Source organism: Podarcis melisellensis (assembly GCF_964234715.1).
Source record: "Podarcis melisellensis genome assembly, chromosome: 7".
Classification (NCBI taxonomy): Eukaryota; Metazoa; Chordata; class Lepidosauria; order Squamata; family Lacertidae; genus Podarcis; species Podarcis melisellensis.
In genome coordinates, this window is record NC_138539.1 from 57734924 (window position 1) to 58268114 (window position 533191).

At 42.6% G+C, this 533191-nt stretch overlaps 3 protein-coding genes and 4 long non-coding RNA genes across 17 annotated transcripts; 2 read left to right on the plus strand and 5 right to left on the minus strand.

Annotated features, from left to right (window-relative positions):
* Window positions 1-37817: 37817 nt before the first annotated feature.
* LOC309374330 lies at window positions 37818-43460 on the minus strand. The gene is made up of 3 exons (XR_014170529.1): window positions 43315-43460; window positions 39251-39342; window positions 37818-37941 (listed from the first exon to the last, which is right to left on the minus strand). It is a non-coding gene; the product is annotated as an uncharacterized lncRNA (long non-coding RNA).
* Window positions 43461-65545: 22085 nt separating this feature from the next.
* On the minus strand, window positions 65546-73921 carry LOC309374415. The gene is made up of 3 exons (XR_014170576.1): window positions 73849-73921; window positions 73140-73229; window positions 65546-65701 (listed from the first exon to the last, which is right to left on the minus strand). It is a non-coding gene; the product is annotated as an uncharacterized lncRNA (long non-coding RNA).
* A 13063-nt stretch (window positions 73922-86984) lies between these two features.
* LOC309374409 (uncharacterized protein) lies at window positions 86985-430302 on the minus strand. 11 transcript variants are annotated; one of them, XR_014170561.1, is made up of 8 exons: window positions 428893-429112; window positions 423695-423926; window positions 369716-369779; window positions 323850-323961; window positions 277201-277352; window positions 204140-204237; window positions 90521-90848; window positions 86985-87488 (listed from the first exon to the last, which is right to left on the minus strand). XR_014170561.1 is itself a non-coding variant. In XM_081919289.1 (7 exons), the coding sequence occupies exons 2-5, from the start codon at window positions 423728-423730 to the stop codon at window positions 204210-204212; spliced, it is 240 nt and encodes a 79-aa protein (XP_081775415.1). In that variant the 5' UTR covers window positions 423731-423926; window positions 428893-429112; the 3' UTR covers window positions 87632-90848; window positions 146843-146943; window positions 204140-204209. The 11 variants fall into 11 exon arrangements, 4 of the variants coding, with proteins under 4 accessions (XP_081775415.1, XP_081775416.1, XP_081775413.1 ...); XR_014170564.1 differs by lacking the exon at window positions 86985-87488 and adding an exon at window positions 429967-430064 and having other exon boundaries at window positions 87632-90848; window positions 428893-429009; XR_014170562.1 differs by lacking the exons at window positions 86985-87488; window positions 428893-429112 and adding an exon at window positions 430291-430302 and having other exon boundaries at window positions 87632-90848.
* Window positions 157754-167067, plus strand: PRL (prolactin). The gene is made up of 5 exons (XM_081919283.1): window positions 157754-158068; window positions 160018-160199; window positions 161955-162062; window positions 165160-165339; window positions 166601-167067. The coding sequence occupies exons 1-5, from the start codon at window positions 158029-158031 to the stop codon at window positions 166790-166792; spliced, it is 702 nt and encodes a 233-aa protein (XP_081775409.1). The 5' UTR covers window positions 157754-158028; the 3' UTR covers window positions 166793-167067.
* Window positions 430303-450761: 20459 nt separating the features above from the next.
* SOX4 (SRY-box transcription factor 4) lies at window positions 450762-453466 on the minus strand. Its single transcript, XM_081919219.1, has one exon. The coding sequence runs from the start codon at window positions 452107-452109 to the stop codon at window positions 450811-450813; it is 1299 nt and encodes a 432-aa protein (XP_081775345.1). The 5' UTR covers window positions 452110-453466; the 3' UTR covers window positions 450762-450810.
* Window positions 453467-462919: 9453 nt separating this feature from the next.
* Window positions 462920-463677, minus strand: LOC309374414. The gene is made up of 2 exons (XR_014170575.1): window positions 463572-463677; window positions 462920-463246 (listed from the first exon to the last, which is right to left on the minus strand). It is a non-coding gene; the product is annotated as an uncharacterized lncRNA (long non-coding RNA).
* Window positions 463678-494196: 30519 nt separating this feature from the next.
* On the plus strand, window positions 494197-497156 carry LOC309374386. Its single transcript, XR_014170557.1, has 2 exons — window positions 494197-494357; window positions 495375-497156. It is a non-coding gene; the product is annotated as an uncharacterized lncRNA (long non-coding RNA).
* The last annotated feature ends 36035 nt before the right edge of the window (window positions 497157-533191 follow it).

A 533191-nucleotide genomic window follows, 5' to 3' on the forward strand; every position in this document is an offset into this window, starting at 1 on the left:
AAACATGAGAGAGCTTCGGCCCAATAACTCTCTGGAAGATTTGCATCATGCAGCAAGGTTTTTAACCCTTGAAGCAAAGTCTGATTTGCCCGTTCCGCAAGTCCATTCTGCCATGGCGAGCGAGGACTAGACAAATCATGTTGAATTCCTTTCTCAGCCAGAAAAGCTTCATACTGCTGAGAAGTGAATTCTCCCCCGCGATCAGAGAAAAGAGTCTTTATCTTCTTACCATGCACATTTCCCAACCAAGCACAGAATTCCTTGAACCTAGGAAAAGCCTCTGATTTCTGCTTGAGATTGTACACATAAATATACCTGGAAAATGCATCAACGAGAACCATGAAGTACCTATTCCCACCCAAAGAGGGCGCTAGTGGTCCAACCAAATCAGCATGAATAATTTGGTATGGCTCTGTAGCTTGCCTACTAGACACCTTACCTTTCGCAGCCATTTTCACCTTGTTTGCTGCGCATGCCTTGCACTTCATGTGGTACCTGCAGGGTTTAATAGTCATACCTTCAACCAAAGCAGGCATTTTAGATACTGCCTCAAAATGCAAATGACCAAATTTCCTGTGAAAATCGTGAATACATTCTGCATGCAAACTTTTGTTAGAACCTGCAATGCAACAAGTGTCATCCTGCACAACATCATCATAATACAAAAGAAACAAACGATCAACAAATTCAGCATACAATTGATAATCATTTTTCTTGGTGATGATGCATCTATTGTTCTTAAAGGAAACGTCTATTTTCCGCTCCATCAGCTGTCCAACGCTAAGCAGATTATGTTTCGCGTCCGGCACATAAAGAACATCCTGTATCGATAAGTCCAAACTGTGAAGAACAACAGTTCCGTAGCCTTTACTGGGAATGGTGTGGTCATCCGCCTGGTGAACTGCACCTTCCTGCGGTGTAAAAGACACGAACAGTCGCTTATCGTTGCACATGTGATGCGTTGCAGCTGAATCAACAATGAAGAAAGATCTAGACGTCTTCTGGACCTCTGCAACCTCCGCAACCTTTGTAACCTTTGGAGCGTAGCGTGAGACCATTGCCTTGTGCTGTGTTGTCCTGGACACCGGACCTTTGCCTTTGCTCTGGCCTTTTCCACGCGATGAGCTTCCGCTGCGCTGCTCTGTCTTGGCCCTGGGATATTTGCATTCCCTCTTCATATGGCCTAGACATCCACACGAGTAGCATTTCACTGCCTTCAAAGCTTTGGCGCCATCTGGTGGTTCCACTGCACTATGGGATGATGACTGTGAAGTCTCCCCCTTGTTGATGCAGCTAGCACCCCGCCGATCCGCTTCATTCAATATCACGGCAGTAACATAGTCCACTGTCAGCTGAGCAGTTGGCTGTACAGCAATCTGAGTTGCAACAGACTCCCAACCTGAACCCAAAGATTGTAGTATCATGAAGGAATACACAGCCTCTGGAAAGTTGAGTCCTCTCTGTTGCAGCTCATGTCTCAGATTCTGCATCTCCATCAGATGTATACGCACATCTCCACCTTCAGCAAGAGCCATATTATGCAGCTTGTTAAAGTAAAACATAGTGGACCCAGCTTCTGTCCTTAAGTGAGCCTCTTTCAAAGCATCCCAAATTTCTTTGGCTGAGGTCTTATCACGCAATAGACAGAGCTCTTCTGGGGATACTATCAATGTAAGAGTTCCCCTTGCCTTGGAATCCTTAGCTTTCCATTCATCTGTAACTGGAGCTGGAGGGGTTTCTGAAATTACCTTAAACAGACCCTCTTTCCGCAGAATTGCCTCTGCATACAAAACCCAGTCCGCGTAATTTTTCTTATTGAGCTTAGGAATCCCACAAGCATCCTGAAGGGCCATCATGACTCTGGCATTCGCCTTCTGCGTCATGTCTGCTGCTTTAAATCAGACTGCTTTAATCCAAAGGCAATTTCAAAACAGCCTCTGCCTTTGAGCCTGCGCCTTTCTGTATGCTGCGTTGCTTATCTGCAGCTGTTTCAAACTGCATTCCAAAAGCAAGCTCAAAAGTGATAGTCCCCAAGTGCTTTCTCAATGTTGCCCTTTAATTTTTGCTGCGTCACATTTGCAGCTGCTTTGAAACAACAGCACTTTACTTTCTTTTTCCCCCAGCATAGCGTCCCTTTGAGCCATTTGCCTGTGCCGCGGCAAAACCGGCTATAAAAGTTCAAAGTCCAGCCATAAAGCCATTAATTAGAAGCTGGCAGGCTGCCCGGAGCAGTAGCACATACCTTCATCAATCATTTTGACGCGCAGAGCAGATACCGTGCGTTCCGTCTCTCTGCTGCTTTCCGATGCTTTGCCGGCACTTCGTCTCTGTGCTCCTTTGTTCCTTTGCCAGGAGCTCGACTTCTGAAGCCCATCCTCAAAACACTGCATTCTTCTGGGCCCATAACCAAATGTTGTAGATAAGCAGTGTCCAGTGCACAGCGGAATGATGAAAAATATGAGCCAACATGCTCTATACTACTTTATTTACAGTTCAAAGCTGGTAAGTTACAGAAAAACATTTTCCCTCTGCCGCAGCAGAGAAATGCATCATCTCTCCTCTAAAGCACAGAGAGAATCACAAACTGAAACTGCAAAAAGCAGTGAAAAACAGGAAACCAGTGTACGTCACATCCAGTCTCCCGTTCCCGTGGGAACCCAACAGTACAGACTCTGTGGAATGTAAACAACCTGTCTCGTGACAAGCACTTCGCTGCACAGAGAAGAAAGCAGAAACCAACATTTCCATGGCACATTTTACCCTGAGTGCATGAGTTCACCTTTATGGAGACATAGATGTCTTCTTTTTTAAAAAATAAATAAATTATTAACCGACCAATCAAATCACATCACATAAATTCCAAATTACAAAGCCGAATTTTAAATTTTTTGTTGGGGGCACCCATATTTCAAGTTCCGAAGGGGATTCCAGTCATCTTCTTGCTGCTGCGTTAATATCCACAAATCTGTCCAAATAATGTTCATATTTCTATCCAGTCCTATCTTGCTGTTCCCACGTCCCATCTTATTTATATATTTTTCTTTTTTCTTTGTCATCTCTTCTGATAATCTCCTTAAGCAGGTAAACACCAGTTATAATCCTGTGTGAATTTTTCCGTTTGTCCAATCACCATATCGAGATGGTTTCCATATATCATCACTTCCATAAATAAAAGCACACTTTCCATCATTAATCTTCGCAAATCTGTCACCTTCTTTAGTCCTCTGAGGAGGCCACCCGCAATATGAAAACAGATCCATTCCTCCTCCCAGACATAAGTCTTTCAACAGAACTTGCCAAAATGGCAACGTTGTTTTTTTACTGCGTCATCCCAAAGCTCTTAAACTTTCCACGATCTCCTTAAAACATGCTTTTGGTTAGAGATTATCTCCACACAGTCTTAAATCATCAGCTTAGGTCATTTAAGTGGCATTTCTGACTTGTGTGTGTGTGGGGGGGGGGATTCTTGGTTAATCACATAAAGAAAAGAAAGGAAAGTCCCCCCTCCCATCCAGTCCCGTTGCCGACATACCGAGCCTTGGTGTGTCTTCTCATGATATATTCCTGTTTATCCAACCCATCTTCTTTCTCAGAGATCTCTTCAATTAGCAGTCTTTACTCCCCATTCTTTCTTGAAATATGTGCATTTGCTTCCACCTAATTGTTTCTTTTGAAGTTGCTGCTGCTAGAGACGTAAATCAGAGACAGCGTCCAGGAGAGCCGAAGTCCGCACAAGGGCTTTCTGCCTAGTGCCCCCACCCCCTCAAGTTCAGGGGTGGTATAGGGCACAGCAGGCAAGGCCAGTCCCCCCCCACTCACTTGGGGGGGGGCAGGGAGGCTGCTTACTCCCATCATAGCCTCTTAATTACCTCGTGTGGGTCGGAGAGATGTTACTGTCGGCCATCTTCCAATGCGCCCCTAGTAGCCCCCCTCTGAGACATAGATGTCTTCAACCCATTTCACATGTGCTAAAGCAGATGATGTAGCTTCCTCTCCCCATGCATCTGGGTACATATATTTTCCTAATTCAGGGGCAGAAAGTGCCTTTCACCACAGGGGATCATAATTCTGGCCTTCTGACAACACCAGGAAGCCGTGTGAAAGGAAGTACAAATTGCTCACACTGCATTTACAGTATCAGCACTTCTTTGAAACATCTGGAGTGCTTGTGTCTCTTTTGCTGCATACAGTATGCACATAAAATAATGTAGTCATACATGTATTAGTTACATCTTGATTAGACTACTGCAACATGCTCATTATTGTGTTTCCGTTGAAGACCACTAAGAAACTTCGCCTGTTGTGCATAAGGATCCATAAGGGGATTTGGCTTCAGAAATAGTTATCAGAGTGCCTACCTCTTCAAAATCTACATCATCAGGTGTATACCATGAGGCCATGCCACTTTCGGCCTGAGGGGGCAGCACTGTTATCCAATTTTTCCAGCTCGTTACTTCAGAGCTGTCAAAGTCCCTTCTGGAATCCCAAAGTCAAGAGGTCCTAAAGCAAGCAGGACGTCATTAAGGATAGAGGCCTCACTCATTTATAGCCTAAAGAAAAACAGTCAGAATTCAAATTAAGCTTGCCTGGCTTCCAGCCCAACTTGGAGCTCTCCATGGTACTACCCATTTCCTTGCCTCTGCTTGTTTCATGCATAACCTACACTTGGACTGAACTTGTTTTTGAAACCTCCCATCGTCGGCCATCTTGGAAGCTGACCTTTTGCAGCATCTGACCACACATATTAGAATCAAGCTCCTGTTTACTGACTTGCCTTTGTGGAATACAACTCCTGATTATTCGACCTGCTGGACATGGACTTGTTTGGTATATTTATGCTGTGCCCACCCTTTCGCAGTAGAGACTGCTACCTGAAGCGGAACAAGTTGGTTGCAGAATGTTGCTGCAAAAACATTGCACAAAAACATTGTACTGGCTGCTCACCTGAATTCAAGGCGCTGGTTATTAGTATTACCTTTAAAGCCTGGGACCAGGCTGTTTTATTTTTAGTTTCTTCTCTAGCATGGTGAATCGTCAGTTCCGTTGTTAGCCCCAATGGCGGCTTCATTTCCTGTCACGGTGTTTACTGAGTCTGGGATGGAAGCGAGAGTTTAATGTGTGAAGTAGGAGTTGGAATCTAGCATGGTGATTGGTCAGTTTTGTTGTTACCACCTCCGATGGCGGCTTCATTTCCTTTCCCAGTGATTTTCTTGAGTCAAAATGAAAATACCCCTAAACATTTTTTTTGGGGGGGGGAGCACTGGTGGTATCTAATGTTCAGAGAAGACCTGTAGATACTAATGGACATAACTCACTTGGGTCCATTAATTTTAATCGTTCTATCAGTATCCAATGCAGTGGGAAGTAGAATGTTTCATCAGCACAATGATTTATCACTGTACAATGGAAAATTCTCTTCTCCTTCCCCAGTGCACCTGCTAAATCCATTCTGGGATCACCTCAACCCTCCAAAGCAGATTTGGGAGCAGTGCACATCACATGCAGGGGGATGTGGGGGGGAACCACAGTGCATTATCACTAATCCTTGCACTAGCACAAATATTTACTTGAATACCACTGGACTGATCCTGCAAGCTGCTCTCACATTCTTATTTTTTGCTTTTTACTGTTTTCTTACCCATTTTGAAGTCTGCCATTAAAGAACAAAACACAGGTTCTAAATGTTATTATCAATAAACAAATTATCATCATCTTTTAGGTGAAAGATTTCCTACCTCTTCCACAATTTGTTACAGCACTCTCTTACTGCATGCTGACATCTTTCTCCTTTATATACAGCTTCCTTGTTGTGAACTCCTAACAGCGCAAATAAAAGCTCAGGCAGCAGGAAACACCATAAGAGTTCTTACCCCAACTGCATAATCCATCCTTATTTTATCCACCAACATGCACTGAAAATCTGTGCTTAGTGAACTCAAACATGATCTCTCAATTTATCAACTTTAATGCAGGAAGAATAACAATTACACCCTGATTCTAAGCATATTGTTTGGTCTCTGTGAAATGTATTCCCACATGCTATGCCCACGATAGATTGTCTCCTTCCCTTTACAAATTGTCATGGATTTAGCATAATTGGAACTATTATTTTTGAATCACTTGGCTATATTATTTGTCTCATCTGCTTCTTATTGATCCAGTATAAACCACTGATTATAAGCTGTTTTAGTGATGACTTTGTTCTAAAAGGGGATGGTGGTGGTCATAATGATTTGAATAAATAATTGATAACGAAGAATGGAATTTGAGGCAAATAAAGATTCAACCCCAACCCACATACCTAGAAGAAAGCCACATTGAATTCAGTTTGGTTGAATTCTGAGTAGACATGTTTAGGATTGCTCTTTAGGTCTATTTAGTGTTCTGATGTGTGTTGCTTTGGATCCAGGCTTGAAGTGGAACCCTAAACTCTGTCTGTTCATAAGTCAGTCCTACTGTATTGGACAGGGCTTATTCCCAGGTCAGTGGGGTTAGTTATGCTTAGAGCAGACCCACTGACATCGATGGGGCTTAACTGTCTTGATCCAGCCAATAGTGTTGGGGGCAGGGGAGGTCCCTGCTGCACTGATCCCTCCCATGTCTACAACCTCAGAGCTTCCATTGGAAGCAGCTTTGAACCCACTTCATGGCTCCAATCACAACATTATTTCTGCATTATCCACAGAGATTGTGCTCCACATCTCTGCATTAATCTGGCAATACTTTCGTGAGTGCAAATCTATGCATAAAATTATGGTATTCAAACCACTGTAAAGAGAGAGAGAAGAGGAGAGGTACAAAAAACCTGCTTTCAAATAACAACATAATCCTGGTATCAAGAGTCTCAGGTTAGCAGAGAGGCTAGAAGGCTATATATAGACAATAGTATATTCCTGGGCCTCTCCTTGAAAGAGTCAACAGGACAGCATATTAGAAACCATACTTCTCAGCTGTTTTGCTGTTCTATTTAGACATGTCCAAGCATTATTTATTTTATTTATTTGTTATATATATATATATATATATATATGCTTTCGTAGATTTTCACGGGTACAGGAATGCAGGTTTTGGTGTCCTCGGGTGTCTTCCCGTGTAAAAGTTGGGGTGTCTAGGCGACGTTTCGACGAGGTCTCACTCGTCATCTTCAGGCTGGTGCTTTCGGCTTCTTGTTACTGGAACAGAGCAGGATCTCAGTGTTTGAGTTCCTATAAATACTGTTGAGGGGGTGTGGTGTATAGCCTCCAATGTTCTGGGCAGAGAGGAAGTTCCCAGGCTAGTGTGCCTTTTCTTCTTTTGTTCCTTAATTACTTGAGGGATATCCTGAGTGATTTCTTGAGTGATATCCTGAGTACCACTTAGGTGGGTCATTAGGTGTGGATTAGTTGCTAAAGTCTTTGTGTCTTGACCTCTTGAACTTTGTGAAGAGTTTTTCTGAGAAGATGGCTGTACTGCACTTAGTTGTGCTCTGGCTTGGCTTCGTGTATAGGGGCGAGCTATAGGGGCTCGCCCCTATAGCTCGCCCCTATAGGATTTCTTGAGTGATATCCTGAGTACCACTTAGGTACCACTTAGGTGGTATAGGATTTTAGCTATAGGATTTCTTGAGTGATATCCTGAGTACCACTTAGGTGGGTCATTAGGTGTGGATTAGTTGCTAAAGTCTTTGTGTCTTGACCTCTTGAACTTTGTGAAGAGTTTTTCTGAGAAGATGGCTGTACTGCACTTAGTTGTGCTCTGGCTTGGCTTCGTGTATAGGGGCTTCGTGTATAGGGGCGAGCTATCTCGATGGAAGCCATCGAGATAGAGAAACACCCTCACAACATGAACAAGCGTGACGACACATCCCGCTTGCCAGACATCTGGAAATTAGCCCTCCCCACAAAAACTGACACCAGATCCAGAGGCACACAGAACGCCATCACCAATCAACCACACCAGACCCAAACCCAGACCCTCTCCACAGATAAATTACAGACACCATCCAGTAGCCAAACCATGGTGGCACCTCCGGATGCTGCACCCCCCTGCAATCCCTACACAGATCTGGCTGACACAGGCCACAAAACCACAGCTCGCCCCTATACACGAAGCCAAGCCAGAGCACAACTAAGTGCAGTACAGCCATCTTCTCAGAAAAACTCTTCACAAAGTTCAAGAGGTCAAGACACAAAGACTTTAGCAACTAATCCACACCTAATGACCCACCTAAGTGGTACTCAGGATATCACTCAAGAAATCACTCAAGATATCCCTCAAGTAATTAAGGAACAAAAGAAGAAAAGGCACACTAGCCTGGGAACTTCCTCTCTGCCCAGAACATTGGAGGCTATACACCACACCCCCTCAACAGTATTTATAGGAACTCAAACACTGAGATCCTGCTCTGTTCCAGTAACAAGAAGCCGAAAGCACCAGCCTGAAGATGACGAGTGAGACCTCGTCGAAACGTCGCCTAGACACCCCAACTTTTACACGGGAAGACACCCGAGGACACCAAAACCTGCATTCCTGTACCCGTGAAAATCTACGAAAGCAAATATATATATATATATATATATATATATATATATATATATATATATATATATATAGGATAAAGTGCGAGACTGGTTACATTACGCTCAGATTAAGGAAGTTTTTAAAAATGATAGAAAGTTAGGTTTCCAGGTGGAGAAATCGAAGTTGGAAACAGAACTGTTAGAACCTAAGACTAAGGTACTCTCAAGAATGTATAACTTGCTGCTGAAATGGAACACACAAGACGAAATGGTTAAATCGGCTATGATAAAATGGGCACAGGATATTGGGCATAACATTATGTTTGAAGATTGGGAAAGGTTGTGGACCACTGGGTTGAACTTTACTGCATGTAATGCTTTGAAGGAAAATGTAATGAAAATGATATACAGGTGGTACATGACCCCAGTTAAACTTGCCAAAATATACCATTTGTCTGATAATAAATGCTGGAAATGTAAAGAAAATGAAGGAACATTCTTTCACCTCTGGTGGACTTGCCCTAAAGTGAAGGCCTTCTGGGAAATGATATATAATGAGTTGAAAAAGGTATTTAAGTATACCTTCACTAAGAAACCAGAGGCCTTCCTTCTGGGTATTGTCAGCCAGAAGGTGTTAAAGAAGGACAGAACATTTTTTATGTATGCAACAACGGCAGCAAGGATACTTATCGCTAAGAACTGGAAAACTCAAGATCTACCCACACTGGAAGAATGGCAGATGCAACTGATGGACTATATGCAACTGGCGGAGATGACTGGCAGAATTCGAGACCTGGGAGAAGAAAGGATTGAAGAAGATTGGAAGAAATTTAAGATCTATCTACAAAAATATTGTGATTTAGTGGAATGTTAAGAAGGATGCTTGGTTATAAATAATTGGCCATCACTAAAATGGATCAGAATTTGATGATAAGAGAGATTAAGAGAAACAAAATTTGTAAGAGAACTTTTATATTGTATTTAAATGAGTGGCTATAAAACTGCAAATAAGATGATAATTTGCTTGAAAAAATTTATCAATGATGTAAGTGGGAGCGGGAAACGCGAGGAAGTCTAAAGATGTTATGAAACCTTGTAAAAACAAAGCAATGTTGTTTATTATTTTTGTATTTTTTTTATTAAAAACTCCAATAAATATTTTATATATATATATATATATATATATATATATACACACACCACGGTATCATAACGATATATCACAGTGGTTGACAACAATATAAAAACACAAAACCAAACAAAAACATCCAAGGAGGCAAACTATATAATGTGTGAAAACACTAATACGAGAAAATAGTGCTATGGCCTTCTAGCACTGCAGTAGACCATGTTTCTACACAATCTTTTTGTGCTGCCATTTAACTGCTAAGGAGCCTAGCCTGTCTTCAAGGAGTCTGGACCAGCAGCAGTGCACCCACCTTCTCATTTTCCCTTTATGGCAAACTTAAAAGATAGGCTTGGTTAGCCTTTGCCAAACTAATGCTCTTCAGATATTTAGGCCTACAACTCCCATCATCCCCGACCACTGGCCATGCTTGCTGGGGCTGATGGGAATTGTTATCCAAAATATCTGGAGGCACCAGTTTGGGGGAGTCTAGGCTAAACTGAGAGGCCCCCACTGAGCAGGATTTGAGTGCAAATGTTTCCAGACTATGTTCATCACTCTACACACTGCACTACAATGGCTCTCGGTCACCACTAGTGCTGCACTCAATTTTCAGTGTTGAAAACCTTCCAGGTAAAAGGAGAGCATTCACAAGGCATGACAACTATGTGAAATGTGTTGGCTACATGGCAATGTCACCAAGGGCAAAGAAAGCCAATGCTTTGTCCTCAATTGAAACTGATGCACAGAGAGAACATCCTCATTGCTGAGGTGATGCCGCAACACTGTCTGTTGAACTGCAGTGTGGCCAAACAGGGAGCGTTGACTCAGCTGCCTTGGCAATGAGGATTCCTTCCTTACCTCTCACCTCACAAGCACTTTCATGTTGTTTTTAAAAAGTATTCAAAAGAAGACTCTTTTGGGGGCATCTGTGGGATGTTTGCAGAAGCAATACCCCCACCCACACTTTATTTCTGGCTCTGCTCATGATCTTGGTTTGATGATTAGTGCTAAACTGGAAGTATATAAAGCAGGATCGGGGGGTTGTACTGCTTTTTGGTTGGGCAGGTTTTGTGGGCACTAATTACTTTTTGTGAATGACCCTAACCATTCACAGGTCACCGTTTTCAATGTCTGCTTTGAAGAGAAGAGAAAAGATTGGTGTGGCCTTTTGCATAGGTGATGTGTGGCATGCCAAATAACTAAGTGCCCTTAAGAGATATATTAAGATTCTATAAGGTCTGGCCTGGAATCTATAGTTGCATTTCCTTCTTTTAAATATGCAGCCCCTCTATTTTTCAAAAATAGCTTCTTCAAGGCCTTGAATCTGGCATTAGTAGTTTCCAAGTAGATAGGAATAACCTGTTATGAAGAAGCTGGACTTCTGTCAAGCCCTAACCACTTTGAGAAGCCACACCTTTAAATAGACCTGGAGCATGAACCAGGCACACCCTAAACCCATGCCAAGGCAGTGCCCTCCGGAAATCCTGCAACAGTTTTGCAAGCACACCCTGGAAAATACTTAATGCTAAGAAAGCAGTCCCACCTTTCTTCACCTTTCAGGCTATTGGTTCATGTCATCATCAGTTCATGTTGACTTCAAGTTTCCATCTCCTTGCTCTAAGCTTATTTTTTTCTGTAGGACAGAAGTAGGATAGAACTAAAGGACTGTGCTATGTAAGTGAGGAGGTGTATTTGCAAATCATCATCTAAATTATCAGTTGTACTGAATATATTATCAAATTCATTTCACGGTTATTATATTTTTACCCTGTTTGTTGCTATACCAAGAATTAACAGCCGTCTTTACTCCTTTGTAGATGCTAGCCTACCTTAAGCAGTGACTGGAATGGATTCATTAGAAGTAAGTCCAATGGGGGAAATCACAATCTACTCTACAGTAAAGCGGTACCAGTCATGGAGAGATCCTCCAAATATGTAGCAGGCATATTCCAAAGTTAAACCATTTGAATGTTCACACATTTCAATGGGAATGGGAAGGAAGGACTCAAATCTCACCCAATTAAATCAGCAAGGCATAAAAACACTTACGTTTGTCTGGATCATGTCCAATGCAATTGATTAAACAGTCAAATTAAATTGGAATGTATGATTTGAATTTTTTTGCTTCGGCATACTGGTAATTTTATTTGTGAATTAGCATAATTAGCCACCAGCAAATGGAGCCAGATATAACTGGTATTAAAAATAGGTATTAAAGATTAATCCTTAGAATTATTCACAGATGGTGAGTGGTCTAAAGGCCAAGTTCTATGGGGAAAGGTTGAAGGAAAGTGGTTGACTCTCCATTAGAAGTTTCTAAGTAGAGTCTGGACAGCTACCCATCAGGGATGCTGTAGAAGCTGGTTTCCTGCATAAACGGCAGGGTTGGACCAAATTACATTTGAGATCACAATTACTTGCCCTTCACTACTACATTCCAAAGTGGGTTACAATAATTTAACATTCAGAATTAAAAACAGCTTATAAACAGATGACTGTTCACAGGAATATATTTGAGTGGGCACTGGAAACACTCATCTCAGGTGTCAAAGGGCTGGATAAAGAGTTGCATCACACTTTCCTCTTTGGCAATATCTACACCACAGAAACAAATTTGACATTTCCCGTCTCTTTCCACGGAACCCAGAAATCTGTAGGTTTATGAGAGGGGCTAGAGATCTCTAACAAAAAACTGTCAACACCCTCAACAAATTACAGTTCCTAGAATTCTTTGTGGAAGCCATGACAGCCATACTGGTATAGGTTTGTGGTATAGATAAGACCTTTCATTGTTCACATACACCGAAGGGACAGTAAGAAGTAGGAGGTGATTCGGTCATCTACTGACTCCTCCCCACTGACTCTATTCTATGTACAGGAGTTTCCTGCTGCCAATGCAACCGTCCATCTCCCCACACCATTGGCAACCCTCCCATGAGTAATTATAGGGGGGGCATGTGCCTAATGGCTTGTGTAAGGGACAAAGTGGATCAGCCACAAATATGCACAGCAAGCAATGTTCTTGCAGACTTGGGTAGCTGGAGTGTTTCTAATATGCGCTACAGCCAAGATTTATTGATTACTTAGCATAATTTTGTCAAGATGGAAAAAGAAACACAAACAGACTTATGGAAACATACAAGAAGCCCCTTCCCTCAAAAGGTATCTGGCAGTGAGCTCTGCACGAGTGTATTTTGACAAGCACAGTTGGTACATTTCTATCTAATCTATAGGCTTTGTGAGCTCCCACTGCACTAAATCAAGCATACAGGCACATTTCTGTTCAGAGCAGAATGGTTCTGGTATATTCTATCTTCGGATAGTGAGGTGTTTTGACTACTCTGCCATTAAGTATGACTTTTGCAAGAAGGTTGTAAAACCAGTCTGAGGGTTACCAAAAAACAAAAGAAAACAACCAATTGGACAGCTGCCTCAGACTTCCTGGAACTGTGCCATCTAATCTGATATTATCCAAGTGCATTATCCCTGTATGAAGAAGGGCAGAAGAATGTGCTGACTGAAAACAAAACACTGTAATGAAAAGCTTTGTTAGGGGAGCAGTTCTTAGGAACAGAGGGAACTGCCTTGTGCCGTAGGTCCATCTTGCCCACCATTTTCTGCCCTGATGAGCATAGTTGTTCTACTGGGCTACAGGCAGGGAAGGGACACTACCAGTTCTACCAGGAACTGCTGAGGATTCAACCCAGGACCTTCTGTATTCAAAACTCTAGCACTGAACAAGGTCCTTTGACATCCCATTAACGCTGGATAAGACTTTGGAAGCATGTTCCTGGTTCACTGGTGGGACATGGCATCAACCACTATGTCCAGTGCTCAGATGGAACTGGGGGATGCTTGCCTAGTTACAACAAGATATCGAGATATCCATCCTGTTGGGCACAGGTGGTTCCCAATTCTGAGCCTGCCCCTGGCCCTCTGCTTGTCCTTTTCCAATCCCCTCCTGGTTCTGGGCAACAGTGGTGCAGAAGAGGGGGAGCACCTGGCCCTTCACCTGCCTGACCTACTTTTTCCTCTTCATCTTCCAACCTATCCTGTGCTCTACCCTCTAGCTCTGAAGCTTCCCCTGCCTCTGACTCTTGCTGCCTGACCAGTGCAGTTCCCCACAAGTTGTTGACCTCCTCTCCCGCTGGTGCACACTCATCAGAGTCCTGCTAGTCCCTTACATCTACTCTGGGTCACTAGAAATTGCTTATTGCCTGTGTGAGAGAAATCAATATAATTGCAATTCAGTGATTTCTAGGACAAAATTGTCGACTGAAACTGAAGCACGACACAAGAGGCCTTTTATGGAATGAAGCTGAATTAGGGGACAAGTGTCCCAGAACACCTGGTTGGGACAAGGTGAGTCATACCATTATCATCACCACCCATTCCCCCCTCCCCTCTTTAGGCCTCTAAATTTAAAATAAGAGAAGAGCCCGAGGAAGAGAGAAATGGGAACAAGGGCAAAAAGTGAGGAAGGCAACAAAAAAGGATATACTAATACATGCCAAAGGAGGTCAGGATCTGAAAAGGTCAAAAACTATCGACCTAGATTCCTGTATGCCCTGGAAACAATCTGAATTATCTGAAGCTTCTAAGGGTTGATAGCTTGATATAGTTTGGTGGTGCCACAACCGTTTCTCAAGAATACAGTATGACAGTAACTGGCCTGGATTGGAAGTCCTTATGTGGACTTCCCTGGTTTCTACAGGGAAAGTAAAAGCACACCAAGCATCTGACGAAAAGATCCACTGCTCTGCTGAGGTTTATAGTTGCTGTTGATTTAATATAGAGGAGAGGTGGTATCCCCCCATCTGCTGTCAGAAGTGGTTCAGTCCATTCTACCTCCACCTTGGCCATCTAGCACCTCTACACATGTGTAGAGCCACCCTTACTCACTCATAACAATTCATGCTACAGAAACTTTTACTGAAACTCATACCTGTTTTGTTTGCTAGCTGAAGCCATAGGAAATTATTAGAAGCTCACACCAAGCATGATAGGGTTTCTATGTTTTGATGAACAGTGGTACAGTAAGAGATTAATAGCAACCACCATCTCCTTTTGGCACTGAAGCAGCCAACAGATGGTAGCAATTTTCAGCTACTATCAACTTAGGGAGCATTGGCACAGGTAACTGAGTGAGAAAAGCTGTGTATCCCATTGCCAAATTTCAACATCTGAGATATTCGATTTCCCCCTTGTATAGAAACCTCAAGTTGTCATGAAATATACAAAACAATTCTTCAACTTCATTTTATCAGGAGTGGGTTCTAAGTCTTCTGGCTTCCGTGGCATTTGTTCACACCAGTTCAAAACTAGATCTAGAACACTAGCTAGAACAGTAGTATGTTCACAATGTTGTGATCAGGCATTCAAGACCAGTGAGGAATCCTGTCATGTTGAATTGTGCTTTTGGCGGGGAGGGTATTGTAGCTGCTTGCTGCTCCATAATGTGACAGTTCACTCATGAACGTTTGTACAGTTCTGACTGTGATGTATGAATGACAGGTGTTTACTTTAAAGTTGTTTCGTGAAACCATTTTCCTGAAAGAGAATCAAGGTGCAGTGCTTGAAGAGAAAAAGAAAACCAAATTATGATTTATATTTTTATTTTAAAAGCCCACAGTTGCTGTATTTGGCAAACTTTAAAAGTACAGATGAAATGGGCTATGATATGACTTTTAAAAACTATTCACATTACCAAAACACCCACAAGCATCATATGGGCCCCATTTACTGTTAGAACACTAAATTCCCTGTGTCTACTAACAGAATAAGCTCAGTTTTCTAATAGGGAATAGCCCTTTTATGCTTTATTTTCAGTCACAAACTGTCCCTGCTCCCCGCCATTACTCTAGGCTACACTCTAATGAAAGGTCAGAGGTTAGCACTTTATTTTTCTCCAGATCATGAATGCTAAATAGTGTCAGTCCCAGCAGTTCAATGACCCCTGTGTGTTCTGCAGTTGCTGAAAAATGAAAACAAATGTTAATTTGGGTTTCAATGCAGACTCCTTTTTTTTTCTTCCTTTGGCTGATCTTTACTTACAGAACATATTAGACCACTTATACAATCAGACTGAAACGTGGCCTCTGACCCCAGCTCCATTTTGAAATGGCTGCCTTCATTTAGTTGGGAGCTCAGGATTGCCTCTGGGCTTGCTGTCGAGAGATCCTCACATGTAATTCTCACTTGATGCCTACTACTGTTCATGTGCAAGTTACATAAACCAGAGCAATCTCCTGTGCTCCTTTCCGATTCAAAAGTAGATGCCTGGTGTAGGTGTTATTTGTACCGTGTGTCAAGCTGTGATTGCTCACATCTGGTCACAAGCTGAATAGATTTTTTGATTCAAGGTGAAGAAAGAAAAAGGGGGGGCAAAAAGAGAGAATGAAGATGGAACAGGCTCACGTGATAGCTTTCTGACTCAAAATGACTTTAAAGAGGCAAAGAAATCCATTTAACAGTGTGCAAGAATGTCGAGTTCTGGGGTAGCCAGAGCACCAGAGTTCCCTCAAACTCTTGCTTAACACAGCCAATAGATTGAAACTCGCAGATTAAAGTGGTTGTCAGCTTCACACAAACAGAAGCCCAAATTCTGTAAGAGGAAGATGTTCTCCACTCTGCTAACGTTTTATCTATGGAAAGGGGCTTTGTTTTAAATACATCACACTGTGTTTTCTGCATTTTTTAACCTCTGGATTCTTCTTCCCTCCAAGTCATCATCACCATCAAAACTGCAAAGCCCAAGGCTTACTACCAATCTGCACTCATGTTGCATGTGAATACCAAGATCGAGTTTCTGAAGCATCACTGTCATCGCTTTTTCCTTGAAAAGAACTTCCTGAGGTGAAAAAGAACCTAGAGCATCCATTGCTCTTGAGGCATTTCATCCTGTGCTGTACTGCCAAGCTGCATATAAATATTAATTTTATGTATATGCAACACTACACAGAAAAGAAGGTGAAGGAAGACACCACCGGAATGCTCAAAGGCTGCCATCCATAAATAACACTGCCGAGCAGTCCTGCTGGTGGTGTCTGTAGCAAAATTAAACTCTGGAGTAAATAATACAGATCACATTGTATGCTGATTTCCCTTGTACAATCACAGCTTTTAGCAGTTCACCAAAAATCACAAATATGGGAGAGCAAGGGGGAAACCCTAGATATCTTGCAGGAGCCTGGGTGCAACCTCTGTCTGCTTTGCATCAGTAGGGAAAGGCAAGGCCCACTTAGAGCTGAATTTAGAAGGTAAGGAATATCATACAGGGTTGCTCTTGGGGTATTTTTAAGTTGTGAACCACCCTGTGATCTTCAGGTGAAGGGCAGAAAACAAAGCTAATAAAAAAACCTTGTTCTTCGTTTACACAATTTTGCAGATGCACATAATAGTCAGGAATGTACTCCAGCATAAGATGAGATTGTGGTGTTAGTTCTGTGAAGCACGCCATCATAGGTTCAGGTTGTATATAAGTGTAAATAAACCATATATCATAAAGACACCACAGTCTCCATTGCTCCTCATTTCAAAGGAAACCAAACCCTGGGTAAGAGCTTGGAACCCAAGGAATCTCTCACCACTCGGAGATGGGGGTTGCATGCAATAATATTGTTGTTGTTGTGACAACTGTTTTATACTTGAGAACCCAAAATGACTTACAAGTTTGAAATACTATTGTAGATCATAGCCTTTCAATAATGGTACCCTGAAGATCCTGAGCGAGGAATCTGCTGCTGGCCCTGCTCCACATCTGGTAACAATTCTGCAGAGCCTCAGAATTCACATTGGCACAGCAGCTGCTGCTGTCAGTGTTCATAATACTGAGCTAAACAAATCATTGGTCTTGACTCTGTATAATATATGGTGCTCTCTCACCAGGTACTTTTGAATCACTGGCAGGGTACAGGGTGTACTTTGCAGAGAAGAAATGGAGATATGCAGTGCAATCCCTACACCTATTTACTTGAAGCTGGGGGCTTTATACAGTGCTGCAATTGCAGAGTTCCACTCGCAGGAGAGGACTTCCCCTTCTTCTCCTATTTCTGCTTGCCCTCATCATCTTTTCAGGGGGTTGGGGCTGCAAGAAAGGGGAGAGGCAAGGAGGTGAGGGGAAAGTTCTGTTGCACAAGCAGAGGTCTGCTGCACTCCAAAAACAGCAGTGTGGGATACTACCCCAAGTCCCACTTAGTTCAAAGAATGCAGCATGAGAATTTCTTACAACTATCTAAGTGAGGTCATGGCAGAATTTCTCACAGGTTTCTTTGTTTCAGGCTGGAAACTCAAAAAAGGGAGTTTTTGCTAATACTACAAACCAAGTAATTTGTGTGGGTGGGTGTACTAAGTATGGACAAATCTGTCCGTTTTGCTTTCTCTCCTTTTCTCAATCTTAATTTCTGTTCTTAACATTTTCTTAAAAATTAAATTAAAAATTGTCAGTATTTTTGTTAGTATATCTCCTAAACCACACATGTTTTATGCAATTTTGCCTAATATGATTTTTTTTACCAGCAATTCACCCTAGTATAATAAATTTTCACTAATGCACACTTTCTCCTAGTAGATTCATTATTTGGCTGGAGAACTGCACTACAAAAATCAGAAAAGTGTGGATTTCAAAAGATGGACGTATATCAGTTTGTATATTTTTTCCAGGAAGTGCAAATGAGGTAAACTTATCCATAAATGCTGACTTAAATAAAATTCCTCCTTCATCCTTAGCGTATACAGATACACACATACGTTTTGGTTGCCAGACTTCAGAAATTTCCTGTTGCTATATAAGGTTACCACACATCCATGTTTCCCAGGGACAGTCCCCAGATTTACAAATCAGTCCCCTGAATTTACCCACCATTCTTCAGATATGAGGAATATTCATTGTCATGTTCACTGAGGAAATGTTTAGTATCTATGAAAAATAGTAGCCTATATTCACATTTATTTGCTGTGTATATGCTTTGCATTGAATTTGTTAAGCCACCCAGAGAACCCAAGTCATGACAGCTAAAAAGCTGTAACTTCAGTTATGTAACATGACAGAAGTGCTCAAACTTCAAATGAGATAAAACAAAAATACAAACCACTGTATAGAGTTTTACAGAATACCACAAAACCTTAGAATTGCCTCCCGCTGCCCACTTTATGTGGTGTGGAAGATGAGAACCTACTCCAGCAATACAAGCTTAACTTTTAATTACTGCAAAGGGTACCGTCTTCTATGAAAGTATGAAAAAAATGCATCATAAAGATAGCTAACTGCGATCATCTGAAATAATTAATTCAGTTTGTTCTGGCTTGAGCCTTTGCAGGCTGGAAGTTCTCCGTTACCTCACAGGATCTGAATTAATAACCCATGATATTGTTCCATTTGCAAAAGGCTTAAGGTAGAACATTTTCTCAGGCAGAATGGAAAGGTTTTAGTTCTCTGTTGTATTCAAAGCAATGCCAGAACTTATCTACCCATAAAAAATAATAATCACATGGAATAGACCTGTTGGGACTACAGCACTTCAGAGTGCAGACTGGGGACTGCTTTTCAGTACCATAAGAGAGTCTTTCTTCAGTGCACATAGCTTGCTAAACCATCATGTAAAGAGAGAAAACACAATAAAGATGTGGCTCTAGAGTGGTGCATGTGGGAAGCTTGGGAGGGGAAGGATAGCATCCAACTATTCTGGAGCTAAAACCAGGACAAGCGTCTTCCAGGATGTGCTCCTGGGTGAGTCACATGACCCACACCGCACTCTCAACCTGTGTTCTTTCAGGATGAGGTCTTGTGTTTTTGGGTGCCGCACGAGAATATGGCCCCCCAAAATGTCCATGAAAGATCATGGTGTTGGGATACTGCCAGGGAGACATAGGCCATGGTGCCTCCACGTCGTCTCCCGGTCTCCCGTGGAAACAGTATCAGTCAATTAGCGGCATGAGCCTCAGAAATAGCTGTCCACATTCCAGGATTCATGCATGCCCTTTTCGCAGAGTTCGCACAACGAAAGATTCACCTAGGAGAGCAGCATATTTAGTTTTATTCAGCGTTGGTCAGAACAAAGAAAAAACATGACTGCCTGCCTGCGTGTCAAGGCGACAGAGAGAAACAAAAGCTATATACAAAACAGAAACTTCCTGTGAACAGGAAATATGCAGGCTGTGACTCACAACAGCCTGTCCCCTTTTCAAGGTGGAACGGAAATATCCTAACACATGGCACCCAAAATGGCCACCACAATCTCTCACCAAAAAACAGGATGTCCTGTTTTTCCTGAGGTACTTGGGAGATATGGGAAGGCCTGAGAGAAGGTGTGATGGGATTTAGGGCAGACAAAACGAAGCACTTCTTCACACACTACATAGATAATCAATGGCATTTGCCCTCGCATGAATCAGTGATGGCCACCAAGTTGGATGGCCTTTAAAGGGATTAAACAATTCATGGAGGATCAATACATCAATGACTTGATGGCTATGTTCCACCACTGGTGTTGAAGGCAGTTTGCTTCAGAATACCAGTTGTTCAGAATGGGCGCCAACCACCAGTATGAAAGACTTGAAGCAGGAACAGATTTTATGTTTTAATGTCGTACACCACCCTGATATTTTATGATATGGCAGTATATCAATACTTTAATGAACAAGCAAACAAACCTCTCTTTGCCCCTGTGTCGGGAGCTGACAGAAATGGGAGGTCGAGCCTGTGCTTACATCCTAGGGCCTAATCCCTGATGTGGGGTGGGAAAACATCCAAAACACAATTGCTTTCTGGAAAATCTCCCAGTGCTTTATTTTTCTGAGGAAAATGTCCCATTTATTAAGTTCATTAGTAACAATGAATGGATTCCAACTGCAAATACAAATATTAGGCAAGCCTGGCAAAATCCTTAAGTTGCTAAGTTTGACTCGTTTGTTGCAGCAGGCTCAATCCTCCCGTCTCCCCTCCCCACCCCAAAAGCTGGGATATTTTTTCCCCTGTAGTCAAATGGCAACCATAATTGGAGCACAAATCCTTTTCAAATTTTATTTATATATTTAAGAAGAGCCATGTGTAACTGAGAAAGGCATCTTAAGCTGCATGAAAAACAGTGGATTTAGTTCCAGTTAAATGTGCTTTGGATCAGGGTTTAAACATCTTTGCCCTCTTCCTGAAAAAGAAAAGAAAACATTGTTTAATGGAGTCAGAATGAGAGGTGAAGACAGTGGGAAGGGTTCGTAGAGAAAATTGGCTACATGGCCTTATTACTGGCAAGGACAAATGTAGTGGAACCCATCATGCGATTTCTTTCAGTCAGCCAGATCTGTCCTGTTGAGCTCCAGCACGAGCTCTTAAAGAAATTTTAAACAAAATAAAATTGTATCTGCAAGGAAAGTTTCAATTTTTTTCTGACACATCCATGGTTCACTAGAAGGAGGAAGTTCTTATAAACAGTATGAATCATCTTCCAGTGTCTTCCCTCTTTCCCTTCTCCAGCTCACAAAGCTGAGCCAAGGAAATTTAAACGAGAAGATTCCTTGTATTTTGTATGTCATGTCGATGTCATACTGTTTTGCTTGGAATTATGTCACAAAGCTCCAGAGAGGAATAAAAAAATACTACAGGAAATTTTATCCCGAGAAAACTTCCTAGTGAAGAACTGGCCTCTACAAGTGTTGCTGGGTTTGTGAGTTTCAGGTCTTTGGGAAAGTGATTGCTTCCTTAGCTATAAAACCTTAGGGCACTTACAGCCTGATCCAGAGATTTATCTGTCTATTCCCTCTCAAAGATTGTGGGGGCCTCACTGCATTGAATACACTGATCAAAGATACAGCTCGAAACATGTGTAAGGGATGGCATGTTGCTCATGAGACAACAGCTACTACTTGCAGCTGTGGTAACTCCCTCTGGCTTTTGTGAAGCTGTTCTGAAATCCACCTGTGCTGCATCGTCCCCTTGGATAACGTTTTATAATTTCAGTTTATAATGTACAAACTATCTTACATTTTGATCACTCAATCCTATTCAGTTTTATGGGTGTTACTTCCAAAGATAGTTGTTTAGGATGAGAGTGCTGGGCTCACTAAAATCATTAAGACTTTTCCACTTGCCTTGCCCCGCCCTTCAGCCCTAGGGAACTTTGGTTAGGGAGCTGTTTCCAGAGGAAGAACTGTAAGAGGAGAGAGACTTGGTGCTGACCATCAGGCAATAGTTTTTCCAATTGCTTTACCCCCACCCTCAAGTCCTAGGAGCTTTCAGAATGAAATTGCTGCCATGGGCACTACGTGTATGTGTCTTTTGATGAGCTGAGTAGAAGATTAGTGGTCATATGGGTAAGGAATGTGTGTGTGTGTGTGTGTGTGAATTCAACAGTGCCAAGTTTGTTTTTAGTTATTGGCTTTGCGGATTATGAGTGCTCTGTGCGTCTTATAATATGACTTTTATGTGCTTGTGCTGTTCAGCTTTTTTTAAAAAAAGCTGTCTTGTTAATAGTGTTTTATAGAATGTGGTTGTTTTACTGAGGATTTGTTAATTATTCTATTTAACTTATGTTGAATTTCTGAGGTTCTGTTATTGTAATTAATTATGCTATTGTTGTTTATTGTTTGTGAGCCACTTTGTGATTTCTGTGCGTGGAAAGCAGCACAAAAATATAATAAATGGAATGAAATGAAAGATGGGGTAATCCTAAATGCATTGTGTCAGGGTTTCAGGGAGAGAAGGGCAGATGGGGGAGGAGACAGAGAGCGAGGGGGAAGAATCCCAGAGAGACGAGGAGGAGGATGACAATGACCAAAGGTCGTCCATGAGTCTGTCCAGTGAGTCAGAGGACTCCCAAAAGGGAGCCCCCCTGGTCAGACCAAGGGGAGCCCAAGGGGGGAGCAATCAGGAGCAGGGGAGCGAGAGGAGAGCCCCCAGTGGGAGTGGGAGATCGGGGCCGGTTTCTCCGCCGGAACGGAGTGAAGGGGGTGGAGTTACCAGTGTGTCAGAGGGAGCAGAGCAAGAAGGAGACAGGGGGAGGAGATCGGAGCAGGGCGCTCTGCCGGAAGGGGCGGAGAGTAGCACCGGGAGCAGTGCAGCGGTCTAATGTTACAGACGTAGAGCCACGGAGATGGAATGTAAAAGGAGCAATGATCTTCAATAAAGACTTTTGTAAATAAACTGGATTGGACTTGGGTCTCTTGTGAGCTGGGACCAACGGGTGGCTCTGACAGTAAGTCCCCTCTCTCAGAATGCAAAATTTTTTTTTGCAAAGCTCACCAGCGGTAGCAGCCATGAGTACGGAGGAACAGCTGCTAACGCTGAGGAATCAGGTTACCGAACTCACAGCTGCGGTCATTGCATCTCAGAAGAAGAATGACGAACTGGAGAAGGCTTGCCAGGACCTGCGAACAAGGTGGGAGCATGCAAGCGGGGCAGGGGTCCCGGGATCCAGATCGGAGGGAGTTGGACTTGGACGGCGGGGGGGCACCCTAGTTACCCACTTCGATGGCAACCTGAAAAACTACCCTAACTTCAGGGCAGACGTCGTGTATGCACTGCATTTGCTTCGCAATGATTTTAAAGATGAGGAAGAGAGAGTGGGGTTTATAATTTCGCATTTGCATGGAGAGGCTAGAGCTTGGTTGCGCAATTTGTGGCGCGAAGATGGCCCTGCCCGCCGCAATTCTGATGAATTTATTAAAGCGATGGATGCTTGTTTCCAGTCATCTGTGGATGTGGATATTGCTCGTAGAGAGATGCACGGACTGCGGCAAGGCAAAGCCACTGTACGTCAATATCATTCCAGATTCTTCGCATTATTAACTGCGTTGGGCTGGGAGAAAGACAGTAAACCAGTAAGAGATCTGTTCTGGGAAGGTCTTAGCGGCCCCATCAAGGATGAGATTGCCAGAGGAGACAGACCCCAGACCCTAGAAGACGTGGTGCAGAGGGCTCTTGCGATCAGAATACGACACGAGGGATGCCCTTGGCACGAGGGGGAGGGACCCCAGGCGTGTGCACCAGCGAGAACGCCCCCTTTTGTCCCCAGGGACTTCAGCCAGACGCACCCCTCGCCCTTGGGGAGGCAGGGAGAAGAGCCGATGGAAATTGGTGGTGCTAGGGCTCAGACACCATCCAGAGCCCCTGTTTCCGGTGCAGTAAAGGCGAAGCCTCCTAGAGGAACCAGGAAATGTTACATCTGTGACAGTGCACAGCATATGGCGAAAGAGTGCCCCCAGAGGCTCCAAAAACACACTGCAGCTCTAGCAACGGTGGCAGCGGAAGTGGTGCAAAGAGAGCAGCCTCAGGGAAACGACAGTGCCTGGCTGGAAGCGGAGCTACTGGGGCTCAGCCAGGCGAATCTGTAGAGCAGTCCCCAGCACCCTTGCAACGCACAGACCCTTTACCACCCAAGCCAGCAGTGCAGCTCACTGCAACGCTTCAGCTGCCGAATGGACACACCCTGGAAGTTCCCATCACGATTGATTCAGGGAGCAATGCGGATTTTGTGGGAATGCAATTTGTCAAGCAGCATCGTATAGCGCTCCTGCCCGCAACAACGCCTCTGAACGTAGTTACGGTGGACGGCAGGAAATTGCTGGGAGGGCACGTTGTGCAGCAGACACCTCCCATGGTGATGCAGATTGGAAATCATCGAGAAGTCATTAGCTTCAATGTCACCCACCTGTCAGACACGCCCATAGTATTGGGCATGAGTTGGCTGGAGAGGCACAGTCCCGCTGTAGCGTGGTACCAGCGACAAATCACCTTCTGCTCATCGTATTGTGCTCAGCATTGCATCCAGACCAATCAGGAGGAGGGGGCTGAGCAGCAGTTGCAGCTTGGCATGGTGCAGGCAGTGCCTCGCAAGTACGAAGGATTTTTGGAGGTTTTCTGCGAGAAAGAAGCTGACAAGTTACCGCCTCACAGGCCTTACGACTGTGCGATCGACCTGGTGCCGGGGGCGCAGTTGCCGACTGCAAAGCTGTATTCCATGTCTGAGGACGAGATGCAAGAGCTCAGAGAGTTCATAGAGCATAATTTGAAGCGCGGTTTCATCCGGGAATCCAAAGCAGTGGGAGGCAGTCCTGTTTTCTTTGTGAAGAAGAAAGACACGCCCCAAAAAAGACTCATTGTGGACTATAGATTCATAAACAGACTGACTAAGCCCAAGGCATTTCCCATGCCCAAGATTGACGACCTCCTAGCGACCGTTAGGAAGGGTAAGATCTTCACCAAGTTGGATTTGCGTGGAGCGTACAACCTCATCCGCATCCGGAAGGGCGATGAGTGGAAGACTGCCATGTTCACGCCTCTGGGCACGTATGAATACAGAGTTATGCCGTTTGGTCTCCAAAATGGCAGCCACGTTTTCCAAGCATTTATGCATCACGTGCTGGCGGGACTCCTCTACAAGAAGTGTGTGTGTTTTCTCGACGACATCCTGATTTTCTCGGAATCGCCGGAAGCTCACGAGAAGGACGTAAAGGAGGTCCTGCAGAGGTTGCGGGAGCACAGGCTTTACGCCAAATTGGAGAAATGCCAGTTTGATGTGACGGAGGTGGATTTCCTCGGCTACAAGCTGTCCGACGAGGGATTGGCCATGGACAGCGTCAAGGTCCGAGCGGTGTTAGACTGGAAGAGCCCACGCAATCGGAAGGAAGTCCAGAGATTCATCGGGTTTGCCAATTTTTATCGCAAATTCATCAAAGGTTTTGCAAAGGAGACGGCAGCAATCACGGACACCCTCAGTTCCAAGAAGAAGAAGTTCGCTTGGACGGAACAGGCAGAGCGCTCTTTTCAGAAGCTTAAAAGCCTCTTCGCCTCCGAGGAGCAGCTGCTGCACGTGAATCCCGGCAGGCCCATGCGGGTTGAAACCGACGCGTCCGACAGAGCGGTTGGAGCCGTCCTTCTGCAAGAGGATCCGCAAGGGAATTGGAGACCTGGCGCCTTCTACTCCCGAAAGCTCAGCAAGACGGAGCAGAACTACACCATATGGGACAGGGAACTGTTGGCCATTCACGCAGCTTTCAAAGCGTGGCGGCACTTCCTCATAGGAGCCAAGCACACAGTGCAGGTCCGCACGGATCACAAGAACTTAGAGTATTGGCGAACAGCGAAGCTCCAGAGCCAAAGACACATGCGCTGGGCAGAATTCTTCGCGGATTTCGACTTCAGAATAGAATACATCCCGGGGGATTCCAATGTTATAGCCGATGCGCTCTCCAGGAAACCACAATATCTTGAGGAGACGGCACCAATAGCAGCGAAGCACATTTTCGCACCGCAGGCGTGGGCGTGCGCTGCCATCGCAGTCGACCTGGACGCGGTGCGACGCGCTTTGCAAGTGGATCAGTTTGCACAATCCAAGATGGAGGAGCTGCGCAGGGGGTCACAGAGAGACGATGAGTTCCAGTTGCGAGACGGGCTCTTGACTCGCAAAGGTGCTCTTTACGTACCAAGCGACGAGCTCCGCGCGAAGGTTCTGCAGCAGTTGCACGACGCCCCCAGTGCGGGCCACTTCGGCAAAGAGAAGACAATAGAATTAGTGGCCAGGGACTTTTGGTGGCCCCAGATGCGGGGAGAGGTGGCGGATTACGTCGCCAGGTGTGACACCTGTCAGAGGTCCAAACCGGTACACCAGAAGCCGGCGGGGTTGCTGGAACCGCTGGAGACGCCGCAGCAACCATGGGAGAGGGTAGCACTAGACTTTGTTACTGATCTGCCCAGCTCCAGGGGCAAGACGGCGGTACTGGTGGTTGTGGACCTGTTCACCAAGATGGCGCATTTCATTCCTTGTGCCAAGGTGGCGACGGCAGAACAGACCGCCAAACTTTTCGTCGACCACGTGTTCAGGGTGCATGGGCTGCCGCAGTCCGTCCTATCCGACAGGGGGCGCCAATTTGTTTCCAATTTTTGGCAGAAGCTTCTGGGTATCCTGCACGTCAAGATCAACCTAGCGTCGGCGAGACATCCACAGACCAACGGCCAAGCAGAGAGGGTCAACGCAATCATGCAGCAGTACCTGAGATGTTACGCCAATCAGCGACCCGCAGCGTGGGTAGACTACTTGCCGATGGCTGAGTTTGCCTACAACAACACGAAGCACGCATCGACGGGGGTGACGCCGTTCTTTGCGAACAATGGCCGTCATCCCAGAACCTTTCCGACGCTCGTGGAAACGGGAGAGGGCGTGCCACAAGAGGCCGACCAGTTCGCCGCAGAGTTGCAGGAGGTGCACGAGGAACTGCAGAGACATTTGGAGCTGGCCAAACAAGCCTATAAGGTGCAGGCGGACAAACACAGAAGGGCGGGAGAAGACATCCAGGTGGGGGACTGGGTATGGTTAGCGGCCCAAGCGATGCCAGCCAAATCGTTAGCCAAAAAGAAGCTAGGACACAGGCAGCTAGGGCCATACCAAGTTGAGGCTAGGATCAATCCTGTAGCATTTCGCCTGGCTCTCCCAGAAGGCTCCAGAGTGCACCCGGTCTTTCATAGGTCGGTACTCACTCCCTACAAGGCCCCACACAGGTTTCAGGAGTCAGAAACAGTACCAGACCCACACAGAGAGTCGCCCAAGAGGGGGGGGTCACCTAGGACCGAACCGCTCAATGAGGTCACAGAGATCCTGGACTCGAGATGGGGGGCAGAGGGAGTAGAATACTTTCTAGCCAGAGAAGGTGCCCCAGCCAGTGCCAATAGTTGGGTGCCGGACTACGCTTTAGACGAACCTCTTCTAAAAGACGAGTTCCATGCCCTTTTCCCACATAGACCCATGCCAGCCGAGTACTTTGATGACGGGCTCTTTACGCCCACAGTTTCAGACAGCACTTTCAGGGGTTTTTCTTCCGCCGAGGAAGGAACACCAGAATCAAGCCCGCCCAGGGGATCGTGCTCGGGGGTGGACACGGAAACCCCTTATTGGTGGGAGGAGCAACCAGAGGAGGAATGGCGTAAGAGGTGGATGATGGGGCCTTGGCGGGCAGCACCAGAGGAAGTAGCAATGGAAGAAAAGACTGAGACTGCGCTGGCTGAAGAACCCGAGTTCGAACACACATACACAGAACTGCCAGCAGAGAACATGGACGTAGACGACCTGTATCCCGAATCTACCCCCGAAGAGCCGCAGCTCCCACGACCTGCACCCGACAGGCGGGAGGGGGGAAGGGGGGGCTTCGAGGGGGGGATGGATGTCAGGGTTTCAGGGAGAGAAGGGCAGATGGGGGAGGAGACAGAGAGCGAGGGGGAAGAATTCCAGAGAGACGAGGAGGAGGATGACAATGACCAAAGGTCGTCCATGAGTCTGTCCAGTGAGTCAGAGGACTCCCAAAAGGGAGCCCCCCTGGTCAGACCAAGGGGAGCCCAAGGGGGGAGCAATCAGGAGCAGGGGAGCGAGAGGAGAGCCCCCAGTGGGAGTGGGAGATCGGGGCCGGTTTCTCCGCCGGAACAGAGTGAAGGGGGTGGAGTTACCAGTGTGTCAGAGGGAGCAGAGCAAGAAGGAGACAGGGGGAGGAGATCGGAGCAGGGCGCTCTGCCGGAAGGGGCGGAGAGTAGCACCGGGAGCAGTGCAGCGGTCTAATGTTACAGACGTAGAGCCACGGAGATGGAATGTAAAAGGAGCAATGATCTTCAATAAAGACTTTTGTAAATAAACTGGATTGGACTTGGGTCTCTTGTGAGCTGGGACCAACGGGTGGCTCTGACACATTGTTTCAAAGTATTTGCCCTCAGGTTCAACATATTCTACCCCAGAAAGGCTGGATATATTTGATAGCTGCTGCCAGTCAGAATAGGCAATGCTGGTTTAAATGGTCCGACTCAGCATAAAGCAACATCATAAATGGCTGTGTTTCAAATTGCATATTGTTTCAAATTTCTCCCCCACCCCTACTCATAAGTTGGTTTATTTTCACAGGAGCCGGGTATGACAAGGTGTACTTAGTGCACTATATCCTGTGCTCCTGTGCTCTGCCTTAACTGATTTATGAACCACAGTGGTAGACTGTAAGGTATCATAGGATTAGTAGAAACATAACACAGAGACTGAGATGGTCTAGCCACTATGTAAACCTCACACATTTTTCACGGGCCAAGGAACAGTGTTGAGAACATCTGCCCAGCTGATTTACACAATGGAAGATCTTGCTTTGTTTTGTTTTGTTTTTTTAAAAAAATCAAATAATGAAAACAAATACACTTATCAACAGCCAGGGTCTGTGAGCCTGTACAATGTCTCTTCTTTTTGCCGAGAAACCGTGGAGCATAAACTCTTGGGAAATCTGGCTGCTGTCTGTGAGGAGAAAGTTATAAACTAAAACACCTGCATATCACATGGGCAGTGTTAGTTATATGTACAAGTGGTGTGTGTTCTGGAGTGCATATCACATACTATTTGCATACCCTCTAACATTTCTCTGATGAAAATAGGGATGTCCCATTCCATAGTGATAATTTTACTATTTATACCCTACACATCTTAATGGGTTGCCCCAGCCACTCTGGGCAGCTTCCAACATATACAAAAACAAAATGAAACATTAAATATTTTTTAAAAAACTTCCCTATACAGGATTGCCTTCAGATGGCTCAGGGGTCAGACAACTCCATACATTTCTCCAACAAAAATAGGGACATCCTAAGGAAAAGTGTGACATTCCGGGATTAAATCAGAAACCGGGGCAGCTTCTCTGAATCAGGGACATCCTGGAAAATAGGGACACTTGGAGGGTCTGCATTTGTTTGACAACAGGTAGAAAGGGATTTGCATGTCCCTTCCCTAGTGGGAGGCCCACAACAGTTTTATAAGGTCTCAATTTCTCTCTGCAACTAGTTCTTGTTTTTACTCATGTTAAAGGTAAAGGTACCCCTGCCCATACGGGCCAGTTCTTTCTGACTCTAGGGTTGTGCGCCCATCTCACTTAAGAGGCCGTGGGCCAGCGCTGTCCGGGTCACGTGGCCAGCGTGACGAAGCTGCTCTGCCAAGCCAGCACCAGCACAGCACACGGAAACGCCATTTACCTTCCCGCTATAAAGCGGTACCTATTTATCTACTTGCACTTAGGGGTGCTTTCGAACTGCTAGGTGGGCAGGAGCTGGGACCGAAAGACGGGAGCTCACCCCGCTGCAGGGATTCGAACCGCCGACCATACGATCGGCAAGTCCTAGGCACTGAGGTTTTACCCACAGGGCCACCCACGTCCCTTACTCATGTTACTAAACCACAAAAAAATTCTTTCCCTTCCATCACTGGCTAAAGAGCTACATTCCCAAAACTCCAAAATAAAGTACCATGCTCAGGTGGCCGTACTGCCTGTGAACATCAAAGAGCACATAGCACACAATACCCAATTTATTATGATCAGCATAAATGTAATCCAATGCATAGTTTCCTGGGTGTAAGCTCCGTTGAACTTGGTGGTGGCTACTTCTGACTACACAGATTCAACCTGAGCTTTCGCAAAAGATTTCCAGCCAGCTGAAATGCAACATTTAACCAACCTTGCAAAGAAGTGATACCATTTTAATGGTATCATCAAAGAAGGGAAAAGAAGGATCCAGCCTTTGCTTCTTTTCCCCACTCTCTGACTTCCTCTATCCTATCATAATACATCACAAGCAAACTTGGGAGCCTCACCATCACCTCATCTGCATGCATTGCAAAGAAGGCCTCTCAAGTACTGTGCTCTGGAAAAAGTTGCATTGTGCTATGTTTCTTCTTTCCTACACCAGCTTGGTCACGAACAAGGAGGTAGTGGCAAAGTTGTAGGAAAGAATGGATTTAAAATAATCACCTATTGGGATTCTTCTTGCCCTTTCCCAAGAATTATCACTACAGGTGCTCCTCCTTTCATGTCAAACCTTTTCACAATTTCTATATTTAATTCATCTATGATTAGACCTCATCATGGTGTGTCGAGTTCCCAGGTGATTGCCCAACCAAGCACTGAACAGACCCAGACCTTGTTAGGTTTAACCAGGTTACAGCACCATGTTGCCCTCAATGCCATCTCAGTTCCTACCTCCTTTAGGAAGCTTCACTTCCTCTGGATAGTGCATCAGGTACATCTCTATTTTACCCTTTTTGTCTCCTAGGTAGGATATGTACCTTTTTGTTTGATGCCCTTCTAGAAGACTGGATCTTAAAAGGGGATTTCTTCTTCTCTCAGCTCTAGCTAGAGATGCTGGGGATTGAACCAGGACCTTTTCCAAACAAAGCGAATACTCTGCCACTTAGCCATAGCTCTTTCCTCTTCAGTGTATGCTGCAGCAATGGCTTCAACTATCTCTAAGCATATTTTAAGTGTTAGTTTTAATAAACACACCACAGGTTTTGCATAACACAGAAAAACCTCTTCCTTGCTCCCTGCCCTATTTCTGAAAATATCTGTGAGCTGTCAGAGCATAGCCTTTTCAACACTGGCCTCAGTGCTTTAGATGGGCTCCCTGGCTATATTTATACTTAATAATGTTTGACCCTATGGACATCTTATAAAGCCTCACTAGTCCAACAGGTTTTTCCAGACTGAATTATTTTTTTCAACTGTCTATCTATCTATATCTATCATCTATATCTTTCTATCATCTATCTATCTATCTATCTATCTATCTATCTATCTATCTATCTATCATCTATCTATCTATCATCTATCTATCTATCATCTATCTATATCTATCTATGTTATTTGAAAAGCTGAAGGGTCACAATAATCATGTTATTAATGTAAAAAATTGCTACACATAGTACCTAATATATTTCTCGGAGAAGCATAATGAATATGAAATGAAGTTGCTTTACTTATGGACTGCTAAAATGTCTAACAATTTGCTGGCATATATAAATAATAATAAGAAACAGTTAAATAAATGTTTTCAGAGCGAAACCTGATTGCTTGTGGGGTTGGTTTGTTCATTTGGGAGACAATTTTCTGTACACTTAGATGGTTTGTGAAGGAATGAAAATTGCATCAGTTGCTTTTTAAAAAAAATATGAAATAGCTAGTGTATTACACTATTACATGTGTCTGAAGCGCCTCGGGTCATGACCACTTTCTGAACACTTAAAACAAGAACTTGAAATATTTAGTATCAGGAAAATAAATTTCATATTTTTATGCTTCTGTTGTGCAACAGCTTGAGCCACTCCAATTATGAACAGTGCTAAATTGTGTCGACTTGATGAGGAGCGTATAAAGGTTCTCTTCCTATGTGGGATCTAATCTGCTGAGAGCAGTTTCTGCAAAGGCTACTGTAATTAATATGACTTTCTGCCAGTCTAGTGCCTGAGGAATTGTGACCATGGACCCCTAAACAAGCGCTTTTATCTGTTTAGCGTGTAACAGAGATCCACATCAAAGCAGCAAGGAAGGAAGATTGGCCGTGGATAGGGGAGTGTTCCTAAAATACAGAGAAGTCTCTATAGCAGTGAAGATGGAGGAAACAGAGGTGATTTGTACTCAGAGTGCCCAGTGGGAAGAGCAATGATGAACAGCAGAAATGAAAACAGAAAAGGGAGCTTGAGCGTGAGAGATGAATAAGCCAGGAGAAGAGACACTGCAATAGCTCAGATATTAAACAAGTGGTGAAACAACTGATCATTTCTGTTTCTTCTTGGTAGGCATTTCCAATGCTCAATCTTTATTCAGTATGCCTGTGAATACCAGTTGCTGTGGGAAGAGTACTGTTGCACTCAGGTCTTACTTGTGGGCTTCCCAAGAGCATCTGTGAGCAGTAGCATAGCATGGATTGTCAGCGTCCAGGGCAAATATCGTACCTCCTAAAGTAAGTATTGTGCTCCCTAACGGTGGCCTCTGCTGCCAAACACAGCTGCATAGCAGTGGCAGGACATGCACGTGCCTCCTTGGGCTGGGGTGCCATGCCACCGTGAGTCTCGCTGTCCGCCTGCCTTCCCCACCAGCACGGGATGCCATGCGACCGAGGGATGAAAGGGCCTGTCCTCCTCTTGTCCTCTCCCAGCTCCTGCTCAGAATGCTGCTGCTCAAGTTAGGTGGGCAGGTGGGGCAGTGAGTGCCTCCAGTCAGGGCAGCAACTGCAGAGGCGCACCCCTAAATAAAAATTACACCTGGGGCAATTGCCCCGGGAGCCCCTCCCTCCCCTGCCATGCTACACCACTGTCTGTGAGAACAGGATGCTGGAATGGATAGGTCTTTGGCCTGATCCTGCAGCCTCTTCTTATGTTCATTTTCTACTGCCAGGAAAGAAGGTGCCCTGTGACAATATTTGCCAATGGCTATTCAAGTCACATTTTATACGGCAGTCCTGAGAAGTGACTGCATAACTATAAGGCGTGAGTGGCTGATAAATGTACTCCGGTGAACAGTAGTATAGCACTGCTTCATATTTTGCACCTGACTTATGACACTCTTGCAGAAAGAAAAAGGCTGGCAACTACTTCTAAAGGACATGTCGGATTCAGTGCATTTATCAGCTCCATCCAAAGAGCTATCCTAAGAATCTTATCACGGGCATGGGTCTTTTTTTTAGGAGGGGAGTTATGAATAAGGTGATTCTGCCACAATGCATCAACGCTGATGGAAGCGAAGATTCACTGGAGCATAGGCAGCGACTGGAGCAGCTGGAAGAAAGATGATGGAAACAAATCCAGAGCGAGGCTATTTATCATTGACCTTGTTACCATCGTTTTTATGATATGAGAAATAGAAGCTTGTGAGAACAAGCCCTTGGAAAATACGAGCAAACTAGAACCACATGTGCCCGCTAAGAAAAATCTGATCGCTTGACCTTTATAAATGGATCTCCATCCCTCTTTCTCCCTGCTTTGTGTGTTCCTTGCTGCATCACATCTGACCTCTCATTACAAGAATTCCAAACAGACTGCTATGACTACAGAGTCTCCATTCAACCCCATCTTTAAATAACTCATAAACAACTTTATACATGTCTTCAGGCCATTGAAAACAAAATAAAGTATTCATTATTTTAATAAAATGATCAGCTGCAGACATACTAATTCTTGCTAGGGACTTTCCTCTTCCACCACTTAACCCTATTCACAGTTAACTCTCCTCTTCTGCTGCAGACAATCCCCACCCCCCAATTTGCTGGTGTTTGAGACACATCAACCCCCTAGAGTTGATGCGCTTGACCTGAGCTTTGTAAGCATAAGAGAAGCAGGTTTTTGCCACACCTACTCAGCTTTTTATCTGTCCTCTAGTTATGCAGAACATTCCAATCCTTGTACTTACTGAAGTCGCATCTGATATAATACACATCTCCATTTGAAGAGGAGGTTTCTTACTTGTACTACCACAGTGGTTTATTCTCATTTATTTTTTAGGCTGCCGTTCCAAAACACACACACACACACACACATAGTGTTAGTTGTGTTCAGTAAGTTTCACAGCTTCCTTTACATTGCTGCTACTATTTTTGTGTTCTCAACAAAATATAGTCACCTTCTTCACCTCCCATTTACTTTTAAGGCTATGTCGAAGCCATATATTTCAGGCACCCCTTAAACCTTCCTCCTCAGCCAGCTCCACAGCCTACACTGCCACTGCAAATCTCCACCATCCATGATGAAATCAGAAGACAACTCACATGCCCTCCAACTTTTTTTGATGAAAATAGGGACATCCTAGTCTGTTGTTGGGATGCGTGTGGCGCTGTGGGTTAAACCACAGAGCCTAGGACTTGCCGCTCAGAAGGTTGGTGGTTTGACTCCCCGCAACAGAGTGAGCTCCCGTTGCTGGGTCCCTCCTCCTGCCAACCTAGCAGTTCGAAAGCACGTCAAAGTGCAAGTAGATAAATAGGTACCACTCCAGCGGGAAGGTAAACGGCGTTTCCGTGCGCTGCTCTGGTTCGCCAAAAGTGGCTTAGTCATGCTGGCCACATGACCCGGAAGCTGTACGCTGGCTCCCTCGGCCAATAAAGCAAGATGAGTGCCACAACCCCACGACTGGACCTAATGGCCAGGGGTCCCTTTACCTTTATTCTGTTGTGGTGGTTGTGGTTGTTTCCCGCCCATCTGACTGGGCTGCACCATCCACTCTGGGCAGCTTCCAGCATAAATAAAAACATAATAAAATATGAAACATTAAAAAAAACTTCCCTGCCTCCAGGTGTCTTCTAAAGATTGTAATTTACTTATCTCCTTGGCTTGGGGTGGCATAATGCCATATCCTCCAACATCTCTCCAATGAAAATAGGGATGTCCTATCATACCCTTCAACATTACTCTGGTGAAAATACAGACGTCATAAGGAAAAGCGAGACATTCCGGGATCAAAGAAGAAACCGAGACGGCTTCTGTAAATCTGGGCCTGTACCTGGAAAACAGGGACACCTGGAGGGACTGAACTCAGACTTCCCTGGGTCCTACCTTCCCATCTTCCATCTTCATCAGGTTGTACACCTACATGGGCTCTGGATCTGGCAACCAATCATCATCACATGGGTCTTAAGGTGTGTGCCTGGGGGGGACCAACAGGCAAGAAGCAATTTGCACTATTGTCCTGAAATATTCACTAAACCAAAATACACACAGAGCTATGTTCACATTAAACACCCCAGTATGTAGGATATAGTAAGCCTAAAGCCAATGCAATGGCAAGCATAGTTAGATGACTGCTCCCAACATAGGTAAAACTAAAAAAAAAATGATGACGTTGATTGAAGAAGGGGAAACACAAAAACAGCTGGCAATGGGGTGCCCATGTCATCCTATTTGGAGGACCACAAAATGTTCCTACCCCAAGCAACCCCCTGGTTAATGTAGCATATCATATGGAAGCAACCTCAATTTTTAAGAAATAGACTTTTCAACATTTCAGTTGCTTGTAAGTAGAGACCTGCATTGATAGTGCCTCAGATGTCAGATTATGAGCACTAACATGTCCCAGATAAGCTTGCTTTAAAGAAAAGAAACAGCTATCACGTTACTTGGGACTGAAGTTGCATTGTGCATCCATCTTTCGTCTCTTTTCCTGCTGGTTTAGAATGATGAATGTACCATTCTCTTTGCATTCAAACTTTGGGAGTAAAATGCACAGCCCGGCCTTTCCACAGTTCTTGTTATTCTGTTTTTAAAAAACACTGACATTTTCTTAAACAGACATAATTTACAATGTTAAAGTCACACAACAGTGCCTTGGTGTGCGAAAGCCAGCAAGAAAACAAGACTCCTTTGAGACGGGCTTGGGTTTGAAAAGGGCCGGGCAGGAGGACTAGTCTTGTGCTCTCTGAGGTCACTCCAGCTTAAAACAAACGAAGGGTGCAAGACCAGGGCAGTCTTGTGATAGATCTCTTTTCTTTCGGTCTATTAAAAGCTCCCGCTGCAGAATGGCTCAATCCAATGGAGAAAGAAAGAAAACATCGCAGCATAGTACGTGAGGGATGTGCCAATGTACTTGCTCACACTTTCCAGTGCGGTTTGCGAGATCAGATGTTTGGGTTGCATTATGTGTACAGCCTGGGCGGTGTCATAGCAGGTCAAGTGAGGGGGGGGGGTCAGACTGGTGCCTGGATAGCCATGCCTTGCAGCAGGTGGCTGGATTTCATTTCTTATTTCTTTCTACAAAGGCCACTTGTGCAAAAGAATCTTGCCCGGCTTTCCCTCCCCTCTCCCTAATAACCCCTTTCAGGTTCTAATATTGGATTTCATCCATATTACAAGGTCACTGGGAATATCAGCTGCTGTACAAAATCTCCACATTGCTGCAACATCACACTGATATGTATTACTCATATGTTAATATGTTTATGTTCTTTATCGGGGAAATATATTGACCCACCTCAGTGGGCTGATTTCAGGAGGAAGAGCAGAATGCTCCATTCTGCTGAGCTAAAGACAGAGTTTGGTAACCAAAAGTGTGCATTTTAAAAATCATATTTGGTCACAAGAAAAGGAAATTTTCATCAGTGGATTGTTCAGATTTGGTGGTCATAATTTTGGTAAGGCATGTCCTTCTGTCGGCAAGCAGTGCCTGTTCTTCTGTTCACCTGTTTCACTGATGCTTACTAACTGCAAACTGTCCAATCAGCATGATTTCCTTTGAAATCTAAGAGGCTCACCAGTTAGAACCAGGGTTTATAAGTTTGTTAGAACCACTATCACCCTCTGGTTGTAGGACAATTGTTCAGACTTAAAATTAGTTTTGTTGGTTCCTACTCCAACACCAGGGTTCATGTTAGACCATCAGCAAGATCAAGTGCTATCCAGTGTACTTCAACTTGCCATCAAAATATCTTCTCACTGCAGTCTTCTCACCACTCGCCCAAGCGACAAGGATAGTAGAGCTGTGAAGTTTAAATTCACATTCTGAATGATAAAACCTCTGACAAAGGTATGGAAAGGTAAGGAACCCATACCCACTATAGGCCAGTAAGGATTTACTAAATATATTGAATAGCACGGCCTTTGAGGAGGAACTGCTGTCCCAAATTAGAATATTTTAATTTTTTTCATTGCCACCTTTCCTCCTAGGAGCTCAGGACAGTGTGCCTGTTTCTCCCCACAACAGTCCTGTGAGGTTGGGTCGGCTGAGAGATTTCAACTGGCCCATGCTCAGTCAGTAAGCTTTACCACTGAGCAAGGAGTTGAAGTCATGATGAGCAAGTTCTTCCAGCAAAGTGGCCTTCTTTTTCTCACTATGGAGGAAAAGGGGAGTGGGCATCCTCAGGAACATTTATTTATTTATTTATTTATTTATTTATTTATTTATCCATCCATCCATCCTCCTTATACCCAGGGGACTCAGGGCAGTTCACAGAATAAAATCAAGATATAAAACAAAAAAATACATAATAAAAATAAGAACAACAACCCAATGCCCCCGCCCCACAAAAAAACACATTTTAAGAGGGCATAGGATGTAAATCAGATCAACCAAAGGCCTGATTAAAAAGGAATGTTTTGAAGACACCAGGTGAATTTCCCTGTGGAGAGCATCCCACAGATGGGGAGCCACTGCAGAGAAGGCCTGTTCTCGTGTTGTCACCCTCCAAACCTCTCGAGGAAGAGGGACACGAAGGAGAGCCTCAAAAGATGATATCAGGGTCTGGTTAGGAACTACCATTGCTTATGGAGTACATGGGGAATTGAGGGTCAGGCTCTGACAACTCACTACCTGAATACCAATGGTTTAGCTATAGCACTCACATTTTGGTGTTCTGATTTGAAATTAACAGACTGTGGGCAACAGAACAGTGCTCACATCAGGCGGGGGGGGGGGGGAATGCTCTAACTTAAAACTAATTTGCCTTTAGCCAGTAGTGGCTGGTGCCCATTGGCACAGGAAAGCAGGAAGGTCAAGCAGTAGGTGGATCCAGAACCAATGGCAAGCAGAGCCAAATGATTCTAGTTTGTCTCCATCTTCTTCCTAATAAGGCAGACAGTGTTACCCCCTCTGGACTGGTTGTAAGTAAGAAGGAAGGCAGGTGGGAACTGGCTGAGGTTGGTGGGACACTGCCCCATTTGCCCAGGTAAGGTAGTCTCCACTCCATTTATCAGAGGGCTCATCCTACCCATCTGCAGCCCAAATTCCCATCTATCCTTTCATAAATTCAGTGGTTTGGGTGGAGGCTGAGAGCACCTTGTGCCTGAGAGTAATAATTAGAAACTTGAATATGGATAGGAAATGAGTTGAGCATCGTCCGAGGCAGGCGTAAGCCTCTGTGGTGAATATGCTTGAAGGATCAAAGTGATGCTCTGTAGGCCACTGAAGCTTTTGAAGAATATTTAAAAGTAAAACAAGTGGGAAAAGTCCTCTGACTGCCAGATCCAAAGCTGTTCTTTAAACACTCATCAAGGGAAGCATCGAAAAGAAGCCAAGGCCATTTCTGCCAATATCAGCAGATTCTGTGCTGTCCCTTCCCCGCGAATAAGGCTTAATCGAAAGAAGTGCTGCCACTCCCTTGAAGTGCTTCTTAAATGGGCAGAAACGACTTTTACAAGACGGAACTCTTTTTTCCTCTTCCCAAGTCAACCACAGTCACTCTTCTGAACCTGAACTCAAAACCTTTCCCGGCTCAGCTGCTGAGTCCCTGGGTGGCCTTCCTGAAGTCACTGTTCTTGTACAAGAAGTAAGAGCAGACCCACAGCAATAGTGAACAGAGAGCAAATGAATTATGGAATGTTTACCTTCCCTGAAGCTTGGGTGACCCATAAATCTAAAGAAATACATATTTGCAGGTATCTTCAAGTGGGAAAACAGCTCTATAATCATGGCCTTCATACAGATTAATGACCAATTCACTGAATCCACGAAGGAGAGGGAGGGCTGCACCCGCTTTTCACATTACAGTAATTGAAGATCTAAAAGGGACATGGGTGGCACTGTGGTCTAAACCACTGAGCCTCTTGGGCTTGCCGATCAGAAGGTCGACAGTTCAAATCCACATGACAAGGTGAGCTCCCATTGCTCTGTCCCAGCTCTTGCCAACCTAGCAGTTCGAAAGCACACCAGTGCAAGTAGATAAATAGGTACCACTGTGGCGGGAAGGTAAACAGCGTTTCCAAGCTAGCTCTGGTACTCTTCATGCCAGAAGCAGTTTAGTCATGCTGGCCACATGACCCAGAAACTGCTTGTGGACAAACACCAGCTCCCTCAGCCTGAAAGCAAGATGAGCGCCACACCCCATGGTTGCCTTAGACTGGACTTAACCTTCCAGGGGTCCTTTACCTTTTACGTTTTAATTGAAGGTCTGGACACATACATGAAGACACATACTGTAGGCTTCATATGAATGAGTTGGGGAACTTCTTTTTGCATTGTTGCCAACTGTGTGAACAGAAAACGCATAATAATACAGCGTACCTTGTGTTCCAATGTTCAGCTGAACATATTGAGGTCTGAAGCAAGGGCAGAGCTGGTATGTTCCTGCTTGTTACCGCACATACGTATGGATCAATCCAGTGAATGTGTGAAAAAAGATAACAGTCACCAGCAATGTATGGCGCAGGCAGTATTCCATTGTCTAATGATGGACTGATGGTGTCATATGGCAGGTCTTCAGAACTATGTAAGTTTGCAGAGGAGCCAGACACAAGAAACTGCCAAAACCTGGGGGGTGGAGAATGTCAGTCATGCCCCACAGAGTCCCACTGGTGACACAACTCAGCTGCTGCAGCTGCTTTGCACAGCAATTTATACTGAAATTAAGATTGGGAGGGAAATGAGAAACTGAAGAAAAACTTAAATTGACAGCTCTACCCATCAGCCCCAGGCAGCATGATGCTGGGAGTTTAGTCCCAAACATCTGGATGGCACCAGGCTGCTGAATGTTATTGTAAGGATGCAGACTTTGGCAACAGAATTCTGAAGTCCTTCACTGTATCTTTTTAAACTTGGAAAGACGAGAGAAAGAAAGTATGAGGCGAAGTGAGGAGTGTTCTTACATGCAATTCATTCAGGAGGGAACTGATGATAAGGTGGGGTTTCAAGCTGCTGGTAATGTTGATTCACATTCTCTATGTCCCACTGTTCCCAATCTTATCAAAATCCAGCTTTCCATTTTTCTGCTTGTTGGTAATATCACATTAAACCTCACTTGTGTTGTAATGTGTACAGGAATCCACTGCCTTGCATGTTTTCTTCCACTCCCTCATTTTATGCATCCCCTCTCGATGCATCAACTGTTGAAGTGTGATATACAGTGGTTACATACACTGCAGGTTACATACGCTGCAGGTTACAGACTCCGCTAACCCAGAAATAGTACCTCAGGTTAAGAACTTTGCTTCAGGATGAGAACAGAAATTGTGCTCCGGCAGTGTGGCAGCAGCAGGAGGCCCCATTAGCTAAAGTGGTGCTTCAGGTTAAGAACAGTTTCAAGTTAAGAACGGACCTCTGGAACGCATTAAGTACTTAACCCAAGGTACCACTGTATATATATATATAGAGAGAGAGAGAGAGAGAGAAAGAAATTTTGCCACAGGCTCAGAACTGTGGCACAAACAACATGTAACTCACCACAGGGTCTCAATGTGTGCCTAAATGTGTGCCTAAATGTTTAAGTAAGCACTGATATCATGTTTAAGTAAGCACTGATATCACTGACTGAGGCAGAACAATGTGGCCTCAGTAGAATAACTAAGTAAGGCTCCAGCTGCAATCCTATAACTATTTACATGGGAGTAAGCCCCACTGAATTCAATGGGATTCATACCTGAGTAAACATGTATAGTATTGAGCTCTAATTTTCTTCTGCTGTCACAGGAATACTTCTGAATACTTGAGCAGGCTTAGGCCTTTGCTCATTTGCATTATCCCACAGCTTGGTCTTCGAGTCAGGAAACGAATTTAAAGCTATCTGTAAGGAAAATGCCTCGAAGCTCTTGCCACCAAGTACTGTAGCTTTCACTCTGCTCAAGGACTGACAACCTGGTTTATTCAAAACCAAGGGCACACAATGGATCCATTCACCAACTGAGCTCCTTAAACCCAGCCAATTCCTGTGGGCTCCAGGCACAAAACAGCGTTTAGAGCCATAATATGGCATTTAAAAATATGCAAATTATTATAAAAACAAATATACTCTGCTGCATCTAAAAATAGGCATTTGTGCAATTAGAAAATATTTACAACACCCTCATATTTTCAGATCTCTAAGAACAGGCCAGAGCTTTGGGCTGCTAGTCAGTAAAAATGATTCAGTTCTATAATAATAATAATTGGCTTAGAGTTGACTCAGGTGTGTGAGAGAGAGAAAGTAAGATTTAATCCTGGGATTCTCTTTATATCTGTTCTGAAAAATAACTTTTAGTTCATGCTTAACACCTACTGATCTCAATTGCACCACATTCAACAGTATTTGCAGAACCAGTCTTTTGTTTCATTATTAAATTTTACAGTTCACTTACACTGAATCTTTGAGAAAAGAAGAAAAGAGGCGGTTGCTCTTTTGCAGTAGGGGGAAAAAAATCAAAGGGAGAAGAAAGTTATTTGGAAAGGTAGATATAAGACAAGATTCCCCAAGGCACTGGTAGTATAATTGTGATAATATACTGCCTTCTGCAGAATGCCAGGCAGCAGCAACTTACCTATCTTTAATTAGCTGCATTTAGTGGGGGGTTTATGGACACTGAACATGGTGGGCTAATCTGCATACATTAGCATGTCATTTGCATGTTTACCCCAAGGTACTCAGGGTTTTATTGCCATTACCTTTAGCAGCTCTGCTTTGCTAATGAAATAATACAAAAACAGACTTTTCAGGATGCTGGCCTTATCACATCTCTTTTGTAAAGATTTTTTTATTTTATATTTAATGCACTTTGTTGAGATAGGAGTCTTTCCGTGCATAAACGGAAAGTGGGGGAAAGCAATTCCATCAGAACCATTTTTATGTGTATCCCAGCCTCCCCAAGTTTCTGTTTTTCTTTCTGCGATTAGAAATCTCAGGGGGGTGATTAAGTCAGGTAGGGTGTAAAAATGCTTCAGTGCCCGTTTGGGGAAGAGAAAGCTGGGCAGCAGAAGGAATGGATTTGACTCCATCCATCCCCTACCTAAAGGCATAAATAGAAGACAAATCACAGCTGCAGCTGAAGAAAGCTGCACAGGGTCAGAGGGCAGTGTCTGCATTTGCATTCAGTGAGAGACAGCAGGGAGGAAATAAAGGGGTCTCTCTCTCTCTCTCTTTGTTGCAATTCAGCACTATTTTAGAAAGTGCAGATACTAACTTAATTACCACAGTTCCCTTTTTGCACTGAAGCGCTGCAGCAGGTTCTAAATCAATACCTAAGGTCACATTGCTAAAAGCATTAAAAAACAGTCTTTTCTCTCACTCCGGCATGCAGCTCCCTCCTGCAACAGTGTCTCCGGAGGTCAGGATCAAATGAGAAATAGAAGGGGAGTTGGATAATGATCTTAGGAAAAACTGGAGAGGGGAGGGGGAAGAAACTTGAATGCAACCAAATCAAATAAGAAAGGGCAACTATGCCAAAGAGCCAGCGCGGTGCAGTGGTTAGAGTGTAAGACCAGTACTATTTTTCTAGAAAATGAGCACCCTCATTTTTGTAGAATGGCAATGGCGCCCACCTGAGAGCTGTCGGAACTGAGTTCCGGTGAGTTCTGACTGAAAAAAAGCCCTGTGTGAGACCACGGTCACATTCATACCATATATTTAAAACACATTTATATCACTTTAACTGGTTTCCTCCTAAGAATCCTGGGAACTGTAGTATACCCCCTCACCCTGAACAATTTATGGTTCCCAGGATTCCTTGAAGAAGGCCACGACGGTGGAAGTCATATAAATGCACTTTCAATGTATGGCGTTGTTGTGGCCTGGGAAACCCTGGATTCAAATGGTCATGCATCTGCAAAGCCTACTGGGTGATTTAGGGTTGGTCATGATCTCTCAGCAGGGGCGCTGATGTGTCACATGATGTGTCACATGATGGCGCCCAGCGGAAAGCACAGAGGGAGATATTTGCCCTCACCTTGGCCCATCCCAGTCCCTGCCCAGCTCCTGGGCTCCCGGTCTGGGGTTGGGTCATGCGGAGGGTGCCCTGCAGTGGCGGGGGATGTTGGCCCCCTCAATATTGGGGGGCTCAGCCCGCTGCCCACCAATATGGAGGGGGCCGAAGCCCCTTCTAACCCCAATGTTGGCTCCCCTGTCTCTCAGCCTATCCTACCTCAGAGAATTCTGATGAGGATAATATTGAGAGAGGAGGAGCCATGTGTGGTGTCTTGAGCTCTTTGGAGAAAATGACAGGCTATACATGTAGTAAAAGAGATAAAATCCGTTACGTGTTTGCTCTTCCTGTCTGTTCAGCAGGTACCTTTCCCTTGAATCAGCTCTGACTACACCTTGGCTTGCTGGGTGGGAACGCTGTGTGTTTGTGTTCCACAGAGTTATTGCACTCTGCAGTTGGCTTCTGCAAAACATCCTTGAAGTAAACCATACATGGCATCTGATTTCAATAAAATGCTGGGAGCTCGTTTTAAGCAAAAGAATAAATGTCTTTCATTTGAGGGTGGTTCTCCTCCCTCCCTCCCTCTGTTTTATCTGCTGACCCAGAGAATTTACAACCTCCTGGAAGAGAAAACAATTCATATGAACTCCATAAGATATGGAAAAAGGCTGTTTCCAGCTGAGACAAGCTTGGCACAGCTTCTAATAGCTTTGCCAGAGGGAGGTTTTTAATTTTGGTTCACCTGGCTGAGCTGCCGCCTGCAAGTGTGTATTGCTTCAAGTAACGTGCGTGCAATCTGCAAACCCAGGCATCTGGGTATTATGGGGGATGAGGGCTGCGAGCTTTCAGAGCTCAGGGGATGGAAAGTCTGAGTGCTTTACTTCCAGTGCTGCGCTTTGCACGAGTACCACGCTGCTCTCGGGTGCATGCATGCTAAGTCTGCACAGCCATGTGGAGAGGATTCATCATATACCAGAGAAGGCATGGCTTCCCACCCCCACACCCCAGCACATAACTTTTAAAGTCATAGGCACAATGCATCTGTGAAAGATGGTTTCATTACTGGAAATGAAAGAATCACAGCATTGGAAATGAAAGAATTACATTTCCTTAAAATTAGAGGTTTTCAACATTCTCATCAGTCATAAGTGAAGTTTATCACCATCAGTTATAATAATAATAGTTAACAATACATTTACACCTTAGCTTTATTCGTGTTTATAGTGATTATTGCTCTCACCAGACAGAGGGCCTTCTCGGTAGTGGCACCCACCCTGTGGAACACCCTCCCATCAGATGTCAAGGAAATAAGCAGCTATCCTATTTTTAGAAGACATCTGAAGGCAGCTCTGTTTAGGGAAGTTTTTAATATTTAATGCTGTATTGTTTTTAACACTCGATTGGGAGCCGCCCAGATGGGTGAGGTATAAATAATACATTCTTCTTCTTCTTCTTCTTCTTCTTCTTATTATTATTATTATTATTATTATTATTATTATTATATAATGATATATATTCTCATTATAATATATATATATTATATAATGAGATATATTCCCAAGTAAACACGTAGCAAAATGAATAATAATAATATGCATTTCTTATACTACACCAACTTTCCCCAACCTTCCCCAAACTTCCAGAAGTTTGGGACTACAACTCCCATCATCTCTGATCATTTGCCATGCTGGGTGGTTAGGAATTATAGTCCAAAACATCTGGAGGACACCAAGTTTTGTAAGTCTGTAATGTGCCATTCTTGCTCTGGGGATTTATTCAGACATATTCTGAATGACATATTCAGACAACAGACACATTCAGACATATTCTTCCAACCATGATTCCATTATCAGGGTTCTTCAACAGGCTTCCTTAGGGACACCTTAGGTGTCTCAGGGCTTTTGTCTGTTTTATGATGGTCATAAAGTATGTGCCTCATGTCCCACTTATATTTCCCATTGATACAGTTAGACTGCAATCCTGTGCACTTTTATAAGGGAATTAGCCCAGATGAATACAATGGGACATCCTTTCCAGTAAACATGCATAGCATAGGATTTCACTGCACATCAGATCTGCAGCATTCACTTTTGAGAGTTTGGTGGAAAGCTTGTGAATAACTTTTGTGAGTTTTACGCCTATGCATGTAGTGATGTTGCTTTCCTAGAGTGATAATGCAATCAGAGCTTGAACCTGCAAATGCCCAGTGCACAGAGCATCATCATCATGACTTGATTTGCATGCACCTTTACACACACACACACACACACACACACACACCAATTGTGCTCAAAGTTCAAGAAAGAGAACATAAACACATCTCAAAATGATGGTGATGATTCAGCTGCTACCACCAATATCCTTGTTCTATAGTAGTGGGGAGTAGTGACTATTGCTGTTGTTGTTAACATGTATTTATACAACTCTCTGAATGTACTTGGTGCTGTGCACAGTAAAAAAAAATAAGAATTCCTCCACAAAGAAAATCCAATCCAAAACAACAAATATAAACAATGCAATAAAAATCAATAGTTTAAAATATACAATTTGATTTATTATCCATCCTCCACCCTAAGGTGGAGGCATGACAGGCATCTGACTGAGCATAGGAAGGAAGTAACCCAGCCATATGGGTGGGGTATAATAAATAAAAACTTATTACTATTATTATTACTATTATTATTATTATTATTAAACTTGGTTAAAATTGGTTTATTCTTCCAAACATCCAAAAATGATGTAAGAAAGAAAGAAAGAAAGACTGGGGTTCACTATCTCTAGTTATTTTAATTGCATTTACTCATTTATTTAACAAAGTTGTTTTCTACACTTCGAAACAAAGTATGCCTATGACAGCTGACATTGCTAAATCATGCTCATACATAGGGGCTCTTCAGTCATCCATACTGAAAATGGAACGGGCAATTCACTTCTCACACTTTCAGCCGAATATATTCACATTTGGGAGGAAGGTAACAGTAAGTAATGATTTCACAGGCGCAGCACACGATTGGTCACACTGTAGTTTATGATCCTTTCTTGTTCAATAACTAGAGTTTTAACAAGCCACAGTTTGTCAAATCCGAATGCAACAGGGAGCTATGTTTAAAACCAGAACTGGGTGCTTCTGAACTCCTCTTCTGGTGCATGCCAAAGGAGCAGAGGAAAGCAATTCACAATTCAACTACATCGATTATGGGCTGTGTTCCCACATTTTAAGGAACTGGCTTTTCATATCAGGAACTGCCTGAATTGTGTGTTTTTTGTTTCAGTTCTGCATTACAAGCAGAAGCCTGCTGCATGTTTTTTCTCTCAGCAAACTGTTTTGCATTAATGTTGTTTTTGTTATGCCTCCTCTGCTCTTCATGATACGTTTCAGAAACCATTATTGAATTCACACTGAAGAAACTGCTAAGATCCCAAAATTTCTACTAACATCACTATTGCTGACAACTCAGAATGAAGGACGAAGTTCCTGTCCGAGGAATCTTAGCTGTCCTTTAGTTTTTACAAGGTCTTCTAATTGCAGATATATTTTACACCCTGCCCTACAATGCAAGTAAGCATTAGGTTTGGGGGGCATCCAATCTACTCCACTGACTGGCCAAGATAGAATTCATTCCCTATTTCATGTGGACCTTTTCTGATTATGTCAGTGGCAAGGGCTGAACAGAGCCAAGGCAAGCAGGCTAAATTAAAAACAGCATCACCCAACTGCAGAAAGCTTGTTGGCAGCAAATTAAAATGTGTTGTAATTCAGGACTCAGCTTAGCTCCAGGTCAGGCGTGTAAAAATGAGGGTGTCACGTTAACCAACCTGCTATTACTTTGTGTGCAAAGAATAATGTGTGTTATGTTTTAAAATACAATTACTCCAGCATTCAGCAAGGGGTCACCTTCATATATTTTATAAGTGATCAAATGTAACAAGGTGTGTGTGTGACAGATATGGGAAATGGACCATAGCTCAATGGAGGAACATCTGCTTTGCATGCAGGAGGTCCAGTTAAAAGGGTCAGGCAACTGGTGATATGAATAGGTCTATTTCTGCCTGCAATCCTGGACAGCCATTGGCAGACAATATTGAACTAGATGGACTAAGAGTCTGGCCTGATTTCAGAAGCAGAAGACCAGGTAGAGTGGCTTCTCAGCTGTCTGAGAGGGGCAAGGTGAAGGCAAGGTCAGTGTGGTGCAAACAAATTGACAGGAATGCCACATTGGCTCTGCCCACGTGTTTGCACTGCAGCACCTTCCCTTCCACCCTACCCCTCCTAGCTAACGTAGCAGCTCCACCCCACTGGCAAGTTGCTTCTACATGGTATAAGGCATTTCACTATATTCTTAGATAAAGACAGCAACTGGTTTAAAAAAAAAAGGCAGTGGAAGGAAATATGGAAGGAACAGGGTACATATTCCTTGCTAACATAGTCAACTTTTATTTGGCTTCTGCTCCAAACAGCCATAATTCTGCTATCCGCTTCTGCATATCGAATGCTACTCTTGAAAAGAAGTGTTTTCAATGAGGGTTTTCCTGAAATCTTTCCATTTCTTTCTGCAAAATTTGTGAGCCACTAAGGGCAGCCTACCAAGGTTTCAATAAACCTCCTGCTTTCTTGCCGGGGGTTGCAAAAGCAAGTACCCGGCAGCTAGGTTGAGCTTCTGACCTGGAGGGTAACACGTTATCCTGTGGTTGTGTCCTCCCATCAAAAACGTAACCAGCTGTCTTTTGCTATTTCCAGAAGAAATTCTGCAGCTTGCATTGAATGCACCCTTCATTTCCACAAGTAACGGTGCAGTTTATTACAAGCAAAACAAGGAACCTGCCTGAAAGCAGCATTTTTGTTTTGAAGGCACAAAACAGGACCGGGCCTTGCATGGGTACCCCATTTCCCACTGACTGGGCAATTAGAGAGGCCCATGCTATCTATCAAAGACAAGCTTTAAATAGATCCTTGTGTTAATTGCAGCAAAACGCAGTGCCAAATCTTTCAGGCTGGCATCGATGGGAAAAGGGAATAAACAAGCTATGGTAGATTAAACACTGCCGAGTGGTGTTTTTTTGTCAGTGTCAGAATGTGTAATAGAGTCCCATGCTATTTGACTGTTCCTCTCCTTGTGATGCATGCTGGATACCTATAATTTATGACAGCAAGACACTGCGTGGTGAGCTGCCTTTCCTTTTCGACTGATGCTAACCTCGTTAGTGGGGAATATGTGACAGGCTGATTGTGGTTTCTTATCTGCAAGTTAAACATTGTCAGAATAATTCATGGCTGGGCAACTGTTACAACTGTAATGTTTTTTATAATTAGAGATGTTAGTGGAGGGTTCACCAAGGATTCAGGCTCCCGTGAGCCTGCCCTCCTGTTCGAGTCCACACGTCCTGCCCCCATCCATCAGCTTTCAAAAAAGAGAAGCGTTCTTGGGGAAGAAGAAGGTAACATCGTTCCACAGAGTCCCCAGGAAATATTGCCTCTCTCTTCCCAGAGGCACCATGAGAGCTCCTGGAAAGGGAAGGTCACATTCAGGATTCAGCTTCTACATCATCCTGAATATGATAGATCAGGTTCTCAAGTTGGTGTAAATAAACCTATTGAAGGCCAAAAAAAAAAAAAAAGCATTCAAAGATCTCAGTATTGATCTATAGTGGCTGTGTAAAGAGAGATTCATATTTTTTATCAATTAGATTTATGATAAATATTTTTATCCCACCTTTTCAAAAAAATTACAGCCGCAAGGCTAACAGCAGCAATAAGTAATGAATTAAAAGCAGCAAACTATCAAATGAAAAGTTAAAAAAGCAACAGGAAGGTAGGCTTAAAACGCAAGAAAAAGAGCAGGCAAAATATTTACAGTATGAGCAGCAGTAAAAGCAGCAAACAGATAAGCAGATCTGGCCAGCTACCAACAGGCATGGGTCAACTCACTAGCAATAAAGTCAGGCTCTGAAGCTTAATAAGGCAGTTCAGGACTAGGGCAATGTGGGGCACCTTTGTTGGTTCCAAGCACCCCATCTGGATTTGGCCCCAAAAGACCAAGGAAAAGTGCAGGTACCCAAGCACAATTTGTGTCATTGTACAACATCGTAAGTGATCAAGAGGCATCTTTTGCACATTAAATAAATGGCTCTTGTTATAAGTCTGGGGTATGGGAGATTTTTACTGCTGAGGACAGAGAGCAGTAGCCAAAAGGGGCCAGAAATTTCAGGATTGCATCTCTCTCTCTGTCTCTGCCTCCAGTCAGGCCACTTATTCTCCATCACAGTTGTGTTTGTGTACATGGCAAAGGCACAAATTCTCTTTGCTGAAAAAAAGGAATGGCTATTTGTTGAGCATTCGTAACATTATAGTAACAATTATGGAAAGAAAGAAAGAAAGAAAGAAAGAAAGAAAGAAAGAAAGAAAGAAAGAAAGAAAGAAAGAAAGAAAGAAAACAATTATGCATGTGAATTTTCCCCAATTTAATCTTCAGTCTTGCTCAGTTTTGTATTTGGCAGTTATGAAAATTTGGAATGATGCCCCTGGCCAATCTGACTTTGGATGTTCTGGGGCCAGCTCTGATTACAAAAACATTATTAGCAGTTGTATGAGTAGTAGCAGTTAAAAAGGCACATTGAAGATTGCACTCACTTTCTTACATCACTCTTAAAGCCCTGCAATTTACTGTCCATAATTCTTCACTGCTTGAGCATTAAGCATCTCAAAAACAGAATTTCGCCACTATGGATTCCAAAAGGAATAGGTTTATTATTAACACTGATCCTTTATGTCCATTGCACAGTTGCAATACAAGTGGGTTGTTTCTTTTTCTTTATTTTTATGCTAAGGCAGGGGGAACTGGGGGACTCACACAGTGCTCTGGTACCATGACCTTGAAAAATGACATCGACCTCCAACTCCTGTATGATGGGATGCAGGGCAAAGCAAACAACCCAAGCTAGCCTGCAGCCAAACTCCTGTTTTGTGTCTTTCTGAAACTGACAAGGAAAATGAGTGCATGTCCTTTAAAGTGCAAATAGCCCACACATGATCATTCCCAAAAGAGAACAAGCATTCTGGGATGTATTAATAAAATGGATTGTCTTTCCTATCACTAATTATTTCATCCATTTGCACATTGCAATCTTTAAAGGCAATAGAATTCAAGTGTGCCTAAGTGACATAGGTGCAGGATTATAGCCACTGCATTATTTTGTTTCCCAGCAACCATGTCAGTCACAATATGTCCAACATTACTAGACCAAGAATGGGTGTCATGGCTTGGAGGAGAACATTTAAAGACTAGAAAAGGGGGGTGTCTTGAGGTTGATTTGAAAGCTGCAGCTGATACAAAACACAGCAGCTGGGATGCTCAGTTGAGTATCCTACTTTGCACCAGCGCTGAAGGAATTGCACTGTCCATTCACTATTGTGCCAACTCTGATGTTGCTATTGACTTACAAGTTCTGAGCAGCTTTAGAACCAGGCTATCTGAGAGACTAGCCCACTCACTGAGCTCATCAGAAGAGGCCTTTCCAGTCATGCTGCACCCAGGAGAAGTACAATTTGTGGTGATCCAAAGGAGAGCCTTCTCTGTGGTGGCCCCTTCATTGTGGAATAACCTCCCAGGTGTTCCGCTGCCTGTTAAAAACTTGCCTGTTGATGTAAACGTCACCAGGCACCCATCCTTAGCACCGGTTCTATTGCACTTGTATATTTTATTATTTATTTGGAGTGGTTTTACTTTGTAAACTGCAATGAAAGACAATCCATAAATCATTTTGGATAAATGAATGAATTCGAGGAAGAGAGATATGTAGAGTGTTTATTTAGGACATCCATCCTAATTTGGAAGGCTTTTTAATGCCTTGAGTTGCCAAAGGATGGCAAGGAATGAACTTTTTGAGTTATTCCCATGCTATAAATTTCCAGAAACATCTAAATGTGCCAACTGTCAAAAATCATAACACTGGGTGGAAAGGACTCAGAATGGATGTTCTTATTCTTATGGCCTTTTAGAAAACATAATTAACAGCAAAACTGCTGCTTTTGCTAAATACTTACTATTACTAAACAGCATAGCTATGTGCTTATCAGAATTGCTGCTGTAATTACATTGACTGCTGCTCTTCATGCATATATGGATATCTTGCTAAGTTCACAGAGATGGAAATATAAATTAGAAAACACTGGTTTGTAGAAATGTGGCCACATAGAAGACGGCAGGGGAGTACATTTTGTAGTAATTAAATTCCATCACTTATATTCTTCCTACAGATTAGGAGGGGGACGTTCCAGTTTCCTGAAAAGTCGAAACACTTGAACCATGCCAAATTTGTAACTAATGAAGTGTGAGCAGAGAAAGCTTAGTGAACCAGGGTCCCATTTATTATGGCCAGAATGTGAAAACTTGCTGAAGACAGTCAACATAATCTTAAGAAAAGGAAAGATAAGGGAATAGGAGGCCTCTTCTATTTTCTGGGTAAACAATGCAAAAGCATTTAAAGACATAACTGCTAATTTCGAGAATTAATGGTTTGACGGGCTGCAGAGGGGAACGTATGTGATTTTCCAGAAAAGATCTGGAAAACAAATCCCCTCAATCTAAACACAGGAAATGAAGAAAGACACTAGGAAGTGACTGTCAGGATACCCCACTCCCCCAATCAGAAGAACAGTGCTAAATGGGCTATAATATTCAAGAGCTAAATAGGCTGTTTGCAGATCTTATTTAAGGTGAACAATACCCACTAGCGGGGTGGGGCTGGGGAAACAACAAAAAGAAACTATGAAGCGGAGGATGGGAGGACTTGCTTCCAAAAATCTTGAAATAGGAACGAAAGGATGGGAGAGCAGAGAACTCTCCAACGGAAATGACATAGAGAACAGTGCAGGCCACTGGAATAACAAGCATGCTGTCAAAACACAGCCAAAGGATTCCACTTTGCAGAGAATTACAGTATCATTATCGGTGACATGGAGGAAAAAAGATAAGAGCAGCTTAACTACTGCCTGTCAGTGTCTGCGGCTAGTTCAGCACCCAGCTTAAATAGCACTCAGCCAGCTGCCTGTGGATATACCCAATATTACATGTTAATGTAAAAGTTGCACTGCCATAAGAGATCCCCCCACTTCATCTGAACAAACAGAGGAAAGTCGAAACCTTCCACAAAGGTGACCGGGGTGATTACAAAACACAGAGAGTTGGATTCATTTTGGCTTTGACCATGACTGCAATACTTTGCTAGTTCATGCTCCATAAGAGATGGGAACCCTACAGAATGGGATTCAGAGTGCTGAAGTTTCCTATTTCCTTTTTTTTTTTTGCAAGGCTACTGGCAAAAATCTATTATGGCATGTTACACATGGGTGTTATTTCTTTACAAAATGACTTTTTATGTTTGCAGATGGGAAATCGTAGCAAGTCAGCATCCTAAATGGTTTGCAACTGGGTATTAAGTAAGTGGAGGCCAATCTATTTGTAGGTAAGAACATGGGGACGTCTCACCTACATAAAAGATTGTTCCTACAAATTATGTACAATATGCATTTCTCTAAAAGCCATAAACCACAACTCCCCATCACTCTGTTCTGTAGTCCTGTACACACTTATTATTAGATACACAGTGGATTGCTTTTGAGCAAGTGTACATGAGATTGTGCTATTTACTCAAGAAAGATAACCAAAGCCCAGCTAAAAGTCTTGCCCATTCTATTCAATAGCAAATATTTAACTAGACAATGTTTGCCCTAAAAGGAAATTCACACAACCATTTTTGGAGGGGTGGAAAGTCACGAGGAGGTGACCTTAATGCTCTGTTTTCCTACAACAAATGGTTTATTAAAGCATTTCTAGAACGTCCATGAAATTCATGCCCAGGTCAATCCATTTCTGTACAAGGGTTATTTTCTGAAAGGCAGAGGGAGATACTTTTATTAATGCCAAAAGCGTTGCCCCCTGATGTTTTAGTTGAAGCGTGCCCTACACTCTTCTAAAATTGGATGGGTTAACAGAAAAAGCAAGAGGGGCAAGCCCAGTGCTTTTTTTCTAAAAAAAAATTTAGGGGTACTCTCATTTTCCTACTCATATTGAATACTGCCCCTCAATGAGGCCAAACTTAGATTCACAAAATGTTTAGAGATATGTGTACCCCTGCGTCCCCCCAGAAAAAAAGCACTGGGTAGGCCCCACTGATTCCCATATTACTTCAGCCTTGCAAAAAGAACATCCTGCCATCCCCTACCACGCCAAAGCAACTTCTGTCATGAGCAAGAGAAAATGGGGAGGGAGAGCCTATTGACCTGTAAATCTACCTAAATTGGAGGTCAGTGTGCCAGTGTAGAAGCTACTCTTGAATCAGGCACACAGGGGATTTTAGCCATAGCCAAGAACATACACTGTGGATCTTTCAAGACACTGCCTTAGGTTTAGGTAAAGTGAGGTGGCCACCTCAGTTGGAATATTTTGCATATAGCAAAAGAGCAGCAGGTATATTTAATTTATTATTGTTGTGTTTTTACTGACAGGTGACTGGTGACAGGAAAGCATAGATGTGCTTTGGGGGTTTCCTGCCTCAGGTGCCAAGGTATCTTGGCCCAGTTATTGCACCTTGATTTGTGGGGGAAAGGGGTGCCATTGGCTGTTCAGTCTCAGGTAGGAAAATGATTTTGACTGGCCCAGTTTACCATTGTATGCAGAACAGATATATGGTGGTGGTGAAGAGCCTAAATTCCAATAGCGTGATTCAACAAAACTAATGTATACATTCTTCCTGAATAGTGAAATTTTAATTCAACATAGCTATATAATTATTATTATTGTTATTGTTATTCACCACCCTATACCCGGAAGTCTCAGGAAAGCAACCCCTACGCTTTCAGAGCATTGTTGATCCTCAAAATATTTTCATGAACACTTTGCTTCAGGATATTTTCACCTTCTGTGAGTAATAATTCAGGGGAAGAGTTTGGATTTTTCCAAAAACTAAGGATGTGATTCTCAGGATTTGAGGAAATTGTTGGAATTTTTTTCTAAACAGATGTTTGGATGGGAGATTTATATCAGTGTCACTGATCATGAAATTAGAATGTGATATTAAGTTTTTAGAAAACTGAGGATTAGCTGCAGAAATTACAAACATTAGAGGAACACCTTTCTCCAAAGAAAGAACAGAAGACTAAGTACAGTACACAAAGGGCTCTTGTGTGCAATGCTTGTACATATGTGTATATCTCTATGTACAACCTAGTTCTCACACAAATGGAAATGCAAAGTCACCTCAATTATATTGTCCCAGTGTATAATGAATGCCATCAGCTTCTTAAACTTAGCCAGATTTTAATTCCTTTCCCTCAAATATCTCTATCATTATGTCTCCCTGTACACTTGAGATGTGACTGTATCCATTATAGCAGTCAGTCAGCCATGGCCTATTGCTTAATTTAATAACAGATTATGCTGGCCAGCATTTAATAGTCATTAATATCCTAATAACATTAAAGTATTCAGTATTGAACTTAATTGTAATGCTGATGAGAGCTGAAGTAATTGCAGCAGAATTTCAATAATAAATCACAGCCCTCTCTTGGATCTTTAATAAACTGACAACCGGTGCTAAATAAACTAGATGTAATAAAAGGCGACGTTGAAATTTTAAGACCTGCAGGCACGATTTGAAAGGTACAGATCGAGACCTGCAGACCTGATGCACCCGGGAAGTCTATTGGAAGCCAGCAGGTGTCATGTGGGCTTCTGCAAGTCAGGCACAGATTCCCAGCACCTTTTGCAATCAGGTACAATGTTTGGAATGGCATCTCCAAACCAGAGTAACATCATTGGTCAGAAGATGATTTCGGAGATGAATGGCTGATGAAGATGATGGACTATGCCGAAATGGCGAAATTGACTGGGAAAATCAGAAAACAGTAAGAGAAGAATTTCAAGAAAGAATGGAGGGAAATCATAAGGTACTTAAGAGAACACTGTAAACAACTAAAAACATTGGTGGGATTTGAGTAATGCTTGTAATGTACGAAAAACTATGGTAAAAATGGATTATTCTTTTTTTAAAAAAATGGAGAAAATAAGGGAAGCAGTTGGAGAAAAAAGATTGATAATGGTAACCATGGAAGGGTGGAGGGAATCCTAAATGATGACCTTGATGTTTAAAGTTTGAATTTAAATTTGTTATGTAAACCCCAATAAAAATATATTTTACACAGAAGATTATTTCGGAAACAGATAGCCATAGAAATGCCAATCTATTTTTCAAATTATATTATTACATTTATAGCTCACCTTTCTTCCAAGGCGTTCAAGGTGGTGCGTGTGGTTACCTTCCCCCCTCCCATTTTTATCCTAACCCTGTGAAGTAGGTTAGACTGAGAGATTGTGACTGGCCCCAGGTCACCTACTAATCTTTATGGCTGAGTGAGGATTTGAATCCTGGTCTCCTAGGCCATAGTCCTACACTCTAACCACTAAGCCAATTTCTGCCTTAGTGCGCCCAAATCTGCTGCAGCCCTTTGTCACTGAGGATGCCACACACAGGGTTTTCCCTCTGGACTGTCCCATTTTCCTGCCAACTTCTTGCCTTCTCCGCACCAAGCATTTTCTGCTTCTCCAAACAGTGTGTGTCTCTGCTAGCCATTGCCAGAACATGGACCAGGTTGCTCAGTATAGAACAGTTTCATGAATGAAGTATGTATTTGAGGGAGAGGAAGAACCGTTTCACATCCATTCTCCTCTATGCAGCCCCAGATGTGGGTTGAGTGCATCCATCTCCAGTTTCACCCAAAACGATTGTATTGGCAGTAGGTCCGGAACAGGCAAGAGGGGGTCGTCTTTCACACAATGTGTGATTAACTTAGGAATCCTCTGCCTCAGGGTGTGGTAATGACCACTAGCCTTCTAGGTGGCTTTTTTAAAGGGCTGGACAAAATCCATGATTACAATAGCTTCATAAAGACAAAGGAGATAGTGTTGGGCTTTCGCAGAAAGAGAGGAGAACTAGCCCCACTGTATATCAGGGAGGGCTGTGTGGAGAGAGTCTCTTCCTTTAAATTCCTAGGAGTTTATCTCAGCGAAGACCTTACTTGGAAAATCAATACAACCCAGCTGGTTAAGAAAGCCCAACAGAGACTCCATCTCCTCAGAGTATTGCGAAAGAACGATGTCAATCAACATTTGATGATGTCCTTCTACCAGTCCACAATAGAAAGTGTACTTTCATACTGCATCACGGTGTGGTACGCTGGTTTGACATCAACAGATAGGAAGTGCCTACAGAGGTTGGTGAATACAGCACAAGATATTATGGGCTGTCCCGTGAATCCGCTGGATGACTTCGCGGAAGAACGTTGCCTCAGGAGAGTGAGGAAAATTCTCAGGGATGATTCACACCCTGGCCAGCACTTTCTTGATCTCCTGCCCTCAGACAGAACATATAGAAACATGATTAGTCGCCCCAACAGGGTAAAGAACAGCTTCTATCCGTGGGCTGTTAGGCTGCTGAATTAAAAGATAATAACAGGGCAACTGACTTTCGGGTTTGGTGGGTGTGCGTCAGTAAACGAGGGGAATTAAGACTAAGAGAGATGAGTGGGGGTGCTGGTGTAATCTCACTGTATACAAGTTGTACAAGTGACAATAAAGTATTTCAATAATGGAGCCTCTACATTCAGAAGCAGAGGTTGGTGACATAAAATGGGAAAGGGCTACTGTCTTCAGGTTTTGCTTGCCTGCTTCCCAGAGGCATCCATCTAGTCACTACTTACTTACTTACTTACTTACTTACTTACTTACTTACTTACTATTTCCCCAGCCACTTTGGGTGGCTCCCAACAGAATATTAAAAACAGAATCAAACATTAAAAACTTCCCTAAACAGGGAAGGGTTCTAGACTAGCGGTTGCTTCTGATTTAGGAAGGCTTGCAATAAGCTGTTTTCTGATGGCAGTCTTTGCAGATCTCACCCATCCGCCTGTAACGAAAGGGATTTTTAAAAATGCATAAATATCAATTTGCACCAACAGGCAGCTATGCGATGGTTTTACAATTGGCTGCAATTAGGAGTGGGGAAGAAATTCAACTCTGTTCACATTTAAATTTGCACTTTCTGAAACAGTGCCTGAACCGGAACCTAGCCCTCTTTCCAGATTTGCAGTTCTCTGGATTTTGCAGTGTAATTCTCCAACTAAGTAATGTGTGCAAAATTGCATGTATTAGGGTATGCATATTATAGATGCACGAATTAGTAAAATAATAATAATAAAAACATGCAGAAATGTTTCCCCTACAGGGAGAAATTATTTGGAAGAAGTGTGCATATTTGTCTAAATCGCACACAAAAATGTGTGTAAAAAATGTGTTAAGAGAACTTTGCACTAAAACGCTGAAGAATTTTCATGAGGTTGGTGTTTTTTTAATTGAATAGCTGCAGAGATGTGGAGAAGCGATTTTAAAAATGGAGAAAGGGTCTGTCTGTCCCTAGTTGCAAGGCATTCAGCGTGGACTAGAATGGAAGGAGATTTTACTCAGTGAAAATTCCCAGGTAAATGGGTACAGGGAAGAACGGCAGAGAATTGAACTTTTGCTGACTTCATTAGAGAAAGCCAAGAATGTGCCCTGCAGCTTACAGCCAGGTACTTAGCTGAAACAGAAAAATGGCATCTGCCCGTTTCAGAGAAGATCCTGAATACATAGGCAACAAATACAAGGCTCCCAGTATTGCACCTCATGCTTTCAGCTCAAATGTTTATAAAAGGAAACACTCTGGCTTAGCCAGGAATACTGTGAATAACATCTTTTCTTTCAGTACTGAAGTTTTTCCAGGCTGGTCCAGGCAGATCTGTCAAGGGCAGAGACATGCGGCAGTGAACGGGAAGAAGGAAAGATTGCCATACTTTTCTAAAACTTGAAGATATGGCTGAGGGTTCATGAGACGGTCAGACTTAACTCCTCATACACAAAATGTCAGCTAAAGGAAGCATGACCAGTTAATGGGGGTTATTGTTTTGCTTTGCTTTTGTTTTATTATACATTTTGTGTTTTCATTTGGTATTTTTGTGTTGTGGACTGCTCTGTGATCTTCGGATGAAGGGCGGCATACAAATTTAATAGACAAAAAAAAAATCAAAAAAACTGGAAGGCACTATGTTGGCTGCCCCTCATGTAACGCATGCTTATAATGGCCAAAAACTAAGATCTGCAGCCAGGATTGTTTAAGGGGGAGTGACTTGAACAAAACCAGAGCCTGTGAATGGAACTGATACAAAAGGAGTCAAACATCATCAAATTATTCAGGGTTGTAAGACAAACTGGGGGTTATTTACTCTTTACCTGAGTAAATAACAATCATTAAAAATGGTGAACATAGTTGAGTGTAAGCAATGATTCAGTGATGCACATCAGAGCAAAAAATTCTAAGTTCATATAAACACATAGGAACTTGACTGACCAGACAATGAGAACTTGGAGTCATAGTAGGTAGGATGATGAAGATGTTGACCCAGGTTGTGACAGCTGTGATGTCCATGTCAGGGATCATTAGGAAAGAGATTGAAAATAAAGCTGCCAATATCATAAAGCCATTAAACAAACCTCTGTGCTGTGTGATTGCTACAACTAAAAAAAAAAAAAGAATATTGTAGAACTGGAAGAGCGTCAGAAAACGTCAGTCAAAATGAGCATGGGGCTGGAAGTGAGAAGTTACAACATTTCAGCTTTTTAGTTTAGAAAAAAAAGGCAAGCAAGGGATGACATAAAACTATGTACAAAAATTATGCACAGTATATAGAAAGTAGGGGATGCGGGTGGCGTGGCAGGTTAAACCACAGAGCCTAGGACTTGCCAATCAGAAGGTCAATGGTTTGAATCCCCATGACGGGGTGAGCTCCCGTTGCTCGGTCCCTGCTCCTGCCAACCTAGCAGTTCGAAAGCACGTCAAAGTGCAAGTAGATAAATAGGTACCACTCCGGTGGGAAGGTAAACGGCATTTCCATGCACTGCTCTGGTTTGCTAGAAGCGGTCACATGACCCGGAAGCTGTACGCCGGCTCCCTCGGCCAATAAAGCGAGATGAGCGCTGCAACCCCAGAGTCGGCCACGACTGGACCTAATGGTCAGGGGTCCCTTTACCTTTTATATAGAAAGTAGATAGAGAAATTTCCCTTTCTCATAATACAGGGCCTGGGGGGTGGGTCATCCAACAAAGCTGAATGTTAGAAGATTAGGGACATGCAAAGAGATGTACCTCTTCAGACAGGACTTAGGGCTAATCCATACTGTCATTGGATGTGGATAGTAAGCTTCTGGCACCCCCATTAAATTCTTCATTGTCTATATCATGTTTTCCACCAAACCACTTCCTTCCCTTCTTTCAGTCTGGATTTTCTCACACCAGGAATGTTCCAAAAAGGAGTGAATGATTCACTGCTGAAGAGTGCTATGGGTAACCCACTGCTATGGGTTGTCTTGCCCCACTGCTTCCTATGTGGGTAGCCCAAAGCTACTTACTTCCATGTCTCCTGTTTCTCTTGGGTTCCCCAGCAGTGGCCCAGTTTATTTCCAGCTGGCTGGTGATGGTTGTGGGCTAATTTATTAACGTCCTTCTACTGGAGCTTTCAGGCACCATTTTGCACTCAAGTACCATAAATCATTTGCCTTTAATGTGTTTGTGTGTTATTTATTTTGTGGAATCATTGGGGGAGAAGAATAGTGGTTTTCTGCTTACCCCTTTATTTAAAAAAGGCAAAAAAAATCAAAATCAAAAGATGCAGTGTATTTTGGACACCAAGTAAATACATAGAATTTCATTTCATTTAATAAATAAATTTAATACATTTTATTTTATTAAATAAAATTAAACTTTTATTTCCCTCACCCATGCGGAAATAATCTAAACAGCTGTTATTGTATATTTGACTTGAAAACAAATTCATTTCAAGTAAGCCTATAGAGGGCGGAAGGAAATAGAAACATCTATGCTATGCATTTGTGGCCTAAAAGCCACTGGAATAATTAGATGGTTTCCACTGATGTCAGTGGGGTTTGGATCAGACACATTATACAATGTCTATAATCTCCAGTACCCCCTGCGCTGCCTAAAAACGATCACAACATTTACAGTTACTGGTAGAATTATGCTTGAGTTATGAATCACCTTCTGTGTATGTCTGGCCTCCTATCTTGAGTCATTTTATTATTACTATTGTAATCAGACTTGTCTTGTACAGCACATTGTTGTCAGCTACGTGTTGTTGCCTAGATAGTTAAAGAGACTGTGGACCACCGTAGCAGCACAAGGAGTAATAAATATTTTGATTAACATACCATTGTCTGCAGTTCCTAACACTGCTTACCAGCAATAGACAGATTCCTTTCCACGGTGTCAGTGTCTGTGGCGCTCAAAGTCTAAAAATCTACACTCCTCCATGTTTTAATTCAGACATTTGCTTCATTTGTGCTTAAAAAGAAAAAAAGGAAAATCATTCCAAACAAAAGTATGTTATATTTCCTGCAACAAAAGCACTTCCTCTGCTGAGCTATACTCAAGAGAGTGGGGAGCAGCCTCTATTTAAGCCAGGGGTAGTTGGAATTCCGGAAGTTGTTGGAATACAACGCCCATCATACCTATTGGCCAACAACATCTGGAAGGCACCATATTGGCTACCCTAGCTTGGGGTCCTTATTTATGCAATAATCAGTTGCAAGTGTTGATTTGGGAAAGCTTCTGCTCATGAATCTGAACTGCAAGGGGACCAGAAGAGGTGTTCTACAGAGGTGGCCCCATGAACAAGGTGAGGTGAAGCCATTTGCTTCAGATGGTAGCTCCAACACCCACCCTACCTTGGCTATGGTGCTGCTGCCAGGCCTCCTGTAGGATTTTCCTTTCCCCTCTATAAACCGTATTGTATTACAGTTGTTGTTTTCTGTGCATTCTCTGGGTGGGCTCATCTTCAAGAAATCCCTTTCCATTCGAAAGGAAGAAGAAAAGCTATTGCAACTTTCCTTTGCAATAGCTTCTTGTTTCACTTTGAAAACTGGGAGGAGTGTTCAGAAATGCAGAACACGGAAGTGATTTTAAGTGTCGTTGAATAACTCCAGTATCTGCAGTGATGACGCCATAGTAGAATTCCAGTTGCTGAGAATATGTTCTATATGTCATAATATTGGAAGTTTTCATCCAATTTTAAAAAAAACCATACACTACATCTAGATCTTTTTTTTAATGGGGGGGGGAAATCTGCCATACTTTCCCAGCTTGAGTTATTAATTACACATTCTATTCTCCCACAGAAGCTCTTAACTTTAAAAGATTAAATGGCTTGATTAGCAGTGTTTAGCTTCTCCTAGGTGGTTTATTGAATGTCACATTTAACATTCTGGCACCTCACAGAAGAAACTTAAAATCCTTGCAGGTTGGAAGAAATATGACTATTTTTTCCCAGGGAGCAACAGAAGGGCAATTTGTTACATATTCATTAACTCATCATATTGGACATTTCTATTTATGCTCCAGGAAATTGACATGTTATGTGCTGCAATGCATATCATTTATAATATTGATGTAGAGCTGCTTTTTCAAGTATTTCTCGAAAACCCTTTCTAGGAAGCATGAATTAGACTGGTGTCCAAATTGCTGTTGCATAATCTGTTAACCATTTCATAATGTTACTTTCCAGGACTATCCAAATTTTCAAAAGTAGAAATAATTATATTTTCAGGTTACAGTAGGAATGTGCCGTTTCCAGTCTAATCACATCTCCCAAAGCAATATATGAACCGAAATGCAGTTACCCTTCAAAATTCACACTTTTCTGACCAAACACTGTGTACAATAGGGCTGTTGAGCTTCTTTTGCAAAATCACCTGCCAAATTCTGTTCTGAGATCAACACTGTTAACAAAAGCACGATCAAAAGTAAAGTGCACTAGATCAGGCCATTTAGACCCTAAACTAAATCAGACTGTTTCAGGCTAATTTGGCTAGATCACCTTGAGGCAGCCCCAAATTGCCATGGATCAGATTCGATCCACCTGGAGCGATCCAGGACTGTCAAAAGGGGTAGTGGTCTGGTGACAAGGAAGGCACATGATACTTAATTGACAAAAGCACCCACTTACAGCAACTTCCACAGTGCCCTGGACACACAATCATATATGCTTCTAGCCTCTAGGCAGCTGTTCCCAGGTCTCCCATCAGCTCCCAGCCAGCATGGCCAGTGATCAGAGATAGAGGGCATTAGTGCCAAATTTCCAGAGCACAGCAGGCTGGGAATGACTGGAGTACACTCGTGTGCACATATTTGAAGAAAGGGATAAATGGAATGCGTAATGCATGTGTGAACTTCAGTTAGCTAGAATATACTCACCAATGGGGGGGGGGGAGTAGCATTGAATAAAACTCTGTGAACGCTGCAGATCTTATAAGCCCCCTCCTCCATTTGTTTTCTAGCTTATCAGCAAGCAGTTTTTAAATAGCTATCAGTTCTAACATTTGCATTCCTCTTACCCCTTAGTGGGGGAGGGATGGTGCTGTCATAATTAGACTACATTCTTCTGGGTTCCATAACGAGCTATTATTTTGCTAATGGAATATTCAAGTAGTCTGCAGTAATTTATCAAATAGTCCCAAATCCCATTTTCTCTGTGTGAATCTTTTTGTTCACAGGTAAATGGATGTGTGGAGGGTTATCAGGACTTTTTTGTAATTCAAATTAACCGTTCCACCTCTTTTTCTGAAAAAAAAAGCCCACCCCCCCAAATATATTGAAGCAAAGAGTGCTATTTAGAATGTCTAGCACTGGAATCATTCAGGCTTTCTGTAAGTAGTAATTTCTGCGTTTTTAATTTCTTCTCTTCTTTTTGTCTTCATTGCTGAGTTTTTAAAATCTTGCCTGAAGGGAAGCAGAATTCTGCATGCTTTCAAAGTGTTGTCCTTTGAATGATGGGACTTATTTGCTAGCTGGGCATGAGCAGAAGAACCTACCTACTGGAAGAGAGGGCAACCCACTCCCAGCATCCTGTAACCAAGATCAGACAACCACACAAAGAAGAACTCTTGCCTTCATTGCGCTAAAAGGGGTTGCTAATGAAAGCCACAAAGACAGCACAATTTAAACACATACGGATTAACTGACAAATGACCACTTGCTTATCTGATTTAAAAACTCAGCTCGTATGCATATAAGAGCCTTCTGGATCAGGAAAATGCCTCATCTAGTACAGCATTTTCATTGTGGCCACCCAGCTGCCTGTGGGAACCCCTCAAGCAGAACCTGACCACAAAAACACTCTTCCTTCCTGTGGTTTCCAGCAACTGGTATTCAGAAGCATTACTGCCTCTGATCAGGCAGGCAGAGCATGGCCAACACGGCTAGTAGCTATCAAGAGTCCTACACCCCATGAATGTGCAGGCATTGCTAGCAGCTGTTCAACAGTAGCGTTGAAGGTGATGGACCCCCTTCACTGGAGGTTGTTGAACAGAGGTTGGATGTCAGGGATTCTTTCGTTGTTGGTTCCTGCATTGCAGGCGGTTGGACTAGATGGCCCTTGGGGCCCCTTTCCAACTCGTTCTATGAATTTGTGACTCCAGACAGATACTCAGCATGCTTCAGTCTCTGAAGCCAGTGTGGTGTAGCGGTTAAGAGTGGTGGACTCGTAATCTGGTGAACCGGGTTCGATTCCCCGCTCCTCCATATGCAGCTGCTGGGTGACCTTGGGCTAGTCACACTTCTCTGAAGTCTCTCAGCCCCACTCACCTCACAGAGTGTTTGTTGTGGGGGAGGAAGGGAAAGGAGAATGTTAGCCGCTTTGAGACTCCTTCGGGTAGAGATAAAGCGGGATATCAAATCCAAACTCTTCTTCTTCTCTCACTGATTCCAAGTGGACTTTATAAAGTTCTTCCCTTAGTGCCCAGAGAGTGAAACTAGATACAAGATGAAAAGCTTACTTTCTCTTTCCTTGCCCTAATCCCAAAACAATGACATCTCAGTCTGATGTAAAAAAGATAAGTACAGAGAGAGAGAGAGAGAGAGAGAGAGAGAGAGAGAGAGAGAGAGAGAGAGAGAGAGAGAGAGATATATGCTGGCAAGTTCGGGAAGGAAGAGAAAAAGCTTTCAATTATACTCTTGTCAGAAAGACCTTATAAGGAAGGCAGAGATACCAGGCTGCTGCTGCAGCTGTTTCAAATGAGAAACTTTCAATTTTGTTGCAAATCCACTTCTGCCCTCTTGCTTTCAATGTCCATATGTCATAAAGAATTATTTCATTAAGTGTTTCTTGTCCTCTAGGCCTTGTTTTGTCTTTGAAGATAAACTCTGGACCTCTGTTATATGGGATCCTCAAAGGACACCTGCTATCTCCCTCAGAAGGGGCCAGAGTGTGAGCTCTGTCCTTGTTCCCTGTTCTCTCCATACATTATTGCTACTTTTTATTAAAAAGGAAATTATCCTTTGGTCCTCGCCCCAGAGCAGACTGGCCTGCCTCTTTCATTCGCAAATTGACTTTCTTCCTCCAGACAGATGGGAAGACAACCTTAAGTGACAATGAGACAAATTTCATTTTCCTGTGAATTGCCTTTTCAATTATTTGCCTCTACTCTATTTCTCTTTTCTGACCTGGGCCAAGCTGTTACACTGACAGAGGTGCCTCACCTCCAGATTAAAATATGCAAATTGTTATCCTTGCTGCACTTGGAGCAGTGTAATTACAAAGGAGTGTTCGATTCAGTGTTTTATACATGAACAATGCACACGTCAACTTCTGACATCACTCCCACCAATATAAACAAAAAAGTGGCATGGTGTAATCTATTATATAATGACATAAGTATACCATGTGATGCTATTATTGGGAAATTTAATGCTATATTCTAGGATCTGGCTGTCTCACTTTTCTAACTTATTAATATAACAGTCATTTCAGTACCACCCTTTCTCTTTCCAGACTCCTTTATAAAGTCAGTGTACAACAGTTTTACATTACCAGATCATCTTCACAAATTTTTCACATCAAATGCCAGTTTCAGAATTTAATTGCAGTGAGGCTGAATGCCTTTGAAATACATGAAAAACATACACACACAAATGTGTGTGTGACATCTCTCAAAACAGAGATGTTAGTGGACACATGATTATTGTCTTTCTTTCAACCAGTATGTAGCATTTTAGCAATCTATTTCCCCTCATTTTGAGTGGGGTGCAGAATAAAATATATCCCCACAAGGGGCTCCCCAATTCTTTTCCTTCACTATGTCCTTCTTTGAGTACAGCAGAGTGGGTTTCCTAAATAATGTCCTTTGAACAAGGAGGCTTGGGTTGTAATTTTGAGAAGTACATTCACTATGGAAGGATCATGTAAAATGCTTTAGACTAAACATTTTAAAAGCAAGACAACACAACAGCTCACAACCACTGGCCTGCAGATTTATCCATTTCACTTTCAAAGCTGAATGCACTAATGCGTACTGCTAAAGCATCTTGGTCATGCATTTTTAATACTGTCAACTGTCCCACTATTATAAACTCCATACACTGGCTCCAAATTTCCATCTAGACCCTCAACCTTGGACAGCTGCTTTTGAAACCATACCCAAGGAGATATGAAATTTGAGTAAAATAGAGACTCACCACCATCCGGTAGCTATTTCCACTGTGAGCATGGCTTTCCCTTCAGGTGAAAGGTAAAGAAGCAACCAACCTGAAGCACCCAAAGGTCTCTAAGCACATCATCCCACTCTGTGCCTTTCAAATAAAAATGAGGGGTGAATTAGGCACAATTTATTGTGAAGCCACTTCTCAAGGAGCAGCAATTGCAAATTCTTGCTCAGTATATCCCCAAACAGACTCTACTAACAACATCTCTTCCTTTGTAAACATGATTGATAAAGAGGCATATGGTACCCAAACTGTTGTTTTTATTTCAAGCTATGTCATTACAGATAGCCAGGGCTGACCCTGCCATTACATTTGGGGGAGGGGGATGTCTGAGGTGAAATTGCCTGCTGGGCTTCATTTGGACCACAGGTCACAAATTCCTCATGCATGCACTAGACAGAGTAAGGCAGCAGCCTCAGGTGGATTGTCATTGCTAGAATAATTTATATACTTCCTTTTATTTCAAGAAGAAATACCAAGGTGGTTCACAAACAAATAAAAGCCAACAGCACAGTAATAAGTATAAAACCAATTGTAAAAAGGCAGCTACCCACAACTAAAACATATAGCAAAACAATTACGTTTAAAAGTTCATTAATAAGCAAGCCCATTAAAACAGCATAACAGTGGTAAACAGTTAAAGCAATAACCAAAGCAGGAAATTCAAGTCAGGAGATGAAGGAAGTGCTTGTTTTAAAAGGTGCATCTTCAAGAGCCGGTGGAATGCTAATACTGATGGGGCCTCCTGTGTTTCAGCAGGAATATGCTGCAAGGCAGTGGCTGTTCTTGATGAGTTCCTTGGCCCTTTGTCTGTGTTGTATGGCATGGTCTGCCCTGCTGCCCCTAAATTAGCCCACCTCGTCTGGTGGAGTGGAGACTGCTATCCCACTGCCAGATTCAAGAGCCAATGTGTTTTGTGCATAGGACTGAGGTGTGGGAGTAGCCTCTTGTTATTTGCCTCAGGCAACAAAATACTTTGGGGAAAAGTTGTACTAACATCCTTTAGTAGAGATAGAAAGAAACTAAGGGTCTCAATGAGGACATTGTGCAACTCAGCTTGCAGCTGTGGTGGAATGAATAAAAAGGAAGAGAAAGCAACATGACTTTCTCAGGATGGCGCAGAAAGGCATTTCAAGAGCTTAAGGTCAACCTGTATAGTGGTAACATCAATATTGAAAACTCAGAACAAATTTCAGGGTAAATTGAGCCCCAAAAGGTCTCAACTCCTGAATCCTTTTCTTGGAGAGATTATTAGAGCCGAGTTGGGAAGGCTTTCGGTGGGCAGCCTGAAATGCCTCGTGTAATATAAAGAAGCAACATTTTATGAGGAAATATTGGAAGGGGGAATCATCAGGTGGTCTCACAATTTCATCTTGCTCAGTGGAGGCAATCAGACCGTTCATGCATTCGTTCATGTAAAATGAATGCAATGGGGGAACAGGCTTGGGTCTCTGCCCCAAATATCCACATAGCCATTAAACCTGCAGACAGCGCTTCTGTGCATACTAGTTGTATGACTTGCAGCAATTGAACTTCATATCTGTGAATGCTGGAAAGGGGAGATTTGGAGTGAGGAAACAGAGGGCAGAGAAAGGATTAAGTACACTATCATCATCATTGTTGTCCTTCCCTTCTTTGATCCCAGCTCCCTTGTCCAGTGTAAAACAGACATTTGCATTACCATTACACATCTGTAAGAAGCATGGAATTTTGGCATCCCCAAACAGACTTCCAAACATCAAGGCTGAGAAAAGGGTATAACCTCAACCTTGTGATATTGAGATGTTTTGGACTACAGGGCTCATCCTCAGCCATGCTGAGCATGATGGGTATTGTACTCCGTATCACCTGTAGGGCACCAGGTTGCCCAAAGGCTGGAGCATACTGTACCATTGTAAACACAGAGACCTCTTCATATCTCCCAGCTATTTCTTAATTATTTTGACCTTGAGACTGAAACTCATTTTCCCATGGATGTGCATTTGTGATATCAAATATAAGTGCATTCCAGGATTATTCAGAGCATGCATGCCAGGCAAATAGTTGACATGCATTTGCTTGAAGCTCTGCAGCAGATAAGAGAGAAGCCAGGACTGCTTTCATAATCCTGACCTTGTAAAATGAGTTCTTTATTAACAAACATGGGGAGGGAGGAATACCCTGCAGCTTAGGAACATAAGGAAATTTTTTAATTAAACTGCTTTGGTGTTGGGCGCAGCCTTTACAAATGCTATTGCTGCACAAGAAAGTTGAAGAGAAACAAACCAAACTCTCCAGTCTAGTCTCCCCCACTCTAATCTTCAAGACGTTGCCGTGTCAGTCCTATATACACTTACATGAACTCAGTGGGCATTATTTCTGAGTAGACATGCACAGGATTGAACCGTTAGTCAAAAATAAGTCTAAGTGGAATTGGTTTTCCTTTTTTTTTTTTTTTTTGCTTTTTTTTACTATTTGCCATTTCTATAGAATTACAACTGTGTAATTCTTATTTCACTCACCTCTGCTATTATCTTAAAAAGCAGATAAAACTGATGGCTGATGACTTGCCCAAGTGCACAGTTTGACTAGTCCACTCTTACATCTGAAAGAGATTTGCACCAGATTTGTTCCCATGCCTTTCCCTTTAAAAATGTGCCAAAAGTTGCTGTCACTGCTGGAAGTCCAAATTAGGGTGGTATGCCGGAAATGACATCCTTGAGCATCCGTATGATCATGTCCTTTCATTATGTAAAAGAAAGAACCTATATATTTATGGGGTAAATTATTTTCTCTTAATAGTATGACCCTAGTAGCCAAGTTTATGCTCTTAAATGCCAAAGTCAAAAGACTTTATCACTGGCATCCAACGGTATATACAATTTTTATTAGAAGTTCCCATTTGATGACCTGAGCATAATTATGTAATTCTTATGCATTATGTAAGAATGCATTATTCAAAAACCTCAACAAACAATCACTGAAATATCTTATTTCAATATTGCAAATCAGCATGTAGTCCAACTAGCTAGCTGTAGTTGCCTATAGTTTAGTCTCAGAATCATTGGAAACCCTATACTGGGTACATATGTATTTCTCCACTGTGGGGCACTAGCTATTCCTTAAAATTGATTGTGTAAAGCATATCAAGTACACACTATCAGTGCTAGTAACAGCATAAAACAGAGCAAAGTGGAGGCAGAATCTAAAAAGAAGGTGAATCCCTTTTCTCAATTAATAGTAATAGTGAGAAACAACACATTGATTGCAGCAACAGGTTCTCTCATTTTGTGTGTTCTACCGCTTTTTAAAATACAGATGATTCAGTCAACTATTTCCATACCATGCAACACAGATCTGCAAGCTAAACAAGTCTAGTCATGTGACTATTCCAGAATCCCCACTCATTCCAACCACGACACTTTCCCAAAATGTGGTGAGTTGTGTTCTGAAAGCATATCACATTGCTGAAGGTGATGTGACCGCCTTGCTGAAGCCGAGGAGGTTTCCATCTGGTCAATATGGTCAGTTTTGCCAGTCTGCAGAGGAAAAATACAAGCAGCACCTGCAGTCAGACAAAGCAAGGCTCGGACCGAGCTGCTTTGAAGGTGTGCTGTCATTGCCAATCAGCTGGCTGGTGCTGAAAGCATGTCTTCAAAGAGGCTCACTTTCGGTGCCAAACAGCTGGTTGGCGTTGATAGCAATCCCCTTTGAACTGGTCACCAGATGTCATAGTGATGTTAGGTGACTGACAAGTGGGGGACCTGTGTACCCATCAAAGTGACCCATTGGGGAGCTCAAGATCCAACAAGTTGTCCAGAAAAGATCTCCAATCCCTAACCTACAGCAACAAAATGTAGAGGAAGTGACAAGGTAGGAGACAGGACAGACTTTTGGCATGCAAATGAGACCCCTCCTGCCCACTTTGCCTTGGGGATGAATGGGGAAAACACATAAACCAGTGTGTCTGGTTTTCCTCTCACTTCTAGTTTGATCCATGTCAAAATGGATTTGAAGTGGATCAAGTGGTTTGGATTGTACTGCTTCAGAATGTGAGCAGAGGCTGTGTTTATTCTCCTAAAACCAAAACAACCCATATCTGCGCACAGAAAATAAATAATATATCAGGCCTATCCTAGGCAGTTTATTCAGCTCTGTTTTGTGTCACAGGTTGATGGATGGGTGCACGTCCTTATCTATGGCTGTGGTATGATCCTTTGAGCAAGGATATGCTTTGGGACCCAGTTGGGTCTTAGCCAGTGGGCTACAACGCAGTTGCTGGGTCAATGGGAAATACAGTGCAATTGGCTCCCACCTGGCTTGTTTCAGTAAGATGTGGTGCAGCATGTTCTGCACATGTTGGTCATTCCCCTTGGAGGTAATGATACTGGGCTTCTGAAGAGAAAACTCCTTAATCTGCGGGCCTCCAGGGATTTTGAGGTTATCCGATAGCATTGGCCTGACACCCCTATTGTTTGTTATGACATTTTGCCTCACATGGTTTAATATTTGGACTCTATGTGTATTAATAGGGTTACTTGGGAAATTCAGCTGGTCCTGCTCAATTATGAAGGGGGGTGGTGGTCACCAACCACACAGATATTTGCCATACAAGAGTTGAACTGTATTGGCATGCTGGGATAGACCTCTACAGTGTTGGTAATTGTATATTTCTTTTGGACCTGCCAAAGGCCCTGCAAGACTTGGTTCTGTGTCATGGGGACAAGACTAGCATTTGGGTTTGCCCCCCTTCTGTTATGTGCAGGGCAGGTAGGTATCCCTCTAAGCCACCTTTGAAGGTGATGAATGCAGCCCAAAGCCTCTGTCGCAGGGGCCAGGGAAAGGGAAAGACAGAGGTGCTTCCCCCGTTTCCCAGGAAGAGGCTCGGTCATCCTAATGGCTCCAAGCTTCATCTAAGTTTTGACAGCTTTCACATTAATGGTTTTCCTCTGCCGGTACTTTTGGGTTAAACAATAAATTCTTCCAGTGGTCAACCTGACATACATGTCTGACTTTTTATTTCTGCCCTTTGGCCAAGGAACAGCATGCAATAAACAAAGTTGCCTCCCAATCCTTGGAGTTTGCTATGGTGGAGTTCAACTATCAGTTCATCTGATTACTAAAACAGTGGAGAGGGGGAGAGACTCTGTATTCAGAAAATAGCATCAGAAACTTGTGACCAGCTACCCTCGCTTAACCACATGCTTAGGATTTCAAAGCAAAAACCAAACCAAAGTGCTGTGCTGTTTTCGAAGCCTGCTTAAAAAAAAAAAATCTTATCTGAAGCACACATAAAATCATACAATAAAAACAAGGACAACTGAAGGTCAAATCTATATCTCAGTGAGAAGGAACAGGCTCGTAGACTCTTCCCTTAATCCATTTGCCACAGCTCACAATCCAGAAGACTATAAAGGATGAATAGTGAGGTTCTCAGCACAAAGCCCATGGAACTGACCTCAGCTGCCCTCCCATGAATAATGGGTGCCATTAATCGGAGATGGTGGCAACAGCAACACTTTGTAGCTTCCACTTTCAAGCAAGATAGTGAAAGGGATAGAAAGCACAGTCCAGTAGACGTTTGCTATGCTAATGTTTTCCTTTTCATTATCCTCTTGCTGTGATACAGGCCTAGGAGTGAGCTGCTTATTCTGGCATAATTAATGATGCAGAAACTGTAGCAATCAGACACTCTGAATGCAATTCTTTCACTTTTCTTTTTTCTTTTTTAAAAAGCTAACCATTGAACAATAACCAATTCCAGCTGGAAGTTACCGCAAAAATTAACTATGGGCAGTTTTCTTTGAAGATTCACTGCTAACATGCACAGGTAGGCCCAGTTTAAGCAGCGATGGATAAAGTCCAGATGTTATACTTGACCAAGCCCGTTCTCTTTCTAAGTATTCAACTTATAATGTGGGAGAAGGAATGTTTAAAGTATTTCAGCAGGGTGGAAGTGCAGTGTAAAGGGCCTGCAATCAGACTGTAAACTTTGTAGCAGAAAGTGTACCCTCTTCCCTTCGTACAGACAAGAGCATGGAAAGTTGTCTTCTACTGAGTCGCATCACTGGTCCATCTAACTCAGTCACTAACTATAGTGGCTGGGAGTGGTTCTCCAGGATGTCAGGGTACCAGCATCTCTCATAGCCCTACCTGAAGATGCTGTGTTTGAACCTGGGAATTTCTACATGCAAAGTGGATGATCTACCACTGAGCTATATCTCTTCCCCTGAGGTGCCTTGTGGGATTCAAATTTGACCCATGAACAGAATAAGGTTCCATGTGAAAAAGTGTTTTAGTGCATGCGTCTTATAGCAGGCCAAATTGTCATGCAACTGTTGTTGTTTAACACTGTCTGGGAATCTGTGGTAGGTACCAAACATGCAAGGAATGGGATAACATGCTTCCGGGCCCATTTTATGCAGCAGAGCTAAATGGGTGGTCTGATAGTTGTTGCAGCTATCAGTTCTGGCAGGTGCCACAGTCAAGTGACGTTTACAATTCCAGTCTTCGCTCACTTATTCCTCCATTACAGCCTGGATTCATCTTGCAGGCCCTCACCAGTACACCTTGTAGCAAGTAGCATCATTTTCCTATGGGATTACTGGGTCTCAACCCTTCCCTGCATGGGAAATTGATACTTGAAGAACCCAGGCTAATGTTTGTGGGTCCCGGAAAGGCAGTGGGTGTTGAAAGATTGAAACTGAATGACAGGCAAACGTTCCTACAGAGAGAAGTGAACTTAGTTTGTGCAGAATTAAAAATGCTTGGGAATATGTTTATGATCCTTCCATTACAAAGAAGCTCAAATGTATTTATTGCAAAGAAAGGCCTCCGCATAATTCAGACTGCCTGAATAACACTCTTACTCTTCCCAAGTCTAACAGTTAATAGAAATGTTCCTTCAACAGGAATAAGAACACAGCGCGAAATCTTGCAGAGGAGATTGTTAATGACAACAGGGTAAGGAAATCATGCCCGATAATACACCTGATGATTGACAAATATTAGGCTGCTAAGAGCTGCATGTGCAAAGGGGGTAGGAAGAGCGGCTAGGGCAGAAAATGACTTGTTGACATGTGAAGAACAGAGAGAGAAGAGATCATCCAGGCATATTTTTAATGAGGTGTTAAGTAGACCACCTCAAGAGACTCACTAATGAGTGCGAGATGGCTAAAGGTGCAAAGAACACAGAGAGAGAGCAAATGGCACAATGCACTTCCTGTCATTGTGGCAGCTATGCGTGAGAAGAGCAGGAAAAAAATGCTGGTTATCTTATCAATTTGACTTTTTAAAAAAATCTATGCAGCAGCTGAGGAACTTAACACCCTAAGGAGAACATTGCTGGGTCAGACCAAAGGTCCATCTGGTTCAGCGCTCTTGCAGTGGCCAACCTATGGGAGGCCCACAAGCAGGACATGAGAGGAACAGTGCTCTCCTACAGTGGAGACAGAGCATAGCCACTGTGGCTCTTGGCCCTTATAGCCTCATGAATGTTTCTCATCCTCTTTTAAGGCCATCCAAACTGGGGGCCATCACATCTTACCTATTGTAACTGGAGCAGCTTCTTAGATGAGACTTCTCACAGGGCAGGAAAGCAGCTCATTTGGAGTAATATGCCACAGATGAAAGGCCTCTGTAAGCCAAGAGACACCAACATGGAAGTGAGTTCCACTAAAACTAACCACAGTGCAATGGGAATATTATACATGGGATTATACTGGTAATCTGGCCTTCGGATATATAAACCCAATTGAAAGTTACGGTGGCCTTATTCACCCACTGTGAAGTGCTTTTCCCCACTCATAGACATTACCCAAACAATATTTCTAGTGCACTAGTGTCATGGAAAGCTGGTGCAAATTAACTAGTTGACTTCTAGGTACTCTGTAGGGGAGTAACTAGCAATGTAGAAATGATCAGAGTTTGCCTTTCTGAATATACAGGGTGGGGGGGTCGTATCTCTGGGAACACGTCAAAAGGAAAATGAAGTGTACAGGAATACTGTCAAGCTGTACAAATATATATTTCAAAAATGTCCAAAATAGCTTGCATCTGTTTGAAGGCACTCAACAGTGACAAATCAGAGGAAGTCTCTTGTAAGTGTTCAAGGGTAGAACAGAACAGGATATAGATATGCTTATGTGTAGTGATTCTAAATATAGCATTCCTGTGCAGCGAAGGATATAGGATTTAAGAGCCTCTGCAATATCTGAAAGAGGTCACCGAAAGAGTAAGAGGAAGGGATGTCTTACCTAACACAGCTTCATATAGCAAAGATCTGAATTCTGGACAAAATGGTTTAATCCATTAGGATTGAGCAAACCTATGTGACAAGCAGTAATCGTAGTTGATGTTTATAAAAAGAATATTAGAAGATGCCACAAACTACATTCAGCTAAGTCTACATTCAAGCTACATTGAACTCAGAGTATACCCATTGAAATGAATGAACCTATGCTAATTAACTAGTCTTATTTCTTCTGACACCAACCCACAACAGTTTGGGGTGGGGTACGGTGGGGAATAGAAGGTGGGGGGAGTCCCATTTGGATAGCTGAAGTTCTCGTGCCTGCTTCTGCAGGACCACTTAGTTGAATCCAGCGCTCTAACTGTAATCATAACCCTTTGACACAATTATTTGACTTGGTTCTTCACAGCAATTTGACTGTTGTGAGTAGTGAGTGGTAGTTTCACCACTTCTTTCAGGCATAATAGCTAAATGGCCAGATTCACCGAGACAAACTGATACTTCATTCAACCACTGAGGAAGACCTGTATGGTTGGAGCATGCTTGGTCTTTGGTATGCATCACTGTGTATCTTTCAGCTGTAAACAGTTCCAGACGGGTGGAGTATAAATAATAAAATTGTTGTTGGTGGTGGTGGTGCTGTTCCCTTTCCGTGGAATGATTGCAAGCACCATGGCCAATTGATATGTCCATTTGCTGCTCAATTGGCATTCCCCTTAACATATACACACTGTAAATTTTATACATATATATGACAGCTTAGTTAAATAATGTGTTTGAACCTCTTCTCTTACATTTTGTTTTGTTTTATATTGTTATCATTTTATATTTTGCTTTCTCTCAGTTTTTCTTTTTCCCAGTCTTCAATTCAGTTTACAATATTGTCCACACAGATTTACAATATTTTTTAAACTCCTCATGAAAATTCATCAGCATTTTAAGGTGACTTTCTCTTAATGTAGGTTTGTATGCAATTTTGCCCACTAAGTACATTTTTGCACATTTTCCCAATATATGCATTTTAATGCTTACCTTATCCTAGTATGTGTATTTTTGTACACATCATTTTACCGCAGAAAGGGTCAATCTGGATTAAATGGAGGATATATGGGCTGGCATTTTGATGCCAATGACATCATGTGAACACTACTAAAAAAATCAATAAATGCAAGCATGAGGACCACTGATCCCACAATAAACACCCATTTGGAAACATGCTAAGTAAGTACAGTTCACCTAGTAGTTAATTTCCTATCACATTCCTTTTCTCATCTAAGTACTTTTGCTTTGGGCTCACTTTTCTGATGACTGAACGATAGTGACAATGAAGTGAAGCCTACCACTCAACTATAAGGTCTCCATTCTTAATCACTTGTTTATCTAGTGCATCCCAGCCACTTTTAATCTGGAATCAATTGACATTGATTAAAAATGCATTTCTATAGAGTCTTGGGGGAAAGGGAAAGTAGGGCAGGAGGGCACATACAGTTGTAATTCTGTGTGTATCACAAAGAATGATGACAATCGGCTCACATTTGGCTTTGCAACTGTCCCTTGAGTACATCTGTGTCTTCATTTCCATGGTGGACACAAATTTCTCTAAAAGCGACTTGCTAAACTGTAATGCAAAACATGCAATTACCATATGACAGCCATCTGAATATTTAAATATCTCTATATGCATGTGCAAACACACTCACATATATGTATATATATATATTTTCTATTTTTCCACTTTGTTTCACAGGTGTCCTAACTGATTAGTCAGCACTATACCTTGCAGCAGATATTTTAAATGTTTGTCAGAGGAAAGAGGGATTGACTGTTAAACATCCCAGAGAATTATAGCTCTGTGAGGGAAACAGGGTTCAATAACAACACTCAGCAGCCATGACAGTTTCCATACAGTTCCCATTATTATTATTATTATTATTATTATTATTATTATTATTGGTGGGAGGAGCGAGCCATGATTGGGATGATACTGCTTTATATGTATCATGCAGATGCGGTCTAAGTGAACAAAGTGTGGTTTTTCCACAGCAAATGCTCAGCATGGAAGTAGCTAATGGCTCCTTATTTACTTTGCAGTCATATTTCTATACCTTCAATCTTTCTCCTCCTCTGGCAGGGGAGCTTCAGAATTCTCAACAAGCAAAGCTCTCACTTGCTTAATGTGTGCAATGAATGAACTCCATCCCTCCCTCTGTGTACAATACCTGATTAGCATTGTACATATAATCATCACAGAATTGTAGAGTTGGAAGGGGGCACATGGATCATCTAGTCCAACCCCCTGCAATGCAGGATTATTTTCTTTGCCCAAGGTGGGACTCAAACCCAGTACCCTGAGATTAAGAGCCTCATGCTCTACCGACTGAGCTCTCCCAAAGCGCATACAGGGGCTCTACTCAAGTGTTCATATGAATGTACATAGGCAGATGACAAAGCTGACCACTGATCCTAACAATGCTCATTAACTGAACGTGCAGAGTGAATGAGTTTACAAGCCTCATATGACCAGAGTAACGTATAGCCAACTTCATTAGCATCCGACATCGTAATGTGCATTCTTTAATTAGTTTCTCCTCCAACATCATCCTTGCCAACTTTCTTGGCCTGGTAGTTCTAACCAAACCCTGGATTGGATGATATAATCTAAAATACACCATCCAATCATTATATAAGTTAAGGGCAGGTTAACAGTAGGGAAGGAATAGGTTAAACACCATAAATAATGAAGAGGTATGAAGTGTCACTAGGTTCTTTAGGTGGAACACACTTTTTGTTTTGTATGGGCAACTAGTAATGATTTTTTTTAAAACCTCTCTTAGATTTCACCCTGTGACCTCAGTTGAGAGCAATTAGAATTCTACCAGAACCAGCACGATGAGTAAAAAGGGCAGAACAGTTGGAAGCAGACCATCTGGAAACTGTTCACCCCTTGCATCACCACCAGCTAAAAGTCACTAAACATTTAGCTAGCCCTAATGTTTTACTACCCTGGGTGACCTGTACATCTTCATCTCGAGGATGAACTGGCCACAGCTGGAAGCCACTGATTCTCTGCAGCTGAAACAGCAAAACAAGATCGATGGGACTGAAGCTCTGAGCTTACAGCTTTGAGGAAGTCTGAAGGGCAAAGGAAGGTGCTGGTGTCACTGCGTTGTGCCTTTCCAAGGCCTTGCTTCTTCCTGTCCAAAGATTAGTAAAAGATAGCTGTATAAATGTGCAGCCACTAGAAACAGGTTCCATAGATTTTTTTCATTCGTATCTGGCTAATTACCTCTACTTTTATTTAGGAGCATGACTCAAATGAGTTCTCAGCTGCTTTGTTGCAGTTAAAGGTCCTGCTCATAATATTCTGAAGCTTGTGTTTACTAAGATCTTCTTATTCTAAGCAGATGCATTATTTTGTTGTGCCATTATGGAAAAGAGGGAGAAGAATCACCCCCCCCTCCCTGCCTCTCTGTTTATCACCACATACCAGAGATCTACATTTACTTTCTTCCATGCAACTCATATGGTTGCACACAGTATCTATCCTCAAAACACCTGAATACTGTAAAGGAGTTTTGTGGCAGTCAGGATCCTGGAACCCAAGGCATGAATGACAAAGCAGCAGATCCATTTGAAGTGGGGGAGGTAAGATTTTTCCACAACAGAAGGAGCATGGATGAGGGTGGTACTCACCCACCCCAGCCCATGGTTTAGCTCCCTGCAGCCTGCCTCTGTCCCATCAGTGCTTTTCTCTTCAGCCCTGTTCCATCACCAGAAATTATATCAGTTGGAGAAAATCTCTTGAGGGGGAAACAGGAAGACCAGGCTACAGGACCATGAAGTGATGGTTGCAAGGAACGTTCAGTTTGCCCATTGAGCCTTTTCACTCTGAAATACCACACACACTTATAAAATATGGCTGTTTACCATCCCATCTACTGTGACCTTCAGAAAATGTTCTTGAGCCACCTGCCTAACCAACCAATGTATTATACAATTTGCTTATAGACACGTTCCCAAGAAAGAGGGGAGCTGGCCACTGGGTGGTGTGCCTATTTATGAAAAGAACTATTTGCCTCCATTCGTGAGAGCACATTTAAATCACACAATTTCTTGTCTGCCCAAAACACAGAAATAACTGTTGTAGGATTAAGGCACAGAAGACTGGAGTGTTTGGCAATTAATTATGACCATATAGTTTTGTATATACTAATCACAGGGGTCAAATCACCTATATTCAACTGTATTAAAGACAAGTCGTCTTTGTGTTTGGTTGAAACTTCTTCAGATACTTAGCTGGTTTTACAGACAAATCCTAACTGCATCCATCTGCAGAATTAACTACAAACCTAATGCAAGCCCATAAGGCCAAGTGCACCTTCTGCATGTTCCAGAAATGGCAAAAGAACAGCCTTTCTTCTGATATTTTTGGCATCCTGGCTTCCAGATCTGTCTTGAAACAGAGATGTGCTGAGCCACAAATAAAATCAGTAAATAATACAGAAGAAAGCATTTGAAACTAATATTGTCATGGATAATTATTGTGAACCATTTCATTGTTTTTAGTGCCTCTTCTTACACTTCAGCTAATTGGCAGCTAATTTAATTAATCATGTTATCTTTCAAAATGAAAAAAACAACAACAGAAAACCTTTGGTTAATCCCTGTTCAGTCAAGTCTTCCAGTGACCTCAATATTAGATTTGCTGCGATGAGGATGGCAAAAAAAGATGTTCCCTTTCGACAGAATGTCATTGTATACTACACTTAGTCTCTTTGTGCCAGGCAAAAATTGACCCATTTTTGTAACTGCTATTAACATTAAAATTTTACTGCTTAGTGATGATATGAAAAGTCAGACCGCATGCCAGCCAAAGTGGACTTTCAACATTTACACTCCATTAATTAATTCATCACCTAAAAGCTAACTATTGATTTTTTAAATGGCTTTACAAATCTGCTTAAGCCTCTGATGTAATTAAGACGTGTGTTTACTGCAAATTATTTAACAAATACAATGCAATGCTTTTCTCAGCCACAACCAACCGACCTTCCTGTTGAATCATAAAAATTATTTGAAAAACTTCTACTACTGTGTTATCCAGTTAAATCACATTTGAATAGTGTATATTTTCATAGAGCCATTGGCTCAATTAGGTCAGAGACTTACTTAACTATCCTTCAGCATCCTGTTGGCCTCCTGGTGGTTTTGACCACAACTCCCATCATTCCCAGTAATCATGGCCATAATAAATGGATTCAGCTTTGGTACACTTCTGCGTTTATACACCAGCCTCTGTACAGGGATTCTGCCATCATGTATTATGCAGTTACCAGACCAGTAATCCTATTCATGTGGTGATGAGGCAGACATGTCACAGTATATTAAAATAATTTTAGATGATACACACAAAAGATATTAAAGGAAATCCTACCTTAGTACAAATTAAAATCCCAGTTTGGAATGGGCTCATTCCATGCACCTTTCTGCTGAAATTAATTCCTTGCCCGCCATTTGCATCATCATCATCATCATCATCATCATCATCATCATCATTATTTTGGGAGGGGGGTTACAATAAACATTTCCGGGGAAGTGGAATGTTGTCAACACACATTTATACAAAGTAGAAATGGGGAACTTGTGGCCAATCCAATATTGCTAGACACTGTCTCCATCAGCCCCAGACAGCATGACCAATGGTCAGGGATGATGGAATTTCAGGGGTGATGGCAAAGACTACCCATCCTTGATATAAAAGTTTGCAATGTACCATATTTTTCACTCTATAAGACGCACTTTCCCCCTCCTAGATAGTAAGGGGAAATGTGTGTGCGTCTTACGGAGCAAATGCAGGCTGCGCAGCTATCCCAGAAGCCAGAACAGCAGGGGGGATCACTGCTTTCACTGTGCAGCGATCCCTCTTGCTGTTCTGACTTCGCTTTGCTGGAGAGGCGATGCACAGAGAGGGAGAGAATTTTTTTTTTCTTGTTCTCCTCCTCTAAAACTACATGCATTGAATGGTCAGGTGCATCTTAAGGAGCAAAAAATACAGTAAATGCTATAATAGTAAATTGTGACCTTTCCTTGTGAACGCAAGATTGTGGTTTGTTTTAAGCGGTCACAAGAAAGATTGAAGGAAAAAAATCAGACACAGTCAAAGAGAGTCAAGGGGCGTTCACTCATCATTACTCAAGACGCGTATGTTTTAGCATGTGTGAAAACACTTGAACAATAGCTGCTCACGTGGTGTGAATCATTTGCGGTGCTTCATTGTAGACAGCATAGGAACACTTTACATCATTATATGCCTACATCAAGGGAAATATCTAGGTGAGACATCTAAGTAATGGACACTGATTATGAGGAAGGAAACTTACAGATTCAGCAAGAGAAGAGGTGGATCATTCTAAAGTGAGATGTTAGATCCTCACAGGCCTGGTCTCAGAAAACATACTAAAGCCTTCCTTCAAAGTTATGTAAGTGACCCCCAAACTTAATCCAACTATTAATCCATTCTCATCTTCAAGATGAGCCAAAAAAGATTATCATGTGGTTTCGAGGATGCCTCCCCCCCTTTTTTAATAATAGTGAACATGTACTGTGCAAGGAAGTCAAATGCCCATATCTGCTTGTTGGTCTTCTTCTTCTTCTTCTTCTTCTTCTTTGGTGATCACTCATAGCCGAGTAAGATTGTTTTCTATAAACACGGTTTCAACAATGAGTCCGTAAGTGACTGTGGAGGCCAATTCTGGACCCACACATCCTTCCACAGTGGGGACATAGGTTTCCGGGCGGGAGTTGATCACAGTGTGGATTTGCCAAGCGTGCCTTCCTCCTAGCATGTTTCTCCCTTGTGTCCTGAGTTTGAGTGTCTTCAAAGCCCATGACACCTTTGGTAAAGTCTGTTTTCCAACTGGAGTGCTCACAGGCCAGTGTTTCCCAGTTTTCAGTGTTTATACTACATTTTTTTTAGATTTGCCTTGAGACAGTCTTTAACCACCAGCATTACACTTTCCATTTTTAAGTTCGGAATAGAGTAGTTGCTTTGGAAGACAACCATCAGGCATCCGCACAACATGACCAATCCAACAAAGCTGATGTTGAAGAATCATTGCTTCAACACTGGTGATCTTTGCTTCTTCCAGTACACTGATATTAGTTCGCCTGTCTTCCCAAGTGATGTGTAAAATTTTTCGCAGACACCGTTGATGGAATCTTTCGAGGAGTACAGCAACATACCCAATGACATCAATTTTAGGAGGATGGGATAATGTCCTAATGCTATCAGTGCAAATAAGGGTTCTTTATAAAAAAAATTCAAAGGTTTTCCTGACTCCTTAACTCCTGATTGCACATCCAGGAATCTGCTCTCCCAGCTAATTTGCAGCCTTTCCATCCATGTGGAAAAATTTATGATTACATAAAATCTATGCTTAAATACGCAGAGCACACATTTCATTTTACATCCGCCCCCAGAGGGAGGGCTGCAACAGTTCTGTCGAGAAGAGCTGGCTGCTGCTACTGCTGCTGCTTCGTTTTCAAATGACACCCAACTGTTAATGGGAGAAGGGAGGATATTTGAAGCTACTCATCATGCAGAGATAAAAAGGAGGCAGCATAATCCTGCTATGTCTTGATAACATTAATTAGCAGCAGAGCTTAGGGGTCTTTTTTATAAAAAAAAAATCAAAACTATTGGATTTAACACTTAGTTGCAAAAACACTAATAACGTTACGAACATTTCTGCGTTCCTTATTTTTAAAATGGGGTAGTTTTAACAACAAAATAAATACCTTTTTGTTGTTTTTTAAAGAGAGGTATGCCCATTTTGGATTAACCCAACTTTTTAGTACAAATACATATAAAAGAAGAAGACGTTTGCATCATGACATTTCCAACAGGGCTTGTGTCTGAGTAGATGCTTAGAAACGGTTGTCTTTCATTCCCTTTACATTCTGTGGCTCTTGTGGTATGAGAGCAATACATGAAACGTTGCCTACATTAGTTGTGCTCCCAAGAGATGTTTCACAATTCACATCCTGTAAACATCAAACAGGAATAGCCCTTCCCGTCTCCCCTCCGCCTGCACTTCTAGATTTGTGGCTCTTGAAACCCAGAACTAAACCCAAAACAATGTCTCAGGCTTCTCTTGAACCATTGCAATTATCCAAAACCAAAAATATATTGCAGCTATTGTTGCTGTGCACCACCTCTGTGTGTGACGTTTTATAGTGTAACCTAAGTAAATGGAAAATAAAACCACTCTGTCCGAGGATTCTTTCAGTGTAAATTTTGACAGTAGAAGAGAAGTAAGGGGTTATCCTCAGATGGGAAAGAGGTTGTTGCAGCAATTAGGAAGCTGTCTTGTGCAGAACAGGTCTATTTATGGACATCAGGATCTTCATGGAGCTGTGCCTCACCTTCTCTAAATGCATATAACCGGAGAGAGGACTACCGAGAACAGGACTATCCTGCGCCATGCTCTTATCCCAAAAGGCAATATGAGCAACTCTTGCTTGAAAGTAAAGAAGAGCTTTATACAAGCTAACAGCAGAACAGGCTCAGCAACAAGCACAATGCCCAGAAGGTGTAGGAAAGGAGATTGCAACTAACCATCAGGGAGAACTTTCTAACAGCAAGAGCTGTTTGGCAGTGGAACAGACTCCCTCGGAAGGTGGTGGACTCTCCTTCCTGGGAGGTTTTCAAACAGACATTGGGTGGCCATCTGTCATGGATGGTTTAGTTGGGATTCCTCCATTACAGGAGGTTGGACTGGATGGGCCTCAGGATACCCTTCCAGCTCTAAGATTCTGGGTGAAGATTCCGTTTTTTTAAATATCAATTTCTATAAAGAGTTTTCAATATAAAATACAATAAAAACCAAACTAACCAAAAGAAGCCCCTCCCTCGGGCGGGTCAAGATCCTTCCTCCTCTCCAATAATGAGGCTCTGGACTCCACAGAAGGGGTGGAGAAGAGAACCAACAGATCTGCTTCATTCTCTATGACTTCTAGAGTCACAAGGGGGAGACCTCCTTCCTCCATCCCTGGCCGCCCACCTTCCAGCCCCCAGGCATTGTTTACCTGGGGCTGCCAAAGCATGCCAAATGCTTATGGAGCCAATGGGCCCATGACACTCAGTATGGACCTGCAACTCCCTATTTTAATGTGGAGGAGCATATCTGAACCTCTAATGATAGCAGCATTGATGGCAACTTTGCAGAATGAGTGGGCTAACGTTTTGAAAGGATCTGTGGACTAAGTTGCCTGTGTAGATAATGTACCTTACTTGTGGTGATCAGAAACTTCAGAAATGCGGTGCTATATTGATAACAAATTCACCACAGAAGAAAATGCAACAACAACAACAACAATAATAATTGTAATAAAAAATCCTGTTTGTTCATTCCTCTCCCATTCCTGGGCAAGAGTGACATGTTGAATGCTCCCAGACAAAAAACAATTTCTTAATGCTTAGCCAGTACATCAGCAAGGAGGTTAAGACTAAAACCCTCCTATAGGTAGGGACATATGGATCTGAAGAAGCTATCAAACAGGGGGCCTCCTCACCTGGACTCTGAAATGGTACCATGATATGTACTTGTCATTTTCTGTATTTTTGAATCAGCTCTGTTTTTAATCATGCATGATAGTTTTGCACGATTATATGCCACGTTCTCTTTAACAGCAAAAAAACCTACATGGCAGATGTTTTGTTATAGAAAAATCCGAAATGGTTGACAGTGCATCTTTTATTTTAATTGGCTGATAAAAATCACGGCTTTGTTTGTGGATCTTTGTATTCTGCCATCCACCTCTAAGAAAAATTACTTCAGACACTAAAAAGCACCTTTTGAACCTCTCTCATCCTATTTGTCCTCAGTATGAAGGTTGAAAATGAGGAACAGTTCTTGCCAGTGTAGTTGTTTATCCACGTAACAGATGGATTTAAGAAATTGCCGATTTAAGGCTCAGCCATATAAACAGTCCCATTGCCAATCTGATCAGTGCAAGAGGAACACATTTTACTTCTGACTTTTAAACATCTGCGTTCTCTCACAATGGTCCAGTTCACACAGAACGCTAAGCCAAATCATGACTTAGTGTGAGTTAGCAAAAGTGCAGGCTTCTGGAAAGTCGTCTGTGGACATTTTCCCCCTTCTGCAGTCCTGCAGCTGCTGCTGAATTAAGCCATGGTTCAACTTTGTGTGTCATCCCCATTTGGACTCACGTTTTAGCTCTCTCCAACAAACCACATCCTGTACAACATAAGCTACGTTTACAGGTCATGGTTTGTGTGCAGAGAGCTGCAATCCAAGTATAGGTTTGGACATGCTAGTTCACTATAGATACCTCGCCAAGAATTCATAAGCAAATTTTGCATGATGGTTCTTGAGATCAAGGTCTGTGTTAGGAATCAATTAGGTGCCATTTTGAATCAAGATGGCAGACTGGACCTTTCAAAACTGCACTGAGTTTAGCCACTACTTTCAAAACTTCAGATTTCCAAATCAAGCTGTGTACGAAGCTGCTAATATTCTATTTTGATCCATTTTGAGAAAACCTGCTCCTAGTTTGGATGCCAGTGTTGTGTTTCTTTTTTAGGTATTGCAAATAGGCTTTTACTGATGTTTGCAGCAAAGATGTCACACTGTCCTAGATCTGAAGCTCGACTATCCCATTGTTAACCAGAGATCAAGAGGAAATATTTGTGAAAAATGCATTTTCAGTAAAATAATTTTATTTGAAGGTCACTGCAAAATCATCTGTTTTAGCAAGCTTGAGCTTGTGAGATCAATTCTCTTTAGCTGCATCACCCAAAGGAGAAGAAATAGGATGCATACCACTGTTACCTTCAGAGAGATTTCACAGATGTCAATGCTACTTTAGTACCTTAGCGCTGCGCCACACACCGTTTTTTCTTCATGAAATGAAACATCAAATGAGATTTTACAATGACAAAAAAGAATTTTATAGCTGTACTAGCTGGCAAATGATGTACTACAGTGGTTTTACACTAGTCTCATTGTTCTGAGCTTTGAAATTCCTGAGGCTAAGCCGACATGTGCTCAGAGCATGCAATCCAGCTCATTTTTTAAAAAAAAAAAAATGTTATCACACATCAAAGCTATGGCTTAATGAACAAACCATGTGGACTTATGAAACTGCTAAAACTCCTAGAGTGTAGATCAGTCTCTTTCTCTGGTTTAAAATCTTAACCTTAACTCTCCCAAAAGCATTGGCCTGGGATAGAGATGGGGGGTGGGATCAGGTTGTGAGGAAGTCTAAAATACTCCAAATGGAAAGAAATAGCATATATCCTTTAAGCTTGTCTGCACAGATACCTTATTGTGCATCAGACTCTCTTTAATGCGTATTTAATGAGCATTACTGCTGTAGTATCTGGAGTGCACTGCACGCAGCTGGGAATATGGATGTATGCTCTTAAAATGCCCAGGATTAAAGAGGAGAGTGTCTTCATAAGCATAGTAATCAGTGGATCTGAGAAATTGCTAAGACATGTTGAAATGCTTAGCAGGAAGCAACATTCACAGTGGCTTTCAAATTCTGATAATTTCAGACACATATAATCTCGCATTTCCCTCTTGTTAAAATTGACTTTTATTCCTTCTGGGTTAATTACAGTATCATTTAACTATTTATTTACCTTTTTTTACACTCTCCCAGCTAGTGCAAAGTTCCCCTCTCCTTAACTTTCTCTTGTGCACTCTCTCTTCTACTTTTGCTAAATAATACATGATAAAGCTGTGAAATCAAGTCTGAATACAATATATATGAACGATTTGCTGGCTACATTTTTCAATGGTAACTATTCAGTCTGTAGAAAGTTCAAACTACTATTCAGCTCACAGTGGAACAAGCCCATTTAATTCATTCATGTTAGCGAATGTATAAATGCAGGTAAGAGGCACAGATACTCCTTGGTAGATTAAAAAATGTCAGAACGGCCCTGTATTTTTAATATTGAGTGCTGGAGGCCCATCTCCTGACCTAACACTTCTCATCCAGGTGCTTGCTAAGCAGCTTTCCTGTGGCCATATGAAAGATCTCCATGTAAGAGCAAGCCCTTAATTTAGCAACAGGCTATATTCATCTTCTCTAAAGGAAACATGGCATTATTTACCAAAATAGCATTAAGCAGTCCTTCTATAAATCAAACCAACAGAAAGCAAACATTCTAATATCCTGCTGAACCATGGAAAAACACCACAATATAAAACCCATAGTGAATAAATGAAAAAATACATGCGTACATGTTCTGTCCATTTCCAAGCAAAATCAATATGACTGCTGTTGAAACGACAGTCTTGAAATTATTCTTACTTTTCACACCAGTCCTAAAAACATTTGTCTGAAGGTACATCCTGTAGTTTACAGCAGTGCTTTTTTCTGGGGGGGGGGGCACATACCTCCAAACATTTTATGAATCTAATGGGAAAAGAAGCTAATTTTTAAAACATTTTTAGTTTTTTCTCTAGCACATTGAATCGTCAGTTCTGTTGCTACCCCCGATGGCAACCTCATTTCCTGTCATGGTGTTTCCTGAGTCACAGACAGACTGAGAGTACTCCTAAACATTTATTTTTTTTGGGGGGGGGGGAATTATAGTAGAAGCTGCTTCTGAACAAACAAGGTAAATTAGAAATCGTATTGTGAACTGTCCCGTGATCTTCAGATGAAAGACAGTATACAAATTTCAAACATATATACATATTGCATAGCAACCCCCTACCAATGGTACAATTGCAAACTTCTGTAGAAGACAGCAAAGAGTTTCATGGTCCTGCTCTCGGATATATATATTTTTAAGTACTTGTAAAAAGAGAAGAAGCAGTGTCTTTCAAGAAGCGTCCGCGCTAGGTGCGTATGTCACATGGCATTTTATACTTCATAGCTATAGTGGAAAGCATAGCAATACCCCACAGCCACAAGTATTTTTCGCTCTATAAGACACACCAGACCACAAGACACACCTAGTTTTTGGAGGAGGAAAACAAGAAAAAAAATATATTCTGAATCTCAGAAGCCAGAACAGCAAGAAGGATCGCTGTGCAGTGAAAGCAGCAATCCCTCTTGCTGTTCTGGCTTCTAGGATAGCTGTGCAGCCTGCATTCGCTCCATAAGATGCACACACATTCCCCCTTACTTTTTAGGAGGGAAAAGTGAGTCTTATAGAGCAAAAAATATGGTATTTATCTAGTGGGGTGTACTTGAGGGTTGATGTCAAAGATGTCTACCTATTTTTGTCAAATATTGTGCAGGTGTGTCAAAATCAGTCTAGGATATCAGTTCTGCGCTACTGCAACCACTGGTGAACCAACTGCGAGCAATGGAACAGGTGAAGAAAGCTTAAGTCATCTCTGGGCTGTGAAAGCAATATTGAAGGGTGTCGTGAGGGGAAATTGAGGCCTCTTGAAATGGCCCAGAGGCTCTTTCTTCTGCTTTAGTTGAATGTGTTTAAGGTTTCTATGAAGAGGTTCACACAATAAATAAGAGAAAGCTTGTGCACCTTGAAAATGAGCATTGCCTTGAAAAGCCTTTTTATTAAATAAATGCTTCTCTCCCAATAAATACCAATCTTCAGAACAGCAGCAAGCTGAGGAGAGGCCTGAAGGTAGCCTGAAAAAAAGAAGCAGCTGCTGTCATACCACAGGTGTGAATCTTCAATTAAGAACCATCATGCTTTTCTGCCAACACTAATGAAATTCAGATGTGACAGGTAAGAGAGCTGCTTTAGGAAAGTTGTTGTTGTTTTTTTAATAAAAAAAAATCTTTTGGTTTCTTTTCCCCCTTCCCCATAACAACCACAGTAAGGACTGCTTGCCAATAGGAAAGTAATGATGCAATGGGAGTGACAAGAAATGGGTTTCTAAATGAGGTGACAGCAAGGTAGGGAAGAAAAAGGGAACAAACTGGTCCCTTTCGAGCGCTGACAAGGTAGATAAGCCCAGAACTGCCATATTGGAAACAGAGACTGACAACTTTCCATGGAGGATGTTTCATTGAAAATTTATGCCACTCATGCTGGAATTCAATCTAGGCTTCCAAAGGCTGAGTTGAAGGGGAAACTCTCAGGGTAGTAAGTGAGCAGAAACAAACAATTTACATCACAGAGATAAGTTAAATCCATTTGGCACAAAATTCACTTGGAAATAGGGAATATTTTCCAGCTCCCCCTTTTGTTCAGGCAATGTATGTGCTGGGAACTTTCATAAATAAGAAAACTAAACATTTTAGGGGTATAGATTGAAGCATGCAAAGGCAAACTGAGGATGTTTTTGTGAGATAAAAGTAAACATGCACACACAGCCAGGCTAGTAAAATTCTCTCTGAAGCTGCCATTTAACATCCACCCTGCACAGAGTCCTTCCAAGAAAATTTGGTAAAATATATATGTGGGCAAGTTTTAGTGAATCAAGTCCAATCAGTGATTCTGTGACTGAAAAACCTAGAGGCAGACCAGGGAGAGATTTCTGAAGAACTGGAATTCTGACCAGAGCTCTTAGGGAAATGGTTGCAAAACCAAAAGTTATAAGGTGGCTTCATGATTAGCTTCAGAAATAAAGCACTGAAGTTCCAGAAATGAGGACTTGGTTACCACATGGCATTAACTGGAATGTAGCAGAAGGAGGGATAAAGTTTTAACTTCCTTGACCATTTTTCCTCTTCCCTTTTTCCTGTTCTTCCTACTGATTATCATGAATTATGCTTTGAACTAGGAAGATGAGATTCACCAGTTTCCAAGCCACCTTCTTAACTAGACAGCTAGGAAAGGTCAGAAGCAGGGCAGACAGTTGTTCCCTGTGCATTGAATGTGCCTGTTCTATTCTAGATATACTTTCTTTTGCTCAGGCACCTGCACAGTGTGAGACCTATTACAAATTTATAAGTCTCAATTCTGTCATGCAATTTACTTGCTCGCTTCCCAGCAGAAGCCCACAAAGAAATCCTCTGCATTAGAATCCTAATTCACTGAATATCCTCACTGCGATCTTTCCCAACAAATAGGGCACACACAAAAATGAAGCTGAGTTGCAATTGCAGAAAATACACAGCATATTAGACCTGATGAAGTGTTTCAGCATTCAGAATGGCTCTCTAGTGAGGGGAGAGAGACCCTGTCAGATAGCTTTGCTTAATAAACACAGTGGTGGCCAGAAAAATAAGGGCCTATTCACAGGGCTGAGCCTCTGAGCTTGCAGCAGATGAATTTTTAAAGTTATTGTCAGTCCACACTGACTTTTCAGCAGCACTACCAGACTACATGCTTATGGGAGAGTCAACAACATGCTTTACACTTAGCAAATAGTCCATTGGCAAAGTTGCAGGAAACCTAATAAACGCTCTAGGAATTCTAAGCATTGTTCCTTCGAAACTGTCATCTTTAGGAAAAGCAAAATTGGTTCCTGAATTTCAATTCAGAGAAAATACAATGTGTTCACCTTACATTTAGGATGACAAAACAAAAAATGGGGTGGGGGGATGAAACATTGCAAATACAAGGGAACAAAAGAGGATTTGATTTTGCATTAAAATTACAGTGTTTTCCAAGGGCCAGGGACTTATTCAGCAAAAGCTCAGCAGTTAGCATCATTCCAGGGGTAGTCACAGTAGATCAACACACATCAGACTGAGGTCACATTCATACCACACATTTAAATTGGAGAGTTTCCTAGGAAGTTCAAATAATCAAATCAGGCACTTCGGAGAATTTCTAGTGAATCTGGTCAGGCTGGGGGTTCTGCCAACATGAGGAGTTGAAGCAAGGAGATGGAGCCATCAGATGCCTTATAAATGCACTTAACTCACCAATACTTTATTATAGAAACTTCTTTCAGGTGTAGTTCAGAGATTTTGTAAAAATTAGTTCAGTTAACTTTGTTGAAATGAGCACATTCATTACAAACACTGGTCTTGAAGCAAGGACAGGTGGCAAGTTGTGGCACCAAGATCCCGAAAGTCCTTTCAGCTGTTCTTTGGCTTCCACAGCTACACTAGGACTGAAACATTGCCTGTTCACAGCTGTCACTGAGATACAAACAGCATTCCTTCTAATCTGCAGTACAAAAGGAGTTCATGCCTTCAGATGACTCTGGTATAGAAGATTTGGTCATGATGCAGGAAAGAATTAAATAACCTAGAGGGTTTATGAGAAAGGAGACTAAAAATGTGCTCCCCATTCTTCATAGCCCATTGTAAGGTGGATTGGAATTTGAATAGATATAGAAACAGTATATACAGTAGAAATAGGAAAAACTTTTCAAATCAAAAGCTTCTCAGAGCTTTCCAGAGGCTCAGCAAAATACTATGGGAAGTGATTTCTTGGAAGTTGATGCAAGTATAATTGTGCAGGAATGGGATTACTACTGAGGATCTAGCATATATATGACATGTATGTTAAAAATAACAGACACAGAAAAGGTGGTCAAGCAGACAATGGATTTGTTGAGAAATTTAGCATAGTTATAACATATTGGAACATGGAAGCATGAGCCTTTTTTCTTCCTTATGTGTTGTTTGGTGTAACTTCATGTGTCGTTTGGGTATGTTTTCTTTTTCTGGATTATTGTTGATGATACCTTACAATTTATTTTATGGAAATATACTAAGCCTTGTTAAGTATTGTTATCATTGGGGGTGGGGAGTACAACCTTGCAAAGGTGTGGGATTCTCACGATGAGGCTTCTCTGGAGGTTCATGGCAGATTGATCCTGCTACCTCCACACAAGATGGGCCTGCTAAACCATTAAAGGTGAAATGTTGACCATGGGAACATTCAACACACTTGAGGATGGAACGGCCACTTCTGATGTGAAGGTGTGTGAGGCGAGAGAAGAAAGGAGCTTGTTGTTGCATAGGCTGGTGAGAGGTAGCCCATTTTCCTTCCCCTCCTGGGAAGAGATTTTGAGAGTGAGCAATGGCTGGGCGGTTGGTGGGCCATGGACCATCCTTCCCACTTCTTTGTCAGTCATCCATCCTCTGAAAAGCAATGAGAGAAACAAAGCAATAACCATCAGGAAATATATATATACTCACAGTGTATTTATAGATTATCTGCTGCTGTTAGAAGTTGCCTCTGGCTGCCACTTAGCTGTTGAGCCAAGTTCAAGCTTTTTGTTTGCCAGTACCAAGCCCTATAAAGCTTGGGACCCAGGATTGTTCGATCCCTTATATACCCAATCACTGTGCTGTGCAGAAGAGGGGCTCTTATGAGTATCATCTCATCTGTTCCATATCATACAGGAATTGAACTCCTTCTCTTAACATATCAGACATCTCTCTTGTCTTTTCTTTTCGGCACCTACTGAAGCCCTTTCTTTTTCAACAAGTCTTATAAGTGGAGATCTTTCTGCACTTAAAGAACTGTGTCTGCATCTGTGCTGGATTTGAAATGTTTCTCACATACGGAATTGTTTTTGTTTTTCTATATGGAATTGGATATATATATATATATATCCAATATATATCCACAGTAAATATGGTGATTTACTGTGAAATCGCTTCCTGATATTTTATGGGAAGCATTTCATAAATGGAATCCGACGGATAAATAAGGAGTTGTGGGTAATTCAGAAATAATGTCATTTGACATGTGTGGTAGATGGTGGCGAGTAAAATGATGCTTTAACAATCGCCAGGGGAAAATGCATAAAATTTATCCTTCGCAAATCTCCTCCTTATAAGATGTCAAAAGCCTTCACACTGCATATTAAGGAACATGGAAATGAGCACTGACATAGCAAATAATGCTAAGTGAATAAATGCTTCAAACAACTGAAAATAAACCAGTGTGCCAGTAGAAGCATAATTTAACCCCAAATACCAGAGGAGTATAGTGGTTGGGAGGTTTACAGAATGATGTGTGTTTATGTATGTGGGTGTATTATAAGAGAGGCCTGCTATAGATTCCACAGTTCCCAAGCTGTCGTATGTAGGCTCCATGCTCCATGCATAAAACTGCTGAAATTTCAAAAACTCCAATGATATGCCATTGTTTTAGCAGACTCTATGGCTAAAGCAAGGCGGGTGTTTGTTTTGCTTTGTGGGGCAATGGGGAGAATCTTATTCCATTATGGGCATCTCACAGTATTTGGCAGTAGTACTGAACTACAATACTTCAATAGAAATGTAGAATTTTCTCATAGAAAGAAGCAGCATTCAAGAGCAATAATTATATGGAATAAAGATGGAAAGCTTTCAGCTTTCACTGTGGACGCTTATGCCATATTGTGAAAATGGGTGGAGAGAGACGTTAAATGGTTAGGGATCTTGAAGTGAGCCTAATTGCACACAGCTGTGCTGAAAATGCAAGCAATTAGATGAGCTTATCTTGGGCACGTTCTGAAGGGGGGCAGGCTCTCTAAGTGTCTTTTGTTTTGGATACCCCAAGATAAAAACAAGAGATGGATCTATAAAAATAAGAAATATTAATAGTGTTATAATGGTGTATTTAGGAGCACTGTAGATGAAAGTTCTTGACTGGCTTATGTAGCTGGAATAAAGGAGACTGACTTCTGGAGACACCTGATATTGAGAAGGAAAGTCCATTCAAAACTTAACATACATGTTTAACAGCAGACTCAAGCTTATTAAGCACTAAAATGATGAAACACCAATAATAGCACAAATTTCTCACAATGGTAACTTCTTAAGAATGAGACCCATTTGGAACAAACTTGAAATTGATTGAAATGAAGTCATAGAATGGAAGGAAAATGCACAGAATGGGGTGCGGAAGCAGCTGTTGATCTGGAGAAACTTTTGACTCCTCTTGTCTGGTTTGTTGCATCTGAGCTGGATCTAAGCAGGCTTACAGCCTTTTTTCTTTCTTTCCTTGGACTCTTCCCATAGTCACTACGGTAGACTGGTGAAAAAGAGAACCACGGTCCTATAGCACGAATAGCTATGAAGAAATTTCAGCAGGTAGAGTTGGCATGACCAGCAACATCTGCTGAAATTCCTTCTTCTGCACTCTATTAAAGGTGCAGCAGCCCTGTCCTCAGCTTCACTTGGCTACCTAATGTACACTGAAGAAAGTCAGCGTGTCTACAATTTATAATGCATAAAGACCTGCCCTGGTCCTTGCCAGCCAAGTGGCCAGGAGAGAATAGTGCAAGGTAAAAGAAGAACTGTGTCCAGTTCTGGGCACCACAGTTCAAGAAGGACACTGACAAACTGGAACGTGTCCAGAGGAGGGCAACCAAAATGGTCAAAGGCCTGGAAACAATGCCTTATGAGGAACGGCTAAGGAAGCTGGGCATGTTTAGCCTGGAGAAGAGGAAGTTAAGGGGTGATATGATAGCCATGTTCAAATATATAAAAGGATGTCACATAGAGGAGGGAGAAAGGTTGTTTTCTGCTGCTCCAGAGAAGCAGACATGGAGCAATGTATCCAAACTACAAGAAAGAAGATTCTACCTAAACATTAGGAAGAACTTCCTGACAGTAAGAGCTGTTCAACAGTGGAATTTGCTGCCAAGGAGTGTGGTGGAGTCTCCTTCTTTGGAGGTCTTTAAGCAGAGGCTTGACAACCATATGTCAGGAGTGCTCTGATGGTGTTTCCTGCTTGGCAGGAGGTTGGACTCGATGGCCCTTGTGGTCTCGTCCAACTCTATGATTCTATGATTCTAAGAGAATAGTGCAAGGTAAGGGACGCGGGTGGTGCTGTGGGTAAAACCTCAGTGCCTAGGACTTGCCGATCGTATGGTTGGCGGTTAGAATCCCCGCGGCGGGGTGAGCTCCTGTCTTTCGGTCCCAGCTCCTGCCCACCTAGCAGTTCGAAAGCACCCCTAAGTGCAAGTAGATAAATAGGTACTGCTTTATAGCGGGAAGGTAAACTGCGTTTCCGTGTGCTGCTCTGGTGCTGGCTCGCCAGAGCAGCTTCGTCATGCTGGCCACGTGACCCGGAAGTGTCTCCGGACAGCGCTGGCCCCCGGCCTCTTAAGTGAGATGGGCGCACAACCCTAGAGTCGGACACGACTGTCCCGTATGGGCAGGGGTACCTTTAAAAGAAGAGGCATTTGTGTTTTGCATCTATTTTTATGTGGTAAACAAAAGTAAGTGTTCAACTGCCTGAGCGCTTTAGGCGCATATGTTATACTCAAGGAAGTGCATGGAAAGATATATATGATGTGTGCACCTGAAAGAGGAAAAAGGTTAAGTTAAATCAATCACACCCATCTCCTGTAATAACCAGCAAGCTTATGTTGTTGGGGACCTGTATCGAATCTTCCAGGTATGAAAAAAACACGTTCAGAGATAGTTCACTTACAGCAAGTTACTATCACCTGGAGAGCTGAGCCCCCTGAAATTAGCTCATATTGCATCAGGCAGATAAAAAGCCAGTATAAGAGGGAGAGACAGAAAAAATCACATAATTGCAAGACTCCGATTCTGAATGTTATAACCTCTGGGCTCTACATTTTACCATTCAACTGAACAGATAACATTTATGCATATGGAGCTGTTGTATTGCTAATTCCCGAAATAATGTGTGCAGCATGGCATATCATTCCACTGACAAGCAATTGGCAGGTAGCTTTTACAATAGCAAGATGGATTCACAGCATGGAATGTGTTGATTGCTCGTGTCAATCCCTTTGCAATTTTAAACTAGTAGTAATTAGAGCTATAAATCTCTCCCAAGTATAATTAGATTACTATTTATACCTATTGTCATTAAAACCAGCTTGAGACAATTACTTTTTTTGGTTCCATTGCCGGCAAAAGTCTCTTTAAACGCAATAATCAGTGTTTAACGCAATCCATATTCCTAATTCTATAATGCAAAATATCAAGGAAATTAGGCTGCCTCCCTCTTATACCCAATGAGATGATATGGCAAATTCACTTGTGTGGGTTTCCTAAATTACACTTATCAGTGCTGGATTAAAGGGCATTCGTTCATTGAATAACACTCTAGACTACATTTATTTGACAGATATGTCATTCCCCTTTTCCTATCCATATATGTAACAATGCAAACACAGTCCATTTAGCGTTCCTCTGCTTTGCTTCAAAATGGGCAGGCTCTGGATATTTTCATTTTCCTCTCAAGTGGAAGCATACCCACTGCTCTCTGTCATAGGAAAAGGAATTGTGTCACATTCTGAATAGGAACACTCCTTAATTTGTATTGTCCCTTTCAACACAATAAGCATGATCGTTACCCTCATTCAGAACTTGAGACATCTCCATATTTTTGTGGTAACATGGGGCCAGCTTTTCCCATCCATAGTGCAGGTGGATTCAGACCTTGCGAATTAAGCTGCTAACCCATTCCTATGATCATTTTGTCTTATGACCAACTGATTGCACACAAGTTTTCTTCCTCATATTGATAAAGCTATCACATAGAGCTCTCTTGTATGGATACCAGTAAATTTCAGTGGGTTAGATGAACTATAAGCACTGCATGAAAAACACAGGAATGAGAATCGACACGTAAGATCTTGCAAAGATGGCTATTGGATTGGAGGCCTGAAAATCTGCATCAACTTTTAGACCTCCTAGACCAAGTAGGAGAGGAGGAAGCCCCAGCGGATTCTTCCACTGGTCCTTCTGCCTACCCTTTTCTTCTGCCTAAAGTAGACATCAGGAGTCCCATTTTGCCCCACTGCTGGTGAAAAGTTAGGCAAATGAGAGGACTAGGGCAGAGCAGAAGGGGACACCCATGGTCACATCAACTCTTGCTGTATTTGGGTGCTCAAATGCACACTTTGTGGCATGTTCTTCATTCAGATAAAGATTCTAGAAAGCTGTCATTTGTAGTGTTGCATCATTAAAAAACAACATTTTAATGCAGAGATGAGCAACTTGTGGGCTTCTTGTTGGGCTCCACCAACGTCCCAACAGCTAGAATAGCCAATGGTCAGGGACAATGACCATTAGCTGCAGTCCAGCACCATTTCTGGGATGGGGGCTAAAGGTTCCCCACCTGTTTGAAAACATGCTTAATTTTTCCAAACTAGTTTTATAGATTAAACTGCAGCATGCAGCACATTCTTTCATTACCTGATAAAGTACTCATCCCTTCTATTTCCTTACACACAAATAATGTGAGGAAGCCATGGAAAGTATACTTGAAGCTGTGAGTTTCTATTTTTCTTGGATTAACCATAGGTATCTTTTGGACACGGGGAAAACCAATCACTAGACCATTATGAAATTGAATGTAACACGAATGGCTGCTCCCAGCATAGAGGCTGGTTAATGGACTGCGGAATAATCCTTTTCAAGCACATTTTTAGCAAGTGGTCGAAAAAGCCGATAACAGTTCCACGAACCTCTTGTGTTTCCAGTGCTGCAATGCCAAAACTTTCACAAGCACTCTATTCACTAGGGACCAGGGGGTTATAAAAGTATGAATTCCTTAATAATGAAAGAAGAACATTCAAACCTGATGTTCTCAACCTAGACAGGCTTTAGAATAGACTTTCCATGTTGTGTGAGTTTTGACCATTTAAACTCCCTTAAATTGATGTTCTTGTAGTGCTTTCCCAAACTTATCCAAAAGCTGGCATTGTTTCTAGCAGTCCTGTGTGTATGCGCGCACACACAAATATGTGTGCACTTGCATGTGTGCATGTATTGAATTAATATTATTTACAAGCTTCTAAAGTCTGCCACAGAATGTTTGAATCAATGCCATTCAGCATATCACAATTATAGTTGTTCTATATTTAAAAAAAACACTGGAAAGTTCATTTCTTCCTCCTGGATCTATTTATATTCCCTGTAATTTTAGCTTATGTGGAAATGATGCCTTAAAGATCAATGTTACAGCTCCACCTATTACACTAATATTTTTAAAAAAGTAAGGCCACCACAAGTATATACCTAGTGATGGACCTCCCAGAATTATTAAAGGCTACAGGGAGCCTGGATCTAACTCCCTGAATGTTGGATTTGAAGTGGTCAAAAGCATGGAACATTATGGCCTCAAGGAGGCACAGCCTATGAAAAGTATAGTATTTGTAAATCCAGCAAACTATATGTGTATAAAGATTAACCATGTCATGTAAAATGGTGCAGAGTCAAATGGATTAATTGGTCCAAAATTAAAATACAGCCGTACCTTGAAAGTTGAACAGAATCTGTTCCGGAAGTCTGTTTGACTTCCGAAATGTTTGACTTCCCAAGTGTGGCTGCAGGAAGCTCCTACAGCCAATCGGAAACAGCGGAAGCCCTGTCAGACATTTGGCTTCCAAAAGAATGTTTGAAAACCGGAACACTCACTTCCGGTTTTTGATTGTTTGGGAGCCAGAACATTCAACTCCCAAGGCGTTCGAGAGCCAAGGTATGACTGTACAACAGTGCTGTTAATATTAAAAAGGCAGGAAGGTTTTAAAATTGCAGAGTCATTATTTGAAATGTCTTGTCTATATCTTATTCACAAATGGCAGTGTTTTGGAAAATTAAAATAAAGGTGCTAACTTACAACTGCTGCCAATTTCCAATTCTTATGCTCCTTCCATTTTCTAGTGAATGGAACAGGTGGACTTTCCTAATTATGAAAACAAGATTCTTGTTCAGTGGAACATTCTTCCCAAAGCTCGTCTTTCTATGCTAGGGAGGGACACTAAAGATAGAGATAGCTGACACACAACAGTATTTGTAATGGGTGCAAATATTGTATGTGTTTCAAGGGATGAAGCGGTTCATGTACTGCATTTATTGGTAGGAAGGAATTGCTCTTATGTGGATTCCCCCCCCCCTTTATTTTTCTTGTGGACCCAACACAGCTGCCTTTGTTCTTTGTGTGACTTGGAAAATACTGAAATACTTAGAAATACTATCCATTCAATAGTTGGTTCCGGAAGTGGAGGAAGAGGATCTTAGCCCACCTGGTCTTGGAACTTGATTCCCTGAGGAAACATACCCTCCAACTGCTAGGTAAAGCAATCTGGCTTCTGCTTTTTATCTAGCGCTCCAGCTAAAATTAATCTCCACCTCTGTTCATACGAGGTCTACCTAGTTTCTCTGTTTTCCCGGTCAGCTTGCAAAATAATTTCACCTAAGGGTGAAATATAGATCTGGGTATGTATCTGCATATGAGTTATGATAATAGCTGTTGTATATTTCTGCCTCAGTGCAACACGATACTTGACTATCTCCTAATACAAGAACAAAAAGCGCTGAAAGGCATACAATTGTGACAACAATATGTCGATAGTGAGAATAGATTCCTGATAGAGTAGACAAAGTAGCGTTAAAGTCGCAAAAGTGTATGTTTCCGCAAGGCTTACAAATAACAATATAGCACAAAAACAATGATTATTGTACTGAAGAATGCTCTGAGCAGCGGATGACTTCTGGATATGGCCCTGTTTCAAATATCTTCCTCGGGTGCTAACACCTCGAAAGTGTTTCAAAGCTTTAACTGCAACTTTCAGAACTGGGAGGATGTCAGGAATGGGTATATCCAGGGCTTTTTTTCCAGCTGGAACTCACCAGAACTGAGTTCCAGCAGCTCTTTAGTGTGTTCCAGCATCTCTGTAGCATTGCCCCATCACGGCACTCGGGGATGTCCTACAGAAGCGATCGGAGCTGCGTGGCAGAGGTCGGTGGTGCAAAGTGGCAGTTTATGTTATTTAGCCATGGTGGTGGGGCAAGTGGGCACAGAAGAGGTCCTCCCTCCCAAAAAAGCTCAACAACTTTGGTTCTGGCACCTCTTTTTCTAGGAAAAAAAAGCCCTGGGTATATCTCAGGGCTTGATTCCAAGATAATACTACTATGAGGGTCCGCAATTACAGGCAGGCTTGTTTGTGATGTTATCTACTAATATGGCCTCATTTGAACGTTTTCTGCCTCATCTATAACTTCATCTTAAGACTCCTACAGGATGCAGACATGGGGGGGGGGCTCTTCTCTCCCCACTTCTGCTTTGGGTATTGCCCCTACCATGTTTATTTTAAGCACTAAAATCCAGTATCCAAGGGTCTGTGCAGTGTGCAAACACTGCCAGATTATCAGTGCTTTAAATTTTGACAACCCTGATCACCTGCTTGGGGAGAGGTTCAATTTAGGCTGAATTTCCCTTTCCCCAAGATGAAGACAGCGCTGATAATCTGTTCAGCTTCAGAAAAACCTCCGAGGCACATGTGGCTCCAAGGCCTAGTCTATATTCTGGAATTAAAACACACACACCAGATAAGCAAGGCGGTACATGTTCAAAACCAGGTCCCTAAGTAAGCATTTAATTAATATAAATAGAGGAGTCATTACTATTTAATCAGATATCTGAACAACCCCTATTTAAATTATGTACAGATGTAATCACATAAAATGAGACTAGGGTGCATCACTTCCTCTCCCACCCCCAAGCCACCACTTCTGCAAGCTCTGCACACTTTAATTTTACTGTGGCAGCTTATTTAAACAGGATCACATTTATTTCATTACATCTGACTTGTTTGGGAGGTTTCTGATTAATGTAACTCTGTTTTCGGCCAAGCAAACACACATCCAGTTACTGTTGCTGTTTAGGATTTATTTAACTCACAAAGTGTGGTGTAATCTTTATTGTATTTGCTCTGAGCAACCTTATAACCCTATGTGGATCTTCAAACAAAGGGCTCAGAAAGATACAGAGAGGGGCCACACCCCAACCTCCAATTGTTCATAAGAATGTGTTGCACAGAGGCTCTAAGTGCACAGTCTGTATCCTGAAACAAATGAGGACACATACCTTGTGTCGATGTACATTGGGCTCCAGGCATACAGGCCTCTGTGCACAAGTTCTGATATTCACATGGGGGTCAGTGGCAGGACCAGCAAGCACAATCCCATAATGCAACTGTATGTGTTTGTTTCAATCTGTTTCCTGTTGCAGCCAAGCAGTGAGCACACAGGGTACTAAGACCAGACCAGGCAACTCCTGACAGTCAGCTGGAATGAGTCTTTCAGGGATGAGGAACCTATTGGACTACAACCCTCATTATCCCTGACCACTGGCTATGCTAACTGGGGCTGATGGGTGTTGGAGTCAAACGATACCTGAGTGGGTCAATGATGCTATTCAGTGGCCCAAAATTATGTATTCATTTATTTTATTAAGCTGATATATCGCCCTTCATCTAAAGATCTTAGGGTGGTTCATAAAATAAAATAAAATACAAGCTAAGAAACACAGGAAAGAATTAAAAACAACAAAACAATACCCCACCCCAACAGACAAATTTAAAAAGCTGTAGAATATGAATCAGACAAATGCCTGGTTGAAGAGAAACATTTTTTGCCTGGTGCCTAATATAATGGTGGCAGGCAAACCTCCTTGGAGAAATCGCATTCCACAAGCAAGGAACCACTACAGAGAAGGCCCATTCTCGTGTTGCCACCCTCCAGACCTCACATGGAGGAGGCACACAAGGAAGGGCCTCAGATGCCCATCAACTGTGTGGATAGTTCAGTTAGTTAGAGTGTGGTGCTGATATTGCCAAGTTTGCAAGTTCAATTCCCCTATGCAACAGCTGCATATTCCTGCAGGGGTTTGGACTAGGGTCCACTCCAACTCTACAGTTCTATGATTCTATGATGAATGTAGAGCCCTGGGTGGTTTCTACAAACTTTGAGTGGAGATGGCCCCATTCAGACTGCATAATGCTACCTCTCCTGGGCTCAGACCATAGCTATAAGTGCCAGGTCCATCTAATTTTTTGTGACTATGAAATCGCCACAGCAGACAGTCCTAGTTTAGCATCAGAATCTGAGTCAATTAACCAAGGGGAATAGGAGCCAGGTCACAACAACAAATTAACCGTTCAGGGCCCTGGATTTGTGCACAATTGTGGAGTTGCAAAATGTCATCACTGTTACCACCTGCACTCTAAATGCAGTTAGATCACACTAGAAACCTTTAATGGCTACCTGTACAAAGCTACAGGACTGTTTATCACCACGTCATCATACGTGAAACTCACATTAGTACAGGGATATGAAGCACTTAAAATTGCAGCCGCCAAGTTCAAATAGTGTATCTGAAACTAGCCAATCCAGGGTGGTGTAATTTTTATAGTTTTGAATAAGGATTAAGAGGCCCAGGGTTCAAACCCTTACTTAGCCATGAAGCTCACTCGTAACTTTGAGCGAGTCCCCTGTCTCAGCCCAACCAACATCACAGGGTTGTTTTTAAGGTAAAATGGGAAGTGGGAGAGCCATGTGTGCCAGCTTGAGCTCTTTGTGGAAGAAAAGTTGGGTATAAATTTAATAAATAAATAATTTTCAAAATTGGACTTTTGAATTAGAAAAGAAATCAAATAGATTTCCTTGAATTAGAAAAGAAATCAAATGGAACCCGAAAGCCTCAATAGAACTCAAACCAGTTTGACTCCTTGCTCACCAGCTCCAAGCAACTGGTTCTGTTGCTCAATGTCTATACAAAAACGATTAATTGCCTGCTGCTTGCCTCTGAGAATAATGATGATGATGATGATGATGATGATGATGATGATGATAATAATAATAATAATAATATCATCTCAGCTCCTGCTCCTTGATATACTGAAAACAAATAAGCTGCATCTTTTAAACAGAACAACAAAAATTATTACACAGGAACACGTGTTAAAGATTAGCAGTGACAGCCACTGAGTGCTCAAAAGTGGTCATGACCTAGCTTCAAGTTGTGAAGTGTCCATTTTAATGCACATGGCATTTTAAAATCTATTACTTGATCCATCCTCTCTGCCAAACCTAGGGGGCAGGCCCTCGTTGTATTCTATTTGAACTTAAACTGAGAGAAGGGGGGCTGTTTTATGGCACTGGATATTACTAGATCTAGGAAACACTGCAGTTAAGAACATATTTGTTGAGCACAGAAGCGGGTAAGAAAAATACAGCACATCCAAAGAAAGGGCTACATTAACCTCTTCCTCTGCTCCTAATAGGTTCAGGAAAGAGCATCAATTTTCTGATATTTATGACCTCCTCTAAACCTTGTTTGTGCCACTGCTCTTAACATTTTATCTGGATGATGTGTGTTTTACTTTATTGAAAGTGTATTGAAAAGCAATGCACTGTAGTTTATAACTGGCCTCTAGATGATGCTAGGATGCTTTATACTCCGTTCTGTTGAAGCACTACTTTACTTCAAACAGGACCTTGAACTCAAATTATTTGGTAGGCACTTTCTTCAGAGTCAGTGCTTCATTGTCTATCAGCTGAAAAACAAACTGTTCTCTGGAAGCCCCTCTCTGGCACTGCTTTACAGAGTACTGATGTTGATGGTGCTTAAATGGGTTTCCTGCAACTGTCGTTCCAGGGCTGCAGGCATACTGTGGTTTGGATTCAGTAGCTGGCTCTGCGGGGGCCAGTGAAGCATGATTGTGCCTACTGGGCAGAGGGCAGGGCTAGAAAGTGTTTTGGTCCCTTCCAACTCTATGGTTCTAACTTCCCACAATGACCATCTGTATCCACAGAATCCACAGAAGCATGTATTGTTCCTCGCAATGCAAAATGGAAATAGCCCTCATGAATGGAAAAATCTAGCTGGCATCAGTAGTTCTTCAATCTGGCATAAGTAAGCCATAATCAGAGGGCTCCAGTTATGGAGGTTGGGAATGTTGTTGCCACACTCCCAATCCATAAAGATAAGGTTGGTCTTTCAATTTTCATGGGGCCTCCAGATGACTGACAAGAAGAACCGATCAGGAATGAGAGTGACTGTAGAGTTAACTCAGCTGGTCTCCTGCTTGGAGAGAGGCTATCCTTGAGGAGAAGGCCTCCACCTTTCCAAACCTGGAAGCTACAATCTGGACAAGCTCTTAAGTGCTCTGTGTTGACTGCTGACTCACACTTCTTTGTCAACTTCCATAAGCTTTACTGCACAAACCAGTCAGTGGTTCTTCAGAAGGACACCAATTGTGTCCAATGCAGTTTGCTTCCTAGTTCAGCCGGATGTTTTACACTACAACTCCCATCATCCCTGATTACTGGCCACACTGTCTGGAGCTGATGGGAGCTGTAGTCCACAATATCTGGAGGAGCACCATGTTGGCTATTCCTAGTTTAGGTGACTCCATTAGATGAATCCAGCAGAGGGAACTACCGTTGTATGAAATTACTTCTATTCAGCCAATAAAGCCAAGAAGCAAAAGCTGATCTGCCAAAGCCCAGCCAAAAGACCTTCTCAGTCTTCTGGGGCATTGCAGAGAGAATAGCTGAGCAGAGGCAGTTTCTCCTCTGTAACAAGACCACAGTGAAAGAAACAGCTGCATGCTGAACTTTTCTATCACAAAGGTTTTAGAAATAAAGGAACAAGCAAAACCTGCCTGCTTACATGTCCCAGCAGTTCAGGAAATAATTTGCCCATATTCTGAACCTGAACAACAATAGAAAGAAATGGCAGCTTGGGAAACGTTGGGTATCCTAGATCTGACAGAGAGAGAAACAGTGGACAATCAGGAAAAACAAAGTCACGTTCAGGACACCTCAATGTGGCTAACTCATAACATTTCTCTTTGCTCCTCTCCCTTATAAAGTAGTTAAAACTAAGATTTCTAAGTGTGATTCCAGAGCCTGGAATAGTACATTAATTATACTAATAACTAATTATAACAGACACTAGCTGTTTCCCATACTGCTAATGGAAGAACAGGCTGGTTGGTGCATGTAGTTCTGTTAACTATGAACTTCCCAAATCTGGTTCCAACCCGCCCCCACACAAAAATATATATGCCAACATGATGTTTTGTGTCACAAGCCACAGGTTTTATGTCACCAGCCACAATTGTATATTGATACATAGTTAATGCCTCCACCACCCCCAAATTAACATTGTCAATTCTCTTCCATAACTTTGGCATGGCTTTTGGGGGAAATCCAGATCGAGAGCACCAAAGATATATATTAACATAAACAGAACATGAGATACTTCCCAAGAAACTTAAAACACAGTACATGAGCCAAGATCAGAGTCATACAGTATCTTATTGCATATCTAAAACTGACAGTATCTATTAAGACTTATGAAGAGTGTCATGATGACACAGACCACTTTAATGCTCACATTTTGGTTATTCCACATTATAAACTGTGACTCTTTTGTGGCTGCTATTAAAATCCAATATCCCCCCCCCCGACATATTTGTGAACACACACACATCTCATGCATGTACTTTTATATAGATGAAGATTGGTGTGCAAAGACTACAAGTCTGTGGGGAGGGATAGCTGCCTAGAAAAAGAATTCAGAGGGTTTAATAGACTGAACTTATTTTGAACCCACATATATTTTGGGATTTCATGTGAGGAACTCCAGCATATAGCCACTTTAGGAATTTTCATTATTCATACATCCATACTGGCTGAATTTACAAAAGTTGCTGGCATAATATTTATGACATTCAGATGCTATTATAAAATACCTTGCAACTGAGCTAGTTAACCTAACTGTGGCTATAAACAGACATTTGGAAGAAATCTCCCCAAGATTATTGCTGGATTACATTTGCTTTTAGCTGAACTTCAAGGAATCAAGGGCAATTGTGAAATGTGTCATCACAGGCAGGTCTTAAGCCATCACACAAAATTCATACATTAAAGGCCTTAGGTCATCTGGTCTGTTTTGGATTCCATGCACTTTCCTGCTTTTTTGAAAGTTATCCTGATAATATCTGTGCTGGGTTTTAGGCAAATATACTGACGTATCACACAGGCATCGTTTCTATAAAATTATATGTTATATTGTAGATGTTATATTGTTATATATGTTATATTATATGTATGTTATATTGTGTCCTCCACCATCTATCTGAGATTTATTCAGTCTCATACTCCACCTTCCAGGAAGGATCTGGTGCCAAGACTCATCTCTAAAACTGGCAATTGTAGAAGCCAGGTGGCTTCAACTCAGGGGACTTGGACACCATCACTGACTGCCCAGGAATATGGTGATCCAAACTAGACAAAACACTAGTGCATTCCAGGCTCTTCACTGTAGTACTGTTATGATGGTCTCTCAGCCTGCTGTATGTTGTCCCAGACTAAAGATTCATTTAGAGGGCTGCCAGTTTCCACTGTCCCTGACCTTTGGCCATACTGTCTGGGGCTGACAGAAGCTGGACATATGGAGGACTACATGTTCCCCACCCAGCGCTGCAGAACCTCCAGTCCATGTGCCTATTTAGGCCATTTTGGCCAAGTATATTCTAGAGCCTATTTTACATAGCACTCAAGAGAGATGTTGGCACTGTGTAAAGTAGGAGCTAGAATATACTTTTGTGGTTCCCAAAGACCTATAATTGATGGGAAGGAATATTCTGTAGCACATTTGAATAGCTGGGAGAGCACTTTCTCACAGAAGGCTACCACACCCGCCCTGCCTGTGCTGGATTCCACTCCTGCTCTTCCAGGGAAAAGAACATGTCTACCATAAATAAATAAATAAAAACCAGTATAAGGCAGTGCATTGAAATACTGTATTGTAATGTAATTCCCCACTAGTCAATGCTTCTTTCTCTTTCCTGTATTAGTCATATGGGTCGTAATGAATGGATTACCATTGTGGCTAGTAAAATCTGGCTATGTATTTAAGTTGCTGAAGGCAAATGAGGATAATAGAGAGTGTCAGCAAGGAAGAACATTACTTCCTGGATGTCAGGGATGGGTTGTGGGCAGAAGTGAGATGAAGTGGGAGCCCAGAGCCAAAGCAGGAAGTGAGAGTCAAGGGGCAAAGCAAGGCGTCAGGGAGCAAGTCAGGAGCAAAGGACAAACCTGAAGGCAGGACCACAGAGCAAGCCAGAACTGAAGAAAAGTCAAAAGGTACAGCAACAGAACAAACCTCAGGAAGACCCCATGGCTCTGGAACAGGAAACGCACTTATACTCCTCCTCTGTCCATGAGGATCCAATAGCCTGCCTGGGTGTGCAGTCAGCCCAGGGCTTGAAGGAACTAGCTTTCCTAACGCATGAGGAAGTAAGGTGCCATTTTAAGTTTTTCTAGATTTATTGAGGGGATTTAAGATTGGCCCTTTCTGAACACAAAAACACATAATCACACAAACTAGTCGTGGCCTACATTGCCTGGCTTGCATATGGATTCACACTTGGTGAAATCATGGAGTTCTTCCTTGTAAATATTGGCTGTAAAAAAAAGGAAAAGGAAAAGGAAAAACACCATACGCAGGTGACATTGTATGAATGATGAGAGAGATGCTGAAGAGCCATCCAGCCATGAATCTTCTTAATAGAATATGCATCTCTCTCTCTCTCTCTCTCTCTCTCTCTCTCTCTCTCTCTCATATATATATATATATATATATATATGCAGGTTTTGGTGTCCTCGGGTGTCTTCCCGTGTAAAAGTTGGGGTGTCTAGGCGACGTTTCGACGAGGTCTCACTCGTCATCTTCAGGCTGGTGCTTTCGGCTTCTTGTTACTGGAACAGAGCAGGATCTCAGTGTTTGAGTTCCTATAAATACTGTTGAGGGGGTGTGGTGTATAGCCTCCAATGTTCTGGGCAGAGAGGAAGTTCCCAGGCTAGTGTGCCTTTTCTTCTTTTGTTCCTTAATTACTTGAGGGATATCTTGAGTGATTTCTTGAGTGATATCCTGAGTACCACTTAGGTGGGTCATTAGGTGTGGATTAGTTGCTAAAGTCTTTGTGTCTTGACCTCTTGAACTTTGTGAAGAGTTTTTCTGAGAAGATGGCTGTACTGCACTTAGTTGTGCTTTGGCTTGGCTTCGTGTATAGGGGCGAGCTGTGGTTTTGTGGCCTGTGTCAGCCAGATCTGTGTAGGGATTGCAGGGGGGTGCAGCATCCGGAGGTGCCACCATGGTTTGGCTACTGGATGGTGTCTGTAATTTATCTGTGGAGAGGGTCTGGGTTTGGGTCTGGTGTGGTTGATTGGTGATAGCGTTCTGTGTGCCTCTGGATCTGGTGTCAGTTTTTGTGGGGAGGGCTAATTTCCAGATGTCTGGCAAGCGGGATGTGTCGTCACGCTTGTTCATGTTGTGAGGGTGTTTCTCTATCTCGATGGCTTCCATGATTATTCTCTTGTGGTGATGTTCCATGTTAAAGAGCAATTTGGAATCTGCAAAATTAATTTCGTGTCCTGTTTCTTTCATGTGTTGGAAAAGAGAGGAAGTTTTTTCTTCTTTTTTGACGGCATTCTTGTGTTCTGCGATACGTGCATTTATTCGTCTGTTTGTTTGTCCAATGTACGTGGCTGGGCAGACTTTGCAGGGTATTTCATAGACCCCTTGGTTTTCCAACTGGATTTTATCCTTGGGGTTTCTGAGGATATTGGCTATTTTTTGGTTGGTGCAAAAGGCTGTTTTGATATTGTGTTTATGGAGGATTTTGCTAATTTTATCTGTAGTGCCCTTGATCTGGCTGACACAGGCCACAAAACCACAGCTCACCCCTATACACGAAGCCAAGCCAAAGCACAACTAAGTGCAGTACAGCCATCTTCTCAGAAAAACTCTTCACAAAGTTCAAGAGGTCAAGACACAAAGACTTTAGCAACTAATCCACACCTAATGACCCACCTAAGTGGTACTCAGGATATCACTCAAGAAATCACTCAAGATATCCCTCAAGTAATTAAGGAACAAAAGAAGAAAAGGCACACTAGCCTGGGAACTTCCTCTCTGCCCAGAACATTGGAGGCTATACACCACACCCCCTCAACAGTATTTATAGGAACTCAAACACTGAGATCCTGCTCTGTTCCAGTAACAAGAAGCCGAAAGCACCAGCCTGAAGATGACGAGTGAGACCTCGTCGAAACGTCGCCTAGACACCCCAACTTTTACACGGGAAGACACCTGAGGACACCAAAACCTGCATTCCTGTACCCGTGAAAATCTACGAAAGCAAATATATATATATATATATATATATATATATATATATATATATAATGTTTATCAATTGTCCTTTTGCCTTATGTGTTGTTGGATTTTGTCATTAACCTTGGTCAGCACATGCAGCAGATAAATGTCATTCAAAGTTAAACGAAAGATTACTTGTGAGAAATGAGACCACGTTTCCTTAGTACACACATAGACAGTTTTTGTTATGAGCCGTGTGAATCTGTTATAAGCTTTGCAAAAAAGGGAGGGGAATAGAGAGATTATCTTATACTTTCAGAGTGCATTCAAATGTCATGCAAACAGCTTATCTCGACATATGGATCTGAAGCTCCATACAGTGTTCCATAGAACAGTAAGACAACAAAGGCTCCTTTTTCAAAGGAGGTGTGCAAAAAACATATCAACAAGGCCAGCAGCTTGAGAGGCAGCCATTTCTACAGCTTCCAACAGATCCACAGGCTGGACAGGCACTTTTCCAAAATCTATGTGCCTCTTGCTGCTTTCCTACCTAGACAGTGAATTAACAAGGTGTCCTGGGTGCTGGCCACATTTTCTGTTCAGCTGATTGGAGGTAGTTCAAGAATGAAAAAGGAATAATTCCATAAAACGCATCAACCTATAGGATTTACCATAATTCAGAGTGGCTAATGAGGAACATGAATTTAGATCTTTCAGAAAGTTTTGGACGAAAATATTTGTCTATCAATGGCTGTATTTGCATGTCATGATAAACCATAGTTAATGGTTTAGTCTTGAATTTGCAGGTGTTTCCCACTTTGTTCCTTCTCTGGCATTAGTCGGAGCAACCATGATCCCTGGCTTAGTATTATACCTGAACTGGGGATCATAATTTGTTTCACTCAAACAAACCATGGTGTGAAGGCAAAGTTTTCTATTGGCTTATAAATCAAAGACTGTGTTCAGATGTAACACTAAGCCAGGGATTGTGGCCTGTTGCTCTTGCTCACTAGAGGAGAGGAGTAAAGTGTGAATGATCTCTGCATTTATGACCAAACCATGAACTAGGCCTACCTTAAGGCATGAACACAGCCAATGGAAGAAGCAGAACAACTCTGAATATCAGGTGCTTTAGAACTAATCTCTTAATTTAAGTTTCTCTCAGTTTCTCATTTTCCCAATCACCCCATTTCCACATACATTTGCAATTTAAAGAAAAAAGAAGTCCACATGAAAATAGCTATATATTTTGGTACAAACACATACACATATATTGGAGAATATACATACATTTTCTGCTTGCATTTTTGCAAGCAATTTTTACTGAAACATGAATTTTTAACGAATTCTTTGGTTGGATAACTATATTGGAAAATTCTAAAAAGTGCCAATTTTGAAGGGGTTCAGTACATGTATTTGTTCAGGAAATATGAATTTGTTAGAATCACATTAAAATTAGAACCAAACATCTCCCTATACATACAGAATAATCAACGGAACAAGCAACAGAAGGAGGTATAACTTTTGTGTCTCACTTGTGCGCAAACAGAGCCATCTGGTTGGCCGGTGTTTGAAACAGGGCTGGGCTAGATTAACTCTGATCCAGCAAGGCATTCTTACTGGAAAAGCTCTCAGTGAAGGGGGGGAGAGAAGGAAATAATGTAGCATAACCTCAAGCACATTTCACGCAAACTATACAGGAAAGCGTGCATCTTCCTCATAGTGCTTTTTAAAAAACCCCAGCAGCAACACATAAATGACATAATGTTAGTTAGCTTCCTATGAATCTTGTTTGTGGATTAACACTTTGAACTGAGCCAAAAAAAACCCTTTTTTGAACCATACTGTACCAGCATCCGTCGAAATGGCTTCAACCAGCATACAATACCAAAGAAGCTAACATATAAAAGCAGGGAAAGGAAAGAGCTGGGTGTGTATATAATTAGCAAATTTAACAATAAGCACATGTTGTGCCATCCACATGCCCCCCTTCCGACTTAAAATGTAGAAGCAAAATCAGCAAAAACAAGGAGATTATACTGATCTTGGCTTTTTCTCTCATATATTAAAACCAGATTTGGAGAACAAATAGACACTGGTTTTCACATTCCAGGTCATAATATCTTTTTCCCCCTTAAGCTTACATTTATCTTATCCTTTCAACCATTAAGATTTCAAGGACAAGATTTGTGAGGTAATGTGTTTTTAGACTCCCCCCCCCCCGCCCTTTCTCCTTAGGAAAAAAATATACTCTGCTTTGGCAGTTCAATCCTCTTTCTCCCTTTCACTGCTTTTATACTGCTCATGCTTTGTGTTAGAAATATCACTGTAGTCCCACCAGAGTTCACAGGAGACATGAGGTAATGGGAATGTTAACAGGAAAGCATGTCAAGGACTTCAAATCAAATAGAATTGATCAGAAATAAAATTTACTGTTGCATCCCAGCCTCAGTGAATATAACAAAGCAGACCAAACAATTTCATAGTAAAAATTTAAACAAACAAAAGAAAAGAACTAATGGCTTGACCAACAATTATATCAAATTGCAAAACTTCTCTGGAAATGTTTCCAAGAGGAATAAGATCTCCAGAAAATTAGAAATAAAGCGACAGTAGCTTAATATCAAATCCATGTTGGTACCTCAGGGTCCAAGTGGTGCTAAATCAGATGGAGATGGGGAATCTCCAGATGTTGTTGAGCTCCAACACCCATCAGTTCCAGTAAGCATAGCCAATGGTCAGGGGTGATGGGACTCACAGTCAACCCATGACTGAAGAGTCATGGGTTTCCCATGTGTGTGCTGCAAGTATCTGATGAATTGCCACTATTGAGACATCTCCTAATCTGCCAAACAGAGTGGTCTGTCCTGTCCAGCTTAATGACTGTCAGGAGCTCGTCCTACACTCAAGTAGGACCCTGGCAGAGACACATGCCCAACTGGCATGTTCTCTCCCTCCTGGTCATTCGTTCGGGAGCTTCAAGAGCTTTCTTCAGCCCGAACATCACAGCGACCGATGCCATAGACATTGGCACACTTAGGGATCCGCAGAGTCTTCGCAGCTTGCGTAACAGACCTCAGCAACTCAGCATTTTGGCTAACCTACTTTATTTACATATAAACACACACGGAGCACTGCAACATGGCTCCCTCTCTCTCTAGCATCAGACAGCAAAGAGAAAGAACAAAGGACAATAGTCCTACTTCACGGATCATAGTAACACAAACATCCTGTCTCCATCACTTCCCACTCTGTGGAGTCAAAACATACACCGTCATATGATAGACAAAAATCCCATAACTGCAATCATGGAGCAGGAATTCTAAAAATGACATGGCTGACCCTACAGAGTCAGTGCCATAGGTTAGATCTATTGTAGGGCACTGTAAAGCAATATTATGCACAGCCAAAAACCTGGAGATTTTGCAGTCATGGGTAGAGAACTCTGATGAAGCTGAGGTCCATGGTACTTCCCTGGGAGGAGAAGAGCCAGCGCCTCATGCAGGGCCTTCCTGGCTCAAGATCACAGCACTGCCACCATCCTCCCACTCAGGTCAGTCTCCTGCAGTATCTCTGTCCCCACCAAGCCTCACAGAAGCCAAATATGATAAAATACAGTGAGCCAGCTCCTCCAGGGAGGCAGCGCCTACCAGGTGTCAGGCTTCAGGGAATCTGCTCCCTCCCACGGCCAAGAAGCAGATAAACAAAAAGAATTCTTATCAAGTAATTTATTCAATGCAGTCTCCCCTAGATAATGGTGTTCTCTGAGTAATGTCCCACCTCCCTCTCCTATTCTATGTCACCCCTGTGTCAGCTAATCTGCCTCTGAGCTTTCTGTTCCACTACTCTCAATGTGCGCCTGGTCCTGGGAGCAGGTGGCTCAGGAATGCTTTCCAAAGACACCGAGTCTGTCAGCTGTCTCTCCCCTGGTGCTTCTTCTTCCTGCTGTTCCTCTCCCAATATTTCCCAGCTTCTCCCCTCTGCAGCCTCTGAACTATGCCCTTCCGCAAACCACTGTTCTAAATCTATATTGTCCTCATGTTCTCAGGAAGGTTCAGGAGAAAGAAGGTGGTCCCCACCATTCCTCCTCAGTCCAGCCCCTGACATCAGGTCTGGTCAACCTACACAATGCTTCAACTCTGCAGAGGCAAAATCTCTAGGAGCTTCTTAAACAGGGTGCCATGGACCTGTCCAAGGTGCTGTATGGTCTGCGGTTTGTTTGTTTTTTTGTAAAGGGATTGATTTTCTATCATTTATATTACCATTTCTGTACACTGCCTTGTGAGGACACATATTCTCAAAAGTGGCATATGAATCTTTAAATTAATAAATAAAAGAGGGCTTTTTATGGAATTTGAAGGAAAGTGTTTACTATGACCTTTGAGGAAGAACAGAAAATCCCCCAAGTCATTCTGACCAAATCTCATACTTATTTGAATCTTGCAGCATTCCTATAAATAAAGCTCTACCTGAGTCTTTCTGCCATCAAGGTCAAATAGGTTCCCGTTGTTTGAGGATCAAGATGTGTATGGATTAAAAAAACAACAACAACTCAATTCAGAAATGGTATTTCTTTTCACTTCTAAGCCATAAATCCAAATTATGTACAGCTACAAATATGAAGATCCAGCTGTATATTGAGGGGAGAACTTGAATGAAATAAATTTAAACCATCACATTCTTCCACTCCCCCCCCACAAACCCAGGAGTGCGAAGAAAAGATGGTTTGGAGTTTCTTCGCCTGAATGAAAATCTTTGTGTCCCAGATGCGATTTGAAACATCACTCCTGCTGCCAGAGAGGGCCAAATCAGTTAACACTTTGCCACAGCCTTGTAAGAAAGGCACAGGAATGAATGCCAATAAAGGCAGCTCAGTGGCCAGATTAAATAGCTCACCTCTTCCACACCAAATGCAAAACAGGCTTTATTTCCATTTGCAGCCATGCTACTTGGAACAGTAAGCTTTCTGTACCCTAAGTGTGCAAATTTAACACTGCTAGTATTGTACAAACAAACATAAATTTTTAACAGCTTAAAAATCCAAGTGGGCACATAGAAAGCTTAACAGCGGCTCAGATTGGGAGGACAAGGAAGTCAATGGGGAGCTGATTAAGGCCCCTGATCCTCAGCCAGACTAACAAGAACATCTGTTAGTTAGATCCATTTAAACAGAAGATACTTGAATTTGAGCCTTTAAATGGGAACACCAGGCCATGGGACTAGCCCTTAGTCCACAATTCTACAGGAGGCACCTAGGTACAAATTTACATGGGGCAGAATTCAAGGAATATGTGATTGTTTTTGGCAAAGGCAATCCAGTATTTTGTTTATTTTTAAGAGCCGCTCTATACCACTTTTCTACTAAGAAAATATAAGGCAAGGAAAAAGGAATGAGGACTGGGAGCGGGGAACCTGTATGGGGATTTTGGATAGGTGAACTGAAGGATAGAAGCAAATACAGTGGTACCTTGGTTTACAAACTTAATCCATTCTGGAAGTCCGTTCTTAAACCAAAGCGTTCTTAAACCAAAGCATGCTTTCCCATAGCAGCAGGAGACTCAATTTACGAATGGAACACACTCAACAGGAAGCGGAACATGTTCTGCTTCCAAGGCAAAGTTCACAAATGAAAACACCTACTTCCAGGTTTGCAGAGCTCTTAATCCAAGTTGTTCATAAACTAAGCTGTTCTTAAACCAAGGTACCACTGTAGTATCTATCAGCCAAATTTGTTTATTGTTTCTACCAGCTTGGATACTGAGGGCCATAGATAATAAAGGAAAGACATGACTGCATTTTAGCATCTGTTTCTTTTAAAATATATATCTAGTCACAGGAAGGGGGCTGACCAGGATTGGGGCTTCAGTGACCAAGAAAAGTTATGGATGCTCACAGCTCAGAGAGTTTATCTTCCGTTTGTTATGGTGGCCACATTCTTGGCTCTGTTCATGTAAGACCAGGCAGTACAGAATAAGGCATATCTTGTTTGCTCCCATCAGAGATTGCATGCATCCTGGAATACTATTAACCTGCACCCCCCCATCACACCCCATTCCAGCTGAGCAGCTGGGTCTGAGGCATTGCCTGTCCCTGTCTCCCCCCCCCCATATTATAAGAAGTCAGTTCTTAGAAATACTTAGCAAAATGCTCACTAATTAGGCATTTCTTAAAAGAACTCGTGCTTCAGAGACGGCAAGGTCATGCCCTAATTATGCACTACAGCTAGTTTGCAGTTTTTATTAGCTAATCTTCACTGGCTGGCTTTAAAGATGTAAACAAACTGCTCATTGTGATTTTTCCCCCCTACATAAGGCAAAGAACTATGTTCAAAGAAATCTCTGGCAGGCAGAGAGGGGCAAACCTTTATTCTCTTTAGCTGATGAACAAAACAACAACAACCACTAACCAGCAAGAGTAAGCCTGTTTAAGAGGTTGCATCAGTCAGCAAGTTTCCATAAAATGAATACAGTCATATGCCGAAACCCTCAGAAATGCCAAGTTAAAGCCATGTTGATAGAAGGCTGAAAATATTTCAAGTCAGTAAAAGCTTATTATCTGACAAGAGTATTGCCTCTGACAAGGTATGATCCCTCATAATTTTAACTTCTTAGAAAAAAAAGCCTTAGTAATGATTTTATACTTTGGCTTATGCACAATTTCTTTTTTTTATACTATTGTTTCGCAAATTTAACTTCTTGTGAAACAGGCACCTTGATTTCACGACAGCTTCTATCAATTCTTCCTGTACTCAGACTCTCATACCAAATACATACACACATACCCTGCTTCTTTTGCAAGGAGGTAAACCTAAATGGACTTATTGCATTTCTGTACTCCATGTTTTCTACCCTACCCTAAGGGCTATTGGCATATATGATCCTGCCAGCCAGCCCAGCAACAACTGGAAGCGCAGGCTCCCCTCAGAGCCGTGGGGCCAATTCAGGCATTTTATACTTGGGCATGTTTTTGCAGGCTTGGGATTTGCCCCCCAAGTCTGCATTCCCAGACACAAACATGAGAGCTAATCGCAGACAGATCTCAGTGGCTTCCATGATCCCTAAGGATTTCTGAATCTGCAAAGAAAAAAGGCCTGAAGCAGGATCTGAACTGATCTTTGATCTAGTTCATTGTTTTAATGGAAGATACATTATAGACAGTAAACAGTATGCTGTGTCAGATTTCTGGACTGCCTGAAAGATACATCCTCGGTTTGTTGGTTTGTTTAAAGTGGAACTATGGAGGGATGCGGGTGGCACTGTGGGTAAAACCTCAGCGCCTAGGACTTGCTGATCATATGGTCGGCGGTTCGAATCCCCACAGCGGGGTGAGCTCCCGCTGCTCGGTCCCAGCTCCTGCCCACCTAGCAGTTCGAAAGCACCCCCGGGTGCAAGTAGATAAATAGGTACGTTATAGCGGGAAGGTAAACGGTGTTTCCGTGTGCTGCGCTGGTGCTGGCTTGCCAGAGCAGCTTCGTCACACTAGCCACGTGACCCGGAAGTGTCTCCGGACAGCACTGGTCCCCGGCCTCTTAAGCAAGATGGGCGCACAGCCCTAGACTCGGACACGACTGGCCCGAACGGGCAGGGGTACCTTTACCTTTATGGAGTGATACAGTTGTGCATATTCCTATATTGCTAGAGGCAATGGGAAGGTGGTATCAGAAACCTACTAACTATGGGCCATCTACATGTTCTGGAGAAGCAGCAACTGGCAAGATCTACAGTATCTTGCGGGCTAGAGGAACGGTCCTGGGAGATAATATATCCACCCTCCTATCCTGGTGTGCCAGTTTTACTGCTCTTATCAACAGAATCCCAGCCATCTCAGGAGAGCTCCTGGAAAGGAGGGGTGGTGTCATGGCTTTGGTCAAATGCCTAGCGTCAGAGGAAGATGAGCCAGCCCAGTCCATTGTACCAACCTGCAGCTAAGGAACTGAATCAAGACGTAACCTGATCCTTGTGATCAGCAGCCTGTGCAACCCAAGCCAGGACCCTGACAGACACCTCCTTCTGAGCCTGATTCACCTAAAATTTAGGTCCTAAAGTGTCACATACCTTTCACTCCATTATGCCTGCACAGCGGTGTAGAGAAAGTGCTGGGCACCAGGACACAGAAAGAAGAAGTGTTTGCCTTCAGGCCAGGTGGTTGAACCTTTAAGAATTTTCCTACTCTTCAGATGTGGCTGGGTGGGTAAAGCTGGATAGGGAGGGACTCAAAACAATTACCTCTAACCGTTCTTGGAGTTGCTCACTTGGAGCTTTCCATGGTGCTGCTTGCCCTCCTTGCCCTATGGGCAGCTGCTATGGATGGATCTGAACAGAAAGCGGTATTATCAAGAAGTCTGAAGCTGAGCTTTGGTCCTCATTAAATAGAATGAAAAGGCTTGGTTGAGTGTTTAATTTTGAGTTTCAGACAGGAGTGTTTCTTTTACAGTTTTAATTCTGTTTGCATGTGTTGTAACCTACTCTGGGATCTTCTGATGAAGGCTGGCTACGAAATAGCTATAGCAGCACAATTCTATGCATTTTTGGCTCAGAAATAATTCCTACTGTGCTCTGTAGGGTTACTTCCAGAATAGTGTCTACTGGATTGCAGGCTCAGTGTGAACTGTTTGGGCTTTGAAAACCTCATTCATTTGGGAATTCTGAGGTTTTCCTCAAACCAGGTGTTTTCTTATTGTCTTATTCCTCTAAATGGAATGGGGAAATGGGAATGGGAAAACTGTGGCCCTCTGGATGTTACTGGACTCCAACTTTGATCAGATGATGGGGGATGGCCACCAATTCCCCATCCTTGTTCTAAATGAGAACTGCACAAGAAATGAAACAGATTTGAGGAGGGTGTTCTGCATTCTTTTGTGCTGGTAAAAAAAAAAAAGCCTAATCAAGCTGAAATGTTGGGTTACATAGAATGTATATTCAAAGAAAGGAAAGCATACTCAACAATCCACTTTTCAGAAATATTGCCACAGTTTTTGACAGGAAATCAACCACACCCTCAGGGATAACAGAGCCTGTTCAAATTATTCCGTATAGGTGCTTCAGTACCTATGAGAATGAATTAAATTGATTTGAGAGTGCTCTGGTTTATAATTTCCTGATTTTTATTAGACAGCACCCGAGGTTTAGCATTAAATCTATTTTTAGCATTTTAACATGAATTAATACAAATAAATCATAAGACCCATTTGCAACATGCATACATTTCTAGCACCCTAATGTATTTCCACTTCACATTCATCATAGCAGAATAATGTGTCTGACAGAAAAATGCATTCTTGACAAGTTAAAATTTTCTTAGACAAGATCCTCTTTTCCTAGAAGCATGTTCTAGCTGATTTATGTCCCAGCATGTTTTGAAAAACAAACCCCTTTTGAAAGCTTCTTAAATATATTGTTGCAATCCAGAATCCAGATGGCTGTGTGCTTATGCAAAGCTTGAGTGAAGAAGCTGGGACATTATATATCCTGGGGCCCCATATTCCTGTTCTGTAGGCCAGAGGTATAGCTAGCCGCAAGCAAAGAACAATTCAGAGATTCCTTTGCATATGCTGCCTCCATCTTTTCCTTTCCTTGAAATCTTCTATAATATACACAGCACTCTGATCCTCATACTGGCTTCCTCTCTGAACACAAACACAGCCACTCCCCCATATATTAAGATGGAGCAGCAGCATTATGCATTGCCAGCAAAATAATTTCTCCACTGAGAGTAAAAAGAACACACAATTCAGTTTTGAGTATAGCAGACACTCCTCCATCTTATTTGATACGAAACTCTTTGGAATGTCCAGGGTCAAAACGGGTGCAACCGAATGACAAAAGAAAATCCTAATCTCAGGTTGTCTTTTGGGCCTAGCCTAACACTCTGACCTTGAGGTGAAGAAGCAACAGCTACTGCCTGAAAGCAGTGGGTATCACGAGCAAATCCAAATGTTGCCTGGTTGCAATACTGCAGGCATGCAGTATGCTGCCATAAGCACTCGGCTGAAAAATATAACACATGCTTCACTTTGGGATCCCCCCAAACAGATAAATCACAGCAGTGGGTCCACTTGGTCTCAGCATATTCCTCAGTACTCGACGGATAATAAATCCAGCCTTGCCTGTATCTCAGAATCTGGGCGATTTATCTGCCCAGTTGGCTATTTCCAAAAGGACTCCTCCCCACTGCCTTGTTGCTGTTACTCTGTCCACAGAATTCTGAAAGTTGTGCAGGTTGGATATATATTTACTATGATATATGAATAGGCATGTCAACTGAGATGACTTATCAAAGCAAAGAATGGATTGATTTGCACCCCACCCCAAAATTGACAGATTTTGCAGTTTTCCACAAAAGATCACATGAGCTCTAAAAGATCATGGGGAAATAGGAAGCTTCCTTAAACTGAGAATGTTTAAGGAATGTTCTAGCTAGCTTATTGTTGTCTACACCAACTGGCAGCAGTTGTTCAGGGTCTCAGACCGGATTATGAACCCTATAATTTACTGTGGATTGGATGTCACCATTGTCCTGTTTATAAAAGTTGTACGTAGGGACATTGTGGGGAATAACACTTGGCACTGCTATGTCCTCCAAAGTCTGAGGTAAATGAGATGCTGGTAGAATCCAATATTTCTTTTTTATTATCAACCCTTCTGGAGCATTCAACACAGCCAAAGTACTGAGAAACAGACTGACAGGGTCATGTACCATACTGTATAAGGAACACGTGTGCAAACGGAGTAAGTCTCACAGAGTTGGCTGACACAGATTTTGGCAACAGATCAGTTTCCAGCAAAAGATTGACACCAGCAAACACAACATCCATGAGGGAACTTCCTGTTCAGTGTTAACTCAGCTAGTAGAGTTTCTATCTCTAGACAACAAAGGTGCTTGTTGAAAGTCTTGCCATGGTGCTAGCCTGTGAATCAACTTGTAGAAACTGAATACCTTTAATTAGAAATTCTTGAGCTACTGCTTTGCAAGTGCAAGAAAAATACCATGTACTTTCCTGGCGTATTCCTGGTGTAGTTTGGATTTACAGCTCCAATCCTCTTCTGCAGGGGTGGCAGACAGATTAAGTCACACTGTCAAGACACCTTAATGGTCTTTAATGACCATTCAATAGGAACAGAGGGAGAGATGGGGCGTCAGTTTGTGAGCATTGAGAACAATATCAAACATGGAAAGCACTGGAAGACTGGAAAGACCAATGACAATATGATGTTCAGATGACTTCCAGATTTATAGAACTGTTCCGTATGATGGAATTTGTACATTAACAAATATGACAGAGTTTTGCCTTTCATTCAGCCAAACATAGATTTTGAAAGTAAATAAATACCATAACTGGCATATAATGTAGCCATTATATTTCAATGGGGTATACTAATTAATCTGTGAGAAAGTGGCATGTGGATCACACCAAGGTCCTCTCCCATTGCATGCATGTGAAGGAGTCTTCATGTGTTTGTTGGGGAGCAGAGTTGTGGCACTGGCACTGCCCCCAAGATTGCATGGCTTCCCCCAATGCAACTGGGGCTCCAACTCCCAGGAAAGTCTGTGCCAGTAGGTTTTCTCCCTGCAGAGGTCCACACATTAGTCAAAGGAGTAGGGTAAGCTGTGTGATGTCAGGGGTGGAGCCAGCTTTGTAGCCCCCCCCCCCAAGTGGTCTAATAACTACTCTACCAGGGAGAGCCAACAATGGTGGGTAGGAGATGCTCTGGTTCACACAAAATGCCAAGCTTAGTGTGAATATGTGGGTTCCCGGAATTTGCAGCCACTTTGTTCCTCTGGTCCTGCTGCTGCTGCACTGCCACGAACAAAGCCAAGGTTCGGCCTAGTGTGTCACCCAAGCCCAGGTTCCTTTGCAAGACCTGAAGAGCCAGAAAAACTCCCACTACACCCTAAGCCAGTGCAGTCCAGCTTTCCATACCAAGTGGGCTGCAAGAGTACTTTGACACAGAATCTGTGGGCCACACATTCCTTTGTCATGTGAGGGGTGGGGAGCGAGCCCAAAATTTGACACACACACACAAACACCAGCCTTCCCAAAGCCTGATAAGCAAGGCACTGGGCTTTGGGAAGGAGGCATGAGGCTCTGGCAAGGTCTTAAGAATCCCCCCACCTCCTTCCCAAAGCTCGGAAAGCGTTAACTAGGTTTTGGGAAGAAGGAGGGAGGGCTCTAGGACCCTGTCAGAGTCCTCACGCCTCATTCCCAAAGCCCAGCACCTCACCTACTTAGCTTTTGGAAGACCACATTAGGGCTGGGGGGGGCATCAAATGTTGCCAAGGTCCACCAAAAAGGGCTGTGAGGGCTACATGTTCGACTGCCTGGCCAGAACCCTTGCTTATCTCACTGTGGTAACCAAGATTCATAGCCGAGTCACAAAGCTTCCCACAGAAAAGGAACCAGAGTTTTCTTCCAAACTAAGGAACAATGTGATTAAAGATTTGGCCATGTGAAGGTTCCTATAAATTACCCAGCCACAAAGTTATCTAATTTTGGAAATAATAATTAGTTGTGTACATTAAACTAGTTTTACGATCTGTGTTTTCCAAATAATTGCATATTGTTTTATTGAAAACATTGCATGGATTTGAAATAAAGGGCTGCATGTGACTCAGAGCACACAGGAATCGAAAAGGCCATCGCTGCTTAGCACAAATAAAAAGTAATTTGAATAATAGCTGACTGGAGGGATTTACATTTTATGGCTACCCAATGGCTTATATAAAGCTTGCATTAAACATTATGCATCTGAACGTTTGACCTATTGCATGCAGTCCATAAATAGAAGTGAAATAGATTTAATGGGTTTAAACCCAATTAACCCTGTATTATCACCAATACGGGAAAACAGATCCAACTTACAAGACAGTAAAACAGCTTCCATTCTTTCTCAATCATAAGCGTACAACCTGAGTTACGTGGAATCTGTTCTATAAACAGCAGGAAAATATACACTGCTTATTTGATCCATTTTGTTTCGATTAAAACATGGGGGGTGGGGGAGAACCTCAGCCATTAGCCCATATAACAAATGGTCCTCATTCCAGAGTCAAATGATAACTTCATTGCACAGGAATGGATTATCACTTGCTTTTTGCCTTCCTGAAGTCAATAAACTGTTTCCACCATTTCCAGCTATATGGCATAGTAATAGCTTATTCGCTTTTCTAAATATTTTATGCTCAACCACCACTTTATTGATTGGCTATTAATGACTGGAAATGTTAACATGGAATAAAGGCATCCTCCGACCTGATCAATTTTGTGTATTTTTAAAAGGATTAACATGTGTGCACGTCTTCCCCTGTTGATCATTAGTTGCCCCTGTGACTCCAGGGTTAAATCCTTTCGGTATAATTTGGCCAATTTGCAACAAGTTGGGTTTTCTCTGTAAGGCAGAGAAGTTCTGCTCAACATATTGAGTGCAAATGTTAGAGGGACTGAAATTGTTGCTCAGCGATCATGGGAAACTACTAGGCTACGGCACTGGGCGAAATTACCCAGCAGTCTGACAACCATTATCAAATTGTGCCATAGCATTTCAGAGAAAATGGACTTTGCAACGGGCTCCAATCAGTTAGATTTGTGTACTGCAAGTAGTTGTCCATAAGAGCATTCCCCAGTAGATTTACCTCTAGGTAAACACACACACACCCCACCATGAATGATGGTCATTAGGCCTGGATCCATAAAAAACAGTATACCAGACAGCACATTGACTACAAGAACACAATCCTATAGGATCTGAAGAAGCTGAACCTTCATAATGATGGATCTCACAAGGACTGGAGATGAGATATGTACTGTCCAAGCCATCTATCATGCAGATCACTTCCTCAGTATGCCCTTTCAGAGTTCAACGCAGAAGAATAAGAGTTCTTTATTACCACCACCCTTATGGCATATCCCAGCCTTCCCCAACTTGGTGTCCTCCAGATACTGAGCAATACTGAGTCAGTGTGGAGCAGTGGTTAGAGTGCTGGACTGAGACCTGAGAGACCATGGCTCAAATCCTCACTCAGCCATGAAGTCCACTGGGTGACATTAGGATGGTCTCTTAGCCTACTTCACACAGTTGTCATGAGAGTGGAGGAGAGAGACATGGGCATGTCAACTTGAGCTCCTTGGAGCAAATGTATGATACAAATGTAATTGGACCACAAATATTGCTGGACCACAGCTGTCATCATCTCTGACCATTAGATATTCTGGCTGGGGCTGATGGGAGCTGGCATGTAACAACATCTGGAGAACACCCAAATTGGGAAAAGCTGACATAAGTGTTTATTTTTATTTATTTTTTAAAAAAGAAGACAGCTATGTTGCTATTGATTGGCTTCAGAAAAAGTAATGTTTTCATTTAATCACCAATGCTCCCTCTTCATCTGTTGTGGGTTCTGCATGTACAATCTAAACCATGTGTAGGTAAACTAAGGCCTGGGGGCCAGATCCGGCCCAATCGCCTTCTAAATCCAGCCCACGGACAGTCGGGGAATCAGCGTGTTTTTACATGAGTAGAATGTGTGCTTTTATTTACAGTGCATCTTTGGGTTATTGTGGGGCATAGGAATTTGTCCATTCCCTCCCCCAAAGAAATATAGTCCAGCCCCCCCACCAGGTCTAAGGGACAGTGGACTGGCCCCTTGCTGAAAAAGTTTGCTGACCCCTGATCTAAACAGATTTGGAGGCCCTGCACAGTCGGGAGGGAAGGGAGAAGGAGACACACACAGCCTGCATGCCTCCCCTCTCCTTCTTTGCAGCCAGATCACTACCACTTCTGACATCACCATCCCACCCAAGGCTGCCTCAACCCAATTTGACCAAATTCTGGGTCAATCCAAATCAGCCTGGTGTACAGTCCTACTGAACACCTTTCCAGAAAGAGAAGCAGAAGGCCATGCCTGGGAGCAACTGTGTCTACAGCAGTGGTAAAACTCCCACTCTCAATATAAAAAGAGATGTGTGCTGATTAAGCATATTCACCACCGAGGATAAATTAACTTCAAGACAATTTGCTAGTATTTTTGGCTGGCTCGCTATACACTGTCAAGAAAATGGGAGGCAGTGGTCGTCTGGTGTTCTCTGCTGGGATAGCCTTTGTGCTACGTTTATCAGCTTCTTCTGGCCAAGGTTTTCCTGGCAAGCTGCCTCCTTTCTTCATGTCAGCACAAATCAAAAAATGCTGGAAGTGAGGATGTTACACTACAGGTAAGAGTGAAAGCTTGCAGGCAGTGGGAAAGGTTAAGTGCAGAAATGTTATTAGCTCACAGGCCAAATCTGAAACACATTTATTTTATTTTCTCCAACAATCTAGTTCAAGAACAGTTGAAAGGCTATGGCCTTGTCATGACAGATTAAACAGAGACAGGACAAGGTCATTTGGTACTAGGGATTGTTAGATCCATCCATGTCCATTATTGTAATAATGAACAATATGGGATTGTTAATAACAACTTCAACTTGGGTGCACAATCCTATCTCACCACCCAAAAAAACAGCTGTTGCAATATCCTTTCCTAGGAGGACCAGATGTCCAGGGCAGGCTGGGAATTGGGATGTATTGCCCCATCTGCTCCATTATCTCACTTTGCCTTGCCTTTACAGAAGCAGGTCCCAAATCTCTTCCTATCACGTTTGTTCTTTTACCTTTAATTCAGAAGTACTTTTTTTCTTCTTCTTCTGGAATACAATGAAAAAATACCAAAACTATTTTCAAAATTCTAGAGTATATCAGTAGTTACAGATTCTTATTTCTCTTACCAGAAGTGATTATGAATCACTTTGGGTTAGTTTATATAGTCCCCCCCTCCCGCAATGCCATTTGACCACGACTATTTCAGGACACAGTAGCCATAGAAATCTCCTGCAAGTGCCTCTGGCTTCCATCCTATGGCCAGTTCTTACATGTTTACAGTTTCACAGCCAGGACTCAGCTGCTCACTTCTCTCTCTAATTCTCCAAAATCTAGGAACTGGCATGCACAGCTCTAATCCATCTTCCACCATGGGTCACGTGAAGAGGTTCTTGGTGCAGTGCAAGGGGTTGCTTTGAACTCTGTTGCAATGCTGGTATTGCCAAAGTCAGATAAAATACTAAAGTTGTGTTAACAAACTTTTGATTGTGGCTGTTAAACTCTCAGCTAAAAGTAAAACTAACAGAGATTGAAAACCAAGTCATTGGAACATTGGAGGCCACCTTACACTGAGTCATCTCAGTACCGTCTTCAATGATTGGCAGTGGCTCTCCAGGGTTTTGGATATTCCCAGTCCCACCTGCAGGGAAAGCATATACTGTACTTTCATTGAGCTAAGGACCTTTCATTGAGCTAAGGACCTTCCCTGCTTTGTTATGAGAAGGCAGGGAGCAGACAGGTGCAGAGAGGAACAATTTACAGATGCAAAAAACATCAGTACCAATCTCTCAGTTGAGAAGTGTTATTTTACACTACAGAAGGTTTTTGAATTTGGTAAAGTGTTTATTAACTTTTGCACCATTCTATTCAGACCTTAACATGCTATCAGAATCAATAGCCTTTTATCTGCTCCATTTAAGATGAATCAAAATGCCTCCCAAATATACTCGTTATAGTCATTTTTTGTTTGATTCAGTATTGGACACCTTGGTCATTTCTGTTGAGTGACGAACAACCTTCCTTTCCGTTATGTCTGTGATGCACGGCCACTAACATACTATAATAACTTGGTGAGTAGCATTAATAATGGTATAGTACTGCAGTGTCTTCCATTTCTGCTTTACTAGCCTTAGTGAGGGCTTTTTAATTTGCATTTGGTTATAAGACACAATGGCATGCAGAAAGCTTTGGGAAACAGCAGAACAGCTCATCAAGAGGCATTTTCAGCAATGGCATGTCAACGGGCAAAAAGAATATTTAGCACAGAAAGGGGTTGCAAGAAATCTGCTGTGTTTATTGAATGTCAAGTCAGCTACAAAACTGAAAATTCTGTAAGATTTGCTATATCAGCCTGCTGCCACAAAAGAATTGCCACATAAATCCCTAGGCACTGTAAAAGCGTGTGTGTGTGCGCGCAAGCGCGCGCGCGCACACACACACATATAGTGCCATTACTGAGCTCACAAATTTGGGAGTAAACCCCATTAAATTCAATGCTTTGAGTAAGTATCATTTGGATTGCCTTCTTAGTTGAAGCATTAGTAATCAGGAGCCTGGATCACCAGAACCACAAAACTATTTTGCAGGTAGTAAGTTTGTAAGATCTGGTAAAAGGAAACCATAATCTGAAAACGTAAAAAAAAACACACCACGGAATAGTACTTTCATATAAACATAGATGGCACAAATAGCTTCACAGAAGTTCCACTGTTGCTTACAGCCGTGCTTTTGAATCTGTGCTCAGAGCTTAAATATCGGATTTGATGAGTTGTTTGTCATGGATAACTGTCATTTAGAGTGGACCATGGTGGTACCGGCTACATTATAGCATGAACCCAATCTTCTTAATAATGCATAAACATATAGTTCTGTCATATCAATCAAGGCAGAACAAATAGATTCTCCCAAGGGTATTAACTTCTTATAGTGGCTCTCTCCACACACACACCCTCCTGCAAGGGATTGAAATAATCTGCACACAGACATGAGGCTGCCACCCATTTCCAACTGTTTCAAAGATTAAGAGAGATTCTGCTGTTATTTAATAATTGTCACTGTTGGTGGTGGTGGTGGTGTGTAGGGGGGCTAATGCACATATTTAAGAGGTGTATTAAGTCCATTGGCTTTTTTCTGCTTGGACCGGATCTCTAGGACATGGGGAGCTGAGATGTAAACAAATGTATATTAAGCTCTCCAGTGAAAGAACATCTACCCACTGTGGTCGCTTGCTGAATAACAAATTCTCCCTAGTCTCCACTTTAGTCTGGTTTTTCCACCGATCAATGGTTTTCAAGTCTGATCAATGTAAATTAAGAAAAAAGAAAGCAATAATAAAACATAGGCAAGCCCTTTGATCATGAAAATGCTCAAGGTTTCCAGCTGATCTGTTCTGTAACAAGCGACCAGAGCAGGCATTTTCCAAATTAAGCCAAATGAATCAAGAGATCTTTTTTCCATATGGTCATAGAAATTGTCTACATGTGGAAAAGGGAGGTCAATAGGTGTGTGTAAGAGGGAAAATGGGGTTTTGCTGTCACACAGTACAGATCTGTGGCTGACTGTTCTTAACGCTGTGCATTGTGAAAATGTGGCCATTTCTGTAATAAAATTGCCTTTTGCTTTGCTGCTTGCTAGCCCATAAAAATAACTTGAACAGCCCTTACTATGAAACATCAAAAGTACACCTATGGCTTAAACTCTGACACAATCAGAGGGTGTTCTGTTCACATGCAGAAAGTGAGAGTACTCACATAGAGCTGCTAGTATGCAGTCAAGGACATCCCCATTCACTTAATTGCTGAAACCAGCTCTGGTTCTGCACCCTCGGTTCACACAGCAGCTGCACAACATTGAACGCAAGGCAGAAAGCAACTTGTTTTCAAGTAGACAGACACATCTTTGGAGAGGAGTTAATAGCACAATCCAAAACAGAATGGAGCACACTAAAGCTCATAGAAATCTATGGAACAGCTCTGATGGACTGCAGACCATATGTTTAATTACACTTCCCTGTAGGCACAAGTTTCAGCTGAAGGGGTTGGCAACTGGTACTTGAAGCTTAGAATGAACTCTGCCATGATGTGGTGTTCCTGCTCTCCATTCCTGGCAGAACAGAGAGCAGTTTTCTACTCCCTGCTACTTCCTTTCCTCTTTTATATAACCTGCCTTTTGCTCTTTCTTAAAACTTGTTTCTCAGATGCAGACACACATAGGCCAACACATAGGCAAGAGGAACCCTCACCACCTAGAAGTCCTAGATTCATTGCTCACTGAGATTGTAAATGCTGCTACAAATATTAACAATTGATTAAGCAAAACCCCCAAAATGGATCTGTGAATATATAAAGTGCCACACAAAGAAAAAGGCATGGCAAATCCTGGAATCAAGAAAATCATCATAATTATCTCTGGCTCTCTCTCATACCATATTCCAAAATGTGTACACTAGAGTCTATGCCAAGTTCCATTAAAGCAGTAGAATTCCATAATAGCAGGCAAATTTCACAATTATTGGGTTCTAATCCTTAACATATTTTTTGTGTGTGTCACAACAACAAACATTCTGTCTTTGCACAATACCTTATTCCTTGTGGTGTTCTAACACTTTTCACCAAATAATCTCTATCAAATTGCAGCATAGCCTTTCACCAAGAGCCAAACTGTAAATGCAAAATGGACCATAATGCAGTGCAACTGTGAGCAAGCAGCAGTTATAAAGGAGCGACACATAGCTTTTCACTATGCCTTAAGACTACAAATGTACACTGCAGTGTGACTTATTAAAAATGCATGAAGCACCCAAGGCTTTTGTGGGCAGCAAGAAATTTTATTTTTGAATGAAAAGTTGTACTGGACAGAATTCAAACTGGCAGGTGGACTTTCTACACAATCTGCTAGACTACTCACTGGTATAGGTGGAAAAGGAATGTATCTCAATGATACACACACAAAGTTCCCAGAGGTATTTGTTGTCATTTGTATCATACCCTCGCAGTATATGGCACTGTGCAAAGTAACTTCGTCATAATGCAGATCCTTGCCCTGTTGCCCCAACAATCTAAATGCTGACAGCAAGGGAGGGGGGACTTCAGAAGGAGGGGAAAGAAGGTTGAGACATGGTAACAAGGGATGGATGTGAACAAATATAGATATACTGTGGTATAATCTAGGAAACAGTTGGCATTAGCTGATCCATCTGAGTGAAAGTGGGCATATGCCACAGAACGTCATCATTACCAATTTCCACCTGCTGTTGTGACTGTTATGTGTGCTCCACTGAGTAGTCACGTTGGGTTCAGTCTTGACCCTAGGATCAGACTCCCTTATTTCAGGCAATTCAGAGTGGGAGAAAGAATTGCAGTCTGAACCAGCCATAGATATATAGCAAATCAGAATCACTTCTACAAGAGGAACTCGTTTTGCCAGTATCTATTTATCCCATGGGGGTGGGTTGCCCTCATCTGACTCTGAGCCCTAGTGAAATCACAAGTCTTCCCCACTCCGCCAAAGTCAACACTGATAAACCAGACTGAGTCCCCTAAAATAAAATGATTCCTCTCTTGGAAGGCAGAACTAGCTACTAAGACAAAGTTATCAGAGTCTTCAGGATGACTGCTGCTGAAACAACATTTGAGCTTTGCTCGTAGAGTCTTCAACGTGGGCTCTGCATGAGGAGCTGTCCAAAGTCCCAGAGAAGCTTGGCCTCACTCTTGTGTTGCTGAAGCCACTGCTCAAAACAAAATCAGGATGCTTTTCAATATGCCAGCTGTAACGGCATATGCCAGATTATTTTCACAGATGCTTGAATCGAGCCTTTTCTGTGTATCCTACAGACCTTTGTACCCTTTGGCTCCAAATGGCTTGCTTCATTTTATAATATATATAAAAATAAAACAATTGTCCAGTAGCACCTTAAAGACCAACTAAGTTTGTTCTTGGTATAAGCTTTTGTGTACATGCACACTTCTTCAGATATTTTATAAGTAAGCCAGCAGAGCAGCAGGAGATGGATTGAGGCCACGGGAGAAATATTTTGTCAACTAACTGGTTGACATCATGGTTTTGCTTCAGAAGTAACAATATGCAGCATTTTAAACATATCAACCCTTTTCAGCTTGTGCTGAGAAGTACTGCAAATCTGACTTGGCTTCATGATTATCAATGACATGGGACATTTCTGTAGATGTGTCTGATACTGTAGTTATGAAACAGAAGTGGGTTCTATAGAACTGTGTGGTCTCTATCAATTAGAATATTTTAATTTATGCCTAAATTGAATGTATTTATGATTATTTGTGGTTGATTTCTGATTTCTCTTTATATTCATTGTGGGCATAATGATTCACATTGGATTTGGTGGAATTACCACAATCTGCCCTGAGTCCATGAGATTCTTTATGACCTTTCTATCCACCTTTTTTCCCTCAATGAGCTCACTATGGACTTCATGATCTCCCCTTCCCTATTTCATCCTCACAACAACTCTGGGAGGTTAGGTTAGGTTGAGAGACAAGTGAACTTCATGGCTGAGTAAGGATGTGAACTCTGGTCTCCCAGCTCGTAGTCCAACTCCTCTACACCTTCCTCACCCACAGAAATGCAGCAAACAAAACATATTCAAGAACCCTAAAGGAACATGCACTGGAGAGCATCTAGTAGGATTGGGCACAGCTCTTCTACACCCAATCCATTTTTGGGACCACTTCAGAGCAGCCCCAATCCAGCTCAGGATGATCCGGATCCAGACCCTGAACTGATTTCAGGCCTTGAATAATATTAAAAGTTTTAAACCCTAATAAAACAGGTCGTTGGGAGGGCGATAGAAGGTGCCTCTCTTTCTTCCTGCTACCAAACACATGTTTAATTAAGGTTTCTAACTCTGCTTTTGATAGTACTGGATCACTCTGGGCAAGGTAATCTGGAAGTGCACTTAACCACTGCTTTTTTAATATACTTTTGTATGGTTCTTTTGATTTTTGCAAACCACCTTGAATTTTCTTCTTATGTAAGGCGATATATAAACGTTTTTAATCAATCGATCAAAGCCAAGAAAGCATATGAACTTGTCCCTCAGGCCATGTCAGCTTACAAATGCTCTTTGCTGACCTACAGCCATTTAACATGATCAAATTGCAATCTGATTTAAGGGAAGGGGTTTTCTTTCCTCGCTGTTTCGGTGGCAGAGTCTGCCAGGTCCATGTGCCCAACATATGACAAATACATTTTTTCCTCAAGCAGGCTCCTGACAGTGTGATCAAATGATTACCCCACCAGAAGATCAAAGCTACATCCCTGCCTTTTGTATCACCTTGCATTTGGAGGGATAACATTTTGGCCATGTTAACTGGTCTCTCTTACAAAAAGGAAAACTATAGAAAACTTCAAAGAGGAACAGGGATGTGAAAAATTGCGTTACCACTTCCCCACATTTCCTTTCCATTCTAGTTAGACAAAAAGAGCTTGGAGAGGACTGAACTCAGAACACTCAAAACTCCTTTATCCTGCCCTGAGCGCCCTTTCCCCTGATTGCTGTCTAATAAAAACAGGAACTTCATTTTATCTGCATGTGCATAAGATTAAAATATCTGTCCTCCCCTACCTCATTCTCCTTTTTCTACATGCCTAATGTCCAGTGAGTTACCTCTGGGCATTCCAGCTCCCCCCTCCCTTTGCCACAGGATCTAAGCACTACAAAATGTTCAAAAAATAGCAACAGCAATAACAGCCTCCCTTCTCTTTTCTGAGCCAAGAGAGAGAGACATAGTTTAATTAGTATAGCGTATGTTTTCATTTGCATGGATAACCACGTGTGGGAAGCTGTATCCCTTTGAAGGGTTTTAGGGAGGGAAAGGTAGATCAAAGAGCTGGGGCTTCTTTTTAGAGGTAGGGAGGGGGCCAGGGAGGTCCCTCCCACTGAAGGAAAGCATCAAGGACCCCGTCAGCTACTGATCAGCTGCACGGAATGGTGCTCGAACCTGATATCGCGAATCCTAAATCCCCAATCTATTAGGCTTTTATTAAATGCATCTGAACTCAATTTCCTGGGTTACTGCAACAGATTAAGAGGCTGTCCTTTGATGTGTCTCCCACAAACCTTCCTAGTCGCCACACCCTCTTCCTCTCTCCACTCCAGGCCCCAGGACTCCTCTGCACTGAGCCATGCTATTCTGCATGCCTGCCCAGTCACATGGAGTTGTTGGAGGAATGAATCCAAAAGAAACAGCCCATTAAAAACAGAAACAGCTGTAACAATTTTACATGCCATGGTTCTGATTTCCTTGATTTCTGGGTCTTCCCCTACACACACACACACACACACACACACACACACACACACACACTCCCCCCTGCTTTTTTCCTATCCTATTCCATTTTTAGAGATCAGTTTTCAAATATTGGGTGGGGAGGAAGCAGGTTGGTTTCCCCACTGTCGCTTACCTGGTGATTTTTGAAGTTTGCCCTGGGTTTCTCATAGGTGGTGGCAGCTACCCAAACCAAAGTGGGGGGAGGAGTGAGAGAAGGGGGAAAGGAGGGGGAAAGGAGGGAGAGAGAGAGAAGGCGGTAGAGCAGGAAATAAAGGAAGGAAAGAGGTAATTCTACAGCAGTAGAAGAGACTGACTCTTGAGTACAGGTGCAGAGTTTTATATTTGGAGGAAGTGGGTTCTGTTTTTTTCCAATCTGTTAATGTTTCTCTCCCTAAAATCATGTAATGGATCACTGCATTTTCATTCTGTTTGAATAAGTACCACCCAAATTAACTATTCCTTAAAGTTGTCTATGTTAGTGCTTTGAGATTTGCAGCAGTCTTTATTGAAGCTCACCAGCCAAGCAAGGCAGTCCTATAATTGCAAGTTAGTAAACATCAGAGTTGCTAAGGAAGAATGAAGCCAGCAGGTGGGGTAGAGAAAGCAAGGAATTGTACCTACTGGGACCAACTGATGGTCTACTAAGTGTCTGTGCCCTGTCTTCCCTCTCTGAAGCATGACTTTGAACGTGATCCCACTTTAAATTGGATGATGATGCAGAATGAATTCTCGGACAACGGATAGATTCCATGCCAAATGACCATTAAAATTTTCATTTGTGATAGGAAGGTATAGATGATGACAACGATGGTGATATTTTTTGCAATGCAAAGAAAATTTTGGATACCTAAACTTTCTTGTAGAAAATGCTATGTGTAACTGTCATGGCAAACAGATTGTCACAATTTACAAGCAGCGTATTGTGCTCCATGGAAGGGATTGCAAAGGTCTTCTAGTGCTATCCTTTGCCAATGCTGGAAATTCATTGCTACAGCAACCCTCAGAGGTGGCTTCTGTTTAAAAGACTCAAACGAAAGAGAGCACAGGTTAATGTTGATGTCCGCTGTCTCTGAAAAAGAGCAGTTTGGATTTGATATCCCACTTTATCACTACCCAAAGGAGTCTCAAAGTGGCTAACAATCTCCTTTCCCTTCCTCCCCCACAACAAACACTCTGTGAGGTGAGTGAGGCTGATAGACTTCAGAGAAGTGTGACTAGCCCAAGGTCATCCAGCAGCTGCATGTGGAGGAGTGGCGAAGCAAACCCAGTTCACCAGATTACGAGTCCACTGCTCTGAACCACTACACCACACTGGCTCACAACTAGCAGTTGAAATGTGTGCTTATTAATAGTGGTGGATAGGCAAGTCACCCTCAGACCATCATCTGCACTCTTGTAGCAATGAAGCCACTTCTGCACTACATTTAAATCAATATCATAACACTTCATACAGCTAAAACTTTCCCCAAAGAAGCCTGGCACCTGTGGTTTGTTAAGGGTGCTGAGTGCTGTTAAGACCCCTAGCCCCATCCCTGGGCTGCAGTTCCCAGAATGGTTTAACAGCCAATCCCTCTCCCCAAGCAACTCTAAGAATTGTAGCTCTATATGGGGAATAGGGGTCTCTTAACAAGTCTCAGCACCCTGAACAAACTACACTTCCCAGGATTCTTTGAGGGAAGCCTTAATTTTTAAAGTGATACTACTTTAAATATATAGCACCGAAAGGTCTTTAGTCACTCTAACTACAGAATTCTCCCCCACTAAACCTACATTTTTCCTGGGATTGGTGTGAGTACTTTTACTGTCAGCACAGCAATGGTGAGCGGCTGTATGGAGATATTCCCAGACAGAGATGCGGGCTCCTAAATCTATGGTGTGTGTTTCTAACTCATACGCAGCATATAAACATCATATAGCAAACCTAGGAGCACAATGGGGCTAAAGCAACTGTTTTAAGTAAACTTAAACAAGATGGCAAATCCCCAGCTGTGCACAAATGTCTGATCCCACATTCCATTTTGGAATGACTGCCCATAAATACAGCAAGTTTCCTTTGTGGCTTGCAGTCAATTAAATAAACACCACACATTCCTCTCCCCCTCACTTTGCTAAGATAGCTTTATTCAGACCATTAGTTCATTAGAGCATGCTACGCTTTACTGTGGTGGATTCCCAAACTCTGCGTTTAATCATAAAATCCACTAAAAGTAAAGAGATTGGATGTTAGCACGTAAAGCAACAATGCTGCACATATGACAAAGCAGCTAGGCCAGTGATATGACTTGTAGGGTTTGTACAATCCAGGCTCACATCAAGCATAAGATGAACAAACAAGACTACTATAGAAGGCCACCAGTAGGGGATGAAAATCCTGAGGAGCCTACCTGGAGGTTCCACTTCTGGCAGATGAAGGAGCCCAGCTGCAGTACCACTGGCAAAATGAAGGATGGAGGAGAGAGGAAAAATATCAAAAGCCTCAGAGAGAGGAAGGCGGTGCCATTCTACGGGTGTATTCAGACATGGGCTAGTGATAATTCACTACAAGAAGTAAGGTTGCAGGGAACCAGGCAGAGGGCCTTCTCGGAGTGGTGCCCACCCTGTCAAATGCCCTCCCATCAGATGTCAAAGAAATAAACAACTATCTTACTTTTAGAATAGATCTGAAGGCAGCCCTGTTTAGGGAAGTTTTTAATGTTTGATGTTTTATCGTGTTTTTAATATTCTGTCGGGAGTCGCCCAGAGTGGCTGAGGAAACTCAGTCAGATGGGTGGGGTATAAATAATAATAATAATAATAATTATTATTATTATTATTATTATTATTATTATTATTATTATTATCATAGGAAAGAAGAAGAATAGAAGCCCAGTAGAGAGGAAGGAAATAGACAAAAAGTCCTTTGCCTTCCCTGTCATTGATGTACAGAACTGATGTCACAAAGTTTCATCTCCATGCTTAAGTCACTGGGGATCCCTTGCCAAGGGATTGCCCTCCCCACAGAGGCATGGCTGGCCCCAACATGTCTGACATGGTACAAGCCAAGTGAGTTTTTCTGTGCGGGGGGGGGGGTATCAGGAATTGTGTTGCTGCAGCAAGTGTGGAGGCCAGATTGTGACTCCCTGGATATATTTTTAAAGAATCCTGTATTTTTTTTATCTGCTTCCAGGTTAGATTGAATTAGTTTTGTTGAATTGGGTTTATTGCTTTATTGTGCTATAACCTGCCTTTGGATCATATGTTTAATAGCAGGCTAGAAATTCTTATAAATAAAATGTGTTAAACTTATTTATTCCTTCTCCATTGCTAAAGACAAGTCAGTGGGTGGGGGAAACAGATGGTCATGAAATCAGAAGCAGCCACTTATTTTGCCCTAAGCATTTGCAAGGATAAGGAAAGAAATCCATTCAGTTCATATGTTAATGCAAACCTAACAAAATTGTGTTTTACTAACAAAATTCGCAAACTGAAAAGTGGGCTTTGAAATTTGCAGTTCTCTGAATTTTGTGATGCACAAAAATTTGCATTCTAGGGGCGGAATTATTTTATTATTATTAGTTGATTTCATATACTGCTCTATAGCTGCAGATCTCAGGACTGCAAAGACATATGCCACAGGCAAAAAGTATACAAAAAGGCATATGCTAGGGAAAACACGGTACAATTTTCATGCTGACTTTTTTTCCTTAATGTATGCAGAAATGTTGTGAACAAAACTTAAGAGAATGGAAACATGAAAAACTGTGGGAACTGACATTGAAAGATTCATCCACCCCAAAGCATTTGTTTAAGGCACACATACCATCCAGGTTATGTCTTCTGCAAAGGTGGGGTGGGTGAGAAACTGATATCCTGGTGGCTGAGATAAAGTGGCGCTCTTTTTATCTGTCATTACAGTCTGTCCCAATCAGAGTGGGCATACTGGTGACTTGCAGACACTACAGAGATGAATATTCTCTGGGAAGCTTTTTCTTTAATAAAAGCTGTGGTTGATGAGGGTTGGGGGGGGGGGGTTTACCGTGAACCATACAACCACACAAGATTCATCTAGCAAACAGACATGGCAACTAAGACCTCAGTTGCTATGTCTGCTTTTATAATCTATAAGGTTGCTCATCATGCTGGAAGATGACCATAACAAGTCACAAAACCCTACACATTGGCTGCACATTGACAGACAAACCATTGGCAAACAACACGATCAAATTTTCATCTCTTCGAAACACAGAAGCTTCCTCATCATCAACTACTGCTCTTGAGCGTCTACATTAGCATTTACCTGTGGCTTTTAAAATACTTTAGTTATATATATGCATGGAAATACCTATTTCTCTGTTTCGCTCACCTAGGTTGTTCAGAAGCTCTGCTGGAATCTACACACAAATAAAAACTGTTCTGAAAATGCTTTTTAAAAAGCGTTTTTAAGAAATGCATTGAATTTTCCATAAGGCTCACCATCACCATCAAGTGTCACATTGCATATTGCACACTTAAAACATTTTATTTGCAGCTGTATAACTGAGTCCTCTGACACACAGAAAAACTTCTGGCTGCTTGAAACATGTTGCTCTGGGTTTAATGCAGATGAGAGATTAAAAGTAGTATGGTTGGAAAATGTAACTGAATTCAACAGAAAAGGAGTTCACAACTACAATGAACTCAGTACTGGCATGACACTTTTTTACACATTTGTCCCCCTACAGTGATTCTGGGAATTATATCCACATGGAACCCTTAATAACAGTTGCTGGATATACCATTCTCTGATTAACCTAACTGCTGGAAAATGTGCTAACCCCCAGAGAACAACAGCCTTGAATGTGCTAGAGACCAATTCTGCTACTAGTTAGAATCTCTTCTACAGAGAAAACCAGTTATGTGCCAGGTGTCATGGATGAACTTCCATGTAGCTTGCTCTGGGTTTGTTTTGATCCCGGGGAAGTTGTGCATCTTGTGATGCCACAGCCTTTGTGTGCAAAAAGGATCCTGCAGCTCATGGAGGAGGAACGTGGTTTCCATTTGGCAAGCAGCAAGAACTTACATCCAAGATGCCAATGGGACTGTGGCTGTATGAGATTTGACAGTGAAATCCTGTTACAAGGCTACTTAGATGAAAACTTTGTTCTGTTCCATGAGACTTGCTCCTAGGAAAGTGTGGATAGGATTGCAACTCTAAACTCTGTGTGTGTGTGTGTGTGTGTGTGTGTGTGTGTGTGTGTGTTTTAAAAAGATGATTTTAAGCTAACAAAACAGGCTGGAGACCAGGGAGGAAGAGGGTTGTCCTTGCGAACAGACAGGAATCTAAACATAGCTCCCTTGGTCCATGCTATACAGACTGAGAGTGCCAAGTATGTGTGTCACCCAGAGCCATATCTGGAACTATGACAGTGATGTAAGATTCCAACCACATCCTGAAAAACATCAACTGCCTTATTCAAAAATTCCACTCGTTTCCAGTGCCAGATTCCATAGGTGGTGGTGGTGGTGTTTTTTTAATCAGCTGGGATTTTACACATTTTCCATCTGGCTAAAACTCCTCCGAGCTCTTTTCTCACAAAATGCAGCAGGATTTCCTTGCTTTACAACATAAAGGGATATATCACTTTCAAGGATATATCACTCTCCCTCTTTTACTGGATGCCAGGAAGGGGGGGGGGGAGAGAATTGCATTTCACCAAAGTTTGCTGCAACCTTTGTGAATTTGTACAAATTTGAAGCTGCGTTCAGGCTGCAGGCTCACGGAATTGACTTCTCAGCCCGGGGGCTCTATTTGTTGTATCCTTTGGGCATGTGCGGACTGCAAGGACCTTGCTAGGCCCTTTAAAGGTCAGGCACAAAAGTCCATGTGCTACTTTGCGTGAATAGATGCCCCTACACTGTGGAGATTGTAAAAGAAATACAGATAAAGGGCAGGAGATCTGGAGCCCACCACAAAAGATCCAGGATTCTGGGCTCTTAGGTCCCTAACAACACCCCTGCCAGGTAGGCAAGCGTTTCTCTGCAGAGAAATCCCCAAGCCACTGTACCCGCCAATCAACAAGGCTCACCAACACTATTGGTAACATACTGTCCCTCTCCATTTGTCTTATTTGTTAAATAATGACTTTTTTCATATTAGTATTGATGATATGGTATATATTTTTAAAAATCTGATTAATTTTTTTAGAAAAGCATTTACACGACAGCTAGCAACACATTTAAAAGATTATTCCCTTGGCATTGGTCTCTATCGGGGGTGCTGCAAGGGCACGATTGCCAGAAAGAAATCTAAGAGCCCATTCAGCAGAATGAGGACAGCTGCCCCACCCCCAATGCAACAGGGCTGGCTTACCACATCTTGAAGTAATAATACTCATGACCATCTGAAGATGGTTAAAATGAGATAAGGCCATTGCGTCCAGAATCTAAAATTACAGGCTCTTATGAGAGCAGCAAGAGGGACGCGGGTGGCGCTGTGGGTAAAACCTCAGTGGCGAGGACTTGCTGATCACAAGGTCGGCAGTTCGAATCCCCGCAGCAGGGTGAGCTCCCGTCGTTTGGTCCCAGCTCCTGCCCACCTAATATTTCGAAAGCACACCTAAGTGCAAGTAGATAAATAGGTACCGCTTTATAGCGGGAAGGTAAACGGCGTTTCTGTGTGCGGCACTGGTGCTGGCTTGCCAGTTGCAGCTTCGTCACGCTGGCCACGTGACCCAGAAGTGTCTTCGGACGGCGCCGGCTCCTGGCCTCTTGAGCGAGATGAGCCGCAACCCTAGAGTCGGTCACAACTGCCCCGTACGGGCAGGGGTACCTTTACCTTTTTATGAGAGCAGCAAACATACCAGGAAACTATGGACCAAGCAAAAACTATGCTGGCCTGATGGTGTTGTGTACAGGCAACGACTGATGAACGCGCATCTGAATGAAGTGCAATCGTGCACACATGCATGGCGCCAAACCAAGATGTGACCCCAAAATGCCACTAAACACATCACTAAAAGGGCAGAAGGGGGGCGAGGTGGAACAGGGAATGGAACTCCCATGTAAAACAGCGACCAGCTGTACATAGCATTTGATGTTTGGCTCTTTTGTATTTTATTTTCTGTGTACTGCTTACAGACAATAGTAGTTCAGTAGTATAAAAACTGTACACACATACATACATGTGGGGGGAGGGAGAAAATGAGCCGACATTCATTGTAATCATAATAAACAACTTTTATACAGCCTCTTTCCCATTCCTTCTAATTTCTGAGATTTTACCAAGCAGATCCCAGTTGCATCCAGAGGTACCACTGTATAAGCATTTTTGGGTGTGCTTTCGAACTGCTAGGTTGGCAGGAGCTGTGACCGAGCTACGGGAGCTCACCCCATCATGGGGATTTGAACCACCGACCTTCTGATTGGAAAGCCCAAAAGACTCAGTGGTTTAGACTACAGTGCCACCTGCGTCCCTTATTAAATGATCTAGTCACACCTAATGCTTTATCACTGTTGAAGGCGAAGCCAAGTGGGATAAACCTGGCCACTGAGAAACAAGAAGACCCACACACACAACCCATGGGTAGGGACCACTGGGAAACCCATGTGAGCTACTCTGAACTTTCAAAAGAAAGAGTGAAATATTAACACAGTTTTTATTTTAAAAGACAATGGAGAATGCATGCCTGCAGCTCGGTCCATAGCCTCCTTTGTGTGTTTGTGCGCTAAGCACAACATAACAGAATCGGGAAGGCTGTAGCTCAGTGGTGGAGCCCCAAGTTCCACCCAGATGGGGCTGACAGAGACCCCAGTCTGAAACCCTGGAGAGCCAAGGACAGTCAGTGTAGAAAGACAACACTGAGGTAGATGGACCATTCAATTATTGATTCAGTGTATGGCACTTTTCTTGGGTCCCTGCAGTACAAGAAGTAGCTGCATCTCAAGGCAGAAGGTCAGATCCATACTACCAAACTTCACAGCAAAATTACTCACTATGGTGAAAATATCCTCCTCTGGCAACAAAGCCCCCATCCCCCAAGACCCTCTTCAGAATGCACATAACCAGATGGGGAAACCTAGGTGCAGTAAATAAATTAAATGAATGTAACAGTGAAGTGCTGAGTCCAGTCATTTCCCCCAAGAGAACAAGAACAGCTCTGTGGCTTTATTGGTGCTTGTAATTAACACCTGGCTCAAACACGTTTATTGGCAAAATAGGAGAAAGATGGGGGAATGGAGGGGAAATCAGCCTTGAAATTAATTGCCTGCCATTTCTATGGGCTCCTTTAACAATGGCATTATTAAAATGCAGTCCTGAAAATAAAAAGAAGCTTGCAGCTCCCCATCTCCGTATTTCTATAGTGAGCCACGGTTTCTATTAAAGTAATGGATTTCCTCCAAACCCAAAACACTGTTTAGAATTATTCTTACTCAAATGTTTATATGCTGTGGAATTATTTGTCAGAATGGTTCTTTTAACGTAACATCTTTATTGCCTTACTGAACCAGAAGACTTCATTCTAGGTGAATTTCAGCATTATGCACACCTCAAATCCTGTAACAATACTAATGTACAGTCATACCTCGGGTTATAGATGCTTCAGGTTGCGTTTTTTGGGGTTTCAGGGGTTGCACTTTGCGCATGCGCAGAAATGCCGAATCGCAACCCAAGCGAGCACAGACACGCCACGGCGGGTTGTGAACACTGCAGGTTGCGAACGTGCATCCCGCACGGATCACGTTCGCAACCCGAGCATCCACCGTATCTATTGATTTTAAGTGGGTTTTAAATATCATTTTTTAAAGTACTTTGATGTTCTGTTTCATCAGTGGCAGGCTAGAGGTCAAAGCAACAAAGGGAGTTAAGTGTACCTTCCCTTTGTTTTCTCTCACACTAAGACTTTGCTTTTGCCATGACTTCATGATAGGCATGTATTTAAAATAAGTATTTTTCAACTGGCTTCATTGTTAAGATTTGGGAAACAAGATATTTCAAGAGAGGGAGATTTTTATTTATTTATTTTTAAATAAAACTCTCCCTGGGAATGGAGTGGGGGCGGGTTAGAAAGCCATGTGGCAGTCAAACATTTTGACTTCCACCATCTTGGGCTGCAACCAAGCAAATCTCAGAAAATGAAATACACTCATCCAGATTTCATGTAGCACCCAGAATCAAAACTGTACGGGAAGCCTTAAATTGATTCAAATTCTCAAATGCTGTAGAGCTTATTAGTTCATTGCTAATATTATGTATAAAAATGGTTCAGAATGATGAAGGGTGATGCCCAGTCAAGATGCATTTGGAATCTTGTATTTAGGTACAATTGTTGTCATATTTTTGTAATGCAAGGAAAACTAAAAGAAGAAACAAAAAAAGGCAGGATACAGCACTCAGGCAGCACCTGGGGCCTGTCTTCCACTGTGTCAACAGTTTGTCCAGATTATTCCAGCAGTTCTGAGGGCATCCTGTTTGTTCCACAGTGCATTGTTTTATAGAATTTTAAGCACCTGCTCTTTTTCTGAAACCCCTTTGTCTGGCTGGTTTTTATTTTTATTTATAAATCAGATATGTTCTCGTTGTCTTTCCTCGGGCTTATTAAAGTGCATGGGAGTCATGACAAAATATTTCCAAGGAAAACAATAACAGAAAAAAATGCATAGCTATTCTACTCAGCCCCTTTTAACCCATGAATCCACGTGCTATAGTCAGATCAGCAAGTTCATACATCATAACTAAACCATTGTATTTTTTTTTTTTTACCTGCTGAAGCTTCAGAATGCCCCAAAGAATGTCGACGCTTTGTTGGTGTTTTTATTAAGTATTTTGTGTTTTTATGTTGTGAACCACCCGGTGATGTTCGAATGAAGGGTGGTATACAAATGTAAGTAGTAGTAGTAATTTATTATTATCATTATTATTGTTGTTATCATTACCATGCCCATCTGGCTGAGTTTCCCCAGCTACTCTGGGCAGCTCCCAACAGAATACTAAAAACATGATAAAACATCAAACATTAAAAACTTCCCTAAACAGAGTTGCCTTCAGATGTCTTCTAAAAGTCAGACAGTTGTTTATTTCCTTGACATCTGCTGAGAGGGAGTTCCACAGGGCAAGTGGCACTCCCGAGAAGGCTCTCTGCCTGGTTCCCTGTAACCTCATTTCTTGCAGAGAGGGAACCGCCAGAAGGCCCTCAGTGCTGGATCTCAGCATCTGGGCTGAACGATGGGAGTGGAGATGCTCCTTCGGGTACACTGGGCTGAGGCCTTTTGGGGCTTTAAGGGTCAGCACCAACACTTTGAATTGTGCCCGGAAATGTACTAGGAGCCAATGTAGGTCTTTCAGGACTGCTGTTATGTGGTCTTGGTGGCCACTCCCAGTCACTAGTCTAGCTGCCGCATTCTGGATTAGTTGTAGTTTCCAGAATTCTATCATGTGGGAAGCAGTTTAGAATGAAAGCAACACCATGATCAGAGGGCAATGGCAAGGAAAACGGAATAAATGTCCAAGGCCTTTTTCCACAAAAAGAAATCCAAGCATAATAAGAAACGCAATGGCTGAGTTATTTTGCTACTGCTGTTAAAAACAGTTAATGCTCCACAGATTTTTTTTTTAAAAGTATACCAATCTGGTATCGGGGGTCAAATGTAACCCAAGAAAGCTATGTTAATTAAATATAAGGAAGTTATTAATGCTTTCACCGAGAGCTCTGTTTCCAGTAAAACAATATAGTAGTCCATATAAGTCAATATCCCTCGGGAGGTTGCAGACTCTCTTTCCTCAGAGGTTTTCAAGCAGAGGTTGGGTGGCCATCTGCCATGGATGCTTTTGTGGAGATTCCTATATTGCAGGGGGCTGGTCTCTTCCAACTCTATGATTCATCATGGTTGAAGACTACCTGGAATGTGGAGCTGAGAAAGACTGACACAAAGATATTGTTTTTATCGTGTGTGTCGTCGTCCCCCCGCCAGTGCTGCCAGGAAGCATTTTGGCCTCATCTGTCGATGGAGGGTTAAGCACAACTCTCTGCAACTTTAAATTGATAACACATTTCAGAAGTGGGGGCGGGGATGGACAGAGGCAGGTGCTGGGGAGATCAGGTCCGGGAGGATTCCAGTAGCACAGCAGCTCCTGCAATTCAAGCCCTCCCGACTGAGAAAGCCATTTCCAGTTGGATGAAGCTGAGTGTTTCTTTGAGCTTAAGTTGGCACTTATATGAGGCATTTCATTCATTGCCAGGAAGCACATGCCATGTGTCAATCAGCCTCCTTTTGCGGTTTTAGGACCAATTAAAACAAACTTAAATCCACAGGCGAGGTATCCTGCCCAACAGCTGCACTTCTGCACTCTAACTCTTCTGAAGACAATAGTGAGAGGGGAACATCAGAATAAAGGATGCTGGGGAAAGTCCTCTGCTTTCATGAAAGCTATTCTGCACGTCACGGAAACGCAGGCAGTGTTTATGTACATCAGAAGCAGCCCAGCTGGCAGAACAAGGGCCAGCATTTACGCTGCCAATACTTAACACTATTTAGGTTGAAAATCTGAACATCCTCAGAATCAGGTAAGCTACCTACAGGTTGACCTTGTGCACATGAAGCAGCGTGCAATAAATTACGGTACTACCCAATAAATTAACATTATTTTCCTTCCCCTTCACTCTGATGCATGTTTGAACAAATATCTAACCTGTTTATGTGCATGTACTACCATACTGGGCAGTTAGCAATTATTGTGGAGGGGGGAGGAGCAGACAGAAGAGGGGCAACATCAGAGGGGGGGGGGAAACAAGGGAAGCAGTATGCTTCCAATGCTTATCTCCCACCAATTCCAATGATATTTATACAGTGGTACCTCGGGTTATAGACGCTTCAGGTTACAGACGCTTCAGGTTACAGACTCCGCTAACCCAGAAATAGTACCTTGGGTTTTGGGTTAAGAACTTTGCTTCAGGATGAGAACAGAAATCGCGCGGTGGCAGCGGGAGCTAAAGTGGTGCTTCAGGTTAAGAACAGTTTCAGGTTAAGAATGGACCTCCAGAACGAATTAAGTTCTTAACCTGAGGTATCACTGTACATCCATTAGGCAATTCCCACATCTTAAACTATAAATCAGGAATACTGTAAGTTAATAAAGTATAAGTATGGTATCCAACTTATTCAGTTTAGACCCACTGAGAAAAATTCTTAAATTCAACTATTACATTTGTTTCCCACCTTTCCTCCAAGGTGCTCAATTAAGTAATAACTGACTTATCATTGATTTCAGTGGGTATATATCCTATTAAAACTGAAAATAAGATTTAACCTCATTACATTAACTATCTCTGCTGAAGTGCTGCATCTGAACAATCAAGAGGGCAGAGCAACAAATGTGCATTTTACCTTTGCACAGCAGACTAGTTTCTAAGCACACTTTATTCCCTGTCCTCCATCCATCCAAGCCTGCAAGAAGCATTCTTAGAGTCCAAGGACACATTCCAGTCAAGCAAAAACACTCGAGGAAGGTGATAAGAAGGCCCAAGGGCAAATAGAGAGGTCTGCATTTGGCTAGAAGTTCCTCATCCCAAGTTTACACTGTCCTTGAAAAATATTTTTTTTTTAATGAAATGGTGCTGAACAATTTAAATGAATCAATAACTCATTTTTTGATACCAGATTGTGCCTTCACGGCCCTCTACTTCTCATATTCACAGGAAACAATCCCATGGAAAACTGTATCAGAACATTTTTAATAACAACAATAGCCATGATTTTAATGCTGTGAACTTTAACAATCCTGAATAACAAACTTTCCCACCAGATGCAGTTACTCTCAAATATATAACCAGGAATGTATGGCCCTTTGTACAATCCAAGCTGAGATGCTTTGTGAGAATCAAAGTAGAATTTACTAACAGATCATCTTGTTTTCCAGTTTCTAAGAACTATTTAATCACTTCGGAAACCACTTACATTGGACATGATCCAACCAAAGTCAAGCGCTTTGGCATTCTCTTGACTCCAACAGGAAAGATAAGCATGCGCGCCCCTCTCTCTCTCTCTCTCTCTCTCTCTCTCTCTCTCTCTCTCTCTCTCTCTCAAAGCAATAGGATTTAAAGATGCTTAACTCCAGCCATTGTGTTCTAGGATACATTATGCTTTATGGGTTTTTTTGCAGGTTTACCCCCACCCCTACTTAATATACATTAACTGGATACACCATTTACAACATTTTAATTCTAACAGTGCATTAATCACATACCCTACCAACTATGATAAGGAACTTGAGTATGTAGCCATCTATAGTTTCCATTAAATAATGATAATGATAATAATGATAAAGATTTGTGGAGAAATAAATTATCCGTACACCACTCCAGTGTGTAATATGTAGCAATAGGATCCTTAGCTGTGTTTTGCAACATAGCTTTAGCCTTGGGTCTTTCTTTAGACTTCTGTGGCCATCTATTTCACAAGTAAAATAAATCACAAATAAGCCTCAGGTTTTCTTTCATTTCAGCTTTATAAATTACCCACATGGGGCAGGTATCCTTTGCACTCGTCATGCAAACCCCATCTTGAAAGCCAGAGGGGCCTCTGCCTGTGGATGACACTGATCACTTGATAGCTCCAGCAGCTGGGGGAGAACTGCTTCAGGGGCTGGCTTTCATTAGTCTTGCCACCTGGAGGAGACGGAATCGAAAGAAGGTTTTACTTTATACATATGGAATAAAGGGGATAGGGATATACATCCATTTATTTTGGGTTTCCTTCACTTATCAAAGGAGGTGAAGGTAAATTGTGGCTGTGGGTTAATTCACCAAAAGAACACCCCATATTATATCTGTTCCTACCCATTCTTAGCACTGATTGTACAGGGTTTTGTTTAGCAAATGCATCCAAGTGATGATTGTACCCAGCTAAGTGTTAGGGCAGTATCTTAAAAAGCAAAAAGCAGAAAGCAGAGACATCACCTTGCCAACAAAGGTTCATATAGTTAAAGCCATGGTTTTCCCAGTAGTGATGAATGGAAGTGAGAGCTGGACCATATAGAAGGCTGATCGCCGAAGAATTGATGCCTTTGAATTATGGTGCTGGAGGAGACTCTTGAGAGTCCCATGGACTGCAAGAAGATCAAACCTATCCATTCTGAAGGAAATCAGCCCTGAGAGGCACACTGGAAGGACAGATCGTGAAGCTGAGGCTCCAATACTTTGGCCACCTCATGAGAAGAGAAGACTCCCTGGAAAAGACCCTGATGTTGGGAAAGATGGAGGGCACAAGGAGAAGGGGACGATAGAGGACAAGATGGTTGGACAGTGTTCTCGAAGCTATAAACATGAGTCTGACCAAACTGCGGGAGGCAGTGGAAGACAGGAGTGCCTGGCGTGCTCTGGTCCATGGGGTCACAAAGAGTCGGACACGACTAAACAACTAAACAACAACAACAACAAGTGTTAGGGCTTTTGTGCTCTTACAACTTATAATGATATAGTTGCTATTGTTTTCCTCCAGCTCTTTTTTTTTTTTTTTTTTTGGCATGCTGCCACACAACGTCGTAGCTAGTATTCTGATTTTCCTCCCATCGCAATGGTCCTACTCTGAGAAGGATTAAGTTGGATCCAACCCTCACAGCCTGTTCACATGATTTGTGAGCCACTTTGAGGATATCAGGAGAAACAGGATACAAGTCCACTAAATCAATCAATCAAGCCCTCTCCACAGCAAAACATCCACTTGCTGAATCACAGCATACCCACAACTCAGGTTATCTGTGTGGGTGCTGATAAACAATTCCTTAAAGCAGAAGTGGTTTCTACAGTGATGATGGATAACCCTCAAGGGTATATCACACCATCTGAAAAAAGACCTGAGGATCCAGGTCTGAAGGCACACAGTATAGCCATTTGTTGTAACAAAGGAGGCCTGGGCCCAAAATCATGTTGTGATGGCAGATTTGTATCCCTTTAAATGGAGTCCTGTCCCATTCACAGGTAAAGCAAGGTATGGAATGAGGATGCTAAAGCCAACGATCAGAAATAAAAGCTATCTCTACATATGTACAAGCGTTTGTGTGAAGGAGTACATACGTATTGATTTGCACAGCTCACCTATTGTGTATACAAGTACACCAATAATACACTTGTTGAATCTTACATGTATACGTGTACAGCTTAACTATTTGGATACACAGATTGCACACTCACTGAACGAAACGTGTGAGCAACCCTATGAGTGTGCAGTTCTGAAATGTCCCATCGTGTCCTGCTATTGACAACCTTTCACTTACAGCTTTTTTCCACAAGGGCTCCAGCCTGGTAAAGAGGGAAATGTCTGGAAGTTGCCCCAATAGAGAGTTAGATACATATATCTTCAGGCTTCCAATATGAACAGACGCTGCTACTTACTAATGGAACTTAACTATTTTTTAAAATAGAAAACACAGTTGAGACCTAAAGCGTCTAACAACAGCCAGCCATCTTAACTGATAGCACAAAAAACAACCAGGGCCCCTTCTTTAAATAAATAAGTATATCGCATTTGTGTGTTTTAGGTTGTTCTACTATTGCTTTTAATGTTCATTTTTGAGCTTCTTTTCTATCTGAAAAATCAACTAATAAATAAAATAAAATAAAAACTGAAGAGTAGACCCGTTGAAAAGAATGGCCCAAAAATTTGGCATGACGTTAAGTCAATTTATTTCAAGGGAGCTACTGAAGAGTATGACTTGTCAGATCCAGGGCCAAAGAAATATAAACGAGGATCTCATTAAAATTAGGATCTTGCTATAAGGCTCCAATGCAAACAAGAAGCCAAACAGCGAAAGACACCTCTCGAGGCTGGCTGCCCTTTCTGCACTTGTTCTTTGCCTCTTCCCTCATAAAAGTCAGAATCATTTGCATTCCAAAAGCAGGAAGAGCCGGTGGGCTGTTTGCAACTCATGGCAACCTTCTCTTTGGTGATAGTCACAGGTGCAGGCAATTAACAAACCTGCCCCCAAGATGCAGCCCAGCAGGGTCTCCCTCACAAAACAGTAAAGGGACATCCTAGAACCCAGCTGGCTTACAAACAGAACTGAGGGAAGAGAGGCATTTGCGCCCATTTCTCTCTTTTCTAGCCCCCATTTTCTTTTGAAATTGAGAACACACGTCGGGAGTCACTTTGAAGTCAAAGTCGCAGAGGCTGCTTGAATGTGATATTATTGATTTCCATACAGTCCTCCTTTCCCGCAATGCGGATGTGCATTTTTGAAACCTGTTTAAGAGGGGGGCCTTTTGATCTGTCTCGTTCGCCAGAGTGATATATATATAGATTTGAAAGTTTACAGACCTGGCGGGTGAAAAGGGATGGTTTGCCTGGCTCGAGACCATGAACCAAAGTCCAGGCCTTGAAAGCTCTTTGCAGCCTCTCTCTCAGCCGAAAGCAATTTTCTGGAATGGGGAAGTCAAAGGTCACCAACTGTCCAAACACAACAAGAATGACATTGTGCTTCTATGAGTTAACAAGAGAATAGATATTGTTTTAGGGGTATTTTCTCAGAGCTGGACCCCTTAGAGTAACTAACAAATCCTGAAGGGATTGGGCTGTTGTTTTTCTTCTTTCATGTTTAAATTCTCACAAGCTACAGAGTAAGCAGCACAGAAAGATTGATGCATTTGCAAAATCCATATATATATATATATATATATATATATATATATGCTTTCGTATAAAAAACCTGCATATATATATATATATATATATATATATATATATATATATATACACACACACACACACACACACAACACACACACACCCCTCCAGATCCTGAACCAACAAAAACCAAACTCTGTGCATACCCCAGTTCTCCAGATGGTTTCACAAATGTAGAAATCCATAAATCTTCCTTTCATGTTTCTCATTTCTGAAAGCGTTTTAAGTATTTATCTATCCCTTCCCTCTTTTCGGCTAGCCTTTGGGTATGGGGGCTTGCAAACCCCCAGCCATCTCTTTTTAGCTTGCAGTCTGTACTTTTGCACACTCTGTTGGAAACAGCCCATCTAGTCACCAGCAAGCTCCAAGCATGACTTCATCCTTCAGAACAAATTGCTGTGAAAAGCGCTACACAGGAAGGAGGGCTGTAGGTCTATTTTTAAACACACTGCTTGTCTCATAGCTCAAAAGAGTGGTAAGAAAAGTTCAATCATTCAGGGCCTCTCAGTGTATCCTCTCTCCCTTTTGACTAGGCCTCCAGAAGGCAATTCCTTTGCTAGGAGAGCGGGGGTGGGGAAAAGACGGAGAGAAATCCTGAGGAGGAGACAGAGTCCAATTATCCTCCATGGCCATAATCCAACATAAGAGGACGGCCTGCCTAATTCTGTTTGGGGTTGGGCAATTCAAGCATGCAGGTGCTCATATTCTACAATTTTGTTGCACAGCAGGGCTGCCTCAGTGAGGATTGCTTCTTTGAATTCTACCCTCACATCAACCAAACAGAAAGCCAGCAGTCAGAAAGTTTATTTCCCACCTCATGCCTGACGATGTAAACCACATACTGATTTCTACACTGAAGGGCAGTGGCATAGCACGGGTTGCTGGAGCCTGGGGCGGGGCAAATGTTGCGCCCCCTTGGTGTACTGGGCAGCTGGGGTGGAGGCGTGTGCCAGGTGGGCACATGGAGCCCACGTGGAGGGTGAACGGAGCCTGCCTCCAATGGGCTCCTCACCCGCTGCCTCCATCCACCTGCTTGCTAGACAAACCCACCTGCCACCATGCCTCAGCTGCCAGGGCTCTGTGCCTGTCCTGGGGCCATGTACCCCTTCAAAAATGTGTGCCTGGAGCCATGCCCCCCTGCCCCACCACGCTATGCCTCTGCCAAAGGGTGATGTTAACATTCGCATTTTGTAGACGTCACAAATGCAATACACAGAGCATTATCCAATGCACTCATTCTATTAGGATTTCTGTTTGTGGGACAGAACTTGTGGATGTCCCAAATCTACTCCAGAAGGCTGCCCAAGTGGGGGGAGAGACCCAGAACAGATGTTGGAGGGGGGGAGAAGGAAGGAAAGTCCCAATGTGCAGCCAAAGTCCTTGTGATAAGAGAACAAGTGAATTGGATGCCACCCAATAGTTTTCAAAAGTCAAAATATTTTGAACATGTGCTTGGGGGAGGTCATTGCTCATAAAATGACTTCTGCTGATCACTGTGTGGAAGTGATGTGTTGAAACGAAAAGCAATAAAAGGCATATTTTAGGGGAGAAGAACTGGGGCTTTCCAAACTCTATCAGCCCCAGCCAGTGTGGGGGTTGCAGTCCAGTAATATCTGAGATGCTACAAGTTCCCTATCCCTGCTCTTAGGGCAAGGATATATGGGGAAGCCTGGTGTCTGTTAGGAAACCCTACCTCACGGCACACAGTGCGAAATGCTGTCCAAAAAGCATGTGGTATTACAAGTTGATAAACTATTAAGGGAGCAATCCTACAGCAAGGTCTGCTGAGATGAGTGAGGGTAAGATATACCAGATCTCTGGTTGAGCCAGAAGGTTCCCAGCACATCCAGGCTACACTACCAAGACTCCCCATCCTCAGCTCAGACAGAGACACGCCAACCTATCTCCACCATCCTGCCAGATGGCTGAGCTGAGCCTGGTGGACATTAAGCTGGTGCAAACCCTGAAAAGGGGGTGGGAAGGGACTTAGGTTGGATCCTATGTGAAGTTTTCCATGAGGTTTCTGAAACAAACATTGCACACATGCATTTTGATTGGAGTGGGACTGTGCTAAAGAAGTGGGTTAACAAGGATTTGGAATGAATAACATAGTTAATGACCTGATATATTTTCAAAATGGTGGAAGGGATGATCCCTAGGGATTTAGTGAGCTGTTTGGAAAAAAGAACATCCTAAATACTTAAAATGAATCCTTAAAGACCAACACATATACAAAATGGTTGCTCTGCACCAATCTACCCCCAGTAAACCTAGTCCATGATTAGCATTAGGTATCTACTTTACTGGCAATAATAATAACAATACTATTGCGTTCCCTCCACAGCATCACGCTTTCAACGTTGCAGGCCTCCCCATCCAAGGTCTATACAGAGGAAATATGAAATGTATAAGAAGATTGTGAAGGTGAACAAACCCTGCTTTGATGAGATGCAAAAACATTCATTAGAGCAGTGGCTGAAAACGTCGACACTTATTTAATGAATTTTTAAACTCAAAACTGTTAAGCAGCAATCCTATTTAATGCCATTGACCTTTAAAAGAGTAGCTAGCTCTGGGTTATGCTCTTGCTAAAAAGGACACTGTGGTTTCTATCATTTCCGTGTCTTCTTATATGTGAGTGCAGAGACATGCTTGCCTTAGACAGCAATTATGGACTCAGGGAATCTCGATTACCATTTTGAAGGGCCACCCTATGCGTACTTTGCAGTGCTTATTCTTTGCTAACAAAAGGATCAGGGAAACCTGGACCACACAGCTACTGCACTTGGAGGAATAGGCCATTCTCATATCTGTCAACACTTGAAAAACCAGAAGAAATTGATTAGGCTTCTCCTCCTGACTTCAAGCTGGTTCCAACTTCACACTGGACAATAAGCCAGTTGTTATGCACTGTAATAAGTTAGGTATGTTTTTAGTGTGCATGTACTCATATATGTTCTTGTCTTATAAGAGACCTTTATTGCCTCCAGTCAAACTTCTAAGTACAAATATTTTTTTCTTTATCTTTTTTCTTTTTCCATATAAACTGCTGCTACATTTCTAATTTAATGTACCTCTGCTTTTCAAAGCATGCCAGTCCTTAATGCACTTAATCATGTATTACGATTCATTGTTGTGCCCACACTGAGAGGAATCCTCTTTTGATTCCTCACCAAAGTAAACATCACAGAACAGCAGCCCTTGGCAAGGCACCAACAGCCAGAACAGGGGAATCTGGGCGCCTCAGAGAGCATGGCAACCCAACCTCCTTCTCAAAGCACAGGGAGCACCTTTAGAGAACTGAAGGTGGCAGCTCAGCACCCAAAAGTCCTAGGAAGCACAGGCACTAAAGGTGGAAGCTCAGTCAGCTACCAGATGACAAAGTGCCCATATGAGAAACAAGTGCTCCTCAGGAGTAAATGGATGCTCATGAGCAGGCATGCCCAAACTCGGCCCTCCAGATGTTTTGGGACTATAACTCCCATCATCCCTAGCTAACAGGACCAGTGGTCAGGGATGATGGGAATTGTAGTCCCAAAACATTTGGGGATGCCTGCTCATGAGTATGCTACTCCTTGTGAGTGGATCAAAACCTCAGGCAACCACATGGCCTGCAGCTGTGAAGGATCAGGCTCAAAAGCCTTTAGTTCCAGGCACAGAGTTCCAGGACAATGGGTTGGTACCAGCTCTCTGACTTGTGCATCCCTGCCTGGACACAGACACATTGATTTCGGCCTTTACCTAGATGCTTGCGCTACCCCTTCATCAGATGGCATTTCTGGTGTGGTTCATTGTTAACTTGCAACTGTTCTTCCTGGGCTCCTCCTGCACCTGGGATGAACGTTTAGCTTAGAAAAGAACATTCTGCTACTAGAAAGATGCAACAGGCAATGCTAACTTAATCACAGGACTTGGCATTCCAACACTTCAAAACAAAATTGCCTGTAGACGTATGTCAAAGCCCAAGATGCCAAATTGCCTCAGAACTGAAGGGAACAGCATTTATCCAGCCGGTTTCCTATAAGTGTGACCTCAGTCTGGAAGAACACACCAAGATCAGTACCAACCCAACCACAGGACTAGCGTCTCTCTGGGCATGCACTGGCAGCCTGTATTCAAGATAACAAAGGGGGTGAAAGAAGCTTGAGCAACTGATCCCATGATAGCTGGGGGAGGGAGAATACTAAACAGTTATCAGGATATTGGGGCTAGATTGGGTAGAGGGTATGCATCCACCTGGAGCTACAGAGCATGTACAGTTCCAAAACCCTGTTCCTTTTTTCCTCATTCTGAATTCCTAGACTGGCCATCTAGCTTTTAAAACATCCATACCTCTGAAAGTAATCCCTCCAGCACCACCAGAGAGTTACCGTAATTGCTCTACTGAACTTTATTCAATAAACCCAGTGTTTTTGCCTTTTCATCCATAGGGGAGTCTCACTTGTTTTCCCCCTGCTTGTTTAGTTTGGGTTTTTCGCACAATGCAGTTAGAAGACTGGTTAGCTGAAATCAGCAAGGGGGAAGGAGGTTGGAGCACTGGCTTCTTTGTAACTTCGGCTAACATTGTCGGTGGCCTTGACCATACTGGCTGTGGCTGATGGGAGTCACAGGTTCTCCAACCTTGCAGCAGAAAAAGGTGATTGAAGTCTTTGGAGTCTCTGCACTCAATGGATGAAGATCTTAATAGTGTCTTTAACAGGTTTTCCATTAAACCACCACCCTTGTCACTGGAACACTGCCTTAAGAAAAGGAGATCAGAGCTAAGGACATGGTAGGAAAGATCCATTACTAACTTTTAGCACTTATCAAGTCAAGGCTGTGACAAGGGGACAAGCAGCTTAGAAGACAAGAAAAGTTCTGCTGGATCAGGCCAGTGACCCATCTAGTCCAGCATCCTGTTCTCACAGTGGCCAGCCAGATGTTTGTGGGAAGCCCATTCCCAGTCAGTTCTGCAACACTTACACCTCACACCAGGTTCTGGACACCACTTAAGATTACATTTCCAGATGCTTCCCGTCTGCACAATTCCATGACTATCTGTTCTAGAGCACACTCCTCCTCTCAAATGCTGTACAAACAAAGATCTCACTTAATTTGGCCCAAATGGACGTTTTTCCTTAGTGACTACAGTTTCAGGGTCTGAAATGGTTTGGCTAGAGGAGTTCTCAGCCAAACAGGGTCCAGCAAACATTGCCATAAGAGTGAAACACTGCACTGACATTTTGTGCTGGCTGAATGGTCAAAGCATCTGCTTGTTTAGGAATGTGGAACTCTCCTTCCCTTGTAGTGAACGCAAAAGCTCTTGCACTTGGTTAAATCCCTTGTACATACGACACCTGCCTTCAATCTTTGATTTGTGTCCCAGGAATGATCAACAGGCTACTTTTAATGTTAATGAATTAAGATCTAGTTCTCGGTTTAACTTTGTACTTTAGTAATTTACCTCTTTGGTTTGCAGCATGGTGTATGAGACACACTTCAGTACCAAAAAGGCAAGAAAAATCTGAATAATTTCTCAACCTCTAATAATAATAATAATAATAATAATAATAATAATAATAATATTCAGCATACCACTGTATTTCCTTCGCTTGGGGTTTTTTCCCTTGAGTTGTCGCACTGACCTTTGTGTACAGCAGCAAAGTATTTATTTATTCTTTATCTGTCCATTCTGTGACAATCGTTTTGAAAAGATACTTTAAAAATGTCAAGATCCTTTATGTGGAGAGGGGTGAGGGGAGGAAACAGCTACTTGCTTTATTTACCAACACACACACGTACACACATAAATCAAACCAGTCCCCCCACATTCATTTTTTATGAAAACCCAGATCTCAGAGATTATGGTGAGCAATTAGAATGGAAGAAGCAGACATGACACAGCTGGAGTTGTTTTAGATAAAATCAGAGTAAAAAGGTCGGTATAACTCAAGGTATATTTCCTACTGCTTACATGTAGGGTTCTTTAAAACCAGTTCCTGACCTTCATTCAGTCCAAATTATTTTATATTCTGAAAGCTATGTGGAAAACTAGCCTTACTGACAAAGTAAGCAAATCAGGGATGAATCCAAAATAAAGGCACAGATTATTAATCTTCTGTCCTATGATAAACAATTGTGTAAAGGTGATGCGTGGGAGATCATAAATGGGAAGACACCTCAGCTCTGTTCATGCATCGGACATTGCTGTATTCAGTTTGGCAGGGGAAGGGCTGGTTTTAGGCTCACGCCAACATCATATCTCCTTCCTTCCCAAACTGTATGGGGAAGAGCTCAGTAATAGAGCATATGCTTTGCGCACACAATGCCCCTGGTTCAAGCCCATCATCTGCAGGTAGGGGAGATCCACATCTGAAAGCTGGGAAAGCTCCTGCCAATCAGAGTAGGCAACCCTGAGGTTGATGGGCCACAGTTGCCTTGGAAAAGGCCCAAAGGTGGGATTAGATGCTTGCTTGTTGTGTCAGCTATGCAACCATGCCAGGGAAAGGATAGAGCACCCTTGGATCTAAAGACATCTTGTTACCTAGACATGCCCACAGATTTAGCCCTGGAGCTGATGTCGTTAATTTCCCTTCCACTGAAGTCAAGGGGAGAAGAGGGAGGGAAGTGGTATGACACTGCTTGACATGTACGGTGTGGCTGTGGCTGTGGCTTCCAATGCCACCTCCTGTTCTAGGGTTTAACCCAAGATATCAACTCTCTTGGCCCACGAGCTTTTGCTGACAGGTCCGGAGTTTCACCTACCTGCGCAAGCAGTTACGAAATCACTACGGAGTTTTGTGTATCCCCATTGCGTAGGTCCGGGTGGAAATATTCATTAAACTATCTGAAGTTCTGGACATTAATTAAAACGATTGCTTATTCATTTGATTTCCAAAGCTCTTTCATACGTACTGGGAAAGAAGATTTGGAAACTGGATGAGAGGTGTTGCTGGCTGATATATGCACACAGATGGCTCCTGCACATTAAGGATGCAGGAAGGGACGGGGAGGGGGGGAAAGGAGTACAACATCTTAATAAAGTTTCACATCTGGCAATGAAATATATTTTAAAAGTTCAAATATTAAAGTGGCAGTTGTGTTATTTGCTGTAGCACAATGTAACATGCAACACAAATCATTTCCTGAGGGCAGGATCCAGAAACAGAATTCTGAATGACTAGGGTTGCCAAATAATAATAATAATAATAGTGGTAGTAGTAGTAGTAGTAATAATCACCCTTCCAAAATGTTTTTGCCTACTATTGTGCCTTTTCCAGCACAGTTTCAGTGAGTTCCACAGCAAGTTCAGTATAAACCCCACAAATACCTCATCGATTTCTTTCTAGCATCTGCTTTTCTTGCCATATACTACACTGTTCTTGCTCGATTTGCACTGACTTCAGATTTATTTCTGGGCCCAATTCAAGGTGTTAGTCCTTGTTAGTGTGCTTGTGGTTCTTTATTAGTCGTTTCCCCCCATACACACAAACACACACACAAAGTGACTAACACTAAAAACAAGTATACAAACAAAAGTAAAACAAAACAAGAAAACAAAAATCCAAGCTAAACTGCTCAACAATAACACGTGTAAAAGGGCTGATCCAACTCAACCCAAACCACTAAAAAGACGAACAGAGGAAGAGGCCACACACACACTTTAGTCTCAAAATTTAACTTCCAAAAGCAAGCTAAGGTGAATAAAAATGTTTTTGTCTTGGTCTTGTTGTCACTAAAAACAGATAGTGATGGTGCCAGGCATGCCTTATTATATCTGAAGCATTTAATAGTTGAAGACTACAATATTTGAAGATCTGCTTCCCTCCAAATGTACCTGACCATCAGGTAAGGAAGACTGTGAGATGGGGCCTTTTCAGTGGCAGCCCCCCCCTGCCAATTGTGGAATTGCTTCCCAAGCAAAGTTAGACTTGCTCCTTCTGATTGGTCAGTTTAGATACTGCAGTTCTGCCTGGTCTTTAGTGTGTGTTTTGAGTTTTAGCTAATTATGGTTTTGTCTATCTGCTTTATTGAGTCTTTTTAAGTGTGTTGGTGTTTAATTGTTTTCAGTTGACTACTTGGACTCTTCTTAAAGCTGAAAGGCAGTATAAAAATATATGTACACACTGTACATACCTGTATACATCTATATATACATATACATACACACTGCATCACATCTGGTATAATATTAAACTTGTTTGTTTAATATCCCTGTCCTCTGATCTCATTTCATCCTGGCTCCTCCTAAAGCAGCCCAATTCTTCCGTCCCATTAGTTTCTTCTTTCCTGTTCATTTCCTCCTTATTTCCCCCAGCTTTCTATAGTGGTTTCCCTTCTTTCCCTCTTTCAATTAAAAGGGGCAATATTTTATTTTATTTTTAAAGAATGATTTACTTTTTTCTAGTTGAGTAGCTTACTTTCCCCCAACTGCCTGAAAGCAAATCGGTAGGCTTCTGCCAGGTGTGTGTGTCACACAAGGACATTACTTTCACTTGTTTTTCTGAGCTATATTGGTCTGTTGTGCAAAAGAAAAGCCTCTGCAATCTTATTTGAGAGTAATCTCTTAAACCCAGTGCATAGGATGGAGAATATTCTGTAGGGAATATTGAAGCAGAATGGCCTTTCTTCTAGATTAGTTGATCTAGGATACCTTTGTCTCTCCACCCATTATCAGCTCTCACTCTAGCCACCACCAGTATGCTGCCTCCAGCAGATTATTCCTCAGGGAATGTGGCCCTCAGAAAAAAAAGGCTGACATATAGAATCCAAAGATTTGAGTAATGTTGGCCAATGGCAGCGCAGCTTTCAACTTGTAACAGATATGTGTGTGATTCCATCTTATCTTGATGCATAGACATTACGGGTTCAGCTGCAATGACTAGTTGAAAGTTGAAATAATGGCAGGGCAGGCCTAGTCCTTCTGAACCCAAAGGTAATTAGCAAGTTTAGTAAGTGTGTGTACACAGCGTAGTGCTTCACCCACCATGCCTGAAAAACATCATTCGATAAGAGTGCTCAGCTCATGTGGAACAACTGCTGGGCCAGCATCACAATACAGTCACTTTGGACAGCACATTCAGAGAAGGCACCATTTTCCGTACTTCACTTTCCATCTCTGTATGTCATTATAAAAACTGTGTTTCAGTATAGAAAAAGGGAGCATCATTTTATGCTTTTGGGTCCTGGTGTGAAATTGTCTAAGGTCATTATTTCAACACACACCTTTGTTCACGATCAATATTATTTTCTAGTGGGTTTCTGTGTGAGGAAGGAGTCTTGTGAATGGCTAAGTCATGTGACAAACTAGTTTGAGTCAACCCACTGATTCTGTGATTTTTCACTAAGTGTTCATCTACCAAGCAAAACCATACAAACCCACTGGAGCTATCAAGCACTGTTAACTTGAATGTGCAAATGGTTGTGAGCACCCACCTTCATCCTCACTGATTCCGCTGATAATATTTGCTCAGTTGTTAACTCTGCACAAGTTCTGTTTAGCCTGGAAAGGAAGAAGAAACCCAGACTATGGGACACTGTTGTTGTGTGCTCCTGGTGACACCTCACATACAGTCACATACACCAAAAGATAGATTGCCCTGCTGTGTACCAGCTGCAGTTTTGCAATGGACTTCAAGGGGAATCTCCTGCGGAGATCATTACAGTTGTGAAGGCCTAAAGCTCAAAGGCACAAATTATGGCTTCAATGTGTGGTTGCAGAACAAGAGACTGTCACCTTCTCACCACGTAGAAGTGATGAGAAATAATTCATCCATTCCATATCCCCAAATTCCCTGGTGAATCTTGGCACAGCCATCCCACACTGAAATTCCTTTTTAGCCAAATCTTATATTCACTCTTCAGTTTTATTATTGGATTTGGCTTCACTGAGCTCACACACTTCAGTATCCCAGCTATAGCTAGAACCTGCATAAGAATGCAAACTGAGAGATAGAGGCACAGGGCTACACGTCCCAGGAATAAATGATTCCTTACATCAAGTTTTCTCCTGCTCATTTAGGACAGTATTTGACACTAGTCCAAAACAGACTAGACCTGTTGAAGTTAATAGACATGCTAAACTTAAGTTCATTAATTTGAACGGGTCGACTCCAAACAGGATCTAGCTGAATACAACCCTCACCTATCACATACAAATAATTATATTATTTTCTCTTAATTTTTATTAAAAACACCATCAGGAGACACATCCTTCTCTTCATGTGTTCTTGTCATGTGTTCATGTCATCTTATAGTTGATTATAGTTGACCCCTCAGAATTTGACTAAGAAAATGTTGAATGGTTATCAAATGAAGATCAAAACACATTGCTAGTTTAGGTTATTTTTTTTCTTTCCGATTTCTTAATAGAGAGTTAAACTTCGCTATTTTAGTGTACAGTGTTCTTATGACAAGTATATTTTAAAGAACATGCTTTGCATTTCTTCTTCATAAATATTCTACGTTCCCCAATTTCTAATTTCCGTTACCTGTCTGATCAATTTTGGAAATGACGTAAATTTTAAGGTGAATTAAGAAATATTGAGGACAGTTATAGTTTACAGGATTTTTAAAGCAGGGCATGTGTCTACTCACTCTTTTAACCAGCTTAATTAACTAGTATCCTTCCTGGAGCCCACAAACTTTTGATGAATATGAATAGGCTTATTGATGTTTGTAATTATGAACTTTGAATCCTGTTGATGAGCAAAGAGACCAGCAAAGGGGGAGTAAATCCTGCTGCATTTATGGATGGGCATCAAAGTGTATATAAAGATGGAACCTAAAGGTGACAGCAACTAGATATTCCATCTTCTGTTTGATAAAGCAAGTCAGCAGAGATGGTTTCTACCATGGCCAACAAGAAGTTTTCGCTGAAAGGTACGTGTTTTGCCACTCTTTTGGCCTTTCTCTCATTTAGATTAAGGGGAAACTTTAAACTGAATAAATTTAAAATCACTCGTAATAGGCATGGATAAGCACACTGTAAGTAATTTTGCAGCCTCTGTAAGAACGCAGAGAGGGAACCTTCTTAGAACCTTTGCACAAACACTTCTAAAGGTACTGCACAATGTCACACTGTGCACTAGAGAATATTCTGGTGGATCATGATCGATTTAGACCCTAACACTATACTTGATGCATTTTCCACGAAGGAGAGCATTGATTCTTCTCAATTCTTATAGCCAAACAACATATTAAACCATAATTTGCTACAATTATGCTCTTCCTTGAAATTTAATGGGACATAATGTAGCATCATGCCTTCACCTTGTTGCAACCCAAGACTTGTTTGGTAACAGAAGCAATCTAATGTAACAAACCGTGCACTTCTATGTATTCCAAAGTTAAGTCCCACTGAGTTTAGTTTAATTTACTCTTGTGTAAGTATGCAAAGGAAAGATCTGAGAGTATTAAAACTGCATATGGTGTGGCTTTTCATTCGGCTCAACAATGTCTCTCACCTTCTTTTTTTTGCTCAAAAAAGATTTCTAGTGAACTCAAAAAGTTTGTTCACAACTTGATGGTGTTTTCATTGGTATTGATAAAAGCATAGCACTACTGTTGCTGTTTGGATCATAACTGTGCAGTTGATCATGACCAATCAGTCCCAGTAGAAGTCTTCCAGAATGAGGTCTAAGACTGGCTTCACACAAATAGCCAGAACACATGATGTTGAAAATTGTGTGTGTGTGTGTGTGTGTGTGTGTGTGTGTGTGTGTACTAATATCAGCAGATACACATAACTGAGGTTCAGAGCAGAGGAAGCAGTTTTATAGCAGGTCAGCCCCATCAACACAGACCAGTATTGTCTTGTTTACTCTGACTAGTTATAGGTTTCTAGAGTCACATTACCTATACAGTGGTACCTTGGGTTGAGTACTTAATTCGTTCCAGAGGTCCGTTCTTAACCTGAAACTGTTCTTAACCTGAAGCTAATGGGGCCTCCTGCCGCCACCGTGCAATTTCTGTTCTCATCCTGAAGCAAAGTTCTTAACCCAAGGTACTATTTCTGGGTTAGCGGAGTCTATAACCTGAAGCGTATGTAACCTGAAGCGTATGTTACCCGAAGTACCACTGTACCTCAACTTTCTACTGGCAATGCCAGGGATTGAACCCTGGGACCTTCTGCATGCAAGGCATGTGCTGTACACCTGAGCTATGGCTTCTCCTAAGAATGGACCCATATCATAGTACATTTATTATAGACTTGTGGCTGAAAGCATAGTTTAGGCAAATATAAAATCAAAACATTTGCGTTTCACCGATCAGTTTCTTTGCTGCACGCTTCTTGCATAGCAAAGGTATGGGGACCATTTTTAAGCAACATACAGATTTATAAGATATTAAAGTTTTGGAGGGGGGGCGGGTCTTAAAGTATAAGCAGTGTTTGCACAACTACCTTCCCAAGGCATCCAGGAGCCTTTTGAATGCATTCCAGTGTGCTACAGGGTTTTTTTTTGTAGTCCCGTTACATATGCAGAAGAGTTTAAACGGCACAGCTGCTGAAAATTTGCAGACATAATCCCAGGACAATCAAAATCTTGGGAGTGACCCCGCCACCCTCCTTCAAATTTAATTTAAATACCATATGTTTGTAGGGAAGGAAGAACCCTTGGGAAAAGCCAGAAAGAAAGGGGCGCAACCTATCTTTCCACACTCTTACATTTATGCAAACACAATTACATATCTATAAAAAGTTGGTTTCCTCACATATGGTGGTTTAATGAAGTTAAGCATTAAAGGAGGAGGCAGAATAATGTGGAAAGTTTCCCATTCACTTTCTGGACTTGATGGACATCTGATGTTGTTCTTGTTTACCTGAACAGGTGTGTTGCTGGCCATCCTGGCGATTACTAACGTGTACCTGTCAAGGAAGGGTGTAACATCATCACCTATTTGTCCCAATGGGTCTGACACTTGCCAGGTCTCTCTTGGGGATCTTTTTGACCGTGCTGTCAAACTCTCACACTATATCCACTCCCTGTCTTCGGAAATGTTCAATGAATTTGTAAGTACCCAAGCCTTTCTTGCCATATACTTTTCTACAAAATGAACTCCAACTAAAAGACGACATGAAGAAATGGGGGGGGGGGCGACTCTCTAGCAAAGGGGAATCAGTGGCTGCCTTTCTGTTTGCTTCTGCCTCCCGTTCAGAATAGGAAATCGCACAAGTATGGTGCTAAGTACTGTTATGATTATTAGGCGGTGTTTGACTAAGAGATGCTCAGAGAAATCAATGGGCTTTGTATGCTATTTTTAGACAACCTTTCATCCTGTAGGACCCCAGAATGATGTGCAAGTAAGAATATAAAAGCAAACAATAACATTAAAAACCACAACATCCAGCCATTCAGCAGTAGATATGAAAATGGACATCAAGGCTTATGCCACCCTCAATATACCAGAGTGAAGAACATCAGTGCCTACAGTCACAGGAAGAGAGTTATAACTACCTTAAGTCCACCAATGCCAGTGGGTCTTCTCTGAGAATGACTTGGTTGGGTACCACCCAATATTTGGAAAGGCCAGTTGGACAAATCTACCTTGAATGTAAACTGTGGTACCTTGCTTCTCAAATTTAATCCATTCCGGGAGTCCATTTGACTCCCTAAACCGTTCAAAAACCAAGGCGCAGCTTCCAATTGGCTGAAGAAGCTTCCTGCACACAGGAAACAGAAGGTGCGTCGGATGTTCAGCTTCCGAAAAATGTTCGCAAACTGGAAAACTTACTTCCGGGTTTGTGGCATTCAAGCCAAGGTACGTGCGCACACATGTGTGTGTGTGTGTATGTGTATGTAAAACATTTCTTCACCACCCTTCATCCAAAGATCACAGGGCAGTTTACAATATAAGACCATACTCATATGGTAGCCAAGTATGATTGAAATAGGAATAAAGATTCACAGGTTCTTTTGTGTATCATCATTGAAGCCGTGTAAACTGTCCCAACTATATTAAGTCTTAATTAATAATCATTACTTTTTCTAAAGCAGTATTAAGGATTGAGGAGAAAGCTATACACACTTGAAATGAATTTCAGCAAGATAGTGTATTTAAGGCTTCAATTGCAGATGAAGGAATGCAGGAATAAAGATTCAGGATTATACTTCGACATATACCTCAGCAAGCAAAGTTCCTACACACCTTAAGACACCTTAAGTTTAAGAAGTGGGAGTGAGGTGGGTTAGGAGGTCTTCTTCAATAGGTCCAGCGTACCAAAGGAAAGAGACGCTCTTAGGAGGCACAACAGCAGCAACAGATGGGCGTGACTGAATAAAACACTGCCATTTATACACAGAAACCATTTAGAGGAGCAAAACAAAGTAACAAAGGGTTTTCTGAGTGGAATGCTTTGTAGGAGAGAAGCAATTAAAAGACCCAGGCGCTAGAGTTGCTTTGGAGCTTGGCAGAGAGGTATTGAGAGAGAAATGTTCATCCCACACTACTCAGTGGGATCACAGTCTACAGATCACTTTACAAAACAGAGACCCTCTTATTTATAAGCAGATTATGGAGAAACCTGATCCCCAAAAGTGATTCTTTCCACAGTACATTTTAAAGCAAATTACATTTGACACAGTCTTAGAGGGACGTGTAATAAGGTTCTGATACGAAATTAAAGTCCTGCATAACTGAAGGATACATTTCACACGAGCAGCAACTGCAAAGAAGAAGTAACTTCTGATTACGATTTCTTCTTACTACTACTTATTCTTCTTTCCTTGTTATCTACTGTACTAAGTCTGATTTTTTGTATCTTCAGGATGAACGCTATGCTCAGGGCCGAGGGTTTATTGCCAAAGCCATTAACAGCTGCCACACTTCGTCCCTAACCACTCCTGAAGACAAGGAGCAAGCTCAGCAGATTCATGTGAGTTCTGCCTATTTGAATGCAAACAGAACAAGGAACAAGCACATGAGTAGCTTAGATTAGAAGGTCTCAATGACTCAGTCCAGAAGGAAAGGAGGACCACATTAAGTGGCCATAGGAAGTCTTGCAAGGCATTAATCTACAAGGCATTAATCCTTGGCTGGATCCAGGGCCATGATTATTTTAATTTAGTCCCCACTGTAATCAGTGGGACAAGTTAGCGATACCTTGAGTGGGTGGAGCCAGAGGCAAAAAGCAGGTTTGATTTTGATTTTATTTTGATTTATTGAATTTCTGTGCCTCTTTTCATTCAAATGAATCTCTAAGCAGCTTACTAACAATAACATAACAGAGCATCACAAACGCAGCATAAATAATATAATTAACAAATCATCAATGAAATATTTACAATTATTTAACAAAACGGCAACTAAAAAAATAAGCTAAACACCACAATCACAACAGAAGTCATATTATATTAACAAATCAATACAGCATTTAGAATCCATAAAACAACATTAACAAAATAGCAACTAAAACAACAACAAGCTAAGCACTGTTAAATTAGTAGACACACACTCCACACCCCCAACACTCTATTCAGTTCACAATAAAAGACACATCATGCCTGTTGTTAAGTCAGCTTTGCCGGATGTTGTGCTGGCTGGGATCCTCAGGTAGTAAGCCATCGTGGAGATGGTGGGCGTACTGCAAGGTGGATGTTAACTCTGGGTAGCCTGCTCTGGCTCTGTTGCCCACGTCGCTCTAGGTAATCGGAAGATCCATTCATAGTCAAGAAAGTATGTGGCGAGACTGTCCCTCTGGAGTGGCGAGGTGGGGCAACGGATGTGATGCCTACCTCTCTACAGTCAGCTATATTCTAGCCATGCAAACGTCATGTCTCAATCTTCCATCTTGACAGTAAGCAAGAGGCTTTATCACCGTGCAAAGGGACATTCTTGCTAGGCAAAGGAACTTGAGGACATGGAAAAGTGATGGTGAGTGTTGTGGCCTGGGGTAGATGTGTGGCCTGTGGAAAGTCCCGAAGCCTGCTCTTCAGGCCTGATATCTATTCTGTTCCAAGGAAAGAGGTGTGACTTTCTGGTAAAGGAAGGCAGGAGTACAACTGACAAAGGCAAAGAGAGAGGAAGAGTGGTGAATACCAACTGTCAAGAGTGTATAGTGTGTCATATAATTTCTCACAGTATGTTAGCTTCTAAAATTTAATAAGCATCTTATTAAAATAATAATTATTTTTTAAAGTAAGTTTGTAGTCCATACACTTGTCAAGGTAATTAGAATTCATGGGAAAATTTCTGAATGTATTTGTAAATGTTGAAGTAGAACCAAAGCTGTATCGATTCCCAGGCAATAGTTTTCTTTCTAAGTTCCCTTTATCCACTGAATAATCTGCCTCCTCAGAAACCAAGCCATGAGACACAGCCCTCTTGCTATTTGTATTGGCTAGAGAGCTGATGCGTGAGCATTTGAACTTCACAGTGTTGCAGTTCTCCCGACCTAGGGAGCGCGAAAGGGTTCAGCCGCAGGGTACGTGTATTTTGCCACAGTAAGCAAAGTGAAAAGTGTTGGTGTCGACATTAGAGAGGTCTCAAGGGCAGCAAAACGTCTAGGAGGATCCCAGGAAAGAAAAAGCCCCTTTGATCTTCCGGCTCACCCCAAGCAGTGGCAAAGTTTCAAAAGAAATCTCCCCAGAAGCAAAACACTTCAAAGGGGAATCAGACCCATGCCTGGGCATGTTTGCCATGCTATACGTAGACATAGAAATGCTTTGGATAAGGTATTAAGTGGCCTACCACAGATTTCATCTTCCATTATGTTTTCAAATATTTTCCAGATCCCGTATTTCTAAAACTGTCTCATTAATGCTTAAACTAATCATCAGATTAAAGGGCATTCCATTCAACAAGGCTGAACAGAGCAGTGTCTACCAGCGCTGGAGAGTGCATGGACAGTTTATTGATAATGTGTACTTAGGGGATTCTGTCACCCAGTTAGCCCAGAGATATTATTTCCATTTATTTATTTTAAAAAATATTTCTCTACCACTCTCTCATAGAATATCAGGGAGGTGCACAGTGCGTATATGAAAACATGCAAAAGCCATGAAAAATGGAGTAATCGTTAAAGTAACTGGCTGGTCAAAAGGATTTAAACAGCTGCATAGGCCTGTCAGCATTTTAAAAGTCGCCAGGAAATGTTTGGAAGTCAAAAGTAAGAATGCCTACTGAATCTCTCACAGCACAGGACCAGTGACACTAAATGCCAGACTTCTGGAAATACTTTACAAAGTCTTATTGATGGGTTCTAGTGCTGTCTGGAAGAATGGCGAACAGACAACAACAACAATAGCTGTTGCTGTTGTTTTCTATCATGCCCTTCCTCTTGGAGGAGCCAAGGATGGCAAACACCAAAACAATAAAACAATTACCGTTAAAAATTAAAAAGCATTATTTAAAACCATTTAAAACCACTAAAATATGTAAAAACAGTCACATACACTCACAGCTTATAATTTCAGGGTTGCCAGGAGACTTTCCACCAAAAAATGCCTATGTAAATAGGAACAGACACATCTCACCAGAAAAGGCATTCTACAAATGGGGAACCAACACTGAGAAGGCCCTATCACAGGACAACATCAACCAAGCAGCAGCCTATAGAGTGTAACCACTAATCCAGCCTCCCCTGTTGATCATTGGTGCCAAGGTGGTTGGTATCGAGGGAGATGCTCTTTTACGTACTTGGGTTCCAAGCTGTTCAGGACTTTGTACACCAGTATGAACACCTTGAATTGGGCCCAGTAGCTCACTGGCAGCTAGTGAATGATACATGGTCCCATTGGGCTGCCCCACTTACCATCTTAGCAGTTGCACTAGCTGTAACTCCAGACAGTCTTCAAGGGCAACCCCAACCAGGGTGCATTACAGTAGTCCTGGCAGGAGTCCAGGACAATTGAGGTCAGGCTAGAAGACTTTTAACAAATAAGTTTTAAAAATGACTTGCTAGGATTATTTGTCTCCTGTGTAAATCTTGTGGCATTGTTTAACAAAATATAATTTGGTTTTCTAATGTGCAGCATGAAGACCTGCTAAATTTAGTGCTGAGTGTTCTCCGTTCCTGGAATGACCCTCTGCTACATCTGGTCTCGGAGGTCCAAAGAATCAAAGAGGCTCCTGACACCATTCTCTGGAAGGCCATGGAGATTGAAGAGCAAAACAAACGGCTTCTGGATGGGATGGAGAAAATAGTTGGGAGGGTAAGTAGAAAGGACCTGGGATTTCTTCTAGCTGCATAGGACAGTATTCTGCAGAATCCAGCGTTCTAAATTACTCAATGAGCCTGGACAAGTGCTCCAAACACACACTCTCAGATGGTCAACCTCCAGGAACTGGAAAATGACAGAAATGACAACAATGGGGTGGCCCTAGATTGCTTATGTCTAAATGGGGGCAAGTTCTATCATTCATTCTGCCTGTTATGCAGGCTTCTTCTTCTTTTTAACACCCTTCTCTATTTCCTTCCCTTGAACTAATTACACAATATCAGGTGGAGCACTACAGCAATCTTCTTCTTTCCTTTAATAATAGTGTGTTCTAGGAAAGGCTATACCCACTATTCTATAATTAACATGTCTCTTTGGAACACTCTCTCTCCCCCCTTTAGGTTTCCAAATCAGTGTTTTTAGGGCCTATTGCTCAATTTGAAAACAGGCAATACAAGTTGATCACAACTTCTAGATCGGTGGCCCACCAGATGTTGTTGGATCCACCTCCCAGCCAGCAGGGCCAATGCTCAAGGGTGGTGGAAGTTGTAGTCCAAAAACATCTGGAGGGCCACAGGTTCCCCACCTGTTTGGATGGTTCCCTTCACAGGAAACAAGGTAATGTTTTCATCTCTTCCCTACTCCAGATATTGGCTCCAATCCAACACAGTTAAGACTATTCAAGCCTATAGATTTCAGGAAATTAGGAAAGCTGCAACCATTTGAGTGCACAAACCCTGCTAGCTCCCAAAGAAAAGTCGGTGTGCTTTCAAAACAAGGCAGCTATCCTTTGGACAAAGGAATTCTAATTTGAGTGCTATATTTAAAGTTCTGTTCTCATGCCTGAATACTTCCATATCACCCAAGGGAGTCACCGTTTCATCATTCAAGCTAATAGTACGGCATTCTATTTACAGATACATACATATAAATCCTGGGAAAGCACTTTGCACAGCAGAGTTGCAATGTAAATGAGTAATAATCATGGAGATCAATTCAAGTGGTTGAAGCATGAGCTGTTTCTTTCTTCTTTTACTGTCTGGAGCAAATATGTAGTTCTCCCTGTCGAGATGGGGGTTTCCCCCCACAATTCCATTTGGCTTTCTTAAAACGTAAGCAAGAATCTTCTCTCATCCCAAACAAATACTGGGCAACCCTTTAAGTGTTAATGTTGCAATTCTCTAAATATTGATCTGATACAGACATTGTCTCTGGGATGCTTGCTAACGATACTCATTTTTCTCTTCTTCGTTAGGTTCACCCAGGTGACCTGGGTAATGAAGTCTATTCTAGATGGTCGGGGCTGCCATCTCTGCAGCTGGCTGACGAAGATTCTCGCCTCTTTGCCTTCTACAATCTGCTGCACTGCTTGCGCAGGGACTCACACAAAATTGACAGCTATCTGAAACTCTTGAAGTGTCGCCTCATCCATGACAGTCACTGTTGAGCAATTGGAGCTAGCACCTAACACCTTCAAAAGGACCTGCTCTTAGCCTCATTGCTTTTCACTGCCCATTGCAGGCCTTACGCAAAAACTCATCCTGTGGTACAATATTTATGTCCATGTTATTTTTCCTTTTGTGAGATGCAAACCATTTGTTCGTGTCTGAAAACTCTCAGAAAAGCCATTCTTTTCTGTTAAGAGTACATTACTGTCTGCTTTAATCACAGTGATATGCAAACCATGCAATAAAAACATAAAAAAATGCTGAAATATAAAAATGTGTTTGAAATTGAACTTGGTTTTGCTTCCTCCTTTGGTTACCAACATCTAGGGACTTGTGGCCAGAGACTATGGAGCTTGTGTACAACTGATGCTCCACTCAGCCAAGGAAACTAAGTGCAGATATTTATTTTTTTTCCAGAAGCTGTACTGTCTACCATCAGGAATATCAGAAACTCTTCTTTGTAAAGAATCTGGGTGGCCAACAATTAAGGCAAGAATAGACTGTATATTTTAAAAAATTGCTACGATGCCTACAGAGCGTTTTCCTGCTCTGTGCTATATGGAATTGGATGACAACAAACTCTGGCAAGCAGCTTATCAATATGTCTTGGAGCAGACTATTATTACTATCCAGAACAGAGCTCTACTTTGACCTTGAATAACTGCCAACAAAGGGATTGGCTCTTGTGGGTAGAATCCAGAAGGGACCTGCAAATAATTAGAAACATCAACTTTCCCCCTTGGTATTAGCCCTTAAGAACAGAGCATTTTAGAGCTAGTTATCTGTCCAACTCTCACCAACCTCCTTAAGAAACACTTTTATTGAGCTGTGTTTCCAAGTGATGACCACTGCAGTCTTGGATAGCCACTACAGTGGTACCTTGGGTTACAGACGCTTCAGATTACAGACTCCGCTAACCCAGAAATACTACCTCAGGTTAAGAACTTTGCTTCAGGATGAGAACAGAAATCTCATGGCGGCGGCATGGCAGCAGCGGGAGGCCCCATTAGCTAAAGTGGTACCTCAGGGTAAGAACAGTTTCAGGTTAAGAATGGACCTCCAGAACAAATTAAGTTTTTAACCCGAGGTACCACTGTACAAGGCCCCATACACAGACTTTGCATTTGTGGTCAGCCTCAGGTGGAAGACATCACTCACCATCTGTTAGCATGTCCTTTACATAGACACCCAAGCAATCACTTTCTGAAACCTTTGTTCACAAAGCAAGCAAGCTGGAACACCCCAGCATAAATGATCTTGTATATTTTGAGTGACACTAATAGGTTCGTAGCACAAGAGAGTGACCCTCTATGAATTGACTGCAACAAAGAGAGAGAAAAACAGGAAAAAGGAATTTGATGAAATCACTATAAACTGTTGTGATGATTCAGTGATTCAGAAGTTTAATTTGAAATCAAGCTGGATTTGAGTTTCCTTGCATCTCTGGTAACTTCTCACTTACATCATGGATGCTGCTGGCCAAGGAAACTCTCTGGGGATTATACTGAGCTGGTTGCATCCGGCTTCCAGTCTGCATCTCTGGGTTGACCATGGCAGGGGATGAGCATCATTTTGACCTTTCACTTTAACTGAGAAAATATCCAGTTTATAACTAGCTCTGTGCCAGACTCTGGACTTACCGTACTCTGAAAACAAATGGGCTGTCCAGATACCTTTGTGGATTGTGGCTGGATCATTTTGCTCCCCCCAAAGTCCCCAGACAGGGTCTTTGAAAGTCTGATTCACACTACCCAGGCATATTGCACTTCAGCCTTCACACTGGTGAAGGACTAAGGGGCAGGCAGAACATGTATTGCATGGAGAGACCAGGCTTCCAATTCTACCAACAAGGCTGTCTTGTACCTCAGTCACTCCACCCTACTCTACCACCCAAGGCAGGTGTGTGCCAGTTTTATTGCAGAAATGCATACAAAGCAACCTCAGTCATGTGCTGGAAACAGTTTTACTGGGAGCTGTGCAAACAGCTAAATTTAGTTCCCGTACTAAAGGAACTTAAAGCAGGCAAGCTTCTAAATTATTCTTAATGAGACCACTGTAATGATCCCATGCCTATACCTAGATTACCTAGCTGTGATAAAGCTAAAACCCAAATATTTGGACCAAACCTTAAGCTGCATCCTCTCTTAAATTCCAAAGAGGTTGCCCAGACTTTCCATTTCTGCAAGATTTGCACGTCCTTCTGCATTCCACAGCATAAAATAAGACTAATAAATGTTTGTACCGTGCTTGTAACATGGATAGAAGTAGGAAGTCCTGATGATCTTACCAGAGAGGCCCCTTTTTTGGAAATTTCTGACCTGTTTTGTGCAAGCAAAGGAACTTGTCGTGGTTCAGACCAAACGTCTAGATGCTTTATCATCCCAGTCCTGTCCTTTGAATGGTTTTGAAGTGTGTGCATCGTTTCAATGTGGCTTATTCCATTTTACAGTGCAAAGGCTGCTTAATTAATTTGCCTGCCTATGGTACTTGCAGCAGGACCAGTGGGTCACAGAGATTCTGGTCCCTTCTGTCAGACTTAGTGCCAACAAAAACCACACAGGAAATCTTTAAAAGCAGACCCAGTCAGAAGCAGATAGCTTAAACGGGGCTGGTGTTTTTGTTCCTGGTGTATCTAAAGGATGAAACAGAAATAAAAAGCAATGGTTTGCTCTTTGTAATATTGAAATGGAAGACTTTGTCTCATTGCCTGTCAGAAAAAAACTACTTCTTAAGTATCACACAAGCACAGAAAGTGAATAGTGACTTCTGAGTTTTCTGAACAACTTTTTGTGTGTGCAAAGGATGATACTAGGGAAATGTTTTAAACTATTTGTGTGGAATTATGGGTTACTTTTCTTTTCATCAGAGAGTCTTCCAGGTCAGCGTATTGAGTACAAGACAGCCCAATGCGGGGGGGGGGGGGAGAGAGAGTTCAAATGTACTTATTTTTAGCAGGTGCTAGACAACAATATGATGCTGCTTTCATCTAAGAAGAGAAAGATGCAAGTTATGTCAACACATAGCTGGGTGTGGGCCACATGGCAACCAAAATCTTTAACCTGAAATCAGGCACTGGCATAGCCAGAGCAACAATGAGTTCAAAGTGAAAGTATGACATAGAATTCTCACAGCTGGCATTTCCGAGATGTGAAGAATGCTAGTAGGAAAAATTGGAGATGGCAGAAGAGAAAATGGCCCTGCAGTCCCACTTTGATGTGTGATGCCTGAACCAACTTCTGAAACTGTTGTCTGTAAGGACCTCGCTGGGCAGCCTGCATGGAACCACTCTGTACACATGCTTGTTAATTTTTTTGTTTGTATTCTGCCTTTACTCCAGGAAGCTCAAGAGAATTTCACATGGCAAGCCTAAGAAGTTTGCCTATCTTGACAGTTCGGAGTAAGTTCCAGGTTGTTGCTGGATGTGTTTTAGTTGACACGGAAGTTATACTTGTTGTATCTGAGCTCTGATTCCTCATCCACACACGCAGGTCTTCGCGCCATGTTGAACACCTGTGCAAACAAGCCAACAGCAACTTGCTCAAGAAGCAGAATGAACCTGGGTTCCTGGGGCTGCCTTTGAAGACAGTATGGAAGCTTAGATAATAGACTCATAGAGTTGGAAGAGACCCTAAGGGCCATCTTGTCCAACCCCCTGAAATGCAGGAATATGCAGTTGTCCCATAGGAGGATCAAACCTGCAACTCTTAACAGAAACAGGAAGGCATGAATATATAACACTGGTGTACTGGCTACTAATAAGTTTCTGGCTCAATTCAAAATACTGATTTTGACGTTAAAAGTTTTATATGGCTCAGGACTCTAATGCAAAGGACTGCCACTTATATCCATATAAACCTGCATGGGGACTGCAATTGTCACCCGAGCTCCTTCTCAGTATGGAGGAGGATGAGCAGAGCATGTGTGTTTTCTCTTAATAGTCCCTCATTTTGAAACACTCTCCTCAAGAAGCACACCTATTGGCACCCGGTTAAAACTTTCATAATATCCTGGTCATATTGGACAGCTTCAATTATACTGATACAGCAACTCAATCCAGGCTTCAGGCTACAGTTGTTTTTCTACTGACATTGCCTAGTGCTTGAATACATTCAAACTATATTTTACTGTATATTGTAAATTGCTTTAAGGTGCTTTTTTAAATTTTAGCATAAAATGATATAGTCCAAACAAATGAAATCATTACACAGACAGCTCCACCACAGTTATGAAGCTAGAATCAAAGGCAGTGTTTGTAGTTGTGTGCCTATAGCAGCCATTGTTCACACAGAGTAAAAATTTCACTAAACCTTCCGAATATGCTATGCAAAATAAGGTTAGATGGTACATGCAATTGTAAACCTTCACAAGATGCCTGAGGGAGAAAATTTGAGCAGTCGGCTCCTGCAAGCTACCAACTAAAGACGGAAGAGGAAAATATAGCATTTAAAAGCCTGGTTAAAGATTAACACAAAAAGCTATAAGAAGGTTCTTAGGAAAGAATCAGGACAGCTGCAGCTGTATCTCAGCTACCTGCTGAGGGTTGCTAGGCAACTCAGGCCTACCACTGCCCCAAGGGCCTTTTATTTTACAATTAGGATATCTGAAGGGGCTTTTTTGTTTTTTGTTTAAAAAGGATTTTTGCTCATACTTCTTAGATGGGAATAAACATTTCTGTTTTTAAATCAAGAAAAAATCGGGAGTCAAATAGGGCCCTCTAATATTTGCTGCGTATGTGATTTTCTTATAGAACTGACACACTCTGGAAACAATGTACACTTTTTAAATTGTGACATTTTGACTCTATGGGAGGAATTATTTGCTATTTGTTTTGAACAGAACCTTAGCTCATGTCAGATATGAACCTCCAGACAATCATTAGTTTAAACTGCCTGCTATGTGTTGAAAATTTTCAGTCAATTTAAAACTGATCTGAATTGCAAATGTGACGGTAATAAGCCATTAGGGAGCAAGCTACATATCTCTTTTCTCTCACTTGCAACCATCTTCTTTAAGGGGCCTTTGGTGCATTGAAATATGAAAATGCCAGTTCAACCCTGCACATTGTCAACAAACATATAAATGGGAGGGGGGTGAGCAAGGCTTAGTGGTGGATAAACACATCCACTTAGACTAGAACAAACTGGAAGATGCAACCACAGCAGAAGCCGTACGTGCTTTCTCTCCCAAAACAATTAGGCATGTTTCTAATAAAATTAATCTCCATTTCTGGAATCTGAAATGGAGTTCTCCTCTCTCTTTTTTTTTGGAGTAAAGACATAGTTTAGCTGAAGCATTTGGGAGGGAGTGCTCTAGAGTTCCCATTCGGAAAGCCCCATATTTGAAGGTTTTGATCCTTTTCCTATTCAAATAATTCATATACAGAAGAAATAATTCAACCGTCCATAGCATCACTGAAACAGCTATAGTCCCATCTCACAGAAGTGGAAGTTCCAGAATGTCACTTCTCATAGCTTTGAATTTCACGATGTCTACAGCTGCAGCTGTGATATTGCACGTTGACTGATAAAACCAGACATCTGCTGGATTCACTCAGGATAATCATGATGCCACTGGATTTCACCTAAGACCAGGGGCAGTTCTTTTGTCATGTATAATGGAAAGCGAACCGTCAAATATGCACATGTGGGATGTTGCTGCCTAACTCCTGTGATGATGTGTAAATTCTCTGCACATGTGGAGGGGGAGGGTGACCATGCTTGCCAGCTCATCCCCTCCTCATACCTGCACATTCACTGCATGCCCACCCACCCCAAATTCAGAAGGCCATCTGAAAGGAGACCCTATTGAGCACCTAGCTGTATATACATAGGCCTTCCACCCACTGGGAACCCTGCACACCCTGGTTGCCCAGTCAGGTGGAGAGCTTATGCATGAACAGGTTTGCATGCACCAGCTCTTCTTTCCAATGCCCCATTCAACATATTGATATCAAGATGGTGCAGCTGCCCCTCTCCTTGTGTTTGCTATACATGTCCTTATATTTTCCGAAATGCTGCAAAAGACTTATTCATCATCTCTGAAGATGTGTGCACCAAAGGACCACAGAGATATGAATTCACAAATACATAATAACTAAAACTACATGCCCAGTTCTGTATGGATTGGAGAGTGCCATACCTCAATGTAGATTCTGAACTGAGGCTGCTTTTGATCAAATCTCCCATGTAGGCATGGAGTTTATAGAATGACCTTGAGCCAGTGAAAATTAGTCAATGTAACGTACTTCACAAGGTTTTTGTGATAACAAAATGGAGTAAACATAAATATGCTTCCCTAAGCTTTTTGGAGAAAAGATGGGGTACAAATGTGATAGAGCATAGTGTTCAAGAATCCCTGCTTTAGACAGTACATTTTTACATCTTAGCTTTCTTCTTGAAAACAGTTGTAAGAGTTTAATGGGCCTCACACTTAAAAAAAATAAATAATTATTGTAAACCAGCATTCAAAATTTCATTATTGTATCTTGATGCTCAAGGAAGATTACACTTTTTTTGCATCTTTTCTGGCTTCCGTGAAAATGGAAGCAAAACACAGAATAGTGTCCTGAACCTGCAAACCAACTTAATTTCTATTATTTCACCTTGGACATTCAGCTTGAACTTGAAACTTAAGTATGGTATCCTGTACTTATGTGCCATGATTCATTATAACATCTTAATAATTAAGAAAGTTTTGTTACAAATAGAATGCCACACTGTCAAGTTAACCCAATGACATCACTTTGCCTGACCAATAAATCCCCAAATCTGTTCACTGGAACTCAACAGGTTTTGTACTCTTACACGTTTGCACAGGTTTGATTACTATGAATTCACCTAGCACCAGTTTGCCTAAAATATGGCCTAATAAGGGACCAGACATGTAAACAAAAGGTTGCTAGTGTTCCCAGAAAGCTAGGAATCTGCTCTGAACTGTGCAATATAATACCTATCAAGGCCTGAATAAGAGTAATGGGTAAGCAGCTCTACAGAGGGAAGTGGTCATCTTAGGCAGATGATTTTGGGTGCCATGGAGGAAAAGAAATTTGTTAATTTTTCATTTATTGTTGTTGCATTTTCACTCCAAGGGAAAGGTGCTTTTGGGATTTCCTCTGTCAGGGATCACCCTTGAGTACTCCATAGTTTCTTCAGGGGGCCTCAGTGAATGTGTCGAAGCTTGGCCACTAGCAGCTCTCAGAGGTGAGCCAGCAGCTAGGAATTGAGTCTGTGACCAAGCCTGAGAATTACACCCAAGGAACACAGAAATAGTCCACAGCTAGGGAGACCTTGTTGTTGCTCCTCAGGCAAAGACCTAACCCAAGCTGAAGCCCTTCACAGCCTTTCCTCTCTGTGAAGGCCCAAGAGCCAGCCTGGATGAAAAGGCTAGTTCAGTGTCCAAGAATACTTTGCTGCCATACTGCAGTAATGATCTCTCTCTCTCTCTCTCTCTCTCTCTCTCTCTCTCACACACACACACACACACACACACACACACACACACGACTGAAGTAGCTCCTTAACGAAAGAGTATACTCAGGAAATTTCAAGCTGGGTTTAGCTGAAATTGGGGTGTAGTTTGAGGGATAAGCTTATCTCTAGGGATAAAATGCAAGGTTAGTGTATTTCCTGTTGAGAGGGCGTTTATTTGCTTTCAAAGAGCTCTGCATGCATATTAGTAAATAAAACAAAATTCACAAAGGATACCATTGACATATTTATTTTGAAAAGTTATACCCCATGTTTCAATCAAATAACTCTTAACGGGCATCACAGCATATACGCAGCCCATAGACTCTTAGATCATCTCACCAATGCATATGACCAGAGCACAGGACAGCCTCAGGGATAGAAATCCATTTCCACACAAAGTGCATGCAAAATAATTCTGAGGGAAAATTTATGTATCTGTGATTCCCCTCTAGTGGGGACAAGGCCCCTTCCTGTGAAAGCTCCAGAAACTCAGGATTGGTACAACCATCTCATTCCTTCTTTCATTAGATAGTAACCACTGAGTCTGAACCTTTCTACTTTCCAATCCCCAATTCCCCCGCCCCCCCATATTGCTCTAATCCAGCTCTCATAAAACAGGGAGACTGCCACTTTACATGTAACTTTTCCCCCTTCCTGGCTCTCTCTCTTTCTGCTGGTGACCTTCAGATACGTTGAACTATAGAGCCTATCAGCTCCCTTGCCCAATGACAAGAGATGGTGGTTAAGACCAAAAATGCTTATGAGCATGCAAACACTTGTAACTGAGACTCCACATTCTGGGATTAGGAGGGTGGGTTTGATATCTGACACCTGTCTTTAAAACAGGCTAGCACAACCCACTCAGTCAGGTTGTGCTCGCCCTTGTGGGCAACGAGTTGTGACACCTTGTTTCAGAATTTTGTATACAGCAGTTACCACCCTCTGGAATTCTCAGAGGTGAGCCTCTTTTCTCATTTGTTAGCACATCCCATTTACACTTCCAGAATCGCCTTTCAGGGGGGTGAGCAGATGCAAAGGAGAATGTAGCTCCTGAACTTCTAGTAACTGTAGAGAACAAGGAATTTCAGTAGAAGCAGCTTGTTAGAAGGATGATAAAAGAGCAACTAGTGGGAAGTCCCTCTTCTATGCAACTATTAAAGCTACAAAGAGCCCAGCCCTCTTTTGCACCTGTTTGCCCTAAATATGACCTGGAAGATGATACCACCAGTGGGAATTGAAGCTCAAGGTACAGGAGGGATGCATCACAGAAGGCTGTAAAGAAGTACTGGGAAAGTTTTATTGTCAAGGAGCTAGATATAGAGTATTGAGACACTAGGCACATGTTGGGTGAAGAGAAAGGAATGAACCAGGATGTTGCTGTTTTAAGGTTTAATGCCAGACATATTTTGCTGGCACATGCAATCAAACTATTCATTCAGCTGGTGTATGTTCATGATAACAACAAAATACACATGCCTCCTTTTTATTCATACTATGGATTCCATTATTAGAATCAGGCTTTTCATCAGTAACTCCCACTACGTTTCACTGAAGTTCATGATCGCACATATTTACCCCTTTATCAGATTTCTATTAAAAAATAACTTTACTCATCACAAAAGATTAGAATTAGAAAGGTGGCAAATCTGCTCCTCCAGCTTTATTATTTCCTTAAAGAGAGAAAAGGATGCTGTGAGATTAGCTCGACTGACAACTTGCTGCCTTCCTGCAGTTTTCCTATGTTAGACAAAAAACGCCACCCAGCATTTTCAATTTCTTTAAAAAAATACAAAGTGAAAAATATGACAGTCGGACTAGTTAATTAGCTGACTTGATTATGCAAATCCTTTTTTTAGATGTACAAGCCATATTTTTCTAAAGAGGCAAGTGAAGACAGGAGTTTCAGATGTATCCTTAAACTTCCTCCAATACTGTCAAAATTATAATTGCACTTAGAGGAGATTAGCTGGGCTTGAAATAAAAAAATATAAAGTTTCCCTACCTTTAAAAGACAGCTGCTATGGCTGCATACATACTATACATGTAAAAAAAAAACCCCAAAAAAACAACAAAACATTTAAATCACATTGCTTCGCCCAAAGTATTCTGGGAACTGTAGTTTACCCAAACTAGAGAGTTTAGTTTACCCAAACTAAAGGTGATGTGAATCACAGCACTCAAAAGAAGAGAAAATAATACCAATGCACAAAGAAAATAGCTGCGTACAAAACTTCACCACAGGAAATGACTCACCTGTATCCATTGGGTTGGTTCTTGAGACTCTTCAAAATTAAAAGACCCCACACTGTCGTTCATCTGCGGTTGTGCAGACACTCCCACTGGGACATTCTGGATATACCGTATTTTTCGCCCCATAGGACGCACCGGCCCATAAGGTGCACCTAGTTTTTTTTGGGGGGGGGAGAAAGGGAAAAAATATATTCCCCCCCCCCAGGTGCGGGGCTGGGGCAGGGGAAGCCCGAGCTTACCCCCGACCCCAGCCCCCAGAACAGGCAGCTATCCGCAAGCCTAGGGAGCCCGGCGGGAACTCCCGCGGGCTCCCCAGGCTTGCGGATAGCTTCCTGAAGCCTGGAGAGCGGTGTGCACCGACCCCTCTTGCTCTCCAAGCTTCAGCGAAAGCCTGCATTTGCCCCATAGGACGCACACACATTTCCCCTTCAGTTTTTGGAGGGGAAGAAGTGCGTCCTATAGGGCGAAAAATATGGTACCTCAGGGCTTGTTCCCATAGCACTAAAAATGGTTTGGGCATCATGTGTGGATGCTGCAACTGTCAAGGCCAAATCCCATCATCCCATCAATGTGTGACTGTCATCAGAAAACACTCAGCCCACACTGAGTTCTATAGCCAGCAGCGCATGTTGAGTCGAGTCATGTGACTGCTACCAGTCCTGCACTTTTCGCATATCACGGTGGCTGGAAATAAATGGGCACTTGGAATAGCATGCTAAATTCCAATCTGCATTAATTTCAGCATTGTCAGGCAGTATCAGAAAACACATGAACACACACACAGGCTCAGTGGTAGCCATGGACTAGGCAAGGGTGTCTATGTGAACTTTCTCATGATCCCTACAGCCACATTCTGAAACATCCCACTACTAGACAAATGAAGTATAGAAACATAGTAATAATGAGGAAAGAGGAAAATGAGGGCTTTTCAGTGGCGAGAAAGGACAGGCTGTGTCCCATTGATTTGAGACAGGGTGCTGCTTTAAACTTTTATAGCATCTGACTCCACTTGGACAGAAGATTAAGTGTTTATTATTCACTGAATTTTATCCCACCCTTCCTCCCCAAGGAGCTCAGAGTACCACACAGGATTAAATTTCACAAAATTCATTTCCATTTATCATTAATGCCACCATATCTGAATGCATAAATCTGATTATTAATTATATTTTGGTTTGCTGAATTGATTAATTGGCAGGTGCCAGGTCCTGATCATTTGGAGAGCTCTTAATTTTTTGAGTATATCCAAGTGTGTTTTTGAAATAACCTTCTCAGTCACAATGAAGAATTTGCTGTGTTTCGGGGAAATATGCCAATGCAATTCATCAGCTTTTGACAATGAGATTGCTCTGAAATGCTTCTCTCTTGTAGCTAAAAATATGGAGGGAAGAGGGAGTCATTCAACCAATCAACAATTAATTTTAAATGTGGGACCAGAATCCAATTCTGCATGGTATATGAACTGCACGCCTTGCACTGCAGAAAGAAATATTGCCCTGAACAACCAGAATTTTGCCTAAAGAGTCACTGAAGCCACTGAAGGCCATTTTTTCAAAACATTTTTTCAACTTTATTTCGCTTTTCTCCTTTTAAGAGATGCTATAGAAGCTTATACTTATGAAAGACAACAGCATTTACAAATTATAAACACAGAAATGAAAATACTGTGATTGGCAGGAGTAGATGTTGAAGCATGGTGGAAAGGATGATTTTGTGCTGTGGTGGACATCTCAGAAAACCTCAAAAAACTTAGCGTGTTTAAAGTGAGAATCAACTAGTATACACAGAAGCTTCTGACCCAGAAGTGCACCCCTTATCTCAACTAAGCACACTGTTATGAGGGAGAAAAGAATATGCAGCCAGTCACCAGAATACATGTTCTTCTTGCTATACATTTATTTCTAAGGTGTGGAACTACTTCAGTTATTTTGCATTTAGTAGCTGTGGAAGCCTAAACCTCACAATCTTCTCAGTTGTGCCTATAATGTAGACTCAGATAGGTTTTCTTTAAAGGCTTAACAGGAAAAGGGTTTGCATCTGGCTAACGGACGAGATTTAATCTTTAGGTGCTAGTAGACTTTTGTCAAGTCTATCTCACTTAGCATACACAATTTCATGTTTACTGTTGTGCAATAAGTAACCTTAAGAGTAGAGGAGCCACTTCCTTTTACAGGAAATCCCTTTCTAGGCAACGCTAGTAAGCAGAACTCAAATTTTTCAACAAGAAAACTGTATTGGTATTTAGGAAGAGATTGCCTCATGGCTAGTTAGTGATGGATAGCTCACCTTTAGCTTCTCCACAGCAGGGTGACTGTACTCTCCTCTTTCTACACTTGGCTCCATTAAAGAAGAATTATATAGGACATTGTCCATTTTAGTGGAGGCACAATATATGTGTGTGAAAGAATCTGCAGGAAGATAAACAAAACCCAACTGTCACTCCCCTTTCCCCACATCAACCATGATCAAGGAGATTTGTGATAATCTTTTTATCCTGATCCAGTCCCCCACCCCAACATGAGTTTACCAGAGGCACCTAAAAGAGAGAGCTAAATGAGGATAGGAAGGTGTGAGTTACAACTCCCATCATCCCTGACCATTAACCATGTTGGCTGGGGCTGATGGGAGTTGGAGTCAATGACATATGCAGCGTGATAGGATCCCAGTCCCTGGATGACACAGTTTGATCTGTCGCCTTTGGCTTTTCAGACTTTCTAACTGATCACCTCCAATATTCCACTGAGGTTGAATACTGAAGAAAGGGGTCATATTTTAAACCTGAGGTTCCACTGAGGTTGAATACTGAAGAAAGGGGTCATATTTTAAACCTAGGGTGGCACTGTGGGTTAAACCACAGAGCCTAGGACTTGCTGATCAGAAGGTCGGCGGTTCGAATTCCCACAACGGGGTGAGCTCCCGTTGCTCGGTCCCTGCTCCTGCCAACCTAGCAGTTCGAAAGCACGTCAAAGTGCAAGTAGAAAAAAGGTACCGCTCCAGGTGGGCAGGTAAACGGTGTTTCCATGCGCTGCTCTGGTTCACCAGAAGCGGCTTAGTCATGCTGGCCACATGACACGGAAGCTGTACGCCGGCTCCCTCGGCCAATAAAGCGAGATGAGCGCCGCAACCCCAGAGTCGGCCACGACCGGACCTCATGGTCAGGGCTCCCTTTACCTTTACTTTACTTTATGATCCATCTTAGAGCATACCTGCATATGGGGAGGGATCAGCATTAGGATCAATAGAGCCCATTTGCTTCCCTTAGTGTGTGAATCCTGCAATGGCTAGGCCATTATTAAGAACAGAGGGCCACAGTTTCCCCATCATTGATGTAATCCATTTGCATTTCATATTCTACCAAACAAAAACTCTGCCATTTCATGTGTTTAGCTCCATCATTGTCAAATGAAGCCTCTGGTAGGAGGGCTGAGATGGGAAAGGAAACACTAAGTATATTTTCTTTATGCAAAGAATAGATGTAAGGACAGATTTCTTTTTAAAGAACAAATTTTGGCAATTGTGGTTTTGGCAGTCATAGCTGGTGACTTGACACACAAACCTCCCGGCAAAAAAGGCTGATGGCTTGCCCCAGAGAGGCCTAGGCACTGCTGTCTCCACACCCCTTCCTTAAGTTTTGCCTTGTCCCTCACCCCTATGTATCACACGCTGGAACAAACTGGCTCAAAATAAATCACGAAGCACCTAGAAATTGAATTATTATTCCAGCTCTACTGAAAAGTATGTGGTAAGTGCATTTTATTCCAAACCCAAGACAGAATATGAGCACTATACCAGGGCAATTTGTGGGTCTTCATTTTGAAAGAAGATGCTGCGCCTATTTATACTGAGGTTCCCTGCGCTACTGAAGGCATGGAATCAAAGCATGGTCAGGGTTCTGACCAATATTAGAGTTATTCAGAGGAGGCCCATTGAAATTAATGAACCTGAGTTAGTTGTGCGCATTAACACCAGTAGGTCTACTCTGAGCTGGACTGGCACCAGATGCAACCTGCAGAAATGTGTACGCGAGCACAATGGCAGCTTTGCTGTAGGTTTAGAAGCAGAAGCAGCCTTGGGATTTGACAAACAAGGGTGTCAGATGTAAATGTGCAGGTATTTGTCTTGAGCAGGAGAGCTGACCCCGGAACAATTAATGTGCTGTGTGTGCACGTACATTTATCAAGCCTCCCCAGAGGAACCCATCACTCTTCCTTAATCCTTATTTTAATCTGTAGTGTAACAACAGTGCATTTTCAGACCAACACTTCACTTTGATATCTAGTCAAAGACACATGCAAAAACCAGCATAGTCATAGCAATAATAGGATACCCGAGGTAAAAAAATTAAGCAGGAAGCCTTTTAGGGGTTAGCTTCGTCAAGTGCAAGAAGAGTTTGATACAAATGGTAGATAGAATTATATATTTTATTGGACCAGCTACTTGCTCAGAGTTTTACAAACTTTCAACTTCATTTTCTTCATGGAATCCTAGCGGAAAAGAGAAGTGAGCAAAATCAGATCTATAGCCTGGGAATCAGAAAGGCTATAATCTGATTTGGGCATGATGAGTTAAGCTACCCATCTGACTGCTGCCTTCCACCATACAGACTGGTGATTTTGTGACTGGTGTATTGCACCCTTTCTCCATTACTGGCCTATGGTGCCATAGAAAGAAAGTCTAGAGGCCCTATATATAAGATGCAGTGTAGAGGGGTGGACTTTTTAGGTTCTATGTTAGATTGTAGGTTCTTAACTGGGGGGGGGGGCACTAGGCATAACCCAACCAAGATTAGGAACACTGAACACCTTTAATAGAATATAGTACTTTAGTAATTGTGCTCACTCTAATAGTCTCCCTTATTCCTTAAGAGAGAATCAAAAAGCACAATTGCCCCTTTGCATGAAAACAGATATGCTTGCTCTATTACAGCCTACGTCTACTCAAATAGTTGAATTCATTTCAGATTTCTACAAGCTGAAACTATGCTGTGTAACACAGCATAATGTATTCAAGCAAGGGATTCCAATTTTTCGTAACTCTGAAACCAAGCTCTAGGACAGTCCTTTGAATTAGCCTTGGAAACTTTTAAAGACTGACATTCAACTTAATTTGAAACAGTTTTGCCTCAACACATCCTGCATTGTTCCAGACTTTACATAGAGGAGGGAGGAGGGAGTAAAGAGAGATGACGCTGATGGATCTAACAACTCAAGATGGATATAGGCATGATTTCCTAAACATTATAATTGGAAACATTTCAATACAAAACAAGCTCTCTCTCTCATTGGAACTGGGATAAAAGAAAAGTGGATCTGGGTCTCCCTGACCCCACAATCCCAGAGTAGAGCACTTCATATCTAGACCTGTTTGAAAGACATAACAATTCATTTTATAACAATTTTTTAAAAGTGCAGTGTAAAGAGATGAAGGAAGTGTGGGCCTCTGTCTTCCAAGCTCATCCCTTTCCTCCAATTTGGTAGCAGAAAATTTTGCATGCCAGTTATAAGGCCCACAATTATTTCACAGTTGATGTGGCTTTTGGAAGGGGGTGACGAAAATATCCAGTCCAATGTCCCTTCACTGCTTTATCTTCCTTTCCCATAGCGCTCTGCTCTTCGCTCTCCCATTGCTGGAAAACTACATGCCATAGATACTAGTATGCCACTTATTTTCTCACGTGATTGGCAAAAAAAACCTAAGAAACTTTGGGGACATAGTTCTAATATATGCTGCCCTAGAAAAGCAACTAAACTCTTGCCCATCCAAGGTGATGAAGGGAGTTGATCTCTGCTGAAGTGGTGTTTTCAAGAACCACCCATCAGCCACCTGGTGGTGCCTGGTGAAAATTTTCCAAATGCAGCCAGTTGCTGCCCAAGCTGGGATTGCAGCTGGTGCCAGTTAGCTGGTGGGCAGGGCTTGCGAAGTCTTCGTGACATCAGAGGAGGGAGGCCCTGCCTACCTATCTGATCTGCACTTCCTGGATGAATAAGCAGACTAAAACACAGTTATCCTTCAGATTTCAGACTTCTCCAAGTTCTGTGGTGCATTTTTCATCTCAAAGACCATACCAAAATGTGTACAAAGAAATAGAGATTTTAGAATAACACGTTTAAAAAAATGTGGATTTGGTGAGAAAATATTTCAAAAATATGCCCTGAAAGATGAATTTTCACACAGATCTTATTTTGTAAGGGAAGCAGATTAATACAGAAATGGGATAAAAATGACTTATGAATAAACTCATGTGATACCAACGTATTCAGGAAATAGACTGAGCCATCACTGGTCTCAGCTCAGCTGTGCATAAAACATTTCATCTGAATATATGCACACAAGCAAGTATTTGAATGGAAGCCCCGCTGACGTGAATTCCCCTTACGTGAGGCCCTCCCTTTCAGTGTCTTATTATAACTGCTATTTTTATCCTTCTATCCTCTTTAGCATTCTTTTTCAAAATGCCACCCCTTCTAGGTCACCTTTAGTGTCAATGGCCCTTTGTCATTCATTTGCGTACTTTCATAGGAGAAAGATGTAGGTGACTGATTTCCATCTCAGGCTTTAATCCTCATCTCTCACTGTCCCCTTTGATTTCTGGCAGGGCTCCTGGCTGCTCCTGCACCATCAGCTTTGCTTGAAGGCATGGTTTTTCTTTTGCAAAGCTGGCTTGGCAGCTCAGTAGCTCCTGAAGGACATTTCTACCTGATAAATAAGGGCGTACCACTGGATTTTTCCAGACCTTTTGCATTCTACTTATTGGATTTTTAATTCCAACTGGCTTCACTTTTGTTTCCCACACTATAAGTATACCTGTACACACACACACACACACACACACACACTTCCATCTTCTAGCATGAGTAAGCATTAGGCCCTGAGAGAGGGCATTGCTCCTAGTCCCTGCCTCTTCAACACATCCCCATTTAAAATGGATGCATGTTTAGCTTCCTGAGCCTTTGGGATGAGCTCCTGCAAAATAAAAGCAAGCATGAAGAAAATTCACTTCTGGTCAAGAAAGTTTCCACATGGATTGCAAGTTTCCCCAGGCTAACCACTGTGGGGAGGCACTGGTAAAATCTTTGGTGATGCTGAAATTCTCAGATAGCAATTCCTGCTCAAATTGTTGCACAAAAAAATCCCTGCTAACCACTCCTGCCTAAACAGTAGCAGCTAACCAGAGTCAAATTTTCTTCTTCTTCATTCGCAGTGCATACTGGTTGTGTGTGGTTTACCATGGCAGCCAGCACACGCCAGTAACAAGCTGGCTAGTAACAAGCAAGATAATACCTATAGGCTTTCATCAACCATCTTGAAAGCATGCTTACTTACTCCACCCAGAAAAGAAAACAATACACCACCTGATGTTATGCACTCCAAAAACCTTAAATTAAAAACTTCACAACTTCAGTACTTTAGTCAATGTCAGAGTATATTATGTGTCTTTTGATTGCAAAGTAAGACCTATATTCAGACTGTGCCTGAAGTAGAAGCTCTACCACTTCATCTTTGTCATTTCTCATCAGTTTGTGAGAACACACCAACAGCCCAGCCACTTCATCTGCTCTGAAAAACACTTCTATAAATCCCAACCACATAGTTTTGGCAAATTCTGTCCCCTTCCACTGCTCAAACTGTGAATTGGCATTGAGATCAGCAGTCGTGTGTGTGTGTGTATGTGTGTGTGTGTTTTGGGGGGGTTAAATTAACATTTTACAGGAGTTGCCATTCACATTTTTAAAGAAAGTCTTGAAAACCCAGCTCAACTGTCAGGAATGGAAACATTTGAGCATGGTGACTGTTTGCAATAGTTAGCTTACTAACAAATACTGGTTCTCAAAGAGTGGCAGTTTATTGCACATTTTATTTCCTCTTCTTGTTCTTGAAAAGTAACTAATTGCATGAGCCCAATTTAAATCATACTGGGTTTCAGACACTGTGGTCCAATTCACTGGGCAAGTGGCAGAGCAGGAAAACACAGGCAAATGCTTTTCCTGCTAGTATAAAAGCATTTTAACCATTTCTAAAAAACCATTAAATATCACCCCAATTTTATTTATTTATTTATATATTATATATATATATATATATATATATATATATATATATATATATATATATGCAATGAGATTTCACCACCAGAATCTCCAAGACTGAAATATGAGGGAGTGGGACCATTGCTCAGTAGACGAACATACAGAAGATACCAGGCTCAAACTCTGGCATCTCCCGGGACCGAACCCAGTCTGAAAGGATGGAAAGCACCTGCCTATCAGTTTGTGCTAGATGGAACAAGAATGGACTGATCTGAATTAAAGCAACTTTCCAAGCTTGGTAAGATTTTGCATTCACCCTGTAGAAAAGATAATTAAAATGTCCACATACCTAAGCTTTAAGTTATTATCCACTCCATCACAATGTCAACAGATGTCCTTTGTTTTCAGAGAGATCTTCTATTTTTAAAGCCTATTCCTTAATCAAGAACATTACAGAGGCTTCAAAAGCAATGTACCCTATACTTCCATATTTGTTACGTCCATGGACTAACTTTCCTTTTCCATAGTGAAACACAAGATCTTATTTAAATGGACACAGGTTTCCTTAGTTAGTGGGCCTAAGTAAAATCAACGTGTAGCTACGCTCCAAAGAATTAGAGAGCTGGAGCTCTTCTTGGAAGCAACAGAGCACACCGTCTCCACCAACGAGGAGACAGGGGACTCCCCTGAGAAGGAGGCTAGTTCACCAACACAGGAGCCAGATATATGGAGAAACGTGACTCAAAGAAGTAGGAGGCCCAGGGTTCGCTCTGATTGTTTAGAAATACACAATCGCTTTGAGGTCCTCTCCCCTAGCATGGAAGACGGAGAGCAGACTCCATTTGAGGATCTCTCCCTCATTACAGTCGATCAGGTATATGAAGACGAGCAGCAAAGTCAGTCCTCAGGGAATGTGCAGGTGACCCTTGGAACGGACAGCTCACGGAAGAACCCCGACCAAACCTAAGAGGAGGCGTGTAGTGGTGATAGGGGATTCCCTACTGAGGGGAACAGAAGCAGTGATCTGTGGGCCTGACAAGATGTCTCGGGAAGTGTGCTGTCTCCCCAGGGCTAAGATCCAAGATGTAACTGAACGATTGCAAGGAATGATAAAACCCACTGACAAATACCCCTTCCTCTTGGTTCATGTGGGGACCAATGACACTGCAAGCAATAGCCTCCAGAAGATCAAAAGAGACTACGAGGCTCTGGGCAGGAAATTGAAGCAATTAAATGCACAAATTGTCATCTCATCTGTCCTCCCATTTGAACGACGTGGCCCAGGGAGAGAGGGAAAAATAGTGGAAGTGAACAGCTGGCTTCGCAAATGGTGTAAACAGGAACGGTTTGGATTCTTAGATCACGGACTGCAGTTTCTTGAAGATGGACTTCTGGCAAGCGATGGGCTGCACCTCACAACAGTTGGGAGGAATGTTTTTGCCAAAAATCTCAGAAACCCTCATCAGGAGGGCTTTAAACTGACTAATGTGGGGGAGGGAGACAGTGCTCCTGAAGGTAGGAGTCTATCAATTGATGAAGATGATCATTCAAATGTCATAGACCAAATGGAGCAAACAGCACACAGACCTAGTGGTGGGAGGAAAAAATCCTTAAATAAGAGACACGGGGGAATGATTAATGGACTTCAATGTCTGTACACTAATGCGCAAAGCATGGGAAATAAACAAGATGAGCTTGGTACAGCAAACTAAATATAACATAATAGGTATCACTAAAACCTGGGATACAATCTATTTCAGAGAAACAGACCAGACAAGAAAGGAGGAGGAGTGGCGTTATATGTCAGGGATGTGTATACCTGTGAAGAGATCCAAGATTTAGAACCTCAAAGCCAAAGTGAGAGCATTTGGGTCAAAATTAAGGGAGAGAAGAATAACAGTGACCTCATTGTGGGAGTTTACTATAGATCCCCAAGCCAAACGGAGGACATAGATGATGCCTTCCTGGAACAGATGGCCAAGCATGCAAAAGGAAGGGAGATAGTAGTAATGGGGGACTTCAATTACCCGGATATTTCTTGGATGTCAAACTCAGCCAAGAGCATAAGGTCAAACAGATTCCTCACTGGACAACTTCATTGTCCAGAAAGTGGGAGAAGCAACAAGAGGAACAGCCATTTTAGATCTGGTCCTAACCAATGTTGATGACCTGGTTAGTGGGGTAGAAGTGGAAGGATCATTAGGCGCGAGTGATCATGCTCTTCTGAAGTTTACTATACAGCGGAAAGGAGCAGCCAAGCATACTAGGACTCAATTTCTTTACTTTAAGAAAGCCGACTTCATAAAACTTTGGGAAGTGCTGGGTGAGATCCCATGGACAGTAATACTAAAAGGAAAGGGAGTTCATGATGGCTGGGAGTTTGTTAAGAGGGAGATAGTAAAAGCACAACTTCAGGCAATACCAATGAGACGGAAACATGGAAGGTGCCTAAAGAAGCCAGGGTGGCTATCTAAAGAACTTTTAACTGAGTTAAGATTAAAAAAGGATGTGTACAAAAAATGGAAAAGTGGGGAAGCCACCAAAGAGGAATTCAAACAAATAGCCAGCACGTGTAGACACAAAGTCAGAAAAGCTAAAGCACAGAATGAACTCAGGCTCGCTAGAGAGGTTAAAAGCAACAAAAAAGGCTTTTATGGGTATGTTCGTAGCAAAAGGAAGAACAAAGAAATAGTGGGGTCACTCAGAGGAGAAGATGGTGAAATGCAAACAGGGTACACAGAAAGGGCTGAACTCCTCAATGCCTTCTTTGCCTCAGTCTTCTCCGATAAGGAAAACAATGCCCAATCTGAAGAATTTGGAGCAAATGATTCAGCAGAGGAAACACAGCCCAGAATAACTAAGGAGATAGTACAAGAATACTTGGCTAGTTTAGATGTATTCAAGTCTCCAGGGCCAGATGAACTGCATCCAAGAGTATTAAAAGAACTGGCAGATGTGATCTCAGAACCACTGGGAGTCATCTTTGAGAATTCCTGGAGAACAGGCGAAGTCCCGGCAGACTGGAGGAGGGCAAATGTTGTCCCTATTTTCAAAAAGGGGAAAAGAGAGGACCCAAATAATTACCGCTCCCAGTCAGTCTGACATCAATACCAGGGAAGATTCTGGAGCAGATCATTAAGCAAACAGTCTGTGAGCACCTAGAAAGGAATGCTGTGATCAGCATGGATTTCTGAAAAATAAGTCATGTCAGACTAACCTGATCTCGTTTTTTGACAGAATAACAAGCCTGGTAGATGAAGGGAACGCAGTGGATGTAGCCTACCTTGATTTCAGCAAAGCATTTGACAAGGTGCCCCATGATATTCTTGTAAAGAAGCTGGTAAAATGCGGTCTTGACTATGCTACCACTCAGAAGATTTGTAACTGGCTGACTGACCGAACCCAAAGGGTGCTCATCAATGGTTCCTCTTCATCCTGGAGAAGAGTGACTAGTGTGGTGCCACAGGGTTCTGTCTTGGGCCCGGTCTTATTCAACATCTTTATCAACGACTTGGATGATGGACTAAAGGGCATCCTGATCAAATTTGCAGATGACACCAAACTGGGAGGGGTGGCTAACACCCCAGAGGACAGGATCACACTTCAAAACGACCTTGACAGATTAGAGAACTGGGCTAAAACAAATAAGGTGAATTTTAACAGGGAGAAATGTAAAGTATTGCACTTGGGCAAAAAAAAATGAGAGGCACAAATACAAGATGGGTGACACCTGGCTTGAGAGCAGTACATGTGAAAAGGATCTAAGAGTCTTGGTTGACCACAAACTTGACATGAGCCAACAGTGTGACGCGGCAGCTAAAAAAGCCAATGGAATTCTGGGCTGCATCAATAGGAGTATAGCATCTAGATCAAAGGAAGTAATAGTGCCACTGTATTCTGCTCTGGTCAGACCTCACCTGGAGTACTGTGTCCAGTTCTGGGCACCACAGTTCAAGAAGGACACTGACAAACGTGTCCAGAGGAGGGCAACCAAAATGGTCAACGGCCTGGAAACGATGCCTTATGAGGAACGGCTAAGGGAGCTGGGCATGTTTAGCCTGGAGAAGAGGAGGTTAAGGGGTGATATGATAGCCATGTTCAAATATATAAAAGGATGTCACATAGAGGAGGGAGAAAGGCTGTTAGATTCCACCTAAACATTAGGAAGAACTTCCTGACAGTAAGAGCTGTTCGACAGTGGAATTTGCTGCCAAGGAGTGTGGTGGAGTCTCCTTCTTTGGAGGTCTTTAAGCAGAGGCTTGACAACCATATGTCAGGAGTGCTCTGATGGTGTTTCCTGCTTGGCAGGGGGTTGGACTCGATGGCCCTTGTGGTCTCTTCCAACTCTATGATTCTATGAAATATATATTTCCTACAACTTTACTATATAAAGCACTGTCATCCCCAGCTAACAAAAGCCAGACACAAACAAGGAGCTCCTGAGAAGACTCTGGTGCCTCTCCAAGGAGTTTCAGTACCCTTGAGAAATCATCACCCTATGACATCTGACTGGAATGATTAGGTACACTCGCAAGCACTCTTAGGCATTTGTCTTCTCTATTCAGCTATGGATTGGGACCAGGTGAGACCTCCATGGTTTAAGCACTTCCAAAAAAGATCTTTACTAAGCTAATTTCTTAGAATCTTAGCCACAATATAAAACAAAACCAACATATTTTGAGAAATTAATTAGGAAAACATACATAAATTGCACTTGAAATATGCTAAAAGATAAAGGTTAAATCCAGTCAAAGGTGACTATGGGGTTGCAGTGCTCAACTCGCTTTCAGGCCAAGGGAGCCAGCATTTGTCCACTGACAGCTTTCCGGGTCATGTGGCCAGCATGACTAAACCGCTTCTGGCGTAATGGAACACCGTGGTGAAACCAGAGCGCACGGAAATGCCGTTTACCTTCCCGCCACAGTGGCACCTATTTATCTACTTGCACCAGTGTGCTTTTGAACTGCTAGGTTGGCAGGAGCTGGGACAGAGCAACAGGAGCTCACCTTGTTGTGGGGATTTGAACCCCCAACCTTCTGATCAGCAAGCTCAAGAGGCTCAGTGGTTTAGACCACAGCGCCACCCGCATCCCTATGATATGGAAGCTGACCAAGTGAAGGGATTTATGATTATGTGGGTACAGAATACAGGATAAAATATACCACTTGAAGTATGGGGAAACACACATGAAGAGAAAAATGCTATAAAGTGATGGCAAGGTGGCATATGATAATAAGCAAAATAAATAGAAACTACCCACAAATACTGGAAATGAAAGAAAGAGAGAAAGAGTCACTATCATATATGGCAGCAATTCCAGTTACCAAGGATATACAGTAGAGTAGACCACCAATTTATGCACATGTGACTTGTGCACATTCAGCTTTACACACATAGCAAAAAAAAATAAAAATAAAAAATAAAGGGGGACCTTTGACAATCCCACCCACTATTGCACCCAATGTGTTTTGACTATGCATGATTTTGGTTTTATGTGTTATCCTTGAAATGTAACCTCCGCATAAGTTGCAGGTATACTGTACTGGAAAAAGATAAATTACCTAATATCAAAAATTCTAGGTTATAATGTTCCATGAGACCCAGTACAGTTGTACCTTGGATCCCAAATGCCTTGGTACTCAGACGTTTTCCTCCTGAACACCACAAACCTGGACGTGAGTGTTCCGGTTTGCGAACGTTCTTTGGAACCTGAATGTCCAGTGAGGCTTCCATGGCTTCCGATTGGCTGCAGAAGCTGTGCTTTGGTTTCTGAATGTTTTGGAAGTCGAATGGATTTCCATAACAGATTCGGTTCAACTTCCGAGATACGACTACATTCTCTCTCTCTCTCTCTCTCTCTCTCTCTCTCTCTCTCTCTCTCTCTCTCACTATATGAATAGTGCTGTAAGGCAGGAACATAAAGAGTTAACTTCCTACCTGCCTAGCAAGCCAATGCAGATCCTAAACGCTAGTCTAGTGTGTCAAGGGAAAAGGCCTTCTCCTTCTGCACCAGATGCATCTTCTAGACACTCAGCAAGACCATTATTCAAAACTGTTGTAGACCTAAGAATCTGAACCACTTTTTAGTAGATATGTGTGTGCACATATGTGCATACATGTGTACACACGTACACATGCCAGTTACTGAGAAATTACTTCCCTTTTTGGAAGTGTGAATTCTAAAACCAGGTTCAGCCAGCGGAAACGGTACATGCAATAGGGGTTTTCTAAAATGGCAGTCAGCAAGAAGAGCAACATGTCTAAACATACCACAGCAGGTCTGATTTATGTAACAGTTTAACCATTTAACATCTCCTTGGTTGGAAGAAAGCCACTATAAGAGTAAATAGGCCACAGGTGACACTGAGTGTTATTGGCTATTCTAATTCTCTGTGGTGATATTTGGGAAATAATCAGATAAGGCCATTCTGGATTTCACCAGATCGTTCTTTGGTGCAAAGATGAGAGAGCTGAAAAGTCCAATCAGATCCCTTTTTCTGTGGCATAAGCCCAGTTTAGATAATATAGGGATGTAAATCACTGCCATGCCTGGAACTGACAGTAGCAGGCGCAGAGAGCCTCTATGTGTCTGGGCTGATTCACATTAAGTTCACACAATGAGCTGCTGCCAAAACAGACTGACTCCAGGAGTATTTGCACCACTTCTGCTCCCCAACCCTAGACATTTCCCAGGAGAAACTGGCACTCTTCACTACACATCCTGGGAGGCGAAAGCCGCTATTGGGAAAGGGCGGTGTTGCAAAGATAATTAGATTTTACACACATACGTGTTTCATTTTACAAATATTTGCATTGTTTTTTAAATCACTTGGAAGAAATACTGCGCGACTGACGATGGGCAGATCAATGCCAAGTAGGGTCACTGGGTAGGAAAGTGGCAGATTTTTTTAAACCCAAAAGGGGTGTCTTTCTTTTTTCTTTCACCCTAGCTGATTTCAATTTTGAAACATAATCCCCATTGATATTAAGGTGGGTGCTGATGATGGGCCCAATCATGGGGCCTCAGGTGACCAATGGCGTTTTGGATCCGCAGGACCCAAAGCCTTCTGTCCTGTCTCTGTCCCACAGCAGGAATGCCCTGTTTTGGTGCTGAACGACAGCTAGCACCACCAAAGGACACCAACAGTGGTAGATCCATTCCATGCTCATGGGAGCTTTCCCTGGCTGTAGGAGGAGTCTCTGCAATGGGTGTTTTCCTCTCAACAGGTAAGGCTTCTTTCTGTTGGTGGAGGAACATCTCCCTCCCATGCAAGCCTTCCTCCAGGCAGCATCTCTGTGGATTATAATTGTTCTGTTACTGACTAAATAACAGATGGGTAGGAAGACAAAAATCATCTCCTTCTATTTTGTACATCAATAGTATTTTTGTACTGGTCTCCTTCTATTTTTTGATTTAGCCAATGGGAGGGGGAACGGAAAGATGAAAAATAATGTAATGGAAGAAACCTACTTTATTTCAGTGAGAAATCTCAGAACCCAAGATGGTTTTCCCAGTATGGGCGATTTAAGCACCTCGACCTCTTTAGATAATGCATCAAAAATGAGACTGTGCATATAAGCTTGGAATGGCAAGCGCTGGGTGCAATGCCCTGGGTGCATATAAGCATCTCTACTCCTGGCAACTTAGTGGTGCAAAAAGAAAAGAAAAAGAAGTGGCCCACATACTTTTCGTACCATCGCTTCATAATGCTAGTGCCTAATATTAAGAAAACTTTGGGTGCTGAGCCTTTAAACTATATGTTTTAAATTTATTTTGTATTGGATAAACCTATTTTATAATGCCACCATGCTTCCATTTATTGTTTGCTTTCATTTTCATTTACAGTGCTGGCTTAAGAGAAAAGAAGCCTCTATTTATTTATTTATTTATTTTTTCTCTTTAGGAGAGACTGTCAAGAAAAACCTAGAGCAAAAGGAACACTTTATTATTTTCAGGGGTTACAGTAATTTAGTTTTCTATAAAAGGAAAGCCAGAGGGGAGAGGGAGGCAAATCATGCTACAAATAGAAGGCCATGTTCTTATCAATAAGATGTTTGGCTCTTTCATACCTATAGTAATATTTTACTTCCCAGTTCCTTCATTCCCCCCTTCATTTTAAAAGCACTGAGTTTAGTGTTTCTTTTTCAAAGCAGCCTCCCCCCCCCGAAATTGCTATATGATCAGTATTAGGATCTCTTAAATTGTCTTTCCAGTCTACAGAGAAACTACTACAATTCTGATGAAAAATCAGGGTCCCCTAATAAATTTACTCTTATTTGAAAACATTCAAATAAAGACAAGAAGAAAAACACACATTCCAAGTTCTCATTGCATCCATCATAAAAATGTATGAGAGCTGTATGCTCCAGCTGAATCAGCAAGGGCCAAATAAAACCTATTAAAAAAACACATTTCTGTGAATGTGTGTTCTTTTGCTTAAAAATATGGGAGGCAGAGAGAAATCCCCTAGTATTCATCACTTTCCCCCTCCATTTTCCATCTGATGTAATTTGCAGCACTGCAAGCAAGTTACTGCTCCAACACTATGGTGTAACTAAGTTTATTGGTTGTTATTATTACATACACTGGAGGACAGTAGAAGTTTTATTGTGGATTGCCAGCCATCAGTTTCTCCAGTTTGTTTCATAATTAGCTACTTCAGGGATATAAAAAGGCCATTAAGGAACAAGAGTGCGTACATTTTTGCTCCAAATACAATGGACTGATCCTTGATCCCATTGTTTTCCTCCCTGGCCCCTGAGTTTCACAGTTGCTTCTGACTTTTCTCCTCGCATATAAGGGATGAAGCACCGACCACTAACACTGTGTTCTTCCACTCAGGACATTGGGAGAATTCCAGGAAGAATAGCCACAGGCAGGTGAAAACTTGCTGGCTACTTGGCTAGTCTGCAGAACCACAAGCAATGCTAGCAATAGAGGATTTACAACTCGTGGAAATCACACAAACTGTTAAAAAGGAAGTGAGGGAGGCCTGGGGGGGGCGGTGTGCAGCAGAGACAAAGCCAATTACAGATCCACTTCAGATTGGTGTAGGCTCCTATCAGAAACTGTGTGTGGCCTTTCATGCACCACATAATTGGCCACTGATGAGGGCAACATTGAGACCCAGAGCCAACAGTGTATATGTTGGGGATGACTGAGTTGTGGACTGCAACTCCCATCATACCTAACTGCTGGCCAGGTTGGCTGGGGCTGATGGGAGTTGTAGTCCAGGTTAGCCAGCCCTGGTGCATATAGTTTTTGTCCTGGATTTTCTTGTCCTGGTCATATCAAATCTATGTCTTACTTTGCATTATGTTGAAAGCTTTTTGTTACTAATGACAAGGGCATGGCTGGGGTGACTAACCTGTGGCCCTCCAGATGTTGCCAAGCTCCTACTCCCATCAATCTCAGGCAGCCTAGCCAATAGCCAGGGACAATGTAAGTTCAGCAACATCTAGAGGGTCATATGTTGTCTGCTTCTGCAAGAAAAGGTAATAGCAATAGATTGGGAATCTAGATTAAGGAGATGAGCAAAGATTAACGTTGCCTCCAGAGTTCCTTGCATGATGGTGTATCAAAAACCTTCTGAATTCAAATTAACTTCCATTGCATTATTCAGTCGAATGTATACATTTGTGCAATTTGTAATGAATGTGCACACGCCACTTTTTCTGTTTGGAGAATTGCCATTCCTTTCTCAGTGATGCCTAAGAAGATAAATGGATGCTTTCTGTGTATTTTACAGATCTTACATAATCAGTAGTGGTAAGAAAGGTAAGATCTGTGATTACACCCAAGCAGTATTGACTTGGGTGTTTTATTTGCCCTTGCAGGGAGCTTGGAATTGTCACCAAAAGGTCAGAGCTGAACTGGGGTGGGGGAGAGACACATTGAAAGAAGAAGACGTGTGCTCAATCCCAGCCCCCCAAATGTCTTTGACACAGAGCATTTAAAGATATACTTAAATCCAGGGACAGGGAAAATACTGTGGTACTTCGGGTTACAGATGCTTCAGGTACAGACACTTCATGTTACAGACTCCGCTAACCCAAAAATAGTACTTCGGGTTAAGAACTTTGCTTCAGGATGAGAACAGAAATTGCACGGCGGTGGCGCAGCAGCAGTGGGAGGGCCCATTAGCTAAAGTGGTACCTCAGGTTAAGAACAGTTTCAGGTTAAGAACAGACCTCCAGAACGAATTAAGTTCTTAACCCAAGGTACCACTGTATTATCAAATTGGTTGGAGGAGATTGAGGAAGCCTCTTCAATATAAGAATGCAATATGGCAAGTAATTTCTCACATCCAACACTGCAGAAATCCCTGTATGTGTCTTTCTGCATTAGGGTTGAGGAAACTGATCTCAGTTTATGAACGAATGGAGACAGCTCCAAAGATTGCCCAGGATTTATACCATGTAGCAAACGCCAGTATACATGGCTTCCTTTCAAACTCAGTAGCCTACCTATTCTTTCGTGTCTTAACAATAAAGGAGTCTATATCTGCACAGAGGAAGGGGTGAAAAAGCTTGCTTCAGAAAAGCGCTTTGTAAATCAGACGAGAAAGCAGTCAGCCCATACGAAACATTCTGTGATGTCAAATGGCTCTTTCCCCCATAACATAATTTCAAGAATTAAAACAGTACAAGATCTGCCTCCCCTTGGATAGGAAAATGGGTCAAAGAATACACAGTATTTTGTTCCTTTTCTCTGCTTCCAGAAGGAGAAATAAGGGAGATAAATCTACATAATGCTGAGCTGAATCTCTTTAATTCCAGTCAGCTTTTATCATTCAATCAGAGGCTGCATGTGGAAAAATTCATGCTAATTCCCCCTAGCAACAGCCTCAGCCTATCAGGACGCTCCATGCACCATGCAGCTGCCAGCCAGCCAGCAAGAATAACTCTAAGTAGGTCAGGCCTGTATTTCTAAAAATGCCACGGTCTAGTAACCCCACTGTCCCGTCTGTCAGCCCTGCCCCATAATAACCTCAATTGCTGGGCGACACAATGACATACTACGCTGTTAGAGCGCAATCAAATCAGGCTGCATTATTCTGCTGCAAGCATGGCTGCTGGGTGGAGGAGCCTTTGAAGGGCAGCATTAATCAGGCAGCCATTCACGTCCGCTAACGTTTTCACTCTGGAGATGGGTCCTGCATTAATGACCAGCTGTTTGAACTTACACACACGCAAGCCAAATGAAATCCTTCCAGCCTGTTTGGTGCACAGAACAGCACTATTCTGTGTCCAGGCATGGTATACACGTTGCCCAAATCCAAAATGCGGGGCTGGGAGAATGACGGCTTTAGTAAACTTCCAAGTAATTAAAGGACGTTTAAACGGCACTACATGCAGCAACAAAAGAGCTATTGGCTTCATGTTAACACACAGCCCTGCCCTCCGAACAAAATGCGCATTTTTTCCCAGCCCAAAATATAACATGTTTGCACAATGCAGTCTATTTTGGGCATATTATTAAGGCGAGCTAAATAAACAAAAGCTGAACTGAGGCTGACTTCTGCAGGGAATCTGGGAAACCAGAAGAGGCTCCGAGCAATTTGGGCAGCGCAGAACAGGAGGGGAGAAACACAAGCCGCACGTTGCAAAGGCTTGCAGATAAAAGCCAGGAAAGTGCTGCGTAAAAGGCATCTGCAAAAAGCCAATCACGGACGAGGCACCTCCCATGCCCCCCTCACTGCTTGCATGCGGCAGGACTGCAAATGCATACCCAAAGCAGTCAGGCTCAGCTCCCGAAATGTTCCCGAAGAAGCTCTCCAACCCCCCCGCCCCCAGGATCTGCTTTGGATTTAAAAAATGCTGAACCAAATTTGACACATTTGAAAGAAAACACACCCTTTGAAATAGAAAAGGCTGATTAAAAGCCATCTCACATTACTTGTGAAGCATATTTGAAAAGCCCAGCAAAACTCAAATCTACAGTAACGGTGCGCTTTCTTTGCCATAGCCTTTCAGTGAAAGCATCACACATCTGCATTTGTTGTTTTCTCCTTTTTGGCAACCGTGGTGCAATCATGTCAGCCAGCTGCGTGTGTTAGATGAAGCCTGCATAAAAAGCAAAGGCATTTGTTACGGGCAACCAGTGTGTTATTTAAAAGGTTCGCACTCTATACTCTGCAAATCTCTCCCCACAGCCTGCTTCTGCAGAAAACTTGACAACTGAGCCCTCAACTATGCAGAACTCAGCAAGACCCACAACATGTGATCCCATCCATATTTGATTTATGAATACAGCACATTCATTAATCCATCTGCCCTTGTTTGAACCAGGGCTGATAACTAGGTTGTGACTATCTTCCTCACTTTGTGGCATGCATCACAGTTATTCTTGGAAAGATATGGTCGCTGACGTAACCATGAACTGCTAATTACAAGCTGCTGACATTTTGCTGGTCTATGCAGCTTTGTACGATTTACACAAGTCCCTCCCTCCCTCCCTCTCTTCCGCTTTCCACCCCCATCTCTCTCCGTTTAAAATGTCTGAGCTGGAACCACAATATCTGAGGAAGAGGAAGAGTTCCCCTGCAGAGCAAAAGGTATTTTCCTAAGCCAGATTTTCCCCCTTTAAAACAAGCAGAAAACTACATTTCTCCAACAGCTGGCTAAGATATTACTGAGCAAACAGTACACTCATCAGCAAAAAAAATCCTGCAAGGTATAGAAAGGAGCCTTAGAGAACGACTACTGAAAAACTCCTTTGGATACACATGAAGAAAAATTATGGTCTCTGGATTTAAACACCCACACATACACAAAGTAGGCAGCTGATGAAGAGTCCGCCAAGCTTCTCCTATCTGTCTGCAACATTTGTTTCCTTTCACTTCATTTGGCCCATTACACAGATATGACCACTTTTAGTTATTATTCAGAAGCAGTTACTGTATTAAGTATATTATAGCAAGTTCAGCTGTTCTTAAAAACATCAACAACACTGTTCTTACTTCACTGCCCCCCACCCCAGCAAAACAAGAAATAGGACTTGCCAGTGAGCATTTCAGAGCAAATCTTTGCCAAAAATTGAGCACTGTGCTTTTTCAGTGGGACTCCAGAGTCCCCCTCCCCAGCTTTGTTTTGTTTTTTTTAAATTACAGGCTGACTTTGAAATGCATTAAAAATGTAAATACGTTGCCGATTTTCATTTCGGCTGCACATTGAGCCATCTGAAAATGAGGAGTTGCCAGCTGGGCTTCCAAAGTCATCTGGGATAATTTATTTTGATTAGACTGACCACACGTCTATTTACAGTATAGAATTTTTTTCACTAGACTGAGTACAGCTGTGTTTATAAAGATTGTAAAGATGAAGCAAACAAAAAATCCCACTGTTCTTCCCTGTAACATATAGAAGATTCAAGACTTCAAGGTGTTAAAGGGGAGAGAGAGAGAGAGAGAGAGAGAGAGAGAGAGAGAGAGAGAGAGAGAGAATTTCCAGAATCTCGCCTCCAAATGTGTCTTTTTCAAACAAGCTGACTGCTTATTGCCGAAAAGAACACGTAGAAAGGAGGTAGTTGAAAATATGCACCATAACCAAGCCTGACCCAGCAGCCTGAAAGGCTTCCTATGCTTCCTCAAGTCAGAAAGCTGCCTTTCCCTCAATGCACATATGTACAAACACAGACACACATACAACATACACGGCACACTTCTCCTTTCCCCCACAAGGTGCTCATGTCTTTTCAGCCACCTACACCTTTTGTTTCCTCCGTAACCGCATTAGGGAGTGTTCAGACTACAATTTAGAGTCCCTCTATCCAGATATGGGTTCTGTAAATTATGCCATCCTCATCATCATTGCAGAAATGAGCAGACACGATCAAACGGCATGCCGTCTCCTCTTCCTCCTTTTCATTTGCTGGCTTGCTCCCTTCCATTCTTTTCCTCCCATGGCTATGCTCTGACAGGCTCACGTATCAGATACTTTATTTATCCATCTCCAGCACAGCTCCTCTGAGGTGAAGCACGGCATCGCCATGGCTTTCCCCATAATAATCCCTTCGAACAGCAGTGCCTGGGATTCTTCTTCTTGATGCCCTTGCCATACGTACAGGATCGCTGCCGATGCCCTTGCTGTAAACACCGGATTACCTGGCATCGTATCTCTTTGACTCACATTTTTCACCCTTTAGGGTGGGGTTGGGGGGGGGGAATAAAAACCCAGAATCGCACATTTCTTCTCTTCCAGCAGGAACAGAATGCACTGCCCAGATTTTCCTCGCATCTTGCCGAGAATGTGCCGACGAGAGATTCTCCCGTAGTGCAAGCCAGGTTGAAACGCAGGAAGGCAGACAGGCAGGAGCAAGCCCAACAGCAGCAGCCGCAGCGACAGCAGCAATAGCAGCCACCCAGGTAAATGGGGGGAGCAGGATATGCCGAAAGTGGTACAGCGTCATCGCTCTGAGAGAAGACGAAATCGCTCCTTCCAAACAGCACGGCTCGAATCCTGCAGGAAGTAAAGAGCAGGAGTTCCCCCCCCCCCGCAACGCAATCCCACCCAGCCCCAAAATGGAGAGAGTTAAAATCATCGTTTAAAAAAAAAAAACCAAGCCACTAAAATAACACACAACTTTATTTCTGCCGTTTTGGATTTGGATATCTGCGCTGCCGAATATTACTGCCCAGGAGTGCAGAGTCACGAGAGCTCTCTTTCCCCAAACTGCAAGAAGCCGAGCATTGCGTGAGGAGACACATGATGCGCTGGCAGACGGATGCTGATGTGGCCAACTAGTTCAGGGAAACAAGAGCAACACCGGCAAATAATCGTCTTGAGCCAACAAACGCTGCTCTCAGGTAGATGCGGTGCAGTTTCCTTTCGGAAAATACAATCTGTGTACATACGCTTCTGCACACAGCATCGTGTCTGCGCCTATGTGCGTGCATGCTACTGTGAAGAGACGCTGAGGATGCTGTTCCACAGACACTAGCTGGATGGCAGCAATATTACTTCTTGGCTGCGTTATTCCAAGCTGATTCCACTTAAGTGAATTCCTGAAAAGCATGCTCCATGTCTCTGTAGCCTGGACTGGCGGGGGGAGGGGGAGAGATCCCCAATGGCTTTATCTCTCCCTGCAATCTCTATTTGAAACTGCATCCTGAATAATTTATTTCTGGCAAATAATATGTTCACCTAGGATGTTCCCTTTCCCCTGTTACCATCACATGCCGGATTCATTATGCAGGTAAAGCGTGTCCTGCTGCAGTCAGGGAAAGAGAAGGAGCGTTAATCATTTCCCCCAAGTGCTGGGTTTACCAGAGACACAAACAATCTGGGCCAAGATGCTTCTGCTTAATTGTGCATAAAGTAGGTTTTGCTCACATGTGACTGCCAAACAGCAAATATGTTTGCTGATGTTATACAGTGTGTGTGTGTGTGTGTGTGCGCGCGCGCGCGTGTGCAGAAATATGTGAGCACACACGGTTGAGAGGGAAAGAACAACAAAGTGTGCATATTTGTGTGTGTGTGTGTGTGTTAGCTATAAATATAATTTTGAAGGCAAAACAGGAAGAAAATCACCCTTACAGTTTTGTTCCTGCACGCATGGCATGTCACTGTATTTCCTTAATTAATGCAGTTAATAAACACTGTACGTTCCTTAAACGGCCAGTTAAACCCCTGAGAATTCTCTCTATGGCTTGCTCTCAAGTCTCCAATAGGTTAATGGTCCCCCTCTGTGTTCCCTCTTGCCTGCAGAAGTCTGGTAATGAGGGAATAGTCAGCTGGCCAAAAAGGGGTGGGGAGACCTGCAGGCACAACTATCATCAGACAAACCGTTAACAATTCTGAGGCTTCTGTTGCTCCAATATTGGTGCAAAATGACAGAATAGGAGGCGACATGTCTTCCATTCCCCTTGTTTGCTTATCTGTGGCAATGTCCTCGCACTGCTACTTCTATATTTCCCTGGAATCTAACTGGAAGCTGTGTTTGGACGAGACAATGGCTTCCCAATGTGGGTGGCTGCATTGTACAATAGTAGTCTGGTACAAGTTCTGGCATTCGTATGATGCCACTCAAACGTAGATCGACATATTAGCAACATACATGTACATGTCACTTGGGATAAGGAAAAGAGGTGAGCAGAGCACAGAGAAAAAACTACTGTGGTAAAAAGCAGGTGGAAAATGGGGTGGGGAGGAAATCGGCCCCAAACAGCAGATGCTTCTTTTCATTGGTTCTCAGGTGAAAGAGGATGCTCACTGGGCCAGTCCTGGGGGGCCCAAAGGACCACTCCGCAGATACAAGCATGATCCAAATGCAAAACCAGTTTGCATACCACAGGCTATAGCCTTGGACACAGGGAAAAGAAGAAAAGAGTCCCCAAAGGTGATTTGCTATGGAGATCCCACACACTGCATACTGTTGAATATAAACTGCACACCTAGGCTCAGGAAAAATATATGCTATAATACGCAAAGAGGCCTAAAGATCACTGGCTTGTCTAATACTGGTGCTTTTTATGGTTTGAAGTGGCACTGGGAATCATGGCTTTGGCAATTTTGATACATCAGCTCAGTCTGTCTTAAGAAATCAGTGTTGTTTTATTTATTAAGTTGCAAGTTGTCTTGCTCTATTTTTTAAAAATAAATGCACCCATACTGAGTTTCAGTAATCTATAAATGCATTTAAATGTAATTGATCAACCAGTTGAAAGGTGATCAACTTTCACAGAGTATCAAATAAGTGTCAGTGTACATCCCAACACTCTTAACATTCCAATTTTTAAATGCCTGTTAAATCAACACCTGTAAACTATATAATCGCTGTCTCTATATGTGAAATCAGAGGCAGCTTTGGAGACTCTCTTGTGTCATCAATTTTTGCATGAGTAAGGTAACAAATTCCAGCACACAGCAAAGTAGAAATTCAGAGAAGCAATGGCTATTCCCAATTATTTCCCAAATCAAATAAACGAAACAAAGGGACAAGGAGGTAAAACACAGACTGCTATTTTAAAACATCAGTAGCCTTGGGCTAGTTGACTGAAATGAGTCCTTGATGGCTAAGCCAATGGCTCTATTAAAAAAAAAAGATGTGATGGAATGCTTATGAACACTCCAAATGCTCGGAAGTTTTTAAAAGACATCTCAGCATACAAGGCCTAAGGAGAGATAGGACTGGGTGCCAATGGTGAGAATTGGTACAAGCAGAGAAGGGTTTAGGCGGCACTATTAAAGTATTGGTCAACTGTTATGACTTTACGAGAAAAAACATCTCTCTCAATAAACTTACAGGAACTGTGAGGGAAATAATATTTTTGAACAGGCTGTGAACTTTGATATATTGACTTCAGAAAAAAAATAAATCTGAAGCATGTCACTAAGCCTGTCCTGATGGGAAAGAGTAGAGTCACTATTCAGCTCACGCTCCCTTGAAAAGTTCATGAAGCTCAGCACATCTAGCCCTTTCCAGTGAACCGTCTCCTTTCCCTGTAGACTCTAGAGAGAAGTCTGTGGTTACTTGAGGTTTTAACCCCAAACCAGACAGAACTCTTTATTTTTCACTCAACATGAAACCTCAAAGTGAAACCTAGGGGTGCGAAGCCTGTGGATTGAAACCAAAACAAACATTTGTCAACTCTTACATAAATAGAAACCCAAGAGTTGCACATAGCTCCAGCAATGACCCCAAGTTGGATGTTGGCCAATAAAGCAAAACAAACATCCCTAACTTTGGTGTGACTTGCCAAGGGCTATTTAGTGGCTTCAGGCTCATCTGAATGCCATCCCTTTGGTTGCACATCTCTTTGATTGCATATTTTATTCTCCCTGCTTCTTTATCAATACACTTGCATCAGCAAAGGCCTCTCAACACAAGTTTGCTCAGGGTTGGATTCCAGAAATATGCACACCATCACAATTCCAAGGTCAAAGGAACAACAGTTCTCATGAGCCTCTGCAATGGATTACAAAATATGGTACACAGATCAAAGTACTGACACTAAACTTGTCTCTGTGATGGCGCCTGGGCCAAGCCATTTCCTATCCTTCTCTTAGTGCTAGCGCTTCACAGTGCTCTTATGCACCACAGCTATGAACCACAGCTATTGGAAGCAAACCTTTCCCCCTGTTTGCTCGTTTCGTTAAAGTGAGAATCTATTGCCGGTGCCATTTTTCTAGAAAAAAGAGGTGCTGGAACTCACCATGAATGTCTCCCTTGTTCTCTTATAATGGCAATAGCACCCACCTGAGAGGTGCTAGAACTGAGTTCTGGTACCAGCTGGGGGAAGCTCTATCTATTGCTATATTTTGGGTATGGTGGAACTCTCAACCATGTGACCCCCCTGCAATCTGAACTGGTATAGTCCAAATAGGCTCATCACCCGTCTTCATGACAACAGGGCTTAACTGAGAATTTTCAGAACATATTTAAGATTCAGGGTGGGCTATTTGGTGCTGTTCATATGAATTTTGAATGAAAACCTGCTCTTATGTCACCTACTTGCTTTTTAAACTGACATGCTCTGTGTATAATGTATAGCTACAGTAAGAATCATAAAAGAGAGTTGACACAATCATGCAACGTTTGTGTGTGTGTGTGTGTGTGTGTGTGTGTGTGTGTGTGTGTGTCAGAGTGTGTGTGTGTGTGTGTGTGTGTGTATGTGAGAGAGAGAGAGAGAGAGAGAGAGAGATGAATTGTACATAACGAGAACAGCAAAAGTATTATCTATGATCAGTAAACAGTCCCTTCATAAAAGGTCAAATTTTTTTGGTTTTTTAATTTGTATACCACTCTGTACCTGTAGATCTTAGCGCTGTTCACAACATAAAACTACAATACTCTCCATTTGGTAACTTGCAGTATTACAAAGTATGCAACCTTGGGTGCAATAAGCTTACCTGTGTCATAAGAGGAAGAGCTGATATCAAGATAACAATGGAGAACTATCTTTGGACAAGAAAGCAAGCTAAGCTATGTACTGCAAGCTTTTCAAAATATGGGCTCTGGAAGTGAATATTCTCCGTGTTTGTCATGCCAGGGAGGCAAGTTTAAACACGACAGGCATAACGGGACAGAACAACATCGGTCAGGCATGGGGAACCACTGACCCACAGGCCAGATTAGGTCCAGTAAGTTCCCTAATTTGGCTTTTGAGACCATTTCCCCCCAAACCACGACCAGTTGTCCCACACCTGACATAATATGCGATGGCAGGTGAGGGGCAGGTGAAGATGTGACTGTAAAGCAGCCACTGGCAGATTAAAGTGCACTGCTGGTTGTTCCTCACTGACAGCACTGCTCAGCTGACAGGAAACCCTTGCAAGTGCAGTTTGTGTTCAAACCATGCCTGCAAAGTGACAAGCTTCCTCTGCAGGTTGGCCTTGCAGCTTTGCCCATTGGCGGAGAAAAACTGCCCATTTGCTGGTGTGGCTTTAATCCAAACTGCACCTGTAAATAGGCAACTTCAAAAGGGTTCGCTGTCAGTATTGATCAGCTGATCAGGACCCACTCACTTGCATAGCTAACTGAAAAGGGTTCCCCACTCCACCTTAGACGTATTTCTCAACGTAAGCTCAAAGGCTCCCCAAACAATCAAGAGTTACCAGCCATATCCTGAAACAAAGGTATATACAGGTTGTATAGTACAAACCTGAAAGTTGTGGTGAAGAGGCCTCATAGGAGACAGGTCTGAGCTTCACTGTGTGATGCGCCGTCTCTAGCTGCTTGCCGAGTGCTGACTTCTCCTGTAGAAAAATGTACAAACAAGAATTATATAGCCAAACGGCTTGATGTTAGATGCACCGACTTTGCAGCTGAACCAGGTCATAGCCTAATGAAGTGTTAATATTTCATCTTGGGCAACAGTCCAATTTTCCTTTGTTAGTTTAGGACTGGGTCCTTATATGGAATACACTGCACAGGTTCAAATGCAAGAGCAATGTTTTTTCACACCTGCCAGACGCTTCACCTTAGACTTTGGGAGTACGGTCAGGAAGTCAGCTTTTCCACCCTTGTTACTGTAAACAAAGAGTACTTGGCAGGCATCCAAGTGTTACAAGTGGGAATGGACTGAGCAGTAATAAACAAGAGCTGAATCCAGAAATAAAATAAAGGCGAAACATTCAGATGACCATAAGCCAAAAATAAAAAATAAAAATCAATTTATTTGCAGCAAAAGCCACTTATTTTTGTGAGTTAAAGATGTGAAAATTAAAAACGTTTCAGAAAGGACGCAATAGTTGGTTTAGGAACACCCCATGGCTGTAGCATTATTGAAGCTAAGCAAGTATGAACTTGGCCATGGATACGAAATCACTGGAAACCCCATATAAGTGTAGGATTTTTTAAAAATGAAACAACAATAACTTTGGGGCAGGATCCATGGATCCTATTGAACTGATCAATACATTATTTCTGGGTAACCGAACTCTGAAAAAGAACTGAAATGGAAGCAGCAGTTACGAGTGTGGGCCTTCCTTTTAATTCTGCAACCATGGCTAAGATGTTGTAAGATGCCTGTCCCTACAATTTTTACTGCTACTTCGTGAGTCTTAGGCCCAGTGGTCTTAAAATAGCAGATGGAGTAATAAAACTCTGTTTTCAGCTGTAACACTTCAAGCAGCTGGTGAAAGCTCACCTGGCTGAATGTTCCTCAATTCAAACACATTCCCACCTGCAATTTAAACAGGCAAAGCTTAGGGATGGGTGGGTCCATCCTGCTAATTGGCCAAGTGTCCATCTTATCAAGCCAGGGTAAAATGGTTGTCATCCATCTGTCTCAGGAGACAATGAAAGAGTGCGCCTTCAAGGGTCAAGTCAAACTGTTGGAGAGTTACATGCCACAAATACACACCCAGGCAAACAGTCAGCTATCTCTGGGTAGAAGAAGAGATGTGGAAGGCATTTACCATGGTTGGGCCAAGGACTCAAGACAACAATGACACAGAGCTTAATTCTGGATGTAGGGAATATATAAACAGGGGAGGTTCACAGATGCTCTTCATATGCCTTTGCCTTACTATGTATGTTGGAATTTTTACCAGTTCCATGAAGACACCTCTGTATACTGCTGCACATTGAACCCTACTTCATATCTTCATATCTATATCTATATTTTATATGACGTTTACAATGACACCACTGCACGCTCATTAGCAGAGACTGGCCACACAAGATTCATATAACTATCCCATCAGTTTGGGAAGGGGACTCAAAAGGCAGCGTACAATGTTCATTATAAATTTGGGATTGCCCAGAGGATTGCTCATAGCAAAAGCAAAAGCTTATAACTAGTCAGAAGAGAATTGGGACTGATGTACCAGAGGGAGCCAGTGCGAGAACAGAATGAGGCCCTCTCACACAAAGGCAGGGTAAAGGACCTGTGGCCCTTTACGTGTAGTTGGATTACAATTCCCATCATCCCTGACCATTGACCATGTTGGTTGTGCCTGATGTGAGCTGGAGTCCAACAACACCTGCAGGACCACCTTGAACTATAAGAACAAACTGCGTTCAAAGCTGCCTGAGTACAGTGAAGAAAACCTAGCCCAATGAGCGAGACTAGGGATGTGAGACAGAGAATTCTAAGATTCATCACCAATTACAACTCCCAGGATTCATGCTAGTTTGAATTTGGAGTGAATAAGTCTTGGTATAATTGTATTATTTCATTCCTTCTGCCAACAGCTCAACAGACTTTTTCCCTGTTGGCATATAATAAAAGTGAAATAGCAGGAGCTGTTGGTAAAATACTCTGACGTGGCAATAATTCTGGCATCCTACAACCATCCAAATGTTTAATCAGTTCAGTATTAACACAGAGGCATCTTAATAGAACAAATCTCATAAATAAGTTGGTCAGAATTTATCATAGCTTTGTATTTTTAAAAAAAATATACACCCTGACAATGAACAGTTGAGGAAGGCTTTAAAATCCCAATAGGATGCATGAACACAAATTAAATGACACATCTGCCAATAATCATCCAATTCTTAACAAAAAATGCAATTGTAGTCAGGGGAGTTCAACAAAAGGCAAGCAGTTTCTACTTGCAAGACAAAGAAAATAAGAACACAACAACTGTATAAAAGAGATGAAACTCTTCCACAGTTGTATATGATTTCTGCCTGCATAACAATGGCTCTTTGTATGCCTGCAAATAGGCTTCCTTTTAATGAATGTATAACTGTGGCAGTTTTGAAGTATAAAACTTCTGTTTAATTCCACATCTGATCCTTTTCATGACAGTTGGCCAAGACTGCAAAAATAATTACTGAAAATACTGCACACGCTGGACCACACAGATGTCTGCTATAATAACTGGATTGTAATTTATTTCTAGCAGACAAGTGGTGTGAGGGCCTATTCACACATGTACAAAAGTGGGCAAAAGTAAAACACAGCCTGGAGAGCAAGGTCAAAGGGATTACACTTGAAGTCCAAATGGTGGATATGCATATAAACTCCAGTGAACTCGGGACAACATTTTCACTCATTAGGGCAAGGCCTGCATGTTATCTGGTCTATATAAATCAGGTTCCTGAATGGTGCATATATAAAAGGAGAAGACTGTAACAGCACCTTAGCAATTACCTGTCAAGGACTGGCTGGATGAGGAAGAGTGGTGGGCACCACCTACCTAAGAACTGCCATGGGATGACACAGAGGAAAGAGACTTAGACCCAGGACAGTGGTGGTGAGACACAGAAGACCAGTCTGCAACAGGCCAGACAGGCCCAGAGGAGGAGTCCTTCCTCACCACAGTTTACAGCTGCTTGGAGGAGTTCAGAGTGAGGGGGCTAGAGAGGGAAGAAGGAGTGAGATGCCAGATCCAGCAACAACTTCAACTAAGAGAGACTAGCCTAGATGAACTCTGTTGTGTTTTTACTTTTTGAATAAAAGCTTACTGCACTTCACATCTCGAGTCATTTCCCGACCTGTGGAGGACCCAGCATTCCTGACAGCCCCTTGACATTACTTGGTTTTGGGCTTCACTTTAGTTGGCAGGTTCTTCCCTCTGGGCTTGGAGAGGAAGGAATTGGATTCAGATAAAGGGCCAGGTAAATATAGGGGTAGATAAAGAGATCCCTCATGGGCACCAAAAGGAAGCTCTGATATTACACTTTAATGGAAAACCCCAGTATGTCAACGTAATGCCACTCATTACCATTATCCAACTCCATAATCTCTGACAACTATCTAGGGCAAATGGGAGACAGGAGTTCAATAACTAGAAGGTACAACATGGTCTAGGTTAGCAGTGGCTCTTCAGGGTTTAAGATGGGTGTCCTTCCCATCCCTACCTGGAAATATCAGAGATGGAACCTGGGCCCTTCTGCTCCATATAATCTGAATTAATTTTCAGGTGGGCTCTGGCTGCACAATAGGTTCTGATTGTGTTATTTGGATCTACATTACACTCAGTAAAACCACACAGTATTTTCTGAGCAGATCCTTGAAATCTGTATCAAGTGAATTGCAATAGTTCTTGTGGGTGGGGGAAACTCTAATGTATTCTTGGTATAACTTAAAATGAAAACCCTATCTTAATTAGTAACATGCTGTAAGAATGCTTTAGAAAACCTTGAAGACTTAACCTGAAGAAGCCTTTGGACTTCTACATTTTTAATAATAATAAAAAATCCTTCTCTTGTATTACATATGAACTTGCATGAATTTGTCAAAAATAACAAAAGGAAATAATCATATTGTGAAAGAATGGGCACTACTTTCTTCAGTCAAACAATTGATTATTCAGTTCCTAAATTCAGCATTTAAACTGGGAATGGGTGGGTGGGGGAACTGAACTAGAGAAAAATAATATATGCATATTTATTGGCTTGCTCCCCATATTGAGCTTAAGAAAAAGAATAAAATTAATTCGAATAAAGCTAGCACAGATAGCAGGAAAGCTTCAAAACCTCAGCCTTTTAGACACAATTGTGATATGGCTTGAGAAGCCCAGTACAAATGACCTTGTTTCATGAGTGAAACCTGGCTTTGGCTTTCTCCCTCCTCCTTCCCTTGTATGCTCAGATTTTATTAGTTAATGTTCTGTTTAGTGAAAACAACACCACACTATGGTTTCCATACAAGCCCATGGGTGGTCTTCAACTATGTTCTTCTTTGAGTAGACCCACTGGAATTAAGGACTAGTTGCCAATATGCTTGTCCAGTTCAATGTTGATTGAAATGCAAAATTCTGAATTCAGGTAGTCAATGTAAGTAAGTAAGTATGTGTCAGGGTTTCTGGGAGAGAGGAGGAGATGACAGAGGAGACGGAGAGCGAGTGGGAGGAGGGGCAGAAGGATGAGGAAGAAGATGACGGAATTCTGAGGGAATCCACGAGTCTGAGCAGCGAGTCAGAGGATTCTCAAAAGGGGGTTACCTTAATCAAGCAAAAGGGAGGAGAAGGGAGAAGCGGAGAGGAGCCCAGTGGAAGACAGACGCAGCAAGAGGCGTCTCAGCCGGAACGGAGTAAAGGGGGTGGAGTCGTCAGCCTCTCGGAGGGAGCAGGATTAGGAGAGAACAGAGAAAGGGGGTTGGAGCAAGGTGTTCAGCCGGAAAGGGTGGAGAGCAGAACAAGGGGTGGTGTAGCGGTCGAAAGAAAGGTCAGCAGCAACGTACGTGCGCCAAGTTCAAACGTAGAGGCGCGCGGAAGTGGAGAGAGCTCAGGGGAGGAGCCCGGCCCTAAAGCCAGAAGGAGGGGGGAAGAGGCGGCAGAGGATTCAGCCTCAGGCGAGTCACGGAGAGAGGGAACCCAGGGGGGCAGGAAGACCCTGCGGAAAAGAAAGGAGAGGAAGAGGTGGTCTAGAGCCAGGCTATTAAGTTGGTGTGGAAGAGGAGAGGAGTCAGAGGGGACTTCAGCGGTCTAACGTGACAGACGTACGGCCACGATGCTGAACTGTACGAGAAGCAGAAATCTTCAATAAACTTTTCCTGTAAATAAACTGCAACGGAGTGAGGTCTCTTGTGAGCTGGGACCCGTCCTGGGTGGCCGTGACAGTAAGTCCCCTCTCAGAAAGCAAAAAATTTTTTTTTTGCGAAGCTCACGAACGGGAGCAGCCATGAGCGCTGAGGAGCAGCTGGTTGCACTGCGGGATCAGGTTACCGCTCTCACATCGGCAGTCATTGCTTCGCAGAAGAAGACTGACGACTTGGAGAAGACGTGCCAGGATTTGCAGGCAAGGTGGGAACACGCGGACAGGGCGGGGGCCCCAGGTTCCAGAGCGGAGGGCATTGCGCTTGGACGGAGGGGGGGTGCCCTGGTTCCGCATTTTAATGGCAACTTGCAAGACTATCCCAATTTCAGAGCGGACGTCGTATATGCACTGCATTTACTCCGTCACGATTTTAAAGATGAGGAGGAGAAAGTGGGGTTCATTGTTTCGCACCTGCATGGGGAGGCCAGGGCTTGGCTACGCAATCTGTGGCGCGAAGATGGACCGGCCCGTCGCAATTCAACTGCGTTCATCAAAGCGATGGATTCTTGTTTTCAATCCTCTGTGGATGTGGACATTGCGCGCCGTCAAATGCACGGGCTGAGGCAGGGGAAAGCGACTGTGCGCCAATACCACTCTAAATTTTTTGCATTGCTCACCGCCTTAGATTGGCCAAAGGACAGTAAGCCGGTCAGGGATCTTTTTTGGGAGGGATTGAGCCCCCCCATCAAGGATGAGATCGCTAGGGGGGACAGACCCCAGACCCTAGAAGACGTGGTGCAACGGGCTTTAGCTATTGGAATTCGACATGAGGGACGTCCGTGGCACGAGGAGGACGGGCCCCAAGCGCGTGCGCAAGCGAGGACTCTCCCTTTTGTGCACAGGGATTTCAGCCGTGCGCACCCCTCGCCAATGGGGAAGGACAGCGAGGAGCCAATGGAGATTGGTGGTGCTAGGGCTCAGAAGCCATCCCAGAGCCCTATCCCTGGTGCAGCCAAAGCGAAGCCTCCTAGAGGAACCAGGAAGTGTTACATCTGTGACAGTGCGCACCATATGGCGAAAGAGTGCCCCCAGAGGCTCCAGAAGCACACTGCAGCACTGGCAACTGTAACAGCAGAGGTGCAACCAGGGGAGCAGCTTCAGGGAAACGACAGTGCCTGGCTGGAAGCAGAGCTACTGGGGCTCAGCCAGGCGGATCTGTAGACAAGCCCCCAGCATCACTGCAGAGCGTGGACCCTTTGCCTCCCAGACCGGCAGTTCTGCTCACAGCAACACTCCAGTTGCCTGATGGGAGACTCCTCGAGGTTCCAATAACGATCGATTCGGGAAGCAACGCCGACTTCGTGGGACTGCAGTTCGTTAAGCAGCACAACATGGCGCTCCTGCCTGCAACGACGCCTCTAAACGTGGTCACGGTAGACGGCAGGAAGTTGCTGGGGGGGCAAGTGGTGCAGCAAACCCCTCCCATGATGATGCAGATTGGCAACCATCGAGAACTTATTAGTTTCAATGTCACCCACTTATCGGACACACCCATCGTGTTAGGCATGAGTTGGCTGGAGAGGCACAGTCCCGCGGTTGCGTGGTACCAGCGGCAGATCACCTTTTGTTCATCGTATTGTGCTCAGCATTGCTTTCAGATCGATCAGGGAGGAGAAGCCGAGCAGCAGTTGCATCTGGGTATGGTGCAAACAGTGCCTCACAAGTACCAGGACTTCTTGGAGGTTTTCTGTGAGAAGGAAGCTGACAAGTTGCCGCCTCACAGACCTTACGACTGCGCGATTGATTTAGTGCCAGGGGCGCAACTGCCTGCTGCCAAGCTGTACTCTATGTCGGAAGACAAGATGCAAGAGCTTCGGGAGTTCATAGACCATAACCTCAAGCGAGGTTTCATCCAGGAATCTAAAGCAGCGGGTGGCAGCCCTGTGTTCTTTGTGAAGAAGAAAAACACGCCCCAAAAAAGGCTTATAGTGGATTACAGGTTCATAAACAGCTTGACTAAGCCCAAAGCTTTCCCCATGCCCAAGATTGACGACCTTTTAGCGACCGTCAGGAGGGGCAAGATTTTCACCAAGCTGGACCTACGTGGAGCTTACAATCTCATCCGCATCCGGAAAGGAGATGAGTGGAAGACCGCCATGTTCACCCCTCTGGGCACATACGAATACAGAGTCATGCCTTTCGGTCTCCAAAATGGCAGCCACGTTTTTCAAGCATTTATGCACCACGTGCTAGCAGGTCTCCTCTACAAGAAGTGTGTCTGCTTTCTCGACGATATCCTGATTTTCTCGGAATCGCCGGAGGATCACGATAAGGACGTGAGGGAGGTCCTGCAGAGGCTGAAGGACCACAGGCTGTACGCCAAGTTGGAAAAATGCCAGTTTGATGTCAGAGAGGTTGATTTCCTTGGCTACAAGTTGTCCGACGAGGGACTGGCCATGGACAGGGCTAAGGTTCAAGCGCTGTTGGACTGGAAAAGCCCTCGAAATCGGAAAGAGGTCCAGAGGTTCATCGGCTTTGCCAATTTTTACCGCAAGTTTATTAAAGGTTTTGCGAACGCGACGGCGGCTATCACTGACACCCTCAGTTCCAAGAAGAAGAAGTTCGTCTGGACCGAACAAGCGGAGCGGTCCTTCCGGACGCTTAAAGGTCTTTTCGCCTCCGAAGAGCAGCTGCTCCACGTGAATCCCGGCAGACCCATGCGGGTAGAGACCGATGCGTCAGACAGAGCGGTTGGGGCCGTTCTTTTGCAAGAGGATTCACAAGGCAACTGGAGACCGGGTGCGTTCTACTCCCGGAAGCTCAGCAAGACGGAGCGCAATTATACCATATGGGACAGGGAGTTGTTGGCCATTCATGCAGCTTTCAAAGCGTGGCGACACTTCTTAATAGGAGCCAAGCACACGGTGCAAGTCCGCACGGATCACAAGAACTTAGAGTATTGGCGGACGGCTAAGTTACAGACCCAGCGACACATGCGCTGGGCGGAGTTCTTTGCGGATTTCGACTTCAAAATAGAATACATCCCAGGAGACTCCAATGTTATTGCAGACGCGCTGTCCCGAAAGCCGCAATACTTGGAGGAAGCAGCTCCAATCGCAGCAAAGCACATTTTCGCACCGCAGGCGTGGACGTGCGCTACCATCGCAGTCGACCTGGACGCGGTGCGACGCGCGTTGCAAAGGGATCGGTTTGCACAGTCCAAGATGGAGGAGCTACGCGGAGGGTCGCGAGACAACGATGAGTTCCAATTGCAAGATGGACTTTTGACTCGTAAGGGTGCCCTTTACGTGCCCACCGACGATCTTCGAGCCAAGGTTCTGCAACAATTGCATGACGCCCCTAGTGCAGGCCATTTCGGCAAAGAGAAGACGATGGAGTTGGTGGCTAGAGACTTTTGGTGGCCCCAGATGAGAGGAGAGGTGGCGGACTACGTCGCCAGGTGTGATATCTGCCAGAGGTCCAAACCAGTGCACCAGAAGCAGGCGGGATTGCTAGAACCGCTGGAGACACCGCAGCAACCGTGGGAGAGGGTAGCGTTGGACTTTGTTACGGACCTGCCCAGCTCCAGAGGTAAGACGGCGGTGTTAGTGGTGGTGGACTTGTTCACCAAGATGGCGCATTTCATCCCTTGTGCCAAGGTGGCGACGGCAGAACAGACCGCAAAGCTCTTCATCGATCACGTCTTCAGAGTGCATGGACTTCCGCAGTCCGTCTTGTCCGACAGGGGGCGCCAGTTTGTTTCCACTTTCTGGCGAAAGCTTCTGGGCATCTTGCACGTCAAAATCAACCTGACATCGGCGAGACATCCACAAACCAACGGTCAAGCGGAGAGGGTCAACGCGATCATGCAGCAGTACCTGCGGTGCTACGCCAACCAGCGACCTGCGGCGTGGGTGGACTATCTGCCGATGGCCGAATTCGCCTACAACAACACGAAACACGCATCCACCGGGGTGACGCCTTTCTTCGCGAACAATGGCCGTCATCCCAGAACCTTCCCGAGATTTGAGGCACCAGGAGGGGGGGGGCCTCAAGATGCCGACCACTTTGCAGCGGAGTTGCAAGAGGTGCACGAGGAGCTGCGGAGACATTTGGAGCTGGCAAAACAGGCGTATAAGGTGCAGGCCGATAAGCACAGGAGGGCGGGAGAGGACATCCAGATTGGGGACTGGGTGTGGTTAGCAGCCCACGCGATGCCGGCCAGGTCATTGGCCAAGAAGAAGTTAGGACACAGGCAGCTAGGGCCATATCAAGTTGAGGCTAAGATCAATCCGGTGGCTTTCCGTCTAGCCCTTCCGGAGGGTTCCAGGGTGCACCCGGTCTTTCATAGGTCGGTGCTCACTCCCTACAAAACCCCACACAGGTTTCAAGAGTCAGGAGCACTCCCAGAGCCACGTAGGAGGGCGCCTGAGGGGGGGGAATCGCCAAGACCAGAACCTCTTAACGAGGTCACAGAGATACTGGACTCGAGATGGGGGGAGGAGGGAGTTGAATATTTTCTAGCCAGGGAAGGCACTCCGGCCTCTGCCAATAGCTGGGTGCCGGGTTACGCGTTGGACGAACCCCTGTTGAAGGAGGAGTTCCATGCACTTTTTCCGCACAAGCCCATGCCCGAGGAGTATTTTGATGATTGGCTTTTCACGCCCACTTTGTCAGACAGCACGTTCGAGGGTTTCTCCTCACCCGAGGGCCATACGCCCGAAACAAGCCCGACCAGGGATCCGAGACTGGGGGGGGAGGAGACAGGCCCTTGTTGGTGGGTGGATCAGCCAAGGGAGGCATGGAGTCAGAGATGGATGGTAGGTCCTTGGCAGGCAGCGCCAGGAGAAGCAGTGATGGAGGAAGAGACTGTGAGGTCTGTGGGTGGGGAACCCGAGTTCGAACACACATATACGGAGATGACAGAGGAGAACGTTGAAGTGGACAACTTGTATCCTGAACCGACCCCGGAAGAACCACGTTTTCCTCAACCTGCACCCGGCGAGCGGGAGGGGGGAAGGGGGGGCTTCGAGGGGGGGATGGATGTCAGGGTTTCTGGGAGAGAGGAGGAGATGACAGAGGAGACGGAGAGCGAGTGGGAGGAGGGGCAGAAGGATGAGGAAGAAGATGACGGAATTCTGAGGGAATCCACGAGTCTGAGCAGCGAGTCAGAGGATTCTCAAAAGGGGGTTACCTTAATCAAGCAAAAGGGAGGAGAAGGGAGAAGCGGAGAGGAGCCCAGTGGAAGACAGACGCAGCAAGAGGCGTCTCAGCCGGAACGGAGTAAAGGGGGTGGAGTCGTCAGCCTCTCGGAGGGAGCAGGATTAGGAGAGAACAGAGAAAGGGGGTTGGAGCAAGGTGTTCAGCCGGAAAGGGTGGAGAGCAGAACAAGGGGTGGTGTAGCGGTCGAAAGAAAGGTCAGCAGCAACGTACGCGCGCCAAGTTCAAACGTAGAGGCGCGCGGAAGTGGAGAGAGCTCAGGGGAGGAGCCTGGCCCTAAAGCCAGAAGGAGGGGGGAAGAGGCGGCAGAGGATTCAGCCTCAGGCGAGTCACGGAGAGAGGGAACCCAGGGGGGCAGGAAGACCCTGCGGAAAAGAAAGGAGAGGAAGAGGTGGTCTAGAGCCAGGCTATTAAGTTGGTGTGGAAGAGGAGAGGAGTCAGAGGGGACTTCAGCGGTCTAACGTGACAGACGTACGGCCACGATGCTGAACTGTACGAGAAGCAGAAATCTTCAATAAACTTTTCCTGTAAATAAACTGCAACGGAGTGAGGTCTCTTGTGAGCTGGGACCCGTCCTGGGTGGCCGTGACAGTATGTAAGTAAGAATTTTTTTTATTTATACCCCACCCTCCCCGGCCAAGACCAGGCTCAGGGAGGCTAACACCAAATATCAAATACATTAAAACACAATCAAACAACTGATTAAAATACAGCTTAAAAATTAGAATCAAGATAAAATTAAATGACTGCCCACAAATTACAACCATAGGGGTCAGGAACCTCAAGCATTCATCAGGGCCAGCTATCCATGTTGGTCCCACATGAGCCGATAAAAGGGCCAAAGAGGTAACCCATAGAGGGGGGTCGATGGCAAGATGGAGAGTAGTTGAAGAAATAATGAACCAGCAAATGAGTTTGCCATCCTCTGTGCTTGAAGGACACTCCTATCTGTTCAATGGTGACTTGCTTCCCATATTACTGCAACACTCTTACAAGAGAAGCTGGGAAAGTTCAATGCTCTACTATCTAAATTAGACAGGCACAAGACTCCTCTTTGGGCTAGGCCTATATATGTAAGTTGGGGGCTTAGCTTTGGGGGCAGGAAGAGCATGTTCCTAGCATCTATGACTAGACAGAAGTGCTAGGCTGGCACATTACTACATTACTACTGCAAAGTACACCATCATTTGTGACTTGAGGCAAACTGCTTCTACAAAACAAACATTTGTCTTCAGCTGCTTCTACAGAACAAACAATTGCTCTCAGTTTGAGGCAAGCAAACTCTCTGATGAAGGACAATGCAGTGTGACCTGGATTTAAACTGTTCATAGACAGAGTCTGGCCTATTTTATACATAAGGATTCATAACACAATCAGCTGTATCTCATACAATGAAGAGCTTTCATGGGTGGTCTACTCATACGAAATACTGTTTTGGCATTTCAACTTCTTCAATGCCATTAGTTCTCCAGAAAGTAGTCAGGAGAAAAGCTTTAGAAAGTAATAAATATTACTGTGTTTCCTGATCAATTTAGGAAACTAAAAACAGAAATAGGTGTGGGACAATTGCATATGTGTGTGTACCAACATGCTGCAGCTTACTTAAACACAAACCTCAAGTTTTCAAAACTAATGATCTGAGTTCATTTTGTGCCCCTGGGCCTGCTAGCACAATCCAGAGGACTGAGTTTTGAAAATCAACCTGGGAAACTCAATTTCAGTTCCTAGCTTGGCAATTGAATGGGCTCCCCGGGAAACATTGAGCAAGTCACTACCTCGCAAACTCAGCTCCCCATCCATAAAAACAGAAATAATAATGTTCTTTTTCATCAGGCTGCTCTGAGGAAGGAGCAGATAAGGGCTGTAAATTATTTGGCATGCCAAGGAAGTGCTTCATAAATGACTAATAATAGCCATGTAATCCTATGTAAATATCATGACTGCTTATCTAAATGTTTGCTTATCTGAATGTTTTGGAAGTTCTTGAGACTGCTGGCCAGTACATACTAATTTTTGGTGACTGTATATATATAATTAAATTTCAATGCTAGAATTTACACTGGCTTTCTATAAAAGCTGGTGACAACTAGAGAGAGCAGAGTCAGTAAAGATACCCTCAACAGACAGATGCATAGTCCTGTCTTGCCTCCCTCAAACCACTTACAGCTTTGGTGTCTCAAGAGGCCTGAGATGAAAGGAATGGCACTCTGGAAAAGAAGCTTCCTTAGAGTTGCCTTACAGCTGTGAATTCCTTGCCCAAACAGTATCAGGGCTTGAGTCAACAATGGTTTATGAAAGATATCAAGCTGGGATTCAGCTTGGTGTGCCATAACTCAATTCTGGACAAAGGAAGGAATTGCAGAGAGACAAGCTATAAGCGACAGATAAGACACTGTGAAGTCAAATAGGCCATTGTGTCAGCGACCCCTATGAAAGCCACCACATCAGCTTTGCTTGCTGTTCTAAGCAGCTAGGAGATCTGTTCCAGCTGACTCCCAGCTGCTCCACTGTTGGGATCACACATGAGCAGAGCGCTGCCGCGCTTGGATCCTCTGTGCTATTTGCATCTGGTTGGCCACTGTGAGATCAGAATGCTGGCTGAGAGATGGGTCTTTGGACTGATCCTGCCCCAGGGCTCTTCTTACGTTAGTATGGCTACAGGCTGCCTTTTGTACTGCTCCAGCCTTGTTTTACAGGAGAAGGGAGTGATACAAAAATAACCCCGATAAATCTAATTTGATCCGGTCTCAAACAGTGGCCACTCAGGTGATTCCAGAAAGCATGTAAGTACAGTGTGAAGGCCAGAATCTGCTATTCAGAGATATACTGCCTCTGAACCTGGACACTTCTTTTAGTTTTCATAACTAATAGCCACTGAAAGGCCTTCTCTCTATCTTCTGTTAGCGAATTTCATAACAGTTATGAGTTCTGCAGAGAAGGAACAAGATGTAGTACTGGGAAGAGAGGTGACTTCCTACTTGCTTCAAAACATGCATCATTTTATAAATGTCTACTGCATATCTCTCATCTGTTGTTCCACCTGGCCTTTGGCTTGGAATCAGTTTGATTCCCTCCCCCTCTTTCTTTTTCATTTCTCCTCCTATGAAGAGATTGCACCCTAATGTTTTAATGCTGTATCTTAATCTTTTAAATTGTATTTTAATCAACTTGTTTTTATTATTGGTTGTTAGCCGCCCTGAGCCTGGTCTTGGCTGGGGAGTGCGGGGTATAAATATTTTTTAAAAAATTATTATTATTATTATTATTATTATTATTATTATTATTATTATTAATCTAAAAAGGTCCAAAAGTTTTCAACTTTCCTTTCAAGGAAAGTGTTCCAACACCCTAGATCAGTTTTGATGCTTTTTCTTTTTCTTTTAGGCTGACCACACTAGTTGTAGCAGCTTCACAAAATGAGCTGTAGGTAACTCATCCACCACCCAGATGTCAAGCAAGAACCTAACAGCTTGGGTTTCAATCAGCAGCTTTGGTGAATGCAGCACGTTCCTTGAATCTAACACAAATGTGGCCTGCCCATTTCAGTTTATCAGTTTCTCATTTTTTCAGTTCTCCACATTTTGATATCAGTCTACATTTAAAAAAAAAATGCATGAAACTGAATCAACCCTTTACTACAAATTTCTAATATGCTCAGTTTTTTATACAATTTTGCCTAATACCAATGGTTATGTAAGCAATTTCTCATGATACATTTTTTGTAACACATGGATTTTTATGCATACCATATGCATTTTTGTATACTTTAACTGGCTTGAGAACTGCATTGAAACAGTGGCGTAGCGTGGGTTGTCAGCACCCGGGGCAAGGCAAGTAATTTGCACCCCCTAACCCATGGATTTGCGCCCCCTAACCCGTGGATTTGTGCCCCCTAACCCTAACCCCCAGATGTTGCGCCTGGTGCGGCCGGCCCCCCCTGCACCCCCAAGCTACGCCACTGCATTGAAAGATTTAGAGAAGTGCGAATTTTGAAGGATGGTTGTGTTTTCCTTTTTCACATTGTTTTAGGAAGTGAAAATTAGGTTCACCTTTAAATGTGAACAATGTCACATTTCTCCCCAAACCCTACTGCCTTCTCTCTAACCTCTGTTCCAAGAAGCCCCAATGTTTATGGTACTTTAAGCTCTGGACATCCAGGTCAAACTAGTTCACTTGTTACAGTCATGTTTTGCCCTGGGCAAATCTGATTGAGGCAGTGTGAGTGTGTGTGTGTGCAGAAGGAAGAGATCTGCTTGACTACCACAGTTTACAACCAAAGCATGGTCAGGAAACTTATTCCAGCTGAGAATTGACTCCTGATCTCCACACACACACACAAGCGTCTCTCTGTGTGTAGAACATAGTCCAACTAAGCTTGTATATCTCGTGAAACTTGTGCCTACAAAATACCATAAATGTAATTTCTCTCTATCTATATATATATTTCCCTTTAATAACACAGTTTCCCTATGAAAAGTTGATTTGCCACAGAGGTAAAAACAAAAAGAATTTCATGTAGTGATTATCTGGGCAGTAAAAATCCCAATGAATATGCTTCAAAGGATTGCAACTAGCTATATGTAATGTGTTTAAACAGGGAATTTTCAGAACATCTCATTCATTTAAGTCCAGACAAGCCATGTAAGTTCCACAGTGGTTTGACCTATTCAAGAGCAGCAATTTCTGTTTACTGTAATATTGTGAAAGACAGACACCAAATGAAAATCATCAGTTATCTGCAAGTGCCTGCCTAATGTTTCTGCTTATTCTAATGTACTAGAAGCACTATCAAGATAACCTCTGATGTGATCCCAGGCAGTCTTCAGCTGGCCCTAATAAATCCATTCCTCGCTCACTGTGGAAGTCACTGACTTCTTTGAGCAAAGATAATGAAGGTTATTGGGATTCTACCACTGGATATAGAATCATTAAAGAAAGATAGTCCACAATTTATGGCCCTAGTCTGTGGACAGCAGGGCATTATTTTAACAATAAAATTGCAATCTGCAAGGGAAGTGGCCAAACTGAAGGAGCCACATAAAGACTTATAATTAGTATCAATCACTGTGACACTACTCTAGACATCTTTATTGCTTTAAACACACTAATCAAATACTTCTGCATTCAGATAGAAAGATTGATAGGCAGATCGACACGGAGAACATCCCCACAGAGAGCAATTTTAAATTATCAGTTGAAAAAGGTAACACAAAAGACAAAATACATTTAAATGGAGAGGCAATGCAATGACTGAACACATTGCAAACTTAGCTAGCCATATATTTCTGCTATCATCCGTAACTTATATTTAAGAAGTAAAATGTTCTGCTGATCTCTCTCAGAATGCTGTACAACTTGCATAAATTTAAAGGCAGTGTGGTGCAGAGTGTGAGACCACAGAGCCCTGGGTTCAAATATCTGTCCAGTCAAAAGGCCCACTGAGTGACCAAAGTCTGTTCATTACTTCTCAACTTAACCTTGCATGTTCTTGTGAGGATAAACTGAAGAATCCCTTTAATGCAACCTTTGCTCCCTGGAGCAAAAGCAGGATCCAAACAAAACAGAATCACACTATCAGGAATTTATCTAACTGCCATTGTGATGTGCTACAGTATCCAGTGGCATCCCTATTCAATTTCATATCCATATTCAATTTCACACAGCACATATGCTAAAATACTGTACACTGTTGTTACTGCTGCTCATATAAATAGTTTAGCGTTCATGATCAAGAAATTCTGCAGCATCTCAACCACCCTTTAGGCCCAGTTGGGAGTGTTCTAAACGGGCCTTTGAAGGAAGAAAGGTTCCCACGTCACAGTCAAACAACAGTATCTTCAACCAGAATTACACACTTGCCTTCACAAGTACTTATATGAAAACATGTTTTGAATGCCACTGAATCAGAATGACAATGCTAATTAAAAGAGCTTATTGGGGTTTCAACACACACTCCAAAGCAACAGTTCTAAAATATGAGATGCTGAAGGAGCCATGACCCTCTGACAGCTGAATCCCAAACTCTTCTCCACTTCCGCAAGTTATGTTTATATTGATTTAGACAGGAGATACAGTCCATATTCCACCCTATTTACAGAGTCTTAAAACTGCGCAAAACAAAATCATTCGTCTAAAACTATATGGTACGCTAATTGTATAAAGACTACACAATTCAAACAAAGCCATCATCCACAGCCACAAAATATTTCCCAAACTAGGGGTGACTCGACATTGCCTTTGGGAAATGCTCAGGTTCAGGCTTTGGCAGAACTTCTGAGGAGAAGATGTGACATGTCACACAGATGCATAAGCAGTTTTTCATGCAGATTATGACAAGACAGTCAGCTTTCAGCAGGGGGGCATGCCAGCTTGTGGAGTGCCAAGACCCAGGAAACCTGGCTGTTAGTTGGTGGTAGAGATGGGGGACAATTTTAAAAATGTGAATCTATCTACGTAATTTGCAGTCCCTGAAACGGTATTTGAACTGAAACAGAGTTATCCTTTAAAATTTGCACGTCGTCAATTTTGGAAATGCAGTTCTCCAATCAAACTAATGCATATATTAGGGGGAAGGGTGTTTAAAAATGCATTATATTGAGGAAATTGCTTGCAAATATGGGTATATTGGGGCAAATAAAACAGATAAAAGATAGTGTGCTCCTCAGTCTTTTCTTCTTGTAAGATGGTTTGTCAAAAGTGGCATAAAAACAAATATTTTTCAAATATTTTAAGTAAGTTCATCAAAGTGCAGTCTCCTTCTGTAGTCAAACGGGTACTCAGATATATTAAAACTTTTCTAGTTATGCCTGAGAATGAATGAAACTGAAGATTTGAACAAGTCAGGAAAAGGGAGAACTCAAACATAATTAAAAAGAAAGAAAGAAGAGCCCCCGTTTTCATAATAAATGCTCTTGTTTTTAAATTAGCACCACACACTCAACCTGGCTACTATTCAACTTTGCTCATGTTCTGAGATAACATCAGTGGTGCAACACGATGACTACGACTGCTTTGTATCCAGGACTGACTGTCCAACTTCAGGCTGCTTGAGGGTTTCATTGTCATCATTCTTTTCTTGCTGAAGTCAATACAGAGAACATGCTGTACAGTAGCCTCCCTAAAGACGATTGTGAAAGCTCCCATGAAATGCTTCCTGCAATGACCTTATCATCTAGTTGAAAACAAAAACAACGACAGACAGACACAGCAACTTTACTACAGATGAGTCAGGAACTGGCTCTGCAGAGTCAACGTTGCTCCGTCTCTGACAGAACAGATGACAGTAAACAAGGCTTGCACAAAAGGGAAAATGAACGACACACGTCAGAAGACAGTCACTTCCTGGTCTGAATACTCCCGTTTTTACCAAAACCCAACCTTCTGCCCTCCCACACCTCCAATAAAAAAGGAAGACAATAAAAGCAATAGTCAGTCCTCTGGATTTGATGAGCATCCTTTTATGAGAAGCTTGGGGTAGAGGATATGACTGTTCACAGAAACCCATCATCTTCTCTCTGGCTGTGTCCTGCCAAAGCAGATAAAGGGGCTACGTATATTGCAATAACATTTCTAATATGAGAAGACAGTGGGGGGAATGGTCATATTGTGCTTTTCTGTGGGGGGGGGGAACTATGTAGAAGTTAAGCACTGGATTCCATTCTATTTTGGTGTGTAGACGATGAAGCTTAAGGAAATATAAAGAAATGCAATGAAAGAAGTGGTTGTCAGTTTGGACACAGAGGCGCCTCTGTTCATGAAGCTGGGGCATAAGGGAAAAGAGGAGAGATTTAAGCTCTGCAAATCACAGGGCATACTCACACAAAAGCTCTGGCCCCATCTTGACTACATTCATCACCACTGCCAGACACTGGAAGCGAGAGTAAATGGCAAGCAAATTAAAGCAAGCATCCACCCTGGGAAGGAATGTGTTGTTGCTGCATCGCACTTGTATAAACAAGACACCTTGCACCAGGGGCCTCGTTACATATCATACACTTTGCATAGAACAAATGCTACTGATGAACATTTGCAAATGTCTGCAGTATACAGACACACCTGCAGGGCAGCTTGGCGTTAGCAGCCATTTCCACTCATATGTACACATAGCAACAAACCAGTTCGCTGCCACATATTATATAAAGCAGCCCAAATGTGCGTCAAGATCCTTGTGCCAAGAAAGGACCAAAAAGTTGACAGAAAGTTTAATAACTCATCCGAGTGCTGGCATAGAAGGTGCCAAAGTCCATAACAGAGGAATTCATAAAGAATTCAGTTCCCAACAGACTATGAGCCAAACTAGGGCTGCATTCACACAGTAGTTTATTCCATTTCCCTAAATGCTAATTTCTGCATTATAGCTGAACTTTCACATGATGTAAAAGTCCCTTTTGGGAAACGAATGGAATACAGTGCATGTTTAGTGCTCATTTCTGTGTTATTTGATTCCAGGAAGGGGGGGGACAATTTGCAGTCCCCTAAACCTGGATAATCACAAAAATGACAAAATTTGGGGCAGAATGCCAGCATACAGTTCTTTTCTGCCGTTTTCATTTGGGAACAGAAGCATTTGTCGCCAGAAAGCATGGGCGAGTAGTGACAGTGTCCAATGACCCACTGGTGTGAATGAAATTTAGCACTACACCCTGGCATATCAGTTAAAAAGGCACAGTTTCATAACACAACAGATACTGCAGTATGAAAGGAATGTTAGGAAACAGGACACAAGAACTAGCATTATAATAAGGGAATCTAATGCAATATTCTCCATGTCTGAATGCAGCCTTAATGTGGCATGACCCGTGCAACTATCTGAAGCCACTGCAAGCTTGAAAAGGTTGGAAACTTTTTGAGGTTGGCGTTCCATTCACAAGAAGAAGAAGAGAAGAGAAGAAAACTTACAGCATAATCCTATACATGCAGCTTCAGAAGAAAGTCCCACTATGCTCTGTAGTACTTAATTCCAAGTAGGCTGCAACTTTAGAAATGCACTCCACATTGCTACTGTGCCTTCGATATGATTAACCCCTAGAACCACAAACTACAAGTCGAATGTGAACATAATACATACATTATTATAATGCAGTTTGTAACTAAATTTCTCTGAATCACAGAAGTGATTGATGATAAAAAGAAGCCACCTTCTTTTCCTGAACCCTCGATTTTTCTTTCCCCTGTGCCACTGCAAACCAGCCCCCTTCTATGTACCATATTATAATGAATGCCATTGTTATTAGAGATGTGCAAAATTTATGTGACTGGAGCAAAGGCCATTTGCAATTGTCTGAGCCATGGAATTAATCATCAGCCAAGACTTTAAAATCACAGCTAAGAGACAGCAATCACAACCACCATGCATCATAATGACAAAATATGCAGATTGTCTTGGGAAAGAAAAGCACATACCCTCTTCCATCCTTGAGTTTTGGCACAGCAGGAAGCATGTTAATAAACATGCTTATCTCAATCAGTATTTTTCTCTCTTACGTTTCAGTACAGCAGAAACGTTAAAGGCAGCAATGTCACAAATTATGTTACACATAATGAAAAGTCTATTACAGGGGAGATAATAGCATGCTTCCTTGAAGAAGAGAAACAGAAGAGTCCCTCAAAAACTCTGGAAATCAGCAGAAAAGTAAAGAAACAACTGGGAGTACAAGCTGTTGAAATAACAGCCGGACACAAGGAAGAGATCAGGAATAGCTCCTGCTTACCCTTATCCCAGCACTGAGAGGTTGGTTTTATGTGTACACATGGATAAAATATATAACCCTGCCTTACCCGCACAGGGCATGTCTTGCTATGGCTTTTCTGACAGCAACCACAGCTGGGAAAGAAAGCATTCTGTCTGCAAAAACATACTCCTGGCTGAAAACACAGCTTCTTGAAGCCACTGTTGTCATTGATTTAAATTATGTTTCATTTATAATCCAATAAAAACTCTTCAAAGTTGCTTATAAAACATCCTAAATTACAAGGTATAAAATACACAGTTCTGGTATAGTCTCCTCTGAAGAGCTGTTGGGGTAAGAAATGTATTGGACTTGAGACACAAACATACGTGTGTGTGTTTGTGTGTGTGTGTGTGTGTGTGACCCATCACCTCCTCTGTGCACTTGACACACCTGATGAAGTCAGCTGTTGCCCAAAGAGTTAACCAGTTGTAGGGTACCACATGATTTTGTTTTCGGATTTTCAAGAAATAAACAAATTCAGCTTCAATGGCGCAAAACTGTCACATTCCAAAGGTCTTTCTCATTGGCTATCCTCTTGAAGCACACCATTCAAGGACTTTAATTTTAGTGTTCAAAATGTAACAGTAACGTCCTGTTGGGATCAATATAATGCTGATGGGTGGGTGAGGCAGGAATTGCAGCAGCTTTCCCTGTTCAAAGTGGTGGGTCTCAATATGAGATATTAACCCACTGGTGTTTTACTAACCATTCTTAGCCTCAAACTGTTGTTTGCTTGGTTGTAATTGAAGCAGGTTTGCAAACTGTGATTTGAGCTACCCATGGTTGGTAAAACCACAAAGAAGGCTCAATGGTAACCAAGGCTTCTTATGAGCATGAAAGAAAAGCAGAAAACAACATCAGAACTGTTGTGGCACTTCCAGCCTCTTACCATGGTTAGCAAGGAAGCGTTATTCGTGCATCAAGACTAAGAATTAACTGCTCACCTGACTAAATCCACAATCACAACTAATTAATAATAATAGTAATAGTAATAATAATAATAGTTTTTAAAAGCAAGCTAATAAGCAAACAAACAAACAACAAACAGATAATATATCTATAAGATCTATTATCTTACATCCAATACAATTCTGTAAACTAGATGCCACATCCCTTAGCCTGAAATGGTGTGGAAAGCCAAGAAACCCTTTCCAATGCAACACTGGCTTGCTCTCGTGCAGTAATGCAGGGGCCACCAACATGATGTCATCCGGATGTTGCTAAACTACAAGTCCAAGCACCGCTGATCATGGGCCTTGCTGACTAAGGCTGAAGGAAGCTGGAATCCAACAACACCTGGAGGGCACCATTTTGACTATCCCTGGAGTAATAGAAGCTCCATCCATCTACAAATGAATGTACAGTGGTACCTCGGGTTAATTCATTCCAGAGGTCCGTTCTTAACCTGAAACCTTTCTTAACCTGAAGCACCACTTTAGCTAATGGGGCCTCCTGCTGCTGCGGCGGCGCCAGAGCACAATTTCTGTTCTCATCCTGAAGCAAAGTTCTTAACCCAAGGTACTATTTCTGGGTTAGCGGAGTCTGTAACCTGAAGCGTCTGTAACCCGAGGTACCACTGTACAGGGAAGGCCTCAGTCGACTGGGTTCAACTCCTTTGAATGAGCCCAGCCAAACAAATACACAGCTGAATGGAGTACTGGATGCAAAGGCTCAATTAGGCATTGCATAAAATCTGCACACACCCAAGGTTGTGCCTCTATATTCCTGCTTAGAAGCTCATAAAATCTGAACACTCTGGCCAGCAGATAACGTTTTAGAGTAAAATAGCTTCTGACTGGCTGATGTGTTATGTTCCTTTAATGTCATGAACACACACTATGCCAGACAGACAACAATCCGACAAAGATTCCATTAGGTACGATCAATATACACTTGGCAGCAGACACTGCAGATGTATCACTTAAGCTAATATTTCGTTTTATATTGAGCTACACAATTAATTGATACAAAAAAGGGGCAGTTTGTATAAGGAGAGAATTATGTGCATGTTCCTGTCATATGAATCACATTAGAAAAGTCTAATCTCATTCTAGTTTCAAAGGGGAATTCTTCTATATTCCCATTCTTCTAATATCCCTTGTTTTTTAAATCAGGGGTGGCTAACCTGTGGCCCTGTTGGATTCCCATTAGCCCCAGGAAGCATGGAGAATACACATCTGAGGAGCCACAGGTTATCCACCTCTATTCTAAAGGATATCTCATTAGAGGCTTGGTGAGGGGACTATTGACTACAGCAGCCTCTGGGCAAATGGACTCTTCAAGAAATGTTATGGTGTCGGCATCACAGAGCTTTACTGGTGACTACAGCCTTTTGTCCTCAGCTAAGGCAGCCTTTGAGAAATGGGTTCTGGTGTTCTGAAGTATGGCCCTAAGCCATGTTACACTGTTTCAGCATTTTTTTTCAATTCAGATGTGGGCACAATCCTATAAGGAAGTTAAGACTACGCATACTATAACATCCTATTCTTCTAGGAATCTAGAGGAGAGCTTATCCAATTAGGAGTGACTGCTCAGGCTGGTCCACACTTATGTGTGAGAAACCAACATAGTTCCCCATGGATATTCCTCACTTGTCTTAAAATATGTATTTTTTTCTCTCTCTCTCTAAGCTTATTGGTTGGAAACTTTTCAGTTATATATTGATGCTGGAAACTATTCAGGAGGTGGTGCAAGAGTTTTCACGATCTTTGAATTCAGGGGAGCTTGTTCTCTGGATAAAAGAGGACATGGGGCCTTCTCAGTAGTGGTGTCCTCCCTGTGGAACGCCCTCCCGTCAGATGTTAAGGAGATAAAGAATTACACAACTTTTAGAAGACATCTGGAGGGTTTTTTTAGAAGTATCAGGAGGATTTTAACACTTGATGTTTTTAGATATGTTGTAAGCCACTCAGATGGGTGGGGTTTTGTTGTTGTTGTTAAAATCCAGGAGACTGGCCCCATCTTCTAAACAGGTAGTAAATGTAAAGATAGCTGCTGGACACTTGAAGAAATGGGTGAATTGTTTTGCCAACATGTAAAACAAATGTTTATCTGAGTTAGAAAGCCACCTCTGCTCAAAATGGGGCCATCAGCCCACCATTCCACACAAATCAACCCATACAATCCTTTTTACAAATTCAGATTCACATGTCAGTCCTGCCAACATAGAGGTAGGGATCCTACAGGAACATTCACAAACACACACATATTTTTATGTTGACATTTCCAACCTCAGGCCTGGGGATGGAATGTGGTCCTCCCAGCTCTCTCTCTACAGGACCTCTGGAACTCTCCCTAAGCCACACACCAACAAACACACTCTGATCACAGTCCTCACTTGCCCTACTTTGCACCCAATGTTTTTTTGCCTGGCTGGAAATATCCCTCAGCTTTTCAATATGCAAGATGTGAATATGTGTGAAGCAGGTGAATGCGTGTAGAAAACAGAGTACGGTACAAAGGTGAATTTTGCTTTTTCCTTTGGCTCAGTCACAAAGAAAGGAATCTTAGTCCGTGGGCTGAAAAAGGTCTTCTGCTCTAAATAATCAAACTGAATGGCATGGTAAGGTGAGGAGAGGGACAGATCTGCATAGAGTTAGGCATGCCTTTATGATAAAATGCTAGAATCCAAACTATATTTATTATTTTATTTTTCCTTTTTCCTGGTGCTGGCATCAAAGCCACATATAAATAGGAATATGAAATCTGATTAGCATGCAGTGGTAATATCTCACTGCCTCCAAGCATATTCAGAATACAGTGGGAATGAATGGAAGGTGTATAAACAGAAGATGTATAAACATATCTCTGTTCCAGCTGGAATGCAATCCCTTTCTCTGAAAACCCCTCTCATGAACAAAGTCATGAAATGCAGATTTCCAATACAGCTGACAAAAGCTTAAAATAGCTGTTCGGGAGTTTGTAACAAACTCCCGAATAAAAAGGCACAGTTCAGCAATAGAGTTGCACACTTTATCAAGGATTCTTGAAAGCCAACAGAGGACTGCATGGTTGAAAAGTGGATTTAAAATAAGGAAACTTCTGTCTCTCCTCCCCTGCCCCCCATTTGCTTACCTGGTATTACCAGAGAACTATAAAAACCTGACAAATCTGAACACGTATTTGAGAAGAACCAAAAGAGATCTAATGAGAGCCAACTAGGTGTACCTCATAACGCAAAGTATACTGGGCTGTACACCTCCAAAGAATCTGATTTTCATTGTATAACCATGGTTGCTCTGTTTTCTAATATTTAAATATACTTAAAGAGCTGAAAGGGAATGAAACAGAAGGGGTCAGCATAGGTCCAAGCGATCCTGAGAATAAAAGCATCCTGCAGATAATTATTTTACAGATATGGAGGAGAAGGTGGTTCGTGAAATGAAAGCGGCAACTTGCACTGACCATTCTCAGAATGATCTTGCCTTTGAAGGAACTGAACCTCTTATATGGCCCAGTACTGTTTTGATAGGTATGGGGTAGGGAAAATGGGCAGTTAACATGAACAAGCTCCTCTATCAGAGGTGAGCTATAGCAGAATATGTAACCTCAGTATAAAGAGAGATAACAGCCACCTTTTAAAAAGAGAGCGGTAGAAACTCAGTTTCCCCACTAAGCAAAAAACATGGGGTGGGGAAGGTTTGCATGCATATTAACAAAAAATTAATAAAAGAAAGCTCTGTTCATCCAGAAGCAGACTTTCTATGCCTAAATTAGGATGCCAGTAGTGGGTCTAGAAGAAGAAAATGCTGACCCTAAACCTCCACAGCCTTGCATTCATACTCAAGAGGAAAAATCTGTGCCTGCTGCCTTGTGGGACATCTTAAGTAGCAAACCTGAGACAAATCGAGAATGGGTTGGGTGGTGTATTTTATGCCTCCTCCTGGCAACTCCTGCAACCAAGCTGGTGTCAAACCAGCTGCTTTCCTTCAGACCACATCAGCAAAGGCCAACAAGGGGTCTTGTCATCCGGGCAGTCCAGGACCTCCATTACACTGTCAAGGCTTGTGCCCTAGAGAGGTCACTTTGGTGCTAACGCAGCAAAAACAACGCTGGAAGCAGCAGTTAAGTGTTACCAGTTTCTGCAGTCGCAGCAAGCGCTGTGATTCTCCAACGGTTTGACTTCACCCTCGGAGGCACACTCCATTGTCTCTCTCAAGACAGATGGATGCCAACAAGGTGTTTTGATCATGATTCCTCCAGCCTCCAGAAATTACATACGTAGATCAGTCAAGTTTTCCACTGACATTTGGTGTTGTTGCCTAGTCACTTCCTTCTCATCCTAAACTATTATTTAATAATTACGATCACATTTTCAAAAGCTGATTGATGATACAGATGCACCAGAAACATGAACAACTAATGGATGGATTGCAGAACAACTCAGCACTAAGTTTTTTTCTGTAACTTTACTCGTTTCTCACTGACTGAGTGGCTGAACTGATCTTCTGAATTATATTACTAACACTAAATAGGCTGTATAGCCCCTTCACTCACTTGCAAAAAAGCAGGAGCAAACCAACTAGGAAGTTTTCCACTAACTATAGTTTCTTGGTTCAGACAAAACAAGAAACTGTAATTAAAGCAATATTGTTTTTTCTTTTGCTCTCACCAAAGAGAAAGGAACTGCATGTGTGTCTAAAAGACTAGTATATATCTTGGCTTATTGAGATATGATTGTCCCAAACCCAAATTGTGCACTCAGAATTATTCAATTCGTGACAAGACGGATTACAATCCAATCCTTCCCTGTAAATGAAATGAGCCTTTTGAGCTAAGCTTTCCTGAATGTTCAATACATTCACAACTATCCCCACTGCCACACTGCGTTACTTTCGCCTTGCACTTCAAACAGATTTGCTGGTGCTCTGAAAGTAGTAACTAGATACTTTTTAAAAAGTCATTAAAAGCTACTTAATGGTGGGGGCTCTTTAAAGTACAGTATTTCATCCAAGGTCAAGAGGCTATCTCACACATATGTATAACCATATGCTGTTTCGTTTGCACATATCACTTTGGGAGTTATCCCTCTAGGATCTCTCTTTCATGGGAATAGTTGGCCACAGTTCACTGTGGATTTGTGAAACACATTCCAGACTGTAAAAAAGAAATGTTAATCTGGGATCAATTTTTCATCAGTTCAAATGTACTTTCCAATCTACAACGATCTTCATTCCTGGAACAGTTTTAGAGTCCACTCAACATTATTAGCTTTGATGAACCAACATATATTTAATGGTCATATGCTTTTGCTTCTGTTAAGGCATATAATTTTGAGAAACACTTTCTTCTGCCCTGATGAAAAAGTAATTTGTACTTCGCACAATCTGCATGGTAATTACAAGCCTAAACACGTATACTGCATGATAATTCCTTCATGGTGGGTAAAAATAAGGCTACAGGGTTCCTTGCAAGGCTCAGGGGCCTTTTTGACAGTATTATTTGTCCCGATTCTAAACAACACTTAGAAAAATATTGGGAGTAAGCAAGTGAGGAAAGAGAATATTCTACTCCAGCTTTAATCAATTCAGTTTACAGAGCTCTCCTTCTCAAGACATACACACACACACACACAGAGAGAGAGAGAGAGAGAGAGAGAGAGAACCATTTCAATAAATGCAGACATGCATTCTCACAAGTTGAAATGCCTGAGCATGAGTGGGGGGGAAATTCAAAAATTACAACACATACCAGGGATCCCCAGCCTGTGGGCACATTTGGAATGTATATATGCATATATAATTTACATGGGTACCAAGAAATTCTTTCTGTCCCCCTGAAGGGTCCAAGGAAATAATGCATGTTCCCTATTTTATGCCTGTGATTTAATGCTGTGATTCATGTATTTTTTAATGGGTGAAGACAAAGGGATGAGAAATAGGTACCGTATTTTTCCGAGTATAACATGCCCTCATGTATAAGATGACACCTATTTTTTTGGACCACAACAATTGCCCAAAGTTGTTGAGCTTCTTTTGGGGGGAGATTGCACAGAGTTGTTGAGCTTTTGGGGGGCACTGCTGCCAATCGCTCTACAGCCTGCCCACCAATACAAATCACACGCATCACCGCGGCCACCAATCGTCACACTCACTGCCAAAAGCCTACCTGCCCACTCGACGCAACCACAGCTGATTTCACGCACACCTCGCTGTTGCCATAAATCATCCGCCCAATTACCACAGCCACAGCCAATCGTCAGCAGGCCTTGCCACAGCAACCAATCACACGCCCAATCACCGCTGCCAATCTGCTGGCTGCTGCCACCAATCACCCGCCCCCCCCCCCTGCTATCCGTGTATAAGACGACCCACAATTTTTGCCTATTATTTCTAAGGAAAAAATATGGTTATACACGAAAAAATACGGTATGTTTTTGTAAGCTTTCGCACGGTGAACACACAAACACAATCTGCCACATTCTGAAGTCAGGGAAAAGATTATGATGCGGCTGCAGAAAAGGTGGGTCATACTTATTTTTTCAAAATGAAATTTACACAGGATGATAGGTGTTGACCAGGAAAGAAAAATCAATGCTACAAGGCATATATTCAATCTGTGATTGAATGCAGAATTCACTTACATTGATGGCACAAAGAAAGAGAAGGAGGAGGAGAGAGAAAGAGCTGACACATCGACGGGCTAAACATATATTTTCCCATATTATTTCCGGGCCTACTTATTACAGGGTTTCTTTGACACAAGTCAGCCAACTGCATGCAGTAGGACTGTGCTAGAATTAAAGCAAGAAAATGATGCTGAAAGCTTACTTCCTTTCTACAAATAGCCTTCAGCCTTTCAGTCACTTTAGAAATGTGAACTGGTCCCAATGCATATGGACAAAGCCATTCAACATTATGCCAAGACTGGAAATATGCTACCACAGGACCCTTGGAATGGCCACCATACTATTGGAATGAATTCAATGCATACAGAGCCGGGGGGCGTGGGGGAGGAAACATACAATTGAAACACAGCCACAGGCCACTGATCAGGGACAATGTCAGAACTGACATTCATATGCCACACATATCACAGAAGAAGCCAACCCATGCCGGCTGAACTGGGGCCATGCCTGTCTTCTCAACACACCTCCAGCATGCAAGGGAACTCATGGAACTGGGCAGTAGCCTCAGGCAAAGTCACTAAGGTACCAGTGCCACGACGAAGGAAGGGGACTGTTCCCAGACATGCCAAAAGTCCAAAATGATGTCCAAAATGATGGATACATGTTGCTGTTAGGTCAAAAATCAGCCAGTGGACACAGTAAGGCAGAACAGAAATAGTAGTGGTTGACAATGTCAATGTTTTTGTCAAAAGCTATTTGAAAGTCCAAATATGTCTTATCTACATGGTTGCTGACACAAAAAAAAGAATCATCAGCAGGGCAAGACACCCTTTTGCAGACGTCATACTGATTCTCTCTCAGCATGGTTTGTTCTTTCATATGCCTAATATTTGTAGCTTTAATTGCGCTTTCCACAAGCTTACCAGGGCAGAAGTAAGGTTGACAGTGGTGTAGCACAGAGAATCTTCCATAAATTCTTTTTTTAAAAAAGCATAGAAGTGACCCAAACCTTAAGTAAAAAGATTTAATTCTGTGCTTAGTTGCATCACTTCGTCAAAATACTAACAATTTTACGTTTGAATCCTTTTTAAGAATTCTAAAGGGGAATGCCCATCTGATCTGGTAACCAATTTTTAGATTGTTGGCTAGTTCCAAGGTTACATCTTTTGTTATGCCTACTTGAAAAAGTACCTGTCTCATTTAACAATGATTACATGATGATGACGACGATGATGACGATGATGACGATGATGATGATTAATAATAATAATGCCTTCCCTTCTTCTGGTTCTCATTATATTACATGGGTGCCAAAGCAAAACTTATTTCCCTTTACATCTATAACATCTACCAATAATACCACTGCTTCATATTAAAATAATAATAATAATAGTAATAATCACATGAAGTAGGATGGAATTACAGCTCCTGAGTATGACATGGCAGAGAGCCTCATTACACATAGTGACAGCTACCCTAATGTGCATCACAGATTTCTCCGTCAAAGAGAAATAATGAGCTGTCCAGGGCCTTCGGTGCTTTTTATAAATATCTTCAATGTTTTTTCCTGTGCTTCTGGCACGCTCTCTGTTAAACAGCAGCCAAAACAAACAAAGCAAACCTACAGAATCCTAAAGCAGCACAAAGATCACAATTCTAATGTTGCTGACAACACCAATATATTGTTCCAGCCGTGGAAGTATAATTTTCATTCAGCGCTCTTCTTGGAAAGACTGCGATGCTCTCAGGGCCTTCCTTGCACAAGTCCCTCCCCATTAGCATCCTGTCCAGTTTGCTGCAGGCCATAATGTAGCCATTGATAATAGTTTTGGCATATGTTTCCTAGGGAAAGGCCTGGCTGGCCTTCTGTTGAACGGATGTTGATTGTGTTAATGCAGAAGACGCATATCTGCTACCTCCTGCTGTGTCAAGCCCCTAATGACCACATGACCTGTCAATATCACTTAACACAATCCACAGGAAAATACTGATGCCAGGAAAGCGGACACTTTATATGCATCCACAATGCACAAGCAATTCACACGCGTCTCATTAACACCATGCAGTATTACCTGTAGACCTCGTAAAGAAATGCAGCTATGCTGTGTCAGCCATGCCAACCACAGAGTGATAAGACAGTGAAGGCAAGAAAGCATGTGGGTTAAACCAAACCACATTTTTGTGCCTAAGATCCTACCATAAAGGATGGCCAAAAGGAATGCAAGATTGCATTGATGTTAAAAGTGGCCAACAGCAAACCTGAAAGAGTAAGAAACTTGCCGGCACAAACACAGTTCTGGAAAGAAATGTACCTGCCCACAAAGTTATATAATCAAACCTATACAAGGACAAGAAAGCTGCTCATAATCCTATTTGCCTAAACTCATTTGGAAACATATAATCCCAAATGGTTAAGTAGCGGGTGCTGTTTTCATGGAAACTAAGGAGCATTTAAAGCAGAGTGCAGTGCTGTGTGTTCGGAGACCGAGTTTAAGATACATCAGAATACCAGTTTGTGTATTCTCAGGCAAAACTGCATAGCCCACACACTATGCTATGGCTTACAAAGATTCCACCAGAGAGCAGCCTCACTGCTCCTCCAAGTCCTTTTACTGCCACACCAAGCTAAGACAAGGTTTGCTTTAGTGTGATGTCCAAACCAGGACTTGTGGTTAAGCTCTCTGCTCTCTTTTCTCACTTGGCAAATCCAGCGTAAATAATCAGCAGCAGCCTTACAGTCATAGATAGTGGTGTTCCGCCTAATCCCCTTGATGCTCAGCAAGGCAACCTTTGGTTCCAAAGGTACAGTTGTGAGTGGGGCTGGTCACACTCTCAATCCTTCCCTTTACTACCCCACTAGCTTTCTGTCACTCTTCAAAGCTCTCTCATCACTTCCCAAACGGGGTGAATGCACTCCGTTGAGCCAATTTTTATATGACAATCCATAGGTTTGCTTCTCGTCTTTGTTGGTCTATCATGCACTCAAGCAATTCACATTCAATAAGCCCATCAGTTGCAGAACTCATAACATAGTTATTAAACAAAAAAACAATTTTTTTAAGGATGCCAGACAAGAAAAACCCTATAAATTTTAGTTTTTAAAATTTATTATTGTTTATTATTCTTCATAATAATAAATTTGATGCCCACCTTTCACCAGCAGATCCCAGGGTGAGTTACAACAATTTAATACAATTTAAAATGCATAATTAAAAAAAACAGCTGGAACAGATTCTGGGTATGCACAGAAAATGCACATCTCAGGTGTCAGAGGTCAAGGTAAAGAAGTGCATGTTCAGTATTCACCAAAATCTGTATAGTGAAGAATCTCAGTGTATCTGTGGAGAGGGAATTCCATAACACAGGGGCTACCATAGAGAATGCCCTCTGCTGGATCCCCCCTCAAACTTCTGAGGGAGGTGGAACTACCAAGAAGGCTAACTCCACCCATGCAGTAGAACTATAAAGGCTTTGCAGAAACGCAACACAGGAAACAAGAAAGGCATCAGGCAGAGTGGATAGAAAAAGGCAAATGATTCAAAGCAACATCCACCAAACTGTACAACACATAGCCAGGTTAGTTTGCAGCACAGCGATGGGCTGAGTCTGCCAGGGTCTTCGGAATGCCAGCAAAACCTAACGATGGCTCACCATGATTCAGACTTGAGCAATGTCCAGAACAGATTGTGCTATCTGTAGCAGTTATTCAATTTCTCGCTATGTAAACATGAGGTAATAGTGCGGTAGGGTTGGTAAGTTCCTGGAGTTTTGGTGTCTGAGAAGAGTAAGGCACCAGGAATGCTGAGTCTAGGTCCAAAGGAATTGTGAGTAGAAGCTCAAATCTAGTGGCTTCCCAGCTAATTCATATACCTGGACTGCACTGCACTCAGCGTACCATTGTATCTGTTCATTCTGGGCAGGTCACACATTTAGACTGCAAACTTACCCTTCACCTGGACGGAGCTATTGACATGAAAGCAGCTGGAAGGAAAATATAAATTAACTTACAGCAGACTTTTTTTTATTTATTCAAAGATGGGTTGTTTTTTAATCCCGCTTCAGTTGAAAAGGTCTTTCCGAACAGTTTAATAAAACCAGAAGTCAGTCAAATGCTGCATCTTCAGAAATATAGTGTCCCAATCAAGGAAAACCATAGTCCCATTCTAATCTGCCATGGTCAGACCACACCTGGAGTACTGTGTCCAGTTCTGGGCACCACAATTCAAGAATCACAGAACTGTAGAGTGGGGAGGAACCCGATGAATCTTCTAGTCTAATCCCCTACAATGCAGGAATCCTGCCCACAGCTGTCCCTGGGTGGACTTGAACCACCAACCTTTTGGTTAACAGCCAGGTGCACTGACTCACTGAGCTGCCTGTAGATTAAGAAGGATATTGAGAAGCTGAACTGTGTGCAGAGGAGGGCGACCAAGGTGAGGGAGTTGGGTATGTTTAGCCTGGTAAAGACTGGGAAGAGATATGATAGCCATCTTCAAATATATAAAGGGCTGTCATGTAGAGGATGGAGCAAGCTTGTTTTCTCCTGCTCTGGGACCCAAACCAATGGATTCAAGTTACAAGAAAGGAGATTCTGACTAATCATCAGGAAGAACTTTCTGACAAGCAAAAGCTGTTTGACAGTAGAACAAACTCCCACAAGAGGTTGTGGACTCTCCTTCCTTTTAAAGCGGTCATCTGTCATTTATTATCGAGTTGAGATTCCTGCATGCAGGGAGTTGGACTAGACAACCCTCAGGTCCCTTCCAACTCCAAAGTTCTATGATGCTAAGATCAAATGACATGACACAGAAGGAAGATGGCTTTGGAGAGAGGAGGAAAAAGACAAACACAGGAACTAGCCTCAGCTACAGATCTGATTAGCTCCCACAACTGAAATGTTGGGTGTTGAACTTACACGGCAGGACTTCAATCTTCTCACACCTATTCCATATTCATATTCTAGCATCTTGCCAATTCCTCCATGGAAAGTAAGACTCGTGTGTGGAGGTATCTAGTTGACACCACCCTCTCCCTAGAGCAGAAGGGTCTGATGCCACAGGTGGGTCACATTTCCAAACAGGCTTTGACAGGCCTCCGAGAAATACCGGTATCCTGGTATCCTAGCCTTCCTGGAAGTGAGTATAATACAGTCAGAAGCTGCTGGCCTTACAGGGTGGGCCTTGTCAGAATCTGCCAGTGACTCATCACTTCAGCTGCTACAGGAAAGGCTCGGGGAGGCTCAAATGACACCCTCTCCAAGAGCAGATGGTCCTGTGGCTCTTCCTCACGGGGCAGTTGTTTCTGATGGCCTCTGCGAGGGGAAGGAAGGGACCCAGCCCAGCTGATGAAAGCAGGAGCAAGCGGAGATGTTATTATTCCTACTACTGCAGAAATGAAGAAGAATGGAGCAAAGGCGGGTGTTACAATGCTGTGATTTTGTAAGAAGCTGAATTATGCTTCTGAAAAAGGGCAATGTCCCTCAGATGGGAGTTTATCCTAATGAAGGGGAGCATAACCTTAGCTATACAGTTGCCACTTCGTCTACTGATGCAGAAGAGTTTGTGGCGAATATCAAAAAATCTGCTAAGCGAACATTTGGCAAATTGTGCATGAGTTATCCTGCTTGCCACACGTTGCTTTTCTCACCAGGTTCCAGAATACCAAATTCTTACTTTCAGGCTTGTAATGAGCCATGCATCTAAGGTGAGCAAGACTTGCCTCTAGGTGACCAGGCACTAGAACCTTACAAAACCACAATAGACCTTTTAAACCACAAATGACTAACATTTGTTACTAAATCCATTGTTCGTGGAATTATTTGCAAGGATAAATTAAGGTCTCCGCATCTTAAGAGCAACTAGCAAAATGCCACTAAGATAGGTAGGTGGAGATAGAAGACAGAGAAACACTCTGTGGACATATTTTTCATGGAATCCTTCTCAGAGGAGACTAGGTTAGCACCAACCTGGATGGTGTGTGGGGTTTGCCCCTCCTGCAACACTGTCCATGAATAGAACACTTTACTTTTCCCCCACAAGAGTGAATGATAGACATCCATTTATAAGGCAGAAATGAAATGGGTTCAGCACCCAAGTGCAAGACAGAGATGTGGACAGACCCCAGTGACTGTAAGGTCAAGCTTTCCCCCGTTCATTTGGGTCCAGGGTTGCAGCCCATCTACTCTGACTGGTTGGTACTTAATGTAAATTGTAAATAGGAAAAAGTCTAGACAGCACTGCATGTATAGTAGAAGGCCATGAACAAGACAGAAATTATTGTTTTGTGCCTTTCCTCCCTTTTTTAAAGTGAAGGATTGTGATTTTAGCTCTGTCATAAAGAATTCCTTCATGCTAACGACTGCATCAAAATAAGTTCTCTGTGCCAGTTTGCAAATGTTAGCAGCGCATGAGAAATGTCACTCAACCCGTCTGTTTTACTAACATTTCCTATCAGCAAGCAGACAGGAAGCCTTCTCAGACGCACTCACAAAGAGGCAAACAGAAGCCAGAGCTAAAAGTAGATTTTTCTTTCTGTATGCTATCACCCTAAAAGAACGGAAACCATATGGAGGTTAGGCTATTATTCATCTAGTTAGAGTCTTCAGGTGGCTTCAGACTGAAAAGAAAAATTGTCAATAGATGTACTCAGCCACCACTTATTTTGTTTTTCACCATGTACGCTACAACAGTGTTACAGATGTTCATAGCTGAGCAGCTACAGTCAAAAGCGTATTAGCATTTCAGTGTAAGAGCATACTAAAGCTGACAACTAAATTGTAATAATTCACTCTGGGGTGAACCTGTAAGCTTTCAGGAATGCCTAATAGTTCTTTCATCCATTGCAAAATTGCTATGAAGTAAGCCCAGTTAGCTCTGGCTAGAATACTGGCTTGTTCACACATGAGAAGCATGGAAGCAATAGTCTGGAATTCTGGGGAAAGCAAGATGGTCACTGATTTGTAGTCAGCAAAACTCTGACAAAGGAATAGAGGTGCAGAATTAGGGCTGTGCCAAATATTCTCTGTTTGCTTCGAAAATAGCCAGCGTCAGAACAGAACCAAAGCTTTCAGATATCAGTTCTGAATGAGTGGGTTCACTCCCAAGTAACCTTTTTCCATACCTCAGACACTTGGAAAAGGGCACCCATAGATGTTCTTAAGTCATGGCTGTGTGGAAATGCACAGATTATCACAAACGTTACTTTTTAAAGACTGTATTTAATACTGGCTTACAGGGCTTGGAGTCACAATGACCTGTGGTGAAGCCTCTGACGGGTTCATTGCAAAGTGGGCATGGTCAAAGTGTAACTGTGGGTATAATTTTATTTTTAAAGGACACACTGCAGGGGAGCTCTTGGGAGAGAGGTCACAAAAACATCACAGCTGGGAAACTGTGAGACTGGTCAGTAAATATTGAAAAATGGGGGACCTTTTAGCACAGGACACATTAGAACAGGAGCCGCCCCTGTTTTATTTCCTATATTTCTTATAAGTGGTTGTTTTTATTTGTGCTAACCTGCTTTGAGAACCAATGGTAGAAATTAGGTTATCTTTGCTGAAACAAACTAACAAATGGTCCACTTGAACCCCCCCCCCAACCCAAAGGGGACATGAACAAAGCCAGGCATTCTTGACTGAATAAATAATGAAGAAATGAAGCCCACACTCATAGTTACTACGTGGCATGAGACCAAGACGTTTTATTTTTGATTAATATTTTACCGCATAAATTAACCGTCAAACCACAAATCTTTCTGTGCTCTGAATTCTTCACTGCTAATTTGGAGCCAGATTTCTAACATGAAAAGACCGTCTGTGACACTGAAGAGTTTATTTGTGTTTATTGTGAAACAAATGCCATTCGATGAGGAAGCTGGGTACCCGCTTTGGCAAAAAGGGCAACCTACCAATAAATCTCTTTTAAGACACTTGAAGTTGACCTGTGTGTATTATAAATTAACACCTCTTCTTCATGATCAATCTGGAAACCTATTGCAATTTTCCAAATGAGTTACATCAAATATCTAACAAACGCTCAGAATTCCAGTAACCAGATTCTCAAATAAAAGCACATACAGTGGTACCTCGCAAGACGAAAAATGTGCAAGTTGAAAGAGTTTTCCTTTTTTGAGTCGTTCCGCAAGACGAATTTCCCTATGGGCTTGCTTCGCAAGACGAAACGACTTGCGAGTTCTTGCGAGTTTGTTTCCTTTTTCTTAAAGCCGCTAAGCCGTTAATAGCCGCTAAGCCGCTAATAGCCGTGCTTCGCAAGACGAAAAGACCGCAAGACGAAGAGACTCGCGGAACGGATTAATTTTGTCTTGTGAGGCACCAATGTATTCATGAGTTTGTTCAAATATAAAGATGCTTCTCACTTGGGGATCACTTCATCTAGCAGATGTGGATCAAGAAAGATTTTTTTAAAAAAAACTTTTATGTTTAGTTGTGAAAGAACGATGCCACATAATAATGTATCATTTGCTCCACCAAACTGGCTCCATTGTGCTGCTCCATTGCTGTGCTAGACATACCACCAACACACTTGGGCCATTCATGGTAAGTCACAGCAACACTTCATCTATAGGCATCCAGTAGCCCATTTCATTGCATCATCACCACCAGCCAGTGGTGGAACACATCACATGATGAACAGATACTGTAGGAAGTCTGTACGCTGCAGAGAGTAGGCATGAATGAATGCCAGAGCGATGGCACAGGACTGGTGCAATAAGCAAAGGGAGGCATTTCTATGAAGACCCCTCTGTTTCCGGCTCTGGGCCCCAAAGGGGCTGGATTATTCCCATTGTATTAGGTAGCTACTAAACATCTGTTGTTTTCCTCTAGATTTTTCACTTAACTGAGCTTTGGTGTTTCCTTAGCTTGAAAGTGGCTTTTTGGGAATGTTATTTTCTTATCCATTTAAATTATGGGCATTGCTTCTCCAAAAACACTGTTCAGAGCAAAAGATGAGAACATCAAGTTAAATCCTGTTCTTTAAACAAAACATTCCAAACAGTATGTTACTGAGAAATTAAGCTAAAGACACAAAACAAAAAATAGTTACGTAGGACCTTTTAGCCTTTCAGATACAGAAACATCCTCTTTCTTCTCTTGTTACCCTCACAATCATGAAGCATAGCCGTGAACTACAGCCAAAGATAACAGAGGCAAGCTTTTTAACTTTATTGGGTTATTACTAACTTTTACTTTTAATGGAGGGTTGTATAATCTTCTCAGTTAATACTTCTAGGATAGACCAGCTGTTCTGAGTAATTCAGACAAACTTCATTAAGTGTGTTTTAGGGCTCCTCTAGACAATCTGTTTATTGATCATGCTTCCTGATTTGCTTATGCAGAGGTTAGACTATGTCCTGTTTTTATTGAGCATTCAATCTGTTTTGTTGCGGGAGGGGAGTTTTACAGCTCGGGGCATTCAGCCTGACTTGCTTATGTGGTGTTTATGTCTTCCCATTAATCATTTGTTCGTACCACCCTTTTCAGTGTTTCCCAGTCACCTTCCTTACTGCAGTAAGTCTTTATTTATTTAAAGTGGATTGTTGCTCTAAACCACTTTAACCCACTTTAATTTTGCAAACCTGAATTTCCAGTATGCACTTGGGTCCCTCCTGTAAGATACTGGCAGTCTGGAGGCAACTTTGGTCTTCATCATCCCATCTGTATTATTTTTAAATCAGCTCCTTACCACTTTTCACATAGGAAGCTGCCTTACACTAAGTCAGACCACTGATTCATCCTAGCTTAGTATTGTGACACCGACTGGCATTTGCTCTCCAGGGTTTCCAGCCAGGATCTCTTCCAACCCTATCTGGAAACACTAGGGATTGAACCTAAGTCTAATTACATGCAAAGCATGTGCTCTACCACTAAGCTATGGACTCTTCCACAAGCAGCCAAAAAGCAAACTGTATGTATATCTCAACAAGATGTCTGTCTGTCTACTCCACCTTCTTCCCAATGTGTTATTATGACAAATGGTAGGTATCTTCTTTACCTACCATTTCCGTTTCCGTGTGAAGCGCTGGTGCTGGCTCGCCAGCTGCAGCTTCGTCATGCTGGCCACGTGACCCGGAAGTGTCTTTGGACGGCAACGGCTCCCGGCCTCTTGAGCGAGATGAGCACGCAACCCTAGAGTCGGACACAACTGGCCCATACAGGCAGGGGTACCTTTACCTTTTAGGTATCTTCTTTATACACATCCAATGGAGTCTCAAAAGCTGGTTCCCTATCTGGGAAACCAAGACTATTTTACTTGGGAACAGGAACGCTGGTTATACTTGTAACCTGAAGACAAGCTAAACATTGCTCATGAAAATAAGACTTTCCCTTCCATCCCTCTCCCCATGTGCCCCAAAATCTGCTCCAAGGGTTCTCCAACCTTCTGGAGTAGTTTCTGAGGGAGCACAAGCACTGCAGAGATGAGGAGATGTCACAAGGAAGGGCACTGCTGAGGAAAAAGGGGCTGATTATTTTCCCATTGTGGTCTGACCCTCTTCACCAGACCTACTCTCCTCTGTGTGACAATTAGGCTTGAAGGAAGCTTTCTCTTGGTACAAATGGAAAATTGTTTTTAAGCCTAATTGTTGCACAGGGTGTGAGGCAAGTGGGTGATCTTTGTGGAGAATGCAGGTGGGGAGGGAAAGATTAACCAAATGAAATTTCCACAAGCCCCACCCACCCACCCTCCTTCGACAAATAGGCTTGAAGAAAAGTAAGAAGATGTTTAAACTGGGTTGGCATCGGTCTGTCTCGGAAGACAATGGAGGAGTGTGCCTTTGGGGGTGAAGTCAAGCTGCTGGAAGATTGCAGCGCCTGCTGATGCCTAAACTGCTGGGGATGTGAATGAGTATATGTCTGTTTATGAGAAATATTTATGGCGTGCCCCTACCCACACTTTTTGCACTTGCCGCACTCACCACTAGCATGCATCTCTTGGAAAGTTAGCTCCGAGGGAACGCAACCTGAAAAAGGTTCCCCCCCTGACCTAAGACCTCCGCCAAGTACAATGAAGGTAAACATTGTGTTGGTGTAAAAAAACTGAATAGAGATGCATATTTCCTTTTGAGTGCATCTTAAGTGACTCATGCATTCCAAATGGGTGGAAAAAAAGACCCCAGATGAGATTCTTTTCATATAGCTAAGGAACAAAACAGCCTGGGGGAACGGGGAGGGGGGCATATAATCAAGGGTGAGGGGAGAGGCAAGGAAACTGATTAGTAACTTAAAAAGAATGATGATCTGTAACAATTGATATAGTATAAGAATAATTTTCCAGCACAAATGTATTGCTTGTACACATTGTGTTTATCACTTTTAAGAAGTAATAATTTTTGAGTTATATCAAAGGCAAACAATGAAAGCAGCAAGTCTCTGGGATTATTTTTTATTATTTTACATTTAAATAGTACCCCTGCAGCTTGGAAGTTTGTAGGAAGCATTTTTGCTACAATGATAGCTCTATGTCGCATGTACCATTTCGAGATGCTTACAGCACTCTGCTGAGTTTCAAGCACCAGTGCTCTCTGCACAATTCGAGAAAATAACATGGCAAGTGCCCACAAGGGTTGCACCTTTTGAATGGATCCCACAAGGGATTCATTTGCCAACGCCTAATGCACAATTGTGGTGCAACAGAAACGGGGCTCTTCTCTATACTGTCCTATGTATTTGGCAAAACTTACAGTATCTAAAATATAAAATACAGCTAAATTAATCCACTGCTGAAATTGTCCTCTGTTTAGCATGAGCTATCAAACAGAACAATCTTTCCAACAATAGGGAGGAGGAATTAGAAAGTAAATTATAGAACTTGCAATACAGATGAGCTCTTCAATCGGCACCAACAATATTTATGTATCACAGGGCAGTATTTAAGGTGCTTAATTAATAGGACAGATCATTATCATCTTACCATCCCCTCTATGACTGATCTGTTGCTTTTGCAGACAAGATGCAGGTATCAACAGGCTTACAGGAACCCCAAGGTTTGCAAAAGTGGAAGAGGTTAGGTTACTGAAACACATTATAGGTGGGGCTACCTCTGAAGATGGTTCAGAAACTTAAGCTGGTGAAGAATTCAGTGGCAAGGCTGACCACCAGGACAATACGCTTTGAGCATATAATGCCAATCCTGGGCTGACTGCACTGGCTGCCAACTAGTTTCTGGGCCCAATTCAAAGTGCTGGTTTTGACCTTAAACGGCTTAAGAGCCACAATACCTCAAGGGCCGCCTCTCCCGCTATGAACCGACTCGGACCCTGTTATCATCATCTGAAGCCCTTTTTCATGTGCTTCCTCCATGAGAATTACCAATAAACAACAAAAAGTAAGTAGTAAATAACAAAATAATAATATATGGGGGGTAAACATACCTTTAAAAACTAACCAAACTTCTTTTAAAACTTCATTTCTATCCCACATATGAAGAAAATTTAAAAGGACCAAGAAAACTGGGAAACTATTGAATTAACATGACCAAGCAGAAAAGCAGTAATGCAGTAATGAAATCAAGTTTCAAACCAAACTTTTACTGTATTTTTATTTACTGCACACAGAACTACTCAACGGCAAATTGAAAACATGGCAAAAGCAATTCAACCTTTTTCTCTCTCTCGAAGGAAAAGATCTAGTTTAAACGACAAAAGAATGCAAGAAAAAGAGTGGACTTGGGATTCCAAACATAGCTTGGTAGCATGAAGCTTTTCAAATCAGTTAAATGATCTCTATAATTAACAAGGATGGTAATAATAAATTTTTAAAAAACAGTAAGTCGATCTGGAAAGAAGATTAATGCCTTTTAGTGAAATTTCTCCCCTTTTATACCACTCCTCTGTCCCATAACTATTTTTTTTTGCAACCTCCCAACCTCTAGCTTAAACAATTGCCACCATATTTAGCATCAAGGTGAGCTCAAAGGATGCATATACATTATGTTCAAAATGGCAGCAGCTTGTGGCAAGCTGTAGCAGCAGGGAGAGAAATGGAGGTTCAGCAAGAGGCAACTGGTGCACCAGGTAAGAATGTACATTGGGTAACCTCACAGACCTAGATGCAGGGCCCTTTTGCCTAGCAAAGTGAACAAATATTCTGGGATCCCATACTTTTAAGGGTGGCAAGAAAATAAAGTCAAACCATTTTCCAACCTCTTTGTGCCCTTTGAACTCACAGGGTGCAACTGAAAGGAATATGAATATACTCACTTGCAGAGAATCAGAGAGGCTGAAACGGCAAAGCTAAATTTCCTATCTTGAAAGGAAGTGGAAAGCCCTGGTGACACCTGGTGAACATTAAAAACGGCTTTGGGTTTCAAAGACAGGGACTCAGGAGAAAAGCAGAGGTCACACTTGTCAGAGCACTTCTTCCTCTCCAAACACATTTTTTTTTCTTTTCTTTCATGTTTTGACTAACATTATTAATCCTGGAAAATATTTGTCTTCCCTTCCGAGTCTTTCCTGATGTATGAGCCAGTCTGTTCTGCCTTCCCCTGCCCCCCAATATGGAGAACTTGAGTAACTGAGATAAGTAAGTTGTTCGATGAAGCAGCAAAACAGGCCAATCATTCAGTGACCCCTGAATGACCATCGACGTATTTTCTGTCCTAGGCCAAGAACTACTTAATTTCAGACATCAACACACATACATGAAGTTACTAGAACCATATGGTCACCAGAAGTTGCTGTTGAGTTAGTGAAACCAGAATCCATTTTTCCATCACAAATGTTGCTATGTAATAAATATGTAGATGCAGACACAAATCTATACTTCCAAGTTCAGAAACAGAGCACCAGGTTCAGAGTCCAGAGCAATAATTCAGCTGATTGAGCTTCCTGCCTCCCAAAATGGCCAATACTTAAGGAAATGCAATAAAACTGTTGATAGGCAATTTGATCCCTGAGTGCTTGAACACATTCATTTAGAAGTAAATCCTACTGTCTTCAATTAGTAATTCCAAATATTTTTGCTCAAGCAGTGTTAGGAATGGTAAGGGCATAAGAAATCTATCCAGGATTGGCAAAATAGTAAATCTCAGCAGGATTATTTATTTATTAAACATTATCAGTGTGCATGGCACATTCCAGAGTATGTTCTTGCCCCCCAAGAACTTGCAGTCTAAAATTTAACGTCAGAAAGCATCAGAGGTGAAAATCAGAGAAGCAGTCTCTGCAAAAAATTGATCTCCTTGGTTAGCATGTTTTCCCAGCCCATAAGATATGGGTTGTGTTTGCCCACCAATCTCATGGATCAGGGAAATGGAATTTATTTCAGCCTTAGTGCTGTATTCTCACTGGCAAACTTTCAGTGGAAGGATGCCTGCAAATGGTGGATGCGGCTAGAAGAAAAATTGGATGGTGCAATGGATGTGGCTGTTTCCTTTGGGCTACATTCCAGCCATGTAAAATCAGAGGTTTCTACACACCCATCTCTCCATTTAGGCAAGCAAGATGCTTCATTATAGTGCAAGGATATGCTGATGGCCTGGCCTGGGGAGAGGGAGCATAGCCTAGGAGAGTCCCAGGGGTCATGAGGACTGGATTACGTGGCTTGGAGGGCCACATTTGGCCCACAGGCAAATGGTTCTCTACTCCTGCCATTGAAAATCCATTTTCCCCTTTTTCCCCCCTATGCAACTTAAGAAAACCATGAACGTATCGCAACTCATAAAGAAACAACACACAAATTCATGCAATTGCATCCAAGCCTTAGTCCATCTTTCTAAATTATTGTATATAACTAGCACCTACTTCCCAGGTGGAAGGTTTGGTAAGCAGTAAAAATTTAGAATCAGGGCTCCTACTTCTCCCAATACGACTAGTTATTATTTGATGGTCACAACTACATAGGCAAGCAGGACTTGCATGGATAGCACAGAACAAATAAGCAACTGTGGTAACTTACGAAGATCCCCCATACTATGTCAAACTATTTGTCCATGTCTCTAGGGTTTCAGAGGCAGAGGTCTTTCAATCACCTGCGACCTGGTTCTTATAGCAGGTGATGGCAGGGATTCATTCTGGAGTCTTCCTCATGCAAAACGAATGATCTGCCACTGGGGTACAGTCCTTCCCTGTGGAGCTAAACGAGGAATAGGCAAACTCCGGCCCTCCAGATGTTTGGGACTGCAACTCCCATCATGCCTAGCTAACAGGACCTGTGGTCAGGGATGATGGGAATTGTAGTCCCAAACATCTGGTGGGCCAGAGTTTGCCTATGCCTGAGCTAAACCCTTGTTCTTGTTGGCAGCTTCTCTTCAAATGTACCATCTCCCTCACTTCTAGTTGAGCATTATAGTTGCTGTGGGAAGCTGCCTTAGTTTTCAGGGAATTTCTATCCCTCTTCACAAACTAGCTTCTGAAAGGCACAACTTCCAGTGGCATCTACACTGACGTCCAAATGATTTCAATGTAAACACCGCTTAAAGCAACCTCTGACCTGATGTCAGACACATCATGCCAATAAGCCTTTAGCTGGCAGATAGGTTCATGCCCTAAACATTAAGGATTTAAATTTATTTTTTAAATCATCAAATGTAATTATTGATGTTCTCATCACGCATTCAAAAACTATTCATGAGAGCATGATCTCATTCTCCTTCATGTTCTACGCAGCAGGGAATGAAGGCTGATTTTTTTAACACATCATACAATCCAAGTCCAAGAGGTCAGCTTTAAGATAGAAATAAAACATTGTTAAAGTAGTATTTTAAAAAAAGGATTATTTGGAAAGACTGATGATGTCGCTAAAACAAAACGTCAGGGTATGTTCTACTGGTACAATCATCAATAATCTATCCCTAAGGACAATCCAAATCTTTGGGGCAGGTTATACTGAGTTATGCTGCTTGTAGGGACAGAAATCACCTCCATGATGGGCTGCTGCAGAAAAGTGGTTTGTTGTATAGGAGCCCCTCCCATGGAGACCAGCCTAGACATCAGCCCTCTTAAATGTTAATGTCCAATGATGTCTTATTGAAAGTCCAAAAGGAGAGACTGCCTGAATTCATAAGCAGGCAAACACTAACACAGGCGTAGGCAAACTCCGGCCCTCCAGATGTTTTGAGACTACAATTCCCATCATCCCTGGCCACTGGTCCTGTTAGCTAGGGATGATGGGAATTGTAGTTCCAAAACATCTGGAGGGCCGGAGTTTGCCTATGCCTGCAATAACACTAAACCAGAAAGCTGCAAAAGTTAAAGATATGCAAGATAAATCCTGATGCAGCTGCGGATGTTTTCATAACACTTAATATATGCAATGGAAGGTGCAGAGACACATCAATTGCTGACCATTATTCCAACTATAGAACCTCAAGCAGGATCTCAATAATATGGATGCCTACTGCTGCCCAGAGTAAATCTTATTGGGCTAGGTGGAGCCATGCTGTGGCTCAGGAAAAAGAGCAAGAGTGGGAGAAAGGAAAAGGTGGCATTAGGTCCCCATAATCTAGCAGGCCCCTAATCTAGTAGGGAAAGGAAAGGTGCTATCATAGAAAAATATAGAAGTTGTCTACTTCCTTACCTCTACAAGACTCAGAGGACATATGGGTGTGGGGAAGGGACATTAAAACACCGAACCATCAAATGCTTTCAGGATGAAAGAACTATGGCTCTTTCATGTCATAAGCCCTTTGAAGTCTTGGTATTCCTGTACACATTCACAACTAAACATGTTTGGCCACAGCTAGAGATGAGTAGATCAGTCTATTCTCAGTCTATGGTCCCCCCCCCCCAATATATCCATTCATTCCTGCTTCTACCTTAATCTGTGTTTTTTTTGGGTTTTTTGTTTAAATCCACAAGAAAATTCTCATTTAAAATTTTAAAATACGTAATTATACCAGATTTAATCACAATATGCATACTTTCTGAATGTATCTTTATGTCCATCTTTAATGCATTTCGGTACATAATTTGAGCAAAGAAACACAGTGCAAAAGTGCAGAGGGGTGCAAAACCTAATGGATACTTGTGTACATATGAGGCCAAGTTGTAAGGCTCAGGTCTGCCTGCATCGGGATCTACAAAGATCAAACTCCTCAAAGATCCCTAGCGACAGCAGAACAGCACAGGCAGGTGATGACCTCAGAATAAATAACCGTTTCCCTCTGCCAGTCTGCCTTCCCACTATAAAACACACAAGATGATTTAGTTATTTCGGTGTAATTACACCAGGGCACCCTTAATTATGGTGAAAACACTCCGAATTATTGTACCCTGCTTTCAGTTGCTTCCTCTTGCCCCCACCTCCACGTCACCCAAAATGAGAGAAAGAGTTGCAGAACGACCTACAGAGTGTGTGTGCGCGCCGCACTGCACTCATTATAAGGTCAAGTGGGGATCTTGACTCAATAAGAGAAAATGGTAACAAACATCAGTAGCTGATGCACTGCAGTAAGGTCGTCACGTGACAAAACGAGGAACCCTCGTGCACCTGCTCCAACGGCGTACAATCTGAGGGTTTCCCCCTGGCTGGTGTTGCTGCACCTGCTCCACGAGCTCTTTGGGTAAAGGATGTGGGCTGGCTGCAAGCAGTGTGTGCTGCTCTAATGCACACCTGACATAAGGAGGCAAAAGGCAGATATGTGCCCACACAAACAGACGCAAGTCTATAAATACTTGACCTTAAATGTCAGCACACAGGAAGAAGAAAAGGATGGGAAGCAGTTTCTCACTAGTGGGTACGACGGGGGAGGGGAGGCGGTCTTAAAATCATAACCACAGATAGTGTAGAGCTCTTTTTTTAAAAAAAAGAGGATGATTGTACAGAAAACAATAATAATGGTTTAGCTTTTTTTTAAAAAAAAAGTATTGCTTGTACATAGTGTAAAAGCATGTATGCTGAGCAGGCAGAATACAATAGCATATAAATAAAGCAACCGACTTACTTTGATGAATTTGCTGCTGTTGTTTATATGCAACAAATTCAATGTTTGGTGCTTTTTTAATGCCATTGTGATTACTGTGAGAAGCTTTGAGTGCAACATTTGTTGTTGGAAAAGCAGAATACAAATATCAAATCAACTCAAAATAAAAAAGCTAACTTCAGAATAAAAGCACAGATATTCTGAGGAAACTGAGCTTTTCATCCAATATAATTTACTTTCTCTCTCCTTCTTGCTCTATGGTTTTCATGTTGTTCTGTTGCTGCACTTCTGCAGAATCACCACACACAGCTCCAGTGATAACACTTGACTCTCAGCTGTTTACAGCCCTGTCTTTTCTGAAATCTGTCATACAGATCAGCCTTCCCCAATCTGGTGCCCTCTATATTTTGGACTATAACTCGCATCAGATCCAGGGAGCGTGGCCAATTGGTCAAAGATCACCAGTTTACAGCCCAAAACATGTGGAGGACATCAGGCTGGAGAGGCTAGGACATATAGTAATATAATATATTATGTTAAGCAAGTTGGGACAGATCATAGCAGATTATAAAAATACTCCTTTCAGATGCTATTAAACAAGCTGGGACAGATAGTAATAGATTATTAAAATACTCCTTTCAGATGCTATTAAACAAGCTAGGACAGATTATTAAAACACTCATTTAAGATTATATTAAAACTCACAAAAATCATAAGAGATGTAGAAGCCCCAAATAATAATCCAACTTCCCCAAAGAGAAAGTGTAACAGTCATTGAAGAATGCCAAATTACAACTGACCAAAATGGTGATAGAACATATCCTGTTTGTTCAAATTCACAAAAGTTCAATGGGGTTGACTTTCTGATGCTTAAACTTGCAGTTTCAGACACAAGAGGGTGTAAGCAGGCAGTGCATTCAATGGTCAGGACAAGGAGATGCTCCACTGCTTTTCACACATCTCCTTGCGTTTTCTTCAAGGTGTCAATTCTTCACCCTGCTGCATCTAGATTCTAGACCAACCAATACTCTTAGATAGAAAAGAATAGGTTAGGATTTCATGAAGACTATGCTTGAGTTTTAAGGAAGGCCCACAGATACCTCATAGGTTTTCAAGCTCTAGGCTTGTCCATTGTTTTAATCTTTTAAGTCCCTGAGGAAAGTTTGCTTATCTGTTTGAAAGACACTTAAATGCACAGTTTTGCACCCTTACAAAAAAAAAACCTTCTAAAAATAATATTTAACGAGCATTCTAGGGCAAATGAGTTGCTTCTTACTACTGTTGCAATGCTGAGGTTTAAGCAATGCAGCTCTATTTTCTCACATTGACCTCAGATGAACATTAAGTTGTACTGATCTTCAGACAGGGAAGTTACACTAAATCCAGACCCTTACAAACTTCCCTTGCAAACCCTGACAGAAGTTCAAAGAGCAAATGCTGGCTCCCTTCTCTAGCAATAAATTTTATTTGTTGATTGTTACTGGGAAGCTATTACACTTAATTCCTGGTGAACTACTATGTCCTCAAAAGACCCTGCTGTGACAAAAACTCTGCATTAGTACAGGATATGAGGATTCTGTGTCAACAAAGAAATATAAAGGTGGTGGAAATTGTTAAATTCCATAGCAAAATAAGGATTATAGAATTTTGCCCAAGATGATTCACCTGAACTGATCTTTCAAGAGAATAGTGCAACCGTTACTCTTTAACAGTGCTGCACTTCATGGACACTGCAAATTCCCCGATTCAGACCATATTTTCTACAAGAGAAGTAATTCTCTAAATGATTTGAATCCCACCATGGTTTCAGGACCAAACCTGCCTCAGTAGCCCTAGTGGTGCAATCTGTGGCAGGTGTTGATTCCTTGAGATCAAATCATAGGATGCGGGGCAATGAAATTTGCTGCTCCAAAATGGGGCTTTGGGGTTCCAACTCACCTGCCCTGCTTTTTAACATCTTCAGCTGGGCTGGGGAGCCTGTGGCCCTCCAGATGTTGCTGGACTACAATTCCTATCATTCCTGATCATGAGGCATGTTGGAGAGCACCAATGAAAGATGGCCTGCAACAACATTTAATAGTCCACAAGTTCCCCATCAATTTTCTACACCAAACTGCTGACTACATTCAGAGATTTGGGTTGTGACAACTCTATAAATTATTTCTCCCTTTTCCACCAGATTCTAATGAGGTGGTGGAACCTGTGAGCCGGCATCTCACATCACTGATGGAATGGATGTGGGCAAACAAACTTGTTTCATATAAAATGAAAATATTGTTGCTTGGGTGTTCTGCTGAGCTGGAATTAGGTGTGAAGCCTGTTTTTGATGGGGGTGACCTTTCCTGGGGAACTGGGCTCACAGCCTGATAGTTTCCCTGGATCTGGCACTGATGCCCAGGAGACATCTTCAGCAACAGAGCCTTTGGCTGCCTACTGCTCACCTTGCCCTATCCTATACCACAACCTACAATATGATGTTCAATAGTTTCTTTCCACCTACCACAGCAATTATAATCAAGGCCTACAATGTCACTGAGACAAGGGTGGCACTGTGGTCTAAACCACTGAGCCTCTTGGGCTTGCCGATCAGAAGGTTGGTGGTTTGAATCTCTGTGATGGGGTGTGCTCCCGTTGCTCTGTCCAAGCTCCTATCCTACCAACCTAGCAGTTCAAAACCACAACAAAAAAGTGCAAGTAGATAAACAGGTACTGCCCCTGCAGGAAAGTAAACAGTGTTTCCGTGCACTGCTCTGGTTTCGGTGTTCCGTTGCGGCAGAAGCGGCTTAGTCATGCTGGCCACATGACTCGGAAAAACTGCCTGCGGACAAATACTGGCTCCCTTGGCCTGTAAAGCAAGATGAGCGCCACAACCCCAGAGTTGTCTGCGACTGGACTTAACTGTCAGGAGTCCTTTACATTTACCTTTTACAAAGTCATTACATGGATTCTATTTATCTCAAGAGGATGAGTGATTCACTAAAGGTACACCAGGATAAAAAAAGCATGATCTCTCTACAGTGGACGCTTGGGTTGCGAACGTGATCCATGCAGGAGGCACATTAGCAACCCACAGTGTTCGCAACCTGCAGCACCATGTCTGCGCATGTGTGGGTTGCAAATCAGCGATTCGCACTTTTGCACATGCGCCAAAACCCAGAAGTGACCCATTCTGGTACTTCCGGGTTTTGGCAGATCCATAACCCAAAAAAACACAACCTGAAGCATCTGTAACCTGAGGTATCACTGTATATGAAGTATGATGAACACCTTTGTTTGGCTGCCCTTTTGAAGCTTGGGCTGCTGTTGGCATCCTGTTCTTCTCTCCTCCAGCCAAGCAGACCTCTCTAGTTAATGAAGGCCAAGGAAGAGGAGGCAAACTTCAGCACATCCACTCTCGAGTCATTCTTTACAGTCAGATTTTGATTCAAGCGTTTTCTGGAAGGCTGGGATTGAAAACAAACAGCCGTGTTCCTTAGGAAGGAAATATGATCTGACTGTGTCAGGAAAGGGAAAGTGTTTGGAAGTCTAGACTGTCCCCTTCCCCTCCCAGCCTCTCCTCCTCCAGGGTGTTTTCATTTATTCCTATAAAGGATGGGGGAGAGAGAGAGAGAAATTGAGATAGTGCAAGACCATTTCTGCCTCCACTTGTCATCAAGAGGCAAAGCTGTTTGGTGCCACTGCAACTCAGGTGCAGCTGAAGCATGAAGAAGGAAAAGAGGAGGCGAGTCAGGAGAATTAAGGAACGAGGTCTGGAATGAATGGAACTTAATGTACAGAACTGTGTGAAATCAAATGGCAAGGAATCAAACCAAAGACATCAAAGGGAAGAAACCAAGTCAGGAAGCAAAACAGGAAGCAGCTAGCTTGCAACTAAAGTAACGTAACAGCAAGTTCGTTTGTATTCACAGCACAATAAACAAAACAAGGCTAAAATCAGCCCTATGGGATAGTGCAGGCTAATGTGGGTGGGAAACCCACGCGAATGCAGAAATCATAAATTCTGTTAGTGAAGAACAAACATCACCAGTGATCACTGACAAGGAGAGTAAATACAATAATATCCTGCACTTACATAGCTCTTTATTGCATCCAGATAACTTTCACATACATTATCTCAGTAAGCAACACAACAAGCCTGTAAGGTTGGTCCTCATTACTGCAGCTGGGAAACAAGGAAATAACAGTTCGTCTGGGGCCAGGAAGAGAATTCCTTACTGTAGTGAATTACAATCAGGGTACACACCCTTTTCTCACTGTGCTCTATCAACTTTCAAATCCAATTGCGGCAAAGAAAGGATGCTTGATGCTGCCAGGCAGGCGTAGAGAATAGCAGATCAATAAAATGGATTTAGCAGAGTTTATGAAAAATCCAGGGCAAGGAGAACACAAGGCAGAAAGGGACACCTGAAGGCCAGAAGAAAGTTGTTGTTGTTGTTGATGATGATGATGATGATTTAATCGCTTATATCCTGCTTCTCCTTGTGTTGAGCCCCAAGTGCTTGAGAGATGCTTAGGAGAAAAGAACAGAAAGGCCAAAGTATCTTCTAGGCAGAATCTCAAAGAGGACAGCAAGTAAATGTTCTCCCAAGGACCTTGGAAGACATATATAGTCACACATGAGTTTCAGACCTAAAAGGAGAATAAGCAATTCAGCTATTAACTGTACTGAAGAGAGAGAGAGAGAGTCAGACTTCAACAGTTGTTTTTGTCATCTTGTTAATTCTTTCAGGAACATGTGAGCAGAGAAAACTGAACATACTATTCTATTGGCTCATAGCATTACAGTCATTTGTAATGCCCCAGATTAGCTTCCCAGAAACAGGCACTGGAATCGGGTACTTTATGAGACAATATCATACTATTGCAACATGCATTTCGTTTAGTGGCAGATCTCAACCAAACACCTAAAATATTCGCTCTAAGTAAGCAATGCTTTAGAACTGCTTTGAAATACTGTTCTGGTTGCATGTGTCTTATCTTCATGTGTTCAAACAAATGCCCTTAAAATATGCTGCCAATGTGGCGGTTTCGTGGAAGTTGTAAAACAGAGTGGGGAAAACATGGTTTCTGTTACACACTAGTCTAGCCACATTAGCAGGCCAAAACATGCAGGCATGTTTATACATATTACAGACCCATTAAGCTAACTGCTGACTCTATCCCCAATTGCCCTTTGTCTTCTGGTTCCAAATAAACCAAGGGCTGAACTTCATGGTATCACTGCAGCACTGAGCATTCTGTCTTGTACTGCCATTATTAAATGCTATGAGGCTGTTTCAAATCTGGGGCTTCTTCAATTAATTCTATACTAGGAAAGGGCAGAGACAAATCCTCTGCCCGTGTGCCTGACAATACTGTGCCAATAATTTTTTTTAATACGAAATGTTTAAAAATGGCACACAACTAAGTCAATGAGGTTTAGGAGGTCAATTTTTGTTTGGTAAACAAGGTTAGCAAATTGCAACAAAGCTGTCCAACCGCAGTAATCAGCATCTGGGTAAATGGCATCAACTCACTCTCTCTCAGTTGATAGGCTATTAAATAGAAATAGCTATTTAACTGAACCGTCTTATGAAGAAAAGGCTTAAACAAATTCAGTTTATGCCACCATTAAGTCTTCCTGTCAGGTCAAAAGCACAACAACATATGTATATGAACAAATACAGAAGCTGAAGCTGAGTTCTTTGTGAGGGACTTTTGAAAAGTTTTATTACAAAATACAATCAATGAGGCTGAAATCTGAGTTGAAGGCCAGTATGCTGGCAGGGGTGGGGAGATGCACCATATTACTATAGCTTCGCTCCCCACAAATGCATTGCCCCTTCTAGAAAAAAGATACAGGTACTCCTAGAGGTGGGTTTGTCATTTTCCACTTCAAATGAAAACCACAGAGGCTGCATTGTGTAATGAAAGGAAAATAAATCTGTCTCATACAAGCAAGCAGCTACACATAATGAGTACTTCTGAACTTGCACATATAGGACAATATTAGAAACAGAAGTAGGTGTGTATGTTTAACCTGGTTGTATGCAAAGAAAAGTGGAAAAGACGTATGGACAGAAGACAAATTTGTGGCCAGCGGTCTTTTATTACAAGCCAGAAGTTGGCCATTTTTAAAAGAAACAAACAAACAAATGGCACAACGTTTTCAATAATTTTCCAGGTTACGCTCTTAACTGGAAAAGGGCAGGAAATGTGTATTTGTGAACCACAACAGCCACAGAAAATTTCGTAGGTCATGGAAAAATTCAGACCTGGTTATGATTGAGTAAAGCATTCAATACATGTTCAAGCAATTGCTTGGCTGAATCCAAAGGTCACTCTAAAGACCAAATTCCTAGAAGGAGGCTCAGATTCTTGTTGACAAAAAAAGAAAACCTTAAGCCCCACGTCAAGGTTTATGAGAGGTTAGGCCACCTCGCAAGCAGCTCTGACAGCTTGAGGAAGGCATCTGCTCTTTCACAGTGAAAAATGCTGAAATATTTGTTGATATATATAAAATATGTTAAAATCTCTGGGTATTCTCCAAATTCATGAGGTTTATCAGCAGCATGCGCCTGGCCATTACTCTAAAAAAATAAATAATTCAAATCCCTTATATTGTAGGGTCACACAAGCAATGATTTACTCATGGCAAGGAACAAATAATTCAATAAATGTCTTTACAGCTGGTTAAATGCTGAAACAGAATGAGGCATTGAGTAACTGCAACTGCAGCAGCCAAGGAGAACACTCTGTCATATGAGAGTTCTTACACTGCAAGACACCAGAGAACCCGATTGCTCGTCCATTGTTACTTTACCCTTTAATGCCATACACATTTGAGATCATCATAGTCCTCAGTTTTCCTATGCTGAATTGATTACAGAGGATTTGTAGCTTGCACAATTAATTAAATACAGCTAGGTTTGCGTGAGGTCAAGTGAACAAATGAATCACTGAACAGAAGGGAGTCCTGAGTGCAGACAAATTTATTCAGAGAACAAGGGTTCTCCAAACAGGAGTCTAACTTAGCCCTGAAAACTCTACCTTCCCATTTTTGCCCTTGCAAAACAGTAATTAATGTCATATTGTGGAATGCAATCTTAAGGTTCTCTCATCGGGGAAAAAATCTCTAATAAAACAGACAGAAATATTAATGCAGCCATTCTGGATAACGCTCCATTCTTCTGCTGAGTACCGTATTTTTTGCTCTATAAGACTCACTTTTTCCCTCCTAAAAAGTAAGGGGAAATGTGTGTGCGTCTTATGGAGTGAATGCAGGCTGCACAGCTATCCCAGAAGCCAGAACAGCAAGAGGGATTCATTTTTTTTTTCTTGTTTTCCTCCTCCAAAAACTAGGTGCGTCTTATAGAGCGAAAAATACGGTAATTGGCTAGCATGTCTCTCCTGCAATGTTTCAAGAGCAGGGTGGGGGAAAGGATTGACATCTGAATACTAAAATGTTGTGGACAGGATTCACCTAAAGTGCCCCATCAGCAGAAGTCCTGCACAAGGACTTCCCCTGTGAGCTCCCCCAATCTGACTCGAGGGTAGATATAACCCCCAGGACAGTGTGCAAGGGGTAGCAGAGGGGCAGTAATTCTGCCTGGCAAATTCTTGCATGGACAGAACATTTATAATAGCATGACACTGAATTCTACCCTGAACATGTAATCTCTGTTTAGTTTTTACACAAGAACCTCAAAGTAAAAGCAACTAGATAAAACTGAAACAACATTAAAGAATACTGTAGTGCTGTTTATTTCTCTCTCTTTGAAAGCAACCAGTGAGATTTCAAAAGGCTGGCCCAAGCAATTTTGTACTTGCATTCAGATGGAGACATGTGTAGACTTGGCCTGCACGAAGGACAAGTCCCACATTAATCTTTGCTAGCCCAAATGGACTAACAGGATCCATGAGAGTAGTCCAGATAAAATGAGAGACTGTCGAGTCAAAATACCTCTTTTGTCGCCCAGGACTTCTTTCCCCACTTCCTATTTACTACAGCAGTAAAAAAAACCATCACAGGTACAGATCTTGGCAGTCAAGCCACTATAACATAGCATGTCCCCTAACCTCTTAAGCAGGTGTCATCACATCTCCACGCATGCAAATCCCTAACACCACACAGTGGCTCTCACAAGCAGATATCTACAGCCCACCCAGAGAGGTTAGCAGAGGTTCTCTAAGTGACCAGATGCCCCATCTATTTCATGGAGCAATTTGAGAACCACAGACTATAACTTTAAAGCCATGTGAAAATTTCTAGAAGACTTAATTAGGGTTTTGTTTGGTGTTTGTTTGTTTGTTAACCCCGTTTCAGTTGACTTTCTTCAAACAGCTCTTCTAATGCTCTTCAAAACAAGAGGAGTTAAACACTACAAGGAATCAGTTTTAAAACCAGCAATGTTGCACAACTCTTTCTCAGGCCCACAGCAGTGTAATGTGAACAGAAAAGGGGGGAAAAAACCTGAAATTCGACGTTGTTTCCTTAGCAGTGGTGGTTTGAGTAACTAATATTCCACAGCTTAAATCAGCACCACAAATACTTAAAACCAGAAAAGCAGAAGGAGGGGAGGAAATGCTGGAACAAAAATACACCTTGAAACATTCCCATCTTCATGACAGCAAAGTGTAGAGGGAGGATCACTACCTTTCTGCCACCATGACAAATGTCATGTTAAACCCTTTGCTAAGGGAACAGGGGATCCACTACACCCTCATTAGGGAGTTGCACATGTTTTCCCCAGTGTGCGACTCTACGGAGGTCATGACAATGAACTCATGCTCCCTTCTTTCTCTGCTTCTGCCTTAACATGGGAAGCAAGAAACACTTGATTCCCCTTACTACCTGCCCAGTTGACTTCCGAAGCACAAAGATAGCAGTGCAGGTGGAAATCTGTGTGTCATCACAAAACATTGCAATAAGTGAGGAAATTTGTGTTCTCTCTCTCTCTCTCTGCAGCTTCTGTGCGAGGTGTGATACAGTTCTGAGGCAAGTTGCATTTCACAGCTATAGCAGTTGATTTTTGTTTTGTTGTGTGTGTTTTTTAAAAAAGCAATATATCCTGTACTTTTAAAGAAATTTATCTCAACTAATTGTTGCCTTGAGATCTTGGGTATTCTGCAGTGCAGAGTCCACAAGCACAAGGCTTCTTAGAACATAATCTATTTAAAACTGTGCAATCCTGAACTAGGACTACTAAACTCAATACTATCAGGAAAGCATACATAGGACTGCTGCCTGAATAATGTCCAGGGAGAAAGGAAAATATCAATGCGATAGTGTGTTAGTAGGTTGCAAAGTATTTCAGGTTGTTGCTAATGTATTAAATCCATTTCAAACATTGTGCAAAATAGATCCCCAAGCAATCTGAGAGTATTACCTCCATTTTATCATTATTGCTATGGCATAGAAATCTCTCTTTAGCTGTTTGAAGCTGCAGGCACTACCTCCAGTTAGGTGCTAAAACACCATTATGCCCGTCTATTGGCTACATTGGTTGGGGCTGTAGAGACTAACACTGTATGCAAATTATATTACAGTGGTACCTCGGGTTAAGTACTTAATTCGTTCTGGAGGTCCGTTCTTAACCTGAAACTGTTCTTAACCTGAAGCACCACTTTAGCTAATGGGGCCTCCCGCTGCTGCCGCGCCGCCGCCGCTCGATTTCTGTTCTCATCCTGAAGCAAAGTTCTTAACCCGAGGTACTATTTCTGGGTTAGCGGAGTCTGTAACCTGAAGCATATGTAACCTGAAGCGTCTGTAACTCGAGGTACCACTGTACAAAAATACGTATATTAGGAGAAATTCACACCGATGTATTTTCATGAGGACTTTTATAATGATGCAGAACTGAGAACAAGATATAGAAAAATTAGAAGCGTGAGAGAAACTGAAACTGATAGATTCACTAGTCCCTATTCCAGTATCCCTGACCTGCAAGGATGGTGCAAGCAGTACATGCAGATTGATTGCAGCAGAATACGAAAGACCGTCCGGGTGGGGGGGGGGGCTGCCATTGTGCTGAATCCTCCAGCTGCCTTGCATGAAAAGCGCCCACCAAGAATAGCATAAGGGAGAAAAGGATTTCTTTAAAAGCCTTCAGAGGAAGTCCTACTAGGGAGGCCAGAAGACTGGGTGGTTAACCACATGTGCTTCTTTTTTAATTATAAAATACATGAGAATGCTTGTTACGCAGACATCCAATCAGACCCAATTCTTCCAGCAGACAGATAGGAGAGCTTTTTAAGCAGTAGGCATATTATTAGGCACTTCTCATACAGGTGTTAGCTGTCTTCCCCCTATTGGCCTTCCTAGTGACGTTTTGAATTATTTAAGATGGGGAAGCATAACAGAATTCAAATTATTAGTATTAGTATTAACCAACAAATAATAAATGGAAGTTCCAATTCTTACTACTGCCAGCCTTTGCAATCCAGAAAGAATTGGATATCTTGTTTTTGCAGCATGTAAAGTCAGAAACTGAACGAAGCAAGACCTTTTTCAAGGGCAATTGTGCTGATGGCTTTCAGTTAGTTTAAAAGAGAATTAAAAGAGAGGGGAAGGGAAAATTCTAAATTCCACAGCTTCGCCACATCAAAACACAATGAGTGATTACATATATACTTGGCACTGAGCTTACATCACTGTTTGTATGGTTTAGATACTCTAGAGAACGGCCTACACAGCGCGATAGCTTGTTGACCTCATGTAAATGATCTCATCTTGCAGAATGAGATCACGAGAATGTGATCAGCTCTGCTGCATTCATGTAAGTGGTTTTGCAGAGCTGACAGCTCACCCCAACATTATCACTGCTTGGTCACACGGTGGGCAAGGGGGCAGAATAGAACAACACACGTAAACAAAAAGGAGATGTCTCAGCCTTTAGAGGAACCATTTGACCAGCACATTCTAACTACCGTGATGAGAAGCCTCCCCTAAGGGTCTCTGAGCCAATCATGTGAGCGTAGTTAAAACACAAAGTTTCAAGATCAGATCTGGGACTCTATATAAAAACTCACTGAACAACAATGAGCTCATTGTGACTTCATTTCGGGCTGCTAATTCTCTTCAGCCTATGAATAGTGAAAATTGGTTTCAAGGCAAGAGTGGGGGGGAATACCCTTGGTTTCTCACACCTAACTAATTCTCCGCCTCAGGCCTTGCTGGGGCTGGTGTGCTCCACTTCATACTGCTGCAGTTTAATTCAGCATTTGGGAAGCATATGGTTGAGGGAGTACTGAAGTTTTCTAGTTCAAGGTAGGTAGCCGTGTTGGTCTGCTGTAGTCGAAACAAAATAAAAAAATTCCTTCCAGTAGCACCTTAGAGACCAACTAAGTTTGTTATTGGTATGAGCTTTTGTGTGCATGCATGAAAGTATTCTTCAGTGTATCCTTCTGTGTATCTGAAGAAGTGTGCATGCACACGAAAGCTCATACCAATAACAAACTTAGTTGGTCTCTAAGGTGCTACTGGAAGGATTTTTTTTATTTTGAAGTCCAATTTGTTTTCCAAAACCTGACAAAAAGAGACTTTTTATCCAGGAGCAATTTACAGCGTCAATACTGCAGAGGTTAAAGAGGAGGTTCCCTTTTCATGTGAAATGCTTGACATTTCAATGGTTTTCAATTCTCAATAGCTGAAGTCTCTCTCCTCCACTCCTTCCATGCAACCACCATCCATTTCTGTAGCTGCCTATCATCTGTTCAGGAGTGCATATACCTGGGAAATATGCAAGGGTAACTTCAGGGCAAATATCAGGCCTTTCGAGCATGATATGTATGAATCAACTTTGTTTCTGGAAGATTTCCTAGGTGATACAACAATGCAGCGGACAATAGTTTTCACAGCGGCACAACAAACAATGACTTGGAAGGATCTTTGCATTGCAACAGTATGAGCAACTGAAAGGCACTGTCAACTATTCTCTCCTCTGCTGGCCCCCCTACCCATTTGTAGGCATCCTTTTACTGCCCCAATCCCTTCCCCAAAGAAAGCTTGCTAGCCGAAACAAGAAATATATATATATATGAGCTAGGTGCCAAATGGCTCTTTAAACCAGGGTTACAGTAGCCAAAACAAAATGCGTAGTTGCCATTTTTTCAACACAACTTTTTGGTTTTGGAAATTCATTCTGCTTATGCAGATAAAATATAACCGATAGAATTCTAAAGGATGGTGGAGAAGTCAGGCGCCATCCTGATGCACGGGCATCTTCACTTGGTTGCAAAGTGGCCAATTTCGAAAGCTGGGACAAAGCCCCTGCTGCAACTCCTATTCATACCAAGCCAGGGCTATGAATCTGAGGAGAAGAAGCCATCAATATTACATTAGTTGCATTACATTGGCTCCATTTACCCTCATTCCAACTGTCAGGACCAAGCTGCTCCTTCCAGTCTTCAAGCTCCCCTACCTAAGCCTTGTAAGTACAGGATCCCAACAGTGGCTGTGAGAATGGCCCCATCCCACGTAACCTTCTTTTCAAAGGACAGCCCTTATTTGAAGTGCTATCAGAGGACAGTCCCCCTTTACAAGCAGAGCTTGATTTGAAGCTTTCCAGTCCAAGGGAAAAAAATAATAATCATAAGAAAGGAGAACAGGAGTCTTGAAGTCACCCATCAACAACACTAGGACACCAGACTGAGCAGACGCACAGATAAAAAATCAGTCACAGTCTTCCCTACTACAGTGGCATGCATTGTATTATTATTATTCTTGCATTACAGCAATTATTTCTAAAACTGCATCTACAGATATATATTAGTACATGTTGATTTTATGGGAAGCTGCTTTCCTTGTTTGTTCTCTTTTTTTTGGCAATGCGTATGTGTCCCCCAATACTTGTCAAAAACTTGGAGTCCATTAGTGGCCAAGACAAGGAGTGAAGGCTAAGGAGCTACTGGCTAAGGACTTGGTCCTGGCTCTGAACCTGATGCTGATAGTCAGCGGACCACTGAAACCAATGCTGGCAGGCAAGAACCACTGAACCAGAGCTCACAGCATGAGGGACTACAGAAGTGCAGACAGGTCCCTCATGGGTGGTGAACCAAATGCCTTGCATGTCACCTTGCCAGAACAACAGGAAGTGCACCAGCTGGGGGATCATAGAACACAGAAGAGCCCAACTTCAGGCCAACAAAGACAGACTAGGCCCAAGTTCAACCCTTGTTGGAAAAAGTTGCTAACTAAAAGTCCTCTTTTATGCCTTCAAGTGGACTTCAGCCATGAAGTCACTGGATTACATTGGACTACATACTCTCAATCTAATCTTCCTCACAGGGTTGCTGAAAGGGTAGCATGGGAGAAAGGCCATGTACACTGCCTTGAATTTGATGGGGAAAACAGGGGATGAAATTGTGACACACTTATAAATGAATGGAGCAGCAAGGATTCAAGTTGCATAGAAGAGTCCTGTGCACACTGATGATCTACCAACGCAGCTGGTCCACTACAAATGGCATCACCTGAACCATTTTTATTTTATCCCAAATGAATAAGCACTGCACACACAGCTTCATGCACCACAGGGTGCTGTGACTTACTATTTCCAAATTGTAAAGCGGTTGAAAATGTTCAACAAGTGGAAAGAAACCTATTGTTTTCCCAATCTCCAGCAGTTCCCTTGACTCATGTCAATGTTATCATTGTACTATTGGAGCTGACAGGTATTGGCAAGAAAATGAGAGTATGGAAAGCCATTAGCCTGTGTCTGATTTGATACCCTTTCTTTTGTTGAATGGAAAAGAACAGCACAGTGCAATTCTGCACTATTACAGTAAGTCAAAAACCTGAAAACAATTTTATTTTTTGAAAAGTACTTTCCCTAGGTTTTCCAAACTAAGAAATAATGAGACCAATTTCCATGGCACATCATGCTACATTTTCCAGAAGTACAACAAATATTTACTGTAAACAAGCAGCAGGCAAATTTCAGTAACGATTATTCAGGGAAGTCATAACCAACCTTTTCACCATTATTTTCCTTTTTTTTTTTTAAACCAAATGACTTTTCCTGTTGCCCTGAATCATGGTGTATAGAAAACAAGCCTGAAAGATTTTAGCAACAGGAAAGAAAAAGATGCAGGAGGTTTGTTTTGCCAGCAGTGAATATGCAAACCTCACTCTCTCGTTCCCTACACCCAAAATACTTTTGCATATCCTGCCTAGTATGGGAAATGTTCTGCAGCTGCAACCCTGCTTTATCCAAGACTTCTCTGCCTGTAACATCAATTTTGAGAGGAAGAAGACAGTACCACATTGTAGGCACGTAAAATATGCCACATAGGCATATATGCCACAAGTTTATCAACTTCAGTTCTCACTGAAGTATACTTAGAGCATGATGGGGATCTTTATGAAAATAATCTCCTAATTATTTCCCTCTTGGGGTGTCAAACTATTACACACACACACACACACACACACACACACACACACACACTTCCTCTCTTAATTCTGTATCTAGGTCTTATGCTTCCAAATGTGTCCTGGCAACAGATGCCTAGAAATCATACACATAGAAGCTTGCCTTGGTTGCTTTTGACATTGTAGGATTATGGAAATACCCACAGTCCAGGCATTTTCATTTGCTTGGTCTCACGTTTCCAGTCAGATGATTCTGCCACTACGTTGCACCATGCTGAGTTCCCTGCTGCCTTGCCCCTCCACCTCTCCCTCTTGGTAACCTGCAGCAACACACGACCTTGAGAAGCCTGATCAAGCACTGCAGTCCCACCCCTGCCACTGCTGGAAGTTAGTTTCACTGAGTTCAGTTGAATTTACTGCAGGTCAATGGGTAAAGGACTATAGTCTTAAACTGCAGAATTTACTAACTTCCAGTTTGCAAGTCCTATCGAACTCAGTAGGACTTACTTCTAAGTAGATATGCACAGGATTGTGCCATTAAGTTATGAAACTATTAAAACTTTCTGCTAGTTCTTTTTTAACACAAACTATTATTTGTACTCTGGGGACAGGCGGAAGTAAGGTCAGAGGAGAATATGAACTGGGATTAGGAATGAGGGGGAAAGAGGAGTTGAGTCAGTCCCCTCCGACTGAATTCCCCTAAAAAGTCCCAACGTCCCAGGGAACATGATAACAACTATTGGATTACACTACAGGGTTGTCATGAATTAGCTCTCCCACCAGCAATGTGGGTGTAACAAAACTGGGCTACTTTGCAGAGTGGGCTTAACCAATGTTCTCATGTTTCCTTACAGGAAAAACAACTGGATTTGTATTCGTATTGGCCAGGTGATTTTCTAAATATATAAAACTCACAAGTGTCAAGACTTGAATAGGAAACTTCCAACTTTGCTGCTATCTTTTGCATTAGGGTAGAAATGTTCCTACCCCATAACAACTACACAAAACATCTGGATTTCTGAATTGTTTTCTAGGAACAGCAATCGCTTTGCCACCAAGGACAACCGGGCGGGGGGTGGGGAGATAAACCAGGAAGCCCTTTCTTCAGACAATGGGTGTGTCACACTTGTTTTTATCTCTGTGGATTACAAACATCTACCACTGTTGTGACTATACTCAGTGGCTAAGAACCCTGATAGTTGATAGAAGGCTCAATTCTCACAAAAGCACTGGAAAGGATACAGCCTGCACATTTTGTCTGTTTCCGCTTCTGTAAGGGCTGGAGACTTTGGCCAGAAAATGAAAAGGTGGGAATCTGGGAGATTCTAAGGAGCAAGGCTAGAATATGGGTAAAACCCATATGAGGCACAGAAATCTGCCTTATGCAGAGCCAGATCATCTAGCCCAGCATCATCGACCCTGACTTGCAACAGCTCTCCAGGGTTTTGGGAAGGGATTTCTCACAGCCCTACCTAGAAATGCTGGGGGGGGGTGACCTGGGACCTTTTGCAAGCAAACCAGTTTGCTTCATCACCAACCTTTAGTCATTCCCCAATAAGCTTAACAACACATCTGGAGGCAGGCCTGCCCAAATGTGCACACATGGTGTCATTTCATGTCATAAGATAATCTTCATGATTTCTCTATATAGGCAAAACTGTTAACTTAGCACAATGTGACCAAGCCAGTTTTTTAAACACCGGACAGGTGTGGCATCATGCAGAAATGGTTATAAATCAGGCGTGCACTGTGCCTATCCTCACTGCCTTAAATCACCAACTGCACAGCTCTTCTAAAAACCAGGAGGTGAGGCAGGATTGCCTTCTTAGTTAAAAAAAGAGAGGAGAATGGGAACATTGCCCATTGTCAGCTGCCACCCAAAATGATGGGAGAAGTGAAGGAGAACAAAACTCAGGCACACTGTCATTGGGGAGCAGATGGCTGGGATACAGCAAAGCCTTTTAAGATGTAAACAGGGTGGCCCTCAGGATAAGAAGGAGGAGGCCTCCATCAGCAGCTGCCGGCTCTTCTGGTTGTGGCAGAGGCAACCTGGTAGACAGAGAGGGGAGAGTATTTTCTACAAGCCACTGGTCAAAGATCTTGGAGGGAATAAAGAGGCAGCTGCACAAAAGGGAAATTGTGTGCATGTGGCTGCCCTGGTGTCAACTAGGAATGTGCATCCATCTATACACATCGCCACCAACATTTACCTGCTGATTTTTAATGATGCAAGCAAAACATCTCAGAAAGATACAAGTCTTTCAATTGCATTTGTTTTGTCATCACTTATGATGTAACTTTTTGCATTAGTCATCCTGTTCAGTAAACACCCTGGCCCAGGATAGACTGTGTGGTATCAAGGTCAGTCACATAGCAAATTTCAAAAACACATCAGCAGTTACTGTAAAACACCCGGATATGGGTATCTGTTTACCTATGGAGAAAGTTCAGAATCAGGTCAAAACACCCTTTTTGGTGGTACAAAATGTCAGGGAGGGGAGTTGGGGCAGGGGAGAGGGGGTTTGATGTTCAATGAGAAAGAAGGATTGAAAGCTCTGGAGTGGAAATTGCTACTAAAATATCAGGTAAGCTTAGAACTACTCAGTGTAGTTTGTGGCAATGTGTGAGGTGGTGAGCAACATTCCCACACTTTTCTCATGCATCTTGAAAAAGAATCTATGCCAATGTCTTCCTAGCCCCCAAGGTTTCCTCCTATCCGACAAAAATAGGCCCATCATCCAAATAAGCAAATAAGAAAAACAAAAAAACATGTTTCATAAATAGCATCCCTCTTCATTTTTGAGATAATCCTGTGAATTTATGAGCTGGTTTTGGTTTTGCGTTTTGCTTACACTGGACATTATTTTGATGTTATAAAAAGAAAAGGCAGCCTAGACAAATATTATCTCCAAAATAAGTTAAGATATCCTGAGCAGGCTCCTACTATACTTCATGTAAAAAACAACAACAAAACCACCCTCAATTTCCTTAAGCAAAATTTCTCCCATTTTGCTGGATAAATGAAGCAAAAAGTTATGCAATCATGTGTCCTAATAAAACTGCACTAGCAAGGTGCCTTTCATTTAGCATTAGTGTAATAAGGACAACAATTCATATGAGATGGCTATCCTTGATATAACTAATCCATTGCTAAAGGGTACGTAGTCTTAGTCCCGGTGTTCTTAACCAGATACCATCTTTGTTTCTTTAAGATTAGGTCTGAAACTAAGATAGCCCATATCTCTCCCTTTCTTGAAAGAGATCAGTCCCAGTTGGTTCAGATCTAGGGTAGCTTGAGAGCTACATTCCCCTGTGAGCAACCTTCTGGGGACTACATGCCCATGGTGGTAAAAAAAGGTAAAAGAAAAGGACCCCTGAATGGGAAAGTCCAGTCAAAGGCAACTATGAGAGTGGCGCTCATCTTGCTTTCAGGTTGAGGGAGCGGCGTTTGTCCACAGACAGCTTTCCAGGTCATCTAGCCAGCATGACTAAACCACTTCTGGCACAACAGAACACAATGACAGAAACTAGAGTGCACGGAAACACCATTTACCTTTCCGCCACAGCGATACCTATTTATCTACTTGAACTGGCATGCTTTCAAACTGCTAGGTTGGCAGAAGATGAGACAGAGCAATGGGAGCTCACCTCGTTGCAGGGATTTGAACCACCAACCTTCTGATTGCCAAGCCCAAGAGGCTCAGTGGTTTAGACCACAGCGCCACCCGCATCCCCGTGGTGTCAGAAGTGGGATGGTGGGCAGGACCAGAGGCAATGGATGTGAGACTCGTACATTTTGTACCATAAGCTACATCCAACCACACAGAGGTTTCTACACAAACACCCCTCCCCAGCATGCATGCAGTCAAGCAGGATAAATCATCATAGTTAAAAAATACAAACTAGATAGATAAAAACACTCAAAAAAAGGTGAGGGGTATGCCTGAAGAGAGAGAGGGGTACATGGTCTGGGACAGTCACAAGGGTTGGAAAGAAAGGTCTGGAGGGCTGTATTAAACAGATACAGAGTGAAGGAATTCCCAGATTTTGATGGGTAGTGCCCTAGCACCAGAGTTCGAAATTCACCTGGGCACCAAGGTGGCATCTGATGTCTCCACCATCTGGAGGTGCATTCCTTGGGTATTGACTGTTTTCACAGAGTAGCAACACATTCTGTAGAATTCCATCCAATGAATTTCAGCAACCCAAAATTCATACAGTCATACCTTGGGTTACAAACGCTGCGGGTTGCGCATTTTCGGGTTGCGGGCCGTGCCGAACCTGGAAGTACTGGAACGTGTTAGTTCCTGGTTTCAGTGCTCGTGCATGCGCAGAAACGCAAAATGACATCACATGCATGCGCAGACGCGGGATTTCAGGCTGCAAACGTTGCGGGTTGAAAACATGCCTCCCGCACGGATCACGTTCGCAACCCGAGGTATGACTGTATTGAAAAATATGATTTTCGAACTGTCTGGCCCCAAAATGGCCAACTAGGCATTCCATTTTGGCGAATGTAACCCTGGTTTAAGGAGCCATTTGGCGCCTAGGTTATATATCTGAGTTTCTAACACTGCCTAGAATTAAGTTAATGAACGAAACATAGTTATGTAGTAAAGTACAATTACGCAGTAAAGTTGTGTCACGAGACATGGGAAAGGTAGCTTACTTAGTATAAAGATTCCTTTTGCTATGGGGTTAATAAACTCAGAACCATATGAGTGGTGATACACAGGTTATACCTTTACAAGAACTTACCATGATCCCAAGGGATGAGGAGAATGTTGCAGAGGACACTCCCAGTGATAATGCAAAAAGTGTATGTTACTATTACATGCTCTGTGTTCACCTTTGTGTGAGAAAACAGAGGCCTGAATGGGCTGAGCTTGGTGCACATGTGCTCAGTAAATACACCCAGTTCCTGAAAAAAACATCCCATGTGGCTTCACTGCAGAGTCATACATGTACTGTACATGGAAATGACTCACAAAAACAGTGGGAGGAAAAACAATAGCAACAAAATAATCAACAGTAATGGGTTTTAAGCAAGTTGTCACATAAGCCTCCAAGAAGAGGGTGGGGAGGTTGTTGCATCAGAATTAAATTGTAAGGGCACAGAGAAACATGAGGTTTAAGACTATGAAGCCATTTCTATTTCCAACCAAGCAGAAAGGCACTATTCAGCATATCTGCACCAGAAGAGGATTCAAAACAAAACAAAACAAAACACCACCGTGCCATCTCAGCAGCAAACACAGGACCCTGATCCGTGCATGCATTAGGAAAAGTTGGTAGAGTACATTGTACCACTACAGGCTGCAGGTGGGATATACCATTTTGAACAATCTTGCAAGTAAAAGCAAAATAAAACTAGTCCATCAGCAAGTTCTACCCCAGGCTGTTCCTTGCTGGTTTCTGGTTGCAGGAAGGCTATTTTTTTATTTTAAGCTAGGGGACCATTTAGAAATGTAATCTTTCACCTGCAGACTGAAGTGGCACAGAACATTCTACTTTGTTCTCACCTTGTTCTGATGCAGACCAGGTCAGAGTTTGGTGCAAATGCGCTGCCTAATCCACAAACCACTTAAAAGGCTTTAATTCCAGACAAAGGGGAGGGGGATCCCTTGTCTTACAGAAGTTGCAAACATTACAATATTTGTTTCCTGAGTAACAAGAATGCTCATGGACAAGCGTCTATTCTATCACACCGTCCCAAACAACTGGAAATTTCATTTGCTCAAACGCAAGGTAGGTTGAGATAACAGTGATCTGCAGTCTTGCTTGCAATCAACCTCATTCCATGTCTCAATGGTCTAAACACAAAGTGGCATATATAGGCAGAACCTTCCTCTTGTAAATGTATGCTACCCACAACAGAAATAATTCTAAATAATGTTTTCACTGCCGACTTTCTTTTTAATTGCATACAAACTTGTCACTGCAGTTTACACACTCACAAGACACAGAATTTTAGGTCAAGATTTGATTTTTTAAAATGTGAACCATCCCTAAATCTGCCATTTCTTTCGATATATTTGCTGCCTGTTCATCTTTAAAACTTTTGTTACTGCACTTGCATCAACAGCCATGGTATATTTACACAAGAGCATTCCCGTGGCATTTTAAACCTTTCAGACCAAAATATCTAGGTTTTATAATACTTCTGCCCTTTCACGCAAGACATCTCTTGTGATTTTGAAAATCGTGACACACTGTATTGATGACTAAAGCTTTAATCAACTTTTAGATTTCACAGGCATCTGGGTGGCCACTGTGAGAACAGGATGCTGGACTAGACATGCCACTGTCCTGATTCAACAGACTATTCTTGTGTTCTCAGAGCATAAATCCTCCATTAAATAATCAATGAATCCATGAGTGACCAACACAGGCACAAAACTATCTACGGCCTTATATTTTCTCCTGCCTGTTTCACATATTGCACTGAACACAAATGAACTAATGTGTAAAATATGCTGATGCACCTAAAAGTTTGCAAAATATCAAAACACCTGTACCTTCAACAACAAACATTCAAGGCAGAAAGTTGAACATTATCAGCAAAGCATAATTTTGGCAAGGTAAACATACATCTCAAACCTGCAATAATCTGGTTCTCTTACACCTCAGAACAACTCAGCAATTTCAAGGTCTGTGGGTGCATCTGCTTTGCACCTTATTGATTATGTTCCAAAGATTTCTCAGGTCCTTCTAAATATTGACACTATCAATATGTCCACATGAAATACAGCGGCAAAGGAAAACAGGAGTATAAACGCAGAAATACAAACTGACCAGTCAATCAAATGCTTCCTCATAACCTCACCTCTACAAGTCACTGTAGTTGCACCTGGGAAGAAATGTTTACATATTCAGTTAGCCTGAGATAACAATCTCTCAACACCCTTCAGACTTAATAAGGAGGGTTTCGTGAGAGAAAGAGAAAGCTGTCCACTAGAAAAAGAGGATATGGCCCATGATGACAGCTAATCATGCCAACAAACAGCACAGAGATCTCATTTTAATTATTTTGCTAGCAAAATAATTTGTATCCCTCCTTCCTGTTGGAAAAGCCACCAAGACACCTAAAAAGAATGATAAAAACAATAGGAAATGCAACACACCATAAACAACACAGCACTTTTGGCAACAGCAAATGAGATACCCAGTCCATCTAATATAAATAAGTTTGCAGTACAGTGGTACCTAGGGTTACATACACTTCAGGTTACAGACTCCGCTAACCCAGGAATAGTACCTCTGGTTAAGAACTTTGCTTCAGGATGAGAACAGAAATTGTGCTCTGGCGGCGCGGCGGCAGCAGGAGGCCCCATTAGCTAAAGTGGTGCTTCAGGTTAAGAACAGTTTCAGGTTAAGAACGGACCTCCAGAACAAATTAAGTACTTAACCCAAGATGCCACTGTAGTCTCCAGAAGGCAATCAAGACGAATGTACCGTATGGAACAAGTGGCCAAGGAATCTTTTTTGCCCTGTAAAGGTTTTAAAAACATCCCCTGTGCCGTCACAATTGTGCAAAGTGCAAGGCTCTTTACGCAAAAAGACTTCAGAACCTAGCAGCACTTCCTGAAATGCCAATGGGATTGTGCAACATGATGTAACCATGAATTACACCTGGAAGCCAACTAGCAGCCAATGATATTGGGCTAATATTGAAGTTATTTCTGAATTCTGCAAGCTCCAAGTAGTTCTTGGGCAGCTGCCTTCTGAACCACCTACGGTTTCCAAGTACTTGTCAAAAGGCAGTCCCACCACAGAGTGCATTACAGCAATGCATTCTGGGCATTACTAAGGTATGGGTACTGCTAGCGAACCAGCCATATCTGCATTCAGCCTCTGGATATCCAGACGTAGCAATGGTTACAGAGGAATCTCCAGGGTGTGACCTTGCTTCACATTCCTGTCAATTAGGAAGTACAATAAGCCAACCGATCTGTACACATTTAGGAAGGCATGTGGATATTGGCATTGGATATTGATATTTATATGGAGGAGGGGAATGGGTAACATGATGCTGTGTGAAATGAAAGATTGCAGAACTCATTTCTGGATCTTTACATGCAGAGGCAACACCTGGTACCTGCAAAGCTCCCTTGAAAAAAAAAGTTTCTCTTTAAAACTCTTCAAAAGTGTGTTTCCTTAAAGCAAAGTGCAATATGTCTAAGAACACATATATCATGTGTTAATTCTCTCTCTCTCTCTCTCTCTCTCTCTCTCTCTCTCTTTCACACACACACACACACACACACACACAACACACACCCCTGGAGCAGGCCACTGTGCTCCATCAATAAATATATGGTATAAAATGGTGATTCTTTGCCAAAGAACAAGAAGGAAAGCATCGAGCGATCAGCTCTTTCATACCCTGTCCGGACAATGCAAGCCATAACAACAGCCTCAGAAAGGAGGGGGTTGTGTAAGAGGTCACTATCCTGTGGGCTGCTTTGCAAATCCTTGTTGTTATCCAAATGTATTTGAATCAGCAGAAATGGGAAGCCAAACAAAACCATTTCAGATTGCAAAGCTGGAGCGGGGGACAATAGCTGCCACCTCCAGAAAACAAGAGATATTTGGCCACCCATGTTTTATGCAGACAAATGAGAACGTGTGCTGCTTCACTCCGGCCATTGAGAGGTCTGTCGAAGGGCTACAGCTGCTTCTTCGAAGAACTGGGTGGCCCGTTCCTTTTCAGCAGCTCAGCAGAGTGTTAAAATTGAAAGATATTACCGCAGAGAGAACTGGACTTGCACTCCTTTTGTATAAAAACAAGCAGATTTAACAAGGAGGGTGGCTCATCTGTTGCCAAACATTCTATGTGGTGCTAGGAAAACCCTCTGCAAAGTTCAAGCTAATTTTATTAGGGAAGCTTACGCAACAGAACTTTACACTTATGCAGAATGTAAGTAGGGGCAGATTTACACATTACAATTGTGGGAAACATCGCCAATATTCCGTGAGTGCCCAGATCCAGATACAAAGGTCTTGAAAGATTCACATATGACGTCCATACTTTCAGGAAACACTGATGTTTCATATAGCAACTGTAATATGTAGAAGTGTCTTAAGCGCTGGGGAAGGAGTTCTGCTTAGTTTGCGTTTCAGTATGAAGCTACCTAACTGGCATATTCTGAAACTATATGCAAACTGAAACACAGCTACCTTTCAAAATTTGTGCTTCATCAAATTCTGTGATGCAGTTCTCCAGCCAAAAAATACGTATGTGTACTAGGGAAGGTATGCATCAAAATGCATATATAGTGGGAAGGTAACATACCAAAATGTATTATATTAAAGGGGAAAAGTGGCCAGATTATGTATATTTGCCCCGCCCTAAAAAAAGGCATCCAAACAGGTGTATATAAAGAGAATTTGGAATTTATACTGCTGATGAATTTCCATAAGGACTTTTTTAAAAAAGCAAACCAATGCACAAATGTGGCAAACTTAAAATTGGAAAGAATTAGAAGAGAAACCAAACGGACAGATTTGTCCATGCTGACTTAAGTCTTCCTAACACAATACTGTATCAAAATCTGTCCTTTTTGCTGAATAGCCTTGCACAGCATAAAGGTTGTTGCAGAGTGCATGCAGACTTTAAGATTCAAGATGCTTGTGTTGTGGTGTTTACTTGCAGTCATGATTTCCTACAACTACTTCTCATTTTTCACTGATGTTCCCCGAGTTCACACCTTAAGTAGCTATACAAGCGTCTCACGTCTGCTATCATTTCCAACCAACTACATTTGAGCAGGAATAGTATTAAATGTGCAACACATTATTAAGAGAAGGGGTTTTGGTATAGGTCTGTGCTTCCATTGCCCCTCACACCCCCAGAGAAATGAAAGGTAAATGATAAAAGTTACTTGAAAAATACAATCACTTGTCCGCCAGAGACCAAAGCAATTAGAAGAAAAAGAAAACATGGTTCTAATTTATTAATGAACATTTGCTGCCTGTAATTCTACTGCACTTATTCCATTACAGCTTGACATTTCCTATTGTCACTGCTTGCATTTCTAAACAGTTCCACATGACTAGAGCTACTCTGTGCAATTCGCTGAAGACTCTTAATAAAAGAGGAGAACTGGGCTGTATAAGCATGATAATATCTGGCCACATGCTGTAAGATCCACTGGATAGCAAAAAGGAATCCCCTTCTCAAATATTTTCTAAACATTTTAGTTTTACATACACAGACATATTTCAACATCCTCCAACATACACACAAAGCGTTTTTCCTTAGGTAAAGTAAGGAAGGGGGAAATAGTTGAATAGTTCTCTCACTGCCCCCCAACCATGCATGAACATAGATAGTAAGCCCCTTCTGAAACAGAAGGGATTTGAGGACCACAGAAGAGTCTAAATGTTGAACTGCTTTCAAAAAACATCTTGCATAGCAGGTAAAACTGGCTAATGAACGCAGCTGCTTTGAAGGAAAGTCATCTCAAAAATAAGCAAACCATAGTAGTTTAGGAAAAGATTGTTAATGGTACCGGAGCAACCTGCTTTACTATCTGCTCAGAAACACTGCAGCACCTTTATCCACCGTAGAATCCTGCAATGTCATGTCAAACATATAAACTAGAAGTAGGCCATGTTTCCAAATGAAAGGGAGAACGAGGGGCTACAGGTGATGGTTCCACAATAATACAACACATGCTGCTCAATTGGCAAGGAAGCAAGATCCTCCGCCTCGAGTCTGTTCATAGAATATAATAAGCCTCTATTAGATACCACTTCAGTATAGCTCTGGCCTACTATTGGAATTTTGGAGCTAGCAGATGCCACAGAAAGCTTTAAGGCTTGCTGAAACTCCAAGGGAAAGAAAGAAAAAGTGTTTTAAGAATTTCTAGATCACATTTCTATCTCTTCTGGTCCAGAAAACAGGAATGCAAGTAAATTTGATGAGCCTAAGGACCACATCACATAAGATGTCCATGGGCTGTACAGTGGTACCTGGGGTTAAGAACTTAATTCGTTCCAGAGGTCTGTTCTTAACCTGAAACTGTTCTTAACCTGAAGCACCACTTTAGCTAATGGGGCCTCCCGCTGCCATCGCGCCGCCAGAGCACAATTTCTGTTTTCATTCTGAAGCAAAGTTCTTAACCTGAGGTACCATTTCTGGGTTAGCGGAGTCAGTAACCTGAAACGTATGTAACCTGAGGTACCACTGTACTGCATCTTGCAATCTCTCCCTGGGAACCATACAACTGATGTGTGTGGCCCCAGTTTGGGCAACCACTTCACACGCTCTCCAGAGCACACACATAATCAGGAGAACAGGGGAAAGAGTGCGAGACAACCTACTCTTCCCAAGCCCCAAAGCTTTCCAATCTACCCTTTCTTTTATTGTGGTGAGCTGCAGCAGAGAAAAAGATCAGAAATGCAGGGAAGCCCAGGCTATCTTTGCTCAGTCTCCAGGTGAGTTGCCCTCTGACCGCATATAGCTGGTGAAAGGGCAACACACCATTCTTCGGACTAAAGACAACAGCAGAGTCGCCACAGCAGTAGCTGATGGGAAGCAAGTACTGTGGTTACAATTGGCGAGGGTTGAAGGGAAGTGAGGCAAATAGGAGGCAGCCTGCCATTTGGCTAATCATCCCGCAGCAGTTGCTACTCACTCTATGAGAGCTGATAGGAAGCAATTGGCACAGCTAGGTTAATGAAAAAATTAAAGCTCTCATGAATGTGAAGAAGGATGCACTTTTGTAAACTGTTATATAAATTATTGGAGAGTGACTCATTATTTTGACCTTGTTTTTGACCAACATAACACAAAATGTGTCTCGGTCATCTTTGATCACACAAGCCTTTTATTATGTTATCCATTTTATAACCTAAAGCTCTGACTTTACGTGCCTTTTTAAAACACATGCATTTTCATAAAAGCACCTAAATTAATTTCTCAGTCAGCTTGCATTCCAGGTTACCAAATGTCAGGATCTAAAACCCGCAGTCAGTGGCAAATCCTGGCCCATCAAATCTCAGCGCACCAGCAGACCTGTTTTAGCGGAATGAGGAACCCAGAGCAATAATAAGTTCTTAATAAGTCAAAGATGAGTCATGAGAGCTCACAGAGACCTGAGCTCTGACAGACTTGCAAGGGACTCACACTTCAGAGGGAATAGCTAATAGAGCTGATTAGAAGGCGGCATTTTAAATTGCCTGTGTGATGTCGCAGGAGCAAATCTATCATGGAAACATGCATTGGAACCTCAAGAACATTCCTTCTTACCTAAGACAAGTTTGTCACACATTAAGACAGCATGCCTAGTTTCAGATGTCTGTGCAGAAGCAATTCATATTTCATACCGTTATTATTAACGTTATTTGATTGTATTGTTTTTAATTGCTGAATTTTATTAACTGATGCAAACTCACTAGAAGGGTGCGATATAGGTTTATAAGAAAGTAAAGAAATTAATAACATAGGGTCTACATTGCAAACCACTGAGCTGTTTTGTGTTGTTAACAAATACTATGCAAAGTTATTTAGGCTGATAATTTGTATTCATTTATTGAATTCAATGGGATGCGTTTCTGAGTACATAGGAAGTTGCTTTATAAGTCAGACTATTAAGTCCATCTAGTGCAGCACTGTCAACTCTGACTGGCAGCAGCTCTCCAGAGATTTCGGTAGGGGCCTTTTCCAATCTTACCTGCAGGGCCAGGGATTGCACCTGGAACCTTTTGCATGAAAAGCACATGGTCTAGCCCTTCCCCCATTGGAGTAAATCTATGGGACTGCACAGCTAAAATCCTTATATTGTAATGTGGTGGTTCTCCTCCCAAACAGGCCCACTCTACTCAAGACCTACAATATGAAAACTTTTTAGTATTCCAGTTAACAGATGGGGTAACTGATGCTGAGTGACAGAAACTTATCCAATGTCACACAGTGGATTTAGGAATTAAATCTCCAGAAACATAGCATAATAGTGCTTGCCGGAATAATACATATTCTTAAACAAATAGAAATATACATCATATAAAACAACAGTGAATAAATTGCTTACCTGCACATATTTTATGTTCTATTTCTCATCAATTTCATTTTGGTTTCAGATTGCATAAGCTACTTCCTTTAGGTCTCCATCATCTACAGTATAGGATCTTGTGCTGGTGGTGCTGGTGATGCTATCTTGGGCTCACTGACTGAAGAGACAGCCTAAACATTCAGAACAGCCAAGGGGAGGAGAGAGAGAACAACTCTGAAAATGAGGAAAATCTTTGCAAGTAATCTTTGATTGACCAGAGCAAATAGCAGCACTGGGTTCAGTGTGAAACCACTATTTTCCTGCTATATTCCTGCTATAATGTATAGAACTACTTTCCACAAGAACCCTCATCACATTATGAAACCACACTTCTACCTTGCAACTTGGTGCCACCAGGAAAACAGAGTATGAGTGTAGAGACTCAGAAAATGACAGCAACAATCCACACACTGAATAATGAAATGAGTTACATATCTTTCAGGGCCAGCCCTACCATTGGACAACATTAAGTCCGTATCTCAGGCAACAGATGCTTAGGCACAATGGCAGCAGCCCCTGGCTGTTCCTCCTAAGGTCCCCTGGTCTTTCCCTTCCTTTGGAGAACAGAGCTTCCTTTGGAGAACAGAGCATGGCATTTCTTTGCACACCAAAGCTATGCTTTTGCCTCTGACTTATGATGGAGAGCACAATCCGATCACCAACATTGAATCAAAATTCACCTAACAGTCCCGTCAGCTTCCATACTTTGAATGAGGGTCACCATCTTGTGCTCCACCAAAAACAACAAAATATATTGGGCAAGACCTGGGACCAGTTAGCGCAGAAAACCTGTTTAGGGCAATATTCTCCTAGCAAATGCAATGTACTCTGCAGCAATGTCATGTATGTTTAAGAACTGAAGCACACAATCAGAAGAATCACATGAGCCCATTTCAGCCTGTAAATGGGAGATTTTATGTATCTCCCTGCAGATACAAAACACACATGTCAGAGGAGAAAATCCTAGCTTACTTTCTCCCTGACATGCTAGTTGGTGAGGCAAACATCTGCCCTCCATCCTTCAAACCTCATGGGGGTCCCACGAGATGCAGCATACAAAATTCTCCTCAAGGAATATTTACAAGGGTTAGCCACTTCACTGTTAGACTGAAGTGTGCTTTGTTAGTATTCCACATTGCTGCTGATGTTGAATCGTAAGACGGAGGAAGGCTATTGTTAAGACAGAAATTGCTTCAATGGATGTGCTGTAATTCCACAGAACCTTTACTCTGCCTGCAACAATGGAAACCTATTACTCTAACTATGTAGCCACAGCAGATATTCCATTATATACCACAAAGGGCCACTGTGGCACACACTGAATATGCATCTTAAGACAACGTATAAGAGCTTGCAGTTAATTTCTTCTCCTTCGTGCTAAGTAAGAGAGGTATGGCACGCCACCTGAGAGCTGCCTCTTCGGCAATTTATTACCCTCTACTGTTCCTTGCAGGTTCTAACAGATGACAGCCATTCGCTTTTAACAACATATTGCCTATGTCAACAATGAAATAATTTGCTTTATGGTGAGTGTATAATTCCCCCCTCATCTGTATTCCACCTCTGTATGGAAACTCTGTCGCTACTGACCACCAGCTCTATTATTTTAACAGCTGTGAATGTACCATGTAGTTTCCCACCAAACCACCCCAGATCCTGGAATCCCTGCAACATGAAATGCATTAACATGCTAATTGGCCGTGAGGGGGTTCCATTAGTTTTGTTTTATTTTGTTTTGCATTTATTCTAACATATACACTGAATTATCAGAGGCTGACAAATGTGACACACTCTTAATCCTGGGGTGCCATCTTGTCTACAGTACAACCAGCAGCTACAACAAGAGCACCATATAGCCAATTTTTTATTTATTTTTGTGATGTATTCCAGTGGTTGAGGCCTAAGGACAATGAAAAGGTATTTGAAGGAGTTCAGCTTTCCATCTATATTTGCTTGACCCTTGCCATTCCTGGCTTATATAAAGCATCTATCAGGAGAGGACTGACCAACTGGATGCAGAAGATAATTTATTTTATTTTTAACACAAAATGCAATGCCTCCTTGCAGGAAATGACTGATATGCTGCCCTAAATTAAATATTCAGTAAACCCAAAGAAATGTATCAAATGCTCACCACAAATTTCATCTTCTCAGGTAAGATGCTCATGGCAGTGGCTGCTGGGAAATTATTGGGTGGACCCATTTAAATTTGGCTTTGGCATGGAACAGGCTTGATCACTCTGATGCATAACCTATCCTGGAAAAAGAACAGGAGGAATCTGACCTTGCTAATTCTCCTCAAACTTACAGTGGCTTTCAATACTAGATGGTTCTGATGGACTATCTGGGATGGCAACTGACTCCCAGCTGTCCAGTTCTCATTTCGATGGCAGTCTTGAGAAGGCAGTGCCAATGGTGGCTCTTGGTAGCTACGGCATGGTGTGGAGCAGGGCTACGAAATGCTATGGAATATGTACATGAAACCCCCGGCGACAGTCATCTGGAGGAGTTGGGTGATATATCATAAATATGTAGACACAGATACAGCACTGTTTCTCTTTTTCATCAGAATCAGGGAATGCTGCAGCTGAGGGCAGTGTCCGAAGGCATGAACGGGCTGAATGAGGTCCAATAAGCTTAATCTACACTGTTACTGGGTTGTTTTTCTGACTTTGGAGGTTGTGTTCAGCCTTGGCTGAACGGCATTGCACTAAGGATTAGGATTGCAGTTTGGGGGCGATGCCAGATCTATCTCTGGAAGTCCAAATGGATTATAGGGGCCTTGACCCTTTTCACAATCTCTGGCTAGTGCAACAGCTGCATCACTTCTTCAATGAATCCTGACCACTGGCCTACAGTGGTACCTCAGGATGCGAATGGGATCCGTTCTGGAGCCCCGTTCGCATCCTGAACGGAACACAAGACGCGACAGCACGGGCCGCATTTTGCCACTTCTGTGCATGCGCGGGACGTCATTTTTGAGCATCTGCGCATGCGCGAGCGGCAAAACCCGGAAGTAACGCGCTCCGTTACTTCCGGGTTGCCGCGGAGCGCAACTCAAACGTGCTCAACCCGAAGCACATTCATCTCGAGGTCTGACTGTATTTGGGTTACCTCCTGCTTGAATTACTATAATGCATCGTGCTTTGATTACTGAACATTCTGCACAGCAAGAGTCACCAATATGGTTCCTGTAACTCACAGGGTTTTCTCCCTCCACTGAAATTAGGCTTAAAAGAAGCATCCTACAGTAGTCAATGGGGTGGGTTTCAGTGTGTGCTCAGTTGCAGCATGCGTGCGCTGCCTACAACAGTTTTTCTTGCTTGAAATGGGCCCTTGAGCCTAGAAAGGTTCACAACCTCTGCTGCACACTACCCTGTGCAATACATCCTGTACAAGTATGACCTGCTTGGACTTCTGTGATGCTATGTAAATGTGGAGGCCCTTGCAAGACTTCTTGGGAGCTTCAGTTACAAAATACAGTGGGTGGTCTATTAGCAGTTTTTATCTTACTTTAGAATATTTACACACCACCCTTTGCAAAGGCTGTTTTATAACAAAACAAGTACATAAAAGTACAGTGGCACCTTGGTTCTCAATCTTAATCCATTCCAAGAGTCCATTCAACTCTCAAAACTGTTCGAAAACCAAGGTGCAGCTTCCAATCGGAAGCTGCGTTGGACATTTGACTTCCAAAAAATGTTTGCAAACCGGAACACTCATTTCCAGGTTTGCAGTGTTCAGGAGCCAATTTGTTCCAACAACTAAGCCATAAAAACACAATTTGTTAGAAACACACAACAACCAAATAAAAGTTACTAGTAGCAGCAACAGCAGCCACCAGAACAGCAACCTCCTCCAAACATTCTTCGAAAAAGTCTTCACCCATCCCCTAAAGCTGTAAACAAATAAGGCTCAGTCTCAGATTGAAGGAGACACCACTGAAAAAGCCCTTTCCTGGGCTCCCACCCACTATGTACCTTATCCCACGTAGTGAATAAGAGGAGGCCCCATGGGCTGATATGAAAACACAGGCAGCTCGATATGGAAGGAGGTGTTCTTGCCAGTGAACGAATTCTCCTGCTCAGCACATTTTTCACTACATTCATCCAAAAGTGCATAAAGTAGCAACTTAGGAAAAACAATTCAAATAAAACACTTAAAAGTTTAGACATCTGCATCTGAATTCTAGCTGGAAGGCACTGAAGCAAAAAAAAAAAACGGAAAGGAGAAAAAAATTGCCTTTGAAGAGCTGATCATTTTATAACACGCAGAAAATGTGCTTCTTTGGCTATGTACCTAAACAACTGCCTCTATTAAAAACTACGGCACCATTTTGGTTCCAGACGGCATGCAAAATAATTCATAAATGACAAAGATCAGTGGGCTCGGTGCAGCTGTTGAACGCCTGCACTTTGGCCACCCACTTCAGTGGAATTGAGAGCTTTCGATCAACTCCCAACTCTCACAGGCCTTTGAACAGTACCAGAACATGTGTTCGATACTTTAATAAAAAAAAAATCTGGAGCCAGCCAAATATGAAGGATTAGCAGGCCAGGCAATCTTGCAAGTGCACCCAAGCATCTCCTCCCCATTTTCCATTGAACTTATTTTTTATCAAAAGTCTTCATGGGAAACATAAGTTCGACAAAATGATTTCTGCCCTTCCTTCTCAGCTTTTAATCTTCACAGATTCTGTAAAAATAACTCAGAGTATTAAGCTACTTGTATTTCTAATCAGCCTATTACATTTGTTACTGCGACAGCCAAATAATTTAATATATCCCCAAGTCAAAATACAAGCCCAAGTCTTATTTCCATCTTTGGCACTGCTGTTGTTTGTTTGTTTGTTTAATAAGGTTTTCTTTTCACCTCTTTTAAAAAAGTTGTCAAACACAGGAAAGGAAAAGGAGAAGAAAAAAGAGGAAGGGAAGGGAAATGAGAACATTATCTCCAAGTTTGTGATCTAATTAATTCTGGCACAAAACACTAGGAAGGAAGCTAAGGGTTACTGGACTGTGTGGATTTGAGTTTGTGCGTATGCATGTATATATCCTGTTCCAATCTACTGAAAGCCACTTTGTGTATCATTCAATCAAAGGAGAGGATATAATTCTCCTAAATAAATAAACAATCCACATTTGTACCAGAAATCACCGTATCTTTACCCAAAATGCTGATTTCACTGCCAGCATTTATATTTCAAATGAGGTTGCAATTTTATTTTTTTAAAAGAGCACCTTTAATGAGATATTAAATGTTTGAAGCCAGCGCTGCTCAAGACAAGACAATAATATGGAGAAGATCGAAATGCAATGGTTGGCTGCATAACTAGGAATGATGGAAGATGCAATCCAACAGCACAACATCTGGAGACCATTGCCCTGCATTAAAAACAACATTGTGCAGAATCTCTATGATAACTAAATGAGGGGGGAATTGTCAATTCCAGAGAAAAAGGGCTAGTGCAGAAGCAAATCTACTTTGAAATAACACTGAGGCAACATGCCTTACAAATCGTCCTCAATTCTGCTTAAGATATATGAGGGAAAATAGAAACAGGCCAGTTTTCTGCAGAAACCATTTACAGTGGTACCTCGGGTTAAGAACGTTCTCATCCTGAAGCAAAGTTCTTAACCTGAAGCATTATTCCTGGGTTAGCAGAGTCTGTAACCTGAAGCGTATGTAACCCGAGGTACCACTGTACTATTATTATAGTCTTGTATTTAGAATACTTGCATAGTGTATCTACCCACACATCCCAACTTTAGAATCTTATCAGTATTAGTTTATGCTGTCATATCATCTAGGTACCTTTGCCACAGCTGCCTCTAGGGTTAGGGTTACCTGCCTTTCAGCACTGCTGACATATGCTGCACATCAAAAGATGATGTAACCTGGTACATGAACAATCTCCCATTCATGCATCACTGATGTCATTCCCTTCCTCCCCTCCCATTAGTATAGCAAACATATAGCCTCAAGGAAAAGAGATGTGGCTAAGATATTTCATAGCATTTCAAGAGTGTCTTTATAAGCAAGCTGGAACCATGTTCTGCCAGAGCTTGGTGACCAAGAGCTTGACTGGAGAAAAGCATGCACATCAACAGCTGCTGATCGGTAATCAATGGCTTTCCTTCCTGGCAGTCTTGCCTGCTCTGCAAAGAATACGGGGTTTGGAGCATTCAGAAATTCCATGCTACTCAAAACACCAAAAGCAGCAGAAAACTAAACAGCATCTAAATAAAACCAAATGCTCTGCAAAATGTCTCGGGAATGCAGATGCCGGAGATACAATCTTGTGGGGCCCTTCTTTTGCTGGCTATGCTTGCATTCTGGATTAGATTGGCTGGCGCATGAATTTAATGAAGCCATACTTGTGAAGTGAAGTGGTACTTTGTTACAGTGTTCTGACCTTCACTGACTCCCCTGTGAATTGTAATCTATTGCTGCTAGCGATAGCTGTGTGTATGGGTGCTACAAAGTACATAGAATCAGTAGGCCATCTAGTCCTACAATGCAGGAATCCTGTCCACAGCCATCCCTGGGTGAGCTCAAACCATCAAGCTTCTCATTAACAGTCAGACCCACTGACCCACAGGAAGACAGTTATGATGGTTAGGACTTCTGTAACTGGATCTATGAGATATTTTATTTCAGCAAATATAGGTGTATTTAAACCAAGGCTGTATTTTGTTCTTTTCCTGGTTCAGGTTAGCTTGAGTGTTTTGTTTTGTTTTTCTTTGACAACATGTTAGCTGATCTTTTATCTTCATCAGCAGACAAGACATAAAATTACCAGTTTTATTATATGTGTACGACATGGTGCTTGTGTTCCTTTTAATTGGCGATCTAATCAACGTTCAAATTTGCACATTAGCAACCCCAATGTGTCAGGGAGTAAAGCATAAACAATAATAAAGACTGCAGCATCAAGACTGCAATGGAAAGAAATCAATCTGTTTACCAATGTACAGTGCTTCATTCAGAGCGTATCATTATTTTCCTATGATATTCTGAACTTTGAAGCAAAACACAGAAACATAAAGCAATAGGTGAGAGCAAAACAATACTTAGAAAATAATATGGATTGAGTAATCATTTGAATGGGAATCTTAGGTTTATTATTTCCTAAGGGAGGAGCTGGGGTGGGGAGAGTGTGTAAGCTGTGCAGAAGTAGGGGTGATATGTTGCATGAATGGTCCTTTGTTAGGTGTGGGGAGAAGAGATGAGAAAACAGGAGCTGTGCAACAGGCAGCAGGGGTTGGTATGCAGCTGGCTCTGATGGGCCTTTGCTGATCATTGCTGGAGGCAGGGAATAATCTTGTCCCATCTGCAGTTGTGCATCAACAGACCCTCAACAGACCCTTCAAACCTCAAATGGATTGGTTTGTGAGGACTGGGATTGACCTTTTGCCTCTAACCAAGGTAAGAGGGGGGAAATGGCCTGTGTGTGTGTTTTGGCAGAAGGAGAGAGGCAAGCTATCTGCAACGATAACTGATTGTTTGGGTTGGGAGTTTCTAGTGTTATTGGAGTTTGCCTACTCCAAACAGGACTCCAACAGAATGGGAAACAAAGGATGAGTTGGTCAAAGCTTCAATGACACACCAGATAACGGAAATAAGGCATAACATTGACCTAAATCTTTGGGAGAAACTTTGGAAGAATGATTTGAAATTTATTGCATGCTATACACTGAAAGAGAATGATATGAAAATGATTCATAGATGGCACCTAACTCCAAGTAGATTGGCTAAGATGTATAAAGCAGAATCGGATCTGTGTTGGAAATGTAAAGAAACGGAGGGAACTTTTTCCACATGTGGTGGGCATGCAAAAAAGGTTAAAGAATACTGGGAAATTATTTATAATGAGATGGAAAAAAATGTTTAAAACAGCCTTCCCAAAAAGTCCAGAGGCATTTTTGTTAGGAATGGTGTAGACAGAAATCCCCAGGTGTCAGAGAAACTTATTTATGTACACAACAACAGCTCCTCGCACTTTGTTAGTCCAAAAATGAAAAGTGAGAGAGGTCCCGGGTAAGGAGGATTGGCAACTTAAGATGATAGAATATGTGGAACTAGAAGGTTTAATGAATAGACTAAGAGAGCAAGAAGAATATTTATTTAAAGAGGAATGGAACACTTTTGCTGACTATATGGAAAATAACTGTACATATCCGAAAACACTAGCATTAAGATAAATTCAACAGTTTAATTAATAATTGAATGATGTAAAACTGGAGAACCATCAAAAATGGACGTAGTAAAATATGCAGGAATAATAGATAAACAAAATGAACCAGGGAAGGGGAAGAAGGGAAGTCACTGAATACATGGTATTATGTGAATGTTTATTTTGAGATATTAAAATGAAAACTTAATAAAAATTATTTATAAAAACAAACAAACAGGGCTTCTTTGGCCTCCCCCACCTGTTAAAAAGGCCACTCTCCAACACCATTTCATTTAGTATTGGTAAAGCAGTCTAAGCACTGCCCATAGTCTTAGTCACATTAAATGCCATCAGTTATCGTGTCAAGGTCTAAGGAGATGGTGTATGTACATAAAATCATTTGTACACCTAAATTAAAGGATATGTGTATATATGCATAGGGACATGGGTGGCGCTGTGGGTTAAACCACAGAGCCTGGGGCTTGCCAATCAGAAGGTGGGCAGTTTGAATCCCCACAACGGGGTGCTCCCGTTGCTTGGTCCCTGCTCCTGTCAACCTAGCAGTTTGAAAGCATGCAGTATAAGTAGATAAAATGTATTGCTCCAGTGGGAAGGTAAACGGCATTTCCGTGCGCTGCTCTGGTTCACCAGAAGCGGCTTAGTCATGCTGGCCACATGACCCGGAAGCTGTACGCCAGCTCCCTCAGCCAGTAAAGCGAGATGAGCACAGCAACCCCAGAGTTGTCCATGACTGGACCTAATGGTCAGGGGTCCCTTTACCTTTATATATATATGTATTCATGGATAGAACTGCAATTGCAGCTGGTGCTTTTGGTGGTGGTGCACCAGAGCTATTCCACTGTTCAAGGGACTGGCTGCTTTTCAGCTTGGAAAACAGAGTGATTTTAAGAATAGGATGCTGTCTGTTATGATATAAACAAGGAGAAAGTACTGCTGTGCTGTATGCTGTGTACTGAATCCTCACAACAACTTGGTTAGGTAGTTTAGGCTGAGAAACTGTTAGAGTAAGAGAGGGTCAAGGTCACTTCACAAGTTTCATGGCTTAGTTTGAATCCTAGTCTCCCATGTCTCAGTCCAACACTCCAACCACTATGCAACTGTGGTTCATATTAGACCCTCCTAGAGACACTGTCAGTAATACTGTCTGAAAATTTAACCCACTGAAATGAGAGCTCATAATATGCATTTGATTAGATTTTGCCACATAGACTTCCTGGCTGTCAAAAGCAGTTCACACGATTTCATTGTATGATTAATTATGTTCTGGATGTCGTGTCACCAGTTGCCAAAAAGGAGGAGCCTGCGTTTCCACAGTGGGATTGGTCTACATTATCTAAAAAAAAACTGATCCTTGGCATGCCATGAGAAATTATCAACGTGGTCTTGAAAAGTATTTGGGGTATTTAAGTCACCTAGGAGAACTTTTCACATGTCTGGTTCAGCAGTACTAGATAAAAAGATACAGAGACATTCATTTAAAATTGCATCAGTGTACATACAAAGGGAAGGAAATTAAGACGCATGCCTTTTAATACATACTGTTACTGAAAGGAAACACACAGCATTTATTACCTCACTGCTGAAAAGAGTATGGATGTTGCTCATCTCCCCATGGCAGGTACAGTAGTACCTCTGGTTACGTACTTAATTCGTTCCGGAGGTCCGTTCTTAACCTGAAACTGTTCTTAACCTGAAGCACCACTTTAGCTAATGGGGCCTCCTGCTGCTGCCACCGCCGTGTGATTTCTGTTCTCATCATGAAGCAAAGTTCTTAACCCGAGGTACTATTTCTGGGTTAGCGGAGTCTGTAGCCTGAAGCGTATGTAACCTGAAGCATATGTAACCTGAGGTACCACTGTATGGCTAAAAAGTCACGGTCCCAGCAGCTACAGTCAGAGTTAGTGTGTTGCCCAGTTGATGGTAATGAGCGAGGTAAAAGTCACACCCTGTTTACCCAAAAGGCCTTTCAACACCCCTTCTGTTCCAATGCAGGCATGCCTTGCACATATACACACACAGTTTTGCCCAGACTCTTATGACTTGTTCTGGCCTAACTGAATTTATTTATCCTGTCCACCCTTAAGTCTCTTAAGCCTCAGGATCAAAGAACTCCAGCACTCTGGGTATAAAAACAGCTGATAGTGAACACTTAATTTGACTTTTACAAAATAATAAACAGAAGAGTTTAGCACAGAGAACGAGCCCCATTCTAAAATGCAAAGAAAAACAACCCATTGTTGTACAGGTTTTAATATTTATTGAACCAAACTGAATGCACTGATCTCATATAGCTTGAGCTGAGTCATCAGTTTAGTGGTGGAGACAAGTCAAGGCAAAACTAATTCACTTGTGCCCAAAATTGTGCAGATTTCTCATCCGCTTGTTGTAGCTGTCTTATATTAACGTTAACTATATTCAAGTGTTGGGTTCTTGCTTAATATTGTGCTGGTTTTATTGTTGTGAGCCACCCAGAGGGCATACCTGGCCAAAGGGCTGGGGCATAAATTTAATTATACCACCAAAAAATTAAAGCAGCTGGTAGTGATGTGCACTTTTAACTGCTACCTCAGAGCAGATGTCTATCTCGTCTAACATCATGCTTCCTACAAAGGCCAAAGCTCATTCCCACTGTTGCTTCTCAGCCACTGGGTCTTAGCCATCTGCTTGGAGCATAACACAAAACTATGGTTAGTGTTGAATGCAGAAACTTTGGGCTGATGTGCTTCTCCTCCTTCTCCAGTGCAAACCCAAGGAGATCAGGAGCATTGCCTTCTGTTTTCAATATGTCATGATTTATCATTATGTCCAAACCTGAAACTATGGTTAATCTTAACGATGGTTTAGGAAAACAAGCCAGGATCAACCATGGTTTGAAGTTGGCTTGTTCCCCTAAACCACAGTTAAGATCAACCACAGCTGCTGATAAAATATTAAGCTGCACTTAAGATTGCACATGTTTTCCTGTTGTCTGAAGGCTCAGAGCTGATTAATGTCAAGTTAATGTGGGCAAGGGGGAGCAGCCTAAGCAGGTGGCAAATCTCTACATGTCATCCACTGGGGTGCAGACCTACCTGCTATCTAGAAAGCATAAAGTTAATCATCTTCAGTAAAAATATCAGCTAAGCAATCATGTGCTAGGTATAGAGCTAAAAAGCCACTCAGAACAAATGTATGATTATCTGCCTTTGCTATTGTACAGTCATACCTCGGGTTGCAAACGTGATCCGTGCGGGAGGCACGTCCGCATCCCACAGCATTCACAGCCTGAAGTGCAGCGTCTGTGCCTGCGCATGACGCAATTCTGTGCTTCTGTGCATGCATATGACATCATTCTGAGGATGTGAAAGCTCTGAAACCTGGAAGTAACCCGTTCCGGTACTTCCGGGTTTGGTGCGGTCCGCAACCCGAAAATATGCAACCCGTAACGTTCGTAACCCAGGGTATGACTGTACCTTTCTACTCATAGATTTATTTCATCCCCCCCCCCCAAAAAAACCGCTCTTTCCTCACCTTACAATCTTTCAAAAATCCAGAGAGCTCTGGTTAGTATAAACTATGGTTTGTTCAAGCAAGGACAGGATCAAACCATGATGCAATGATCCAAGTTCCTCCTCAAACGATTGTTCAAACTAAACTAACACACACTGGAAAGCAGCTCCAGAGATTTGGGACAGAACAGTGTGTATGCTACAGGGGCATCAGTAAAAGCAATCTACTCTTCTCTGCTGTTAGTTGACATCTCTATTGCATCAAAAGTTCTCCTCTGAATGCAAGGACACCAGTTAACTTCAACTCTTGCCTTTAGCTTAGCTACACAATCAGCAGAATCACAACGTGCAGCTATGCTACTTCAGAATACAAGTGGGGCTGCTCAATGAATCCTCCCATTATATATATATATATATATATATATATATATATATGCTTTCGTAGATTTTCACGGGTACAGGAATGCAGGTTTTGGTGTCCTCGGGTGTCTTCCCGTGTAAAAGTTGGGGTGTCTAGGCGACGTTTCGACGAGGTCTCACTCGTCATCTTCAGGCTGGTGCTTTCGGCTTCTTGTTACTGGAACAGAGCAGGATCTCAGTGTTTGAGTTCCTATAAATACTGTTGAGGGGGTGTGGTGTATAGCCTCCAATGTTCTGGGCAGAGAGGAAGTTCCCAGGCTAGTGTGCCTTTTCTTCTTTTGTTCCTTAATTACTTGAGGGATATCTTGAGTGATTTCTTGAGTGATATCCTGAGTACCACTTAGGTGGGTCATTAGGTGTGGATTAGTTGCTAAAGTCTTTGTGTCTTGACCTCTTGAACTTTGTGAAGAGTTTTTCTGAGAAGATGGCTGTACTGCACTTAGTTGTGCTCTGGCTTGGCTTCGTGTATAGGGGCGAGCTGTGGTTTTGTGGCCTGTGTCAGCCAGATCTGTGTAGGGATTGCAGGGGGGTGCAGCATCCGGAGGTGCCACCATGGTTTGGCTACTGGATGGTGTCTGTAATTTATCTGTGGAGAGGGTCTGGGTTTGGGTCTGGTGTGGTTGATTGGTGATGGCGTTCTGTGTGCCTCTGGATCTGGTGTCAGTTTTTGTGGGGAGGGCTAATTTCCAGATGTCTGGCAAGCGGGATGTGTCGTCACGCTTGTTCATGTTGTGAGGGTGTTTCTCTATCTCGATGGCTTCCATGATTATTCTCTTGTGGTGATGTTCCATGTTAAAGAGCAATTTGGAATCTGCAAAATTAATTTCGTGTCCTGTTTCTTTCATGTGTTGGAAAAGAGAGGAAGTTTTTTCTTCTTTTTTGACGGCATTCTTGTGTTCTGCGATACGTGCATTTATTCGTCTGTTTGTTTGTCCAATGTACGTGGCTGGGCAGACTTTGCAGGGTATTTCATAGACCCCTTGGTTTTCCAACTGGATTTTATCCTTGGGGTTTCTGAGGATATTGGCTATTTTTTGGTTGGTGCAAAAGGCTGTTTTGATATTGTGTTTATGGAGGATTTTGCTAATTTTATCTGTAGTGCCCTTGATATAAGGAAGTAGCCAAACCATGGTGGCACCTCCGGATGCTGCACCCCCCTGCAATCCCTACACAGATCTGGCTGACACAGGCCACAAAACCACAGCTCGCCCCTATACACGATGCCAAGCCAGAGCACAACTAAGTGCAGTACAGCCATCTTCTCAGAAAAACTCTTCACAAAGTTCAAGAGGTCAAGACACAAAGACTTTAGCAACTAATCCACACCTAATGACCCACCTAAGTGGTACTCAGGATATCACTCAAGAAATCACTCAAGATATCCCTCAAGTAATTAAGGAACAAAAGAAGAAAAGGCACACTAGCCTGGGAACTTCCTCTCTGCCCAGAACATTGGAGGCTATACACCACACCCCCTCAACAGTATTTATAGGAACTCAAACACTGAGATCCTGCTCTGTTCCAGTAACAAGAAGCCGAAAGCACCAGCCTGAAGATGACGAGTGAGACCTCGTCGAAACGTCGCCTAGACACCCCAACTTTTACACGGGAAGACACCCGAGGACACCAAAACCTGCATATATATATATATATATATATATATATATATATATATATATATCCAGAAAAATAAAATCTTCTGGAACACAGAAAAGCAAATCTGATCTCTGTGCCATGCAAGTTTCCCTGAGAAAATTTTTAAAAAGTTAAACATGCAACACCCACCCTCCTTCGGCAAAACAAAAAAACAAAAAACAGTGCTGTGAAACAGTCTAGTCAAGTGCAACTATGTGACAAAATTCTGGTGAGTATGTGGCTTTGCTCTAATTTTAATCCAAGGCATGTGTGTGTGGTCTACCATGAAGAATCACAAAATGTGAACTAATTTGCAAGTGGCGTAATAAAACAAGTCTTTCTAATTACTCGCTCCTCACTTCATATTTTTAAAAAATGCTACACATGGCTGAAAAGAATAAAGTCACACATATTCCATATTGGAAAGAAGGAAGTATGTTAGAGCCCTGAAAACATTTAGAAATATGCATAATGTTGTAAGATTTTGTCAAAATCCTTAGGGGACACACTAACAAAATTGTGATCAAAACTACGCACACATTTTAAAGGTGAAAAGGCAGCCGTCTTAGGCAGTTGATTTCGGGAGCAATGAAAGGGCCGAAAAAATGTTATTTGATTTAAAATTGTTGGATTTTTACCGCCAGGGAAAGGAAGAAGTGCTTGCGGGATTTTCTGCCTCAGGTGCCAAAATAAAATGACCAGTCTCGGAGGCTGCATCTTGATGGAGAGGGAACATTTGCTATTCCATCTCAGACAGCAAAATATCTTAGGACATCCATGAAAACCCAGATCAAAGAAAAGCTGCCATGGAGATTTCATGGGAACTAGATAGAACACATGTCCTTTTCCCTTTTTATCTCCTCTTTGCCCTAACATCTGCTTTACTCATATGACAAATGGTGATGCTTGTTCTCCTTCTAATGCCATAATTTTGCCATCAATATTTACATCACTTCGGTAACAAAAAAGAATACTTTCAGTACATATCAGAATGTAACTTAAGAAAGGATTGTTTCTGTCTGATAAACCAAATTTATACAATTTTCTCAGTCAAATTCCTATCAACTTCGAAAGGAGCTGGGTTTTAATAAACTATTTTTCATTAATGTTTCTGCCGTTCCAAGCTCCCCTTTTCATCTGCTTGACATGCTCTGTCAGACTGATCGTCATCATTCCAGTTCTGGGAAAGTAGATCAACTACAGGCTCTTCTGTCGGAGATAAGAGGCTAATGATAACTCATCATCATGACGACAGGCTTGAAACAATTTACTGCTGCAATGAGAAAGCAAGCACAGGTTGGTGGTGCACAGATGCCTTCTCGGGAAACGGGGCTTTCAAAATGCTTATCTTCCCACCTCATTTGTTGGATGAATGAATGTTGCCTACAACGCAGGCTTAAATGTCATCGTGACACATCACACATGCAAGCAAACAGCAAGTATATCAATGAGAAAATCAATAGGGAAAGAGTAGCCAGTAATTACATGTCACTGATATTTTCCATATTTTAGCTCTTTCCCCCTCTGTTCTTCAAAACGGCCTCGTGTTATTTCAAACACAACTTGAAGCTTCTGGCCAAAAGAACTGGCTTGTTAGCTCAAATCAGCAGGTGAAATTCAGCCTCCAACCTTCTCACTCAACTGACTCTTGGGTACTAGGATTCTCATTATCCAATGATGAAGCTTTTCCTGGCACAGGGATAGACTGAGGAAGACTTCACCTACGTACATTCTTTCAACCAACCCTCTCAAGACTTCAGTTTCTCCACTCACTGTTCCCTTCCTCAGAGGTGAAACTAGGCTTTATTTCACTCAAGCCAAAGACCCAGTTTGGCACACCCACCCTACTCGCAGCTTGGCGCACACACATACCCCACACACCTCAATGGCGCTCCTCTGGAGGCTTCACCTGGGGCAAAATACCTGGCAAGCCCCCCTGTAAATACGGCTTCCTATAGTCACTCTGCCTGTAGTCTCCCCCGAACTTCACTTTCCATCCTACTGTGATCTCTTCCTACTCAGCGTTCTTGACTTCAACCTGACTTTTCCTCCCATCATTGCAATGTGATGATTTACTCCCTGGTGGCATATAGACTGTTGCTGGATACTGTCCTGAAATGCTGGCAAAAATTCCTTATATCATACTCACTTAAGACTAGTGGAGTCAAAGGCTTCCCTGCCACAGGTGTGATACATCCGAATGAACAAACAAGGTAAGTATACTGCTTAGTTTCAGGTTTTTGTGGGCCCTCAAGATGCTTATGGGAGTGTTCTCCTTTCACCTGTCATTTAGTACTCTCCCATTTGTTCACTAACTATGTCCCCCATTCTTTCCTCTATGAAAGCTTATGCTGCAGTAAATTTGTTAGATTTTAAAGGGGCCATTTGTTCCTTCCAGGTCCCCAGAAACCAAACAGTGTTTTTCAGACCTAACCAGACCTCCCACTGATCAAAACCCAACTCAGAAAATGAGAAGACTGCAATCCTATGCATGCTTGCCTGGAGCAAATCTCATTTAGATCAATGGCATTTACTTTGGAATGGGTGGTTTTGCAGTAAATCAAACACATACAGAGCAGAGAAGGAAAAATGTATTCAGATAAATGAACAAGCCAAGCCATGGTCTACATATCAGTATAGAAGGAATATGGTCAAGGAGTGAAGCATGCACCTACAGACAGGAAACAGAAAACAGACACTCAGTGAAAAGGAAAAGGCCTAGCCAAAACCATCCTGAATCTGTGAATTTCAGTTTGAGTCATGCAGTGTATGAATATCCTAGGAATACACCAGGAAAAGGCTCCCTTGATTAAACAGTTTGAAGGCTTGCAGGACAGATGCGTATGAAAGTGGAAAGAGATGGATCGACTCGGTAGAATTCCAGGCCTGCAATGCCGCCACCACAAAGTCCAAACACTTCCCAAGAAATTGGGGCAGGACCACAGGCCCAAGAGCCCAGCTTCGCCGATGACAATGGCAATATGAAAGCTCTATATGTGGTGTTTTATCTGTCATGACTTTCACACCTAGAAGCCATCAAATGATATACACAAATCTGAGTCAACCATTTAGGATCACAAATATGTCCTTTTCAGTATAAGCTGATCTGGACGCATCATTATGAATATTTGAGACAGGGTGTGATGTTAGACAGAACCACAATTTTCAAGGTGTATGTTTATATGTCAAAGTAGCCCTCTTATGGCTAAATATCAATAACCGAAAATATTTGCTTCCATTTCCATTTTGAAATTTTATTTTATTGCATATATGAAAGTGCAAACATCTTCTTTGCTTTACTGTGGGCATTACATTATGAAACAAATTGCATCTAGAAACAACAACAAAAACCTGTATGTTTATGCATACACACAACTTCTTGTAGTAAAGTATGTGACTTTAAAGCTGTAATGCACTGAATTTTGAATGTTGTAATTAATTCCAAAGGCACAGAAACTATTTGATGTAAAACAATGCTATTGTGGGAGGAGGAACTGTAAGAAACTGTAAGAAACCAAAACAAACAGTAAGGACCCAGATAATGCAGATGACCTTCCAAGTGGTAACACTTCACACCCACAAAAAATAGATGGTTTACATTGAATCTGCAAGTTGAAGTTTCTTGAAGAGGAAGAGGTAAGGCCATCTGCTGTTTGGAACAGAAAGTTTAGAGGAAGCACTGTGATTCTTTCAACAATGAAAAGATATGCAATGGTCTCCAGGTCACATCACCCCTGAAAAATTCACTGCTTACAGATTCATTCCCAAGCTTCTAGCAACCTTGAGGCCCTCAAATATTCTTTCTACCATCAGAGATTTTGATCAAAGCTGTCGGGGCTTTGAAGGACTTTACGCAACCATTTCTGAACAAGAGCTTCTCATATCAGTCTGTTCTCAGGAGTCTACCATGTATGTTTTGCTGACTGAATAAGTCTCCCTTCACATTTTCCCCCTGAACTAGGCTCAACAGAAAGCTGCTCTCTCACTGTAGTTTCTTTGCATAAAGCCTTGGGGTATTTTCTATTTTTATCTTTGGTGAAACGGAACCTTTATCTTAGTTAAAAGTTTTCCTCTTAGTTACAGTCCAATTCCTAATTGAACACACTTTTGAGGCATACTTTCCCATATATTGTTTTGAGGTTTGTTTTTGTTGTTGTTTCAAATCTCAGTATCATATAATGTAGCAAAATGTGTCCCTTTAATTATATAGACCAGATCTACATATTTAAATATTTCCTTCTCTTTTTTCTGCTGAGATTTCCTCTCTCTGACTCCCTCTCAGTAATCACTACCAGAAATCAGAAAATGACGTAAAAGTTTACATACACACAGACTGTCTGACTGTCTCACTCACTCACTCAGCTTTCCAGAACATGGGACTCTGGAAAAGCTTTTTACCTTCCACAATTAGAAGTGCTGACAGTTAAATTTATGTGGCCTTCCCTAATGAGCTTGCAAGGGAAATAAACAGCTGAACTTTAAAATTCCTTATAGAATGAGCACAACTATGTACAAACCAGTCATATTCTCTCTCTCTCTCTCTCTCTCTCACACACACACACACACACACAAACGGAGGGATGGTGTATTTCAGGGGGCACAGGGTGTGCACAGAGGAGGAAGATGGGGGAACCCCATTGCACAAGTAGAATTCCTTGTGCAGGGCTTCTGCTGATGGGACTCATTAGGTAAATCCCACCCTGTGTATTTAGAGACACTATGACAGGCTTCCTCAGCCTCGGCCCTCCAGATGTTTTTGGCCTACAACTCCCATGATTCCTAGCTAGCAGGACCAGTGGTCAGGGATGATGGGAATTGTAGTCTCAAAACATCTGGAGGACCGAGGTTGATGAAGCTTGCACTATGCATTTATAAGAGAAAAAAGGCAGCAATACTGTTGGATGCAGATAGCCATTTATTACACATTTGGAAATGTATGCTGCTGGCCCTATTACCACATGGAAAGCTAGAAATAAGTTGTGTCTGACCACTAGGCAATTTTTAACCACAAATCTGGAACCAATCAGAAATCCAAGGAAGTTCGCCATACTGCCACATATATTTGCCTACATTATTATATATTATCCGTGGAAAGTTCACAAGCAATCGCTAGAATCTTTTTGCCACCATCAACTTGGTGGATTTACCTTTAGTGTTGTCGCCTTGAACCTCCATCTTTGTAAGCATCTTCTAAAACCATGGGGAAATCAAAGTATAAAGTCAAGGGCATAACCCTTGACCTCACTGTTTCTCCATATGTGGATAAACACCTGTGTGCCATTAGTCTTAAGGCATGATGAACACTTTAATCTCTCGGGAGATTCAGGAAAATAGATGGTAAGCATGGTTAAGAATACAGAGAAGGTTCATTGTACAGCACTTTATGAAGATGACCACAACTATTTAAAATCCATTACTGGTGCCATTGCTAAAAGAAGATAAGAGACTCTACAAAGATAAGGGTGTGTTCCATCTCAAATAAACATTGTGTTATTTGTTTCTACAACTTAATTTTTACGTTTGTTGATCTGTTAACAACTGATCAACAATGATCAATTACCAGGCAGGCATCAGTTGTTTGCAGCTATGTAGTCTATGTCACCCTGTTGAGGCCAGTTCTCCACAGAAGAAGAAAAGTCTCTCTGGCCTTGTCATCTGCTCCTCTAAGTAGCAGCTTGGAAAGCCAAATATTGCACTCTCTTTTCACCTCGTCCATACATGCCACCTCTCTTATCTCAGTCAGATTCAAACCACCATTAATCCTTCTTCTACAGCAAAGTTTTTTATCCTCTGCATTTGGAAGTTGATTGCTTCAAGTTTCTTTTCAAGTCAATAAAGTTGTATGTTGGTTTACATGAAAATATGGGTTGGGTATGAGTTTAGCTAACTGGATAGGCACACAGACTTACATGTGCTGAGGCCAGAACCGTATGGTCAGCCACACAGAGCTGAGAGGAGAAATCATGTGTTTTTGTTTGTATAACAAAGATGCCCTTAATTATATTATGTCCTACTGAGAAGAGTGAAAATAAACAAAGCTTGCTTGATTACTGCTTCTTGGAAGGTAGAAACACTTGCGCGTGTTTTTTCTCAATAAAAAAAATTGTCCATGGACTCCTTTGTCCAAACTTCCCCCCCCCCCTATGAGTTCTACTTATCACTGTATCTCCCCCGCACCTCGATTCCCTCCACCTTGTTTCTCCTGGTGTACGCACAACGAAAAATCAAATAGGTTGGTATCTTTGGCACAACATTTAAAGGAAAAAGGCCTTTAGGAAAATTACATCATTCGCAAACACACTGCGTCAATGCAAAAACTGGAGAAGCCACATTAACCCAGCCGCACTTTTCATCCATGGCATGCACAAAAACCCAAATACTAGGCACTGCCTCCAGGAAAGCAGCGCAGAAACCGAAAGAGCAAAATAAGAAAAGGATCACAAGTATAAACAACAAAAGAGCAGAGCCCTGGACTCCTGAAGGCTGAGGCCCTGCCACAGTGCAGGAGATAAGGAGTGAGGTGCAGCTCTAAATACAACAGGCCAGCTGATAAAATAGGCTGCCAAGAGCTAGTTTTAGCTGGAACAAATCAGGGGGGAAACCAAAGGGGGGGAGAGAAGAAAGAATGCTGGCGAATACCAGCACCAGAGTAGCTGAAACACAAGCACGCTTACTAAGCTAATGCATGACATGCAGCTTCACTTAATGGCTCTCTTACAAAGCCTGTTTGGACCAGTTTTCATTTCTTTATTAGCAACCCTTTCAAAGCTACTATACTTAATGAAACACACTGTGCAGAGCTCTCTCTCTCTCTCTCTCTCTCTCGCTCTCTCTCTCTCTCCAGGACTTTGTTCTGAATTCTTCTAAATGTATGTAAAACATTTCTGCACCTTTCTGCGCACAAGATCCAAATGGGCCCACTCATGCTACAGCCTTTTGTCTGGCACAGGAACTGCCCCTCCTTTCCTCTGCTCATCGCCAGCATCCCTGCCCTGCTTCACTCCTGTTTCCTGAAACTTTGATGACTCTCCTTTCCTAGGTCAAAGCCCGCCCCTTGCATTTACCCAAAATAGTCTCCACCCCTACCCATTACAGAGATCATAGATTTGTAGAATTGCAGAGTCGGAAGGGACCTTGAGGATCATCTGGCCCAAGCCCCTGCAATCCAGTACGATGCAGCTGCCACATGCAGGAATTGAACCTGTAACCTTGGCATTATCGGCACTGAGCTCTAACCAACTGAGCTATCCAGATCTTCACTGCAGAAACTCCCAGAACAGAAACAATTGGAGAAGCAGCGCTTCCTGTTCCTCCTGAGCAAAACAATGTTCAAACTCCCATTTAGAGATGAGGCTACAAAATTAAGAGCCCGCTTTGCATTAGGTTTGAATAAGAACATGGGACAATTTCTTTACTCTATATATAACAACTTTCTCCTATTTGGTTTGCATTCAGGATATATTTAGCGTTCCACAGATGAGTTATTTTTCTACTCTCATTACCTTGCTAGTTTGAATTATATTCCAGTGTGAAACAGAGGATGCTGCCTTATAGCAAGGCAAGTGACTGGTTCACATAGCTCATCATAGCTGTCAAGTGTCCCTTATTTGAAGGGACAGTCCCTTATTCCAGGGCCATTTCCCGCTGCTGTTCCTTATTGATGGATGTCCCTTAAATGTCCCTTAAAATTCATAGGAAGCAGCTCCTCTCCCTCCCTCCCGGCCAGGGAGGAGGGAGGCTCCAACTGTGTTGCTTGGCTGTGTTGCTCACCCAATAAGAAGTCTAAGAATGACTGGGGGGTGGAGCTTGCATGCCTTGTGTGTGGCTAGTTAATGCAAGCTGAGGGGTTTTTTGAATGCTGGGCACCATTTTGTTGCACGTGCTGCTGCAAACTTTGCAGTGCAAAGCCAGGCCGGGGAGCCATCTTAAGTTGAGGCTGCATAGGCCTTGTGGTGCATATGATTCAGGTTCTAGTCAGTTGAACCTCTGGTTACAAAGTTGGTTGGCCAGTGTTCTCGGAGCTACCAGCATGAGTTTGACCAGACTGCAGGAGGACAGGAAGACTGGAGTACCTGGAACAGGTGAGGCTGCTGGTCCCTTATTTTGGCTGCTGGTCCCTTATTTTCAAAAAGTTGACAGCTATGTAGCTCATTAATGTCTATAAACGCTATGCACTGGCTGGCAGCAGCTCTCGGGGAATCAGGCTGGAGTTCTTCCCAGCAATACCTGGAAACATCAGGTATTGGACACGGGACTTTCTCTGTGCCATGCAAGGCCCTTAAGACATGCAATGAATTAATATATATGACCTACACAGCCAGGGACCTGCATACCTAAACACATGCTTACTTTCACACAGATAAGATTGTGTGTATGAATGAAAAATATACACAGAATGGGGGGTAAACAGAACTGTGTTTCATAGTTGTTTCTTGTGCAGGTATCTAAAAACTCTGTGTGAGTTTTTTAAAAATGCAATAAAATCAAGTTTGGAATATTTATGTAGTAACCAAATCCTCACATTCTTTTAACATTTGATAGCAGGGTGTTGAAAATTGCCATAACCCTCAAGGACCCATCAGCCTCTGACAGTTTTATAGGATTACTAGGAAGGTTTCACAGCAGTAGGATGGTAATTTAAAACCAGGCCTCCTCCTGTTGTGTTTATAGATGCAAGCAGATGTGTGCTCATCATTCCCATACCTAACAAAAATCCGAGGCCTTGAACTTAGTTAGAACATGTTCCCAGAGCACAAAGGTTTGAGATCTGAATTTTCAGCTTGTGCACATTCAGGTTGGACTAAGAATCTTAGGCAGGGGTATTTGGGGAGGTTTGCAGGGGGCATTGCTGCTGCTGATGTTCAGTTTTTTGCAACTTACTTTGGATCTTATCTTTTTATATTTTTCTTCCATTGAAAAGCAGTGCTTTTTAAAAAATTCCTTCTGTTTTAAAAGCAGCACTCTGCTGTATTTCCCAGGAAGCAACTGTTAGGAATACAAGTCCAAAATGTGCAGGTTTTATGTCCTTGACCAAACATTATCACCACATTTTGTTCTCCCACCCATCCTCCTGGTAATGGTCTGATTACTGTGACAACTTATGCTCCATAGAATCATAGAATTGGAGGGTTGGAAGCAGGGCCGGATTTAGGTTTGATGAGGCCCTGAGCTACTGAAGGTAATGGGGTCCTTTATATGTCCAGCTGTCGTTTGTCAACAACAAATTGTCGCTGTTTTTTGTGTTGAATATATGCTATGTGGTATCCAGATCGTGAAGCTGAGGCTCCAATACTTTGGCCACCTCCTGAGAAAAGAAGACTCCCTGGAAAAGACCCTGATGTTGGGAAAGATGGAGGGCCCAAGGAGAAGGGGACGACAGAGGACGAGATGGTTGGATGGTGTTCTCAAAGCTACCAGCATGAGTTTGACTAAACTGCGGGAGGCAGTGGAAGACAGGAGTGCCTGGCGTGCTCTGGTCCATAGGGTCATGAAGAGTCGGACACGACTAAACGACTAAACAACAACAATATGCCATGTGGTAATTTATGGACCTAATAAGTATCTAAAACCATTTGCACATAACAAAATATAACTGAAATACTATTAAGAAAAAGTATATTAATAGTGAAATACAATTAAAAAGTATATTAATAAGTGAAATAATTATTAAGCTCTACCTTAAATTTATTTTCATTAATCCGGGGGGGGGGCAAGAGAGTGGGGCCCTAAGCTATAGCTTGTTAGCTTATATGTAAATCTGGCACTGGTTGGAAGGGACCCTGAGGCACATGTGCTCCAACCCCCTGCAGTGGAGCTGTCCCGTACAGGGATCAAACTTGCAACCTTGGCATTAACAACACCACAACCAATAAAATAACTGATTAGTATCATCATCAAGCTAGATCTTTTGGCAGCTTTACCAATACCAATACCAAGTCTGAAAGGTGTGCTTAGCACTCAGGGGTGCCTGAGGGTTCCTCTGAAAGTTGGAAATGATAGGAGCTAAGTTTGAACTACTTTGCTGGCCAAAAAAACTAAAAAAAAAAGAAGTATTTGTGTCAGATCTGGCCAGTCTTAGGGTTTCACCCTGTCTGCAGCCATGATGCTGCTGTATTAAACTCCCTGTTCTCGCCTGAATAAAGAGGGCTTGGAAACCTGAGCATGCAGGAGCAGAAGCAGTACTTGGTCAACTACATCTCTAGTCAGGTTAGTAATCCAGGAAAGGGGGGAGAGAGAGAGAGAAGCGAACCACATGACATTTCCAAGAAGAGCAAGGCAGCACAATGATGCATTGCTGATTCATAACTATGACTGGGGCATTTATAATATTAACTTTGGTAGCATTCATTTCAAAATCCCTCGTGCCTCTAAATCCCACTCAGAGCAAGGGAAGTATGTCACATTAGACAAAGCCATTTCTGCTGTGCCAGCAGAACTCTTTCCACTGGCCTCTGTCCCCCACTCCCCGCCCTCTGGTTTTATATCTCTTCCGCCTGTGCTATAAAATTGTCATCGGGTATAACGTAGCATGCACTACAGTAAGACAGGCAGGTTTGGGAGACAGTGAGGAAGGAAGAGAAGCTTGACCTATGAAGTCACACTGTTACGAGTAATGGTTGCATGCTTGCCTAGCCTCAGTTTATTCTCTCTTTTTTAAAAGGCTAAACTAGTGGTGTCGAGATTCTTGTAGAAATACGCTATGACAGCAGTGCCATATGTACTGTGGCCTATAGCAGTGGTGACCAACCTTTTTGTCAAGTGTGCCACAGATCAAGTCCAAAATGTAAGAGACTCCTATGCTCTAGTGCAGCCATTCCAACCCAGCACCCTCCGGATGTTTTGGACTACAACTCCCATCATCTCTCACTTTTGACCATGCTTGCTGGGGATGATGGGAGTTGTAGTCTGAAACACTTGGAGGGCATCAGGGAATGCAGCTCTAGTGTACACTTTGGTGCATGGAAAACAGCCTTCTACCAGCCAACCTATTTCTCTGCTCTGACAGGTAACAGCTTCTCCACTATTTTGGGCACATAAAGTTCTTCCCCATCGACTTTCAACTGGAACTGCCTGCGATTGGATCTGGGACATTCTACATGCAAAGCACGCCCTCTGCCATTGAGCTATGATGCCCTCTATCTCCTGTGTCAGGTGGTCTTAAGGCATGCTTCTGTAAGCTTATGTTTTTGAGCACGGGCTTCAGAAGGAGACTGTGAAGATCACTGAAACAGAGCCAGCTACATCTATTTAAAGTTAAGTAGGGTTCATCAAGAGCTAATTAATGTTAAATTCATTGAATTAAACATTTTGGCAAAGCAAAAGGCTGACCTAAATCATGCAGTCGTGTTTTTTTAACAATGTATTTAGATACAAATACTTCTACAAATTGAAGATGGCAGGCATCATCTTTAGGAGCGGCACTCTCTCCCAAGTGACAGGGGGAGGGCAGAGGAATGCCCTTGATGCAAAACGTGACCATTGGCTAAAAAACTAAGTTGGCATGGCATGATGATTTTCTCCATATGAACACTCTTGCAGATTCAATAAATCAATTGACTGATGAACTAATACTCATATAATTAATAGACTAAAATAACTTATATCATCGCAACCCTAAAAGAAAGTAGCTTTTTATATGGGGGAGAAGGATGGCCAAAGACAAATGATCCAATTATGGGTGAGTGCGTTATGGAAAGGTGACCTGTCAAAACTAGGTCTCCCTTCTGTACTATAATGATCCGAGAAGACTCTTCCTATCGCCACAGCCTCATTGAGCACTTCTCCACCGCTCAGAGTATGTTAACTGTTTGCAAGTGAAGGCACTATTCTCATCTTGGGGCAATATAAATTCATGCTAGCAAAAATAAGACAAAAGGCATGCCAACAGCAGATTGTTAGTAGGATTGGGCAAAGGCACCTTTTTTTGGTGATTGTGCCACTACTTCAGGTTGTCTGCAGAGGCAAAGGAAGATGCAATAGAATACAGGCAGGACCCAAGAATGGAGTTTAAACACAGAATCCTTATTTCACCATAGCTACCAGTACATAGAATGCAGTTTTCATTAAGTCTGAGAGAGAGACATTGTATTAGGTGTTAGTCTCTTGGTGGTGGTTTCTTTCCAGCTTCAAAACTGATGGCAATTCAGAGGAACAAGGCAGGAGGGAGCAAAGTCCACAAGCTCTTTCCTGCATAAATGGGTAACATGGAAAAGGGAGTTTCCCTGCTTTACAGAAGGATAACAAGACAGCCATAGTGAATGGTAAAGAACAGGGTACTCTTAAGCCAACAATGAAATGATAATAGCATGATAAATCTTCCAGAACTCTGTCAAGCCATGGGAATTCTGAACCCTCCCTTAAAATGTTGCTTTGTCGTTCATTCCCCAACATGGATAAACCGTGACTCCATCTACATACCCTAGCAGATGAAATGAATCATATTAGCTCTGCAGAGTAGCATTTAAAATATGCACATATTTATCGGCTTCAGCCTACATCCATAAGTCTACCTTTACAATTTCTGCAAAACAGCGATAAACAATGTTTACAAGAATAGAAGAGTGTGCGTATGTTTTGTATGTGCAAGATAAACCCAGACGGTTTATGCAAGGACTTGCTGCATCTGCAGGTCATTCAAATGAAAACTCATTCTTTCCCACCCCCTACCCCCACAATTAAATCCACGCTATTATCAAAACCATCAGTTTGTTTGAAGACTGCCGGCTAATATATAAATTTCCCTTTGTGCTCAAAATGTCTTTATCAGATAAGGTAGCTTTTGTTTAAACTACTATTTTCAGCACTTGCTTTTGAGATTTTTTTATTTTTATTTTTTTTTGAATACACAGCATGGAGTAACTGGAGACTTCCTAGCCTGTTTTAAAAGTGTGTTTCTTCTGTCTGCCTGTATTTTGTAATTTCCTGTCAAATACCTCGCCGTAATTAACTTTCCTTGCTCCAATCTACTTTCTTTTTCTTCTTCTTTCTCAACTATTCCCACTTCCTGAGGATGGCAATAAAATGCTGATTACATGTGGCTGTTATCTGCTTGCCTTTCCCTTCATCTCCCTCCCACCCTCCTGTGCCCTTTGTTGAAACCAGCCCTTGGGTTTCAAGACTTTCAGTGGAGAAAGTAAGAGGAAAAGGAAGCTAACAGGACTGCAGGAATCCAGGATCATTAGCATTTATTGGGGCAATCTGCAGCTACAATCAGGACAAATAATTAAGGTAGTGCTGCTTCTGAAGTCGGCATGTGTCTGCTGCTTTTTTCAGACACACTGAACTTTGAACAGAAGTCTGAATGCTCCTTTTTTTCTGTTGGCTGCAGCAGGTGTCGGCGAAGCAGGGGTGGAAATGATAACAACAATAATAAGCTCCAAAACACTTTCAAAGAAGGTTAAGAGGCCACGCCAGTCTTACAGCTAGACAAGAACTTTATGGTTTTCCAAAGTACTCCAGGGATAGCTAGGTCAATTCAACATGGGACTCTTAAAACTCAAGGTTGTGGGTTTGAGCCCTACATTGGGCAGGAGATTCCTGCATTGCAGGCGGGGGGACTGGGGGTCCCTCCCAACTCTACAATTCTATGATTCTATGACTCCACCCAGAAAGATCTAAGTCCACTGCCACCTAGTGAGTAAACTACAAAACAGGGGTGGGGAACGGGATATGGCCCACTGCCGTTTACCTGACATCAGAAAGATGTCAGGTAACCACCTACCCACCTACCATGGAGGGATCTTCAGAAGCTCCTTTCAAAGCAACAGACAATCCTACGTGTGGGCCAATAAATTAAATGGGCATCACTTGACCAAAACAGTTTAACAGGATCTAGACTGGTGCTTGGAAGTGGCAATAGGCTGGATATGGACCAATAAATCATAGCTGAATCATGATAAAAACAGGTGTTATGCATTCTGAGCTCTCAGTTCTGAGAGATGGGCTGGTCGCCTGTTCCACACAGGCTGCGCCACCTGGAAGGAACCAGTCCGCAGCTGTTTATTACATATGCTGAAGATGTACCATTTGATCTTGGCCTTGGACAACCGAGATTTTTTTAGGATCCATCCTATTCTGAATGTTTGGACCAATTTTAACACTGTAATTTTTACATAGTTTGTAATGTATTTTTAATCTTTGTTGGAAGCCGCCCAGAGTGGCTGGGGAAACCCAGCCATTTGGGCAGGGTACAAATAATGAATTATTATTATTATTATTATTATTATTATTATTATTATTATTATTATTTATTATTACCTGCCCTGGGACCTTATGGTGAACGACAGGTAATAAATCTTATAAAAATATTATTAATAATCAACAGCCACAAGAGCATTTCCTGTGCTGTGACCCTTTACAATGCAAAACAGCTCGGAACACAACCATTGCCCCCTTTTTCACACAGTAGTTGTCTTCCTATTCTGGAGTTTAAATTACTAATAGCTTACTACTCGGCAAGATAGTGCAGAACTGCCGCAGCTTCCACGCTGTGAAAAAATTCAGCCATGGAACATGTGTGTGTCACTCCACTCCACTTGCACACAGAAGCAGGGGTGGGAAACTGGTGGCCCATTGGCCTCTCCATTCAGCTTGCAGCAATTAGGAAAAAACCCTTCTATCAAGCTGAAAGGAAGCTCCTCCCACAAGCCTAACTGCAGAGCTCAGTGGGGGGCAAGATGAGAATACACTGTGTGTGTGTGTGTTGCATCTACAGTGAGTCATGTGTGTCTTTGTGTGTGCCCTGTATGTGTGCATTTGGAAGGGGCATGTGCATATCCTCCAGTTCTGGTCCAGTTCAATCAGGCTCTACTCACCTCTCTTCTAGCCTTGCCCCCTTCTTGCTCCCAGAAGGTTGGGCATAAGCAAATGTGACTCTCTTAGAGACACAAGAATAAGTGGGTCAGACAGGTATAGGCTCACAGTTCAGTCTATGGCTCAAAGACCAATGCTAGGGAACAACACCTACTTCCATACGCAACTCAAATGTTCTCATTACATCTTCCATTTTGAAAGAAACACATCTCACCAAATGGTTTTACCAAACTTCTCATTATTTATCTACAATAGGGAAGCTTTTATTCCATCTCCATTCTCCAACACCTCCATTGTTTTTTGGTGGCCAGTAACTTTAGGTTAAAAAGGTAAAGGACCCCTGATAGTTAAGTCCAGTCGCAAATGACCCTGGGGTTGCGGCGCTCATCTTGCTTTATTAGCCGAGAACTTTAGGTTACATTTTATATATGTCTACTGCATTGGTTTTAAGCTGCATGGTTTTTTGGTTTTTTGTTTTTCCTTTTCTACAACTTACTTTTTTAGTTGCATTCAAATAGTTTTCCATCATTTTTGCAGGCCTTCAAACCTTGCCCTTCAGCTGCCGTATTACTGTTTCACAATGAGTATTTAATAATGCCGGCGACCGATTTTTTAAAAAAATCCTGCCATCAAATGCCTTAATTCTTTTTAATTTCAGATCTCAGCTTCTCTGGCCGATTTTCAATACCATCATTTCCCCCTTGCTTTTGTATCCAACAGGAAACAGATTTGCTCTTCTTCTAAACACCTATCAGAATGTTTGATGTGCAGTGATTAATCCTAAGATTCAGCTCTCACAATTTGCCTGTTTATACCCAGACGCTGCAAAAGAGTAAACACATACATAAGCTTCCTAGCTGAACATGGATATATATAGCTGTGGTGTGACCTAGTGACAAAAAGCTCAATGTGTACACATGCACACACACCTATATATAATGGCATACACATTTAGTCTGGTCTCAGTGCCCCAAAACAACCATGCATTATTTGCATTAGCAAGGCCACATTCAGAAGGGCTTCATCCTTGTTAGCCGCAGACAATTTTTGATATGATAAGAGGCATCATTTCCCTTAGTACATTATATATATATTTATATATATGCAGGTTTTGGTGTCCTCGGGTGTCTTCCCGTGTAAAAGTTGGGGTGTCTAGGCGACGTTTCGACGAGGTCTCACTCGTCATCTTCAGGCTGGTGCTTTCGGCTTCTTGTTACTCCAGTAACAAGAAGCCGAAAGCACCAGCCTGAAGATGACGAGTGAGACCTCGTCGAAACGTCGCCTAGACACCCCAACTTTTACACGGGAAGACACCCGAGGACACCAAAACCTGCATTCCTGTACCCGTGAAAATCTACGAAAGCATTTATATATATAGAGAGAGAGAGAGAGAGAGAGAGAGAGAGAGAGAGAGAGAGAGAGAGAGAGACAGACACATATGCATATACATCTGTTTTTTTACCTATTCCGCTATCTAAACAGGTTCTGGAAACACTATAAAACAGTTTTTTGTGTGTGACTGAAGAATGGGATAGGTGAAGACATCACAGGCAACAATCCCTTTTATCATCCCCTGCTGCAGGTTTTGGAGGATGAACTATGATTCTGTGTTGCTTTCAGTTTCTCTTCAAGACAGAGGTAGCAGCTTACAGGTAATGGAGCTCTGCTGAAGCCCCTGAAGACAGCAGGGGAAATAACAAGAAATGTGGGAGAGTTGACTGCTAATGACCGTGTATTTAAAGTTACTTCTCCTGAAAAGGAATAACAAATTATGTTGAACGACAAATTCACAATCCGGCAAGCAACCTCTTAAAATGCATTCAGATCGATTTCTGTTAAGATGCTGCAATCACTAAAGCACATACATCTCACGCAAATTATAATAACGTGCTTCCAGGATGATGCCTCATTTTGGAGAAGGTTCAGAAGAGCAGGTAGAAATGTATTTCAGAAATGAACCCTGACACGAATTGAATTTACAAGGTGAATGAACACTCCAGACAGCTGCCTTAATCAAAAGTACACCACGCCCCCTCCCTGCGGTAAATAAGGAGCAATTAAAGAATTCACTACAGAAATGAGCTCCATTAATCAACTTGATGCAGCAGATTGATGCACAGCCATTAAAGTTGTCTAAACAGTTTTGTTAACCTTTAACAAAAATGTGCAGGGAACACATACTGCAAACTAGCTCACAGTTGAGCCAGATGAAGCCTTGGTTCAAAGAATGTGTCTGAGGCTTACTTAGTTTGCTTTAATTCTGCCAACAATACTGTCACACACAAACAAAGTATTAACTATATGTGGCAGTTCCCATCACTGGCAAAATTCACCTTCTCTTACCCAAGACCAAGAGAAGAACGGGAATGTTTACTTAAGGAGACATAAAGCCCACAGGGCAGTAAGACAGACTGAAAATACTCAGGCACAGAAAGCACAGAGTATAACTAAGGTGTCTGTCCTGATTGATACTCCATCCTGCACGCCCTTCTTGCCTTACTCCTGCTGTTAACACCACAAATCAGTACAGAAGGTGGAAAGGAGGAGAAAGTCAACAGATTGCATTAAGCACAAATGTGGGCTTTCAGTGATAGAGTTTGGGCCCCACAAGCCTTTAAGATCTACTCCTTGACAAATGAAATCCATGGTATTACCAAGAAGATAGGTTTATGCAAAGACTGACAGCATTTGATATTGTACACACTTTCCCTTTTCTGTGCTTCTCTTGCCCTTGAAGTTTCCACCTCCCAGAAACTTACAATTTATAGTTGTTTATGGCAATGCTAGCTCAAGATCTGTAGGATCAGCAGGCAGGTCCTTGTGTACCCTTCCCCACCAAAGCACATGCATCCCAAAGCTACAGCAGCACAAGAGAGGTAAGGCCAATGTAAGAAAAAGCAGAAATCATATTGTAACTGCACCAAGAAATAATACGCTGTTTTATCATCTGCCCATATCCACAAAACAGCAGATTTTACTCCTTTAACATCCGTGTCCAAATCCAGACATGTGTTGCCTGTTGTTAGCAATTTTTAAGGCTCTGGCTGCTTTTATCTGTTATCACTTACAAACAACAACTAGCTTATTTAGCACCTGCCTAAGCAAAGCGATAGATGATGGACATTTGAGAACCAAGTTATCTCTTATTTCCTGAGCCACCTATGGTTCTGAAGAAGTAATTCCTTGCAATTTAGGGAGAACAGCCTTTTTAGGGGGCTGAGGGAAGGAGAGAGATCTTAAGCCTACCTAAATCTGCAGAGTTGGGAAAGTAGCCATTTTGGCAAAGCCAGGTTTATAGCTGTCTCCTCCTATTACAAAACATGCAGTGCTGGAAGCCTGCAAGATGAGTCAGTGTGAATGAACCTAATGTAGTTGGAGCTGGTACTAGGGATTCTGGAAAAGAACAATGTCTGATTTACTGCAGATGATCAGTTTTCCAACCCTGTCCACTTCTATTAATTCCTGACACTGTAATTCTAAGCAGATTATTTCAAGGGCACTTTTATGTAAGGATCGGAAACTGCAGCCTAAGTAGTTTTCCAAAGACAGAAATTTTGGGCTATTGTTTTCAACAGCTAAATAATGTGAAGCAAATCGGAACCATTCCAACCATGTGCTACATTCATTGTTTACAAACATTCCAGTTTACACACAAAGCCCACCAGATGGAATTGTTTTTCAGTGGCACTCCTATGTGGGCTGTATGTACACTCATCCATAATATCTGAACTAGCCCTGATATTATTATTCCTTCCACTGAGTATTTGAGCATGTCAATGGGTTCTCTCTGTGTACTCATTTCCAATTTTCCCAGAAATTGTTGAACCAGGATATGGCAAGGCATGGTTTTTACATTTGTCATAGCACCATGAAACAAGAGTTCAACTACTCAAAGTAAATAAATGTAATCCCAGGTTGACTTTAACCTATCTATTATGTATTTTGGAACGTTGGTTCACTACACACACCTCTTAACACATCGCAACCTAATTTTACATGAGAGTTCCTGAGATCAAGGACCATGTTTTCCTCTATGTTTTGATATAACTGAACACCATTTTGAATCAAGATGGCAGACTGAACCCTTCCAAAGCTACACCTTTAGAAATTAGCTGGTAAAATATAATTGTGTGGACTAACCAAACAGTCATAGAGATCCCGTCTTTGAACACTGGGTTATATTCAATGCTCATCCTACTCAGAAGAGACCCATTAAAATTAATGAACATGAGCAACTTGGGTTCATTGATTTAAGTGGGTCTACTCTGAGTAACACTTAGTTGGCTACAACCCACTATAAATGAATTTAAGCAAGACTGAGGCTTTGATTTAAAATCAGCTTCACTCTTTATTAAAAAAAGGGGGGAGATAACAGCTAGCCAAGTCTTTAAAGTGTCACTGGACTTTAAGTGAGCCACAAGGTCCAGATCTCCTGCTAGACATACAAGACTCTTTTGGTGATGTAGATCCCATTAAACAAAGTAAAGTAATGTAGCTATATAATTCTGTTCACCTTTATAGCACTACATTTATAATGAAAACTAATAGAGCTTACTCCTTGACCCTTAATTAGCAGGAGGACTGAGAGAACCTTAAGATTTTCTGTATTTCCTTTACTTTTATGACATAGAAGTGCTTCTGGAATTAGCCTTAAATTAAAGATATAGCAAGAGTGAGCCAACTATAAAAGCTTTGCACTGGATTATGAAGGCTAGCTTAGACACAAACCACGACTTTCAAATTCAAGATATATCCAAGCTAAATGGTTTTGCATTCACGATCATTTTTATGGATCAGAATCCATGCTCTACCTAAAGGCTAAAAGACTGGATAGCAGAATCCATCTTTTAAAATGTATTTTTATTTATACAAATGCTTTTTATGCCACCTTTCAGCTGTATCAGGGGCTCCCAGGGTGGTTTAGAACTGTAAAATCTCAGTACTGTTACGTACAGACAGCATTAAAAGCTGGAGTAAAACAATTAAAACAAAACCAGAGCTAGCAAGGTTAAAATACTCTAGCAGAAGAGAAGCATTTTAACTATCTGGCCAAAACATAACAGAGAACAGACAGAGAAGCAGCCAGTCTTTTTCTCCTTATTACTAACCTCTATGACAGGCTGAATAGAGGTTAATGGGTGGCTAAATTGAAGTATACACCAAGAGTCACTTAGAAAGAAAAAAGTGACAATTACGGTACAACATCTCTTCTGCCAAAACAGAACTGGGTGGCTTGATATATTCACAGCATACAAAGATACATCTGAGTTGGACTAAATGACCCTTGGGGTCCCTTCCAACTCTACAATTCTACTGTTCTATGATTCTCCCTCGAATGCATTCAATATTCAGTGGTTCTATTAGAGCCAGCTGGCTGGTTCTTCCAAGGTCTAGCATCAAGACACAAGCATCAGTGAATTCCAACTGAAAAATCTGTTCCAGGTTTCCCACTGCCAACTCTCTTTCTTTGCCACTGGGACAGGAAGAGCTGGTAGTATGCTTTTTCTCACTCCACGGCTCCAAAAATGATATGGCTGAAAGCTGCACTGTTGGGTCCAGCCAAATCAAGTGATCTGGGGAGCCAACAGAGGCCTTGCAAGCCTCATACAACTGATGCCCCAGGCTTTGGCTCCTTCATCTGAGCAACCTGTGGCTCTCCAGGTGTTACTGGGCTGCAGCTCCCATCATTACTGCCCGTGATGGTTGGGGCTGATAGTTGTTTCAGCCTAACAACATCTGGTGCCCCACTCTTGCGCTGCAGAGTCCTGGAATCTTGCCTTGCCTGAAGCACCATCTTCCATGGCCTCATCTGACACCTCACCTTAACTCCCCTGAAGCTCTGTTTCGGTTTGGCTCACCTCACCCAAAGCCTCACCTTATCTTTATTAGCCTGAAGCTCTGTCTTGCCTCGCCTTTCCTAAGCTCTGTCAAGCCCTGCTTGAAATGTTGTCATGCCAGAAGTTTTGCCTTGAATAGCTATTGAGCTACTGCTGTCACCTCCTCCTGTGTTTGACCCATCTGCCAACCACCCATTGTGGCTAATTTCAGAGATAAGATATTTTAAAAACAAGCAAGGGGAAACATGATAGCAGTCTTCAGATATGATTCAGAAGATGGAGCAGACTTCTTTTCTGTTTCTCGGGTGGGCAAGAAGAGAACAGACAGGTAGAAATTTCAAGGAAGCAGGTTTCAGCTAAGCAGTGGGATACATTTCCTACTGGTACATATGACTTGACCGTGGAGCAGACTGCCTCAGGATGTAGTGAACTCTCTTTTGCAAGAGTTATTTACGCAGTCTGGGTGGCCATCTGTCAGAGATGCTATAGTTGTAGCCAGCTTTGCAGATCCTGCACTGAGTACTAGCTTGGACTATCACTTCCAGTATTGCTTCCAATTCATGATTCTACAGTTTTTCTACACAGTATCAGGGTTAGCGATATCCTATGTGTAGTATCTATTACCAGATGAAACCAGACAGGAATCTACTGTGGAGATGTTTTGGTGCCTACCAAAGAATGAATCTATCTATCTATCTATCTATCTATCTATCTATCTATCTATCTATCTATCTATATCTATCTATCTATCTATCTATCATCTATCTATCTATCTATCATCTTTCTTTCTTTCTTTCTTTCTTTCTTTCTTTCTTTTTTCTAAGGGTTTCTCTGAAGTGTTTTCCAGTCATTTATGGAAGATACATTTCATATTTGATGAAATTATTTCCATGGTTTTTTTTAGAATTTGTATGGATGGTGTTAATGTCCTAGAGTTTGTTTAATGGATTTTATTTTATTGGGACGCGGGTGGGTTAAACCACAGAGCCTAGACTTGCTGATCAGCGGTTTGAATCCCCGCAACGGGGTGAGCTCCCATTGCTCAGTCCCTGCTCCTGCCAACCTAGCAGTTCAAAAGCACGTCAAAGTGCAAGTAGATAAATAGGTACCGCTCCATGGGAAGGTAAACGGCGTTACCGTGCGCTGTTCTGGTTCGCCAGAAGTGGCTTAATCATGCTGGCCACATGACCCTGAAGCTGTATGCCGGTTCTTTCAGCCAATAAAGCGAGATGAGCGCCGCAACCCCAGAGTCGGCCACAACTGGACCTAATGGTCAGGGGGTCCCTTTACCTTTATTGTTCTTAAAAGTTGCCTTTCAGTGTTTAATTATGTTTTTACTGTGTGCACTGCTTCAATAGCTTTATTTCAAGAAGTGGTCTAACAACAGCAACAACAATTAGGATCTCTTTTCAGTTGTATCCTGAAGCTGCCTGAAGATGTACGTTTCCCACATTAAATCTACATGCTAGTTCTATACTAGTAACACCCTCACCCAGGTTGCCCAGAAAGTCCTATTCAGCTTTATCAAAAGGTTCCTCAACAGTTATGCTTAAAATGTTAAACTAGCCTATTCTGCTTCACTGCTCATTCTTAAAAACGAGAAGGTGTTCTTTCTAATGTGGCAGGTAAAGCAACAGCTGGGAGGCCTAACTCCCACACCTCGTAGACAACTCCAAATCAGCAATCCTAGTCTTCTATGAGGCCTGACATTATCATTACAAAGATCTCTGTAAATAAAGAAATATGAACTGCTGGTGTCTGGTTAGGCTTGTCTCTCTCCTTGTGTGAAAGAAGCTGCTTTTAAGGCCATTGGATTGCCCTAAAGGCTTCCCAGAGTGTTGTATAATAAAAGATGACTGAAGTAGAGGCTGTGTCAACAGACACTTCCTTTGAGGGATGTAAAAAGCAGAACAATGTCTCACTCATCAAATACATCATAGGGCAAACATAGCAAGCCAAAATATCTCTCCCCCCCCCCCAACCCACAGCCTTGTAAAAGAAAGTATATTGCATTGTGGGGAAAGGGAAGGAGGTGATCTGGTCACAAGCCAGGTGATGCCATTATCAGCTACTTAACAGAGGTCATAGGCAGAATAGCTGGAAAGGACTTTAATATGTGCATGCCACCATCAACACACCATAGTTCTTAGAAGTGCAAGATGTTTCAAAGCTCATCCCAGGCCTTTCAGGGCTGGTCTACACATTGTTGCTATCACATGCTGGGTCACTTCACATTGCTCCAAATGGTGGCAGGTATCACATACCATGCAATTTTTCATCACATCAATTGAGCATTTTTCACCACACCACCATATGAACCAAAAAAAAAAGACCATGGATACAGATGTGGCCATTTATCAGCTGTGGCAGCTATCAGTAACCTTACACATTCAGCAGTATAAGACACTGGGTCATGTGTCACATCCATCCACATTGCAAAGAGAGATTCTAAAATCCTTATTGGAGCGATACTTTTATTAGACCAACCAAAATATCACAAAATACTATGCAAACTTTTGAGATCTTCAGAATTCTTCAGCAGGCTAAGTAGTAAGCAAGGCAATGGGGATTTGTGATGGGCTGGTGTTTACCGTACATGATGAAGTTTGCATCTGGTCATAGACTTAAGATGTGATGGGCGACTGGAATGGCCTAATAAAGATTTTGGGATGCTTCTTACGTGCTTTCATTACCTTTACGTTACCATGACTACTCCATATTTTTAAACAATGTCAGAGAACTAACACTTGCCTCACCACATGGCTAGACTCTACTGAAAACCAGCACTGCACAAGAAGATTGCAAAAAACTTCTCTGTTAAGTATGTAGTGACATGGCAAAAACTGCACCTATTCTGTGTGGTGAGCAGCTCTACCCCTGTAGCTAACTATGTAATAAAACTATAAGCTACAGTGATTTAAAGTAGCTTGAATGTGGTAGCTAGGAAATGCAGGCCAGGCTTTCTCTAAAAATAATTATACCGCCACAGTTAACGTCTCACAGGATCACGAGTGAGACTAAACACAACCTTAAAAAGATCTAAAAATAATGGCACAAAGCCCTCCTGACAGTTCCTCTGCAACAGCATTTTAGCAATTCCCAAATGTATTAAGGAACCAAATCACCTCTCGATCTGGTGTAGAATGTCAAAGATCAGCTTTACAAGCAGGAAACCATCCTCAGCCATCCTAATTTAGCCTGCCATGCCATAACAGTAGCTGGAAACTGGGTATTATATTTAGAAGTAATCAGGACATCCAAACATCTGAATTTAGTGACTTGAAAGGAAGAAAGTGGTGACCTGTTTTCAAAACTACTCATTTTCAAACTTTCAACTTCTTCTATTTTAGTAAGACTGCGCTGTTGTTTTTAAAACAGTTTTCTGAAGTCTCCTCTCTAAAACTTGTGACCTGCCTTCAACTTTCCCACACAACATCAAAATCAGAGGAGAAACACATTGGGAGAAGGGAGTGCGAAAGAAAAGAGGGCAGGTAATTTCAGTCACTTTGGCTGGAATCAGGATTCATCCTTTCTTTTTCTTTTTTACATATATAGAGAACGATGTAGTCTGCAACAATATTCCAGCAGTCTTTTATTCGGGCAATAAAGCACTTCAATAAAAAAGGAAAGAAGTTCTCTACACTTTATCATTTTCAACATACTTACCAATATTATAGAGCAACAAAGCGTGTGTTTTTTTACAACACTTATATACTTACTGCTTCCCCCCACCCCAAAGTTCTGTAAATGTATTGATGATTTTAGGACCCAAAGCCAACAGAATTTAAGGGATTTACATGTATTATATGTCTGGATAGCAACCGTATCTAAAACTATCACTGGCAACTGTGCTTCCCTCCTAATGCCAAGGAGACTGGCTTGTCTTTCAAGATTCATGTCAGGTGTCTACTTGCCCATTATTCTCTTCAGTCAGGCTTTTTTTTAAACATAGTTACATCTCATAGGAGTTGCCGTAATGCTGTCTCAGTGATGCCAGAAAATGTGACCCAAACTGTTGGTTAAGGGAAAGAAAAGCAGCTATATGAAGGAAGACTAAGCTCCATTTCCCACACACACAAAAAACATATGGCATGGGGGGCATTGGCAAGAGGTGACAAGGAAACAGCTATGCCTAATTTATACTGCAATTTATTAATGGATGATTTCTGTCCATGCACATTTCTAGCACTCTAAACCTAAATAGTGCAATTTAGCTGCTCTAATAAAAAAAAAAAGGGCTTTAAATTCAATAGCAAGCAACATATTAAATACTAACTTTCTATTTTTAAAAAGACACACATCCATGTTAATGGTGCACTCCGGACGAACCTTGAAAGTGCAGGGATGGGTGTGTCTGGTGTGGCGAGTATGGACCTCCCAAGACTACTGGAGCTTAACTCCCATCATCCCTTGCCATTGAGCTGGGAATGCCAGCTTGGAATCCAACAACTGGAGGGCCAGAGATTCCCCATCCTTGTTTTAGTGTAAATAAATTCAAAGGATTCGCAGAGCTGTTCATAGAGCTCTACTAGTGAATCACACCCCTCTCTCAGACTTTATGGCCTACATTATGCTGACTGCACATCTAAGTCTGAGCCAAGTGCTGGCCAGGTTACCAAAATCAAAGTACTGTATCTTAGTTTTCCAATACGAAAATCACATGTGTATTCGTGTCACTACATGTGTACGTTAATTACCCATGCTTTAGACACTGCACTTGATGGAGCATGAGGTTTAAAGGTTGTGTGTCTTTCCTTAAGACGTCAGAGATTCCCATTAAATAATAAACAAGTGCAACAGCCATCTGACTTGGTGGTGAGGGGGGGGGGAATAGGAAAACCAAATCAAAACGCGTTCTCAAAGCCATTTTAAAGAAAGATTCCCCCACCCCTACCCCTTGATTGGTTTTAGACTAGAACTTAAATTTCTCTGTTTGTATAAAAACAGCGCAACAGTTAATAGTCATTATTGGCAAAGCTTTCAGCAGCATTGATGGAGCGGGTGGCAAAATCAGTTCCGCAAAAGTGGCCGCATTCCTTCAGAACCATGCAAGAAAGGGAAAGAAGGCATGCTTGCCATCAGCTCCCTTGGCCCTCCTCCGTTTTTTGCAAAGGAGAATGAAAAGTACTGAGTGAGACACACAGATGCAGATGAGAATGAAGGTTGCACAGTTATGCAGCGGGGGGGGGGGAGTTGCAGGTTTAAGATAGATTTCGCAATAAATTTTCCATGGGAATATTTTACCCAGTGTAAGAGGAAGAACAGCAAACTATCACCCATGTAACCAGATCCAAATCCAAGGACCAAACTACTTGGGAAAGTAATCCTGCAAACAATCCTGCAAAAATAAGCAAACATGCACACAGAGTGGCAGGAGGCAGTGAGATCACAGAATAACAGAATGCTCACACTATTGCTGATTTCGGCAGTGTCCACAAACTCAGCACCACGTTTAATTTGTCTCTAAGACATGCATTGCTTATTGCACGTCTTGTATCATAACGCAAGATACCAAAAATCTATCTTCACATACACATACATACTTGCATTGGCTATGATAACAGAAAAACCCAACAGCTTGATCCTGAATATGGAACCTATTACAGACAGTACTGATGGGAATAATAACATTAATCCATAGGATGGGGATTCTAACACATTCTGCTTTGCTATATTGGCTAGACATTAAGCCAATATAACATCACATGATGTCATATAGTCTCATTGGCCAAAGATACACAAGGTCTTCCAGATGTGAAAAGGGGTTCTTTTTATTCATTTACTTGAGTATGAAAGGGATCTTTAACTTGCACACCATAAAAGATGAAGAACCAGAGTGTGAAATACTTATCACTTCATCAGACTGCCGCATATGATGCCAATTCAGAATCTTCACAGACTCATGGGAATCAGCATCATGTGGGTTTTAAAAGGGAGGGCGGACATAGGGAACTAAAAACTAAGTACAGCAATTAAACACAGCCAATAACAGAAGCCATATGCAGATCAGCTTGACCTAGAGAATTATAGTCTGGATGACTGAAAAAACGCAAGTCTCGCTACACGAAAAGATGGGGAAAGTCCTGTTTTGGTTCTGCAGTGGTGCCTCAAAAGGACAAACGACCTTTCTGCAAAGAAGATTTAAAAAAAAAAAACATTTTCAAAAGTTAAACTGTTTCTGACTTCCTTTCCAAGACAGAAAAAGTTGGCATATAAGTGTATGAAAATGTGATGGGACGATGAGCTGCTTGTGCGTAAAATGCAAGTCCCTCAGAGTTTGATCAGGTTTTCAAACCTCTGCCTGTGACGGAGCCCCTCCAGCATGGCTGCGTCAATCACTAGTAGAATCCGAAAGTGGCTGCTTTCGGAAACGTTTCCAACATAAAAGCTCCTTAACGGAAACACGTCGTCTGGCCTCTCGGCGTGACAGTTTCCGTCGAGGTGTGGGTGTCCCTATAGGAGGTCCTGAGACCTCCCCACTGGTTTCGCTTGAAGCGTCTCTGAGCCATCCCTCCGACTCACTTTCCCTTGGAGTTCTTGCTCGCCCTCTACTGGTTCCCTCTTCCGCTGCTACTGCTCTCTCAACCTCAGGGAGCCTTTGCACCTGCGGCGCTTTAGATGTCAGTTCCCTGACATCCACCTCCCCTCCAGGGCCCCCTTCACCCCCTCCCGTCTCCTCTCCTACTGGCGGTGAGGAGGTAAAACCCCTGAAAGAACCTCCCTCATCTTCCGACGTCGCGAACACTTCCTTCCACTTGTTGCTGTTCCTACTCTCTAGGTACTCTTCGTCATCAGAGTCCACTCCATCTTCCAACTCCGACTCCGCGAACCCTTCCATTTCCTCTTCCTCATCGGTGGTGCCGAAATACTCCCTCCTAAACCTTGCTATAGGCTGAGGTTTCCTCGGGAACCTTTGGTGGAACGTTTCTGTTAAAACCTCGTCATTGACTTCCTCTGCACTTACCCAGGTGTTTTCTGACTCCGGTTCCCCTTCCCACGCCACCAAATACTCCACCTGATTACCCTTCCACCTGGAATCGAGGATTTCCGCTACATGGTTGCGGCGTTCCCTCTCTTCCAAGGCTGGTCCCCTGACGTGCTCCCCTTCACGTCCCCCCCTGTATGGTGACAGTAACGACCTGTGGAACACTGGGTGCAATTTCATGTGGTTGGGTAATCGGAGTTTGAAAGCTACCGGGTTGACCTGCTGAATCACCTCAAAGGGTCCCAATCTTCTGGGCCTCAGTTTCTTACAACCCCCTTTGAACGGCAACCCTTGGGTTGACAACCACACTTGATCCCCCACCCTTATGGTTTCACCTTCCCTTCTGTTCTTGTCTGCCTGCTTCTTATATTGTGCCTTGGCCCTTTCTAAGTTGAGCTGGAGCTGCTGATGGATGGCTTCCATCTCTTCTACAAAATGTTCAGCCGCTGGAACGCTCCATCTCTCCCCTCCTTCCCCTGGAAATGCCCTGGGGTGACACCCGTAATTAGCCAAAAAGGGACTCATCCCTGTGGACACATTCTCCGCATTATTGTAGGCAAATTCTGCCAACGCCAACTTTTCGACCCAATCGTTCTCTCTGTCATTGACATAACACCTAAGATATTGTTGAAGAATGCCATTTGCCCTTTCCGCCTGCCCGTTGGTTTCAGGGTGCCGGGCAGTTGAAAAATTAACTTCCACGTGTAGCAAGCTCATGAGCTTCCTCCAGAACCTGGAAGTAAATTGTTTGCCTCGATCTGAGATCACCCTCGAGGGAGCCCCGTGCAACCTAAAGATATGTTCCACAAACAACTTCGCCGTTTCTTCCGCTGTGACTGCATGTGAGCATGCTACAAAATGGCACATCTTAGTTAACAGGTCTACTACTACCATGATGGCTGTTTTCCCCTTGGACCTTGGCAGATCCGTCATAAAATCTATTGATATCGCTTCCCAAGGCCGTTCTGGTGTGGGTAAAGGTTCTAATAACCCTGCCGGCGCCCTTCTTTCCCCTTTGGCTCGCTGACATTGGTCACACCCTCTTACATACTCCCTTACATCTTCCCTCACCTTAGGCCACCAAAATTCCCTGGTAACCAACCACATGGTTTTGTGTTGCCCAAAATGTCCCGCCGTGGGGCTATCATGCAACTGCTTGAGTACTCTCCCCCTCAATTCACCTTCGGGTATATACAGTGCCCCTTTGTAATACAATGCCCCATTTCTTTCCTCAAAACCTCCGGGGCTCTCGCCCTCCCCCCTGAGACCTCTGAGCTTATCCTGGGCATATTCATCATTTTCCGTTTCCTCCACCAGTTCCCGTTGCCCCACCAGCGCCGCCCCACACACCCAGCGGTCCTCCGGGATGACATGTCTCTCTTCGATCACCTCCTCCCCTTCCCAATATTCTGGTTTGCGTGAGAGCGCATCCGCCCTGACGTTTTCTGGGCCTGGCACATAACAAATCTCAAAGTTAAATTTGGAGAATTCCTGTGCCCATCTCACTTGTCGTTGGTTGAGCACTCGAGCTGTTCTCCAATACTCTAAATTTTTGTGGTCGGTGCACACTTGCACCTTGTGTTGTGCCCCAATTAATAAATGTCTCCACCTCCGGAATGCTTCGTGAATGGCAAGTAGTTCCCTGTCATACACCGTGTAATTCCTCTCGGACTTATTCAGTTTCCGCGAGAAGAATGCACACGGTCTCCACTCCGACGCACTCCTCCCCGGTTGAAGAAGGACCGCCCCTATAGCCCGGTCGGATGCATCTGTTTCCACTCTCATGGGTTTTTGTAAATCCACATGCAGAAGTTGTTCTTCCGAGGCGAAAGCCCTTTTCAGTTCTTCAAAGGCTCGATCCGCCTCCACCGTCCAAACAAATTTCTTCTTGCTGCTGAGGCAGTCGGTGATGGGCGCCGTCAAGTGGGCAAAGTTCTTGATGAACTTCCGATAAAAGTTCCCAAACCCCAAGAATCTTTGCACGTCCTTCTTGGTCTTCGGTGTCTTCCATTCCAGTACCGCTTGAACCTTGCCTGGATCCATGGCCAATCCCTTGTCTGACAAGCGGTACCCCAGGAATTCCACCTCCTTGGTATGAAACTGGCACTTCTCCAGTTTCACCCACAGCTGGTTGGCTTGCAGCCTGCCCAACACTTCTCGAACGTCCCTCACATGCTGTTCCTCATCTTCCGAATACACCAACACGTCGTCTAAAAAGGCCACACAGTTCTTGTAGAGCAAAGGTCCCAGAACGTGGTTTATAAAAGCTTGAAAACAGGCGGAGCCCCCTTGTAGACCGAAGGGCATAACGAGGTATTCAAAGGCTCCCAAAGGGGTAAACATGGTGGTCTTCCATTCATCTCCCTTCCTTATGCGTATCAGATTGTACGCCCCCCGCAGGTCCAGTTTTGTAAAAATCTTTCCCTTCCTTACTCTGGTCAAAATGTCGTCAATTCGGGGCATAGGGAAAGCCAGGGGCTCCGACACTGCATTGAGGGCCCTGAAGTCACACACCAGTCTCGGTTTGTCTGTGTTCTTTTTGTCCACAAAAAACACTGGGCTGCCCCCCACCGCTCGGGACTCTCTGATGAAACCTCGCTTCAAGTTTTTGTCAATGAACTCCCTCAGCTCCTGCATCTCCCTGTCTGACATGGCGTACAGCTTGCCTACTGGGAGTTGGGCCCCTGGGAGTAGGTTGATTTGACAGTCAAAGGGTCTATGCGGTGGCAGTTTGTCTGCTTCCCTTTCGCTGAATACGTTGCTCAGATCTGCGTATTGCGGGGGCACCTTCCCTTTGCCCATCACTTCCATCCCCGCTAGGGTGACTCTGTCTCCTCCCGAGACCTTCCCCTCCTTGCAGTGTTCTAGGCAATGCGCTGACCCAAAGGAGACCACCCTCTGATGCCAGCCCACTAGCGGATCGTGTAGCGCCAGCCAGCTCATCCCCAAAATGATGGGCGCTCCTCCCAGGATGGCCACATTAAACGCTATCTGTTCGGTGTGCCTTGCCACTCTCATTATCATCGGGACAGTCTGTTGGCTAACTTCTCCCCCCAACAGCTCTCTGCCGTCAATCGTAGTCACCTGCAAGGGGTTACTTAAAGGGATGGTCTGTATCTGGTGCTCAGCTGCAAACTCCTTACTCATGAAATTACAGGAGCTGCCTGAATCCAAAAGCGCCTTGACCTTTAGTGGGTGTCCGTTTGGCAGTTCTAGTAACACCTCTATCACTAAAGCAGGTCTGGGAGGTTCTGGCATGGGCACTTTCATTGCTCTTTGGCCTGGCTGCTGTGCCCCGACGGTGGCAGCCAGGCGTTGGCTTTTACTTGCTCCTTGCTTTCCTCTTCCTTTCCCCCAACAGCTCCTGCCATCCCTTGCCATTCCTTTCTTTGTGGGCAGACTCTGGCAAAGTGCCCTGGCTGTTGGCAGAGATAACATCTCTTGGCGCTCTTTCCCTCCTTCTTCCGCCCTTCACTGGGATTTGAAACTGCGCGCGCCCGCGCTGTTCCAACTTCCATCGGCTCTGCCGGCGGGAAAGATGGCTCTGGAATGTCTGGAATGCGGAACTCCCTCCAACGGTCTCCTTTCCCTTCCCGCCTTTCCAAAGCCCTCGCCTCCTGGCGCGCTCCTATGGCCAGCGCAGATTTGGTTAATTGGTCCATAGACTCCGCCCTGGGCCCCCGGGAAAGCTCATCTTTGACGGTTGAAGAAAGCCCCTCTTCGAAAAGCATTTGGATGGGCTCCGCCGATAGGTCCCACCCCAATTTATGAATCAGCATAGTAAATTCAGTCCAGTACTCACGGACAGATCTGCTTCCTTGCTGGCAAGCCATTAACTGCCTTCGCACCACCCCCTGCTCAATATCGCTGGAAAACATCAGGTCCATGGCACGAAAAAACTTCCTCGTGTCCTTTAAGATCTCATTATTCGCTGCCATCAGGGGTCTAACCCAATCTTTCGCCCCGGATTCGAGATGGCCAATCACATACGCCACTCGCGATTCCTCGTCGGGGAAGTCATCAAACTGCAAGTTTAGAGCGTATTGCATCTCTGTTCTAAAGGCATGATAGTTCCTGGGATCCCCCCCGAATTTCTGCACCAATCCTGGTACCTTTCTGGCGAGCGGGGTGGTTTTCTCCTTTCCCTTTTCTGCATCCTGAGCCCTCCTCTCCTCAAGCCTCGCCGTTTGCAGCGCCAACTGGATCTCCAACGCTCTGTACCTTTCTTCCAGGCTTGGACCCCCTCCAGCTGCTCCTGCACCCCCGGTTCCGGCTGGGTTGCTCATGATGCTTCTCTCTGCACAAGCTGGCTTTCGGTGACTTTCGGATTGCTGTGATGGGACGATGAGCTGCTTGTGCGTAAAATGCAAGTCCCTCAGAGTTTGATCAGGTTTTCAAACCTCTGCCTGTGACGGAGCCCCTCCAGCATGGCTGCGTCAATCACTAGTAGAATCCGAAAGTGGCTGCTTTCGGAAACGTTTCCAACATAAAAGCTCCTTAACGGAAACACGTCGTCTGGCCTCTCGGCGTGACAGTTTCCGTCGAGGTGTGGGTGTCCCTATAGGAGGTCCTGAGACCTCCCCACTGGTTTCGCTTGAAGCGTCTCTGAGCCATCCCTCCGACTCACTTTCCCTTGGAGTTCTTGCTCGCCCTCTACTGGTTCCCTCTTCCGCTGCTACTGCTCTCTCAACCTCAGGGAGCCTTTGCACCTGCGGCGCTTTAGATGTCAGTTCCCTGACAGAAAATAAATAATACAGAGGAGCCTTTCTATGTCAATAGACCCATTTTAAAAGGAGGACAATATCTAGGCAAAGGAGCAAATTAGACTGGACTCCACACTTTCTACTCTTGATTTAAGGCTTAACGTAAAGCTTCTTTAAGAAAGAGCTAGTTGTCAAACAGAACGCACTGTCCACAATAACTCATTGGGGGGGAAATCCAGTGTTGGCAGTTACTAGATAGAAAGTGTATGAAAGTTGGTTCGAGTGTGGACCTTCGGGACTCCCTCCCAACTCTACAAATCTGTAATTCTCTGATTCATAGTAACCTCTTTACTGCTGCTTATGGAAACCCTCAAGAATACCAAACAGGAAGAGAGAAGTCGGTAGTTTGTCTTTTAATTAAAGGGTGTCCCTACAGTATCACAGTGGGTTTCTATTCCAATCTGAAAACATCTAGGTAATATCCCTGTTTTTAACTGTAGGTCTGCTAAAAGAAAGCTTGCGGTATTACATAGAATCCCATAACTCACTTACCTGAGATATCTGTCCTGCAACAGGAAGGAACTCACAGTCCCACAAGTAAATCCTTTAATTACTGACTCTCTCAAAGATAAATCATCATTCACTGCACTGACACGAGTTCTACCTGAAAGAGAGGGAAATCACCACAGAAAGATCTTGAGTCATTTTATGTCAAAAAGAAAGTCTGGTTCTGTTTTTTAAAGGGAGAAGACAATTAAAAGTAGACCCTGTACTATATATGGCAGTTATATATTTTCTCACAGGAACTCTAAAACCAGCACATAATAAACCTTTTAAAAACATTTTAAAGGTTTGGTGATTAAGCACGTAGAGAAATACCCTTTTCTCCATGAGCTAGGAGCTTTATAGCAGGTGAAGATTCACTCATGAGCAAATAAATGTGAGTGTTCCGATCAATTATGAAACCACTAGAAGGAATAACACAATTACCTTTTATCTCTTGCAAACTTTAAGATGAGACAATAGCTGTACTGTAGTCCTAAAATATACCTACAGGGATGTAAGGCTCCTTCCAAGTAAATATGCATAGGACGGCACTGTTAATTAAAATGGTTGGGTCTCTAGAATGGTAGCACTGGTCTTATAAGAATGTGTTCCATTTAGGATAAAGGACAGTATAGAGAGAAATAATAATAATAATAATAATAATAATAATAATAATACCTTTATTAATGTACAACCAGTGTACAATGAAATTAACTGAGCCCCCCCAAACACTCAATCTCATTACACTCTGTGTTCTTGTCGCACAACACACCAACCCTGAAAGTCATTTGCACTATATTATTTTCCCTTCAGCAGCCTAACAGCCCACGGGTAGAAACTGTTTTTTAGCCTGTTGGTATGACTGGTTATACTTCTATATCTCCTGCCCAAGGGTAGAAGATTAAAGAGGTGTTGGCCAGGGTGTGAATTGTCCCTGAGACTTTTTCTCGCTCTTCTAAGGCATCGATCCCTTGCGATGTCATCTAGCGGGCTCACGGGACAGCCCATGATATCATGTGCTGTGTTCACCACCCTCTGTAAAGACTTTCTGTCCGTGGTTGTCAAGCCAATGTACCACACTGTGATACAATATGAGAAGACCCTTTTGATTGTGGACCGGTAGAAGGAGGTCATCAACTGTTGTTTGATATTGTTCTTTCGCAAGACCCTGAGGAAATGGAGTCTCTGTTGGGCCTTCCTAACCACGTGAGTTACACTGTTTTTCCAAGTGAGGTCTTCACTAAGGTAAATTCCCAGGAAGTGTAGGAAGAGACTCTCTCCACACAACCCCACCCCCCGATATACAACTGAGCAAGTTCCCCTCTTTTCCTCTGAAAGTCCAACACCATCTCCTTTGTCTTGCTAATATTTAGATGAAAGTTATTCTCTAGGCACCATGTAGATACTTTTAGAACCTCCCCCCTGTACGCTGATTCAACTCCACCTGTGATTAGACCCATTATGGTAGTATCATCTGTAAACTTAATAACTGCAGTAGATGGATCAGATGAAATACAGTCATGTGTATACAACGAGTACAGGTAGGGAATCAGCACACATCCCTGTGGGGTGTCAGTGCTGTGCTTCAGGGAGATAGACGTAACAGGCCCAATCCTCACTGTTTGTGTCCAATCCTTCAGAATGGAATCTGGAAAAGTGTTCTAGCATTTTATAATTTGAAACCTGTGAATATGTACGAGTCTGTTGTATTTTTAAGGGAATTTAGAGGGAATTTGATTGTGATGTTTCAGTCTTGCCTAAATATCCTCATATAGTGTTTTATGTAACAGTGACTGTGACTTGCTCAGATAAATATATAAATATTTTTGCAGGCCAGGCGGTAACAGGGTTGATGAGCCCATAAACAGTTTTAGAAGATTAGGCTAAATTTATACTTTTAGGGTCTCATTTGTGAGCTACACTGAAATCATACAGATAAGAGTTTTTAAAATCATTCACCTTTATTGATTCCAAAAATGCAGTAAGGAAAAATGACAAGTTACTCTTCATGTCTTCCCCTACAAGCATCCATCATATGTTTCTATAGCCCCGCACTAAAATGGATGCTCTTTTGACTCCTTGCTCAATATAACAATTAATAGGTGATGTTAAATGGGTGACTAAACCAGGGATAGCCAACATGGCATGCTCCAGATGTTGTGGACTACACTTCCATCAGCCCAACCAGCAAAGCCAATGATCAGGGATGATGGGAGCTGTATTCTCATAACATCTGGAAGGTAACACGTTGTCTAACCATTATCTAAGCCAGGTTTCCCAAACTTAGGTCTCCAAGTGTTTTGGACTACAACTCCCATCATCCCTAACTAACAGGACCAGTGGCCAGGGATGACGGGAACTGTAGTCCAAAAAGCTGGAAACCCTGATCTAAACCTTTGACCCCAGTTGTGATGAACTAAACTGCTTTATCAGCAAGGCAAATTTCTGATACCAAGTCATAAACATCTGAGAAGTTTCTGGGCATGTAAAAATATTTTCTCATTCTTACATTTGCTAAATGCTAAACTGGGAAGAAAACACCACTGACTTCAACAATTTCCAAGCAAACAACATTTCTAACAGGCTAATATATAAAGCTGCCATATACAAAGTAAAACCATTGGTCCATCTCACTCACTACTGTCTACAGTGCATTGAAGTTGTCTTCCAGGGCTTCAGGCGGTGGTCTCTCCTGGCCCTAGCTCAAGATGCTAAGGATTGAACCTGGGACCTTCTGCATGCAAAGGAGTTGCTCTCCCACTGAGATATGCCCCTTTGCCTAGATGTCACTAAACATTTCCACAGAGATCATAGGATTTTGCTTTGCCATCCCATACTAAGCTTTTATAACCTACAGATAGCAAATCTTTGGAATTTGCACAGATATTTTTGGACATTCAAGGAGGAAAGGCTGTTTTCTTCTAGAAGTTAGCCTTCACTGGTTTAAGTGAGGAGAATGTAATCTGAATAAAATCTGAAGGTCAGAACCTTTCCCCTGGACTGACTATAATGCAATGCTGTGGCTTCTGTCCAAAGCTAAGAGGTTGGGAAGTGGTGAATTACTAGCTGCAATATTAAGAGTGCTAGAAAAGGAAACATGGGCTGGGAAAATAAGAGGACACATGTACAAGTAAGCAATTTAGACAACTTATCCAAAGTGGAAGCAAGACCCTAAATTAAGCAACAGCACTGGAAGCCCAACCTTAAATTTGTTCCCACTGTGGTTGAGAACTTTCCATCCTACAGGCAGTGCAAGAGTGGAAGGCTAAAGACAAGGTCACTATTGTAACAGTCTAGCAGTTTGTGGTTTTGTAAATGCCTAGGTTATATACAGTTCAGCAATTCCCCATGCTCGAATCATGTTAAGACAATTTGTGTAGGTGTGTTGTGCCAATGCTTGCTGTTGCACCTGAAACGGTTACAAGCAGTTCTGTAAATTTATACTTATTTAATTGCATGCAAATACAAAAACACCAAAAGATTTGTGGGCCTGTTGTGCTAATAGCAAATCGTGCATAATGATACTGGAGGGAGGTGACTTCAATAGGCTGAGACATTTACCTTTGCTTTTCATTCCCAACCTGGTAGCAGTAGTCTCTGTCCTGAAGCAGGGTCTTGAAAACTATGGCCAGGGCTGGCCAAGACCATTAGGCAGAATGATTTGAGGTATACTGAAAAGCCAGCAAATGGTTACCTATTTAATTCACTGTTGCTGGGGGTAAGAGAAACACTTGTAGAGTTTTTAACTTCAGATACAAAAATATACTGGCAAGTCTTGGCTAGACTGCTGCAACCCAGGCAACAAAATATTTTGGGCCAGTCCTGACTATGACCAAGTGGATCATGAACTAAAACTGAATCCAGATAAGATGGAATTGATTACCTGAGAGGAATATTTTTGATCTGGCATCAGCTGGGTTCCATATAATTAAAGGGGGCATTCCAGCTCCTAATGGATTATGTATGGTTTTTAGGGAGCCCCTAGAATAGTCTAGGGACATGAGAGTCCCATGGACTGCAAGGAGATCAAACCTATCCATTCTTAAGGAAATCAGCCCTGAGTGCTCACTGGAAGGACAGATCGTGAAGTTGAGGCTCCAATACTTTGGCTACCTCATGAGAAGAGAAGACTCCCTGGAAAAGACCCTGATGTTGGGAAAGATGGAGGGCACAAGGAGAAGGGGACGACAGAGGACAAGATGGCTGGATAGTGTTTGCGAAGCTACAAACATGAGCCTGACCAAACTGCGGGAGACAGTGGAAGACAGGAGTGCCTGGCGTGCTCTGGTCCATGGGGTCACGAAGAGTCGGACACGACTAAACGACTAAACAACAACAGAATAGTTTTCTTCAAGACTGCAACTCCCATCATCCCCAGCTAGCTTAGCACAGTCAGGGATGATAGGAGTTGTAGTCCAACAACTTCTGGGGACCCAAAGTTGAAGGATTATTCCCTGGATCTAGGACTGCTTTGGAAAGCTTAAATGACAGCTACTTCCATGAGTGCATTTTATCAACTACAGTTCATCAATAAACAAAAGCTAATCCTGGAGAACAGGAAATTATTTTCTAACCACCCCAAGAATTAGAGGCCTACCTATCACCACCCACAGCTTTGCAATGCCAAGGAAACAACTGCAATATTGTCTTCTACACAGAGCTACTTTTGAAGAGCTACAGCTGGTGGACAACAGTAGAGTGCCTGTTGGCAGGGGTGAAAACCCCATATTCAACCATTTTGATCCAACATTACTGGATATTAGCAGTATTCTAAGGAAGTACAGAAAAGCCTTAGACAATATTGAAGACCACAGAATTCCGCTTCTTAACACCTCCACTTTTAGCTTAAAATAAACAAGTTTATAGGCCTTATAGTCACAAAATACATGTTTCAAATATTGTCAGCCCCCCTAAAACTAAAGAACGCACTTTATCTGCCAAATTCTATTATCTGTATACCGTACATTAATTCAATAGCCACCCAAATTATTATTTTTTCCACTGTTGTAGAAATGCGAAATAGTCTACTAAGTATAATTAAGCAACAGGTGTGTTAAAAGTCACAAAGATATTTATTTCTAAAAATTCTCTTGAGTTTTGTTTTTTTTAATTAAGCTACTAATCCTTGGCGATAAATTCTCAACACTGTCACACAGCTGCCTACAATGCTTTCTTAGTGTGTCAAACCTAGTTATCTTGCTTCCTGAGTCTTTCAGTGTTAATGTTGAAACATCACTGTTGCTAATTGAAGTGAGTGCTTTTTTGACATGTCAACTCTTATTTCCAATCACTTTGAAGCCCAAAAAGACTTTGTCTATAGCTTTAGTCCAAAAGTATTAACTTTGCCTATGTGAGATTCTCTCTCACACGCACATACACATGAGAGAGTGGGAGATGAATTCATGGACTTCAGCAAAAGAAAAGCATCCGATAAATGCATACCAGCATCTGGGCTGAGTTTGGTTGACCGCATAATTGGGTTGACCGCATAATTGGGCACAGATAACACATGTACCATATGGAATTCCCCCTTTCTTGGTATACCTCTCCCTACTTAAAACACTCTTGCATACATATCAGCATATTAAACAAGTCTGACATTGCTGTACTTTTGGTCTGCATCAACATGCTTCTTGTTAGTTAAGTAAATAAGAGAACTAGAACTACCTAAGCTTGCTTTCATCCATATATAGAAGATCATAGGTTGCCATTTTCCCATTACTCTTCCCCTACATCTTTGGCAGCTGGAGCCACTGCTCTGGTGATGGGGTCAGGGGGCCATGCTCTAAATCTTCACATGCCAAGATGCATAACATCAAGTCTAATGCCCAGAAGAAGGAACTACTGATGCAGAAGGTCACTAATTGCCAGTTTCTCTGCATTACAAGGGTTCTGGAAAGAAAGCCCCACAAGAGAGATATGAGAATGGGGACACATCCTGACCCTTTAAAATCGCCAAGGGATTCCACAGAAGGTAGAGGCAGCCAAATGCTAAATAAAATAAAAAATATGAATTTTCCTACTTGGGTGAGCACACATTACATTTTCAGGATATTTCCAAAGCAGCACTAAAGGAGACTTTTAGAAGTAGGAAGGCACTGTGTTATATGATCTGCAGAATCCTACAAAATGTGTTGATTTAAAATAATACACAGAGAGAGAAAGTAACATATGTAAGCTGCCATGCTGAACAGCCACTCCTGCTTTGAAGTTAAATAAAATAAAATCAGGAGATCTGATCACAGAGCTTCCACACTATGTGATAGTTGGTTCTGCAAAACATGAGATCACTCTGAACCCTCAGATCCCATCAGTACCAGGGTTCCACGCAACACCATAGAAGGTGCATGGCCAGAACTCCTGATGTGATATAGGTTTCAACATAACCTTTTGCAATCTCATTCTTTGGAGCACAGATAGGAAACACGTGTCCCTCCCGATTATGCTGGATTAAAACCATCCCAGACTCTGGAAATGTTGGCTGCAGCTGCTGGGATTGAAGACCAATGCGTCCTCTATAGTACAGTGTCTGTGCAACCACATTTATTTGCATGAATGTGTGCCTCTATCACTGCTTACCACATGCATGCTTTTTCTGCCATATATTTTGCGAAACCTTCACTCTCAAGGGATTTGTTCCATTTCCTTCAACTGTTGTATCTCAAAAGATACACAAAACAGGCTGCTCTTCTTCTGGTGTCCAACTGCATAGGCACCAGCAGCAAAGACAGTCTGCAGTTAATTATATGGAATTCATGTTTTTCACCTTCCTTGCCACCAACCATGGTATCTTTGTTTTACTATACATAATTTTTTTAAGTTGTATGGAAGTCACTTGGGCATAAAGGTATTTGAATTGCATTTGAATTTATTCCATGCATTACCGTTGTTGTTGTTGTTGTTGTTGTTGTTGTTGTTGTTGTTGTTTATTGCACTTATTAGTTGCTTTTCTTTTGCAAAAACAACCCAAAGTGATTTACAAAATAGAACAATGATTAAAACCAAAGCCGAATAAAAACCTAAACACGTATAAATGCAAGACACATTGAAAAGCCTCCAAATTAAGGAGGGGAGGGGAGAGAACCAGGGTAAAGAGAAATGTTTTTGTCTGGCACTTAAAAGTAGATAGTGGTGGTATCAGGCATATCTCCCTGGGGAGAGCCCTCCAGATGTTACTGGAATCAACTCCCATCATCTTTGACCGCTGGCCATCCTGGCTGGGGCTTCTGGGAGATAAGAGTCCAGCAACTTTATACTGCAAACCATCCTATGGTCTTTGGATTAAAGGCAGTATATTAATTTAAGAAATCATCATCATCATAACAAGTGGGAAGCCACCACTGAAAAGGCTTGTTCTTATGTCACCTTCCTCTGCATTTTCCTAGGAGGAGGCACACAGAAAGGGTGTTGGATGCCAAATGCAGGGTGTGGGTCAGTTCATGTGGGGACATGTGGCCCTTCAGGTATTGGGGTCCTGAGCCACATATGGGTCAAAACCAGCACTTTGCATTGAGCTTGAACTGTGCAATTGCTATTTTTAATCTTAATCACTCTGCATGTGCAATTTCTAATTCTTTCTATACATGCCATTTTAAAAATTGTTTTTACATATGCAGCTGTTCTATGCAAGCTTTTATTATATTGTAATACTATACTCCCCACAAGCCCTCTGCACATCAAAAGCCAAAGGATTTGTGAGGAAAGACTGTCCAGAAGAAACAAGAGACTCACAGTGCTTCTGACTTTCGGATAAAGCCCAGCATGACAAAAACCCCCAACTCCCAGTCCAGGACATGGAGAAAACCCAGGTGAAGACAGAGGGTCGGTGGCACATGAAAAGCAAACCAAAACGTGTAGACACCCGTTAAGGCATAAGAAAAGCGGCTCAGCTATTTTAGCATTTTAAGCACTGCCTCTTCACAATTAGTGGAACAATTTCAGTGTTTTTCTTCCAATGCCGCACATTTTATTGGCAGCGACAAAACTTTTAAATCTTATTGGAAATCAGAGAAAGGAGAAAGCACAGCAGGGGACCATTCCCTTAGGCTGATGATTTGAACACAATTTAGTTTACAGTTAACTCGCAGCATGGCTTCTGTAATGTCCTTTATCATCTATGAAGCTGTTCTCTCATTGCTCATTATCATTATCCATAAAAAGACAAGAAAAGATGTTTTGATGCAAAACAGGATAAGAGTTATTTGTGCAAGGGCGAAAAAAATCTCTTTGCAATCATCTGTATTTTAAAAGATGGCTCCCTTTATACCTGCAGAAGAAATCAGGTAGAGGAGGTAGCAACATGTATCCTAGTTGTGTATTGGTGTGGAAGGGAGGGGGACTAATCATACTGAATGCTAGTTTATGCATTCCACTTTCTGCATGAGGAAGCTGTCTCAATCTTAGGCACACCGCAGGTCCATCTAGTGCATTATCTTTACACTATTGTTACACTGAGTGACAGCAGCTCTCCAGCATTTCAGAGAAAGGAATTGAACCTGGAACCTTCGGCATGCAAATCAGATACCCTACCATTGATCTACAATCCTACATAGATCCACTAAGGTAGGAAATAGTGGGTGGTAAAAATAAAGTACGTATGGTGTGTGAGTCTGCATGTGTGGAGGTTTTTCTGCTCACCTCAATGGAATGAAAGTATTTCAGCAAACTCTGGTAAACCGTCTGCTGAAGTAGGCTGTTTCATAGGAAAAGCATGATGAAACCTCATTCCTAAGCTGCTGCAGAATTTCCCCTCAAACTCTGGCAATTCTGCTCCAAAGACCATTACGGACAGAGAGCAAAGCCTTTTTTTAAAAAAATGTAGATATGGAGAGTCTGTTTTCTAGCAGGGTCTGTCCTCACAAGTCCTCTTTGAGGTCACTGAGTAGGTGGAGACCAAGCAGCTGTGCCAAGAGGACTGGTGGAGTCAGCAAACACAGCTATCGAGCAGACACTCGCCAAAAATTCCACAGGGGGGGAAAGAAAACAAGAAGTGCCAAAAGTGGTTTGCCTTCTACGGGCATCCAGTTGTTAGGTGTGTTTTCTTTAAATACAGTGGTGAAAACACACAGACACAAGGCACCAGGATAAATTATAAAAGCCAGAATGCCAGCCTGACAAACTGCATTGATGTGGCATCTTCTCTGGGTTCAGAGCTTGGCTCCGGCCTTCCTTGGCATTCCTCCTTTCCCCAGCACGAAATCAATTACCTAAGGCAAGCCTCCAAATGATTTAGAAACTTGTGCATGGTTTTAGGTTCTTCTTTCCTCCCTCCACTCTCTATCTCAGTCTTTACAGAAGGGGGGTGGGGTGGAAAAGTAATATCCGGGCAACACCCCTTCCAAGTCACCCGTTTCAGTCTCTAGAGGGAAGGACTGATTAAGGGGAACACGTAACATTGCTGAGGTGTTCCCCCAGCTTTTTACAGGCTCAGCAGAATCACTGTACTTGCCAACTGCTAGCTGCATTCTGGAGGATTGCTCATATACTCCAAGAGCTCACACATGTGCTGATTTTGTAGGATTTGGAGTGATTAGTAACCTGTAATTGCCAACAGTCCATAGCTTGAGGCAAAAAATAGATAACCTCGGCTAACCTCGATTCGAAATAACCGTTCCTTCCCTTCCCTCTTTCCTTTGGTGCAAGTAAAATGGCAGAAAGACATTTCTTTTATCAATACACTCACTTGAATACTGCCTGTTTCAGTATCCTACTGCACACCTTAAGCTACTAAAACAAATAAATAAAATGACAGGGGGAGGAGGGCACAGAGTGATGAGGTTTAACTTTCAGGCTTTTACTAATGCATTATGCTTTGAGCTGGTACCTATCAAACAGACACTCCGGGGCTTCAGAGCTGTTCTCATCAAAACACAAAATGGATAAACGATGGACTCAAAAACAATCAAGCACCCTTTACTTGCCTCGCAGATGGCTGAACTGAAAGGCTAAGCATGTAAATCAACATTCCTATTCCTCCTCACTTTCTGCACTTTAGTCGTAATCCTTTCACCTGGTGTAAACACACATGCTGTATTATTTGGACTGGAGACCACCCAGCAATAGCCTGCCATCTTTCATTATCTGCTGTAAGTGGGAGAGGGTGATGGATATATATATATGTATATGCGTGTGTGTGTGTGTGTGTGTGTGTGGCAAATCCTTTAACAGCATTCCACCTGGAATTTGTCCAAAAGTTCACCTATCAAATGTCATCATATAAGAGTACCTGAAACTTCAGGAAATACTTCACAGCATGAAAGCACAAAAGGACTGTCTTGTAAATACAAATATTAAACCCAACACCTCATCACTCTGCCCCCTCTGTCACCAACCTGCCCTAGCACATGTGCTGCCTGAAGTGGACAAGCAAAAGCTGCCCCACACTCTGTTGCTGCCCCCCAAGCTCTGGGCCCCACTTTGCCACACACACTGCAATTTCCTCCTCCCCATTCAGTGATGAACTTGGTCAGTTGTGTGAATTGTGTGGCTTTTAAAAATAGGAGTGGGAGCTTTTAAAATGACATGTTGTGAACTGCCCTGAGATCTACGGGTACAGGGAGGAACATCATTTCAATAATAATAATAATAATAATAATAATAATAATAATAATAATAATAAAATAATAATAATAATAATAATAATAATAATAATAATAATAATAATAATAATGGTGTTGGCAGGATTTGGTAAACTGTATATGGAATGGGTGCAAATGTCTGGGGTTGACAAACAGTAGGCCTGCATTTCTATTTATCAAGCCAAAATATGGCAGACCCACTCTAGAAATATATACAAGTGATATCCATGGTTCAGCTATCCTCTTTACTACTGTACACACACCCCAATTTCTCTGGTGACCAGCTTCTCCCCATTTTTGCCAACCAAGTCTGCTAGGATACTGCATAAAAAGCTTTAATATATTCAGATTTTTTTGAGCACTTTGTACAAGTACACCTTACCTTAAGACAGCATCTAACCCACAAAACCAAAAAAAATGGTTGGAAATGAGAGCTTGAAGGTATCGGCTAATTTTGAATTACATTACATATTGTGCCTTTACTTAATCTCTTTTCAAATCAAGTAATATTATAATTGCAATATCATTCCATTGTGTTTCATGTCTCCCAAACACCAAATTAGTGTGAATATTAAAACAAGCTGAAGCTTTATAGTTTAATTACTTTAAGTATATTTGCCGTGACTTGCTGCAAGTACTGGAAGGGTGGGGGCTTGGAGGTTTGGAGAATATATAAGAGACTGACTTGCAGTCTCTAAGACAGAGCTTTTAACCAAAAATGACTCTTGAATTCTGACCTTTGGGCTCCGTATTATGAAGAATAGTCTAAATTAGAATACTGCAGAACATTCCAACTCTTGGTAAAGTGATGGCAAATCATTATAGCCCTTATTTTAAGATGATCAAACGAATCTTAATGAAACATGCTTGCGTTCTATGCTGTTAACAGCCACTTTGTATTCCTAGATCTACCTTAATGACAAATTTGGCACCGTTCCTCTAGGACTAATCACACAGGCAGTCTGAAAACCTGCTTATGTATTTAATATTAACATTATTTTTAAAGCATTGTCTTTCATCATTTAACACCATTTCCAAATGCAAAGCCAACTTCTTTGAGACTTTAAAACAGTCCAGGATGCAGCCAAGGAAGCATTCAGCAATATGGAGATAGTGTTGTATATGGCTCAGTTCCAAGCTTTACGGTGCCTAGATCACTGTGGTTTAATTTGTTAAGACTCGTTATTTTTAAAAACTTTATTCTGGGAAGGCCTTGACAAAAATCCCTTATTATAGTTGGACTGTCCAAGGACTGGAGCTTTATTCTTGCCGAGTGTTTATTAAAAATGTAGACTGCGGTGCTCTGTAGACTTACCTTGGCATAAACCCCACTGAACTTAGTAGGAAGTTCACACACAAAAATATGATAAAAACATACAATGAACAACTGCATACAGGCAGTGGCCATTTTGCATAGGGGTTCCATTCCTGGCCACCACCCATCAGTGGTGCATATATAAAACCCACCCCAATCCAACCCCCATTCTACCCTCTTCAAGGTCCAAAAGGACTCATGTTGTCAGTGGTTGCACATCAGTTGGTTGCACACAAAATGGCTGCCGCCTGTACATAAAAACAGCTAAGCATTTGCATAAATAAAAAAACCTTACACATTATTTATTTATTATTCAATATCCATTCACATAGGGGACACAAGGCCACATGTACCACCACATGACCAGCTTCCCTGTCCATCTCCAGCCTTCCCATGTTCAACAAGAAAGGTTTGTAGAAGGCATGTTTAAACTGAGGGAGGGGTACTGCTTTTGTTTGTTGCATTGTTATGAATTTTTGTTTCTTTATATCGTAAATCACCCTATGATCCTTGGATGAAGATCGGTCGGTAAGTAAATAAATAAATAAATAAATAAATAAATAAATAAATAAATAAATAAATAAATAAATAAATATTGAAGGACAGCCCCTTTCAGAGCTCCCCTGCTGAAAATACGAAGGTCAGGAACAGAGAGTGTAGAGCCAGCATACATGGGAACTTTTGTAGCGGCGGGAGAATACACATGACCCCAACATCATCATGCTCAGTCAGAGCTATTGTCTATTTCCTGCATTTCTGACTTGGTCTTTTCTGCTCAAAATTTGCCTGTGCTTTTTTTATTGCCGGTATTCTCCTTTTCATCTCACCTTCCCATGGTGAAGACATGTCAAATTGGGCTTCTTAAATCTTCCTAACTGCACAATCCTGTGTGCATCTACTCAGAAGTGAGCCCCACTGATTTTAAAAGAAATTACAAGTTAAACATGGTTAGGACTACATCTTAAGCTTTTCCCACTGACCCCACTTATTTCTCAGTGAATTCTTTGATCTTATCAAGGCTGCGTTATTCTGATTTGTCCCTTGTGGGCTTCCCTTTATCTCACCTTAGGTCTTTCTTTTATCTTATTTTTTTCGGTCTATGAATTTGATCACATAACTCCATTATTGTTTTCTCTTCGTTAGTTACCTCATCCGTTATTGCATTCAATTTGAAGTTCTACTATTAGCATCCGCTTTTTGGTTCCTTTACATCTGTCTTCTTCCTTCCTTGATTTCTTTATTCTTCAAGTTTTGGCTCTCCAAACTACATATTTCTAACCTTTTATCCCAATTGTACATTTTATTGGGGTTGGCTCCTTATATTTGGAACATAGCTGGCAAGTGTCCCTTATTTGAAGGGACAGTCCCTTTTTCCAGTGCCATGTCCTGCTGCTGTCCCTTATTGATGGATGTCCCTGACAATAAGAAGCAGCTCCTCTCCCTCCCTCCCTGCCAGCCAGGGAGGAGGGAGGCTCCAATTGTGTTGCTTGGCTGTGTTGCTCACCCAATAAGAAGTCTAAGAACGACTGGGGGGTGGATCTTGTATGCCTTGTGTGTGGCTAGTTAATGCAAGCTGAGGGGGGTTTTGAATGCTGGATGCCATTTTGTTGCACATGCTGCTGCAAATTTTGCAGTGCAAAGCCAGGCCGGAGAGCCATCTTAAGTTGAGGCTGCATAGGCCTTGTGGTGCATGTGATTCAGATTCTATTCAGTTGAACCTCTGGTTACAAAGTTGGTTGGACAGTGTTCTCGAAGCTACCCGCATTAGTTTGACAGGAAGACTGGAGTGCCTGGAACAGGTGAGGCTGCAGGTCCCTTATTTTGGCTGCTGGTCCCTTATTTTCAAGGCTGCTGGTCCCTTATTTTCAAATCTGTAAGTTGACAGCTATGATTTGGAATGAGTTTCCCTCCTGAAATCTAGTTTGTTTAATCCCACTGCACCATTCAATAAATTCCTCAATGCCTATTTGACTTAAGAAAGCATTAGCAGTGCTCAGCCCCACTCCTAATGTTTTACTCGCATTTACTTGAACACAAATAAAACCCTCCAATATGTTGGGGGCTTGTACGCACATCCTGTGTCACCAGGCCTGCTTTTAAGCAAATGCCTGTACATAGTAAGCATCAACTTGAGAGCATCATCTCTCTTCTCCATTTTCTTTCTTAGGTGTGCTTTTTTATCAGGTCGCCTGTCTCGTGGCAGCAGAAGACTGTGTCCTTTCAACATTTCTATATACAGTCTCTCCAAGTAGTTGCTGGGCTGTTGAAGGTGGGTGGAGTGACAATGATCAGGATCACAGTAGGTATGGAGGAAGAAATTAAGCTTTGGTTCCCTTGGTCCTCAGAAAAACCTCTGAAGATGGTATTCCCTTTGGGGGCCATGGGGGCGGAGAGAATCTCCCATGGGTGTTGAAACGGGCGGGAGAAACATCTTTGAAAGACAGGTTTTCCTCAGGACCACAGCAGGAAACTCCCTCTTCATGTCTGCAGTGATCCCAATATTTACCAGCCCTCCCCTCTCTCCCACCCTGGCCCTATTTACATTTTAAAAACAACAACCTGTAGGTTAAGCTGATCTCTGGGATAAGCATATCCTATTATGCAGTCTGAGCAGTCAGCTGAAATACTAAGGTTAGCCTTGTTTTTCTTTTTTCCAGAATACCACACACACAATACTTGAATTTTGATATGCTGACAAATTCTTTAAGTTATTCCATTTCCCTCCCCAAGCTAATATGCCAACTGGGTGGCCGGAGGGAAAGGAGCCAAGAATGGACATTCTTGTAGATATTTGCTGCTTGCAGAGCAGTTCAATATCAGACGCCTGCTTCCTCAGCCGTGACTGCTTTCCATATTTTCTTTACATTTATTTCCCCCCTCCCCTACCCTGTGACAGGTTGATATATGAAAACCAACAGTGAGGCAGCAACACAAGGAGCAGCGGCGGCGACATGAGCTCCAGGTGTTGGGGGAAGGGAAGGAGAAGCCTACAAAATGTCTCTGCTCCGATACATTATCACATTCCACAGAAATATTATGGTTCACGAGTCTCTTGTTTTCCAGCGTATTTTATACCACATTACAAATGTACCACTTCATCTGGAAAAGAAATAAGGGCCTGCAAGGGCAAAATATGTGGGCCAGGGCCAGGATCGCTCTAAGGCAAACCATTACAGCAAAACAACCATTTAAGATGGGAAGTTTCATTCTCTCTGTATAGATTTAAAAAAAAAAAATTTCAGCTGAAAAGTTCAGGGAGCAGGAGTGCCACAGGCCCATTTTTCTCAGCACAAGCTTCTTAAACCTGCGTTTATTTATTACATTTGTATACAGACCATTCAGCCAAGTTCTCCAGGAGGTTTACATAAGCTTTGAAATATAATTCGCAATGAATCAGGAAAACCAAGATAAAATAAATCACAACAGCAAAAAGCCGGGGGGGGGGAGGGGAATCATCTAAAAAGCTGCATAAAACAGTGCATCTGAAATAGCCATTAAAATCAGAATAAAAACGCAGCAAGGGAAATGGGTGGCGGGGAGGGTGGACCCTAAAAGTTTGTAATATAGATGATGATTAAAGGGTCTGGGAGGAAAAGAAGGCTTGCACCTGGCACTTGAAAGACTATAATGTACGGACCATGTGAGCCTCTTTTCAAGGAGTGCATGTTGTTAGTGTGGTGCTACTACCAAAAAGGCCCTTTCAGAATCGTACCTGCACATGGAATTCAAGTGGTCCACAATCAGGAAAGCTTACAAGACTAAGCTGTGAGTTATCAGGAGTCTTGAAGGAGAGAATCTTGGCAGCAGATCTCAAGTACCTTACGTCTTATGCAGCTGAGGCAGGTCTGTGAAGAGAGCATGGCTTGCCTGAGGCAAACGAATGTGTGCTTGACAGGTAATATTCAAACTAGGGAAATCCCAATCTGCAGCTATAACAGCTCAAAATGATACTCAACATTGCACAAAGCTCTGTTCAGGGCAGTGCCTGCATCCCCGCCTCCAACTTTTCTCCATCAAGGAGTGGGGGTGGGGTGGCATGCAAAAATTACCAGAGAAAATTGGGGTGAAATTCTCATCATGGGTGTGTTATAATAGGGTTTGTGCTGCGCTTACCTTACTTTTGAGGTAGTCAAAAGGTGGTTGTGAGTGTCCTTTTCTGTCATCTGCAAATCATCTCACCGTTGGTCTGCACTCCCTGGTGTCTAGCCTTCATTTAAAGGCCAGGGGAAGACATGAGGTAACTCTCCCCCCCATCAACACCAACCCAGCAGCTCTTTCAAAGGAGGAAATATGGGCAGTCAGGGAAGCTACAGAACACAGGATAAATGGCTGAGGGACAGAAAGACACGTATACCACCCCTGGCCACATTACAATGATATCATGAGCTGAAAACTCCGCACCCACCAAAATCCTGAAGTGTGATAAGAATGAGGCAGAAAAACTAAAACCTTTCCCGCAGGAGAAGAAATATTTTGAGAAACACAGAGGACACAGAGGATATTTTGAGAGGACAGATTTCAGTACAGCACTAATTCATCATGCATTTTAAAATGTTAATTGCAAGCAGCCCCTTGGACCCCAGATGCTATTTGCAATGAAGCCCTGGAAAAGCTTCAATAGAAATTGGACAATAGCAGGTAATACCATGCAGATCTGCTTATTTTCTTGCAGATTTGTATAATTATACCCACAGTGTTTTCCTAAAATAGGCATTATGGAACGGTTTGCCCACAATTTAGAAACATAATCAGCAAGTGGCCTCCCCATCGGAAGCATGGCATACAGTACTTTAAATAGCCTCAAAACTGTCTGAGGCAGGTTATTTTTTTTGTCCCTGTGAATCTGAATACACGGTAGTGTGGAAGAAGCAGATGAAACACAACAGGATCCAACCAAGTCCCCGAAAACAACTGGTCACTACAACAAACTACTGAGAAGGGAACTGCAAAGCCAGGCAATCCTGTTTAGTAACTAGAATGTAAGCTAAACTGTTGCTTGGGACATAAAGCTGCAAGTATACAAAAATCCCATCAAGGAGGAGTATGGATGTGAATTAGGAACAAGCGTTAAGAGAAGAAAATACAGGCATAAGGAGGACACAAGGCATCCTTGTCTTGCACCTAGTTATTAAATAGAAGCAGCATATATCTTTTTTAGTGACACAGTCACAATTCTTATTCAGTTTATATATATTTAGAACCTATGCCCCAACTTCCCCCCCTATTTTCCCCATCAAATATTATTTATTTGACAGAATGTGTATGCCTCTAAGCAGTTTATTTATCAATATTTGCTCTATTTCCAAACTACCTTTCATCAATTAGAACCCAATACGATTTTATAAAACCATAAAATATAGCTACATTTAAACTATTAAAGAAAACACTTAAGCCATTTATTTTTTTTAAAAGCAGCATATCAAGGCAGCAGATGGCCCTCATTGATTACGGCTGGCCTGACCAAATCATGCTCACTTTTACTCCTGCCTAAAAAACAAAGCTCTCTGTTCACTGCTCTGCAACTTACTAGAAGAATGCAATAACTTGGAATGTGGTATTCTTTGCCTTTTGCTACAATAGGGCTTCGGCAACTTGGGTTTGGGTAGCCTGTATAATTTGTGACAACTAAAAATTTCACTATTTTCTATTTCTGTACGGGTGCTTCAACCTGCAAACCCATTCTATTCAATATCTAGCTTTTTTGTTTTTTGTTTTTTTTTAAATAGTTTTTATTGTGTTTTTTCAGACAGACAGAAAAAAGAAGAAAAAAGAGGAAAAAAAACAAAAAATAGGCAAAAAGAAGATAAAAAATTCATAACCCTTCCACAACTTATTTCAACTTTCTATCGAACTTCCCCGCATCTCCCGCACAATGCATTCTTAACAATAAATTTATCAGCAAATTATAACCTTGTTTCATGTGTTTCTTTTGTACTTTCAATTGCAGTTTAAGTTTAAATCCCTTATTGCTCATTTACTCTAACAACAAAACGTATTATCATTTTTAACATTTAAACTTTGATTCTTTCAATAATGTTATCCAATTTCATAAATGTTACACACTCATTGCTGGGGCTAGCATTTCAAATTATGCGTCATTTTAAAGTTCATATAGCTTATAAAATTTTTGCAGATAGTTCTTAAATTTTTTCCAGTCCTCCTCCATTGCTTCTTCTCCCAGGTCTCGGATTCTGGCAGTCATTTCGGCCAACTCCATATAGTCAATCAGTTGCGTTTGCCACTCTTCCAGTGTGGGCAAATCTTGAGTCTTCCAATATTTGGCGATCAGAATTCTTGCTGCCGTGGTGGCATACATAAAAAACGTTCTATCCTTCTTTAACACCCTTTGGCCGACAATACCCAAGAGGAAGGCCTCCGGTTTTTTAGGGAAGGTGTACTTAAACACCTTTTTTAACTCGTTGTAGATCATTTCCCAGAAGGCCTTCACTCTTGGGCAAGTCCACCAAAGGTGAAAAAATGTTCCTTCAGCTTCCTTACACTTCCAACATTTGTTATCAGACAAATGGTATATCTTAGCAAGCTTGACTGGGGTCATGTACCACCTGTATATCATTTTCATGATGTTTTCTTTCAAGGCATTACATGCCGTAAATTTCATACCGGTGGTCCATAACCTTTCCCAGTCTTCAAACATGATATTATAACCAATGTCTTGAGCCCACTTTATCATGGCTGATTTAACTGTCTCATCCTGTGTATTCCATTTAAGCAGCAAGTTATACATTCTCGATAATACCTTGGTCTTTGGTTCTAACAGCTCTGTCTCAAGTTTCGATTTTTCCACCCAATATCTAGCTTTTTTGTAAATAAAAACTTACATTAATTTTAGACTGGCATTTACGTTTTTGATAATTGCGTCTATTGCAATAACTTCTGCAGCACACAACTGTTTCTAGGGAATATCCCCAAAGCAATGGTTTTGTGACCACATATGTGAACAGACAGAACAAGCAAATCTGGCAAAAAGAAACAGAAGGGGAAAAGGGAAAGTGTTCCTCTTCCCCATGAGCCTTCTCAGAATGCAGAAAAGGAAATTCTGTCAGGCCAGGCAAGATTCAGGAAGGAAGGTAGAGGTGGCAGAATAGTGGCATCACCAGGGGTGCTACTCTGCCAGAGAGAGAAAGCTTTGTTGCTATTCCTCAAATTGTGTTGCTCAGCTCTTACAGACTGCTTTGGGGCATGTTCATAGATCCTGGGCAACACCTCAGGTTATAGCCCCTTGCCCAGGCAGTCAATTCAGCAGCTTTTGAAGTTCTCCTACAGACAACTACATTTCTCTTGAGCACCCTGCCCAGTTGGTTGGTTTGGGGACTCTCTCAATAAGGGTGCACAAAGACAATATTCACTCTGTTTTATAAGAATCATTTGCATTTTGCATATTATTATTATTAAGTTCACTCACTCAACTAACACAAAATTATGTTTCCCACCCAAGTTTTCAAGTACAGTGGTACCTCGGGTTAAGTACTTAATTCGTTCCAGAGGTCCGTTCTTAACCTGAAACTGTTCTTAACCTGAAGCACCACTTTAGCTGATGGGGCCTCCCGCGGCCACCGCACGATTTCTGTTCTCATCCTGAGGTAAAGTTCTTAACCTGAGGTACTATTTCTGGGTTAGTGGAGTCTGTAACCTGAAGTGTATGTAACCTGAAGTGTATGTAACCCGAGGCACCACTGTATGGGCAGGTTTTTAATACAGCATGCTTTTTAGCAAGTACTGTACCTTCCTGCTCTGCTGCACCACCCAAGGCCAGTTCGGGGTTGGTGAATGGTCACTCCATAGCCCACGTTTACAAGAAATGGTTCCAAAATATCCAGAGGGCCTCAATAGCATAGAGCCCACACAACTGTATCCGCCCAACTACCCCAAAGTTGGAGAGAGGATGCTTTAACTGTAATTGGCAATTTAAAAATGTGCACACAAAAACACACACAGAGAGCGCGTGCGCAAATCCACTGCTGGGCTGTAGCTACACATGCCATGTGCAAAAATTACAATAAGCTACAGTATAAGGTGGCTTCCTTGGTTGCTATATTTGACCCAGCGTAGTGCTTAGGATACCATTAACACCACATCAAGAGAGAGGCCCCGCCAATTTCTGTTTGTGCACTTGTGCATGCAGGCCTCTATGTGTGCTTGTTAAACATACTAGCACACCACAAGTTCTCCTTGTAAGTTTACCTTTCGGCTGAAGTATTTGAGAACTGTTACATTTTTCCTGTAAAAATGTCATGGAGGCAGGAGCAGCACTAAGCCCAGGATCGGTGGCTTTCATAGTCCAATCCAGTGTTATATTTTTGCAGTTAAGGGATTTCATGGATTTTTCACTTCATAGTTACTTAAGTTACTTTCACTTCATAGTTACTACATAGTTACTTACATAGTTACATAGTTACTTTTAAAAAACAAAATGAAGCTTTAAACAAGTTTATTTTGTCCAGATCTTTAGAAAAAACAAAATAGGAAACTTAATAGCTTTAAAAAAAAATCCGCAGCACTTCTGAAGAAAATATTTCTAAGTGAATTTTACAAGTTTCTTACAATATACAAAAAGAAAAACCCACCCTAAAATAAAACTAGAGACAGAAGAAAGAATGAGCTTTTGGTTTATTAGAAGGATGGCTACAATGCTAGGATTTGTTAATGGAAGAATATGAGGTGGTACAATCTGCCGCTAGGACTCAAATGAAAGTAGGACTCACTTGAATGATTGTGGCAATCTTTTTTCAGAAAATAAAGCACTATAATTTGGAACAGGGAAGCATCTGTTGGCAGCAACCTGCCTTGGTAACTATTTTGGTGAACACACTTTAAGAAAAAATCACTAGACATAGGAAGGAAACAAATAAAAAGCCCTGGCTTTAAACTTAATTGACTACTCCACTGAAAAAAAACAGCCTACTTGCCTGTATTTTCCTTTGACAGAGACTGCATTTTTACAGGAAATAGTGTCAACAGTTCAAGTACTTCAACCAAAGGTAAAGTTACATCTGCTCCCAGAGACCTTGATGTGTGCCACTACATACACACATGCAGTGCTTTTTTTCTATATAAAAAAAGTTTAGGGATACTCTCATTTTCCTACTCATATTGAAATACTGCTCCTCAATGAGGCCAAACTTAAGATTCACAAAATGTTTAGGGGTATGCGTCCCCTCTAGGGGGGAAAAATCACTGCACACATGTACATGTAGAAGTAGGTGCATATATGGGACTATGTAAAGAAAAGGCAGGGATATGTGCAAACATGGATCTTAAAAAGAGAAGCACAGATGTGAAAAAATGTCAAAGTATTACCCCAGTCCTCCTTTCCCCTTCCCATCTCCCTCGTACCATCTGCAAAAGCTCAAGTCTGCCCAAATTTGCAGCCGAAGTGACCTTGAGGCCCTGCATAGCTGGTTACTCAAACTGCACCTGCACAGGATTAAGTATCCTGTTTGTGAGTGATGGCTGCTCCCCCCCCCCCCCGCCCTTCTCAGTCTGAAACAGTTTTCACAAGATGAAGCCGGGTGAGAGGGAGGCTCAGGGAGACCAGTGTCTTCCCTTCATGAAGAGAGCAGCCGCAATAATATTGATTTAGGTTGTTAACCTTACCCAAGTCACCACCTGCAGAAAGTTGCGTCTGAAATTCTTATACATGTTTAGATCCGTTCTAGTTTCAACCCAAACATAATTACTGCCTTTGACAGATGTGGATCTAACCTGGAATACGAAAGTCTCCTATAAGGTCTGCATGTGTTCTCCTAATAAATGTGGGTTTGTTAAACATGTTGAGCAAGAAGGTGAGGAAAGGGGATATTTACCCACCCAACTGGATTATTGACTATATGATTTTGAGAGATGCCTTGGTAAGGTAGGTGTGCCAAGAAAAAAAAGATGTGCCAGGAAAAAAAAGGCTTGCTTGAAGTTTTCGTAACTATCCCAGATTCCCAAAGTGTGAGGTGGGCTTGACAAATTTGTGTACAAATTTGTGTACATGCTCAAGCATGCAAGGAAGCAATATCTCAAGCTGTATCCTAATTACTTGTCTATTTACTTGTGCCTGTGAGACAAATTTAATGCATGGATTCTTCCTTCCTTGCTCCTAAAATGTGCAAACAGGGCCGTGCCTAAACCACAAATACTTTTTCTTCTTCTCTGTCCTTCCTTTTCTATATGAAGCAACTGTGTCCATTCATCCACATCTCACGCCCTCCTCAAAAATGAAAGCACCCATCATAAAACTGAAAATACATTGTATACATGGAAGCTTAGGAGGATAAGACTAGTTGAGGCTACATAATCACTGACTCATGTAAACCTCTAGATACTAGAGGCTACCGGTTTGTAGATTAAATCCTCTGGTTATGCAAAATAAGAAACTTTGTTGAAGCTTCAACAGCAAACACTATTTTACCAATGTATTTTGCACTGCAAAAGAAAAGTACCTATACTCTGGACTTATTTATACGACAGTTGTTAATTCGAAAATGGAGTACTGAAGCTAGCCAGTCACATTCAAGGTATATAATCCTAGGCATGTCAATGTAAACTGTCCAGACAGGATGTGAAACACAGAAACAACCTCAGACAGGCCATAGCTTCTACAGCTGACTTGAAAAACAAAGGTAAGGCAAAGGTCAAAGAACAGTGACATCTGTAATTGCCATGCCCCTTCTACCTGACCTTGCATTGAAGTTACAGCCAGTACACCAGGGAGTTATTGCACAGATGCACTTACACGCAAGTAGTCGTAGCAAGGGCAGAAAATTAAACATCTGTAAGTATTTAGGAATGTATAAAGTTTGCATTGTATCCAGACCTGCTCTTCCTTGTGTTTGTTGAAGGAGCAAGGATCCAGTGAAGGCACCAACACAGTGTTTCCCAAACTTGGGTCTTCAGCAGTTTTTGGACTACAATTCCCATCATCCCTGACCACTGGTCCTGCTAGCTAGGGATGATGGGAGTTGTAGTCCAAAAACTGCTGAAGATCCAAGTTTGGGAAACACTGCAAAAGAAGGGAAGAGGAAGTGATTTTTCACCAAGTGCCACTTCTGCTTGTAGCTTCCACACTCTTCCAGGGGGTCACCTAAACTTCCAGGTTTGCACATAATACTAAGCTATGGTTTGTTTATTCATGTGATGTGGCTGTCCCTTTTGCATATTGCATGACACAGAAGAAGACCTTGTTGATGAATGCCATCATGGTTTGCCATCATCCTCTACAACATCTGTGAGACAATGGGAGACATCCTGCTAGAGGAGCACCCTAAGCTGGCCAACACAGGAGAGGAGAAGAATAAGGTGTCCAGGGATGGAAAACAAGGCGGCCACCCTCCTTGGGCAACCACCAAGAAATGAATGCATGGTGGTGCATGGAACGGAACCTATGGCATTCTGTGCTCTACTACTGAGCTGGCATCTCTATCCACTTATATTTTCCTTTGCTTCCTTAGTCCATCCTAGCTGTCAAGTAGCCTAAAACTGTCCATTAAAAAAAAAAGAATCCAAATGAAGTAGAAGCACAGAAGTTACTTTTGTTTATTCACTTTCTCAAGGATCTCATAGGATCACAGAATTAAAGAGTTGGAAGGGACGTTCAAGTTAATCTAGTCCAATCCCTGCAATGCAGGAATCTTTTACTTTCTTCTGTATGAATGAATAGCTGCCCTTCATTTTCTTTGGAACACCAGAGACTACGTTTGAAACTCATTGTTGCATCTGACATCAAGCAGTTCAGCTGTCACCAACAAGGACCTGTGTTTATCCACATGTCAGGGTCTATGAGCTCTCAACCTACCAAGCTGGCATCCTGATAGTTCAATCCATAACGACAACTTGTTGCATTTTGTGTTCTCAATACACAATTTTCTGTTGAAAGCAAATGGTATGATTCTAAATACAGTCGTACCTTGGATCTCAAACGCCTTGGTACTCAGACGTTTTGGCTCCCGAACGCTGCAAACCTGGAAGTGAGTGTTCCGGTTTGTGAACGTTCTTTGGAACCCGAATGTCTGACAGGGTTCCCGTGGCTTCCAGTTGGCTGCAGGAGCTTCCAGCAGCCAATAGGAAGCCCTGCTTTGGTTTCTGAACGTTTTGGAAGTCGAACGGACTTCCGGAATGGATTCCGGTTGACTTCCAAGGTACAACTGTACTCCATTGAGTGCACGGTATTGATGCAAGTCAGTTTTACTCCTAAATGTGGGTAAAACAGAGAGTTAAGTATCTATAGTTTTGCATGGAGAAACTGCAGTCATCTGTACTAACAATTTGCAAGGCCAGCACCGGGCACATGCCCAAATTGTTGCAACATATTATTGAATAAATAATATGCAAGCCTCTGCAGATCCAGCTTCAGAAGGATATTAATTTTCTCCTTACTGTCCTGAAATGTTTAGCCCCTAGGTAGAATTTATACTTTCTGAAGTTTTCTGGTGAGTCACTGAACTCTGGGGTCAGGGCCGGTCTATTTATGACATGGTACAACTGAAGGTTTTCAGTAATCCATTCCAAATGTATCATAACACAATCCAATGAACAAAAAATAAAAGAGAATCAGTATGCTGGTTTTAGAAAGCTACCCACAAAATGGCCAATTTGTATCTGCCGATGAATGGGTGGATCAGGGGACTTAGGTGCACTTAAGAGCCATCCAGAACACCAGACAGGAACAAAAAATGAATTAGCAACTGTCCAAGTGTTTGAGAACTTCCAGTTTCATGCCTAAGTAAATACCAAGTTCTAGTTGCTTCCCTTTAGTAACTATTGTATTATGTGCATGGGGTGGGGGGACTAAAGCAGCTTTCTAATTTGGAAATTGAAAGGCATGACAAGGAAAAGGACATACAGCATGTAGGTTCAATGTATAAGAGGGTCGCGCGCACACACTCCTCCCTGAGGACAACTTTAATTCACAGTAGAGTCAGTGCTGCCAGAACATTACTTGCATTGTGGAAGTATTTGACACCTCTGGGGCTACAAATTTACAGCATTTCCATTTATTTTTCAGGGATTTTTTTCCCCGAGTTCAGAAACCTACTCAAATTTCAGAAACCTCGTAAAAAATCAATTTAGACTAAACCTTTGCGTGCATACATGGTCTTATCCAAAGAACGTTTTTTTAACACTCACAGATTTCAAATGGTTTGCACTTTTATAGCTCATTACACATACCAGTGAGTTAAGCCTCACAACCCCCTAGTAAGTTCCAAGAGGGAAGTGGTATTGTGGCCAAACAAAACACACCCTCAGAAAATACCCAAACTGTTAGTCTGTAAATATACTGGAAGGAAAACTCATTGGGAGAACACTACAGCTCTTGTCCTAATCAGAAAAACCAAGATGCCCAAAGGGGTGGTGCCATAAACCCCTTGCAGAATCTCTTAATGTTCCCATCATTTTGACTACCATTTATCTTTTTGTATCGCTTTTAATTTGGCAGAATACTTGCCAGAACTGACCACTCACGGGAGCCCTGTGATGCATATCTGTTTCACAGATGAGAAACTGCTGACCTGCAGAAGACAGATTTGAACCCAAGTGTCTGAGACCAAGTTTTTGCCACCAGACCCTTCTGGCTTTCTGACAATCAGCTATTGTAATCATACGGTCACAATTAGAACTTTGCTGAGTCTTGATTTCTAATCCCTGTATTAAGGCTGATTAAAACCGGGACACTGAGAAATCTATGCTAAACGGGAAATTTAAAGTCTGCCCCAAGGAAAGCTGAGTTTCACTACTTGAGTAAAGCATGAAAACTAGGCAAATCTGCATACTATTTTTCTCTTTGTTTATACAATTTATTATATATTCTTCTTATTTATTTATTTTTCCAAAATTGCTGTTCCTGCTGTTAGTTATGCCCAGGAGTTGTACAGGGCGCTAAATCTCTCCATCTGTAACAGTGAAAGTATCAGCTCTCTGGCCTGTCAGAGAGAGCTCACATACTTCCAAGTGTATCTTTATGACCATAAGAGCCTGAAATGTTTTCTGACTGAACACTGATGCTCTCATAAAGTTGAATGCTGAGCCTCATTAGGAAAATCTGGGTTTCCAGGATGCCACTTGTAGGCATAGTGGCATCCTTGAAGACTTCATATAGTGTCCCTTCTCCCTGGTCATTGCCCCACCCGACGGAGTCCTAGTATGACAGGTGGGAGGGGCTGCCCTCCTGCCCATCAACTGACATCACAATTACATCAGCTGACTCATTTTTGCCCAGGTGGGTGATCAGCTAATGGCTGGAGTTTGCAAAGCACCCAAATATGGAGCTATGCAATCCCTAACCATCAGCGTTTGCATTCTCCATGTGCAGCTGATTGTCAGTCTCCATAAAGTGCAGTGCACAGGGCTTTGCAGGTGCAAAGGCATTTTGTAATAAGATTTTTATTTTAAAAAATTCATACTACATGAAGATAACAGCTACAAAAATTTCAAATAGAATACAGAGTCCTCTCTTAAGGATAGTTATTAGCCATTAGCATTCACAGAAGGTAGTAGTCTCTCTGAGCTCTCACTTGGGATATTTCCTTTCTCATCCCAGTTGCTCACCCTGGGAGACAGACATTTCCCTCACTCCCACCCAGGGTCCTGCATCAACCATCTACCACCCCTATAAATATACAATCCCTGGACTGTAATAAAGGCCCCATGCATAAAACTCCTAGAAAAAGGAATCATTAAGAGAAAAAGAAAGGAAAGAAAGACAAATAAAAGAAACATTGGAAAAAGATAAAAAGGGCTTCCGGTTTTCCATCTGCCGGTTGCATTAAAAATTGAATAAAAATTTAAATATATTCAACCCATGATAAGGTCCATCTTCTCCACTTTCTGTTAAATATGTTTCTTTTAAGTCAAAGTGTCTGAGGCATTTTGCAAGCCCTGACAACCAGCTGTATGTAGAGTGCCGTGCACAGGGCTTTGCAAACACCAGACACCCCCCAAATCTGCCTTTGTAACTCCCCTTTGACTCAACTACATATTTAACTTTCTAACACCTAATGTCACATATGACATCAGGTAGGTGGCCATGGCTTGGCCCAAAACAGCCTTGTGGGCCAAATGGAGAGGCCTAATTAGGGCCATGGGACAGAAGTTCCCTAACTGTAGTCGATATTGATGAACTCTGAAGAGCAACTATCAGACATGAGTCTTTCTCAACTGTACAGTACCTGGAGATTGTATCCAAGCCATTTTGCATGAAAGGCATGTGCTCTACCACATGACTACAACACTTTCCCTGTGCTTCTGACCTTAAGCACAAGGTTACCAATATGTTTCACTTGCTTCATCTACTTGCTTCTACAGTCAGTTCTGTAATGAGATACCGTGTGGTTGGGTGGATGATATGGTTGCTTGCCCATGACATCATCATTTCCACCCAGGGAAAGCAACTTTTTCATAAATAGCAACCGCATCACCCACTCAAACCACTTGGTTCCTGGTTCTAAATATGGGACATGGGATCCCAGCCACTTGGAACGGGCATTCATGCCACAGAAGTTAAAATGGATCAAGCCAGGGTCATTTATCTGTTGCAGGAGGCCTCTAATAATTATGATAAAATCCCATCACTACATATACTGTTGTTTTATTCTCTTTACATGGGCACTGTCCGCTTGCAAGAGCCTTGTACCTAACAAGCCAGAAGCTGACCAGTATCAACCAGAACTGTCTTTGACAATCTGCATGGTTCATCTTGGAGTTTTAGACACCATGGAAAGTACCATATTCAAGGTCCCTAAGCTCTTGTTTCATACATTGCATTGGTCACATGAGTGGGTTCCCGCAAGTGAAGAAAACAATAGAAAATAATGTAAGAACTGGCCTAAACTTCACAGTATCTAAAAACAAAACTGCTTCTTGCCCTATGCCCTCATGTTAAAAATGGAATATGTGAAACCTGCTGCTTCTTCCTGCATTTCCTATAGAATAACTCTCAAGGCAAAATGTCTCCAATACAAAAACTGAATATAATGAAAAACGATTAACTGCAATTCAGTAGTACATTGCGTCCTATCTTGAATAATTTCTATCCAAAGTAGAAACCTTGGCACTTAAAGAAAGTGTCTGACGGTTGAGAATACTGGAAGTTGTGCATAACATTTATTCTATCTTGTTAGAACAAGATCTGCATTTTACCATTTATAATGATCTAAGATCACTCTTATAAATATTTGCTCTGTATAGCCTGCAGCTGAAATGCTTTAGTTTTTTAATATTTAATGTATTAATATTAATGTGTACAACAAGCAAACATTGTCTCACAAGTGCACCATCTTGATACAATGCAAAACATTCTTCACATCAAAATGTACTTTTTTAATAAAAAAACACCACATCTGAATTAACATTTCATATTCTAAAGTGCATTCCATAAATCGTCCAGCAACAGTAATTCACGCTCCAGAAACATACTGTTTAGACTACCCTGTACATGGAGCTACCCTTGATGACTGTTTGGAAGCTTCAATTAGGCAGAGAGATAATTTTCCGTCTCCTTTTCAGGAGGTGAAACAGCTCTTGCACTATCAGCTTCTCCGCAGTGGGAGAATTTGCTAAGCTGCCTAGTTCTCTGCTCCAGAGGGCTGTGATTTATTTCTATGACTCCATGCAGGCAGTGGCCAAGTAACCATGTCTCAAGGCTGCATCATCCTTTACATATTTGCCATGCAAATTATACACATTCTCCTCCTCCCCTCCTAGATGACTATCTGCATCTATCACTAAAACAGACACTCTTGCAATCTTATGTTTAAAGAATTTCAGTTCTGGCTTGCTGTGGAACTAACTAACTTACTGGCAATACCCAGACAGTCTTAGTGGGGCTTTTGCTCACATGCCCGACGACTGCATAACTGTTGCAAGCTACTTTAAGCACCTTTGGGCAAAAAAGCAGTCTATAAATATGAAATATATAATAATGATAATAATAATGCATACTTCCCTGGGACTGAGAAACAGTGGGAAGCATCTAACAGCTCTGTGAGGCAGGCATGTCTAGGCAACTACTGGCTCTGCTTACCAGCATGGAGCACAACACACTTCAAAACGGACCCCCATTCCAATTTGCAGCTCAGCTTGTCTTTCATATATAGCAATTCCTGGCTGCTGAGAATTTGGCCCTCAAAAGAGCTACAATTTTATGTGGGGAAACCCAGCCTTTCAATTATTTGCTTGTTGTTACCTCTGTCAAAATGCAAGCTGGAAAGCATATTTCTCTTTCCCCTTCACCTGACTAGTGAATTTTAAAGAGAGAAAGTAAATTCACAAAGCTTCAGAACAGACGCTTAAGTACATATCTGATTTCTTTCCAAAGTTACTTTTTGTGCAAATTAAAAGTGTCCAGAAGAAGAACAAGAACAACAAGAAGGAAAATTGATCCAAGTCGCAGGAATGTGCTGTTATGTTGAAAATCCAGATATAGTCAGTCCTTCATGGTCAGATTTTAAATGGCCCCAAAGCCCCATGGATGATGATGATGATTAATTGAATTTATATACCTCCCTATACCAGGAGGTCTCAGGGTGGTTCACAGAAAAAAATCAAAATACAAAACCACAAAATACATAATCAAAATAAAAGCAACAACCCAATAACCCACACCCCAAAAAACAAACATTTTAAAAGGGCATAGAATGTCAATCAAATCAACGAAAGGCCTGGTTAAAAAGGAATGTTTCTGCCTAGCTCCTAACGGTATATAATGACAGTGCCAGGCGAACTTCCCTAGGGATGGCATTCCACAGACGTTCTCGTGTTGCCACCCTCTGGACCTCTCAAGGAGGAGGCACACAAAGAAGGGCCTCAGAAGATGATCTCAGGGTCTGGGTACGTTCATATGGAAAGAGGCGGTCCTTGAGGTATTGCAGTCCTGAGCCGTAAAGGCTTTATAGGTCAAAACCAGCACTTTGAATTGGGCCCGGGATCTAATTGGTAGCCAGTGCAGTTGAACCAGGATCGGTGCAATATGCTCAAACCATCTCGCTCCAGTGAGCAACCTGGCCGCTGAATTTTGCACTAGCTGAGGTTTCCGAACCATCTTCAGAGGCAGCCCTACATATAACACATTGCAGTAATCTAACCTTGAGGTTACTAGAGCATAGACAACAGTAATTAGGCTATCCGTGTTCAGATAGGGGCGTACCTGGACCACCAGCCAAAGCTGATGGAAGGCACTCCTGAGCCACTGAGGCCACCTGAGCCTCGAGTGACAGCAAAGGATCCAGGAGGACCCCCAAACTATGAACCTGCTCCTTCAGAGGAAGTGTAGAACAGGTGATCTCCCACCCATCTGGTCTAGGGAACCACCTCAGTGACTCAGTCTTATCTGGATTGAGTTTTAGTTTGTTAGCTCTCATCCAGTCAGTTACCGAGGCAAGACACTGGTCCAGCACTTCCACTGCCTCACCTGCAGATGTGAAGGAGAAGTAGAGCTGAGTAGTTCTTTATATGGGATACACACATACTACTACTGCAGTTACTGAAGAGGGTAGAAAGAGCTGGTAGTTAGGGCCAATTCACATAACAAAAAGTGGTCGCGTTTCATCTGCAACAGAACTTCACATATCAAACCCTTTTTAGTTTGGCAAGCAAATAAATGCATCAAATAAAGATTTGGCAAGCAAATAAATGTATCAAATAAAAAATGCAATGAATAAAGATAGGAGAGAAGAGAAAGGTGAGCAAAAGATTCACTTTGTTATATGCATATCTCAACCAAAATTGAATCAGATCCTATACATTTTTATAATAGTAATAGTAATAGTAATGATATCCGACTTGCAAAGTGCAAACTCTACCTAGAAATGCCGGCATGCTAACAGTCACTAATTTGCAGTGTCTGCCAGTTTGACATGGGAGAGAAGGTCTAAATTCTTTGTCACTCCCCAGAATGTAAGCCATTCACATTAATCAGATTTCTCTAATATAAGCTAGGTTCCAGAAATGCTCCTAAAAGGGAGAGAGTGTCTCTGTGTCCATTCAACTGTAAGCATTACAGTGGTACCTCAGGTTAAGAACTTAATTCGTTCTGGAGGTCCATTCTTAATCTGAAACTGTTCTTAACCTGAGACACCACTTTAGCTAATGAGGCCTCTCGCTGCTGCCACACTACCGCTGCACGATTTCTGTTCTCATCCTGAAGCAAAGTTCTTAACCCGAGGTACTATTTCTGGGTTAGCGGAGTCTGTAACCTGAAGCATATGTAACCCGAAGTACCATTGTACTTGCATAAATTACCGTATATAGTCGAGTATAAGCCGAACTGAATATAAGCTGAGGCACCTAATTTCAGCACAAAAAACTGGGAAAACTTATTGACTCGAGTATAAGCTGGTTCACCACACCACAAACCTGGTGGTGGCAGCAGCGGTGGAGGAAGAACAAGCAGCCCATAAGGCTGCTCGCCGTCGCTCACAAGAGCAGGCATAGGAGCCACAGTTGAGAGAGGCGCAGTGCAGCGCCTCTCTCAACCGCGACTCCTGTGCCTGCCCTTGCAAGAGGCAGGCGGTGGCGGAGGGACCAGCGGCGAGAAAGGGCTCCTTTCGGGCCACTCGTCCCACCACCGCCTGCCTCACTCAAGTATAAGCCGAGGGGGGCTTTTTCAGCATTAAAAATGTGCTGAAAAAGTCAGCTTATACTCGAGTATATACAGTAACTACTGGGCTGTATATGCCTTTCCGCTTCAGATTGCCTTCAACTATTAGTCTACATTCTGGCATGGTATCGTGCAAGGATGCTACTTTTTAAAAGCATGAATTCCTTAACACTATTTGCATCAGCCTAATAGTTTGTAGTGCATTGCTTTGGCTTCAATATTATGTTAAAAATCAAAAAGTCATTCCAGATCCAAGTATGAAATGCCAAGTTTTGGGTTGTAGCAAAATTCTAATGGCAGGAATCACAAACTCTTGGGAGGAGGGTTTGCAGTGGAAATGCTGACACATAATTGTTAACTACAGCTACAAATGTCTCTGTGCAGATATATTTCCCCTCTCCTATACAACCGTTCCTACTAGCTAGGCATTGAGAAGCAGCTGCATACACTATTGAAAAAGATACTGCAGGAACTGGAGCTGAGAAAAGTATTTCAGTACAGAAGACTTTCCTTCCCTGAGGAGGTAGTTGCAGTTCTAAGGCTTTCTAAATCTAATTTTGGAAAAGGAACAAAGGACAGAAAGGGGACCAGGGGCAGTGGGGGGGGGCAAAGGGAATAAAAAGAGAACAGAGAAAACTGCAACATGAACAGGAATTTAAATATGTATTTTTAAAAGTTAATTTAATGCAAGAATAAAGCAGGTAGTTGTGTTATGCTTGCAGTGTGTCTCCTTCCTTCCTGCACCACTTAGAGAAGGTGGACACCCTGGGCCACATTTTCAAAAGAAAAAAAGAACTGCTATGGAACTTATCTCAGAATTGCAGTTTTCACTTCCTCCCTGGAATTAAGGAGAATGGTGCATCTGAAAGAGCTTGGGTCAAATTACAGCTCTCTGTTAGACAGGTCTCCAGGTTAATGGGGCAGGTATTTTGAAAGATAGCATTTTACAGTGGCAGGTAGTATTTTCCCTAGCATTTTCGCCCCTGCTGTTTTGAACAGCACCACCAAGTGTGACCGTTTAAAAGACACCAAGTATTTTCAAAGCAAGACTCCGCTCTAAATAGAAAAAAACAGTAATCAAAACATCCCTGTGTGCTACACTTCCTCAACTCCACTTCTCACAAAACCACATCATGTATCCAGCCTTTCAACTGTGGGCATCAACCAGCAAAAACACAAGCCTTTTTAAACCCTCACATTTATAGTAGGGAAAAAATCTCTCTTGCAAACACGTTGCATATGTATAAGGAGACAGCCTCCTGCTGAGTTAGAATAAAGTCAAAACAAAACCAAACTTCCACTGCAGTTCAAAGCCAACCAATATCAGAATGGAAAACGAATTAAAACCAAAGGGGGATCTTAAGGTAAACCAAGTTGTGGGTTCATTTCACACCACTCAACTGCAGACTCTAAGCAAGGGATGGCTAACCAGTGAGCTTTCCAATGTTGCTGGATTCACATCACCAATGGCCTTGGACCAATGGGAGCTGGAGTCCAACAACATCCAAAAAGCCACAGGTTAACCCCTCCTGCTACAAACTATATGCTGTACTTACTCCAAGTACACATAAGATAACACACATACACATGCACACACCCCAAATATGACTTCTGTCACTGTGCTCTGAGACTGCCTATCAATCTGAGGACGCCTCTTCCCCTGCCTGATGGTGGTTCACCTCAGTATGGAATTCCTCAGCCCAACTTAATATGAAAGGCCTCCTTCTTTCCCTATAGATCCTCCTGGACCATCCACTGAGTGGGTCCTCTTGGTAGCTCCACCACACTCAGAAGCTTTGAAAGGGGTCAGGAGAGTGCAACTTCTTTGGCCATCCCTAAACATATCCCTCAACTGTGCCAATTTGAGTGGGACATCCTGGAATTATAGAAGTCATCACAGCTTCTGGCTGGATCCCAAAACACACTGTTTTGGGGTCTCACGTAAGTCAGCTATCTCACACCAAAATGCAGGACCAAAAAGACACTTGGTTTTTGGTCTTGCACAAGTCAACTGGCTCTTGCAAGAGCTTGGGACGCACACAAAAATGAGCACCCCAATTTTGATCACCGGGTTGGCGGTGTGAAATTCCCTTCCCTTTATTTACAATACTTTAGTCATATGGGAAATATGTACCTTTTTACCCAGATCTTTCACACCTAGTAGAAGGATACATTCTAGTCTCGATTGCAATCTGTATTTTGCAATATTGTGTTTTTAAATTTTTGTAACCTGTCCCCAGACCCCAAGCAAATAAATACACAAATAAATATGGCATTAATGGGAGGACAATGAAAACTTTTCTCTTCTGGCTTTTAGGTGTAAGAAGTTGGGAAACTTTTTTAAAAGGATGTGTTCTGTGTTTTAAGACTTGGGGGGTGTATAGGAGACAGTTAACAGAATCAAAAACACTACTGCAAATTCTCTTAGTGGTCCTGGCAAAGTTGTCAAGCATGTACCGGTATTTTGCCAAGGAAATGGGTAGATGGTGTTCAGTTGCTGGAACTTCCTCAAGTCTTTTGAGTGGCTAGGAGGCATTTGAAAAGGGGGGGAGAGAGAGTGTGTGTGTGTGTGTAATGAAGCTCTGTGTCTGGGTAAATAAACAGTAGAGTACAGTTTTTTTACCAGGACACCAAGGACAAGATAGGGAAGATTGAGTTTTTGGCCTATGTAAGAAAAGAGAAAATTCTGGGGTTCAGTGATGTCTCTCCCTCAAAATCCAATAGGACACTCAAGCTGTTTATTGGTAAACAAATGGAAACATGATTCACTTCCATTAACCTCCTTCAAAGGGAAGCCAAACTTGTTCCCATAGAATTTCTCACCACTCAGAGAAGTGAAGTGAGCAGAGCATGATTATTTTGCTTTTTTTTTAATTAAAAAAGAATTTACATATTGTAAATTCTATACCTTATTGTGAGCCACTTTGGGGGCTTTGGTTGAAAGAGATAAGGGACTGGAAACCCGTAAATAAGTCAACTGCATTAATGAAAGAGCAGGCACATGCTGAGCTGTGGGGGAGAGCCTTGGGCTTGGATCACAACCTTTACACACAGGTGCACTCCCCAGTGCCACAGTGGGCCCAAACTCTGTAGCCCTTGCAGTTCCTCCAGCCTTGCTCAGGATACAAGGCGTGAAAGATCACCAAAAGATCACCAGTCTCAACATGGTCCTGCTCGGACTGCAAAATCGCCAGGCACCTCCCCGCCCCCCCCCCCCAACATGTGGCAATACAAAGAAGAGAGATCTTTGGTGTCCTTTTCCAGGAGAGGCTCATCTGGGTCCTCATTTCAGCACCAGTTGAAGGCCTTTTTTTATTTTCCAGGGTTTAAAAACTTGCATTGGTCTGTTCTTTGCGAATACTGCTTCTATAGTGTTGCTGTTTTTCAGTTTATGGTAATGTAACTCTTAATTTGTGGTGCTTTCAATATTTTATCATCAGTTGCCCTGATAATGCTTTTGAAGGGATGGGTACAAACCGAAATAATAAATTAATAGCAACAAATAAGGCAAACCAGGGTAGCTGACAGTTGCATTCAGCCTGAAGCTGAGTATATCTCATACCCTTTTTGATGCAGTTCCTAGAACCGAGGAAAGCTTCTGGTTCAGGGACTAAGGTTTCCATAAATTACATTAATGAGGAGTTTTCTAAAGGGAGAGAGAACACATTCTTTTTTAAAAAGAACAAGAAGGGGGGGGGGGGAACCTGTGCTATTTAGAGGTTAACAGCTCTGACATGAAGCCAGGTCAAACAGTCACAAGTAGCGATAACTCTGCAATAGTTCTAACATTCACCCCTAAAACATCATAGAGCTCCAAGCATTCCTCCTTCTCTCAAGGCTGCTTCACTCAATATGGAACATGCACACATGTTTTTAAGATATGTACATGAGCTGGTGGTCCCTGGCCAATTATAGCTTCCCTGGCATTTACACACATCTTTCTGTCAAATCATGGTACACATATTTCAAAAACTCCCTTGTTTCTCCTCACAGCTTATGTTTTTAGCATGCAGACCCCCCCAAAAAAGGTTTTTGGGCAGCAATCCTTAAAACTAATTTCTAAAACAATATGATGATGATGATGATGATGATGATGATGATGATGATGATGGTAAAAATGGTGCACATCTCTTTCTTTCACTTCTTTTAAAAATAAAATACGAAGAGGAATTTTGAACCGACTGGGGCATAAATATTAGATGAAGGAAGTCATTCTATTTAATCCCTGGAAGAATAAACAGCATGCTCATTTCTAAAGTGTTCTGGCATGCTGCTATACCATTTGGCACTGCCTTACTGGAAGGACTGTGTCATGCGAGTGGGTTAATAAGCTTCCAGAAAAGAAGCAAGCAGATGAATGTGTAATAAAGGCAGGATAGCTGAAGTAGCTGCTGCAAGCAAGTGCTGCATACCTTCCCCAATCATATTCATTGCTGGAGGAATCAAACATATGAGAAATTCCAAATGGGATGAAAGGCAAATATAATTATGAGGTGGAGAGGAAGCACTCATAAAAGCAAACATGTTTTCCAAGTTCAAGCCTGCGCGAATGGAAAGTTAGGCTTAGGAAAGCCAAGGCACACACTCTGCTGTGAAGCAACAAGATAAAACCTATCTAATTAAATCTTACAAAGCACAATAAATTAGATGTGCAGAAAGAGTTCGAAAAGGTCAAGATTTTCTTCTAACCTTGTGGTTTCATAGGGCCCCCAACCAGCTGTGCAATTTTTGATCAAACTATGCAAAGGTTACGTTGAAATGCAGCTGTATGGAGTGGAGGAGCTCTTGCACTCCCTCTACGTCTGAAACCGGTCAAAGGTAAAGGCCCTAAATTTGGGCTATCTGTGATCTTGACTCGTGTTGCAAGTATTCAAACCAGCTCAACATTCCCACAGCATTCTCAGGAATGACCAGCCTGCTCTCAAGGGAATCAAGTGAAACCAGCCAGCAAGCCCTACAAAAAAACAAGTCTTCTATTTGCTCCTTAACAGCCAGAATGCTCTACTGAAAGCAAGTTATAGATACACTGGTCCCAAGGAAGACACTCAACCCTAATTTGAGAATACCACACTGCTGAAAGTTTTGCTTACTGCAGTTATCTAGGAACTCCAAGGCTGTGCCTAAAGAGAACAAAGAGGGGTGAACCAAATGCTGACAAAATTAAACTGTTGCCATACCTTGTCATTTCTGTCGTCATCTCTCCCCAACCCCTGCTGCCATCTAACCTCTTCTCAAAATTCTTGCTTGGCCCTATAATTTTCAACAAATGTTCCACTGATGAGTTCAGGCTGTGAGTGCAGCTGTCATGGTTTTTACTGCCACACATACAAAGTACTCAGACAATTCTATGTGCTTAAGTATCACAGAGCCCATATTCAATTAGATGCCACCTAATTGCCCTGAACTGCTATACAAGTGCAATGTGGCAAGTCAGTGTGGCATCCATGCAGAGAAGCTTATGCATTATCCTGTCCTGCTATCAAAAATGAACCATGGGCAGCAAAGGTAAACTCGAAGGATGGGCAGCAAGGGCAGCAAGGGAAAGCAGAAAACAAGGCAGGAAGGAGTCAGAACCAAGGAGCAAGATGGAAAATGAGACATGCTAGAGCAGGAATAGGCAACCTAAGGCCTGTGGGCCAGATCCGGCCCAATCACCTTCTCAATCCGGCCCACAGACAGTCCAGGAATCAGCTTGTTTTTACATGAGTAGAATGTGTCCTTTTATTTAAAATGCACCTCTGGGTTATTTGTGGGGCATAGGAATTCATTAATTTTTCCCAAAAAAAATATAGTCCAACCCACCACATGGTCTGAAGGATGGTGGACCGGCCCATGGCTGAAAAAGGTTGCTGACCCCTGTGCTGGTAGACTTTTGTTGTTTGAGAAAGTTTATTCAGCTGGAAAATGGAGTGCTTTATACTCATTCCTGCCCAGGAGAATATAATGGTAAACCTAAGAAGATAGACCTCGGTTCAGATCTGACAGGTTCTTCTCTGAGAGGTTGCAGTTACACGGCTCACCACATGAGACGGTAATGAGCAGTTCCTGACACCTATGGACTAGTTTCTCAACAGTGTGTATGATGACACTCTTAAATTCAGGAAAAAAAGGTATCTTGTTTCATATACTACTTTTTGTTTCAGTCCAAAAATCACTGACCTTCATTCCAATATATATATAGATATAGATATAGATATAGATATAGATATAGATATAGATATAGATATAGATAGATATATAGATACACACACACACACACACACACACACACACACTATTTACATGCAATATGCTTAGTTAAAAGCTACAACCCTTCAGTGAAAAAGGACTGTGAAATTGTAAGCCAATTATAAGTTTCCCCCTACCACACACAAAATATCAAGTACTCAAGTCCATGGAAATTAATCCTATGACAGGTTTCAACTGAAATGGTCCAACTTTATGAGACTTGGAGCACATGCAAACTTCAGTGGTTCAGGAGTATGGGATCGTATAGATTTATCCCATCGGCAGAGAACAGCACCACTTGGGACAGAGGGAGTCCACCATGGTAGATGTCTCAGGTGATGCCCAGATGGGTGGTAAGCTGCCAGCAGCAGGTCCCCCCACCAGCATTACTGCATGAAATGGAGCATACGGAGATCAGAGATGGGACATCACTGGATCTAAAGCCCCATGAATCCAAAGGGCCCGATCTCTCAGCTACAGCACACCAAGGTTGGTGAGCTGGTAGGGACCACATTGCTGGCAACAGGGTTTCAAATGCAGGAGTGGATCTGCCACTCCACACCCCCTTAGCCCCACATTAAGACTAGAAATTGCATTTTCCGTCCAAGACTATTTTCCAAAGTTCCATTATTTAAGCACCTTAAATACCAAGGGCTGCACTTCATTATCATGTGATCTTACAGCAGTCTTTATATAGTGTTTTGTTCTTAACATGTAGTTTTCTTTGGGTTAGAAGGTTTTGATTAGTTTCTTTCTCCACAAAATATGCATTCCAATAATGATTACAAGTTATTATAATCAAGCCCACAGGCACATAAAATCAATTGACCATAACGCTATGAATTGCCTCAAAATTGCAGACTGTCATAGCTCTGTTCTTTAAGGCGCTGGCTGAAAAATGTGTTGATTATGCTTCCCACCCCCTTTTAAAGTATCAATCAAGTTTGGAAGACAATTTTTCCAAGTGCCTGCTTAACTTTCCGTCCCCTTCTAAAATTAAATACATACGTTTTAGGGAAAGAGTATAATATGCTTTGATGTGGCTTGTACTTGACTGTATTGAACTCCCAAGTGGTCCTCTGGGCCAGCAGGAAGCAGGGTATTTATGGAGCGAGGTTTCAGATAATTAGATATCTCCTTTAGGAGTCATGTGAGAATGCAAGAAAATCAATTTGCCAGTCTGATCCATTTTCCAGTTAAGCTGGAGTTCTCAGATCTGAGACAACCTGCAGGCACAGAGAAGTCAATAAGACAAAATCTCCTTAAATCCAAATTTCTTTGCTTAACCAAGTTTGGGGTTTAATTTCCTACTTGGCTCCACATTCAGAGAAACTGAATTAATTTTTTGCTCCTGTCTTCACTGCAGAATACGTAGAAGATGCCTGAACTGACATTTCCAAGAAGAGAGTCATAAGAACCGAGACAAGTATGAGGACAAGAGAAAAAGTTCTAGTCCTTATCGACAAGCTGGAAATTAACAGATCACTTGGTCCAGGTTGTATTCACCGCCCAAAAGTTCTTAAAAGAATCAAATGTGAAATATCCCTAAGATCAGCCTCCATACTTACGACTGGAAAGTGGCAAATGTCACACCAGTTTTTTTAATAAGAATCCAAGTTGGATTCAGGAAATTACAAGGTATTGTAATGGCCACAAACATAAAGCATTTAAAGTGGGATTAGGCAAATTCACAGACAATAAGGCTATCAGTGGCTACTAGCCATGATGATTGCATACTACCTCAGGAATCAGAGGTAGCCTGCCTTTGAAAAGCATCTGCTGTGAAATAGCAGCTAGATAATGCCACTGTGTTCATGCCCTGCTTATGGACTCCCCATAGGCATCGGTCTGGTGACTGTGAAACACAGGATGTTAAACTAGATGAACCTTTGGTCTGATCCAGCAAAGCTCTGCTGAGGTTCACATAATAAATTTCATCTGTGCCTAGCTTAGGATGTTTAAATTTGGTGCCACCAAGTATGCTGCCCAGCCATTTTTATAAGTTGGAGGACACCCTAACCCCTCCCCAATAAATATTTAATTCATTTTTGTGGAAGCATTTTGAGGATTTTTTTGCCTTTCCTTTAAGAAAGAAACAGCCAAGGGCTTTTTCTCTTTTGTTCAGACATCATCTTTAAAGGAAAGACATAAACTCTTTATGCCTATCCTCCAAAAGTCATTCAAAGATGATGAATGGTTGCATGAAAAGGGGAGGATAAATATTCTCCCCTGCTTCAGTTTATATATGTGAGGCACAAATACCCACTTAAAGATGTGAATGCACACAGTGTACCCATTACCTTACAAGCCACATGTGCTCTGCAAAATGTTTTCTATTTTGAGACAGCCTGGATAGCTCTGTTGGTTAGTGCATGGTCCTGATAACGCCACGGTTGCAGGTTCAATCCCCGCATGGGACAGCTAAATATTCCTGCATTGCAGAGTGTTGAACTAGATGATCCTTAGGGTCCCTTCCAACTCTAAACTTCTATGATTCTTTGATTCTTATTTAGGTGTATTACCACTACATCCACTATTGTAACCATAGCCTTTGAGATTCCATAGCCCAGACAATGCTTCTTTTTCTTGCTGCAAACGTGACTGGTATTCTGGAATGTGCCATCATTCATTTTCCTTTTGCCAACTTACTAGCACATTCCTTTGACCAGAAGTACACAAAGAAGTGTGTCAATTAAAATAAGCCAAGTGTAACAAGTATACTACTGAAATGGGTATTTGAGATGGAAATACTATTCAAGCATTCTGGAATCTAAAGGATAAGTTGGTTGCTTGATTTGCGGGGTGGGGCAAACCGGAGGAAAGGTGTAGTGACAGCAAATACTAATATTTCAAGAAGAAACCTAAGCTCTTAATGATCAGGATAAGAAGAAGGAGCACAACCGTGAAAACAAGACAGCTTGAAACAGGCCTAATCTCATGGCTGTCTGAACCTAGAAACAGAGCAGAGATTCAGCCATGCCACCAACATCGTTTCAATTGAATACAATCTTGCCTATCCAAGGGTGGTCTAGTTCCAGAGATAGAATTCCATATCCTACGAACAGATGAAATTCCTCACTTGTTGATAGCTCTCTTGTGAGGAGTTATCACTTCCATTTACTTAACACTCTTTGCAGTGGATACAGTAGAGCGACAGCTAGTGATGGAATGTCAGCAAACACGGTGTGAGGGTCCCTTACATGATAAAACGGCAGTGGGCACTAGTCTAGACAATGGAGGCAAACAGCTCCCCTTTTCTGTTTTAATCAGGGTTCGTTTAATGTTTGCTTCCGTTCAGACTATCCATTTCCCTCATTCTGCCTTGATGTCCAATTATCTTTGCACTTCAGTTCCATCAGATTATGAAATCAAAACAATGTTCACATACAGACACACACACACACACACACACACACACACCCACACCATTTTTAAGCAACTGGAAAGCTAAATATATATTAGTTTTTCATGCTGAGCCTAGCTATCTTGCAGCTCAAGTCAGTCGCCATATCAGGCAAGCACATTACTTATCAGCATTGGTGCACACAGTGTGGTCTCAGCTGTTCATATGAGTCTTTCCAAGACACTGATATATAATAGCACATCTTCCATTTTTCCTCCATCTTGCCATAATGCTGCACAAATCTTCTCAAAACTAATTATCTTGCCACACATACACATACACACACACACATACAGAGAGAGAGAGAGAGATTCTTGCAGCATGTATTGCAGATGGCTCATTTGTACATTCCTCCATTAATGCTAAAGAGATCAAATTCAGAACTCTCTTGTTTCCTTTAATTTTGAATTGTTAGAAGAAGCCATAAGAAAAACAAAGATCTGCCAACACCTGTACATGAGGTCTAAGAGAACTGCATTAATGTTCGCTAGCTAAACCATGGTGGCCCTGCAGTTATTCCAGCCATAAAGGAATGGAGTGTATTTATACCAATAACAAATATGATACATGACAGTAACTCGGGTGTTATAGCATATATATCTTACCTGACACAATAATGTTCCATTTTATGGGTCACCATTTATCTTTTAAAAAAACAAAAAAACACCCTACCATATTTGGTATATAACATTCAGAGCATTAAAAGCTGATTGTGGAAGAGAGAAATGAGAATAAGAATATAACTGGATAGCAAGATAATATGTAGTTGCTTAAATATAGATGAACCATGTAGTTAGTCATATAGTGTCCCAGGGGTTCAAATACATTTCAATCCCTAATACGTGCTATCTGTAATCCCCTTTTTATCTCTTAAAAATGCATTCAACATTTTTTCAAACACAATGTATTTTCTGTATCCTTAAAAATATAAACCAATATATTTTTAGACAACCTTGTTTATATTTATGAGTGGGTGATCTATGACATCAAACCACACTAAGGATTGGGCAGCAGTGCCACAAGTGGTGACTGGTACCACACTCCTACTTATGCGAAGTTGGGAAAAGACAGCTGCAAAAATTAAACCCATTTGTCTTCCTTTATTATCTAGCCATATATTTGCACCAGTTTCCATGGCTCCTTTGAACAAAAAGCATCATATTGTAAGTGCACAAAATTCAAGGGAGAGGTTATCCTGCATAATTATGCAGCTTTGTCCCCTGCTTAGACCCAGCTATGGACACCCATGTGTTTAAGTGATTACGTGTCCTTAACAATTGTGCTGCCTGCTGAGTACCAAAGCATGAGAGCTACCTTCATGTTTTGTGCCCTAACTTTCTTCAGTGATGTCCAATGTACTCACTTTTTAAAAATAAAGGTAAGTCTGTTGGCCTTGCCCCCTGCCCTACGTAAATCTGACTCCTCCTACCCGTCTGTTGGTGGCCCTGGAAATATGGTTATGGGTTATGCCATTATGCTCACCTATACCTCCAAATTTACCACTACACTATTTATCATGGCAGAATATTTGCATATAAAAGTACAAACGATTTCTGTTCTTTCCACTTTTTGTTTCACCTGTGCGTGTTAAGCCCAAAATAAGTGGATACTTTTCAGTTGAAAGGGAAAGTGCAAAAGTATAAGCAACTGAATATAGTTAATGAATAAACCCCGTAAGATTTAGTGATCACAATTGCAATTCAATTTTCCCCCTTTATGAATAATTCAGATTGCATATCTATCCCCGTTGCTGTACTCTTAAATGAAAAGTTCCTTTGTTGATATCGTCATTGCTCAAAACACCATATGTTTTTTCCACTACTGAGGATGACAAACTCTCCGAATGTTTTCAGAGTGGGAAGCAACAAGTGGGCTGGCTCTGGGAAAGGGAATAGCAATTGGCATGATCTGGCCCAGCTGTCTTCATTTTGAGACCTACATGAGCCTGTTAGCTGACTATGAGGTCTACAGAAGACTCTGGCAGCAGTGTGAACAGGCATATTTAGAAAGCAGGAAAAAGACGAAGGGGAAATGCTGTCTTTTTGCCAACCTACAGCTATCAACTATCACATAATGCCAACTCTCCCACATCTGAGGTGTAGGAAGTACTCTACAATATTGTATTTATGAATGAAGGTGAAAAAGAAATGAACAAACTTCCATTTGCCTGGGAAAGGGCCATGATAAATCTGTACAAATTATTAAAAGCTTTCAAGAGTACAGCATTAAAAATCTTTATCAAGACTAGGGCAGGGACACAACATGGCACAATGGGAAACATTTTTGCTTCTTCTACATTAAAAAAAAAGCTGTTATCCAAAGAGTGGCCATGTGAAAATAGCTTCCGAAGGCGCATTGGGAGTCCTGATCTCCTTTTCAGGTGCATCACATGCTATTCTAGAAGACTGTCCAGTCTTCAATAGTGGTTTTGGAGTATGCGCTTTGAGAAGCTAGAGGATTCTGCCCTTTGGACACCAGTCACAGAAGAGTATCGTTACAATTCTATGATTCTATACACATGATTTAGTTGAGATTCCTGCATTGCAGGGGGAAGGACTAGATGGCTCTCAAGAGTCCCTACCAACTCTACAATTCTATGCAAACAATTTTTTGTGAGGTGTGCAATAATCAGGATTCTACTTTGCTTGGAAGATATATCCTCAAACACAAAAATAGACCACACCGTAATTTCTCACGGAAGTTTCTAATTTACACATTGATTTAGATAGCTTGCAAAATTATGGATTTGTGCCCCTTTTGTGCATACGCACATGTAAGTATCTTGCTACGGATCATTCTGTGTAAAAGAGTGAGGGGGGAAAGCCCTGTTGCTCTAGCAGGAGCTCTTGTGCTGGCTCCCACTAATGGAACAATTTCACTAAATTTGGCCCAGAGTCTCTGTCTCTCTCTCTCTGTCTCTCTCTCTCTCTCTCTCTCTCTCTCTCTCTCTCTCTCTGATTACATTCATTCATGATGTCTATTTCTGGGACACTTCCCAATTCTGGTGTCCTCAGGATGTTTGGGACTCTAACTCCCATCTGTTCCATTCCAAAACATCTGGAAGGCACCAGATTGGGCTGATCTCATCTGTCCATTAGATTGGTGTTACCCAATCTTCTGTAGCCAGAAGGCTACCGCTCCTCCATATAATATGGCTATGGGACCAAGGCAACACTTAACAGCAGCAGCAGCAGTTGAAGATACATTGAGATGAGCATGCAAAAGCATACAGCAAAAGTGGTATGTGTAGAACAAGACACAGGCTCAGTCTAAAGAGAGACACCTTGCCTTACACTGCTCTATGTTCATATTTCAATTTGGGTGGTCTGGCTTTTGGACCAGGTATACAAGGTATAAATACATTTATTTGTAAATACATGGAGAAATAAAACAAAGAGCCACTGGAAGATTACGGCTTGCTCTCCAAATCGTTCTTCCAGAAGGAAGTGTGTCTACAAAATTCCACATTCGGATCAATTGTTATGTACAATAATGCAGGTTGTTCATTACATCATCTGCTTTATATATCTTGTTTATCTGAAGCACCAAGTTGTCTCGGCATTCTCTGTTTCAACGAGGAGGCAGAGATGAGGGGAAACGAGGACAGATACAGACAGAATGGAAATACTGTTGCACAGCACCATCTTGGCCTCGTGTTCAGGTCAGATTAAATGCCCAACACCTCCATTTCAGTCCAAGTGGAAAAAGAAACTACAGGGTGCAACATTTATCCAGCTGTGTGAACTTTGCTGCCCAGATGTTGTCTGCCAACAAAGCAGGATCAACATAACACTGAATTTACTGTCCTCTGCCACCAGCTGGCTCTGCTTTTTTGCAAGTCAACTCCTGGAATGTTTTATGTCTTTGTAATATGCACCATCTCTTTCAACACCTGCTTTTCTCAGTAACAGATCTTGCAGTATGAAAGAGGTTCGGCAAGGATTGATGATAGCCCTCGTCAAGAGAACATCCCTGCAACAAGCGTTAGCTGTTGGAACATCATGAATGTGTTTTTCTTAGCTAAAATTACAATCCAATCTGAGAATGAGTCATCCACTTGATCTTTCCTGCTACCACATTTAGAAGTTGTGGAAGTATTATGCTAGAATCTGTTATACACACACACACACACACACACACACACACATGTCTGAGTTTTTCACACAAAAGGGTTTTAAGGACAGAAATGTGGACAACCACATAGAGTTCTCACAGGGTGGGAGAGAGGGAGAGAGAGAGAGAGACATGAATGGGGTGAACAACTGTTCATAAAGGGCCTTTGATGTGTTCCTCAGAGAACGGGTGAATTGCTCAAAAGAACCCTAGGACAGCATTGCAGGTCTTATTAGGCTGTATTTTTAATATTTAACCCTTTATAACTCAGGGAGGAAAGGAGAAGGAATCCATGAAGATCCTGTAGAAGATCCTGTATTAAAACTGTTTTCTGGATGATTTTTCCATATTTTTCCGTATTTCCAAAGCAACTTTAAGTTAAAGTTTTCTGACCTAAATTTATGAAAATGAGCACCCCATGTTACAAAACTCCTACACAGTAGTTAATAGTTAACAACTTGCATGTGGGTAGACAATCAAAGTGTCATTATTGCTTATGTGGATTTTTCAACTCTCTGTATACATGCTTTGAGTATGCCAATGGAAAAAGATTCATACAAAATGTGAAGCAGCTTTAGCTAAAACGCTGGGGGAATCCCAGAAGTGAACATCCTAGAAGGTTCATAGATGATTTCCTACCTGCAAGATGTTTACCAGCAACCACGGCTCTCCTGTGATAATGGAATGGTATCTGGGACAAACCCTGATTAAAAGAGAAGAACAGAGCCACATCACACCAACGCAGGAGGGGGGAATTATAACAAGAGGGCTGTCATATATTACATCCTAAAGCAATGCAGTAAACACCAGTCAAATCAATAGCGTTACTGAACTATTTCCTTAAGTATGTTTCTCAGTTTCAACCGTGACTTTTAAGCTCCTTTTCTTTCACAGAATCCGATTCCATTTAGTCATCAGCAATATTAGGTCTATGTCATCAGAAAATATTGCTTGTCATAGAGATCATGACCACAAATTTTGTGTACCTGTTGACAGGGTACAACTGCATTCTGATAATGGTGGAACAATACAGCCTTCTACAGCCTTCTCCCTCCCCACCCCAAATGCACTTGCTCATAACTTTTACCAGGTCACAAGAGACACAATCCCATGTCACAGGACAGCTGGAGTATTGGACCCAATATGCTACTTTACCTAGAAGGAATTGTTATTTGGCTTGGGTGAGTAGCTCGCAACAAGACTGATGTCCAACATCCCATTTTACACTCTACAAAGCTATTTGCAGCCCTCAGATACTTAGACTAAGCCATAAAAGAAATTAAAAGAATAATTAACTAGCAGAATGGAGCCTTCCCACCTGTTCTGGGGGGGAAATGAAAAATATATATACTTATATTGAAATGTATGCCAGGGTGGGGTGGGGAGGGATGAAGACCAACCGATTAAAAATCTTGCTCCTACAGCCTAAGCAAAGCAAAATGATTCTCATCATTTACACTGAAGACAGGAAAAGGGAAACGACATCAATTCTCCTGGGAAGGGTTCCAAATTATGGTTACATTTTACAGAGGAGATGACTTATTCATGTTAAAATGTGAACATATGGTTTTCCTCAAGGCTTTTCCCTCCTATCGTTTCCATTGGAAATTCACATTGTTGTATCAGAAGTTTTCTGACACAGTGGTGTCTTGGGCTTAAATTTTGTCTGAAGTAGTGTAATACAGCCATCAAGTTAGTTCTACAAAACAATGACAAAATAAAAGATAACCGAGCTTCCACTTTCTTAGAGCAATAAACTGGAGGCAAGAGGTATGGGATCCAGATTGTTCAGGATGCTGTTATTCTCCTTGATTATTGAAGAGTTAGCATCTTTTCTTTAAATAATAATTTTTATTCAATTTTCAAATTTTACATTTCAAATTAAACACATTTTATTATACCATGCGTTCATTGACTTCCCTCCCTCCCCTTCCAAGGTTCATTTAACTTATCCGCCATTCCTGCATATTTTAATATAGCCATCTAATTTGATTTTTCCTCTTACATCAGTTCAAAATATGTTAACTGTTGAATTATTTTAATACTGCCAGAGTTTTTAAACTGTGCACATTTATTTTCAATATACTCAACAAAAAATTCCACTCCAATATACCCAATGTACTTTAACTTTTTTCAGTGTCCACCACATATGAAGAAAGGTGCCTTCTACTTCTTTAAATTTCCAACATGCTCGCTCCAGCAGCACATATACTAAAATTGGAACGATACAGAGAAGATTAGCATGTTGGAAATGAAGAGTTAGCATCTAGTATACCTGCAAGGTGTCCATGCTGGAAATTAAGCTTTGCACTCCAGTTCCTCACATAATGGTTATCTTTCTACAACAAATTCAACCAAAGCATAGTCCCAAGTACACACTGAAGGTTCCATCTACTACTGGCCTGCTCCAAAATCGGCCTTCATAAAATTGATAATATTGTGGTAGAAATAAAAACAGGTCTTTGGGCATCTGATTCCTTTGTCACCCCAGCTTGAACTTTCAATGTGATGTCATATGATACCATGTGATTGACTGGTGACAAGCAGGTAGCCCAGCTGCATTTCAAAGTGGCCGCAGAGGGTTGGATAGCTCCTCGCTTCAGTTGCAAATCAAATCCTCTCTGCACAAACACCAACCAATGGAAAACGATTCAATAGTTTCTTGTTTGATCTGTTTGCCAAAGTGGACCAAGGAAGTAGCCAGGAGATCAAGGAAGGCCTTCCTGTTAAGAAGCCCAGTTAAATGCTCTCTAAAATAACTTTTCCTCCTTAGGCACACATATACTTGTGTTATGCATACCAAAGATTATCTTGGACTGCAGTGCAAAATCATTTTTCCAGTGGTCTAATCCAAGTTCTAAGCAATCTGTAACACATGTAGGAATGTTTTTTTCATTCTGTCACTGTGATAGAGTTAGTTCTTATGGATACCTGCAGCTGTCTCTTTCATTCTAAACAGAGAGCAACACAGCCCTACTTAGAAAAACTTCCACCCTAAAAAGCATTTAACTGTACACACACAAACCACACATGTTCATGTTTCAGAATAATTTGTGCAAAGCACATCAATTCCCCAAATCCCTCTTGAGGGTATTTGATTTACTGTTTTCCAACAGAAAGAAGTGTCCTCCCTTTCTTGAACCAAAGTAGGGAAGGGGACTGTTAGTTTCATGTTTTTAACCATTGTTTGTTTTTTAAAACCCACTGCACTGTCCTCTAATACCATCAGATTGCCTTAAAGATCACTTTCCACTACTACAAGGAATATTTATGCTATAGCGATATAATACAAAACAGCCATTCCAATGTAAATTATTTATTGTATGCTGCTATGTAAGCAGCTCTTAGGGAGATCAGGGAGAGAACCCCAAAAGAGAGGTACAGCTTCCTGTTCATTTGAGCTGCTTATAAACCATTGGGGGGGGGGGAGTAGGTTAAATTGAAGTAATACATTTCCCTGAAAACAATTCCCTGAACATCAAAAGCTGATTTATACTAGATCAGACTCCTTGTTCATCTAACGCAGCATCCTCCTCTCTAACTTGCACTCTTCAAGGTCACAAGGTGCAGTATCTGTACAGTATTGTTGTTATCTGACCCTTTTAGCTGAAGTTCTCAAGGACTGAATATGAGCAGTCCACATGTGAACTACGTGTTTCCCTCCCTTATGCCATGAACCCCCTAATGATGTAACTATTTTGTTTTGTTTGTATTTTAACACATCAATGGGTGGCCTTGCAGAGCAAAGAACTCTCTCAAGGTTTCCATCAATGTAACTGCACACTAACTGAATTCCCAGCATCCCAGACCATTGGCCATGCTGGCTGAGGCTGATTGGAGTTGGAGTCCATCACCACAAGTTCACAATTCCTGAGTTAGGCCTTAAATGCTGTGGTAACAAGTGCTTCGTAAGAGGTACGTGGAGATCAAATCTTCTTAAGACCACAAGAAAAGTAAGTGATTTCAAAATCAGTAGGGTGGGGTTCTACAAAAAAAAAAGCACAATGCAATGCTATACTATGTGTATATGTTTTGCAATGTCCCCTAGAGCCAAAGGGCTTTGGTGAAATCTCTTCATTATGAAGGCTTCCATATTATTAACAACCTAGAATAGAACACAAAACAGAATGAGAGGAAACAGCACATTCATCCATATGTCTCGTTTCCAGGAACGAAGAGCCCACATAACAGCACACTCATCTTACCAGTTTACTGACACCCTGTTGATGGCAATATGCTGGTAGGCGTTTGGTGTCTCCATAAAAGCAAAAAGACTAGTAGACCAAACCAGCCCTCATGTCTGCTACATGTAAGCAAATCTTCAGATCAGTACTGGAGAACTACCGTACTTGTTGGAAATGTCCATTTTTTTGTTCCTACAAGAACTGCATTTCCTTTTTGTACTTTCTGTAAAAGGAGCAATTGAAATATCACAGAAACAAGTAAAATAAAATAAGGCAAAATAGCTGCTTTTTCTTTACATGGCCTCGGATCTATAGAATTTGTTTCACAGAAGGCCAGCAATTCCTACACAGACTCTTTGGCCATGGGGCACCTAATAAAAGGACATAATGAAACAAATGTTTTGCAGGTGTGAAACAAATGGTAGGTGTTGCCGATTTCTGAGAAAGGTTTGGTCACTTCAGCATACCGATCACAGCAGGATCCTTGAGCTTGATTTTGTGGCTTAACATTTTGTCCATGATAGTCAACAAATGGATGACGAGAGCTGCAGGGGGGTGAGGAAGAAATGTGCAAAAATTGCATTCTCCCCAGTTCAACCAGTGGGATTTTCCACTGCAACAAAAGCCTTCCGTGGATGGGAGGAGCCACTCTGTTCTCAAAAGGCTAGGAGAAGAAGAAGAGAGAAGAGTTTGGATTTGATATCCCACTTTATCACTACCTGAAGGAGTCTCAAAGCGGCTAACATTCTCCTTTCCCTTCCTCCCCCACAACAAACACTCTGTGAGGTGAGTGGGGCTGAGAGACTTCAAAGAAGTGTGACTGGCCCAAGGTCACCCAGCAGCTGCATGTGGAGGAATGGAGACGCGAACCCGGTTCCCCAGATTATGAATCTACCGCTCTTAACCACTACACCACACTGGCTCTAAGTTAAGATCCAACACAATTTGAACACTATTTAGGAGGGGGCAGTTGAGAGAGAGAGGATTAATACTGAATGGAACGGAACAGAATTGGAACAGAATTGTGGTAATGATGTGCGAAAATGTCACAGACTGGAAAAAGGCGTATTTGTCCATCCCTGCTTACAGAACAAACAGCTTTGCTTTAAAATGGTCAAAAGACACCATTTAATAGGAATTTCTCCAGCAGATGCATATTGAAAATGAATGGGAGAAGCATAAGAAAATGGAAGACCTTCTCAGTTGAACTGTGCCAAAAAGGAAAACATGGCAGGTGGCAGCTCACAAGTGAAACTGGATGTACTGCCAGTATTGTACCTGGGACAGTTTTCATTCAAAGCATGAGTGTTACCACTGAGTCCCTCCCTTGCCACAAGTGGATGGATTGTGTATAACATCCTATACAATGTGGGGGTGCATGCATGGAATCAAGGCCTTCTACCTTTGCCCCACCCCCTTGATGCCCACCCATTTAGCATGGGCTGCATGTGTCTGGGATCCCGATCAGCTCGTGTGCAATCCAATGGAATACCTACACGTCTGCAGGGCTATGGGCACAGGTTCCTTGCTCCTGATCTGCATCAGCCAATTGCCAGTTCAAATCAGCCATATCAACATGGGACTGTTTCCCTTCCTCTGCCACTGTCCTTCCTATCTCCAGTCCAAGCACTACCATCAGCACTACTTAACTACCCAGGCATATAGCCTACTTTGTTATCTCCGACTTATACATCCCCTGTTATAATTCAAATTCAGTTATGGTGAGGAGAGGGGCACAGCTTTCAAACAATTAAAATAAAAGAAAGAGAAAATGTTCATGATGAGATGGCAGGGTGCTGGAACTTTCCTGATATTTATTTATTTGTTTGGGAAAAAGTTATGCTGTATTCTAGTTCTATGATTCTATGATTCCTATACACAATGGGAGTTCATGCACTCAGTATCTAAAACAGATATTTTGGTATATTAGGGACTATTATAGCAGAATCACTAAACATCATGGGCACAGGAAAGGGGGAAAAGGGTGAGAGACCACATCCAATACATATGCATAACACTTGTTCAGCCACATAAAATACAGCCGTCATGGCAATGGCTATGCTACCTAATTACATTTCCTGTGGCACAAAATACTGCATTTTGAGTGCCGGATGAAATCTCCTTGCAACAGAAATGCTACTTGAGGGATGGTGCTTGGCTCTCGTGCAACAAATTACGAACAACTGCATATTTATTGCAATGAAAATGAGTTATCTGGAAAGGCCTGAAGAGCCAGTGGTGCTGACAGCAAGCAAAAAAGAGGTCATGGGAAGCTGGTTTGCATGGAACACGCAAGGCAATCTCCAGTTACAATTAGAAGAGCCCCAGATGCTTATTAAATAGATAACAGGAGTGCATATTGCCAAGAAAACTAAACACATTTTATTCTTCCCATGTAATTGACTGAGCAGCATCCCAATTAGCCAAATCAATGCGAGCTTCCTTGCAATAAAGGGGAAACTGAACTTATATTAAATATTTTTGTTAAAAAATGGAGGAAGTGGTATGTAGGTTTTTGTGAGAATATTCATACGAGATGTTCTCATATTGCCTAAAATGTAAGTGCAGCTGGCATTTGAGGAAGGTGGGCTCACAGAACCAGGACAGCCATGAGAACAGCCCTCATGTGAACCCTTGACATGTGATAAAGTCCACTAAGCCAGCCCTCACCAAGCTAGTGCCCTCCAGAAGTTTTAGACTACAACTCACAGCTCAGCTGAGAGAAACTCCATTTGGCTCCTCCTCTCTCTCAGCTGTCATCTAGCAGTCATGACATCTAGCTGCAATGACAGAAGAGATGAGAGTGAAAGGCCCACTTTATTTATTCTCCTGAGACAGTTGGGTTTTGTTTTTGCTTATTTTCTCCCTCAACTGTTCCCACCCCAATTGGGCATTATAAGAACTTTTTAACTTTAAGAACTGGCACCTGAGTTTGCTTCCTTGCCTCCTTCCTCCCCACCACGTTTTTCTTTGCTTTCATGTCTTTTAGACTGCAAGCCTGTATACAGGGACCATCTTGTGTTTTTTTATTTATCTTCCCTAAGCCATTCTGGGAGCCTTTTGCAGTAAAAAGTGCAGGGTGCAAGGGGAGACTATAAACAAACAAACAAGCTGTAAGTTAATACATAAGTACACCATATTTATCCAAAACTCATTTGAACACGCTGCTGTCGAAACCAGTTCAGATGACAGCGGCCTTATCACTTATGCCAGACTAAATAAGCTCTCCCAAGACTTCCCGAGAGAAATTGCGAGCACTTGTACTTAAGTTGTACAGCTAGAGACTGTAATTTTAACCTTCATTCTATGCATCAGATGCAGGAAATAGAAATCTGCTAAACATATGGCCTGGAATAAGTCCCAGAACGAGGCACCTCAAGGTACGTCCGCTGAAGTTGCCCAGCCTGAGAATCTTATTAACGGCTTGAATCATGAATGCAGCATTTGTATTTCCACATAGCCAAATTACATTCATACAGTGCACACCTAGAAACACTGAGGGCAACTAATGCAAAAATCAAAAGGTTTCTGGGACAAAGCAAAAATTAAAAACAACAACAAAAGAATCTGTAGCTGTATTAGCTTGCAGCTAAAAGGGGGGGGGGGAAGGATGGTCGCTGTACGTTTCCCATTATAGAAAACAGCTTCAGAAAATTCCTCCCACGCAACTTCCTGACTGTATCATCATGCAAGGAAGTCTGGAAGCCTTTGAAGATTCCATGCAAAAACAAACTTGCATCTTTATAACGCTGGAAGTCGTCTCCTGTTTTCTGACCACCCATAGAGAACATGAACATTTCATTTTAAGCGGCCACCCCCAACATGCAAATTTAAAATAGAAAAGAAGAGAGGATGCTCAAGAGTAATCATTAGGCAATATTTCCTAGAGGAAACAGCATTGTTTAGTTTGAACCAACCTGTTACATTTTGACTTAATAAAGCTTGAAGGGAATCCGGAAGCATTTTCTGACCAGCAGGAGATATCAACATATTCAAAGCTGTGGGCATTTCACACCTTTATTTCTGGAATAGAACTTAGCATCTATCTAGGTTTCATTTTTTAAAAAGTAGGATTCATATTGCAAACTACAGCTGTGGGCAGCATCTGGAAAAATCTGAAAGTGGGTGGAGGTCTGCCAGGTTTGGGAATACTGTGTCTTTAACAGTTTCATAACAGTCATGGAACAGGTAGTTTATTTTCTCCCACCACCACTGTGCCATGCTGGGAGCAGTTACATACGTTGAATTTCTGCCAGAAAAGGCTAACTAAGTCTAGCAATTGGAACACCAACCTTTAGCATCGGTGAGTGAGGTTTCAATATCTCTGCCATCTCCTTGGCCTTTGCCAAAGGCTACTACTGTGTGGTCTTCTAGTCACAGATTACAATAGTTTGTTTTTCAAATGAATTTTTATTGTTTTCCTTACATATTCTTTTCCAACAAATTGTAATAGCGCCATACATTCCCTTTGACTCTGCCGAGTCGCGACCCCCCTCCCTCCCCACAACTGGTATATTTATCCTCTTTTCATCATGCACATCATTCACAGATTACAAGAGTTGGAGAGGGTCTTGTAGGCCCTCTAGTCTAAGTGCCTGCTCTACATAAGAAATCCAGAGCTGCTACACCTCCTGTAATGCTGGCCTCAGTGGGAGCTCCATGTGACACAAAAACAGTTCCGTGCCGAATGCCTATCAGACTTCGATTAAAAAGTTGCTGGAATTTAACAAAACAGCCTTCAGTAAGCACCAGAAATTCAACACGGAGGGGGCCTGTCTGACCTGAACTAGAAGAGGGTTCTACAAAATTGGGCCCAGAATATTCCATGTGCAAATGAACTATGCATCCAAGCCATGGAGAGGGCACTAACAAATGATCAGGCAATGTTATAAGGAATCCAGAGGTCCCTGAGATATCCTGAGATATCTTAAAAACAAATTAAGGGCCTTGTGAATTAATACAAGAACCCTGAACCTGTTTAACCAAAGCCTACCCTCTTGTAACCTAAGCTCATTAAATTTCAATCTAGCTATAACTTCTTTATTCCAGTTTCTTCTGGCTTAGAAGTCTGTTTCCCAAACAAGGATTCATTTAGCAGTCATGGCTAATAGCAGTTGATAGGCCTTATCCTCTGTATTACACAAATATCTAATTAAGTCCTGTTTTTCAAAAGCTGCCGAAGATATGAATCTTGGTCAAGGGAACATAAGCAGTCTTCCTCTTCCCTCACCTCACCGCAGATTTATCCCAAAGGAAGAGCACAATGACTTTTCCTGCCCACGCTGATCTGCACTGCAAGGATGACTCCACTTCAGAATTTGATTCTGATCTCATAGCACAAGTCACAGCAGCAGCAGAAGCAGAACAAATGTCTTGGAGGGGCTGGTGCAAATGTGATGTCCATGATAGCCACGTGCAAATGAAAATATATACAGAGATAGGTCGAGAAAGCTGTTTGAAAAAAGTGGAGCTGACTCAGTACCACACCTTTACAAGGTTACGTGCAGCACACTATGTCAGTGACTATTAGCAATAGCTATATGAAGCATTTGTATAATGGGCAATTTTTGGAAGAAATAGAGCCCCAAAGTCTCCATGCTATTATAGTAACCAGGTCAACATAGTTAGAATGCCATAGGGGGGTTCATGAAAGTGCAGGGTGGCTGGTGAGGGAAGAGAGGCATTTTGACACTGGCATTGCAAAGCCACTTACCTGCAGTTCTTGAGCTTAAAAAACAAAAGGTTTTTCAATAATCATAACCATGATAACGGTGTGAAGCATCAGTATGCTGCTGCGTTCATGGGCATAGTCATAGGGGTGCAGAGGGAGCAACTACTCCCCCCTCACCACCATCAAATGAAGTAAAAAAAACAAAAATTCTTAACTAAGTGACCAGTTGCATCACAGATAACTCAGTTCCGGCCGCCCTAACATAAAACCAGCCCCCACTAAAATAAATCCTGGCTGCATTTCCAAATACAGAGGAGCATGCTTCAGCTGGCACTCTGTACATGCCTTGGAACTATGAGATTCCTCTAGCTTCACTCAACTGGTGCAGTGAGAATGAACTTGCAAATCTGGCAAGAAGCTGGCAATTACTAATTCTCCCAACTAGCTAACCTAACTAAAGTACATGGCATTGAAGATCCCAGTTTCCACAACTTCATGGTCCCATGTAATTTGGGAGTTTGTGTAATGTGATCAGGGACAGGGCAGGCTTCTCTTTGCTTGTTTGTTTTAGAGCTGTCCTAAAAACTTTCAGGGCACTATTTTAGCCTTCAAAAGTGGAAAGGGGGGGTACTTGGAGACTTTTGTGAGTGGGCAGATTTCTAATATCTAAGATGTTTTGGTAGCGTGATATTGCCTTAAAAATATGGGGCAGTCAAATACTTCTGAAAAACCTTTCATTAATTGAATTTATCAATACGAAACAAGAGTAAGAAGCATCCTGTACCCAAGGCATTCAGTACAGCTTTGTTCAATGCAGGTCCATACCTATTAGAAACCAATGATCCATGCCATTAATGATCTGCTATAGCTCAAGCATATGTTTCCCGTGCAAAAGGTCCTAAGTTGGGTCCTGCCATTTCTGGGCAAGGCTGGGAAAGTCTGCATCTGAAAGTCATGGAGAGCCACTGCTAGTCAGTAATGAGCTGGAGGGACTGATGATCATAAATTGATGTATTGTAGCTTTCTATGATAAACACAGCTTTAACAAGGAGGGAAAAAATCTCATCTACTGAAAGGCCATGTTTGCTTTTTAAGTTAAAAAGTGTGGTGATTTTGAAGGAAAGTCCATGACTACATTAAAAATGTAATGAAAAGAAAACTGGGGAAGCTCTATAAATACTTCAGGATTTTAATTGTGATCTCACTGTTAGGCTAGAGGTCAGTGCTCTTCTTTCCTCTTAATCTAAACGGCATGAGAATGTAATGGATTTAGCAGACCAATTGACTCACACAGCCAGATCATAACTGCAGAGACAGCCAGCTTATTATTCCCTTCCACATGCAGTCACTTAGTTCATGAGAACAGTTTGAAGCAGGCCTGGCCTAACGCTTCCTCGTTCTGTCCCCATGCAATTTCTTCACTAGGAAATCGGTGCCAAGGAAATGCTCAGCATTAAGGGAGAGAGAAAAGTGGGGGCTAAAAACACAGATTTCTTATTCTGCTGGCCATGGGCACTATCCGCTGCCCTGCCCTCAACATCTTAATGGTTTATGAGCTGTTGAGTAAAGAATGCCTCAGAGTAAAAAAAGAAAAAAGAAAAAAAGAAGAACTGCCTTTTTCTTGGACTCTGTCCACTTTAAGCAAGCTATGAGAACTTGAATTTCTTTCAGCATCTTTAAAAAAAAATCAGGAAGGTAATGGAAAGTTGAAAAACACAACTGTGGGAAAGTTTGATGTGGGGCAACTGTCACTGGTAATCAAAGTTTTCAAAGTGTCCATTTTACTTATTAGATTTATATACTGCCCTTCATTATCTCAGGGCGGTTCACAAAACAAGATTTTTGTAACCATGTTTTCTCCTTTGCAAAAAGAAGGAAGGAAGCTTCATGGATCTGAGTAGTAAGGTAAAGGTAAAGGGACCCCTGACCATTAGGTCTAGTTGTGACCGACTCTGGGGTTGCGGCGCTCATCTCGCTTTATTGGCCGAGGGAGCTGGCGTACAGCTTCCGGGTCATGTGGTCAGCATGACTAAGCTGCTTCTGGTGAACCAGAGCAGTGCATGTAAATGCCCTTTACCTTCCCACCAGAGCGGTACCTATTTATCTACTTGCACTTTGACGGGCTTTCGAACTGCTAGGTTGGCAGGAGCAGGGACCGAGCAACGGTAGCTCACGCCATCACGGGAATTCAAACAGCCGACCTTCTGATCAGCAAGTCTTAGGCTCTGTGGTTTAACCCACAGCGCCACCCACGTCCCTGACTAGTACTCTACTACAAATGCATCTTTTTAGGAAGCAAAAGAGGAACATACACACACACAGCTCTGAAACTCAAGCTGGCAAGGCAGAGAAGCCCAATTTCAAAAGCTCCCTTCATTTACTTCTCCGAAAGAGTTTTCGCATCATCCACTAAAAACAACATCAATACTTAAAGCATCAATCAGGGTACAATCCAGAGTTTTTGGGAGTACTGGGGAGTGTTCGTGCTGATTTCAATAGGATGTGAATTGCACCCAAAGAACTGGGAATGGAACAAAGTGTCATCTAGTCAAATCCCTTGCCAACAGGTTAAGATCTTCCATCCAACAGCCCCCTCCAGATGAGTGTGCCAAAAATAGAGAAGAAACGATCCTGCTAACACAGATTTCTCTGGCTAACGCAAGCAAGCCAACCTCTCTATGTGTAGATGAAGGCAACTGGACATTTTATTTTCCATAAAGATGCACTCCAACATACACATCTATTTTAGTGTGCATTTGTAATCATAGCAAAAAAGTAATAAAAAAAATATAAGGACCAGCTAGAAAACGCACAGTAATCAGTAAATGGGACAACCGACAAGGTCAGTGGCTCAACAGCTGATTTATAAATACCATGTACTGGAAAGAAGGAGGATCCTAAAAAAAGCAAGGTGAAATTTATTAAAATCTTAATCCTGAAGTGCTGCCACAGCAGTTCTGAGCTCCCAATCTTAATTCTCCTACCTCCCCTTTCCCCCTGCCTGTTTCTGTTGGCAGACTCTTGAACTCAGCAGAGTGACAGGGGATGAATACGACTCAAGGGCAAAGAATGGGGAGTAGTTACAGGAGGAGGTTAGAGCTAATACAAAAGTAACAGTGAAGGTGACTTGAGAAAGCTTGTCCATACAATTGTATCAGGGCAGAAAAGAAAGGGCAACATAAACACAGTTCTGGAAAAATAATGAGCTAGGTCATTTGCTATGACACTAAGTGTCAGGTAGATAATTTTTAAAACAGCAAAACAAAGACTGTTCTTCTCTGTTGTGCCTTTTGAAGTTTATCCAATGCTGGGGAAATTAATGAGTTTGAAAAATGCAGAACTGAGAAGAGAAAGAAATATTTCAAACTCATTTGGATCTGTTGCCCTTTGTTGTGTCGATTAACAAACAAGAAGCACCCCCCCAAAACAACAACAACACAACACCCAACCACTTGCATCTAGCCATTATTTCACACAGATCAAGAAGCTCACTTATTATCTTTTGTATAAATGCATTGGCAGAGATAAAGTCAAATATTTAACCACATTTTTGAAAGTTACATAGATTTCAGTCTTCATGTTAATAATGCTACACACAACAACAACAATAACAACTTTGAGTGTTATAAAGTGAATAAGGGACTAAGTACCAATAGATTGGCCGTGGCAAGGAAGCAAAGTCACCTTGTTCAACTCCAACTAACTTCAGAACCCTGCTGAGATATATCTCAAAACACTGACCCACCTCGTTTCATCTCATATTTTTCAGAGCCCATAATTATTGCTGTCCAGGGGGACACAGCAGTTGGTGTGATTTTTTTGATATTTTTTTTAAGAACAGCAGTCCAATAATCATGAAAACGCACATGCTAATATTCAGGGGGCTTTCAAAAGCATGAGATAAAAAAAAGGGCAAAATTAAGTCAAGTCTTTCCATGGCTGACAACTACAACAAATGTCTCTATTTGCCTTCAAATTATGTTCCTTCTCCTTTCCGTCTTGCCTTCTCTTCCTCTTTGCAGACTCTAAAGCTATGAAGGCCAGAAGTGATAACTCTTATTGTTGTTTTAATCAGTGAAATAATTTTTTTAAAAAGTTTAAGAAACTGTGACAAGGCTTTCTGCTCCCAATGCCTTCAGATGCAAGACACCAAGTACACACTTTGAAAACTGTTCACATTTAGCTCTATAGTGAAGTGAGGGCTAGTCCATGTTGTTATTTATTGTGCTTAATAAGTTTCCTGCAGCTCCCTTAAGTCTCTGCTGTCCATATGAAGTTCTCCTCCAATTCACTGCCTTCCCACATTTCCCTCAGTCTGGATTTTCTCACACCCTCTTCTTTTCCCGAGAATGAGTATCCCTGGTATGAGAAAATCTGGCATGAGGGAGGGGAAAGTGTGGGAAGGCAGTGATTTGGAGGAGAGCATGATATGGACAATGGAGAATTAATGGAGGTACACAGGAAGCTGACTATCCACATCAAACAACAGTATGGATGAGTGTGCATCCTCTTCTTAGCAGTGCCGCTATATTTGCCAGGTTTTGTGGTTGCTGCATAGCCAAATTCCTCATTGAAATGGGAGACCATCTTTAGTGCTGGATGTTACTAGTAACGCTCCTCACTATTCAAGATAAACAAATATATTTCTATGCTGCATTAAAACTTGCTGTCTCTTAAATAATAAGGCATGAAGTTTCCATATACAGTGGTAACTCGGGTTACAGACGCTTCAGGTTACAGACTCTGCTAACCCAGAAATAGTACCTCAGGTTAAGGACTTTGCTTAGCTAAAGTGGTACCTCAGGTTAAGAACAGTTTCAGGTTAAGAACGGACCTCCACAACGAATTAAGTTCTTAACCAGAGGTACCACTGTACACTAGATGTTAAGATTCCCTTCATAAGTAATTAATGCTGCAGAGGAAGGTGTGAACATGCTACTTTTGGTGCCATACACTTCAGAATTAGCAGAATATGCTAACGAGATGGCAGCGTTCTGGTGAAGTTACAGGACATGCATCAATGAGCTTAAAAGGATGGTAACATTTAAAAAGGAATTATCAAAGTGTAGCCATATTTCTAAAGGTTCCACCTTTCACTCTGGTGTTGAGGAGTCTTCAAAGCGGAGCAAACTGAAAACCCAATTAGTAAGTAAGCTGCTGACAACACTCCCCCTCCCCTGACTATAGTAAACACCATTTCATTGAAGTGTGGCTGCAGGATTGTACAAATGTAGCCAGGGTCTTGAGCCTGTACATGGGGGGGGGGGAGACACTCCATCTCTACTATGAAGCTCAGAGCGGCCTGCCACAATTGTAAACTTCCAGATATGCTACAATGAGAGAGAGACAGAGACAGAGAACACCACAGTACATTTTTCAGCAACTGTGACCAAATGAATCATCGCCAGAAATGGCAGCTGTACCTAGGCACATGCTAAATCAGATTGGATTTCCTCTATATAGCTGCATACCCAGAGATATTCTGTATGGAGGAACAGGCAAAGGTCACATCTCATACCACTGATTTCTTCCTAATGAGTTGGACTTCCTAATAAGAGTCTTAAGCATCAGCCCTAGGACATCCTTATTTGAGATAGCTAGCCTGGTGAACAACACACTTCTGCCATTGTGTTCAGATTTCAAACAACATGCTTCCATACTATTGAAAGGTACCATAATAGATCCTAGTTCTCCACTATTAGCTGATGCATTAATTCAGGAAGCCAAGAATAGAATAGGGGGTGGTAAAAAAGTAGAAGCTTAGTTCAATAACATGGAAGAGCTGCAATGGATGTTTTTACAATGGCTTGATGTACTTTGATGGATAGAGTTCAAAAGGTGTGGAATACTCCTAGCTAGAATTTTAACTTTTAATGTGAGAGTGTTGATAGCTTGTGTTTTGAAGCTTTAAACACTGCAGACCCTACTTCCCTGTTCACTGTAAAATTATGGAAGTCATATTGCAGAAAAGCCACTTTTAAAAAATAAAAATAATACAGGCAGGAAAGGAGTTAAAATTAAAGTTTGCCTTAGAGAATCTTTAAATGAATGTGAAATGAATGCAGATTTAGCACACACACATGGCAGCGTAATCCAGAGGTTTAAGAGTCCGTCAATTCCTCGTTGACACAGTAACCTATAACAATTCTGTCAAAGCTCTTGAATCTGAGGATTTTTGAAAAGGCCTTTTGAACATTCTTAAACGTGATCTCCATATTAAAGTGAATACTGCTTGGTAATGCTTTTCAAAATATTCTAGGGATTCCACGGAGCTGCTGCTAATTATTCCATTAGAAAATATTAAAAGCATCAAACTATGCTCATAATCAGCTACAACCAGAGTTACACAAATGCAGTTCCAATGATTCATCTAACCACCAGTGTCACCACAAATAGGAAAATAACCAGGTGCATTCAGTCGCACTATAATACCAACAGCTGCTCCTCTTCCTGTCCCCTCCTGGAAATGAGGAGGAAAAGGCTACGAAAATCTCCTCTGGAGGCCCCATGGTCAGAGATCTCTCTTCCCTGAAATTTTGAGTTTTATTGACATTGACGCTGCATCTATGTTGTATTTTATGCTGTTTTTAAGTCACATTTTAATTAATGTTTTATATTTGCTGTTAGCTGCCCTGAGCCCGGGGTATATAAATAAAATTTTATTATTAATTTATTACAGTGGTACCTCGGGTTAAGTACTTAATTCGTTCCGGAGGTCTGTTCTTAACCTGAATCTGTTCTTAACCTGAAGCACCACTTTAACTAATGGGGCCTCCTGCTGCTGCCGTGCCGCTGCTGCGTGATTTCTGTTCTCATCCTGAAGCAAAGTTCTTAACCCGAGGTACTATTTCTGGGTTAGCAGAGTCTGTACCTGAAGCGTATGTAACCTGAAGCGTATGTAACCTGAGGTACCACTGTATTCTCCTTCCTGTGACAGGAGATGTAGGAGAGAAACACTTGTGTGTGTCGTCCAGAATAGAGGTTTGTATTACGTGCTAGATTCCATTTTGAAGAATGCATTCCGCTGGCTAGACTAAGGAATAAACTAGATTATACCACCATGTGTGTGACTGCACTTAACATCATCAGCCTTGAGGAGCTCAGTCAGGATAGGGACAACTGTGAGCAGTGAGCAGGTTTAAGACATTCCCCTCACGCTGTCATTCTAGGGGAAAAAATCTCACCCATTCTAACCCCAGCTACTATTTGCCCCAGGAGATAAAACTGCCATTGGTGCCAATATGCATCTTGGAAGAATGATTTCTGTTGAGATTATGGGAAAGAGAAGCGTTAAAGCCCACTCCCCAGGCATGACATGGCCCCAGTCCTGATCTTGTATAAAAGAAATCACATTAAATGCCTTTATTCATGCAACGTATGGTCTACTATGGCACCAACACTCTTTCAATCTCCCTTTCTCTGCCTAGAAAAAGCAGAGGGACAGGAAAACCCAGATCTTGCCCCCTTTTTTAAGATGGCTGAATAAACACAGGAAAACGATATTCTTAGGCAGAAAGGTCAGCTCAACCAGCCCCTACAATGCCCTAGACAAACTGAGTGGAGGTGGTTGATTCTCTTTCTGATATGAAATGAGAAACTATGGCCAGTTGAGACATAATATTGAGCCAATTATACTGTTTAAATCGGCCCAGGAATGAAATGAGTGCACCAGGTGCATGAAGGAGCAGCATATAAATAAGATAAGAGATGGAGGAGAATATAAATAAATATGGGTCCAGGAAAGCTCTTTTCTCTAGACGCTTGAAGCCTGCTTCTAGGTTTGTTTGCTCAGAAGTACATTACACCAGGTGCAATGGGTCTCACTCGCCGAGTTTTACATCTCTACGGTACCTAGATTCACCTTTTGAAAATCTTTAAAAACAGACTTCCAAAGGGAAATGCCACTATCTTTAAGGAGTCTGTATTTGCTCCTCAACATGCAGAAATGCTGCACCATCAACTTTGTAGTGTGCACAGAAGTGACATCATTTCATCACAAATGGTACCACAGAGCCCAGAAGCAAAGGGTCGAAGCCCAGAACAGACACGCAAGCCAAAGGTCAGAGCTACTAGGTACACTTACAAGTATTAGGAATATTGGGGAAGAGCCATAGCTCAGTGGTAGAGTGCCTGACTTGTGTGGTTCCAGGTTCAATCCCTGGCATCTCCAGGTAGGGCTGGAAGAGAACTCTTGTCTGGAGAGCTGCCACTAGTCAGTGTAGATGATAGTGATCTAGATAGATAATGGTATGACTTGGGATGAGGCCATTCCTATGTTCCAGTTACCGGTACATAAATTGTCCTGATGGGACTCTGGTAAATTGCTACTGAGGTCCCATGCCTGTTGCTTACATCTTCCTCAGAATCCAAGTGCATCACATCTCTCTTCCCTCGCTTATTGCTGAAGGGCCAAACAGCAGAAGTAAACACCCACCAAGGCAGTACAGTGGTACCTCGGGTTAAGTACTTAATTCGTTCCGGAGGTCCGTTCTTAATCTGAAACTGTTCTTAACCTGAAGCACCACTTTAGCTAATGGGGGCCTCCTGCTGCCGCCGCGCCGCCAAAGCCCGATTTCTGTTCTCATCCTGAAGCAAAGTTCTTAACCTGAAGCACTATTTCTGGGTTAGTGGAGTCTGTAACCTGAAGCGTATGTAACCCGAGGTACCACTGTATTAGGAACAAAAAGGGTGTTTCCCCTGCCCATCCAAGAATGCTATGCTAGGCAACTGCCATTTAATTGGAAGGCCAATCAGGCTTCTGAAACTGCTAGATAATTTCACGATACAAATTAACTTCTAATGACTACATCTGCCATTGTGAAGCTTAATTGCCTTCTAAATTCTCAAAATACAGACATCTTCCTCTGCACTGCATACCTCAGTGCAAGCAGATTGCTTTGCACATCCAAGAAGAGAGCTTTAAAATTCCCAGAGAGATAAAATACATCCTTACTTTGTCTCATTTAGTAATTCAGCCACTTGGGCATTGTGACAACGCTACAACCAGAAGAAATCAATAAATAAATTTGAACCAGAGTTTCAAAGTGTTATTTTATTTTATTTTTATTTTTATTGGGGGGGGTTGGGGGCAAGGAGAGAAATCTATTGCTCTCCTATTGCAAAAGTAAGGATTTCACCAAACCATAGCCTTCAACAAAAATCTAAGGGTTGGGGTTGGGGATGTTGTTTCACAGCCTAGTGTAAGTGAATCTTTTCAAATCTGTACTGCAACCAAATAAGGGCATTTGGCAAGAAAACATACATGTTACTATGGAGCCACAGTTAACATTCCAGTCAAATAAAGCTTCAGCTCCTTGTTGACCTTGCTTGGATGACTGTTTTCCTTCCTGCAGACTTTTCCTACCTAAACCTTTTTCAAGCTAATCTTATTTTTAAAGGAACAGCTGCAATAATTAAGTAACGGAAGAGAGGTTTTGTGTGTGTGTGTGTGTCTGCAATGCCACTAAACCTACGGCAGGGGAGGGGTGAAGTAGCACCAGCATGGAACATCTTCATATAAGTCAAAATCGAAAAGATTAGTTTTTTCAGCTTACAAAAGGGCTCACTAAATCAATTTTCATTTTACTCAAAGCAAAGATTTAGCAGCAGAATGGTAAATGGAGCAGCTTTAAAATAAAATAAAAATCACACGTGGCACATACAGTTCGAGCCCATTTCAAATATATGCAATGGCCAATAGCATTAGCTGAGTTTAGGTAAAGGTAAAGGGACCCCTGACCATTAGATCCAGTCGTGGCCAACTGGAGTTGCACTGCTCATCTCGCTTTATTGGCCGAGGGAGCCGGCGTACAGCTTCCAGGTCATGTGGCCAGCATGACTAAGCCGCTTCTGGCAAACCAGAGCAGCGCACGGAAACGCCGTTTACCTTCCCACCAGAGCAGTACCTATTTATCTACCTGCACTTTGATGTGCTTTTGAACTGCTAGGTTGGCAGGAGCAGGGACCGAGCAACAGGAGCTCACCCCGTTGCATGGATTCAAACCGCCAACCTTCTGATTGGCAAGCCCTAGGCTCTGTGGTTTAACCCACAGCACCACCCACGTTCCTGAGTTTAGGTAAGAACTAGGCAAAATAAGTAAATAGCTACTTCTGAAGATGTTGAATTGCAAACCCTGCAGTCCAGGCACAGATTCGCTACTACAGAATAGCAGACTTACTTCAAATTCATTTAAACTATCATCTCCGTCTTCACTTATCTGCTAATACCTATAAAACAAACTGTATTTGATTGTTTAATCCAGGCATAGGCAAACTCGGCCCTCCAGGTGTTTTTGAGACTACACATCCCATCATCCCTGACCACTGGTCATGTTAGCTAGGGACGATGGAAGTTGTGGTACCAAAAACATATGGAGGGCCGAGTTTGCCTATGCCTGTTTTAATGAAATCTGTGGTTAGGACCAGAGGAGGAATGACTGTTGGGAGGAGAGCAGAGAGAAGAAACGCCACGCTGCATCTGCAGCAACACATTTTGGTCTCTAGAGCCACAGCAGACGCTGCAACCCTCCAACGGTTCAACTTCACCTCCAAAGGCGCCCTCCTTCATTATCTCCCAAGACAGGCAGGCGCCAACTAACACTACATTCCAATGTAGGAAATTGCATTTTACATGGTTTTTTTTTAATGTCTTTCCTTACAAAAGTTTATTCCAATAAAATTATTTCTTTGCGGTAATTAGCTTCAATCAAAAATAAGATAATGGTTGCTTACTTATTATGCAGCTTGTTATTACACAGGAATTTCCCTTATACCAAGTTACACCACTGGTTCATCTGGCTAGCTCATTATCATCTACTGCAGTTACTAACAGTAGCAGCTCTCCAGGTTTCCAGACTGGAGTGTTTCCCAGCCCTACCTAGAGATGCCAGGGGTTGTATCCGAGACCTTTTGCTTGCAAAGCTGCTCCTCTATCACAGAGTTTCGGCCCTTCCTGCAGCTTTCTGATAAGTAATTTGATTTAACACCCCAGTTGTGAAGAATACACAAAAGAACACAGGTACCTTGCCAAAGAAAACATGTTTCAAAAACCACGCAAGGATTTTCTTTTCTCAAATGCCAACCCCTGCCCTACAGGAAAAATATCTTGTTTGTTGGCTCTGTATACTCTTTCAAAGTCATCTGGGTCATTATAATTCTACATAACATACAAGTACAGTGGTACCTCGGATTACATACGCTTCAGGTTACAGACTCCGCTAACCCAGAAATAGTACCTCAGGTTAAGAACTTTGCTTCAGCATGAGAACAGAAATCGTGCTCCAGTGGCGCGGCGGCAGTGGGAGGCCCCATTAGTTAAAGTGGTGCTTCAGGTTAAGAACAGTTTCAGGTTAATAACGGACCTCCAGAACAAATTAAGTACTTAACCCGAGGTACCACTGTACTGTAGTATCACTCCTTCATGGCAGTAATGCTTGGTTGCATCAGAGAAGTCTTCCCCAACCTGGTATAGCTCTCCAGGTATTTCAGACACAACTTCCATCATCCACAGCTTCTTCTCTCATAACTGGGGGCAGCCCTCAACGTTTGGGGGGGGAATCAGGAGGTATTTCTTCACACGTTGCACATTTTTGAACTATCACATTCACTACTGCAGTTTGTACACCGGCCACCAACTTGGGTGGACTTAAAAGGGAATCAGACAAATTGACAGAGGAAAAGACTTACCAATTTTTGCTACTCATGCTGACTGCGTTACTACTTCCCATATCAAAGGCCGTATGCCCCTCAATCCCAGTTGCTGGTGAACATGAAGAGAGAGAGCTCTGCTACATTCATGTCCAACTCGTGGGCTTCCTACAGGCATCTGACTGGCCAATGTGAAAACAGAATGCTGGACTATACAGGCCATTGGTCCAATCCAGTATGACCCTTCTCACATTCTTAAAAAAGGTGCAGGCAGTATTTGACCCATGTTGTCCTTTCCAACAAGTATACCACCTCATATCTTTGTTTACAAGGTCATATGTAAACTTGTTGCTGGGAACCATCTCCCTTTACTGCTGTAGTCATAACTATAGGACACATAACATCCCCACATGCCTAAAGGCCTTTTGCTAAAAACCTGGCTGTTTTTGCAAACAAGAGTCAGTCTAAATGCAAAGAAGAGAACACACACACACACACACACACACACACATGCATTCCTACCTAATGGCTAACACTAAAGCACTGGCAGCTGTTTGGTCATTACACGGCAAGAACTCACAAAGTGCAATTAGAAACGTTATACCATTAGCTAATGCAGCAGCTCTAGAGAGTTTCCATTCAGCGTCGGGGTGTCACCCAATCACACTTGCAGCCAGACTGAGCAGGAGAACAAACCGGACGCCAGCATTGCCCAAAAGATACGCCTTGAGACGGACAGCTTAACAGATGAATGAATGAATGAATGAATGAATGAATGAATGAATAACAGATGCAATCATCAAGACTCCAGGTGCAGCGCCGTTTCAAAGCTGCAGCATTTATTCCATTAGGACACCCGTTCCACCAGCGCCTCATAAAACGTGCAGTTCACAAAAACACGAGACTTGCTTCCTCATGGAGGCAGAATTGATTGCTTGAAGAGGGATATGCTCTCCTCACCCAGCAGGATCCCTCCCAGCATTCTATCCAGGACTTCTTGCCTAATGAACTAATGTACTAATGAATTACCCCTACAATCCCCCTCCCCACAACAAGGCATACAATGTCCTTTATTCCAAGCAGCACAATAAGCACTCTCACATCATAAAAGCACAGACCTCTGCAATGGAAACCACAACTGGCTCTCCAGCTGAACCAGTTCTGTATGGAGAAACCAACACACATACAGGAACAGCTCTAGAAACAACAAAATGCTAGACTCCTCTCCTTCAGGGAACAAACTCACAATCTGCCCCAATAGCAGGGTAGAAGAGCTGGGGAGGGGGGGAATAATATCTGTCAACTGATGTGCCCCTTTGGTTTCAGATACTATATGGGTAGATGAGTCTAAAAAGCCCAGGACACAAATTTTCACAGCCCTCTAATTGTTATTGTGGCTCATTTACCAGAAGTAACACATTTAGTGTTAACTCTTGAAGTGTATACAGTGGTACCTCGGGTTAAGTACTTAATTTGTTCCAGAGGTCTGTTCTTAACCTGAAACTGTTCTTAACCTGAAGCACCACTTTAGCTAATGGGGCCTCCTGCTGCCACTGCACCGCCGGAGCACGATTTCCGTTCTCATCCTGAAGCAAAGTTTTTAACCCAAGGTACTATTTCTGGGTTAGTGGAGTCTGTAACCTGAAGCATATGTAACCCGAGGTACCACTGTGCTCAATTCTGACCAAACTAAGCCTCCTGATGTATACCAAAATAATCAAGAGACTGGAACAGCTCCCCTATGAGGAGAGGTTACTACATTTTGGGCTATTTAGTTAAAAGAAAAGTAAAAGGAGACATGATAGAGGTATATAAAATTATGCACAGCATGGAAAAGGTGGCAAGAGCACAAAATCTGCAATTCTGTGTAGGCTCACACTCAACTGTGAACACAGGGCAAACCTCAGGCTGGCCTCACCTGGCTTCATCTGAGATAATACAGACTCCATGCAAATATTGTGAATAAACAGCATACCATACCCTCCAGCTGCACTGGTTTAATAAGTACAGTACCTATTTTTCCCATTCAGTGACTGAATTTATATCTAATACTGGAACACACTGTACCTATTTGGCTGGTATTACATACCAACTTTAGGCTACCTAATCCAACAACTTCTATTAGTATAGAGTGAATTATTAAATTATGTTAATGGCAGTACTATGTAGATTTATATCTCAAAAAAAATGCATTCTCCTGGTACTAAGGGGAAGTTTGAGAGCAAAGGAAAACTTCTAAATTAGCCAGAAGACGACATCCTTATGGCTTGCACAGTATCTGTATCATCATTCCACATAAAAGGTAGAACTATTTGTACCCATTTGCTTATGACAAGCAATTGTCATTTGACATGTTCAGCCCCCAAGCTTCTCCTCATCTGTTCAGCTGAAATTTCTAGATGCCTGGGGAATAAAAAACCTGGAATTTTCCCAGCCCACTTCTTAATGGGATTGTACTGTGAAACAAAGATAGTCCCCATCATTTTTTTGCTCCTAAAACAGCAATTATTCACTTTTCTTCTGCTAAAATTAAAAAGGGAAACATCATCCTGTAAAAGATACAATTTAATTATATAAGAGAGAGAATAAGTGGGAAGCAAATGGGGGTGGGGAGGGAGAAATACTAAACCTGGGCTCAGCATATGCTTAGGATCTGTACAAATGATATAATAAATAGGGCCCCTTTCTGTAAAACACTGAAATAGATGCTCAATGAACTCTAGAATAGCCCTTAGTGTGTTCACATTACCCACTGGCACCAATAATTTTCCTGGGTGACACTTTAATAACTACTCCAGAGTTCAGTGAACCTGATGTGTTTGGAGAAGTTGAAAGGAGAGCTCTGAACTATGCTTACAAATTTCTGCTGATGGTATCTGCCGGCCACCTGCATTCTATTTTCGGTAAAACGTCTTATGCAATCTGTTGAAGTCGAAAGCAACAACTAAATAAATTCTTCAGGTAGCATTGTAAACAAGCAGTCCCTTTCCTTTTCCGCCACCATTAATCAAGTACTGATTGTTTGCAAATGGCATCTTAATTACTAATAAAACACCATTTTACAAAAGCACAGACAGCCAGCTAAAATTTAACACCCCCTTAAATTAGAAAACGGTGGTAAATTTCTGTTTTTCATAAGTTGTCAGCAATGAAATCATCCATCGAATCTCACTACACCTTCTGCTACCTTTAACCAAGATGAACAAACAAACAAAATTCTGCTTCTCTTTTAAAAACACAACCAGGATCACATATTAAGCAAAATATTATCCACCACTCAATGGTGTCCAGATTTTAGCAAATGTGTGTATGTTATTTAACATCTTACCTACCCTATCACAAGGGACAAGGGCAGATTCCAATGTGCATCTCTCATTTTAGTTACAAAGTCTCCCTTAACCTCAGGAAGGCTAGGCTGAGAAATCATGATTTTCCCAAGGCCACCCAGTAAGCTTGTACAACTTGCTACACATGGGGGAGTTCAGTCAGGCTTGCTCTCAAGTAAGTGAATCTATGTTTGTCCCCATGCACTGCCCAGATTTCCATACAAGTTAACAAGCTATCAAACAAGTCAGAAATATTTAAGAATGCTGGTGAGAATTTAGTACAACCATACACATAAAAATAGATCAAGTGTATTTCATGGTTTGTATAATATACTATATACCACATCTATTATCATTCCGTCAATATGTGTGTGAAAATTCTTAAGGAAACAATAGTTTTGTTTTAAAACAAAGCTCAAAAGCCTCTTTCTTTGGGAAAAAAATCTACACGCATATGCTGACACAAACCTCTATAAAAAGCAGAAAACGAAAAACAAGCAATCCTTTGAAGAGGTCATTTGACACAGACATTTCTACTATCTCAGCTCCTACATTATCACTGTCTGTCTTTAGGGATTTGTATGTTTTAATGATCTGCATGCTCATTTATCAGCCTAGTAAGGCTAATTTATAATTTTAAAAATCTAGAATTTCTACAGCTAGCTTGGGAGAAAGGCAAATTAGTGCTTTTGCTAACTTGTTTTGCTTGCTGTAAAATAGCCTTTATATACAAGTTGGTGGGTTAGAGATGGAATACCAATGACTGCATATGTTCTCCAGAAATATGTTTGCATATCTATTCCTAAATATTCTGCAGCCAAACTAGGCCTTACACTCCCTACGTCAAGGCTGCATGGAAGCAAATGCCAACTCAGCCCAGCAGTGCTAGAGCAAAAGCACAAATCTATCAAGGACACAATTTGACATTCCTATAAATTGTGGAGTGGCAGGATATATAGTATTAGAATCACCACCTCCGCCATGTTCAATATCAACACAATTAGATAAGAATTGAAAAAGTTTAGTCACTCCCTTTTAACTAAATCAACACCGCATTCTTAGATAGCATTTCTCCCCCTTTCCTCCTGTTCCTTGTTTATTTTTAGATAGCAAGCCACTTTGTTATCTTTTTAACCAATATGTTTTTAGGTGCTATGCACATATAATAGCTACAGTATCTTACAGATTATATTGTGTTCTCCTTCTAGTGCTGAAGATTGAATAACCAAGGAGACATGGTGAGGTTCATATCCTAGTTCCCACCAGAACCGCACAAAAATTTCTTACTCTTGTTAAGTTGTGAAGTACTTTACAAGGAATGGTTTTCCTCATTCCAACCACCATTACCTTGCAGATAGTCCTGTTTTGCAAATGGGAAAACTGAGGTTGAAAGATAACAACTTGCACAAGTGCTCCAGATGTGTTTATGACAGAGGTGAAACCTGAACTAAGGTCTTCCAGTTTCAAGTCCAAATCTCCATCCAACTGTACGAACGTGACCCATAAATATATTTTTATTCATGATTTGTATTCACTGGCAGCATTCAAAATTCACCAGGTGCCAGGCTCAGCTATTGGCCTCTTGCAACCAAGTGAGGATGCCTGGGTGCCAGGATAGCACCGGACATCTCTACCATCTGGAGGTGTGTGCCTGGGTATCCTTGGATCTTGACTGTTTTGCACACATCCTATAGAATTCTATCTGTTATATTTTATCTGCACAATCGGAATGAATTTCAGGAAACAAAAAGTCGTGTTGAAAAATACAACTTTTGAGTCATCTGGCCCAAAATGGCGTCTGGGCATTCAATTTTGGTGTCTGTTAACACTGGTTTCAAGGAGTCATTTGGCACCTAGCTTATTGTCAGGGAACTGCCATCGGAGAGTCAGGTGGTGGAAGGGCTCAAGGAGGCTAGGAGAGCCTCGGATGCGGAGGAAGGAACCAGTAGGGGGAGAGGGAGAGTTCCTGCAGAAACTCAAGCGGAGGAAGGGCTCCAAGATGTTTCCAGTGAGAATAGCGGGGAGGGCTCAGGACCTCCGCTGGGGACGCCCACTTCGCGGAGGAAACTGTCACACAGAGAATCCAGAAGAAGAGTTTCCGTCAAGGAACTCTTATGTTGGAGTAAATTCCGGAAACGCCCACTGACGGATTCTGCCAGCGATTGAGGTAGCCACGCACCCATGGCTCCTCAAACTGGGAAAGTTTAGGAACTGATGTGAAGCTTGGAGGACTTAAACGCTTACGCACGAGCAGCCCCCCTTTTCCCATTACACTTATATATCTGAGTTTTTAACACTGTTTTGGGTAGTGAGAACACCCAATGAAGGGAAAAGGTGTTACAAAATAAAGCTTCTTCCTTTCCAGAAATAGACTTCTGTGGCATGTGCTTGGTTGCTATGTGTATGAGAATGCTCACAACAGCTTATCTAGTTTGCAAGTGAGCCCACAAGGCCAAAAAGGGTAGTGACTCCTGTTCTATGCTTATAAACATACAACACATCAGGGAACGTTGCTCACTTGGCTTGCTGAGCATGTAACCATCAAACCATGGTTGGAGCATCAGATCCCACCTCAGGCTCACACAATTCACCCTCCCTTTGAATGGTCAGCAGTTTAAATAGATCAGCAAATGGTCAGCAAATAAATAGATCTCACCATTTCAACATTATAACAAACTGTGATTAGCCCAAGCCAAAGGAAATGAGCAATGGAACTGGAGAGTACATCCATGACAACCCAACCATGGTTTGCTATCACGTGGGGGGCTAATTTGTTTGATAGCCCTGATTTAGTGGAAGGGAGACCCTTCTCAAAAGTTTCCTTACTACTTGGTGGCTTTTTATTAGGTCCTGATAAAGACCCATCAGCCTTCTGCAGCTTTAGGATCTTCTCCTTTTAAGACCACCAAGCAAACAGCTACATTTTATTTATTGAGTAGGCTTTTCAGATAGAATAATGAAAACATCCAGGCTGCATTTATAAACATATAAAATTGAATATACAAAGAAGTATCAGTCAAACAGCATGTTGTTGTCTCCTCCTCTAGTTATGCTACTAAAATTATTTTTTTAAACTGTCAGTTGTGATCCAAACAGAATGGAATAGTATCCAGAGAAAAGAGTTGTGTGTTTATGCTGCAATCCCGTGCACATTCCTGTGAAATTTTACTGAGTTCAATGGGGCTAATTCCCAGCTAAGTACCCACAAGAATGCAGCCTTAGTTGCTGTGTTAAGTTTTTTCTACTGCAGCAGTTTCCATTGCAGAAGAGGCAAACCACTTTTTAAGCTGAACAACAGCTTGTCTCCTCAGCAGGAGCTACTGCTGCAGGATATCAAGCAAGGCTTCCACTGTAAACACTATCCCCAGCATTCACACCATCTCATCCTTATATCTGTCTTGCTCTCTAAAAAGGAGTTTATTATACTTCAGTGACATAAAAGAACAATTTACCCTGTGTTACAGCTGGGTCAGTTACAATGTCTTGCAACATGAGGAAGTTCTAACACATTTCCCTCCTCCCCCTAAATGATCTATATTTGCTGAAAGGGACTGAAAGATTAATTACTTTAGAATGTTATATTCCATTATATTCCATTAATAGTTTACTTCACTCCAGTAAGTTTTGCATTCTCAAGGTCTGGAGTATTCTGTGTCTCTGTTTTCGGGGCCCTGCCATGTCCAATAACACCGGTTGGCTTTTCTGCTTGAAACCTATGAAAAGCCATTTGTTCTCATTAACACATTAATAATATTGTCACATTTAAGTTTTGTGATATATCAGAAACACGCTGCAAGTAGACTCATGCAGCATTTCCTAGTGGTGATTATAATAGCCTCTACTTCCAATGTTAGCTCATAAACAAGTTCTCTCTATATTTATTTCCACATCCACTGGTGGAAATAATTATGTTGATGCAACATAAAGTAAACTAGAGTCTTTTTAAAATCCCTGGTCGCAATTTATTTCTGCTGAGCCATAGGAATGTCTCCCAAATGCAAATGACTAGAAAAGTAGTTCAAATTCTTTGGCATCAAATAACAAGTTGCAATACACTTCTACGACCCGGGGGCTCCAAAGAGACAATTTTTTTACCACTAGCAGTCAGAGTTCCATTGCAGAATCCTGTTGCATGAGAAGCCTCCCAGAGGCCCTGCAGTAGTTCTGTTCATCAGGGCTGCAGGACTTGGATACATAAATGAACAGCGGTACAATGACCATCAGTCACAATTGTGCATTATCTACCATTTCTTCAAACTTGCTGTATTTTTAAATGTAAAAAATACACTTCCTGCAATGTTCACATTTTCTCTTCAAGAACAAGCATGAATCATGAGTGCACATCCATATCTTTGCTATGAAAAGCAGCCCAGATATATTTGTGTTCATGATGTCTAAGTCATTGTCACTTTACTTTCTGCAACATGAAGATTATTCACCTTATCAGCAGTGTGTATGAGGAGTAGCATTGGTGTATTTTATTCTTAAGTGCATACATCAGTAAATCAGCATCAACACCGGCTGCCTGGAAAAGCACATCTATATACTGTATTTAACACTTCAGGGAGAAGTTTAACAGATACAGTTTTTCCTCTCACTACCTAGGATCGTCCCCTGCCACCAATCCTTTAACTCAGGGGTGATTAACCTGGGGCCCTTCAATGTCATTGGACTGAGACTCCAACTCCCATCAGCCCCAGCCAGTATGTGCCAAAGTTCAAGGATGGTGGGAGTTGCAGTCCACCGATATATGGAAGGTCACAGGTTAGCCATCCCTGCATTAAAAGCCTAAGAGGCAGCCACATCATTGTGGTGCACTTCTACTCTCCCTTCAATAGAACCTAGGTTCAAGAAGTCCTGTAGGATGTATACAAGGATGTTACTTTACCTCTTATGCTAAAGCGAGATGGTCCACTGGATTAATGAATATCTGGAACATGAAACAAATACTTACGTACTCCTTGCTTCAGAAAACACCAGCTCTAGAAAAGTCCAAAACGCATGAGAGATTATAGGTTGTTGAGTCAATGTTTCCAAAAAGAAAAGAAAAAAAGAATTGCCAAACTATAATCTCTGGTGTATTTTGGACTTTTCTAGAGCTACTGTATTCTGAAACTAGGGTGGAAAAAGATTTAACCTCCCTTACCAACTAAACTATAAGGATCCAAATTTTGACTGACAAATTCAGGTTCAGGAAATCGCTGATATATAGACTAGGCTACTAAAGATAAAATCAGGCCATGTAAATATTATATTCAGGCAAAAACTCAACAGAGCAGCTGGTGCCCTTTGGGTTTCTTTCTTTCTTTCTTTTAATTTAAGCCGTATTCTACTGTGCAGCTTGCGAACACTTTCAAAATCTTAAAATCTTAGTAATTTGCTACTCTGTCCCCATTTCTTTAACCAGTAAATTGCTGTGCTGTTCAATATTTCTTAAATGTAAATAGCCTACTGCATCATGTATTGATTTTATTTCAGAGGCAATTATTCAAATGCCCTCCAGAATGGCAAACCCAGTAATGTGTGTCATTCTCTTTAAGATCCAGGAGAGAGGTGGGGGAAGGGGCAGAGACAGACTTTTAAGGGTTTTATTTGTCTAGAACAGGGTTGGAGAAACCTTTGGCCCTCCAGATGATGTTGAACTACAATTCCCATCATTCCTAGCCACAGGCTATGCTTGCAGAGGCTGATGGGAATTGGAAGTCCAAAATTTAGAGGACCACAGGTTCCCCATACCTGGGTCAAGAAGATTGGGTATTGGAAAAATGTCAAAATGTAAAATTGCTCACACTGATCTAGGGGTAATAGTAATTAATAAATCTATATCTATCTATCATCTATCATCTATCTACAGTGGTGCCTCGCAAGACGAAATTAATTCGTTCCGCAAGTCTCTTCGTCTTGCGAGTTTTTCGTCTTGCGATGCACGGTTTTCCATAGGAATGCATTGAAAATCAATTAATGCGTTCCTATGGAAAACGCCTTCCCCCGACCTCTTCTGGCGGGCGGCATTTTAAAATCGCCCGGGACAGCGGAGGACTTCTCCGCTGTCCGGGGCGATTTAAAAGCCCCTGGGAAGGCAGGCAGGGGGGACAAAGGCTTTCTCGCCCCGCCGCTCGGCTTCGGGACATCGTTCCGATGCCGGGCGGCGGGGGGAGGCTTTCTCGCCCGGCCGCCCGGCTTCGGGACATCGTTCCGATGCCGGGCGGCTGGGGGAGGCGTTCCTGCCCCACCGCCCGGCATCGGGACGATGCCCCGAAGCCGGGCGGCTGGGGGAGGCGTTCCTGCCCCACCGCCCGGCATCGGGACGATGCCCCGAAGCCGGGCGGCGGGGGGAGGCTTTCCCGCCCGGCCTCGGGACATCGTTCCGATGCCGGGCGGCGGGGGGAGGCGTTCCTGCCCCACCGCCCGGCATCGGGACGATGCCCCGAAGCCGGGCGGCTGGGGGAGGCGTTCCCGCCCCACCGCCCGGCATCGGGACGATGCCCCGAAGCCGGGCGGCTGGGGGAGGCGTTCCTGCCCCACCGCCCGGCATCGGGACGATGCCCCGAAGCCGGGCGGCTGGGGGAGGCGTTCCTGCCCCACCTCCCGGCATCGGGACGATGCCCCGAAGCCGGGCGGCGGGGGGAGGCGTTCCTGCCCCACCGCCCGGCATCGGGACGATGCCCCGATGCCGGGCGGCGGGGGGAGGCGTTCCTGCCCCACCGCCCAGCATCGGGACGATGCCCCGAAGCCGGGCGGCTGGGGGAGGCGTTCCTGCCCCACCGCCCGGCATCGGGACGATGCCCCGAAGCCGGGCGGCGGGGGGAGGCTTTCCCGCCCGGCCGCCCGGCTTCGGGACATCGTTCCGATGCCGGGCGGCTGGGGGAGGCGTTCCTGCCCCACCGCCCGGCATCGGGACGATGCCCCGAAGCCGGGCGGCGGGGGGAGGCTTTCCTGCCCGGCCGCCCGGCTTCGGGACATCGTTCCGATGCCGGGCGGCGGGGGGAGGCGTTCCTGCCCCACCGCCCGGCATCGGGACGATGCCCCGAAGCCGGGCGGCGGGGGGAGGCTTCAAAAGCCGTCTGGGGGCTTTTAAATCGCCCCGGACAGTCCCGGGGCGATTTAAAAGCCCCCGGTTAGGCAGGCAGGGGGGGCAAAAGTCTTTGCCCCCCCTGCCTGCCTTCAAAAGCCGTCCGGGATAGCGGGAAGCGCTTCCCTGCTATCCCGGACCGCTTTTAAAATGCTGGCGGTGGGGAGCAAAGCCTTTCGCCCCCGCCGGCCTTCCTGGACCTCTTCTGAAGTCCGGAGGGGGGGGAAGGCTTTGCTCCCCACCGCCAGCATTTAAAAAAAGGTCCCCGAGATTTCCCTATGGGCTTTCGTCTTGCGATGCAAGCCCATAGGGAAAATCGTCTAGCGAAGCGTCGCAAAAACCGAAAAACCCTTTCGTCTTGCGGGTTTTTCGTCTTGCGAGGCATTCGTCTAGCGGGGCACCACTGTATATCTATCTATCTATCTATCATCTATCTATCTATCATCTATCTATCTATCATCTCTGTTGGTAACATCATTAGAACAATAATATCCTATTTTTTGGTTCAGAAGACTCCAAAGGCACAATTACTGCTACAAGGCAGCCTTAGATATTACCATGGAAAAGAAGGATTGCAAACCTCTTATTTCCTTCTTAGCTGTAATACAAAGAAGGAAATAACAAAGGGGGGGCGGTGTGTAGGAGGAATGCTTAGTGCATTCTCCCTTGCCCCTTCCAGAAATTTCAAGTTCAATCAATGTTTATCCTGGCCTTCAAATTATTTTCCCAGACTACCTTACATGTAGTAAAAATACATGACAACACAAAAAAGCAGGTAAAAGCAATATAAAGACCAAACTGCCCAGGGTTTTGAAAGTCTGTGATCCAAAGGATGTGGATTCTACAAGAATAGCACATTGCCAAGAATGGTTTATTTGCCTCCTGCCCCCAGCACCGCCCACTGAATCTTTCTTGGTGGGAGTATCTCAGCAAAGAGCCTCCGGCAATGGCATCAAGGGGTGGGCAAGCCAATACAGAGATAGGCAATGTTTCAAGTACCCTGGTCCCAAGCCTTACAAAAAGATTTAAATCAGGCACGTCCAACAGGTAGATCACTGGTTTTCTGTGGTAGATCACTGGCTCCTGCCAAATAAGCTGAACAACTTTGGCTCCCCTAAAAAAAGCTCAACATTTTGTCCTGTACCCCTAAAAATCAGGCCTTCCTCCTGTCTTTGACCTGCACCCCAAAAACAGGGCTTTCTTTGCTAAAAATAGCTCAACAACTTTGACCCAAACCCCTAAAAAACGGGCTTTGCTCCCACCTAAACTTTGACCTGATCACTGCCAGTTTTTAATTCTGTGAGTAGATCACAGACTCTTGGGGGTTGGCCACCCCGATTTAAACCATTTTCCCCATCTAGGCTGTAGAATAGGAAGGAAGCTTTGCTGGGAGGAAAAGATCCTGGTTGGGAAGGGGAAGTAGTCCTGGGATCTGCAAAGGGAAACTAACATGCACGTGATAGGGCTTTGTACATTTTCCAGGCAGCAAAGATGCCACAATCACCCCTCATATTTGAGTTCTCCACACAAACGCTTGTATGGGAACATATATCGGCCAAAGGTAACATGCAATTCTGCCTATCACAAAATCAATAAGCTTCTGTTTGATTTTTCTGGAGTTCCCTATATGCCTTTGGCACAACCCTGTTAATTTCCATAGCTTAACTCAGCCAAAGCACATGTAATAACAACAAAAAAACAGCCAACATCACATATTGCTTCCATCTCTCCCCCTTCCTTCCTTCCTTCCTTCCTTCCTTCCTTCCTTTCTTGCTTTCTTTTATCAAATTTTAAACTGCAAGGTCCTTGTGACTTACACAAGGTCCTTGTGACTTACTGACTTACACAGTAGCATGCATGCTGATGGTGCTGAGAAAGCCATAAATAGTAATAAATACAAAAATAACTTGTTCAAATGAGAATATATTACATGAGCACGTACGTGCTATCAATAAGATGAGAAAGAGAAAGGGCTTGGGCATTCCAGTAGATGAAAGAAAGACAACAGGACAAGCTGGGTATATTGCAGTCCAGTTCTTGTCAGCCGCCTCAACACACACACTGATGTAACTGGAAGCAAAGCAAAAAGAGAAACACTGTTAATTAGGATGCTATCCCATGTTAACAGAACCAAGAGAGTGACTCAAACATGCATACTCCACAATGGTACACATGGCATAAACTGTGCAGTGCACAGACCATCAGGGAGAAATGCACCTGCAAACATAGGATGTGGCCATTCATTCAGAATCAAAAGGTCATGAAGTCAAAGTATGGGAAGGATCTGGAGCCAAAGCTTCCACACCCAATCCAACAGTTTATTCACTGGGCCACACTGCCCACTTCTTCCATTTCATATACAGGATGGAAATGCTTCCATGAAAAGATGAAGAGTCATCCTCAAAAGTGACACATGTTTCAGGCGGTGTTTAATTATACATCTTGCTCCTGCTCTGAATTCTGAAACTCAGATTCTCATCTTAAGGATACATCTCAAGCCAGTGGTTTTCAAGGCACCTTGGGGTGCCTTGAATGATGGCCAGGTGTGCTGTGGGCAACACTGTCCCTCTTTTCCCCCCTCTCTCCTCTGATGCCCTCTCATGTCTCTACCTCCCAAAGGTTTGCACAGCTGTTTGCTGCAGCAAAGGCCGCCAGAAGGACTCCCAAGGAGAGGGGAGAGGAAATAGGAGGCTCAGGAAACACTCCACAAGGGACAGTGTTCAGAAAAGGGTGAGAAGCTGCCAGCTCTGTAGGCAAGGGGTGACATAACTGGACTCCTGAGCCCCACAGAAATATGTAGATGGTCAAGGGAGCCCTGGACTCAAAAAGGTTGAAAACCTCTGCCCGAAGCAAAACGCAGGAACATGCCTTAGATCAGGAGGATGCTTAAGAACCCAAGGAGAGAGAAGAGAGCAAAATAATTAGAAAAAAGGCCTGCCTTTAAAAGTAAAGAATCTTATTTGCAAATAGGATTATCAAATTTCTGGATTACAATGGCTGCCAAAGTGAGTAAAAAAAGGGGGGGCGATGAACTTTTACAAGAAGAAAACCCTGTTGAAAAAGACTAACATCGTGATAAAAATAGTTGCCACATCATTCCATCATTTCTGTTGCAGTTAACAGATTTCATTGTGACTGAACAGCTAAATAAATTAAACTGAACAGGAAGTATAAAGGGGGAAAATAAGACAAGGGATTATTTATTACTCGCTATATAAAGAACCACTCGTTAACTGTCAGCATTTCAGAACACAAACAATGCTTATCATGTAACAACTTTTTGATCGCTTATTGGGTATGGTTATTTAAAAATAATGGCAAGCAGAACCACTGGGAGACAAATCAACACAAATGTGGCTAAGACTGAAGCAACAGCATTCTGTTAACTAGAATGGGATCACTGCTAGAGCAAGTGACTGTTCCAGGTGACTTTGCTAACCCACAAGCACACACAGAGTGAACCTGTATTTAAAATATAGTGAATATGCCTTATTAAGGATGCTATAACTTGCACAATAACTCAGATAGGTAGAAACAGCCACTTCACATCACAAGACATCATTTGAGTGCAAAGTAGCATTCATCTTTGGGTACACCATCTGCAGAAGCTGGATCCTCCATGTCATGAAGCATTCATCTGACCAGAGGCTCCCAACCAGCACATGCAGAATTTAAGTCCTTTCTTAAAGTCCTATGTCTATGGTGTGGCCAATGACAACAGTCAAGGTAAGAGATATCAGAAAGCCCTATTTCCCCTGCAATGGGTATGGGTGGTGTATTTTAGTTTTGTGCTGTTAGAGGAAGCTGTAATTGAGAACGCAATGGAGTAAAATCGCTGAGGGACTTCTAACTATGTCAATGGGCAGCACTATCATTCACACTCTTGAACTGTATAGTGCCAACCCTAGGACAGAACACAATATTGATACAGTCTCATGACTTACAAACTACACCAGAGGGACAAGGCAGAAAGGGCTCAGAGATTAACAAACACGGCGTGGAGGGTATGAGGAGATTGCATGGCAATAGAAGCACAAGTAGAAAAGACAAGGTTGAAGAAGTGATTTAGCATGGGCAATCTGAAAAGAAGTACTGGTATCTTTGTGAATGTGAAATTTTATTAATTAAGATCAGAAAAGTACATCTCATGAAGACAAACTGGCCCATGCCCATTTTCTTGGTCTTTCCGATCAGCACAGTTTGCTTGCCTCAGTCACTTGGAGTAATTTAGTTTAATTTTTTTTTGGCAGGATTTAACTTGCCCCGTTGATGACCTCTGCTTGTGCCGAATGGAAATTTGGCACAAGTGGATCAGCTAAGCATATGGAAAGGCCTGCCTCAGCCCGCAAGCCAGAAAGATACGGCTCCCAAAGGCCTTCCAGGATTACACTTCCACATCTTCAAATGAGAAACTGGGTCATCATTTACCTCCTTGGAATGATATGACTATCGTTTCATGAACAGAAGAATCACAGGCCTAGTTCTCACTGAGGTAAGTACACCTGTGGCTGGTCTCTTACCTCTCCAGGCTGCAGGTAAGGACCTCTCACATGGTTTAATGCTCTTCCATACAAATAGGAACAATGTCCCCCACAAAAACAGGCAATTTATCGGCATCTACAAGTTGCCAAGCACATTTGATTTAAATAAATAAATATCAATCAATCAATCCCCGGTGGCAGGCTCTTACAGCAAATACTTATTGGAAAAGGAACTATGGACAAGATATTCTGATAGGTAAAGAGAGAAACATATATTTTTAACAGAAACACATTGGGTAACTAGCATGCATCAGTAAATAACCATGGAGTGGATGTCAGAAGCTCAGCCTCTCTCGTGGTTTTTTCCCCCTTCGCCGCTTCTGCTACTTCTCTCTTTTTGTTTTAGCAGGTCACAACCTCATGGCACCACAGCAGCATAAGTAGGCTTCTTTATCTGCATTCTTGTGGCAGAACACACTAGTAAACCATAGCGTCTGCGACGCTCAGAAACAAATTCTTCACAAACAAGGTACAGAATGCCTCAGTTTTGGATGATCAGAGCTTTGTTGATGATCCCTGATCTAGTGTTGAGTGCCTCATCTCCATAATGGTTTGCTGTGCTCTCTGTCCCTCCCAGCATTCTCCATACGGCTCAGTCAACAGCAGGAGAGGCAAGAAAGCTGCTATTGTCACCTATAAGCTCTTTCTAATAGAGGAAGAAGCCCCTTCCCAGAGAGAGGGAATCATTCAGGGCTGGTGCTCAATCAGCTCTTTCCCGTATTTTGGATTATTGTGACTTTACTGAATTGTATTAATTGTTCTGATGAATGTGTTGTTGCTGCTGCTTGCTTTATTTATTTATGTGCTACTGTGTTTGATATTATAGTGATTGCAATGTTTGTTGCTCTTTAATGCTACTGTGATTATTGTGAGCCAATTTGAGCTCAACATTAGTTGTTGTTCTTTAAAAAAAAAAATGCAAATAATAAAGCAAAGCACTGCCTCAGTTCTCCTCCTCAGATGCAACAAGGTTTGCCATTTTTCTACTAGGGGGCGGGGAGGTGATGCTGGGACTCCATTTAGCACCATTTGAAGAGTGACAAATACATAATCACAAAGAGGAAAGGGGGTGAGGAATGGCTGCCAAGCAACTGCAGATGGTAGAGAAGCTTAACACACCCTGAACATTCTCATTTCAAGAAACAGAGCAATCCTCTCTTTGTTAAGTTTATGTTGGTCTTCCTCTTGCACTTGGCCTAGCTGAAAGGAAGCATGGTGTTCACCACTATCTAACCAGAACAGCAGTGTTCGTCTTAGCAAAGTACTGCATTCATCAGCTTACATTCCCAGCCTATGAGGCCCAGAATTAAAGAACGGTGACTGATGAAAGCAGCTATGAGCAAAAGAAGTTACACTCTCAAAGCCACTGTTGCATAATTTGTTTCTTCTGCCCATTTTCTGAGGCTGGTTGGAAGCAAAAGCTACATTCCACTGAACCTCATAGATGAGTGTAAAAAAAAAAGTGAGAAAGCTGTAAATAAGTTTCCTTTGCTAAAATAAATAATGTTTACTGTAATTTCTAGGCAGGGGGATGCTTTCCAAATGGTGTGGCCATTACTATAATACACATTATTAGTTGCATTTATTATACTAAATAAGGAACTAAGCTGGATGTTAAAAAATAGGATGAGAAAAATGAGTTGATTGATAGGAGACTTTCCTTTATATGAATGAGCCATGCAGTAAGCTAACGGCTACGAAAAATGCATTTCTAAAGACTCTTTCATATGTATATTCACATTGACAATGCAGCCATTGTGGCCTGCTTTGTCGGAGGCTTGGATTATATGATGGGGGACACAGTTTATTAATTTGAAATATGGGTTGTTGAAACAATATATTACAATATCACCATCATATTTCATCACACACATGACTATAGTTCAAAGGGGCAGTTATCTATAGGGATAGGCTTAGAATGTCACACAACAGAGAGAGGGGGGTATTCTATAAAAAGGTTGAAACAATTCTTAAAGCTCTGTATATTGTGATGCTATAAAAGGAGCTTTATAGTAATTCAGTCTGCATATAAAAAATTGCAATGCTACAAAACCATGATAAGAAGTATACATCAGTTAGGATCTGTTTACCTGTGAAGAGTTTCAGTAATCTTCAAAGATCTATGGACACATCCCCACCAATATTAAAACATTTCTAAATATTATTAATTTAAATGGCAAAGTTAATTATGTTTTTAACATCATGTCACTGAAATTAACCAGATGATTCTATAGAGTCAAAGCCTGCCATCACTCACATTCAATTTACATACCGGTATATGTTTCTTCACAATATTGTGAATGTGTTGGTAAGGAAATGGTTCATCATATAATAAAAATTGAACATACGGAAATCTGCTTTTCTATGAACCACCACTGTGGATTCAATTCCCCCCAATTTGAAATCTGTTTATCGAGGAGCCCAAAGGCACATTTAAAATTTTAAGAGAATGCTGTGGGCATCCCCCCCTATAGATGTCTCTCTCCACTGTTTCCCGGACAAAAAGAGAACACACACACACACACACACAAAGTAAAAGTCAGATCCAGTAGAATTAAAACATATCTTCTTGAATTTACATTATTTTACACATGGTCACTGAAAAAACACCATCAAATTAAACCTTAGATTTGTAGGCCGCACAATAACAATCACAGATAAGACATGGGTCAAAAATGTTGATCCAAGGCACAGATCTTCATGGTTTGTACATAAGATGACAACAAAACTACCAACAAATCACACGACACATCTGTCGTCCCAGAGGTGACCTGTGATTTGATGGTGGCTTTCTGGTGATTCCTTCTAAAAATTATGAGGATCCATGCCTCATAATCCAGGGAAGCATTAGATGGAGGCAAATGCAATCTGTGGCTTTATTGGGGGAGAAGGGCTCATAGGAAAAGCCATGCGATTTCAACAGGAACTGTTTTACTCCTATCTAATCTGCACTTTATCTCTCTCTAAAAAAATTCCTTCCAGTAGCACCTTAAAGACCAACTAAGTTAGTTCTTGGTATGAGCTTTCGTGTGCATGCACACTTCTTCAGATACACTGAAACAGAAGTTTCATGACCCTTCTATATATTGTGAAACTTCTGTTTCAGTGTATCTGAAGAAGTGTGCATGCACACGAAAGCTCATACCAAGAACTAACTTAGTTGGTCTTTAAGGTGCTACTGGAAGGAATTTTTTTTGTTTTGACTATGGCAGACCAACACGGCTACCTATCTGTAACTTTATCTCTCTCTGTGTCTCTCTCTCTCTCCAGTACCTCCACACTACAGTATTCTCTTTCCCACTCTCTTGACTCCTACATCACCTAATTTTGTTTCCATCCAAGTCAATGCATCCTCTTCTCCCTCCCAAGTCTTCTAGATTGCTCTCCCTTCTTCTCCTACGTTTCTGCCATTTTTCATCCCACCCTCTTTTTTACCCCATTTGTTCTGGTGCCATTTTGAGCCCTGAAAAGTAGATAGCGCAGAAAGAGGAAGTGAGAAAGAAAATCGCAACTCTATCTATGGGGAGGAGAGAGTGAGGGGGGAGAAGGTGACTATCCTTCTCATGAGGTGACAAAGGAAGCAGTAGGGGGGGCTCAGAGCTTTCACAGGTGCCAGGGAGTGTCCACAAGAGTTCCATTGTGACAAGAGGTGCCAAGTTGGCAACCATAGAACCTGTTCTCAACTTTGAATGCTCATCTCAGCCTCTCTAAAAAAATATAGTGGGGAACAGGATGCTGTTTAAAATATAACACAAAACTGAAATGGGTTGTTTCCTTACAATCACCCTAGTTCAAGGGTAACTTTATAAATACCACTGTTGCCAAGGCCGGATAAAAGACACTTACATAAGATCAATTGAAATTAACAGAAGGGGTGTAAGAGTGTCCTCCAACTCAAGGCATTCCCAGATAACATGAAAGGTAGAACTAGACATGTTTGGAATTCTAGCTGTTCTTAACATTTCCCCTGCCTGTCTGGGTTTCATAACTCGGGGGGGGGGACAGGTGGGGTGAGGCACTGCAGAGGAAAGGTAGCAGTGGGGTGAGGGTAGAGGTGTGTTAAAGTACCTGCTGCATATGTCCCCCTCCTCACAGAGAACTCTGCTCTTCACAAATCTGGAAGTCTCATTTCAAGTCTTGCCTTGATCCCAGAAATAGATTTTAATTAATACTGTGGTTCCGTCTACCATCATCTGTATGTTATCATTTTAAAAGATGAAATGATGCAGTGATGGATGACATTAATTTAACACACACGTTGCAAAAAGTGCTATATATTAATAGGGAACCCGTTTCATAAATATGCACACACAACCTCAATCTTGGAGGCCTGGGACTCCAGGGTCTGTGCTTATTCCGGACTTCCTCATTCGCCTCTGCAAATGGAGCAATTCCACTGACACCACCTGCCCCAAAGATGAAAGGGGAAGGAGCACTTCTAGATCAATGGCTCCACTGCCCTTGGAGTCTGTTGTGCACACTGTTAACACATGCAGGGCTCCAAATTGGAGCGGCGAGCTTGCCACATTAAATGACTCCTCAAGTCTCTTTTTCTTTCTCCTAGCACTTTCAGAAAATTACAACCAACCAATTAAAAGGGCTTTTTTTGTTTTTTTACTCCATTAACTCTTTTCCTTGTAACTGACTCATTAACCATTTAAAATACATAATCTGTACTTCAATGTTGGACATACTTTCCAATATTTAATTAAGATAACATTTCCCTAGAACTGGATCACAGGCGAAACATTTGCTTTTTAAAGAATCATTAAACACACATTGCTCATTTTTAAAAGGTACATAGGAATTTGTTATAATGCAGAAATGCCATAAGCACCAAACATCCATCCCCCAAATGACTGGCTCGATTTGTGTACCACCGTTTTAATCTGCAGTTAATCAATCATGCCTATCAATCAAAGAATGAGCTCAACCCTGCTGTTAGGACGACAATTAATTCTTGGACGCCTCAACAAGTCATCCAAAAACAGAACTAAATTAACTAATAGCTTCCAGTCAAAACACATGAAAATACTCTTCTCTTTCCACTCAAAAGAAACTGAGTAGTTCTTACTAGAAAGGGAAGAGTTGGGTTGCCTCTAGATGGAGTTTGGAGGCAAAGTATGTAAGAAATTTAGTGAGTAAAGAGAATATATAGGAAGGAGTAAGGAAGGAATAGATAGAGAGAGGCCTTATTTTAATCAGACATTTTCAACATTTAACATATACTCTCCACTCACACCAAACACACACACATGCTTTTTCTAAAATAACAGCATATTGGAAGTCACTGTTTTTCATTTCTTCTGCTTCACATGCTTTTCTGGCAGACTATGCCCATGCAAAAGCAGACCTCTTGAACTCCAAAACATTTGTGAAAGAGTGGTGACAGAACAATACAGGGGAAAATAAAGCTTTGTGTAGTAATTGAAAAGAGAGATTCTTCCAGGACGGGTTCAAACACTGATCTTGTAGTTTTTGCTTGGCTTTCCCCATCACCACCAATTCCACTTGCTTAATAAGTTAGCAAAATAGGTCCTTGTGCAGTGTTACCATTCATTGTATAAACTGCTGGTTCCCAAAGCGCTTCCTAAGAGGACCTACCAGTGGAATTTCATCTTTGTTTGAGACCCACTTAACCTAGAAGTGAACTCTCCTTCCCTTTATATCTTTGTGCTACAAGGCATCCAGGGCACACTACTAGCAGGCTAGTGATCCATAAATAAAGCCCTCATGACCTGTTGGATGGACCTCAGTCCCTCTTGGGAAGCCACTGGTTTAATCTCTTGCATCTTTCCTATTCAATACATTTTAAAAGAACTTCACAATTTAAGCAATTTTAGAATTCTATTGTGCGCAAAGAAATAAATGCAGGATTTGTTTTCCCCAAACCCTTGGGAAAACATCTCAATACATTCACCACAATTCTCACTTGATTTTCTTCACCTGTTTTGGGTTAAAATACCACATCCTACTTGAAATTTTAGCTACACATCCCTAGCATGGGTTTATCCTTGTGGGAAGTAAATATATCTTATATGATCTTTAAAAGGTTTAGTAATTTAAAAATGTATGAGTGGAATGTACAGCACTTTCATGTTCCTTAAATAAATATTATTTTTGTTACAATGTAAAGATAAGTGGGAAAAGGTCTTTTTAAAAATCTGAAAACACATGTACAAAACTCAGGGTAATAAAGGAGTTTCCTCAATTAGTGAGGAGAGAAAGAATTCACAAAACTTAACGGGCTTTTCAAAAGAATAAATCCACTTGTACTTCACTGACTGGTTTTCAGACAAGAAGTATATTTAAAATATGTTTTATGGAATAGACTTCTGATTTGTCTAGATTTAAAGCACTTGAAAAAAGGTTCACGGTCATTTGTTTATGTAACTGTATCAGCAGTTTAATGGCGGCAAAGATAGTCAAGCAGAGGCCTACTCCTCCTCTTTCGTCGGACTTAATCTCTACTATTTTAAAGAACTTTAACATTTCAATGGCACACCATGCTGCACATCATTCTTAGCTCTTGAAATGTTGGGGGCTTTAATTAACAGTAGCAAAGTAGGGAAACTGTAAAGGGCAAGGCAGTGAAATAAAATGGAGGAAGAGGCTTTTTTAAGAGAGAGAGAGAGAGAGAGAGAGAGAGAGAGAGAGAGAGAGAGAGAGAGAGAAGTCCAGGAATTGAAGCAAAAACAATGTTACTGGAAGCAGGGGCTAGTGGGGGGGGGGTATGGAAGAGCCCTGAAACCCTAAGGATGTAATGAAGAGACTGGAAGCAAGAGCAGACATTGTATACCACTCCAATACCTAATTGACAAAGGGCAGCTTAAAAAATATTTTAATAAAGATGGAAATAATGGGAACCAAACAGCCAATTCTTGGGCTTCAAGCTTCTAGGTCATGGGTAGACAAACTAAGGCCTGGGGGCCGGATCCGGCCCAATCGCCTTCTCAATCCGGCCCACGGATGGTCCAGGAATCAGTGTGTTTTTACATGAGTAGAATGTGTGCTTTTATTTAAAATGCATCTCTGGGTTATTTGTGGGGCATAGGGATTTGTTTTATTTTATTTTTTCAAAATATAGTCCGGCCCCCCACAATGTCTGAGGGACATTGTGAAAAAGTTTGCTGACCCCTGTTCTAGCTTGTAGAAAACGCACATTATTTCAGAGTGTTTCTTTTACCAAACAGAAATCTCTAACACTATGGAAAGTATACTCAATTGTTAAGTCTCCCATCTCACACAAAGTGTTCTCCAAAAATAATTGCACTATTTCATTATCACTGATAGAAAGCATGATATCTCACACAATTCTGGAGGAGCAATACCTTTTATTGGCCCCTTTCGTCTATAAAACACACTAGATTCTTCTCGCAGGTCCAATTTATGTATTTTATTATTTTCTTTTAACAAACCTATATTCTATCTACTTTCTAGGTAAGTCACGGCAGCTAAGAAGTAAAAATACCAAAATACCAAAACATTCTAAAAAGGTCCCTTGCTTATATTCAATCGATCATAAAACACACACACATACCAATAATAAATTCCAAAGAGAAAAACGGTAACTCCAAGGAATTTTCCACCAGCCATGTGTTTACTAGCCACCTAAAACAATATAATGATGGGGCCTGAAGCAACTTGCTTGGCCAGGCAACCCTCCACAGGGAATGCCCTTGCCCTGCTTGCCATCAGCCATGCCTCACCTTGTCAAGGGATCTGACTCAAGCCTTCATGTGATGAACAGAGTCTATGGAAGGCAGCACAGTCCTTAAGATACCCAGGTCCTATGCTCGGGGCCATCCCAAGGAGAGTGCACAGCCCAGGACAAACCACATTGGGTGTCACTCCCATTGCTTGCATCCACGGAGCCCCCAAAGCACTGAACTTGTGGACCCTCAAGGGCAACCGTGCCCAAGCTATTCAGACCTTTAGAAGTTAACACCAGCACCTTGCACTGAGCCTGCAAAGAAAACTGGCAGCCATTGCATATCATGCAAAATTTGTGTTTCTTGAACAATCAATATTTCTTGAACACAGGTTTTCCAGGCACCAAGTCAAAAGGTTGTCAGATCATACGCAGCTTGTGCAATAACTTGTTTCAGCTCCTAATGCATTTCTTAACAGTCAGTCCAACAAAATGCATATCCTTTATAGAGCTGGGGGTTAATAAAATGGTGCAAATTGCTTTTTTACTGGTCATGTGGTTTAAACATTTTAATCCTGTCTGTTAACAACAACAACAACAAATCCCACAGTGATTGTTGTAAGCAGGTTCCTAGATGAAGATATCCTGCTTCTATTTTTTACTTAGTATTCTTGCTCTTAATCAGGTCCCTTACTGGTGCATATCTGTACAGAAGCCATTTTAAATGCTTGCACAGTGTTTTGCTTTCAAAGTGATGTCATAGCGGGGGGGGGGAGAGAATGGGAGAAAGGAGGAGTCAGGATAGAGGAACCAGGAGTTCTTCCTCATACTAACCCAGAAAAACCCACAGTCCATTCATCCTTACCTTATTACATATAAATGAGTTAAGAAACCTCACTGTAATAAAGGAATATCAAAAGACTACATTACTACCATGCCACATATAATTATGAAACCAATTATAACCATTATCGGTATGTTTTTATTGCAGAGATGGAGCTATACAATAAAAAATATCAGCTAGTAAATTATTATGATCTTTATTGGTCACCATTATCATCCACAGGGAGAATTTTCTTTTATTATGGATAAAGAAAAGCAGTTTCTCTGAAAACCCTCCCACCTCTCTTTTGGCCCAGCTGTTATGTTTTGGCCACACTTGATTATTACTTTAGCCAGAAAACCAATTTGGATTTCAGAATCTTAACATGAACAAAACAACGCTCAAATCACAATAAGAATTTCAACATTTATGATGAGAGAAGCAAGACTGGGAACTTATAAGCCATTTTTTGTTACACCTGACCTCAAAATATTGTTTGGGTACACAGTGGACCACTTCCATTTTAGTACGACAAAAACCAAGTGTGGCTGCACTGCCATTGTAAAGCTTAGACAACACAATGTGTATAATTGCTAACCCATTGGCTTTAGTACCAACCGCTAATAACTATGGGTGCTTTCTAGACACAGTACTACACATAAGCATGTACTCAAAACCTAATGGAATCTGAAGTGTGACTGAGAATTACCAGAAATGTTTTATGCTATAGAGAGGACAGTATGGCATTATGCTGGAAAATCAATGAAACTATTCAGAAGCTCACATTTCCTGTAACAGAAGTAAATCCAAGTGACCACAGAGATAATAGTGTCCAGCTCTGCTATCATTAATTAGGGCAAGAACAGGAAAGAAGCTGTGACCATTTGCGAGAAGGGACTACAGTGCTATCCTTGTTTCCATCCTTGCATGCGGATTGTGCCTCACCTCATTGCAACATCCCAATTTGGAGAGAGGAAGATAATTTTGAAATGGGCAAGCCATTTGGGGAAAGCTTGAAAATCCACCACACAATTTGAGCAAAACGCAATTTGGATATATTCTAGCTGTAGAATTGTTTAGTTTTGAGTTAAAAATGAAGACACAATATTCTGCATTACAAGAAGATCTGGACTCAAGCAGATGTGCTATACACACACACACACATGCACATATTCATAGATACATGATAGATGATAGACAGATAGAAGATAGATAGATAGATAGATGATAGATAGATAGATAGATAGATAGATAGATAGATAGATAGATGATGATAGATAGATAGATAGATAGATGATAGATAGATGATAGATAGATAGATGATAGATAGATGATAGATAGATAGATAGATAGATAGATAGATAGATAGATAGATAGATAGATAGATGATAGATAGATAGATGATGATAGATAGATAGATAGATAGATAGATAGATAGATAGATAGATAGATAGATAGATAGATAGATAGATGATAGATATAGATAGATAGATAGATGATAGATAGATAGATAGATAGATAGATAGATAGATAGATAGATAGATAGATGATAGATAGATAGATGATAGATGATAGATAGATAGATAGATAGATGATAAATAGATAGATAGATAGATGATGATAGATAGATAGATAGATAGATAGATAGATAGATAGATAGATATAGATAGATAGATAGATAGATAGATAGATAGATAGATAGATAGATAGATAGATAGATGATAGATAGATAGATAGATGATAGATAGATAGATAGATGATAGATAGAAGAAAGAAAGAAAGAAAGAAAGAAAGAAAGAAAGAAAGAAAGAAAGAAAGAAAGAAAGAAAGAAAGAAAGAAAGAAAGGAAGGAAGGAAGGAAGGAAGGAAGGAAGGAAGGAAGGAAGGAAGGAAGGAAGGAAGATGTCCTAGATACATAAGGTATGTGGGTGGCACTATGGTCTAAACCACAGAGCCTCTTGGGCTTGCCGATCAGAAGGTCAGCGGTTTAAATCCCTGCAACAGGGTGAGCTCCCGTTGCTCTGTCCCAGCTCCTGCCAACCTAGCAGTTTGAAAGCATGCCAGTGCAAGTAGATAAATAGGTACCACTGTGGCGGGGAGGTAAATGGCGTTTCCATGTGCTCTTGTTTCCATCACAGTGTTCTGTTGCACCAGAAGTGGTTTAGTCATGCTGGCCACATGACCCGGAAAGCTGTCTGTGGACCAAAGCCGGCTCCCTTGGCCTGAAAGCGAGATGAGCGCTGCAACCCCATAGTCGCCTTTTGACTCGACTTAGCCATCCAGTGGTCCTTTACCTTTTACCTTTACCTATATACACACTTTATAATAAGGACCATCTCTGCTACAAGTCCTAAGAGAGCTGCTTCCTGGCCTCTTTGTATTGGCCTCTTCCCACCTAGTCCGGGAGGGTGCAGCCCTGACTAACTTCAGCAACATTAGCAGCCACTATTGCTTAAAGCAGAGCTTTCCAAACTGTTGCAACACATGTAGGTGTGTCACGCGAGTGCTCCCTGCACTCCTCCTGGGGTTGGAAAGGGATTACTTTAACCTCCAGTTTGCTATTAAAACTTAATTACTGTGTCATGAAATGATGCATGTCTAAAAAGTGTGTCAACAACATGAACAGTTTGGAAAGCTCTGGTTTAAAGGGTCCGAGACCATCTTGCCTGCAAGACCTGCTCTTCGGTAGGCCTAGAGACTGTCAGAGTTGGGTGTTGTTTAGGAGTTTTTTGATGGGCTCACATTTTAATTCTAAAGATGTTTAATTATTGCTGCTCTTGGTATTATGCATTTGTACCTTTATTGTTAAGACCTTATTCCCAGGACATGACAGTCAAGTAACTACCAGATACGCAGACAGTAACATTACAAAGACTACAGATTGGTTGAAAACCTATCAGCACAGCCACACAAAGAGAGGGCATGGAAGTATTTCCCACTCCAATAAATGCAAACACACACACACACACACAAAGGTCTGGGTTCATTTCCAGTGTTAACTAGTGGAGAAATGAGTAGTGGGGGAGACAGAATAACTGAAAAAAATGCAGGGAGGAAAAAAGAGTAAAGCAGCCCATGTCATTCAGCAAATCTTCCATGCAGATGTCCCTTCATGCCTATTAGAATCAGAAGTCAGTTACAAGCTTCGAAATGCCATCTGAACTTTGTAAAATAAAGGTAAAGGGACCCCTGACTGTTAGGTCCAGTCGCAAACGACTGTGGGGTTGCAGCGCTCATCTCGCTTTACTGGCCGGGGAAGCCGGCATACAGCTTCCAGGTCATGTGGCCAGCATGACTAAGCCACTTCTGGCAAACCAGAGCAGCACATGGAAACGCCGTTTACCTTTCTGCCAGAGCGGTACCTATTTATCTACTTGCACTTTGAGGTGCTTTTGAACTCCTAGGTTGGCAGGAGCAGGGACCGAGCAACTGGAGCTCACCCCACCACAGGGATTCGAATTGCTGACCTTCTGATCGGCAAGTCTTAGGCTCTGTGGTCTAGACCACAGTGCCACCCGTGTTACTATCTATTTCTGAGTCCAAATTGTAATATGAAGAATATCTACAATGAATCATAGAATCATGAGTTTTGTCATAATCCGCATCTTTAATGTCATTCCAACAAACAGTTACAGAAATATTCCAATATACTTTCAGAACATTTAAATCTCCACCACCACCATCAGCCATGGAACATCTTATAGAGGCAAAAGAGGACCAAGATGTTTGTTTATTTGATCACTAACAGTAATTTAACAATATGAAACAAATAAGAACATAAAACACTTATTTCCAGGGATGCTGTGGGCTGCAACATAACCCAGACTCAGTTTTTCAGGTGGATTCAAAGGTAAGAAGGTACCTTTGGGTAAGATACATTATGGATCAGATTCCAAATTGTCAAAATTTTATGGTGAATCTAAAACGGGTCCACATCATGGTTAGGCCTCCATGACAGAAGGCAGTGACATAATTATAAGACATCAGGGTGTATAAGAATCAGTCCCAATTACGGCCTTCATAATGCAATAGTATCCATGTCCCCGGAGAAAAGATTCACAAGAAACGCAAATATCACAACTTTATTAGCTAGTGGAAAAGACATGCAGCAAGAGAGCAGGTAACAGAGAGAAAGAAATTTGCATGGGGGAGGGGAGCATCCTCATGCCTTTATGTCAATTACTGGGCAACACTACCCCCTCTCAAAGCCAATTCACTGAAGTGAGGTTTTCACTGCCAACTCACCATGAAGTTGAGCTCAGGGGAAGGCTTGCTTCCCCAACCTGCCCCTGCTGCCCAGCATTCAGCAGGGTGGCTCCACTAGATCCCCAGAATACTGGACTAATAATCTGCTTGAGTCAGGCAGCAATGGAAAGTAGTTGGTCAGTAGCACTTCACCCAAAGGTGCCTTGGGTTACTTACCCTACCCTGCCTCCAAATTAGTTCCCAGCCTGCCCTAAATGCCAGCTGGAAAAACCAGCCTCCTAACCCCTCACAATTCCAAAGGTCAAACAAACCTTGCTGCAGATCTTTCAGGAAAATGTCCAACCACTCAATAAAGAGATGAACACTATAACCCCTAAACAGATGTGTAAAAGAAAAAATGGATGTGAAAATGAGAAAAATAAAGCCCACCAGAGGTGAAGATCCATATCTTGGCCTCCCAGTTAATTCACAGCCTGACTCTGTTAATCCTGTTGAGGTGGAAGGTACTGTACTTCACCAGGAAGGAAGCTCCAACATCTCAGACCACAGTAAGAATGCTAGAGGCATGTTATTACCATGAACCTATAAGAATCTGACTCTTTCACAGCCTTCATAATGCAAATCCCTCCCTATTTTAGTGTTAACCCTTTGCACAAATGTAAATATGCAGTCAAACAACAGCAGTGAGGAAGAGACAATGGATTGCTCCCCTATTTAATTTCAGCTGTCCTTGACACAGATAAGCCATGTTGTAAGTCCTTTTACTAGAAAGCCAGATGGGAATTTTATATATATCTATATGATATCCTATAGTCTACTTTGAGAAAGAAGTTAAGTACTGAACAGGAATGTCAGACTGAAACATTCAGCCTTTAGGATTTAGGATCTCTGGCTTTAGAAACAAACAAACCTGATAACAGGAAAGTAAGAGATTAGAGACAGAGAGAAACAGAAGAACAGGAAAATATTATAGTATCACTGGAATGCATCACACCCAGTTATGTTGTTGTTGTTGTTGTTGTTCATTAAAATTCTATACTGTCCATCTGAGGATCACAGGGAGGTTTAGAATACAAAAACACAAAAATACATACCATTGTAACAAACAAAAACAATACCCCCTAGTTTAAAAGGCTATGGATCGTTTAATTAGTCAAAAGCCTGGAAGAGAAGAAGGTTTTTGCCTGGCGGCGAATCCCTGGGGAGAGCATTCCTCAAATAGGAAGCCATCACAGAAAAGGCCTTTCTCGGGTTGCCACCCTCTGGACCTCTCATGGAGGAGGCACACAAACAAGAGCCTCAGATGACAATCACAGTTGTCTGGGTCAGTTCATATGGGGAGAGGTGATCTTTGAGGTCCTGAGCCACTTAAGGCTTTGTAGATCAAAACTAGCACTTGGGCCCAGAAACTAACTGGCAGCCAGTGTGGTCGGGCCATGGCTGCTTTATGTGCTCAAACTGCCTTGCCCCTTTGAGCAACCTGGCCAGTGGTTACCAGGGCACAGGCAACAAAAATTAAGCTATCCCTGTCCAGATAGGGGCACAGCTGGGCCACCAGTTGAAGCTGATGGAAGGCATTCCACGTCACCAAGGTCACCTGAGCCTCAAGTGACAGCAAAGGATCCAGAAGTACCCCCAAGCTGTGTACTCACTTAAGTCACAGACCCCAATCCAAACACGCAGGCCCCAATCCAGTTGAAACCAAGCGCTTTGACTTGTCACAAATTTTACTGGAAAAATTAACGTTACCAACATGTAAGTTCTATGAGAGACCTTACACAATCACTGCCTCATGACCCAATTGCTTTGCTCAGAACAAATTCTTTTAATTATTACTTGTTTTAGTTTATATCCAGCCTTCCTTCCCAAAGGAGCCCAGGGTGGCAAACACACCAACGTTTCCAAATAAAAAATAGCTAAACAGTTAAAACATTCTAAAAACAATTACTATTAAAAAAAGCATATAAAAGCAGTTTACAATTAAAAACATTCTAAAAGCAGTTGCCATTAAAATGTTCTCAAAAACATTATTTCATTCAGTGCTGATTCTGAAGGTTTCTATTGACAAGGAACCCTCCCTATTTGGGGAGCAGAGCTTATACCCAGACAGGCATGCATGCTCTTACAAAATTTGCCACTGGCAAAAAAGCAATGAAGGAAGTCTCTAATCTGGAAAAAATCGCACCACTGTGGTGAAGAATTTGGAGATTCTCCAGCTTCCATACCAATTCCAAAACCCAACAATCTTGCAATGAAATTCTCAGTGGTTGAAATCATATTAGTTCCACAGCCATTTTACATAATTCATACTAATTACAGTGAATCATTACGGGGTGCTTTATGGAGTGGTTTTTCTTTTTTTCAGAAGAGAACATTGTTTTGTAGAAGGCTACAGAAGGATACAGAAATCCACTCCCTAAAATAATACAAACAAACTTAAAACACAATGTTTCCTATCACCACTTAATTTGTAATCACCTTCATAATAATAAATCAACTGTCTGAAGCAGATTGATACAGTCTATATGTTTCAAACTTTTTTCTTTGGAGCAGTGTAATCTTATGTATGTCTACTCAGAAGTAAGTCATAGGGAGTTCAATGGAAATTACTCCCATGTAAGTGTGTACAATATTAGATTGTTAGTTGTTCCAATAGGAGTAAGACCTTTTTTTACAGGAAGAAGTAGTAGTAGTACCATAGTTTGCCCATATTCAACTAACCTGTCTCAACACACAGTTTGTAAAGCTATGCTTTAAGCAATAGTAGCTTAAAGTAGTTAGCCCATACTCTCAAAAGCAAAATGAAGATTATGCTGATGTTTAAAACTGAAGTAACTCGAAGGTAAATTTTATGTGAATGGCTGTTCTTAAGGAAGAAATTAAGTCACAAAATTTACAGCTACGGACAATATAAAGTCAGATTTATTTATTTATTGCTTTTGATTTACTATCTGCATTGTTAATCTAGACTCAAATGTTGTTAGACTTTCTAAAGACCAACCATTTTGTCTTTATTGGCTGCTCATACAACCTTTTCTTTATGCAGTTTTGTCTTCCTGGTCAAAGTGCCTCCCTCTCCTTGGTTGCCCCCATCCCCCTTCCACTCCTATGGAGCCATTATCAGTATCATCAGCATCACAATGCCAAGCAACTACCAAAATATTGGGGGAAATGCTTGGGATGAAGGGAACACAAGCTTCCATTTGCAGCTTCAATACACACCTCAATCTTCTGCTTAAGTACAACTTGAGCTGAAAAGGGAAGTAACATTTGCATGGGAAGGAGCTGCCTGGTTCCTCAATTTTAACATTACAAGCACCATGAAGCAACAAGGGAGAAATTACCACATCAATGCAGGCGCAGGCCAATTCTGTGTCCAGGGCAGCTGTCTACCTGGTACGCAGGCTGAGACCCTACCTGCCCCACAGGCTGTCTCGCCAGAGTGGTGCATGCTCTACTTATCTCCCACTTGGGCTACTGCAATGTGCTCTACATGGGGCTACCTTTGAAGGTCACTTGGAAACTGCAATTAATCCAGAATGCGGCAGCTAGACTGGTGACTGGGAGCAGCCGGCAGGACCATGTAACATTGGCCTGAGAGACCTGCATTGGCTCCCAGTACGTTTCTGAGCACATTTCAAAGTGTTTGTGCTGACCTTTAAAGCCCTAAATGGCCTCAATCCTGTATACCTGAAGGAGCATCTCCACTCCCATCGTTCAGCCCGGACACTGAGGTCCAGTGCCGAAGGCCTTCTGGCGGTTCCCTCACCGCGAGAAGTGAGGCTACAGGAAACCAGGCAGAGGGCCTTCTCGGTAGTGGCACCTGCCCTGTGGAACACTCTCCCATCAGATGTCAAGGAAATAAGCAACTATCCTACTTTTAAAAGACATCTGAAGGCAGCCCTGGCAATGGAAGTTTTTAATGTTTAATCCTGTATTGTGTTTTTAATATTCAATTAGGAGCCACCCAGAGTGGCTGAGGAAACCCAGCCAGATGGGTGGGGTATAAATTATTATTATTATTAATAAACCCTCAATATAATGCAGATTTAGGAGGGGGAAATTGAAGTTCTCTTTACAACTTGGAAAACAAGAGATTATTTTTCTTTCCCTAATGTTAAAAAAAACCAGCCATCCTCAACACTTTTTCTTAAGGAGTGCATACTTAACTGCCCTACATCTTTTACAGACCTCAACAAATCTTTTGGGAGAAAATATGCATATCAAAAGCAACTATTTTCATGGCACTAACTGTGCCCTAAATACAAACAGAGCATACAAAACTGACAAGACAAAAGCCAATGCAAACATCACAACTATCTGAGATACCTTTTAGAAGCATGCATTTAACATTCACCCAATCTTAAACAAATCCAAAAAAAAATTGCATCTATTCTCAACACTAATATTTCACCCAAATATTTATCTTTTCCCCCATAGTATCCACCTTGACCACTTAAAGCCATAGCCTAATTCACTGTGTAAATGGACACTCATAATATGTACAAATTGTTGGCTTCCACAAAAGCATCCAACGAAACAAACTTAAAAGAAAAGCCTGCAGCAAATTTCAGAAGGTGGAGAAAGAAGGCATATTCAATGGACAGAGATCCTAACCACCTTTTAAGAACAGCAACACCCAATCCAGGTATCACTTTAGTAAGGCCAAGCAGGGTCAAAGGAGGTAATATTGAAAACAGTAACCAAGATTCCAAAAAGGCGATGTGGCCCAAGTCACATTGAAGGTTGGGTTCCAGGGCAGGCAGGAAAAGACAAAGAGGCAGCAGATGAGCAATGTGTTATAAGGCAATGGAAATAAATGAGTCTGTGACAAGTTGCTCAGACTGGGAAGGTCAAGTCTATGGTCACAATATGTTTCTTGACCTAGACCACCTGATCCTTCTGAACTAACCAGTTAAGAATCTCTTCTTGTCACTGTGGCCCAAAAAGGCTCAGGCCAGCCAGATCCAGATTGATTGATCGATCGACAGACAGACACAGTCACAGACACAGACACACAGAACCTGTGGCCCTCCAGATGTTTATTGTTTGTTTAATTATTTATCCCATCTTTCCTCCAAGATGCTCAAGGCAGCATAGATGGTTGTACCACTTCACATTTCACCCTCACAACATCCCCGCGAAGTAGGTTGGCCTGAAAGGCAGTGAATGGTCCAAGGTCACCCAGTGAGCTACAAAGCTGAGTAGGGGATTTGAACCCCGTTCTCCCAGGTTTTAGTCTGACACCACACTGGCTCCAGCTCCAAACATCCCTGACCATTAACCATGCCGACTGGGACTGATTGACTCCAGCAACATCTGGAGGACCACCCCTGATACATGTCTCAACACTTCAGAAGCTGCATTTAACAAATGAACATATTTTGGAGCACATAACTGACATGCATAACATAGTTAAAGGAGCAATCCTAAATTTGGCATCAAATCAGTACTTGAGTAAGACTTATTATGAGCAACACTGTTTATTTTACACATACCTTATTCTGAATCACAGAGGCGACCAAGCCATTCATCTACAATTTTCACCAGCTTCCATTTGGAGAAATTCTTACAATTTATAAATCCAAGTATTAGTGTCTTCTTTGGTTTACACTGTATTCCACAATGAGAAGGTTAATAAAACATGGCATCTGTCTGGTTCTGGTTGATACCGATTTAGATGTAGCTTGCTGGCAGGTATCCTGCTTCAGAGATATTCACAGTGTTTACCTATTCAATAGAAATGAAAGATTGTAAGCTTTGGTATTGGCACATTTCAACAGTTTCACTATAAAACAATTCTAAAGCTGTGATTGTAAGCACACATACTTGGAATTAAGTCTGACTGATTTTTAAGTAGGGTCTGTTTTCACCTAAACATGCTTAGAATTCAGGGGGAAGACTCCTGTAAGCCTCATTTGTGTTCAAAGATGAAAGTATCAGAACAATCCTGATATTCCTTTGGAACAGTGGTGCTCTAGTGGACCATATGCCAATGGTGAGCGTGACCATTTGCACACACAAGGGCGATTTGCATCCCCATCAGGGCACTGTGCTCTGCCCACCCCAGTGCAGAATCTACTGTGTAGTTTTCCTTTTTGCTGCTGCAAAACCTGGTAGGGCTTAGGTGGGGGGGCAGAAAAATGCTTGGTGGGGAAGGTAAACCAGAGCCCCAAACAGCAGGTGAGCCACCCCTTCTTTAGAACAGTAGTTCCCAATTGGGGGTTTGCAGACCTCAAGGGGTTCACATAAATGAACTATCCAGGGAATCTGTGGCACCATTCACATAACAAAAGCTACCGATGCCATAGAGATATGAAAATTTTCAAAAGTAAGGTGTCCATAACTTGGCTTTTGAAAAACACAGTGTCTGCAGTACTTAGCTAATTGGGAGCCACTGTTCTAGAAGCTTTTATTGCAGTCAAATCTATGTGTGCCTATTTAAGAAGTAAGCTCCACTGGACTTAATGGGAGTTCCTCCCAGGTAAAGGCATAGAGTGTTACAGCCTAACCCATTTCATCTCAACTACTGTACTTTTACTATTAAGCACCATCCATTACAGAAGCAACTTTTCCTCAACAGGGTTTTTCCACATGCCTTGAACTTTTAAATCTTACCTCTGGCAACTTATCATTAGCCATTAATTCCTAGCAACTACAGCAAAGACGTTTCCCAACTTTTCTATTCAAATAACGATTTGAGTTTGGTGCACAGTAAAACACAAATTTTGTTGTTTGCATAAATCACAAAGTATTAAAAGAAGACTGACACAATCACTAGAAGAGTATCAAATGGATACCATCCTAGACTCTTAGGCAATTACAAGTGGACCCACAAATCTAAAGAGTTACAAACATTACCCTTAACTGCCTGTTAAAGGGAAGATTTGTTTAATATCATGGGTAGGCAAACTAAGCCCTGGGGGCCGGATCCTGCCCAATTGCCTTCTAAATCCGGCCCACAGACAGTCCAGGAATCAGCATGTTTTTACATGAGTAGAAAGAATGTGTGCTTTGATTTAAAATACATCTCTGGGTAATTTGTGGGGCATTATTATTTTTTCCAAAATATAGTCCGGCCTCCCACAAGGTCTGAGGGACAGTGGACCAGCCCCCTGCTGAAAAAGTTTGCTGACCCCTGGTTTAAAGTGACTGGCAACTCAACCCTTATGCAGATACAGCATGGAGTAATAGATGATGAAATAGCATGCAGAACCAGACATGAAGCCATCACCACTTTGAGGAAATGTGTCCCCCAAAGACCATGCTCTCCTGACTTTATAAGCTGCATACATTTGAAAGTTTTCTGTTCCTGTAGATTTAGTCGCAAGGTACACTATAACAAAGCCCAAAGGGCAATCTGCATCAGAGAAAAGATGGAAGGAAGAGAGTTGCTCAAATCACTTCCTTCTGCCCATCAATTTCCCATCCCTATTTAAATTTCTAACCCTGTGATTTTACAGACCCATGTCTGCAAGGTGAACATAGATCTGCAATACTAGCAGAAACTAAAGGAACAGATTGCATAGAGGATCTTCAGGGTCAAGTGGGCCAGAAGGGAAGGCTTAAGCCGGTCATGGCCAAACTTGGCCCTCCAGCTGTTTTGGGACCATAATTCCCATCATCCCTGACCACTGGTTGTGTTAGCTAGGGATGATGGGAGTCGTAGTCCCAAAACAGCTGAAGGGCCTGGCTTATGCCTGGCTTAAGCATTCCCTTCCTTCTCACCTCTTCTCCCAGGCAAAACAGTGCCTCCAGGGGTGCTTTGCAGTGAGAAAGAGGCTTTGCTGCATTTGACTGTAGTATAACATACTTAACACTGTTTGAACTACATGGTTAAACTAGCCACAGTTCTCTTCCCAAATATGGTTACAACTCATCTTCTGGAAACTGTGGTCCTACCATTTTTCGATAGGGGTGGCCACGTTAGTCTCTTGCTGCAAAAGCAATGACGAGTCTTTCTGGTAGCACCAAAAAGACAAGTTATTATTATTATTTATGCAGTCATGTTGACTATGGGTATAAGTTCCAACAGACAGCATGCACTTGCATGAGGAATAGTTATCTAACCAAAAAGGACTGATTGTCTTTATTCTAGAATCTAAGCAGTCACCTAGATTTTCAGAAGTGATATACCTTTGAATAATATGATGGGCACAAGTGGAGGAAGTATTGTCACACTCAAGTCCTGCTTGCAGGCTTCCCATGAGCCACTGTGAGAAGAGAATGTTAGACTAGATGGGCCTTTGGCCTAATCCAACAGGGATCTTTTTTTGTACAAGTCTAGGTGATCTTTGTTTTTGGCGCTGTGGGTTAAAGCCTCAGTGCCTAGGACTTGCCGATCGAAAGGTCGGCGGTTCGAATCCCTGCGGCGGGGTGCGCTCCCGCTGCTCGGTCCCAGCGCCTGCCAACCTAGCAGTTCGAAAGCACCTCCGGGTGCAAGTAGATAAATAGGGACCGCTTACCAGCGGGAAGGTAAATGGCGTTTCCGTGTGCAGCTCTGGCTCGCCAGAGCAGCGATGTCACGCTGGCCACGTGACCCGGAAGTGTCTCCGGACAGCGCTGGCCCCTGGCCTCTTAAGTGAGATGGGCGCACAACCCCAGAGTCTGTCAAGACTGGCCCGTACGGGCAGGGGTACCTTTACCTTTACCTAGGTGATCTTTGTTTTTGTTTTGTTTTTAAGATTTCTAACCAAACTTCACAGCTGATTCCCAAAACCAAAGGCAACCTTTAGCACTGACTATTAAAAGGCCAACTTCCCTTTTCATATCTTGCTTGAGTTTTAGGCGTAGAACAAGTGCCCATTACCCAAATACGCACCAAGTGCAATTCCTCAACTACAAATCACAATAGCAACTGCACAACCCCCACAATATTTCTATAGGCTTGAAGCTTCTATTGTTGTTGAAAAGCCCCTGGAAATAGCTTTAAATCCTCAGGTAAGAAATGGAGTAGGAAAGTTAACAGGGAATCAGTGAAATACATTAAACAAAGATATGAGCAAAAATTAAAGTAATAAGATTAAATTAATAAGAAAACTGAACAATACAGGAACAGGAGAAGTTGGAAAATATGAGATATGAGGTGGTACAAGTTAGGAGCCTGGTTTCTCTATTTCTCTTCCCACCCTCTCTCCTTTGTAGCTCTATTCTTGAAGTACTCTATTGTTCTGAGCTCTGCTGCGCTTAATGAACTTTGTAAGTATTTCTGGCATTACAGCTTACACTCTCAAACCTTAACATCAGCCCTTAACTGGAAGACTTGTACAGGAATCACACAACTGGACTCATATGAAGGCCTAGTCACACAGTGACCAGATTGCCAATACTTTTATCTGTACTAGTGATCCTACCAGCCTGGCTCTGTTGGTGGTTACAATACTCAGAATGTGCTCCAGAATTTCCTACATAGACAAGGCCTGTGTGTTACCGCACATTAGATCTAGCATTTGTCATTCCAGTACTAGATCCAAGTGCTAGAATTATATTGGTTCAACAAGACCAGCCCTGACAGGAAATAATCTGCCCATTGCAGGCTCTCCTGTGGATCTACTAACATTTGTGAGAGAAAAGTGAGGAGAAAATGAAGGACGGATATACACTACAAACTTAAAATGCTTTGGTACCAATCCAACTAGCATGGTTTCATCAAAGATCCTTGGAACATGAAGTTCTACAAGGGCGCTGAAAATCGCACTGAAGATTTCTAGTCCACATCTTGGAACTAAACTTTCAAGGATTCCCCGGGGAGGAAAGAAGTATTAAACTAGTGTAAGTGTCTGCATCAAAATAAAGTATTAAAAGAAGACATGCCTGCAGATATCACGGCAAAACAAATGTCGTGTATAAGAAAGAAGTTGTAGAATGGCAGGTACCATAAATCAAAAGGAACACAGAAACCGGGAAAAGCAAGGAAACAATGGGATTAAGAAAAAAGTAGTTATTGAAAGAAACAGAAAAAACCAGGACAAATAATTTAAATAATAATAATAAGAGAGCAAACAGGAATATAATGTAAGTTACCAAAACAAGTTAACAAAAGGGGAGAAATGCCAGAGCTTTGAAACAAACAAAAAGAACACAATATTTTCACAAGTATACTGGAAAGTAGCATGAAAACTTCCATCTTAATAATGGCCCATTTAACAGTGAAATGTGCTATCCTAATGGTCCAACTCCGAACAGCTTTCCAGTTCTACAGAAGTAGAGAAGTTTCTGCTGGTACCTACCTTACATTTATGCCTCCACAAACCCACACATCAACAAAGAACCAGCATTCACCTGCATCTCACCCAGGCAGATTCAATGTAGACCACACCTTCCAAAATGTCCACCTTCCCTTCAATCTGATCATTTCAGCATCCCGTTCTTGGTTCAGCCAGCAGCACCCCCAGTCACAAAAAACACTCTTCCCAGTCACTGTCCAGAGAATCCACATCTCAAGCAAGAGGCAGTCTTTCTCCCCCCCTTGGTGCCCGCCAAACTGCATTACATAAGCAGATCCAAACTGACAGAATTGCAGGCATTAACAAAATCAACATCATACCCCCAGCTATTAACATCCAGACCCAAGTGGATTCCACACTAGTCTGATGCACACATCCCAACTTCTCTATCGCAGTTTCCACTTAACACTTTCAGTTGATAACAAAGCCACAAAGGGAAGAGGGGGAGAGAAATAGCAGAAGTAACTCACCTTCCTTCTTCTCTTAAGACCAAAAAGTATATATTAAAATTAAAAACCAGGACTCTCTGAGGAGTAGCTGGAACATTCTACAAAGTCTTTGGGAGCAGTTGGAGAAGTCTGAATAAACTGTTGAAAAGACCAGATAAACCCAGAAGGGGAGATGGAGAGTTCATCCGAGTTTCCTCTTTTGTTCAAGTTCCCTGAGCAGACAAAGAACCAGCAAGCGGCAGCAGGTTTCTCCCTCTCACCCCCTTTCCCTCCCTCCCTCCCCCTCCCTCTCCCCACCCACCCCCATCCAAGAGCACCTCAACTCTAACTTCAGCCTTCTCTTCTTCTTTTGAACAGATCCTGCCCGGCAACTTTTTTTCCCTCTCCCCCCCAAAAAGAAGCCTCTCGTAGACTTCCCTTTGCGCCTCATCTCAGCCTCCAGTTCAAAACTTCCCTCTAACTGAGCCTCCCAGAAAAACAACTTTAATGGAGGCGGGAGGGGGCAAGGAGAAGAATCTCTCAAATCATTATTTCCGGTAGATGCACCTCTTTGTTTGGATTCCCCTTGACGGTCATTGAGAACAATTCCCCTCGGTATTCGGGCTAGGCGCGATTCCCCTTCCCAGCCCCCTCCCCTTACGATCCCCAAGAACAAGGTCTTGATTTCCCGAAAATGGGAAAGATATCCTCACACCCAAAGTGAAGGGGGAGGGAGGGAGGTGCAGGATAGGGGAGGCCAGCGAGATGTAGGGTTAACACGTTTCCCTTTCACTTTTGGAAACGTCTCCATCCAGCCAAGGGGAACAAAAGCGTCCTCGCGCAAAGGAGCTCGGCAGCAACCAGCTTTTGACATCTCTCTACCTGTTGCACAACGAGAGGGAGGGAGCGGTGGGAACGAGAGCACCCGGCAGCCCATAATAATAGGGACCCACCAAGCTTTTCACCTGTCCTCCTGAATAGGGGCTACTGGAGCCGCTTCCCAAAATGAAAGGGAAGGGGGTTGAGGAACGCAAAGAGTGTGGGGACTAGGGAAGAAAGCCAAAAACAGTCTTTCCCCCCCCCCCAACCCCGCCGCCTCCATTCTCATCTACAAACCATCGTTTTCAGCCGTCTCCCAAAAGCAACAAGTCTCAGTCGCAGCCTGTTCCTTCCACTTGCTCCATGTTTTTATCAATGAGAAGGAGGGGAAGTACAATACACAAACACACCCGGACGCCAGGAGCACATTCTAATCCCAGCCTAAACTGCCTGCCACTGCCTGCTTCCTAACTAACGCGCACAGCTAAGGCCGGGCTGGGGAGGGGAGGGATATTGAACACACAAAAAGAAAACTTTTATAAGGTCCCGCTGTTTGGGGGAGGATGAGGGAGAAGAATGGTTAAAGTTCGCGGCGCTCCACAAAAGAGAAACGCAACTCACCTTAGGAGACAGGATAACCCCTTCCGCTTTCTCCTCCTTCCTCTTCCAAACGGTTGGACGGGGCGGCGGGGGGAGGAGGAGAAGAAAACAATGCAATTGCGCCGGGTCCGTCTAGCTGAGCTAAGTGGCTCCCCCTCGGCCGCCCGCCCGCCCGCCCGCTCCTCGCGTCCCCCGGCACCAAACAAAGGCGCAGCCAAGAGCGCGGCTTCCTTTGCGCTTAACTTTTTTCTCACGTCGATCCCGCTTCTGCAACTTTTACCCAAGTCGGGTGCCTCGTTGCGGAGACGTGAAAAGGACACAAAAGGAAAAATTAAGGCGCCCGCCCCCCCCCCCCGAGCCGCCGCTATTGCATTGTGCCATCCTCCATGCCATGCTGTACGATTTCGCTCTTTAAAAACTAATACTCCTCAGCAAACAAGTCTTAGAAGCGGGCTGGGGGAAGGGGATGTGGATCATAGCGAGCCTGGAAGTTGGGGAAAGTCCACAAGGGTAGACTGATTCTTCCTCTCTTTCCAATGGCCTGCGCGCGCTTTGTTTTGGATACTACGAGGAAAGGCGTTGTTAACCCCAAGGAGGAGGGGGAGAAAAGGCTGAGCGCGTCGCGGCGCCAAATGATCCCTTTGTGCGCACGTGCGCAAGAAGTTGAAGATGTTCCGAGTTCCGACCGCGCCTTGTTCTTGAGCAACGAGTCGCGGCCGGGTCTCCCTTTAGGCCCCTTACAGAACAGCGCCTGCCCGAGCAAGCAGCGCCCGGAAAACTCCGCGGCACTCCTCCAGTCCCCACGGCTAACTTCCACCAAGGCCGCGCCAATATGCTCTTTTAAAAAAAGAAGAAGCTTAATTCGGAGTTGGTTCCCTACAGCATCCCCATGTTGCTTTGCCTACCTTGCCGGTCTACACCTGCAGGGAAATTGGGCGGTAGAATGGACTGCACCACTTTAGACTGCAGGTGAGAGAGCGCCAATTTAAAACAAAAAGGGACCAACCTGAAATCAAAACGTTTAGCGCATTAAAGAGGAACCTTTTATTAGGGCAGGCAGCAAATTTGCTACTCGTAAATAGTTTACAAAAAAACAAACAACAACAAAAAACTTAGTATAAAGGGATATTCGAAAATGATATCCCTTCCTCAGTCCAGAATCTGAAACTGCCACAGTCTCTTCCACCACCACTGGTAACAACAACACCTCCTTCTATTGGGTCACTATTCTGACCTTGAGGAAAGGATTCCAAGTTGTGTGGATTCATTCCCTGTGGCACTTCGCCCCTGGAAGTGCTTCTGAGTGAACCTCCTACCTGTATGTAGATAGCAGGAGAGGTCAGAAAGCCATAGAATGTTTGGCCTCAAAATCAAGTGAGCACTCCTGGCTAAGTTCAAAAACTGTTGAGGGGGAAATTCAACCATTCAAAAGAAATGTTGGGTCAGTCCAATTGACGCAATCCATCTAGACCTACATTCAGTGCTATTTTTCTAGAAAAAGAGGTGCTGGAACTCACCCTTATAGTAGCAATAATGCCCACCTGAGAGGTGCCAGAACTGAGTTCCAGCTGGAAAAAAAAACCCTGCCTACAATTCCTTCTTCTGGGGAGAGTGGATTTACTGTGAAGAGAGGTACAGGGTAGCAGAGGACTTGAGCAGAACTGAAGTGGGCATCCTTATTGAAGAGGGTTGTATACCAGTGTAGTGTAGTGGTTAAGAGTGGTGGAATCGTAATCTGGTGAACTGGGTTCGTGTCCCTGTTCCTCCACATGCAGCTGCTGGGTGACCTTGGGCTAGTCACACTTCTTTGAAGTCTCTCAGCCCCACTCACCACACTGAGTGTTTGTTGTGGGTGAGGAAGGGAAAGGAGAATGTTAGCCGCTTTGAGACTCCTTCGGGTAATGATAAAGCGGGATATCAAATCCGAACTCTTCTTCTTCTACCTGCTTCAGTTCCAATGGTGGGTGATACCTACTGAGACTGGCAGAGCAGGAGGCTGGGAGACCAACAGTAGGCAGAGCCATTGGCCATGACAGGAAGAGGCAGCTAATTCTACTCCCCCCCACCTCGCTGGGAGGAAACAACACTGAGACTGAGGAGGAGGACGCTGACAGCCATTGCCATCCCAGGACTAGTGATAAGTATGAATGCAGGCAGGTGGGGGCTGGGTGATAGCAAACTGGGATGTGTGGGGCAGTGCCTCAATCCCCCTAATGAACCAGTCTTCACTGGTCAACCCTGATTGTAAGAAGCACCCCTCCTTCAAATGATCACCCTGTAGATCATGAGACTCTTACTCTCAGGGTCACAGGTTTGAGCCCCACATTGGGCAAAATATTAATGTATTGCATGGGGGTTGGACCAGATGACCCTCGTAGTTCCTTCCAACTCTACAGTTCTCTTGATTCTGCTGCTTAAAAACCCAGTGGCTATTTGCTGCTCTCTTCTCTGGGTTGCTTGAAAAAGGAGGTGCTGACTCTTAGGAATGCTCCCTACTTCCCTGGCAATGTGAACACCACGGAATAGAATATGCAAGCAAACTACTGCTGCTTGGAAATGTAGCTAGGAATACATCCTGTTTCAGTGATAAAGCCATAATTCATGAGAATGGAACTGGATGTTGGTGGTGTGTAATGGATGCTAAACACTGAATCTAAAAATATTATTTTATATATCTGGTGTCTGACTTGGATTAGTACCCACCTTGCGAGACTCAACTCTTCCACAACATCCAAGACATCCTTGAAAATGCTGGAATCCTGACCTTGTGGGATGGGCATCAGTGGCACTATGTTATGGTGGTTGTCTTCCTACCTGCAGGGTCATGTCCGGAGACATGCATTGGGAGAGTTCCCTTAAGCCCCCTGATGTTTACAGTTCACTGTTTTATCTACATGAAGTTGCAGGGAGTGGTCATTAGGCGTTCTGGAGCAAGGTGTCATCAGTGCACTGATGATGCCCATCTCTGTTTCTCCATTGCATCTGAGTTAGATGAGGCTGTGCAAGCCCCAGGTGCAGTGGTGGATGGGACGAGAATAAACTGAGCTGTGTCCTACAAAGACAGAGGCTTTGGGGATGAGAGGTTCCCATGCACAAGAGTTAGCCCAATTACCTGTTTTGGTTAGGTTTGCACTTAATCTGAAGGAGTTTGAGGGTAGTGGTCCATCTTTATCACAAATGTCCCAAGTGACCTCTGTGACTAGGCGTGCCTTCTACCATCTTTGCCTGATATTCCAGCTGTGACCATTCCTGGAACAAGGTAGTCTGACTACAGTGGTCCATGTATTGGTAAACTCAATACTTTACTACTGTTCACTACTGAGGGGCTGCCCTTGTATCTAGCATGTCTTGTATGAGACGTGGGGAGGGGGAGAAGAAGAGAATCCCATTGCAGTAATCTAGCCAAAGAATTTAGTTCAATATCACCCCCCAAATTTCCCCCCCTTAATTTAATGACTACATGGTGGCTGTAGAAACAGGTTTTATCTCGACTTTCAAATAAGTCCAATCCATTTACAGTTATACTTTTTATAAAAAGTAGAGACATCACCTTGCCAACAAAGGTCTGTATAGTAAAAGCTTCCCAGTAGTGATGTATGGAAGTGAGAGCTGGACCATAAAGAAGGCTGATCGCCGAAGAATTGATGCTTTTGAATTATGGTACTGGAGGCGACTCTTGAGAGTCCCATGGACTGCAAGAAGATCAAATCTATCCATTCTGAAGGAAATCAGCCCTGAGTGCTCACTGGAAGGACAGATCGTGAAGTTGAGGCTCCAATACTTTGGCCACCTCATGAGAATAGAAGACTCCCTGGAAAAGACCCTGATATTGGGAAAGATGGAGGGCACAAGGAAAAGGGGACGACAGAGGACGAGATGGTTGGATAGTGTCTTCGAAGCTACAAGCATGAGTCTGACCAAACTGCGGGAGGCAGTGGAAGACAGAAGTGCCTGGCGTGCTCTGGTCCATGGGGTCACGAAGAGTTGGACACGACTAAACGACTAAACAACAACAATTTACAATCCTTTTACTAGACCGCCTGTCCACACACAGGTTTAAAAGCAGGTTTTAAAAAAATTGAAGTGAACCTTTTGCAAATACTTCTCTGTCTGTTGACCTAGGGGTGATTCCTATTTAACCAGTCAACCATTTATTTATTTTAAAGAAATTATGGTATATCCCATTCAAAAGGATATTTTCTAACACAGCTCTCCTTAATTTTAGGAAAAACAGCATATAGGAATAAAAGTGTATCACAAATTAAAAGAAGTTCATTGCTATTTGTTGTTTCAAGCTTCATAGAACTGAAGGTTACAGGTGTTGATCTAGTAGTCCTACATATAACGTTGGAAACAATGCAAAAATACTTGCCTGTGACTTGCTGGGACATTTTTAAAAGGGGCATCAAAGTGTTCAAATCGTGGTGAAAAAAAGTTGTCTTTTACTATCAGATGAAGATGTGCACTTTAGATGGAACCCAGAAGGGCTGTAAAATAGCGACAGAAGACTTAATAAAGTCATTTTTCGTTCCTGTGTCTTGCCATCCCAATCTAATATCTCTCAACCACAGAAATTCATTTATCACTTTGTTTCACTTCAGCCCAGACCCTCCCATCATGTAGCTCACATTCAGCTACAATTAGATAATGCTACATGTATATTTTTCCCTTGTGAGCTTCAGGAGGCCCAAGGAGATATATTTCTACAAGATTAAAAATTATCCTTGCACATCAGGATCTTTCCACTATTAATTCTTAAGGTTTCCAGTCAGCTGAGATTTTGTCCTCTTGGCCACTTGCCAGGATTGGAGGCTTCAGACACAGAAAAGATTCCAAGTGAGCCATTTTGAGGAATGAGAAGCACCCATCTTCAAAGTATAGAAGTTGCAATTTTCTGGATGTGAAAAAACAACACATTTTGCCACCTTTAATTCTTTTATTTCTTTAAAATGTTGTTAAAATAGTTTATGCTGCTTTTCTGGGCATCTGACCATCCAAAGCAGTTTACAACTAAAAACAATATTAAGTTAAAAGAACAACAATACAAATTTTTAAAACTTAAAACTACAACTCAGCAATATCCCATAGAGCTGGTGGGAAAACATAGTTCAACCATACTATTACCCAGCTAATTTACACCATGCCTTGAAGGCCAATTGAAAAATATAAGAAAATTCTAAAGCCATGGGACCACCATAAAGTTAGAACTGTCACTTGTGGCCATCCACCTGAATAGACCTGGGACACAAGGAGGACCAGAAGGTCAGCAGTTGGAATCCACACGACGGGGTGAGCTCCTGTTGCTCTGTCCCAGCTTCTGCCAACCTAGCAGTTTGAAAGCACATCAGTGCAAGTAGATAAATAGGTACCACTGCGGTGGGAAGGTAAATGGCATTTCCGTGCATTCTGTTTTCCATCACAGTTGCACCAGAAGTGGTTTAGTCATGCTGGCCACATGACCCAGAAAGCTGATGGCCTGAAAGCGAGATGAGCGCCACACCCCATAGTTGCCTTTGACTGGACTTAGCAATCCAGGGGTCCTTTACCTTTGTTTCACAAGGAGGACATATAATAAATACAATTTTGCAGCACATTTTTAGTGAGAATGTGTTTTGGACTTGGTCTTCCAGTTCCACCAGGCAGGTGAAATGTTCTGCTCAAAGCAGAACCCAAAGTCCTTCAGTCAAGTAAAGTCTTTCATTTATAACCACAGGCTGCTGCCACCCTAGGCAGACAAAGAGAAGCATTCCTTGGAAATACATTATGCTTAGGCACTTTGATGTTAGATCAAAGGGGATGAGAGACTTGGCTGCTGTAGAAGAACAGGAACTCTGTGCACTCTCAGATGCCGTCAGTCTGAGGTGCCAGAAGGATTGCTTTTCCACATATGTGCCTTCAACAGAGGCCTTTCTTAGTGTGTTCCTGCCATTGGAGGTGCAGCCTTCTCGATGCATTGACTTGCATCAATGTCATTTTGGCACAAGGTGAAGATCTATATTATCTTACCAGGCTTCTTAATGACACCTCTTTTACCTCTGCCAGTTACTTCCATTCTGCTTTGTATCCCCTCCCCCCCCAACTGCTCCCCCCAAGCTGTTGTTTTAGTGATATTGTTCTAAATTTGTTTTTGCTGTAATTTCAATTCCTTGTAAACTGCCCTGGGAACCGATGGAAAAGCAATATATGATCCTCTAATAAAGTACAGTGGTACCTCAGGTTACATATGCTTTAGGTTACATACACTTCAGGTTACAGACTCCGCTAACCTAGAAATATTACCTCAGGTTAAGAACTTTGCTTCAGGATGAGAACAGAAATCGTGCTCCAGCGGCGCGGCAGCAGCAGGAGGCCCCATTAGCTAAAGTGGTGCTTCAGGTTAAGAACAGTTTCAGGTTAAGAACAGACCTCCAGAACGAATTAAGTACTTAACCCGAGGTACCACTGTAGAAAGAACATTAGAAAATTAAACTGGTCAAGTGTATGCTCCCCCTCCCATTCTTATTCTACGTAAACTTCCCCAAGATCAGCCAAACAATTTGCTCTGTCTTCAGAGTTGTTAGATCCCAGACCTCGGTCTTGATGAGACATTCTCTGAAGAGGAGAGGGAGCCAGAAGCTGTGGTTGACCCTTCTGAGGCACATCTGGACACCACTTCCTCAAGGAGGTTCCAATACCTGGAACCCACTCCCCTTTTCAGCACACCCATCCCAAGCCTCAGAATATCAAAGGAGCAGTGGTGATCAATGTCCCAGTTCAAAGCTCAGGACCAGCAAGGCCTCCTGTTCATTGGCTTGGTTCAGGAGGAGGGGGAATAAAGTTGTCTATAAAAACCCTCAATGCCTGGCTGCAACAAGTGCATGTTAGCTCTTCGGCCTTGCATCTCTAGCATCTTTCCTGACTTGGAGCAGGACAAAAGGAAATCATAGCTCTTTTGCTAGCTTTTCAAAGTTTAATAAGTCAAGCAGTTCCAAATAATAGTTATACCCTGCACATCTGGCTGGGTTTCCCCAGCCATTCTTCCTACCATAGTGTTGGCTAGTAATATTGATGCTAGCTGTAAATATTCAAGCTAGCTAGAAAGCAGTACTGAAGTTAGGTAATAGTGTGGGTACCATAGGCATCTTGTGGGCCCCTGTGAGAGCAAGATGGGCCATTTTCCGGTTCCAGCAAACTCTTGCGTTCTTTAGTTGTTCTTAGGGTTACACTGGGCTTAATGAGCTTATGGCAATGTTTACATTACAGTGGTACCTCGGGTTAAGAACTTAATTCGTTCTGGAGGTCCGTTCTTAACCTGAAACTGTTCTTAACCCGAGGTACCACTTTAGCTAATGCGGCCTTCCGCTGCCGCCACACAATTTCTGTTCTCATCCTGAAGCAAAGTTCTTAACCCGAGGTACTAATTCTGGATTAGCGGAGTCTATAACCTGAAGCATCTGTAACTCGAGGTACCACGGTACATCACTTCCTTCAAAGTTCCTCTCCATTGGGAGGCCCTCCTGCTCATTCTGCTGAGCAGGACCCTGGATGTCTGCCTCAAAGTCCTGCCCTGACACTACCTCTGGGGGAGGGAGAACATCCAATGACAGAGAGGCCTCAGATCACATGACTATAGAGAGTGACAGCAGATCTGACCAACCTGCACACACACAGGCCAGACACAATTGCATATTGGATAATGACCCGTTCGTGTCTCCATGGGTTATACTTTCCTACCCATACTTCACTCTTGCATTTAAAGTTGTCTCCAACTAAGTTTTACCCATTGAAATTAATGGCCCAAAGTTTGTATAGTTCATTTATTTCAGTGGATCTACTCTTGAGTATTCCAAGCAATGGCTACAACCCTCAATTTATACCCCACTCTTCCCCCGAAGGAGCCCAGGGTGGCAAACCCATCAGTAGTAAAGGTGAGCTTGGAAGGACTTGCTAGATATGCGGTGCAATGGGTCGGTGCATCTGGCTATTAACCAGAAGGTTGGTGCTTCAAACCTATCTAAGGATGGCTGTGGGCAGGCTGTGGGGTTGGACTAGATGTCTCTCAGCATCCCTTCAAACTCTATAATTCTATGCTTCTATGAATTGATTGATAAAAGGTTTCTAAAACTAGTATATATGATGAATCTTGCAATTTTTTAAAACACATGTTAAAACAAAGAACTCAATCCCCAGAATTGTATCCCTTCATGGCGATTGTTTAGTCCATATTATCATAAACATGGGATTCAGCGCTCTGCATCCCATTTCTTTACTTCCAATCAACAGCTTCTGTCTTCTACCAATGCCGCTTCTGAAATTGTGTTTTAAGATAGGAATTAAATCATTAGACCAATCTACAAGTACAGATATAACAATCAAGATAAATGTGCCAGTAAGTGAAACAACATATGTTGTGCTGGGAATTATTACTGCTGCTTCTATTTTTTTACCTAGAGATGCCACCTCAGCAAGTCGGTGCTGTGTTTGTTTTGAAAGTCCAAGTGTAGGAAATGTCCGTGTGACCTTAGTTTTTTTCCTACTATGGGAGATACATCAACCTGCAGTTCAGCAGTAGTCAAATAATGACTTAGGCTGTGATCCTCTGCCGCTCGCTTTGATAGCAAATGTTGCACCCATGCTAATTACGGTAATTTAGACAATCAGGATATCTAAGGACTTTTCATGCTTAGGGGGGCACTTCTAGACTCACTGTTTTTGGGTGAGATTCTGTCACATCCCAGTAAAGTCAGGCTGCTCAGTTAAAACTGATTTTGAGCTCTTGTAAAACAATACGGCTTTCCAAAAGAGATGGAAAACTGTGCTGGAAAGTGTAGAATAACACCTGCTGGGTGCAACATTGTCTAATCATCCCACAAATCGGACTAAATGCTTATTAAACAGGTTGGTTGGAATTGACCAGAGTTTCCAAAGTTTCAAGGATTAAAGATTTTCCAAATTTTGGGGCCGTTCATTGTTCCGACATGTTCTGATTAGCTAATGATAAGCAGCGGTGCAGCTCTGATGACCTCAGAGCTAAAGTTCAGAGCCCCACAGTCCAGGCCCATCCCAAAAACAAGCACCCGGAGGTCAGCAGTTGATCATGGAAGCTGCAAACCTTCCCAGACATCAGCACCTACATTGGAAAGGGTGTACTGGGGCCCACCAAGGCTGACATTGGTTGTTTCATTGTTTATTCTTATTTTTTTAAAAAAAATTAAAACCACAATATTATAGTCAGGACAACTGGCCAGGTATGTGCCTGGTTACAGGTGCTCATTTTATTATTTTTACATTTAAAACCTGCTCTTGTTTTCTGCAACAAAATAGTGCTTTTCCTCAAGTAAATATGTTTAGCATTAGGGTAGCAGATGCAAACACCATTTTATTCCTATAGTCATGACACACTGTGTTTTAAGTAAGTCTTTAAAATGCTAAACCTCATATGCTCAGAATATTATTATTTTTTAAGTGTTGGCATGTTTGTTTTTGCTCTAACATGCTGGAATGCAGTGGTGTAGCGTGGAGGGTGCGGGGGGGGCCGGCAGCACCGGGCGCAACATCTGGGGGTTAGGGGGCGCAAATCCATGGGTTAGGGGGCACAAATTACTTGCCTTGCCCCGGGTGCTGACAACCCCCGCTACGCCACTGCTGGAATGTAGAAGTAGTTTTAACGCATGGAATGTAGGGGTATGTGAATTGTGTGCTTCACAAATGAAATCATGCACATGACCATCTTAAGAGTGGAGTGTATAAGACTATTAAATGTGGATGGTAAATTACCTAACTGCACCACTGATGATAAGCCGTTATTCTCAAGTGTTGATCTTGAGTAGACTGATCAATAGTTTAATGGCTGGTCCCCTGAAAAAAATTGCTGAGATGCAAAGGCTCTTTAATTCAGAAAATCTTACCTTGGTCTTCCTACCAGTTCCTTTTCTACATCAGACTCTCTTCAAAGAGCCCGGTTTTGGCCAGGGGAAGGTGGGGTATAAATAAATAAAAATTTATTATTATTATTAAACTTTCTCAATTAACAACTTGCTGAACATTTTTGCTTCACTTTTTCTTTTTTTAAAAAAAGTAAAACCCACAATGTAACAACCTATTTATTTATTTATTAGTATTTCTACTTGAGAATAATAGAACTCATACTAAAAGATGGTCACACACAATTCAATCTATAAAGTTCAATATGGAAAAATGAGGAAAACTGTATAGTCAAAAGATTTAAATGTAAAACTCTAGAGGCGGGCAAAGCTGTGGTGCAATGTGTGAGGGCAGGGGGCCATTGCCCCCAGCACAGATTTCTACGGGGCACACGGGAAATTTCAAAAGAAAAATACTAGTAATAAATTTAAAAATAGTGCACCCTCCCCTTCACACAGAGAACTGTAGTCCCAAACAACAAATGAAAATAGTAACAGAGGTGGTGCTGCTCTCCTGGGAGTTGAAAGCCACTGTCTGGAGAATACCCACTGGGCTGTCATTAGAAAAAGGGGTCAGGTGCTGATCACTGAATAAGCTGCCATGGTAGCAAGTGGGTGCCAAGCAGATGATGAAGCCGTGTCAGCACCAGACTCACCAGCATCTCTGGGGCTCCACTGGGCCCTGACACATTTCCAGGTAACAGTTCTCCAGATGCAGGAGCTGCGCTCCAAGTTCAGCCCATCGCAACTGGTCTGAGAACATGGGAGTGGGGGGGGGGGAAAGATCCTTGTAATTTCTCAGCCTACATTTAATAATGCACAATTTATCTACAGTTGTTCCTTTTGGAGCCCAAATCATCCTCCAGATAGACTTCTTTTACCTCCCTGAACCCAGTTGTCACCACTCTCATTATCCATCTACTTCTTTTAACTAAACCAACCCTGATTTTCTTCACAAAATTGATTACAGAATAGGAAAACCACTCACTCGTTGGTAGCTTGATGTGTTTGTAGATACACACATTTTACTTACCCCTTTTATACCATGAAACATCAGTATTTCATGTGCACCCTGCCCAACCATTACAGTGGTACCTTGGGTTACATACGTTTCAGGTTACATATGCTTCAGGTTACACACTCCGCTAACCCAGAAATAGTGCTTCGGGTTAAGAACTTTGCTTCAGGATAAGAACAGAAATCAGGCTCTGGCGGCACAGCGGCAGCAGGAGGCCCCATTAGCTAAAGTGGTGCTTCAGGTTAAGAACAGTTTCAGGTTAAGAATGGACCTATGGAATGAATTAAGGACTTAACCCGAGGTACCACTGTAATTCCATTGTACAATATTTTAAATTTCCTATCACAAGTACTAGGAATGTTTCATTTTCAGAACCCAAGAATTATGCTGTCTGCCTGTTCTGCAACTGCATTATATTGGCAGCTCACAGACATTTGTGATGGATCAAGACCTTAAGGTCATTTTCTTCCCCTGTAATTTCAAGCTGACAAGTCTTCTGCAGGAGATATCCAAAGACAACCTTATTAGTCCCAAGCGAATGACTTCACATGCGGCACTGCATTTTCAGCCCATTTTTGTTCCTTTTCTTACTCGCTCTGCACACTCTTCCATTCCCAATGTGCAGTAGCCATGCAAGGCAACTTGATGTAAATAATAATACACAAACTAGCATCTCTTATTGGGGCTGATAATGAATTTAAAGGGGCCTTGGTAAGTATAATTAATGAACCTGCTCTGTTCCTATTTTGCAAATGATATAAGCTGAAATGTTCACCCATGTAATCCACCACATGTATTATAGTATGCATGAGTATACTGCCTAACAAGTGCCTAAGCTTCAGGTAACAGGCTCAGCAATGAACGAGTCATTATTGTAGTTAATGCAGAAGTTCTATCGCCATGACTGGATCTCATGGCATTTATTTTAATTCTGAAGCGTGCATGCATGCACACACACACACATTCGCACACATACAAAGTGGTGCTGTGGAAGACAGTGCTTTAACCCTTCCCTTCCATGGCTTTTCTTCCACATATATTACAGTGGTACCTCGGGTTAAGTACTTAATTCGTTCCATAGGTCCATTCTTAACCTGAAACTGTTCTTAACCTGAAGCACCACTTTAGCTAATGGGGCCTCCTGCTGCTGTTGCGCCGCCGGAGCCCGATTTCTGTTCTCATCCTGAAGCAAAGTTCTTAACCCGAGGTACTATTTCTGGGTTAGCGGAGTTGGTAACCTGAAGCGTATGTAACCTGAGGCGTATGTAACCCGAGGTACCACTGTACTGCACTCTCTATCTGCTGTTTATCCAATTATGGGGGAAACTGCAGGCATGATATATGTACCTTTATTTTTTCCTTCCTTTGGAAAACAACAGGGCAGGGGGTTAGGGGAGGGAGGACAATGGTTTGGGAAAAAATAGCTTGGGAAAAGCTTTAAAGACACCTCTCCCAAAGCTATTATCCAATCCAAATTTTGTTAAAATAATTGTCAGGAGTTCCAGCCTCAATTAATGAATTAAAACAAAACAACACAACAACAAGGCTTACATAGCCTCCCTTGCTATGCAAAAACTGTTTTAAGTTTGTACGGTAATTACTATTTTCCGGTAACCTTAAAAATCCAAAACACTTCCAGAGGATATAAGCATCTAGAACCTATGAAATGCTGAGGATGTAACTGTGGGAAATTGCAGTCAAATGTAACTAGTAAGCTTAGGGCTAGTTAATGCATGAAGGGGTTAAGACCGCAGAATTGTATTTCTAGACTCACCTAGGTCATGCACCCTCACCTCTGGTGAAGAAGGAAGTGAAGCTTCCTTTGTTTACTCTCTTCCACTATGTGAAGTTGACCAGGCAACACATCTGGGCTTGACCGTTTCAAGCTCAGATCACAAGCTCATTCCACACACACACAAACCCCTGTGTTTTTGCTGCTACATGAAATAACAAATGAATCTGACCTTTGGAAGTTTTGTAAGTAAAGCATTTAAACTTATTAAAGTGTGGTGTGTTCAACCTATATTCCAAATACTTCAGTCGCTACGCTTTGTGACTTTTAAACTCTTCTAAGGCTTTCTTAGGGATGCGGGTGGCCCTGTGGGTTAAACCACAGAGCCTAGGACTTGCCGATCAGAATGTCAGTGGTTCGAATCCCCGTGATGGGGTGAGCTCCCGTTGCTCGGTCCCTGCTCCTGCCAACCTAGCAGTTTGAAAGCATGTCAAAGTGCAAGTAGATAAATAGGTACCGCTCCAGGCGGGAAGGTAAACAGCGTTTCCATGCGCTGCTCTGGTTCTCCAGAAGCGGCTTAGTCATGCTGGCCACATGACCCGGAAGCTGTATGCCGGCTTCCTCGGCCAGTAAAGCGAGATGAGTGCCGCAACCCCAGAGTCGGTCACTACTGGACCTAATAGTCAGGGGTCCCTTTACCTTTACCTTTAAGACTTTCTTACTGGAGCATGTGTTTAGTTCCATGCTTTGGATGTAGGGATTTAGCAAAGTTTTTTATTAATTACACCACATGGGTGATCTCTCTAGATTTCCCCCTCAATAACAATCTCACTGTTTGAAGAGGGAACTTCCAGCTTCAAACTGAATGCCAAAGGCAGGAACTAATTTAGTTATTCTTGTTTCAAGGAGTTTTAAATATGCTGCTGCCCAGTTACACCTAAGTTAAAATCCTATTTCCCCTCCCTGTTTTCTATTAAAAGCTCTCATTTCCACATTGGAAGAGAAAAGGGGTCTAAAAATACCAGAAGGCAGGTTCAATACAGTCCCATTCAGGCCCTGTCTGTATGCACATGAGCTCAAAATGGTGGCAGGACAGGGCTGTTCTAGGTCCTGTTCCTAACATCCCTCATCATGTAGGCTTCTTTATAGACTTTGAGTGTTTAGCATGAAGGTCTGCATAAGATTTCTAAGCGCATTCAGTTGAATGCACTTTTAAACCTCCCAGCAAAGATTTCTAAGCATGTTCTGTAGAATGAGGCCTGTGTGAATCCAGCCTGTAGGTTGAGAGCAATGGGGTAATATATATTATAGCTTTATGAGCCATGGCAATACATTGGAGCATCTTTAAATGGCAGACAGCCACCACTGATGGGAGCCGAATTTGGCTCCCATTCACCAAAAAGTTGCTCACCTCCAAAAAGCATCCAGGAGCACTACAGGAAGTGAATAGTAATGCAGCTAGGTTGGGCCTGTGAGGGGCATCTGGGACCCTTTGCAAGTTTTAATATACAACATAAAGGTCCAGTATGCAGCCTTCACTTCCTTCCTGTCAGGAGACCAATTGCTCCTCTCTTCCTTCCTACCTCCATATGTTTAGAAGCATGTAAGTTTGTGATATGGCCCCTGCCATTCTATGTCACTAACTCAGAAGGTGGCTTAGACAGCAGGAAGGCAAACTGATCGCAGTAGATTGTTGCACTCATCTACTGCTTCCAGGATTCCCTAAGAAATCTGTAAGAACCAGAGGACTTTGGTCTGATCTTATGTAACCAATCTGAACTGTACTGCTACATTTGATAGTAGGCTTGCAGGGGAGGGCATAAATACTGCACCATATAAAATAATTTCCACGCCATGGAAAGCTAGCAAGTGAAATACCGGTAAGTTGCAGATCATTGAAATCAGATCCTCACTCAAACATTTCCCTGTTTCTCAATTTGTTTAAACAGTTGGGACTAAAAATTTTTTGCTGGAAGTCAAAAGCTCACATGCTGCATGTGGTTTCTCCTAATAAAGGCATATTATACTGTCCTTGTATATTGGCTATTCTTGGGCTTCTAACAGTAACATGAATTTGAGAAACACAAGGTCTTCCTTTGTATCCCAAGTGTCAGTCCATCTATATTGCACCAGGAATCCAGTTTTAAAATATGCAGAACACAGCTGCACAAAATAATTGTTACTGTATCATTTATCTATTACTTTCTGTAGATGGGACCTACCCTGGTAGCTATTATGTGGAGCTTAATTAAAGAAATATACCAGCATTTGGGAGTATTGCATTCAGCCCTGCCTGATTTGACTTTATTTTTGCTAGAATCCTTGTATAGAAATATGAAAAATAACTTTATTAAATTATTGTTGTGATCTACCAAATGTCATTTACATTTACAAAGAAAAGCATGCGTACCAAGGACCTCGTCACTTAAGGAATAACTGGTGTGTGCTAAATGATTTCTGAGTGTAAATTCTTGCTTAAGAACTTAGAGTGATTTCCTGGGTCACATTTCCAGTTCCTTGGCTTTCTTTGCAAGAATTCCAGAAACTAGTAGGTGGAATATCAGAGGTTCTCAAACTGTAGCCCGTGAGCTTTCAAGAGGCCCAAGGAAAGATGGTAGCCATGTCAAGAACATGTGTACTTGGCTCTGCACTCCATTTATTTTTCCTGCCAGAGATCAAGGCCAGTTTAATCATGGCCAGATTGTCAGGCGGGCTGATAAGGTCCTGGCCTAGGCCCCAAAACACACCACTAGTTTTTATCATTACACCAGTGCTGGAGAAACAACATTACTTTAATTTCCTTCATATTTAACCCAGAAGGGAAGTGTGTTTTTCCCTCTTTTAAATTGCCACCACCCTGCTGTATTACATATCATTTTAATTTATTGCATTTTGTCAGCCGTGCATGCATAGCTTTCACCCGACACGTTTTGTCAGCTAGCCTGCATCATGGATTTTCATTAGATGCAATTCGGCCAAGTTTCATATATTGCTTTTGTTGGGTACCATTTGTCAGCTGTGTGCTTTTAAGTGTTTCATGGGTGGAAGTGACTGTAGAAAGAAAGGGATGTTTGCTTCCATACAGCACATTACTAAATATAAATCTGTGTCCATTAGTGAAAGCAAAACGCTAATTCACAGCATTACGGTATGTCCTAAATGTGCTTTCCTTTCCTGGGGAAAAGAAAGATTTAAATAACCATATGAGACCCCCAAGGAATTCAAAGTGACCCCCTCCATACATTTGAGAACCACTATGCTAGATGGCTCACCAGAAATAGGCCAGTAGTCTGCAGGTGGACCACACAGTCCACTTTCCATCCTGACAAAGATGGAACTCTTTTCTGCCCAAGGGACACATATTTCATAGGCAACTTTGCCAATGGTGACTGGGGCAAAAGTGGGGTGGGGTAAGGCCAAGGGAACAGTGGGTGGAACAACTGTTCTGACCCTTGTCCTTGTATAGTAAGCTACATTCCAGCCACACCAAACTCAAAAGGTTTGTTTCTACACATACTCCAACCTCAAACGGTATTATCTCAATTCCAGGGCACATTTGAGCATGGCAAAAAGACTGGGATAGGCTGTGCTAGGGGCATGACTTACGCCTAGAGTGCCATGTGCAGCCTTGAGGGTGAAGATCACATTTGGAAATTGCTCTGAGGTTCCCAACCCTTTCTAGAAAGATCCCTTTAAAAGGATTTACTGTGTTTTCAACTCAACTCAATCCTAGTTTACTTGGAAGCAAGCTTCATTAAATTAAGTGGGGCTTACTCTCTAGCAAGAGTATTCATGATTGCAATCTAAGGCTACAAAAATGTTGCAGTTATTTTTCAACCTGGGCTCCTTGCATGTATGTTTGTTCCTTTCTCTGTGAGAGAGTATACCTTCCTCTGGACTTCCAGTGTTTCCCAAATGAACTGCCACCATCTAAAATATTAAAGCTTATGAAGTGATAACTAAAATCCAGTTATCTCCCTTACGAAGATCAAACTTTTTAAAATAACCCCCCCCCCACTTGTTTGGAAATGCTCTTAAACAGCCCCAATCCCAACAATGGCTTGTCAAGTGCAATGGCTTTCAGTGCATTCTGTTTCCAAGCCAGTGTGCTAAGAAATGCAGCTTGAGCAGGTGTTTTTTAAAAAAAGATTTGTAAAACTACAATTCATTCACTGCACAATTAACCTCTAAGCTTTAGATCATTGCTACGTGTGTGTGTGTGTGTGTGTGTGTGTGTGTGTGTCTGTCTCCCCTAACCCTGATCTGCAATGCAAATTCTAAGCTGCTTCTTCAAAGCTGCTACAGAACTCACAGTTCACCCACTGACCTAATATTTCATATCTGCTTTAAAAGGATTATCTAAAAGGCCATTAGAGAAAGTGAAGCCAATGAAGTATGCTTGAAGATCAGCCTAAGTTAGAGGGGGGAAACATTTCGGTTGGCACTTCCCTGTCCTTTCGTAAGTTACTTTCCCCCCTCTCTTATAGACAGTGTTCTAATTGCTTTCCCCTGCATTTTCCACAAATAGATTACAGGGGGAGGGGAGGGTAAGGAAGATCCACCAAATGTAATTCATGTGTGTGGTTGTGTTTTGTTTTGTTTTGGCAGTGCACCAAGCTAAAAACATCTAAATCCACTTTCTCGAATGCCAGAGATGGAATCTAAGTGCTTTGGCTCTAATAAGTGGAATTCTAAAAGTTCCTCGCTGGTAAAAAATTTAAAAAAGAAACCCTTCTGTGAATTCGCAGTGACCCCAAACAGGCTTGCTTTCTCCCATCTTCACTGCAGATGAACCAGCAGGCAATGCACTGAGCAGAATTGTAGCCAGAAGCCTACTGAAAGGGTGAGGCAGGATTTTCACACTGCAAGGTCAGACTGTTGAGGACAAATGGTGGATGGGGCCTTTAAAGCTTATCCCCTGCCTTTCATCTCCAGTGGCTTTCTCTGTTACCGTGAGCAGCAGCTCCTTCATCTCCCTGCACCTCTTCCCCTCCCCCTTCCTCTTCCAGGGAAAAAACCCCAATGCTATCAGCACTTGCTTAGTGCATACAAATTCCTAGAAAGCATGCTGTGGCAGCACTCATTCAAAGCAGCACAAAGGGCTTGAAGATCTGGCTTGCCAAATCCTTCCAGGGGGGCGGGGCAGGTGTGTGTGGGGGTGCTGGGAGACAAGGCCAAGCTTCTGCATTAACAGTTTTGCATTTCAGAAGCATTAAGACATTTTTTTTCACTGGCAATATAAAAAAAAAGAGTATAAGAAAACCACAAAAGAAGAGCTCTGGCAATGACAACAAGGACGGCAGGGTTTTAGGGTTCAGTTCCAGCTGATTTTATTTCCTTTGGAAAAAAAAAAGATAAAAGGTTATTTACAGAAAGTATATTGACAATCTGACAGGCAGTGAACTTGGCATCGTTAGCCAGCTTCCTCCCCACCCCTCCCCCACCTTTGTGTTATGGGCAGATTGTTAGACAAAGATATTCCACACAGCATATTGCACAGGATGGATGACCAAAAAACAAAAGGGAAAGAAAAGGAAAAACCCTTAACGGAACAACCTCCTCGTTAGGCAGATGGTCCTAGAGCCTGTCATGTTATATTAACATACATAAACACACACTCTTTTTTTTGCTTATTATAATACAGACTTAAATGTACAAAGATGTTTTCACTTTTTTTCTCATCTTAAACACAACAGCTATAAACCTGAATACATATGCTATCATCATGCCATAAGAGACTAAAACAATTATATTTAGCGACAAGTAGAAAGGATTAAATAGTCAAAATACGAGAATGAAAAAATGCAGTACATAGTGTCGCGAACTCAAATCGGCATTTAGATAGATCCAGTGATTTTAAACGGCACGGTTTTTTATTTTATTTTGTTGCTTATAAAAAAGTGCAAAAGATGTGGTTTAAAAGTTAAAGCTACAGGATCCCTTTTCTCTCTCTTGAAAATGCTCCAGTTGTTTCTGTACAACATACTATTTACCATGAGAGGGTTTGTTTATTTATTTGTTAGAAGTTAGCCCTACAGTGAATTAATACAATCCCTCTCTCTCAACTCACAAGTAGAGTGGAATAGCAAGGGATGCTGTCTCTTTAAGAAGCCTGCAGATTGGAGTGTAAACATGAGGAAAGTAGGGGCTGATTTTTTGTGTGTGAGAGATTAACCAGCAGCCCTGTTATAATCAGGAAATCCAAAACAGCAATTTACACCCCTTATATATTTTTTACAAAAATACACTGAGAAAATAATCAAACGTTTTCATCTCTCTTCTCTTGTTTTTAAAAGTGTCAAAAGTCTACATTTAAATATAAAAAATTAAAAGTTAAAACTCTAGCCCTTCAGTGAAGGTGACATAAAAATGGTGTGGGTAACAACGAAACTACCAAAATAAAAAATAGGACAAAGTAATACGGGTAAAAAAAAATGTTTGGCCAGTATAAATACTTCACTTATAAAATGGCATCAAATTACATTTACAAGGAAAAATAATAATGTTTCAAGGATGGATCATGGGTGTGAAAAGAAAAGAGACTTCATTTACAGCTATAAAGGAGAACACGCACGCACGCACACACATACAGACACTGAGGAAAAATTTGGTCCTGAATTTCATTTTTTTTAAGTCCAGCACAGATTTGAGTTGCGTTTGAATCCTTTAAAGAGTTAAGAATGAAAAAAGCTGGTGATAATTTTGTAGGAATCAAACATAGCGCCATCTATCTGCTTCTTATATTATTCTAACACTATTCTTTTAAACTGTTCAACAGTCTTACAGAAACCTCAGAAAGATAGGATAACATGCTATATTAAACCCCACCAGTGAAATAATCCAACACCATCACGATTCTGAGCAAGAAAACACATTTTCGCAAAAAAAAAAAGAGCAACTGCCCTCTATTTTCCCCTGTACCACATCATTACAGAAACTTGGTATGTTCTATATCTGTCTCCATTTCTTTTTTCTAAACAAAAGTTCAGCGTTGTTGAAATTCCACACATACTGACTTCTCTGTATATAATATAAGGTGACTTAAGAAAATCGGTGCCACCTCCTTTATACGTGCAAATCCTTTTCAGCTTTATTATTATCTTCTGAGCAGAGCTTCCAGTTCCTTTTTAACGTCTCCCCTCTTTTCCATCCCACTCGGGGTGCCAAGTCCAGTTCCTAGGGCCTCTCTCTCTAACCCCATCTGCTCTCCAGGCGAAAGAGGACACCCCCATCCCCCCCAAAAAACGCAAACTAGGATTCTTCCCCACCCCCACCCCCGGCAATTGCAAGTCCTGCTGATTTGTTTGAAACATTATTTCCCACCCCCACCCCCGGGAAACCTTCGCCCGCCCCCCCGCCCCCCAAATGAGATCTCCAAAGCACACTCTGCTCCCCACCCCTTTCAAAACTCATGGACAAGAAACAAACCTTAGGAGATGTGCGTGACTTCCAGCCCTCCCTCCCCCCCCCCCGCAAGTCGTTGCCATTCTTGTTTTAGCCACTTGATTCTCGCTATAGTCTCTGAAACGTGGAACTCCTTCTCCGGCTGTTGGAAGGATGAAGCGTGGGGGCGGGAGGAGAGGGGTGTGTGTTTCTGTGTGAGGATCTGTTTAGCCAGAAATCGGACTCCTGCGGTCGCTTTTTCTCCAAGGAGGAGGGAAAAAAAGGTTGATCCCTTTTGCCAAGTTCCGTATCTATATATTTTTTAAAAATACACACAACTTCCCCCCCCAAGTCAGATTCATCAGGGGTGGGGGAAGAAGAACACTCAGAGGGCAAAATTCTCGTTCCTCCAGTCTGCAGGGCGCAATGGGCTCTGTGTGCCATCCATGCGCCCCACTTATTTTTCTCTTTCTCTCTCTCTTTCTGTCTCCACCTTCGACCCCCCCTCAGTACGTGAAGACCAGGTTGGAAATGCTGGATTCGAGCCAGTCCCCCGAGATCATCTCACTTACCTCCGGGGTGCAATAGTCCGGGAAGTCAAAGTGGGAGCCCGAGCCGGGCTCCAAGTTAAAATCCAGGTCCCGGTCGAGCACCGAGGAGCTGAGGCTGCCCAGGGCCATGCCGTCGAAGCCCGGGCTGGGGTGCAGGTCCAACAGGTCGTCTTCGAACTCGTCGTCCGAGGAGGAGGAAGCGCACGAGGCGGAGGAGGAGCCCGACGACGACGAGCGCGAGGTGGACGGGGCCGGCGAGCAGGGCGCCCGCAGGCTGGTGTAGCTGCGGTGGTCGGACGGCGAGCAGGGCGAAGCCAAGGGCTCGGCGCCGTCGTGCGGGGCCCCCGCGGCGGCGCCCGCTTCGTCGTAGAGGCTCAGCGGGTCGCTGGCTTCCGTCGACGAGCTCAGCGTGGGGCTCGCCGGCACGGCGCCGCCGGGCGAAGCGTGCGAGAAGAGGTAGAGGCGCTTGGCCTTCTTCTCCGGGAGGTGCCTGGCGCTGCCGCCGCCCGAGGGCGAGGAGGAGCCCGGCGAGGCGGCGCGCGATTTGTACAGAGAGTGGTGCTCCGGGGGCAGCAGGGCGGCCGGCTGCTCCGAGGCGGCGAACGGAGGCGCGCCTTTGCTGCTGCTGCCGCCGCCGCCACCCAGGCTGAGCTTGGGATGCGGCTTGCCCGCGCCGGCGCCACCCGACGAGAGCTTGGCGGCGGCGGCGCTGCTGCCCTTTTTCAGGGCGACTTTGGAGGAGTTGGCAGCGGAGGCGGCTCCTCCTGAGCTGCTGCTGCTGCTGTTCCCGCCGCCGCCGCTCCCTCCGCCCCCGCTCTTCTCGCCCGGCTTGGAGGCGCTGGCGCCCGACTTCACCTTCTTCCTGGGCCGGTACTTGTAGTCGGGGTAGTCGGCCATGTGCTTGAGGCGCAGCCGCTCCGCCTCCCGGATGAAGGGGATCTTGTCGCTGTCCTTGAGCAGCTTCCAGCGCTTGCCCAGGCGCTTCGAGATCTCGGCGTTGTGCATGTCGGGCGACTGCTCCATGATCTTCCGCCGCTCGATCTGGGACCACACCATGAAGGCGTTCATGGGCCGCTTGATGTGCCCGCTGGGCGTCTTGCACCAGCTCGGGTCGTCCGCCTTGCCGCCCGTCGATGCCGTCGAGCCCGGCGTCGGCGAAGAGGCGATGCCCAGCTCCACGCTGGCCCCGGAGTCGGAGCTCTCGCCGGCCAGGAGCGCCTCCGTGTTCTCCGCGTTGTTCGTCTGCTGCACCATCTCGGCGGCTCGCGCGCGCAGCAGCGGCGGCTGTCGGGGGAAGCGGCGGCGCTCAGTTTGGCACCAGCTTGGAACCGGGCGCTCAACTTTCCCCGTCGCTTGGCAGCCCCCTCGGCGAGCGCGCCGTCCTTCGGCTACTTAAGGCACGGTTCCCTCTGGGAAGTAGTTGTAGCTCCACACCGCTCTCCTCCTCCTCCTCTGCCCGGCAGACTTTCTGCCCGCCTTTCCGCCGCAACTTTGCGCTTGGGGTCTAGTTACAGAAGCCGGGCTCCAAGCAGAAACAGTTTCTTTTTTTAACGCCGCCAACCGTCAATCCAAGGTCTCTCGCCTCTCTCTCTCTTCCACCTCTTCCCCCACCCCGGAGTTTACAAGTGCTTTGCTCGCTCCGTCTTTCTTTCTCCCTCTCCTCTCCCTGCTCGAGGTGCTTGAGCAAAGCAGCACGCCCACTGCTGAAAGTCTCTCGTTTTCTTGGAAGGGCACAGCAAAAAACCAAAAATACCTCTTTTTTTAAAAAAAAGGCCGCCTCCCACAAAGCAAAGGAAAAAAAGAAAATGAAAATCTTCCTCAGTCCGTCCAGGACTCGTGGTAGAAGGGAGCAGGAGTTTGTTCGACGGGCATTCAGTGGCTGCGAGGGATTAGGCGGCCCCGCGCATGCAACCAAGTAGCGTTAACAAATGTGTGTCTTCCCGGGAGGAAGCGCGGTGACTGGTGCAATCAATGTATTTAGTCCCGTCTCGCCTTCCTTTGGATGCACAGCCCCAAAGAGAGGAAAGAGACATGTAGAAACCGGGGCGATGCAAGTGGCCTGCTTTTTCGCACCGCCCCCTCTCTTAGACGGTTACTCTGGCTGCAGCTTAGAGCGGACCCCAATTCCGCCTCGCGCCCCTTTATCCTTTCACAGTCATTTCCCCAGCCAATCGCAGCCTGTATCCAACGCTCCGCCGTGCCAAACCCCACCCCCTCGGCTCCCATTGGCTTGGAACCCAATGTAACAATAATCACCGCGTGCAATGAGAAGCTCCAAATCTGACCTCATTCCAATTTACACAAACTTTTTAAAAGGGCCAGAAGTGCAGCTGAGATTTCTGGTTTTTCTTTTTCTCTCTCTTTCCCCCCACCTCTCCTCCCTTTTTTTGCGTTTGCATTTCTCCTCCTACTTCATCGCGTGTGCGCGTGTGAGGGCGAAAAGGGCGGCGGGCCTGGGGCGGCGGGGGAGGGGGGCGTGGAGAGGAAAGTGCGTGTGCACGTGTGAATGCGTGTGCGCGCCGGCGCGCTCGCGAGCGGAAAGGAGGGAGCGGGGCTGGCGTCCGTGTGTTACTACACTGGGGGTGGAAGGAGGGAGGGAGGGAGAGGAGCTCTGCCCGTTATGTTAGCAGAGAAGGGGGATGGGGAGGGGGGAGCGGGCGGGCGGGCGATGCATTGGAAGCGTGGACTTCCGCGTAAAGGGAAAGGCGACTCCTTGGGAGCGTTTCCTCGTTGAGAGGAGGAAGCGGGGTGGGGGATGGGAGAAGAACCCAGCACGTGTTTTTGCTTAATCTCTTCCTTTTATCTAAACAGATTAAACACACAAACTTCGCTCCCGCCCCGCAGCGCGCTCTTCCCTGCTTTCTATTCGATCCTGTCTTCTCCAGTGGAAAACATATGGCCTACTGGTTTGTATGATTGGGGCTACCCACTAGTAGTTTTCGCACAGTAGCGCAGCTTCTACATACTTATTTGGGAAGACGGTGCAAAGGAGAGTTTTTTTTTGTGGCTGTAAATTACACCTTCGTGTTGCTTTGCCTTTAGGAGCTGCTACCGTGGATATCCTGACTGCCAACCGGCCCTCATTATTCGCCATGCAGGCAGGTGGATAAGGTTCACTCTCCTGCATATGATTTCTTATAATCCTGGATGATTTACATTAAGTAGCATGCCAAGTCTTCCTCCCTCCCTCCTCACCCCCTTCAGTTTCTCTTGGAGGGAGGAGGCGAAAAAAGCCTCCGTGAAGAGCTCCTCCTCTGGAAAGCGCTGGTGAGCCGGTGGCAAATAGGCTGGTCAACGAATGGTTTGCAGAACAAATAAGGCTATAAACTGGATGCTTGTCTCCCCCCCCCCCCTTAATACACTCAGGTACATTGTTTACAATGGCATACTTTGTCTATGATTCGTTGAGTTGCCCAACTCTCAAATCCTAATGCCTGTGAAAATGGAAAACAGTAATTTTAAAACAAACAATAAATAGCTCAACTTTCCCTTCTTATCCAACAGTACTGTCAGAAGTGAAACAGGTTCTACAGCACCCATCAAGTCATTGCTTCATCCCTAGTAGGTGCTGAGACAAAAAAAGGAGAACCTTCACAATAAATTACATGCCACCTGATGACAATGTAGGGGGGGGGGAATGAATTGAGGACAAAAAAGTACCATCAGACAAAAGCAGTCCAAACTTATCTCCCAAATACTCTGCACTCCTCAAAATTAGTGTGTCACAGATATGCTGGAGTGAACGAACAGGACTCCTATGTTGTGAACTGCCCTGAGATCTAGGGATGAAGGATGGTTAATAATAATAATAATAACAGAGCAGGCAGGTCCCAAAACTGGTGTTAGATTCCTAACAGGATGGTTCTAGTGATGGTCTTGTTCTTTTCCAGTTTAAGCATGCACCATTAATGATGAACACAGAGCACCGAAGAGTGCATAGGGACTGATGACAAATTACTGCACCCTTAACAGAGATAATACCTTAGGGGACATCTCAAATAAGGTTGGAAAGTGTAATTCAGAAATCCACACAGTTGCAGAATTTGATTTAGTGAACATCCCATCTTAAAGAAATCACATCAAATAGCAGCAAGTATTTGAAGCGAAATTCACACATCAGTGGTGGAATGCATGTTTTGTGTCTCCAACCTCACCAGATCCTGCCTGAAACCCCAGGAAGTTGAGTATCACTGGACACGGCTGGGATGTTGTTTTGTGACTCAGCGGTGGCATGGATGTCCAATCCTAGGTATGTAACTGTGACGTAAATCTTAGGACCGAGTTTTACAGTCTGTTCCTAATAATATAGCACTTTAGGTCTAGAGTGCCTTGAACTGGGATTAAGGGCCCATACATAAAAATATAGAAAATGACACCAGGTGCCAATCTCACCATGAGAAGAAGGCGGCGACAGCAACATGCTTTAGCATGACACTGTGTAAAGACAGTCATACAATTATTTTATTCATTTATAAACATGTTTATGGGTCACATTTTGGGGCATAACCCACAGAAGGCAACTTACAGCAGAATAACAAAATGCTGTAACGCACACACACAAAACAAGTGAGTTATGCAGCAGCATAAAAAAATGCAACATGAGCCAGATAAACTACAAACAGGAATAAAAGCATAGGCTTTGATATTAATTTCAGGGCTGGGGGGGGACCCCATAGCATTAAAACATTTTTAAGACAGCTGAATAACTTGAAATATTGTTGGTTGCCATCTGTCTCGAAAGTCATTGGAGTGCACCTCCAGGGGCAAAGTCAAACCACTGGAGAAGTTAAAGGGCCTGTTGTGGCCGCAGAGACCGGTAACTTTAAACTTGGTTAGCAGCACCGAAGGGTTCCCCCCCCCCCCAGGGCACAAGCCTGGGCAATGTGCATGGAGGTCCTGGGCTGCCCAGGAGACAAGACCTCCCTCTCGGTGTTGCTGATGTGGTCCAAAGAAAAGCAGAGCAATATATTTGGCATCAGTGTGGCTGCAGGAGTTGCTGGAAGGAGGCGTACAAGGTGCCATCCAACCATCTTAGGGATTCCACTCTGTATTTATGTAGGGTTTACTCCTTAGCCTTTTCTTCTCCCAAGCATCAGAGTTTTCCTTCTCCTACATGAGCTACCTTCCCAGGTTGATGAGCATCATTTGCCCCTCACTTCCCTCTACAGCACATGCAGGAACCACATTATTGACTGTTGCAGCCACTATTGGTCTTGTCTGCTCAATCCACTAGAGCCTGTCTTCACATGCAGGGAAGTCCCTAACTCACTGAGGGTTTGAGACCCCATTACTTGGTTCAGCCAGCCAGTCGAAGCTGTTCCCAGGGTGTGGCTGCTGTCACATGCTGATTTTTTCTAGGAGCCACAGGTGAGAGCTCCCAGGATGAGGACAAAAGGTGGACAAACTACCCCAGAAGGAGCATGATGTGTTCCCAACCAGAGGTACTACACCTCCCCTAATACCCAAACACCCCACTTAAAATAATAATTAGGCCTTCCTAAATAAGCATGTTTTTAAAGCTGTTAATGTAGAGTTTGTTCCAACTCAGCAGGGGAGTAGTTACATAACCCAGGGCAGGCTACCTCAGCCTCGGCCCTCCAGATGTTTTTGGTCTACAACTCCCATGATCCCTAGCTAGCAGGACCAGTGGTCAGGGATGATGGGAATTGTAGTCTCAAAACATCTGGAGGGCCGAGGTTGAGGAAACACCCTCATTCATGCCCACCAACCGAACCAATCTCAGTGGCAGGCCTTTTAAAAAAAGGCAGCTCTCAGTGTTCAAACAGGCTCCGAAGGGTGCAGATAACTTGCTCCTAAACCTTTTAGGGCTTCACAAGTCAAAACCAACATTTACAGTAGTCTTGATCCCAGAAACATACATTCAGTCAACGTGGACTGGCACAAAATCTGTGTCACATGCACTAACACCCCTAAGTCCCAGATGGATAAGATAACTATAGTATAGGTGACAACACAAGCTACTACCTCTGCTGCAACAATTACCACAGATTAGGATAAGCAGCCTGCCTAACTGCAATGCAATTACTGAAAATATCACTTCAGTAAGAGAGCTGTGAAAGGAACAGTTCGAAGCTAAATTCAAATGCTCTTAATACATCACTTCTTCAGTGGCAGGAACATTTATAAACTATTAATGTTTGATTTACTGCCTAAATGTGGACCCTTTTCTAAACCAGATCTTGCCTTTTCGGTTTCAGATCAGTCAATAACATTTGTATCTTAGACAGGGAAAACTTTGTATGCAGAGAATATCTGGATAAATTGTTGCCTATCCAAGCCAGCCAATATCTAGTTATGTCATCCATTTCTCAAAAAGTGCTGGCAGCATCAGTTTACTCAGCCTGATAGCAATGATAATAAATACACTGTTAAGATCCTAATAGATCCCCTATTTTGATTTGTTTTATTTCTGCACCTTGTTTCTCTTTTTACTACTGGTCTCTGTTGCTGTTGATTGATTTGCTGAAATTCTGTTGTTTAAACTGTTACAAGCCCCCCAACCCCATCACTGCAAATGCAGTGGTAGGCGAGGAGACTATATGATATTAATGGATTAAGAAAGCAGCTAACATTGTTCACTGTTAATACACATTACCTTGCTGTGCAGAGTTATAGCCCTGTGCATCTAATTGAAAGTAAGCCCCATTCACTTGGGACTTGTGTGTATGGGATCAGGCTCAGTAATTAACAACAGCACTTTATTTTCTGGCTTTACATTCACTGAACAAAATATAGTAGAAATCTATTTGCACAAGTGGCATTACATTGAGATTATATTAACTGGTGGCATACACAATTTGAGTACGTATAGCTTAATCCATTTTAATATTCAGAATGAAATGCTTGTTATTGTTTGTTGTTTTTGTTTTCTAAATATATATATACAGTGGTACCTCGGGTTAAGAACTTAATTAGTTCTGGAGGTCTGTTCTTAACGTGAAACTGTTCTTAACCTGAAGACCACTTTAGCTAATGGGGCCTCCCGCCACACGATTTCTGTCCTCGTCCTGAAGCAAAGTTCTTAACCCAAGGTACTATTTCTGGGTTAGCGGAGTCTGTAAGCTGAAGTGTCTGTAACCTGAAGTGTCTGTAACCTGAGGTACCACTGTATGGCCCACTGAGTTCATTGGGACTACCAAGTAAGTGTTTGTAGATTTTCAGCCTTAATGGGAGACAAATAAAATGTTCTGGCGTAGAAAAAGGCCAGTGCCTTCATTGGTAAAGAACCATTGCTATTCGAAGTGCCTCAACCAGAAACTTACATTCGTGTAAATGGCATTCACTTCATAGGGAGCAATCCTATTGCATGATCCGCCGGGATAAGCAAGGTCAGGATCCAGCAGATCTCTAGCTGGGCTGGAAGGGTCTACTCTGGCTTAACTCCCTCATCCTTGGCTCAGTCAAGAGATACAGCAATGGATTTCCTGTCTCAGTTGGGGCCTAGCTGGCTAAGCCTAGCCCAGCAGGTCTTACGCTAGTATAAACCCTGAAGAAGGTGCGTTCAGGAGGGCAGGATTAAATCAGGGCTGGATGCAAAGCCCACTCAGCTCAGTCAGTGTTATAGGGGTCAGCCCATGACAGCCAAATGACCTGGCAACCTGAGGTAAGTTAAGCTGGCGAAAGTGTGGTGTGACAAACACTATTTCCAAGGCTCATTTTCCCTATGTGAGGCTTGGGCCAGCTTGGATTTGGGTATAATTTTATGCTGCCTTAATTTACACCAACTTCCTGGGTATAATAATACTGCTTCCCTAAGCACTTCCCAGCCCCACTGCAAAAATATAACTTGTATTAGGTACATCCAGGGATTTCACTGTGTATGAAGTTTTCGACATGTAACTTTATGCCCAATGCACAAAACATTAGTCAGTAACATACACGTAACTGAACATGGCCAGTATTATTTGGTAATGTATACATCCCAGCAACTTTAGCAAAAGCCTCAGGTTTAATTTCAGTCTGATTGAGCAGAAGCCTACTACTCAGGCGTAATTTCAGTCTGACCTTTTCCAAAGCATAGGATGCCATTTCTGGGTAGGGATCAGCTCCAGATTTTCACAGTCTCTGTTGCACATGAACACTCCACAAGTGGGCACTGGGAATGAATAAAAAAACTCAGCTCCCTTGATGTGCAGTACTGCACCTGGTGACTTTTTAATCTTGCAAAAAGACCTGGAAGCTTGTAACATAGCAAACTGGCTGGAGAGAAGGGTTTAAGTAGGAAGTGGGAAAGCCTTAAACAATCACCCCTTCCCTCTACTGTGTTCCACTGCAAGTTTCCTCCACCACCACCCCCAATACCGTTTTGCAATGTAGAAGCAGGCCAGAAGGGTTTTATTATATGCACGTGCATGTAATATTTAGTTAGACCCTTATATGGAGAAAAGCACAGCCACATCCCATGTGAGTCAACCAAAACACATCTGTCTTCTTCTGTTATGCTATGCTATAACTTCTTACTACAAATACTATATATCAGAAATGAGGTTAGAGGAACACTGCTGTTTCCAGTGCTGCCCCCAATTTCTACATACCAGCCACAGCTTTCAGTGTAATATAGTATAGTATATAGTATAGTATAATATAATATAATATAGTGTAGTATAACAGCACTTAAGCCGCTATGGTGTACCGATTTTGGTAGTTGTTTCCACTGCAGTAGCATGAGCATGCACATTCTTCACACCACCACAATGCTCTGTATCTGTTCATGTCTCCAGCAGAATACTCTAATTTTATACCATGGTGTGGCTGCAGTAACCCTGAATTTGATGATGCTTATTTGCCACTGATGTGAACGAGTGTCAGCCTGCAATAATAACTAACTTACACCTAATACTAATTTAAGGTTAATCTCTGTTTAGATTTGTTGTGCCGCGTTTGGTATTTTGGAGAGAGAAACTGTAGAGTTGAGAGGAGCAGTAGAAGTGTCTGCTTCAGGAAAAGTAAAGTGGAGGGCACAGAAAGCAACCCACCTGAATGTTAGGGTCCTCCAGGTGCGTTTCTGAGCATGCCCAGATTTCTTCCCTTCACCCAAATTACAGAAAGCAAGGCAATCAGCATTAGCGTCTGGGTAGAGCTAATCAGAACTGTAAGCAGGGTACTGTAACAGCTAAAATCAGCAAATTCAAACACATATTTGTAACAATACAGAGCAAAACAAGCACTTATGTATAACACTAACTTTGTTTTGTTCTTTGTTCATGTGATAAAATTATTAACTATTTTTATTTTGAAGTGAGGCTCAAAATACCTAAGGTGTGTCAATCAGCTAATGGTGAAAGACAACGAACAAACAAACATATTTTTAAAAGAACTGGGAATTCTGGTCACCATCCTCCGATAACTTACTCCACAAGGGTTTTGTAAAGATCCATACACTGAGGTATAAAATGCCACATTTTCACTTTTGATTGTATTTCTTCCTAATAAATGAAGTACCATATGTCATGGAAAACAGAACACTAGGGGGCAGTGCTGAGCCTCTTCTGCAGAAAAGTAAGTAAACGTGGGAAAATTCAGATGTAACTAACACAATGTATTATTTCCCCCCATGATTTATTGAACAGCATAAAGCTGTATGCTTCTGACTGAACTCCAAAGGCTTTTTTATATACAAATATATTCTTGAGGGAAAACACCATACACCTACACACAACTTCGAACAGTTGGAAGTTAGCTCTAAATATTACCATAGTGTGGGAAATTTAGGTTTTTGGGTTGTTGTTTTTACTGCGTTTTGTGCAAAGCATTGGAACTTATAAATTACAATATAAAAGAGAAGATGCTAGAAATTGCTGGCTCCAGAATGCCTCTCTCCGCCTGCTTGATCCTACAGCAAGTACACAGTGGGAATAATTAAGAATATGATTGGGCTGTTCAGTTTAAATTTCTGTAAGACTGATTGTGACATTATCAGTATTCTTCAAAAATTCCAGCGTTCCCGCACCCCACTTCCGTATTATATAGATCTGGGATAAAAAGTCACATTCCTTATCCAACAGATGCCTGGGGTCGCACCCAAAATTCCCCACACAAATGTTACTGTGGCTAGACTCCAAACTGTTGGTTCCATTTCAATCAATGTCACACACAGACACACACACGTTTTGAAATCTTTAGCACACACCTTTCCCCTTGCTATGCTCTGGTAATGTCTCTAGTGACCATATGAGTCAGACCACTGCCCTTCGCTCTTCCTCCTTCCTGCTCTTTGCTGAAATGCTGGCTGGTCCCAAAGTTCCAAGCACTTAATCCAGCACATCCTTTGACACCCGTGTTGCTCATTTGGAAAACTTGGCAGGGGTGGGTGGGTCGAGGGGCCAAGTGGGTCTGCTTTCTTGTCCACTGAAAGCAGGATATAGGGAACCTCTGCCCCTCTAGAATTAAAAAACAAACAAACATAGGATCGTAGAACTTCCAATACGAAAGAAAACAACAGCTAATAGGCCACCATTGTTGCACCACAACTTCCACCACTGACCATTGCCATTGGAAGAGCCATAGGTCCCACATCCCAGCACTAAGAGTGCAAGTTTTTTATCTGGTCTTTCAGTAATTCTGGGTGGATATAAGCAGGGCTCCCCCAGGGGCTACGCAAAGGTACGCAGTACTGGCACCACTTTTTGTGTGGCACTTACTGTAACAATGGTGAATTCCGGCACCTATTTTTCTAGGGAAAAAGCACCACAGGCCCTGCTGATGACCCCAGAGGTATCTCATAATAAGGCCCCAAGCCTTATATTTGATAGTCTTCCTGATTTACAGTGCAGCTCTATACATGGGACTAAGTGAGGCTCAGTCTCAGGTAAGTGAATAGGATTGCACCCATAGAGATGAAGAAATGGCCCGGAACTCCCGTCAGACTTTGTTTATGGTATACTATATGGTTTAAGGAACTATGCACGCCAGCCCGAGGATGTGTTCCCACTGAATACAGTTACACTTACAGCTGAGTAAAGGATCGCAGTGCAAGATTGTCAGCTGTGACCCAGGAAGTCGGCAGTTCAGAACTTTCCCAGTGGTTTCATGGGTGATGTGGCCTCAGGCAAGATACTGTGGGGACAGCTATGAGGCATGGAGCTGCAACTCGTCTCAGTTGCCTGATAATGCATTCCTATATGATATACGTAGCTGGGAGCGAGCATCTCCATTTGCTTTTGCAGAGAATGTTAAGAGATACCCCATGTTTTGCAGGCTAGGCACCCATGATAAATGCAGTGTGTGATGTGCAAATCACTCCTGCTGACTGTCCTCTAATACTTGTTTTTCATAACTCTTTTGCAAGCTTACCAAGGATCCAGGGGATTGCTCAGTCGGTAGAGCATGAGACTCTTAATCTCAGGGTTATGGGTTCGAGTCCCACATTGGACGAAAGATTCCTGCCTTCCAGGGGGTGAGACTAGATGAGCCTTGGAGTCCCTTCCGACTTGACAATTCTATAGTTCTATGATCTCCTATTCAAACTTTTTTGAAACATACCCAAGGCTCACATGGTTAAGGAGCTGCCTTCTACAGTCGCACCATTAACCCATCCAGCTCATTACTGTCCATGTTGACCTTGAGGTGGTTTATCCAGGATTTCAATCCCAGTCCTACCGGGAGATGCCAGGGATGGGGCTTTTTGCATGCGCCAAAAGCTACAATCTCTGTGCCTTTTAACTGTTTCATGCCTAGCACAGCTGCAACGAAGACGGCCTTTTCCATTACAGCAAGTTGTTGGCACAGACTCACAGTGCCTTTCCAGGCCCGTGACCTGCAATCTCAGAGCTGTTTCATTTGGGCCTGCCAACTGTGCAAACAAGAAGCTGCAGCCAAGCCTGTCTCCCTGACGAGTGCATCTGTATTTGTGATATACATCTGTCACACTTAGACTTTACACTTTCAGATGTACAGTACATTTAGAACAGGGCAGGCACGTGACACGGCCTAAAAACCTAACTATTGACAAGGTCATTGCCATCTGCAGGAAGCAATTAATGGGTTCCAAGCAGATGTCTGTAACAGGCAAGTTCCGTACTGGGTGAGCACAAGGGACTGCAAGTACATACAGCCCATTTATTGCTAAAAATTATATCTCATTGCTGGGAGGGAGGCTGCATGGCATTCCTTAACTGGTTCATTTGTCAGTCCCACTGGTTTTAAATGAAAGTTGACTGCACTGCCTTTGTAGGACCACATCCCTTGAAGAAAGCAGGTTCACTGTGCTGTTGGTTGTGTGTGTGTTTTGAGCCACACTCATGCAAGCGTTTACCGAATTCTTAGGAATCCTGTTTGTGCATGCCAGTGGTTTCCCATGGTGAGAACCACAGTTAGATCTCTACATTTCTGAAGGGGAATGGCTTGGTGGAAATATCTCTTCAGCAATCTTCTCAGGGGGGAAAAGAAAAGGGAAAGGATAATATCAATATTTTATTGAAAATGATAGAGGGAAAAGGGGGGAGTAAAAGGGGGGGAGAACAAAGTTGTGTATAAATATATATACGTATGTGTGTGTGTGTACATATATATATCTCGATGTGCCTGACTCGCTCCCCGTAGCAAGCGCCGGCGCCGTTCACCCCGTCCTTCCCCCTTCACCTCCCTTCTCTTCTTCCTGGTTCCTCCCCAGAAAGGCTGCGGCGGGGTCACCGAGAGAGAGAGAGAAACTGGGAAGAGAACCAACTGCTGCGCAACGCTAAAATAATAATAATTACGAAAAAGCCGCAGGGGGAGGGGGTTGCTCCGCTTTCGCGGTCAGGCAGGCCCAGACACCTGCCGGAGCGGGAGGCCGAGAGGGAAGGGCGCGCGCCGCTGCCTCCCGCCGACCCCGCGGAGGAGGGGCAGCAGCAGCAGCTTCGCTGGAGCAACTCGAGGCGGAGCCCGCCGTCGGGCGCGCGCGGCGTCGGCGGAGCTCCCGCGGCCGCTGTCTTTAACCCCTCGCGCGCTGCGGAGTACCCGGCGTCTCGCTCCAAGCCTGAGGGCTCTTTTTTTTTTCCTAACCAGGAGCCGCGTCGGCGTGACCTTTTCGCGGTCCTCCTCCTCTTGCAAACGGTTGTGCTTAAGCTCCAGCCTCAGGGTGAGAGGGAAGGAGGTGGCCCGATTTCTCCCGCCAAAGTCCACTTTCAGCCCGCGCCTCCTCGGTCACACCCACCCGCGCTAGGAGCTCGTCGCCACCCCTTCCCCGAAAAAGCAAAACAAATAGGCGGCGTCTCCTGACGAAGGCTTTCCCGCCCTTTCTCCAGCCACCATTGACGCCCAGGGCTCGCTCGAAGGAAAGCGCCTGTGGCGACCATCCCCGTCCCGTCCAAGTAAGTGCGCAGATAGCGCTACCTTGCGCCACTGAGCGGGAGGGGACTTGATCCCTGGTAAGCGTGCGTAAAATGGCCAGCTTTTGCAGTGCGCCCAGGTGCAAGTCTCTCCAGCACATTTACTGGGTGAAAATGCGAGTCATCATGGAGGTGCAGCTTGCCTGAGGGTTTAAACCCTGCTTTGGTGTCCTAGGTCACAAAGAGACTGAAATCCTGTGCTTTATTGTTAATACAGTGGTACCTCGGGTTAAGTACTTAATTTGTTCCGGAGGTCCGTTCTTAACCTGAAACTGTTCTTAACCTGAAGCACCACTTTAGCTAATGGGGCCTCCTGCTGCTGCCGCGCCGCCAGAGCATGATTTCTGTTCTCATCCTGAAGCAAAGTTCTTAACCTGAAGAACTGTTTCTGGGTTAGCGGAGTCTGTAACCTAAAGCGTATGTAACCCGAGGTACCACTGTACTGTACTTGAAGTAAGCCCCCTAAACAAAACCGCTTCCGACCGTCTAAACGCGCAGACGGGTTGCGTTTCATCAGATCCACCCGGGACTGCGCAGCAACTTCTTTCTGTTTGCCAAAGTCACCTTTCTCCCCCCCCCCGCCCCTCCGTCCGTCCCTCCCACCTGCACCCTTCCCCTCCCCCCCTTTTTTTTTTGAACTTGGATTTGCTCTTGGGTGGGGGAAAGGAAAGCACCGCTTTCGGGAGGAGCTTTCCAAAAGGAAACGCCACGCGCCTCTTGGCTGGCAGAGAGAGAAAGGAAGGAGCGGGCGTGGCGCGTGGCTGCGCGCGAGACAGGCAGGTGGCGCCGGGAGTCCTGCTGGGGGAGGGGAAAAGAAGAAGGAAAAAGGTGAGGGATTGCACAAGCGCAATTGCGAGCCTTGCCCATGCCTGGCGGTGGGGGCTTGTTCTGCAACACGCACGCAGACACAGACACTGCCGATGCTTAGTTCATGTGCTGACAGCGCAGTCCCATGGATGCCTGTGCATCCATAGTAAGTCCCATTGAGGTCTGAGGGACATGCTCTCAAGGAAGTGTTCGTGTAGGATTGCAGCCTGCGAGTGCATGTAGAGAGAGACACAGACTTTAGAAGGATTACTTCGGAGGCAAAGGTTCTTGTGGCATCTTATAACAACAATAATATTTTTTATTATTCATACCCCCCCCTGCATTCTGGCTGGGTTGCCCCCAGCCACTCTGCCTGGCTTCCAACAGATATAAAAAGGCAATAAAACATCAAACATTTAAAAAAACCTTCCTGGTACAGGGCAGCCTTCAGATGTCTCCTAAAAATTGGTTAGTTCTTTATCTCTTTGACATCTGGTGGGAGGGCATTCCACAGGGCGGGCACCACTCCCAAGAAGGCCCTCTGCCTGGTTCCGTGTAACTTCACTTCTTGCAGTGAGGAACCACCAGAAGGCCCTCGGAGCTGGATTTCAGTGTCCGGGCTGGACGATGAGGGTGGAGGAGGTCCTTCAGGTATACAGGCGCGAGGCTATTTAGGGCTTTAAAGGTCACCACCAACACTTTGAATTGTGCTCGGAAACATGCCAGGAGCCAATGTAGATCCTTTAGGACTGGTGTTATATGGTCCCAGTGGCCGCTCCCAGTCACTAGTCTAGCTACCGCATTCTGGATTAAAAAGATGTTAAAAGATCAACACATTTATAATGGCACAAACTTCCTTGGACTGCAATCCACTTCACCAGATGCATGAAGTGTTATCCTGAGTTGCAGGTAGAGGTGGAGATTGTAGGCAGTGAGGTCGGGGGGAAATGAATTACAGAAAAATACAGTGATAATGCCTTTATTAACAGTGGCAGTTCCTACCCCTCTTCCTCCCAGAATGTTGAGAACACATACACTCTGGTATTAGTAATGTAGTGTTCATTGAAATCAATTGAACTACTCCAAAGTGAGTGGGCTGTAGTTTGAAGCTTTGCCCCTGCTTCAGTGTCCAAGCTCAAAGAGACCAGGTCACACCTAGCTAAACGGCAATTGCAGTTGAACTACTTCCGTGCGTGTCTCCTTAGTAAGCCCTAACACTTGTCATTTTCAGAAATCAAATGCCACGTTATAACTTGAAGCTCAAGTGTTGTTAGCAGCCTAAGAGTGAAAACCTAAGAGTGAAAACAGAGCTTAAGGCTGCAGTTCTATGCACAGCTGTAAGGAAACACACATAAATCAGTGAGCTTTACCTCTGAGCAAATATGAAAAGTTTACTGCACTGTAAATGCGGTGGACGTGGTTTCAGGACACATTTGCTGCTTTGAAAGCAGATGCATTGGAATGGAACCCTGCTGTTGAGTGCACTTAAAATGTTATGTATGTAGTTGCCCGTGTGCTCTTTTCACATGTTCCCTTTGTGCCACCTGCATGTGTGAAAGATAGAAATGCAGTTTTAAATGCACATGTATAAGGTTGTTTTTTTTAAAAAAAATCAATTTCTGTGTAGGATTTATAAACGCCTTTAAACCTTTGTTCATGTAACCTGTGAATAGACATTTTCTAAACTAAGTGAAGTGTATTTTTAGTCTTCCATCCTCCACCGCCCCCGCCCCCAATAACATTGTACATATTTGTGAATAGCGTTTTTCACATGTTAATCTTGTTGGTCACAATTAATGGGTAAGGTGCTTCTTTCTGCAGCATTCAAATATCACATATGACTATGGTTGCCAGCTTACCTCCCCTCCCTGCTTTTAAGGCTCCTGTGCTGCTAACAGCAGCTTCACAATCAGAAATTTAACTGGTGAAGGTGTGTTTTCCCCCTTGTACTAGAGATGAAGCGATGGGGGAAACTTCATATATTACATTTATTCATGTCAGCTGCCTGTACGCGCATTGATTAGCCTGTACGTAATGAGGGTGCTCTTGATTCTAAATATGAACCGTCTTAAGGAAATGTGTTATATAATTACAACCCCCCCCCCCAGTTATCTCTTTAAAGTAGTTTTTCAAGAAATACTAGATTGGGCACCATCCGTTTTCCTCTGGGTAGCATTTTTACAACTGACACTGCGATCATTTTTTATGATTGATCTTTATGTGCAGGTGTGCTTAACTGAGGCAGGATTTGAATTTGCTTTTCTCTTTAAAGCTTGTATTTAAGGTTGATGAATTGTTACCTAATACATTTTCTGGGCAGGAAATGGGGAAGTTACAGCTGCTTACAGCTGTACTGTACAGAGACTGTGTAAACGTAGTCACTTTAAATTAATCAAAGTATTCTATAGTTTCAGATTTTGTGCTTTATGACAATAAATATTCCAATGGTCGCACTATCTTTCTTTTTTTAAAAAAGTAATTTTTGGTTTTTTTTACAGTAAAATAAAAATCTCAGGCACCTGCTTGTCAGGCAACATAATCCTAAACCAGGAGGGGGGAGCGAGATGTTGCTGCTATGCTGGTAGAAGGCCAATATCTAGTGTGTGCTTAACTCAGGAGGGGAAATACTGTACGCTTGAGTAGGCAATAGAAAAGTGGGGTGAAAATGACAGGTGCATCTCCAGCCTCCCTGGAACATGGCCATTGGCCATCAGTTGGGGGCTGTGTCAGCAATGACCCTACATGCCAGTGAAACTCACAACAATGGGGATGTGCCCTCAGCACACATCCCTGCAGCACAGCATGATGCAAGAGTGCCCTAACTCCATCGGTCCAAGGGACACAGCCAACAGTAATGCCAGCACCCTTCACATCATTCTCCCTCCCCCCACCCCCTGCTGACTGCCCCATACACCCTGGCAGCAGCGCCCGTCCTCCTGCAGCCTGAGAGGCTGCTTCCTTACACTACAGTGATCAGAGATAGGAGGAGGCACACATCGTGAACTCCCCAAACTTCCTGCTTTCCTCTCCTGAGTCCCATCCTGTGACTAGCTGAAGGCAGATAAAGCTAGGGTGGGGACAGTTGAATCCTATCTTACAATCCCTAGCACGGAAAACAAAACAAAAGGTGTCTGGGAATGAATAGCATCTAGGACGATGTTTCCCGAACTTAAGTCTCCAGCTGATTTTGGACTACAACGCCCATCATCCCTAGCTAGCAGGACCAGTGGTCAGGGTTGATGGGAATTGTAGTTCAAAAACAGCTGGAGAGAGACCCAAGTTGGGGAAACACTGAACTGAGGATGCCTGAAAAGGAAACACACATGTGTGATGTTGCCAAGCCGTCACACCAGCAGTGTAACTCAACAAACGAGCATAGGAGCATGTGCAGGTTCCCTTCTGGCACCAGCACCATACTAGAAACATCTACACCTGTTGCATAGTTGCCTGCCATGGAACTTGCATGGGGACAGGAGCCTGCCTCTGATGGGGCAAGCAGGTTAAGCTTCCTACCGTCTTCAACTGGGACCCAGTACAGCCTGGGTCGTGGCCTGATCTAAGGTGCGGCATAACAGCCACACCTTAGCTGTTACATTAGCAAAGGTTAAGGGACCCCTGACCATTAGGTCCAGTCGTGACCGACTCTGGGGTCGCTTTATTGGCCGAGGGAGCCGGCGTACAGCTTCCGGGTCATGTGGCTAGCATGACTAAGCCGCTTCTGGCGAATCAGAGCAGCGCACAGAAACACCGTTTACCTTCCCGCTGGAGGTATCTACCTATTTATCTACTTGCACTTTGACGTGCTTTCGAACTGCTAGGTTGGCAGGAGCAGGGACCGAGCAACGGGAGCTCACCCTGTGGCGGGGATTTGAACCGCCAACCTTCTGATCGGCAAGTCCTAGGCTCTGTGGTTTAACCCACAGCGCCACCCAAGTCCCATGACATGTGCATAGCTATTCATAATTCCTTCGTCGTAAGATGCACGTCTTACAAAAGAAACCCGTGCTTATCAGGGTGCTTATAAAACACATAAAACATTTTTGGTATTTTTTTTTCTTGCACTCATGGCAATGGAAATTATATGCAGAATGCATATGGCTTGGTAAGAGAAAACACAAGTTATCTGTTTATTTTTACAAGTTAGCTAGCTATATAGACACTGATTCAGGAGTAATAACAACACACTATGAGTGTCTTCTGTCTGGCATCAGGCCTCGTGGAAAACCTTCAAGAATTTAATTGAGAATTGGATGAATTATGTCTGCTATAGTAAAATCTGACAGGCTTACAGTCCCGTCTTAGAGAGTAAAAAATGGTGAGCTAGCGAAGCTCTTAATCGGTCAGATCTCCTATAGTTAGGTAATGTTCTAATTGAGTGAGTGGGGCTTCAGTCTGCTTGATTTCCTACAGTATCTTAAGAGATGTTTGTTGCATTGTTCGGTTTCATTTTACAATGTATCCCGAAACATGCCTGAATCTGTAGACGATCTAGGATATTGGCTCTAAGCAACATGGAACAGACAGTTCATTTCAGTTTATAATGTCAAAGCCCAGAGTTTTGAGCAACTCTGCCCAAACGTAGCTGAGAATATTTTCCATTGATCTTCACAGTATCACCTATAAAGCGAAATTCTTAAGATTTGGTTTATTTTGGAAACTGAATTGTAAACCAAGCTTGTAGTGTAATTCCATTTTGGTTTGTAATTTGGGTTAAAATGCAAAGTTTTGGTATAAAAGATGGTGTCTGTAGATTTTTTTATATAATATTTATACCTCTTAGTTTCTCATTTAGTTCAAGGCAGCTTACATGAATAATAAAAGTCAACGCCATAAGAACGGCAATATTAAAAAGGCAACTTATTTAATTTTCTGCATTTCCCCTACCTTTGTCTATTTATTTGTGTTGTTCTGTTGCTGCACTTTCTTTCATAACCTTCAATTCACTTGCTGTTGCCCCCAAGTCCTTAGTCCTAAGCACTTTGTCACTTATGCATTGCCATAGCTAGGGGGTGGGGTTTCCTAGCTGATTTTTTTTTGCCTTGGGTGAAGCCTCCAGAGGAGCGCCATTGAGGCTCCTGTGTGTGTGTGTGCAGGGTGTGTGTGTGTGTGCGTGCGTGCCAAACTGGGTCTTTGACCCCGGGTGAAATAAAGCCTAGTTTTGCCCCTGACCAGACGTAAACCGCAGCACAGTGATATAACCTTGTCACAGAGGAATTGCAGCAGTGCTTTCTTCTGTTGCGCTATATGCTTTCATCTCAAAACTGGTTGCAATAACTTTGTTCATGCATGTTGATTTTTTTAAATTTGCCACTATGTCTTAGTGATAAACTCAGCAATAAAAATACTTCTAAAATTTTGAAAAGAGACGTTAAAAATGGCAAACCCCCCCCAATAATTACTAGGTGATTTCAAGAAGTGGTAGAAACCAAATCACTTAAGAGTAATTTAAGTTAACCTTAGTAACATCTGGCAAGTTTTTGAGAAATGAGAACGGTTATATAAGAAAGACTAGTTAGTTACTTCACTTAACATGGATTATTGTCTTTATCTGAAAGGGACTGATCTGGGTAAGTCAACCTGTGTATTCCAGCCCATGTACCAAACTGTTTGTTCTTCACACAGACCTTCTCATCTTGTAAATCATAAATCTGCACAGAGACAAAAGTTTGTTCTAAGTAAAATACTATCAGCTGTTCCTACAAAACAACAAAGTCTTCTCTCTCTCTCTCTCTCTCTCTCTCTCTCTCTCTCTCTCTCTCTCTGGTATTAATTACCAAGCTAGAAAATGCTCACTTATCACCGTCCCTAGTTAAATCACAGAGAACATTTTATGGAAGGCCAGGTGCAATGTTATCGCTCATTTGTTTTACCTGCAGCTGCAATAGTTGGTGTCGGTTAATAGTTTACTCGCTATCAAGAATACTATTTCCTTTTAGCTGCTTTCTGACTCAGTTCTAGTACATTGCCCTATTGTGTTTGCGCACTAGCAGTTTGGATTTAATGCCACCATTTGGAAATCAATCCTGTTTGTTGTTTAGAGACTAAAAACACTTGTGTGTGCAGAGCATTAATTCCCTAAATGGACCCTGTTAAGCATGACCCTCAAACTCAAGCATTTTCATCATCTGGGGCCAAAAGTTTTATATTCAGCTGAAGAAAAAGAGGCTGCAATGCAAGACAAAGACTGGGCTGGTACTGTATTTATAATGGTGGTTGCTTGTTTCTTGTCAGGTCCCTGGAAACAGACGTACAGGGTCCCCATGTTCTTCCTGAGACCAATGATTGCTACCAGTCCAAACACTGTTGTAGGGGGTGGAATTGCTCCCCCACAGAAATATGTACTGGGGCCCCAACAGACAAAGAGATTTACTCTCCAGTCAAAGGTGTGGTATGATGGTTGTATATACCGTATTTTTTGCCCTATAGGACGCACTTTCCCCCCTCCAAAAATGAAGGGGAAATGTGTGTGCGTCCTATGGGGCGAATGCAGGCTTTCGCTGAAGCCTGGAGAGTGAAAGGCGTCGGTGCGCACCGACCCCTCTCACTCTCCAGGCTTCAGGAAGCTATCTGCAAGCCTGGGGAGCCCGCGGGAGGTCCCGCCGGGCTCGCAAGGCTTGGGTCGGCAGCCGGCAGCCCGAAGCACGGGACGCACTGCGGAGCACTCCCCGTGCTTCGGGCAGATGTCCGCAAGCCTTGCGCGCCCGGTGGGATGTCCCGCCTGGCGCACAAGGCTTGGGGTGGCAGCCTGTTTTGGGGGTTCGGGTCGGGGGAACCTCTGGATTCCCCCGCCCCAGCCCCGCGCCTGGGGGGGGTAATTTTTTCCCTTTTACCCCCCCCCAATCTAGGTGCGTCCTATGGGCCAGTGCGTCCTATAGGGTGAAAAATACGGTACCTGTTGTTTAAATTTTGAATGTGGCCTTGGGCATCTTTGAATGGAAAGACAAATGTCATCAATAAATATTCATGGAGGTTCCATAATAAGGAACAAGGACTGTAGAAGTAAAGGGAAATGCACAAACCATGTATTGATAATATAATTCAGTTTCCCGTGAATCACTGGTGTCTGTCACTTTTAAATGCTCAATTAAATTTTATTTTTGTAATCAATTTTCATTGAAAGTTTTTCACATAAGAAACAATAAATAGGTAGAATAGGGATTGGCCTATTGGGTCCTACATCTTTTATGTGCCCTGCAACAACGGATCACAATAACATTGATTTGATCTTGAAAGAAAATTACAATTGAACTTTCTTAGTTCGATGTTATCCCACTAGAGCGCATGCATGAGGGCCCCCCTCAAGATTTTGACTACCTAGAGGCCTCCACAGGATTTAATCCAGCACTGCCTGGGAGCTTCCCCCTCTGGGAGGCCCTCTCTGCCCTGACCCTCAAACAGGACCCTCCATCTTCAGTCCATCACCTTCTTGTGTGTATCTTCCTTGATATGAGATAGGGAACTTCAGATTACAGGATGACTTAAATTTTATTTTTGGAACTGACAATAGAACAGTGTGGAGAAGCCAAATGTTAGGACACAAAGCTAAGAGCATATACTGTAGGAGCAATGGTAAGGGTCTTTGTACTAGTGACTAGCACAAAGTTGTAAAGTGTGGTTTTGAAGCAATAGCACAAACGGACCAGAACTTTATATTGATCAGATGCTTTCCATTTGTTTGTTTATAGCATTTATATAGGATTCACAATGACATACTCTTGGTGGCTTAAAAAACATGAAATACTACAATACAATATTACAGTCCCACTCATGAAAGCACAGCGTCAGTCAGAGGTAGGTGGAGAGAGATCGTTGTACAGCATAAAGTACAATCCTGTCTAAATTGACTGGATTGAAGGCAGCAGCAACAAAATGCTAGCCATTATTTGACTATCAATACTCAAAAGTCTTAGTAATGAACTCATCTTTCAAGAAAATGTATTCAGGTCTAAAATTCAAGAGAGCAATCATTAAAATCACTGACATGGCTATTGAAGACAGCATCACGTAAAAATACATTTGCTATACAGTGGTACCTCAGGTTACAGATGCTTCAGGTTACGGACTCCACTAACCCAGAAATAGTACCTTGGGTTAAGAACTTTGCTTCAGGATGAGGACAGAAGTCGCACGGCATCAGTGGGAGACCCCATTAGCTAAAGTGGTACCTCAGGTTAAGAACAGTTTTAGGTTAAGAACGGACCTCCAGAACGAATTAAGTTCTTAGCCTGAGGTACCACTGTAATGTTAAATGGCTAGAAAAACTCAGTGCATAGATGAGAAGAAAGTTACCTGCACAGCATATTTTGCCACACTAGATCACCTGTGGGTCAAAATTATCTCTAATTACTTCTTAATAAGTACAGTATACAACACCTAAGGAGATATGCACAATGGGTAAATTCCTAGTCACATATTACATTGCCACAGATGTGGAAAAACTAGGCCAGTTTGTTTTCATGCTTTGCTTAATTGTGCAGAAATTGCATGCCATATAAAGTATAATAAAGGCACCATATTGCAGAAATGGCATGCCTTATAAAGCATATAAACAAAAACTGGCAGTGAAGAAGAAAAGCCGCTTTAAGAGGGGAATTATCAGTATCTGGAAGGAGCGGTTGCCAACTCTTGTTTCCAGCTGTACTCTTTTTCTACTCCAAACATACCCCCAATCTACTTTTTGACTTGTATTCAAAGCACAACTCTGTTTTGAATGATACAGGGGGAAATGAGAGCTCCAGGAAGCAACTGGAGCAGAGAAACCATATAAGTATTCTTCCAGTTCACACCTGATTAAATTTTCTCCTTTAATATAACGACTTCTACCACAATAACCAAATCAGTTAACATTTACCATGGATGGGTGCTCTAGCCGCATATGGAAAAGGGGACCATGATCCACCATACACCTGTGAATTTTCACGAGATCAGTTCACTGCTACAAAAAACAAAATACAGACCCGCAAACCTTTTCTCACAATGTCTGTGATATTACTGGCACCATATAATACCTAAAAATTTGCAATGAACATTGCAGCTATTACTTTCCACAGTGCTCATTTATACAGTCGGTGCAAGCAAGAGAGTTTATCAAAACTGATAAACATTTATGTCTCCTATTGAACGGGACGGTGCCTGATCTCCCTTGTTTTGCAACACTTGACATGCTCATTATGCCTGGGGTTTTATCTGTGTGTTCGTGTGCTTATATAAGCAAATGGAGCTGGCACCTGGCCAGTTTTAAATTGGTCCAACAATTTGAAGGTGAGGCTTTCTCCCCTCCCCCTCTATTTGATTTGGCTTTATTTTGTTTTTCTACCATTTGATGTACGGTTCCCCCTTTCCCAGCCACATGCATTGCTGTCTAGCAGAAAATATTGAAACAATTCAGCATATGTGTATGTGTGCATACAATCGCAGGTTATATTTCTGTCTTGGAGAAGTGGCAGTTCTGCATCTGTACCTGATCTGAAAACCTCTTGGTAGCACTACCTTAAAGAGCAATATTATCAGAAACCAAAGCCAATTTCAAATTGTTAATTGATTGAGATTACTCACTGTTTTATCTGTGTCGTAGCTCGGGTCGACTTTGGTGTAGGGCAGGGGTAGTCATCCTGTCCCCACCACCCACTAGCTTCAGGATTCCAGGTGGGAGGTAGGGGGTTCTACGCCACATGTTACTGCAGCACTAGTGGGCGGTAAGGAAATTTTACCATCAAGAAAGATGCATTAGTGGGCGGTAGACATGAAAAGGTTGACTACCCCTGGTGTAGGGGGATGTGTCAGTCACATGACATCAATAGGATATCAGATGATTGGTAGCTGGGTGGCCCCACCTACCTGTCAAAGTTGGTTTGGCAGTGCAAGGGAAATAAAGATCTGGCCCATCAGGCCAGCTCTATGCCACCCTTGGCATAGAGGTAAGCACTGCTGAGAATGAGTCCCTGCTGATCTTTTAGGCTCAGTTGCATGAATTTACTCCAAACTCATCTATCAAATATGTCTTCAAACAACTAAAAATATGCTCAGTTTACTGCTGGTTCAGCCTAGAGATGGACTCCTAGAATGAATTTCAGAGTGTCTCTGTGATCTAATAGTGAAATTATATATTTACGGCACACTCTCGTTATCTTGCTTTTTATATGTGCTTGTTACTGGTTAATAGCTATTTGCAGTAATGCTAATTCATTTTTCGTGTGTTTTGTTTCACCCATCAATTAATGGAAAAATGAATTGCATTTTGAAAATTTCCGCAGGTGAACAAAAATGTCTGAAAGTTCTCATCGGGTAGGGTGCAGGGTTTTCGTCACTGATATCTTACTTTTCTCAGTGCTAGGGTGCAAAACTGGCTCAAGGGGTGGTTGGAAAGGAAAAGCAGAGATAAAAGCAAGAGAGAGAATAAATGGTAGGAAGCAAGGAGTTAAGCTGCTAGGGGAAGCCAGCTGCTGTGACTTGATCACATAAAGATAAGATATTTAGGCTTGTGTCATCTCCTAATCTGTTATATTATGTGCCTAAATACTATCAGATTTGACCCTTGTGAGCCTAGGCTTCACCAAGTTAAACAAAACTCATTCCTTGCAGAACTAACAAAAAAACCAAGACTTTAATTTAAGCAGGCACAAGGCCTTAACTTGGGACGCGGGTGGCGCTGTGGGTAAAACCTCAGTGCCTAGGGCTTGCCGATTGTATGGTCGGCGGTTCAAATCCCCGCGGCAGGGTGAGCTCCCGTCTTTCGGTCCCTGCTCCTGCCAACCTAGCAGTTCGAAAGCACCCCCGGGTGCAAGTAGATAAATAGGTACTGCTTTATAGCGGGAAGGTAAACGGCGTTTCTGTGTGCTGCGCTGGTGCTGGCTCGCCAGAGCAGCTTCGTCACGCTGGCCACGTGACTCGGAAGTGTCTCCGGACAGCGCTGTCCCCCGGCCTCTTAAGTGAGATGGGCACACAACCCTAGAGTCGGACACAACTGGCCCGTACAGGCAGGGGTACCTTTACCTTTACCTTTAAGGCCTTAACTTAAGCTAGGCTCAGTGGCCTAGGATTGACCCTACAAAAGACTTTTACTTTGTCTCTCTATATTAACAGTGGGAAAGTGCATTCGGATCTTTTTAAACACCATTGTTGAACATGCTGGGGGGGGGGGGCTAGCAGCATTTTTTGATTTCCTGTCTTTTGGTTTACCCTACACTTTTCTAATGCTCTATATCGATCCCTTCCATTGATATTACGTGGGCTGCAATATAACAAAATCCCTTCTGTCTCCCTACCTTTTGAACTCATTTGAACAGGCAACCTTAAGAGAACCCCCCTGCCACCCTCTTTCAAATTTCCCATCTCATTCTAGCCTCTCAACACTTCAGATGAACATCTGGCCCAGAATATTACTCTTCGAATCCGTCTGAGCTGAACTTTATTTAAGGAGAGTGCAAATAAATAAGTAATGCAATAGTTGTCTTTAATAGGGAAAGCAGGGTGGCATGTTTCTTTTATTCATTATTGCTTAATAAATCAGAAACCTGCAGTGACTGTGAGCAAATCACCATTTAAATCCATGGCCACCCAGAGGAAAGAGGCAAATAGTAAGATGTATTGCTGAGTCGGTACCTGGCAATAATATTGAATTACATGGAATTTTATATATATAATGCACTAAAATGTAGTGCATTTTAGGCAGTTTGATACATGATGACTTTCCTACACAAGATATCAAGGTGGGGGGAACAGACATGTCTGCATTTGTCACACATACACGTGCATTTGCGGTGCATGTGTGTTCTAGTAGGACTGATGCTTACAATTCGTGAAGTGCCCCATGGGTGTTCAGATGCCCTGCTGATTTCAACAGAAGTGTGTCTCAGCTAGCTTTCTCTGGCCTATTTCCAATCTCTCTGTATAAAACCCAGTTCCCCACATCCCTATTAATATCAAGAAGCAGAATGTTGGAGACTGGTGGGAGGTGGGTGGATGCTAAATTTGGTCGCAGGAGATGAAAGAGATTTATTTCCCACATTCCTGAATGCAGTCTGGAAGTTGGCTTTGGGAGCAGTGAATGGAAGGGTATTTCGGACACATGGTGTTCCTCCTGTTTTCCAAAGGCAGCTTCAGAGAGCTGCAGGGCAACAGAGGTTTTGCTTCCAGCTCCCTGCCAACCTTTTCCACCTGAAATATTGACTAGCAGAGCATAGACACACATCCTTGATGTCCTAGACCAGTGGTTCCCAATTAGGGGTCCAGGGAACTCACCTGACCTGGTGCTGGGTAAGCCTGGCAGTGGACTGGGCGAGCCTTGTGCCAGCCAGGCTGAGATTGGCGCACCTGGGGCAGGAGCCCCTGTGGCATCCGTCACAGCATCCGCGGCCAGCAGGGTTCCTCAGCTGCAGGAAGACTGGCTGCTTGTAGACCCGCCTAGGCTGTGACCGCCACAGCCACTGCTGCTGAGAGCCCCGCAGCGGTGGGGGAAGGTGGAGGTGGTAAGGTGCAAGTTCTGAAATCCTGAGGTCAGGGGTGGTACGTCTCATTTTGCCACTTGAGGCAAAACAGGAAGTGCCACCCTGCTCTGCAACACCACCACCATACCACTACCCACCACGGGACACTCACCACCACTGAGCCACCTGCCAGTTGCACTACAGCTGTACCATACCCTCCAACATTTCTCCAATGAAAATAGGGACACCCCATTCCATAATTATAATTTTACTATTTATGCCCCACACATCTTACTGGGTTGCCCTAGCCACTCTGGGCAGCTTCTAATGTATATAAAAATATAATAAAACATTGAACTTTTTTTTAAAGAAACTTCTTGCCTCTATATAGCAACATCCTTAAGACTGTGGCTGTCAGCAGCAGATAAACATTTCCCACCTTTCTTACAGTCACAGAGCACATCTGTGCTGGGCTTTTTTTACAGGAAGCTAGTGGCAGCAGATCTAATTGCCAGCAATTCACCTGGCAGGAGTCCTCAGCCCTTACAGGATCCTCTGCACATCTAATTTAAGCAAAGAAAGGCACAGGCTTGTACAGTAGGCTATCAAGCCTATCAGAGCATGACTGAAGTGTAGCAAGGTTAGGTTTGGAATTGTAGTTGGTCCTGTGAAAGAGGACATGGAACAATAGCCTTAACACTCTTCTGGATACAGCAGTATTTTCTGTCAGTGTGGCACAGGAGTGGCTGGTGGAGAGATGAAATCGTAGGCTACTTAGTTGATCAGGGAAAGGTTTGATTCAAACCCTGCAGCTTCATACCGTAGACTGGGGCAACCCAGTCCATAGCTGTCAACTTTTCCCTTTTCTTGCAAGGAATCCTATTCGGAATAAAAAAAGAGAAACGTTGACAGTTATGACCCAGTCGGATGGGCGGGGTACAAATAATAAATCATTATATTATCATAAAGGAGACTAGATGGCTGAGAACCCTTTACAAAGAGGCTGGCCTTTTGGATCAGGCCTATGCTAGCTTAATATTCTGAACAAACTCAATTTTTTTTCCTCAGAAGCAAGCCCTCTGAATGCAGTAGTGCATGGGATTGCAGCCCTAGTCAAAGATGGGTAGACTGGAAGATGGTTTCTCAGCTACCATTGGCTTCTGTTGGGCCACTTCGGATGAAATATTTTGGTGTTCATGCCCAGGCACAGTAAGCATTTCAACAAGACTGAAACCAGTTTAGTCATCCAGAATCCCCCCCCCCAAATGATCTATCTCCTAAAGTAGGCTTTTGCTGACAAAAACCTAGTGTCACAATAGTCTTCAAGGTGCCACAGGGTTGTCTTGTTTTTCATCTTAATTCTCTCTTGGGACCATGGCTCTTTCATAGAATTAAAGTTCCCAGGGATCCTTGATTTGGTACTGTGACACTTAAACGTGTTTAAAACTGGCTTTAATGTGTAATGTCGGCACGCTGTCCTAATTTTCAGACATCAGCTCGTGTTAGCTTTAGCTGAGAACTGCTGCACGTTTGTCACCTGTAGGAGGAGGATTGCTGTCTGAGCACCAGGATAATGAAGACTAAAGAGCTTTCTCCTGGACTCTTAGCATTTGCTGTTTCTTTCTTGGTCTGCATTTTCCCACGGCACCCATTACTTCAGTATCTGGGCAGCAGAGACATGTTCAGAGTCATGTTAGGAAACCTGTAACCCATTCCTGCCTATCTGTTGCTCATCGCTTGATGATGATGCTAAAAGCTATGTAGCAACTTTAGAAATGCTGCAAACAGTTCTGTATGCCAAAGGGTAACTCTACTAAAAGCAGCAGGACTCCCACCCCAAAAACAAGTCACCCCATGCAAAACAACACATCCGATATAGAGTAATAATAGAAGAATCCCTGGCACCACTCCCTTTCTTGCAGGTTTTTTGGGGGCTGGATTTGGTATGCTGGGTCATCCTCTGGTGCTAGCTTAGAAACTGGCCTTATTTTTAGAGAGGACATTGAATTATAACAGTGCAAGTCAGCTGACTGCTTTGTCACAGAGCTGCTGCTTTCTACATTATCGCAAGTGCCAGAGCTCTCCCTGCTGCAGTTTTCTAGTCGCAGTGCGGCAAAGCAGACGCCTAGAACCGGGCACGGAGCAGCATAGGCTTTATTATTTTGTATTAAAAAACCTTCCATCTGTTTTACTGCGGTGTACATTTTTTACCTTTGTCCAGGAGAAGCATACCACCTGGATGTGCACGTTAGCTTCAGACATTTGCAGCGTCTCTTGATCGGAGGCACGCACTGCTCGGAGCCTTTTACCTAAATTGCCTCTGACGAAGAGCGATTGGTTTTTCTGCCTTGTATGTGAACAGTTGCTTACGCCACAACGACACACACCTGCAGGGACAGGACAAAGGAGACGATACCTGTTACTGTCTGGGGCCTTTTTAACCCCCCCTTCTGTTTTTTTGGTTGTTGTTTTTTTGCAAGTGCTCTGCTGTGGAAGCCTTCTCAATATCCCAGAGTAATATATTAGTTCCTGGTCCTATAGATATAGCCACAGTTTCTCCCACCGGTTAGAGCAAAAGCTCAAGCGAGAAAGCAGACTCCCTGACCTAAATCAATCCCAGTCCTTTTGGATGGATGCAGGGTAGCAGTCGGCTAGCAGTGTCACAGCCAGCCATCAAGTGGAGAATCTCTGGGATTGCAATCTCTTTCGCTTTCAGCCTGTGAGAATCGAGTGCTCCACTTTGCTACCCAACTGCTGCTGGTTTCTGTTTTTTACATTTCTTTTCCATAAGCAGCTATTTACTTATGGTTTTCTTTTCTCTTTTTTTTTAGCCTCCTAAGTGTATATTTGTGTGGATTAGTCTGTCGTGAGCGCAGTCCTTGTCCGCGTCACATTGGAAGCGAGGGCACTGAAGTCAGCCTGCCTTAACAGTTGTTTCTTTCTGCGTGATGCTATGCAGCTAGAATGGGTTACATTGACAACAAAGGAAGACGCACAAAACACCACTATCTTCTGGGTTGTTGTTTCAGGAGAATATATAACTCTTCTTCAGTCGCAACACGCTCTCTTTTTTTGTATTTTGCTGTTTCTTTTTCCTTCTCTAAAGCCATCTAATCAAAGAACAGGCAGCGTTGTGGATGTGGGTTTTCAAAATGCTATTGGAGGGGGGGCGGCGATGTGATGGGGGGAGAGAAAAAGACAGCTCGTGGAGAACTGTGATTTGTGGCAAGCAGCACATCCTTTGCATTCTTGCTGATTTGAAAGACTCAGGTTTTTGTTGGGGGTTTTTTTGCGAAGAGGAAGCCCTAAGGGACAAGTTCTGTAACTAAGAAAGCGATCGCAGATAAAGGAATAAAAATGACAAGCGTAAATGGAGGCTCAGAGCAGAAGAGACTGTCAGTGCCTGGATGGCAGCTTCACCCAGTCTGAATAATTATGAATAATTCATAGAACAAAATTACTCTGCTTTCACCTTTTCCACTTAAAATGGCATGATGTGAATCTCTAATAAATTTTCAAGATAAAATATAATGCCAATTTGAATCCGAAGAGCTTTTTTTCCTTCCTTTTTGCAGCCAGATGCTACACGCCGATTCTTCCAGTATACCTTTCACAATTATTCCGTGAGAATCCCACTTCATCACGAAGCACCATTACCAATGAAAATTACTGTGATTACAATGGCAACAATAGAATGCCATCAAACGATTTCTAATTTACCTAATTTGCTAAGGCTGACTGCATTAGTTTCATTGCCCTGGTCTCCATGCCTGGCATCTTGGATCCATATCAGAAAGAGACAAAAGTAGCATCGGTGTTCAGCACCTTTAACTTCGACGGCACAGGAGAAAATGCAGCCATGTGTTTCATGGTTTCAGCCATGTATGTGTTACACGCCTGCTTTTCCATCATCCTTGGCGATTTTGTTTAGCTTCTGGGCGTAGGATGGAATTCTGTTACAGGTTTGTGGATACCGTAATGCTCAAGTGCTTTAAACTTCAGGAGATTTTCAACCGTACGATCTGTACATATACAATCTGTATATATACGATCTGTACAAAGTATATATACTTTGAATTAGATAAATCTTCCCCCCCCTTCCCCTCATTTGAACGTTTATCTGATTCCAATATAGAAGAGCTTTATGCTGCCGATGACAGTTATGGTTCGACTACTTAAGTGTATAATCTGAAAATGGTTGCAGTCGACAAAGCAGATGAAAACTATGTACGTGGCTATGAGGATTGTTATTATTCATTCAACTCTTATCCAGTGATTTTATAGTTATATGTTTGGTTAAACTAAAATGTTCCGACCATTTTGGAGGGGGGTTTGAAATTAATCAACTAGGCACCAATTTAAGTAGTGCTTTTTCTGTTTCGGGGGTACACAATACCTGCACCTCTTTTTGTTGTTGTTAAAAACTGCTGCACTTAGTGTAGAAACTTCATGGTGACCTCTTTTTCTAGAAAGAAAGAACTGAATATAAGACATTATCAAAACATGCTAATATTCTGAATGTGCTCTTTTGGTACTAAATTTCAGTACTAGCCATTACTATGGAGAGACAGAGGAATTGAGTGACAGTATATTAATGTTGGTTCCTAACAGGGCAATGCCTAACTCAGAAGTAAGCCCTGTTGAGTTCAGTGGGGGTTACTCTCATGTAAAACTACAGGACTGCATCCAAAAGTGGAATTCAAGATTGTCACTATGTGTTCAGATACAGACAGATTCTGATTGCACTTGAAATAGTAAGGGGAGCTAGAATATATTAGGGTTGAAAATCTGCACTGAGGTGAAAATACTGTTAATTTGAGTAAATGCATTAAAAAAAAAATTCATTCGTATCAGCAGATTCAAAGAACATTTAAAAGGTGGTTTTTATAAAAGCAAAATTATGCAGTAGTTCTTTTCAACTACAAGACTTCTTAATTAAGCACTAACTTGCCTTAGTGGTAGAGATGTCGTCTATTGGCATACTTGACTATTATTGCAAAAGCATATTTCACAAAATACACCCAGTATACATTTTTATAATACGATTTTTAAATGTTATATTTTGCATTTAATTTACATAATCTGTTTGTTGATGGAGTGCTTCTCCTTGCATTTTTAGCTTCCACAGAGTTTTAGCTGAAAGTTTGACAAAATTTTTGCATGGTACCATTGTATATTTGAAAGGTACGGTCAGCACCACCCACAAGCCATTTAAGGCTGCTGTCTACCAAAAGTCCACATCACTGCGTGAAAATATGTGGTCAGTAATTTGTGCAATCCAATCTGATTCAGATATAAATTTCCATGTTTATATATCTGCTGTGTTTAATTGGTGTATCGTTTAATCCTTTATTGCATTCTGTGCTTGGCAACAGATTCGGAAGAGTTCCTTGCAGGCTGTTACTAGTAGAAAAAAAAAGCAAACTTACAGAATTACTTGAATTGCTGCAGTGCAAACAATCGCTTGCGTTGCAGTCCCTTACCCCTGACAAGTGAGCAAGAGCCATTTTCCCCATGAGGCAGGCACTAGAAAAAATCCCAGCACTCAGAGTTGGACTGCAGTGGCTGGGATGCTCAAATGGTCCTTAGAATATCACATATCAGAACTCTCAAAGGCTCCACCTCCTCCCCTGCTAGTTTCAGGGACGCACGCCTGCCCTTAACACTTTCAGTGCTTGACATTCTGGTACTAGGTCTTGAGCTTCTTTGTGATGGCTAGCACCCAAACTCTTATTGTGGCATTGTACCAGTAGAGGAGGGCATTGTGCCTGGTCCTACGCACTTCTGGAGCAGTGATTGGATGGACAGAATGTGGCTGCGGAGGCACTTGATTGGCTTGTTTCCATAATCGGTATCAGGAATAGTAGCTCTTCAGGCTTGTGGGATCTGCTTTATGTTTGTCTGGCATACTTTTTGTTTGTCTGGCATATAAGACAGATGCTTGGTCTCTGAGCTACACTACTTGCCGGTTGTTGAGAACCTACTGCATCAAGCAAAAGACCTCCCCTGCCCTAGCATCTTGTTCTCACGGTAGACAATCAGATGCCTATAGCAGTGTTTCCCAACCTTTTTTGGGCAAAGGCACACTTGTTTCATGAAAAAAATCTCGAGGCACACCACCATGCCAGATGGGGAAAGGTCACTTTTTACTTATGTAAAAAAAAATAAAAAAATAGTAACAGCATAGAAGGTAATGGTTATCTCTTTGATGTCTGATGGGAGGGCATTCCACAGGGCGGGCGCCACTACTGAGAAGGCCCTCTGCCTGGTTCCCTGTAACCTCACTTTTCACAGTGAGGGAATTGCCAGAAGGCCCTTGGCACTGGATCTCAGTGTCTGGGCTGAACGATGGTGGCGGAGACGCTACTTCAGGTATACTGGACCGAAACCGCTTAGGGCTTTAAAGGTCAGCACCAACACTTTGAATTGTGCTCAGAAAGGTACTGGGAGCCAATGTAGGTCTTTCAAGACTGTCGTTACGTGGTCTCGGCGGCAGGTAGCAGCGCTCACAGCTTACGGACTGCACCGTGTAACAGGTGTCTGGCCCAGCAGCCTAAGGCGGACAAGCCACTGAAACAGGCATTCAGAATCCATTCATTTCATAAAACCTGCAGGGCTCAATCTCTGTGTTTGTGTATGTGTGTGTTTCTGTTTTGCCCAAGGGTCTGGGGGTGGGAGAGAGCTCTTTAGCATGATGCTTTTAAAACAATTAAATTATCAACAAACAAACCTGATGATACGAATAGCAACGTCAGGTGCTACCGGGGGGGGGGGGGGAAGGGGGCCTACTCGGAAGTAAATACTGCGTCCAGGCGCAATTAGCGCTGATTTAAGGTGCACCAAGACTGCCTAAAAACCTCACCAAAGATATGCAACAAAGCGCTTCGTTGCAGAGGGGAGAGTTTGTGCACCGTGGAGGCTGGAGGGCTTCTATTCTACATGCGGGGGTTGGGGGGGCGAGGAAAATGTGCTCCGTGGGAGGGCGGGGAAGGCAAGAAAAGGAGCTGAGCTCTAACTATAGGCTCCCACGCTTGAGCACGCCCGAGTCGGTGGGGCGGACCACCCTCTCTCCTGGAGGAGGAGGAGGAAGAGGAGGAGGAGATTCCCATCCACGGCGTGGCCTCCCGCGCTCCTGAACGGGAAATCTCTGCAGCCCAAGACTCTCCGCGAGGCAGCTCCTCCCTTCCTGCCTTGAGCCGCCGCCAGCCGCGCCCCCCTCCCCAGTTATCTGCTGCCTGCCAAGCCCCGCCCCTCTTCATTGTCCTCCCCTTCTGTTTATTCCCCTTCCTCCATCCCTCGCTTTTTTCCCTCTCTTTCCTTTTTTTAAAAAAATATTTTCTCTTCCCCTTCTTTTTTCCCACCCTTACTTTTTTCTCTTTCTCCCCCCCCCCCCCTGCCCTCCTGGGTTAAAGGATTTGAGCAATGGGTCTGGAGGTGGAGCTCGTCGGAGGATTAGCCCGACTCGCCCGCCTCCCTCCCACGGCACACTAGGCAACGTCCGGCGGCACACTAGTGTTCCGCGGAACACCGGTTGGGAAACACTGGCCTATAGGAAGCCCATAAGCAGGGCTTGAAGGCAACAGAGCTATCTGCATTTATGTTCTCCCACGACTGCTATTCAGAGGCACACCACCTCACTCCACATAAGGAGGCTGAGCTTAGGGACAAAGTTACATATTTTTATTAGACGATCAGCAATCTGATATTAGGGACGCCGGTGGCACTGGGGGTAAAAGCCTCAGTGCCTAGGACTAGCTGATCGAAAGGTCGGTGGTTCAAATCCCCGCGACGGGGTGCGCTCCCGTTGCTCGGTCCCAGCGCCTGCCAACCTAGCAGTTCGAAAGCACCCCCGGGTGCAAGTAGATAAATAGGGACCGCTTACTGGCGGGAAGGTAAACGGTGTTTCCGTGTGCTGCGCTGGCTCGCCAGTTGCAGCTTTATCAGGCTGGCCACGTGACCCGGAAGTATCTCTGGACAGCGCTTAAACATCTTGGACACAGAGAAAGGGACAGTGGAAACTGGCTGATAATTATCCAGGACAGAAGGCTCTAGGACAGGCTTCCCTAACCTGGTGTGCTTCAGATATGTCATACTCCATGTGCCATCATACCTGACCATTGGCCATGCTGACTGGGCTGATGGGAGTTGTAGTTCAAAGTATCTGGAAGATGCAATGTTGAGGAAGGCTGGTCTAGGGACTGACGGATGTGCCAATGCAGATGCTTAAGATCAGGGTGTCAGCTGTTTTTTTTAAGCATTTCACTTCCCACTCAACTAGTTTATCATGTGTAAAACTGGAATTTCTGCAAGTAATTTAAGTTGAGCATATGTTCCAAATAACAAACATATATTTCCAAGGATTCACAAGTTAACTGAATTAATGAGTCTAATATAATACACAAGTATTTTTTTAAAAAAGGAGTGAGATTAAATTAATATCCTTTTGACATTTGTGGTTCATGTGGACATGCATCAGGATATTAAAAGCATACAGGGGAAGGAATTCAATGTTGTGCTATGTCAATCGTTCCATCAGGGCAAGCTTTTCTTTCCGCTTGCCAAGTGGAACAGTCCCCCTCTCCTTCCCCCATATGCTGTTCTAGGGGTTCTCCCAACTGCCCTGGAGCCAGTTTTGGGGGGCACAGGGAGGAGAGGGGGGAGCCCCACTCCACTAGCAGAAGCCCACAACACTCTAAAGTACTGAGGATCCTACATTATTATTATTATTTACTCTTAATGGATAAATGCTATCATTCTTTAGGGCAGTGCTTTTCAACCAATCGTGGCACCCTGGGGTGATGGTTAAGGATGCCATAAGCAGCACTGAGCCCCCAATCCTCCTTCCTTCCCTCCCTCCTCTGATGAAAAAAAAACCATTGCTTCTGACATAAGTCGGAAACTCCCTACTCAAGCAGACAAACGAGCCGCGTTTCTTTAATTTTCATGTATCTCTGTGCTATGTGATGCTGGTCATCTGTCCATCCATAGTCATCTGTCATGGATGCTTTACTTGAGATTCCTGTATTGCAGGAGGTTGGACTAGGTGATCCTTGGAATCCCTTCCAATCCTATCATTCTGTATGCATATTGATTTAAACCAGGCATAGGAAAACTCCAGCCCTCCAGATGTTTGGGACTACAATTCCCATCATCTCTAGCTAACAGGACCAGTGGTCAAGGATGATGGGAATTGTAGTCCCAAACATCTGGAGGGCCGGAGTTTGCCTATGCCTGACTTACACCCAGCCCTAACGCTATTTACAGTTTCACCCAGTGGCTTTGTATAGATGTTGAAACATTTCGGGTGAGAAGATGGGCTCCTTTGACAGCTGTTGCTAGGTAAACTCATTGTGGGGTAGGGGAGTGGGTGGGATTTCAACACAGAAAGGGATCCACCAGAGAACACTTTGCCAAGGTGGAGCCAACATGGAGACAGCCCTGTATGAACTACATAGTCACAGAAACTGTAGTGTAACTCAGAATAGCTCATTGATAGTAACTGTGCAAACCATTGATACACATTATTTTTTATTCAAGTCATATTCTAGTAAAGTATTATTAAAGTAATATTTAAGCAAAGTTGTAGCATGATCCTAACTATGTTTTCCCTAAATCAAATCTAATTGATTTCAGCAGCATTCCAATTTAATATATTTGGGACTGGAGTCTTAATCATATTTTTTTAAGGAAAAAAATGTTCCTAATTTCCAAAACAGAGCTTTGCTTAGTATGTTTTCATGAGTAGTAATGTCAAGGTAAATGTTTGCAAAAGCAAAAGGTTGGTGCAGACCCAAACACTAGTCCCCTTGTAACTTCTTATAGGAGATCAGGAGCCAACAACTGGTTTGCAAGGTCCCTCGGCTGGCTTTAAGAGAAAACTGGCACTACAACTGCATGTGCCATGCGACTTACCTTTACTTTTCCGGGTAACAATACTGAGCACTGTTCCAAATTGTCAGTCTTGTTTCATTTCAGTTTGAGAGAGGTGATTATTTTTTATTTTATCTATAATAGCATTTATAGAAAGCATAGCACCCACTGGGGATTCTTTTTTCTTAAGCCACTCATTCCTTTACAAGCCTCTACTTAATAGGACAGACATTTACATGTGGGTGGCGGAGGGGAGGGAGTTGTGCATGGAAGTTTCATATAATTTATTTCATAACAAACATGCTTCTTTTTGGAACGCTAGCTTATTAGGACATGTCTAGTCCAGGCCAGCTGTGATGTGCACACAGCCAAGGTCAGCTTCCTTGGGTGTGTAGGAGAAAAACAGTGCAAGAACTAGCCTTAGCACAATTGATCTTCTTCATACATATACTCCCATAGATAATTTTGATAATTTAATTGCAAACATTAGCATAACTGAACACAAATGGGGGAAACAGGATCATGCTGACAAGCCCTGACTTAGTCTATGCAAATACCTTTGTACATAAAAAACTGTTCTGGTATATGCGGGTGGGTTCCTGTCTGACATACTGCTTGAATGTACATAGGAACCATGCAAAACAGGTCAAGGGACACAACTTGTTGCAGGGATTCCATTCTCCCCCTGCCCAAGTACTGTACATTCATTGTACACACATCCAGTCAAGAGATCAAGTGCTGCTATTTCCTCAGCTTAGCATACGAGGAGGCCTACGGGAGAGGAGCAAAGGCATATCTAATCTACGTAGCAACCTGTTTACCACAGTCGGAAGCCCGAAGAAGGGCATGAAAGCTCTTTAGCAGCTGATAACCCATAGCATTTTGCCTCTGATGCTGGAGAAAATATATGACCAACATGGCTAGCAGCCCTGGATAGCCTTATCTTCCATGAATCTATTCCGTCTTTTAAAGCTGTCCAAGTTGGTGACCTTTGCTGCACCTTGAGGCATCAAGTTCCATTCTATGTGCTGTGTGAAGAACGGCTTCCTTTCAGAACTTCTCCCACCATTCAACCTCTTTGACCACCCTGGGTTCTAGTATTATTGGGTTTCAACATCCAATTGTCCAAGGTCCCTACATTAGCTGCTGTAGGATCGGCGCATAGACAATGTTGCTTGCTGCTGATGTTGTTGTAGATGGTTTGACATGTAGCAAACAATCATTTGCCATTTCCCCACAGTGAGTGCAGCTTGTGACAGGTCTGTAATTGACTCTCAGGTGTGTGGTCTCAGCTTGATGGGTCTGGCAGCAGGAGCCGTACTGTATTTTTCAAAATTTAATTTTGCCTTTCTTTTGTGTGGCATGCTGCCCTTTTTTTGTTTTTTTATGAATGGTGTTATTACAACGGCAATAACCAGATGCCTCAGCAGGCATATTTTCATTATGCTCCTATTGTTTATACATGAGCAGGATTTTAAAGCTCTGTTTTACACTGTTTCCCCTTCCTCCTTTAAGTTTGATATGATTTCTCACTGTGGGCCATTTATTATTGATAGGACAAAGTGAAATGACTGGAGGAGCCCTTATGAAGACGGCAGGCGAAACGCTGGAGAAGCTCGGAGCTAGACCAAGGTAAAGTCTGAATTGGATTTCATGTGTGAAGAACCTTTTGAACACCTAGGACTAGTGCTGTGCTATATAAATGACTCAGGGGCTTGATCTCTTGAGTTGAGCACTATTCCTATGAATACCAGTTCCTGCGAATCATAGAATTGTAGAGTTGGAAGGGACCCCAAGGGTCATCTAGTCCAACCCCCTGCAATGCAGGAATCTCAACTTGATAATACATGACAGATGACCACACTTAAAAACCTCCAAGGAAGGAGAGTCCACAACCTCCCGAAGGAGATTGTTCCACTCTTATAAGAGTGCCATTGCACCAAACTCCTGCTTTCAGGCTTCCCATAAGGCATCTGGTTGGCCTCAGTAACAACACAACACTGAGACAGATGGGCCTTTGGCTAGATCCAGCAGGGTTCTCCATACCCCCAGATGTTTTTGGAAATGGCTACTAGGCACTTTCAAAGGTCTGATATTGATACTGTGTTTGGTATTAGCTGTTTCCTCAAGTCTCAAAAATGAATCAAATCCTTACCACCCCAGCAGCAGTTCAAGAAGTGAAGGTCAGAAATGCAATGCCTCCTAAGCCCTGCTTGGGTGCTCTGCTTGCATGTGAAACCTACAAGCTAGCACAGAGAGTGGGGACGAGTGTGCTAAATTCTTCCCACCCCCCAATCGCCTGCCAACCAATGGAGGGAGGAAGTCTGAACCAGGGAACTCTTCAGAGTCTCCCCATGTGATTTAGAATGTCCGTTGTGCAGCAGAAAATTCTATGATTGTATTATGAGTTGCATGTCTGCCCGAGACTTGTTTTATCCAAGAGAGAAATACTGGCCATTAAAGTGCAGTTTATTCAAAAAGGGGAAATTCTCCCGGAATATGATCCACTTTACATGTTATCCTTGCAAATATGCTAGGAAGTCAAACGTCCTTCTGGCTGAGATCTTGCAGAGCCTCCTCAGGGTTGATGTTACTAGGCTAAAAAGATGAATAGTTTGATCTCTTAATAATGTAACTTCCTGTGTTCCCTGGGAGTACTGTGCTCCTTGTGGCCAGCCTGGGTCTGTCAGGAAACAATTTTGCACTAGTGGTAGCTCCTAAACTGCATCCTCAAGGCATTCCAGCATAGGGTTTATCCACACTTTGCTTGTCTCATGCCCGAAAAGAATGGCCCTGAGTGGTTTTCCATTAGCCCCACTGCATTCTATGGAAAAACCTGCTCTTTACTGCTGAATCGGAGCAAATGTCAGTTTGTGGAAAACCCGATGGATGTTTGTTCCAGTTCAGCAGTAAGGAGCAGGTTTCCCTTGGGCAAAGTGGCAGGACAAACAAAAGTGTGGACGAGAGCTCATGGAGTGCAGTGGTAAGCGTGGCATTACTCAGGCATGGGTCACTGAGACCAAATCCTTTTCAGAGAGAAGCAGGTAAGTTGGTGCAGCATAAAAGACTTAGCTCTGTGCAGGGATCTGATTCTTGGCTCAACATTCTGCTCTTTTGCTTAGGTTTCTCAATCGCACACCTTTCCCTATATACATTGCTCACTTGGTAGGGAATTTGCATAGTGTTGTTAACAGCTACCACGTGATGCTTTTAAGAGTGTCCATGTGAGGACCATAGTATATTTGCTCTTTTCAATCTCCTTACTTCTAGAACAACCACATCTTTTTTTCTTTTTCAAAAACAAGAAGCCTTGATTTATAGTACTAAAGAAAATGGAAAGTGACACAGACACAGTGAGAAAAAAAAACCCTGCAGGAGGAAGTATTAAAACATGCTAAAACACACACCATTCCCTGGCCCCAAATCTTTTTTTATTCATATTTTCAGGAACAACCATCTCTACAGGGTACCTAAAAGATAATAATGTACTTGAAGTTTTCTGAGTTCCTTCCCTGGATCAGCACAGACCAGTGCACTATAGATTTTGATTGCTTACTGAGCACTTCTTAACTGCGGTGTTATTTTAACCTAGGGCATTATACTGGCTAACCTTGTTGTGTTGGTTAATTATATTTCTTTGCTTTCTAGGAATGTAAGTTTACTCTGTCTTGATTATGCCAGACCGCAAATCCTTGAAAGGCATATATACTGTAGCTCTGGGGGTGGAAAGGGCCAGTTGGGCTTAAGCCATCTCTGGGAAAGCTCCACCATCGTTTGTTATTAAACTGGCCAAATTCCCTTTTGTTCCCACATTAACAGCTCGCCTGCGGTGCCTCTAGCCTTGACGTTGTTTTTCAGTTGCACGCTAAATTTCAGCGATTGAAAGAAATTTGGCCCTTCCCATGTTCATTTGGGAGGAAGGGAGTGGAAGAGAGAAATAACAGTGTATCTGATTAATTCTAAATTCTATACACCAGCAATAAAAATGTCAGTTAAAACTGCAAGCTATTGCCCCAAATTATGTCCACCTAATCCATCCTGATAATGTTTCCCATTGGCCAAAGTTTGGTAGCCTTAATTTTTGTCCTCCCCTCTCCTGCTTCCAGGGGATGGATTTTGCTTGGCTTGTGTAAACTGCGCAATTTAAGTCAGCTCTAGAAACCAATAAAGATGAAACATACAACACTCCAGTGAAGTCATTTGGGAATATTGAATCCAATAACGTTAACCTGTGCCTGGAAATCCATATGGAGAAAAGGTACTGCGGAAGGAGGAGATGTGAAATGTTTAGACGCCATTTTCCATTGTTAAAACTGTGTGTGTTTTTGTGCTTTTTGGCAGCCCACCACTGCACAAGGAATGGGCAATCTGTCTCCCTTTGGATGTTGCTGGACTGCGATTCTGATCATCCCTGTTGCTGGCTGGGGCTGATGGGATTTGTAGTTCCACACCTGGAGGGTTGTCACAAGTGCCACCACAGCACTCCACTCTAAAATAAAAGGCAGTGTCCTCCCCTTAATTTAAAAAGGGATCATATTTCTGGCATTCACTGCCAGAAGATCACTGCTCTTGCTGACAAGCCTTCACTGGAATGTGGCCAGTGAAAGGCAATGACACTAATGTCAGGGACACAAAACTGTTAGGCCACAAATTATAAGCCCTGTGGGCTGTCATGCTTTCTGAGCCTTGGGGCCATGTCACGCCACAGTCGGAGCTGTTGTGTTCAAGATGGGGTGTTCAGTAGGCTCACGAATCAGAAAGATCACTATGGTACTCTAATCCTGACTATCTTCGCCAACATCACAGCAACATTGCTGCTACAAGCAAATTTATTTCATTGACAAGTGGGGTCTCCAGCACAACGCTGTGAAGAGGGGAGGTCCTGTTCAGGGCTCTAATCGGACCAGAAGAGGCAAATTGTGGTCCAGGTCAGGCCTCTTAGCTCAGTTGGTAAAGCATGAGAATCAGGGTCATGAGTTTGAACCCCATGTTGGGTGAAAGATTCCTGCACTGCAGGGAGTTGGACTAGATGATCCATGTGGTCCCTTCCAATTGATTCTAAGAATTCTGATGGGCTCCTAGGCCCAAACATGAGCTTTTATAGTGCTTTAATGGGGTGGGGAGATCAGTTATGGAGAACGAAGTAGGCTCATACAAGTGTTTGTGTGTATTGTGTGGGGTTTTTTAATTTCACGTCTCCCAAACACTAATATCTCCCCTTGTCTAACCTGAATATTTGCTCTAAACTGTAATAGGTCTGAACAGGTTAATTCCCTCATATTACTAGATATGCAGGGAGGAAGCTATGTTACACGCAGTCAAGAGTAGTTTAAACATGGCTGAGCATGTGGTGCTAATGGGTGGTTGCTTTTTAGAAATACAAACCTGGAACCTCACTGCATTTTAAGACTGGACGATATAACAATATATCGTCCCAAACTGGATTGAAGTGATATTGAACCGTGATATTGTTTTTATAATTTTTGACCTGGCAATACAGTGGTGCCTCGCAAGACAAAAATAATTTGTTCCGCGAGTCTTTTCGTCTTGCAATGTTTTTCGTCTTGGGAAGCACGGTCCGTCGCAACTGCGCCTCTTCAAGCGGCTTTAGGAAAAAAGCGAACAAACTCGCAAGACGTTTTTCGTCTTGCGCGTTTTTCATTTTGCGAGGCATTCGTCTTGCGGGGCACCACTGTACATCAGGAATCATGGTGTGTGTGTAGGAAAAGCCAGTGCCTGTACATACCTCCATCCTTATATCGGATATTGTGATATATCAGTATATCACAATGTTTAGCTGGTGATATATCACAATGTTAAAAACCAGGTATCATCCAGACCTACTGCATATGTACACTCTCCCTGCCATGAGAATCATGAATTATCACCATGGTTTTTATTATACTTAATTGTGTTGAACCTTCAAAAAAGGTTATCTGTTTTAGTGAGTATCTGAGTTACATTCTCACTAATGATTTTTTACTGCCATGAAAAGAGTAATAGAAATAAATCAATTGCCTTTTTTCTGTTTTTTTGGTGGCGGGCACCATCAAGTGGAAGTTATGATATAACTGAAGCTGCCTAATATCAAGTCAGACTATTTGTTCTCCTAGCCCTGTGTTGCTTATTCTGACTGGCAATAGCTGTCTCCAGCAGAGATCTTAGTTCTTCTGCTTTAGAAGTGCTTAAAACTTTGGGCTGGAGGGCGGTTGCCTGTTGCATTGTGAAGATCATAGCAGTTTCGGAATTCTACAACAGCGTAACAAAGTACATCTTGTTTGATTGATGGAAGAAAAATAAGAACCTATACTTCAAAGGTCTGGTATTTAGGAGGCTTTCCCCATATAATCAGGTGAGAAGGGCATCCAGAGAGAAAAGCTCCAGTTTTTTATTGCAATTAGACAATTCGAATTAAGCTGAGTTTGTTTTTAAAGATTAAGACAATGCACTTTGATGAAGGTTTTATTAGTGAAGATGAACCGTACTCAAAAGGGGAGAGCATATCACTGCAGTCTGTCTAGCACTTCAGTGATATTTCCTAAATTAATCTGAAAATAGCTCTTGAGGCAGCGTGTAAAGATTATTAAGCATGAGGTTTTTATGTATGCAGAAAATTTGCTTTTGCATGATTACACTCTTAAAATGTTAATGCATGCGCGAGAAAATTGTGTTCCTTAATCTCTAAGAAATTTGTTTCTCAAAAGAAGCTCTTAGCTTTTTCTGTACTTGGTTTATTAGGTGCTGAAAGCATGGTACAACTTTGCGAACAACTGCATATTAATAATGAACTAATTTATGCCTTAAATGCAATCACTGTATCGAGTAGCATCTTAAATATATATTGGAATTCTTACCCACGATGGGGGGGAAAGGTGGATAGCATGAGAACCCAAGTTCAGTGCATCTTTCACCCCTTTAAGCCGCACTGAAATTTCTCCCTGCTTTATTAAATCATGAGTGCACAGATTTTAGCATTAGCCAAGCTAATTAACTTCTTAAAATTGTGTCATTTCAGGAATTTGAGAAGGCTCAAAAGGTCTAAATACGGAATGAACGCAGCAAAAGTTGGTTGGTAAGCAGCAGAACCTCCCAAAGGATGCAAGTCCCATACCGCTAGTAGGGATTATAAACATGTAGGGTGGAAGAGGCTCACCAGTTTTCTTTTTAAAAATGATGAATAGCTATTCCTTTTCAGAAGAGTCAAATCTTCCAGAAATTCCTTTCCCCAAACACAACCATCTACAAAGGGCAGAGATAACAAAACAGATAAGTGGTGGCACCCAATGATGCCACTTCCTGCGGAAGGAATCTGTCAGCAGAAGAGGGCTAGAATAGGGTTGCAGTACACGTCTTGGTGCTGTGGTCTAAACCACAGAGCCTAGGGCTTGCTGATCAAAAGGTTGGCGGTTCGAATCCCTGTGACGGAGTAAGCTCCTGTTGCTCTGTCCCTGCTCCTGCCAACCCAGCAGTTCAAAAGCACATCAAAGTGCAAGTAGATAAATAGGTACTGCTCCAGCAGGAAGGTAAATGGCATTTCTGTGTGCTGCTCTGGTTCACTAGAAGCGGCTTAGTCATGCTGGCCACAAGACCCAGAAGCCGTACGCTGGCTCCCTCGGCCAATAAAGCGAGATGAGCGCTGCAACGCCAGTCGTCCGCGACTAGACCTAATGGTCAGGGGTCCCTGTACCATTTACACGTCTTGAATTTGCAAAAAAAGAAAAGAAAACCTCAACAACTTTATTAGAAGCTGATTTCAGTGGTCTCCTCTCCTCCCTGCAGTGCCCTGTGGGCCTTCAAATCTCTTCCGGAGGGTACCTGACCCTCCAGAAAAAGATTTAGGAGTTGGGGCATGGGATGCTACAGGGCGTGATTGCCAAAAATTGCTCTCCGCTTGTTCTGCTGCTGGGTTCCTAATGTCAGCAGAGAGTCACCATTGGATGCCATCCACAATCCTTCATTTGGATTAACGCCATGTTTAACCAATAGTGATGGTGATGATGATGATGATGATGATGATAATAATAATAATAATAATAATAATAATAATAATAATAATAATAAATTGCTTTTTTGTTTTGTTTTGTTTCAGATGAGGTAGGCAGTGGCACATTGCTCAAGCAGTAAACCCCTTCTAAGTGCCATGCTTGGCTTCCCAGAGACATCTGGGAATGCTGGACTTTGGTCTGTCCCAGTGTGGCTCTTATCTATGGGTGTGATAAAGTATTATTTGCATTTTAAGGCCATGGAAGTATAAGTTGTTGCCATTATTATTATTATTATTATTTCTGCCATTATACATTTCCTTACCACTCAGTGACTCCTAAAGCAGCCGACGGTCAATGAAATACAAAAAACAAAAAAGCCAAATCAATTATTAACACCGCACAACAAAACAGCATCTCGAAGCTATAAACATCAAAGGAGGAATCATTAAACAACAGAGTTTCCCTGCTCTTCAAATCTCCAGCCAAAAGCATATTTAACTGGAAAATGCAGTAGCAAAATAGTTTAACAATTTGGCCCAATACCAATTTGTAAACTAAAAGCCCATGGCCTCAGTCCTGTCGTTCACTTATTCTTAGTTTCATTTGGTTTTTTTTTAAACTCCAAAGAAAGCAGGTATGCAAGCCCTTAGTCAGTACAAAAATGTTTAGGCTCTTCTTCATTCATGTAGTGTTGGATCCAGAGCAAATTTGTTATGCTTTGTTCCCATAGCAATCAATGCAACTTGGGCTACAGACCTACACATAGGGACTGTAACTACCTGGGAGTGTTGACTTGTTTCTGCATAGACGTGTAAGGTTGCACTGCTAAGTTAAGAATCAGTAACATTACACACTGATTTCAGTGGTGCCTAACTGCTACTAATTTGGTCTGGTTCATTGAAATCGATAGCTTGTGACTTATTCTTAGGGCTCATCCACACTTCCACTTCTCCCATGATTTCTATGCATGGGTCCAAGAGGTGTGTTTTTTTGTGTCTTACCATTTGTTCCAATTCAGCAATAAACAGTGGGGTTTGTACCTCTGGCTAGAAATCACAGAACAAATGGAAATGTAGATGAGCTCACTGGGAGGGGGCATAGAAGCACTCAATTTTAGCTGGCAAAATAGTATGCCAAAAGGCTGTGTACACATTCCCATTTACTCTGCAGGCAGTGTGCTGGTTTGGGAAGCAGTGTACACATGGCATTATCCACAGTCCATATCTACTTGGTAGCTATCCTGTTGTTGCTTATGAAATGCTGCATTTTGATGCTAAACCAGCTTTGATCCTAATGGAGAAAAAGAATGACAGAGCTGTGTTTTAAGCAAGCAACATGTACACATGTTATAGTGTGTTGGGGGCCATTTCAAACATTTCCATTCTTCTTCCCTGGAGATAAACAGGATGCATAACATCACTACTGCATACTGGACTTCCTAATCTGTAACTTTGCAGGTCAGCACCAGGCTGCAGAGGGACTAGGAAAGCATCTCTTAATAAGTAAGCATGTGGTTTCACCACCAGGAGTTAGCAAGTTCATGTAAACAAGTTCCTCTCTGAAACCTAGTTCTCACAAGCGGCAGATTGGGGGGGGGGACCTGTTCGTCAACAGCAGGTTGACAAACCACTGCAGACTGCAAGGGAATTATTCTCTATATAATTAAATTCTCTCCTTGTAGAAAGTTAGTATGCCCACGAAAAGACGTGCAACCTTTGTTGCTAACATCTAACTTTTATATAGAATGGATGCATAAGAAGATTATTGGTTGCATGCTTAAAGTATTACAGAGATGACAACTCTAATATAATAAAAAAACTAATTAAAATTCAATGTGTGCTTAATTTGTCATGCTCTCCTTCATCAGTGGTTCCTCCTTTGCCTAGGAAAGACCCATATGAATGGGGTGGATTGTGATCTAATTTAACAACATATTATGGTTCCTAACATAGGAAGGCATCTTAAACAGTCAGATTCCTGGTCTATCTGGCTCAGTATTGTCTGAACTGGGGGGTAGGTAACCTCCATCCTGGGGGCTGAAAGGGCCCCACTAGGCTTCTGTATCCAGCTCATGGTAGTCTCCCCAGGCCACATCCCTCCACACATTACTTGAGTGCTTTTCCTAGCATGTTAACTGGAACTGAGATACTGCTTCTTGCTTGGATAGATATCTGTAGAAACGTCTGACTTACATGGCAGGAATGTAACCTACTGAGTGACGGTAAGAGTTGTTTCAGTTCTTCTGCCCGTTGTTACCTCTGGTCCCACCCACCTGCTGGCAAGCCCCCCACCCCACCCCTAGGGCTGCCAACAAAAGAATGTGATGTCCTGGCTGGAAAATTCTTATCTGCTCCTGGTCTACATGGACTGACTGGCAATGGTTTTTTCATAGTTTCAAACAGGAGGCTTTCTCAATCTGGAGATGCCAGAAATTGAACCTTGGATCTTCTGCCTGCAAAGCACATTTTTCCAAAATGTCTGTGCAAATTAAGAAAATATTGAACCTCTTTAAAGCACCTTTGGCTTTTAAGAGGTTTGAAATCTTGTGCTTTTTGGATCATGACTTTCAGTTACTCTGTGTTGCTGGTAAAGTTTTTCGTCATCTTATTTGGGACACTCAGAAGCCCAACTCTAAAGGGTAGCCGCTATTCAGAAAAAGTTGATTGCGATTAAGTGGAGTCCCATTTCCTTTTCAAAGGACTTAGTCCAAACTAGCTTTAGCTGGGCAATGGCCAACGTGTTGGTGATCCAGAGAAAGTTGTCCTTATCTGCTCTTGACAGCTTTGGGATTAATTGCAACAAATATGTCCTACTGCTTTCGATGGGAGTTAGATGCAACTAATTTTCTCTGGACAGAGGCTAGCATAAACAAACAGCATTATATTACAGACTCTGTAGTGTCTCAAACTTTCTACCTTTAACTAAAATAAGTATTTATTTGCCTATTTTGGAATAAGTGGAATACAACAAATCTCTACAATGGTTTCCCACTTGGAACACTGTCCATGTAGTGAACACTCTACAAACTCAATAAGATGTTCCTGATTAAGTTTGCAGTGATGGGTTAATTTGAGGATTTTACTGTATGTTATTGAAGGATTTTTATTTTGTTGGTCTTTGGATTGGTGTGATCCACCTGAACTCCTTTATTCATCATCTGCATTTCATGATTATTTATTTGTTCACATGTTGTTGTAGTTTAAGGATTTACTGTGTTTGTATTAGGTAAACTGCCCAGGGAGTTTGCCTAAAGCAAATAAATATTTATTGTGTAATCCCAGAAGCTCCCAGGTTGGGTAGCAATGTAAAAATAAAATAAAAAAAATGGAGTATTTGTTGCTTAGTCGTGTCCAGCTCTTCGTGACCCCATGGACCAGAGCATGCCAGGCACTCCTGTCTTCCACTGCCTCCCGCAGTTTGGTCAAACCCATGTTAATAGCTTCAAAAACACTGTCCAACCATCTCGTTTCCCAGCATCAGGGTCTTTTCCAGGGAGTCTTCTCTTCTCATGAGGTAGTCAAAGTATTGGAGCCTCAGCTTCAGGATCTGTCCTTCCAGTGAGCACTCAGGGCTGATTTCCTTAAGAATGGATAGGTTTGATCTTCTTGCAGTCCATGGGACTCTTGAGTCTCCTCCAGCACCATAATTCAAAAGCATCAATTCTTTGGCAATCAGCCTTCTTTATGGCCCAGCTCCCATAATGCATAGAAAATACCAACTAAATCCTAAACTAACTGAACTCTGGGTATTTATTCAAAAGCTGTTTCTATTATTATTATTAATTATTATTATTATTATTATTATTATTATTATTATTATTATTATTATTATTATATCCTTAATAGAACTAGTGCTTCTGTGTGCAACTGAGCATGCAACCTCTGTGTAGATCATTGCGTGTTTATCCAATAAAATGCTTAATATGAGCAGCCTTGAAGGATAGCATTGCAAGATGCATTAAACGATCCCCTCTTATCAGCAAATTGTAAACATTGCTATTTTGCTGGAAAGGTTCTCAAAGCATTCCCAATAGATAAAGCTAGAATCATAGAAACATGTTTGAATATCATAGGTGATAGTATGAGAGAAGACAGCTAGCTGGATCTGCTTTCATAAACATGTATTCTGGATGACATTTTTGTTTGTCTCTCACTATTTCAGCCCAACACCCACCCACCCCATTTCTCCTAATGCCCTTTCAGGGTCATTTGACTTTTCTCCCCCATCATGCCTGCTATTCTTTAACATTTCCCTCGCCTTCCTCCATCCTCCAGGGGTTAGGGTGGGAAGCTTTAGGATACAATGTCACTAACACATCAGGGCTTTTGGTCTAGATTTCTTTGACAGTCTGGACAGGCAATGAACTGTATCACCTATCTGGTGCTTCCATAAATCACAGTGGTATGTGTGTCTCACCTTGGGTGTTTTTCAACATTCAGAACATTCATTGTGACCGAGATGGTCAAAAAGACATCAGGTTTCAAATAATTCAAGAATGCAGCTACCGGTGAGATAATTTGTACATTCCTCCCATTGAAAAATCTTAAGCTTACACACATTGAAGCAGAAATGGTTTGAATACCCCAGACAAGGAAAGGGGCAGGGGATGGTAAAATAATATCATTGTATGTCTGGTAAGAGTCTTATACTTTTTTCACAGCTCATAGTAAGAAGAAGACGAATAGCATTCATTATTTATCCAATAATTTAATATAGGCAATGTATAAGGAGAAATAGCAACACAGAACTCAGCCAATCAAAATAGGGAAAGTATTATGTCTTATCTCTTTATTTTTATTAATTTTTTTTAAAAATCCTAATCATGCCCTGTTCAGATTTGAATTTATTTGTTCCTTGTTTTGCTAGACTAACCATGATGTAATTCAAGTAGCTGAGCCTAGTTAAAAATGGTCCCTTTAAGGGATTTCCCACACACGATGGAATATTACGTAACAGAAGATGCAAAATGGCATTTAAGAAAAAATAAAAATAAATAGCAGTTGCACTGTACATAAGATCTCTCTTCTGAATTAAAATTCATGCACGGTATGAATTGTGAAAGGGACTTTTAAAAACACCCCTCATAAGTAAAAAGCTCTAAGGGTTTTTTCACATGGGCACACACCAAATCCAGAATGCTTTCATGAAGAATACTTTCGGCCAAACTGAAATAGATACGAAGCCCACCCGCCCGCCCCCTCCAAGTTTGCCACTTTAAAAAGCAATTGTGAATCACCCTGCACCCGTTCATGATTCAAGAATGGAATCAATGAACCAGACTGAGAAGATGTTCAGTTGTAGAAGATGTTCAGAAAGCAGAACTGCAGTGGACTAAGCCTAGAGAACACCCTCCCTCCGACCCCCTCCTTCCAAAGTATCTGCATGAGGTCGTTTTTGGCTGGAGGTTGTAAAAGGAACACACACACACATACATATTTTCTGAAATCAGCCTAGTGATCTGGAAGAGGAGAGCGGTGCTGTCAACTTGAGAAAACAACAGTGGAAGTGATTAGTTTTGCTTGGGAGTCAGAGGGAAGCCGTTCTGTCCTTGCCTTCTGGATTACTAAGGAACAGAATCAGTGCCAGTTTATGTCACAAGATGACCTGATTCTTCAGACAGAGTAACCGGAACCAACACACACACACACACACACAGAGAGAGAGAGAGAGAGAGAGAGAGAGAGAGAGAGGGAGGATCTACATAACCCAAGTCATATTTTACACACCTGTCAGGCCAGTTAATTCATAGCCATGATCACACACTGTTTCTGTACAGACATTGCCATTAATCTGCTAACATTGCATTTTAGGCTTCATAACAAATAGGACTGGCAAAGGTATATCTGAGGGGATAAAAGTTTTGCAACCACAACACCAGTCACATTTACCACAAACGCCACAAGACACATTTACCATGAACACAACAGCCTAGGTATTTATGTATGTAATGTGTTGTATTCACAAAGAACCCCAGTATGGGCTCCTTTAGTTTCCAGGTTCTTGACAGGAAATGCAACTGTTAATTCTGCTTAATTCTCCCCACCCCCAATCAAGATATATGAAAGCTCAGATTCTTGACTTTGGATGACAGCATCTAGATTCTGGCCCAGAAGTTTTATGCTCCCTGGTGGGGATTAGGCATTGCCGCTTTCTAGACTTCCTGAACAGGGTATACCAGGGCTGGGGGAGGCCAGCAGAACCAGCTGTACCAAACTCTAAAGAAGCAAAAAGACGCAGGTTGGCCATATGCCCTGAGAGCCTTTCACACAATCTAGCAAGAAACAGTAGAGCGTATTCGTGCTGGCAGCTTCGGCTTTCATAGGAAGATTCTGATGCAGTGACCCCTAAATGCATTCTGATTGGTCTAGCTCAGGGGTTGTCAACCTGGTCCCTACCGCCCACTAGTGGGCATTTCAGGATTTTAGGTGGGCGGTAGGGGGTTCTGTGACACAAGCTGAATCATCCTTCCATTGAGCACTGGTGGGCGGTAAGGAAATTTTTCCATCAATGAAGATGCATTAGTGGGCGGTAGTTATAAAAAGGTTGACTACCCCTAGTCTAGCTGGAATGTAATGAAATGAAACAAGCTCAGGAACAGAGAGACGGAGAGAGAGGCAGGCAGGCAATGGGCATTTCTTCTTCCCAAAGTAATAATTCACCAGAAGTAAGTCCTGCTGCTGGACATGTTGCAAGGTTTACTGGGAACCCAGTCAATTAAGAATTTTTGCTAAGACACTGACAAAGCTAACTTTTTACTGTGGGTTGAACAGACGTATGAAACTATCAATATACAGCAGTCCACCGTTCTTTGTATTTGTAAATACATCACTTTACCCTGGTATTTTGCTTTATGGGAGCTACCTCTTGCTGAATTCACACTGTTCAATTCCACTTGTTTTATAATAGTAATGGTCCCTCCCTCCCCGGGTTTCGTAACTGGGAAGTATCCTGGGACTTCACGGTAAAGAGCAGTTAATAAATCTTATAAATAACTAAAAATGCAACAGACAGGAACTAAGCAGTCTGACTAAGCAGTCTGACCATATAAAAGCAGTACTGGCACAGTCACACTGGTTTCCCACACATTTCTACACCCAGTTCAAAATGCTGAGTTTGACCCACAAAGCCCCATATGACCTAGGACCTCATTACCTAAGGGGATGCTTTTCTCAGCAATGACATGCTCAGATACTACGGTCATCTGAGGCCTTCCTCCAGGTGCCCACCAAAAGAGACATTTGGAGGGTAGCAACAAGGTAGAGGGACTTTTGGGTTGAGGCCCCCTGCCTATGGAATGCTGTTGCCAGTGGGGCCTGCCTGAGTTAAAGTTAATGTATTTCCAGATACGTGTTTTCAAAGGTACGAATATGAACTCCATGCAACAAGGAGGAAATATGGTTGCATTTATGTTGTCCAGGTCAACAAACACCAATGCATTACTGCAGATCAAAATGTGTGATAAATTTCAAGCTATTCTTGGAAGCAAGAAAAAATTGAAACTGGGAGCTTCCTTTGGATTTGGATTGTGTCATGGGGCTGCCAGAGAATGCCCTGGAGCTGACAGAGGGGGAGGAACAGGAGCCTTTAGGAAAGACAGGAGAAGGAGAGAAGGGCAAGCAAGCGAAGGAACTCAAGAGGCGAGGACGCTCCCGGATGCTGAAGAACATCAAGACCACTCTACCAGTTCAGGGACAGAGGGAGATTCAGTGCCCATTCCTTCAGCACAGGACAGGAGAGGGTTAAAACGTAGGGAACAAAGGAGGCGATTGGGGCTTCCCAAGCTCCTTTGCTGGAGGAGGAGCCGAAGGCTCCCACTTCCTGGATCTGCTACCAAGGATTTGGACGCATGAAGCTATGTTCTGTGCCTTGTAAATAAATACTGTAAATATATCTCTGAGTGAGCAGAGGTATTCCTTGCGAAAGGCTCCCAGACCCATCACAGATTGGTTGCCACATACCAACCATAGACAGACAGCTATTTTGAGCACAGGGGGTAAAACATGATACAATTAATATGTAGAGCAAATAGGAGGAGGAGGAGGATTAGAATGAATGGTGGGCAGTAACTGAAATGTCTACAATAGCATGGAAAGCATCCATATCATCTATGAGAATTTGTGAACATCTAAGTATCTCACCTTGAAACCAATCCTCCTCAATACAATGGTTTCCTTTTACAATGGCAAACACCTTTGCATGATGCAAGAACAAGGATAATTGCGAAAGGGAAATTCCTTGCTGCCTCCCACTGCCTCCCTGAAATGCACAGTGTATGTGCATCAAGTCAAAGGGGCACATGTAAAATTATTATAAGAAATAGCCCTTACCAACCCAAGTCTGCTCCTTTCAGAAAGGATCTATGCATGTCTAGATTCTTTTGACGATGGAAACTCTTGACACTGAGGGGCAAGACAAGATGAAGTGAAATGTGACAAGATGCTACTCTGAATGCAACCAAATATCTGACAGCTATGAATACACAAATCAATATTTCTTATTACAATCCAGATATGCTGGTATGGGGAGGGAAGGGAACTCCCAGACCTCTAAGAAGTTATCAGTAAAGCCAATGAATTTTTCAGGATCTTATTTTCAGGACAATTTTTTTCACCAGTCAAATGTTGTTTCCACAAAGAGTTTTAGGAACAATATTAGCTCACATGGAAATTATTTTTAATCAGCTGGGAGTGGTTCCCTGATGGTCCCTGTCACCGCTCCTCACTGTTGATGTCCCATCTAGCCTGGCACATGTTAGGAACTACAGCCAGCATGTAGAGTGACCTCCATAAAAACCCACATGATTTATTATTTATGGAGGGGGAAAAGAAAGGCGACAAACGACCACTTGTACACAAACGACCGAGTGTCACGATGGGACCTCAGCTGCTTGACTGGCCAAATAAAAGCTAGAGACTCAATTATACTACACATGAATGAAACATTCGTTCTTTTACTGCATTGTTCAGGCATTACATTAGAGTATTTTATCTGAAATAATGCGTTGAATGTTTGTTAAAAGCACGTCGTTGCTAACTTATAGGGTGTGTGTGTGTGTATATATATATATATATATATATATATATATGCTTTCGTCGCCTAGACACCCCAACTTTTACACGGGAAGACACCCGAGGACACCAAAACCTGCATATATATATATATATATATATATATATATATATATATATAAAGTTTACAATATACCATTAGCACAAGTTGCAAATAAAACATTCCAATTAATTGAAAACCACATAGGGTTATATATTATCATTGTACTTACTACTCCAAAACTTCAAGAGGAACACCCATCTCACCATAAACTTACTGGGTTAATTTACTTGTATTTTCTTATATATATTAAGTTAGTTTGATTATTGTCACATAGGATTTTGTTGACCAGATTCTGTTGATCCATTCAAAAAATTGCTAATATCGTACAACCAGAAAGAGCATATTCACCTAAAGGCTGGAATATATTCACAAGTGCCTCCTGTCTGTTTTAGCACAAAAAGGTGCATCCATATAAGTTTCTATGTCCTGAAAGAAACATTTCAAAATAAGAGTTATACAGGACATTTTGCTGGTAGCTTACAAGCATAATCGCAAAATGGTCTTTTCCAGGGATTTCTTTTCAGCTGGAACTTGTCAGAACTCAGTTCCGGCATCTCACAGGTGGACACCATTGCCCTTATAAGAAAACAAGGGAGGCATTAATGGTGAATTTTTATGCAGGCCTACGATTACCTCAAAAATGATTGTGTACATAACATGCTCTAAGACAGCTGCCCCCCCACCTGGTGTCTTCCAGATTTTTTGAGCTACAAAACATAGGCTGGCTAAGGCTGCTTTAAGATATATAAGCCAGATGTATTTAAGCTGTGGTGAAAGTTGTTAAGAATGCTGAATGTCCTCCTTGCTTATTGTAGGAGAAGTTCATCCCTTAGGGATTTCATAGAAACAACAGAAGCACATGCATCTGTTTGGTGACATGTCAAACATGGTGGTCTGGAAACTACAGTCGTATAGTATATTCGTATCTAAGTTAGCAGGCTCGACTCCTAAAATACGGTGGATATGCTAATGGTATCTTCCACGGAAGAACAAGGATGCTAAGAGGAATTCCCATGGACCTGGGGCAGAAATAAAGTTAAAAATTAGTGCCAACCTTTGCAATTGCTAAAAGCGAAGGACTCGGCAGCCACCAGACCTTTATTATATCTGGATCCATCACTTATCTCTCTATTTGCTTTCTAAAACATACTTTGTTCCAAAGCAAATACATAGCAGTTCATTCATCCTCCTGTCCTATAGGCATACCAGACAGTGACAGTGCGCTCTGTAGGGATATAAATACACTACAGTCAAAGGGGCCTAGCCTGTTGGCTCCTATCCTTCAAGCCGCTTCAATTGGTTCATTGATCTTATTCAAGTGCTGGGGAAGAACAGATATGACAGTGTTGAAGGGAACTATTCCTTCAGACTTCTGAGGGGAATATTGCTGCTCCAGCTCTTTTGCAGTTATCAGCATCCTCTTTTTAAGCTGTTACTTTGGCCTATAAGCCAGCTGGCTTCATAGTAAGACAAACTTGGCAACCTGAAGGCATCAAAGCCTGTGTGTGTTTAGCAAGGTATGATTTATGGCTCCTCTTTATTGTACAGTACACGCAGAAGCCAAAAGTATGTAATCCCCTCTTGGAAAGCAAGAATTCAATAGCCTTTCCAAGTAATAACCAGCATGAGGCAACTTTCCCCTATGCTTCTGGGGATGGAATTATGTTTTGGCAAGGCTAGTTTTCCTTTTGGGGCTGACAGTTCTGGAGGGGTTTCAGAATATTCTATGACTGGCTGCCATGAACAAGCACCATAAGGAAAATATTTTTTTAATATCCTGTCCTATCTTGAAGGCTCACGGAGGGTCGCAAAATGAAGCCAATTCTCCCCCACTATCTGCTTCTTGTGTGTGCCTCCTGGATGTATCTTCATCAATTAGTGAAAGAAGAAATTGCATCTGAAAAATGTGAAACAAAAGGACATTCTGGGGACATTCTCATGGGAGCTTGCAGGGGCTTTGTTCTGCTTCCTTTCCTTTTGAGGTAGCTGGGGAAGAAGGTTGGGAGAGTCTCCTTCCTTTCATCCTATGAATCATCTCATCACCTGTGACCTGCAGGCCAGGTGCCTAATGAGCTGACTCCTCCCCTGGAGTCTTTTCAGAACAGGAAGCACAGCCAGTCAGGGAGACTGCAGAGCAAATGAGAAATAGACACACATACTACCACCCTCAGCCATCTCACAACGATAAGGTAAGCTCAAAGTCTTGTGCCTACCAAAATTCAAAATAATTTATAAAGTGCCTTGAGAACAAATCAGGAAAATGGAAACTTCTCTCTCAGGGGAAGTAAAAGGTTTACGAAACAGCAGTTGAAATAAGTTGGGAGTTGCAAGTTTCAAGGGTCTCCACCAGGGACCTTAAAAGAAAGTCACATGCTGCTTTTAACGTGCACAAGGACCTGACACTTTTTATTGCCTATTATTTTCCACACTGGCTGAAATACACATTTTGCATCTCACCCCAGCTGAATGTTCTCTTTCAGACAAGAGGAGTAGTGCAGAGAAGAGGAAGGACTAGGCCTCTTCTTCTCTCTACTTCCCTGTGAGGCTCTCCTGAGTCATTGTTTGGAAAGTCCATATGCCAGACTTTCATTATAAACAAAAACAATGTTGACTGTATGGATTCACTGGCACTTGCCTTCTCTGCCTAGGGTATAAAACAATACTTTTAACATATTGGTGGTCCATCATTGTATGGTTCAAAAACAGTTGCTATTTTTCCACTGTGGGATGTTATAAAGCCTTCTTGTCTTCACTGTGTTCATGGTTAAACCTGTTTACTTGTTGGGCCTTCTTCCCTCTCTTCTGGGATTAATTTTATCCAAAACAATAGTTCCCTCATGTGTCTATATATGGTTGCAAATGTATTTTCTCTTGGGTTACCAAGGTTAAATTTGTATGCAATTCTTGACTTAGGTTATTTGCTTCGTTTGTAATACAATTCTTGATTTAATTACTTGCTGCATTTGTAATTCAGTTGTTTTAGATGAGTCCAAAATATATAACTTCCAATAGTCAGGCAATATTGTGCAGATTTGTTATGTTCTGATGTGCTTTTCCTTTCATTCAAAAACAATGGTTTGGGGTTTATGTTCAGAGGGTGCTTTGAAAATTATTCCCTCATATATAAAAGGAAATGGCTATTACAGTTGTGAATATGATACAGGAAATGCTGTGAAAGACTATACTCACCAGTTAAGAGGTTTTGTAAACCTAATATCAAAGGGACAGTGGCTTTTCAATTGTGATAGCATGTTATGTAATTATTGGTTATGCATTTTTGCTCATTTACGTGTTGAGTGGTTTCTCCTCTCTGTCACCTAATAGCATTTTTCTGTCTTCTCCATGCAGAGGACCTACTACTTGCTTGTTCTTCCTCTTCCTTCAAACATAGCAGAATAAACTTCTTCTACCTCTCCTACAAGCCTGAGCTCGTTCTGAGCTTTGGCTCACCTGACCTTTTCCTTGACTTTCATCTAGAAATCTAGCTTCAGTTGGTCAGGTGCTGACATGATGGCATAATGCATCATCTGCTCTGGCATTAAAATCCAAATGGAGATCTATATAGATATAGATATTGGTATCTTGCAGGTTTCTGCTCTAATGTCTACCTGCTATCTAGAAGAATTAATGGGATTCCTACTCCACCTGTAATGGGCTGTGAAGCCCTCAGTTCCTCCAAGCATTAACCTTGCCTGGGGATTTTCCATCCTATTAAAATAACTGCACAATTAACAGTCAGGACATAGCCAGTTGGTAGCAGATGCTCCAATGGCCCTGTCTGTATTTCTCCCGTATATACGCTGGGTTTGGATTAATCATGAGCTTGCTTGTGAAAAAATTAAAAGGCTGACCTCTTCATCGAGGATCATCAAAAAGTAATCACAGCAGTTTACTGCTTCCTTCTTCCTATGTATAATAATTGCCCGATGGAAGGAATTTAATTTTCATAAATTAAGGTCATCTGAAGTCATCTGTTTTATTTAATAGAATTTAGTAAAGAGAATAATTGAGTTTATGTCAGATAGCAGTGAATATCAGGGGAAGTCACTTACTGGCTTTAGCATATGCCATGTTCCTTGTGGCATTACTAAAGAGGTGGGAGATGTGGAGCCATCTCAGCTACTATTACGTAACCCAATAATTTAAACTGTTTCTGTGCGGTTGCACGTTCATCCTGAATGCATCTAGTACATGAGTTGAAAGGTTTGTATTAAGCTTATATTAAAAATGAAGGTTGGAAATTAGTCCAAAGTGCATTGTTTTTGATCTCACAGGCTTCATAGCCATCCACTCTCATTAGGGGAACATAAATTGACACTATCTAGCATCAGCCCTAAACAAACAGTGAATTGAAAGATTTGGCCACTTGGCAAAACCAGGTACCTAACTATTTTCTTTTGCTTTGAGGCTGTGAAATCCCTCGGTAACAGGAGTACCCCTCCCCTCTTGTTTCAAATGTATTCTTTTCCTTGGCCATTCCCATCAAAGGGAAGATATATGAAGGAGGTTCAAATTTCTTCTATGCTTCTCAGCCTTTCAGCCCAGTGTTCTTGACAAAGCTTATTTTTGTGCTCACCTCAGTCTTCGAGACCAGAGTTTCCAGCATCTATGCAGGATGCTGTTTTTTTGGAATGAAGGTCAATTGAAACTGCAGTGTCTTTCAGATATATAATTTTATTTACACATACAGTATATACAACCTGAGCTTGAGTTGGAAGGGCTCACAGCATTAACATTTCAATGGGTCTTGCTCCCTGTTAGGTTTCTAAGGAAGTTCGCTGCCCCAAAGCGATTCAACCCGCTGTGTCTACTTTCAGTATCATGCAGAATTCATCCACAGACAGTCCCATCCCTGGCCTTTGGTTCTCCTCCCTAGGAGAATGTGGTATCCAGGTGGGTGAGGTAGGAAAAGGCCCACCTCCCTCTTCCTGGAGAGCACCATCACTTAGTTGTTGCTATGGCAACCTTTAAGTCATGTAAATATAGTGTTTACTTTAGCTGAATGTCTAAGGTCTTCTACTGGCAGCTTCTTTTACTAAATCCTAAACCTCACAGGCCTGGAAGGGACTCACAGATGTCATCCATTCCTATGACAATACAATGGTTAAATGGGAAGATATTGAAGAGTTAAGTTGTGTTCTTGTATTAACCTTTTCTCATTCTCACTTCTTTCATCTTTGCATTCCTTTGCACTTCTTAGCTCTCCTTGCATTTTTCACATTCACACAGTACAGAAGAGACAAGGCTAAAGGCATTCTCCATACCTCTGGCACATTCAGCCTTTGGGCCAGCCTGCGAAGTCACTCAGCCAACATCTGAAAAGCCAGGCCATTACCTGACACACCCAGCTAAGGCAATATGGAAAGAAGCCCCTTTGTCCCTCCCCCCACAACTGATGAGGAAACTAGCAGCTATACCTTGCTTTTTATTATTTCATTCTCTTCAATTATTCTACATTGAATAAATTAATATAGATATCCCTTCAAATAGAGGACTGCTGCAAAGCAGGGCTCATGATCACTTTGTCACTAGGGTCCTGTCCAGTATTCATACAACCAACGTGGGTGATGGACGTGGGACCAGGCACACTGCCCACCAGAAGCCCTGCATTCTGTGTACACCTTTGGTCAAGGGAAAAGGGCTGTTGTCTCTCCATTCTGTGAGGTATTTTGATCATTTTTTTTTGTCTCATACAGTATAGGAAACGAGATAGAGAGAGCACCAGACACAAAATAGTCTAGAAACAGCTCTGCCAAAACCTTGGTTTCCAACGGAAATTAATGCACTAGATTTCAGAATTGTTCTTTAAAATAAAGGCAATAATTTGTTTCCAGCTGGTACAATTGTTAAATAAAATGCTTGTGGTGCCTCTAGGAACAATATTCCCCTACCCCTTGCAACAAAGATAATTTATTCTGTCACTAGTAAATCTATCCAAAAATGTTGTAATTTTAAAAGTATAAGATTTTCAGTGACAGTAATTTGCCATATGGAAGAATAATAGTAGGATTTTTTTCTTTAAAAAAACCACACTGGCATGTGTGCAAATTGCAAAAAGAAAATGGTAATAGAAGGCTAATGCATTTTGCTGTTGCTGAAATGATTCATCAGATGTTTTTGTATTTTAAAATGCCAGCAGCTTGTCTCTCTTCTTGTTTGCATTGAACTTCCACAATTGCTAGGTGTGAGTCTTTGCACCTCCCAGCTTTGAAGTACTGAAGGGGAAAAAGCAGCCTCAATACTTCAAGGGCTGAAAATAATATGTCCTGGAGATGCAGTTAATTATGTGTCTAATGATCTATATGTTAAATCATGTGTTTATCAAGAACATTAAAAGGAGAGGCAATAGGTGCTCCTGAAGAGTTATTAATGATGTGTTATTGGCTTTTTAAAAATGTGGTTATTTCCACGTTGTTCTGATTTATTCTTCATCTTTTTCTTAAAAAAAACAAAATGGAAAAACACGCTCCCAAAGGCTTAATAATTAAAATAAATGGATTTATTTCCTTTCACTCTGTAAATGACTAACATAAAAATCCTAATTGGGGTTTGCCAGTCTGGGTTCAGTCCTGGGTTTTGGGACTGAATCAGCCATGGTCACCTCAATGGGTGACAGGGAGGACAGGGAGAGTACAACAGATCAGTCTCTCAGTAGCTTCTGGACTGACTCTGTGGAATGGGTATTGGTGGGACTAGATTTTCTCATGCCAGAGATACTCCAAAATAGAGGAAAGGTATGAGACAATTCAGATTGAGGGAGGGGGAAGTGTCAGAAGGCAGTGATTCGGAGGAGGATAGCAGAGAATTTATGGAGGTATGGGAAGCTTACTATCTACATTAAACAACCATCTGGGTGATTCCAAAGAAAGCTTTGGGGGTAAACGGAAGTGAAGTTTCATGTGAAAGAACTGTAAGCTTGGGGCTAGTGCTGAGGAGAAGCTCCTGAACTGTGTGGTGCATGAAGAAATGTCCTGTCCCTTAATTCTAAGTTTATGTTCAGCCTTTGAATGTTGGACTTCTAGGACCCCCCCCCCCCGCCAAAGTACGGTAGATGTTATTCATTCCCAAGTGCCATTCCTGTTTCTATATGCTGTATACCAATATCCTCAGTAAGTATGCAAGTCCCGCCCCCCTTATTTGGTGGAAATTACCATTTTTCTCAGTCATTATCCCACCCCAGCTCAGAGATTTGTATACACTCTAACTTTTTAAAAAAATAAATAAATGCTGGAACAATATTATTTCATTTGACGGTTAAGCTAACATGTAGACATATGGCATAACTGAAACTCCTGTGCTCCACCAGCACTACTAGCAGATTTAATTATATGGACTGTTTCATTACAAACAGCCCAAAGCTGTCCACTCATACTGTTTCCAAGCCCTCACAGACCCTTAGCTCCGACACAGATGGCTTAAGAATCATTGGATGAGAATGAAGGAAAGCATAATGTACCTGAACGATTTCTTTTTAAAGTTTATTTCTATAAAAATGTATGAAAGGTTTATATCATAACTAACGCATCCTACATAGTCATGGCTTCAAAATACATCCTCTCAAACAAGCTAACCTATGCTTGGTTTTGTACAATAAGGGACGCGGGTGCTGCTGTGGTCTAAACCACTGAGCCCCTTGGGCTTGCCGATCGGAAGGTCAGCAGTTCGAATCCCTGCGACGGAGTGAGCTCCCATCGCTCTGTCCCAGCTCCTGCCAATCTAGCCATTCAAAAGCACAATAGTGCAAGTACATAAATAGGTACCACTGTGGCGGGAAGGTAAACGGTGTTTCTGTGCGCTCTGGTTTCCGTCACAGTGTTCTGTTGCGCCAGAAGTGGTTTAGTCATGTTGGCCACATGACCCGGAAAGTGGCCAGCTCCCTAGGCTTGAAAGTGGAGATGAGCGCTTCACCCCATAGTCACCTTTGACTGGACTTAACCGTCCAGGGGTCCTTTGTCTTTCTTCCCCCCTGACTTTGTATCATTTACCCTTGCCTCTGTCCTCCTGCCCCCTCATTCCCTATCAAAATTTAGATTGCAAGGTCCTAGTGGGCAGACTCCTGCCTTCAACTTAGGTTACTTTGTAAATCTCTGCATACGTTGTCCATGTTAAAAAAGTAATAAATGGTTGCATCATTGCCGTGCAAAATGTAGCATATAACTTGGGGGCCCTCCTATACTGAACCACACTGTGAAGAATATTTCCTATGGCCCTGTTTGATGTCTGTCTCCTACCAAAGGTCCATACCACCCATTGCTTGCAAAAACAGCAAATAAATCAACCATTGCAATGTAGCAAATTTCATATGACAAGCAACTCTGCCCGGTGACTTTTCTCCCGTCTCCCACAGTCAGCAGTGATTATTCTTGGCATGGATTTTGAGTAACAATGCTGAGACTCAGACACACAAGCACTGGAAAGTCCCTAAATTCCAGGAGCTAAGATTAACCACTTAAAAAAACCCACACACAACTCACACTTCTCTCGGTTCTCACCCACTCAACAGCTATAGCCTTAGGACTGCATGAAGCAGCCGCCCAGAGTCAGTTTTAAGGAAGTGGAGAGAGCAAACTCACGTGAGCAGGGGCAGAGAGACACCTCTCTGAACTTGCTCTAAGATGCAGATTTGCAAGTTTTCACTTCACCACGCAAGACTACTTGAAGCAAGTCTTACTCAGTGCACTGAGCTGCAACCTTAAGGAATTTCACTTCTTTTTAAAGCACGCCTATTATATGCATGTGCAGCACATTTCATTCGGGTGTGTACTCAGTGATTTTTTTCTTGTTTTAAAGCGAACATTTATTGAACACATACTCATAAGGGATATCATTATGCCGTTATGCCTTTGTCTGCAAACATATGTCAAACTTCAGGTACATGATAGGGCTGAATACATTTAATGATATGATGGATCGATTCGTTTCTTACTCATAGATTCAAAACGTAGATTTTTTGTTGCATTTAATTAGCTTTGATCCCTAGAGGTATTCCCCCACGCTTTTTGTGTCCTTCAGACTACTCAGAATGAAAAGCCATCTAAGGCTGCATGCTTTGGCACTGGTGCTATGCTTGAGAATTATTTCCTCATTGGCATGTTCTGGGATAACCCACTGGAGAGAAAACACTTTGTGAATACAGTACCCAGTTTCTCTCTCTCCCCCCCCCCCCATGCAATATTACTCTCTGTTTTTAAAAATTGTAGGTGGCAGTATCATAGAACTTCATCAGTTGCCTAACTGAAGGAGAATGTTTGAGTACTGCATTTCATTTAAAAATTACCTATACACCATTTGCCTGAAATCCACTTCTCTGATTTTGCTTAATATTCAGGGTAGCCCATACAATGTGGGGTGAAATTGTTCAACCCTTCAAAACGCTAGGAAACATTGTCCTCCCTCTGTTTTGTCTTGGTGACGTTGCCCTCACTCTGATTTATCTTGGTGACCCAATAGCTTACAGCAACAATTGGGCTCTTTCCCCCCAAACCTCCATTTTCATCTCATGCATTTTCATGAAAATTTGCTGCCCCCCTTGTTAATTGTGACCAGTTTCTAACCGGCAAAGAAACTGCCAGTAAATGCCACATGAGGGCAATCTTCCTACAAATGCATTTTTAAAAAATGAATTTTGTGCAGGTGCATCTGCTTCATCTGAAACTGCCTGTATCTCACGGAGCAAAATTCTTGCTACCAGAAAGCCATGAATTATTTAATTAGAAGTATATTTAATATTCCTCTATTATGGAATGTTTGCTCATTAATGCAAAAGAGAAAGAAGTTCTTTTTTTGTGTGTGTTAATAGTTGCGTTTTTTCATTTTTGAAAGAGCGACAAAAAATAAAAGAAATAAAATATAATAAATAAAAGTCCTTGATTCCCTCAATGTCTTTGCCATCTTTCTTATTCTGTCTTCCTATTTCTATTACTGTACAGCTTATTCATTATTACAGAGAACCTTGAATTTGCAGAATGCTTTATAGCCTTTGCTATATTTCTCTTTCTGTGCTGTAGATGGCAGGACCTGGTTTGCAGCTTTGTTTTCCATTAGGCATTCAGTGCTGTATTGAACAGCTGATTATTGAATGGCAGCTTCATATTATCTTGGGCTTGTAGAACTGCATTGCAAACCCATATATCACAGCAGCAGCTTCAGTTTCTAGTCCAAGAGCAGATGTCGGGGAGTGGGGGTCCTCAACAGTGACAAATATTTGATTCACTTTTGTGGCTTGTTTCTGAACAAAAAGAGGACGCCAGGCAGGATTTTGAACACACGGCCCACGTCATTTAAAATCTCACTTTTCTATGATCATGAGCTTCACCTTCCTCCCTTTTATGGGGCTATAGGAAGCTGCCTTATCCTGAATCAGATTGCTGGTCCATCAAGCCCAGTGTTGCATGCACCAACTGGCAGCAGCTCTCCAGGATTTCCACCACTGAGCTATGGCCCCTAATCCTTATCCTTCACCTAGTGAACCATGGGAAATATTCTCCGTATATTTATTTAACAAAATGTATATGTTGCTTAATAGAACAAAAGACCTTTAACCAGTTTGCAATAAACATTCTAAAATATTTACAGTGGTACCTCAGGTTACATACGCTTCAGGTTACATACGCTTCAGGTTACAGACTCCACAAACCCAGAAATAGTACCTCGGGTTAAGAACTTTGCTTCAGGATGAGAACAGAAATCTGGCTCTGGCGTCGTGGCAGCAGCAGGAGGCCCCATTAGCTAAAGTGGTGCTTCAGGTTAAGAACAGTTTCAGATTAAGAACAGACCTCTGAAACGAATTAAGTACTTAACCCGAGGTACCACTGTATTTTTTTTTTAAAAAATTAAAACTTAAGCACAAGTTAGATTAAAAAAAATAAGCTATAAAATAAAAACAGTAATTTTTAAGATCACATGTCAAAATTATTTGCTAAAATTGCATGCCTAGTTAGGCCTGCTGGAAGGAAAATGACTTTAGCGGGAAATGAAAACAATACAGTTCCAGAGTGCAGGGGCTGCCATGCCACGCTAAAGAACGGGTTTATTGCAAGTGTGGAACAAACATTATGTGGCAATTGTAAAGATGCCAGTTCTGAAGATCTAGGCAGTTGAGTAGGGCTGGTTGCACAATGGGTTAACCAGAAGGTTGGTGGTTCAAGCCCACCCAGGGACGGCTGTGGGCAGGATTCCTGAATTGCTGGGGTTTGGACTTTGGGGTCCCTCCCAACTCTACAATTTTATGATTCTGTGAGTGGGCACTTATGGGGTGAGGTGATCCTTCAACCAAAGCAGTTGAGGCCTTTATATCCCAACAGAAGCACCTTGGATTTGCCCAGTAACAAATCAACAGCCAGTGCAGATCTCGTGAGAGCAAGATGACAGCAACTCTGAACGGATAAACTTCTAAAGGTCAAACTGGGAGCGGACACCTGTATGCTAGAACCACGTAGTTGCCTTCTGTGTGTAGGGCAGATCCTGCTCTACCAGCAAGCTGCAACTCTTCCCCCAGAAAACAAATGACCCACAGCCATTGAGATAAAACCCAATGCCCTGCCCATCACTTCCCCAAGTCTGCCATTCTCTGTGCTGGAGGAATTAATATGGCTTAAATGCTGCACCTTCCTACTCCAGCTTCTGCATATGTAACTGGGCACTGGAGGCCTCCCAAGGTCCAAGGTGACTCTCCCATTTTTCCATTGAGTCCCTCCGGCCTTAAGGCCCGCCCTCCATTTTGCCACTTGTTGCTAAGCAAAAAGCCAAGTGACTTATTTAGTCGCACTGCTGAAAACCTTTGGTTGAATAGCTCAGTGCTCTGAAAACCAATTAAGGAACGCCAGGAATTCTGCATATTGTTAGGAAGGGCACAGATGACTGACTTACTGGGAGAAAAACAAAAGCAGAAAGCTACCAGAATAGCACAAATATATTCATTACAGTCTTTTAAAGGCACCTTTTCTACATGTGTCTCCCCTGCCCCCCCCCCCCCGCCTTGTCAGTGACCAAAAAGCTCTTGGGCTGAAAAGTTTGCTTATAAGCTGCTTCCTGAACAAGCCCTCCTTAATTACTTTAAAGCCTCTGCAGTTCAAATACTTGGAAAGTTCTTTCTAACAACCACAGCAGCATGAGCAGAACAGTCAGGGTGGTCTCCTTGCTTGAAAGGCCTTTGAAAATTCACAGCCTGCAGTCATCTTGACATGTCAACGTCCACAGATTCAGAAAGAGGGAGAATAGCAGCATTTCAAAAGGCCTGCTAAATGCATTCCACACACACACACACACACACACACACACACACTCATTACCCTCACAGCTCCATAGACAGTCAGATTATGATCCCTGTCAAAAAAAATAAATGATTTTTTTAAAGCCACATGTATTTTACTCTGCACAACTTGTTGGGGGGCGGGCGGGCGAGGAATGGCTTCCACATTTAAAAGACCTTTGCGAGGAAGTACAACATGGGGGGAAATAACGAAATAAACCAGGTTGCTCCTGAGTACTTATCCATGCGACTTACAGAAAAGTGAACCTTTTTGGCAGTCAAGAGTCAGGAATGTGATCCTGAGTGAAAGCAGCTGGGTATGCCATTGATCTATAACTAGCCTGAAAATAAAGATTAGTTTCTAGATGTTCCTTTCTGGAAAATTTAAATTTCATTCTCATGTAACAATTTATAATAATTAGTAAGAAGGCCACAGTGAAATCTTGCCTCCCCACTCCCCCATGTTTCCTGTAGAATTCTGCTGAACTGTAACACCCAAGGAATATAATGGATTACAGCAGCGAAAAGGGGGTCTGTAATTTTTAAAAATTTACTAGCCTTCTAAGCCAGCTAGCATGGAAACTTCACATGCTATCCTCTTAGTAGATTTGTTTGTTTTGTTTTGTTTTAAAAGGGCTTCCAACAGATAGGTTGGTATAGAAGAAGGACAGCCAGCATGGAAACCAAACAGCAGAGAAGCGATGGAGAAATGAACCTTTTCTCCACTAGCTCATTCACTCACCTGCACCAGGTGAGATGTCGAATGCAAGGACGAATAGCTTCCCTTCCCAATCAGTCATATGCACAGGCGCTGCTGTATGTCACTTCAAATCTTGCTGCCCCTTTTTTTGAGACCAGCTCAAGTTTCCAGGCTGCTTTCAAACACAGTTCCATATATAACACATTGCAGAAATCCAGACAAGAGGCTACCAGACATAGGTGCCAACTATGTGGGGCCCTGGGTGCCCAGGCACCCACAAATTGTAAATGAAGGGCCCCACTCGGCACTCCCCAGGGGGCACCATGTCAGCATGCCCCTGCAACATGTGCAAGTGCCGACAATATGCCACAGACGTGCTGACATCATTCCTGCATACTGCGGTGGCATCAGCACACCCTGGGCACCCAGTGTTTGGTACCAAGGTGGCTTGCCTGCTACCAGAGCATGATTAACTGTTGCTAAGTCCAGATAGACTGATGTGCCATCTAGGACTGATGTGCCATCCAAAGTACAGGCCTGTGCCCTCCACAACAGGCTGAACGACACTCAGCTGGGCAGAAGAACCGCACATTAAACAGTTATCTTAGTCTTGGCTAGACGGAGTTTCATCCTGTGGATTCCTGCAGCTGGACCCTCATCTTTATCTGGATTTGATGAAAAGCAGATAAAGGGATCATCCACATATCAGTGATACCTTCAATCCACAACTCCAGATAGCCTCCCTGAGTTATTTCATGCATTCTGGAATCAGCAATAGAAATAAGGATTGGGACACTTTCAAACACCCATCCGCAACAACTGTCCAGAAGGATACCACCGCCAATGGTGTCAAAAGCTGCTGAGAGATTAGAGGGAATCAAGGGAGTCACACACTCCTCCTGTCTCTGTCCCAGCAGAGGTCATTCTTACAGGATGATCAAAGCAGTTTCTGTTCCAAAAGTGAAATGAATGTAGAGAACTTGTTTCATCGAAGAGCAACTGGAGCTGAGCAATCCAGCACCTGATGCCAACTGTATTGACTTTTCAGCACCAGGGAAAGATATTTTTAATTGTACTGCCATTCCAGCATAGAATATGAATGGCCTGATTTAATAGAGTTTTTACCCACTCTGCTGAGTCCTCCCTCCCACCCCAAATTGTTATGCTGCTGTTTGGCTTTGCGTTCACCTTTGCTGCGATTTTGTCCACTGTGCTGATAGTTTTACTGAAGAGGGTGACCTAAACATCTGTTACGGAAATGGAGCTGCACTATGAGGGAAGTACATGAGCCTACTATGCCTGGGGCTGTTCCCCCAACCAAGTTGTGTTTGGGCTGCACCCACATGTAGGTAGGATCAGAAAAGAAAATTGCAACAGAAGTGGTTAGCTGCTCAGGAGAGGAAACAACTCCTATTTCCCCAAAACAGCTGCTCAGTGGTATTGCCAATGATCTGAGATGGGTGGTTACATGAGCCTGCCTCTGCTGCTGCTGCTGCTAGAATTATCTCTTGATGTTGGAGAAGCAGATCTGGGAGGACACCTGGGGGTGGAACCATCTGGGCTGAAGGGCAGAGTCTAGAGCAGGGGTCAGCAAACTTTTTCAGCAGGGGGCTGGTCCACTGTCCCTCAGACCTTGTGGGGGGCGGGCGGACTATATATTTTTGGGGGGGGAGGAATGAACGAATTCCTATGCCCCACAAATAACCCAGAGGTGCATTTTAAATAAAAGCACACGTTCTACTCTTGTAAAAACACACTGATTCCCGTACCGTCCATGGGCCGGATTTAGAAGGCGATTGGGCCGGATCCAGCCCCCGGGCTTTAGTTTGCCTACCCATGGTCTAGAGTATACCCAGGATCAGAGCCAGAAGACAAAGGCCAGAATTTTTGGGTATGTCTAAATGGGAGCCCAGCTCAAAAGCTACCTATGAATCTCATACAAAACCAAGAAAGGGTATAGACAACAGGAACCAATTAATATACAGTGGTACCTCAGGTTAAGTACTTAATTCGTTCTGGAGGTCTGTTCTTAACCTGAAACTGTTCTTAACCTGAGACAGCACTTTAGCTAATGAGGCCTCACGCTGCCGCCGCACTACCGCTGCACAATTTCTGTTCTCATCCTGAAGCAAAGTTCTTAACCCGAGGTACTATTTCTGGGTTAGCGGAGTCTGTAACCTGAAGCATCTGTAACCTGAAGCGTATGTAACCGGAAGCATATGTAACCTGAGGTACCATTATACTAAGTGAACAAGCAAACTGAAACAAAGCATTGAGCAATAAAACGGGATCACTGTGTATAAGACAAGACATTACAAATAGAGAACAAAGTACCATAGTTTTCTAATAAATATGTAATGAGATTTCTATTCTGTTCTATTCTATTCTGTTCTATTCTATTCTATTCTATTCTATTGACTGGAGTGCTGGCCAAACAATTTTGTTCCTTGTTGTAACTGGTCCAAAACAAAAACTCTAGCAATGCTATTTTTTAATGGCCAATTCACAGACTTTTGTAGCTGCATATCATCTACAGTAGTGAAAAACTGATGGAAAGGATTTTGTTGTTGTTGTTAGCATCCACATGTACCATTTTAAAAATGATGTTTCATAGTGGCCCTCTCTCCATCTCAAGCTGCCCAGAGGACCTTTAACGACAGACATTAACAATGTGACAAAGGCTTGAAAGGATATCCTTAATATTCAGTGACACAACAAAATTATAACCCTGACCTTTCAACTGAAATTAAAGGAGAGAGCATCTTGGGCAAACATATACTCTGTCAAGTAGGCCATTCCCCATGAGTGAAGAGAGCACATTATTTTCTTAGCTTAGGGAGAAGAAGTAGAATTAAAAAATTGCTTGTTCTTGTCACGATAAACCTTTTAATGCCTTTAATGAAAGTTCTTCACTCCCCCTTCATGAAGTATTTGCAAATTATGGGCAAATTAATGCATCATTTCTGATACCCTTACAATCAGGTTTAATTGGGGCAATTCCTCCAGCGAATTGAAATATGACATTCTTCTTCATTCCTTGTGTTGAATGTTCGATGGAAAGCAGGGCTGAAATGTCAAAGTAAAATAATGCCAATAATTATTCAGAATGTTACATTATCCTTGACCTTGGAATTTAAAAGGCAGGGATGAAGGCTTTTTGTCAAAATTCAGGAAGTCATCTAGAGACTCTACTGACATTTATGATTAATGGGATTGGGCAACGTGAAGGAGAAGAGAGATATGGTACCATTATATTCCTGTATGTGATGGAAATCCATTGCTAGAGCTCATTAAAATATTTATACTTACCAATCATGGGACGCGGGTGGCGCTGTGGGTTAAAGCCTCAGTGCCTAGGGCTTGCCAATCGAAAGGTCGGCGGTTCGAATCCCCGCGGCGGGGTGCGCTCCCGTTGTTCGGTCCCAGCGCCTGCCAACCTAGCAGTTCGAAAGCACCCTCGGGTGCAAGTAGATAAATAGGGACCGCTTTCTAGCGGGAAGGTAAACGGCGTTTCCGTGTGCAGCTCTGGCTCGCCAGAGCAGCGATGTCACGCTGGCCACGTGACCCGGAAGTGTCTTCGGACAGCGCTGGCCCCTGGCCTCTTGAGTGAGATGGGCGCACAACCCCAGAGTCTGGCAAGACTGGCCCCTACGGGCAGGGGTACCTTTACCTTTACCTTTACTTACCAATCATGGCACATCACTTGTAATCTGGATGGCTTTGGAAAAAGAAAAAGCATCCTACAATATATGTTAGTCACAGCACAAGAATATAATTATGTCAAGGGAATGGTGGAATAAGAGGTCTCCTGACCATGTAATACATTTTAACAAATAAGACACATACATTGGCCTTAACATTTTTTACAATAATACAATATTTTAGAGGAAGAAAGGGATTCTAAAGTATGTGGTGGAAGGGGGGATCAGATAAGCTCTTGATCAGTAGTGAATAGACTTAAGATCTCTCAGACATTGCTTCTGAGGGCCAGATATGCAGGACTGGAGGGCCACCACCCCACCCCCCGCACTAAACTAAACATAGCCCACTGGGCCTGCATTATGGCAGAGGTGGGGAGCTGTTTGCAGCACACAAGCCACACTGCCTCATGAGCAACCTGTGTGTGTGTGTGTGTGTGTGTGTGTGTGTGTGTGTGTGTTTCGCTGCCTGCCAGGAGTGGGCAGGGCCAAAGGCAAAAGTGGGTGGAGCAAGGGGTGTTTGACTCTTACCTTTGAAAGACAGGCTACATTCCAGCCAAGCAAAAGACACGAGGCTCCTACATACCAGGCATCATCAGAGTTCAAGGACACATTCTAGCCATGCAGAAATACTTGAGGACGGGGTAGACAGGGCTGGTGAGGGGGCCTGGCCCAGACAGAGTCCTAAGGCCCAGATAGAAAGGCTGGAGGGCTGCATTTGGTTCCTGAGCTGTCCTGCTCCTGCATTAGGCTCTGCCAGGCACTTGACAACATGTCTGTTTTGCAGTCTATGAAGGGGGCGGGAAATAAAGGAGGGGAGAAAGAAGAGGAGTTACTGAGCCCCTGGTGAGCTGCTTTTAGCTTGATGGGTCATCCGTTGTGCTGGCTTGCAAAAGTCTCTAATGAATATTTTGGAACTTTCACAGTCTGTTTAACTACTTTATGGATTATTTTAATGACTTGGGGAATCAAGAAGTTATTTAAATTTATCAGGAGTTTTGTGCTCACAAGTGCAAAGGTTAATATGCTGGAGAAATTTCAGGATGACGTTCAAAAATCCCAACACTGTGGTATATGCTGCTGGCTGGCAAAGGTTGCTCCAATGCGCCTGTCATATGTAATAGAACCTTTGCTGTAGAACTGGAATAGTACAGTGGTCAAGGGGCCCAAGTTTTGCAACTTAATGTTAAATATTTATATTGAATATATTTAGCCCCAATGAAATCAATAGGATTTGCTTCCAAAGTGAGAGAACAGAATTGTCCAAATCCCATGTAGCCTTGCAGAAGCCGTTGGTTTCAGCCTAGCCTCCCTTAGAGGACTGTTTAGGAAATGGAATAATCTTGTGGTCCTGAGCTCCCTGGAGATAGGCAGCTGATCAGTACCATACATTTAAAACATATTCAACACACATTTAAAGGACATGGCTTCCGCCCCACTTGGCTTCTGAACAGAGACTTCCACCTAACCTCCTCGAACAGGGTGCCCAGAAATTGCATTTGCTTTGGGTTGGGGTGATGCAACCCCTAGTGGACTAGGATTCTACCTATGTGTGCTGCCAGCCTTTAAGACTTAGCAGGCTATCCCGCCGTCCAATGCAGCTAGCTAAGCGAGGACCCAATGGCTTTGTCCCCCAGGGATTTTTTGGGGGGAGCCCATGATGGGGTGCAACTGCCACCTTCCCCTGAGCAGGGTAAGCGGCCATTATCACCATGAAGCATGTGGGATGGCCCAAGTAGTTCTTCTGCACTGGAACAATCTATGACCTCTCAAAGTTGCTTATTTGAGTAGCAAAGCCTACTGGACGTCTAATATAAAAGTCCAGGTAGCAACTTGGTCCTCCTAAGGATATGTATTGAGCTGTCCAAAGCATTCTGTCTCTAATGAGGCTTCGGCATCCCAGCAGGTCTGTGCAGCAAGAAAAAAAAAAGTAACTTTCAGCAAATGGAGCACACACACACACACATGCACACACACACACAATCCTTTCTATATAAACTTGGAGAGGTTACATTAGTTTATTTGGGTGTATGGAAATCCAACTCCAATAGACTTCCCCATCTTTCATTTTTATTTTACCGTGCTTTTTCATTTTATCCTGCATCTCCCACCTTCCCTACAATATCATGTAGTATTGTTGTGAAGAAGGAGAGGGTTTCATTTTTGTAAGACCAGTCAAAATGTCGTGGGGGCTTGAGCTTCTCTTTTGCAATGCAAATACGAGAAGAACACCAGTTCCATCAACACTGCAGCTTGCGATGATTATTTTCTCTGTAAATGAGACAAAATAATAATTACTGTTTGGGATTGGTTTTCTCTAGAGGTCTTGCTCATGAGGATATCTGTCTGCTTGTGGGCAGTGTGTTCCTGAAACCTGTTATCCGTAGCAATTCTTGGAAGAATTCCAGCTTCATTCTGTTAGGTCAGGCATGTCCAAAATAAACCCTAAAAAATCTCAACAACTACAACCCTAAAAAAAAAAGCTCAGCAACTTCAATCCTACAAAAAGGTCAACAACTTTGGTTGGCCATTTGCTCGGCCCTCACGGCCCTTCACTTCATCAAATCTGGCCCTCTTTGGAAAAAGTTTGGACACCACTGTGCTAGGTCATCAGTGGCCTTGGAGCAGCAGGGCTCGTGGTGGAGGGAGAGGGAATTATATTTTGCTACAGATCTCCATCACTAATTGTCTAGCCCTATAATAATGGATTAAAGTAGTTTGAAGGGCTATAGCTTAGTAGTAGAACATCTGCTTTGCATGCAGAACATCCCTAGTTCAGTCCTCGACATCGCCAGGTAGCGCTGGGAGAGAAGGTATCTAGATAGGGCTGGGTCTGAAAACCTGGAGAACCACTGCCAGTCAGAGTAGACAATTCTGAACTAGATGGACCAATGGACTGAGTCAGTATAAGTCTCCTTGCTATCTCCTTCCTCACACAGCTGCTCTGGACTCTGAAAAAGCAATGTCAAGCAAAACCAGGGTTGCATTCACACTCTACATTCAGAGCACATGGCTTTCTTCCCCACAAAGAATTGTGGGAACAGTAGTTTCTCCTCACAGAGCTGCAATTCTCAGCACTCTTAACAAACTACAACCCCAAGTACTCTTGGGGTGGCGTGGACCATGTGCTTTCGATGTATGGTGCAGCTTTGACTCTAGACTAACCAAGCCATATTTTTGGTAGATGGTCAGCTTTGGTAGATGGTCAGAATTCTGTTTGTTTCCTATGCAACTGGGTTCTGCAAATCTGCCTTGCTGTCTTCTACTTGGAAAGCTGAAGCAGAGATCTGCCCGCCTAAGGTTTGTCTTCCTGCTGTTCAGAGCCATTTCTCAGTTGCAGGAGTTCAGCAGAACTTACTGCTCAGAAACTTCCAGTTAATGGCGACCTGATATGGCAACAGAATTCCAGGAACCTTTTCTGGCTCCTCAGCAACAGAGTTAAGAGCTGCCCAAAGTATGCTCTTATCTTTCTCTCTTACCCTATATAATTAAGCGGTTACTCCTCCTCCTCCTCCTTGGGATTATTGCCGCAAACTGATGGGTTATTTGGAAGAGCTGGCAACCACAGGAAGGGACAGAATACTGGCAACAGATAAAACAAAAGGATACACACAGAAAGCTATTTAATTAAAAACTCCTCAAGGGGGTATGAAGTGCCAGCAGAGATTTTAGATACCCTGCTGAGCCTCTGTCTGATTAGCTCCAACACATCTGCTTGGTTTCCTAGTGTCCATCCGTACCCTTAGGGAGAAATTTATTCTGACCCTATTCAGTTCCCCACATGATGACTCCACAACGGCAGTTTCAGATTAAACCAGAGGCTGTACACACTGACAAGAGTGTTTGCATGTAGCCTTAGCTGGGTTGATAAAGCACTCGATGCCAGTGTGGACACGCACACAAAAATTTTGCAGAATGTATGTGCAACCTCACCAACATCAGAAAGGGAAGTGAATTCTCGCAAAGAAGGTCAGGTACATAATTATTTTTCTGACAGCTTCTGCCATATCTGTCCATAAAGAGTAAGGTGGTCTGCAAAATGTTGTTGTTGTTGTTGTCTAGTCTTTAGTTGTGTCCGACTCTTCATGACCCCATGGACCAGAGCACGCCAGGCACTCCTGTCTTCCACTGCCTCCTGCAGTTTGGTCAAACTCATGCTGGTAGCTTCAAGAACACTATCCAACCATCTTGTCCTCTGTCGTCCCCTTCTCCTTGTGCCCTCCATCTTTCCCAACATCAGGGTCTTTTCCAGGGAGTCTTCTCTTCTCATGAGGTGGCCAAAGTATTGGAGCCACCAATACTTTTTGGTCTGCAAAATAGAGGGACCAATTTACAATCTGGCAAGACTTTTCTATCGATCTTGTTAGCCTTTTTACTATCCAAAACAAGAATAAAAGCCAAGTTTTGGAGTTTTGTGTGTGCACACGGAGGCATGGGTGAAAAGGGCTGTTATTGTGTGCAAGTACCTGTCAGGTGTCATAGAATATATTACTAACTGACTTTCATGAAGCTCGCAGGGTGGACAAGCACACTCCTTTTCCATTTGCTCAAATGGATTAAAACCAATTCCAAAACTCAGATAAAGCACTGCTCCAATCATACTTATCCTTGGATTAAGAACTGGACACTTGTGCGATTAAGTTATGGACATTAAGAAATCTGTAGAAATGTAAGGCTTTTAAAAAACCCCTATTCAAGTGAGAAAATGTCACACAACTGGCCTGGAATGTCTCTCTGCACTCAGCTCCTCTGTTTATACTGCTAAAAGCCAGGAATCTGTTTGCAAAAATAGAGAATGAGATTGGAATTGTGGTGATAGGGTAAAGGACCAGGAGTGAGAAAGTACACTGCCCATCTTGTAGCCTGCAGAATGCACCCAGAAGTATGAAACTGATAAGAGGGGAAGGAAAGCACTTGAAACGTTGTGAAACTAGGTCATCCCAAGAACCACAGCTTTCACAGACCAGTACAGAATGACATGAGCAAATTAGGAGGACTTCCCTAATTCTTTGAGATGCCATTAAGAAGCCAACACACACTCTAAAACTGTAGCACTGCACTGTTTTTGGCCCATGAGGATTTCTTAAAAGCAGCCTAGTGGTTTGGCTTTCCAAGAATATGAAGTAAAAGCCACCTTTGTTGTGCTGTAAAGGTATGTGTAATTGCAGGGAAGTAAACTGAATGTGTAGAGGTCTGTGGTGAATGAGAACAGTCTCCAACTGAGACATTCAAGTGGCAAGATCCATGAAAAAGCACTTAGGAGAAACATGAGCAACAAATTGTTTTTTTATGTCTCTTGCCCCCCCACTCCTGGCCGCCCCAAGTAGTATTTCTTAGAAGTTTGCAGGGGGAGTCTCAGGTGTCTTGATTCTTTGGGAGATAGCACTTCTGTTGCCTACAGGCAGATAAATTTATCAGAGCCAGGGACCAGGTTTGCCTTAGAGAAATGGAATGTGTGAAGTTCTCACCAATTCCTACTTTGACAGCTATGAACATGTCTACATTTTTACCTATAAGGAAGCAGAACGGTTGATGTGAGACTTTGAACCATAGCAGTGTTGGTGGTGATGATGAACAACAACTTGTATAAGCAGAACTGCTTCCTTTTTAAAATTAGCTTCACAGCTAATTATTTATGTGCTAATGCTCATTCTTTCCAAGTAAACAATGCAAGATGTTTTTATAGGATAAATGGATGCCCCAATACAGTCACTTCCTCACAGATGGTTTGATTCTTTTCCAGGACCTTTAAAAGATATGCCTAGGAATCAAAATACCTAGCCTTTTTACATTCATAGAACAATGGATTCAGCACTGACTTCTGTAATGTTTACAAAACCTCTAATGCTCATGCTAGATAACATATTGTTTGATGTGCTAAATTTCTTGCAGCAAGGCCACTTTAAATTGCTAAAAATATTTGTGTTTGTAATAGGTTCTGAGAATCGGGAACTGTTCTAGGCTGCTTGATGACATATGTAGTGTAAACTTGAAAGCTTGTGTATTCCCTTTGCTATAAAAATAAATTGCTCAGTTAAGTGTAGGTAGATATATATCTGAAACATTCACACTCTCTCAGAAAAAAAAAGAGCCACAAGTTTCCATACAAAAGTAGGTGATTCAAAAGCTATAGTCCATAAATGTAATGTGAAGCAAACAATATGAAGTTCACCTATCTTTTATTTGGACAATGGTCTCATAGATTTGCAGTAGCACTGTAAATGCTGTCCTCTTTCCCAGCCTTCCCCAACCCTGACTTCCCAGAGGTTTTTAAGACTACAATCCCCACCATCCTCAACTATCATGGCCAACGGTCAGAGATTATGGGGTTTGTGGTCCAACAATATATGGGACCCAAGACTGGAGAATGCAGCTCTATACATTAGCTTAGTTCAAGTAGAAAATGCAATGGAGTCTCAGCATTAAAAAGCCATGAATTGTTGAACTGTAATTAAAATCTGTTGGTTGCATGTATGTTTACTAAGAAGCAAGTCCCACTGCGTTCAGTGGAGCTAATTCTGAGGTGTGCATAGGATTGCAGTCTTAATATCCCAGAGTCCCTGTTTCTTCTGACTGAAACAGATCTAATGCTTTGGGGTTTGATACTGTTTTAAGGATGCAGTGGGTGGGACTGTGGTCTAAACCACTGAGCCTAGGGCTTGCTTATCAGAAGGTCGGTGGTTTGAATCCCCATGACGGGGTGAGCTCCTGTTGCTCGGTCCCAACTCCTGCTCACCTAGCAGTTCAAAAGCACAAAGTGCAAGTAGATAAATAGGTACCGCTCCGGTGGGAAGGTAAACGGCGTTTCCGTGCACTGCTCTGGTTCACCAGAAGCTGCTTAGTCCTGCTGGCCACATGACTCGGAAGCTGTACGCCGGCTCCCTCGGCCAATAAAGCGAGATGAGTGCCGTAACCCAGAGTCGTCCGCGACTGGACCTAACAGTCAGGGGTCCCTTTTCCCTTTACTAACCTTATTTATCTATAAAGCATATCTTGTGCATAGAAGATACACGAGGCTGCTTCTTATATTTTGAATGCAACACAATTTTCAATGTCGTGTCTGGGTGCACTGTCATGGTTTAAAGTGTATATCCCTGCACTGACGTGCCAGACTAGCAAGTGTGTATGCAGCAGAAGAGTGCATGCTAAAGTGTGCAGGCTGTTTTGCCAGTGATTTGAGTGAACGAGGCAGCTCTTTGGCAGTCTAAGCAATAGATGCCTCCAAACACAGCTTAACATTATCAGATAGTAAGCAGTGGCTGCTGCAGACCTTCTCAAGGCTCTGTCCTATTTCTTCCTCTTCCTGTGTGTATTGCCCATCACATTTATATGATGCTTAACATACATACATACATATAGATGTTGCTCTGACACTATTCATTCCACTCTGCTTACTACCACCTGCCTTTTGTAGTTTCTAAGTGGAAGAGGTTGTGCAGTTCTCGGAACTCACATTCTATCACATTTTGAGATCTCACAGATAGCAGAGGGGAAGGAGAGCTTTGAACAGCCTTTCTGGGAAGCACAAGCCTAGAAGACATTGAAGGCTGTACACACAGTGGTCAGAATCCTGCTGTCTAAAGACATTGCTTCAGGTTCTGATCCACATCAGGCCAGCAGGGAATCCTTACACAGCCAAAGTCAGGAAATCTCTGGCAGTTGTGGCAAAAGCTCCAAGCCTGAGCGGCTTACTAAAAATAATCTCTGAGAAGCACGGCAGAAGCTTGGAAACTGCCTAAGGATACCTCAGTGCTTGGGGCAAGTAATTAGGATTGCATCAGAAGCCCATATTGACTTCCATCAACAAGAAACTAGTATGCATGTGTCCATCAAATCTCATTCAACCCCAAACTCTTCTGAACAAAACCAGCCAGCTATCGAGCTCTAAATTTGGTGCTCACTAAGCACCAGTTCACACCCGCAGTGCCACTGTCATCTTTTCTATTGTTGTTGTTTAGTCGTTTAGTCGTGTCCGACTCTTCATGACCCCATGGACCAGAGCACGCCAGGCACTTCTGTCCTCCACTGCCTCCCGCAGTTTGATCAAACTCATGCTGGTAGCTTCAAGAACACCATCCAACCATCTCACCCTCTGTCGTCCCCTTCTCCTTCTGCCCTCCATCTTTCCAGGGAGTCTTCTCATGTGGTGGCCAAAGTACTGGAGCCTCAGCTTCACGATCTGTCCTTCCAGTGAGCACTCAGGGCTGATTTCCTTAAGAATGGATACGTTTGATCTTCTTGCAGTCCATGGGACCATAATTCAAAAGCATCAATTCTTCGGCGATCAGCCTTCTTTATGGTCCAGCTCTCACTTCCATACATCACTACTGGGAAAACCATAGCTTTTACTATACGGACCTTTTTAAGATGCTGTCTAGGTTTGTCATTGCTTTTCTCCCAAGAAGCAGGCGTCTTTTAATTTCGTGGCTGCTGTCACCATCTGCAGTGATCATGGAGCCCAAGAAAGTAAAATCTCTCACTGCCTCAATTTCTTCCCCTTCTATTTGCCAGGAGGTGATGGGACCAGTGGCCATGATCTTCGTTTTTTTAATGTTGAGCTTCAGACCATATTTTGTGCTCTCCTCTTTCACCCTCAATAAAAGGTTCTTTAATTCCTCCTCACTTTCTGCCATCAAGGTTGTGTCATCTGCATATCTGAGGTTGTTGATATTTCTTCCGGCAATCTTAATTCTGGCTTCGGATTCATCCAGCCCAGCCTTTCGCATGATGAATTCTGCATATAAGTTAAATAAGCAGGGAGACAATATACAGCCTTGTCGTACTCCTTTCCCAATTTTGAACCAATCAGTTGTTCCATATCCAGTTCTAACTGTAGCTTCTTGTCCCACATAGAGATTTCTCAGGAGACAGATGAGGTGATTAGGCACTCCCATTTCTTCAAGAACTTGCCATAGTTTGCTGTGCTTGACACAGCCAAAGGCTTTTGCATAGTCAATGAAGCAGAAGTAGATGTCTTTCTGGAATTCTCTAGCTTTCTCCATAATCCAGTGCATGTTTGCAATTTGGTCCCCTGGTTCCTCTGCCTCTTCGAAATCCAGCTTGCACTTTTGGGAGTCCTCGGTCCACATACTGCTTGAGCCTTCCTTGTAGAATTTTAAGCATAACCTTGCTAGTGTGTGAAATGAGTGCAATTGTGCGGTAGTTGGAGCATTCTTTGGCACTGCCCTTCTTTGGGATTGGGATGTAGACCGATCTTCTCCAATCTTCTGGCCACTGCTTAGTTTTCCAAACTTGCTGGCATATTGAGTGTAGCACCTTAACAGCATCATCTTTTAAAATTTTAAATAGTTCAGCTGGAATACCATCACTTCCACTGGCCTTGTTATTAGCAGTGCTTTCTAAGGCCCATTTGACTTCACTCTCCAGGATATCTGACTCAAGGTCAGCAACCACACTACCTGGGGTATACGAGACATCCATTTCTTTCTGGTATAGTTCCTCTGTGTATTCTTGCCACCTCTTCTTGATGACTTCTGCTTCTGTTAGGTCCTTACCACTTTTGTCCTTTATTATGGTAATCTTTGTATGAAATGTTCCTTTCATATTTCCGATTTTCTTGAACAGATCTCTGGTTCTTCCTATTCTGTTGTTTTCCTCTATTTCTTTGCATTGCTCGTTTAAGAAGGCCTTCTTGTCTCTCCTTGCTATTTTTGGAATTCTGCATTCAATTTCCTGTATCTTTCACTATCTCCCTCACATTTTGCTTGCCTTCTCTCCCCCGCTATTTGTAAGGCCTCGTTGGACAGCCACTTTGCTTTCTTGCATTTCTTTTTCATTGGGATGGTTTTAGTTGCTGCCTCCTGTATAATGTTACGAGCCTCCATCCATAGTTCTTCAGGCACTCTGTTCAGCAAATCTAAATCCTTAAACCTGTTCCTCACTTCCACTGTGTATTCATAAGGGATTTGGTTTAGATTGTATCTTACCGGCCCAGTGGTTTTTCCTACTTTCTTCAGTTTAAGCTTGAATTTTGCTATAAGAAACTCATGATCTGAGCCACAGTCAGCTCCAGGTCTTATTTTTGCTGACTGTATAGAGCTTCTCCATCTTTGGCTGCAGAGAATATAATCAATCTGATTTTGATGTTGCCCATCAGGTGATGTCCATGTGTAGAGTCGTCTCTTGTGTTGTTGGAAAAGCGTGTTTGTGATGACCAGCTTGTTTTCTTGACAGAACTCTATTAGCCTTTGCCCTGCTTCGTTTTGATCTCCAAGGCCAAACTTGCCAGTTGTTCCTTTTATCTCTTGATTCCCTACTTTAGCATTCCAATCCCCTATAATGAGAACATCCTTCTTTGGTGTCACTTCTATAAGGTCTTGTAAGTCTTCATAGAAATGGTCAATTTCAGTTTCTTCAGCACCAGTAGTTGGTGCATAAACTTGGATTACTGTGATGTTAAAAGGTCTGCCTTGGATTCGTATCGAGATCATTCTATCATTTTTGAGATTGCATCCCAGTACAGCTTTCGCCACTCTTTTGTTGACTATGAGGGCCACTCCATTTCTTTTACGGGTTTCTTGCCCACAGTAGTAGATATGATAGTCTTCCGAACTGAATTCGCCCATTCCCGTCCATTTTAGTTCACTGATGCCCAGGATGTCAATATTTATTCTTGCCATCTCATTTTTGATCACATCCAACTTACCCAGGTTCATGGTTCTTACATTCCAGGTTCCTATGCAATATTTTTCTTTACAGCATTGGACTTTCCTTTCGCTTCCATGCATATCCGCAACTGAGCGTCCTTTCGGCTTCGGCCCAGCCGCTTCATCAGCTCTGGATCTACTTGTTCTTGTCCTCCACTCTTTCCCAGTAGCATGTTGGACACCTTCCAACCTGAGGGGCTCATCTTCCAGCGTCATAACTTTTATATGCCTGTTGTCTTTGTCCATGGAGTTTTCTTGGCAGGGATACTGGAGTGGTTTGCCGGTTCCTCCTCCAGGTGGATCACGTTTGGTCAAAACTGTCCACTATGACCTGTTCATCTTGGGTGCCCTGCTCTGCATAGTTCTTAGCTTCTCTGAGTTATTCAGGCCCCTTCGCCACGGCAAGGCAGGGATCCATGAAGGGGCATCTTTTCTATGCCACCCTCTTAATAGTTGTAACAGCCTGGACTATGCAGTTAAGGAGCGGTGTGTGGGGAAGGTAACCTGCACAAACGCCTGAAGCCTTTGCTTACATATTCCTCCCAAATAGCTCAAGAAAGCAAGCCTTGCAGGAATTCCCTTTTGCTCTTGCTACAGCTCATTTCAGAGACCAGAGAGGTTCACCTAAGGCCTGTGGAGTTTGTGCTAGCTGAAAAGCTAATGGATACATTTTAACTGCTGGTGCCAGGCCTTGTGAATACTAATGAAGTAGCAGCAATTATGAGGCAGTTCCCCCAGTCAAGGCAAACATAACAAAAAAGACTTTACAAATCTAACTGGCAATTAAGGCCATTTTCCTCCCCCTTCAGAAAGCATGGCCCATAGAAGAATGTGCTGTTGGATGCCTGGGACCTGGTGCCAGTTACTTTTGCTGCGAAGCTTTTATGCTACCCCTCTAGTACCCGTATCCTACTGTAACTAAGCTTAAATACACAGAAAACCACCCGTTGTTTTCTTTTAAGCTGTTTCCATTTATGCTCCTTGCATCTGCCATTTTCCTTAGCCAGCCGTTGAGGACCCATCTTCTTGTTCTTTGTAAAGCTCCATTTACATGGATAGTGATGTAACAATGATAACACTTAGGGTTGTTGTCCCTGGTCCATTTACTGGAGGAGCGGGGAATCTGTCCATATATTATTGGAACTTCAGCTCCCGTCTGCCCTGGCTAGTGTGGCTGATGCAAGGGATGATGGGAGTTGCAGTGTGGCCACACCTGGAATGCCACAGGTTCCCGTCTATCCTTCGGCACCTCACATTTCTGCACACCAGCTTCTCAACACCACAAATTCATTTTCTACAGAGATGTTTGCTGTTAGTATAGCCATGCTAAAATTGTGAGACCTGGATACAGCAACAATAGGGGCAACAAAAACCCTGGCAGAAAACCTCACATCTTGTTTTGTTAAGCTCTGTTCGTGATGCTTCGGGGCCTGTAGTTCCTCTTTTTCAGTTTGGGCTAAATTCAGCTGTGGGTATTTGCCACTTGAAAGAATGT

Excerpts from the sequence above, each read along its gene's own strand:
- PRL (XM_081919283.1), top strand. The coding sequence starts at position 158,029 with ATGGTTTCTACCATGGCCAACAAGAAGTTTTCGCTGAAAG. Across the intron at positions 158,069-160,017 it reads CAAGAAGTTTTCGCTGAAAG|GTGTGTTGCTGGCCATCCTG; the intron begins GTACGTGTTTTG and ends TTACCTGAACAG. Across the intron at positions 160,200-161,954 it reads CGGAAATGTTCAATGAATTT|GATGAACGCTATGCTCAGGG; the intron begins GTAAGTACCCAA and ends TTGTATCTTCAG.
- LOC309374409 (XM_081919287.1), bottom strand. The coding sequence starts at position 423,730 with ATGAATGGCTTGGTCGCCTCTGTGATTCAGAATAAG. Across the intron at positions 323,962-369,715 it reads TGCTGGTAAACATCTTGCAG|GTAGAACTCGTGTCAGTGCA; the intron begins GTAGGAAATCAT and ends CCTCTCTTTCAG. Across the intron at positions 277,353-323,849 it reads TTGCAGGACAGATATCTCAG|GCTGTCTCTTCAGTCAGTGA; the intron begins GTAAGTGAGTTA and ends CTGAATGTTTAG.
- SOX4 (XM_081919219.1), bottom strand. The coding sequence starts at position 452,109 with ATGGTGCAGCAGACGAACAACGCGGAGAACACGGAGGCGCTCCTGGCC.